This window comes from Globicephala melas, chromosome 7, assembly GCF_963455315.2.
Source record: "Globicephala melas chromosome 7, mGloMel1.2, whole genome shotgun sequence".
NCBI classification, from domain to species: domain Eukaryota; kingdom Metazoa; phylum Chordata; class Mammalia; order Artiodactyla; family Delphinidae; genus Globicephala; species Globicephala melas.
Genome location: NC_083320.1, coordinates 2,301,432 through 2,868,801, shown reverse-complemented (window position 1 = coordinate 2,868,801; position 567,370 = coordinate 2,301,432). Strand labels below are relative to the sequence as shown.

At 50.3% G+C, this 567,370-nt stretch overlaps 9 protein-coding genes, 2 long non-coding RNA genes and 2 pseudogenes across 36 annotated transcripts in view; 8 read left to right on the top strand and 5 right to left on the bottom strand.

The window, feature by feature from the left end:
• The window catches only part of SCLY (selenocysteine lyase), a 29,107-nt gene extending 4,059 nt beyond the window's left edge, over positions 1-25,048 (top strand). For 8 of the 14 annotated variants that reach the window (XM_060301627.1, XM_060301626.1, XM_070045881.1 and 5 more), the window contains 11 exons: positions 4,874-4,974; positions 7,752-7,991; positions 9,389-9,569; positions 12,757-12,884; positions 13,065-13,229; positions 14,245-14,351; positions 18,175-18,211; positions 20,915-20,998; positions 21,461-21,560; positions 23,017-23,092; positions 23,968-25,048. In XM_060301627.1, the coding sequence (XP_060157610.1) occupies positions 4,874-4,974; positions 7,752-7,991; positions 9,389-9,569; positions 12,757-12,884; positions 13,065-13,229; positions 14,245-14,351; positions 18,175-18,211; positions 20,915-20,998; positions 21,461-21,560; positions 23,017-23,092; positions 23,968-24,121 (1,373 nt within the window). In that variant the 3' untranslated portion in view covers positions 24,122-25,048. The other 6 variants (XM_060301634.1, XM_070045882.1, XM_030860827.2 and 3 more) reach the window with 6 other exon arrangements.
• Positions 25,049-26,005: 957 nt separating this feature from the next.
• ESPNL (espin like) lies at positions 26,006-54,205 on the top strand. Of its 3 annotated transcripts, XM_060301625.1 has the most exons (9): positions 26,006-26,299; positions 27,542-27,732; positions 29,375-29,561; positions 32,416-32,598; positions 40,695-40,826; positions 46,916-47,033; positions 48,038-48,153; positions 49,031-49,225; positions 51,269-54,205. In XM_060301625.1, exons 1-9 carry the CDS (start codon positions 26,006-26,008, stop codon positions 52,859-52,861), a joined length of 3,009 nt encoding a protein of 1,002 aa, XP_060157608.1. In that variant the 3' UTR covers positions 52,862-54,205. The 3 variants fall into 3 exon arrangements, with proteins under 3 accessions (XP_060157608.1, XP_060157606.1, XP_060157607.1); XM_060301623.1 differs by lacking the exons at positions 26,006-26,299; positions 27,542-27,732; positions 32,416-32,598 and having other exon boundaries at positions 29,398-29,561; XM_060301624.1 differs by lacking the exons at positions 26,006-26,299; positions 27,542-27,732; positions 29,375-29,561; positions 32,416-32,598 and adding an exon at positions 40,000-40,208.
• A 6,235-nt stretch (positions 54,206-60,440) lies between these two features.
• On the top strand, positions 60,441-68,967 carry KLHL30 (kelch like family member 30). The gene is made up of 7 exons (XM_030853273.2): positions 60,441-61,214; positions 62,523-62,658; positions 64,545-64,631; positions 65,172-65,327; positions 66,483-66,671; positions 67,202-67,347; positions 68,716-68,967. Exons 1-7 carry the CDS (start codon positions 60,441-60,443, stop codon positions 68,965-68,967), a joined length of 1,740 nt encoding a protein of 579 aa, XP_030709133.2.
• A 7,443-nt stretch (positions 68,968-76,410) lies between these two features.
• Positions 76,411-85,950, top strand: ERFE (erythroferrone). The gene is made up of 9 exons (XM_060301622.1): positions 76,411-76,581; positions 77,137-77,157; positions 79,025-79,147; positions 80,505-80,607; positions 81,807-82,069; positions 82,142-82,250; positions 82,345-82,435; positions 83,195-83,273; positions 84,540-85,950. Exons 1-9 carry the CDS (start codon positions 76,411-76,413, stop codon positions 84,636-84,638), a joined length of 1,059 nt encoding a protein of 352 aa, XP_060157605.1. The 3' UTR covers positions 84,639-85,950.
• A 1,783-nt stretch (positions 85,951-87,733) lies between these two features.
• Positions 87,734-117,112, bottom strand: ILKAP (ILK associated serine/threonine phosphatase). 4 transcript variants are annotated; one of them, XM_030860036.3, is made up of 12 exons: positions 116,911-117,104; positions 108,016-108,081; positions 107,486-107,542; positions 104,171-104,290; positions 102,624-102,750; positions 101,122-101,228; positions 100,405-100,498; positions 100,038-100,125; positions 98,545-98,666; positions 91,424-91,543; positions 88,267-88,348; positions 87,734-88,008 (listed from the first exon to the last, which is right to left on the bottom strand). In XM_030860036.3, the coding sequence occupies exons 1-12, from the start codon at positions 116,963-116,965 to the stop codon at positions 87,868-87,870; spliced, it is 1,179 nt and encodes a 392-aa protein (XP_030715896.1). In that variant the 5' UTR covers positions 116,966-117,104; the 3' UTR covers positions 87,734-87,867. The 4 variants fall into 4 exon arrangements, with proteins under 4 accessions (XP_030715896.1, XP_069901980.1, XP_060157604.1 ...); XM_070045879.1 differs by lacking the exon at positions 116,911-117,104 and adding an exon at positions 107,872-107,918 and having other exon boundaries at positions 108,016-108,061; XM_060301621.2 differs by lacking the exon at positions 91,424-91,543 and having other exon boundaries at positions 116,911-117,112.
• On the top strand, positions 109,292-110,293 carry LOC115855360 (heterogeneous nuclear ribonucleoprotein A1-like; annotated as a pseudogene).
• A 1,221-nt stretch (positions 117,113-118,333) lies between the features above and the next one.
• LOC132597556 (uncharacterized) lies at positions 118,334-119,807 on the top strand. Its single transcript, XR_011377598.1, has 3 exons — positions 118,334-118,500; positions 118,576-118,789; positions 119,094-119,807. It is a non-coding gene; the product is annotated as an uncharacterized lncRNA (long non-coding RNA).
• A 15,597-nt stretch (positions 119,808-135,404) lies between these two features.
• On the bottom strand, positions 135,405-137,626 carry HES6 (hes family bHLH transcription factor 6). 2 transcript variants are annotated; one of them, XM_030841482.2, is made up of 4 exons: positions 137,365-137,626; positions 137,205-137,291; positions 136,906-137,095; positions 135,405-136,805 (listed from the first exon to the last, which is right to left on the bottom strand). In XM_030841482.2, the coding sequence occupies exons 1-4, from the start codon at positions 137,443-137,445 to the stop codon at positions 136,381-136,383; spliced, it is 783 nt and encodes a 260-aa protein (XP_030697342.1). In that variant the 5' UTR covers positions 137,446-137,626; the 3' UTR covers positions 135,405-136,380. The 2 variants fall into 2 exon arrangements, with proteins under 2 accessions (XP_030697342.1, XP_030705004.1); XM_030849144.2 differs by having other exon boundaries at positions 137,014-137,095; positions 137,365-137,616.
• A 4,394-nt stretch (positions 137,627-142,020) lies between these two features.
• On the bottom strand, positions 142,021-182,460 carry PER2 (period circadian regulator 2). 2 transcript variants are annotated; one of them, XM_030859636.2, is made up of 23 exons: positions 182,321-182,460; positions 171,017-171,264; positions 170,442-170,504; positions 169,350-169,504; positions 167,378-167,499; positions 166,174-166,375; positions 164,029-164,080; positions 162,809-162,951; positions 161,110-161,188; positions 158,799-158,905; positions 158,051-158,204; positions 157,735-157,843; positions 156,888-157,013; positions 156,346-156,430; positions 155,711-155,873; positions 155,500-155,624; positions 154,507-154,671; positions 153,243-153,497; positions 150,395-151,215; positions 149,094-149,280; positions 147,981-148,170; positions 146,869-147,019; positions 142,021-144,226 (listed from the first exon to the last, which is right to left on the bottom strand). In XM_030859636.2, exons 2-23 carry the CDS (start codon positions 171,244-171,246, stop codon positions 144,077-144,079), a joined length of 3,834 nt encoding a protein of 1,277 aa, XP_030715496.1. In that variant the 5' UTR covers positions 171,247-171,264; positions 182,321-182,460; the 3' UTR covers positions 142,021-144,076. The 2 variants fall into 2 exon arrangements, 1 of the variants encoding a protein (XP_030715496.1); XR_009564500.1 differs by lacking the exon at positions 142,021-144,226 and having other exon boundaries at positions 146,924-147,019; positions 147,694-148,170.
• Positions 182,461-210,456: 27,996 nt separating this feature from the next.
• TRAF3IP1 (TRAF3 interacting protein 1) lies at positions 210,457-277,949 on the top strand. Of its 4 annotated transcripts, XM_060301619.1 has the most exons (19): positions 210,457-210,688; positions 213,848-213,916; positions 214,344-214,505; positions 216,294-216,437; positions 216,541-216,936; positions 219,338-219,409; positions 220,481-220,556; positions 223,701-223,802; positions 225,317-225,412; positions 230,043-230,144; positions 232,182-232,265; positions 232,651-232,671; positions 235,316-235,400; positions 235,837-235,920; positions 238,558-238,681; positions 238,899-238,932; positions 241,732-241,808; positions 275,414-275,637; positions 276,131-277,949. In XM_060301619.1, exons 1-19 carry the CDS (start codon positions 210,566-210,568, stop codon positions 276,294-276,296), a joined length of 2,241 nt encoding a protein of 746 aa, XP_060157602.1. In that variant the 5' UTR covers positions 210,457-210,565; the 3' UTR covers positions 276,297-277,949. The 4 variants fall into 4 exon arrangements, with proteins under 4 accessions (XP_060157602.1, XP_030714894.1, XP_060157603.1 ...); XM_030859034.2 differs by lacking the exons at positions 230,043-230,144; positions 232,182-232,265; XM_060301620.1 differs by lacking the exons at positions 241,732-241,808; positions 276,131-277,949 and having other exon boundaries at positions 275,414-275,578.
• LOC115852943 (U6 spliceosomal RNA) lies at positions 240,141-240,240 on the bottom strand (annotated as a pseudogene).
• A 12,210-nt stretch (positions 277,950-290,159) lies between the features above and the next one.
• LOC132597587 (uncharacterized) lies at positions 290,160-299,894 on the bottom strand. Of its 2 annotated transcripts, XR_009564498.1 has the most exons (6): positions 299,601-299,894; positions 298,540-298,683; positions 297,606-297,706; positions 295,118-295,329; positions 293,838-294,367; positions 290,160-291,463 (listed from the first exon to the last, which is right to left on the bottom strand). It is a non-coding gene; the product is annotated as an uncharacterized lncRNA (long non-coding RNA). The 2 variants fall into 2 exon arrangements; XR_009564499.1 differs by lacking the exon at positions 297,606-297,706.
• ASB1 (ankyrin repeat and SOCS box containing 1) lies at positions 299,670-527,103 on the top strand. Of its 2 annotated transcripts, XR_009564497.1 has the most exons (6): positions 299,670-300,043; positions 304,177-304,318; positions 306,375-306,677; positions 313,574-313,959; positions 315,143-315,461; positions 527,080-527,103. XR_009564497.1 is itself a non-coding variant. In XM_060301618.1 (5 exons), the coding sequence occupies exons 1-5, from the start codon at positions 300,004-300,006 to the stop codon at positions 315,346-315,348; spliced, it is 1,077 nt and encodes a 358-aa protein (XP_060157601.1). In that variant the 5' UTR covers positions 299,670-300,003; the 3' UTR covers positions 315,349-321,364. The 2 variants fall into 2 exon arrangements, 1 of the variants encoding a protein (XP_060157601.1); XM_060301618.1 differs by lacking the exon at positions 527,080-527,103 and having other exon boundaries at positions 315,143-321,364.
• The last annotated feature ends 40,267 nt before the right edge of the window (positions 527,104-567,370 follow it).

Here is a 567,370-nt window from a genome sequence, read left to right as displayed (position 1 = left end):
GCCTTTGTTTCCACAAATTAAGAACCATAACTAAAAATGCATTGCAGTAATTCTCTGTTGACACTCAGGTAGAAATGGAAAAGAAAAAAAAAAGGAAAGAAAGAAAAAACCACCTGTATGGTAGAATGGTTTAATTATTTTCACAATATTATGATTTAATAATGATAATAATCCCTTGGAGGGTAATCTGTTTTAAGGCCAATATTAAGGCGGTGTGGGCAGAGTTCAGAAACCCGAGATGTTTTTTACTACCTCGCTTATAGCCTCAGTGTCCATCAGTCACGGATGGATCACGTAAGTGGGCGGAGGCCCTGGCATGAGTTCTGGTCGCCCTTAAAGCGATGGTGTGGACTGTACTGACGACCTAGGAGGAGAGTTGCAGCATTTGGCCCAAGTGGAAAATGCACGTTATGTGCCGTGTGATTGATTCCCCTGCCGACCACCCAAGAAAAAATTACGTAGAGCAAGGATGGCAGGTGTATAGTTTTGCTGTGAGAAACTCCCAAATACCTGGAGATTAAACAGCTTGAAATTTATTTCTCTCACGGTCCAGGGCCCACGTGGCTGCTCAGCCACTACCAGAGATGCAGCTCCTTCTATCTTAGAGCTTCCTCCATCTTGAACGTGCACCTGCCCCTTGGGGTCAAGATGGCTCCTGCAGTTCAAGCCATCATGTAAGCAGTCCGGCCTGTGGGACGGCGAGAAAGAGGAGGAGAAAGGGCTGCCTGGGTCCTTCAGAGACACTTCCGGGAGCTGCAAGTACCACTCTGGCCTGTAGCCCGTTGCCAGAGGTTGGCCCCGTGGCCACGCGTTGGCATTTCGGTTGCAGTGGAAGTTGGGAAATGGGCTCTAAATTCTTAACTCATCTAAGGCTTTCTTCATTTAAATGTGGCCTTAATTAAGATGTGTTCCAGCTGAAAATGCCTCCGTGGTAGGGAGGCAGAGTGGCAGCAAGGGCAGCCCCGACGCAGATGGGACGCGCACCAGGTGCTCCCACCGCAGTTATCTTGGAGTAGCGGGATGGCAGGAGGTTTTGAGTATTTTCTGTTTGTATCATGGTATTTAATTCTTCTACAATCAGCATGCCTAGTGTAATGAGAAGAAAACTTTACTAAAGCCAAGCTGTTGTCTCTTCAGAACTCTTTCTTAGCTGACACGGCAGTACACACGCCGTGCTATGACGTTCCCCGGCTCACCCCCCAGCGCTGGTGGGTGCCTCTGGCTGTGGAAATGCAGGGAGGGTGTCACTGTGTGTACAGTGAGTTAGGTTGACGGTGCTCTCGCACGCACCCACTTTTCTTATTAGTGAGAACCTGCATGGTGGGTGGGGATCGGGGCTCAGGTTCACAGATGAGGGCGTCCGCTCTCAGAGTGGGCCAGCGGCCTGCAGCATCTCGGGCTGGTCCCCAGATGGAACCCAGCTCTCCTAGCCCTGGGTTCTGGGGTTTTCCCACCATCACCCCTCCTGCTGCTGTCAGGGATTCCCTAGGGCCTTTTCCCCAGGTGTGTGGGGCTCACCTTCAAGGGCTTCAGTCCTCCCCCGTGAGTCTCCACTCAGCTTGCCTGGAGGGCGCTTACTCTGTGCCTGGTGGGTGGGGCAGCCAACAGACAAAGGTCCTGCTCTTGTGAGGGGCAGCAGGCAGGGCAGTTACAGATGCAGGTGTGTGAGGTGGACAGAGCCCTGTGGGGAGCAGTGAAGCCGGTAAAGGGCACACAGTCTGGGGGAGGGGCCCCGCTTCACGGAGAAGACCCTACTCTCGGATGGCATACGTTTGCAGACATGAGGAGGGGACACCTGGGGAGGCACTGCAGGCAGAGGGCTGTGGGTGACAGCAGGGGGTTCGGGGGTCCCAGGGGTTTGGGGGCAGTGCCACGCTGGGCTGTGGAGGCCACTGTGAGGTGAGGGCTGGCTCTCGTGGGCCTGGGGTGGAGTGCGTCTGGAGGGCCTGAGCAGAGGGGTGACATAACTGAGGTCACTCGTGGGACCCCAAAGAGCCTCTGCTTATGCATGCTTTGTCTGTAGATATTTGCCATATCAGAGCTTAACACTAAAACACTTTAAATAGATACGTAGCTATTCATTAAAGATAACAATAATAAATCCATTACATGTTAACTTTTTTTTATGAAAAAGAAACTATCTTTTCCAAAGCAGAACAAATTTAGTGAGAAGAATGGCACTGTGGTACATGTTTGAAAATCTTCAAGGTCTGGATAAATAGAAGACGTTTGGGTCCCATACCTGGCTCTGTCTCCAGTCCATTGCAATATTCACATCACGTAGCCTCTGGAGGGCTTCCTTATATACCTGTGAGAAAATGGGTGTAAAAAAGGCAAATGATGTCTCAGTATTATTATGAAGATAGTTTTGACTTTGTGGACCCCCAGAGTTCCCCAGACCACACTTTGAACACAGGTGATTTAACCAATAGTGGTTGAGTACCTACTGTGTGCCGAGCATTGTTCCCGGTGAGGGGAAAGCACAGAGCACAAAGAATTGTTGGGTTTTCAAGGCATTACTTTGGCCACTTTGTGGAGAATGGACCACAGTGGGGTCCGTGGAGTTGGGGTCATGCCAGGGGAATATCCCAGCAGTGGCCTTGACTCAGCTGGTGGCTGGGGCGGGGGTGTGGGGTTGGATTCTGGATATTTTTGACGGCACATCCTACAGGATTTGATAATGGGTTGGGTGATGGGGTAGGAGAAAGACAGGGGCTTTCACCCTGGTCCCCTGGAAGGACTGAGATGCTGTTTACTTACTGAGAAAGGAAAGGCTGGGAGCCTTTGAGAAAGGAGCCAGTTTGAGGGGAGGGAGGCAGGCATTCAGCTTTGTTTGTTTGTTTTTGCTTTTAAATTTATTATTTATTTATTTTTGGCTGCGTTGGGTCTTCATTGCTGCACACGGACTTTCTCTAGTTGCGGCGCGCGGGCTTTCTCTAGTTGAGGCGAGCGGGGGCTGCTCTTCGTTGCAGTGCGCGGGCTTCTCATTGCGGTGGTTTCTCTTGTTGCAGAGCACGGGCTCTAGGCGTGCACGCTTCAGTAGTTGTGGCTCGCGGGCTCTAGAGCGCAGGCTCAGTAGTTGTGGCGCACGGGCTTAGTTGCTCAGCAGCGTGTGGGATCTTCCCGGACCAGGGCTTGAACCCGTGTCCCATGCCTTGGCAGGCAAATTCTTAACCACTGCACCACCAGGGAAGCCCCCGGACATCCAGCTTTGAATGTGTGTAGTTTCAGATGCCTGTTGGACATCCAGGTAGGGTGAGTGGCGTCCAGAACAAGGTCTGGGTTGGCATTTTGGGCGTATGTTGATGTACAAGTTGTGGACATCACCTTTTTTCTTGGGTAAACACTGTTTACCCTAAACACCTAGGAGCAGAACGGCAGGGTCAGATGGGAGGTGTAAGTTTGACGTCCTAAGGAACTGCTGTGCTATCTCCAAAGTGCTTGTACCAATTTCTGTTTCCACTGATGTGAATGAGAGTTTCGTTTTCTCCACATCCTCCTGACCACTTGGACTGGCCAGTCTCTTCATTTTAGCCGTTCCAATAGGTACATCAGGGTGGTGAGGTAGCCCCCCGAATCCTTGTGTAGAAGGGTCTCCAAGACGTATCGATAAGTGGAAAGGGAAGTTTTTGCAAACCAGTTTGTAAATTATGAAACCCATTTTTGAAAAGGAAAAAGAAAACTCTGTGAAATGCTTATATGAAGGTCTACAGGCACATCGAAACAGGCTCTGGGGGCTACACGCCACATGGGCCACCCGATTGTCCTGGGAAGGGCAGTGGGGCATGGGCAGGGGACCTGCTGCTGTGGGATCAGCCCAGCATCCCCTCAGAGGGGGCTCCTCAGCAGAATCCTGGAAGAAGAGTGGGCCGTGAGCTGGTGGACGGGCTTTGAGCGGCACTCAGGAGGAGCCAACAGTGGACCAGGCCGGGGTCCCGCCCAAACTGACTGACATTTACTGCAGTCTTTTCAAGTATCACTGGTTGAAAGGACTGGGTTCCTAGACACCCCAGACCTTCATTGCTTGTAATTAGAACCTACGCAATAGTCTTAAGGAGCGTGTGGATTACTTTGTATATTTATTTTTACCACATCTTTTTACATTTCTGTTTTTACGTATGTTTTATTATTTATTTGTTTATTTTAGTGGTACCTGCTCAGAAAAGTTTTTTTGTAAATAGGACTGAATAGTCAAAAAAGTTTGGAGTCTACTGGTCTACAGACTCAAAATGGCTATCAAAATTTTCAGAATTCCCACCCCAGAGCCTTTCTTTCTCTGCCGCATGAAGTTTGGTTCCTGTTTTCCTGCTCTCCAGTGAAACTGGGAGTAGCTGGGCTCCTAGCAGCTGTTTGAAAGCAAACGTGTCCCTGAGGCGGTGACCTTTCTCATTACCTAGGGGACTGGCAGTATGACATATGGCATTGGGCTTTGTGTCGAGGAGTCACAAGTTCTATTTTTGCTTATTTTTGTTGTTTTGCAGCGTGATCTTAAGCAAATTATTCCATCCTTTCATTCTCCTGTCTTGACGGATGGGAAGCAAGGCAGATGGCCACAGCTTCCCCTCTCCCATAGCATCCGGTAAGAAGAAAACCATGTCTCAGGGAATTTTAGGGTTCCCAGGCATCCTCCCATATTTGTTTCTGGCTCTTACTAACTTACTGAAATCTCAGTAGTTTTCACTGATTTGCTGACATCTTACAGCTGCCCCTTCGCCGAGTGATTTCTGGTTGTAGCTCACGTTAGTGGAGCACGTTTTGTCTTAGAACTGCCCACTCAGATCTCTCACTCCTTCATGTCTGGTTGTTCTTTTAAACATGTGTTGATTGGACTTGGTGAAGCAAAGTTAATGAATTTCCACTTTGGTCCCTCAAGGTAGGAAGGCCAAGGAGATTATCAACGCAGCTCGGGAAAACCTTGCCAAGATGATGGGTGGGAGGCCTCAAGATATGATCTTCACTTCCGGGGGCACAGAGGTAAACAGTCTCAACAGTCTCGTGTTCTTTTAGCTGTAAGTTATTTTTTTTAAAATGTAGAAGGTGGCTGCCTCTTGGTATTATTGTTTTTTAAAGAAAGAGTAATGCTTTGTCCTTGATATAATTAGCCAACATTTATCCTATAAGTGAATTCCAGGGGGCTGATAGGATATTTGTTACATGACGTATAAATTAATTTGCTTTGCATTGCTGTTTCAATAAAGAGAGTTTCCCCTTCATTCTGGCCTGTAATCATTCCTTTGAATCCCACTAAGTTGCTTACCTTGTTAAGAGTGTGAGGTTTCCGGTCAGAATGGCCATCATCAAAACATCTACAAATAATAAATGCAGAGAGGGTGTGGAGAAGAGAGGACCCTTCTACATTGTTGGTAGGAATGTAAATTGGTGCAGCCACTATGGAGAACAGTATGGAGGTTCCTTAAAAAACTAAAAATAGAACTGCCGTATGACCCAGCAATCCCACTCCTGGGCATACATCTGGAAAAGACAAAAACTCTAATTCGAAAAGATACGTGCACCCCAATGTTGATAGCAGCACTATTTGCAATAACCAAGACATGGGAACAACCTGAATGTCCATGGACAGATGAATGGATCAAGATGTGGTACATATATATATACACAATGGAGTATTACTCAGCCATAAACAAAGAATGAAACAATGCCATTTGCAGCAACATGGATGGACCTAGAGATTGTCATACTGAGTGAAGTAAGTCAGACAGAAAGACAAATATAATGTGATATTACTTATATGTGGAACCTTAAAAAAATGATATAAATGAACTTATTTACAAAACAAATAGACTCACAGACACAGCAAACAAACTAAGGGTTATCAAAGGGGAAACGGGGGAGAGATAAATTAGGAATTTGGGATTAACAGATACACACTACTTTATATAAAATAGACAACCAACAAGGACCTACTGTATAGCACAGGGAACTATGTTCAGTATCTGGTAATAATCTGTAATGGAAGAGAATCTGAAAAAGAACATATATATAATGGAATCACTTTGCTGTGCACCTGAAACTAACACAACATTGTAAATCAACTCTACTTCAATTAAAAAAAAAAAAAAGAGTTTGAGGTTTGACCCGATTTCAAAGATACTTATTTTTAAATGGATAGAAGATACTCAGTGACAATGTGATGATGTCGAGGTCTCTACTCAGTTAGTAATTCTCACCATCTCATTTTCTTACTGGAGAAGAAGGTCATCCACAGGTGATGTGACTGTCCACGTAAAAAACCAAGAGAATCTGCTGCTAGATTATTAGAGTTAGTAAGTAAATGCAGCTAAGTTATTAGATAAAAAAAGCAATTGTATTTTTATGTACCAGCAACAAACAGGTATTTACCAGAGCACCAAAAATATCAAATACTTAGGAAATAAATCTAGTAAAAAAGCTTTTGTAAGACACCCGCACACACACGTTGGGAAAGGAATAGAAACATTACCGAGAGCCTTCAAAGAAGTTCTAAAGAAATGCAGTGTATATACCATGTTCACAGATGGGAAGACGCAGCGTGATAAATACGTCAGCTCTTTCCAGACTGATCTGTAGATTCAAAGCAACTTCAGTCAAAATGCTGACTCTTTTCTGATGGAATCTCGCAAACTAATTTATGTGGAAATACACAATGCCAAGAATAGCCAAATCTTCTTCAAGATTAAGAACACCGTGAATTGTTCTGCTAATTAAGGCAGACGGTCTTAGGGCAGGAGAGACACGAGGCCCGAAACAGGGCCATACCTGGATGGGTCCTTGTCACGTGACAAGGCCTGGCCTTTGTGATGTTGAAGAGAAGGATTTCTTAGATAAAATACAGAAAACTTTAATCATAAAAGAAAAGGTCGATAAATTCTACCACCACCACCACCACTAAACAATTTGTAGTTCATCAGAAAACCCTGAAGGAAATCAGAAGACCAGCCTGACAGTGGGTGAAGATGGTAGAAAAATGGGCGAGAAAAGTGAATATGCACTTCACAGAGAAACCCATGTGGTTTCTACGTGGGAGAAGGTACTCAGCCTCATGAAGTGATCAGAATACAAGGGTAAACAACAACATGGGTTGCCTCTGCCCACCCATCAGGATGGTAACAATTAAGAAGTCCAACGACAAGAAGTGTTGACAAAGGATGCACAGCAGCGAGCACGCACGGTGCTGGCAGGAGTGCAGGCTGGAAACCATTCTGGAAGGTGGGTGGGCATCACCTCGTGAAGTCGAGGCCACGCCACCCCGTCAGCCAGCAGCTCCTCTCAGGTACGTACCATAGAAGAAGGGGGCACGTGGGCAGCAGGGGCAGGCAGGAGAGACTGGCGGCAACGCAGATGTCCCTGCAGATAGCATGGACCGATATTCACACCTCTGATGCAGTCCCGGGTGGAAGGGTACCACACAGTCCCCTGCAGCAGCAGCGCGGAGGGATCGTGAGTGTGGAGCGGCGGGCGTCAGCCAGAGGCTATGCTGAGCCGGGCCCGGGCCGAGCCAAGCTGGCCAGAGGGGAGGGGAGCTGCTGCCAGGCCCCTGGGCACCGACCACCCCCCAGGACCAGACTCCTGGTGCCCCGCAAGGGGCCGCCCCTGCTGCCCTGTGGGCCGTCCTGGTCTTGCCTGGGGCCAGGTGCTGAGGGGCCTGGTGGCCTGGGGGCACGTGGTACGTTTTTAGTTGCGACGGAGGCTGCTGTGCTCCCAGTGCCACCTGGGTGCTCAGCATGGAGTCCTGTGCCCTTTGGTACCTGCAGGTGGAGGCGGCCCATGGGAGGGGCCCAGGCACCTTCGTCGCGTTCACGGTGGATTGGCTCAGCTTTGACCTGAGGTGTGCGGCCCCCGAAGGCCCTCCTTTCCGGACCAGGAGTCGCTGTGTTTTCTGCGAGGGGGTGACCTGGGACTTTAAAGGGCCATCCACCTTCAGAGGGACACATCCAGCCTTCCATCCTGGCCGTCTCCTCCCCTTCATCTGGTTTGCTGCGTCTCAGACCTGGGTGAGCCCTGCCGTCGGCCGCCTGGTCCTCCATCAGGGCCACCTGTTGGACTCTCAGTGCCTTTCAAGTCCTCTGAGCACCGGCTGACCGTGTGTGGGTTCCTCAGCACCCAACAAGCAGCAGCCACCGCCTTCCCGCTGGGTGGCGCCTTTAGACACACGAATAGGTTGGATCTTCAGTTGAGAAAAAAATTAATTCAGTCCAATTCCATTCATTTGAAGGTCAAAAAGAGGCAAAATTAGCAAAATCACTTAGGGATCCTTACCTAGGGAGGAAAAGCATAAAGAAAAGCAAGGAAATGATTACCGTGCGAATCAGCGTGGAGGTAGCTGGCATGGGGGTGGGGCAGTGATTGAGGGCGGGTGCGAGGTGTTCCCTGGTGTGGGTCCTGTTTTCGTCTTGACCCAGGTCACGGTTACTCAGGCCTTCACTGTCATACTTTCTCATGAAACTTACATTTCTGTTTTATACACTTTCCTGTGTGTATGTTGTATTTAGCAGTAAGAGAAAAGGTCCTTAAAAACAAAAATCTCCCACCTATCCCCTCAGTTATCCACTTCCTCTCCCTACAGGAGACCAGTAGTAGTTTCTGTCGAGTCCTGCAGAGATAGCCTTTGCCTTAAAAACAGATTAAGTGTGTAGATTTATATATTCTTTTCTCCTCCCCTTTCTACCTCTTCAAGGGTTTGGGGGATGTATAAGCAAATGTGTATGTTTCTCGCCCTTTTTATACAAGTGGTGTGATACTGCATATAATGTCCGCTACCTGTTTTCATTTAACAGGTGCTTTGAGATCTCTGGCATCAGCCCTTAGGGCGTTCCCCCTATGCTTCTACATCTGCTCGGTGTCCACTGAACAAGTCCCCTTATGGATAGACGTTGAAGGGTTTCCTAAGGTTTTGCTGTTACGTCATTGTACACTTAACCGGTAACCGTTTACATCCATCATTTTGCTTCTGTGCAAGTGTAGCTGTAGGATCAAGTCCAAGAACTAGACTTCCTGGGTCAGAGGGCCTGTTTGATAGATATGCCAGATGGCCCTTAACAGAGGTCGTGCCAGCCCACGTTCCCACCAGCGATGGGTGCCTGGGCAAAATATTCTTTCTTGACAGATTTAGAAAATTTTTAAAATGCGTAATGTTGCTTAACAAAAAGCGTGCGTAATCCACCGGAAACGAATTCTGATATTTTTGCAAGTTGAAAACCCCCAAATCTTTGTAGTTCGGCCTTTCAGAAGGTGCAGCTCAGGAGCTGGTTTTCTTTGAGACCGTTTTTCTGTTTGGTTGTTTTCTTTTTAAATGTTAGCTACAAAGGAAACTACAAATGAGAGAGATTGTTACTCTGAGTCTCCCCTTAGCATAGTTTTCGTAAATGATTTTTCTGCTCTGTCTCTGCAGTCAAATAATTTAGTAATCCATTCTGTGGTGAAACATTTCCACAAAATCCATGCCGCAGTGGGGGACACGGCCGAGCGTCCCAGCCCAGTGGAGGGGGCCCTGCCTCACATCATCACCTGCACTGTGGAACACGACTCCATCCGCCTGCCCCTGGAGCACCTGGTGGAAGAACAAGTGGCCGGTGAGTGGGCAGCTGGCTGAGGTGTGGCGACCCGGGGGCCCTCTGGTGCTTGGGCTGCCTGGCTGTGCCCAGGGGCGAAGGTTACGAGGCCTGTCCTTCCAGATTTTCCCTGAGGGAGAAATCAATCACCAGTGCGTGGAACTGGTCGTTTATCACCGCATGAGATGTCAGACTCTTGTACAGGATGCATATGTGCATATCTAACAGCATGCCTATAGATGCTAACCCGTGCTTCTCGTTGTTTGATTTTAATGATTGAATCTTGGCTTGCACTCCCTCTGGTAGAAAGAAAGTGGATCCAGTAGACATCAAGTTCTGGTGGTAAAAACAAGAATAAGTGCACCCCTGCTGGGAGCCTGTTATCTCAGCAGAGAGGAGGTGAGGGCCTCCCGGGGTGGGGGGAGCAGAGGTGGGGGGGGTGCTGGGGCCCCACCGGGAGGTGCACCTGGCCAGGCAGTCTGAGGGGCAGGTGGAGCCTCTGCCCAGCAGTGGCAGTGGCCCTGGCTACTTCTGGTCCTTTCACATGTCCTGTGATGTGACATCTCAAGACACAGGGTATAGATACTAGCTTTTGGAAACGTAAGAGACATTTTTCCCAAGACAGCCAGGGTTGACCTCTCCTTGGAATAAGACTGGTTTTCTACGAAGCATTTGCCTTCTTACCTTATCTGCCTGGAAACCTGAAGGGGAGGCAGGCGAGAGTGTTCTTATCTTAAAGGTAAAGGATGGCTTCCCTGGTGGCGCAGTGGTTGAGAGTCCGCCTGCCGATGCAGGGGACGCGGGTTCGTGACCCGGTCCGGGAAGATCCCACATGCCGCGGAGCGGCTGGGCCCGTGAGCCATGGCCGCTGAGCCTGCGCGTCCAGAGCCTGTGCTCCGCAACGGGAGAGGCCACAACAGTGACAGGCCCGCGTACCGCAAAAAAAAAAAAAAGATAAAGGAGCGTGCCAGAACTGCTCGGTTTGACTGTGAGCCTTGTTACTACCACGTTTCCCCTTTGACCACTGGAAAGGTTTTCTCTTTATGCACCACTCTAACTAAAAAACAGTCAGGTCCAACTTTCTTGTTTAAACTGTCCTTCCTTTTAATCCCTGGTGCCTTTTTTTCTGTGTCTCAGGTACAGGGAAGGGCAACTTAATACATTGTTATTGGTTGCTGTTACATTTTGCCTCTTGTTTAAAATTGTACAAGTTTTTACAAAGAATAGACGCGCACCTAAAGATCACAGAAGGGCTTCAAGCATTGCTGTAAAGTGGAGGCTCTTCCCCGCCGCCCCCAGTCCGGCTCCTCAGAGGCAGCCGCCCCTCAAGTCTGCCTTCAGGTTTTCTCGTGGTTGTGGCATTTATCACTTTAATTACTTCCACGTTAATACTTAATAACTTACACACATAATCTCCATTTCTTAGTTTATTAACTCAAGCATCTATTTGTTGACTCCCTGGTATAAAACGGGGACTTGACCTCAACTGTCTCACACCCCTCCACCTCCACGCTGTCCAATTGTTGCTGTTGTTGTTTTTTACTATATATGTCAGCTTTATGTAGATGGAACTCACGTATGATACTCTTCACCTGTTTGAAGTGTACGATTCAGTAGTTTTTAGTGAATTCACGGAGTTGTGCAACCATCCCCACAGTCGATTATAGAGCATGTCCTGACCCTCAAAAGAACCTCTCATCTGTTAACTGTAACTCTGTTTCCCTCAACCCTGGGCAACCACTAATACATTCTGTCTCTGGAGATTCCCCCATTCTGGACTTTCATATGAATGGAGTCACATGATATGTGGTCTTTTGTAATTGGCTTCTTTCACTTAGCATCATGTTTTCAGGGTTCATCCGCGTTGTAGCCTGTGTCAGTATTCCATTCCTTTTCATGGGTGAATAATATTCACATTTTATCCATTCGTCAGTTGATGAACATTTGATGGACATTTGATGCTATGAATAATGCCATTGTGAGCATTTGTGTAGAAGTCTTTGTGTGGACGAATGTTTTTGTTTCTCTTGAGTATATACCCAGGAGTGGAGTTGCTGTGTCATGTGGTAACTCTGTTTCACCTTTCGCAGTATCTTGGTGTTTAACCCTAACCTCTGTATCCCGCAGTAGCTGCACCCTTTTCCATTCCCACCAGCAGTGCCTGGGGCTCCAGTTTCTCCATGTGTCCTCGCCAACGTGTGTTAGTGTCTGTGTTTTCCGAAACAGCCGTCCTAGCGGGTGTGAAGTGAGAGCTCATGGGGGTTTTGATCTGCGTCTCCCTGAGGGCTGATGATGTTGAGCAGGTGCTCATAGACTTAATAAAAAGACAGAAGTCCTGGCCGGAGCTGCCTTTCCTTTGCTCCCGTTTGAGTCCCGTAGTGGATGTACCAGCTCCGCCCTTCTCTTGCTGCCCCGCACCGCCCGCCCACCCCGGAGCCCGCCTGCTGTCGAGGCCAGCGCTGCTGCCACCCACTTGCTGGGTACGAGGCGGGGTCCTCGTCCGTCGGAACCTGGTCCCCTGCCTGCCTCGGCAGTCGGCCCCCACCCTGCTCTCCACAAGTGCACCCTGAACGTGGGTGGCCTCTGGATCCTTTCCTACTTTCTGTGGAGTCAGTTCTCGCCTATCAGTGTCCTGGGTGGGTTCTCCCTGATGCTGTTAGTCTAATGACATCATCTTTCTGTATTCTGGGCATTGCTCAAAATTCCTTGTCCACAGGTGGTCGCCCTTATTGAGAAATATATCCGTTCTCTCGTTTCCGTGGGACCTTGCGGGGAAAGTGGGTGTGTTTGTCTTCACCATTTTGAACCCAAAACCTCGATTTGGTCACGGCTCGTTGTTTTCCATCTGCAGTAGTAGGATTCTAGGTGCCTGGCACACGGTAGGTGCTTAACAAAGGCTGGGTCAGTGCCGAGTGAGGGAAGGTTAAGTACTTAGCACCTCAAGATGCTCCCATGGACTGAGGGTGTCTCAGCTGCTTGCGGGTCCCTTAGAGGCGGAACAGGGTGTCCCCAGACAGCCCCCCAACTGAAGTTCATTGACGAAGCCTTCAAGCCAGTTGTCTGTGGGCGGGGCGATAAAGGGGCTCATATTCCTTCTTCATAGTTTTCTGAACCTTTATGATAAACTGCTGTTTTCACTGTGTCTAAGTAAACGTTCCAGAAAGGATACTTTGTGGGTTTGACCTCATGCTTGTGTCTTATTCCTCAGAGGTCACCTTTGTCCCCGTGTCCAAGGTGAATGGGCAGGTGGAGGCTGAGGACATCCTGGCGGCCGTCCGCCCGGCCACGTGCCTCGTGACCATCATGCTGGCCAATAACGAGACAGGCGTCATCATGGTGAGTCGCGGCCCCTCTTAGGAAGATGGAGCGCGGACCCCGGCTTCCCAGCCCCGCCTCTTCTTTCCCCGGCTCTTCAATCCGGGAACCTTTTGGTGCATCCTCATTAACAACTCCTCATTTCTCTCATTCCGTCTTCGTCAAATCAACACACTCAGCCGTGCGTTTCTCCCTCTCCAGCCGGTGCCTGAGATCAGCCGGCGAGTCCGAGCCCTGAACCAGCAGCGGGCGGCGGGCGGGCTGCCGGGGGTGCTCGTGCACACGGACGCCGCCCAGGCCTTGGGGAAGCGGCGCGTGGACGTGCGGGACCTGGGCGTGGACTTCCTGACCGTCGTGGGCCACAAGGTGCGTCCATCCGCCTTCCTGCCCTCCTGCCGGGGAGACGCCTCGATGCCCGGGAGGCTCACCTGCAAGCAGAGCCCGCGGCCCCGCTCATCCTCCGTCACCGGTGCACCCGGCGCACATGCCGAGCGAGGCCCTGGGTCATGGTGATGGGCAGACCGCGGCCCCGCCCTCGGCAGCTCAGAGGAGAGCCCGGCAGAGCTAGGATGCTGAGGGCTGAGTGCCCACCGGGAATGCTGGGCAGGGCAGCTCATAGGGGGCAGGAGGGGAGGCCAGGCAAGGCCTTCGGGGGAGGGGGGAATGGGAGGGGGAGAGGCAGGGTCGGGGAAAGGATGGGGGGAGTGGAGGTCACAGGTGGGTTTAGCCTGGGAGTGAGTGAGCTCTGCAGCCCGGAGAGTGTGTGCAGACCCCTCCTCACCCCACTCACCCCCACACCCAGGGACGGAAGATGCAGGGTTCAAGAATGATGGCTTCTCTAACTTGACTTAAACTGTGGCTCTGAGTGTGAGGTTGTGGTTTTCACAGCCCTCATCTCTAGGGTGTGCTGGGGAAATAGTTAACAGTGAAGACCCTTCTGAAGCTTTTGCTCATCTTTCCAGCAGCTGACTAGAAGCTGGATTATTTTTAGTAATTTCCCCTCAGCTGGTTCCCAAGGGAGTGAGGTGCTGGCCTGACATGGGGGCCCTTGAGATTTCTAGCTAATGTGGATTTGAGAGCATGGAGTCATCTGCAGGACAGCCCTTGGCCATCTCTCTCTCCAGCCCCTCTCCTTCACAGAGTCTCCCACGCGCCGTGCAGGTGCTCTGCTGCCCCCGAGCTGGGGGCCAGAGTCCAGCACCTGCCCCCACCCAAAGGCTTCTGTGACCCCCGCGTGTCTGCAGTGGGGATGGGTGGCCACCTGCGGGACCGGAGGAGGCGGACCTGGACGTCATAGAGTATCTCTGTGGGCCTCTCAATACATATATGGAAAAGGTCCCCAGAAGGTTCTTGTTGAATAAATGACTGACTTTTCTTTCAGTTCTATGGCCCCAGGATTGGAGCACTTTATGTCCGAGGGCTCGGTGAACTCACCCCTCTGTACCCTATGCTGTTTGGAGGTGGACAAGAACGGAATTTCAGGCCAGGGTAAGGTAGAAGTTTAACGAGGTGTCTGGGCCGCTGGCTGTGTTGTCTGTATGTAGGGCAGTGGCTCTCCCGTCTCTTGGAAGCACGGTGATAGCACAGCGCTGTCATCTCCACTGAGTCAGACGTGGCTCCACTGGCCGGTTCTATACTTGGGACTCACAGATCTGCAGTCTCGTTGGGGATGATTCAAAGCAGATGAAGGAAGTCTCTTTCAGCTGCTTCAAAGCATCCAGTTCCTTTTGTTATTTTGGCCCAGCCCCCCGGCTGAGATGTGCTGCCCTTCTCTTGACTGTGGGGTGAGCACCTGGTTTCCTCTCTGAAAGCGCCTGTGTCCCTGTGACCTGCAGGGGTGTTTTAACCAGGGAATGAGGTGGCACCAGCACCACACGTGTTGTCAGAAACTTGATAACAAGAGGAAGAAACAGACAACATGTGGTGAGTCCCCTAGGGTTTCTCTTGCTTCCTTTATTCCAGAATTGGAGCAGAAGAAGCCCACAACTCAAAAACACCAATAAGGGCTGATGAAAAATGCCCAAGAAAGCCCTCTCTCTCCAGCCAGTGGACCAGGGAAAGGAGAGCCTAGCAATACAGAGAACTTTTAGACAATACCTGCTCTTCTCCAGCCCGTCACCATGGTAAACTGCTGCTACCCCCACCTGTGCCACAAAGGAGAGTAGGGAGCCCAGACTTCACCCACACAGGCTGTGACAAGAGCCCCACACCCCACCTGTGTCAGACAGGGCCTAGTGAAGAGCCAGGACTTTTGCCCCACCACAGTCATGCACCCCACCAAGGTGTCAGTGGAGACCACGTGGGCACCCTGGGCTTCCACCCATACCCATCACTAACAAGGTGCGTTCTCCTCTTGGATGTTGACACGGGCCGAGGAGGGAACCTGGACGTCTGCCCCCGCTTGGCAGTAGTCAGTTGGCACACTCCTCCTGCCAGAGGAAGGTCAAAAAAAGACAGCTAATACGGAAGGGTTAAGAAGCATCCAGATTCATAATGACATAGGGCTGTCCAGGTTTCAACTGAAAATCGCTCATCATACTGAGAACCAGAAAGGTCTTAAATCAAAGAAAAAAGACGATCAAGAGATGCCAACACTGAGATGACAAAGATGTTAGAATTATCTGATAAGAGATTTTAAGGCAAACACAATAAAAATGCTTTAATGAGCAATTATGAACACCCTCGAAACAGAAGAAATAGAAAATGTCAGCAAAGAAGAAGAAGATGTAGAGAAGAACCAAACAGAAATTTTAGAACTAAAAACTACAGCAGCCAAAGTGAAAAGCTCAGTGGACAGGCTCACCAGCAGAATGGGGCAACAGAGGAAAGAGTGAACTGAAAGAACAATAGAAGTAACCAATATAAAAGACAGACAGGAAGTAGACTGGAAGAAGATTGAACAGAGCCTCTGGGGACCTGTGGGACTATAGCAAAAGATCTAACATTCATTTCGTTGAGGTCCTGGAGGGACAGGAGAAAGAGGGTGGGATGAAAAAGAACTTGAAGAAATAATGGCTGAAAATGTCCCAAATTTGGCAAGAGACATAAACCCACAGATTCAAGAAGCTGAACAAAACCCAAACAGGATAAACCAAAAGAAATCTACCCTAAGACATAAATAGTAAACTTCCATAAAAGAAAGACAAAGAAAAATCTTGAAAGCAGCCAGAGGAAAGAATAAATAACACCTTATCTATAGGAAAAAAATAATTTGAATGACAGATTACTCTTCTGAAGCCATGGAGGCCAGAGAAAGTATGCAAAAATTTTCAAGTGCTCAAAGAAAAGAACTGTCAAACCAAATTAAAAACACAGCAGAAATATCCTTCAGGAACGAAGAGGAAATCAAGACATTCTCAGATGAAAGAAAAAACTAACAGAATTTGTCACCAGAAAACCTATGCTAAAAATGACTAAAGAAGTTCTTTACACAGAAAGGAAACAGTAAAAGAAGGAACCTTGGAACATCAGAGAGAAGGAGCATGGTAAACAAAAATATGGGTAAATAGGGGGCTTCCCTGGTGGCGCAGTGGTTGAGAGTCCGCCTGCCGATGCAGGGTACGCGGGTTCGTGCCCTGGTCCGGGAAGATCCCGTATGCCGCGGAGCGGCTGGGCCCGTGAGCCATGGCCATTGAGCCTGCGCGTCCGGAGCCTGTACTCCACAACGGGAGAGGCCACAACAGTGAGAGGCCTGCGTACCACAAAAACAACAACAACAACAACAACAAAAAAAACAGTAAATAAAATAGACTTTCCTTCTCTTCAGTTTTCTAAATTATGTTTGATGGCCTAAGCAAAAATCATAGCACTGTCTGATGTGTTTCAAAATGTATGTGGAAGAAATGTTTAAGATAATTATATTATGAATGGGGGAGGGTAAAGGGATGTAAAAGGAGGTAAGGTTCCTGTTCTTCACTTGAACTTCTGAAAACTGTTTAAGTAACCCACAGAAAGGTAGGAAAAAGAAAACAGAGAAAAAATAAAATGGAAGACTTAAGCCCGAACATCAACAATTACATTAAATGTAAATGGTATAAATATACCAATTAAAAGGCAGAGATTGGCAGAATAAAAATTTAAAAAACTGATCCAACTATATGCAGTTTATAAGAAACTTGCTTCAAATATAGCAAGAGGCAAGTTAAAAGTAAAGGTTGGAAAAAAGTGTATCACACTAACATTAATCTAAGGAAAGCAGGAATGGCTATATAACATGAGATAAAGGAGACTCCAGAGCAAAGAAAATAGAAAATTACCGGGGATGGGGGAGGCAGGGGGAATTATATAATGATAAAAGAATCAGTCCACCAAGAAGACATAGCAATCCTAATGTAGATGCACTGAACAGTAGAGCTGAAAAGTATGTGAGGAATAAAAAAACCAAACTAAACTGAAAGGAAAAATAGACAGATCCACAATTATAGATGGAGACTTCAACACCCTTCCCTCAACAATGGATAGAACAACTAGACAAAAATTGGCTAAGGTGTTGAAGAACGCAATAACACCCATCAACCAACAGGATCTAATCAACCTGTTTGGAACACTCCACCCAACAACAGCAAAATACACATTCTTTTTTTTTTTTTTTTTTTTTTGGCGGTACACGGGCCTCTCACTGTTGCGGCCTCTCCCGTTGCAGAGCACAGGCTCCGGACGCGCAGGCTCAGCGGCCATGGCTCATGGGCCCAGCTGCTCAGCGGCATGTGGGATCCTCCCGGACCGGGGCACAAACCCGTGTCCCCTGCATCGGCAGGCAGACTCTCAACCACTGCGCCACCAGGGAAACCCGAAGAGTAGTTTTTCAGTTTGTTACATCAGTGTATGGGAACCACTGGTCTTTGGGGGTGTTCCTGTCCCCTCCTGCACAGCCCCCCTGAACACACACACTACGCCCCAAGTCTGTAGTAACAAAAGATTCATCCTATATTACAGTTGAGAGGCTTCAGCTGAAATGTCAGCTGAAGGGAACGGAGTGGGGAGTGAGTTCCTCAGACCCTCACCTGGTTTGGCAGGGAGACCAAAGAGGGGGGCTCTGGGGCCTGCAGTTGGAGGAGGGCTTTCTCCTGGGTAGGAGGCGGGTCCAGGTAGAATTGTCACGTGGATGCCCACTGTATGTTGCCCACAGTGGGCCACGTCTACTGTCCCTGGGCGATGACGAGGGTTTGGGGACTGGCAGCTGCCCTTGTTTAGGAAAGATGTTGGTGTGACTTTATTTGAACACTTGACTTTCAGATAGACAGGATTCCTTCCAGGGATGTCTGTTAATCGCTTTGCATGGAAATAGGATTGAATCCTTTGTCTCTTACAGGACAGAGAACACCCCGATGATTGCCGGCCTTGGGAAGGTAAGCCTTGGTGACCTCGGACAGCTGAAGCCGTGTGTTGTCCATCGATGTCTTCCTCCTGTGTTTCCGCCTCACTCTCACACCACTGCCACACTCACCACACTTCTGACACCAGATGTGCGGGGTTGGGGGTCCCCACCCAGCAATTCTGTGGCACCAGCTGAGTTTCCTACAATTCAATTCTGACACTGTCTACCCAGAGTTACTGTCAGAGCCCACAGACTAAGGGCTCAGTTGTGGGCACCCACAACTTCAGATGCCAACTGCCACCCGCACTTCTGACCAACCAGCTGTGAATCAGAGGTTCCCATGGCCCCTCCTTGAGTTCAAGTGTATTTTCTAGAACAGCTCACAGAACGCAGAGAAACTAGAGTACTGGTTTATTATGAAAGGATATGATAAAGGGTACAGGTGAACCTCCAGAAGGAAGAGAAGTGTAGGGCAGGGGATGTGGGAAGGGGCTTCCATGCCCTCTCCAGGCACCAGCCTCCTAGCACCTCTGTGATCAGCAACCTGGAAGCTCTCTGAACCCACACTGTTGAGGTTTCTATGGAGGCTCTGATCAGTCATCAACTCCGTTTCCAGCCCCTTTCCCATCTCTACAAAAATTCCAGGCTTCTAATCAGGACTCGGTGACCAGCCCCTATCCAGGAGCCCACCCGGGGTCGCCTCATTAGGGCAAAAGACACTGTCACCCAGGAAGTTCCAAGGGATTTAGGAGCTTGGCAGCAGGAAGCAGAGCCCAAGCCAGAATATTAGAATAAAGGCTGCTCCTCCTGCTTAGGAAATCCCCAGGGTCTCCGGAGCTCCGTGCCCGGTCCAGGGCGGAGGCCAGAGCGCATATTTTCTGCGATCTCACATCAGTTTCCCAGCAGCTTTAATAGGTCTCCTGGCTTTAGGAGAGATCACGTTCATGATCCCAAGACACAGACCAACATAAGAGGAACCTTGAATGGTGTTTATCAACCTGGAGATGTGCTGTTTGAGAAATGTGGAGTGGGTTTCATGCGCTTAGCGTTTAAAAGGGAAGCATCTTTTCTCAAGTCTGTTCTAATATTAAAAGCAATGACGTCATCACCACAGGTTTGCTCCTCCCCTGGGTCCAGTTACCGCCCCCCCCAAGACGGTGACAGAGGGGCAGCTTCTTCAAGATCTTCCTGATGAGGATTAGATGGCGGCGCAGCAGCAGGCCCCTCCGCTCCCTTCTGCAGCCGTGACCCTTTCCTCGCTCCTGGCTTGCACCTGTGCCCGGGCCCTCTGACCCTGCTGTCACTGGAGGGGTGGCACACCATTGTCGCCCCCTCCCCTTGCTCAGCCTGGCCCTCCTCCGTGTGGTCTGGCTCGGGACACGCCCCCCCTCTCCCCTGGGAGGTGTGTCCTGGCCCCCCTGGGGCGAGTCAAGGTCTCTATGCTGCCTTCCACCCCTTCTCCGTGTGCCGGCTGAAGAAAGGCGCCCCCCTGCGGCCACCCCCTGCCCTGCACCCTCACAGTCCTCTGCCAGGGTGTTCCTCCCCCAGCCTTTAAAACCGGCCTCCCATGGTCCTCACTGCTCCAGCTTCTTCCCGGGTCCTCCGCCCCACAGAGCAGCCCGCACGCACTCTCACCCCCTACCCTTCTCCTGACACCTGCTCTGCTCCCCAGAAGCTGGTCGAGGAGGTCCCCATTTCGCCCTGTGACCTCCTGCAGCTGTGGGACCGCTTCTCCCCCTAGAGGTTCCTTCTCTGCCTCTTCACCCGTCAGCATCCTGGGTGCCTCCTCTCTCTCTCGCTGTGCTCACCCTGTCCCGTGGCTCTGATGCCAGCCTGTGCTCCGGTCTTGGACTTGACGTCTCAGGGCAGGTCCTGACCTGCTGGGAGGCCCACGTCCCACCTGCTTCCTCAACGTGTCCTCTGAGCCCACGATGTGTCCTGCTCTCTCTCCTGCATCGTTGGCGTCTCTCCCCGTGGTGCCTCCTGCCACCCAGGCTCTCAGCTGAGAAATCTAGGAGGTGCCCTTGATCTGCCCTGTCCCGTCCCCCGCACCTGACGCAGCAGCCGGGCCTGTCTGTTCAGTCTCCACGAGAGGTCCAGGACCTGCCTCTTGTACCAACTCCAGGCCGGATCATCCCCGTCTTGTGTGTGGACGCCTCATCCACTCTCCACGTAGCATCCAGTTCTAACACACAAATCAGAGCAGCCCACCCCTTCCTCAAAATCCACGTGCGTCTGCCTTGTGTTTAGGCTCAGATCCCGCCTGTCCTGGGGCCTCTGGGGCGCTGTCCCCCTCGCTCACTCTGTTTCAGGAGCGCTCGCCTTTCCCCCTGCAGGGCCTTTACCTGGAATGCCCTTCCCCGCTGCCCCGAGTTCCCGTCACGGCGCCCACCCGCCGGTCTGCCGTGGTCACCTCTTCCCTGGTGTGTCTGTCCCTGGGATGGACGTGCCTTCAGGACTGGGATTGCCTTTGGTCACCGGCTAGGGACCCTGCAGCGCCTGGGGTATCCGGAAGCCCGAAAAAGTGAATTCCTGTTAACAAGTGAAGGGTACTCGGCACTTATCCCGGCCCCGGTCACGCGGTCGGCGCGTACTGTGTATCCGTGAGGTTCCAGAGAGTGAGCAGTTTGAGGCCGTGTCACCGGTCTGCCTTCGGGGAGAATCACCTCTGCTGCTTAAAGCTGTCTTGCTCCCCTTGTTTCACCGTAACTGAGGGGCCCTCCTGTGTCCCTAGGCTGCTGAGCTGGTGGCAGAGAAGTGCGAATCCTATGAAGCCCACATGCAGGCTGTGCGCGACTACCTGGAGGAGAGGCTGGTGGTGAGCGCCCGTGGCCTGGGGCTCTGGGGACAGCGGGCCGAGACCCCCCAAGGCGGGCTCCAGACCAGGCGACGTTCTCACAGACACGTGACAGAAATGCCAGAGACGGAATATCTCAGGGTTGTGTGAAGACGATCCAAATGTATTCAGAAGTTTCTTCTCCCAGTTAACTTTGCTCTCCATAGTCAGTCTCCCTGACTATTATCAGTAGAAAGATAATCATTCTGTGTGTTGAGGGTGAGGTTTTTTTTTCTCCTGCCACACCGTGTGGCTTCTGAGATCTTAGTTCCCCAACCAGGGATTGGACCCAGGCCCTCAGCAGTGAGAGTGCAGAGCCCTAACCACCGGACTGCCAGGGAATTCCCAAGAGTGAGGTTTTGTTTTCCAGAAAGTCTGAAGTTCAAGCAGTTGGGGGGAGGGGGCTTCGAAGATGTTACTGCACATATTCTGTTCATTTTCCAGGCCGAGTTTGGTGAGAGGGTCCATCTGAACAGCCAGTTTCCAGGCACTGAGAGACTCCCCAACACCTGTAACTTCTCCATCCAGGGACCCCGGCTGCAAGGTGACGACTGCCCCCAGCTCTCCCTGGCTGGGGGCTGGGCTGGGCTGGGCACAGCTTGAGCCGTGGGGAGGCGTGGGCACTGGCCGAGGGCAGGGTCACCCCACCAGGCACTGTCCTGTGGTGGTGGGGCTCTGGGCACAGCTGCTGACCTGCTCCAGGTGCTAAGGCTCTCTCTGGACACAGCACAGCGGCGCTCAGCTCTCACAGGGTCCTAGCCCCGCCCCAAAGATGTGAGGGATGGAGATAAAGTGAACTGAATTTTAGGCTAGTTGGTCCATCTTTGTCTGCAATTTTTACAAAACATTTTATGAGGGTCAGGGAAGTAGAGGCAACCAAGTGAAAACTGGCCCAGAGTCAGGCTGAAGTGCAGATCTGTGGGCTTCATTAGTTCCCGCGATCTCTGCCTCCCAGCTGGAAAAGTTAGGGTTCGGGTTAGGATTAGTCTTAGGGCGACTCGTATCCCAGACGCTTAGAACTTGGCTGCCCGGAGTCCCTGAGGCTTGAGTCCTGGGTGTAGAGCATCCTGTTTGTCTGGGAGGAGATTACGGTGGCCCCGAGAGCACGGGAGAGCCGACCTGAAGGGCAGTTTTCACCTCTTAGAAGAAGAGGTCGTTGCCTCCTGGTCACTCTGAGAAACGGGGCAGCGTGTTTGGACCACGAAGAAACCCTGGGGCGGCCGTCACCGGGTCTGGAGTGCATCCTCGTTGGGAAGGAAGCACACGGCTAACTCTCCAGGTCTCCCCGCTGTGGGAAGGGAAGTTCCTCCCTCTAGTGTCTTCCCCGCTTCTTCTGGGGGCAGACTTTATATTCTGTGATGACCTGTGTTAATTTAAATGAGACAGGCTGTTCGTTTTAATTAAATCGCAGTCATCGGTGTTGGGTTTTTTTTTGTTTGTTTATGTTTTTGGGGTTTTTTTGGCTGTGCCACGTGGCTTGTGGGATTTTTAGTTCCCCGACCAGGGATCGAACCCGGGTCCTCGGCAGTAAGGGCAGAGTCGTACCCACTGGACCGCCAGGGAATTCCCATCATTGTATTTTTTTAAATCTCTGTGCCTGTGAAGGAAGAGGGAAGTGCCTTCTAGCTTAACACAGACAAGCTCCCAGTGTCTCTCCCTTTAGAAAACAGAGACGTCAAGTTAGACATTATTACCAGGACAGCATGTTATTCGGTAAGGCAGCTCGTCAGGATTCTGCGAGTCCTGCCAGGCAGCTGATGGTACCACATTCTCAAGGCCAGTCTTATGAGGCCAAAGAGTGTCTGCTTTTCTGCAGCCAAGGGGCAGAGGAAGCGCTTCCTCTGGGACCTGCTGTGGTTTCTCTCACCTGCCGTCAGAGGGACCTGTGCCCTGGGATTCCGTCAGGTGGTACGAGGGAGGGAGCGTCCAAACTTGCAGCAGGGAAGAGAGGCGGCCCCCGCCTGGACTCCACCTCAGGGGCCCTGTGCTCTGTCTCCTAGGCCGCTTGGTGCTGGCCCAGTGCAGGACGCTGCTGGCCAGCCTGGGGGCTGCGTGCCACTCGGACCATGGAGACCGGTGAGTGCTCTCCACGTACTTGGCCGCGGCATCCAGGGCGCATCGGGGCTCTAGGTTTGGGCAGCTCTGCAGCCTAGCAGGGGCGTGGACGGTGACCAGACGGCGCAGGCCCTCGGGAGGAGCGAGTGGGAGCTGCAGCCTTCAGGGGCCTCGGGCTGGACCGGGAGACGGGCAGCAGGGCTCCGCGTGAGGTGGGGAGCAGGGAGGAGGGGCGGGCTGGTGCAGCAGGGCCGGGCTGCGGGCGCCCACTTCAGCCTCGAGAAAACTGGGAGCTGTGACCAGATTTGGGTTCAGATCACGCCCCCTGCCAGGAGCGGGCGGAAGCGGGAGGGGAGGGTGGAGCCTCGGGCCTGGGCATCGGGAGCAGCCCTGCTGGAGGAAGAGAAGGGGGTTCGGTTTCTTGGGGGGCCCTGCAGGTGGGAGTAGAGCTGGATGCGGCCACCTGGGCTCTGGAGAGAGCGGAGCTGTGGTCGTGATGAGCAACAGGCCTCTGTTCGAGGCCAGGGCACCGGGACCAAACTCAGCACTGACTTGGGCGGGCCGCAGCCTCCAGGGTCTGCAGGAGGCCGTCCCTCTGCCTCGCGTGTGGCTCAGTGTCCCCTCCAGGAACCGAGCCCGCTAGCTCCTTGGAGATGGGAGTTGCCACAGTACCCCGGGCTCCGGCTCTCGGGTACAGGGGCCAACGGCCGCCTCTGTGCTCCCGGGGTCGGGGCCTGTGCCAGGGCAGGCCCGGCTGGAGAGCAGGGAGGCTTTGAGCCGGCCCTTGGTGACGGTGGGCCAAAGAGTGTGCGTGGCCAGTGGGGAGCTGGCCAAGGACACGCGGCAGCCCGGGAGAGCCCGTGTCCTGACGGCTGGCCCGTCTCCCCGCCCCACAGGCCATCCCCGGTGCTGCTGAGCTGCGGCGTCCCCTTGGACCTGGCCAGGAATGCCATCCGGCTCAGCGTGGGCCGCGGCACCACCCGGGCCGAAGTGGACCTCGTCGTGCAGGACCTGAAGCAGGCGGTGGCCCGGCTGGAGGGCCAGGCCTAGTGCCCAGGGCGGTGCCAGAAGGAGTCTTCCTCTTGTCCCAGAGCGTGTGGGCTCCGGGCTCCCTCCCGTCCCTTGGTCAGTGAGGGAGCGGGTCTGCTGGGCCCACAGACGCCACCGGTGCTGAGGGGCCCAGGACAAGATGCCCTCGTGGGACCGTCCCTGTCACTGCTGCCCAGTGGCACCAGTTGGATTAGAAACTCTTTAGCCGCGTCCACCCTCCCCTCTGGGAAGCGGGGCGAGCTTGTTGTAAGCACGCCCTTCCTGGAAGGTGGCATTTTTATCCGAAAGGTAAAATGCTAGTATTTATAATTGATTGTCAGCTGCTCTATGGAAATAGGAGACCTGGTTTTTGGCTGCTGTCCTGGCCTCTGTGCACCTGTTGCCTGAGAGGTTGGTCCCTCCTCACCCTCATGGCCCTTCTCAAGCCCCTTCCAGAGGGTGGGGGCCCCTGTGGTCAGGCCCCTCCCCGCTGGGCGTCCCCCCGCTTCCAGGCCCGCCCATCCTCCTGATCACTTGCTGGTCACTCGGGCCATCGACCACTGGGCGCCCTCTCTCCCAGTCCGCAGGCCCCTCCCATCCCTTCCATTCGATCATTTGCTCAGGGTTTCAGCTCAGCCATCAGAGTCACGGGCGGCAGCGCCTGCGTGATGCTGGCTCATTCCCAAGGCGGAAAATCGTTCATCCCTCGCTCAGCTCCCATCTCAGTTGTATTTGCGGGAGGATTCTTTGATCTTCATAGTGGCATTGTGGTGTCTGATTCACATCAAATGTTGTGTCTATGGAGACATTTACATAGGAGTGGGTTTTTTTAATTGAATAACACTTGTAATGTGCGGTTGAAAGGTGCAAGGAACTTCGTGATGGCTCTGAGGAAACAACCGTCAGAAATTAGATGAACTAATAAAAGCTTCCAGTGCTTGTTTTGGACATTTTGTGGTTCTTCTAGTGGGTTCTTCTTGGGGGCACAGTGTGTCTGTGCCGGCAGTGGGGTGGGGTCAGACCCACTGCTCACTGCATAATCACCCTGTAGCTTCAGGAACTCGGCTTGCGACTGTGTCTCTGGGAGCTCTAGAAAGTAGGTCCCTAACATGCAGCATCCTGCTTCCGCCAGGCAGAGGCTGTGGTGTCCCGATTCCCCCAGCAAAGAACTATGGGTGTCCAGCCCCACGGAAGAGAACAGTCTGGAAAAAGATGCTTGGCAGCTCTGAAAAATGCACTCGGGACCTTTAGCTGCAGCGCCAGAGACTCTCGGTCAGGGCCCTGAGCCCGTCACCGGCCCTGGGGAGCAGCTGCTGTCCAGAGGTTCACGGAGCCTCCAAGGCCAGCTGAGGCCAGGATCCAGCATAGATTTCTCAGGGGCCAGGAAGGCCCCCAGCTCCCGGTGGGTGACAACATGTCCCAAACACTTAAGGTCCCCAGAAAGGGCTCCACTTGGATGGGTCTGCCCTCCTGTGAGAAGGGTCTCCCAGGTGGCCTCCCATGGCCCAGCACAGCCCTCAGGGCAGCTGCCTACCGCTTTCTGGAAAGGACACTGCCACTGTGAACACCTGCTCGACGCGGGAAGTCCATCCCAGCCCTCGCTCCACGGGAGGAGGAGTCGTGGGCCAGCACAGGGCAGTGCCCCCCGGGCCAGCGCCCACCCCCAACCCAAACCCGGTGTGGGCCCTTCCCCCGCGCCCTCTGCCCACCGCAGCTCCGGGCGCCGCGGGAGCGGCTGGGGCTGGGCTGCGGAGGCCCGGTCCCCAAGGCCTGTCCCCCCACCCCCCTGCCGCCTCCCATCTGCCCTCTGCGCCGCTTATCAGGTAACCGGAGCCGGGAGCTGCGTCCACGCCTGAAACAGGAAGCCCGGGCCTGTGCGCGAGTCGAGGAGAGCCGGCCGGGTGGATGGAGGAGCAGCGGGCGCTCGCGGCCGCCAAGGATGGGGACCTGGCCACCCTGGAGCGGCTGCTGGAGGCGGGTGCCCTGGGCCCGGGGATCACCGACGCCCTGGGGGCTGGCCTGGTGCACCACGCCACCCGGGCCGGCCACCTGGCCTGCGTCAAGTTCCTGGTTCAGCGGGCCCAGCTACCCGGCAACCAGCGGGCCCATAACGGGGCCACACCGGTGCATGACGCCGCCGCCACCGGTAGCCTGGCCGAAATGTGCTGGCTGGTGCGCGAAGGGGGCTGCGGTCTGCAGGTGAGCCGAGCGGGCACGGCGGCCGCGGGGGGACCCGTGTCCATGGGGATGGAGGGAGGCGTGAGCCGAGAGCCGGATCCGGAGCCCTCGGCCTCCCCTGGGCACCTCGGCCCTGGGCTGTTCCTCTCGGGGAGTCACCACGCGGGCCCCACGGCACAGTCAATGGCGTCTGTCTCTGCCCAACGTCCCTCCGCCCCCAAAGTGGGCACCTCCTAAACCCCCTCGCGTCCCCCAGCGCCCAGCACAGAGTGGCCATCCTTGTTCTTCCTCCCCACGTCCCACCCAGGGGCACCTGGCCTTGCCAGTGGCGATCTCACGGAGCCCTTATCAGGCCTGATCCGTGGGCCTGTTTCCGAAGGGTCTAGAAAAGGGTCCTTACGAAGAGAAGCAAGGTGGGCACTCGGGCTCGGGAGCTGTGGGCACCGGCCTGGACGGCCGGGGGCCCCGGTGGGTGACAGCACAGGCGCAGCTGTGGGGGGCAGTGGGACGAGAACCTTGATGTGAAGAGAAGAGTCTCAGGGCCCGCCTCTCCCTTCTCCTGCCGGCCCGGTGGGTGCTCCGTGTGGGGGTGAAGGACCACGGGAGGTCGGTGAGCCAGCTCTGACGGTGTAAGGACGTCCTCCCAGAGGCCGGAGTCGGGGGGTGGGCATCACCGTGACCCGCTCGGTCCGGGACGGGGAGGACTCAGCGGTCACAGCCTGAGCGTCCCAACAGCCTCCAGGCCGCCGTCCTCATCCTCAGCGGCTCTTCGCACAACCCCGGGGGCGGGAGCGGGGCCACCTCTGTGCCTGGGAGAACGCCCAGGTCTGCCAGAGGCCCACGGTGGATAGGGTCCCCGGCAAGAGGACTCGGGGGCCGGCGGGTGGGCGCTCAGTGGGGGTGGGGCAGAGGCCCAGAGACGCCGCAGCCCTGGACACGGGGCAGGCCACCGGCCGGCGCGGGCGCAGCTGGGCGAGCGGAAGCCGCTCTGACTGCGAGCAGAGAAGGGGAGGGAGCTCGGATGCACTTGGACCCAGAAGGCCTGGACTTGATCCTGGCCCTGCCGCCGACCTCTCAGTCCCAGAGACCTCCCCCCGCACGCCCCGCGATGGAGCACGCCGGACGGAGGGGCGGGGCGGAAGCTCTCTGTCGGGGTTCCGGGCGCTGTGGTGCCGGGCGGCTGGCCCTGGCCGCACTGGTGCTGCCGGGCAGGGCTGGGTCCGGGCCCGCCGCCCGCTCACCGCCCCGCCCGTGCCTCCGTAGGACCGAGACTCCTCGGGCGTCTCCCCGCTGCACCTGGCCGCCCGCTTCGGACACCCGGTGCTGGTGGAGTGGCTGCTGCGAGAGGGCCACGCAGCCACGCTGGAGACGCTGGAGGGGGCCTTGCCGCTGCACCACGCCGCCGTCAGCGGGGACCTGACCTGCCTGAAGCTCCTGACGGCCGCCCACGGCAGGTGAGGAGCCGCAGCGCCGCCTGTTGGGCATTCCGGGGGGTGCAGGTGCTGGGGAGGCCGCACCGAGGCGGCGGAGGAGGAGGGGCTGCCGCCTTGGAGGCGGGCCTTGGGGGAGGGGAGTGTGGAGGGACAAGTCTGTGGCCAAGGCGCGGGCGGAGAGCGCTCGGGGTGAGGCTCGGAGCGTGGAGGGGGCAGTGAGAACGGCGAGGAAGCTGCTGCAGCAGTCAGAGCAGGAGGCGCTCTATATGCTCAGGCAGCTCCCGGCCCTGCCTGGGGGCGTCTCAGGGCCCGGCTTCCCCTGGCTGGGAAGGTGGCCCCCTCAAGCCACCCGAAGGGAGCAGAGGCTGTGCAGTGGACTTGGGGGCCCCTTCAGGTCGGCCTGAATTCTCCCTCCACACTGTCCGGTTCCTGACACTGTGAACCCCTGTCCCACCACCTGGAGTTGGTGGATGGCGAGGCGGGGGCAGCAGGCAGCGGGACTCCCCTTCCCCATCGTGGGCACCGCTGTGGCCCTTGCGCCCCACAAAAGATACCCTGGGCACACAACGGGCCATCTAGGGTGCCGTGCACGTGGCCTGCCCCCCACCGTCTGTTCTCAGGGCTACTGCCCTGGCTGGGGGTGGGACTCCGTGTCCGCCCCACACCTGACCTGGCCTTTGTCCCCCAAACCCGCCTGCCTCTGTAACCACACGCCTTCTCCTCTGCGGGCCTCTTGTTGGCCGGCTGGCTGTCCTGGCCACCCCACGGTTGCTCCTGGACGAGACCGGACAGCTCAGCTGTGGAACAGTGTTCCTGTCCCTGGGCCTTCCCATCCCGACCCCTCGGCAAAGGCCTTCGGGACTCGCCTCTGCGGATCTTCCCCAGAGCGTCCACACCAGCTGCCCCGGGCCCGGCCGGCCACAGAGTGTCTCTTAGACCGGCAGTTTTAGAAGCAGCTTCTGTCATTTGAAAAGTGGAAGATTTCACATTAAAGCACACACAAGCACACGGGAAGGTCCCCCGCCCCAGGGCCCACATTCCCACCGGCACCGACCACAGGACCTAGAGGTGAAGTCTTTGTCAACAGGGCGTGGGTCCGGTTTGGGGAGGGGCTGCCCTGGGGACTAAGAACTCTCCTGGGCCTGCAGCACCATAGAGGCAAAGCCGGATGCAGGAAATCTGACGACCCTGCCCCAGTCCATCCACATGGGGGCCTGGAATTCCGATGCTAGGGCTGGGCACCACAGAAGGGCTACTGCCCTGATCACTGGCCCCTTATACAGAGCAGGCCCCCAGCTCTGGAGGTTCCCTGACCCGTCCACTGCAGGCCCTGCTGGGCTAGTCACCCCCTAAGAAGCGCCCTCTGCCGGCCAACCCCTGGCGGCGCGCACATCTTGATGGGGAGGGGGGTGGGGGAGGGGAAGCTGGATTCCGGCGGCCCGTGCCCACCTCACCCCCGCCCCGACCCCGTGCCCTTGCGCTGTGCGCAACCTGTGCAACGCTACAGGTGGCCGGCTGGGCCCCTCACCTCAGCCGGGAAGCGGGGTGGCCGCAACAGCTCAGCCAGGTGCCGGGACGCCCCTCCCCGATCTGGGCCCTTGGCTGGAGCGGCTCCCCGCGACCCCCGGGCCGAGCGCCCTCTGAACCCCGCCCTCCCCCATAGCGGCGTGAACCGGCGGACGCGCAGCGGCGCCTCCCCGCTCTACCTGGCCTGCCAGGAGGGCCACCTGCACCTGGCCCAGTTCCTGGTGAAGGACTGCGGCGCCGACGTACACCTGCGCGCCCTCGACGGCATGAGCGCCCTGCACGCCGCCGCTGCCCGCGGCCACTACTCGCTCGTCGTCTGGCTGGTAAGGGGTCGCCGGGGGCGCGGGCAGGGGAGGGCCGGGAAAGCTGGCAACTGGCTTGCAGAACCGCCTTCGAGCGAGTGGCTCCCGGCTGGGGTGGGCGCGGCACACCCAAACTGGGTCTCAGTTTGCCCGCAGGAAGTCCGAGGACCCACACGGTGGTTGGGGGAGCAGATGGGCCGGCCCATGGCTCAGAGCACCCACATGCCAGGCCCAGTCTCGGCCCCGTGGTGCAGCCCGGAGCCCACAGCTTTGACTGGAGGTGGCTGCGGACTGAAAGTCAGCCCCTGCAGGACCGTGGGCTTGTGCAGGGCCCCCTGGGGGCTCTCCTGCCCCTCCCCCAGGAGTCCTCAGCGTCGGTGGCGCCCAGCTGCTCTGTCTCTGGCACAGGCAGTGCCTGGCCCTGGCCATTTGGAGCCCAGGGCCAGACCCCTCCCCTCTTGCCCGCTGGACCCATGGAAGGGTCACCCAGACCTCTTTCCAGAAGGAACACAGAGTGACCCAGCTTGGAGAGGGTGCCTTCTGCCAACACTTCTTCCAGGGCTGAGGACTTCCTGGCTCCGCCACCAAAACCCTGGCCTGGGAGCTCTGAGGGTCCATTACAGAGACCCGGCCAAGTCTCAGAGTGGAGAGGTCTCTCTGGGGAGGGGCAGAACTGAGGCTGGGCAGGAGGTGGCTGGGCAGGGGGGGTGGTTCCTGGAGGAGCGGGGGCCCAGCTCAGTCACAGTTGGGAGAGCCCGTGGGGTGGCGTGAGGCGGAAAGGCAGACCAAGGCCCCGGGAGGACCTGGGCTCTTTCCTGGGGCACTGGGGAGCCGCTGAAGGACTGCGAGCTGGGAGCGCCAGGGTCTGCTGGTATCTCTGAAGGTCACGCAGGTCACTGGTGGAGAAGGGAGAGCCCTTCCTCACTCAGAACCTCCCTCCCTTCGCATGGGGCCTGCTTTTCCAGCCCTCCCTCCAGCAGGCCGGCCTCCCTGCCCCAGGGCCTTTGCACGTGCTGCACCTTCTGCCTGGTGACAGCTCCCCAGATGTGCCTCCCCCCCACTGCATCCCCTGTCCACCTGTGTAGGCTGGCAGCCACCTGGCCCAGCTCCCCGTCCTGCTCTGCTGCCGTCTGTCCTGTACCAACACTGATGAACGTTGTGTTTGCCTTCATCTTGGTGGTTGTCTGTTCCCACCCCAGGCTGTAAGTTCCAGCCGCTCCAGGAAGCAGTGGCGCAGCCCTGCTGCTGCATTCCTTGTGCCTGGCACATAGTAAGGGCTCCAGAGATGTTTGATGAGTGAGTGAAGGAGGGAAGGAATCTGGCCTCCAGCCACTCACTTGGCCTCAGAGGCCGCCAGCAGTTGCCTCCAGCCTCCCTTCGCTGCTGGATCTCCCAGGCTGGCCTCAGCCCCTCAGGCAGCCGCACCTTCGTACAGGCTGCGTCCCCTCCCAGGGCCCCTTGCTGCAGCCCCTCCTACACGGCCAGCTCCTCTCACAGGAGAAAGCTCTGCGGCTCCTGCTGCACTAACTTTCCCGTCTTCGGCCCCGCCCGGGCCGCTGGGTGGAGTTGTCCTTATGTCCCCTCACTGTAGTTCAGATCTTGGCCTCCCAGAAAAGTGCCTGTCCCCAGACCTGGACTGCTCGCCCTGCGGGAGCCTGAGTCCTGGTCATCTCTGGCCGCAGGGCCACAATCGCAGCAGGTGCTCAGCACACGGTGTGGGAGTGAGCCAGTGGGCTGTGCAGGGTGAGGAGAAGCAGCTCGGAGCAGCGGGGGTGCCCAGGAGCAGGGGGAGGGTGGGCAGGAGGGAAGAATGTCCACCGAGCCCCATGGAGCCCCACAGGGGCTCATCCCGCGAGAAACAGCTGGGGCCACGGGGTCCCAGGGCCAGAAAGGCTTTTCCAGATGTGACTCCCCAGCCCCGCCTCCTGCAGGGTGGACGGAGAGGGGAGGGGGCGGCGTCCAGCCTGGCTCACCCACCCAGCGCTGGGCGCCCCCTCCCTTCGGGGAGCTGGCCGAGGGGAGGGTCTCTGTTCCCGGCTCACTGGCCTTTTTCTAACAGACGCCAGCGTTTGGCTGCAGTGACCAGTGCACTGAGCCACTGAAAGGTTGTCCCTCCCACGTAGAGGCCGTTGACACTGGGTCACATCTCTGCTGTTCTCCCAGCCTCTCCCTCATGGTGAGAGTTGGCCGCATTCAAGGCAGGAAGAGGGAGAAAAGGGGGTGACGCCACATCCACCAGCCCCTTCTATCAGGAAGGCAGAAGAAGAGCCCCTTATGCCTCACTGTCACATGGCTGCCCCGGTGCACGCAGTCCATTGCGTGCCCACGGGCCTGGCCGGGTGCCGTGGACCAGAGCCCACTGGTGCCCTCACAGAGGGGCAGCTGAGGGCCCGTGAGGAGGGCCGGCCAGAAGTCACTCATGTGGCTGCCAGCAGGACGGGGCCCAAGCCGCAGGGTGACCAGGCTTGGGTCCACCATGAGGAAGGCTGCTCAGGACCCGCCTCCCAGCACCCCTGCATCTTTGTGCTGGAGACCTGATAGGGTACAAACAGGCCTGGTGCCAGGATGTCCTTTCTCTCCCTCCCTCCCTCCCTTCATCAGCAAACATCTGCTTACTGTCCCTTAGGTGCCACCCAAAGGCATTTCTTTATTTGATGTGTGAAACCAGCCCCTGGGGGTGTTCAGCTTACGGTCAGGGCTGGGGCAGATTTGGGGACCGTGGAGTCTCCCAGCAAAATCACTGAGCTCACTTCCTCCCATGCTGCCCGGGACGCGCCAAGAGGAGCCAGCTCTGTCCCAGGGCTTCCTGCCCCGAGCTAGGAGTGGTCACCCCCGTCCAGCCTCAGCTGGCCCATCCCCCCTCCTCGTCCCTCAGGTCACCTTCACGGACATCGGCCTGACAGCGCGGGATAACGAGGGGGCCACCGTCCTCCACTTTGCCGCTCGAGGCGGCCACACGCCCATTCTAGACCGGCTCCTGCTGATGGGCGCCCCCGTCATGAGAGACTCCTGGGGTGGGACCCCTCTCCATGACGCAGCGGAGAGCGGGCAAATGGAGGTGAGGCAGGGGCCGGGGGAGGGTGCGCGGTGGGGCTGGGGGGCCTCCGAGAGCCAGCAGTCCTGGAAGGCTTCCTATGAATAAGTCATTTAACCCTCACCACAGCCCTGTAGAATAGATGTGATTAGTCCCCTTTTACAGACAGGTAAACTGAGGCTCAGAGGGCCCGTCACTTGCCCAGGATCCAGACTCTGACCCAGCTGGGAACAAAATCTGTGTGCTCGGCCCCTCCCTTAGCACAGAGACTCCCCAGGTTCCCGCTCAGGGAGCGGTCTTCCTGCCGGTCCTCCCCGGAGGGCCTTTTAGCTGCTGGCCCCCTGATGGGAGCAGCCTGGGAGCAGAGCCCTGGCGGGTTCGCTATGATCCAGATAGACCTTGGGGGCTCCTGTGGCCCAGTTCCCAGGAAACAGCATCCAGAAATCCAGAGTAGGCAGGGATGGTGTTCAAATATTTACGGTCCAACGCTGGGAATAGACCTGGCCGTCAGCCACTGGCCCCGCACTGGCATCACCTGCCCACTGACCTCCTGTAAAGGCAAGGCTGCATCTGAGGGGAGCGCACAGGCTGACTCTTCCACTGCCCCACCCAGCAGGGCTCCGAAGCGAGTCAGCTCATCCCATGCCGGCTCCCGGGCTTTCCCGTGTCATTCCCACAGTGCCCGGGGATGCCTGCTGCATCTGCCATCGTGAGCAACATGCTCCTGGCCCAGGAAAGGCCAGTCTTTACTGAGGTGCAACCGGGTATCCCATTTGGGCCTACATTCTGGACAGCTGTTTCCAGCTGGAACCCAAAGTGTCCCTGGGGCCCAGCCTGAGCAGCGTTGTGTGAATGCAGCCCAGGGCGGCCACCAAGAGTCATGGGAAGGCGCAAGGACCTTCTGAAGAATCAGAAAGAGGCCCAGTCCAGCTCCTGGCAGCGCTGCTGAAATTGTCTTCCTCTGACTCTCAGGAGTCCTGGGGTCCCTCCTGCTCTCCACCCTCCACCCTCCACCCCTCCACCCCAGCCCCCCTCCACCCCACCACCCCTCCACCCCTCCACCCCAGCCCCCCTCCACCCCACCACCCCTCCACTCCTCCACCCCTCCAACCCACCACCCCTCCACCCCACCACCCCTCCACCCCAGCCCCCCTCCACCCCACCACCCCTCCACCCCAGCCCCCCTCCACCCCACCACCCCTCCACCCCTCCACCCCTCCACCCCACCACCCCTCCACCCCACCACTCCTCCACCCCTCCACCCCACCACCCCTCCACCCCACCACCCCACCACCCCTCCACCCCAGCCCCCCTCCTCTCACCCCTGCAAGCCACCACTCAGCCCTCCCTGGCTCAATGCCCCCAATCCGCCCCTATCTAGAGGGAGGGGAAGGGCAGGCGTGAACCTCAGTCCGGGCCAGGGCAGTCCTCAGAGAAGAGGAAGACCCTGCAGTTACCCCTACAGTCATCCCTTTTGTCCTGGACACGAGAGAAGAAGCTGAGCAGGTGACAGGGTGGGAGGCGGGGAGGGCGGTCCCCGCTGGCGGTTGGTGGCCTGAAGAGCCCTGAGCCGTTGCAGCGAGGCTCAGGCAGCCGCCCGTCTCCCAGCCTCCGGCTCCGTAATCGGGAGGGTGGCTGGAGCAGCGCTCTAAAAACTCTATTTTTAAGCAGCAGCATCTTTTTCAAGTGAAATAGTCTATAGGAGCCCGAGAAGCTCACCGATAAGCCAAGAGACCACCACCGCCTCACCCTCCCTTAATGCGAAAATAAAATAGCTCAGGCCTCAAGGCTGACAGCTGCTTTCCTCTTCAATCTGTTACGAAAACTCTAAACACACAAGAGCAGAGCCTCCTGCCTCAGCTCATTGGCCTCTCTTGGCCACTCCCTCCACCGCACTATTATTTAACAGCAAGTCAGAGAAGGCACATCTTTTTATCCATAAATACTTCAGTGGACTCTTCTCCAGGAGGCGAAGACTCCCTTTGTTTCTTATCACAGCCTCAAACCATTATCACGCCTAAAAATAATTCATGATCATTTCTTTTATTTATTTATTTATTTTTTAGACTACTTTTAAAAATTAATTAATTAATTAAATTTTTTGGCCTGCGTTGGGTCTTCGTTGCTGCGCACGGGCTTTCTCTAGTTGCGGCGAGAGGGGGATATTCTTCGTTGCGGTGAGCGGGCTTCTCACTGCGGTGGCTTCTCTTGTTGTGTAGCACGGGCTCTAGGCATGTGGGCTTCAGTAGTTGCAGCATGTGGGCTCAGTAGTTGTGGCTCGCGGGCTCTAGAGTGCAGGGCCAGTAGTTGTGGCACATGGGCTTAGTTGCTCCGCGGCATGTGGGATCTTCCTGGACCATGGTTCGAACCCGTGTCCCCTGCATTGACAGGCGGATTCCTAACCACTGTGCCACCAGGGAAGCCCCCAATAATTTCTTAATATCATCTAATATCCAGTCTGTCTAGTAGCCATCTAATATCCATTTCCCTGCTTGTGCTGTAATCAGGAGCGAAGCAAAGTCCACACATTATTGATTTGTCTGTTGGGTCTTAATCTGTTAGCAATTCCAGAAATATATTCATCCAGGAAATATAGGATAATGCTTCATTCCCACCCCACGTCACACCCCGTTTTAAAATAAATTCTATTTTATTTTATTTTTTATTTTTTTTGTGGTACACGGACCTCTCACTGTTGTGGCCTCTGCCATTGCGGAGCACAGGCTCTGGACGCACAGGCTCAGTGGCCATGGCTCACGGGCCTAGCCGCTCCGTGGTATGTGGGATCTTCCCGGACCGGGGCACAAGCCCGTATCCCCTGCATCGGCAGGCGGACTCTCAACCACTGTGCCACCAGGGAAGCCCCAATAAATTCTATTTTAGAATAATTTGGAAGAGTTTTAGATTTGTAGAAAAATTGAGACACTAGTACAGACAGTTCTCACAGAGTTCACATCCATTTCCCCCTATTATTAACAATTTACATTAGCATGGTACGTTTGTCACAATTAATGTACCAAAATTGATACAATATTACTAACCGAAGTCCATACTTCATTCAGGTTTCCTTACTTTTCACCTGACGTACTTTTCCTGTTCCAGGATCCCTTCCGTGACACCACGTGACATTTCATCATCTTGTCTCCTTAGGCTCCCCCGAGCTGTGACAGTTCCCCCCCACCCTTTAAAAATAAAACTTCAGAATAATGAGCTCATGCCCTAGCACCCCCAGTGGGGGATGATGACAGTTTAGTATGTGTTTTGTTTTGCTGTATCTCAGTCTTTCTTATGTCACAAATTACACTGATTACTTGGTTTTTTAATTGAGTAAAAAATACATCACATAAAATTGACCATCTTAAACATTTCTAAGTGTACAGTGCAGAAGCGTAAATATATGCACATTGTTGTACAACACATCTCCAGAACTTTTATCTTGCAAAACGGAAAGTCTGTACCCATTAAGCAACAACTCCCCATCCCCACTTCCCCAGCCCCTGACAACCACCATTCTCCTTTCTGTCTCTATGAGCTTGATTACCCTAGGGGCCTCATACAAGTGGAATCATACAGTATTTATCTTTTTGTGACTGCCTTATTTCACTTAGCATAATGTTCTCAAGGTTCATTCATGTTGTGGCATGTATCAGGCTTTCTTTCTTTGATAAGGCTGAATAATATTCCACGGTATGTTATGCCACGTTATCTTTATCCATTCATCCATCAGTGGACATTTGGGTTCCACCTTTGGGCTATTGTGAATAATGCTGCAATGAACATGGGTGTGCAACTGTCTCTTCAAGACCTTGCTTTCTACTCTGATTACTCTCTAAAATGTTAAACCAACCTTGCATTCTTGGAGTAAACTCAATTTGGTCATGAAAAACGATCTCTTTTATACATAGGTGAATTTAATTTGCTAACATTTTGCTTAGGATTTTAAGTGTGGTAGATAGCACTGGTGTAATGGTTCTCAAAGGTGGCTGCACACTACAACTCTCCAGAACAGGTTTAAAATATTCTAATACCTGAGCTCCACCTACCCCAGCGATTCTGATTTAATTGGTCCTAGGGAGCCCACGTATCAGGACTTCTTGAAGCTCCCCAGGTAAGGGCTTCCCTGGTGGCGCAGTGGTTGAGAGTCCTCTGCCGATGCAGGGGACACGGGTTCATGCCCCGGTCTGGGAAGATCCCACGTGCCGCGGAGCGGCTGGGCTCGTGAGCCATGGCCGCTGAGCCTGCGCGTCCGGAGCCTGTGCTCCGCAACGGGAGAGGCCGTGACAGTGAGAGGACCGCATACTGCAAAAAAAAAAAAAAAAAAAAAAACTCCCCGGGTGACTCTAATATATGTCAAATTTGAGAACCACCTATGTGAGTAGCGTTAGCTGAGCTAATCTAGAAAGAATTCATAGAGATGGTCGTTCTTTTCTTTTTGAGTTACTGACACAGAGTTTATTGGAAGACGGTCATTCTTAAAGCAGTGAATGTCGGAAGGAGTAGGGTTTCTAGCAAGGGAGAGAGGGTTATAAGCGCTCAGGGTGCTAGGACAGAGTGGAGAGTAGAAGCTGGGGCTTGTAGTGAGAGGTCAGTGGTGGAAGACCTTGAACTAGTTTTAATATTGTGTAAGGAGCCATTTGGGAGCTGCTGTGGGATCCCGAGAAGAGGACATATGATTTCCTGGCTGTTTGGAGGAGGGCTCGCTGTGGACCGGGAAGTTGCCATAAGATGGGGTGTGGTCTGGGGCTTTGCTGAGGAGGTTGAAGAGGAAACAGCAGAAGACAGGTGTAAACGAGGTCCCTTCAAGGTTTAGATATGCAGTTAAAACTCGTTGGTAGTTCTCTACCTAGCTTAACATTGCTGCTAATTCAAAAGAGAATTTTTATTGAGTATCGTGAGTCCCCAAAAAGGCGTTCCGAGCAGACGATTGCCTCTGTCGACTTTCTGTGCTGGCTAATTTTTTAGAGTCTTTAATGGTCAACGATTCATGTCCACGCTTTCCTTCATGCAGACACTCATTGAACAAAGAGTTACTGAGCACTTGCTTAGTATGTGACCAAGGATTCGGGAACCAGAGAATACCTGCAGTAGATGAGTGGTCGGCTTGGGAAATTTCAGGGCTGTTTCTGTTGTTACAACGATTGGGGTGCTCTTGTGGGGGAGGCCGGGTAGCCCGCTGTTCGAGAACAGTCCTGCACAGTGAGGAAGGGTCTTGTGCCCCAAGCAAGTTCCCAATGAATCGGACAGGTATGTAGGTAGAAAACCTGTTCGTAGTTATCTGAGCTTCGAACCTAACTCAAGTACATGTAATTATCTAAGCTTAGAACCTAAATTCAAATATACGTACACATACACCAATGTTTCTTCATAGTTTTAATATACATAAGAGTTTTCCAAGGATGGTCCGACTGTATATATTGAGGGAAGATAGACTTTTGTTTTATTTAGCACTTTACCAAAATTTATTCACTATTTGAGCAAATGACATCACCAATGGCAATGCTGAACCTGACGTTTGCGTCTCCAGCTGTCTGATTTTTAATCGTGAATTTGCAATGATTCCACATGTTAAAGGACAAAGTGCTGGTAATCATGACTTTCATTCAACTATAAAATGAGCCTGTGTCAAACATTTTTATTTAATTCATTAATTAATGAGGAAAGCAGTAATTCAAAGTGATAGTATCTTTTCAAATTAGAGTTTTCATTTTTCCAGATATATGCCCAGGAGTGGGATTGCTGGGTCGTATGGTAGTTCTATTTTTAGTTTTTTAAGGAACCTCCATACTGTTCTCCATAGTGGCTGTATCAGTTTACTTCCCCACCAACAGTGCAGGAGGGTTCCCTTTTCTCCACACCCTCTCCAGCATTTGTTGTTTGTAGACTTTTTGATGATGGCCATTCTGACAGGTGTGAGGTGATTGTGGGTTTCATCTGCATTCCTCTAATAATTAGTGGTGTTGAGCATCTTTGCACATGCCTGTTGCCCATCTGTGTGTCTTCTTTGGAGAAATGGCTATTTAGGTCTTCTGCCCTTTTTTTTTTTTTTTGGTTGCGCCAGGTCTTAGTTGCAGCAGGTGGTCTCCTTAGTTGCGGCTGGAGGGCTCCTTAGTTGTGGCATGTGAACTCTTAGTTGCAGTATGTGGGATCTAGTTCCCCGACCAGATATCGAACCCGGTCCCCCTGCATTGGGAGTGCAGAGTCTTAACCACTGTGCCACCAAGGAAGTCCCTTCTGCCCATTTTTTGATTGGGTTGTTTTTGATATTGAGTTGTATGAGCTGTTTTGTATATTTTGGATATTAACCCCTTATCAGTCACATTGTTTGCAAGTATTTTCTCCCATTCTGTAGGTTGCCTTTTCATTCTGTTGATGGTTTAAAATCTGTGACGCTTTTTAGAATTTACAATTCCATGCCTAAATTTTCAAGCTTGGTTTTTACTTCCTTGAAAGCAGTGAGCACAGCTGTGTTACGGTCTGCTATTTCTCAGGACTTTGTGGGTCTGTTTCTTTGTGTGTTGGGTCCTCTGGTTCTCGTTTCTGGTATCTTATTTCCTTGTGCTGCTGGTTTTGTTTGAGTCGATGCTGCACATCATTATTTAGGGCCTCAGGTGACGTCTTACTTGCTGCTGGCTGACAGGCACACGTGGATCATATTAGTCCACAATCCGGCTTGAGATTCCTGGAGCACCTGCGTGACAGGAAGCAGAGGGTGGGCTGGCTCCTGCTTTACCTTTTCTCTGAGGGCGGAGGCCCAGCCTGCAGTGGACCCTGAGCTGTTGCTGGTCTCCCTAGTCTCGTGAGCCTGTGACACAGCTGCTCTGGTTAGAGCCATTTCTTCTGCGTCAGCCTGCTCTTAGGGCGAAAGCTGTTCTGAGTGGTGGGCTTATCCCTCGGGATTTTCCTTGTGTCCTGAGCTTGGTCTGACAAGCCCTCACTTCCTTGTTGCCTGTAATGCTCTAGGAAGATGCCTTTCACATTTAGTCCATTTTGTACGTTGACTCTGGAGAGTGGACTGGTGGTACCTGCCTGGTTCTCTCCTCCTTGACGCGGGTCCGTCTGCCCACCTGTTTCTGCCGCTGGCACGGCTACCTCACGGATTTCCAGACCTAACTCTTGGTCATCTGTAACCACCCACCCTCTGCTCACAAATGGGTCACCATCGTTTGCCAGCAGTAATCGCCGTCATTCGGGGGGCAAGTTCTCTCCTCCCCCTCCCTCCCCCGGGCTGCCGTCCCCGCCCATCTGGGGCCAGGCCTGACACTCCGGGGGCCCCTGCTCCACTGCGTTTCCACTGTGACCCCCCCACACACACGCTCTGGACGCACGGCCGGCTCCTGCAGCGCCCTGTATTCTCCCCCCGCACCCCATCGCAGCCTCCGTCACAAAGGGCCCTTCACAGCCTCCTTCACAAAGGGCCCTTCGCAGACCCGGATCTCCTCTCGCTTTGTTTTCCTCCATCCTCCCCTCTCCTCCCAGCTTCTGGGCCTCCAGGCCTTCCTCTCCTCCCAGCTCCCATCACACGAGCCCAGAGGACCAGTCAGGAGGGAGACAAGGGGGCCCAGGCCCGGCTTGAGCGAGGAGGGAGCAGGCGTGTGGCTGGTGGAGCCATGAGCTCAGACATAGAGACGCAGAGGGTGAGGGTGGGAGCCCCCAGAGCTCGCCTAGGCTTGGGGCCAAGAAGAGGGGCTCATCGAGTGCCAGGCCTGACCGGAGGCCAAGGAGTGGGCAGGGGGAGGTGGGCAGGGCACAGGCCCGGAGTCCTGGGGTGAAGCCACGGTGTTTAGCCTCCTGCACCCCGGTTTCTTCGTGTGAAAATGACACACGCCTCCGAAGGTCGCTGTAAAAATGGAACCCGGCTCCGTATCTGAACCCGAGGCAAGGGTTACAAGGGCAGAGTCGGGGTCAGGCTGCCTGGCTAGGATCCGGCTGGGTCGCTGACTGACCAGCTGGGCCCTTGGTGAGCTCCTGAGCGCGAGCGCCTGGGGTTCCCACCCGGGATAGGGGCATGCCGGTGCCCGCGGGCAGGGCGGCCTGGGTCCGGGCACGGGTTCAGGCCGTGCCCCAGCTCGGGGCTGGGTGGGGGGGCCGGCGGTGCGGCCACGGGTGTGCCCTCCCCACAGTGCTGCCAGACCCTGCTCTCCCACCGCGTGGACCCCGCCCTGCGGGACGAGGACGGCTACACGGCCGCAGACCTGGCGGAGTACCACGGCCACCGCGACTGCGCCCAGTACCTCCGCGACAGCACCCGGCCGGTAAGCTTCGCGGTCCCGCCCCCGCCCCCCCACCCCCGGGTGACAGACCCCTGCCGCGCTGACGGCCGGGTAGCTGGGGAGCCGGCTGCGTACGCAGTGTCATTGTCACGTGAAAGGGCCTGGCCGCGCCTGAGCCGGTGCCGGGACCAGGGCTGCGACCGGGGCCGTGACAGCCGGGACCAGTGCTGGGCTGTGGCTGGACCTCGGCCGAGGTCTGCCCTCCACCTGGGCCGCAGCAACCACACTTAGGACCTGGGATCCATGCTTCCGGCCAGGGCTGCTGTTGGGTGACGCTGTGTCAGGCTGAAGACACCCCGGGGGTGGGAGCAGGGCCCTGGGCCCTGGGTGAGGTGACCCAGTGAGGCAGGCCAGCCCCGTGCAGCCCGGAAGAGGAGAGTCTCGTCCCGCCCTCCCACCTGGGCACGTGACCTCGCCGGGCCTCGGTCCGCAAGGGCAAGGGCCTCGTGGGTCCCAGCCCCCAGCACGTGATGGACCACGCGTGTGTGCCGAATGAGTGGAGCAGTGGACAGGCGGGTGAGCGAGTGGACAGGTGAGGGTGGCCGGGCGGGTGTGCGGTGGGGAAGCGTAGGGCCAGCGCTCTCCCGCCCGGCCTCCACCCCTGACTCCAGGCCCCGGGCGGCGAATACAGATCGTGCCGCAGTTTTCTGTAGCGGCCGCCCCTTCGGAAGGCATCCCTGGGATCGCCTGGCCCTGCCTTCAGGTGAGAGCACCAAGGCCCAGAGGGGCTGCCGTGCCTCCTTTTCCCTCGGGGCGCCCCCCGGAGCATCCGTGACCAGCTGAGGCTGAGCTGCCGGCCCCGGCCCCGGGCCAGTGGCCTGGTCCTCACCCGACCACCACTGAGAGCCTCTTGTCTCCACTGCCTGAAAGCCACACCCAGGAGGCCTTGGGTCAAAGGCCAGGGGTACTTCGGGGCACACGAGTTGGGAGTCCTGGTTTGTCCTGGTGTCGTGGTTTCAGAAACAGGACTATACTCACTGCTTGAAGTAATCGATATGCTGATTATTCACTAACCCTTCGATTGGCTATCGTATGATAAGCGTTGTCTTTCTGGCTTGGGTTCCAGAAGTTGCGGGAACTCAGTGGGTTCCTGGTGTAGCGGACAGAGCTCTGCAGTCCAGCGGCCAGGGATGCCCTGGCCGCCTGGGCCCCCAGCCTCCGTGTGGGCCCTGGGGCCGGCCTGGAGGGGGGGTGGGCAGCTGCTCGGCTGCCAGGGAGCAGGTGCCGCCGGGCCTCTGGCCGGGGTCCCCTGCTTGTCCCCAGCCCACACGGCGGTGCCCGCGGCTGAGCCTTCTGTCCAAGCAGGGTCTCTGCCCCCTGCTCTCCATCCCCAGGTCCTGGCACATCTGCCAGCCCCTCCTGGCCACTGTGCCCAGCTCTCCTAGGGGGGTGGAGGCTCTGGGCGCTCTCCTGAGCCCCCAGGGTTTTGGGGACCAGCCCATGTCAGGCTTCCTGCGGTTTCGCCTGGTCCTGGTGGCCTCCTTGGTGTCGCCACAGGATACAAGGCAGCATCCCCTCCGCTCAGGACTCCCCAAGCCGGGCTGGCCTGTCTGTGTAGCCTCCCCTCCCGGCCTTCCGGCCCGCGGTGTCCAGCCCGTCCACGTGCCCCGCCTGCGGTGGTGGAGAGCGGGCAGGCTGGGCCACCTCCCTGGGATCCACTGCTCCCCGCCAGCCCCCGCCTCACCGGCAGTCCCGGCCCCGCAGACGGCAGGCTGTCAGCTGCGCGCCTGATGCAGTATTGATGGAAACACGATATCCAGAGGTCGCCCGCGTGGCCTCTCCCTGTGTCGGGCTCAGGGGAGGTGCTGAAAGTCATCTTTTTCCTCTCCACACGGCCGCCTGCCTCTGCCCCCAGGGAGCCGTGGGTCCCAAGAGAGGCAGCCTTGGGGGGCACGGCTGGACGGGGAACGGAGACCTGCCCTGTGGGAGGCGCCCCCTTCCTGGGAGGCTTCGCAGGGCCTGGGTTCACCCGCTGCCCATTGCGGGGCCTCCGTGAGGCGCGGGAAGGCCAGGCCCTGCCTCGACCACACCACCTCGACCTTGACCAAGCCTTGCCACCCCCTGGGCCTGGGGTACCCCTCTGCACAGTGAGGGCTTGGGCCTCTCTGACCCCCAAGGAGTGGGCCGGGCAGCTGGGCTCCTGGCTGCAGGGCCAGGTTAGAGTGAGACGCTGGACGGCAGCAACAGTGAGGAGTAGCGGCCCAGGAGGGGGAGCCTAGCCCTTCAGCTTGCCCCCAGCCCGGCACTCAGTGCTCACCAGAGCTGGAGCGAGTCTTCCCGGCCGGGTGGCACCCCAGTTCTGAGCGTCTGTGAGCCTCGATGTTCTCACCTGTATAATGTAACTAGGAGGCTTGCTGGCCGGTAGACGTGTGCCGTGAGCACACAGGGGTGCTAATTTCCCTCCCCTGGTCCAGAAGGGCCCTAGGACCCCTTCCTTCTACAGATGGGGAAACTGAGGCCCAGAGAGGGCAAGGGACTCCCCTGGGCAGTCTCCTCCGCCAGGGAGGGGCGGGGCCTGGCCGTGCAGCCAGTAACCGAATCTCAGCCGTCGCCCATCTGCGGGTCATGATTTTCTCGGCCCGGGTGGCATTACAGGCCTGTAACCCGGCTCGCCACAGCTGTCCTCGATATATAATGCATGGCAGGCATGGCGCTGCTCAAATCTCATCAAAAACACAGAAAAGGAGACACCAGGCCATGGGAAGGGCACCAGCCCAGGGCCGGCTGACCGCCAACCTTAGGGCAACAGCCCCCTTTGGGGGCAGCACACGCCCAGCTGTCAGAATCCCAAACGTCGGGACCCAACGTCTGCCACTCCCTCGGGTCCTCGTAGATTCGGTTAGTGTCCAGGGCCTGAATGAGGGACACGGGGATGTGGACACTCCTGTCACCTGGGAAACACCACAGCCGACCCCCGTCCCCGCCGAAATTCAGAGATCATCAAGACACCGTGCTAACAACAGCAAAGAGGTCTGAGTGCCACGTGTGCCAGGCCCTGCCGGGGGCTCTCAGTAACCCCTCCTCTTCCCAGCAAAGGCAGAGAAACTCAGGCCTGGGGGACGCTGAGTGACTCCACAAGGCTTCTCCTTGGTGAGGGTTGGAGCAGACTCCAGCCTCAGGGACCAGGTGGCATGAGGTCTCCCAGGCTGTGGGTACTGTACTGGCGCCAAGTCCATCCCCCTGGGCCCTGGACCAACTTCCTGCCTCTTCCATCTTCCCCGGAATGACAGGGCCCCAGCCACCCCAGCTGAGCCCTTCACTCTGCAGGGACTGGGAAGCCCTTGCCCCTCAACCCCAGAGCAGATTCAATTGCGGGGAGGGGCTGCGGGCTCCCAAGCAGGGGCAGGGAGCAGGGGAGACTGCGGCAGCCTCACAGCCCTGTCCTGGTTGTGCAGGGGCCCGGGGCCCACCTGGGACTCAGCCCTGCTCTGCCCATCAGACTGTCGGCGCCAGCCGTGGGGTCTGGGGTCTGACTCGACCCTGCATAAAGTTCCTAGGCCAACGGGCTCCTGCCTTGCGGACGCTGGAAGACAGGGGATTCCTAGGTCGGAGACACGGCAGGGAGAAAGCGTCGTGTTTGGTCGGATCCCCTCCCGCCTCCAAGTCCCAGTGTGACCGATATGGGCCCAGATGGCTGCTGCGCGCACACACTTGTGCCACAGGCGGGGACCCCTGAGCCTGGGAAGGCCCGTGTTCTGTAGCAGTCGGCGAGCAGCCTACTCCTCCTTTGGGTTCCTCCCGTGCAAAGGCAGCCCAGAGGAAGAGCCGGGTGAAGCGCGGCCAGGGCTTTGCATCCTCGGTAGGGGCGTAAGAGACCCCACCCGCCTGCCTCTTCCTCCACTGCTGATGCCCCTGGACGAAAGGAGCAGCTGTTCGAGGGGCTCTCAGTCCTGGAAGGAGCAAAGAGGGGGGTCTCAAGTAAGATTCTGGTCTAGCTCTGCCCCGTCCCAGCTGTGGGCCCTTGAGAAAGCCCCTTGCCTCTCTGAGTCTTGGGTTCCCCATCTGTGCCTGGAGGGCTGTACTGCGGGAGTCATCTGGGTGGTCCCTTCTTGCGTGACCAGGGATCTCAGGTCTCCCCCACCTCTCCCGAGGGTCCGCTCCCCCGGCCCCTGCGCTGCGGAGGGTTAAGGCACAGTGGTAAGGGATCCCACACCCAGCCCAAGCCCGCCGGGCCACCCGACACCTCAGCCTTCAAATATTAATGCGACACCTCCAGCTCCTGGGGGCGGCAGCTGCGACAGCCCCCAACGGTCCAGGACAGCCAACAGCTTCCTGTGCTCACAGCCCAGCACCTGCTTCTGAAGGTCCTCCCGGCTGGGGCCTGGCGGACACTCCCCGCCCTGTCGGACCAGGGCTCCTGGGCTCTCGGCACAGATTCCTGCAGAGAGTGAGGTATGAGGTGCAGGGCGGTGGCAGATAAGGGGTTGGGCTGTGTCCCCCTCCCCGTGGCTCCGCCTGGCCGAGGGTCCTGGATGGGAATGCGACCGAGGGGCCCGAGGCAGTGGCTGCAGAGCCGGGGATTCTTCTGACGGGAATCCCCCAGGCTGGGGAGGCCACCTAACGCCTGTGCCTCCTTGCCCGCGGGAGGGACAGGGCCCACCTACAGGTGAGCCAGGGGACACTCAGCGTGGCCGGGGGACTTGGCCCTGCAGCTCCAGCTCCATCACGTGCAGGGCTCAGTGCAAAATGAAAACGTGGGCTTCTTGTTAACAACTGATTAAGAATTTCAAGACAGAGACTGGAGAACCTTCAACAGAGCTGCAGCACGAACCACCCATGCGTGACACCGGCGCCAAACCACGTGTCCCGCCTGGGGGCGGCAGGCTGGTACCAGCCCGTCTGCCCCGCCTGGCAGCCCTGAGGCCACCTTCCACCGCAGCTACCCACTGGAGGGAGCGGGGCGAGGCGCTTTGGTCTGACAGCCGGTGGTGGGTGCCCAGAGAGACCGCCGTGAGTGGCCCTCCCTGCTGGGGACCCGAGCTGGGGTGGCCGTGTGCTCTCAGGCCATCCTGGCTCAGCCGGGAGCCACGTCATCTGAAAGACGGCCGGCCAGTCTTCTGACATTCAGCTTTAAACCAAAAGGCAGCAAGCCCGGCTCTGGAGTCCTTGGAGGACAGCTCAGCGTCCTCCCGGAGAACTTCTCTGCCGCCTGGGGAGGGACGCACCACCTGCGGCCTCACAGCAGCCTGCGTGCTCCAGTCTCGACTCTTGGCTCCCATTGGCCAGATGCAAAAGCTGAGACCTTGCAGGCCTCAGCCGGGGGGGATGCAGGGGGCAGTGGCACCTCCAGGTCGAGGATTCTTTCCGGCTGCCCACCAGTCAGCGCTTGAGGGCAGGGGAGATGGTCAAGGCAGGTCTGTGCCTCGCCCCAGACCCGGGGCAGACATGGGGTTGAAATGCGGGTGCCCCTGCAGCCCCAGAGTGGGGCTGATGGATCTCCCTGACCCCAGGCTGCCGGGGACCAATGTTGGTGGTCTCTGTCTCCGGGTGGACCTTGGGAGAGTGGCCTAGACACTGCATGGTGGGTCCTGGGCACAGCGCCTCTGCTCTGAGGCGCGGTCGCACGGCCGCACTGTTTACGGGGCTGAGAAGAGTTGCAAGTTCGTTGTGGTTTCCCCTATGCCCAGGGCTGAGAGAGGGGGCAGGTCCAGGCAGTGTGTCTCAGCACAGTCAGGGGACAGTCAGGGAGGCTGTGTGTGTGCAAGTGTGCACGTGTCTCTTGTAAGGCCAAGGAGTGGTGAGTGAGCACGAGGGGGACACCAGACCCTGACCCAGAGCCCAGAGCCGCTGAGTTAAGCTGCCTCCACAGGGAGCCGGGCCTTGAGACGAGGGGTTCACCGAGGGGTGAACTCTCAGACAAGTGCGTGGGTATGTTTGGGGAGAGCTGCTCACCAGTGTGGAGGGGTGGACAGAACCTCTAGGGGCGCTGCCCCTCACTCCCGCAAACTTACCTCTCCGAGCTCCGTTCAGATGCACAGCCCCAGCCCCAGGAAGATCGGGCCAGGGCTAGCCTGCTGGATGCCTCCCACCCCCACCTGGGCCTCCCAGTGACCAGGCCTGTCTGCCCCCAGGTGCCACTCCTGATGGCGCCCCCGCCGCCGCCGCCGTTCCCCCCTCCTCCGCTGTCGGCTGCAAGGCACTCCCTGGAGGATGGAAGAAGAGGGGGCCCAGGTGTCGGGGATCCCGCTGGTGCGTACACGTCTCCAGGGAGGGCTGGCCTGGGCTGTGCGTGCTGGGAGCGGGCCTTTCCGGCCTCACCTCCGAGGTCCTTCGAAGGGGCCGGGGGGAGGTGGGGAGCAGAAGCCTCGGCATCTGGGCACGCAGAACACTGAGGACAGGGCCGGGGCCACCCCTTCCCGTGAGCCAGCACCCCCGCTCTTCCAGGATTCCTTTATTGTCCTGTTGCCTTTTTCAAGTGAGGACAAACTCCACAACCACAATTAAACAGCCTCCTGCCCAGCCCTCGGGCGTCTCTCTGTGAGCCCTGAAGCCCCCGCGGCCTGACTCTCCTGCCGCTGAGATCTCGGGCAGCCTCCTCCCTTCTCTGGGCCTCAGCCTGTGCAGAGGGAAATCAGAGGCTGTGTCTGAAGGGGGCCTCCGAGTCCGCTGCTGTTCCCTGAGATTCCAGCAGGGGGCGGGGGAGCGGTCACCACCCGTTAGGGAACCGTGACAGCACTTATGAAAATGAAACGGCAATGGAATAGCATGAAGAATGTCAGGAGGCCCCATGTGCAGGGAAGGTCAGCGTGCTTCATGGAATGGGCTGTAGTTATACAGTCACACGTAGGGGTGCGTGCGTGCGTGTGTGTTTAGTGGAGGGAGGAGCGGTGAAAGGACAGGTTTGTGGTCTGATGGGGCTGCATTAGATCCCCAGACCACGGAACCCTATGCCCTTTCTAGCTCTTTCTAGGCTACAGGAGAGGCTGGGGAGGGGGGGACGGGCCATGGGATGGGATGAGGTGGGTGGAATGCAGGCTCCCCAACCGGCAGGGCTTGGAGGGGGCTCCAAGGACACCTCTGGAATGCCAGGGATGAATGAGTTTGCCCAGGTCCCAGGGCACTTGGCAGGGAGCTGCTTGGGCCTTTGGCTCCAAGTCCATTGGTACTTCAGGAAGGCCGGTCCTGCCCCAGGTCCGGGGTCCTCTGCTCCCCATCCCCCGACCTCTCTGACTCCAGCTGCCCCTTCCTTCCAGTGGCAGCGTCTCTCAGCCCAGCCTGGCCCGGCCAGCCTGACCAGCCTCTTCCAAGGGAGCACGTGACCCGCACAGCACCCCCGAGGGTCACCACCGGTGCCACAGCCGTCCCTATGGTGAGAACCCCCGCCGTATCCCTGTCTCCCAAGGCACCCCAGCCAAAGCCCGGCTGGCTTCTCACCGTGTTCTCCTGTGTGGGCCCCAGCCAGGTCACTCCTGGGGCAGCCAGGCCCTTTCCTCCAGGAGGCCCCTGGGGTGACTGGCTGGCATCTGAGGAGATGGAGATTCCAAGGCCAGAAGCAACCTGTCTCCCCATCATAGTAGACGAGGGACACTTCTCTGATTCCAGGGGGTTCCAGTGGCCCAAGCCCCTCATCCTGACAGATGCTGCTGTCACGGTACAGGGAAGCATCAGTCCATGGGAAGGGTGGGCCTGGCGCCCACTGCTCTCCTCCTCGGGGGGCTCCCAGCGGCCCACTCCTTCTCTTTCTGGGCACCAGCCCCTTTTAAATCCAGCCACCCTTTCCCTGAATGGGTCTTGGGAACTCTCAGCCCCTGAGATGCTCTTTTTGAGTTTGGGAAGTGCTGCATCGTGCTGCCCCCTTGTAGAGTTACAGTGCACATAGCACATTAAAGGCTCTGACAAGTCCTGCAGTCCAGAATTGGCCACCAAACTTGTCTATGCAACTGTTCCCCAAACGAGTTTGCCCATCCACATGGCGTGCCCTGGGCGGTATCTCTGATTGCCTCTCTCAGCCAGCAAGCCTCCCAACACGTGCCTGGGTCCCACAGGGCACAGCGGGGTCCCTGCCCTCAGAAGACTCACACTTAGACAGGCTGGGGGTGCTGTCAGTGGTCAGCTCCCCTGCCCTACCTGGTCAGCCTCCACCGCCCCTCCTCCCTCAGCTGCGCTTGCCCAGGGCGGTCCTCCCCTCTGCTCCCTCCCGGACCAGGGGCCCACAGGGGCCTTGAACGACCTGCCTGTCAACACAGGTGACGGAGACGGCAGCGGGGGGCGCCCCGGACAGCCTGGTCGCGCTGCAGCTGGATGGGCTGCCCGCGGGCGACCTCGACGGGCTGGTGCCCACGCGGGATGAGCGCGGCCGGCCCATCCCCGAGTGGAAGCGGCAGGTGATGGTGCGGAAGCTGCAGGCTCGCCTGGGCGCAGCTGCAGCGCCCGAGGTCCAGGTGGGGCCCGGCGGGGACGAGGGTGGGGGCGGGGCCTGAAAGGGGGCGGGGCCCGGCTTGGAGGGCAGGGCCGGATGGGGTGAGGGGCGTGGCGTTGTGGGAGGTGGGCGGGGCCCGGGTGGGACCAGAGCGTAGAGGGCGGAGGCGGGAGCAGGAGGCTTTGTACTGGCTGGTGGACGTGGAAGGTGGGGTCCCTGAGCACACACCTCGAGTCCTGAGACCCGGAACGCCACTGCGTGTCCCTCTGTGGCCTCAGCTTCCTCTTCTGCCAGACCATGAAGCTGAACCAGATCTGAGGGCTGTGTCCCTTCACCTGTAACCCTTCATCTCTAATGATGTGGTCCCCACATGTTCTTGGATCTAACGATTGTATCCCGTGCCCACCGTGTGCCAAGCTCTGTTCTCAGCAGTGAAGGAGACCAGCCCCGCCCCCTGGCGCTTATATTCCAGCAGGGAAGGCGGGGTGACTGGGCAACTGCGCTGAGGGTGGTTCCAAGTGCTAAGGAGAGAAGTGAAGCAATGAAAAGGGGAGGGGGCTCTTCCGCCTGGGTGGTCAGGGGCAGCCTCTCTGGGGAGTGGCCTTGAGCAGGGGCCAGAAGCAAGTGAGAGGGGAGCCCTATGGGAATGTGGGACAAGTGATTGGGAGCAGAGGGAACAGCAAGTGCAAAGGTCCTGAGGCACGGATGGGCTGGCCCAAGGGTGGGCAGAGGTGAGGTCGGAGAGGGGTCAGGCAGGTATCACCTTGGCGGAACCGTTGAGAATCTGAGCAGGGAAGGGCTGTGATCTGACTTGGATTTCAACAGGCTCCCTCTGGCTACCATGTGGACCGTTGTTGTAGAGTCTTATCCTGGAGGGATGCAATTTTGTCTGAATGATGTATTCTGCACCCTTGGTCTAGAGCTGCCTGTCAATACAATAATGCCAGCCATATGTGGCTACTTAAGTGAATTAAATGAAATAAAAATAACCCCCCTGCCCCTCAGTTAGCTGCATTAGCCACATTTCACTTCCGTAGCCCCAGGTGGCTAATGGCCACGGCAGGTTTCGGCATGCCATCCCCTCATCTCAGAAGTGTTGGGTGGCGCTGGTCTAATGGCCCAGCCTGTCCTCGAAGTCCGAGATGGACACCCATGGGGTTGAGGGTGGAGCCAGGCAGGGGTGGGTGGGGCCTCCTGCCACAGCCAGGAAGCCCTTTGGAATCTGACCCTGGGGCAGGGCCAAGGGTATGTGGAAGAACTCCGGGAAACAGGAAGGACAGACTGAAGGGGGAAGGGATTGGCCCAGTCACAGCCTGGCCCAGTCACAGCCTGACCCTTGTGGGCCAGACACTGCCCAGGACAGCAGCTCCCCCCCACCCCTGCAGCACCTGCTCCCCTCCCCGGGCCTCCTGGGACAAGGAATCAGAACTTACTTATGCAGAGTGCCACCTGGCACCAGACAATCCCGGGCCTCTTGGCAACTCAGTCCCCTCACCTGTGAAATGGGGCAGATGCAGGGCCTCCATCAGGGGTCTCAGAGAAGTTATCAGGTGGGCACAGAGCTGCACCCAGAGGGGGCCCAGCTTGGAGGCTCTCTGTGTCGTTCTCCCCCGCAAACTGTGAGTGCTGGGGGCACAGCTGTATCCTGGTGCCAGGGGAAGCCTCGAGGGGTGGTGTTTTGGGTGAAGTTGGCCACGTGCTGCAAGAACTGAGAGCAGAGCGGTTGAGGCCGCCCATCCTTAGGGCTGCCGTCCAACCGCAGAAGACTCTGTGGAGGGATTGGGGGGCTCTGAGGAGAGAGAGTCTTTGAAATCAACATTGAGGAGTTGAGGAGGACATGCGGGTGGCAGAGCAGAGGCACCCTTACCCCTTCTGAGGGGAAGACTGGGCCCTCCAGGGTGGGTGACTGCCCTGAGCCTCAGACTTGGGAACGGGGCTGGCCGCTCACCTCGTTTGCCCTCAGGGTCCAGGCAGTGGCCAGGGGGTGTCCAGGGGCTGGGCTGGGGTCCAGCAGGAACTCGCCATGTGGGCTGTGGCCCCGCTGAGCTGCCCTCCCTGTGCCCAGGACGACGGCGGGAGCACGGGCGCCACAGAGCAGGCGGCCTGGCGGTACTCGCAGACTCACCAGGCCATCCTGGGCCCCTTCGGGGAGCTGCTGACCGAGGACGACCTGGTGTACCTGGAGAAGCAGATCGCAGACCTGCAGCTGCGGCGCCGCTGCCAGGAGTACGAGAGCGAGCTGGGCCGGCTGGCGGCCGAGCTGCAGGCCCTGCTGCCTGCGCCCCTGGTCAGCATCACTGTCAACAGCCACTTCCTGCCCCGCGCGCCCGGGCTGGAGGGCGAGGCGGGCCCCAGCCCCGAGGTCGAGCCCGAGGGCTCCGTGGGGGCCCCGCAGGCCACGCCCGGCGCGCAGCCCCTGCCCTTCTGGTGCAGCCACGTCTCCCGGCTGGTGCGCAGCTTGTCGCTGCTGCTGAAGGGCGTGAACGGGCTGGTGCCAGGCGAGGAGAGGCCCCCACTGGAGGCCCCCAGGGAGGCCCCAGCCAGCCCTCCGAGGAGCGAGGCCCAGCGCGAGATCCAGGAGTGTGGGGTGTCGGTGCGGACACTTCGTGGCAACTTCGAGTCGGCCCCCGGCCGGCCCTGCACCCCGAGCCCTGGCCCCTGTGAGCTGGGGCCCCAGCCGGGGCCGTGCCTGAGAGGCTGCTGGCCCTCCCCCTTGCAGCCCCGCGGCGGCCCGATCGCAGGGGAGCCGGGGCCAGGCGACGCGGAGGAGGCCAGCGACTCGGGCATCAGCTGCGAGGAGGCCCCGTCAGAGGCGGGAGCCGTGCCTGGCCCCGACCTGGCCAGCCTCCGCAAGGAGCGCATCGTCATGCTCTTCCTCAGCCACTGGAAGAAGTCGGCCTACACGCCGGCCCTGAAGACGGTGGCCTGCAGGACCCTGGAGGCCCAGCGCGTGGAGCCGCGGCGGCGGGAGGCGGCCGGGGGCCCTCAGCTGCCCTCCCCGCCGTCCAGCGAGAGCCCGCGGCTGGGTCACCTGTGGCAGCAGCGCAGCATCATCGCCCACCTGCTGGGCAACTGGAAGTCCATCTTGGCCCACGTGCCCGCCCGACAGCTGCGGCGGCTGAGCCGGCGGCCCCATGGCCCCCTGTCCCCCGAGCAGTTCCTGCCCCACGTGGACGGGGCGCCGGTGCCCTACGGCAGCCTCACGCTGGACCTCTTCATGCTGGGCTACTTCCAGCTCCTGGAGTGCGACCTGTCGGCTGAGGAGCGCAAGGTGCGCCACCTGCTCTGCTTCGAGGTCTTCGAGCACCTGGGCGCCCATGGCTGGGAGGCCGCACGCGCCTTCCACAAGGCCGTGACGGACGAGGTGGCTGCCGGCCGCCGTGCCTGGACCGACGGCTTCGAGGACATCAAAGCCCGCTTTTTCGGCTCCAGCCGCAGTCACCCCTGGGGCGCAGAGCCCGGCCGCAAGTCGGGCCTGACCCCGCTCCGGCCCCTGCCCCATGCCGGCCCCAGCGGCGGCCCCGGGCCCGCGGCACAGAGGCTGGGGTCCGGCCCCCAGCGGGGCAGCTTCAACAGCGAGGACATCTGTGGCTACATCGACCGGAGCTTCGCCTTCTGGAAGGAGAAAGAAGCTGAGATGTTCAGCTTCGGGGAGTGAGATGGGCTGGCAGCCTGCCTTCCTACCAACGGGGCTTCCGGTGTGGTTTTGGTCCTCTCCTCTTTTCCTTTCGCCCACCTGGTGGCCAGGTGAGCCTTGAGGGCAGGCCGGCGGATCCTCAGCGTGCTAGTTGCCACCCTCCAGGTCTTCCCCCTGGCGGGAATCAGCTTCAGAGCCCTTCTCACCGCTGGCCCGAAAGTCAGTCCCCCAGTCGGCCCCGAAGTTGGATGACTTGCCATCTCGGCCCGCGCCCTTCTGCCTGGTCTTCCTTCAGGCACCTGTGATTCCAGCCCGGGTTTCCCCTTGGTCCTCCTTCCAGAGTCGCCTGGGTGTCCCTTCTCTCAGTGCTTCTGGTGCCGGTGGCTCTGGTCGCGTCCTGAGCCTCCGTCTGCCCTCCTCGGGTCCCGCCTTGGTTCCTTCTGGTGACCTTGGGCCATGCCCCTTCCCCTCTTCTGTCCCCTTTCCCCACCTGTGAAGTGGCAGAGGAGCTGGGGGTCGTAGAGAACGGGATTCGACGGGCAAGAGACCAGACTCCCGAATTCTTTCGGGTCAGGGAGGGACACCAAGGGGCTTTAGGGGACAGGTGTCTTGCAGCCGTGCCGTGGCCCCAGCAGGCAGTGTGCTGGGGAGAGGTTTCAGGAATCTCCTACGGGCCGCCGCCTCCCTGCAGACAGACCCGTTGGGATAGGGGTCTCTTGTGGTGTTCCTACGTGCCTGCAGAGCTTGGACGGCTCAGACAAGATGTGGGATGGAACAGAGGGTCCTCCCAGCCAGCTGACTTGAGGCTGTCACAGGGAGGGATGATCAGGAAAATATAAAGTCGGAGCTGCCAGGGCCGGGCTCGGGGGCAGCGCTGGCAATGGCTCCACTCCAGACCCTCCTGCAGGGTGGACACCTGACGTGAGTTTGCTAAATAAAGATCCATTCCTGGCCGGCCTTCCCACCTGTGCCCGTAGAGAGCGAGGGCCCCACCTGGTGGGCACCAAGACCCAGTCCTCAGCTCAGCTCGGCCGAAACAGAGGCAGCATCCTTAGCCCCACAGAGCCTCTACCTCCTCATCTGTGAAATGGGGGTATGGCACTGACCGCCCATTCCCAGCGTCCTGGCGAGGGTGGACTGAGGTCCCGTATGAGGGGGGTCTCTGTCCTGGGGTGACAGGGACACCAGCCTGTGTCAGTATTTTAAGGAGCAGGTTCTAATGAGCAGGGCACCAACCCTAGGCAGCTGGGAGCATCCCATATGCTGTTGCCGTCATGATGCCCTGGCGCTTAGACCCAAAACTCAACCCTTGGAGCTGGACAAGGGCTGGTCCACAGGGCGCTTCCGCTGCCCAGGTTGGCGGGGTGCAGGTCCAAGGGGGGTGGGGGGAGCCCGGGGGCCGGGGGTCAGAAGGTGCTGGGCGCTCCGATGTCTCTCTCCCTGTGGGCCTCCTGCAGGACACTGTTGTTCAGAGGAGGCCCGGAGAGGGGTGGGCGGCAGACACAGAGCGCAGTCCCAGAGGTCGCCTGCTGGCCAGGGCGCTCAGGACAGCACTGAGCGGGGGGCCAGCACGCCCACCTTAAGGCGTCCCTGCCTACTCACTATGGCCTTGGGCAAGTCCCTCCATGCCCTCACTTTCCCAGCTAAGAGACTGGACCAAGGCCAGCTGGGAGCAGCCCACAGTACCCTGGGGTCCATGAGGACCTGGGCTCAAGGTGAGTGGCAGGCAGAGGTTGAGGCGGGGGGCTCAGACCCAAGCTTGAGGCCTGGAAGGGAGGAGAGGACTTCTCTGCTTGGCGGTCACGGGGGACTCCCCAAATGCCTTTCTGCGGACACTCTGCTTCCTGGGGGTCCTTCTTATAAAAACACGGTGTCCTGGGAGCAGCCCTGGGGCTTCTGAGTCCCTTTGCCTGGGCTGATAAAGCTGGGTTTCTTTTTAAAGATATTCCAGGTGATCCTGATGCCCAGCGACCTGGGAACCCCTGGCCCACTAGCAACTCTCCTGTGGGAAGCAGGTGTCCCCTGCCGTAGGCAAGGGCTGGCCCCGGCAAGGCCGCACGTGCCGCTGTGAGGCCTGTTTGGTCCCTATAATCCTGCCATCCAGTTGTCAAAAGCTCACTGAGGACCCCAGAGCCACTACCTAGGGATCCGGAGGCTGTGAGGTGACCAGACACAAAGCAAGGTGCAAAAACAGGGGCTTCCAGAAGAGTTGGGAAAATACTGGAGAAAGGGAACCCCGTCTCTCTCCCCGGCTCATAAACATGTGCAGGACAAATATGAAGAAAAAGCTGTGTGGGAAAAATATGGGAATAGTGTAAGCTGTTCACATATCAATGCATAGATTTAGGCAAAGTCAAACTCTTTTTGAATGACTCTAAAGTTCTTTTGAAGCAAACCATGAACAAAGCGAGCTGTGGAGGCCAGCCTCCAAGAAGGCCTCCAGTAAGCCCACCTCCTGGAAGCAGGTCTGCTGGAGTCCCTCCCACATTGTACCTCAGAATATGGCAGAAGCCACAGACAGCACCTCCAAGTAGGTTATGAAAGGCTCCCATCTTTGTTGCTGTCCTATCTCTGGGGGAAGCTGGCCGCCATGTTCGGAGCAGCCCTGTGGGGAGGTCCGTGTGGGCCCCCACCCAAGGCCAGCCTTCAGACAACTGCAGTCCGGCCAGCCCCTTGGAGCCATCTAAGGACAGATCCTGAGGCAGAACCACCCACTAAAGTGGTCCCAGAACCATGAAACTGTGTGAGATAATAAATGTTCATTGTTTTAAGACATTAGACTTTGGGGTCATTTGTTATGCAGTAATAGCTAACTAATACAACAGACTAGAAGATTTTAAATAGAAGAGTAACGAAGGGGCTTACATTTCAAATATGACGACATCATAATTACAAAGCAATAGTCCATCAAACAAGGTGGTTCTGACCCCAGAATATGGTCACTCAGATCAACAGACCAGAAGAGAGAAAGCTGAGATATTTCACACAGAAAACTTTGCCCTTGAGATAAAGGCACTGCAGCAAATCCGTGGGGGAAAGAAGGAATTATTAATAACAGTACAGAGAATGTTGGTAACTATTTGGGGGAAAAAATGTATGACCCAGGGGGTGGACGGGTCTGGTTGAGCAGGACCTCACGGCGTGAAGGCACTGGGCCAAGTGTAGGGGACAGTTTTACCTCCTGGTGGAGAAAGGGCCTCCGTCACCCAAGGTGACGACCCTCTTGTCCACACGTCGATGTAAACCTTGGGGATCTCACTCTCCAAATCTGTTCTGGGGGAGTAAACACAGAGGCGACACTGCACTAGTTATCATAGTCCAAAACGACACACAACTCACACGTCCCTTAATAGGAGCGACTGGGTGTCACTTCCACCTTCTTAAAGTGTGATATGTTCCCTTTATGATGAAATTAAAAATCGTATTTTCTTTTTATTTTTTTTTTGATGTGGACCATTTTTTAAAGTCTTTATTGAATTTGTTACGATATCGCTTCTCTTCTATGTTTTGGTTTTTGTTTTGTTTTTTTGGCCACGAGGCATGTGGGATCTTAGGTCCCCGACCAGGGATCGAACCCACACCCCCTGCCTTGGAAGGCGAAATCTTAACCACTGGACCTCCAGGGAAGTCCCCAAAATCATATTTTCAAAGACTAATCACATCAGAAATGCTCACGATAGAATATTGTGATAACACAGGACACACACTGCTGTCATTCTAACGCCAGTGTGTTCATGGGGATTTCCTTCTACCAGTTTTCTTCTTTGTACTTTCCTGTGTTTTCTAAATTTCCCACAATGAACATGTGTTATTTTTATAATCATAAAAACAAACAAGCAGCGTATTTTTAAAAACTGCGCCACTCGGTAGCAATCTGATGATGAGGATATGTTGAGTCCCTGGTTTCGAGTTTCCCAAACTGACCTGTCATCCGAGGCGTTGGGTCCCCGAAGGGCCTCCTTTCTTGGCACACGAGGGGAGGCGGCTGCCTGTGAAGTGGCCTGTCATCAGAATCCCCTGTCCTCATTTCCTCCAGCCTGAGCCGGGAATGCCTTAACCCTCCGCGTTCTGCCTGCAAACACAGTGGGGCTGGGAGGCGAGACCAATAACTCTGTTCCCCCTCCAGCGCCTTCCCCAGGATGGCCCTGGACACAATGAGAGGTGGAGACATCCATGAGGCCCCTGGGCATGAGGCTGATGCCCGAGGCTACGGGGAAAGTCCTGGGACTCTCTGGGGGCAGGGGGCAGGGCCTTGGGCTGTGCTGGGCTATGACTGGACTGGCCTGAACTGGGATATGACTGGGCTGGGCTGGGCTGGGCTGGGGAGGGAAGCACGGATTCAGGAAACCTGTGAGTGAGCAAAGTATGGAAGAATCTTGTGAACGTATAATCAACTAGGCAATCACTGCAGTATGTGTGTAACGACGGGGTCCTCATGTCATAAGAGCAGAGACTGTGGTGCCCAGCTCACAACCAGCGCCCCAGCAGGAAGCAGAGCCCTCTGTCTCGGACGCGAGGTGTCATGACACCCAGATACCCTTGGGAAATTACCAAATCTTGCCAGGAGTGAGACTGTCACCCTGGGACCCCCGGGCCTCTCTGCACCATAAGAGCATCAGGCCAGTCCCTAGTGGGTGTCAGGAGGCCTGTCAGCCTCGGCCCTACCTGACTCTCCCACGTTGCAACACGCCTAGAAAGTGGTTGCATCGGTAAGGCCCACGCGGGGACAGGAAGGAGGGGCTGACAGGTAGAGGCCCCACCTGGCCTCACCAGGCTGCAGGCCCTGGGCCGGGAAGCTTTCCTCTGACCGCTGGCATGAGAGACACCCTCGCAGCTCCTTGGGCTCAAGCCCAGACTCAGTCAGGGCCTGCGGCTCCAGAGCCCCAGCGAGACCCAGACGGCAGGGACTCCCCACTCCGGGGAGGCTGTGAGCCGCCGCTGCTGTATTTGTAGATGATCCCATTTCTTAGCCATCTTTGATGCTCACGACTAATGAAGACAGCAGGGCAGGGAGGCCAAGGCCACAATACAAGGGGACAGATGCTTGGGATCCCACGACCCTGTTACCAGCCTGGCGGGCACCTCTCTTGGCCCCTCCTTTACCACCGAGACTCCTCGCCATCAGGGACCCCAGGTTTCGGAAGTCTTTGCTGAGCAACCCAGATTTCTTCATGATGATAACTTTTCCCCGCTTGACGAAGAATAAGAGGCCATGTGGGCACCTGTCAATAACCACAGGGAAGCTGGTACCTGCTGGGTGCTCAGGACACCCAGGCCCTGCACTGGGGGCTCCGTGTGGCTCCTGAGTCCCCAGCACAGGCTTCACCTGAGGGGGACCCTCTTGCAGATGAAGAAACAGAAGTGGGGGGAGCCGTGCCCGCCCCCCGCCGTCAGCCGAACACCACTGGGAGGCGGTGAGCCCAGACTCGCCCCTGCCCCGCGGTGCCTCCTGCCACCTGTCCTGTCTCAGGGGGTCACAGGAGGCTCCAGGCCAGTGTGGGCTTTCAGGGAGGACAGCCAGGGAAGAGCTGTCACCTCTCTCCTTCCCCCACTGGCCACCCTCCCTCCCTCCTCCCTCCCCACACTGACAGAGGCTAAAAATACCCTTCTGTCCCCACGTGGCCGCCCCGCCCAGCCCAGCCCAGCCCAGTCATATCCCAGCAGGCCCTCCATACCCCTTGGCCACTGGGCAGTCCTGCTCTCCAGGCTGAGTTCTGAGACAAGGTCCAGGTGCTGACTGAGAGGTAGGGTCTGGGGGGCAGATGGGAAGGCAAGGTGAGGACCAGGGCTGGCACCAGAGGGGAGGGTGGGTTCTAGTGGGACAGCTCAGTGGGCTTGGAGATCACAGCGCTGGGTGCTTTGGAGAGACCCTGCATGCTGGCTAGGCCACGCCCCTCAGCGTGGGGTGGGGGCTCAGGTCCTGGCTGGGGAAGAGGGCGAGGGTGGGCCGGGGGAGGCTGGACCATACCTCTGACTGCAGCCGGGGCCACAGCAGCCAGCCCCTGGCCAGAGCTGGGTTAAGGCCCTTTGGTGTCCCTCCCACTCTGCCCTCCTCTCTCCTGGCCTGGCAGTCACTGGGTGGAGGCTCTGAGACCCTCTGGAAGCGCCCGCCCCCCTGCTGGAACTGCGGGGCAGCAGGTGTCAGCAGACGACCTGAGGCCCCACGGGAAGGTGCTGGGCACCCTGGCCCGCTGGTCCCCAGGGCTGCAATGCCCGGAGAACGGGGCCACAGCAATGAGGGGAATGCGAGGCCTGGGGATGGCGGCCGCCTGACTGATCTCCTGCGCTCCCCTGGGAGGGAAGGGCCGCCTTCATCCTGGCCAGCGAGACCGCTGGGTCAGGCAGGATGGACACGGACCAGGGCTCCCTACCAGTCCTGTCTGTGCAGAGCCCAGGCAGGTCCTTGGGTCCCTAGGTGGGTTCCTGGGGTGCTTCCCTGCTCAACTCCCACCAACGGCACCCCCGCCCCGGGGCACCCGTGGTGCACGGTTCTCCTTATGGGGCTTTGTCACTTTCATGGCTCTTGGTTGACCCAGCATTTTGCACTGGCCTTCGCTTTGATGGGTCCGAAGCTGCCCCCTGGCGGACAGACAGCTTTTTTGCTGTGTGGTAACTCGGGGTGAGATCACCTGTGCAGAACCTTTGTTTCTCTGGGGCGGTTTTCTTAGGGCAAAAATACCCGAAGATCATAAAGAAATAGGCACATCATTAAATAAGCCCAGAAAAGGATCTGTTGAATCAGGCAATGTGAACGGCGGCCGCCCCCCAGAAAGTTTCCTTTGCCTGCTTTTCTTTACCAACCTACGCCCAGCGACGTGTAACCTGGGGGTTCAGGGCCCAGGCCCCCGAGCCTGGTTCCCCATGTCTGAGCTGTGTGGTCTTGGACAAGCGACCTAAGCCTTTTTTGCCTCTGTCTCCCCACTTGTCAAAGGGACTCAAACAGCACCCAGCTCTCGGGGTGGCCGCGAGGGCTGAGTGATGAGTATTTGTGCAAAGCTTAGGATGGGCCTGGCACGTGGGGGGCACCGTGACAGCACAAGCTGCCGTGGGGACGTGACCCCTCGGCCCCTTTCACCGCCAGCCTCTTAATCAGCACATGAGGAAGCTGGGATCAGAGAGGGACGTGGCTCACCCAAGGTGACCCAGCAAGGTCATGCCCAGTGAGGACCTATGGGGCAGAAACTATTCAAATGCTGATGCTCTCCCCAGCAAGGTGGGATCTGGGAGCAGAGGAGGCCACTTGGGGGTTTGGGGGTCCACAGGGATCCCCACGCTCCACGAGGAGGTATGGAGGGGGGCTGAGGCTTGGTTCCCTTGCTGGCCTGTCCTGCCCTGATCACTTGACCACGACTAGGTCTCCCGCCCGCTCTGAGCCTCAGCCTCCGCACTGTAACCTGGGAAAGACACTGCCTGCCTTGCAGGGCTGTGGGGATGGCTTAGGTGAGAGGCTGGGCGAAGCACTTCACACACAGTTGATGCTCAGACCGACGGTCGGGTGGATGGGTGACTCGGGCTGAGGAGACCGTCCCCGTGGCTGACCGTGCTGGCTCCTCTCCCTAGGAGCCCGTGGGGACGCCCGTGAGTAGGTGGCCGCGCAGTCATGGTGTGGAACGTGGACGACCTGGACTTCCACCTGCCCTCGCACGCCCAGGACATGCTGGACGGCCTGCGGCAGCTGCGCTTCCAGCCCAAGCTGGCGGACGTCACGCTGCTGGTGGGTGGCCGGGAGCTGCCCTGCCACCGGGGGCTCCTGGCGCTGAGCAGCCCCTACTTCCACGCCATGTTCGCGGGCGACTTCGCCGAGAGCTTCTCGGCGCGCGTGGAGCTGAGGGACATGGAGCCGGCCGTGGTGGCGCAGCTGGTGGACTTCGTGTACACGGGCCGGCTGACCATCACCCAGGGCAACGTGGAGGCGCTGACCCGCACGGCCGCGCGCCTCCACTTCCCCGCCGTGCAGAAGGTCTGCGGCCGCTACCTGCAGCAGCAGCTGGATGCCACCAACTGCCTCGGCATCTGTGAGTTTGGGGAGCAGCAGGGGTTGCTGGGCGTGGCTGCCAAGGCCTGGGCCTTCCTGAGGGAGAACTTTGAGGCCGTGGCACAGGAGGATGAGTTTCTGCAGCTGTCCCAAGAGCGGCTGGCCACTTGTCTGGCCGGCGACCTGCTGCAGGTGCAGCCGGAGCAGAGCCGGCTGGAGGCCCTGCTGCGCTGGGTGCGCCACGACCCCCAGGCCCGGGCCACCCACCTGCCCGAGCTGCTCGGCCTGGTGCACCTGGACGCCGTGCCCCGGCCCCGCATGCAGCAGCTGCTGGCCACGGAGCCGCTGATCCGGGAGTCGGAGGCCTGTCGGGAGGCCCTGTCCCAGGGCCACGAGGGGGTAAGTGACGGGTGGGGAGCGGGGAGAGGTGCTCCAGAGACCCCACCGGCATGGGGACTGACAGTATGATGCGGGTGTCCCCAACCTTGCAACTCTGCCTCCCTTGGGCCGGTTACCTGTGAGGGGGTCGCAGTTCATCCCCAAGTACAGGTTGCGCCCCTGGGTGTGCCATACCCTGGACGTGAGGGGAGGGGGACCCCAGAAGTGGTCATTCCCAACCCCTGTCTTGAAGGAGCCCACAGCTTGGTGGGGACAAACCTGGAAACACACCTAAGGCAGCATGAGAAAGGCCAGCGCTGGACTGTGGGCATTCTCAGAGGGTCAGGCAGTCACGGAGAGCTCTCCGGAGGAGGCAGCATCTGAGCTGGGCTTTAGAGGAAGGATAGGAGCTTGGCAAGGGGGACCATAGTACAGGAAGACGGCACAGCTCGCGCCCAGGCAAGGAGCACGGACAGGCGTGGCAGCCGGCCACCACCTGCCCCTTAGGAAGCTGCTCCAGCGTTTATCGGGTGCAATTTCCTATCTGTGCTGGAGGTGGGCCCGGTGGGTGGACAGGTCCTAATGAAGCGACGGGCCAGGGGAGCCGAAGTCTGTCCGCTGCCAGGCAGCCTTGCTCGGAAGGGCTTCTTAGGAGCCACGTCAGGGGACAAAGACGTGGCTCAGGCCAGTGGCGGGGTGTGTGGTGGCAAATACTAACCGCTCCCCCGCCAGGCCCCGCCAGGCCCCGCCAGGCACAGAGGGCGGCCTCGCGCTGGAGCCAGCTAGGAGCCCCGCCCACTAGGTGGTCACCCTGTGACGGCGGGTGGTGGGAGGGCAGGTCTGAGAGGCAGTGGGACCCCGGGATCCTGGGAGCTCTGGGCGGTGGCTCCTTACCCACCCAGGTAGGAACATCCCAGCATTTCCTGCTGGGCCATCCCAGCGCGACCTGCCACAGGCTGGCTCGGGGAGCTGGGCTCCTGGGGGGGCGGGGAGCTTAGGTGGGGAGCTGGGGAAACGTACAGGCCTTGGCCGCTCGAAGCGAGCAGGTCTCACGCGCAGGCACACCAGGACCTGCTGCCCCCGCCTCTCCCGGCCCTGAGCGCTTCTTACCGTCGCCGGCATGGCGTGTGGACGTGTGTGTGTGAGTGCGCACCCACACACAAGCACACCCGGGCACGCACGCGCTGCAGCTCGCCCCGCCCTGTCACAGGGCCACGCGGAGGGCCCACGGCTGCCCCCAAACGCCCCGGCCACCCCCTGCCGCAGAAGCCACCTTAGCGGCCTGCCGGCGCCTGGGCGCCTCTGACCCCAGCCCTCCCGGCCCCACAGGCGCTGCTGGGCCTCCCGCGGGAACTGGAGGAGGTTCTGGTGGTGGTTGGCGGGCGGGCGCTGGAGGAAGAGGAGGAGGACGCCGAGCAGCTGGCTCCCCGCCCCGGGAACTTCGCCTTCTACAACCCCAAGGCCAGTGAGTGACCGTCCGGCGCCCAGGGCACGGGCACTGCTGTCCCCGCACCGCGACACGGGCTGCACAGAGAGCGGGGCACCCACCGGCCGCGCAGGGGCGGGATGGGGGGCTGCAGAGGAAACCGGGGCCCCCACAAGGGAGGGGGGCTGACTGTGGGGGGCGCTGCGGCCCCCTCTCCCTCCAGCCACAGCCCTAACTTTGGGCCCCAGGGCCTTGGGTAAAGGGTCCTACCGCCCAGACGGCACAGCGTGGGAAGGTGGCCGCTGGCCGGAGTGGGAGGGCGGCCTGACCGCTGCTTCCTCTTGGCACCCCTGCCCTGTGCGCCCAGTGGAACCAGGTCCCAGGGGGAGGACAGAGGGCCGGGGGTGCAGGCAGCCTGGGGAGTGAGAGCTCTGGGTCGGCCCAGTGGGGCTCTGATTCTGGCCTTTGAGCGGGTCTCTCCACCTCCTTGAGCCTCGGTTTCCTCATCTGTGAGATGGCCTTTGTAACAAGGAGCCAATGGGAAGAGGGGCCAGGCCTGCCGTCTGGATGGGGCCTCTCCTGACCACAAGAAAGCAGGGTTGAGGGGGCAGCAGGACGGTGGAGGGGGCACACTGGCCCCAGGAAGCTCTTTGGAAAGCACTGCGGAGCTGGCCGCTGTCCTGGGGCCGCTCGGCAGGTGGCCACCACCCCCATGGCGTCAGCGGCTGGCGGGCTCCAGGAAGTCCGAGGCCGGCTGTCCCAAGTCAGGGCCTGACGAGAAGGGATTTGGGGGCTGACGTCAGGAGCTGAGCCCAGGAGCAGCTGTCCCTCAGACCCCGAGGGGAGGAGGCAGGGGGGCACTGGCAGGCAAAGGTCTGGTGACCGCTGGGCAGTCCCCACCCTGGGGTGACACAGACATGAGTCAGGGGGACACGCAGTCCCTGCCCAGCGGGCTGGCACCCGGCGAAGCCTGGGGTTTCACATGTCCTGAAAACTGTCGTAAACAGTAAACAAAGTCCTCCCGGGGACGTCCCCGAGGCCCAGGTCTCTCCCACAGCCTCCCACAAGCACCCAAAATGTGTCCATTATAGGACTTAACCATTCCCACACTTACTGCCTCATTTTGGTTTTTTCAAAGCACTTTCTCGTCTCTTGCTTCAGTTTACCTCGTGTAGCTTCGTGAAGGCAGGTCCAGCGCGGGGGCATTACCCCATCCCTCACACTGGGGACGCTGTACCTTTAACAGCAGCCGTCTGACAGACGAGTCTCCTGTAGTCCCCACGCCCCCAGAGATGGGAATTAGCCCCATTCTACAGAAGAGGAAGCCGAGGCTGGGGCTTATTCAAGGCCGCACTGCCGGTGCAGAAGAGCTGGGGTCTGGACCCGCTCTGCCCGCTACATGGCTGAGTCTGATCCCCTCCACGCTGCCCGTGGGCGCGGAAGGTGCTCAGCATGAATGAACGGATGAGAAACGAGTGAACGAATGAGGCTGGTGTCATAACCCCCCCTGTGGTTAGTGAGCAGGCCCCTTAACCCATCCCCCATCTGACTGAGGTGGGACCTGACTCAGGCCCAAGAGGGCCATCGGGGGTCAGTGGGATCTGCTGCAGTGCCGGGGTGAGACCTGGCCTCTGGAGCCTGGACCGCTTCTCGGCACACCCTGGGTGCAGTCAGGTGTCCAGTCTGGGTGCCGGGCTCTGAGGGCGGCGTGGGGCACCGGGGGTCTCCAGGAGAGACGGTGCACACGCAGCACCCGGGGCCACCTCGAGCCTCACCCCACCGGTGTCCTCCCCCACCTCTGCCCTCAGCTGAGTCCCCCCCTCGGCCCTCCCCACCGGTGAGGGGACATTTCTGCACCCCTAGAGCGGGGAGGAGAGGCCCCCGCAGTGAGCCCAGCCACCCTGACCCCTCAATCTTCTTGCCAGAGAGGTGGATGGCGCTCCCAGACTTCCCTGACTACCACAAGTGGGGCTTCTCTCTGGCGGCGCTGAACAACGACGTCTACGTGACAGGTGGGCAGGCGGGCGCTCCCCGCCTTGAGCCAGGCTCCCAGCAGCTTAATCCACAGAGCAGATCTGACCCCTGAACGTAATGGTCGTGAGAACAAACCCTCGCCCTGCACTCAGTGGAATACCTGCCCGTTTAGTCAAGGCTCTTCCAGACCTTTCCATCTTGTGAAAGCAGGGACATTTACAGTCCACACGAGGGTGCAGGGAACCGTTCTGTGTTCTGTCCTACAGCCGGGGCCTCCCCAGAAGGAGCTGTGTGATGGAGGGTGCCGGGGTCAGTCTTCTGTTTTATGTGTTAGAAGTTGGGGGTCCTTGTAAGGTCTGATTGAGAAGAAAGCTTCCACTCGTGGAGGTTTGAAACCACTGATCATGTTCCGCTTGTTTCTGGGGTGTCCAAGTCACACGGCGAGACTGCGCCACCACGGCCACCCCCTGCCCAGTGTCCAGCAGGACGGAGGCCTGGCCGGGGGGGGGGGGAAGGGGGCGGGGCCCTGGAGAGCCCAGGCTGGCGGGCGCCCGAGTGGACAGAGCCTCTCCCGGCAGGGGGCTCTCGGGGCACCAAGACGGACACCTGGTCCACAACGCAGGCCTGGTGCTTCCCGCTGAGGGAGGCAGCCTGGAGGCCCGTGGCGCCCATGCTGAAGGCCCGCACCAACCACGCCAGCGCGGCGCTCAACGGGGAGATCTACGCCATTGGCGGTGAGGCCCCTCCCCTCGCCTCCTGCCTCCTTCCGGCCCCTCCTCGCCCTCTGCCGCCTGGCAGCCTCTCGCCCCCACACCTGGGCCACCTGCTCCCTGGGCATCTGGGGTGAGGCTCAGACGCGAGCCTTGGTAGCCGGCCCCAGGGTGATTCAATGCTCTCCAGGGACGCAAGAACAGGACGAGTCAGTCCCCGAAAGGGACCCATGAGGAGCTGGGGCCTCGAGCTGCCAGCAGGGACGACCACTCCCATCCCAGAAACTTGGGCTCAGCCCTCAGCTTGGGGCCACCTCCTTGGTGACGTCCCTGGGGTGAGGGGACCCACCGTGCCTCCTTTTGCTGTCACCTTTGCCCACACCACGCCCTCAGCCTGAGCCCAGGGCCCACCTTATCCCCCTTACACCCCAGAGCTGCTGCAAGGAGACGCTAACGGTTAGATAAGTATTGAGACATGAGATGCGTGTGGGAGTTTCCCAAGGCCTCTGGAGGTGACAAGCTGGCCCTGAGGCCGTCCTAGGTGCCCCACCTGTCCTGGCCGGCCCCCTTGCCCTCAGTGGCTGCCGTATCCCTGACCCAAGGGTAGAGGGCACGCGTAGGGCCCAGGGCAGCTCAGGGTCCCCAGGCTCTCAGAGCCCAAGGTGGGCTCCAGGGAGAGCAGGAAGCCCTCCCACCCACGGCTGGTCTATGTCACTGTCACATCCAGAGCGGAGGTGCTGCCTAGAGCTCCATCCACTGACCTCCTCTCTCCCACGGAAGGACCCCACCACGTGAGGGGTCAGGGGGCGGTGGCCTCCTGGGGGCCCCACGGGCACCTCTCCAAGCGCCCTGGGCTCTGAAATGTTCAGAGAGGCTGGGCTTCACCGTGAGGCCCCATTGCCCACTCTGGAGTCGGGCGGTCCTGGGTCCAGGTGCCCACCCTCATGCCACTGCTTGGAGGTGAGGCCTTGGGCAGACACCCTCACCTCTCCGAGCCCCAGCTTCGCTCTCTGTAAAATGAGGATAAGTCCCCTGCCTCTCAAGGCCGTGCCCTTCCCCTCCTGGGGCGCCCGGAGTGGTCCCTGCGGCCTCTACGGGGCCCCAGACCCTGCATCTCTGGGAGCCTTCGCTCATCCTAGCCCCCTGCAGCCCTGACGCCTCCACGCCTTGCCCCTGCAGGCACCGCTCTGGATGCTGTAGAGGTGGAGAGCTACGACCCCTACACGGACACCTGGACGCCCGTCAGCCCCGCCCTCAAGTACGTCAGCAACTTCTCGGCGGCCGGCTGCCAGGGCAGGCTCTACCTGGTGGGCTCCAGCGCCTGCAAGTACAACGCCCTGGCTCTGCAGTGCTACAATCCCGTCACAGGTCGGGGAGAGGGGGCATGGGGCACGGGGAGGGGCCGGGGCCGGGCCACCAGTCCCTCCCAGTGTGGCCGAGGGGTAGGTGGGACCCGGGGGCAGGGCACAGGTGGGATCCCACCTCAGTGAGCGGGAGGGTGGAGGCCCCAGGGGTAGGTGAGGTCGAGGGGGGCAGGGCGCCGGCCGCCACGGCCCCATCAGCAGCGGATGGGACAGTCGAGGAAGGCAGGGGACCAAGGGGGCAGGGGACAAAGGGGGTCACCAGCTCAGAGCCACAGCTCCATCCCAGCCTGGAGGTATAGGGGGCTGGGGGCAGAGTGCCCAGGGCGGGGGATAGGGAAGCCCAGCCCTGGGACTGAAAGCTGTCTGGCTGCTGCCTCTGCCTGGAACTGGTCTCCTGGGGACGAGCAGTGGCCCGGACCCCAAGGCACAGTGGGCGCCAGTGTGGGCTCTAGACTCTGTGCCAGGCTTTGGGCCCTCTCGGGAGCCCTGGCCGCACGGCCGCCTGGTGACGCGGGCTGGGGCGTGTCCCCGCAGACGCGTGGAGCGTGGTCGCCTCACCCTTCCTCCCCAAGTACTTGTCCTCGCCGCGCTGCACCGCGCTGCACGGGGCGCTCTACCTGGTGGGGGACAATACCAAGAAGGTCTACGTGTACGACCCCGGGGCCAACCTGTGGCAGAAGGTGAGCCAGCCTCACCTCCCAGGGCGACCCCCACCTGGACCCCTGACCCTGCAGAGAGCAGGCCTGGGGACGGTGGGGTCTGGGGGTGTTGCCACCGAGGGAGGTGGGGACAGTGAATGGAGACACGAGAGCCCAGAGCCCCCCTGAGGATGAGCGCGCCGAGAACCTCAGGCTGCTGGTCGTGGAGGGTGCTCCGTCCCCAGCACACAGCGCCTGTCCTCCTCAGGGAGCAAGACCGGGCTCAGTACTCAGGGGCCTGTGGACTCAGAGACAGCTTCCTTCTTGGTGTCGGCCGGGCCCGAGGGGGAGTGAGTCTCCCGGCCCTGGGGGTGGTCAAGCCAGGGAGGGGATTCCTGAGCTGTGGGGCGGGGAGCAGCCATTCCTAGGCACCCCGTTCACCCCACCCCCATTGCCGCTACTCCCTCCCTCCTCCATCAGGCCCAGGGGAGGGCGCGGTGGGTGGACCCCTGGGGGCAACGGAGCCCTGGCCTTTCCCCCTGTTTCTTCCCGAGAAGGGGGAGGGACAGTGCCCGGAGCCCGTGGTGGCCTCGGCACTAGCTGGGCCAGCAGGGCAGCAGCAAGGCCTCTGTGATCCTGCTGACCGCAGCTGGCCCCTGGCGTCGGCGCTCAGCTGACCGGAGGCCCCCATTACAGTGGCAGAACAGGTGCAGGGAGGACCTGCCAGGCTGCCGCTTTCTTCCTGGGTCCCGTCGGCCGGGCCCGTCCCAGCCCACAGCGTGGTTCTGGGCTGGGTCCCAGCTGTGCGGGGCTCCACTTGGTCCTCCCCAGGCCTGGGGGGTGCCGCCCAAGACCTCTCTCTTCCTGCCCTCCCAGGCTCTTCCAGAAGGGCCCACATCTTTAGCCCTCACCCCGCAGCCCCCATCCAGGGCACCCCTAGGCTACGGGCCGAGGCAAGGGGTGCAGGGGCAGAGCGATGGGTCCCATGGGGCACCAGTCAGGGCTGAGGCCACATCTGTTCCCTCCGAGAGAGGACCGCCGAGAACCAGAAGCGCAGCCCAGCCCTCACCCTGGGAGGGAGCCCTGGGGTCAGCCCTCCACATCTCCCACCCGCTTTGACTCCCCAGCTTCAGATGTGAGCAAATTCAGGCCTAAGAGAGAAAGAGGGGGCCGGAAACATCATCCTGGGAGACGTAGGGTGGAGAGGGGACCAGTGGGGTCTCTCCACTGAAGGGAGAGTCTGAGGGGTCCTGGAGGGGCAGCCGGGGTGAGGTCCCAGGCAGCAGGTGTGCTGGTACCCTGGATGGGGTGCGGGCCGTCCTCTCTGCATGTCCCCCCGTCCCACCCCGAGGGCACCGTCACCACCACCCTCCAGTCGCCCACTGGACGCTGACCGAGGACTGTCCACAGGTGCAGTCCCTGCACAGCCTGCATGAGAACGGGGCGCTGGTGTCGCTGGGGGATGAGCTGTACGTGACGGGCGGCCGCTGGCAGGGCATGGACGGCGACTACCACGTGGAGATGGAGGCCTACGACCCCCGGCGCGACGCCTGGACCCGCCACGGCGCCCTGCCCCGCCTCTGGCTCTACCATGGGGCCTCCGCCGTCTTCCTGGATGTCTCCAAGTGGACCCAGCCCTTCGGGCCCACCCAGGAGCCCTAAGCCGCCCCTCGGCGCGCCTGGAGCAGGCCCGCTGAGCTCCCGCCCCGGGGGACGGCCCCCTTTCACTGTGGCTTGTGAACCAAAGTGTCGCCGTCCCCTCCAGGGCTTGGGCTGGGTTCGGGCCACCAGGGGACGTCAGAGGACACAGCCTTGGTCTCCGCAGCCACCACGCCAAACTCTGAGCTGACCCGCGGGAAGGGCTGGGCCTCTGGAAGCCTGTATGGATGGGAGAAGCAGCTCTACTGCCTGTGGGGTGTCTGAGACCTCAGAGGAAGGAGCCCAGGGCCGGGGGAGCCTTGAGAGAACTCCCGTGCTCTCTGAATACTGGCCGCTCCTGGCTGTGTGTCCCACTGGTGGCTTTTGGAGGACCTGCACAGGTGAGGGTGACACGGAGGCCCAGGAAGCTGAGGCTGTTGCAGAGGGCGGGCAGCACAGAGCAAAGGGCCTGAGGTGGGGTCAGCGCCCAGCCCTGGGGGGCCTGCTTCTGCCTGTCCCACAGCTGTGTGACCACGGCCGGCAGCCTACCCTCTCTGGGCCTCGGGCACATGGGGCTGCCTCGGGTGGGCTGCCTGCTCTCCCTGCCCCCAGCCTTACGTTGGCACCTTGTTTCCAAAGACTGTTTCTGGGGACAAAGGAGACCCAGCCTTTTCTGTGTCAGCCCCAGGAGGGCAGCACTCAGAGGCTCTGAGGGAAGGTGGTGGGGCGTGGCAGGAGGAGAAGGGTCCTCCCACCCGCTTGGGCGCTGGGGGCAGAGGGGGCAGTAGGGCTTCCCAGGGAGGCGAGCAGCGAGAGCCAGGACCCCCCCTGTTTCTTGGGGAGATTTGCTTCTAAACAAAGGCTCTTCATCAAAATGAAGGTCCCCAGACGGGGGCCCACAGGGGCGGGGGTCCTGCAGGGACTTCGGGGGATGGCCCTTGGGCGCTTTGGTGGTTTGCGCCCAGGCGGCCTCCTGAGTGAGGAAGACCAGCATTTGGGGTGACTCGGGTGGCTCGCGCCTGCCCAGAGCCCCCCGACTTGGACTGGGTCCCCTCGCGGGGCTGGCTCGGCCGCCCTGCTCCTTCCACCTCATCCTGAACAAGGCCAAGTTTGTAGCCAAGGGGATGATGAAGGACTCCCACTGGGTGCTCCGTGGGCCAGCCCCTTTGACACAGGCTCTGTCAGGGGACACAGGGCTCCAGATGGGGAGCTCTGGGTCCAGCCTGGCACCGAGCAGCTGAGGCCTCGGGTACCTCCCACCCCCTCAGGACCCGGGTTTCCTCTCCAGGACCAGCCCACAAGCTCCTCTGTGAAGGCATCAGGGACCCAAGGGACCCTTGACATCCCTGGTCCTGAGGAAGGAGCCCCTGGTCCCTCCAGCTTCTATGGATCCAGATCCACTTTGCTCCCAGACCTGAGCCCTCACAGCCATGTCTTACGGGAGAATTCAGTTGGCCCCAGGGCCCAGACAGAGCGGGGCCTGCTGAGTGTCTGCTCTCTGCACCTGAGGACACGTGGTGGGCTGGTGGCCTGGGCGAAAATGAGGATGAAGGTTTCTGGGATCCTTGAATCTTTCCTTAAGAAAATCTTCTGAATTTTCAATCCAGACAGTGATTGAAAGTGCTTTTTCAAAACAAAAACTGAACGTGTCAAAGTGGACTTATTTTGATGACAAACGGGTAGTTGAAAAGATGGTGTTCTAGGAGAAGACCTGCTTTCTGCCCCACTTGCCCCCACGGCACTGGGGGGCAGTACTTGGGGTGGGGGAGCATAGCCCACCCCAGGGCCTTGTCCTCAACTTTGGGGCGCCAAACCGCCCTTCGTCTGATCAGCAGAGCTGGAATCGAGCCCCTCCAGTTGAGTGATGGAGAATACTTTAATGAGGAGCTATTTCCGAGGTGCGGGCAGGCTGAGGGGGACCCAGCAAGGGCTCGAGGAGCTCCCAGGGCTACTGACGGTGGGGAGCTGCCACCACCCCTCGGCCTCCAGGGCCGAGCAGAGGAGGTGCAGACCCCAGAAAGGGAGCTAGAGGGAAAGGGCTGCTGAGGGGCTGGGGCCTTTGCTAGAGGAACGCAGCCACTGCCACTGCCCCAGCGCCTCCCACTGGCCAAACCCAACCAGAATCAGAGGAAAGACAGGCCACGGATACAGTCTGTAGTGGCCAGCCTGCAGGGGCAGAGAGCAGGTGGAGAGGGGTGGACAGGGCACCAGGATGGGCAAGCAACATCTCCAGCACACAAAGCAAACACAGGAGATTCTCATGTGAGATGGACACCCATGTACTCATTCAAGCAAGGATGGTCGTGGAGAATCCAGGCCTCCACACCCCTTTCCAAAGCCCCCAGAAATCAAGGCTCATCAGAAGGCTTGGGGCTAGTGCGGCATCTAGAAAAGGGAACAGGTAACCCTGGAACACGTGCAGATGCCCACCACTCTGAGACCCACGGCAGGCGACCACCTGCCCTACTCCAGAATACTCGTGTGTGCGGGTGGGGGCATGCTGCCTTTCCCTCAGACCATGCTGGGTAGACGGAGACACTTCCAGTGTCCTGCAGTGACAGACCCTGTCTGCAGCGACCACAGTGCTCTCAGCCGCCAGGCCCAGCACAGCTGAGCCGGGGGAAGCTCCCTTTGGTCCCCAGATGAGCCGGGGTTAGGGATGCTTCTAGCCATTTCCACTGGACTTGGATTTTCCAGTACCTCCTAGACAAGACCATTTCATTACTGAGCATCTTCCCTGTACCAGGCAGGGACAGGGATTGCTGGAATCAGCCAGCTGACATTTGTAATTAAATGGACGGGTCAAATGACAGTTCACTGTAGTCCATTTAGACCACTGCACCAGTTGGCTGGTTGACCAGGTGGCCCAGTGGAAAGTATGCGTATTGACCTGGACTCTGGTAGTGGCTGAAGAACGGGGTAGTTTCAGCCACATACAGCGTAAGGATGTCCACTCCTCCAGGGCTATGTCATTCGTCTTTGATTCCCAGCGCCCAGCACAGCGCTGGACACTCAGGCTGAGCGTAGCTGCCGTTGCTATGTGTGCAGGACCAGGTACACAGGAGAACAGCCGGGCATGAAGCGGATTAATTGAAGAATGGAATAGACTGTGATGAGACTCTTCACGGAGAAAGTAATTGCCTGTTTGGCATGAACACCCTAGGAGGCAACGTGATGTCCTCAAAACTAATAGACTGTCCTAGGAATTACCTTGGTCACAATCACATTTAAGAATGTGCTTCTTCCCACAATGGCAAACGGAGCCATTGAGAGCCTACCATCTTGTAATAAGCTGAGAGGTGGGCTAAGGCCTAATTTTAAAATGAATCTCTTGAAAACATGGAAACAATTAGCAGAAAATAACCCAAGAGACCCTCTTGGTGAGAGGTGAGAAGGAATGCTTCCCCTGAGCATTAGACCTGAGGTTGCCCACGGTCCCATCCAGGAGGTACATGCAGGTTCCCAGCACTTGTCCCTGTGCTTGGCACGCAGCAGGAACTGAGTCAACATTCATTGAATTGAATTGAATCTGTGGGCTTCAGAGTTACTGACCTCAAGTTGCGGGGCCTGGATCTGGACGAGTTTTCATTTGGTGGCTACGTGACCTCAGGCCGATCCCAAGACCTAGCCTCAGTTTCCTTGTCTGTGCAATGGGGACAATCACGTGACTTGAGAATTAGATGATGTCATGCTGGGAAGGCTCCGACGGACAGCAAAGGTTGCCCGCCTGTATACCGGGAGACCACACAACAAGGTTCCCATTGTTTTGGGGGGCAGAGGGAGCTTTGATTCCCATGACTTCATCTGCAAAGGTCCTTCCTTTGGAGGAAGAGAGGAGAGTGGGAACAGCCTGACTGCAGCAGGCCGCTGGGAAGCCAGGGCTGAGGCTGTGACATGAGGGCCCAAGAATGAGGATTAGATTTCAGCCAGGCGTGAAGGCGCGTGGGGGAGGCCACCTCGAGCCCCGCCCGCCCCCTCCTGCGCCACTCCATCCAGTCGCTCCTCCCTGGGATCCATTAACTCACCCTCAGATGCCACCCTCACTTCTGAGCCCACGGGAGGCTGCTGCAGTGGAAGGGCCCCAGGGTCATCGGAACCTTGTTTGTGGTGGTCGTTGAGCTGCACGAGGCTTTGCTAAGCTCCCCCCTCCTCTGAGTAGAGGCTGTTTCTGGAATGCGACCCCAGAAACCTGCAGGGAGCCCCACCTGAAGGCCCCAGCCCTCTGTGCTCTCCTGCCCCACGGCCAGGCTGTGTCATCACCTCCGGAGAGGGTTACTGGAGGCTGCACAGCGCCAGAACGGATTTGATTTGGGCCCTCTGGCAGGCCTATGACATCATGAGGATTGTTCACTGTTTGGGAAAATAACTGTTTTTCACATAGCAACAGCTCCTGTCCTCAATGCTGGCCTTGTGAGGACTGGGGCTCCCTACTGTGAGTTGGAAATGGTGTCACAAGACTATCTGAAGGATCACGTGACCCAAATCTGGTCCCTCCCTCCCCACACGTCCTCACGTGACCCAAATCTGGTCCCTCCCTCCCCACACGTCCCCCTGTTGTTGTGCCCATTGTACAGAGCAGCAAACTGAGGCTCCGGGGGATGAGGGCCTGAAGGCCCTGAGGTGTGCCTCCTCCGAAGCCTCAGAGGGCCGTGTGAGGACCAGGTTTGCTGAGCAGACCCGCGGCTGGGTGTGACGTGGGCTCTCTCCATGCTCTGCCATGGCCTCCGTGGCCCAGGGCCTCTGTCTTCAGGTAGGTCTGAGGGCACCTACCCTCCGCGCCCCCATGATGTGATGTGATGACCCTCACTGCTCAGGCAGCCTGGAAGGCAAGCAGGCCTCGCTCGTGGCTCCGCACAGGACCTGCCATGGACTCAGCTCCTCCTAGAGCAGGCCCTGAGGACACGTGCATTAATCCCAGCTCTCAGCCAGGGAAGCTGAGACTCCAAGGAGCTCGAGGACAGGCTGGCCACCCTCAGGTGAGGGGCAGAGCCCAGGGGGAGCCCCTTTCCCACCACATCGGGCTGCCCCCCTGAACTTCCATCCCCTCAGGAAGGGAAAGCTCGTGATGAGCCCCCCTGGTTCAAGAGTGGCAGCCGCATGCATTTCCCTGGGCTTCCCTCACAGCCAGACCCCCATAGGAAACCCCACACCTAAGGGGTTCCCGTCCCGGAAAAGACAGAGCTGTATTTTCAATAACCTTCAAGTTCATCAGCAAGAATAGGCAGGGCCCTGATGGGCAAAACATGTGGCTGTGAAGATGTGACCATGCCCAGGGGGCCAGAGGGCCCAGCCCGGCCCCAGCCCCGAGCCCAGGCTGTGAGTCCCTAGCGAACCCTCATCTCGCTGGGCTGACCAGTGAGAAGTGAATGAGGTGCTGGATGTGGACAAGCTTTTTCAGAAACATGAAGGTACTGTTCACAGAGCTGCATCTCCTGAGGACAGAAGCCCCTCTCTGCCAGCGGACTGTGGGTTTCAACGATGAAAACACCCCACACTTGGCATCCCATGGTCCCAGATGAAGTCTCCCCCGCAAAATGAAAGTGAACAAAATTTTAACACCTAACGCTGAAGCACACGCCCAGCACACACACACACACGTCATTACAAAGTTCCAATGCCCGGCTTCCTAACAGATGTTCCTTGTGGGACCAGAAATGAGAAGCCACCCAAGAAGTCCTGAATTCTTTGAGAACCTTCTGGCAACACCATCTACAAATTTTGGAGCAAATGGCCTTATTTGTAGCAAATGGTTGCCGATGGAATAAGTTCATATAGTTTATTGAGTATGTATTATAAAAGCCAGTATTTCTCAAATATCTTCTTGGAGAGCTGCAAGTTCTATAGGAATTTCAGTTTTTTCATTCCACTGATAATTTCCCCCCCAAATTGTATAAAGACAGAACTCCTTTGCAGTTCTAATTTGCCTTTCAGTAAGTCTCATAGAGTAAGTCTGTAGGACACACCCTGGCGGGGACACATTCTCAGGGTGGGAAGGGTGTTTTTCTCTTTAAACCCCCCCAAAACTACCACCATCCCCCCATCCTACAGGAAAAGAGGCAGAATCACAGGGAAAAATTAACATCTAATACCAGGCTTTTTCTAAAGTATTAAGTGTTTCCTGTCCCCTGGAAACAGTGCAGGGGTGGGGAAGACCGCAGGCGAGGCGGTGAGGCCCTGACTGAGGATGACCCCCAGCCCCTCCCCCAGGCCCTGGCTGCACTTGCTGAAATTGGCGGAGCCACGCTCTGAAACAGGACAGGGGGAGGTCCCCCCTCTTCTCAGAAGAGGTGGAAATCATCCCTTGTGAGGGTGGCAGGCCCTTGTAAGGTGCAATCCTCAGCTGTGCCCTTCCCTTGAACCCCCTGAATAAAATGCACTATTTACCCACCAGGTTCAGGCCCCTCGGGGAGGGACACAGGAGAGCCTGGAGTGCCAGCCTCGGCAGGCAGTCGGGGCGGGGTGTGGGCGGAGTGGACGGTAGGGGTGGAGAGGCGACGCGCAGGTGATAGAACAAACAGCCCAGGGAAGAGTGAAGGGGCTGCTCTTTTCCGGGAGGAGCCTGGACCCCAGGCCTGCAGGGCCTGGTCCACCTGTGCCCGCGGCGTGCCCTGCGCTGATCCTGGTGGGCTGCGGGTAATGTGGTCCCGGGTCGGATCGGCCACCCGCCCCGCCCGCCCCCGCCCCCCCCCCCCCCCGGCCCCCAGGTCGAGATTGGGCTCGATCCTCCCAGTCCAGGCCTCAGGGCGCCCGCTTCAGTGCAGGGCGCCTGTCCCCGGCTGTAGATTTGCTCCGTGCCCCATCCCCGCCCCCGGAGGCCCCTGCAGGTGCGCCCTGCTGGGGAGGAAGAGCCCATCTCTGATCTCAGGGCGCCCCAGCCTTGGGGAGAAGGCTGCGTCGGAAGGAAGGGGCCGCCGCCTGGGAAAGGGGCTCCAAGGAGGGACCCTGACGGTCTTTGCGCTCCGATGTGCTCAATCTAACATGCAGGGCGCGGCCGGGAGAATGGGGAGGAGGCGTCTCGAGGTCCCCGCAGAAGACGCGCGGGATAGGGAGGAGAGAGGGATGCCCCGGGTCGGTAGAAGGGGCGTCCGGGCTCCCCGCTAAGCAGAAGCGCGGGACAGAGCGCAGGAGGGACCGGGAGTCCCGAGCTGGGGCGAAAACGAGCTCGACAGGAGGGGGCGCTCAGACCACCGCCAGCCAGCGCTCCCCGAGCCCCCTGCCTCCCCTGTACTGCCTTCCTCGACCCCGCGCCCCCTTTCCTAACGCGTGCCCCGCCCCGCAGCGCCTCCTTCCCTCCCCGCACCGGCCCCCCGCCCCCGCGGCTGCAGCGCGCGCGGGAGCCGGGAGGGGGCGCCGGCGGTGATGCGCGCTCTCCGGGCGACGCGGGGGATTCAAGCGCGTTATAAGGCGCGGAGCCAGAGGGCGAGTCCCAGACGTAGCGCTCGGAGGAGAGAGGGACCCGTCGCCCTCATGGCCCCCGCCTGCTGCCCTGTCGGAGCCCTGATGCTCGCGTACGCGGGCCTGCTGGCCGCCGCCGCGGGCCTCGGCTCCCCGGAGCCCGGCGCGCCTTCGGGGAGCCGCGCCCGCGAAGAGCCGCCGCCCGGGAACGAGCTGCCCGCAGGGTCGGCCGCCAGCCCGCAGGTAAGACGCCGCCCGACTACTCGCCCGGGCCCCAGCGCCCCAGAGACCTCCGGGCCTCAGCTTCCCCACCCGGAGCCCGCACCTCCTGAGCTCCAGGGCGCCCCGGAGGCGGAGGGCGCTTGCTTCCGGGGCGGTGGGGAGCGCGGCGCCGCGAGCGGGGACCTGGGCTGGCTTGGGTGTCCTCCTTTGTAAAGTGGGCAGAAAAACGCTGCTTGCGGGGGAGGCCCAGGAGGTCTGGACGCCTCCTCACTGCACCTCCCCACGGGCGCCTTAAGGCCAGCCGTGACCTTGGCTTTTGGGGTAGTTCTTTGGCATTGAAGCAAAGTTCTACCAGACCGGGGGAAATGCCTTTTCTTTGGTGACTTCTGCGTTGGGAAGTGAGTAAAGTGTAAATAACTTCATTCTCCTGAAATTGGGAAGAACGTATTTGTAAAAGTGTGAGCAAGTTACTGACCACCACCGCACCCCACCCCTGCCCCCAATCTGTTTGGTGGAAGTCTCTCTGGAAAACAAAAACTGCCTTGCTGCTGGTTGGGGAGGGTGCAGGGGAGAAAGGGGTGGGGTGCCGGGCCCCCGGTGACGTGTGATTTCTGGCCGAGGCCGGTGATGCTTAGCTCAGCCTGCTTCTTCCTTCCCTTGCTACACAAGAGGGTGCTCAGGTTGGAGGAGGCTGGGGAATTGGGGCCTTCAGAGGGGCCCTCAGTGTGGGTGGGGCCTTTCAGACAGGGAGGTGAGGGCCGTCGGGGAAGGAGCTTTGAGTTTCTTTTTTCTGAAGATGCCTGTGGGCAGTGCAAAGGGCAGAGCCTTGCTGGGGCCTCAAGCCTGCACCTCTGCTCTCAGCATCACTCTGGGAACCATGATGCCCCCGCTAAAGGACACCCCCATTAAAGACAGGTGGAGGTGGCGGCCAGCCCTGCCTGCCCCCTGGGAGGGGCCTCCCCGAAGCCCTCGTTCCCATCACCTCCGGCCACTTCCCATGGACTGAAGGCAAACCCTACCCAGCCAGCCAACCACAACCCCTGGGGGGCAGGGGTGCCAGATGTTGGGCTGTGGTGGCCAGGAAGCAGAGGGGGCTTCACGTGCTTCCAGGTGGGGTTCTGGCCTGGGACCTTCCTTGGGTCCACAGAGGCTCCTTTCTGAGAGCCCCTGGAGGCTGGAGACGTCAGTCGGCCAGGGCAGTTGCCAGATACCCACCCATACTGCCGCAGGCCCATCTCCCAGACCCCCAGACCAACGTGGTCCCACCTGTTTCAGTTCCCCAAACCAAACTGGGGTCTGAGTCCTTCCACAGGCTACTGGTCCAGCTGGAGGGCCAGCGTGGCACACCGTCCAGCCCACGTAGAATCCTCCTGCCACGTGTTTCCACTGAGAGCAGCGTGAGGCCGTGAAGTGAGGCCACAGGTCCTGGTGTCCGTGGAGAGGAAGCAGTCGGGGGGCGCCTCGCGGGGCCCGGCACCCAGGGAGATGTGGGGAAGCCCCAGGCACCCTGAGGCCTTTCCGAGGCTTCCCAGGCTCCTCCATCACAGAAGCCCGTCCCCATCACAGCACACTGGCTCCTGATGGGAAGCCCCAGATCCTTGCAGAGGGGCTGCCAGACCACTGAGTCTGCCTCTGACGAAAGGGCCTGGTGGCTGCAAGACCCCAGGGTCCTTCCATCAGTCACCGGAGTCGGCACCCATGACCTCATCTAAGCCCTCTGGAGCCAATTTCCGTCCCAGCTGGCAGCCCTGCCTGGAGCTCAGACTGTGCGAGGCCCACTGCCCAGAGGGCCAAGGGCCTCTCCCTGCAAGGTACCTCCTGGAACTCTCCTCCGTGTCAGGACTAGTCAGAACGCACTGTGAAGGGGAATGGACATTTCTGGAACCATCACTGTCCTTGCTTAGGTCACGCATCTCAGAAGTCCTGAGGCAGACGAGTGGTGTCACATGCCGTGCAGGCGCCTGGAGTCATATCTCAGTGCTGGACACCCCCCTACCCCGGTCCCCCTAACTGCACTGGACTGTAGGCTTATCATCGCTGAGGGCTGAAATTGGCCTCCCTGGAACTTCGGACCATCGGGCTTGGTCGGGGGGCCTGCTGGTAGTCGGGGGCCCCTGCCTGAGCACCCGTGGAGCCGGTGGTCTGATTCTCCGACTCCCAGGAAGGTGCATTCACTGCAGCTCCCGGGACGGAAGCTGGGACAGGCCTGGTGGCCCAGCAGAGCCCGATTCCCACGTGCTCTGATTCCCACGCACCCATGCCCAGGGGCCTCTTCTCCCGCAAGTCCAGGCTGTGGAGTGGCCTGTTCCCCGGGGGTCGTCCTCCGCGGGGCTGGGGGCCGGGGCTGTGCTGTCTTGGAGGGCGCAGTGACAGGGGCCCGAGGGTGCCGGAGGCCAGTCCTGCACAGTGACCTCCTGCAAAGCGTCCAGGGGAGGCAGACCGGCTGATGGCCGCCATGTTCCAGGAGCCCCCCGTGGAGCAAGTGCGCGGCATCGATCCGCGAGATGCCTGGATGCTCTTCGTTAGGCAGAGTGACAAGGGCGCCAACAGCAAGAAGGGGAGCAGAGGCAAAGCCAGGAAGTTGAAGGTGAGCCCTGGAGCTCCAGCCAGTGTTGCGTGTGCGTGTGTGTGTGTGTCCTGGGTGTGTGTGTGTGTGTGTGTGTGTCCTGGGGTGTGTGTGTCCTCGGGGGTGTGTGTGTATGTGTGTGTCCTGGGTGTGTGTGTGTGTGTCCTGGGGTGTGTGTGTCCTGGGTGTGTGTGTGTCCTGGGTGTGTGTGTGTCCTGGGTGTGTGTGTCTTGGGGGTGTGTGTGTGGGGGGGGTGTGTGTGTGTGTGTGAGCCCCCACCCACGGGCCTTTCCCCAAACCCCCAGTCCACCACCACCACCCCACACCCCTCACTGGCTCCCCCTGGACACCCTGAGCAGTTCCAACGAGCAGAGACCCTCACCCTCGGGCCAGAGGGCACAGAACTGTCAAGCTGGGGCCTAGTGACCCTGAGTCTGGGGCCTGTTCCAACCGTTTACCCTGCACCCCTGGAATGCCAGGCAGCCTCACTGGCTCCCCGCTTTCTCTCCCCTCTGCATCCTGGCACGGGAGGCCTGGGCTGGCCTGGTAGGGCAGTCAGGGAGCAAGCTGGAGGGGCCTACGGGCGGGCTGGGGTGACACGGTCTGGTTCCTAGTGGCTGGGGGACGTGGGGGCCCTGGCAGCTGCCGGCCCCCACTCTCATTCAGCCTGGCAGGGACCTGGCACCTGGTCCTGACGGCTGACTCTTGCCTTGAGCCCCAAGGAGGGCTGTGTCCCCTGGGGTGAGCGCTCTGGTCACGGCTGTGCTGCCCATGCTGAGTTTGGGCCTCACCCTGCCCCAGATCTGACCCAGTGACCGAGTGCCGGGTTCTGAGCCTGAGGCAGCCGGGCTGCTGGGCTGTCACCATGGCCTGACCCGTCACCCCCGACGCTGAGCTGGGGGCTCCCCCAGGCTCCTCCTTGCAGGGGACTTCCTTGCTCCTGGGTGGGTACCAGCCCAGCCCAGTGAGGGCTCCTTGAGGACCCCAGGCCCCGGTGCTGGGCCAGGCACAGGGAGAGCTTGCCAACTGCTGCTGAGACGACCTTGAGAGTGGAAAGCAGCCTGGCGTGCCCCTCCCTCCCCTTTTCCCGCATCAGGAAATCCAGCCCCGGGGCTGGGCTGCAGCCCTCTGCTTCCCCGCTCGTGCACTTTCCTCCCCCCAGCCCTGCCCCAGGGGCCCCACCACCCTGAGGCCCTGTGCCTGCAGCTTTCACTGCCTCCTCAGGGGAATCGGAGGCCCTGGAGGCTGACCTCCACCCCAGGGGTCAAAGCAGGACCCCACCCCCTTGCCAGGCTCGGTGGCAAGAGCTTGCAGAGGGGGTGCCCGCGGTCCCCAGCCTGCCTGTTCAGATGTCTTCACCGTCAAGCTTCTCTTTCAGCTCGGCCTGCCAGGTCCCCCAGGGCCCCCCGGCCCCCAGGGCCCCCCGGGCCCCATCACCCCACCTGAGGTCCTGCTGAAAGAGTTCCAGCTGCTGCTGAAAGGTAGGGCGGGGCCCCCACCCCACCCCCGGTGTGAGCGGGGCCGGGGAGGGCATCCTGGAGGAGCTGAGGTGGGCTAGACCTTTGTCTGTTGACCCGTATCCCAAGGAGGCTTCTGCTCCGGTGCTGGCCTGGGTCAGGGCCGTGGGTCGGGAGCTTGCGGGGGAGGTGGGAGGAGCGTGGTGAGGAGGTGGCTTCCAGAGGAAGGTGGACTTGGCCACTCGGTGTTCAGCAGGGGCCTGGGGACCAGCATCCACGCCCCACTTGCGAGTCCGGTGAGCCTAGCAAAGGCCGAGAGATCTAAGCCCATGGGGACTGTCAGAGGGGGCTCAGGGCCCCGTAAGCTTGTAAAGTGCTCCGCTGATCCCCGCAGTGACACCAGGGAGATCGGAGGCTCAGCCCAGTAACACAGGCCCCCTTCTACCCCCTGATCACCTGTGCCCCCGCCTCTTCTCCTGACAGATCTCTGCCGCTGGCCTCAGAGCCACATGGGAGGGCACCAGGAGGCCGCCCTCACGGGGCAAGGAGGATGGTGTCTGGGGGCAGCACAGGGAGGAGGATGGGGCAGCCGCTGGAGGCCGCAGGCGGAGAGAGCAGCGCTGAGCTGGGCTCCGGCACCGAGGGCGGTGTCCCTGCACTGTGGCCAGCTGCTGAGTCGCAGCTCACGCTATTGACTAGATAATGTCATTGTGAAGAGCTACTGAGTCTTTTTCCCCCTTCAGTTTAATGTACTGTTCATTTAAATAGACCAGCTTCAGCGGCTGAAGAACCTCCATATTATGTGCAATATAGCTGCAAAATTATTTATTTATACCCAGCTTCTTTTCAAAAATGACCAGTCTGGCTTAAACTATTGCATTCCCTGATACAACAAAAATGTAAACAGAGAAGAAACAGCAGCGGGAAGGGGGAAGAAGCGGTAGGATAGGCAGGTGAAGCAGGAGAACGAGGGTCCTGGGTGAATCAGCCCTGAGCTTCCCAGTAGCCAAAGCGTGAAAGGAAACAGGTGCAGCCGCAGGATCAGGAGGCAGTTTCCGAAGACCCGCCAGGCCCGACTGCGTGCGCCCGGCGCGCGGTTCCGGGGTAACCGGTAATGGCCCCCCGCGCTCTCAGCAGCGCCCGGGTTTGGGGAAGGGGTCCGGGCGGGACACGGAAGGGCGAGCGAGGTGGTCCCGGCGCGGCCACCGCTCGCTCTGTGCCAGGCGCGGTGCGCACACGCGAGTGCTTGGAGCCTGAGCCCCGCCCGCGCGGCCCCGCCGCGGTGCCGGCCGTCCCCGCGGAGGACGAGGAGGACGAGGAGGAGGAGGCGGCGGCGGCGGGGGGCGCGGGCGTGCTGGCGCTGCTGGCTGCGCCCCTGGCCCCGGGTCCGCGGGCGCCGCGCATCGAGGCCGCCTTCCACTGCCGCCTGCGCCGGGACGCGTCGGTGGAGCGGCGCGCGCTGCACGAGCTCGGCGTCTACTACGTGGTGAGTCCGGGCCGGGGCGGCCGGGGCGGGGCGGGCGCGGTGGGCCCGGGGTGACCGTCCGTGCGCCCGCAGCCCAACGCCGAGGGCGCCTTCCGCCGCGGCCCGGGCCTGAACCTGACCAGCGGCCAGTACACGGCGCCCGTCGCCGGCTTCTACGCGCTCGCCGCCACGCTGCACGTGGGTGAGGCCCGGGGCTGGGGCGGGGCCTGGGGGGGGGGCGCCCCGCCGCGCTTGGTTCCTGCCGCCCGGTGACCGCCCCCGTGCCTCCCCCGCAGCGCTGGCGGAGCAGACGAGACGGGCGCCGCCGCGCCCCCGGGACCGCCTGCGCCTACTCATCTGCATCCAGTCCCGGTGCCAGCACCACGCGTGAGTGGGCGCGGGCAGGGCGCGCAGCCCGGGCGCCCGCCTCCTCCCTCGGGGCTTCCCCCGGCCACCGTCAGGCGTTCCTCCCGCCCCGGCGCGCGCTCCCCGAACCCCGACCCGGGACGTGGGGGCCCGGCCCGCCCCAGCCCCTGCTCTGCCCGCCCCCCACAGGGGACTGACTCCCCTCCGGCGACCCGAGGCGCCAGCGTCGCGTCCCCAGGCCTGTCCTGACCAGTCTGTGCGGACCCTCCCCAGGCTCTCTCCCAGCCCTTCTCCGTGAACTTGTCCAGCTTCCCGTCTCTTGCTGGTCCGGGAGGGCAGGGCTGCTCCTTCGGTGTCCCCAGCACCCAGAACAGCCCAGGCAGAGAGCAGGTGCTCCACAGCGGTTGCAGAAGGCATGCATGGGTGAAGTTCAAATCTTCTCACTCTGGTTTGGAAAGCCCTGCACCCATTGGCCTGAACCCAGCCTCACTGCTGCCAGCCCCGCACCTCCAGCTGCACCGGCCAGTGTCTCGCTTCCCATCAGAGCCAGGATTTGCTGCCCGGCCCTCACGGCACACCTTCAGCCCTGTGGAGCCTGTTCTTACTCCTCTTGGGGACCCAGTTCAGATGCCACCTCCACCGGAAGCCCCGGCTAAGACAGCCGTTCTCATGGCACTTTGCTGGTGTCGGGCGCTGCGGTGATTGTGAGCACATTGTGGGTGAAGTTGGTGGTTCTGGGGCAGGGGTCTCAGGCCCACCCTCTTTCTGTTTTGGCCGCAGCTCCCTGGAGGCTGTCATGGGGCTGGAGAGCAGCAGCGAGTTCTTCACCATCTCGGTCAACGGCGTTCTGTATCTGCAGGTGTGTGGGGCAGGCTCAGCTATGGGGGGGCCACCACCCGGACACAGCCGTGGGGGTGACTGGGCAGGGAGGGGTGCTGGTGGGTGCTCAGAGCTCTGGGTGCAGTGCCCTCAGCCTCCAGGTCCGGGCAAGGGTCAGGGCGGCACAGAGCACTCCCGCTAGCCCAGGCAGAGCCAGGCCGAGACCGGGGCTCCTTTCCCCAGACCTGGCCCCCCCATATTGAGGACTGGTGCTTCTGGCCGTAACGAGCCCTTCGGAAGGGACTCAGTGGGCAAGGGGGCAGGGGGCAGTGACAGAGGTCAGCTCTTTGCCCAGGATGACATCACGACCCCCTGGCCCATTGGGACTTCGGGAAGCAGATGCAGTTATTTCCTACACAAAACCCCAACTGACAGTCTCTTTCTAGAACTGGGGATTTGGGCAAGGGCTTGAGAAACTGATGAAAAGATGAGATTTCCTAAGAAAGAAAAATTTAGGTACAGATGTGCGGAATAAAGCTCACATGTAAATAGCACTAACTAGGCCAGGCCCGTTCTGAGCACTTAACATAAATTACCCATTACTCACAGCACTTTGAGGTAGAAAATATTATTCCCCTGTTTACAAATAAGGGAACGAGGGCACAGAAGTGTTAAGTATTTGCCCAAGCTCGCACAGCAAAGCCAGGATCGGAGGCCAGGCTGTGGCTGCAGGCGGCTCTGGTTGCTGGAAGGCGTTTAGAGGTCTGGTCCCTGGCACTGCTGCGTGAGCTCAGATGGCACACAGCGTGCCTGGGGTCTTAAGATGCAAATGCCCAGATTCTGCATCTCTGGGAGTTCCCAGCTCACATCTGGGGATGTGACCCTGCTGATGCCTGGACCACATTCGGAGTAGCCAGGCAGAGTACCAGTCCGACCGTGGCTCTACCAGATGGGTCAGTGGCCGGGCCTGTGGGGGGAAGGGGCACCGTCACACGTGAGTTCAGCACGCTTTCAGGCTTCGAGTGCAGCAGAGGGAACTGTTTGACGCTCGAGCCCCGCTCTGGCCCTGAGCAGAGGCTTGCTCCCCTGCACATGCACTACAGGGAGCCCATTGGTGCCGGGGCTGATGGAGCTGGGGAGGAGGCACTAGACCAGGCGTCAGGGGTGCTGGGTTTGAGGGCAAGCCCTGCCTGCCGGCCCTCGCTCCTGTCCTTGGGCGGGCTGGGGCGGGGCGGGGCGGGCATGGTGTGTGGTGGGCGCACCTGCAGGCCGGCGGCATCCAGGCTGACGCTGACCTTCCCCGCAGGCGGGGCAGTACACCTCCGTCTTCCTGGACAATGCCAGCAGCTCCTCCCTCACAGTGCGCGGTGGCTCCCACTTCAGTGCTGTCCTCCTCGGTGTATGAACGGCCACCCCAGGCTCTCTCTCTCGCCAGGCAAATGGAGCAGGAGTGCGAACAATCTCGGGGCCGTGGCGGAGTGGCGGGGGCCACACGCAGGAGGGAGCCCGCCGAACTGCCCACACTGGCCACCGCAGGTCAACCCAGAGATGCCACTACAGGCAGCCTGGGGAGGTGACACGCAAACTGGCAGTCCCAGACTGGGAATGATTTCAGGATGCCAGCTTAAGTTAAAGGGGAGACGTTTCAGTGTGCCCAGGAGCACGTGCTTTGTCCCTTCCTCAGCTGCAGACCTGGGCCCCTCCTGGCCCCAGTGGCCCTGGCAGCCTCAGCTTCGTTGCTGTGGCCCAGCCCCACCTTTTCCATCTTTCTTAGTGTTCTCACGGGCTGCCTGCTGGGAGTGCCAGGACGGAGGGCAGAGGCCGCCCAGCCTGCCTGGTCCCCACCTGCCCCTCTCCCAGCCCTGCCTTTAGCCTGCAGGGGCCACGGGGCCCAAGCCTCTCCTTGTGGCCCCGGGGCATAGCAGCCTCAGGCACCAGAGAGACACTGGGTGGGGGCTGACGGGGACAGTGACAGTCTGGAGCTGTTTTCACTTGTGACACGTGCAAGGTCACTTGCACGCTCACCCAGCCTTTCCACATAGGAGCTGCACCCTCCTCCTCCGTCACAGACCCTCTCGTGGATGAGGGCCCCTTGCCCACCCCCTTGCGGCCCTGGCTCACTGCTGGGATCCACCCACCAGATGAAAGAGCTAGAACAACCCTGCAGGTCAGGGGCGGCCAGGCCCTGCCTGCCCATCTGCACGGATGAAGCGGACGCTTCCCACAAGCTGACAGGCTCTCGGTGCCCAACCGCAGCCTAGCCTCGCTGGGTCTATCCAGCTCTGGGGCTCTTGAAAGAATCTTCCCCACGGGGGTGGGACTATGGCCCCAAGCTCAGATGGGTGTCCTGAGAAGACCAGGTCCCAAGTCCTTCTGTGCTGCTGCAGCAGTGATGGGATGCGGGTAGCAGTGGTGATGGGGGTCTGGGAGTTGCTGCAATTTCTTTCAAGGTGCAGGGCCCCCGCTGCCTGCTGAGGAAGTTACCCAACCCCTGTACCTACACACAAAACAGGCTACAGGAACGGGGTACCATAAGATGTCCTGGGGGCCAAGCTGGTCTGGTAAGCCATTGCCCCCTTCTCAGGCCTGGGAGAGAAGTGGGCAATGGCTGCAGTCACCTCTCACCGTAACCTTCTAGCTGGCCTTGGGATGAGCAGGTGACTGTGGCCAGGCCTAGCTGATGCCCCGGAGCCCTAAGCTTCCAGCGCCACAGTCAGGCTCAGACCTTTCCCTCCCAGCCAGGGGACCCCAGGCGCAGTGCACACAAACCACCACTCTGTGCCCTTTGGCAGTCCTGGCACAGTTCTCAGTAGGACTCGTACCCGCCCTACCAGGAAGTACCAGCTGGCCGGGTCCTGCCTGCCCACGCTCTCTGATAAGGGATGGTGTGGCCACGCCCTTTTCTGGATTTCACTTTGTATCCAGATATTTTAGAGAAGCTATCTTTTACCCTTGAAAAACCCACAGATCTCTTTCATTTTCTCAATATGAGTGTGTCACACAGCAATTTATTGAAGTATTTATTGTATAATATTGTCAGGTGGGATATATATATATATATATATACACACACACACATATATATATAAACTGACTTTTGAGAATTATTTTATGTGATTATACAAAATTATAGAAACAAAGGGCTGACCTTAAAATATAGAGTCTTAGTCATTTAGGCCAGGCTCACCAAGGACGGAGGAGTGAGCTCTGGGAGGGGAGGCGGAAGGATGTTTCCAGCCCATGGGGGCCCTCAGACCCATGGAGAAGTTGGCAGGGACAGCCCGTCCAGGGAAGACCAGCGCCAAGCCTCTCCCAGCTCTAGGACACTAGCGGTCTGGGGATTAGGGATACATGGTCAAAGACTGGTGCCTTGTTTGCTGTAAGAAAATGTTTATTGAATAAATTGTCCCACTTCCCAATTCTGAGACGCTGAGGTTCTTTCCTTCCGCGACGCCACACCGCGTCGTCCCAGTCCTCAGCAGGAGTGAAACCTGGCTCTTAACACTCTGGGGAAGGGTGTGCTGGAAACGCTCCCGAGGTACTTGTAGGGAGGCCGGTCCCACTGACAGAACTGACGAGGTGATAAGGCCATGTGCGCAGGCTGGGCAGGGCCAGCAAACATGACAAAACAGCTTCAAAAGCAAATTTTCAGAATCTTACATCATCCTGAGGCAGCATTTACACAGACCTAAAAGCTGCTTTACTAAGTAATTACAGCAATACCAATGGCCTGCTTTACATATAAATAAGGGCTTGAAAAGAATTTTAAAGTTTGTTTTCCTGAGTAGGCTCATCATGCATTTGTAACATCTCTGACGGAAGTGTGATCGTGACCATCAGCCCCAGCCCAGCACAGAACCAACTGAATGCACGTTCCTAAGACTAAGACGGGAGGCTGGACCCGGCCACAGGGAACAGCAGCTTGGCTGCTCAAACCTGCAAAAGTACGCACTTTGCACCCAGGGGACCCAGACGGGAGACCCAGTAAACCCAGCCCTTCTTAGAGTCCCTCAGCCAGACTGCATCTGTCATCACAGAACTGGAAATAAGCAGAATCCCGTGGTGTTTCTGGAGGGCCCGTTGGGGGCACGCTGCTCCACAGAGTGACCACCTCACCTTGTTCCCCTGGCTGAGCCTGGGATCATGCCGCATAACGTTTTGTAACCTTATTTTTGTACAGAAAGCTGAAAGCAGCCAGAGTGCTCCAGCAGCCCTGGGCTCTAGTCGTGGCCTGTCCAATGCAGTCATTACCTCGATTTCCTCATTGTAAAATGCCACTTCCCCAGGCAGTTATCAGGAGGGTGAAACAGCACAGGAAAGGTGCGCGTAAACCACAGAGCACTGCACAACGAGCAGCTTACTAAGGATGGGCCGTTACCACTGGCCAACCCAAGATGCCTATAAGGGTTTTAACGAGGAGAGACCCAAAGCATGTTCGAAAGCAAACACAACCTCTGAAAGGTCAAGAGCTGCTCAAAATGTAATAAGATAACTCCAAAGTCTAGAAAAAAAAAAACAAAACCTTTATTTACAACCATGGGAATCCCACAGGAGTACACGAAACACATAATGTGCACAACACACAAAATGAACATTGGAAGTCAACACCACGCCGCGCCCCGGCCCGCAGCACCTCAGTGCCCTATCCGCACCACCATCACGGTGACGTTGTCCGCCGAGCCCCGCTGCACCGCCTTGTTGGCCAGCCTGTTGCAGGCGGCTTCGTAGCGGGCGTCCACGGCGGGCTTCCCTTCTCGGCTCTGGATCTTCTCATCCTACCGGGCAGGAAAGGGGCACTGGTGAGTGGGGACCCTGCACCCCATCACTCTCCTGAGACACCACTGCCACAAGGAAGAACTGCTCCCCAGTCCCCATCAGGGCGGGCAGGACAAACTGACCGGTGAGTCCCCGGGCTGGAGTTCCCACTCCCAACTACAGGGAACATGGGGGAGGAAGGGGGCTTCGGGACTCCTCCTCTAAAGCCCAAGTGCAGCTGGGACGACTGGCACCCTCTCCCTTGTGAGACTTCTTACCTCAAGGCAGGACAAGATGAAGTTCACGGCTTCTTCTGGGTTAAAGACCTTGAAGAGGCCATCACAGGCCAGCAAAATAAACCTACAACACAGAGAAAAAATATAAATGGGTTTTAGCAGCAAACTTTATTAAATGGCCTGGCAGTGGAGGTAAAAATATTTGTCCAACTACTCAAAGGCTAAACATTTTTTAAAACCAATTTAACTTCTATGAGACAAAGGTTAAAACTACTTAAAAATATTTGTAGGTGAAATGTTATACATCAAAACTGGGACTACTCTCTGTTCACCAAAAATTATGGATTAACCTAAACCCACTTCTTAGACAAACTCTAGGAAAATCACCGAATAAAATCCATCAGGTGTTATGATAAATACATGCTAAATTTCTATCACCACACGCCTCGAGCCATTTCCCAAACATAATGCGTGGGCCAAAAGGTTCGTTCAGTTTTTTTCTGTAAGATGGCTCTAGTAGCACCCAGTTGTCTTTAACTTCATTCGAAACAATTTTGTTAGATTGTATGTGACAGCTGTCATATCAGCGTACATTTAAAAAAAAGACTTATTGGGCTTCCCTGGTGGCGCAGTGGTTGAGAGTCCGCCTGCCGATGCAGGGACACGGGTTCGTGCCCCGGTCCGGGAAGATCCCACGTGCCGCGGAGCGGCTGGGCCCGTGAGCCATGGCCGCTGAGCCTGCGCATCCGGAGCCTGTGCTCCGCAACGGGAGAGGCCGCAACAGTGAGAAGCCCGCGTACCGCAAAAAAAAAAAAAAAAAAAAGACTTATCAAAATTGGTGAATTTTTGTGTAGCCGTTTTAATATTGAAGATGGGAGGAAAAAAGCAACATTTTTGGCATATTATGATTATTTCAAGAAAGGTAAAAACGCAACTGAAATGCAAAAAAAGATTTGTGCAGTGTATGGAGAAGGTGCTGTGACTGATCGAATGTGTCAAGAGTGGTCTGCGAAGTTTTGTGCTGGAGATTTCTCACTGGACGCCGCTCCATGGTCGGGTAGACCAGTTGAAGTAGACAGTGATCAAATCGAGACATTAGTTGAGAACAATCAACGTTATACCACGCTGGAGACAGCCGACACACTCGAAATATCCAAATCAAGCGCTGAAAGTCACCTGCACCAGCTTGGTTATGTTCATCGCTTTGATGTTTCGGTTCCACGTAAGTTAAGCGAAAAAAACTTTCTTGACCACATTTCCGCATGTGATTCTCTACTGAAATGTAATGAAAATGTTCTGTTTTTAAAACAAATCATGATGGGCAATGAAAAGTGACAATAATGTGGAACGGAAGAGATCGTGGGGCAAGCTAAATGAACCACCACCAACCACACCAAAGGCCGGTCTTCATCCAAAGAAGGTGATGTTGTGTATATGGTGGGATTGGAAGGGAGTCCTCTATTATGAGCTCCTTCTGGAAAACCAAACGATTAATTCCAACAAGTACTGCTCCCAATTCCACCAACTGAAAGCAGCACTCGACGAAAAGTGTCCAGAATTAGTCAAGAGAAAACGCATAATCTTCCAGCAGGATAACGCAAGACTGCATGTTTCTTTGCTGACCAGGCACAAGCTGTTCCAGCTCGGCTGGGAAGTTTGATTCATCCGCCGTATTCACCAGACATCGCACCTTCAGATTTCCATTTATTTCAGTCTTTACAAAATTCTCTCAATGGAAAACAATGTCGATTCCCTGGAGGACTGTAAGAGGCCCCTGGAACAGTTCTTTGCTCAAAAAGATAAAAAGTTTGGGGAAGATGGGATTGTGAAGTTGGCTGAAAAATGGCAGAAGGTAGTGGAACAAAAGGGTGAATACGTTCTTCAATAAAGTTCTTGGTGAAAATGAAAAATGTGTCTTTTATTTTTACTTAAAAAAACCAAAGGCACTTTTTGGCCAACCCAATAAAACTGACAGTTTGTGGACTTAAGGAATGTTCTCAAGCACTCACTCCCCACGTGAAGGGAGAACCACCTTCCACTTTCACCATCTGAGAACAGGACTACCTCCCTTTCAAAGCCCCCTCTAGACTTCCCAAGGAAAGTCTTTCTGAACAATGATGGATGAGACGAGACAGTTCAGGTTCTCCTAGGACAGTTTCTCCACAGATCTAACACCCTTTTCTCCTCATTTTAATACCCAGGTCCTGGTTTTCCTCTTTTGACTGGGCATTCATTCAACACGTATCTACCAGGGCACAGGTCCAAGCAGGTGCCGGCCCCTTCCACTGACGTGACAGACCCTAAGCAACTGGCCATGATCCAAAGCAGAGGGAGCTCGAGCAGTACATACAACAGGGGGCCTGGTCTAATGTGGGGACAGACGAGACTCCCCTGAGGCATCATCTAGAAAACCAGAGGAGGTGGTGGAACCGTGTCCCGAGACGCTCACTCAGCAGGCAGGGGGCCGGGGTAAGCCTCCTCCCTCGCAGCACTGGCCTCCCCGGTCTCCTTCCACTGCTGCCTTAGTTCACCTCCCCCATCCCCACCCGCAGCGAGGGCCAGTGCATCAGTTCCTCACTGGCCGCTGGGCTCCGTCCTACTCCAGCCTCTAACACTGACTTGCTGAGGGCTTCTGGCACTAGGCATGGTGCCTCACCTTCAAGCAGCTCAGAATTAGGGGCTGGACAATTAAACAAGGGGTCTCTTTCTCAACCTAACTTGACTCTGCTTACAAACCTCCCAGGATTCTCCACCAATTATGAGCTAAAATTCAAGCTCCTCAGCAAAGAATCCAGGGCCTTTACAATCTGTCCCCAGGTACCCTGCCATCACTTTCCTGACTCCCTATTATGGCATCTGCCTGGCCACATCTTCATCCTGTCCCTGTGTCCGCTCTGCCAAAAAGCCCTTCTCTTTTCTCCAGCAAGGATGCCTCTCTCCCCCCACAGCCAAAGTCTCCCAGAGCACCCCACACTCTTAAGACACACTAGACTGGAACCGCCCATTCACAGGTGCTCCCCCCGGCAGACTGTGGACCCCACGAGAGCAGAAACGGTATTTTATTTATCCCTGCACCTCTAGGGCCTAGCACAGTGCCCGAGACATGGCTGCCCACCCCAGGTTCACTACACAAACTGGAAGAAATCAGAAGAGAAACAAAACCATGTGCGTGCACACCTGTGCCTCTGGGAGGTTTTACCTGTCGTTGGGGGTCAGCTGGCAGCGTCTGATATCTGGCACAGAAGTGACCCCACAGCGCTTGTACTGCCCATCCCCAATGGAGCGGGACACCTCCAGCACACCCAGGACACGCCCGTCCCTAAAATGAGGGGAAAAGCAAATTCAGATTCCATCTGACAGTCACGGGTCACAGTACTCAGAATCCGATCTTAAAAGCAGAAAAATGGGATAGAGTAAAAGATGTAACCTGTGGAATCCGCATCTCTTAGCCTCTAATACATAGCAGCGTCTGAGCATTTCTGTGCTGAGTCTTCTTTGTTCTAGGTCGTTCACACTCCTGCTGCCCCTGGCTCCTCAGCCCAACAGCACACTGATGGGGACAGCGCCCCCTCTAGCTGGCATACGGCAGCCCTGGGCCTAATCCATTGATTTGCCCACAGTCCATGGTCAAACTTGATTGGATGGGGACCTGGCTTTGTTTTTATCGTAAAGCTTCTCACGTGATTCAACCATGTCACCAGAGTTAAGAATAGCTGGAACAGAGGGATATTTTGCATTTCACTCTAATCAGATTCAGAAAATACCTGAAAATGACTATTCCCAGATTTGGAAGCGAGTTTTCTTTACACTGGGTATGAATAAGATTTAATATGACTTAAATACAAATGGCAGTGTTCTGCACAGCATTATACTTCCACCCATTCTATTTTTAGATGAGGGGTAGGGAGATGGGAAGGTGACCTATAAAAAGACTCCACATTGTAAGACAGAGTTCTGTCAGCAGGAGAAACAGTCCCTAGCCTGACACTCCCAAGGACAATCCGGGCGGTGTACTTGCTGTGTGACCTCGGGCAGCTGCAACCTCCCAAGCATCTAGACCCTCATGTGTAAAACCAGAACCCACGCTCGACAAGGTGCGTCAGAGCACTCAGCAAACAGCAGCTGTGCGTGCGTGGAGGTGTACTGTCACCACGGGGCTCCCAAACGACAGAACAAGCTCTGGAGATGCTGTGTGATGGACACACATGGCCAGAAGCTGCTCGCCTGGGTCTGGGCTGCTGTCTCATAGAGTCAGAGCTCAGCCTGGCCCCTGGCCCTTCACTGTGCCCACAAAGTCGCCCTCACCCTCCCAGTGGTCACAGCTGAATCACCAGCAACGAAGACTTCTGCTGGTGTCTGTGAAGAGCTGAGCAGTCTTCTCAAGTGCAAACAGTAAAACGCGCAGCAAGAGGGGCCGAAGTGCACAGGGGCCGAGCTGAAGAGTGAAGTGGGGCGGGGGGCGGGATCCCTCAGCCTCAAGAGCGCCTTTGAGGAAGCAGCTCAAAGCACGAGCACCGTGAGAAGCCAACAAAGCGCTTCTTCAGGATCGAGGAACTGGGTGCCTGGTGCGCACCCAACCCCACCCCCAAGTCATAAACCCAGCTTGTTTCAGTGAGATTGTGTGCAATGGCAGGTCCCAAAGCCCCAGTTACTACCAGCACAACTCAGTACACAAAACGTGGAACAATTCTTGAGTCTAATGAAGAAAAATGTGTGTCCACAACACAGAAGTTGCCATTTCCATTCTTGTTTACTGAGCAAAGTTCTACACAGAGTGGAAATCTTACACTCGCTCAACTACTGGAGTGACAGGAGAAAGCAACAACGGACAGAATCGCAGACCCAGGAAAAGCCACTTACGCTTCAGAAACGGACACCGCAAGCTGGCTGTCACTCTGCCTGCACTCAGTGTCACGGGCTATCTAAGACGTGTGTGTGCAAACGCCAGTCAGCTCCAGAGGCCAGTGCCAACTCTAAGGCTGTGCATCACAAGAGCACGAAGCCACACCACCTGCCTTCATGGTCAGTGACAACTGGAACAGGACCACACCCGACGAGGCCTGTCCGGAACCAGCCACGTGGATGTGTGGGCTCGCACTTCCCGGCGCGCTCCAATCCCCCTCAGCAGAGCTCCTCCACACGCACCCGATACGATACGCGGCCAGCTTCCTAAACGCACAATAGGAAGCTGCGTGCTCTGCAGCGGGTTCTCCCTCAACAAACGGCTGAAAACCCACTCTCCTCCCGCTACCCTCCAAGTTCTCCCCCAAGACCACCATGCTAGGAGGGAGTGGGCTTTGAGGTCCACACTCACGACCCACGTGCCTTCCCTCGGTACCAATCGTCCACAGGCCTGGCCTCCCACACTCAAGCGACTTTTGCTCCACATTGCTTTGTCCCTCATCTCCTTCCCATCTGCCCAGCCGTCAGAGAACTGCTGTTCTATTGGTGGGAAAGTCGTTCAACAGAGTCCCCTGATCGTAGCTCTTTTTGCTGCCATTTTCTGTTCCAGTTCTCCCTTCGCAATCGGAGAGGGAGGCACTGGGACAGCCAATCTGGCTGTGAGGACAAGCCAGACCCTGCTTGGACTTCAGCAACTCTGGCAGGTGAGCAAATGCAGGGACTCGGTGGTCTTGCCAGGCTCGGAAAGCTGAGGCTGGGAGGTGGACGCTCCATCCTCTTCTGACCATCCCAGGATTGCAGATGCCAAGATCCGCTGTATTAATATGATGCGTGCTACAGAGAAGACTGCAGGTATGATTCCAGAAGTGTTTCTTTTTGCCATCAGAGACCTGTACCAGCACAAGTACTGCAAATCTGACACTAAATGCTACATGTGCAAGCTTCCCTTCAGCTGTTCAGTTGCCTTCCTTGTAAAATAAACACAAAACTGTTTTCACCTTCTCCGAGGAAGTCACCTGAAGGAGTGTAACGCACTGCTGCATACAGTATACTACCTTCAGTGTAAGCAAGTAGGAAAATAAAAATACATACGTGGATTTGCTTATTTTTGTAAAAAGAAACACTGAAAAGAATCAGGAAATAAGGGTGAAGGGAACAGAGACAAAAGCATGTCTAACTGTGCCTTTTATTTAACTTAGATAATTAACCACGTAAATGTGGGGGGGGTTTCATTTTTAAAATTGTGGTAAAAATAAATGTAACATAAAATTTACCATCTTAACTACTTTTTTTAAAAAAAATAAATTTATTTATTTATTTTTGGCTGTGTTGGGTCTTCGTTTCTGTGCGAGGGCTTTCTCTAGTTGCGGTGAGCGTGGGCCTCTCACTATTGCAGCCTCTCTTGTTGTGGAGCACAGGCTCCAGACGCACAGGCTCAGTAGTTATGGCTCACGGGCCGAGTTGCTCCGTGGCATGTGGGATCTTCCCAGACCAGGTCTCGAACCCGTGTCCCCTGCTCTGGCAGGCAGATTATCAACCACTGCGCCACCAGGGAAGTCCCTTAAGACCTTTTTTTTTTTTTTTTTTGCGGTACGCGGGCCTCTCACTGTTGTGGCCTCTCCCATTGCGGAGCACAGGCTCCGGACACGTAGCTTCAGCGGCCATGGCTCACGGGCCCGGCTGCTCCGCGGCATGTGGGATCTCCCCGGACCGGGGCACGAACCCGTGTTCCCTGCATCGGCAGGCGGACCCTCAACCACTGCGCCACCAGGGAAGCCCTTAACTACTTTTACACGTACAGTTGAGTGGCATTAAGTACATTCACGTTGTTGTGCAACCATCACCACAATCCATCTCCAAAAACCTTCCCATCTTCCCAAACTGAACTCTGCGGCCATTAAACACCAACTCCCCCTCCCCCTCCCCCGACAACTCCCACCCTACTTTCTGTCCCGGTGATGATTCTGACCACTCAGGGACCTCATATAAGTGAAACCATACAGCAGTCACTCTTCTGTGACTAGCTTATTCTAACACTTAGCAAAACGTCCTCAAGGTTCATCCATGCGACAGGATTTCCTTCCTTGTTAAGGCTGAATAGTATTTCCATTGTATGGAGAAACCGTATTTTGTTCACGACTTCATCTATGGATGGACACTTGGGTTGCTTCCACCTTTTGGTTCTTGTGAAAAATGCTGCTATGAACATGGGTGCACGCCTATCTCTTCTAATCCACTGCTTTGAATTTTGGGGGGTATATACCCAGGAGTGGAATTGCTAGATCATATGGTAGATCTATTTATTTTTTATTTTTAAATTTATTTTTCATTGAAGTACACTTGATTTACAATGTTGTGTGATAGATCTATTTTTAATTTGTGAGGAACTGCCAAACTAGTTTCCACAGCAGATGCACCATTTTACATTCCCACCAGCAGGAAAAGCCCTTAAGTTGAAAGCAAAATGAAACTAATGATCATAATAACCAGAGTGTAACAAAACCGCAGTGAAAATAATTATCCCATGTTTACACACAGTACTCCGTACATCCTCAGTGAAGCACAGACTAAGGATAAGAGAACCACAGGAACTCAAATTCATTAATAGTGATACTGTTGATACTATGATTTCCAAGCTATTTTGGCAAATAAATATACTAATGTTGTCAGGAACCAAGATTTTCAGCATAAAAGAAGACACAACAAGTACTGAATCAAAGAATTTAAGAGAAAGCCCTATAAGTGTCCAATATGAATGAGAAATAGCAATCTAAGCTCACAGCTTAAAGAGAGAGAGAGAGAGAGAGAGAGAAAGACAGAGAGAGAGAGTGTGTGTGTGTGTGTGTGTGTGTGTGTGTGTGTGTGTGTGTGTTTCCTGGCTCTGTCCTAGAACAGACGCAGAATTGATGACGCTGCAGTTGAAACAAGCATCCCCAGCATATGGAGCTCAGCTTTAAGACAAAGGCAGAAGTGTCTGAAGCAAGCCGAAGCTCCCGCCCACTGGCCACAGATGAGGTCATGTGAGCAGCAAGAGCGCCCTGCCTCTACAGCTAGAATCAGCGCCTCCAATACATAAAGCCACCTGCAGTGACTCATGGAGCAAGGAAAAGGGGATGGAGAGAAGCAGAGAAGGGAAAGAAAACACTAGTTTCCACAACTGTGGGTGGCTCTCACTCTGCAAATGGTGATTAAAGAATTCAACATTTACCCTGCTTTCAGGGAGAAACTATGGTACTTCCCCTATTGATGAAGGAAAGCCTTTCTTTATAGGATGCCTGCCAATACACGTAGAAGGAAGCACAGAAGTAGATGATCATCTTTGCCATCCCTGTGAAATAAATGATTCATGCAAGGCTCACTAAGGGATGCTAAAACCGTCAGCTGAAAGGCTGGTGGGCCACAATGTTCACAAGGTGCTCAAGTGTATCTCCCCGGATCATGGGCTGATAACACGGAAACACGTCCTTTCACTCTGGAGCCATCTGTTGTCACCACATGGTAGCCATGGTAGCCAGCATGGAATCAGTATCACACCAGTGACCTTACATGGCTACTGAAGTGAGGGACTATCAAAAGTACATAGCATCCCCCGTCAAATATTTTTGCTGAAAATGTCTTATCTGAATTTAAAGAAGCCTTTAGACCTAACTTCTAGTTCACAAGAAATACACACAAGCGACTTAAACAATACTATGAAAAAACAGCACTGGTGACCCTATACAAGTGCTGACTAGTGATGATCCAAGCCTAGTACAAGTGGAGATGATTCTACATGGAAAGATGTGAGTCCAAGGTAGATGCGAACACTGACCAGACCCTGGTTTCAAACAGAGACACTGTGGGGACAACTGGGGAAATACGAGTACAGACGGGATATTAGATAACCTAACACAACCTAAGGAATTATTATTTTCTTAGGTGTTATGTCTGCAACTAACTTTTAAATAGTTCAGCCAAACACACACATAAACAGACAAAGCAAAATGGCAAAATGTTAACTACTGAATCTAGGTGGTAGGTATTGAAACGTTTACTCTTTTAAAATGTTTTCTGCATGTTTGAAAATTGTAATAATAAAAGGAGGAGGGGGTGGTGGAAAAGAAAAAGCATGCCACCCCTGGCCTCAGGCAGGAGATGGGCCACAGCCTGGCCCTGCTGCTCAGGAACAGAAAGCCCCTGCTGTCTCTGAGCCTCCCACCCCGTTTCTCTAAATTGAGGGGCTCACCCTAAGCCCACACTGTTCTTAGCAAGTAGGGACTGGGAAACAGGAAGTAAATGCAATGCAGCTAATCTTACTTTCAGCCATAGGACTGCCAATGTCAAAATCTTTTCAAGGAGTTCAGGCAAAAGCAGCATTTTAAAGTTATAATAAAGGGCAGAAAAGGTGATGCTGACACTAACACTGGGGTCACATTCTCGGGCATTAACTTCCACAGCAGTCATGGGGGGAGAAGTCAGGCACAGAGCACTGGCCAAGGTCTGAACCCAGCCTGCAGTTCTGTCGACACTCATGTAGCAGCCACAACCAAGACCCAAATCACCTTTGACTAACCCAGGAGTTTTTTTAACCAACCCTAAGAATTCTAACTGCTCTCCAGAGACCTCCCTGCACCCCTGGCTAGAAACAGCCTGAAGCCATAATAAAAACTGCCCCAAATAAACAACAAGAGAAACTACACATCCAAGGACAAATAACTGCACTCTTACACTGATATATTACTTCTCCCTTATCTCCAACAGGAGACAAAATCCTCATGGGGTCAAACTGTAAGATGAACCAGAAAACACCTCTGATCAAATTCATAGTGCAATGTCCTTAAAGTATAATTCTCCTAAAGTGCAGAAAAGACTTAAGCCCTCCTTTAACTACCTGAGAGATGGCAGATGATAAACTAGAGCCGGCACACACCCTTCAAAGGTGTAAAGAGAGATGAACTGGAATTGCCACGGACGCAGCCAGGTAAGGGCGGCCCTCTGGGCTAGGTAAGTTGTTCTCCAGGAAGACCAGAGGTGGTCAGCACACACTGCTGTCTTACATTTACTGTCTTAACCACTTTAGATTTTCTCTCTGGAGAATTTGCCGAAAACTGTAGCTTACCGGGTTGTGACAAATGACAGCTTTTATGAGAGTTACCAGGACCAGAGACAATGCTGCAAACGGTGAACTTGAATTTGAGACAGGTCTCCTGTTGCAAACGTAGGGAAGCATGTTTCTTGCATACATTTTTTGCTCCCACTTGGACACAGGTGAAATCCTACAACACTCGTTCACCTACTTCGACTTCACCAGGTTAGACCTCATACAGAGTCTCATTATGCTGAAGACTGCATGACACAGAACGTTCCACCCTCAGAGGTCTCAAGGCTGCTTTTACGTAAGTGAACCCTCCTTCCCGAGTTCCCGTCACTCCCGGTTACCTGACATTCCCTCCAGCCTTCTGTATTCTCATTCGTTCCTCATACTGGGTTGGATTATGCTCCTTGCTGAGGCTTAAGGCTGCATGTTTTTGACTCTCCTCATTGTAACGACACAGGATTGCCTGGGAAGATGGAGAGTACACTGGCTGTGAAATTTAATGGGCCCAGCACCTAAAGTTGACAGCTGAAGAGAAAGGCTAACAATGGAGTTTCAGATTCAGCCTCCTGCTGACAAACTTGAGGTCAGTGGATCCAGCATCAAAAGTACAAGCAGCAAAGTGGTGTCACAAAAAAAATTCAGGGAGAGAAGCCCCGGGCTTGGGTCTCAACTCTGGTGCAAACTCTGCTGGATGACCACAGCTCACTGCTCACCCTCACTAGGCCATCATCTTCTCATCTGTGACGTGAAAGGGAGGACCTAACAGGTACCAAGGCCCCTTTAGGCGTTACCATTCCAAGAGTTTACAATGGCAAAGACGAGGGCAGTTTGGTGGGCTGACCAAGTACCTCTCCGTGGGTTCCCGCCACCATGTTTACTGTGTGGTAACTTCCGGACAAACCTCTTATTCTACAGAGGAGGAAGCCTGAGGCCCAGGGGATAAGCATCGTGCCTAGAGTCAGAGAGCAAGGCCAGGACTCAAACTTGGGCCTGACTCCAAAGTCTCTCTTTTTTTGGCCAATTTTACTCATGTTGTTTTTTTAAGTCCTTTGATCTAAACACCTATGTACAAGAGACAGTCCACTAGACAGACCCACTAAAACATCACCAGAACATGAACTCCACTAGGGCAGGGCTGTCATCTGTGATGCTACAGCTCCTAGCGCTCCATATTTATAGATCACCCTAAAAGCAACAGGGGTGGGAGCAGCTATTTCCACGTCTGAAGGTGCTAGTAAGAGTGGGAAGGTCACTTTGTCCAGTGACTGCTGAACAAGCATGGAGAATGGCTGAAAAGCAAGCGGCAATGGAGGTGAACATCCGCTCCTGGCAGGGGAGGTGGGAGGGACTGCAGAGACCCTGCAGAGCACTGCCCTCCAGCTCTGTCATTCCCCACAACTGGGACTGGGACACAGGATGTCACCAGTGGGAAATCATCGCGTTTCTCCCTCAGCCAGGTGTACTGGGCTCAACGGATATATGTCACATCATCTAGCACTTTCTAGCTACAGCTTTTGAGTTATTCATTCATTATGGCCTGAGGTCAGAAAAATGAAGATGAATATTTAAGGTACTTGCAGGCCAATTAAATTCCAACTCACAGCTCTGTATCTGACAGACAGGGTATAAGCCTTCTCAGAGAACAAACAGCCTCAAGCTTAGCTGCTGTTCCCTGACCCAGAACTTAAACCCTGCAGCAGAACCCCCTGCAGCAACCCCAATAGAAGATTCCAACCCAGCCATCATCACTGTAATCTTATTCAGCAAGTGCTTCTACAGCTCTTCTCCCATGTGACATGCTGTTATCTAAATAGGTGCCTCCAGAGTCACATACCCGACTATCTCCGAGGTTGGCGATATAAAGAATGTTGTCTACAGCCAGAACACAGGTAGCAGTGGACCCATCTTTCCAGGCAGGCTTCCTGGGGGGAAACACATCAGAAATACAGTCACCACCAACATGCTAGCACTTTGAGGCTAATTTCCAGAGTTGAATGGGGAGTCTTATACTTTTTAAATGGATGGTTTGATACGTGCTTTTTTCTGTTCCAGATTTCGTTAAGTTGTGAGAGATTACTTGGTGCTAGGAACTTTTCAGACAGTGAGCATCAGCATTAAACTGCATTAGCAGGCCTGGAATGTGTTTAGGAAAACAACACGCGTGCTCCACTCATGTGTCTTCATGTGGTTATTACACTTACTGGCTTGAAGCTTGCTTCAGGAATTCTTCATCAGTATGCTTGAAAGTGTCCAAGAGGCATCTTTTCACGGTTTTCTCTACACTGATTACATCTCCTATTACAGAAGGAACAAAAGAAAACAAACTCTTAAGGAGGGAAGATTATCCTCCCGCCACTGTCATTTTGTTTCTGTATTACAACCAAGAACAGCCTGTACTTCCTCACCTCTAAGTGCCACCTGCATTTGGTTTTAGTAGTCTCCCAAATACAAAGGCAAGACACTCACTTGTACCCAAAGACATTCCACGAGAGGGGCCAATCACTCAGAGACACGAGAAGTTCCATACTAGGCACACCTGCACGGCCACTGCACCTGCTCACCTCGGAGCCGCCTCCTCTCAGCCCTGCTCTTTTATTTTATTTTTATTTTTTGCGGTACGCGGGCCTCTTACTGTTGTGGCCTCTCCCGTTGTGTAGCACAGGCTCCGGATGCGCAGGCTCAGCGGCCATGGCTCACGGGCCCAGCCGCTCCGCGGCATGTGGGATCTTCCCGGACCGGGGCATGAACCCGTGTCCCCTGCATTGGCAGGCGGACTCTCAACCACTGCGCCACCAGGGAAGCCCATCCCTGCTCTTTTAGAGTCACCAAGGACTCTGCTAAAGCCAGTGACATGTCACTGATCAGCACAAACAGCCAACACCAAGATGAACATGAACCGATTTAGCTCTCAGTCTCACCTTTAGGAAATTTCCTGATTAAGTTCTGATGCAAATTCTGTGCAGCAAATTTTGAGGCTCGAATTCCTCCATGTCCATCGAAAACAGCAAAATATGAAACCCGGGTACTGGAACAATGAACTGAGAGTCAGAGAGATTCTCACAGCAAAGACTACTCCTCTCCATAAAAGCTGTTAACTCTTAGACAGCGAACATTAACATTACCTGAGACAAACATTTAAGTAACTTCCGTGACATTTTTAAATTAAGAATTAAAAACTCACACTTGTTTTTAAAAATCAAGATCTATTAACCCTGATTTTTCACTAAACTAAAATTCAGAACTTTTTTCTATTTAAAGCAGATTTAGTTTCAAACACTAACACACAGATAAACAGTTACTGATCCAAGACGGTCAAAAATATCTGTAAGAGTTATAGCTGATTCACTTTGTTGTATGGCAGAAACTAACACAATATTGTAAAGCAATTATACTCCAATAAAGATATTAAAAAATTATTTTAAAACATCTATGAGAGACAGAATAGGTAATTTCAGGATTCTTGCTCAAACTCCGACCAATATAGAATTCTTAAAGCCTATCTTACTATAGTCTTATTCCTATTCCCCTTTCAAGTTTTGCCAAAAAACATAAATAGAATAAATGTCATTAAAAAACTGTTTCAAGAAGGATAGAACAAAAATGCCTAGGAGAAATGACATTTATTCTGCAGAGCTGCTCTTTTTTCAAACATTTTTGAAATTCCTTTTCAATTTGGGACATCACAAGCCATGAAAAAATAAATTTCATGTGGTTGATAACTCAGAATCTTACAGCGTAGTATTTGCTAGTTATGGCTTAGTGTTCCTCAATTAAATCTATCCCGAAAATATCTACCCCCGTGGGGCTCTCCAGAAGCCCCTTTCCTGGGTTCAAAAGCAACTCCAAAGCATATTCCTGCTCTTGGTGAGCAATGGCTTTTCCTCCATGCCTTTTCCTTCATTTTAGTTTGTACAACTGCAGGAAATCTTCTTGATGCCATTTCTGCTTTTTTGTTCTCTTTCTGGGCCCTCGCTATATGCACTAGCTCTCCCGGTCACCATTCACCTCTGTAATTAGCAGCTTCTACCTCTATCTCCTGGGTCAAAGAATAAGAATACTATCTGTCAGAACCTCTTCAGGTACTGGTGGAAAGCACACACCCCAAGACCCAAAATAGGGAGAGTCATTTCCCAATTAGCAGGGTTTCTCAAGTTCAGCAGGACAATTGTTGTAGGGCTAACCCGTGCACTATAGGATAACATCCTGGCCTCCACTCACCATATGCCAGTAGTACATCCCCCACTGTGACAACCAGAAATGTCCCTGGGGGGCAAAACCAACCCCAGCTGAGAACTACTGATGTTGAACCAAGCAGCTCAAGAAATATGTCTTTCTAATAAACACAAACTGGATACAGCCCAAAGTTCCCATCAGAACAGAGACTTTTATGCCATCAGGCTGCTAGAGCACAGACACTCACATGAGGGAGGAGGGGGGCCTACACTCCTCGGTGATGTCATTCAGGATGACATGGGCGTCCTGCATCTCCTCCCGCTCGCCCTTCCGCTCAGCTACATAGCCTTTCAAACCAAAGATCACCGAAGAGCCTAAGAAAAAGAGAACAAAAAGCCAATACAAAACTGTGCCCTTCTCTCCAGAAGCCCTAGTCCCAGAGCAAATGAGAGGGAACTATGGCTGTTCTACTCAGCAATGCCCTAATGCTGCAAACAAATAAGCTATACCCCTCAAGGCATCTCCTGGACTGCAAGTCTGTTACAAGATTCAGACCACTGTTGGACAGGGCCGGTCTCTGCAAGGCTGAGCAGTGGAAAGGAGACAGCAGACGACAGCAAGTTAGTACAGAATGGCTTCTCTTGCGAGGGCATTAAGTAAAGCACCAGAGCAAGGAATGTGCTGTCATCCCACAGAAGTGGGACTTGAACTGGGGCAAGGAATTCTGTGCAAATCTAGTCTGTCAATAATTTAATAAGGACAAAAAAATTTCTAGTTTAGAGGAATGCAAGCAAGTAGAGTTTATCCCTAATACCCTGTTGGATACACTGGAAATATATATTTCCATGCTTGAGGCTGGAAGAATTTGAACAAATGGTAAGATCAGCTGCTTTTACTTTAACTGAGGAAGGAAAGGAAAAAGGAGTTCACTGGAGGCGCAGAAATTTCTCTTTAATGGCTGGTTTAAGCTTTTTCTGACACCTAGATCCATAGAAGTGATAGAATGAGCGCTTTCTGAAGAGTGGCTGGTGGCAGGCACAGTGCTCTCCAGGCTCAAGGCAGTGACAAGCCAAGCTGAGCGCACGTCTTCACAGCAGAGGCGGAGCAGGTCCTCTCACACCTGCACTGCAGCCTACAGCCTCTGCCTTGAGATCACTTATGGCACAAGACAAAGTGGCCAGTGCGATAAGTGAAAATCCACGGTTTTTCTCTTTAGCTGATACCTTTCATTTCTTCCCCACTCACTGTGACATGTTACAAAGCTGACTGCAAATTTCAATTGCTTTTTCCAGCCTCAGGCTGTCTCTTGGGACCTGTCTACTGAGCTATTCACAGAATTCCAAGTGCTAACCAACAGGCTGGGGACAAGGAACTGGGGGGCCAATAAGCTAAACACTCACTGCCGAAGGCTAAGTAAGAACTACCTGTGGTTTTTAACCCTTGAAGGACAAATGCAGGTTTCCTATCTGACCAAAGGTAACAGATGTACATGGAGAGCAAGGAGAGAGGAAGCAAAAGTAAACTTGGAAATCCGTTTGCAAATAAGAAACCCTATCCACTTCTTAAATACAGACATTAAAAGGAAGTATTGGGTTGGCCAAAAAGGTCATTCAGTTAATGAATACATTATTCAATGAACTTCTTGGTGAAAATGAAAAATGTCTTTTATTTTTACTTAAAACCGAACGAACTTTTTGGCCAATCCAATATTGTCGGAAAGCTGAGCTTGCTTTTTGCTCTGGGTTGTTTTACAATATGAAGTCTAATACATTTGTTTTCAAACTGTCTGAAAACCTTTACAAACTTTCTTTTCCACAAGCTCTTCACTGCCATTCTTCTCTTCTTCAGAGGTTTTTCTCTTTGCTCCTTTCCCTTCATTCTTTACCACCTGGGATATCGAAGTGTCAAGAGAACCTGGAAATATAAAGTCAAAGCCAGACAGAAACACAGCTGTAGGCGATAAGAGTCCCTAGCAGACCAGGCTCCCTCCCAGCCCTCAGAGACAAAAGACATTTGAGAGAGGCCTGGCAGAGAGAGAGGCACAGCAGTCACGGCTATGACTTTGAGGGGTGGGGCAGTGCCTGGGCACCCACAGTGGGAGACCACAAATTAAGATCCAGGCCCTGCTCAGACTGGCATAAGACGACATGCAAGAGAGGCTTCTCAGTGGTAAAAATACACATTCATATCTTGGGGCTATGGCACATATATGATGTTTTACATCCACAAGCCCTTACTTATAAATAAGTTTCCAAAATCTGCAAAGTGAAATGTCCTGAACCAGTTCAAAAGAGTAACAAGTGTAGGGCTTCCCTGGTGGCGCAGTGGTTGAGAGTCCAACTGTCGATGCAGGGGACACGGGTTCATGCCCCAGTCCGGGAAGATCCCACATGCCGCGGAGCGGCTGGGCCCGTGAGCCATGGCCGGTGAGCCTGCGCGTCCGGAGCCTGTGCTCCGCAACAGGAGAGGCCACAACAGTGAGAGGCCCGCGTACCGCAAAAAAAAAAAAAAGAGTAACAAGTGCCAAAAAAGGCTTAAAATAAACATCAGACTTTAAGAACTGTATGTATCCTGAAAGGCAAAATAGGACTGCTGAAGCCATTCCCACTTGCAAAGGGACGAATTTGTATTCAAAGCCAGAGCTAAGAGCACCTGCAGTGTGTATGCATTTTGGAACAACAGAAGTCTAGTTTCAAATCTCAGTTCTGCCACTTCCAAGGGGTGTGCCCTTAAGGCAAGTTACTTAACCTTCCAGCCTCAGTTTCTTCACCCGTAATAGGGCGAATACTGTCCTCTCAGGGGCTTGTTTGAAAACTGCTGGGGAGAAGGTATGTAAAGCATTCATCACAGTGCCTGGTCCATCAAGTATCCAATAAATGGCCCTAAGTATTCTCTGCATTTAGGTATAAAAGCATGCAACCATTTATTATTTATTCAACTATTCTTTGCCAGACATTTCTGAGTACTGAGGAAAAAAAGGAAAGAAATGTCCCTGCCTGCAAGAAGGGTCAATTACTTGCAAAGGACAGATTTCTGCAACAGTATAACACACACATCCCACCCCACATAGTAAGGCAAATTAACTGGGACAATGTCACGGATTTGCCAAAGGTCTCTTCATTAGCCTCCTGTCACTTACTGTTTGTGTTCCAGTTTTCCCAATGTGTATGTAAAAGAATCTTCCTTTCTTTTAAATTGAAAAACAGAGAAATGTTTTAAACTGTTATTGACTTCTCAAGTGAATCACATTGTCATCAGAGAATGCGGTCTACGTATGAAGCTGATTCTTTACTGGGACTTACTTTATGGGCTAGAATGCAGTCAATTTTTGTAAATGGCTCTTGCCTGCTTGAGAAGAAAGATATGTCTTCTCAAGAAAGCCTAAATACTGCATACAAGATTGGATTCTATATCCAAAAAAAAAAAAAAATCAAGCTTGTTAACAATGGGTTGACGTCTTCTAAGTCGCTACTAGTTTATTGCCTTTTGCCCTGTGGATAACTAAGATGTAACTATGCTGAATCTTCCTTTTTTAAATTAAATCTGTTAAGAGCCCTAGTTGCACACATTAACTTTCATTTTAACTAAGTGCACTGTCTTTATTGGGAAGGTTTTAGGGTAAATTGTATGAGAATGCTGTAATTTTTTGGTATGGATACATAGCCTGAAAACCTGAGACGATTGTGATACTTTTTCTAAATATAGGAATGATACCTAATTTAATCCGTACTTTCTAGACTAATTCCAATGAATTTATGGTAAAGAATTAATAATACAAAAAATATACCTGAAAAGCAGCAAGTGTTCTATTTGACAACATAAGGAAGGTTTTTTACACTAGAGGATAAAACTGCACGTGAAAAAGGACAGCCTGCATCCCCACTGTCCCCCACCATTGCCCTACCTTCCCCCTCCCTTTGGGGGAATTCCATGTGAGAAGTTCTCAGTTAGTGGAATAATACATTCGTCATATATGACAACCTAGAAGAATCGGCTCTATTTTCCCCTTCTGTGTAATTGGGACATAAAAGGAAAAGTTAAACATTTACAGGCTCAGGTAGAGCCAATGTTAATAGGCTTGACAAAAATGAAATCAAATCAATAAAAAGAATCTTGAGAACATAAAAGGACTGACTGGAAAATAATTAACTAAGGTCTTGAATTTTAAGAATTCAAATTCCTGCACATGGTCTGTACCAGTCAGTAAAGCAGTGTCATTCTGACTTCATTTTCTTAAAATCAAAATTCTTTTTAATGTAAGTGGCATAAAACAAATGACTTATTTATCAGGAAACTGAAAATATTTTAACTGTACTTCATATATTCAGACACTTCTGCTGGATACATTTGGGCCTGTCAGGAATATAACAAGGCAAAACCAGAAGGACAGACTGAGATTTTCTTTTAAACGTTAATAACAGGGACTTCCCTGGTGGTGCAGTGGTTGAGAATCTGCCTGCTAATACAGGGGACATGGGTTCGAGCTCTGGTCTGGGAAGATCCCACATGCCGCGGAGCAACTAGGCCCGTGGGCCACAACTACTGAGCCTGTGCGTCTGGAGCCTGTGCTCCGCAACAGAGAGGCTGCAATAGTGAGAGGCCTGCGCACCGCGATGAAGAGTGGCCCCCGCTTGCCACAACTAAAGAAAGCCCTTGCACAGAAACGAAGACCCAACACAGCAAAAATAAATAAATAAATTAATTAATTAAGAAAAACACGTTAATAACAAAGATCAAAGTAAATTACTGGACTCTTCACTTCTTAAAAGTCAGTTGCAAGAAGTAAAAAATAATCACCAAAAAGTGATGTAGCATTTAAGTGTCTTTTTGCTCCCACCTAATGGTATCTATTTAGGGTTTTTTTTGCGGGAACTTAGTTCCCCAACCAGGGATCAAACCTTGGCCCCAGCAGTGAAAGCACTGAGTCCTAACCACTGGACTGCCAAGAAATTCCAGGTATCTATTCAGTTTTAATAAACCTTATGTTGTATTATGATTTAATATCATCCTAAGGCTTGTTACAAGCTATAAATAAATAAATTTTACGTAAGGGTAAAATAGTGCATATTATTTCCACCAGCACGTTGGACATTTTTCCCTACCACTTACCTGAATCACCACTGCTGGCTGGTGGGAGATCATCAAAAAGCAAAGGTCCCCCCGATCCTGAAACACAGCAGAACACTGAGTGAGCCCACAAAACCAGGAGGAGGCTTAAGTTTCAGAATCCATCCCACCAGGACACCTACACAGGTCATTGAAATAAACTCAAAACTCTTGTGTCAATCCAGTGGCAACTCATACAGTGCTAAATAATGTCTTGAACCTATTTTATTTTAAAGTCCTATCATTTCAAAGGAAACAAAAAAATCTGCCTTAAAGAGTTAAATCTTATTCCAGCTAGTATATTAAACACTCAAATGAACCAGAGAAAACTGCTCAACACTTTTATGCAGTTTCTCAGGGCTAGCGACTAGCGGATTTTTCTGCCTTACCTGATGCCATGGATTCAAAACTTAAGACAGTCCAACACCTAAAACATCTGTGTGTTGAAAATGGGGGAAAGGGAAAAAGATTGAGACAACTACAATCCCAGGATGACATGTTGACACACACCTGGGAGAGCCTGAAGACTGTACCTGAGTCAGTACTGCTGGCCGGAGGGAGATCATCAAAGAGCAGAGATCCTTTCTGAGCTTCTTTCCCTAGAACACGGAACACCTGCTTAGAGAGCATTTGGTCATTGGCCAGATGGGATTCAAAGGGGGACATCTTTAAGTTTACCATTAAATTCAAATCTTCTCCCCGCTGCTGGACAAAGCTTATTTTTAAAAAATATTTTCTTGACAGCCATTTAATAGGGACATTTGTTTCCAAAAAGTTACAGTCAACACATAATACAAGCAATGAAAGATGACCCAACAGGCATTTTAAGGGCTATTGCGTGTTTTGAGGGAAACAAGTATTTTTTTTGATAATTTCACTATTGAACAAATATTTTAAAATCTTTCTTTAAAAGTGAATCCTGGGAAGAAAAAACTGACTCTAGAGCAAAACAATAATTCTATCTTGGTACCTCAATACAGAACTTCAGAAATAAAGGGACTCTTCAAAGATCTATAGGTCTTAAAAATCCTATTTCAGTACCATTCTGAATTAACCACCAGGGAGAATCTTAAACACACGGAGCACAGAGATGGTGAGAGGCCTGAGGGAAGCCAATCTGCCTTAACAGCACAGTGCCCAATTCAATAAATATCTATGAAGAAAATGAGGGATTTCAGATACTCCAAGGTAAACTCAGGAGAAAGCCAGGAAACTTTCTAAAAACCTAAAGATTGGGCTTCCCTGGTGGCGCAATGGTTGAGAGTCCGCCTGCCGATGCAGGGGACACGGGTTCGTGCCCCGGTCCGGGAAGATCCCACATGCCGAGGAGCGGCTGGGCCCGTGAGCCATGGCTGCTGGGCCTGTGCATCCGGAGCCTGTGCTCCGCAACGGGAGAGGCCACAACAGTGAGAGGCCCGCGTACCGGGAAAAAAAAAAAAAAAAAAAAAAAACCTAAAGATTTACCTACCAAAAGTACTTATCTGAAATGTTTTATACTCAATTATCCCTTTCCACATAAAATGTAACCATTATTCCTTCTCCAGCTTTCCCCAAAATTTCTATTGAAGCTATGAAATACATGAACTGGCCCACAGGAACGTGGGGGAAGCAGAGGGCTACAGATGAAGGTGTGGACACCCACGTCCTATGAAGTCCACCACACTGATCTTTCTCCTCTGAGTTCAAGTACAGAAATGTACTCATTTAAAAACCAATTCAGAGATACGTTCGGTAGATTACTCCTTTCTGCTCATGGACGCCGCAGAGTAAGCATCGTTGACATCTCCCCTCCGCCCCTCCACTGCCATCATGTCTAAGTCAGAGTCACCCGAAGAGCCCGAACAGCTGCAGAAGCTCTTCATCAGAGGTTTGAGCTTTGAAACAACCGATGACAGTCTGAGGAGCCATCTTGAGCAGCGGGGAACGCTCACAGACTGTGTGGTAATGAGGGATCCAAACACCAAACGCTCCAGAGGCTTCGGGTTTGTCACACACGCCACTGTGGAGGAGGTGGATGCGGCCACGAATGCAAGGCCACACGAGGTGGATGGAAGAGTTGGGGAACCAAAGAGGGCCGTCTCAAGAGAAGATTCTCAAAGACCTGGTGCCCACTTAACTGTGAGAAGGATTTTTGTTGGTGGCATTAAAGAAGACACTGAAGAACATCATCTAAGAGATTATTTTGAACAGTACGGGAAAACTGAAGTGTTTGAAATCATGACTGATCGAGGCAGTGTAAAAAGAGAGGCTCTGCTTTCGTAACCTTTGATGACCATGACTCTGTAGACAAGATTGTCATTAAGAAATACCACACTGTGAATGGCCACAACTGTGAAGTAAGGAAAGCCCTATCTAAGCAAGAGATGGCTAGTTCCTCATCCAGCCAAAGAGGTCGAAGTGCTTCTGGAAACTTTGGTGGTGGTCATGGAGGTGGTTTTGGTGGGAATGACAACTTTGGTCGTGGAGGAGACTTCAGTGGTCGAGGTGGCTTTGGTGGCAGCCGCGGTGGTGGTGGATATGGTGGCAGTGGGGATGGCTATAATGGATTTGGTAATGATGGAAGCAATTTTGGAAGTGGTGGAAGCTACAATGATTTTGGCAGTTACAACAATCTTCAGATTTTGGACCCATGAAAGGAGGAAACTTTGGAGGCAGAAGTTCTGGCCCCTAGGGCGGTGGAGGCCAATACTTTGCCAAACCCCGAAACCAAGGTGGCTGTGGTGGTTCCGGCAGCAGCAGTAGCTATGGCAGTGGCAGAAGGTTTCGATTACTGCCAGGAAACAAAGGTTAGGAGGAGAGGAGAGCCAGAGGAGTGACGGGGAAGCTCCAGGCTACAACAGATGTGTGAGCTCAGCCAAGCACAGTGGTGGCAGGGCCCAGCTGCTACAAAGAAGACATGTTGTAGACAATACTCACGTGTATGGGCAAAAAAACTCGAGGACTGTATTTGTGACTAACTGTATAACAGGTTATTTTAGTTTCTGTTCTGTGGAAAGTGTAAAGCATTCCATCAAAGGGTTTTAATGTAGTTTTTTTTTTTTTTTTGCACCCAAGCTGTTGATTGCTAAACGTAATAGTCTGATCATGACGCTGAATAAATGTGTCCTTTTTTTAAATGTACTGTGTAAAGTTAGTCTACTCTGAAGCCATTTTGGTAAACTACGCCAACAGTGTGAAGTTAGTATTCCTTCAAGGTGATGCCAGGTTCCATTCAAAATTTACTTACAACCTGCTTTGGTGGAGAAGCTACTGTCTTCCGAAACCTTGGTGTAGTTGAACTGACAGTTACTGCGTTGTGACCTGGAGTTCACCGTGAAAAGGGTCACCCAAGCCAAGTCATGGAGTTTTTTGATTATTAATATATGATTGTTGGCACATCCTATGCAAGATATCTAAATTGGATTATGGTACCAGATATAGATGGGAATGAAGCTTGTGTATCATGCATTATCATGTGTAATAAATAAACAATTTAATACCCTCTTAAAAAAAATAAAAGTAAAAACCAATTCAATGTGTACGCTCTAAAAGTTTCATCCATATTGTCTTTTTGCCTAGAAATGAGCTGGGTATCAATTTTACTTTTTTAAAAAAGTAAAAATTTTAATTAAAATTTATAAACTCCAAGAAAGGAAATTTCTTCAGGAGCCTTTAGGTCAGAAGTACATTAAATACCTGGTAATTCCTAATTTAACAAAAAGTAACTCTTCTGCTTTATACCCCTAATGCAAATGGGAAATGTCGACTCCATAAATTACATTTTTATCCCTTAGGATTACCCTAAAGACATTAAGTAATTACAAATACTTTCATTTTTCTCACAAGTGACATAAAGACTCTGTGGGGAGTATCCAAAAAAACAGCATTAGGAGGACACTAAGAGGTATTTAGGATAACCATTTACTCACTGTATTAATCCTCCTACAAGAATTGCTAATATTCTAGCAAGCCACTTCCAAGGGAAACTCAAACTGTATTGGTCTAAGCATCAACATGCCCATTCCAACAGACTCAAAACTGAATGGGATGACCCAGAACAATCACACTGGATTCAGCGGGGCCAGAGCACCAGGCATCTTGGGAGAGGGGGACATTATAGGGAGGAGGCCAACCTGAAGACAATCAACCCTTCTACTTACGCAGGGTCCGATTTTAATTTCTGAATTAAACTACCCATCTAAGTCAGGTCTTTCCAAATCCAATGTCCAATGGGGCAAAGTCCTCTTTTACCCAGGTATTAATACATTTTCGGTCCTGGCAAGCATTCCTCATAATAGAGTTTCCAGCTTAGCACTAGCCTGGCCTCTCTCCTTTGGCGACAACTCAGTTTAAGTCAGTTCCTCAAACCTACCACCAGCCCCAGAGAAGGGCTTATCTTCCCATGCTGAACAGAATGAGCCTCTCCTCTCCTCTGTCACTCTGGAATACTGTGAGTGGTATTTCAATTAAACACAATGAGATCATCTCATATTTTTGTTGGCCACAACTGAAAATGGCTTATATAAATGATAATTAACATTCGCTGCCTGCCAGGAACGATTCTAGTGCTCTACAAATTTTAATGGATTTAATCCTTACAATAATCTTATGAGGTGGGTACTATTATTATTGTAATTTACTGATAAGAAAACTGAGGCCCTTAGGTTAAATAACTGTCCGAGAGAGAGCCAGTGAGGAGTGGAGATCCAAACCCAGGCAGCCTGCTTTCCCAGCCCATGCTCCTGGCGACGTGCTACACTGCCCCCACCCCACACTGTTCTAGGAACTTCACAAGGATCATCTCATTTAACCCTTACACAACCCCACAAGGAGAATCCCGAGGCTCTCTAAGATCTCTGGGACACCTTTATGCACCATCAAAAGGGTCAGAGTTAGAATAGCTTGCATCTGGATTCTGTAACAACAATCTGTAGGTCACAGATGCTATAAAGGGAACTTCTGGTTAGCCAGAACCTTACATTCTGTTTTGGATAAATAGTAATTCAAAGTATTTGGAGCTGCAATCATTGGACCAAGTGTGACCTTGACCCTAAACTTTGGAAGAGGCCCCTGATCTAAATATAAGAACTCTCATAAAGAAAGAAACAAGACAGAAAACAAGTTTTTCACTACAGATAATCTTATCTAGATTGTTGGGTTTTTTTTAAGTTACCTACATTCTGAAGCTAAGTCTACTGAAAGTTACATACTATGCTGAGAAAAATACTCTTGGGCTGATTATATTCAGATTAGCTATAAGTTGCTACGTACAGTAAAGCAACAACAAGCTTTTAAATAGTTTGCCTAAACTGCTTCTTATACCTAGATTTTCTCTTCAACTACAAATGTGACACAGCTGACCTCCTCATCCGAGGATGTGGAACCTGTGGATACGGAGGGCATTGTACTAGGCCATTTTATTGATATATAAGGGACTTGAGCATCCTCGGATTTTGGTATCCGAAGGGGATCCTGGAACCAATCCCCCACAGATACTGAGGGACTACTGTACACGTTTTCCAAATACCACAGACGTATTAGAAAAAGGCCCCGCCTCCCCGCCACCGTAACAGTTTATTGTATACTTTCCACTTTCCTTTATGCTCGTGAACTTGTGTATGTGCATTTTAATTTTTAAAAGGTAGAAGTATACTATATACACAACACTCTACATATATCATTATTCATGTAAGCCATCACACTGGGTCTAACGATTCGCTTCAACAGCCGCACACTATTCTCTATGGAAAGCACTGCCACTCACTTGGTCTGGTTCCCTTACTGATGGGCATGCAGCATGATTCTGGTTTTTTACATGACAAATAATGCCACAATAAACAACCCTAGGCTTATATCCTTATTTTATCTGCTAACTGCTGGTCAGAGGGTAAATTAATAAATCTGACAAATGCCAAAATTTGTTCCAAAAAAAGTTGTGGTAACTTTCACCCCCAACACGCTTTATGAGAATATCCATTTCTCTACACCCTCATTACCATCTTGCCAACTTTTAAATCTGATGGGTGAAAAATATGGCACATCAGTGATCTGCTATTCCTTTCCAGTGACGGAGGAAGCTCTGGTTGATGGGTCATTTGCATTTCTTCCTCTATAAACTGTCAGGACACATCCTTTGACCATTTTTCTAACGGGTCATCTCTTTTTCTTATTAATTTATCTGCGCCTTTCCCTTACTAGGGATAGTAACCTTTAGTATTGTGTACCACAACCACTTTCTCTCAGTCTGTCTTTTGCCTTTGTGCTATTTTGCCTGCAGAAACTTTTTATTTTTACATAGCTATATCCATTCTAATTTTTATGACTTGAGTTTTTTCTTATTAACCCTGAAGTTTTACAATTAGTCCAAGTTTTTTCTAATATCTCAGCCTTTATTTTATATGTAGATCTCCAATTTTCTAAAAGGAAATATTTTGAAGATGGCCTGCCAAGCAAATACTTACTTAGTCCCTGACAGCTGACCATCAGCTTTAAAGTGTACTGGTGTAGTGAAAGAACCACCCTATAAAACTGAAACCAGGTTACTGCCCAAACAACTTTAAACCAGGACACCTTTAACTTGTTTGGACTGCCAAATATAAGCTGTCAATCTTTAAAGACATCAAGTCAGCACTTTTATGAGTATGATGTACCAGAGAAATTCCATTTCTATCCGATAATAACAAACATACTCCCTTTTTTAGGTAAGCTATGTATACTGTATATAAAAAACCTGATTTCACTCAGCAGTCAAAACATGTTAGGGGCTGGTATGAAAACTCCTAATTTAGCACAAAATCTGAAAACATTTAATGCGTTCTTTCCACATTTTTCTTCAGACCATAAAAATTAAGAGGCTTGGGGTAGGAACATTAGATGTAATGTTTAAAACAAAAAATCAAAGAACTAAATAAAATACACTTGATGTGATCTGAGGAGTGTGATACTTCCTCCCTTTGGACACTTAGTGTTTTCACAAAATCCATTTAAGAGTGCCTTTTTTTCCCCTTCTGAATGGCTGTGAAAGTTAACTCATAGAATAGCACCTACTAGGCACTAGCATCTAGTAAGCGCAGACCTCGTGCTCTACCTGTGCTACATACTGTACACACAGCGCCCTGTCTAACCTGTGGGCTAACAGGAGGAGGCGACATTCATGTTTCGCAGAAGCTGGAACTGCCACAGAAGACAGCAAGAGCAGAGTTGGGATCAGAAACCACACAGTCTGATAACATGTCTGGAACAACTCTTTCTGGGGACTGTGAAAGTGTCTAGGTCTTTTATTGTTCCCTGAATTAGCTCAGAAATTGGTGGCACCTGCACATCCTTTGTGAGGGTCATGATGGTGCGATTCAGCCTCATCTCTCCATCCACTTCATGAAACCAACTCTATTTTCCTTTCATTCTCTCTACGTTCAATTTTGTCAATCAATATGATCAATTTTTCGGAAACAAAAAGTATGACGTTTTGAATTAAGTTTTCAAAAATCAAAGCATTTCCACAAAATTGTGAAATCAGATTCTGTTCTTGTTCAAATGATTTTGTTTAACCTGTTAAGACTCACCTTGTTGGTTTGAACTAAATGCCTGTCAAGATAACTTTGGGTCCCGAGTCTGTCACTCACTTTAGTACTTATCCCTCTCAGCTTTCTGTCAGCTACAAATTCAGAAAGCATGCCTTCTTTGTTTTCAAAGCTGTTTAAAAACATACACCCAGCCAAGCAGGACCGTGTCAGTGCCCTCCCCACAGGCAGGGAGCAGCTCACGAATCCACGCTTCAGGGAAGGGGGCGTTTGAACTTCACGCAGCACCCCTGCCACCCTGTCATCTCAGCCAGGGCTGGATACGCCCTCCCAAGCACCAACCTGTAAGAGTTGTCAAGTTTTGTATCGTTTCAAGGGTCCCTTTGCGATTCAAGAAAATGACAGGCCCACAGGCACATCTGCGAGTCCAAACGCTGCCCCAAACATATTCAGATAGAGGTTATACTCCATCAACAGAGTAAGGAAGAGTGCATACACAAGCCAGAGTTTTCACCCGTACCTAGAACAATCTAGAAAACAAATCTCAGAAACAATCCACAAGATGAATGTTTGGTAGGGAAAAGTCACGGCACCGTTACTGGGAATAATGGTCCGACAAAGACTGGCCAGCCTGGTTGATGGTCCACGTGTGACAAGCCAGAATCCAGGCCCCATGGAGGGCACAACACCCCCTTCTCCGGGGGCCTTTCTTTTAGGGCCCCATGACACAGTAGCCCTCCACGCTGGTATGCCCAGGCCAACTAGAGAACGAAACGTTCCCCAAAGAGCACACCGTTCCCTTGCCTAGAGTCTCTGCAAGTCCCAAGTCTACCCATCTTCCGAGAGGCCAGACTCCAGCACCACCTCCTTCCCCGCTCTCTGTCCACGGACTACAAACGTCGCTCCTCTGGACACTCAGCGTTTCCCACAGGCATTAACCTTAGCCATGTTCAATCTTCATCACTTGCGTGCAGAATTAGGCTCCTGGAGAGCAAAGGCTGGGCATCACCCTCCCCTTCCCCTTCCCCTACTACAACGGCAGCTCCCGAACCAGGCTCTGCAGACCCGCGCCGCGCGGTCCCAAATCGCCCGCGGATCCCCTACCGCAGACGCGGGCCCCCCGCCCCCCGCAGGCTTTCAGACTGAGACCCGGCGCTGGGCTGAGCCTGGAGTCTGAATGCGTTTTTAGAGCTTTCCACGTTTTCTGCCACCAAGCTGGGCTCGTAAAGAAAGCCCTAAACCACAGCACCCAGCTGCATACCTAGCCCGTGAACACAGTCACAGGTCTTGCCAGCCTCAACCTGGCGTGGCCGTCACCCGCTGGACACACAGGACCAACCGTGCGGCCCCCGCGCTGCTGCCGTGGGCGGCTCCAACCCCAGCCTCCAGGAAGGACCTGGCACAGCGGCCGAGGTCGGGGGCCGGCAGGGGAGCGGGCCCTTCCCGGGGCCCGGAAAGCACAAAAACTACCACGAATCGTTAGATCCGACGAGAGGAGCAGAGAGAATGAATTCTCTCTTCTGGGCCTCACAACCCCAAGGACTGAGTCGGCGATGACTTCCATCTCCGGGGTAGAGACGAAAAACAAAGCCGAAGAAAACGCAGAACTGGGAGCGCGCCCGGAACGACGCGGCCCACACGGCGAGCTGTTCGGACGCAGGCCGGCGACCCGGCGCGCGGCTCCCGTGAGCGGACGGCGGCGGCTGTGCGCGGGCCGCGGCGGCCACACGTGTGGGCCGCACACAAAGGTCCCCGAGCCGCGGTCCCCTCCTCCTGCGCAGCGAACATGGCGGAGACCGCGAACTCCCCGCGCCGGTGTAGGCCGCGCTCACCCTCCCGCGTCCCCGCCGCCGCCTCAGGCGCCGCGGCCTCAAGGCCGCCGCCCGCCCGCCCTCCTTCTCCTCACCGTCCGGGCGGCCACCCGCTTACCCGCAGCCGGGCGCGGCGAGCGCTCGGGCTCCGGCAGGTCCCCGAACAGGTCCATGGCGGAGGCTGGGAGGCGGAGGCTGGGAGGCGGAGGCGGCGGCGGCAGCGACGGGGCGGCGGCGGCGGCAAACGCGCAGCCCGCGAGCGGCGGCGGGCTCCACACCCTGCGGCGGAGGCGGACGCGGAGGCAGCGGCGGTGGCGGCTGTTGCGGCGGCTGGGCGGTGGCGGCCCGGGAGCCGTCAATCACCCGAAGGCGGGCCCGGAACGCCACCAATCGGCGCGCGGCGTGGCCCGGCCGCCCCAGCGGCCTGCGCGCCGGCGGGGGGGGCGGGGCGGTGAGGGGGCGGGGCGGAGGCGCGCAGGCGCACAGATCTACCCCTCGCCGGCTGCGCGAGCGGATACCTGGGCGCCGCGCCGCGGGCTGTGCGATGTTTCTGTGGGACGCTCGTCCCGGGCCCCTCCTGCTGTTCCTGGGCACGGCCGTCCGATACCAAGAAGGGCCTTCCAGATAGACATGTCTGAGCTCAAGGGCAGCTGTAGTGAGCCCTGGTGGCCCGGAAGGCTTTATGGGGTTTTCACATCGGTTCCGTCCCTTCATCCTCACACCGCCACGGTGGGCCTCCATCCCTGGCCAATTTGAGATTGAGAAGCCGAAGCCTCATAGAGCGGCCCCTTAAGATGCAGGGTGGAGAGGAGGCATGTCTCGACTGCCGCCATCCGGGCACGTGGGGGGGAGGGGAAAGGGAGCGTCCATGGCAGGTTCCAGAGAGCAGTGACGTTAGGGAGCTGGCTTGGCACACAGCTGGGCCTCGGTGTTCTGTTGAATATACACAGGTTCATAAAACGTCGACATCAGGCTCTGATGACTGATCAAGCCAAAACCGAGGCCCCTCTCTTCATGTCTGAACACAGACGAAAAGACGAGCGTTGGCCAAGCCACAAAAGTGACCAAACATCCTTCTGTCTTGGCCAATAAGAGTGACTGCTGCTTCTTTACCAATTACAAGTTTAGGATTTCTCTAGTCTTCCTGCCTTTGAGATACGATTTATTAAGACATCCAGTCAAGGAATTGCCTCCTTTTCCTGGCATAATCCAATCCAGAGCAAAGCCCTGCTTCCTTAAATGTTTCCCCAAATCAACTAACACAGACCCAAATGTTGTAAGTCCTCTGCACGTCCCTTGACTGAGGTTGCCCGTGGTAATAGTCTCCCTGGCTGGGATGAGTAATAACCCAATTCCGACGACCGCAGGTGTGTTTCTGGTGATCTCTGGCTGAGGACATTGTTGGGCCCAGTGGGCCTTCATGCCTCTCACCTACTTGCCCGCTCACTCACCACTATTTGAAACCCTCACTGCTCTCTGCTCTCCCTTTAGCAGATGAACTGCCTCATCCCTGCAGAAGTGCTCTGAAGCGGCAATGCAGCCCCATCTCCTCACCCCTCACCCACTGCCCAGCGCACCCCAACGAGCTTCACCTCATCACTTCCCCAGAACAGTTCCTGCTAAGCTCACCAGTCACTTCCCCCTCTGTGGCTAAATGGAGGTGATGTGTTTAGTCGTCGCCATACAGGAATCCCAGCAGTATGACACGGTCAGTGTCTTTCCCTTTGGTTTGTGGAACACATCGCTCTCCTGGTTTGACGCCTGTTCTCTGTCTGCTTTGCAGGCCCACGTCTTCTGCCCGGCGATTAACTGATGGCATTCTTTAAGACTTGATCCTGGGTCCTCCTCATGCCACACTCCCTCCTTCGGCAAATCTCATCCACACTTGGCTTGAATTACCACTCATCTAAACGTGGTTCATTAATTTATGTTTCCTACCAGCTCCAGATCCACGTGTTCAAATATCACTCATGTGACATCTATTGGATGTCTCAAAGGTACCTCAAGGGTTTCCCTGGTGGCACAGTGGTTGAGAGTCAGCCTGCCGATGCAGGGGACATGGGTTCGTGCCCCGGTCCGGGAAGATCCCGCATGCCACGGAGTGGCTGGGCCCGTGAGCCATGGCTGCTGAGCCTGCGCGTCCGGAGCCTGTGCTCCGCAACGGGAGAGGCCACAACAGTGAGAGGCCTGCGTACAGCAAAAAAAAAAAAAACAAAAAAAAAAGTACCTCAAACTCAACATGTCCCAACCAAAATCATTTTCTCGACTCCTCACCGTATCCCCTTCGATATCTCCTTCCAGGATTGACACCTCCCTGTGTCCCTACCCCAGAATCCCTCTTGGGAAGATAGCCTCCAAGGTGGCTTCCACAATCCCCGTCTCCTCGTATTCAGCTCTTGTGTGGTCACCTTCTTTTGAACGTGGCTGGTGTGACTTGCTCTGGTCAATAGAGTCCAGCAAAAGTGTCAGGAGGTATGTGGTTACGTGGATGTAATTCCTTCACACAGGTTAGTGACACCCATCCTGCTAGTATGACCCAGCAGGATCCTATGAGGCCTTCTCAGAATAGACTCCCACCCATGTCCTCCACCTGCCTTTTGTCTGTAGAAAAACTTTAGTCAAAGAATTAATTTAATCAGAGAAGTGAGAAAATGCAGAAAGAAAGGAAAACAGTCAAACAAGACAAAATAATAATACTTTAGTCATTAAACAAAGTCAAGGACATTTAGTTCTTCCTCAAGGACTCTAGATAATATTCTGAACCACATCCTTTGAGCTGTTTTGCAGATACTGAAACCTACACCAAGTGGAAGAAGTTAACTGTATGCTGCCCACAAGCACGTAGACCCCAAACCAGTTAGAACCAGAAGGTTGATGGTGCTGATTCCCAATTACCTCACCACCAACCAATCAGAAGAATGTCCATGAGCTGACCACGCCCTGTTCCTTGAACTCTGTAAGACTCCTCACTCCCCCCTCCAGGGAGGGACACACAGTCTTGAGGGAAGTAGCCTGCTGTGGCCCCCTTTGCCTGGCAAAGCAATAAAGCTATTTCTTTCTAGTTCACCCAAAACTGTCTCCGAGATTTAATCCAGCGCCGGTGTACAGAGGCCAAGTTTCAGCAACACTAAGAGACTCTCTCTTGCTGACTTTGAAGAAGCAAGACACCATGCTGTGAGCTGCAGAATGGAGAGGGCCACAGCGAGGACCTGAGGGTGGCTTCCGGCTGACGGAAGTGGAGGGCTTCAATCCAGGAGCACACAAGGAAATGAGTGCTGCAACAGCCGGTGAGCTTGGAAGCTGGTCCTTCCTAGTCGAGCCTCAGATGAGACTCCTGTCCAGGCCCACACCTTGACTGCAGCCTTGCAGAGGACTCTATCGTGCCTGGACTCCTGAACCGTGGAAACTGTGCCATAACAGTGGATGTGGTTTTAAGCTGCTCGATCATGGTAATTCGTTATGCAACAATAGATAACAAATACACCCTCCATCACCAAGTCCTATCAGTTTTATCCCCTGACTGCCTTTTGAATCCACCCCCTGACCCCTGCGCCCACCAAGTCTGTGTCACCGACTCATGGCCTCCTTTCGAGCTTCTCCCTGAGGCCTTTTCTCAACCCCTGTACTAGTTTTTCTCTCTCTGGTCCCGGCATATTTTCTCATGTGGGTCCTTTGGCTTGGGATGTTCTTCGAGGTCCTCCACTCCAGGAAAATTTCATTTGTTCCTCGGATTTCAGTCATCGATTCCTCAGGAAAACCATTCTTGAGTGACCTAAGTACGATCCCCCTTTATGGCTTTTGTCATAGTTGCCGTTTTACAGTTATTTATGTGATTATGTCATTAACGACTGGATCTCCTAACAAAATGTAAGCTGTAGGAGGTCAGGAACTATGTTTGGTTTTGCACATTACTGCATCTGACACACAGTAGGTGCTCACGTACACTGGCTAGATGAATGATGAATGAATGAATGAACGAATGGATGAATGAGTGAATGGATGAATATGTCCATTTTTGATGCTCAAAGTTCATGACACAAGCCTTCCTACCTCAGGAATGTCAGGAAGTTTGGAGCCAATTTCGTGCTTGCTCAGGGCTGCCCAGACTAAGTTCACTGTTGCGCTCTTAGAAAAAGATCACAGATTTCTGATTTTGAGAGCTTAAACTGTCTAGAGATAAGGAAGGTACCGGATGTCCTAGGACATTATCAGCTGCCTGAGTGGCAGACGGTATTTTCCAAAGTTTGCTGCAACAATGTCTCCCATCCCCTGTGCTCTTCTAAATGGGTCCTTGCCACTCCCCCCATCAACAGGTAGGTTCTGAGTCTCCTCCCCTTCAACCTGGGTGAGCTGCGACTACTTGGACGGATAGAGAGTGGAAGATGCGCCATTATATGACTTCCAAGGCTAGGTCGTAAAAGGCCCCTCAGCTTCTGCCTGGTTCTCTGGAGGTGCCTGCTCTCGAGGAAGTCAGTCACCAAGTAAGAAGTCCAACTACTCTGAGGCTGCCGTGATGGAAAAGCCTCACGTAGGCACTGTATTCAACAACCCTGCCGAGGTGCCAGCCAGCAGCCAGCAGTGAGTGCCAGCCGAGTCGAATGAGTCATCTTGGACATCCATTCCAGGGAAGGAAACACTCAGACTAGGGTTCTGAGCCCCAGCCAGCAGCTGACTGCAACCTCATGAGAGACCCCAAGCAAGGACTGCCCAGCTAAGCCCTTTATGAAATCCTGACCCACAAAACCACAAGCAAAATAAAATGAGGTTTCTTTTTGAAAATGGAAGTATAGTTGATTGACTATATTGTGTTAGTTTCATGTCTACAACAAAGTGACTCAGTTATATATATATATATATATTTTTTTTTTTTTGGCGGTACGCGGGCCTCTCACTGTTGTGGTCTCTCCCGTTGTGGAGCACAGGCTCCGGATGCGCAGGCTCAGCGGCCATGGCTCACGGGCTTAGCCGCTCCGCGGCATGTGGGATCTTCCCGGACCGGGGCACGAACCCGTGTCCCCTGCATCGGCAGGCAGACTCTCAACCACTGCGCCACCAGGGAAGCCCTATATTTTTAAAAAAATACATCTTTATTGGAGTATAATTGCTCCACAATACTGTTAGTTTCTGTTGTACACCAAAGTGAATCAGCTATATGCACACATATGTCCCCTTATCCCCTCCCTCTTGAGCCTCCCTCCCACCCTCCCTATCCTACCCCTCTAGGTCATCGCAAAGCACGGAGCTGATCTCCCTGTGCTATGCGGCTGCTTCCCACTAGCTATCTATTTTACATTCTGTAGTGCATATATGTCGATGCTACTCTCACTTCTCCCCAGCTTCCCCCTCCCACCCCATGTCCTCAAGTCCATTCTCTATGTCTACATCTTTATTCCTGCCCTGCCACTAGGTTCAACAGTACCACTTTTTTTTAGATTCCATATATATGTGTTAGCATATGGTATTTGTTTTTCTCTTTCTGACTTACTTCACTCTGTATGACAGACTCTAGGTCCATCCACCTCACTACAAATAACTCGATTTCGTTTCTTTTTATGGCTGAGTAATATTCCATTGTGTGTATGCACCACATCTTCTTTATCCATTTATCTGTCAGTGGACATTTAGGTTGCTTCCATGTCCTGGCTATTGTAAATAGTGCTGCAGTGAACATTGTGGTACATGTCTCTTTTTGAATTATGGCTTTCTCAGGGTATATGCCCAGTAGTGGGATTGCTGGGTTATATGGTAGTTCTATTTTTAGTTTTTTAAGGAACCTCCATACTGTTCTCTATAGTGGCTGTATCAATTTACATTCCCACTAATAGTGCACCACACCCTTTCCAGCATTTATTGTTTCTAGATTTTTTGATTATGGCCAATCTCACTGGTGTGAGGTGATACCTCACTGTGGTTTTGATTTGCATTGCTCTAATAATTAGTGATGTTGAGCATCTTTTCCTGTGCCTCTTGGCCATCTGTACGTCTTCCTCGGTGAAATGTCTATTTAGGTATTCCACCCAGTTTTTAACTGGATTGTTTGTTTTTTTGATATTGAGCTCCATGGGCTGTTTGTATATTTTGGAGATTAATCCTTTGTCTGTTGTTTCATTTGCAAATATTTTCTCCCATTCTGAGGGTTGTGTTTTCGTCTTGTTTATGATTTCCTTTGCTGTGCAAAAGCTTTTAAGTTTAATTATGTCCCATTTTGTTTATTTTTGTTTTTATTTCCGTTACTCTAGGAGGTGGGTCAAAAAGATCTTGCTGTGGTTTATGTCAAAGGGTGGTTTTTCCTATGTTTTCCTCTAAGAGTTTTGTAGTGTCTGGTCTTACATTTAAGTCTTTAATCCATTTGAAGTTTATTTTTGTGTATGGTGTAGGGTAGTGTTCTAATTGCATTCTTTTACATGTAGCTGTCCAGTTTTCCCGGCACCACTTATTGAAGAGGCTGTCTTTTCTCCATTTTATGTTCATGCCTCCTTTGTTGTAAATTAGGTGCCCATATGTGCATGGGTTTATCTCTGGGCTTTCTATCCTGTACCACCGATCTATATTTCTGTTTTGGGGCCAATACCATACTGTCTTGATTAGCTTTGTGGTATAGTTTGAAGTCAGGGAGCCTGATTCCTCCAATTCCGTTTTTCTTTCTCAAGATTGCTTTGGCTATTCGGAGTCTTTTGTGATTCCATACGAATTGTAAAATTTTTTGTTCTAATTCTGTGAAGAATGCTACTGGTAGTTTGATAGGGATTGCATTGAATCTGTAGATTGCTTTGGGTAGTATAGTCATTTTCACAGTGTTGATTCTTCCAATCCAAGAACATGGTATATTTCTCCATCTGTTTATGTCATCTTTGATTTCTTTCATTAGTGTTTTATAGTTTTCTGAGTGCAAGTCTTTCGCCTCCTTAGGCAGGTTTATTCCTAGGCATTTAATTCTTTTTGTTGCATTGGTAAATGGGAGTGTTTCCTTAATTTCTGATTTTTCATTGTTGGTGTATAGGAATGCCAGAGATTTCTGTGCATTAATGTTGTATCCTGCAACCTTGCCAAATTTATTGATTGGTTCTAGTAGTTTTCTGGTGGCATCTTTAGGATTTTCTATGTATAGTATCATGTCATCTGCAAACAGCAACAGGTTTACTTCTTCTTTTCCAATTTGTATTCCTTTTATTTCTTTTTCTTCTCTGATTGCCGTGGCTAGAACTTCCAAAACTATGTTGAATAAGAGTTGCGAGAGTGAACATCCTTGTCTTTTTCCTGATCTTAGTGGAAATGCTTTTAGGTTTTCACCATTGAGTATGATGCTTGCTGTGTGTTTGTCATATATGACTTTTATGATGTTGAGATAGGTTCCCTCTATGCCCATTTTCTGGAGAGTTTTTATCATAAATGGGTGTTGAATTTTGTCAAAAGCTTTTTCTGCATCTATTGAGATGAATCATATGGTTTTTATTCCTTAATTTGTTAATGTTCTGTATCACATTGATTGATTTGCTTATATTGAAGAATCCTTGCATCCCTGGGATAAATCCCACTTGATCATGGTGTATGATCCTTTTCATGTGCTGTTGGATTCTGTTTGCTAGTATTTTGTTCAGGGTTTTTGCATCTATGTTCATCAGTGATATTGGTCTATAATTTTCTTTTTTGTGTGTGATATCTTATTCTGGTTTTTGTATCAGGGTGATGGTGGCTTCGTAGAATGAATTTGGGAGTGTTTCTCCCTCTGCGGTTTTTTGGAAGAGTTTCAGAAGCATCAGTTTAGTTCTTCTCTAAATGTTTGATAGAATTCGCCTGTGAAGCCATCTGGTCCTGGACTTTTGTTTGTTGGAAGATTTTTAATCACAGTTTCAATTTCATTGCTTGTGATAGGTCTGTTTATATTTTCTAATTCTTCCTGGTTCAGCCATGGAAAATTGTACCTTTCCAAGAATTTGTCCATTTCATCATGGTTGTCCATTTTATTGGCATATAGCTGTTTGTAGTAGTCTCTTATAATCCTTTGTATTTCTGCCGTGTCAGTTGTGATTTCTCCTTTCTAATTTTATTGATTTGCGTCCTCTCCCTTTTTTTCTTGATGCGTCTGGCTAAGGGTTTATCAATTTTGTTTATCTTCTCAAAGAACCAGTTTTTAGTTTTATTGATCATTGCTACTGTTTTCTTCATTTCTATTTCATTTATTTCTGCTCTGATATTTATGATTTCTTTCCTTCTACTGACTTTGGATTTTCTTTGTTCTTCTTTCTCTAGTTGTTTTAAGTGTGGGGTTAGATCGTTTATTTGAGATTTTTCTTGTTTCTTGAGGTGAGATTGAATTGCTATAAACTTCCCTCTTAGAACTGCTTTTGCTGCATCCCATAGGTTTTGGGTCATCATGTTTTTGCTGTCATTTGTTTCTGTGCGTTTTTTTATTTCTTCTCTGATTTCTTCAGTGATCTCTTGGTTATTTAGTAGCGCACTGTTTAGCCTCCACGTATATGTGTTTCTTACGATTTTTTTTGCTGTAATTGATTTCCAGTCTCATAATGTTGTGGTCAGAAAACATGCTTGATACGATTTCAATTTTCTTAAATTTTCCATGGCTTGATTTGTGACCCAAGATGTGATCTACCCTGGAGAATGTTCTGTGTGCACTTGAGAAGAAAGTGTACCCTGCCACTTTTTGGTGGAATGGTCTATAAATATCAATTAAATCTATCTGGTCTATTGTGTCACTTAAAGCTTGTGTTTCCTTATTTATTTTCTGGTTGGATGATCTGTCCATTGGTGTAAGTGGGGTGTTAAAGTCCCCTACTATTATTGCGTTACTGTTAATTTCTCCTTTCATGGTTGTTAGCATTTGCCTTATGTATTGAGGTGCTCCTATGTTGGGTGCATAAACATTTATAATTGTTATATCTTCTTCTTGGATTGATCCTTTGATCATTATGTAGTGTCCCTCCTTATCTCTTGTAACAGTCTTTATTTTAAAGTCTATTTTGTCTGATATGAGTATTGCAACTCCAGCTTTCTTTTGATTTCCATTTGCATGGAATATCTTTTTCCATCCCTTCACTTTCAGTCTGTATGTGTCCCTAGGTCTGAAGTGGGTCTCTTGTAGACAGCATATATATGGGTCTTGTTTTTGTATCCATTCAGCCAGTCTGTGTCTTTTGGTTGGGGTATTTAATCCATTTACATTCAAGGTTATTGTCGATATGTATGTTCCTATTACCATTTTCTTAATTGTTTTGGGTTTGTTTTTGTGGGTCTTTTTCTTCTCCTGTGTTTCCCACCTAGAGAAGTTTCTTTAGCATTTGTTGTAAAGCTGGTTTGGTGGTGCTTATTTGTCTTAGGTTTTGCTTGTCTGAAAAGCTTTTGATTTCTCCATTGAATCTGAATGAGATCCTTGCTGGGTAGAGTAATCTTCATTGTAGGTTTTTCTTTTTCATCCCTTTAAGCATATCCTGCCACTCCCTTCTGGCCTGCAGTGTTTCTGCTGAAAAATCAGCTGATAATCTTATGAGGATTCCTTTGTATGTTATTTTTTGTTTTTCCCTTGCTGGTTTTTACATTTTTTCTTTGAATTTAATTTTTGTTAGTTTGATTTATATGTGTCTTTGTGTGTTTTTACTAGAGTTTATCCTGTATGGGACTCTCTGTGCTTCCTGGACTTGGGGGACTATTTCTTTTCCCATGTTAGGGAAGTTTTCAACTATAATCTCTTCAAACATCTCCTCAGTCCCTTTCTTTTCCCCTTCTTCTTCTGGGACCCCTATAATTTGAATGTTGGTGCATTTAGTGTTGTCCCAGAGGTCTCTGAGACTGTCCTCAATTCTTTTCATTCTTTTTTCTTTATTCTGCTCCTCGGCAGTTATTTCCACCATTTTGTCTTCCAGCTCACTTATTCGTTCTTCTGCCTCAGTTATTCTGTTATTGATTCCTTCTAGTGTATTTTTCATTTCAGTTATTGTGTTACTCATCTCTGTTTGTTTGTTCTTTGGTTCTATAAATTTATTTATTTATTTATTTTTGGCTGCATTGGGTCTTCGTTGCTGCACGCGGGGTTTCTCTAGTTGCGGCGAGTGGGGGCTACTCTTCATTGTGGTGTGCAGGCTTCTCATTGCGGTGGCTTCTCTTGTTACAGAGCATGGGCTGTAGGTGCACAGGCTTCAGTAGTTGTGGCATTCAGGCTCAGTAGTTGTGGCTCGCAGGCTCTAGAGCACAGGCTCAGTAGTTGTGGTACACAGGATTTGTTGCTCCACGGCACGTGGGATCTTCCTGGACCAGGGCTCGAACCCATGTCTCCTGCATTGGCAGGTGGATTCTTAACCACTGTGCCACTGGGGAAGCCCCGAATTCTTCTAGATCTTTGTTATACATTTCTTGTATTTTCTCAATCCGTGCCTCCATTCTATTTCCGAGATTCCGGATCATCTTTACTGTCATTACTTTTTCAGGTAGATTGACAATTTCCTCTCCATTTATTTGTTGTTGTAGGTTTTTACCTTGCTCCTTCAACTGTGACATATTTTTTTGTTGTCTCATTTAAAAATTTTTTTTATGAGTGGGATTGTGTTCCTGTCTTACTGGTTGTTTGGTCTGAGGCTTCCAACACTGCAGTTTGTAGGCTGTTTGGTAGAGCTGGGTCTTGGTGCTGAGATGAGGACCTCTGTGAGATCTCACTCCAATGGATATTCCCTGGGGTCTGAGGTTCTCTGTTAGTCCAGTGGTTTGGACTTGGAGCTCCCACTGCAGGAGTTTCGCCTGACCCCCGGCTCGTGAAACAAGATTCCCCAAGCCGCGTGGGGCAGCAAAAACAAACAAAGAACAATAACAAAGTAAAGAATAAAATTAGACTAGGAAACTAACAGATATGTTAGAAAGAATATAAAAATAAAAATATAGATGAATCAACAGCTGGGCTGTACAACAGTACCACAATAGTAAAAAAGAGATTTCCAGGAAAAATGTCGGAAGTTTCAACTGCAACCAAGCAAAGGGTCTGAAGCAAGGAGTGCCAGGCCAAGCACAATGAAGGCGTTGCTATAAACTGCCAAGTTTCGGGGTCTGTAAAATGCAGCAATAATGATTGAACAACCTGTCATTCAGGCATGTTTTGTGCACTGTGAGAAAGGACTGAAAAAGGAAGAAAATGACAACTGTTTTTTTTCCGTGGCAATGGGGAAAGGAACTTTACAGCAACACTGGTTTGGGGAAATTGGAGTAAATGTCGGAAAATCTCTCACACTGTGCAAAATTAATTGGCGGTGCTATTTTTATTGTGAAACGTGTCCTTTAAGGAAGGGGCAGAGGGGCTTCCCTGGTGGCGCAGTGGTTGAGAGTCCGCCTGCCGATGCAGGGGACACGGGGTCGTGCCCCGGTCCGGGAAGATCCCACGTGCCGCGGAGCAGCTGGGCCCGTGAGCCATGGCTGCTGAGCCTGCGCGTCCGGAGCCTGTGCTCCGCAACGGGAGAGGCCACAACAGTGAGAGGCCCGCGTACCGCAAAAAAAAAAAAAAAAAAAAAGTCCTGCACAACATTCCGGAAAAGGCAAAAGTACGGAGACTGGAAAAGATGAGTGATTGTCGGGGGTGGGGAAGGAGGGATGATGGGGGAGCACAGAGGGTTTTGAAGGCAGTGAAACTATTCTGCATGATTGACAATGGTGGCTACATGTTATACATTTGTCCAAATCCATAGTGTGCACCACAGACACCGAGAGTGAACCCTAGTGTAAACTGTAAACTTTGGGGGACAAATGACGTGTCACAGCATCTGGCAAGGGATGTTGATGATGGGGGAGGTCATGCACATGTGGGGCCAGGGACGATATGGAAACATCTGTATCTTCTGCTCCATGTTTCTGTGAACCTAAAACTGTTCTAACAAATAAAATCTAGTCTAAAACATCCTACACAAAATTATATACAAACCGAGTTCCGCAGGTCCTTGATCCCACGGGGCTCATAAAAAAAACACAAACATTGCTCATTCTCCGTGAATCCCAATCACAAAATACCTCATGTCCATAGGCCAGAGGACGCACACAAGAAAACACATGATTACCTCAAACGATGCCGAGAGGCAACCCCCCAATTTCATCGCCTTCCCTTAAAAGAAGTTTTAACAGTAGTAAATCAGGGAACTAGGAATGCCCGCTCTGAACAAGAGTGTAGAAAACCGCCACCCTCATCTGCCGAAGGTGGGAGTGTAAATCGAGACAGTTTTTCAGGGCCGCCATCTGACAAGATTTACACTTTTCAATGACTTACCATTTGCCCAGCCATTTTAATTCCAGAAATTTATACGGTATGTTACAAAGTACCCAGGTTGTTCGCTGAGTATTGATCTTAGCAAAACCTTGGCGGGGGAGGACACCTGCAGGGTTAAGATGCGCGAGGAGGGTCTGCGTGTACGGGTGTGGTGGGCCAGGAGGTCCCGTGAAGGAGGGGCTTCTCCCTCCTCACCCATGTCCCCAGCACCTAGGACAGTGCTCGGCACACAGCAGATGCACAGTCTACACTGTTGAATAAACGATTCTATTGTTGGGTTAAAAAAACCTGCAGAATGGTATGTACAAACGGGCCCATCTGCATAAGAAGAGGAAGACATTTATCCTATCCCATTATATGATTCTGGATTCATGGAAAGCCTCGTAAAAGACACCCAGGAAATTGTTAAACCTGGAGACTCCTGGAGAGAGGGATGAAGCTGCAGAATAAGAGGGAAGACCTTGGACCTTCCACTGCAGGCCTTCGTGATGCCCGACTTTTCCTGGGAGTGTGTATTCCTCTTACAACAAAAATCTAGTTGAAGAAAAGGTTACTTGACCTATCTGAGCCTCAGTTTCCTCATTTGTGAAATTAAGAATAGTAATGCCTGCCTTAGAGGGTTACTGTGACACGTAAGGAACTGATAAGGTCACATGAATAGAGCGCTTGACATACTGTCCCTTGGTACCCGGTGCGTGTCAATAAGTACAGAAAACATGAGTATTTTTTAAGAGACTCAGGGACCCAGCAGCACAGTCCCTTGAACAGGCCCTGCGACGTCTTGCCTCCAGGCCTTTGCACTCATTTCCTCTGCCTGGACCACCCCTTCCCAGGACAGCGGCTTGCTTGTTCCCCCATATCATCTGTTTTCCGCTCAGACAAAACCTACAGTCACCTCTATCATCAACCTGCAGCCTGCTTCCACACCATCACTCCCTGTCCCCTTGACCTGACTGATTTTTCTTCTTGGCACGTAAACACCGTCTGCCACAGCATGTATTTCTTGTCCCTTTCCCTCATTACAGTATAAGCTTGAGAAGAAACTTTATCTCCAGCAACTAGAATAACGCCTGACAAAGAGGAGGCATGCAAGAAACATTGTGGAATGAATAAACACCCATTGTTTGAAACGTACCATCACGGAAATGCAAGGGAGAAACCTTGGAAGCTACATAAAACCAAGGGGACCAGGAAATGCTTCCCACGGGTGATATCTGAGCCAACCTTGAAGGCAAGCAGTGAGCCAGCAGCGCAGCAAGACGAACACCTGGCAGGGGAATGGGACAGGAGCGGGGCACAGGGGCGGAGCTATGAAGTTCCGAGCCGACCCACAGGAGCTGTGGGCCTACTACACCTGCTAATCTGCGGAGTGCTGGGCTTTTGAAGGACTTAAGTTCAGGAGGTAATACTAGATGTAGAGGCTTAATGGCCACTGTCATTCTCCAGGTGAGTGATAAGGACGTGAATCAAGAAGGCAGCAGCAGGAACAGAGGAAAAGGGATAAAAGGTATAAGATGCAAACTCATTCATTCATTCCTTCACTCCGCCCGTTAAAGATGTAGAACTGACACTTCCTGGACGCCCCTCGCAGGGTGGGACTGAAGGAAAACTGGGTGTCTCCCCGAGCGTCCGGTTTCTGCCCTGAGTGGCTGACGATGGCCGTGCTGCTCCCAGGGTTCCAGAACATGAAAGAAAGGGCAGGCTTTGCAGGAAAGCCGAGCTTAGGTTTGAGCTGAGTTTGAAGAACCTGTGGGATGTCTGAGAGGTGACAACCCGGGCATTTGGACCAACCCGACTACAGCTCCAGAGAGGACTGGGCTGGAGGTCCTTTTTGGAGTCAGTGACGCAGTAGGTGAAGCCACGGAGATCATACAGGTCATAGTTTAGAGATAACAGGTCCGAGGAAGACGTGGGACATGGTGATATTTACAGGGTGGGCTGAGGAGAAGAGCCCTGTCTCGAACTTGAGAAGGAATGGTTGAAGACGAAGCAAGAAAGCTACATGGAGAAGCAAGAAGTTACTGACAGTGTCAGATGCTAACACTTAGGGAAGATGGAAATGAAGGGTCTACCTGGCAACTAGGTCTTTGCCAGAGACTGCCAGAAGTTTTCAGTAGAATGGTGGGAAATGGAAAATGGTGAAATTTTGTGACGAGCAAGCAGGCAAGGGAATGAAGAAAGTAAGAATAGAGACTGTTCTCAAGAAACCTGACTGTGAAGGAAATGGCAGGACTAACCAGGAGACCCCGATGACGTCTAAACAAGTTTCCTGGGACGGAGGGGATGGAAGGCAGGAGCTTAGGCTTTTGCAGCTAGTTCAGCTGTAAGGGGTGGCAAAGCCCGTGGCATGGTTATTGACTGAGAAGTCTACTACATTACGTACATTGACTGAGAAGTCGTGTACATGCTACAGTACCTACACGACTTTCCCAGATTAAGGTGGGGCGGGATCTGGAGGGGAGAGGAAGCTGGTGCCCCAAGTGCCACCTGTTGACAGTGGATGGACAGCATGACAACTAGGGGCAGAACAGACACGGACGGCAGGAGTGCGCGATCTTCAGGGCAGGGCAGTTTCTTGTATGCGGGTGGAAGAGCAAAAAGCCTGCGTGCCCCCATGAGGAGCTAGAAGGCCTCTGGGTCACAGGTTTAAAACCTTATCCCTCCTCCTTTCAGATCCATTTAAACCCAAGGACTGTCTTTAATAACCTGATGAGCTCTGGGCTTCTCTGGCTACTCTCCACCAGGCAACGCCTTTGTCTACCTCTGGGCAGTATTTGGTGGCTTGCGGCTCTCTGTGGGCTCTTGCCCATCTCAAGAGAATGCAAGTTCCTCGACAGCAAAGGTCTGGACACTCTCGTCTCTGTGTTCCCTGCACGTAACAGGTGCTCAAAGCACCTGTAGAATGAATGCTGGACAAAGCCGAGGCTTGGTCTCTCGAAGGGTCAGTAAGGCTTGTGTTCCCTCCTCGAGAAACCTGCTTCCATTGCCACAGCCTGAAACGACTCCCTCTTTCCTCGACACCAGTCGCTGTGAGCTTTGGCTGCACTTTTGAACCATCTGGGGCGCTTTTAATATTCCCGACGTCCAGGCCTCCTGGCGACCGGAGGCCGTCAGCGGCCCTGGGCTGGAGCCGCAGGACGAGGGCCCGAGCTGCGGGGCGCCGGCGCCTTCATCGCTTCCTCTCCTGGTCCCAGGGACGTTGGAGGGACCGCAGCCTAGCCTCTCCCGGCCGCAGAGCCGCTTAGCCGACTGAGCGAGGGCCCCGACCGCCGTTGGCCTCCGCTGGGCTCCCTTGAGCCCCAGGCTCGGAGCTCGAGGCGGCGAAAGGAGGGGCCTCTGAGCCGGAAGGCCTCTGGGAGTCGTAGTTCCGGCTCGGCCTGCAGGGACCTCGGGGAAAGGAAGACGAAAGGGCTGGAACTACACTTCCCAGAAGTCATCGCGGCACCCCCTTGGGCGTGGGGGCGGGAGGGCGCGGCCAAGGCCTCGGCACCTCCAAACACCCCGAGAGCCTCCGAGCGCCTCCCGAATGCCTCCGAGCACCTCCGAGCGCGCTCGAGTGCTGGGCGCCTCCAAACGCCTTTCGGGTGAGAATCAGTTGTGTTTTGGCTGTGGTTTGTGATGCCCGTCTCACATGTCAGTGGAAACACTGAGTAGACAGGAGGATATAGGGAAGCCAACAGAATGGAGATGGACTTTAGCTCGAGCGCACGTGGATGTAACAAACCAAATGGACCAGATGGGCTTCCTGGGCAGGGGTGATAGGGAAGAGCCGGGCACAGAGCCTTGGACGTGCATGCCCACATTCAGAAGTTGGCAGGAGGCCGAGGACGGCCAGTAAGATAGGACAGCCCGGAAAGCGAGTGTTCCTGAGGTTGAGCGGGGAGAGCCTTTGAGGAGGGAGAGAGTGATAACACCTAAGGAGTGCTTCACTGGAAGGTTGAGTAAATTGAAACAGAGATACAGCCACTGGATTTGGAAACATGGACGTCACTGAAGCTCTTGACAAGGGCAGGGGTGGGAGCAATAGCCTGACTGGAGAGGAAGAAGAGAAGTGAAAGGTGCCAAAGCAGTAACAGTAAGTGTAGACAATGCTTTCAAGGAATTTTGCTTTAAAGCAGAGAAATGAAGCAGAGGTTAATAGGGTACGTCGGGCCCGGGAGGTTTTAGCTCTTCTTTTTCTATTTACTTTTTATTTTATTTTTTTACTTTTTGGCCCTGCCGCGTGGCCTGTGGGATCTTAGTTCCCCGACCAGGGATGGAACCCGCGCCCCCTGCATTGGAAGAGCGAAGTCTTAACCACTGGACCACAAGGAAAGTCCCTCTTCTTTTTCTAGGTGGAGATGTTACAGCTTGTTTGTAGGTCAACGAGAATGACCCAGAAGGAAGGAGAGATTAATGATGCAGTGCAGAGAGCAGGGTCACTGAGCACGTCCGAGGGTGTGCAACCCAAAGCCCGTGCGGAAGGCTGGTACCACACTGCATCACGATGGAAGGCAGAAAGCCTCGGCAGAGGCGCAGGTGGGTGTGGTTGGCAGAACAGGGATCCCCGAAGATGTCCACATCCTCATTTCCACACCCTGCGACTATGTTACCTTACATGGCGAAAGAGGCTTTGCAAGTCTGATTACGGGTTAAGGACCCTGAGGAAGGGAGATTATCCTGGATTATCCAGGTGGCCTCAAAGTAATCACAAGTAGAAAGAAGAGGGAAGAAGTAGGGGAGGGTCAGAAGGAAATGTGACTATGGAACAAAGGTCAGAAAGATGCAACGTTGCTTGCTTTGAAGGTGGAGGAAGGGGGCCACCAGCCAAGGCATGTGGACAGCTTCTGCAGTGGGAAAAGGAAGGGAAGTGGATTCACCCTCTAGCCTCCAGAAGGGAATGAAGCCCTGCGTTGGCTTTAGCCTAGCGAATCCCCTGAGACTCCTAGCTTACAGGAGTGCAAGCAAATAAACTTGTGTTGTTTTGAGACACCAAGTTGGTGGCAATGTATGGCATTCACAGAGGACGGAGACAGGGGGCCAGGGATTGAAGTGGGGAGGAGGGGATTCACGGGGAATGACGAGTCAAGGCTAGCAAATGCCTAGAGCAAGGCTTGCAAGGGTTTGTTGGGTACTTCAGAGAGAGGAGGTGGTGTGAAAGTTGTCTGGAAGAATGGGAAGGAACGCAGGCAGGAAACTGGTGGTCCCAGGCCGCACCATAGGCAAAAGCTGCTCTCACCCCACGGAGGCTGACAGTGGTCTCTGCTCTGGGAGCCACTTATATTTGTGAGAAAGAAAAGACACTGCTCTTGAGGGGGTCCCGAGAAGCTGACTCACAGGTGGGAGGGGGCCCAGGGCCAGAGTTCTGGGTTAGTGGCGTCTGACCTTAGGGGGGTCCTGGTCCCAGCAACATCTTTCCCCCAGGTCAGCCTCCTGCACCTCGAATCCTGTGTCTTGGGCTCCCCTGGGCCCCCTTCTAGGACCCCTTGGGAGGATGTGACAAGTGTGGGTATGAGAGGAAAGAGTGGTTCCTCCTAAACAGTCCTGGCTGATGCTCCCCAGATGGCATCAGAGCTTATCACAGTGGCCTTTGGGTACTGCTGGGAGCTACACGGGACAGACGTCTTACAGGTGGACCTGCTCTCGTGTCCCTGCGGACACATCCTACATCAATCTGACTGGGGCGATGTAGATAATCCCAGGAAAAAGTCTCCGTCTCTCTTGAGCTCTCTTTTATGGACCTGCCTCCCTACCCCAACCCCTCAATAACTCATCCCCAGTGGCTAAAATTAGGCTGCATCTGTTTATAGCCTGGTGGCCGAGGTCTAAGACTAAATCACCGGGGAGCCACAGTGAAAAACCCCTGGTGGCCAGGATCTGCTAGGGGGCTTTTGTAAAAGGGTTCTCGGGAGAGATGTTTTTCAAGCAAAGGCACACACTGGAGAGGAGACCCAGGTGTCAATCCTAAATTGTCACACCTTGACCCGGCCTGGGCACTGCCAACCCAAAGTAAGAACAAGAACAAGCTGCTTTGGGGTCCTGGAGCTGGAGATGCAGGGGCCGGGATACCTGTGGCAGTGACTGCTATCAGCTGACCTCATGCTGTCTGCAGACCCAGGCCAAGAGGGCCATCTCCCTACACCCCAGCTGCCCATCCCATCACCCTCCTTCCAAGGGTTCTGACCTCCTGGGCTCAATTTGGCCTTAAGTCCAAACTGCCTGGGCCGTGAACTGGGTGGGTCTCCATGCCCCCGAGGTCACTGGCAATGGGGAAGCTCTCTCTTCAGTCAAGAAAACTGACCACCTAATTAGACCGACGTCTGCATCAAACTCATGGACCTTAAAACAGACTTTTGAAAGAAACTTCCAAACCACATGGCTAGTAATCAGGCATTAGTTTTATTCCTGGAAGCTCACAAACAAGAGAATGGTCCAGGGACAGGCCGTTTCCCTGTTGCTTAGTTACTCTGGAGACAAACTCCATGCAGTGGTTTCCATCGCCAGGATGCACACAATTCCCAGGGAGTGCAGGCCGGGCCCAGGGACCTGAAGGGGAAACCGATCTGGAATGGCCTGGCAGTAGGGAGGTAGAAACACCGTCCAACGTGAGACCATGCCGCGGGGTGTCCCATCTCCACTGCCATTACACTACTTACTTTGCTGACAAAGGGTCAGAAGTTTTAAAACCACTCACAGCATTAGATATGGGAAAAAATGTGCTTGGTTTAGTCTTTGTGCGTTTGACACCTTAATGACACCACAGCATTCAGCAATACTTCAGAAGGGTAACTAACTCTCCAAAACCCTTTACTTAACAGAATTGGAACAACTGAAGGCAACGTAATACACAAGCTCAAGTGTGCTAAACACAAGACATACAGAGAGCCATGCTTCCCTCTGGCAGCTCTGGGCAGTGCTGCAGAATGCCTCCCCTGCGTCCTGGCTGAATGGCCAGGGCTGCCAGGACACTCGTGCCCAGCGCTCAGGAGAGGCTCAGCTCCACTCTGTCACCTCTGCCCCCAGGCCCACACAGTGCCTGAGAAGTCTGGGATAGGTGAGAGACCTGGTAGCCCTGCAAGATACTTCCTCCTGCCTGTAGCTCCTTCCCTCCACCCACCAGAGGGCTAGGGGGGCAGGGGGTGGGGGTGGGGATGGTCCATAAACGTTGCTCCCTTAAGAAACAGGGGCCTGGCTGGCCTGGTTATCGGGGACTGCCCTGCAGCACCCACTGGAGGAGGGCAGCAGAACTGGGAGATATCCAGGGCCCTACCCCTGTCCAGATACCTGGACCCCAGGGAGGAGGGACTAGAGCATGGGAAGGCAGGGCCCACCCCTTAGGCCCCAGGCTGCCGTTGGTCACCAAGGTCTCCAGACACTCTGGGCTATGCGGGCAGCGGTCAGGCTGCCCAGGGCTGCGGGCACCAAGTCCGGCCCCTCAGCAGGCGCCCGGCTCAGTTCAGCCTCGGGGACCTCCTCCAGGTCGGAGGACTGGTCGTCCCCGGAGCCCCGGGGGCTGGGCAGTGGGGACCCCAGGGCGCCTCCTACTGGCCAGTTGCTCCGCCCATGGGCTCCCGGTGGGCCGGACAGGGCGTCCCCCAGCAGATCCCGGAAGCTACTGCCCTCGCGCAGCGGCATGGACTCTAGCAGGTGGTTCAGGAGCTCGGCGGCGACGGTGGCGTCGATTGCCTGACACGTCGACACGAACGTGTGCACCTCGTGCATGCACTGGATGTAGCCGGCGGCGAAGCGCTCGCTTGCTTCCGCCTGCAGCTGCTCGCGTTCTGTGTTCAGGGGTGGGAGGGAAGAGGGCCGCGCCCGGTTCGGTGAGCGGCAACTGATTGCTGTGGCCCGGCCCGCCCGGCCCCCGGGGACAAGGCTCACCCAGGAGACGCGCGGGGCGCGCCCTGCTCCAGGAGGGGAAGTCCTCGGTCCCGGGCAGGGGCAGGCCAGGCGAACGCGCCCCCGCCCGCGCGCCCCGCCGCCACTCACCGCGCGCCCGGCCCCGCAGCGCGCCCTGCACGCGCCGCACCGTGAGCTCCAGCACCTCGGCGTTCTCCAGCTTGGCCTGCACCTGCGCCGGCGGGAGCGCCCGGTGGGGAGGGTCGGTGAGGCGAGGCCGGACGGCGACCCCCGCCCGCCCGCTCGCCCGCAGCCCCTGGGCGCCCGCCCGCCGGCCTCACCTCGGCGCCCGCCAGCAGCAGCCGCAGCTCCTGCAAGCTCTCGTTGATCCGCGCGCGCCTCTTCTTCTCCACTAGGGGTTTCCGGGCCTGCGGGAAGCGAGCAACTGAGCCCCGGCGCTGTGCGGCCCCCCGCCCCCCCATCCACGGCTACAGCCAGCACCTTGCGGTCCCCCCGCGCCTCGCAGCCGTCCTCATCCTCCCGGGCCGCACGGTCCCGGCCGGGCGCCAAAAGCGGAGCCATGACCTCCACCTCCCGGAGCGCCGTGCGCCCGCGCCCCTGGCAGCGCAGCGGCCCGCAGCCACCGCCGCCCTCGCCCCCTGGCGTCTTACGCCGCGTCCTCACGCCTGCAGCGGCGCCCGCCCCTTTTATAGCGCCTTGTTTGCATCTCAAGGCGCCGATTGCTCGTGAGAGCCAATGGCAGAGGCGTGCTTTGTCTGGCCCCGCCGCCGGGGTCGGCCGGCAGCTGGCGGGGCGTGGCCTGCGGCCGGGGACTGGGGGGTCCAGCCGGGCCCTCCGCGCCGCCCCGGCATTGTGGGGCACCGGAGGGGGGGCGATGACCCGGAGAGCTGTGGCTCTGGGTGCGCTTGTTTCCCTTCCTACCCCAAGCAAGGCGCCCAGGTCTGCGGCGCGTGCTAGCAGGGGCGCATCCATCTGCCCATTCATTCATTCACGCTTGACTTTGTTCACCCAAGGTGCAACAGGAGAGGAACGCTCCTGCGCAAGTGCCGGGGTCCTGGCGGCCAGAGCCACAGCAAAGGCCGCGGTCTCCGGGCCTGGAGGGAGCTACAGGTCCGGGCTGGGGTGGCTGCAGAGCCCCGGGGAGGTGAGGGCCCCTAGGGCAGCGGGGGTGGGAACGGGCCCTTGGCCCCAGTGCGTTTCTTGCGGACCTGTGGGTCCTGACATCCGAACGTCGACACCGCCTTCAGACCGCTCAGGGATCCTAGTGGGGCGGGGTCCCCAGGCCCGCCCGCACCGCTCCATCTGTAGGCTCTCCTTCTCGGGTCATCCTCTGTCCCCACAGGCCGTCTGTTCTCTCCTGGTCATCATCGCCCTCACCACCGGAGTTCCCCGCATCTCCTTCTAGTCCCCTTTGCTCCCCGATCCCTCTTTCACTTCCCTTTCCCCCCTCAGCACCCACCGCCGCCCTCCCTTCCCTGCCCGCCCTCCCCCGAACCCACGTTCTCTGATTCCCAACCCGAGCTCGCCCTTCCCTGGTCCCTGCCCTCCCTGCCCAACCACCCTTCCCCGCACCCTTGTTTGTTCGCCCCGGCCCCCCTCCCCGCCTCCTGTCCCCCTCGGCTCCCTTTCCCCCCCAGCCCTCCCGCGCTTCCCGCCCGGCTGGTGGAGGCCGCCGTCTGGTCCCCGTAACTTGATGCCCGTGACAGTTGGCAGCTGCAGCCGCTTCGGGCGGAGAAAAGCGGCAGCCTGGCCAAGAGCGACAGGTGTTGGCCGCGCCTTTGTCTTTGCCGCTTTGTCACTCGGGCGGGAGCGGGCGGTGGGTGCGCCTGTGTCCGCCAGACGACCGCCACCCCCACGGCTGGCCGCCCATCTGTTGGCCCAGCCTCCGTGAGGGTGGGGTGCGCGGGCGGTGGGGCAGCTCCCTGGGGACCCCAGCCTGGCCGCAGCCCCACCGGCCTAGGTCCATGGCGTCTGCTGGCACAGCCAGAATACCAATTTGCCTTCAGACCGTGAAGCCTTTGCACACACACAGCCTTACACCTGGAACACGCTGGGATCTCCCTTCAATGGCCGTTTCCTCACTGTTCAGGTCTCAGCTTCCCTTTACCCAATCCTCTGCTTCCCTCCCGGGACTGGGATTGTCAGGGTCTGGTCTGTGCCCCTCCAGGTTACAAGCATCCCTGGGGGTACAGTCTGACCTAGGACCCCTTACCTACCCCCAGCACAGAGCCTGGCCTAGCAGAAGCACTGGGTAGGTAGGGAAATCGAGAGAGTGTCCCAAGCCTAGCTGGAAGGCAGCAGGGGAAAGGAAAATCCAGGGACCGCAGTGTGGTGGGGTGGTAGGACTAGGCCCCAGACACCCACCTGTGCCCCCAGCCATCTGAAGATGGATCTGGAAGCCCTTCAGGTGACTGTTTCACCTCAGCTCCCCACCGAGGGACCTCCGTAGGTAAGACAAGTTTGGTGAGTGGCTTGATGGTTCCCAAAGTCACCTCACTGACCTCTGTAAGTACCTGGGAACCCCTTCTGCTGATTCTTACCTGGCCGTCTCTTTGCTTTTCTGTGAGCAGGGCCCGGGAACTTCCCCAGCCCTGCGCTGTTCACCCAGGTATGAACCCACTCCTTTCCTTCAATCACCCTGTGTCGTCCTCAGTCTCCCCCACAAGCCAGAAAGCTTAGTTCTCTTCCTCCCTTCCTCCCCTGCCTGGTCAGAGACCTGATACCCTTCCCCCTCTACTCCTAGTGGAGGGACTGACAGAGTGGGGGAGGGGCTTGAGTAGTGAACCCCAAGAGAGCCGATAGCTGGCCTGTAACTTTACTTTTCTTCACCATTTAGACATCACCCCAGGGAAGGAGATCCCACCCCCACCCCAAGAAACTACAATTAAGCTTCTACTACTCTGAGGAGCTCAGAGATGGAAAAATAAACTCAGTGATATTTCTTGTACTCTGATTCATACCCCTCCCGTTATTGATTATATTGTTTGAATAAGATCAAACAAGTAGTTTAGAACGCTCTCCCTGAAAGGCAGTTTGTATTGGAACGGGATGATCAGGGCTCTGGGGAAGGCCTCTGGGAAAAGACTATTAATCTTTTCCTGATTGGATGGGGAACTGAATGTGGGAGGTGGAGGAGGAATGATAAAGGCAAATGGTGCAAGCGAAAAATGAAAGGCAACTAGGAACTCCGGGAAAAACAGAAAGCTGCTGAAGAAGAGAAGTGTAATCTTAGCACTCACTTGGCCCAGTAGCCAATTCTTTCACAGTCAGAACAATGTAACACTGTTCATAGGGTTTCAACATTTTAGAGTCAATCTATAGAAAAGGCAAGGAAGGCTTAATTATGGTTACAGGATATAAAGTTGCTTTGTAAAAACAAAAGGACAGATGACAGTTGTCAGGAGAAGGGAGGAGGCTGGAGCATGGGCTAGGGACCTCATAACCCTTGTCTTACATGGGGTGGGGGGATTGAGGAATGCTGTCTAGAGTTAAGGAAGGAGAAATCAAGTACTGGGATATGCCTCAGTCTGACCAAGTGCCCTTGGGGAAGAAGGTAGAGGGATAGAGCAGGGAGCGTGAGGCAGCAAAACCCTTCCTGGTTAGACTGGAAGTTGCCCAAGGCCTCATCTTCGAAGTCAGTCTCCATTGCCTTTAGTGCGCCCATTGGCTGGCTGGCTTGGCCTTTTCCTCCCAGAAGCCTGGCTACTCCGTCTCAGGACCACCACACCCTTTCTTTCTCCTTTGCATGGCCTCGTCTAGCAGGCACACTTCCTGCCATTTGTCCCTTGGACTGATCCCCCTTTCAAAGGTTGCCTGAGTACAGACTTCCTGAGCATTTGGGCTCTTTGATCCCCTCATATCCAAAAACAGAGGCCAACAGAGGCTGGGCAGGGCTGCAGTGGCCACAGGGGGACCAGTTAGCGGCAGGGGTGGCGAGCCATAAATCCCCAGGGAACAAAGACAGTGGCCAGCCTATGGATGTCCAGGCCCCTTGAGGGCAATCAGCCCAGAGGCTTGGAGAAGCTCCTTTTGGTTTAGAAATAGGGGAGCACAGGCCCTTGGGGTTATATGGTAGTTAAAAATGTAGTTAAGAGCCCCCGAAGGCACTCAGACGTTCAGTGAAACAGCCACATCTGGCCACTTAGCGCGTTTGCAGAGGCCTCCATGCTCACTGGGAGGACTTTGCCTCCCCAGCCCCCAAGCACCACTTGGATTTAGGCAGCCAGGACAGGAAGCGGCGTCGAGCCCTCCCTCCTGCTCAGGGAGCTTCTGGAAGGCTGGGCACCAGGGCCGGATCCATTCATCTCCCTGCTCCGACACCACAATACGGTCCTGGTGTGAAAAGTGGGGTGGGGGGGGAGCAGGCCTCCACTGTTTGACCAGGCCCTGCATGACTTCATCGCTGTGGAAGGAAGGACTGGGGGGTGGGGTGGGAGGAGGCTGCCACGCTGCCTGTGTCACCTCTGATGGAGACGCGAGGTCCTTTAGACCACTCTGCTTTCAGCCCCGTGGCCAGCACACAGGCAGCCAGCCAAGGTGAGACAGACTATCCTGGAGGGGGCAGGAAGAGAATGGAGCAGGTGCCTGGGGTCACCTCAGAGTGGACAGGGGCACCAGGGGCTGAGCTGAGTGGCCCTACTCCCCATCTGTGAGTGAAAAACCATGGGGGAACGGGACTGCAGGATTAGATCTAAATCGTTGGGAGTTCACTGGGGTGGGGCTGCATGTCAGAGAGACACATAGAGACAGGAAGGGACCAGTGAGAGGCACCCTGTGCAGGGGAAGAGGTGAGGGGGGGCCTTTGTGACAGAGGAGTTCCTAATTCAGAATTTCTAGGGTTTTTTTTTTTTTTTTCGCGGTACGCGGGCCTCTCACTGTTGTGGCCTCTCCCGTTGCGGAGCACAGGCTCCGGACGCGCAGGCTCAGCGGCCATGGCTCACGGGCCCAGCCGCTCCGCGGCATGTGGGATCTTCCCGGACCGGGGCACGAACCCACGTCCCCTGCATCGGCAGGCGGACTCTCAACCACTGCGCCACCAGGGAAGCCTGGGTTCTTTTTTTTTAAAGAAGATTTTGATAATCTTTGATCTCTATTCAGGTTCCTGTTCCTCTGTGCTACATTAAAAATACACACAAATAAAAATAAAAATATACTTGCTTTATTTACCAATTTTCTAAAAGGCAAAAAATCATAAAAAGACACAAGCAGTCCAACAAACACATTGCACTGGGTGAAGAAAGTCTGGTTTGCACATAAACAAACCACTTGTCCGGCAAGGCTTAACACGTCGTTACACAGACTCTGAGAGCTTATTTACATATCTTTTTAGGAATATATTAAAAAGAAGGCTCAGTTTAAAATCGAGAAGAAGTTTTCTATAACACCCGTGTAAGCACACATACTAACGAAAATGTAAGACCCGATGCGTGGCACCGTGTAAACAATTTCACAAAATGCTCCTGTCAACTTCTCAGCGCACGTCAAAGCTACGCAGCAGTTAACAATCAATGAATATACATAAATGCTAAGATAATGCTGCCAGTAAACATTGCTAACAGGAGGGAACGTGTTGGCAGTCTTGCGTTTAGGGAAAGTCAATGCAACTTTCGCTCCCATCTAATCCCTTAATGATCTGACTAGTGGCAGGAAGCAGTTTGTAGCATCTAGTCTCCACACAAATGCATAGACTACACCTTGTCTTGGGTATCTGCAGGTGATGTTGCTTTGTAAATTAAAAAAAATAAAAAATTAAACTTTCTGTGTTCGAGTTTATGAAAAATAGGATTGATATTCAGGCATAAAGTGGTTTGACTATGAAAACCAACTGGATTACAAGGAGACGTCACCTGTTCTAGTAGCTGCTTCTCCAGCAAAGAACAGGGGAAGCTGCCCCCTTTTAACTTTCTACAGACGCGATGCAATTGTAAGTCAGTTGTTTCATCACTGGCAGCTTCTCATTCACCCTAGGGACCAATGTAACATTTTTGCAGACAATCTTTGGGATAGACGATGCAGTATGAGGTTTTGCAAAAAGTTGGGCCGTCTGGTCTCACTTTTCCCCGAGTGTCCCATTCACCTGAAAGTGCTAGTGGACATCACCACAGAGACCGGAAATGGCACCAATGAGGTCAGGTTCATGAAAAGAATTAGGGGCCGGTGTCCCAGCCCAGGTGTGGTGAGAGCGGTTAGATCACGGCGCCCTGGAAAACACAGATGCAGCCACCAGCTAAGTCAGGAGAAAGCACTGGCTCAGCTGGGCCAGAGCTGATGTCTCGGAAGTGCCGATCAAAGAATAAATACGGGTGGGTCCCAAGTGTGGCGATCAAAGCCTGGTTTGCAGAGGGAAGTCACAATAAGGGGATGACCGACAATGTGTTTTTATCTACATATTGGCTATCCCGGTCTGAAAAGGATACGAGAATGATGTCAAAATATACACAAGGGTCTGTGTATTTCTGAGGATGTATATTTCTACGATGGAGTTGGTCACACAAACCACTAGGCATCTTTAGTCCAGAGCGAGCATTTCAACTTCGTTCACCCCAAACTTAAGCTACGTCAGGTGAAATGTTTGCTGCTACCACACTTGAAGCTGAAGCTGCTGGTCTGCCATTTAATGCAAAACATGTTGAAAGAAGATTAGCAGAGGCTGTGATCTCCACTTGGTATGTTTTAAAAACATCTAGTCTGACTAAATAATTTAGATAAAAAGCAGCCCCCCAGAGAGGACATAATTTGATCTGATCCAAACACACTCTGGGGAAGCTCCGAAAGGCCGGCCCCTCAGCGCGGAGTCACCTGTGGCATCCTAGCTGTGGGTCACAGCCCGGTGCGATGCCCCGGGACCGCCCACGGGGAGCCAGCAGACACTGGTGCTCTGGCTGAGAACACTCAGCCGCTTCCCCGACACAAGGAGGGAAGCAGTCCTTCTCAAGTTAAACAATGATGAAAATCTCCTCCCCTGTCCCCGAAAACTCCATATTTATATTTTAAATACAAAAAGCTATTTCTTCCCAAACTTCTCCTACCCGCCACGGTTTTAAATCACCCCTTCGGAAAACGATGGGTTTTTTCTAGAACAAAAAAAGTCATGTAAGTATATCCGTCCATTTCATTAGAAACACAGGTGAAGACCCTCCCCCTCCTCAGAGCACCACCTAATGTATGCCACCGGCTGTCCCGCTGCGGGGGGTTACGTCTGCCCTTCGTTTCTGTGACTCAGGGAGGGTCCGTTTTCCTCTTCTGTGGTGTCGGTTGTTCCGCTGAGTCCCAGAGTAGGGGTAGCTTCCTCATACCGCATGCAAACGTTGTCTTTTCCCTTGTTTTCACAGCAAACGCATTCCTTAAAAGAAAAAATGCAAATCAGTAACAAAAATGAGATCTTTGGTACGAAAAAGTAGTTCAAGCTGAGAGAGGTGCAGGTGATCAGGTGTCAGCAGTGAGGCTGCTGGAGGGTGAGCAGGTGCCACTGGGCGTGGGACCCCTGCCTGCTCTCCAAGGAGCCAGAGCTCTTCCCAAGAGGTCCCTGCTCCCAGCTCCCCAGGCCCCTCCCTTGTCTGCGAGGTGGCTGTACATAGCGAGGGGACAGCATCAACCAGAGGCTCTAGTGCCAGCTCCTCCTCTTTCTGCCTGTGGGACCTGGAGTTGCTACCGACCTTCTCTAACCTCAGTTTTCTAATCTGTAGAATGGGACAGCAACAACGTACTGTCTCATTTGTTCATTTCCCATCTGTTAAGCACCTGTCGTGTTCCAGGCACGTTCTAAGCACTGGGAGTCAGCAGTGAACAAAGAGGAAAATCTGTGTCCCAGCGGAGGTGATCTCCTAGTAGCCGAATGAGAAATGCTCCACAGTGTATTAAAAGATGGGAAATGCGGGGCTGACACGGAATGAGGCATGTGAGGACGTCTGTAATTTTACTGACGTTCCACTGAGAGAGTGACTGTAGTGGTTTTAAAATACGCCCACAAATTCTTTGACACCCCTTCCTCAGAAGCTGGAGGCCTGGACTCGGTGACCTGCCACTAACAAAGAGGAGGTGATGCAGGTGACACGTGGGTTGTAACAGGCACTGCAGCCCCTCGGTTCTCTCTGGGGAGGCCGGAATCGTGTCACGAGGACACACAAGCAGCCCGATGGACAGATCCACACGGCAAGGAACTGAGGCCTCCTGCCAACAGCCAGCACCAATGTGCAGGCACGTGAGGGAGCCTCCTTGGAAGGGGATCTTCCGGTCACCATCCTGTCTTCAGATGGCACGAGCCCCGACCAATATCTCACCTTTGCCCTCAGGAGAGACCCTGAGCCAGAACCACCCAGCTAAGTTGCTCTTAAATTCCCAACCCAAAGAAACAGTGGGAGATGATAAATGATTATTATTTTAAGCTCCTAAGCTTTGGGGTTATTTGCTAGGTAGTATTAGATAAATAACACAGCAGCATGTGAAAAAAAGACTTGAAGGAAGCTGGAGTGAGCCATGTGTCTGTCTGAGGAAAGAGGAGTCCAAGCAGAGGGAAGGGCAGGTGCAAAGGCCCTGAGGCAGAAGCCTGCTCAATGATTTCAGGGAACAACTGGAGAGGAGGGAGTGAGGGGAGATGGGAGCTGTGGGGAGGGGGTGTCATATTTTAACAGCTTTGCAGCAATTTATTCTGATTGAGAAGGGGCACCGCTGGAAGGCTCAGAGCTGAGGGGTGACGTGATCTCACTGTAGGGGAAAAGGGGGAACAGAGTGCAGCGGGGGGGATACTGTGACAATCAGGTGAAGCAGCACTGTGGCGTGGACCAGGGTGGTGATGCTGGAGGTGATGGGAAGGGGCTGGTTTCCAGCCACCTTGAAGGTCAAGCCAGTAGGACCTGCTAGTGGACTGGATGGGGCACGACAGAAAGAGAGTCCAGAGGGCTGTGGACCGAGCAAGAGGGGTGATGGAGTCACCCTTGAGTGGGTGGGCTGGCTCTCTCTGAGCATAACCAGGACAGCAGATGAAGTTCGACAGAGGTGGATGCTAGGGAGTCTCGGCACGGAGACACTGCTTTCGGTCAGGAGGAGAGAGCTGACAGCGCCAGAGGGAGTGTAGACAGAAGAGGAAGGTGCAAACCCTGAGCCTGGGCGCATCCACACTGATGGGTACAAGAGCGAGGGGCCAAGGGGCCGGGGCCAAGGGAGGGGTGCTCTCAGAGGAGGGGCCGGCCGTCGCTGAATGCCGCGAGTGGGTCGGTTAGGGTGAGGACGGAGACGTCAGTGGATTCAGCTGCTGGACCTGGAGGCCTTGACGAGAGCAGCCTCCCGGGCAGTGCTGGTATGGGGGTGCTCTGAGGGGAGCGGGGGAGAGGAGCTGGGGTACAGTGACACCTCTGGGACCCTCGGGAAGGAACAGAGACAGGAGGGGCAGGCTGGTGAGAGTGGGAGGGAGGGTGGGGACCTGCTGTCTCCCTGTTACTTAATGGTCTACGTGGATGTTGAGGGTTTATGACAGAGGAAGTGTGTGTGTGGGTGTTTTCACTGGAAACAGAATTGAAAGAAAAAAAATTCAAATTTCAGCATGTGATTGAGACTAGATATTTAGGAGACCTTTTTGGAAACAGTGTTGAAAAGCCATTGGAAGAAAGTTCTTTGAAGGAAACCTGACAGTGTGGTGGTATTTTTTTTTTTAATGAACTTTTTTTTTTTTTTTTTTGCGGTACGCGGGCCTCTCACTGCTGTGGCCTCTCCCGTTGCGGAGCACAGGCTCCGGACGCGCAGGCTCAGCGGCCATGGCTCACGGGCCCAGCCGCTCCGCGGCATGTGGGATCTCCCCGGACCGGGGCACGAACCCGCGTCCCCTGCATCGGCAGGCGGACTCTCAACCACCGGGCCACCAGGGAAGCCCTTTAATGAACTTTTAATCTTAGAAGTTTTAAATGTACAGAACAGTTGCAAAGACAGCACAGAGCTTTCTCATCACAGTGCCTTTTACCGCAAAGTCAGAAAACCCGCTCCAGAGCTCACCGCCACGTCGAAGGCCGCGGGCAGGCCGCCCGACCGCATCCACGGGTGGACGTCCTGCAGCTCCTGCCTCTGCCTGTCTGTGAACCTGGGCTGGAGCCTCTGCAGCACCTTCAGCTTCTCCCTGTCCTCCTGCAGGACCGTTTCTAAATTCCTTCATGAAATATTTAGAAATAAGAAAGCTTTAGAACGTCTCAAGGGCTTTGTTTTTTAAAGAATATACTCGTTTTCTACCAACACTTCCAGTGTTAATCATGTAATTTTAGATGATTTTGTTTAAATTTCCTTTCCATTTAAAATAAATTACCCTACTTAAGGTAACGTCATCTCCCTAGTAGATAGTCTGTAGTTTTTCTATGAAGATGATACACCGAGTTCTGATTTTCATTTCACTTTAGCGCAGCCATGGGAGCCGGGTATCTGCAGACACCTGGTTCTGTGCCCGGGAGGTTCTCACCAGCGAGGTGGTAGGTAGACAAGCCCTACCCTGCCACCTGCCGACACTGGCCTGCCCCGCAGCAGTCCTGGAGACAGAGCCCTGGGCTCCCCTGGCCCAGAGGCCTGGCTGTTCTGAGCCTCAGGGTTAATCTGTCCTTCCTCCCCCCCATGTCCCTCCACCGAGGGGGCACTGCACAGGGGCATGGACCCTGATAGGTTCCAGGTTCCTTGGAGTGGTCAGAGCTGAGGCACAGACCTAGGTCCCTACAGAGCAGCCAGCAGCCTTGGGCTGGTCACCCACCTTGACTCTTGGTTTCTGCATCTCTCAGACAGACACACAGACACACACACACACACACAACACACACAACACACACACACATCACTGACCACATAGGGTTGCTGGCAACAGAGCAAAAGAGACGACGTTGGCACGAATGCTTTGTAAACGTCTTGTGACACCGTGGTGGGTCCCCAGAGCCCGTCATCCTGGAGGCCTGTAGCAGGTCACTCTGCGGGCTCTGTGTGGCCAGCGGCACCATCTAGAGGAGCCCTGCTTCTCTCTGTGCACTCAGCTCAATCTGAGATAAGGCTCCCGAGGGAAGGCCTCTGGCCTTGTGGTTCTGGGGAAACTGCACCCAGCCCTTCACTGTCCCGAGCCGCCGGCGAACGGTTACCGCGAAGGCATCTGGTATGCCATCATGACGCTGTCGTCCGTGTCGGCCCCGAGCAGCCAGACGGGGTCCTGGAGGACGTCCTTGAGGCGCTCACTCTCCACCATGTCCACCTTCACTTTTGCTCTGTGGTTATTCTCTGAGGAGTCGACGCTTCCAAAATACTTGCTGGTGTGACTTGTGTTGCTGCTGCCTTTAAAAACACAAAGCATGGCAGGTCAAAACCTTGACTACTGCGCTGACCGTGCACGTTGTGCTCGTGTAAAGGAATGGCAGCATTACAGAGCTGAAGGGTTTTATTTGGTAACTGGTGCCTGGGTTGGTGGACCTTCCCTTCTCTTTCCAATTCTCGAGTTGTCTGGGTAATTTAAAAACAGGATATCAGCTGGTACCATGGAGGTGATTCTCTCCTGGGGAGGCCCCGAGGAGTCCAGGTGGGGCTATATCTTAGAAGCCGTGCTCTTCTCTCCCAGGCTCACTACCTCCGGACTAAGCCAGGCCACAGAGAAGCCGCCCCTGTGAGCGGCAGGCGGCTGTCCTGGAGCGCCTCCCGGCAGGCCTCCCGCAAGGAGAGGGGCCCGCTCACTTCAGGGAAGCGGGGGTCTTACAGTCTGGGGAGAGTGTGTGCTCTTCCCGTGGGGCGGTTCCAGATCACACCTGAACGATCCCGGTCGGTCCACACGCTAGCTTCTCACCAGGGGATCTAACTCAGGAAGGCGAGCCGCTGCCAGCCCTCCCGGCACACCCGGGGAGCCCCAGGGACAGTCCAAGCAGGGCCAGCTGGGGTGGGGGGCCTGCAGTGCCGCTGAGGTCGAGAGTGACGGGCAACAGAGGGAAGTGGGGCGGGCCGGGGCTGCCGTCCGCGCGGGTGGAGCGGGTAGGAGGAACCCAGCTGCCTGTCTGAACGGCCGAGGGCCCCGAGGAGCTGCTCGGGGTGCAGCTGGATGCCTGCATGTCGGGGTCCTGCCCAAGTCAGCCTGCGGCTTTGGGGTGACTGGCTCCCTGGGGGCCGGAGAGTCAAGGACACCCAGGTGTATCACGTGAGAATCTTCCAAACACACCTGCCACCTCCCACCCCGCCCCGACTCCCAGGTGCTCCCAGCACCACCTACATACCGGCCCCACTTGCAGATGCATCGCAGCCCAGCGACCCGGAGCCCAGGGAGTAGGAGGTGACGGAGGCCCCGCTCCCGGACGGGGCTGAGCCCATGGCCGAGCAGAGGTCCTCGCGCAGCAGGAGGTGCAGCAGGCCGCTGGGCGTGCACAGGGCATCGCTGCTCTGGCCGTCCTTGGGCTTGTCGCACTTTGGGAACAGGGAGGAGACACCAAGTCAGGTGTCTGGTCTGCACCAGACTCTCAGGGACACAGCGGGTGCGCCCTCCTTGGACCGCTGGCCCTTCCTCCACGTGCCACATGCGCAGACCCCGTGCTTACTGGGACCACAGCGGGACTCTTGGTAGTGGGATAGATGCCATCTAATTAAATTTAGTTTGGGGAGAGTCCCACTAAAGACGGCAGCGCTTGGATCCCTGCGGGGGAAGCCTCAGGCTTGCTCCTCCACCAAGGCGGGCAAGTGTCTCCTGCAGCACCCCAAAGCTGCTCCTCGCAGAGGCAGGGCTCTGGCTTCCCGGCTCCCGCGCCCCCAGAGTGGGGACGGGCTTGGACATGAGGGGGGCTTGGCCTGGGAGCGCCCCAACCCTCCAATCCTTGGAACCCAGACTGTAGGCCCGGGAGTCAGGAGGGCAGCAGCCGTGCTGGGACAGCCACCCTGTTCCCACTTGCTCTCCCAGGAGCACGGGCAGGGGAGCCCCGCGCAGCTCCTTCCTCGGAGGGCCCACGGATCACACTGCCTCAGCAGATGCGACCACACACCGAAGCTCTCAGGACACAGAAGCATTAACTGGAAATCAAACTACAATTTCATTAACCGAGTACGACTACACGCCAACGTCCCTCAAGACGTGGGAGGATGCACACCCACGGCACTGGCTTCCAGCTCCCTCCTGGCCCTGCTCCTTCACCGTGAGCCCCTCTGCTGCCAGCTGCCCTCCAAGGCGCCTCCGTTCTGACCTGTCACCTGACTGCGCTTTATCCCCGAAGCATTCACTGAAACCCTGGAGGCCCGTGACGACGAGTCACGAAATCACCTGTGGCTGTTTGGCGCCTGCATCCGCCAGCAGACGACCGATCTCCCTTTTCCCCTTCAGATCCCAAGACAATAAAAACTGGTCTGCTCTGATAGGGTCTTTTACCCGGAAAGTGTTATTTCCTAGCACACGTGTTTATGTCGGAATTGAAATGGTCTGGTAGTAACCTCAGTGCAGGGACCACCTGAGGTGAGGATGTCCGTGACCCGCCCGAGGCGGCCGCGTTCGCCACCTGCCTTCGTTAGACAAAGGGCATCAGGAGATCCTTACGGTTGGCGGTGCCTCGGGCCGCCGGTCCCAGGATGAGCCAGGCTGGCAGTCGGGCCCCGCTCGCACGGTCTCTGTGGGCACCGTGGGCCCTGCGGCCGCACAGCCGCCCTCGGGGGCCTCTTCCAGCTGCAGCAGGCTGAGCTGCAGGGGCGAGCTCCCGCGGGACTGGAAGAGCGGTGGTGAGGTCCTGCCTGCAGACCCCGCGGCCGAGGGCAGGGCGGCCTGGGCGGCCACATGCAACACGGGCAGCCCGCTCTCTGCCAGGGCACACGTGTGCGGGTGTTTGGGGGATGAGGTCCGACCAGGGAACTCGGGCTGCAAGGCAGGAATCACCTCGGACGGCAAGTTCGGCTGGCCGGGGAAGAAAGCTGGGGGCAGGCTCGGGGTCACCGGGGAGAAGGAGCAGCTGGGTAAGACCAAGGCCACGACCGGGGGCAAGGGGCCGGCAGACGGTGGGGGCTGGACTGCGAACTCGTGCTGGGTGTCCACGGGCAGCGCGAGGCCGGCGTGGGGTGTTCTGGGTGCCGCTGCCACGGTCCCTGGAGCTGGCACTATCCCTGGGGCTGGAAACATGGGCAGAGAGTAAGCGGGCACCGGGGTGGGGAAGGGCATCGCGGGGCAGCTGGACTGGGATGTGTCCGACGGTGACCAGGCGGTGGCATTCAGGCCCACCAGTGGCAGCCGCTGGGGCGGGGGCCCCCCGGACCCAGGGCTCTCCGAGGAGTCTCGAGGCTTGACCCGTTTGGACTTAAGTTTTCTGTTCTTCCCCGTTTTTTTCCAAGATGAATCTATTCCAGAGGTATTTCTGAGTCCGGGAGCAGCTAAAATAATGGGAAAACAAGAGTTAAAACGTAAAAATTATGTTATGTTTCCTGTTACGTCAATTTTCAGAGATGTGTAGGACCTCAGAAACCTGAAGGCGCCTCCCAGTTCAACAGTGAGTCCCACTTTCCCCATCGCCAGCCTGGGGATCACGGGGCCACCACCCGGTCTTCCCGGATCCTCAGGAAAGTGAGAAAAATCAGGGCAAAACGTTAGGTTTTCATAAAACTAGATTCAATCCATTTAAAGGACCACCCTTTGTTGCGAGATCACATTCCTTGCTTTCTTCTCATATTAAAATGCCGTTTCTTTCATGAAGTAATAGTGATAAGTGGCATCAAGAAGGTTTTATTTGTCCAGAACAGTAAGAAAGCTGGAAGTCGACGCTATTCCCCAAGGGCGGTTTGTGACACCTTAGAGGCAGAACCGCTGGTCTCGTCTAACCTTATCTGTCAGTGTTACGAGTTTCATCGCTGCTGTTCCTAAAAAGAGATGTTTCCTGCTTAGAAAGCTTGTGATTCCAGCCCAGGGAAGTCAAAGGGCCGCTCGCCCTTGGAACCAAGGTCTTCCTCTCTGACGGTGAGTGCTGCTGAGAGGGCCTTTCTCAGGAGACTGGAGGGGCTCCACCCAGTCACATAAGGGACCCTGGGCATGTCCCCCCCCCACCTCCCCTGGGCACCGGCCGGCGCTGGGAGTACTGTGGGCTCGGGGGTCATGCCGAGCTGGGGGGGGAGGGTGGGGTGGGCAATGGAACGGGTCCCAGGAACCTCAGCTTCTCCTCTCCTGTCACAGAGGGTAACTCTGGGCTCCTGCAGCAGGTGTGCGAGGGCATCCCCTGGCGGCCGTGCCACACGATAAAGGCAAATGGGCCAGCCCAAAGCAGACTGCTAAGCGGGTGGAGGTTTTGCCATTCAGCCTCTCTGCCTGGGGTTCTTCCTACAGGAAATCTGCCCCCTACTGGGACCCGGAGCTACGGCACTGGGCTCCTGGGATGCCACACCAGGGTCTGGGAGGGGCTGCTGTGGACAGCTGTGCAGTCTGTGCACTGCACAAAATGTGTGGCCAAGGGGGCAAGAGGGGGCTGGAACTCTACGGTGGTGTGGACACCGTTTCCTGATTTCCACAGAGGTTCCCGATGTGCTGGCAGTAACCCTGGGTCTGGGGATAAACTCCTTAAGGAGTGTGTCAGCCTCTCACTTCTGGGACATCTGTTTTGGTGTGTCTGCCCAGAGACCAGGGGGAGTTGGGTCCTCATGGTGTGTGTCCCCTGGGCTCACTAGCTCTCAGCTCTGATCCCTGTGTCACGGCCTGGGAGCCCAGGGAAGAGGCGGCATCTCTCATCAGCTTGGCCTTGTCAGGGGGGCCTGGGAAGGTGGCTGGGGGTTGGGAGCCAGGCTCCTGGACCAGAAAAGGGGCAGGGAAGCTCGTCTGTTCCACTTCATCCCTTGCCCGTTGACCACCTGATGGCTCTCAGCCTAAAGGGCAGCTTCACGCACCCCTGGGCTCTGTCGCGCTTGGAGTCGGCCGCCTGGCCCTGAGGCCGATCCGCCAGGCGTACGTGCTCTGGGGAGGAGGGCGCCATTCCCTCCTACGGTGTCGTCCGGGGCTAACCTCCTCCCTCAGGGGCTTGACACCGAGCGCCCCGTCAGTGCCATCTCCTTCTCTGGGCAGTGCATTAGCCCAGCTGGTCCTCTGAGGGTCCTGTCTGGGTGGGAAGGTGGGGTGGGGCCTCTTGCCCCTCAAAGTCACCCAGGCAAGAAATGCGTGGCCTGGCAGCACTGCGCCTGCCCGCCCTGCGTCCCACAGGGGCGTGGCTGGGCCTGCCACCACGATTTACAGCACTGCTCCCTTGGGAACACACAGTGACATCCTTGAGAACGTCGCTGGTCAAGTCCCAACAGCTTCTTACAAACCCACGTGTCCCAAACTGGGGACGTTTCGCCTTCTGAAAGCAGCGCCAGATTCAGTAACGTTAAGAATAAAGTTAAAAAAGAAATCCACTTTTAGCTCAGGTATTACCACTTACCTCTTTCACTCGACTGCCCCTTGCATCTGTCTTGTGAGTAGTAATGGCAGCGAGACTGGAAGACACTGAGCTTTCTTATTTCTCTGAACTTTAGCAGGAAACTCTGCTCCTCTCTCTGGGTGTGGGCGGCCAGCACTTCCTTGGTGAGGCCCAGCTTCCGGAAGGGCCCCTGCTCGTGGCCAAGGCCGCAGGGCAGCACGGAGCCCGCCAGGCAGTCCAGAGACCCGGGCCCACTGGCAGTATCTCCCACCGTCTCTGTAACAGAAGATGCACAGCTCTCATCTGCAAGGGCCCTTCCATTTTAAAACGGCTGAAAAAATGCACACTGCACCTATGAAGAACAGAAATCATTCGCACAGAAGATTCCTTCACGAGGCCCACAGCATGGGGATAAGATTCCTTCACGAGGCCCACAGCATGGGGATAAGAGTCCTTCACGATGCCCACAACATGACGTATTTGTTTAGCTTTCTGAGAAAGTTAATGACAAAAGGGGTAGGAAGCCCCATCACCCAGGGGCTCCGGGATCAGTCCTCTAAATTGGGGCACCTCGGGGGGTTTTCAGCCTCTGACGCTGCAGACACTCCAGGCTGTCTTGTGCTTTCAGAGCAAGAGGCTAAGGCTGGCGCACAGCCTCATCCTGGCTCAGGATCACGGGCTTGACAGTGTGGCCAGTGGGACTGCGGGTGCAGACAGGATGGGGCAGGTGGGACCACAGACTGTCCTGGAAGGGGTTGGACATTGACTCTCTGATGTGTACTTCTGCCCTCATCACGCCCCCCTTCCAAGCAAAGAACGAATTCAGGATTCGTTTTACTTGTGGTATCTGAAGAACAGCTCAGTGTGACACCCTTGGTTGTCCTGCTATTACGACCCGCACTGGCTCCTGTCCTCACATGGGGAGGGCAAGGCTTGTAATCCCATCCAAGGAAGCGGGATGCTGGGCGGGGGCTCGTCCCCAGGCTTCTCTCGGCACCAGCGAAGGGGGAGTCCTGGGACCCCTGCTTGGTCCTGGGAGGCCCCTCTGTAGCGACACCTGAGCAGACACCTGTCACAGGTGGAGCCAGAGCGCAGCGGGGGCAGGACAGGCGTGGCCACCCCCGCCCAGCATCGCACGGATTTCCTGCACCCCGTCACTGGGCTGTGTAGCCACCTCCACACTTGGATAAACTTAAAGAGAATCTGAGGACGGCAGTCGAAGCTTCTCATCTCTATCGTTCAAGTCCGATTCCTCCTGACATCACCCGAGGAGCAGCGCGCGTACCGAGCTCAGGCTGCGGCTTCTTGTCGCCCACGTGGACGATGGTGCTGCTGTAGCTGCACTGGCTGGTGAGGGACGCCACGCTCTGTGCCTTGCTGGGCAGCGTCAGCGAGGTCAAGTGCGTGCTGACGTCCGTGTGGCTGTTCACCTTGAAGGGTGACGCGGTCTCTTTATAAGGGAAAATGGAAGCAAGACACAAAAATGTGATAAAAACGTACTGTAGGGATGAGCCGCGTGGAGGCCTAGGTGGTGCCCAGTACCGGGGGCGGGGGCGGGGGCGGGGGGCAGCTGCAAGTCTGCACACGTCCTGGCAGGTGACACTGTGTCCTCAGGGGTTTATTCACGGGGGATGGCGGAGAGGAGGAGATTCTGAAATGGAAACGCCACCGCCCTGACCTCCTGAGTCCTTTGGGAGGAGGGAGGCAGCAGGCAGCAGGTGACCACGGTGCCCTGGGTCAGGGCCTCTGCCGTGGGCCTGCGGGGAGGGCCGCCCGGCAGTCAGGAGCCCGTCTGCTGAGTGCAGGCAGGCAGGTGGCGCTCCCTCCCTGCGGGCTGGGCCAGACTCCACCAGGGCACGGCTGTCCGGTCGCCTGGGCTTCCGTCTACAATGGGAGACCCTACTTCTGATCCTGGTGGCGGCCGCCAGCAACGCCCTCATGTTTGAAGGGCCTGAGGTCTCATCTGACTCGTGGGGTCACTGACCCTCAGAGGCCAGGCCTCCTCTGAGACGCCCAAGAATGACAGCCCGAGAGGCCCCAGCCTCCAGCAGCCCCGCAGGATCCAGCCCTCAAAGCCCAGGACCACCTTTATCTCCAGCTCATAAGAAGTTCCGAGCTACTCTGGTCATGTAAAAAATAGCCTATACCCTAATACCGTGTCCCTGAAGCCGCTCAGAATCCACCTGGAAAAAGGGGCTCCAGGACCTCAAATGACGCCTGATCCCACCAGAGAGGGTCTAAGTTATCCCGCAGTTAACAGCTCAAACGAACCAGGTACCTGCGGCATGTGGCCCGGGGCCGGCGGTGGCCTCACGCTTGTCGCTGGCCTTCCGCGTGGGGAGGTGTGCCGGGAACTCACACTTCCTCTTCAGGGTGGTGGCCTTGCTGCAGCTCTCCAGGTACCTGTGGGCGGGTGATAAAGGGCTTCATGTAACAGAGAGCCCCACAGCGTGAGCAGCTGGGCGGGGAGGGAGGCCAGAGGGCCGCACCTGACGACACTGTCCAGGCAGCTGATCTGCTGGTAGGAGCCCGCAAGCAGGCTCTTGAAGGCCAGCTCCTCAGGAAGGCCGGCCTCGGGCAGGCTGGCCCTGGAGCGGTCCTTTTCCGTGGCTGCAAGAGCTTTCATCTGAGCCGGGGAACTGCTCTGCATTTCTGGAGGAACGACAACATTGTTTTTTCAGTTAATCCTTGTTTTCCCCGGAGTACACTCTATACTTACAAAGCACCTTAATTCTACCTAAAGATAAGGCTGGGGCCTCAGAATACGCTTCATGGACGCAGAGACCCCGAGACAGCCTGCTATTCATGCAGCACTGCTATGCCATCCGCAGGGGGGCCTGGGGGGCGCTCTCTCTGCGGCACTCGGTCCGGCCTGTTCCCAGGGTCAGGGACTCGGCAGTGGGAAAGGTCAGTTCTTCACTTGAACTCCTGAAACTTTCAGGGCCAATAAGATCACAGGCGCCTTATGGTCAGTCGACACTCCCTGCCTTGGGGAGGGTTGGTCTTTTCAAACATGACTTGGCGGGAATAACAATTGTAACCATAATTGCCGGCAGTACAGCTTTCCGTCTCCTCACCTCACCACGCTGAAGTCTCACTAAGGAAATGCTGGATCATTTGTTACCTGCAGCAGACTCGTTCTTTTGTTCTCCAGATTCATCCGGACAAGGGCTTTTGCTTTTGACCTTCTTACCATTTTTACAAATCTCCTGGAAGAAAAACACATCATTCACCCTGGGAGCCCCCGCAGCCTTTGCCCCACCCTGGAAAGAGAAAAGCAGGATTAATCCCAGCAACAGCAGCAAGTTCTGAACGAGACCTGAGAGGCAGAACTAGAGACAGCTGATCTTACGATTCGGAAGAATAGGAAGCAAAGGGAACGGCAGGTTACACTTTCTTCTTTCTAACCCTAACCCTACAGTTAACTCCTCACTTTTGCTTGATTGGCCTGTTAAATAGTTTTCACCTGAACCTCTAGCCAGTCTGTGGCTGCCTCCACCCTTTCGAAGTTACACAACAAGTCCCAGGTGAGCCAAGTTCAGAGCAGCCAGGAGCAGGTGAGGTCGGAAAGGCTCGGCCCCGGCGAGGGCTGTTTCTGAAGTGCTCAGACATTTGAGTCACAGATGACAGACAGAGAGGGACAGAGGGGGACAGAGGGGCACGTACGGCTCTCCTCCGGCAGGGGTCCTCCTGGCCGGTGCATTCGCTGGAGGAGGTCTGGCTCAGGAGGTGTTCGTGGGACCCGCTGCTGCCCAGGCTCCTGTAGCCGCTGGAGCTGCTGTGTGGGACAGGCTGGGGGGACAGCAACAGAAGGACTCTGGACGGGCCGGGGTGCGCCCGCCTTCTCTCAGAGGCGCCGCGACCTGCCCGGGGGCCCTCGGCGGGGACCAGGTGGGGCTGGGCTTGGACCCAGGGTCAGGCTGCAGTGGGCTCCCAGGCTCCACCCGCAGGGCTGGTCCTGGATCCCAATCCCCAGGAGACTCCACCAGCAGGGAGTCCATGGCCACGGGGCTTAGAAACAAAACAAGGTGCCTGACGGTTCCCACAGCCCCAGGAACCGAGAGGCAGGAGGCCACTCCTCGTGGGGCCAACGTGCTTGCAGGAATCTGTCTTGAGTGCTGTGTCCCCAGGGACAGGGAGGGGCGTCCTCAGCTCCCCCTGGGGCCAGCGCGACGTCGTGTTGCAGGGATGCCCCCGCCCCCTTCCACCCACGGGGGTCACGTGTGGGCTGGCGCCTGGGACGTGGGGACTGGGCTGGGGTGCGCCCTTCAGCCACTTGCCCAGAGCTGTGGTTCAGACACAGATGCCCTGAATGTGCGAGGCGGGGGCAGCTCCCACGCGGGCAAGGCCCACGCGTTGGGACAGAGACCACCACCATGCGCAGCAGGGCGCAGGGCAGAGCTGGAAGGAGGAGAAGGGCCTGAGAACGGGGGGTGGGGGGGGCCCCAGGCCTCAGGGCAGCTCTGGGCTGCCTGTGGGGGCAGGAGGGAGGGCGTGCAGGCAGTACACCCACCTGCAGCAGCAGCCGGTGGATCTGCTCCGTGAGCTCCTGGGTGCTGGGCTGCAGGGCCTTCTCCTCCACGTGCGTCTGAGCCGAGAACACGTCCTCATTCAAAGGCCCCCTGCGTGGTTTTCATTTGTCTCTGTGAGTCGGGGCCCCGCCCTCCTCTCTGCAGACCCCCGGCCTGCCACCTGCCTCCCCCGCTTCACTGCTCTGCCTGAACGAGGCTGGGGCCCCCCAGGGGGAAGGGGGCAGGTCAGCACAAGCACGTGGTGGGAGGTGACCGGGGTCCTGGTCTCCCAGCCCCCCGGGCACTGGGGGCACTCACACCCTGACTCTGTGTCTCCCGATGACGAAGGAGATCTGCCTGCTCCACGGGTTGATGAAGCTGGACCAGCTGGTGTCCAGCGTGACGTACTCCCCGTTCCGGGCACGGAACCGGATGGGGGAATAGTCGAAAGGCTGCCCGCCGGACTGCACGACTAGGAGAGCGAAAACAGAGTTCAGGGAGCGAAGAGATTCAACCGGTGTTCGCGGTACAAGAAAAGACACGTGGAGATGCACTTGATTCTGGAATCATCTGAAAACTTAGGAGGTGCCAATACCTCTTCAAAGCCACCACTTTCAATCTCCCATCTTGCTTTAAATTGCGACCGGGGACTGTTTGTGGCAGTGTCCTTACACGTTTTAGGACACACTTCCCTTCGAGCCTCACAGGTCTGCTGCCAGTGGGACGCTCAGTGTCACCTGTGTCGGTGAGGCCTGGGCTTGCTGGGGACACGTGTCGTCCAGCCCCTGGCCTGGGCAGACCACCCCCCAACCCCCCACCGCAGCTGACCCTGTCTCTCCTCCTCCCGCCTGCTGGCGAAGCCAATGGTAAAAGATGAGAGGCCGAGGACTCGGGCCGAGGGCGACTCTCAACCAACCGACAGCGCCGGAACTCAGGCCGGGGGCGGGGCACCCCTTGCCCGCAGCCCACTGGACCCCTCCCGGTGGGTGCTGACCTCGGGAAGACACCCCCAGAGTGCGCTAGCTTTGTCCATGCCCCCGGGAAGGACCGTGAGAAGGGGACCTACTCTTTTTGTGGATGGCAAGCATCAGGGGCCTGTCGCTGGGGTGCAGCTGCACGAGCACAGGGGTCTCGATCAGGTCCTGGGGCAGGTGGCCCAGGAGGGGGACCGCCCTGCAAAGCAAGTGCACACAGGGTCACGGCTGCGCTTCAGGACACGAGCCAGAACGCAGCCTCCCAACGGGGCAGCCGACCACCTCCAGGAACGAGTCCGACTCCAAATCCCCCAAAGACCAAAATGTGGGTCTCATGCTAACAAAGAAACGGTCAGTCTTCTAACTAATTAGCAAACCAACGACGGCAGCATCGCCGAGGGTCTGCGATAGGAAATAAGGCCCTACAAGTGCCTGCTCGTTACAGGCTCAGTGCTCTAGCTCTGCGTCTATATCCTGAATCGATCATGACCATGTTGTTTTCTTCTCCTAAGACCTTTTTCTTGTTTTGTGTCGTTCGTGAGTTTGGCTAGATGTGGCCTGACATGGACTTTTTTTTTTAACAAGTTTGCTGGGACCAGGAAAACCCCGCCCGTGTGCGTCTTTTCCAGCTCAAGGTGTTCTGCTCCAGCTCTAAGTGTGGTCGCTGTGTCCGGTCCAATTGACCACGGCTCCCCAGGAGTGGCCACCACTGGCGGGGGACCTTCGCTCTGTGCCCGTCAGGGCTTCCCTGGGAGCTGTTTTCTTTCTGGGCAATGTCTTGCACTGAACTTCTGTAGTCCCCCTTCCCTCTGTCGTGTCCCGTCCCCTCTGTGTGTCCAGCACCCTCTGCCGTCCCCGCTCAGTTGCCGTCCCCGCTTCTGAGCTGCAGCTCGGCCTTCCCCTTCTCAGGTCCATCTTCTTTCATCCCAACAGCTGTTTTCCCAAACCCTTCTGTTCTGGTGGAGGATGTCCTCCTGCATCGTTAGAGTGAAGGCTGCCTGTTCTGTGTGGGGTGGAACTTCCTCACGGGCCCGGCGCCATTCCTGGATTCCCTCCTCCTTGTCTGAGGCATGCTCTCTGGGCCTCGTGTCTTCCTTTGCACAGGATGTACAGCATGTCCCTGGCCAAGGCCTGGCCGGAGGAGAGGGGGGAGCCCCGGCCAGCCTGGGCTCGTGGGCTGGGCTGCCCACTGGGCTTTGCTGAGGAAGGCTCTGCAGCCTGCTGGCCTGTAACGACCTGCTCACCAGCCCTCCTGCACACAAATGAGTGGGCACCTGGGGCAGCTGCAGACAGGAGTTCTTAGTCTTTTGGAGGAATAAAAATTATCCTGGGATTGCTACACAAACGCAGCTCCCAGTCCCCCACCTCCAAGATCTTGTTGGGCAGGGCTGGGCGGGGCCTGGGAACCTGCACCCGACGCTGTCCCTCCGGAGATTCTGCCGCAGGTGGCCGGCAGGGCACACCTGAGCAGTCAGGGGCTGGTGGAGGCTGACGGGCCCTGGCTGCCCAAGAGCAGAACTCGTCCAGCAGGCCCCGTGGCCTGCATCCGAGGGGGCACCTCGTGTCCCAGGCCAGGTGCAGGCTGCGAGGAGGTCCTGACCCTCCACGGATGCCACTGCATGAAGCCCAGCGTGTTTCCCGTGTGTCTTCCCAGGAGACTCCTCCCTGATCACGCCGGCAGCCGCGGCATTCTCTGCGTCTTCGTGCGTCTGCCAGGAGCCAGGGGAGTCACACAGGGCCCCTGACCCGATGCCAGAGAACCCAGAGCCCTCTCAGAATGGTCAGTGCTCCCGACTCCAGCGGGGCCATGGGCACCAGCTACAGCACCCTGGGTGCGAGACGCAGGAGGGGAGTCCGAGTGGGCTCCGGGCAGAGGTACGAGGTGGCCCCCTCCCTGTAGCAGCCTGTGGCACGCAGGCTGGAGGATGCACTTGTGCTGGGATCCTGCCAAGGGTGTCCTAACACTGCCCCAGGCACACGGTCCCTGGTTGTACCAGCCTTTACTCATGTGCCCAATTTTTGAAACGGGTTTATTAAACAAGGTAATAAAGACAGGCTCAGTTAGAATGATGACCAGCTCCCTAGAATGCCCCATCTACACAGCGTCCATACCTTAGGAGGTTTTCAGTGTAATTCCATAATTATCTCATTGTCTATGTATAATTAAATGTTTTAATTGATTATTACACGTAACATGCAGCCTTAGCTTTAGCTAAACAGCTTCAGTGTCAAAAACATGAAAATCGATGGAGCTTTATTTAGTTATTAAGTAACTACCACGACAATGCTGAAACACAAAATATCTGGGGAGGGGGGCGACCGGCTGCAGACGCGATACTGACTCCAAGGCCAGGACCGCGGCAGAGGCGAGCGCTGGCAGGGGGACGGCGCCGCATCGCTTACCTTTCGTCCACGTCCTGGAACAAACAATTTGGCGAATGTGTGGTCGTAAAAATTCTCTTTTCAGGAGGGATTCTAGAGGCTGAAAGAAAAGAATTTTGCACGGATTTCTGATTCTAAGACATACGTACTTTATGTAGTCATACTACAACTACTGGAAAACACCATGTGTTGATAGATTCAGAATGACGGGTAGCTAGAGAAAAACTTAACAGTGGACTCTGAACGACAGAGCACGTACTGAAGGGTGAAGAACAGACCCTACGCTTGGTGACCACCAGCCAGGCTTCTCAACTTCTTATGGACCAGTTTTAGTCTAGAAAGCTAGGGATTGCCATGTTAGTAGAACCACGTGGTGAGGTTTTGGCTTCTTTCAGCAAAATCCTGCTGGAAGGCCGTCTTCATGATGTTTAAGATCCAACGATAGGGAACTGAACAGATTATATTTTTTAAAGGAGTGATGTATTTGGATTCAAAATTCTCAGCAAACGTCATTGTATTGGGACTTCACAGTTTCTAAGGTGGGCAGAGGTGATAAGAGTAATTTTCATAAAGGAAGTCACATATGCAGAATTTTCCTCAACTACCAAATTCATGGGCAAAACATTCAAAATTCCAAAACTTTTCATTCTTGAAGGAGACGCTGATCATTTTGGGGAATAACGTGCTGAGATCTGAGTAACCCCTCTAAACCTTTACTGAATATTTAGAAGAGAATGTTCTATATGTGGGAATCCAGCAAACATCTGAAAGAAACTCATATACCTAAAACATTTCTATCACTTTTAAGAAATGCCTTTTTAAAAAAGACATCATTAACCACTGAGAGACAATTATAAATACAATTAAACCTGGACTAAACTGGACCCCTGTGGTTCAGGACTTACAGATGGCCCTGCTTCCAGAGAATTTTGAAATCTCGTGACTTGCTGAGTCGCCATGGCGAGGACCTAGGTTCCTGGCCAGGTCTCGTGGCCAGCGCGAGGCCGTGCCACGAGAAAGCCTATGAGAAGGGGCTGCTGGGAGGATACCAGCAGCGTGGCAAAGCGCCTTGGGTCCTTTGGGAGGGGTGGCCTGAGGAGCCAGCAGGTCCAGAAAAGGACACCAGGTGAGGTAAGCCTGCTGTGATGACTGGGTTTCTACAGGCAGAGGTGGAGGGGAGGAGCCCTAGGGGAGGAAACAGCAGGACAGAGACTGGGGGTCAGGGGAACGCTGGGCTCTGGAGGCTCCACAGCTGGTCCGCAGAAGCCAGGCCGTACCGGAGGGCGGGACGTCCAGCAGGAGGTGGGATGGACCAAGGTGAGCAGGGAGGAATACCCAGCACTTACTTCTTAGGCGGTGGCTGCTTTGGGGTTCCGCACCTCAGAGGCCGGGGAGTGCGAGGACAGAAGGGACGTGGGCCCTGGACCCATCGAGGCTACGTGGACGGAAGGCCGTGGCCAGGGAAAGGTGAAGGCATCCACGGTCCAGTGACGGGCTGGACCCAGGTGAGAGATGCCAGGGCCCGGAGCCTTTAGCCGACAAGGGGAGGTGGTGTGGATGGGACTACAGGGGGGGCCAGGTGACAAAGGTGGGTGCCAAGCCTTGAGGGAGATGGAGGCCCTGCCCGAGGCTGGGGAGAGGCAGGGGCCGGGAGCCCACCTCACACACAAGTATGTGAACCACGGGAGGAAGTGAGGGAGTGGCCTGGGCCAGCCGTTACCTTCGTAGCCCGAGTGCACCCTCTCTGCCAGCAGCACGCAGCACAGCTGGCTCTCGGTGCCCTGCTGGTCGCGCACCTGGGCCAGGTAGGGCGTCATGCGGAACGGGTGGTAGCGGATTTCGCTCTCGTGGTTTTTGCCAACACTGCAGAGGAGGGCACGACGAGAGGTTTGGGATTACGACCGAAGGAGTCCTCCTTTATTGCTGGTTACCTCGCCCCCAGCGACAGCTGTTACGTCTCAGCAATCCTTTTATTTATTGCATGGACGCCTGCAGAGCAGAGCCAGGCCCCTCACCTGGGGACCCAGGCCGAGCCGCACGTGCTCCCTCGGTCTGTGGTCTGTGCCTCCGTCCCGCCCGAGGGTCTGGAACCCCCAACCCTGCTCCTCTGTCCTCACCCTCAGACGTCCGGTGACAGTGAGGGGTCAATTGGAGAGTCACCGGCCTGAGTCATGGGAGCTTCAGGGGCCCTTCTCTGGAGTAGTTTGCATTTTAATTGGGGAGAGGATGCTGCTCCAACAGGGGGGTCCCAGCCCCAGCTTCCGAGGGTGCCAGTGTCTGGCCAGGGTCACTCCTGATACCGCAGCTGCATGCTCAACTGGTCACGCGACTTGGGGCCAAAGACCTGTTGGGAAAGCTATGGGGCTCTCCCTGAAAAAAGGTACACTCGAACCAAAGGCCACACATGCTTCTGGGGTCCTCGCGGACCACGGGGTTCATGCCTTCCCAGGTGGGGGCTGCCGGCCGGTTTCCTGGGTCACGGACAGCAAGCCCGGGCTCCCCAGGCCGACACTCCCCCAAGGAGCAGGCAAAGCGCTCCAGCGTTGGCCGGGCTGTCTTAACATCTTGTGCGCATTTAAAACTCGGCTTGGGACTTCCCTGGCGGTCCAGTGGCTAGGTCTCGGCGCTTTCACTGCCGGAGACTGGGTTCAATCCCGAGTCAGGGAACTAAGATCCCACAAGCCAAGTGGCACCCCCCTCCCCAAACAAAACAAATAACTCCGCTTGTGGAAACGTGTCTTCATGCGGACTTTCCAGGAACACTCATGCTATGTGGCAGAGATGCTCCTGCAGCACCTCAGCCCCAAAGAACGGGGCCTGGGCAGGCTTGTGGCCTCGGCTGGCGGCATGCGGAGGGCACCCCTGCACCTCCTCCGCCTTTGCGAGAGGCCCTCATGATGAAACGTCTGTGCAATGAAATTCAGGAAAACCTGGGCTTACCTGACGCGGCAAAAGAAAGATTTCTCCTCCACGCATTCTTGAGTAAAAGAGTCTAAAAGAAAAGGCCCCAGTCACTCACCCAGTTACACCACTGACCAGGGACAGTGCTCTTACTTCCCACAGACCAGGCAGAGGCAGGAGGATCGAGAGTCAAGGTGGGATGCACGTTTACCTGGCGCTGAGCAGAGCCCTTAGGTCAGAGACCTTGTACCACAGTTCTGACTAAGGAGAAATCTATTTCACGAGCGTGCACTCACCAAATTATGCCGTGCGAAAAGCGCTGCTACAAACACACTAATTAACGACCAATTTAACTGTGGAAGACGTACTGACTGACGTGCAGAATTTTTGCATATAAAGCCCTGGACATTTCAACCTACATATTTTGGGGGATATTTAATTCTAATAGAAGCAACTCAGGGCATTTCACAGCTTACATCAATCCTTTTCCTAAATATTAACTTACTTTAAAATTTAAAATGTCTAGTAAAAACACGAGTTCGACTGGGTGACCTCATCAGAGATGACAGAATGGTGTTTCCACAATAAACGCATTTTAGAAAAAGAAATCTTAGACTCTGGTCTTTCAGGTAAAGCTTCTTCTACTCAAAAGAAATGAGGAGAAGTAGATGATTGCTGGTTGGGGAAAATGATATAAAATTTCCGGCCTGGAAAGGCCTTCAAGAAGTCACCTGGTCCTTCTTTTCTATTCAGACAAAAATTCAGTGGCAAGCATCCTGGGGAGATGGTGCCGGCCTGTTCGTGCTGTGAATCCACACGCAGAGCTGCCTCCCTCCACGCAGTGACCCAGCATTGACAGGTCCTAGTAACGTGCACCACAAACTTTAGCGATCTGACCGCAGAGCCCTTGGGCTGGGACTTTGGGAGAAAGCAGACAGCTCTACCTCTGAAACGCCAGGCGAGTGTCTCCTTTAATGAGTCAACCCTAAAGCAAACTGCGCTTCTGGCCCCGGGCTGTCTGTTGTCAGGGAGGAACAGCTGCTGAAAGGTGGCTGTGACAGTGACGGCCCCGCTGCCGGCTGCCTGGGAGCACCATGGCGTGGAGGGACCCAAGATCCAGGAGGTGGTGACAGTGGGCTGAGGAGCGTTTCGACGTGATCAGAGATGCTGACCCAGGAGCCAAGGACGAGATGGGAGTCAGCTTTGGGTGGCGCGGCCAGGGCTGGCTCTTGGTGAAGATCACGACTGAGGCCCAGCTGTTCTGGGGGGACTCCCGGCCCCGTCCGCTTCCTGCTCGTCTCTCGTGGCTTCTCCTCTTTGGGTCCATCTCAGCTCTGAGCAATCGGAGCCCACCGAGGAGCTGATGACAGTCAAGGTGTAGGTGGACGGACGCTGCAGGACCTACGCTGTCGGCCACCTGGTCACTGAAAGGCCTGAGCTGGTGGGGACCCTCTTCTCTCCAGTACCTTCTGCCAGGACCCCGTGCCATGTTTCTGCTGAGACTTGTCTGGTCAACCGGTCCCCTCCTGCCCCCACTCATGTGAAGGCCCGTGCTGGTCACGAGAGAGCTTCCATGCCTTCCAGACGCAATGTCTCCCCAACCATGTTGCAGGAGGACAAGGACACACGACACTTGACCGTGAGAGCCCTGTGGCCAGGAACATGAGGGTGGGTGGGGGACCCGAGGTCCGAGGAAGCAGCCACCTGGGCGCAGACTGGAGCCTGAAGTGCCTGGAAGGCCGGGGTCTGAGCCCGGGAGGATGGCGCAGCCTCTGGTGGAGGTGAAGAGCCCCCCGCTATGCTGACATCGTTGCACCACCTGCAGAGAGCCTTCCAGATGTACCTCCGTCCTTCCCCCGACCCTGCAGCCGCATGTCCAGACTCCAGCTCCGATCAACTTCCTTTCTAAAATGCCTGACATGTCTTAAAATCTTCTGAAGCAGTTTTCCCTTTCTGAAATTTATGAAAAGACTTTTTTCTCTCTCTAAATGTATTCTGAGCAAACCACCTTTAATCTTGCACCTGGACAGACAGGGCAGCCTCAGGCCCCTCCACGGGGACCTACTGCAGGCCTCCAGCGGAGGGGGAGGTGGGCAGCAGCCCCACGTCGGGGGCGGCCCCGCCCGGCCCCTCCCCACGCTGCCTGTGGAGGAGGACAAGGCAGCCCGGCCGCGGGGCCCTCACCTGCTCGGTGGCGGACACTCCAGGGCGGCAGCTTGCACGGCGTGGTGCGGCTGTGGAACACGCCCACGTCGTGGGGCGCCAGGAACTCCACAAACTTGGTGTCGTGGAAGGTGCCCCGCTTACAGTGGAAGATGGAGACCACTTGGTCAGAGATGTACAGGATTTTCCCGGTCACCAGGGACACGGCCGCAGCAAACATGTCCTGGAATGGAGAACACGACTCTGGTGAGGCCGGGCTGGAGGGGACTGGACAGGTCACCCTCCCCAGAGGGCAGAGAATCGGGGCTGACAGACGGGAAGGGAGCAGGACGCGTGAAGGGTCAGAGGAAGCCTCTGGGCCCCTCTCCTCAGCCCTGACGAGGATAACTGCCTCCCCTCTTACATATACTGGGGTCCCAGGGGGATATTATCTGAAAAAACACATCAGGGCTCCACCGCCAAAAGGAACCCCAGCTGTGCTGATTCCCTGCAGCTGTCACCTGCTCCGTCTTCTGGGCACAGAGCTCCCTGGCGTCCAGCCTGGGTGATTCGGGAGGGGGAAGGGGGCCTCTTCCTCTCTCTCCCGGGGCTCAGGGCTGCCTGGCGGGCTGGAGGCCTCAGGCCCCCTGGCCCACCACGGGCTCTCCCCACGCTGGCTGGCCCTCTGAGCTCGGGGTGGGGCTCCCTGGGGGTTAAGCTGCAGGGAGGGCACGGGAGGAAAGAGACGGGAAGGGCCGGGCAGTCCCATTCTGCAGGCCATCACTGCTGCGATTCCGCACCTCTGGGTCCCCACTTGCCCTCTGGTTTCCTCTCATTAATTGAGAACTGGGGGTAACTCCCTCCCCTTCCCCAGACCTCCAGGGAAGCCTCACCTTTATGGGTTGCTTAAAAATGCATAAGCGCCCGCCCTGCAAGTGAACTGACAGTCACCTAGTGTGTCCCTTCCCCCACCCCCCCTCAGTCAAGGGGGGCTCACTCACACACACTCGGGGTGTGGGGTGCAGTCAGCGCACGAGGACAGCCTCAGAGAACAGCGCAAGTCGGCAACACGGCCGCCACTTCGGAATCCCTGACTGACTTTCTTTTCTTTTAAGGAAGGAACTCATTTCCCGAGACTCCCCACCCTGCTGCTATGGAACCGAGGTTCAGCCGGCTCCCCGGGGTGAAGACTCGGCCACCTGAGCTGAGCCTCCTGGGGGACGACTTCGCTCGTCAGGACACTCACCACGTTTTTCACAATGAACTCGGAGGTGGCGCTCTCGATTTCTCCCACCGTGCAGGAGGGCACGCGGGCACTGCAGGGGTGGTCCTCACTGGACATCAGCGGCTGGTAGTACTCCTCACTGGCTGTAGGCGAGACCAAGGGGAGGGCTGAGGGCGGCCCTAACTCATGGCTGGGCTCTAGCTTTCCCATGAGAAAGTGGGCACAGAACACAGAGAAATGTGAAGGCTAGACAAACAGACATCCGGGATTCTTTTCCCTGAAAAATCAGAAGGCCTTTGATTACAGAAATTTTTAAAACGATAAAGACACATTCTTTTCGGTAACACGACCACACGGTTCTGCCTAAGCCTCACTTTCCCCAAAGGCCTGTAACCGCGACACAGCATCAATGTTTCCGCGCAGGGCAGCCGTGGCAGCCCCTGCATCTGCTCCCTCGGGGGTCAGACGCTCCCATCCGGACAGAATCGACGCTTAGCAACACCGGGCATGAGAAACCACCCTGTTTTCAGAATGAACTGCTCAGAACAGAGCTGAAGACGGGACCACTCATCCCGGGACACCCCGTACAGGGTGACAAAGCTATCTCCACCCAGAGGGGAGCCCTCAGGCGAGGGGAAGCCAGGATGCCCGACTTCAACAGCTAAACCGTGCTGAGGTGACCCCCGGCGTGGGTGTCCTGGGCCTGGTCTCCGGGGATGGGCTGTTGGCAGAACAGTGCACTGGAGATGCCGGTGCTCCCTCCACAGCGGTGCGTTCCTTACCTGCCCCGGAGACAGAGGCACCTGCGTTTACCTGAGACCCAGGGAAGGGGCCCCAGCTCAATGGAAGGGCCAGCCACAGGAGCAACTGAAGGAAGACCGCACGCTATTGGAAGTTACGGCAGGGACCTGGAATTTATGCAACGTAAAGCGGCTTGATGACGCAAGTCCTTTGGAATCTGCAGTGTGTGTTGGTGGATTCCTGCACTGCATCTGTGAAGAGTTCTGCACACACACCTCAGGTAAAAGCCTCAGTCGATTCCACTGACCGGCTCTGAAAGCTCTTACGAGTTCTTCCACCCAACAGTAAAACCCGAACATACCCCAGAGGTAAGCAGGACTCGGATCACGTGGGTCCTGTCACTGTGTGCCTGTGACGGAAAGGGGGCGCCTGGTCCCGCCTGCCCGCCCTCCTGGTGCAAAGACCACCACGATGGAAATTCACGTATTTTTAGAAAAACGAGAGATGAACTGCCCAAGGTCTTGAATCTGAAGCAGCTCGAAAATACTGTCCTTTAAGGATAAGATCAGGCAATACCCTCCTTGTATCTTCTCCTTTTTTTTTGTTGCTGTTTGTTTCCTTTTCTTCCCCCTCACGTTATTTTGTTTTGTTTTGTTTTTCTTCGGTACGCGGGCCTCTCACTGCTGTGGCCTCTCCCGTTGCGGAGCACAGGCTCCGGACACGCAGGCTCAGCGGCCATGGCTCACGGGCCCAGCTGCTCCGCGGCATGTGGGATCTTCCCGGACCGGGGCACGAACCCGCGTCCCCTGCATCGGCAGGCGGACTCTCAACCACTGCGCCACCAGGGAAGCCCCCCCCCACATTATTTTTTAAAGGAGGGGCAAGCCCTCAGCTAAATGCTGGGGGCTATCCACGTCGCCAGCGTACACACACGTCGCAACTCTCCAGCCAGAGCCTGGAAGGTGCTGGACATTCCTGACCGTGACCTGGCCCCAGCCCCGGGCACGAAAGCTTCATGTTGTAATAGGTTTCTTTTATCAGCTGCTTCTCTACCTGCTTTTCCCCTAAACGTACAACAGAAACCTTCCGATGAACTGAGATTTCCAAGCAGCTGGGATTTCATCAGACTTCCCCAACTTCCTTCTGCTACTTCAGGACTGAAATTTAGAAAATCAACACAACTGAAGCTCTAATTTGGGGAGACGTGACACCGACTTCTACAGGTTGGAACAAACATGTGAGGCGGACGTACCTTTCACCTGCTTCACGCTCCTCAGGGCGTACTTGAGGGTCAACAAGGTGCTGGCCTTCCCCTTGGCCCTCTTGTCCGCAGGGAGGTGGACCTTCAGCTCCTTCAGCGTTTTGATCAGCTCTTTGTGGGCATCCACTCTGGTGGACTGCTCGCTGCTACGGAGTTAAAGAAAAACGTCAGTACCCTAAGTGCCCTTTTCGGAAGAAACGTGCCTCTGGTCCAGTTTCTCCACCAGGGCGCGAGGACACTGTGGCCCACGTGGTCCTGGGTGGGCACGCAGGATGCAGCAGCCCCCAGCAGCAGCTGTGACAACCACGAATGTCTGCAGACGTCGCCTCGTGTCTCTCACGGGGAGAGGAACTGCCCGGGAGAACCAGTGTTCTGACCCAGGTGAATGCTGGAGGGTGCCCTCCCCCCTGCTGGTCCACCCACAGCCCGGCCAGCAGGCCCCACTGCTGAACTCTGCCTACCCCCATCTCAGACAGAGAGGGAGACAGCGACGGAGACCCCAGAGGGCAGCACAGTGGCGTCCTGGGGCGAGGACATAAATGACGTGTGAAGCCTTGGAGAGGAAAGGGGGTTTATACGGAGGATCTTCAAACTCAAGGACGTGGAAGGGGCAGGAGGAGGGGCAGGCGGCACTTGCTGGGGGAGATGGGCCTGTTTAGACAGAGGGCACCGAGAGAGTGACGGGGTCAGGCCTCTCGGGTGGTGATGGCAAAGGCCCCATATGCCCAGGACAGAGATCAGGATTTTGCTCCAGTGGGGATGTGAATATGAAATTAAGGACACGTTTGTTACAAACACGTAAAAAAAAGTGCGTGTTCCAGATACACGTCCAAGACGCAGACAAGGTCTGCTTAGCGAGAGCTGAGCAGCTACAGGTCTGGGGCAACATCAGGGGCTGTGAGCGGCCCGTGGGGACGGTCGCCTGAAAGGGCGCGGCTGGGCTCACAAGGCAGACAGCTGCTCAGACTAACAGGTTCTAGCAGAAGCCTGAAAAAAGTTGCATCACCCCCAAAACCTTATCTCATGACAAATCTTTCCATCTCTCTAAAGGCTCTAAACTGAGGGAGTTCTAATTGGTCTTACCTGCAGCCACTTGTGGACGGGTGGTGCTCAGACTTCACCATCATCACGCTAAATGTACCTGGACTAAAAGAACAAAAAATAAAGGCCAAACTCAGAAGCGTGTGTCCATCCACTTCTCCCCCCATCCACCCAGCGATGACGGGCTGCATTACACCACAGTAAGTCAATTAGGAAAAAATACGAGCTTAAGAGAAAAAGAACAAGAAACCTCTGGACACCGGAGAAACTAAGTACTGGGGGATATAAACCCAAGACTAGAGGAGAAGTTCGCTTTCTATAAACCACAGGGCGTCGGTTCAGTAGCTGCTCGAGGGGTTCCCTGACTCTTCCGCCTCCCAAGATCTGGTCACCGTGCTACGTGTCTAGCTACTGGCGGTCTGACACCCAAAATCACCGTCAGAAGGAAGGACAGACCCTAGCAAATTTTAGTTATTCTGAGTCAATAAGATTTTCAGAAGTCTTAAAAAACTTGGTCATCAAGATTTAAAGACTGCAAAAGTAATCGCAATAGCACGGAATGAGACACTGAGAAAACAAATGCCCAGCCTCGCCTTGGGGGCCTCAGACACACCCACCCCTGGCAGGTGCCGGGCGGCCCCACCAGCAACCCCAGCTCCCGGCCGCTGTCGTCACAGTTGCTGCCCCGTGAGTCCCGCCCCGTCGAGCCGTTCTCGTTGGTTTCATTCCTGCTTGTGCCGTCGCTCATGTCCACGTCCTCCTGGAGGGGGGCTTGGCTGGGCCAGGGCTCCACAGGCTCCTTGGAAGGGTCACTGGGGCTGGGGGCGTAGTCAGCGCATCCGTTCATGCTGGCTCCTGAGTGATGCTGGCAAACGAGAGAAGGTCATCAGGTTCAGGGGGCAGGGGGTCGTGCGGCCATCAGGTGAAGCGTCCCGTGGGAATCTCTCTCCACGTTTCGCTGGAGGAGCCGGCAGGAGGTGCCGTCAATCGTGGGTCTTCTGCGCTCGTATCCACAGGGCTCCCACCTGCCATGAACTGCGAAGGCGCGTGAATCAGGTGGCCGCTGCCTCAGACACCAAGTTGCTGACGGCCTCCCCAGGCAGTGTGCAGGGGCAGCGGGGTTCAGAAATCTTGGCCATCACAAGTTACAGGAGGCCCTGGAACCAGGCTGTGGGCAGGGGCAGAGCCTGGAACCAGGCTGCGGGCCAGGGAGAAATGTGGCTTCGGGGAGCAGGCGTCACTGCGTGAGGAGGGCAGAGCGGCGGGGGCCCTTACAGCAGCAGGGGGTCCGGGCACAGGGGGGTCCAGCCGAGCGAGAGGGGCGGGGAGGTGGAGGGACCAGTACGAGGCCGGCGTGGAGTTATCTGGGATTGACGAGGAGCCGCTGGAGCACTGGAAGCAGAAATTCCTATAACTTCGCTTGCGTTTGGACAGCAAGTTTAGCTTTGGTGCTTTGGGGGTAGGTGGATGGAGCGGGGCTGAAATGAGAGACCGACCGGCCACAGGCGGGGATGAGTAAAGACATGGAGTAGCCAGGGCAGGAGGGGTTGACCAGAAGCCTAAGGACGGGAGACTTAGACGTCACAGGGTAAAAGCAGGACCTGGGATGGTGCCCCCCTGCGAGGTCCCGGGAGGAAGCAGGCACTCATGCACACCAGCGGGGAGGTCGAGGAAGGCCCGGCATGAAAGGGCGTGGTCAGGGTTAAGGAAACTACAAATGATGTGCAGCTCGGGGGCAACCGGTTAGGGGGAGGGAGCTGTTACCTTCTCTGGGCCTGGAGGGGCAGGAAGAGGAGGGCTACTGAAACCAGAGGCGCCCAGACAACCTGCGGCCCATGGGGGGCATCAACCTCCTGAGCTCGGAGGTCAGGAAGCCGGAAGGCAAAGGGACCCACTGACACAGTCTCCAAAGGCCAGCCTCGGTCACCGAGCAGCGGGGGAAGATCTGGAGGCCCAGGCAGCGGCGCCTTCACCGAGGGGGGTCCCCAGAAAGCAGAATGTGCCCCTGCAGCTTCCCTGCGCTCAGGCACCTGGACCAGAGGCCGCAGGGAGGCCTCTGTGGACACTGTGCTGAGGATGTGTAACCCTCATGATCGCCATCCACGGCGCACCAGCATTCCCTTCCAGGGATGGGCAAACAGGCCGGTGAGCTGCCCGAGGCCACATACAGCAGGAGACAGTGCCGGATTCAGGCTCCCTCACCCGCCAAAGATGGGGACCCGCGCAGAACCCAACCACATTACGCTTTGGAAAACAGCAGGTCCGATCAGACCCTGTCTTGTTCATGAACCAGATAAACAGAAAAGAGCCAACATGCAGCTTCTGAAAAGAAGTACAATGAAGACAAGATGCACACAACCTCCACGGCACGAGGAAACAAGCAAATTTAGGACAGCACCAACTCTGTACCATAAGCGAAAGTCAAAAAACGACGGATTCGATGAAACACGTAATGAAGGATGAGCTAACGCCGCAGACTGAAGTGGAAATGTCACATTACAACAGACAATTAGAAAGCTGAAGTTCAGACTCAGCGACGGGAGGATGAGAGTGAGAAACCTTTCAAACACGCCCAGGGAAAGGGCTGGTGTTAGAGGCACATTGTTACCTGCAGATAACATCTCTTTCGAAAAAGACACCATAGCAATGAAACAGAAACTACAGTGAAAGATACACGTGAAGGAAACCATCCTGGAGGCAGAGCTGCAGCTGCGGGACTCCCTGAGGACCAGGCAGAACTATGTGAGGAGTGTCAAAGCTCATCCATGTCCTGATGAAAATGATGCTTTCAAGAAAAAAGAAAATTCTACCCACATCCCAACAGGAAAAACAGGTTACCTGCAAGGATGCTAAGTCACGCTAGTCTTGGACATCTCTGCTATAATGTTAAATTTTCAGAAGATAAAGTCTCTACACTCTGAGAGGAGACGGTCACGGCCACAGGCAGGAAGTCTCAGAGGATCTTGCTATGGCTTTAGACGGAAGCTGTTTATTGGTCCCGAATCACAGAGAACCTCAAACGCCAGCTCTTTGCAGTGAAAGTCAGGAACAAAATAAGCAAGTCTACTGCTCGGTCTTCAACATTTCAGGGAAGTTCTAGCTAATTCGATGAAAGAATGAAAGGTGCTAACATCTGGGAACTAACATCTGGGAAGAGAGAGACCAAAGACTAAGGACAGACTGTTCCCACAAAGAGAAACACCAGGTAAGAGCTATAAACCTGGAAGGATGCCCAACCTTTAGACACGAGGAAAACGCAAAGCACGAGGTTTCCAAAATCTAACAGGACCGACAGCATCCTGGGTTGGCCAGGAGCAGGACTCCTGTGCACTGTGTTGGACTAACGAAGTCTTCCTGGGGGTCTCTGGGCGTGTCTAGCAATGCTTACACCCCAGCCCCTCCCCCTCCCCCCTCCTAGGAAGCTGCTCCGTGGGAATGCTCGTCCATGCACAGAGACGTGTGAGCGCGGGGTTTGGAGGAAGAAAAACCTGGAAAGAACCACCAGCAAGAAGTCTACCCGCATCCTGTCCAGGGCAACTTCCAAACTGGGCCCCCTGCCTCACCTGACCCCACTGCGGTCCACACGGGGCAAGTGAGCTCCTCTCTCCCCTGGGCACAGAGCTCAGCCCTGCTCTGCACAGGGGTCAACAGCTCAGCGAGGCCTCCAGCTGCCTCCTGGAATCTCCCTTGCAGCTACCCCCTTGGCCCAGGCACTGTGCTCCGACCTCGGGGACCTTGCATTTGCTGCTCCCTGGTGCCCGCAGCACTTGTCTGGCAGATGGCCTGACCGTCCTGCACAAACAGCCCTGCCTTCTCCCCGGCCCTGCCAGCCCTGCATCCCCTTCTCGGCTTTCTCTCCCGTGGCACCGACACTGCCCAACTGCACACTGACGCGTGGGCGCTTTTGCTGACGGCTGTACCCCAGGGCCTGGCACGTGGTGTGAAGGCATAAACTCTGGGACATCTGCACTGTGGAATACTATGTACTCCATCAAAAAGACGGAGACCAGACACACTGATGTGGGAAGACTCTGGGGCACAAACGGACAAGTCACAGAACAGCGGGAGCGACAGTGAAAATGACAGGCAGCACTTGGCAGGGCTCGGCGTGCGCCCGCACTGCCCCAGGGCTGTTTCTGCTGATCAACTTGCTCTCTGTGCACAGCACCGAGGGCCACCGTGCCGGCAGAGAACGGGACAGCCATCTTTCCTGCCCTCACGGAGCTTACATTCTAGTGGGGAAAACAGACCATCAAGAGGGGAGCGACGCGTAGAGCAGATTAGGGTAAGTGCTAAGAGAAAGACGCAGAGCCGGAGTCCAGGAGGCGTGTGGGAGCAGCGGCGTGAATTGGGAAGGGTGGCCAGGGAAGGCCCATGGGTAAGTGATGTCTGGCCTTGCACCCCCATGTGGTGGTGATTCAGAGCCCCTTGGCCTCCCTCTCCCCATGGCCTGCAGCCCCTCACTCCCCGCCGGCCACTGCTAGGCACACACCCATGTGGCCCTCCTGGCTCCACACCTGAGGTCATCAGGAGACTCTGGCTCTGCCGGATGCCTGTGACCTTGGATGAAGCGCCACACCATGGGGTGCGCCCTGCTTCCCCCACTGCTGCCGAAGGGCCGGTGAGGCAGCCGGAACCCAGGGAGACTGTACTCCCTGGGTGAGCTCGGACCACAGCACCCATCCCTCTCCACCCCTCCCTCGAACAGACTGTCCTGGAGCTTTTCTTTGTGTCCTTCCTTCCTTTTTTTTTGATAGTTTTTTGGATGAGGCCCCAAGGGGCTGAGCGGCCAGCTGAGTGTCTGTGAAGCAGGGTGTCAACGCATGTGTGCCTGTGTGTGCGTGTGCGTGTGCGTGTGTCACAGCCTTCTCTTCTGCACTCCCCTCTTCCTCACTCCAGCTGTGCTGGGATTGCACCTCCCAGGGGAGCACTAGTGTTTTGGGTTTTTTTTTAATTTTTGAATTTTCTTTTATTTATTTTTTTATACAGCAGGTTCTTATTAGTCATCCATTTTATACCCATCAGTAAACATGTCAATCCCAATCTCCCAATTCATCACACCAGCACCCCCACCTGCCACTGCTTTCCCCCCTTGGTGTCCATACGTTTGTTCTCTACATCTGTGTCTCAATTTCTGCCCTGCAAACCGGTTCATCTGTACCATTTTTCTAGGTTCCACATATATGAGTTAATATGCGATATTTGTTTTTCTCTTTCTTACTTCACTCTGTAAGACAGTCTCTAGATTCATCCACTTCTCTACAAATGACCCAATTTCGTTCCTTTTTATGGCTGAGTAATAATATTCCATTGTATATATGTACCACATCTTTTTTATCCATTCGTCTGTCCATGGGCATTTAGGTTGCTTCCATGACCTGGCTATTGTAAATAGTGCTGCAATGAACACTGGGGTGCATGTGTCTTTTTGAATTATGGTTTTCTCTGGGTATATACCCAGTAGTGGGATTGCTGGGTCATATGGTAATTCTATTTTTAGTTTTTTAAGGAACCTCCATACTGTTCTCCATAGTGGCTGTATCAATTTACATTCCCACCAAAAGTGCAAGAGGGTTCCCTTTTCTCCACACCCTCTCCAGCATTTGTTGTTTGTAGATTTTCTGATGATGCCCATTCTAACTGGTGTGAGGTGATACCTCATTGCAGTTTTGATCTGCATTTCTCTAATAATTAGTGATGTTGAGCAGCTTTTCATGTGCTTCTTGGCCATCTGTAGGTCTTCTTTGGAGAAATGTCTATTTAGTTCTTCTGCCCATTTTTGGATTGGCTTGTTTGTTTTTTTAATATTTAGTTGCATGAGCTGTTTATATATTTTGGACATTAATCCTTTGTCCGTTGATTCGTTTGCAAATATTTTTTCCCATTCTGAGGGTTGTCTTTTCATCTTGTTTGTAGTCTCCTTTGCTTTGTAAAAGCTTTTAAGTTTCAATAGGTCCCATTTATTTATTTTTGTTTTTATTTCCATTACTCTAGGAGGTGGATGAAAAAGATCTTGCTGTGATTTATGTCAAAGAGTGTTCTGCCTATGTTTTCCTCTAAGAGTTTTATAGTGTCCGGTCTTACATTTAGGTCTCTAATCCATTTTGAGTTTATTTTTGTGTATGGTGTTAGGGAGTGTTCTAATTTCATTCTTTTACATGTAGCTGTCCAGTTTTCCCAGCACCACTTACTGAAGAGACTGTCTTTTCTCCATTGTATATCCTTGCCTCCTCTGTCATAGATTAGTTGACCATAGGTGCATGGGTTTATCTCTGGGCTTTCTATCCTGTTCCATTGACCTATATTTCTGTTTTTGTGCCAGTACCCTATTGTCTTGATTATTGTAGCTTTGTAGTATAGTCTGAAGTCAGGGAGTCTAATTCCTCCAGCCCATTTTTTTCCCTCAAGACTGCTTTGGCTATTCGGGGTCTTTTGTGTCTCCATACAAATTTTAAGATTTTTTTGTTCTAGTTCTGTAAAAAAATGCCATTGGTAATTTGATAGGGATTGCATTGAGTCTGTAGATTGCTTTGGGTAGTATGGTCATTTTCACAATATTGATTCTTCCAATCCAAGAACATGGTATATCTCTCCATCTGTTGGTATCATCTTTAATTTCTTTCAACAGTCTTATAGTTTTCTGCATACAGGTCTTTTGTCTCCCTAGGTAGGTTTATTCCTAGGTATTTTATCCTTTTTGTTGCAATAGTAAATGGGAGTGTTTCCCTAATTTCTCTTTCAGATTTTTCATCATTAGTGTATAGGAATGCAAGAGATTTCTGTGTATTAATTTTGTATACTGCAACGTTACCAAATTCATTGATTAGCTCTAGTAGTTTTCTGGTGACATCTTTAGGATTTTCTATGTATAGCATCATGTCATCTGCAAACAGTGACAGTTTTACTTCTTCTTTTCCAATTTGTACTCCTTTTATTTCTTTTTCTTCTCTGATTGCCGGAAGCACTAGCCTTTAAGCCTCGGCCCGCACTCTGCTTTTAAGAGAACCCAAACTAAGACAGACTGAAGAGAGTGACAGAATGGGCCGGGAGGGTGCTGGAAGAAGAGTATTCTAGGCAGGAGGACAGCACATGAAAAGGTCCTGAGGCCGATGGGTCTGAGGACAATGGACGAGTCTGGAGCAGAAAGGGCAAGGCAGAAGGTAGGAGCTGATGTGAGGTCAGAGCCAGGTCATGTGGCACCTCGCAGGGCAGAGCCAGGGCCCTGGCTTTTTCTGAGTGAGGTGGGAACTGCTGTAGAGTCCTGTGCAACAAGGTATGACTCACGTGTTAGGGCCACAGGGTAGAGGCAAGGTGGAAGCCAAGACACCTCTAAGGGGGCTCTGGGCCACCCAGGGTGCAGAGGACATTCACTCTGTCCCCTCCACTCCCTGGACACCACCTGTCCCATCCCACAGCCCTCCCCAGACAAGCAGCAGCGCTGGTCCTCTGCTGGGTAAGTTATGAAGGTGGCAGGGCAGCTGCAGAGGACTAATGAGCAGACTCTGGACAGCAGGGCCTCTGGCGGGTTCCTCCACTTCCTGGCCGTTACCTTGGGCAAGTTCCTACACGTCCTGGGGCCTCGCTTCCTGATCTGTGAGATGGGGCTGCAGCAGCACCTGCCTCCTACTGGTTGCTCGGAGGGTTAAAGGACAGCAGTGCAGTGTCTGGAATGCAGTAAGTGTCCAGCAAAGGCTGGCTTTTACTATCACTGCCAATCACTAGAGGAAAAGAGACAGCGTAACAAAAAGCAAATTAAAAAAAAAAAGTTGCTATTGCATCGTCACGAGCGCTGTTTCTGGCCGCCCCAGGCGATGCAGACGACCCTTGGTGGGTGCATCACGCGCTTTGCTTCCACGCTCGCCCAGGCTTGCCGCTCAGCTCCCCGGAGGGCCTCCTGGTTTTCACCAGTCCCACCTCTGGGAGCCTGTCTGAGTAGGATTCATCGAGCAGGGGTCACAAGATGACCTGCGGTGGAAGGTAAATCTTTTTGCTAAGAGGGTAGGGCAAGCATGGCAGAAATGGGAAACAACAAACCAAACCATCTGAGCTTCATTATTCCAGAGAACCACGTCACTCGGCACTGACAGCTCTAGCTGACCAACCGCATGTTGCCAAGTCGGCAAAACCAACGTGCCCGTCGAAGCAGACTTTGCCTCCTGCCTTCCACCAACGTCCACTGAGCATCCGCTCGCGCCAGCACTGCCAGGGCCCCAAGGAAGCCCTGGGAAACCTGTGTTTCCACCAGGGCAGTGGGGTGTCCTCGTGAGCCCAGGGGCCCCGCGAAGGAAAGGACAGTCCTGCTGCAAAGGGGCTGTGGGGAAGCTGGGTGTGCCACTGGGCGTGAGCTCGAGCGCCTAATGCTAGAGGCCCATCGCGGCTGCTTCTCAGTCATCCACACATGGGTTCTGCCCCGGAAAATGGTCAGACCGGAGGAAAGGAGCTGAGCTCGCACCCCTGACTCCGGGCCCCCGACCACACCTGCAGCAGCGATGGCTGCCCTGACTGGACAGAGGAACACTTAGAAAGTGCCGTCCACGATGAGATCTTCATCTGGGATGGCTTCACAGTATTCGTGATGGGAAGGAAATGGCAGGGATACAGAAGGAGAAGGGCCAAGACCCGAGCTGGCTTATGGGTCCATTACCCTGTCCTCTCTACTTGCACGTGTACTCATAGTTTCCATAATAAATAGTAAAAAAAAAAAAAAAAAAGGAGAACAAAAACACAGCCTGGGCCCCAGGGCCACCTTCCACTGACACTGCCAGGACTGGTAAAGGCTCCCTGCACTCAGTACCCCTGAGTCTAAGGGGGAACGTGCATTTCTCTGTGGAAAGCGGAAAGCGGTGTAGGTTCAATCACTTAAGACGATCAATGATTTGAAATGGAAGATAAGATACTTGAGATGGTAAGGCCTCGCTCCATGTCCACAAACTGAGCCCCCAGCCCCGGAGGCAGAATGCTGCCAGCCCCCAGGGGCCCCAGGTGGTCCCCCCACCCCTCCCCCTCCCACCCCAGGGCCCCGTGAGCCTGAATTCTCACAGCCTGGTTCATTCTGCCTGTTTCCGAACTTTATGTAACAGGGATGTCACAGCCTGTACTTTGTTTCTGCAAACCTCGGTATTTTACAACCCCCAATATTATAACACGGTTGCTACCTCCTGGTAGGAGCCAATTCCCGGAGGCCAGCCTGCTGTAATCTGGAGAAAATGTTTGTCCTGCTGAATAAACACCCGCAACTCTCCATGGAAACGGCTGGTAACCGAGGAAAATGACTGCAGCTGTCCAAATATGGAAGGGAAGATGGCTGGGGAGAGGCTTGTCTCCGCCACACTAAGACCCCTTCAAACACCCTCAGCTCTGCCTTTAAAACCTCACATACGGAGAAGCACAGAATTTAAAACAACAATAATGCAAAGGCGTTAGCTTCCTGGCTTCAGCGTGGGGAGGCCTGGGAATAGCCCAGCTGTTCTGATTGTTCTGTCACCCCAGGGAGAGTGCTGGGATTCTCAAAGCCTCCGGGGCCTGGGAAGGGTCCGGCACTCAGCCGAGAGCCCCACCACCTTCAGAACTGCCCGCCTCTGATAACACAGCGGCCTTGGCCTCGCCCTGACCTGCACTGCTGGGACGCTTACTTATCGCTTCTGATTTGCTCTAGACTTGGAAATACAGTCACAAACTTGTTACAGAGGTGCCTGCAAAGAGCACAGAGCTGAAAAGAAAGGAGGGCTTCACAGAGAAGCTTCCGGGCGGGCCCATCAGAGGCCCTGTCCAGACTTCCTGGTTCTCTGTGAGCTGGCAGGTGGGCCAGCTTGTCACTGGGCAGGGGTGCAGAGCATCTGCAGAGATGCCAGGTTATGTGTTTCTAGTTAGTTTTGCCGAATATGGCAGTTTTCAGCGTCACTCTCTCTTTGGACTGCATGCTGAGAGGTCCCGCCAGAGACTCAGTGACCTGCCAGAGCCTGTGATTTGCTGAAGCCCCGTCAGGTTACATCATCATTTAAAAACAGAGGCGTGCCCACCAGCATTTTTCTGAAAGTTAAGTGTGATTGAGAAATAGTACAAATGAGAGGAATTTTTCCTGTTTCCTTCTAAGCCTCACAGGGTAACATTATGTGCCCCAGAGTCAGAAACTTGTGTCTCCTGTGTAGGTGCCTAAGGAAATCACCTGTGGAGTAACAGGAATCCAAAAAGCTAGGGATGGAAACAGACCTCAAAGATCGCCTACCCTGAGCCCCGCTGTACAGACCAGCCCCAGGGTGGAGCTGAGTCAGCTAGCAGCAGCCCGCTGGCTGGTGACAGGCCACCCCGCCTCCTCACCAGCGCCCCAGCCTCCACAGAAAGCCAGAGCTGTGTTGGTTCCGTACCAGTGAATCACACCAAGATGACAGCGACAAGATAACTGCGAACACCCACGGTCCCATCCCTGTTGGCATATCACGTAGCTTCCACTTAAGAAAAAGGAGTCCCTTTCCTCATTTTACTCAGACGCCTTATAAAAAGTGATTAGCCTTGTATTTAAAAGCTCAATTTCCAGTGAAAGCCTTCGGGTAGAGTCCTGTTCCCTCCCCAGCCAAACCAGCCCAGGACCAGGAACCCCGGCTGGGGACAGGGGATGGGCATCTCCCCTTTGCCGGTAGAGAGAAGGCCAGTGGCCTTGCTGCACTGGACGTGGGAGGGGAGAGGTATTCATGGAGGGGCTTCTGCCATGGTGCTAGGGTTCTTAACGTTTGCGGGGCCTGAGGCCCCTCTCCCTAAACTCCAGCTCATTCAAGATTCAGCAGCACCCAACAGAACTTCTGAAGCTCATCCTGACCCAGATCAAGACCTTCAGGACAATGGAAAGACACTGCAGGCACCCTGAGCCTGGGCCTGGCCCTGCCGTGATGTGTCCCCAGCAGGCATCTGGGCCTCAGTTTCCTCATCTGTCAAGCTAAGGGGTTACCCTGGGTGATTTCCAGGGTACCTTCTGGCTCCTTTTTTCTGTGAGTATGAATCAGTTTTCCAAACTGGTTTCTTCTGTATATCAGAAACCCTGGTAACCGAGTTGTCATCCCTTATCCTGGCCTTCCTGGAGGGATAAGCAGGCCACTACCCACCCCCTGGCTCCTGTCCAGGACTTGGCAGCCAAAGTACCCCCCAGAAGGTTAATGGGATTGCTACATCACAAAGTACAACCCTCTCCCTTCTTCCACCCAACCTGGGGAGAGAGAATAAATACAGAGAGGTCCAGGGTGGGCAAAGGGGATGAACAAAGGTGCTCAGGCCTGGCTGGGCCCAGGAACTGTCTTGTCTCTCTACTCACCCACTCCAGGGGACCCATGGGCTGTCCAGGTAGGGCTCCGAGACTAGTGCCCAGCAGTAGCCCTTCCCCAGCCAGAGACTTGACTCTGTGGCCTCAGAGCAGGAAGCTGGCTTCCCAAGGGTCCCTCCGTGTTCCCAGGGACTGTCGCACTGACCCTCAGTTGCCTTGGCCTTTCTCAGCCTTCTCCCACGGGGGTAGGAGGGGGAGGGAGGGGGTCAGGGAGGGAGAAGAGGAGGGTTCATAAAAGAAAATCGTCTAGAGAAGGACAGTCCGACATATAGCCACTCAGTAGCTCTGTGACCTCAGACATGGGCTTAACCATTCTGGACCTCAGTTTCTTGATCTGCAAAATGGGAATAACAGTCCCCACCCCAGGCCGGTTTCAAGAGACGAGGAGACTGGTTTCAAGACGAGGAGTAAAAGCGCCCAGGAAACCCTCGGATCGTGCATCCGTGGGCTAGAGGATCCTCTGCCGCCTCCCGCAGCCCGCCCGCCGAGACCCCAGACCGCCAGCCTGAGGCCGGGGCCGGGGCCGGCCTGGAGGCGGTTACGTAAGCAGCGGCCGGACGCCAGTCGGCGCCCAGGCTGGCTCGCCCTTCCCGCCGCGCCGCGCACTCACCGGAGCCGCGCCCTCGCCTGTCCGCCAGCCCGTCTGCTAGTCGCCCTCCGACCCCGCCGCCGCAGCCGCCAAAAGCTGAACTGATTCCGCAGGGCCGCCCGCCTCCGTCGCCGCCGGGGACTAGCCGCTGTCACATAGTGGAAAACGTGACCGCTCGCCGCGCCCGCCCCCGGCGCCCGCCATTGGCCGGGGTGCCGCCTCATCTGCATACCAGGGGGGCCGGGCCTGCAAACGCCGCGCGTCCATTGGATGCTGCGCCCGTCGCTCTCTTTACATAAGACGCACATGGAATTCCATGTTCACAGATTCGGTTCCTCAATGAAGACGCGGCGCGCTCGTGCCCCCCTCCTTGTCCTCCCGAGTGGGCCCTTCCACTTCCGGCCTTGGTGCCTTCCATTCAAGACAGCTCAGGTCCGCCGGCTCAGGGAGTGCGGAGTGGCGCGTACCACCGCGGGGCGGGGGGAGTTGGGCGCGGGACTGGGGCTCCTGTGCACCCGCGCCGGTCCGCCGGGCAGCCGAACCCCCGCTGAAGCCCAGGCCCCCAGAGACTGTCACCTTGAGCAACCGGCCAGAGGCGCGCCCCCCGAAGATATCTTTCATTCACTCATTCACATTCATTCATTTACTCACTCTCATTCATCGCTAGGCGCTGTAGCTGCCCCGGAGACTGGGCGGCCCTGCAGGAGCTCCCGGTGCACGCCCACCCAGGCCACTGAGATTGACACTTGTCCCAGATCTGCCAGGACAGTTAGCCTCCAGGTGGCCTTTCTTATTTTTCAGATCATGTGTCGCAAGGTTTGGTTCAGCAAATAGGGTCCTTGTTACTGGAAGGATGTACAAAAGAAATAAATGATGTTGTCTCTGCCCCCAACCATGTCATTAGGGAGAAAGGACGTCTCATGAAAAGGGAACTTAATCAAATACTAAATTGGGCGGTATGGATCATAAATTAACCGGGGCTAGAGTCATGCCCGAGGCTCCATGGAGGAGGCAGCGCTTGAAGAGTGGGAAAGGCCTTTGGAAAAGGAGGGTTTTCTTTTTTTTTAAATTAATTTATTTATTTTTGGCTGCGTTGGGTCTTCGTTGCTGCGCGTGGGCTTTCTCTAGTTGCGGCGAGCGGGGGGCCCCTCTTGGTTGCTCTGCGCAGGCTTCTCACTGCGGTGGCTTCTCGTTGCAGAGTACAGGCTCTAGGCGCACGGGCTCAGTAGTTGTGGCATGTGGGCTCTAGAGCTCAGGCTCAGTAGTTGTGGCGCAAGGGCTTAGTTGCTCGCGGCATGTGGGATCTTCCTGGACCAGGGCTCGAACCCGTGTCCCCTGCATTGGCAGACGGATTCTTAACCACTGTGCCACCAGGGAAGTCGAAGGAGGGTTTTCTGAAGGCGGAAGCCACAGAGACAAGTGAGCCAGGTGCGGGCAGTTCTGGGAGAGAGCGCTGTACTCTGAGTACCTTGGCTGTGGCCGTTTGTTCTTCAGTGAGCATTGTTTGTGGCATATGAAGCCTCAGCCTTCCATCTAAAGTGTCAGGAGAGAGTAGAACTTCCTCTCAGACCAGGTAGAGGGCCAAGGCTTTCCCCGTGGGATATGAAACAGTGGGCAGACTCCAAGGCAGCTCAGCTGCAGCAGGCTCTGAAACTGCAGGGTCTGATGGGGGAGGCGAGACTGGTTGGGCTCTGAAGGGCTGAAGGGGCCTGTAGAATCTCCCTCCATTTGTCCATTCTTCTTCCTGGGCTTTCCTGGGGACGAGGGATGGGAGGGAGGGAAGAGTTATGATCTGGTGGCCTGCAACAACCAAGCTGCTTGTTCCCAAAGCCAAATGCACGTTCAGTATTTCCTATGTGCACGTCACTTCCTTCCCTCTCCTGGGCAAGGTGTGTGTGCAACTTCATCACACACAGATGCAAAGCGGAGCGATGCCAAGTTCATCAGGACAATCCTTGCCACATAAGTCCTAGCAGGCCTGCTGCGTGCCGCACACTCCTTGGTGAGAGTGGCCCCTCCTGTTTCTCTGACATTGACGTCCTCCCCGTCCCCCTCCCTAAATACACATACACAAACCCAACCAAATCCAGGCTCAGCTGCACCCTGAACACACCCAAAGCCTTTTTTTTTTTTTTTTTTTTTTTTTTTTTTTTGCGGTACGCGGGCCTCTCACTGCCGTGGCCTCTCCCGTCGTGGAGCACAGGCTCTGGACGGGCAGGCTCAGCGGCCATGGCTCACGGGCCCAGCCGCTCCGCGGCATGTGGGATCTTCTCGAACCGGGGCACGAACCCACGTCCCCTGCATCGGCAGGTGGACTCTCAACCACTGCGCCACCAGGGAAGCCCCCAAAGACCTTTTGTTTCTTCACATACATTGACATCAATGGTGAGCTCCATTGTTCTGGAAGCGAGAGGAAACAGACAGCTCATTCACATCACACAGAGATTCTCCCCCTGCTCCACTTTTCTTTGGTCTTTTGCTCCATATTCAGCCTTCAGCTTAATGTCACATTTCCTCCTTAAATTTAGCCATTTGTATTTCCACCCAAAAATCTGGTAAAAAGTGAAATCCATTATTTTAGAAATTATCAAACATTATGGACCTCGAGAACTCTTTGGAATTGAATCTATTTTCAATGTCTCACAGCTGGTTTCTTTATTCTTGTTTCTGGAAATTTTCATTCACTCCACAAATATTTGTTGACACCTGAGTATTGGGGGGTGTGGAAAAATGCATCTCATTGGATCCTTTGCTTGTAAGGAGTTTGCAACATAGAAGGGGTGATGAGGCAGGTCTGGAGGCAATTTCATCTAAGATGGGTTGTAAGTCCTGGGAGAACTGCATAGACCTGGGTGGAAGTGTCCACTGCAGCTCCAATAGGGCGCAAACTCCTAGTACCAGACCAAGTCCATGATGACATTCTCACTGAACCAAGATGGTGTGTGAGCATGTGTGTGTGTGTGTGTGTGTGTGTGTATGAGAGATTGTGTGTGTGTGCACTCAGGTACACACATTAGTGCTTTCAGCTTGGAGGGGCCGGGGGGGATATATCTTTTCCTGGTCAGTTTACGCTGACCTGGAAATGTGTTCAGATTAGCCGTCACCTCTAGTGCAGAGCTCTGGGCAGTGGGGGAGGCATGCTGGCGAGAAGGAAGCCTGGGTGCAGGGGTGTTGAGCCAGGGTCCCCAGGTGCCTGGGGAGTGCTGTCTGTGGAAGGAGCTGGCCTCTGGTCTCAGCCTTCACCCCACCTCCCAGCCAAGCTGCTCTCCCCGGACGCCCAGTCTATTCCCAGCAGCCCGCTTCTTCCAGGGGGCCTGGCCCAGGTCAGCCCTGCCCACTCCTGCGGGGCCCTGCCTGGAGGGCCCCTCTGCACCTGGGCCCCTGTGCCCTTGCCAGGGCACTGGCTCTCTCGTTTGCTCCTGCACTCAGTCGGCCAGCTGTTTACTGGGCAACTACTATGTGACAGGCACGGTGCTGGCCACTGCTTCCTCTCCTCCTGGATCACGTGGGTTGTGAGTTGGCAAGCTGGGGCGTGAGCTGGGGCGGCAAAGGACAGGGGTCGGGAAGAGAATTAGGTCTGTGAACGGGGAGGGGGCTCTCATGTCCTCTCTAAGGAGATGGAGGGGACACTGTGCATCTTTCTGGCTCTAGGGACGTTGGAGATGAGAACACCGGACCCTGACCCTCCCTCTCCAGCCTCCCTCATGCTGGGCACTGGGCACAGAGGCAGCTCCTGTCGGGGACACACCCTCAGCCATCTCCCAGAGGTGGGTCCAAAGGCATGGGCAGCTGTGTCCAGGGTCTGAAGACATGGGTGAGACAAGGCCTACCTGCGCCTCATGGTTGGGAAGTCTCCTGAATCAGGCAGTGACCAGAGGGTTGGTCCTCCTCTGTGGCTGTGAGGTGCTCTGGGGACCAGTGTAAAGAAGGTGTCTTTATTGTTCTAGCCACCTACTGAGAAAGTTGTTGTTTTGTTTTTTTAAAACTAAATATAGATGCAGGGAAGGCTGTTCTTTGTTTGGGGAGCCGTGTGTCTGTGTTGCGTGTGCACGACACGCGTGTGTGCGCATGTGTGTGCTCACAGTACTCCCCCGGGAAGTTGTAGACTGAGCCATCGGCAGCGAGTGTGCAGCCGACATCTTTCTTCACCTCACCCCGGAGAAGAGACTTTGAAAATGACTGAGCGAGTCTGCACAGTACTACCTGGCCAGGAGTGTTGGCCCCGTGTCCCCATGGCCCCTTTGCAAGCGACATCCCCAGCATCACAGTCCTGATGGCACAGGCTAGGACCTCCAGTACAACGTAGAATAGAAGCGGTGACGGTGGACATCATGCCCAGGCCCCAGCTGGAGAAAAAGTGCTCAGTGTTTCTCCACGAAGTATGATGTGAGCCTTAGGTGTTTAGTTTTTTACACATGTCCTTTGTCACATAAAGAAAGTGTCCTTCTATTATATTATTATTAATATAATCATATTACCTATTATAGCACTAATGTAAATATTATTCTCTATTAGTATAGTTTGCTGAGAGTATTTTTCTTTTCTCTTTTTTTTTGGCCACGCTGCGCAGCGGGTGGGATCTTTGTTCCCAGACCAGGGATCGAACCTGGGCCGCTGGCAGCAGCAGTGGGGAGTCCTAACCACTGGACTGCTAGGGAAATCCCTTTGAGAGTTTTTTTTAAACTCATACATTGGTTCAATGACTTTTAATCCATGGCAATTATTATTATTTTAAAAATCTCTCCCAAATAAATCTAATCTATTGTTTTAGATCTGCAAATAATTTAAGTCACCATAACTTTTTTAAAAAATCACCATACCTTTGTCTTTACTATGCAACACTGTGTATAGACTTGCTTACTTCATGATTGTGTCTTAAAACAAAAAATATTAATGAATAAAAAAATTAGTGCCTAAGACTCTGCCTTTTTCATGTTGTCAGTTTCTTCTTTTTGCTCTCAGAACCCAATGATTAAATGTGTACCCAACAGAATTCTCTTATTATCAGTTTTGCAAATAAAAGGCATGGTTTTAGCGGAAGTCAAAAAACTGTTTGTTATTGTGTCACTTGAGAGGGGATTAAAACTTCAAATTTCCTAATCACAAGGCCATTAAAAGGTAACCTGAGGGTTTCCCTGAGGTGAAAATTGTGCCCTTTGGTAAGGGAGAGGGATGTGGCAGTGGGGAGGTTGAGTTTGCTGGTCAGATTTTTGCCTCGCCATGGACATATATACACTACCAAACGTAAGGTAGATAGCTAGTGGGAAGCAGCCGCATAGCACAGGGAGATCAGCTCGGTGCTTTGTGACCGCCTGGAGGGGTGGGATAGGGAGGGTGGGAGGGAGACGCAAGAGGGAGGAGATATGGGGATATATGTATATTTATAACTGATTCACTTTGTTATAAAGCAGAAACCAACGCACCATTGTAAAGCAATTATACTCCAGTAAAGATGTTAAAAAAAAAAAGATTTTTGCCTCGTGACTTTGATGGCTGATTTGTGCGTCAGATTTTCTGGTCTCTGGAAGCTTGAGCCCCCTTCCTAGAGTTTCTGGGCCACTAATATCCCTCACTCTCCTGGGACGGCCCAAAGAAAGACAGCTTACCAACAAGGCCCCCCATGTCCAAGGTGACCCCCATGTCCGAGGTGCCCCTTTCTTCAGAGGGCAGAAGGTCTCTCACTGGTTGGCATGCCATCCAGCTGGTCTTTGGGGCCATGGACTGGACGAGGCAGGCCCCTGGGGCAGAGTCTCTCGCCCTGTCACACTCTGCCTGGTGTGTGTCCTCAAGGCTGGTTCTGCTAGCATTGCTGGGGTTGGTGCTGAAGTGTAGCCCAGCCGGTACCCCCGCAAACATCCATATCCTGGGGCAGTGTCTGGAATTGGAACACTGCGTGCTTCGGGAGGCGAAGAGGGGCCCTCCCCGTCAGGGTGTGTGATCCTTCAGGACGCTGAGGTGAGCTCCATGTTCATGCACGGCCTGAACCTCAGGTTGCCTCTCACCCTGTGGACGAGCTACGACTTAGCACATGCTCACCACTGGCAGCGCTTTACGTGAATTCTCTTCTTTCATCCTCACAGCTCTGTGAGGCGTGTATCCAGATCCCCACGGTCCCTTTGCAAAAGACACCCTCGATGTCAAGACACACTAAGGAATCGTGCAGAGCCGTGTCTCAAGTCATCAAGGAGAGACGGTCTTTGTCTGCAGAACGATCTCGTGGCCGCTTGCTCCTGCAGAGCCTGGGAACAAGGCGACCAAAGTCCAAACCCCAATGTCTCTCTCGTCCCCAGAACATTAACCCCACCCGAAATCTCCCTCTGTGATGTGGCTGGCCAGGTGCCTACCCCTTCCTCACTTGCCTTTAAATACATAGAGGCTCACGGTGGTGGGGAATGGGCTGTGGGAGTGGCTGGAGCACAGGTCCCCCTCGTGGACCACCACCCACCACTGGCCCTGCCGCCCGCAGGGCCTCCCTGGATGGCAGGGCCCTTGCCTTCCGCCTGAACCTCTAAGTTTTCCCTCCAGTAAACTGCTGCGTATGTCTCACCTGCGTTACCTGCCATGTTGGTCCTTGCTCACCTGCTTCTCCTTGCTGTCCAGCGTGGAAAGTATACCACTTGTGCCCGGACCACACCTTTTTGGAAGCAACAAAGGGGTCTGAGTAGACCACTCTCAGGATGGGCAGCATCGCCTCTGGGGATGGTGACAGGTCACCTGGCTGAGTTGCCAAGGCAGGAGCCCAGGTGACTTAGCTGTGGAAGGCAGCAGCCTTGGGGCACATGGTGGTCCCATCGTGAAAGAGACCGTTGCGGGGAGAAGGCTGCTGTGGGCCCATACCCCCACTCCTCTTCAACAGATCAAGCCCTGCGAGGGAGGAGGAAGGGAAAATAGGAGACCCCCACCCACAGGACACTACTGAAGCTTCTGGGGCCCCGTGGTGCAGGGAGAAGACCACGTGTTGGTGGGATATGTGTGGGTGCTCATTAAAGAGATGGGCTCCCCCTGGCGTTGCTGCCACCAGCACTCCGGACTCTCAGGAAGCCGGGAGGGTTCGTCTGCACAATGAGAGCCAGCAATGGTGCTGCCGAGAGAAGCAAAGGGCAGGTGGGGGGCCAACCCAGGACCCCTGCCTCGGAGTCTGTGGTCTGGACAGACTAGTATTCCCACTTGTGTCTTGGAGTGGGTGCTCAAGGGCATCCGTCATACCCCCCCAGTTCTACCTGGGGGAGCTCCTGAGACCTTGGGATAAACTAGGACACCCCACTGAGGCCATGGCGTTACTGAGGGAACTTGTGGGAAACCAGGAAGAACCCCTGACTACAATTTCTGGAGTCAGAAAATGCCAAGTGATTTAACGTTGTGAGGCCTCCAAGGAGGGATGTCCTCGGCTTTGCTCCTCCAGTCCCGAGGCGGTGTCAGGGATGGAACGGTCCTCCCAGATCTCTGCCTGAGATAGGAAAGGGGAGCAAAGACGGGGAGGACTTGCCCCCCTCCCAAACGGTGTGGCCATGGCTTGGGAACAAAGGGTGCTGAGTAGGGAAATGGTGGCCTGCCTAATCCTACACCGTGGAAGGCTGGTAGATCAGGAAGGAGGACTAAGGGGCCCATGGTGAGAGTAGGGAAGGGACCGTTTGTAAGGAAGTGTGTGGACAGGGGTGGGGAGATGGTGAAGGGAGAGTAATGTGAAAACTAGGAAGGGAGGGCAAGAGGAAGCCTGGGGCCGGGGGTTCCCTAGGAGAGAAGAGCCCATCACCCTCACCTCTGACCCTGCAAAGCTCCTACCCCTCTGAAGGACTTGGGAGTGCGGCCGAAGAGCTGGCATGCCGCTTCTGACAACACTGAAATGCATTCCTGAAGGGAAGGCTTGTGACTGGAGGGTCCACGCAGCCAGACCAGTCCTGCTCGGGCCTCCCTACACCCGGAGTCCTTCAAACCAGAAGATGAGGACCGAGGTCCTGGCCCTCTGCTCCCTTGGGCCTGGGTGGGGATTGAAGACTCTGTGTCATATACGCTGGAAAGGGGAAGGATCCTAGGCCTGGGGTCCCAGGTGGAGCCCAGGAAAGGCCACCGTGGTAACTGCTGTCCTGGTGGGACTGTGGACCCGGCCTGCACTTCTCCAGTAAGAGGAGGGAGAGGGCCAGCTCACCAGTGCCTCACCCTTCGCCCTCCAGGGGGCAAAAATCCCAGCTGTTCCAGAGAAACTCCTGGGCTGAGCACGTGAACCTGCTGACTGGGTGTCTCACGTGGTTCATTGGGGAGCAGAGGTGGCCACGGAAATGCTGCATCTCGCATTTTCCTCCATATTCCTTTGCGCTCACTGCCCTGGGACGGCGCCTCCTGGTAAAGTGTGGGTTCTTAAGCTTTTCCTCGGGCTCTGTTTTCCAGGGAATCTAAACGAAGACACTGGAGACTGAAAATGGTTTTAGAAAGCAGACCCTCAAGGTTTCATTCTGGGATTGAACTGCCCACTTGTCTTAAAGCCACCGCTTTATCCATTCCTAGGGGGAAGCGGGATTGTAACAACCAGGGTTCGGCCGTGGCTTGTTTTGTATGGTCCTTGATCTAAGAATGGTTTTTATTCTCTTTCTAATTTTTATTTTATTTTATTTTTTAGTATTTATTTATTTGACTGTGCCGGGTCTTAGTTGTGGCATGCAGGATCTAGTTCTCTGACCAGCGATCGAACCTGGGGCCCCTGTATTGGGAGCGCGGAGTCTTAACCCCTGGACCACCAGGGAAGTCCCAAGAATGGTTTTTATTTTTTAAAGGGAAAAAGGAGGAATAAAAAAGTCAAAGAGGGCTTCCCTGGTGGCGCAGTGGTTGAGAGTCCGCCTGCCGTTGCAGGGGACGTGGGTTCGTGACCCGGTCTGGGAAGATCCCACATGCCGCGGAGCGGCTGGGCCCGTGAGCCATGGCCGCTGAGCCTGCACGTCCAGAGCCTGTGCTCTGCAACGGGAGAAGCCACAACAGTGAGAGGCCCGCGTCCCGCAAAAAAAATAAGAAATAATAATAATAAAAAAGTCAAAGAATATGCTACAGAGATCACACTAGGCCCACAAAGCCTGGATTATTTACTGTCTGGCCATTTACAGAAGAAGTTTGCTGACCGCTGGTAATAACTTACCACGCAGTAGCATTGCAGTTCCTTAGGTTTTCACGGGTGGTCGGTTATGATGGGGCACAGGTAGAGAGCAAGGTACTGGGAAGTCAAGCAGAGGTGGTACTTCATCAGAGGGGACAACGGTAATGATATTGATCATGGAGAAGGGTGGCTCCTAATGTTGGGGCTGGAGACCTTGGCAAAAGAAAATGGTAGGCTTAGGACAGCTCACTGCCAACTTGACCAAGTCTGTAAGCCTGAGGGCCCCTTTGCAGCCCAACAGATTCACATCTCCCACGGCCACTGGGTAGACCGGTGGAAATCAGGCCTAGACTCTGATTGTGAGGTTCCCAGAGCTACAAAGGAGACCAAGTCACAGGCTTGACAGGTCCCTTATGTCAAGGTCAGGAGTCAGATAGGGAATGATCCTGGGCCACGGATGAACTGAAATTTTCAAAGCCCCAAGTTCCCAGGAGTCTCCTCGTCGGCAGAAACGATCACTTCCGCCTTCCAGAGAACTGACTGTCCTTGCTGGTTGCCTCACCTGGAGCAGGTGCCCTGCAAAATGATGCCTGTTCTCCTCAAGATCTACTCTCAGCACGCCTCTCTGATTCCAGACCTATGAGGGGGATCGGGTTTCAGCATAGCTGGAGCGGGGAAGATAAGCCCTGCCCTGGTAAGAAACAGCCCACACGCCAAAGGAACTGCAAGCCTGGCTGACCTGTACCCACAGGACCTGAAGTACATGTGTGATGGTTGGTCTTCAGAGTGCTGCAGTGGGGGCGGGGGGACTACAAGGCTAGGTCGGTGGCTAGAGAAGGATTCACTGGCGTGGGGCACTCTTCTGTGATTTAGAACTTAACGTTTTGGCAAGAACACCGGGAACTTGTTCTAATCATTTCTTGGGGGTGAGTCCAGTGGTGTGCTGGTAAAAGTTTAACAGCTGGGTCTCTGGAGGGAGAAAATGTTTGTCATGGTGTAAGTGTCCCCACTGTGGCCAATTTCCAGCTACCAATGTGACTCTCTTAGGAAAGCGGCAATGCCCACCAAGGCCACACCGTGAAGAGAAAAGATCCGCACCGGACTCAGTCCAGTACGGCTGACAGAAGCGTTTCTTTAGAAAATAGAGTGAATTCACTCAGTTGCAAGGAGAAATGGGTCTTCCGAAGTTCAACACCTAAAAGACTCTTTTTCACGACTCTTTGTTTAGGAGATTTAAAAAGAGGCAAGTGTTACCGAATAATCCGAATAAAGCGTTCATCGTACAAGCATTTCTCAGGGTTCTTGAGGCCTCTTGTAGAGGATTCTGCTGTAAGTCAGTTCACGCTGGGCTTGGAATCATGGCTCCTGAGAAGCTGTTCGGGACAAGGACAGGCCAGTCCGCAGCCACAGCGCTCCTGCTCGTCACGGCTGTACAATCTGCTGTCGGCACAGAGGAGGCGGCTCAAGTTTCCGTCCTGAATGAGGGCCCAGGTGTCGGTGTAAGTCATTAGGGCTCCAGTGAAGGAGAAATGGCTGCCAGGCACCCCTGTCTCACCCCCTGGGAATGACCCCTGCCCTCTGGGATGCTTCCTCCCGCCCCTGCCTCTCACATCTGAGCCAGCCCTCAGGGTCAAAGGTCAGGAGGAGGTCACCAGAAAGTCTCAGTGTCCCTGACAGATTGTTCCTCAGTGGCAGGGGGGTGAGCATGGCCAGCAGGGGATGAGCTGTGCCCAACCCCCCGCCCTTGATGTCGAATGTTGGCCTGAGAGAGCCCGACGTGCACTTTATTGAAAGAGTATGGACTTCCCTTCCAGATGAGGTGCACAGTTAACAGCCTATGTTTTTAGGGGAGTGTGTTTGTGTGAATGCGTACATAGAAGAAAACCAAAAAGGAACATCAAAACTCTTACAGAGGGCTTCCCTAGTGGCGCAGTGGTTGAGAGTCCGCCTGCCGATGCAGGGGACGTGGGTTCGTGCCCCGGTCTGGGAAGATCCCACATGCCGCGGAGCGGCTGGGCCCGTGAGCCATGGCCGCTGAGCCTGTGCGTCCGGAGCCTGTGCTCCGCAGCGGGAGAGGCCGCAACAGTGAGAGGCCTGCGTACTGCAAAAAAACAAAAACTCTTACAGTGATTTTTTTCTCTGAGTTGTGGAATATGGGTGGCATTAGTTTTCTTTTTTATACCATACTTTTCAGTGTCTGTCATATATTCTATAATAAGCATTCGTTACATGTTCTATATATTTGTATAAATTCTAGATAATCTACATTTATATAAGAATTTTTATAATTAGAAAAATATAGTTTTAAATGTTATAAACTACTAAATATAAATCAAAAATTAATTTTGAGTTTTTACCATGAATGGATGGTGAATTTTATCAAGTGCTTTTTCTGCATCTATTGAGATGATCATGTGGTTTTTATCTTTTCTTTTGTTGATGTGGTGTATCACATTGATTTGCATATGTTGAGCTAAAAAATTAATTTTGAATAGGGTGCTTAGTATGAGTTTAAAATGGCTGGCTTTGTAACTCCAATAGAGATGAAGAATTGGGACCAGAGCAGTGAAAAGCAAAGACACTGAATTCTTCATATTGTGAAGTTACTACTTTTGTTTGACTTCTCTTCATTTCCCAGTTTTTGTCTTCAATAATTACATAAATATGAGTTTCATGCTGTTTTGAACAACCACTGCTAGAGATTTACCAAGCATATATTTATTGTCCACACCTTTGCAGAAATGATAAACAAATAAAATATTCTACAGAGCCAAAGTCAGATGATAGAACAATAAACAAACCACAGAAAATAATGTGACAGACATAGGTCAGGCACAGCCATGAGTGCAGCAAACAAACAATGGAAGTAAGAGCAGTGGGCTTTCAGGTGGGACAGAAAACACCCAATATTGGGGGGCTTTTAAGATGCCAAGACACAAATGCTACAGAAAGGTAAAATAATAAAATAAATAAAATGATGAGCTTGGCTGTATCTGTGAAACCAAAGAATGTAGATGTGGCAACATTGTGGAAAGACAAAGCAAAATTTGTGCTTTTGGGTGTACGTATCTTACATGTACAACCATATGAAGCGTACGTGCCAATGGGGAGTGTGGGGAGGGGAAACGTGAAAGGAATACACTTCTGTCGGGTGGGTGGAGTGGAAGTGGCTTCCTCACTTGTTTTCCAAGCTCTCTTTTGCTTGTACAAACAAACAGGGGATGCTAATTCCTGTGCTTTCTCAGCTAGCTTTTAAACAAAACCAAACCAAACCAAACCTTCTAAGCATGTTTGCTTAAAGACCACGCATCCAGCACAATTTATAATAGCCAAGACATGGACGCAACCTAAGTGTCCATCAACAGACGAATGGATACAGAAGATGTGGTACATATGTACAATGGAATATTACTCAGCCACAAAAAGAATGAAATAATGCCATTTGTAACAACATGGATGGACCTAGAGATTATCATACTAAGTGAAGTATGTCAGACAGAGAAAGACAAATATCCTATGATGTCACTTACATATGGAATCTAAAAAAATGATACAAATGAACTTATTAATAAAACAGAGATAGACAGAGAAAACAAACTTATGGTTACCAAAGGGGAAAGAGGAAAGGGATAAATTAGGAGTTTGGGATTAACAGATACACACTACTATATATAAAATAGATAACCAACAAGGACCTACTGTGTAGCACAGTGAACTACATTCAATATCTTGTAATAACCTTTAATGGAAAAGAAAACTGAAAAAGAATATATATATATTCAGTTATGCACATATATACATATATATATATTATATGTATATATCACTTTGCTGTATGCCTGAAACTAACACGACATTGTAAATCAACTCTACTTCAAAAAAAAAAGAAGACCAGGCATCTCTCAAGAGTGGGATTTTGGGGAGCTAAGGCAGAGATGTGGTAAGAGGCTCTTCCTGGAGCGGTTCAGGGCAGTGCGGGGGAGCCCTGGGGGCGGGCGGGGGGCTCACCCTGCCCCTGCCCGCCACCTGCTTACAGCTGGACCCACGAGGCTTTAGCGCACCTCCAGGTCACTTTTCAGCCCCTTCCTCCTCTGACTCCCTCAGGCTCCGGGTTGGAACACGGGTTGCCTGCTCGTGCTCCTCCGTCCATGAAGACTGGACGAGGCCCTGGGTGTCATCTGGGTGAAGACATCAGGCCCCAAAACGACAGCGTCGGTCAGCGCTGGGTACGGGCGGATTTGCATCCTGGAAGCCGCCTTGTGCAGAATCTGTCCCTGGCTCTCACCTTCCGCCGGCCCTGACGCAAGGACACTGCGCATCCATGCCTGCCACCCGTCCCCGACTTCCTCTCCTGTCCTCCTCTCTGTCCTCACCCTCGGGACTCCAGCGTTCTTCTAACACTCGGAACTCCTCATCCAACTGCCGCTTTCAGGAAACATCTGATGGCGTCCCTGCCCGGGATCATGGAGGCTTTTTTATTCTGAGGGAGTAAGTTCTCGCCACCCTGGGCTCTAGGTTTAAGAGTGCTCTTCTCCAAATCTGTTTGGAACTCACTCTTTTTTCCAAGGACAAGCTTCACCTCATCCTATCCAAATGTTTTTGCCTTTTTAAAAATAATTAATTAATTAATTTTATTTTTGGCTGAGCTGGGTCTTAGCTGCCGAGCCGGGGCTTTCTTTAGTTGCAGCGGGGCGGGGCTACTTTTCGTTGCGGATTTGCGGGCTTCTCATTGCGGTGGCTTCTCTTGTTGCGGAGCACGGGATCTAGGCGCACGGGCTTCAGTAGTTGTGGCACGAGGGCTCAGTAATTGAGGCACATGGGCTTGGTTGCTCTGCGGCATGTGGGATCTGCCCGGACCAGGGCTCGAACCCATGTCCCCTGCCTTGGCAGGTGGATTCTTAGCCACTGCGCCACCAGGGAAGTCCTTTGCCTTGTTTTTGTTTAACTCTTTTGTCCCCTACCTTTCCCTCAATATTCTCTTCTCTCCCCCTCGTTGTTCAGGTCCCCAAGATTTCAGGCCACATCTGTGTCACTCCAGAGATGAACTCTCCTCTGAGACACCCTTTGCCGGCCAGCAAAGGAGCTCCTGGCATGCTTGTACGTGGAGCTTCTGACTGGGAATTGTCCCTCCAGGTCTTTGGAGGGTGCTCAGGCCAAGGCTGCGTGTGATATCTGGGAGAGCCATGTCTGTCCCTGGGGGCTCTGGGGCTCCGGCTGCATGGCCCAGTGAGGGGTGTTTGTGTGTGTGTGTGTGTGTGTGTGTGCGTGCATGCACATGTGTGTGCGTGAATGCCTATCACCAGGGACTAGCATCTTTCACCGGCATCAAAAGACTGACCCACTTTCTGCAGCCACCTTCTTGCAGCCGACGAAGCCTTTGTTCAGTGTGTATGGGAGAGCGGAAATGTGTCTCCAGCTGGGCCAGGTTGTTTTTAAGAGACGTGGTAGGGGCTTAGCAGGTGGGAAGGAAGCCTGGCCGTGGCTCTCCTGTGAAATCTCACCTCCTTTCTTTCTGGAAAATTTACAAGACTCTGGTTTCCTTTTGCTCAGTCATAATGGAAGCCTCTCTTTAGGCATAAAGTCAACAGGGCGCAATGGAAATACCCTGAAAACATCACCCCCTGTTGGTACCTGGGATTCAGGCCCGTGAAAGCCCCCATTCCCCGTGGTGATGAACGCCTCACAGGCGCCAGGCTCAGCTCTGGCACACGGCTGAGCCCTGAGTTTGCAGAGAGCTTCAGTGAAGGGCAAGCCGAGTGCACTAAGCATTTGCTGAGAGCCCACTAAGTCCCAGCAAGTGGAATTGGTTTTGGTTTGTTTGTAAAATTTCATTGCACTTACAATAAAACCAATTGCTTTAACTCTTTTTTAAAAAAATTTATTTGTCTATTTTTGGCTGTGTTGGGTCTTCGTTTCTGTTTCTCCAGTTGTGGCGAGCGGGGACCACTCTTCATCGCGATGCGCGGGCCTCTCACTGTTGCGGCCTCTCCCGTTGCAGAGCACAGGCTCCAGACGCGCAGACTCAATAGTTGTGGCTCACGGGCTTAGTTGCCCCGCGGCATGTGGGATCTTCCCAGACCAGGGCTCGAACCCGTGTCCCCTGCATTGGCAGGCAGATTCCCAACCACTGCGCCACCAGGGAAGCCCTGTTTTGACTCTTAAACTATTCCTTGCTCCTCCTGCGTGTGGACCCCCAGGAGTCTCAGGGGTGGGCCTGGCCTCACTTAATGGCTCCGTACAATGATGCAGCCCTGCTTTCTTCCAGAAGCTGCCATCATGCCTAGTGTTAGCTGTCCTAAATTTGTAACAATTGCTGGGCACATATAAAATTCATCTGTTTGGACCACACAGAGTGAATGGGCAAGACTAACATTTAAATTGTTAGCCAAATACTGCCTTTTGAAGAAACACATCACGCCTGGACCTCTGCCTCAGCTTTTTGTTTGCGTACAGTGAGCATTGTGGAAATTGATATAAACATTATTTTCCTGTTTCTCTGGCTTGTGTTATTTTTGTTTTTACAATGTTGATTTGATTTGAAGGCGAGTGCATCAGAGGGAAATGAATGTCAAATCTTGTTCAGAAGGTGGTAAACAGGCTTGTTTGGGGGATCAGAGACCAACTTGATGGACAAAGTAAAGGAAAAGGAGTGGGGTTGGTTGGGAGGAGACGGTGCAGGCCTTGCGGGACGTGGTAGGGGAGGGTCGAAGGACATCTGGGGTCTGACCATCAAAATGATCCCCAGGACATGGCCTGAGAAAGGGGTTGGGTGGATGGGCCCTGGGGGCCAGCTGAGGTGGGAGTCGAAGGTCTCACAGGAGATGCAACCTTGGGCATCCTTTGGTTAGTTTTTATTTTTTAATCTTATCCAAAAAAACGTATGTTGTGTATAGTGTGCAGAACAGCGGCTTGGGTTTCATAGTTCATGTAGCCAGATTTACAGTTATTTAAAAGGTTATTTAAAAATTCAACCACGTTCCCATTTGTTTGTGCTTGAGGATGTCTGACCTTACATTGGTACCCCACCTTCCGGTGGTGACTCCTTTTCCTGCCTGCCGGTCTCTGGGCACAAAGAGCCCCAAGTGACTGCTGACAGCCATGACACAGCTCAGTGGCACTCTTACTGGGTACCCTGGTGGAAGTGGTCTCCCTCTGGAGGAGAAGCACAGATTCTCCCAGTGAATGCCTGGAAGTGAAGGAAAGGGCACTACTTCTAGTTTTACTCCTTGGTTCCCGGACCTATGCATTTTATCAATTGGAGACAGCAATTTATAATGATTTAGGGTACATTCCGTGTCCTAAAGGATGGAGTCGCATCCTTATAGGGTATTTTCTCCCACCTGGGACCTCAGCTGAGCCTCCGAGAGGAGCGCTCCGTCACTCACCTGGGCGCGCCGCTTCTGGGTGGAGAGGTAAATGAGAGACCCTGTGGACCCCGCGCTCATGGGCCTAATGCCACACCCCCTTTGCTGTCAAGTGGGCCCTTTGGTCTGGAGCAGTATTATGTGCTGTTCTATACCTGACGATCGAACATTCTTATAAGCCCCAGAGAGTGACCATAAAGGCAGGAAGAACAAATCCACACTCGGACTCTGCGTTGATTCAGCCAGCATGAATCATTGCCCCCTTTAGGGTGGAAGAGTCCAAAGTGATCAACTTTCCACAAAGTAGCCTGTGGGATTCCTCAAGGGGCGGTGCTAGGATGGGGGTAGCTCTGCCTCCTGGTGCTGTCAGGTTGAACTTCAGCAGAGGCCATAACTGGCTCAGCCTCGGTGGGTAGGATCTCATGCTGGGCCCATGCCGTCCTGTTATCCCACCACCACGGCTGATCGCTGAGTGGCCCGTGGCTGAGGCATGTTGATTTCAACCAGTCAAACCATTTGCCTGCTTGGTTGGTTATTGCCTGTTCCCTGGTGGGTGTTTTCTGGTGGGTGTCACCGTGGAAGACAAAGGTCTTCGCACCACCCCCACCCCCAGGTCGATCCACACACGTGCCCCTCCACAGAATTCCTGGGGTCCTCAATCTTTGGATCCTTCCAGGCCCAGCCTAGCGGCAGCCAAGCCTTTAGTCACCGTCCATGGGTGTGAATACATTCAAGTCACATCCCTTTCTACATAAAACGAATAGCCAAGTGTGCTGCCCAAGGGTGGTGGGCAGAATGATGGCCCCCAGAGATCTTCACGTCCAGATCCCTGGAACCTAGGAATAGGTAACGGTACATGGCTAAAGGGAGTTTTTGGATGTCATCAAGTTGAGGAGTTTTAGATGAGAAGGTGATCTTGGATTATCTGGGCAGGCTCAATTTAACTAGAGAAAAAGGGAGGCAGGAGGGTCAGAGTCAGAGAGGGAGATGTGGCGATGGAAGCAGATGTTGAAGTGATGTCATTGCTGGAAAGAAGCCACAAGCCAACGAACTCAGGTGGCTTCTAGAAGCTGGAAAAATCAAGGAAGTGGATTCTCCCCAAGAATCTCCAGAAAGAACACAGCCCTGCCATCACCGTGATTTTAGCCCAGGGGGACCCATTTTGGATTTCTTACCTCCAGGATTGTATGATATTAAATGTATATTGTTTTAAACTCCTAAGTTTGTGGAAATTTGTTGTAGCAGCAACAGTGAAACTAACACACCAAGTTTCTCGTCCCTGGGAGCTTGGGAAGATTTCGTTTCACCTCTGCCTTTCAGGGATGCCGAGTGAGGCTGTAGGGCAGCGCTGCTGTTTGTAGGCACACTTTGCGTTCCACCCTGAGCCAACCCATCCACATAGGAAGCTCAGCTCCCTTCTTCCTCTGCCGGCTGGACATAAGCGCCACCCTAACCCAACACAGCAATAGGTGGAGGTGAGGGACAGGTAACTGGGCCAACAGCAGTCGGTGATACGAGGGTCTGGGCTTACGAGGTTTGCTTGCGTCCTCTGGCCCTGCGCGTGTCCGATCCTGACATACGACTTTCTTCCAGTGGATCGCAGTTGGCTGTGCCTGACCTTGCAACTTGGAGGGTCTGGTGGAACCCAGCTCTAGTGGCGTGGTGACCACTTGGTGTCTCGCGGTCAGGCACTCCTTCTCTAGGACACAGAGGCGTGCCAGCAGCTACGGGTCTTTGCTGCAGGTAGTGTGTGGCCTTGCTCCAGAAACCTAGGGGTCTCCGTTGTGATTCTCCTCCTGGGGCTTGCCATAAAATTACCACAGGCTTAGTGGTTTAAAGGAATATGGCATCGTTTCCCAGCATAGGCACCTCTAGAACCACAGAATCTTCCAGATCACATGGTCTAAGTGGCAGGGATGCTTGTACCACAGCCTCTGCACCTGCGAGAGTTCTTTGCTGTTCTGGGACTTTTCCCAGAGCCACTTGGTAAGTGCATCGGGGCATTATTCCCAAGTGTGGCCCACTCTGCCACCAGCATCCGAAGAAGCTACGAGGCGTCGTGGGTCTTTCTAAGTGGTGGGAAGTGCAAAATGCAGTATTTGTCCTCTCCTTTTTTTTTTTTTGTCCTTTCCTTTGGAGCAGGTGTCTGTTATGCTCCAAACCACTGGACTCCTGCAGGCCCCGGAGTCTTCATAGGATTTCTCTCCACCCTCTGCAGCATGTATCTTACTAAAGCCTCTGATGTGTTTTCCTCTTGTTCATCCAGTTTAATTAATATGATACCGTTAACATGCTGGACCAATATGGTGTCAGGCAGAGCACCCAGACAGTCCAGACTATGTTAGGACAGAGGGAAGAGTTAACATAACCCTGGGCAAGACCGTCAATGTGCCCTCTGTCCATCCTAAATGAGTGTAAACTGCCTCTCGTCCTCCTTTTTAGTAGGGATGGAAAAGAATGTATTGGCTGCCTCCCACGGACTTGAGGCTGTGTTGACCTGCTCTGGAAAACATACAATAATTGGGGCTACTACTTGTTTGGGTTTGCAGTACTCCACTGTCATTTTCCAGGATCCAGCTGAATTTTATAGGAGTTAGACTGATGAATTAAATGGCTATATGATGGGGCAAACTATCTATGTTAAGGGTGGGGCAGATCCCGTTCTTATAACTACTGTCGTTCTCAGCAGTATTCAGTACCGTTTTGGTTTACTCTCCCGGCAGAGGTGAGCAGGGGCTCCCACACAGGCTCCCCCACTTCTATAGCTCTTATTCCACAGTCCAAGGACCTGGGCAACACCTGCTAAGTATGTCCATTTCAACTGTGCGTTTAAGGGCTTGGGAAATGACCACCAGGTGGGTCCGTACACTCAGGGGACCTAACAAAATCTAAACAAACCTACAGCTAACTGAAGCAAATCTTGGCCAGGACTTTATCACTCGACCCCAAATGCCCTCCCTCTAACAGGGGCCATGATGACGCTTCAGGTCCCCAGGACCCTGCATCCAATATTCCTTGAAATGGTTGTGTGTACCCCGCCCCTGTCCCCCCAGTGTAGGGTTACCCGGATGAGTGACCTTAGGTCTCTTTGGAGAAAGACTGGGGGAGATTATGACTGTATACAATGGCAGCGATGTCGGGAATCTGGGCTTTCCTTCAGTCAGTGGGGTCCAGGTCTGAACAGTGAGTAAGGGGTAGAGGCATTTTATTGGGGGCAGAAACCCTCAGCCTCTGGATTATCTTTGATTTCTTTAAACCTCACTCACTGCCTGTGTATCTGGCCCCTAGGAACACTGTGTTCTATCCACCATCTTCATGGCTGTCTGCATGTCACCTCCTGCTGGCTACCACGCCAACCTTGCCACTCTTTACTGTAACTGTATCTACCCTGTTTCTGATCATTAGGCACCGCTGCTTGGCCTCTATTATTCTGAGATCCTGTTGTCCCCATTGTTACCAGGGAGCTCAGACTCACAACAGCATCTCCCTACCATGAGCCCTCGCCGGGCGCACTTCTCACCAGTCACTGCTTTGGTAAAAGAAGTGATGCACCAGGACCCCCCATGGAAGCAAGTTGGCTGGTGGGTTTGCTGGCGTTACATACTGCATCTACTCTAGCAGGACTACTTCTCTGAGCCTTTGACTCTTTTCTCCACCATATCCCGTGGCAGGGACGGCAGTTTTCCTTCATTTAGTGAAGGCCACAGCGTTTTGCAGGCTTTCAAGAACCATACTAACAACTAAGATGATTAGTCCCGTGTCCCTGGGTCCTTGCCAGGGTCGTAAATCCTATACTGTATGGCAGAAGTTCTGCCACAGTGACTAACTCTCTCTCATCCAACTTTTCATTCTATCCCCTGCTGATCCAGCACGTTGGGATGCCGTCCCAAATACGGCCTCCAGGCTCTGCTGGGCCCTATAGCTCCTGTGGGTCTAGTGCCTTCTTCCCAGCAGGTCATGTCATGACTTGACCCTGGTGACAACTCTGGGGACAGGAGGGGGCTAGTGGGGAGGATCCCGAGAAAGGTGAGTGCTGTCTTGCGTGCAATGACCTCTATATTGTCTTCGAGAAGCCCTTTACGGGGAGGAGTGGACCACTTCTGTAAGCCCAGAAGATTCAGGGGAATGTGGGGATTCTAGATTTTTGAGTACATCAATCCAGATGTCCTGTTCAAATCTCAGTCCCAGGGCTTCCCAGTCACACGTCTCATCTTGGCAGAACAGACTTCCTGGAGTTGAGAAATAAACCTTCTCTGGAGCTCCACTGCCCTTAAAATTAATGTTGAGGCTTCCCTGGTGGCGCAGTGGTTGAGAGTCCGCCTGCCGATGCGGGGGACACGGGTTCGTGCCCCGGTCCGGGAAGATCCCGCATGCCACAGAGCGGCTGGGCCCGTGAGCCATGGCCGCTGAGCCTGCACGTCCGGAGCCTGTGCTCCGCAACGGGAGAGGCCGCAACAGTGAGAGACCCGCGTACCGCAAAAAAAAAAAAAAAAAAAAAAAAAATTAATGTTGGACCTGATCCTCAGCTATTTCTGATCTTTGGCTGCAGAGACAAGGGTTTCTTTACGACCTGCCAAGGAGGTCCTCTGACTCTCAGCCTCGGCCTTCATTGTCTTTATCCACTGCCCTGGCAACCCCACAGCCACCAACTGACCCCATGGTTCTTTCAGATGCTGAAGATAGTGCCCTCTTGCTGGCCTCCCATCCCTCCAGCGCTGGGGAGATTTTTCACAGTTGCATCCCTACTGCACCAGGTGCTCAGTTCTCCCACTCTTATATTAATCATGGGGATTTCAGTTCAGCTGGCCAGTGGGTGATTCCGCTTCAAAGTCTCAGGTTAGAGGCTGCTTCCCCAGACCACTCCTGATAGCAACTATATTAGGTGGCGGTCCCTGAGAAAGTGGGTTTGTAGCCCCAACTCGAATGGGGACTCCCCGGGGGGAAGAGGGGGGAGATAAGCCGCTTTGGTTGAATTTCCCCAGAGAGGAGCTTAGCTGGGAGCCAACAAGGACCAGTACTCCTTGTGGAGTGGGCTTTGGTCCGAGAAGCATCGGGGTGGCCGTCCACAGCATCCGTGACAGTGGTTTCAGACTTTGGCTCATTTAGCCAAGGTGCACCGTGTGTACCGAGGAGACAGCAGAGCAGGCTCCTGTCTTCCTGCAGCTTGCGTTCTAGCGAGGAGGAGACACTGTACATCCCTTTACACAATTTCTCGTTTAGGTGCAGCCCGGAGGAAGCTGATGGGCGGCCGTGGGCCACCTGGCGAGGCACCCGGAGGTGCAGGTCAGGGGAAGCTCCCCGAGGAATGACCCACAAGCCTACTGGGCTTGCAGGGGTGGCAGGCTGGCATAGTTTGCGTGGAAAACTCAGTTTTTACATGATTCAGACAGAAGCTGTGCTCTGAAACTCCGCTCTGAGGCGTGGACGGTGTGTGGCTCACGGTGTGTGGCTCACGTGGACGGTGTGTGGTAGGTACTCCGGAGGGAGGGGCTGGGCCCAGCGAGGCGGAGGGGCAGCGCCAGGCAGCGCTGAGGCCTCGGAACCCGCCCGCCTGCCCTCCTGTGACACCTACTCTGGCAGAAAGCGCCAAGTCCATGTGTGTACCTTGTCCTCATGCTTTCGGGCAAACCCTGACTGACTTTGGACACTAGTTAACCAGGCTTTCCTGGAAAGGGCTTGCTTGGGTCTCTGACAACAGATGATTCTTGCCCTTTGTTTGAGAAACAGCCCCTCTGTTCAAATAAGAGGAAAGCCGTGGACGCCCCCCTCCTCCACTCCAGGAAGGTGCCCTGAACAATTATTCTGTCTGTGTCTTCATGGATGTAAGGGCCCTCCATCAGATCTCTAGGTCCCGGGAGATCCCGGTTTAAGAAAATCCTGGTGGAATCTAGCTCAGCCCGGATTCTTCTGCGGGGCGTTGCTCCAGGGGCTTGTCTTTAGGGATAATTATTGGAGGAGGCGTCTGAGCTTATCTCATTCAAATCCCTCGCTTTCCTGGTGAAATAGATGAGGACTAAAAAGGCCAGAATTGACCAAAAAGTCACACAGCTGGTTACAGGTAAAGTGACAGCTGGTCACTGCTAATTTGGGGAACTCACAACAGTACCAGGTAAACTTCAGTCTCCTAAATGATCCTGTTAGATGCAGTTTTATATATATATATATATATATTTTTTTTTTTTTTTGCTGTACGCAGGCCTCTCACTGTTGTGGCCTCTCCTGTTGCAGGGCACAGGCTCCGCACGCGCAGGCTCAGCGGCTATGGCTCACGGGCCCAGCCACTCTGCGGCATGTGGGATCTTCCCGGACCGGGGCACGAACCCACGTCCCCTGCATCGGCAGGTGGACTCTCAACCACTGCGCCACCAGGGAAGCCCAGATGTAGTTATATTTGAATGGGGTATAAATGGGCACCCAGAACATTCACCAACAAGGCATCAATACTGTGGTTTTTCCTAAGTGGGGGCTTCCTCTGACAACCTTTAACTTTTGTTTTTGATTGAAAAGTTATTATTTATTGAGAAATAAATCTAAATTACAATGAGGTATAAAGAAGCAGAGAAATGTCCCATTATCCCAACTCCAAGATCATCTCTGAAACCTTGGGACTGCTGGACTTATTCACACACTCAAACACACTCACACAAGTACACATTTAACATGACTGAGATCATATTGTCCACATAACATCATAGTTTGATTTTTTCATTTAAACTTGCGGTATAAGTGAACCATGTTACTAAGAGCCCTTAGGAAAGAGCAATTCTACTAACTGCATAAGCTAGTCAGCGTTTGGCATATAGGTATTGAGTATCGTATGCATCTGACAATGTTGAAGGTATAGGGGATTCAGAGGTGAGCAAATCAACCTGTACTCATGGAACTCACTTTCTGGGGGGCAACTGGGGTGGGAGAGGAGACAGAAAATGAAAAGGCAGATATGAGTTTTAAAAATTACTTCCAGAGAGTGATCAGTACTTTGAAGAAAGTAAAGATAACAGGCTGGAGAGTTCAGATGTGGTTTACTTTTGACATCTCTGAAGATGTCACATGTAATTTGAGACCCAAATATTGGGAAGGATGCAGCCATATGAAGATCTGGGGGACCAGTGTTATTCAGCTGAAAGGACCAGCAAGTTCAAAGGTCCTGGGGCAGAAATGATCTTAGCAAGTTTAGGAACAGATAGAAGGTTTTGTCTTCTAGGCTCACTTGGAGAGGAGGGGACAAAGCCTTCTAGGCAGACCCCTCAGATTTCACAAAATGATGTCAGTTACCTCGTGGCTTAGATGATGGAGTATACAGCAAGGCACTTTACTGGCCATACAGACTGATACCTGCCCTTCTGAGGCTGTCCCCAGGCTCTGGCCACTTCTCCCTCTCCTGGTGCCTGCTTCCCAGCCCGTCCCTCTGACTGACCTACATTCTGGGCTCTTCTCAGATGTGGAGCTCAGGATTGGGCCTCCCCAGCCTCTGTGGGCCTTTGTCTCTAGGAATGTTCGCCTCTCAGGCAAGGGAAGGTAGGGCCTGGAAGCCACCTTGCTTTGTGGACTTTCCCTCCTGGGGTGAGTCCTGGCCACGGTTACTTGGTTCATTCATTCATTCAGAAACTGCCGATTTCAAAAGCATCTCCTGCCAGGCTTTTATGTTTCAAACACTTTCTTTGCTGTGATTTTCTCTAGTTATTCAATCAATTATCTTTTTTTATGAATGACACTTTTTTATGTGCTCTGCCTTTTTCTCTAATCCTTTCATGACTCTGAGGAACTTAGGGGCATTCAGGGTACAGAGCCCCCACTCCCTGCAGCCAGTCCCCAGAACTGGAGGCCCCAGGCTGGCGCCCTCCTCCCGTCCCGACTCCTGAGGCCCTGGTGCCAGGTCTCTTTCCTGGAGGCAGGAATCCTTAGCTGCATGCACTAGCCCTGCTTTCCCAGGCCCCAGAATGCCTGCCCACCTGCCTTCCGGGTGGGAGGCGAGGACTCACCTAGGGACAGTGTTAAGGACGTGACCTACAGGGACTCATGTCCGCTCGACAGTCACCTCCGCCCAGACAGGCCCTCAGTGCGGGGTGGTGACCCTGCTCCCTTGTCCCAGATCTCAGATCTCACACCCTCTCTCACGGTCCCGCAGAGAGGGGCCAGGCCTGTGCCCTCCGGCCTCTACAGGGCCTCCTAAGCCTAGAAGTCCCCCTACTCCCCACAGCTGTGGGAGAAACACGATTCCTCCTCGTGCGGCACTGGCTGGGGTCCTCGGTGGACCCTCGGGGCCAGAGGACTCTCCACAGCCATACGCCCTCCCCCACTGCTCACAGACAAGCCGGTTACTGGCCACAGCTGCCCTGGCTGCTCCGGGCCCAGAGGAGGATTCTGCCTGGCGTGAACTTTCTGGGCAGGAGGCTGGGGAGCCTCTGTTGAGAAGGCCGGGTACTTGGGGGTCAGAGGCCAAGGTCACTGACCTCCCTGAGTTCCCCCTCTGCCCCTGCTCAGGCCAAGCCCAGCCAGTGTTCAAAGCTCACAGGTGGGTGCCCCTGACGGGAGACTCTGGGCTCCCAGCTTGGCCACGGTGGGCAGGTGGAGGAAGAGGTCTGGGTGGGACGCTCCGGCTCTCAGACTCCACAGCATCTTCTGCATCTGCTGCAGGCCCCGGGGGCCTGGCCGCCCTGGGCCAGTGAGTTCCCCTTCCTTCTCTCCCTAACGCCTGGAGGGCAGGAAGCTGGTGCATCCTCGTCTAAGGGCTTAATCACCGCAGAGCTTTGGGCCAAGCTTCATGAACTAAGGGCCCAGCCATGAAGAAGTACACAGTCCCATTATGGCCCCCCTTTTAATAGACTTCCAGGGGGCCTGAGGTGGGGTCGGGTGGTGGACGGGGAGGGGGAAGGGAGTGAATACCATTCTCCATCGTGACTGAAGTACTAGCGTCAGCGTGGGTGAGGACGCTCAGAAATGGCGAGGCAGTTGGAAAACTGTTTTACGCTTCTTTATGGCGTTTGATGGACGGTTTAAGAACGAGTGTTTGCTCTTGGGCAACAGGATACATGTGTGATAAAGATAAGTGTGTGGACGACAAGGAGGATAACAGGAATCTGAGAGCCCTGGAAGGAGCCTGGTTCACAGTGTCCACCATCACCCAAGGGACCAAGGTGCCAAATGCCACAGGGGACTGTCCTACCAAGACCTTGGGTTGTGAGTCTGGACAGGAGAACCCAGACTCTGGGAAGTGTACTGCTGGGCGAAAGGGAATGGATGGGAAAACAAAAGCTCCCATGGGTAGAGTGGGGTTCCCAGAAAGTCAGGAAGATTTGATAAGGCGGGGGCCAGAGGATGGAGGTGCTCTGGCCAAGGGGTGGACTTGGAAGTTGGGAAGCAGGGTTAATAGCCGAGGGCCACCCGGGAGGGAATCTTAGAGCACGATTCTCCGGGGGCTTTCTTCCTCATGGACCGTGGAAGAGCTCTACACAGTGAGCGTTATCAAATGCCTTCCCTCACAGGTTGTCACCTCTTAGGCTTCTCTCAACCTCTCAGTAAAGTCTCTTACAGCCAGCCCACCTGCATGGTGAAGTGTGGAAAGAAATGAGGTTGGCACTGCTGGAGGGAGATGAGCTCTGGCCGTTCACCTGGCCTCTGGCTAGATAACCAATGCTCACATGGTCCTGGATGCAGTTAGCAGCAGAGAGAGCTATGGTCCTAGGAGCAGTGAACAACTGCTGTTGTGGAAGTTGCTTACTAGAAGGTATGTAGTTCCACAGAAATCCCCAGCACCTAAACAATACTCAGCATACAGCAGTGATTCAATAAATGCCTGAATGATACTTTGTAGGCTATCCTCACCAAATATATATGAATGCCCGTGAAAATGAAAAGTGTACATGTACATAAAAAGTGCTTGAAATCAGTAATTACCAGAGAAATGCAAATTAAAACCATAATAAGATACTATTACATACCTATTAGAACGGCTAAAATTAAAAAGACGGACACATCAGGTGTTGCCAGGGGGTATGGGGCAACTGGGAATCCCATACGTTGCTAGTGGGAATGAAAACCGATGCAGCCACTTTAAAAACAGTATGGTTGTATCTTGTAAAGTTAAGCATATTCTTACCATACAATCCAGCAATCCTATTTCTAGGTATTTATCCAAGAGAAATGAAAACTTATGTTCATACAAAGACTTGTATGTGAATGGTCTTAGTAGTGTTATTCATAAATAATAAGAAATAAAAGCAACTCAAATATTCATCAACTGTTGAACAGATAACCAAATTGTACTACGGAATACTACTCAGCTGCAAAAAGGAATGACATATGGATGAATCTCAAAACATTAGAAAGGAAAGAATTAAACACAAAAGACTATGTACTGTGTGATTCCATTTATATGGAACTCTAGGAAAGGCATGGTTGTAATGACAGTTGCAGTTGCCTGGGGCTGGGGTGGGGGAGGAGATGAACTGCAAATGAGCACGAGAAAATGCTTTAAGGTACAGGAACTGTTCTGTATCTTGATTGTGGTGATGGTAGCATAATCGTGTAAAATTACCAAAACGCATCAGGCTGTACACTTAAAATGGGTGCATTTTACTGAATGTCAATAATAATCGGGGGCTTTCCTGGTGGTCCAGTGGTAAAGAATCCGCCTTCCAATGCAGGGGACACGGGTGCAATCCCTTCGGGGAACTAACATCCCACATGCCGCGGGTCAACTAAGCCTGAGTGCCACTACCGACCTCTCACGCCTCAATTAGAGAGCCTGCGTGCCGCAAAGTACAGAGCCCCTGCGCTCTGGAGCCCAGGCCACAGCTAGAGAAGAGAAAACCCGCACGCACGACACAACTAGAGAGAAGCCCGCGCGCCGCAAGGAGCGCGACAACGATAGATCCCACATACCGCCAACGAAGATTCCGCGTGCTGCAACGAAGATTCCGCGTGCTGCAACGAAGGCCTGACGTAGCCAAATAAATAAATATTTTAAAAAGTCAAATATAAATTTTAAGTTAAAAAACTCCACATCCAGATACATCTCGAGCAAAGAACACATAAAGAATGGAGCGCATTGAAAATGGTAAAAATGAATGTAAATAAAAATTACAAAGGTATCCAATAGAAGAACTAAAAACAGACCACAAAGCTTCAATATTGATAGAAGTATCTGCAGTGAGCCTGTGCGTGGCGGATGGAAGACAGATGGGACAGAACCACAGACACCTGGCAGAACAACAAGGGAGCGGCTTCATCCTGGTTACAAAGCCCTGAAGCATCGTTTGGTCCTCATCTCCCTGGGAGTTAGGGAGGCTGGCACATATTATCCCTGCTTTATAGGAACAGAAACATAGCCTCAGAGAAAAGGAGTTACTCTTCCAAGAAGCCATGTTAAGTAACAACAGGATAAGGTATGTGTCTTTCGAGATAACTTAGTCCAGTCCCCCTGAAATGAATCTTGGAAGCTGTGTTGCTGCTATCCAGTCCTCGGGAGGGCTCCTCTAACGCGGGGCGAACAGCTTTTTCCCGAGGCTGCTGAGCGGTGGAGGGGTTCGGCGCTGTCACCGGTCAGGGACGCTGAGGCAGCCACACCGCAGACACCGCCCGCGTGCGCGCGCAGTCGGACAGGGCCCGGGGCGCCGCCGCCGGTCCGTTGCTAAGGCCGCGCCGCCCTGGCGACCGAGGGCCGCGGCCCCGCGCACGCGCCTTGGCCGACTCCGGTGCACTGTGGGATGGAAACCCGAGCGGCGCGTCTAGGCCGGACCTGGCGGCGGCGGCGGGGCCGGCGGCGGCCGGGTAGCGGAGTTTAGGCTCGGCGGCCGGCGAGACGCGGGCGGCGCCGCCATGAACGCGGCGGTGGTGAAGCGGACGCAGGAGGCTCTGGGGAAGGTGATTCGGAGGCCGCCGCTGACGGAGAAGCTGCTGAACAAGCCCCCGTTCCGCTACCTGCACGACATCATCACGGAGGTGAGCGCCGGGCCGGGGCGGGGGTCGGGGTGCAGTCCGGGGTTCGTCGGGGTCGGGGCCGGGGTCCCGGTGCGCTGTCTGGGTGCAGGCCGGGGGTCAGGGCCCTTGTGGGGCTCGGGGTGCGGGCCGGGGGTCAGGGCCCTTGTGGGGGTCGGGGTGAGGGCCGGGATGCGGGTCGGGGGTCACTGCCGGGTTGTGGGTCGGGACCAGGGCTGGCGTCAGGGTCGGACCTCGCGTCGCTGAGCGCGTCCCCTGCCCGAGGAGCCGGGCTTTGGCCGGATTCCGCGGCGCCTCTGCTCTCACCCCTGTGCTCCCCTTCGCGCCAACCCCCTGAGCCCCCTCTTCCGGGGAGACTCCCGGCCCCTTGGGGAGCATTCTTATTTCTTCCCATCCTACCCATGTATCTCTCAGAGCACATCTTCCACTCTACCTGGCAAAGCTGTTTCTGTGATTTTTTTTGCTGCGGTGTCTAGCATGTGGAGAGTGCTTACAAATCCCGGGAGAAAAAAATCATTCTTTTTTTTTTGTATAAACTCCCTCTCCCCAAGTTTTCCTCCACCTGCTCCACTGTGGTCACCACATACTGGATGCTTAATCAGTACCTGTGGGTGAATTGATTGAAGGTGGTTTAGGGGACCTGAAAAGAAGACGCTATAAAAGAGCAGGTGAGTATTTGCTGATAAACGACAGAGCATGTCTTGAGATTGGTCGTCTGTAAACTTTTCCCCACTGGCTGGTGAATTCCTGAGTGACGTGGACGGTAGCTTGTTTGTTGGCATATCCTGGGTACGGTACACAGAAGGTGCACGACAAACATTCATTGTTGAATGGAATCAGTCAAGGCTCCTGTAACTCAGGGTGGCAGCGCCCATTTCCGTGGCACACCTGAGTGCAGTGTTGACCTTGGAAACTCGGGCATGCTCTTGGGGAGTTAAGAGCTCAAACTTGCAGGTGTCCAGGGGCTCAGGCTCCCACTCTTGCCCCATGTTTGTCCTTAAACTTCACTGCTCACTCTTTCCAGCAGGTGCTGGAAATTACACAAATTTTGCTTTGCTTGTTTTTGCTATCTCAGCTTAGCTTACAATGTGTGCCTCTCTCTGTTAAAAACCCTAATCGTGCTTACAGCTCTCTTGAAACCCACCCACATCCCAAGGGCTGCCTTGACTGGCCTCCCGCTCCTCCTAAGCTAGTGCAGCACTTAGACCTGCCCTGGACAGTGTTTGGGGAAGGGACGTGGCTGCGTGGAGAGCCTGCGTGGAGAGCCGGGCCTTGAGCTGCATCACCCCCGCCCTGTGAAGTAGGCAGGTAGCGTCCTCTAACCCAGGAGGGGTCAAGTCACTTAGCCAGGAGGTAAGTGGCCAACTACAGCGGTTGCCGCCCAGCCTCACACTTTCATTTTCTGTGTTAGTCCCATCTCTTCACTGAAACAGAGCCAGGAAGGAGGCTGGGGCCATACCTCGTCCTGTGGGTCTTGGTGTGGCCCTGGGCTCATGGTGGCTGCTGTCCCCACCTCCTGGAAGGGCAGAGGAGGAGGAAGGTTCGGGCAGGAATCGGCTTGGTTGGCCAGGTAGCCAGGGTGTGGGGAAGGAGTTCCGTGTTCCCAATCGGGATCCACTGGTCTGCTTTTCTTCCTCAGTTTTTTCCTAATCTAAGGTCAAAATTAATTTCTCTACCTGTGTAAAGATAAATACGTTAATTGTCACCTACTCAATAAAGATGTTAGGACAGTTGACATCTGGAAAGCATTTTCAGATAATATGTGCAGATCCTTGTACGAAAATTCTTCACTGCCCCTGAGTATTGTATTCAAATCTCCCTGTTAGTATTTTAGCTGCTGCTAAACCAACTCTGCCTCTTTCATAAATTGAAGCACTGATCCTGCGAAATTCATGTCTCTTGTTGGTTAAAATGACTGCTCACAAGTTTAACTGTCAGCACACTGGAAAAAACTCCAAAGGTTTTTCCTTTGGAGGATGCAGAAGTTCCAGGAATATTAAATGCAGGATACTCCTAAGATTCCACCCGTCTTGTCAGGAAGAAAACCAGCACAGCTGTTAAGTAGTTTGAGGAATGAAAGCTAGCTTAATTAATAGCTAGCTAGTTGTAGCTTGGTCTCAGAGAAGGAGCCTAATATTAGTGTGGGACTGTCTTTTTTTTTTTAAGGTAATAAATACTCTCTATATCTGACCCAGGACACACACATATAGGCAGTATTCATCCTAACTACATACAGTGCAGTCTGATATTTTCTTATGTGTTTTATTAAAAAAATGCTTACTGCTACCCATTACATTGACTTTATAGCGACCTGCCGCATTTTGAAAACCTCTGGTCTGAGAGAAGCCAGGTCCCTGGTGTGTCTGGAGGTGGGGAGGAACGGAACACATCACCACCCCCAAAGCCTGACTGAGGGGTAGCTGGGAGGTCCAGGTTGACTGAGGAGAGGAAGGGGTGGGGGGAGAACAAAAGTGATGTGGCACAGAGCACCCCTGTGTCCCAGGACGTGAGTGACACAGTGGTGAGGAGAAACCCAGGCTGGGAAGTCCCTCTTCTTTCCAAAGTCCACGCTCTCCACTGCCCTGAGCCGTCCTCACAGGAGGCCGTTTCCTGTCTGTGCACCTCTCGGGGCCTCCTCGTGGTCGTGAGGCTAAGTCCATATTCCTGATGGCTTCAAAGGCCATCCAGTCAGGCCCGTGCTGACTCCCTGGCCTCAGGCTCCTCTTGTCGAACTTCCTCTGGCCCCGTGAACAGGACCTAGTTGGACCTTGTGGGACTGTTTCTTTTGCCTGTCACGTGCTTCCTCAATACTCGCTCCCCCAATTCTTCTCCCGTAAGCTTCTGGTCTTAGTTTAGATATGATTTGCTCTGGGAAGTGTTCCCCGACTCCCCGGGGCCTCCTGCACCTGGACCCGTTATAGCCCCACGGGTCCATTGTGTTCACCTGTTGTCACAGCCAGGCTGAGTTCTGTGAGGACCAGGCTGGCTCCTGCCGGGACGAGGCCTGGCACATGGCAGACGCTCAGTGCTCATTGCGTCAGTGGATGAATGACGTCCTGGGCGTAGACAGATCCAGGCGGCCCTTAGCGTGGGCAGTGGGTGAGGCCAGGGCACGGGCTGTCCCGTGGGGCGCTGACCATGGCCTCGCTTTATCTTTTGAAGGTGATCAGGATGACCGGTTTCATGAAGGGCCTCTACACAGACGCCGAGATGAAGTCCGATAACGTTAAGGTAGGTTTGAGGCGCTGTCCCTGCTCGCCTTCGTGAACAGGGTTTTTGTGAGTGGTGCGCTGTGGTGGCCCCTCGCTCACGGCTGACCTGTGGCTGGCATGCGAGGCTGGTGGCTCTGGGCGTTGCCAGGTTCCCTTCCTCACTTCGTGGTCTTTGCGGCAGCTGCCTAGCACGCTAACGTTATCCTGGAGAAATGGAATGAGTGTTCCAAAGGTTAATGATGCTAGCCCACCACCTACAGCTAAAAGCTTTACCGAAGATTTTTTTTGGTGGTTGTTGTTATAAAGAGTCAGGATTTCTAAATTTAACACACATCTAAAAATAGCTTTTTATCTAAACGGGAACTGTGCCTGTTGGACATACTGAAGATAATGCAAGCTCTTTTTGAAGTATTTTAATATTTGTGTTTTAAATGGAAATCTTTCAGGATAAAGACGCCAAAATTAGCTTCCTTCAGAAGGCCATAGACGTGGTGGTCATGGTCTCCGGAGAGCCACTGTTGGCAAAACCGGCTCGGATCGTGGCCGGGCACGAGCCTGAAAGGACCAACGAGCTGCTCCAGAGAATCGGAAAGTGCTGTCTCAACAAGGTAGCGCCGCCCCCGAGCTGGAAGCTGCCAGCGCGGGAGGGATGACCAGACGGGGAGGGCAGGCCACGCAGCGGAGCTGAGGTGTTTAAGGAGGGGGTTTTAACCCTGTGCTTGCAGTCTGACCCCACCTCTCCTGGAGCCTCAGAGTTGCAGAAGTAGTTTAAAGCTGTACACTGAAACAGATAAGGCAGTGCTACGCACAGGGTCTACGAGCTGTCAGCATCAAATAGGGACTCCACAGGCACTTTGCTCGTGGGCACGTGGCTGGAGGCTGCGTGCCCAGCCTGCTGAGCCCTGCATCCTTTCTCCTTTTGGGCCTCCTTTCAGGGCAGGTGACTGTTTCCAGCCGGGTGGCCGGAGGAGCTGCTTTTCTTCATCTTTGGGGCTTGTGGGATGTCCCTGTTCTCTGCCCGCCTTTCCAGCCTCTTGGGTCTGCTTCCCTCCCTCTTTCCCTCCTCCCCTCCATCCCTCCCTCTCCCCTGGTGGGTGTTTGCAGAGCTGTGCTGCCTTCAAAGAGATCCCGTTTCACTTGTGCAGGGACTGGATTTCCTGAGATCCTCACCAAGGGCTGGAATCTTGGCTTCTCCCTCACAGTCCAGCTGGGCCGTAGGAGCAGGTCATCCCCAGGGCCTGCCTTCTTTGTGGGATCTGAGTAGCCCCCAGGGGAGCGGAGTTGGACCTTTATCAAGGGCATGACTAACAGAGCCCTTCATGGACCTGATGGGCTGAGGGCTCACCTTCCATGTTACCAAGATGGGAAAGGTGGGCTTCAGCTCACACAGCAGCAGTGGGAGATGGAGAGTGGGATCAGACTGGCCCCCGGGGCCTCAGGGTAGCCTCGCCCTGGTGTGCTGGGTCCAAGGCATGGAGACGCAGAGGCTCATCTTCCAGTGCGCTGACCTCTGTCCCCCGCCCCCACCCCCAGATCCTTCTCGTTGCTCATCTTTCCAAAAAGCAAATCTGACTAGCCTTCCTGCTGAATCCCTCGCCCCCAGCTCCGTGCACTGCTCACGAAGCCCGTCTCCTCTGGTCCTTTTCTCTCATCTCTCACCTTGTGCCTGCAGCCCTGAGGGTTCCTGCCCTGGTCTCACTCCCTCAGTTGTGCTGCTGCTTTCTCTGTGCGGAGCTGCTTCCCGGGAGCCGTGTGGGATTGGCTGCTCTTGCTGGAACCCCCGTCGTGTTCCCCCAGCGCACTGACTTTTGGTTGTTGTGTTTGGCGGCCTCGCTGGTGTGCAGCGTGTCCTCGGCCCGCGGTCTAGTGCCGGGCGTGTAGCAGTCACTCAGCGCAGGCTTGCGGAAAGCGGGAGTGTGTGGCCAGTGGGATTCCTGACCCGAGGTGTTCAGAGACTCTCGGGGGCGGTCAGGGATGCTGCAGAAGGGATTTTGGCATTTGATGGGGCTCCGGTTAGATCATTCGTTAGGCCCTTTCGGTGCTGGGCCTCTGTGGCCCCGTGAGAAGCGAAGGGTGTCGTAGAGTCGTGTGGCCAGCTTTGGTGTCCTTGAACAGCACACACGTCCACGCTTGGCACCTTGGGTAGAAGGGACCCAGGGTTCATTTAGCTTTAGTGGACTGTGCGGTTACCGCAGGAGTGCTGGAGGGCTCGGTTAGAGGAGATGCTGTACGTTGTCTGTGGTAACGTTCATTTCCTTTTAATATTTTATCCTTTGAAATCCATTAGGAGACAAAGATTCCGTTTAATGAGCAATCTTTGAATGTTGACATTCATGTTTATTAAATGTACTAATTTCATCGCAACCTTGCATTTTATTTCCTCACGTTGGGACAAGCTCTCCAGCGACGATGCGGTGAAGAGAGTGTTAGCCGGAGAGAAGGTGGAAACAAAAGGAAGGTCCTCACTGACGTCGAAACCTCAAGAATTGGATAATAAGAACGTGAGGGAGGAAGCATCCAGGGTTCATAAGGATAAAGAGGTGAATGCAAGTTACGTGCATCTGAAAATGAAATAATGAGGCTTTTTGTGGTTCAGGTAGACATTTATAAGTGATATTGTCATCCAGCTTTTTTTTTCCCTAGGATAGAAGAAACTCCGAAATAAATGAGAGGAATACAAGCGGAGGTCGAAAACAGAAAGAGGAAGAAAGCAAACCAAGAGAAAAGGAAAGGGACAGGGAGAAGGCCAAGGAGAATGAACGAGACAGACACAAAGATCCCGAGAGAGACAAGTGCCACGAAGGGGAGAGCGAGCGGGCCAAGAACAGGGCCCGGCCGGAGAGGGCCAGGGATAAGGGCGCAGAGCGGGAGAGCGAGCGGAAGAACGAGGGCGGAAAGGAGGAGAAGTGGAAAGACCGGGAGATCGAGCGCGAGCGACACAAGGGCCAGGAGCGGGCCCGGCAGAGGGTGCGGGACGGGCAGCGCTCCAGGGACCCCGACAGGGAGAGGAGCCACGAGCGCGAGAAGCCGGGGAGAAAGGTAAGTCCTGTCGGAAAACCTCTGCCTTTAACTTAGAAAGGGTTCGTGGTGTTCTCCACAACGACTCTGGTCTTGGTTGTAGTGTGATTAGGAAACTGGATTTCTTTATCACCAATTTAAAATTCTGACAGTCGTGGATTCCTAGGAGAACCTTAAAGCGATACTGGTTTTTGCTTTTCCTGTCTGCTGTGTGTGTGTGCCTTTGGGCGTTCTCCTGGAGACTGGGGATCAGTGGGTCCCGTGGCTTTGTGAGCAGCGTTTCCAGGCAGCCTCAGTGTGTGGGGTCCCCGGGGTGTGGGCATGGCTGCGTTTATTAAGGATTGGGGATACTTTCTAAGTCTCTGAAGCATTAGCAGATGAGTAAAATGAGACCTCAGTTTACTGAATTCTTGTTTAATTAAATTTTCAGGTAAATTTAGGGTTTTCCAGAAAATTCTTTTGGTTTCAGACACTGTTTTCTAGAGGTGCAGGTTATTTCGGACCTGCTGTAAATAGGGTAAGTCTCCTGGCAGGGCTGGCATTGCAAATGCTGGTTCTTGCAGGGACATCAGATAACTGTAAAGTGTCCTGGGCAGGTCCTGGAAATCCTCTGGTCTCCAGCTGCTAGAAAGGAGGAAGCTGAGGTCTGGGAAAGTACAAGGTCTGCTGAGTGAGGCGGCCAGGCGGTGAGGGGCTAGCTTGCTCTTTCCTGCTGAGCCGGCCTCTGGTTTTGTGGCCTCGCATCCCTGGCACCGGGAGGTGAGCGGGCTCCGTGGGACGGACTGCACGCCAGGCCTGGCAGCTGGTCTGCTCGGTGGTTCTGTTGGCTGTCGGTATGCTACCTGGGACCCTGGGGTCTCCCAGGGACACCCTGGAGTCATGTAACCCACCACGGCGTATGTATCATAAAAGCCTGGTTTCCCGTAGGAGTTTTAGAAATAACAAAGACCTTCCCCGTCTTTTGCTTCTTTCTAGAGGTCTAAGCAAAGTCTTTTTTGCTGAGCCGGTTTTAGTGTGGTGCTCGAACATTCTAGTGCACTTTACTGTGCACGAGGCAGCCCCTGCCTGGGGCACCTTCTCAGCCCTCCAGGCCTTCAGACCCAGTGTCCCACCCGTCATGTTCACTGAGGTTGCTGGTGGTATGACTGGTTTTTTAAGTAGAGAGACAGTTCCAAAGAGAACTTTTATAGGTGGATATATGGGACGTATTGGAGCCACGAGCGAGGCGTGCTTTTGTTTAAATGTGTGAGACCAGGGTGAACGGACTGCGTTCCTGCTCCCAGCTGGCCGTTGTTGGCCGAAGGCAGGTGTTCATAGACCTGTCGTGGTGATTTTGCTGGACTGGCCCTTCTGTGTCCATCTGGGGCTCCTTTGTGGAACAGGGCTCTGGGGGCAGGCTGCTGTCTCCCCCAGGAGTGGTGGGACCCCCAGAGAGCCGAGCCTCGAGGCTTCCGGGAGGGCAGCTCCAGGGAAGAGGAGACTCAGCTCTCACCTGGGCCCTGCCGGGCAGTCTGCAGCCTCCAGTCGAATCCCATGACTTAGAAGAGACGATGGTGAGACATTCTCAGCCTGTGAAACAGCAGGTATGCAGGCACTCTGAGAAGTCACGGGTGTGTCCCCGTGTGGCGGTGGAGGATGAGTCTGAGGTCAGAGTGGCCACGTGTGGGTGCTGCCCTCCTCCCATGTCTGCAGGGAACTGAGCACTCTGGGCTGGGGGGACCCCAGGCACAGAGCCCGGCCCGCACAGGAAACTACTTCGGATATAGTCTGCTACCTTCATAGTTAAGTCGTGAGGACAGTTAATTGTTGAAGTACTCAACAGGCATCCACTGCTTTTCATGGAGGAAAATCTCAGTGATCGTGTCTCTTCTACTCCTTATGTCGAGATATGTCTTTCTGAGAGTTGATTTAAGTGTGAGGTTTTTTAAGGTGTTGATTTAACATGCTTACAGTTTTCACGTCATTTTTGTTTTGAGAGTGCTTTCCTGATGTAGCGTCTGGAGACTTTGCTCAAAAAGAACCGCTCCATTGGGAGGTGAGAGTGGTTCCCTCACAGAAGATAGGAGTGGGCGACTCCCTCGTTTCCAGATTCCCTGTGTGTCCCTGGAACATCTCCGAGAAGTCTGGCCTGGCGTAGGGACCGCGTGGGCCTGGGAGACGCTGCTCCCTGCGGTTCCCTGCGAGGCCCTGCCCCTGCTGCCCTTGGCCTCCTGGTCAGCCCCCAGTGGGCGGAGATCTCGGATAGGCCTTTGGAGGTCCAGGCCACACAGTGACCACCGTGGGGCGGGGCTGGGATGTGACGTGGTGCTCCCGTGTGAAGGGTTATCTTGTTGGTCAGCGTTAGAGAAAACATCTCGGCGCGTTTTTAGATGTTACGGACTTGAGTAATTCTAGAGTTTGAAAAAAAAATTTTTTTTTATAGTCCTCAAGCTCAGGAGAGATGTCTAAAAAGTCGTCAGATGGATCTTTCAAAGACTCCAAAGCTGAAACAGAGGTAAACTTGAAAAAATAATTTTGAGAGACATAAACCCATAAACCCATAGCTGTGTTGAAATAGTAAGTGCTGTGTGTGGTCCACCCCCAGTCCACGGAGGCACGGGGTGGGGCGTGGCGGAGGCTCACACACAATAGGTCCATATTTATTTTGTCGTAAAAGTACCGCTTTAAAGGGTTTACTGCCTGCAAGGTAGGTGGGGTGTGTTTATTCTCTGCTTCTCTGTGGTGACTCTTGGGTCTCCTCGTACCTTTATGTGACAAGTATGATGTGCGGAGTACAGAGGGGTAAGGCAGTCATTTGGGAGAGGATGGAGGTGGCACTTTGGAGGAGTCTGGGAGAGGATTAAGTCATGAGGCAGGCCGGGACCGGAGGGCTGGCTGGAGGGACCCGTCCAAGCTCTGCCTGGCCCGGTGGGACCCTGCAGTGCAGTTCCTGTGGGTGAGGTCCAGGCCAGGCTGGGCTGTCTTGGGGAGGTTAGACTCACCCCAACTTCATCGTCCAGTTTGCATTTCAGAAAGTATATCCGGGCAGCCACAGGCAAGATGGACAGGCGTGGAGTGGAGGCTGGGAGGCTAGTTAAGAGGCCCTCGTGGCAGGTTGAGGGAGGGGTCGGGCCAGGGAACTGAGCCGGCGGTGGGAGGGACGGGATGTGCTGTTTTCTCTGATTTACGCTCTGTTTAAACACACTGTGTACGTTTTCACTCTCAGAGTTGTTCACAAATGCATTGAGGTAATTAAGCATTATAGCGACAGAAGTCGAGTCCTCATAAACTCATCTGATGAGAGTGATTCTCAAGGTATGGTCAGTGGACGGCTGACCTTTTTAGGGCTGTACCAAAAAGTGGAATTCTGCATTTAGAGTGAAAGAGCTTTCGGCTTCCTTCTAATCCACACTCTTAGGTCTTAAGTGCTTAGCTGCGCTGACTTGGAGTCAGTTCCCCTTTGAATGCGTACGGATGTTGTTGTGTTTCCTGTTTGTTCTTCCTTGAGCTTGAATAATAAATCTGCTCATGGTGTCGCTCTGTGGTGCATCAATTAATTTATTTTTTTCATTCTCTTTTCTTTAAGACTGAGATTTCCACTAGAGCATCCAGGTCAGTGACAACAAAGACATCAAAACGGCGATCCAAAAATTCAGTGGAAGGTACTGCAAAATTTATCATACAATGTAGCTGAAAATACTAGATTCTTTTTTCTTAATTTATTTTATTTTTGGCTGCGTTGAGTCTTCGTTGCTGCGCACAGGCTTTTCTCTGGTTGTGGCGAGTGGGGGCTTCTCTTCGTTGTGGTGCGCAGGCTTCTTATTGCGGTGGCTTCTCTTGTTGTGGAGCATGGGCTCTAGGCGCGCCGGCTTCAGTAGTTGTGGCACGCAGGCTTAGCTGCTCCGCAGTATGTGGGATCCTCCTGGACCAGGGCTGGAACCCATGTGCCCTGCATTGGCAGGCGGATTCTTAACCACTGTGCCGCCAGGGAAACCCAATACTAGATTCTTTGCTTTAGTCACAACATCTAGTAGGAAAAAGCTTCTGTGACTAGAAAGCGGATTTGCCTTTGGAAGGAACAAAGACTGTGAAAATGATGAAGATATATGGTTTTCACACCCACATGCATGTGCATGCCCTCGCACACATGTGTGAGCTCACGACACCAGGGGCAGAGTACACCTGCGTGATCTGTGTTCCAATCTAAAAGGTGTGACTGAATGTTAATTTTCCAGAAATATTTATCAGTCATCCGTGTCTCACTGACTCTTCTGAATGGGTAAGCAAGTTTAGTCCTGATGCAGGACGGACATCAAGAGCGTCCTGCCCTTAGACAGGTGATGTTTATGCATTTAAAACATAGCAGAAAATGTCACTGGCAGTCATGCTAAAAGCCGAAGCTGAAGCAGACGGGCCTGGCCTGGGTTTGCCCGAAGATGTGTCTCCTTGTGACAGACCAATAAGTAGGGAAAGAATGTCAGTCCAATGCAGGGAAGTACAGTTGGAGGCTGGCAGTGTCGGAGGCTTTCAGTGGAAGCATGAAGTTACTTTGAATGAGCGGTAGTAGTTCCTGAAAAGTCATCCTTTTCCTAAATTGTAAAACTTAAAGAAGTATGGCAAGAATGTAGTAGTTGGAATTTTTCACTGAGAAATTGAACTTAGGTGGTAAGTTCCACTCTTTGACATTGATAAATGCTTTAGTGAACTTCTTTGTGACAGAAACTTTCTCTTCCTTTTGGGCGATCTCTGTGGGATAGGTTCCCAGGGTATAATTACTGGCACAGAGGGCCATTATGGACATTGTAAGGTTTTAGCTACAGTGGACACTGTCCGTACCCTCTACCCCACACCTTCTCTGGGGATTTGTTTGAAAGGCTCGCTGATTTTGATAGATGGAAAACACTCAGAGTCTGAGTGTTCTTAATTTGTGTGAGCTCCCTGTATGTTAAGGACATCTGCCAATTTTTTTTAAAGTATTTATTGTTTTACTTTTTTTAATTGGGGTATAGTTGTTTTACAATGTTGGGTTGGTTTCTACTGTACAGGGAAGTGGAGTTCCCTGTGCTAACAGCAGGTTCTTATCAGGTATCTATTTTAGGTATGTATGTCAATCCCAATCTCCCAATTCATCCCACCACCACCCCCCTGCCGATTTTTAAATAAGTATTTGTTTCTTATATTTTTTTTCCACTTTTTTTAATTCTAATTTTGTTTGGTTACTGACTTGCCTAGGTGTTTAATTTTTTTTTTTTTTTTTTTGCGTTATGCGGGCCTCTCACTGTTGTGGCCTCTCCCATTGCGGAGCACAGGCTCCTGATGCGCAGGCTCAGCGGCCATGGCTCACGGGCCCAGCCGCTCCGCGGCATGTGGGATCCTCCTGGACCGGGGCACGAACCCGTGTCCCCTGCATCGGCAGGCGGACTCTCAACCACTGCGCCACCAGGGAAGCCTAGGTGTTTAATTTTTATGCACTGGAAGCTACCAGTCTTTTTTCTGTAGTTTTTCCAGAGATTTGAGAGATGAAGGTTTGTGTTTTGTCATACGTTTTAATATTTAATCTTTTTGGTTATCTCTTATTTTAATTCATGGTATAAAATGAGGCTCTGAATTTATTTTTTCATAATAACTCATCAGGTGTTCCAGGGTCACTTACTAAATTGTTCCCTTCCCTCCTGCTCTGTGATCTCCCCACATGCCTTTTGGAGTCTGGAGTCTGGTGTTTCTGTTTTTGTTTTTTCTCTACGGTTTTCTGTTTCACTACTAGTTCCCTATCATTTTTCTTTTCAAAGACGTTTTAAGCCCTTTTATTTGCTATTTTTCCAGATGTATTTTGTAATCACTTCATGAGTCAAAGAGTCCCACATCCCACAAAACAAATGGATGAGGATGTAATTGGACTTGGGTGAAACTTAGGCTTTCGTTATCCTGGGAAGATTGGATACCTCTACTTTCAAGTTAGACAGGGGTCTCCTCCTCTCCCGAGATGTGTGTTGGGTGCTTGGGTGTGTCTGTCAGTCAGGGATTGCTCGATTGTTTGTTTTGTTTTCAGTTTTTTTGGAAATGGTATCTTTCTTCCCCTCATTAATTTTTAGTGATCGTTGTTGGAATATAGAAACTTCATTGATTTTTGTAAATGTATCTTAAATCTAGCTTGTATTGAATCTTAACCCATAATTGTTCCATTGATGTTTTGATTTTCTAAGCTGATGGTCGTATCATCTGCTTTTCTTTTTTACTAACTCAGGATGTTAGCATCTGAGTTAACCGGTAAGCTTGAACTGTAGGGTTCCTTGTATTTGATCTTTGAGAGATTTGGTTATCAGAGAGTTGCCAGCTTTAAGACACTAAGGTTTACTGAGCTGTTGACAAATTGGTGAACTCTTTCTTCCCTGCCTCTGCTAGTCGGGCACTGACCTCACCCCGGGTCCTTGCCCAGCAAAGCTGGCGCTGCGCCCTGTCGTGCTGCCTCGCTTTAGTGGGTAGCATTAGGGGAAGGGTCCGGCACCCAGGAGGTGTGCGAGACACAGGTCCTCTGTGTGCCCGCCGAGGAGCGAAGCCTTGCCTTTACTAGAGAGGGAGGGCATCACGTTTGTTAGACATACTTAGCATCTTAAGGCCACACTAGAATCCCTATAGGATCCAAAAACCATTCTGAATATGATAATTTTTGCTTATTCTTAACCAGTGGAGACTAGCAGAGCAAATCACTTTGAGTTAGTGGGTGCATTTTAATTTCATTTGTTTGATAATATGCAGCATCGTAAATTAAGTTTAATACGTATTTTCATTGTGCAATTTCATGTTAGGAAGAAGGGATTCTAGAACCAGTGAAAATAGTCTCTCCCCTGAAAAAGAACGTAACTCTTCCTGCAGTAAAGCTAAGAAGGAACACGCCGGGAAACAGCTCGGTAAGACTGAGCGAACCCCAGGGAGGCTGCGAGCGAGGGTTTGTGACTCGAAACCTTTAGCCGCCTGATCCCTTGCTTCCGTCTGATCGTTGAACAGATGGAGCCCCGTGGGTGGTGCAGGGGAGATGCGCCCTGTGCTAGAGACGCGGCCCGGGTGCTAGAGCACTGTTCTCGGGGCCCCAAGGGGAGCAGGGGCAGGGGACCAGTGAGCCCCCTTGTCTGAGCCACGGGGCTGCCCCCGCCGTGCATGGATTCCCGTCCGTGACCCCCTCACTGGCCGAAATCGTCCATGTGAGCCTTCCTTTCTTAATTCTGCAAATATCTGTGGAGTACCTGCCCTCGTGGAGAGTATGATCTAGAAGGAGAAGACAGATAGTAAAGAGAACTCAGGATGTATACATTCGTGTTAGTTAACCATGAGTCTTTTGAAGGGAGATGAAGCCGAGAGAGGTGGAGGGGGTGCGTAGGCAGGGAGGGCCACTGAGGAGGGGGTGTCTGGACAGAGTCCACTAGCGTCACAGAGCACATGACCTGTGGGTGTCCAGGAATGGCCAGAGGCCCCGAGCTGGGGACAGGCCTGCCTGTTTGAGTGACTGGAAGCCAGGTGGTGAGGCTGGAGCAGAGAGAGGGCAGGTGCCAGGAGAAGGGGCTCGTGAGCGGGCAGGCTGGGGGCAGTGGAGTAGGTGGGAGCGAAGTCCCGGGGTGCCCAGCAGGACAGAGACAGGCTCTGGCTTAGGTTTGAGAGGCGCCCCCCTTAAAACTGCAGGGGCGGGAATGAAGGCCGGAGAGCAGTTAGGTGGTGCTGTGGCGTCCAGGTGAGAGGCTGCGACGTCTGGGACCCAAGGTCACTGCTGCGGAGATGGGGGGTGGGGGTGGGGCGGGGTAAGCCGCTCTCACGGAAGGGATGACAGTGGCGCCGATGGACTGCACGGCGCCTGTTAGAGAGGAATCACAGGTGGGATCGGTTGGGGGTGTCCGGCACCTCCGTGGTGTCATTTATTGAAGCGGGGAAGGCTTTGGGAGAAGCTGGTTGGCGGATCCGTTCTGGAGGCGTTAAGTTCAAGATGCCTGTGAAACAAGCAGGTGGAGGCGTTGGGACAGCGGGCGGGCGTGTGGGCCTGAGGTTCAGGGGCAGAGCTGGAGAAGCTGACGTTAAAATGAAGAACTTGGGGGTTCCCAGATTAGCGCGCGGGCCTTCATGCAGTAATGGCCTCCGGGGAGCGTGGAGCCCAGGATTCGAGGGTCGGAGAGGAGGAGAGGCTCTGGCAGAGGAGACAGAGGCCAGCAAGTTGGGGGGTTGGAGAGCCAGCACCCTGAAAGCCAGGGGCTTCCGGAGGCGGAGGGGCTTATCCAGCGCTTCCGAGACAGGTCCCGTGGAGGCTGAGGGTTGACCGTTGAGTTGATGGGACAGTTAGTTGGTGACCTTGGCATAAAGCCTTGTAAATCCCAACCAAAGCAACCAAACGCGAAAACCTTTGCAATAGTTTAATCTGTTGTTCACTGTTTTATGTCAGGAAGAAAGGAGGATGATATTTCAGCTAAAATTTTAGACCCCATAGTGTCTGGATTAAATAATGAACCAGATCAGGAAACTACAACTTCAGAAATAGGTAAGAAAAATATATTCTTTAGTTTAAATTCCTCACCACTTTGGTATGAAATATTTACATCTCAGTGGGGTTATCATTATTCTTTATTTTTCTAACCACTTTAATGTTCATCAGATTTCTTTTTTCCCACAGTGTACTGAAGAACAGAAATGACTTGATAGTCTGTTTGCTTTAATTTGCTAAGTTTTATGATAAAGAAGATGAACTTAGCTCTAAGTTAACCTTTACATGCTTTGTTATGTGTAACATCTTTGCATCTAAGTCAAAATGCTTTCTTCATCTTACTCCTGGAATTTTAAAAAGTGTTGTGGATAGTTAGAGAAATTATCTTTCAGTTCTGCGACGTGCTCTGCTGTGTTCTGTTAAGAAAATGCTCCACAAGAACTATTTTCAAGTGCTTGCTCGGAGCACCCGGGGAAGGTGTCCCCGTGGCACACCTTTTACATTCGAGGCTGGCAGTGTGACGTGTGTGCACATCCTCACCCTGCTGATACCGGCTGATTAGACGTACGGATATGGAATTTCGGTGGGATGATCCAAGGTTGTAACTGTATGGAGTCTTCTGTGATGTTTAACTAAATTCTTCAGAAATACGGCAATTCTTGAGTGACATTTGAGGGGAAAAATAGTGTAAATCTTGCCCCCGGGGAAAGATAAAGATTTTTCTAGGCTGAACTTGCCTCGGATCTACCTGGTTTTTTAACATTCTGTAACTGTAGCTAGAATAACAATAAGCCCATCTTTCTGCACTTGCGTTCTCCCTTTACTAGTTTTTGCTTTTCTAAGAGGGGTGTGTTTGCAAGCCGTCTGCTCCATCGCTGGTTCAGCAGTGATGGTCTGTGGTTATTCTGTTCCAAGTAGGTCAGCTCTGTGTGGTTTATCTGCGTCTCTAGCAGTGTGGGAGGACCGAACGACCTAAATTGGGACAGAATGAGTTCTTACAGATGAAAATGCTTTTCTCAGTGGCCACGCCCGTTGCAATTCAGCTGCATCTTGTGATGTTTTATTTCATTTCTGCAGGAGCTTTTCTCAGCCACAGGCGGGTCCTGTGGGGGGCAGCACAGGGCAGTCCTGGTACTGCAGGAGAGGGGAGTGGGCGGGGCGAAGCTTGAGTGAGGGCTTGCCCTGCGCAGGCCCTGGGCGGCCCACGTGGGCACACCTCGCATCCAAACCCAAACCTGCGTACCTGCTGCCCTGGAACGAGCCGCACAGGTGTGCTCTCTGAGCCAGTGCCTCCTCGGGGGTACACGGGTGTGAGAAGACCTGCCTTGAGGGTAAATGAGGTGATGATCGTGAAGTGACTGGCTTGTCACAGACATGTTGTGCACCATTGCTTTAGTACCCATCACTTTATATATAAAGTTTACTCGAGAGCCCCAAGTCAGGGTGAGTCAGCGCTGTTCTGAGATGGTATGCTGGATTTAAAATAAATTGGGGTAGTTCTTTAGACATATGTTAGACTTTATGGATCTGTATAGATCTTTATCTGCATGTGTGAAAATAATAAAAGCTCAGTGTTTAAGAAGCACAGAACATTGCAGCAGGCGATTCTCAGTTGAGCGCTTTGTGGAGATTAGAAGGAAGCCTGGCGCCACCTGGTGGCCGCCAGCAGAGTCCTGTGCGCTCCCTGTCCCTGGGTGGCCCTAGTGAGCCTCCCTCCCCGCAAACCCTTCCTCCCTTGAGTCCTGTCACTGCACACACCCCGGGTCCCTGTCATCACAAGTGTCGTCCTGCACTGGCAGTCATTTTGCTTCCGGAATTCAGGGTTTGCCAGCAGTCGTTAGGGTTCCTAAAGTTTCCAGATTGATTATGGCTTCCAGATCCAGGCCACTGGGTGTGTCCTCCCAGCCCCCTTCCTCTCCTGGCCAGCGCTTCAGACCAGCGCCTGGCCGGCCCGCGTTACTGTTGGGGTGTCCCGGGACAATGGTTGGGCTTGGTGGTTCTCATTTGCCTTTGCCGGTGGATTGGAATTTATCCATTTCTTTCTCAAAACATGAACGTCTTCTTCCCCTGCTCACATTGTCACACAGGCTGTCTGAGGAGACTCGCTCCTTCTACAGCTGTTTGGTCGTCTTATGTTTTCCCGGAACCTTACGGCATCCATGTCTTCATTTTGCTCGGGTTCGCTCATTTCATTTTGTTTTATTGTTTAGACATTTTCATTATGAAAAATACATAGAAAGAGTAGAATGACTCGCACCCATGTACCTCTCATGTAGATTCAATGGTCCTAACGTTCTGACACATTTGCTTCATCTATGGTGACATAGTTTTATGAAATATTTCAGAGTATTTAAAAAATATTTTAATACTTTAAATAATTCCATTTAAATACTTCAGCATGCACCTCAAAAAAAAAAAATGTTCCTACATAACCGTAAAATTATTGTTGCACCCAACAGACTTGTCATTCCCCAAGAGCATCTAAAACCCAGGCTGCATTCTTATTGTCTCAACAATGTTATTTTAAAAAAAATCAGGATCCAGAACACACTGTATGTTTTTTATTATTCTTTTTGTGTCTTTAACCTCTTGAACGTGGAACAGCCCCCCTTCCCCCACCTTCGTTCCAGAGCATTGACTTTGTGCAGAGGTGAGGCTGCTTGTCCTGTACATTGTTCCCTCTGCCCCTCTTCCCCCACCTTCGTTCCAGAGCGCTGACTTTGTGGAGAGGTGAGGCTGCTTGCCCTGTGCAGCGCTCCCTCCTCTGTGTTTGTCTCATCGCTCCCGTGCTGTCATTTAACTTATGGCGCCACCCCCCGCCCCCGGTATTTCTGTTAGATCTAAAGGCCTGATCAGATTTGGGTTAAAGAGATTGCTTCTCCCTCACCCCTACGTAGGTGATGCTGTGCCCTTTACTTTGTGTCCTGTCAGGATGCACTTAGTGTCTCTGCATCCCATGATATGATGCTAAGGCTGGTCACTGGGCCAGGCAGATCCGCCCATTTTAAACCCTGGTTATTTGCATTTACCCTCAGATGTAGTCAGCACCTCCGTGCAGCTGAACTTTGCACAGAGGCCTGGCAGAACGGCAAGCTGCTTGTGCAGTGCTGTGGGCTCTGCGCTGCTTGGTGAGTTTCAGGGAGAGTGACTGGTGCAGACTCCGTGGCCCCAGCCGGTGCCCTCAGCTTTGCGCGGGTGATCTTATTGGGATGAGAACCCCCTCAAGGCGCGGTGCTCCGCCCACGTCCTTACCTGCAGGGCTCAGTAATGGCCGCTAACTCAGCAGATTGTGCTAATGCACTGTTTTTTTTTTCCAATTCATAGTAATTTTAATTTCTTATGGGTGCGTTATTGTTTTAAAAGCTGTTGTTGGCAAGTTGGTTAACCTGCCCTCTGATTAGGAATCGATTGTAGTATTATTAGTGAATGATAGTCTGTTTTTATGTTCTTTCTGTTTGTGTGAATTTGGGGTTTAGTAAACCTTACTTAAGAATACCACTGGAAACGTTAAAACAACCATCATAGGCCTCTCAAAAAGGTAAGGAAAGAAAGAGCTTCGAGGAGATAAAATTGTGCAGAGTGTCATTGGTCTCCTCAAGCTATGGACAGAAGTAATGCATTTGTAATTTACTTACTGTGCTGGTGGGTTTTGTACAATATAGAAAATATTTGATACTTTCAAATAGCATATGACAACTTAAAGTTATTGGGGTGTTTTCTTCTAAAATTGACAATCTACAGCTGCCTAACTTACACTTATTTTTAGATTTGTTTGTTTTAGAACTTAATGGTATTTCTTGTTGGTCCTATGAGATATCATAAATAATTAACTGTAGACATGAATCAGACTGTTTAAGTCAGCATCGTTTTTGCAGATCAAAAAAAAAAATTTCCTCAGAAAATTATATGTTGTCTATTTTATGCAGTTGCACTACATAAAATCAAGCAGTTCTCTGATAGTTAGTGACAGTTTAATTCTGACATAAGCTATTTCTTTGAGTACTTTTAAGAAATTATAAGATCGTGTTTCAGGAAAGGGAACATTTTCCTAATTTTATTTTTGCCTCCGGATCCATTTCAGAGAGTGTGTGGGAGGGTCCTTTAGTAACGGGTCAGGTTTCCTCCCTGGGTCCTGCCACAATTCAAAATCTGTTCCCCCAGCACCCATCCTTTTGTTTTTACTAGGAAAAAATGTTTTATTTCTCAGGTATTTGGTGTTTTTTTCTATTTTTATAAACATTCGCATATAAGTCAGTAATCAGGAGGCAAGCGTTTGGGAGCTTTTGACACGTCTAGGACTGTGCACAAGGCCAGAAATATTTTTCCTTCTCCTCCTGCTTTCCTGAAGTTGCAGCCTATTTGCAGCTTGTGACTCCCAGACCTGGCTGTCGTGGGGAGATGAGGGGAGACTGGTAGTGTCGGGTGGTCCTGGAAATGGGGGGCCAGGGTGCTTTGGCTGTGGGAGCCCAGGCCTCTGCCTGGGCCACGTGGGCGGGGTCTGCTCACGTCTGGGTGTCCCTTCGTGCTCTCCTGATCCCAGAGCCAGGCCTGGGAGGGGTGTTCTAGGTGCGTTTTCTAGAAGCTGCCCTGGGTCATCCTTGGGAAGCTTGTGGTGGGGAAGCACAGATGAGTAAGGTGCCTGATGACCAGTTCCGTCTTAATAACCCATTTAACTGTCTTACATCAGGAACAAAGGAAGCTAATACTAACTCAGCTAGTGTTTCAGATGCTAATTCATCTAGTCTGCCGCGAGAAAGTGCTGAGCCAGAACCAGCGGTAAAGCAGAAAGGTGAGAAAGGGGCCCCGTGTCAACCACTCCTGTCCCGTGAGGGAGACCCGGCGCCCTGGATGTGGCGCGCTTGTGTGGATGCCTCTCAGCCCGAGGCCACGGCTGCAGCCACAGGTCCCTGAGTCTCTAACACCCCCAGAGAGTCCAGGCCCTCGTTCTCCGCACCATCAGGACCGAACGTGGCAAAGGGCTCACTTCTGCCTTTTTACAGAAACTAGAAAGCGTCTTCTAGTCACTGCCTGATGGCAGCAGACTGTCCTGTGTCCCCAGTGTTCCTCCTGAGATACTGTGGGAAAGCCCGGGGTGTCGGGACGACAGGAACAAGCCTCAGTCGCTGCTGGGGGTCCCAGAGGCCGAGCTGCATCCCCCAGGTTTCAGGTCCAAAGAGGACTTTTAAGCAGCTCAGAGCGCTGTCACGACTGTGACTTTTCTGTCTGTGACATTCTCTGAGTGTCTTAAGTCCCACCTCAGTGGGGTTCTGCTTTTGGCATAATTTTTCTCAGCAGTTAAAAAAAAAAGTCGTGGTAAAGTCCAAGTTCAGCATTTGCTTTTTAAGGCCCTGGAGCTCCTTCGAGCATGGAGGGGTGCACGTGCCCCAGTGCCGGGCCTGGTGCAGGGTGTTGGGACCGGGGCAGCAGGGGCACGGCCAGGTGAGGGCCGACATTTGTCAGTTTGTTCCAGTAGAAAATGTTGGTTGAAGGCCTACTGTGTGCTAGGCCCTAAGGCAGTGAGTACATGAGTGGGCAGAAGCCAGTAGGTGCCCTAAGGGGTGCTGGGGGTGGTCTGGGGGGAGGGACTCTGCACTCTCTTGGGGAGGGTCAGGGAGAGCCTTTGAGCAGGGTCAGGGGTGAGAGCTGGGGCCAGTGGCCACGTCAGGGAGCTTCGCAGCAGGAAGCTGATGGCATTTTTACGATGAGTGGCTAAGCCCTACTCAGATGGCCTCCACGTGGGCAGAGCAGCGCGTGGTCCAGAGGCGAGAGCGGCCTGGGCTGTGGAGTGGCGGGGGAGGGGGGGCGGCAGAGTCTCGAGGCGCGCAGACACCTGAGGGCAGGCTCCCAAGCTCAGAGGGGGGCGCGGACGGCTGTGAGGGTGCTCTCACCTGGGACGAGGGATCCGAGGGGGACAGAGCGCCTGCACGTCCGGGCCCCGGGATCTGGGGAGGAGGTGGAGCCGCAGAGGACCTGGGCATCCGTGAGGACGGGGCGCCCAGGGGCCGGGCCGATCTGTGGGCGGGGCTGCCGTGTGCCCTCACCGCCTGGGCATCAGCTCGTGACTCAGCCACCTTTCCGGGACCCACGGCCTGTCCCCAGCGACACCGAGGGCATGGGCTTTGGAGAGAGTCTGGAGGTGTGGCGTCGGGGCCCCGGGGGCCCAGCGGCTCTGACGCTGGTCTCTTTCCCGTGCACCAGGCGACAGGGCAGCAAGGAGGGCGGCTGCAGCCGCTGTGTGTCCTCCCGGGCAACCCCCGTCACCCCGTCTTCCAGAGGCTCTGTCTGGAGCCACGCTCCCCAGGCCTGTCCTCACCTTGTCCCTCTGTGGGGCGGGACCTCCGGGAGGCTCTGTGTCCCACACAGATGGAGTCCTGGAGGGCTCCCGGGTCCCCCCGATGCCCTAAGCGGGCCCCCGCACCCCTAGAGCCGCCCTCTTTGGAGCAGCATTTCTGTGGCTCTGACCACGGCGTCCACAGGCCACCCAAAGCGCTCGAGGTCCCCCCCGCCGGTGCACAGCTCCGGGGTCTGAGGGGCGCTTGTCTGTCACGTCTGTGTGTCCTGAGGGTAAGCTGGGCCCATCCCCGGGGGGTGTCTGTCCAGGCCCTCACCTGAATCCAGGGAGTTTTGGGTCTTCTGCACACGTGTTCATGCATTTTAGGAGTGTAACACAGAGACCTTCCTGGGTCCACCCACCCCTGCAATGCTTCACTCGTTGACTGTGGCCGCGTCGGTCACATTTGTCCCCATAAAGTGGCACTTGAAGGGTCCTGGGGGAAGAGTGCCAAGGCAGGCCTGTGTGGAGCAGAGACACTTTCTTCTAATTTAGGAGCCGATGGAGAAACACTCGCTGCTGAGTTATGTAAGACGGGCTCTTCTTTGCTTCCATCCAGAGCCTGGAAAATGCCCCAAGGTGTGTTCGCCAGTTCACCCCTGGCTCGTCCCACACACATGGAGTCGGTCCATCCGTGGCTTCGAGGCTCTGTCACCTTCTCCCTCTTCTGTTTCTTTCATTCATCCCTTTGATGGATACACTTTCTTCTCATCGCTGCTTCCTGTTTCCATGTAATAACATGTTCTGATTCATAGTTTTGTTTGTTCTCTCTTTGAAGATAAAGCAGTGGCAATAGGAAACTAGAAAAAAGGCTATGAGGAAATGACCCCTTTTTTCCCCAATAGACATCCAAAATTATTAATTATGTATTTCTCTCTAATCCTGTTCTGCTCATTTAATATACTGAGGTTTCCTAACACAGAAGTTGATTTTCTGATGTACCTTTTTTTTTTTTTTTCCCCAGGTGATTCTCCTAGTGATGCAGGTAAGGAATAGCCTTGAGTAAATCTGTTTGGTGTAACTTGTGTACGTGTGTATAGTTATTAACATGTACTCTCAGGTTTATGTTTTACAAACTGTATTAGTGAAAGTAACTTAAGGAAACATAACTACACCAAGTTAAGATTTAATTTTCATATTTTATGAAAATATGTTTCAAAAGAATACATTTCAGAATTTCTTCCTGAGTGTAAACTGTATTTCCAATAATCAAGTTCTGATTTTATTATTTTCTAATGTATAAAGTCCTTTTACTTTAAATAGTAAGAGTAAATTTAATTGTCTTAATATTATAGCTTGGGCTTATTATTTACTGATTAAATATTTAGCAAAATGAACAAAACTTTATTCAGATTATAAAAACAATATGGTACAGAGCCAAAGTGAAAAACCTTAAAAATGCAGAAAACTATGGAGAAGAAAATGAAAAGCAAGTGCCCCTGCTCGTAACTCTAACGGGTGTCCTTCTAGAGCCCACCTGTGTGTGCAATGATCAGATACGTTACCCTACTCTACTGATGATACGTACATTAACATGACGACTGTTTTATACGAGGGTCTCACAGACCGCAGCTCCCTGAAGCTTCGTAGTGTCTGTCACTGTTGTAACTGCTGATGGGTGAGCGTCTTGACACGAGGTTACACGTGTCCGCTTCTTTCCTTAGCTTGTATTTCCTTTAAGTTAAATTGCTGACTTGATTGACCTACCTTTTGAATTCTGTTTCTGGAGAAGTTAAACCAGTTTGTATTCCCAGGGTTTGAGTGTGCCCGTTTCCCCAAATCTCCCCCCAAATTTAGATATCAAGTGTCTGTTTGAACTTCATCAAAATGATAGATGAGAGACGTGTTGCGATTGGTGGCCGCATGGCTGTGCCCATCTCGGGCCGTGGGGCCCGGAACCTGCTGCAGTTCCTGCGGCTGGTGGGGCAGCTCAAGAGAGTCCCACGTACTGGCTGGGTATACAGAAATGTCCAGAAGCCAGAGAGCGTATCAGATCACATGTATAGGATGGCAGTTATGGCTCTGGTGACCAAAGATGAACATCTTAACAAAGACCGATGTGTACGCCTAGCCCTGGTTCATGATATGGCAGAATGCATCGTTGGGGACATAGCACCAGCAGATAACATCCCCAAAGAAGAAAAACATAGGCGAGAAGAGGTTTGTTTTGAACTCTAGTATGCTTATGGTTGAAATTCATGTGGGCATCTTGCAGTTCATCCACAAGATGTAAAATCCATAAAACTCTTAGAGGAAAACATAGGCAGAACACTCTATGAAATAAATCACAGCAAGATCCTTTTTGACCCACCTCCTAGAGTAATGGAAATAAAAACAAAAATAAGCAAATGGGACCTAATGAAACTTAAAAGCTTTTGCACAGCAAAGGAAACCATAAACAAGACCAAAAGACAACCCTCAGAATGGGAGAAACTGTTTGCAAATGAAGCAACTGACAAAGGATTAATCTCCAAAATATACAAGCAGCTCATGCAGCTCCATATCAAAAAAAAAAAAACAACCCAACCCAAAAATGGGCAGAAGACCTAAATAGACATTTCTCCAAAGAAGATATACAGACTGCCAACAAACACATGAAAGGATGCTCAACATCATTAATCATTAGAGAAATGCAAATCAAAACCACAATGAGGTATCACCTCACACTGGTCAGAATGGCCATCATCACAAAATCTACAAACAATAAATGCTGGAGAGGGTGTGGAGAAAAGGGAACCCTCTTGCACTGTTGATGGGAATGTAAATGGATACAGCCACTATGGAGAACAGTATGGAGGTTCCTTAAAAAACTATAAATAGAACTATCATACAACCCAGCAATCCCATTCACTACTGGGCATATACCCTGAGAAAACCATAATTCAAAAAGAGTCATGTACCACAATATTCATTGCAGCACTATTTACAATAGCCAGGACATGGAAGCAACCTAAGTGTCCATCGACAGATGAATAGATAAAGAAGATGTGGTACAGATATACAATGGAATATTACTCAGCCATAAAAAGAAACGAATCTGAGTTATTTGTAGTAAGGTGGATGGACGTAGAGTCTGTCATACAGAGTAAAGTAAGTCAGAAAGAGAAAAACAAATACCATATGGTAATACATATATATGGAATCTAAAAAACAAAAAAAGGTTCTGACGAACTTAGGAGTAGGACAGGAATAAAGATGCAGATGTAGAGAATGGACTTGAGGACACGGGGAGGGAGAAGGGTAAGCTGGGACGAAGTGAGAGAGTGGCATGGACATATATACACTACCAAATGTAAAATAGATAGCTAGTGGGAAGCAGCCGCATAGCACAGGGAGATCAGCTCGGTGCTTTGTGACCACCTAGAGAGGTGGGATAGGGAGGGTGGGAGGGAGATGCAAGAGGGAGGGTATATGGGGATATATGTATGCGTATAGCTGATTCACTTTGTTATACAGCAGAAACTAACACATTGTAAAGCAATTATACTCCAATAAAGATGTAAAAAAAAAATGATAGATGAAAAAAAGCTCATTTATATTTGCAGTTGTTTGATTGCTGTCTCTTCACATATTTACTAGTTGTTTGTTTCTTTCTTTGTGAACTGCTGGTTGGCTTGCTGCCTGTCCAGAAGGAGACGTTGGACCTTCTGGCCAGGAGAAGTGTGAGGTGCCGGAGAATTCCGAGCTGCCAGGCGAGCTCCCAGCCGCCGTCAGGTTCGTGTGCTCTGGTTCCCACCCGGGCAGCTGCCCTGCTCCTCTCCGTACCTTCCACAGCTCATGTAATGCTTGGGCTTAATTGTGAGGAAGTGTGTGTACAAAGAAAGCAAAAACTGTTTTTCTTGTACCTGAGGTGTAACTAGCTCACGTAGAATGTTTTAGAGATTTAGGGAAATTCGTACTTAAGGCTAAATTTTGTCATGGTTTGATTCCTGATAGTTAGGTTACTACTTTTTGTACCTTAAAATTAACGAGAATGTAAGATTAGAAGATGGATACTTTTAGACTTGTCAGGCTAATGGAACGTTCTTAATATTCTGCAGGCTGTGTCCTAACTGGCATATTGATGGTGGCCTGGAAATTAGCATTAACGTTAATGTGGGTTTTCATCTGTCCACTTTGAAACGTGCAGGTGTTTTGTATCCCTTTTCAGGAGGATACCTCGGCCCGGGAGCGCACGGCCCGCGCCTCCCCGGGTCAGGCGGCCGGAGAGTGCGGAGGTGCCGACGACGGACAGGTGAGGCCCTGGAATCGCGTTGGCACCGAGGGGCAGGGCTTCCCTGGCGCTGGTGGGACAGGGACGGGTGAGGATGGTGCGTGTGCTGAGAGATGGGGGCGGAGCAGGCAGCCGACGGCGCAGGGAGCACCTGCTATTGAGTAGAAGAGAACCCGGGGTAGAGCGTCACCTCAAACCTCGTGCGTGCCACACACTTCAGATAGAAGTGAGGGAAAACACAGGTGTTCGTGCTCGTACAGTTATGTCTTTACAGTTACAGGGAAAGTGGATTGCCCCCATCTCTACATAGAGGATTTTCTGAGCATGAAAACAATTAGGGGAAAAATAGGATAAAAAAATTTTAAGGCTTAATTGCACAAAAATTAAAAAACAAAAGGTGGTCAGAAAGTCATCAGCAGTATAAAGACAAGCCTCAGGCAGGGCTTTTATAAATTTTACAAATCTACCTGTGGATCCAGTACAGAAAATCAAAACAAAAAACTAGGAAGATGAGAACAGGCTGGTCGGAGTGGGCTTCAGATGGAACGGGAGGCAGGGCCTGGAGGCGGCGTAGACGTATGGTTGCCGGGGGAAGCGGAGGGATGCGCAATGTCAAGGGAAGTTAGGGGTCTCTGTTTTTAAGATGAGCCAGCTAGCACATTTTTGTGGTGCGGGGGATGGTCCAGTGGAGAGGGGGAGACTGGAGATGCCGGCGTTGCGGGATGGGGAGAGGGGACTGTGGGAACAGAGCCCCTGGGTGGACCAGGACGTGTGGAGGGAATGGCCTCAGCGAAGGCTGGGGGGCTGGTGGGTGGGCGAGATCCCAGGAGGTGAGACCCTGGCTCTTCATCTTTCTCCTGAGCCAACAGCGAGTCTGGGCGAGGAGGGGCAGGGCTCAGAGGAGAGAGGAGGTGGTGGATAGTGTCCTCCACGAGAGGGGCTGGTGAACAGGCGAGGGCAGAGGTCCTACCCGGGGGCCGCCCCAGCCCGGGGCCACATCTGGGGGCGTTTTGTAGCACCGTGATTGGGGAGGAGGTGCAGGGGAGGCCCTTGGCCTCTAGGTGGGGCTTGGAGCCAAGGATGCTGCTGAGCATCCTGTGGAGGACAAGCAGCCACACCCCAGAGGTCTGTGGCGTGCCTCCCAGGGCACGTGGGGTGGAGTGATGGCTCAGCATCGCGTGGACTTTGTTCTCTGGCCGGAGCTGGGAAGATGGGTGGGGGAGGCCACAGAGTGCGTGCTTGGATCCGCGGTTAAGCATTTGCTGTCAGTGGCAGTGACTAGGCATCACTCTGGGAGTGATTTCTCAGCCCTTGAAATCCTCAAGAGTGAAGCCAGGAGCCTGGAGTGCGGGGTGAGGCCCGGGATTGGCAGGTGGCGGCACTCATGATGGGGTTCAGGACGAGACTCTGATTCTCGGGGAATCTCTGACAACGTGAGATTCAGAGTTGGGAGATTTTAGGGAGAAAGATCTGGAAGCCTCCATAAGCCCAAGGAAAACCTCGATCCTCCTCGGGACCTGGCGGTCGGAGGCCAGAAGGAGGAAGGCCTCGCAGGGCAGGCACGTGGCGGCAGCGTTCGGGGGCGAGGGTGAGGGTGGGGAGGGTTTGCTGAGGGGAAGGATGTGGGGAGGCTTTCGGGAGCTGGAGGTGGTGGGATGTAGGCCGGACGGGGTGTACAGAGGGCGTGGAAGACCAAGGACGAGACAAGGTCGGTCCTGGTGGGGCAGGACGGGCGGCTGGGAGTGTCTGAGGACCCTGGGGGTGGAGCCGAAGGTGTTAGTGGGAAGCGGGTGTTGTGTTGAGAGCTCACACCCAAGTGCAGGGACTGCTTCCGGACCTCCCATCCCACTGAAGGGTGTGTGTGCACGCGTGTGTACATGCGCTGGAGAGATAGTGGCAGGGGCTGAAGGGTATTTGTTGAAGCGTAACTGTGTCAGGTTGGTAGGGAAGAAATGAGGGCAGGAGGGGCTGGTGGGGAGCCATGGAGTGTTGGGGTCCGGGGGCTGTGGTCCAAGTGCACGCGCAGCAGAAGTCAGTGCCTAAGCAGCAGGCAGCTGGTGGTGGTCTGCCGCGGGGTGACAGTAGGCGGGGCAGTTCCGGCGGTGGCCACTGGAGGCAGGAGAGAGCCCTTGGATGGAGGCGGTTACCAGGGAGACCAGGTCAGGAGCCCGTGGACATCGGACTGGTCCAGAATGATGGCAGGCCCTCGGGGAGAGGCTGTGTGTAAGTGAGGGTGCTGGGCGGGGCCGTAGGTCAGGGACAGCACCCAGCAGCCAAATGAGGGGCCTCGAGGAGGCTGCTGTGTTCCCGCGAGAGACCAAGGATCAGGGTCTGGGGTGGCACTGGCCAGCAGGGCCACCAGTGAGTGCCACCCCTGCCCTGAGATTTGCGACTTGGGAGACCGGGCTTCTCCTGGAGAGGGGCTGCAGGCCCAGGGCTGGTCCCGCAGCGAGCTCGGCTGGGAGGAGGGCACGGCGCGGGGCGGGGTGGCACAGTGGGGCGGGGCCTGGCGGCTTTCCCCAGACTGCACGTTCGCAGACTGCGTCTCAGCTCCGGCCTCCTCTCAGGGAACCTCAGACACAGTTCCGGATGCTGGGATTGATGAGGACGTGTGACCTGGAGAACGTTTCTAATTTAATCTGATTTCTTTTCATTTAGGACAGGAAGTGGTAAAACCGTCTCAAATGTGATCGTAGAGTCACAGAATTCTGACAGTGAGGACGCCGACCAGTTTGTGGTGGAGGCCGCCCCGCAGCTCTCTGAGACGTCAGAGCTTGAAATGGTTGGTCAGCCACAGCGTGTGTTTAATAATCACACTCAGACAGCACTGGAATTAATTCTCCAACTTAGAGATTTGTGTAGACGGCATTTTCCTCCAGCGTTTCAGTTAGTTCTCTGCCATCTTTAATTTTGTCACCTCTGCTGAGATGCATGCAAGCATAAGTTTGAGATTCCAACAAATCTGAATCTCCTTTTCTTCTCCTTCCTTTCCTGCTCAGGTACAGGCGGTGGAATTAGAAGATGAGAAGCACGGTGAGTCGTGGGGTTGTGTGTGCACACGTGTGTCTGCTCTGTGTGTTGTGAAAGGATCTGGTGAAATGAGCTTTGTCTGCCAGGGTTTGGTCAGGGGTCTGAGTAGCAGTAGATGGGATGCCGTGGGCACGGATGCCTCCTCCATGTGTGGGTTATTCTGGGAGGCGATGGAAGCTGCTGGGGGGCGGGGGGTGGCCAGGACCCCAGAGGGCAGCCGTAGGCAGTTGTGGGGATGACATCACTTCTTTTCTGCACGGTTAGACTGTGGGATTGGATGACCCCTGAAGTCCTTCCCAGGTCGACAGTTCTGTCATATTGTTTTCTTCCCAAGCACAATGTCTTCCTTGATTTCAAACATTTATAGAAGCAGAGAGAATAGTCTCGTGAGCCCCTGACGGTCGTGCAGCTTGTGCGGTGAGCGGTCATCTGGTCTGACCTCAGTCTCCACCGACTGCTTTCGAGTCCTGGAGAGCATCATTTTTGCCATAAACATGTTCTTTTTTAAAAGGCATAACCGTCACTCCATTACTATATATAAAAAAAGCAGTCCTTCCTTAATATCATCAAATGCCTGTTTTTTTTCCCAGTGGTTTTGTGTGTTTTTCTTCTGGTTTGTATGAGTCAGAATCCAAATAGGGTCCCTGTGTTTGCAGCTGGTGGATCTAACTCTGAATCCGCTCTTAGCCTTAGGTCCCCTACCACCCCATCCCCCTCGTAGTTTATTTGTTGAAGAGGCTGGTCGGTTGTCCAGCAGAGTTCCTCACCGTTGGGTGTTGCTTGTCACACCCCAGTGTTGTGGGTTTCTTCCATGTGCTTCGGTTCCTGTAAATTGGTTCTAGAGACTTGGTCAGATTCAGGTTTTTCGGGCAAGAACACTTGACAAGTGGTGTTGGTTCTTCATCACACCTGCCCGTCTCTGTGCTTGTTGGTTGGTCTCAGTCTGTTGTTTCATGAGGGTTGTGGGGACGGTGACCATTCTCGTCCCGCCCCCTCGCCCCTCCAGCACGTTTTGGTGGGCAGTCTCCACACTGCGAGGCTTCCCTCTGCAGGAATTCGCCGCTCCGAGGCCCAGCTTCGTGCTTCCCCTTCATTGATCAGTTTTCTTAATAGTGCATTTGTCTCCTGGCACCTTCAGGGGTGACTAACGAGGGCTTTGGTGGTGGTGGTGGGTTTTTTTTTTTTAATATTTATTGGAGTAGCTGATGTACAAGAATATGGAACGAATTTGCATGTCATCCTTGCACAAGTGTCATGCTTATCTTCTCTGTGTCGTTCCAATTTTAGTGTATGTGCTGCCGCAGCAAGCGCTTGATGTCTGTATGATGTCATGGTTTTTAACACGCTTGACGTGTTCCATTTCAGTCCATCTCAGTTTTCTCCTTGATGTTCTGTTGTCCAGTGTTTGGCCTTGGGGGCCTTTTGACACGTCCCAGTGGACTTTGTAGCTTCCTTGTTTATGGTAGGACAGATGTTTCAGGCTCGTTTTGTGTATTTCCTGCCCGGTGTCTCTAAGGAGCCTGGCTGCAACTTGCTTCTGGGTTGGTCATTGTTTCTGGGGGTTTTCTAATTTTTTTGTATGAAAGTATATCCTGAGTTTGTACTGGTATTTCCAACTTAGATTTATGATTGCAGGGTTCTTCCTAAGTTTATTTTTGCAGGTACGTTCGTTCCTGTCTCGTGCCCCAATCCTGGCTCCCAGCAGCAGTAGCTGTTTGTGTCTTTACCCTACATTGTGCACTCACAGCAGTTCAGAGCAACACCACTGGTGGTTAACAACGACGTGATTACTGGAAACACCTGAGGATCGTTTTTGGCAGATCTGCTTGCCTTTTTGTTCTCAGTGCACATCCCATTAGGGACGTGCAACCGATTCTTCTCTGTCCGGTTATGCTTGCCAGCATGATACTATTATGTTTACTTTTTATTTATTTATAAAAAATTAAGAAGCAAAAGCAAAAAACCAAAATGAAAAAGTCACCATCGCTTCTGTCCTCAAGGAGCAATTAGAAGGGACTCTTTCATGATATTTGCTTCATGGTCCCTCAGAACCGGAAAAAGGGAGGCATTTGCTCCTGTGGGTTTTCTCTGATGTACCTCCAGGGTCTTAGGGCTCTGGTTGCAAGGCATGATGGGAGAAGGTGGACGTGATGATAAGTGTGTTTGGCCTGCATAGCTGTAACGGGGGGTGGGGCGGGAACAGGGTCAAGGGGAAGGAGGCAGGTCTGATTTCAGGGTTTCAGATGAACCTCTTCTTCCTCGGGTCTCAGTCCTGCAGAGCACGGATTGTGACACTGCTCCAGCTTCTGATTCAGTGGATACACGATTTCAAATATGAGCTAACAGTTCATGATGCTTCAAGGTTTCGATACTGTTACGTTTATAGTTTCATTTTGCTTTCAAGTTTTAGGCTTTGAAATTTTTGATTTAATTTTGTTTTACCTATGTAAAATATTCCCTTATGTGAAATATTCACATAGTTCCAAGGTCAAATGTACCAAACAAGATATATTCAAATGGTTTTTCATATGATCTTTATGCCACGAGTAATCCTTTTAAAAAAAAAAAAAAGTTGATGACTTGTCCCAATATAAAAAAAGTATTCGTACTTAGTCTACAATAGGCTGAGAGAATTGCTTTGACCTTTTATCATACAATGATTATCTGAAGCCGTTTCAGTATAGAGAGAGAAAGGATAAGAACTAAGTATCCCTCCTCACCCCCAGCCCCCCACCCCTTTAGAACAGGATAGCTTCTTAGGGCAGAGAATCACTTTAACATAAAACCACTGGTTTTCAACAGGAGGACTTGTCAAAAAAATTTTGGAGACTAAGAAAGATTATGAGAAGTTGCAGCAGTCACCCAAACCTGGAGAGAAGGTAACAAAATGATTTTTGGCAACAGTGGCATTTTAGCAGTCTGTTTCACACATTTACATTTGAAAACTAGAAGCATCTTTCAAATGTTGTGATTATCAGTAATGTCTGTTTACATGTTTACAATCCCCTTCCCATCTCCCCCACCCTCCAGTTGGGAGGATAGAAGATTTGGGGCTTTTGGGGGGCGACGTTGCTTCCCTGGACCCACATCCAGTCCCGTCCTGGGTAGGGCAGTGGCCTTGCTTGGGAGCTCAGGAGTCAGGGTCCAAGGCCTGTTCTGCTCTGACCCCCTGTTGACCCCTTCCTGCCGGGTGCATCCCTTCTCCCTGCACAGAGTGGGCAGGCTGTCTGCATGGCCCTGGCTGATGACAAAGTAAGAGTCGGGGGACGTTTTCAGGGCTGGCTTTTAAATACACGTGCTATTTGTATGTGGCCTCCAGCCGTCTCCCTTACAGGTGTGTGATGTGGCTTTGTTGGAACCCACGGCCTCCTACCAGCCACTACCCTTGGGCACGTGACCTGGGGTGAATACCTGCAGGCCGGGTAGTGGGCCTCAAATGCCACGGGGAGGTTTCCGTTATCGCGCCTTAAAAAAATAAGAATAAATCTTCATTTTGTTTTTTTGTTTGTTTTTTTTTGCGGTACGCGGGCCTCTCACTGCTGTGGCCCCTCCCGTTGCGGAGCACAGGCTCCGGACGCGCAGGCTCAGCGGCCATGGCTCACGGGCCCAGCCGCTCCGCGGCATGTGGGATCCTCCCAGACCGGGGCACGAACCCGCGTCCCCTGCATCGGCAGGCGGACTCCCAGCCACTGCGCCGCCAGGGAAGCCCTGTTTTGGGTTTTTATCGGAAGTTTCTTGGTTAGTTGCTCTGTCAGCAGCCAGCAGTTCCAGTAAGTTTTACACACACTCCCACAGACACTTTTCTTTCCTTGCAGTTGAATGAACGGTTATTTGTTTTAGATAATTTTGCTTAAAATGTCCTGGTTTGGCATGCAGATACGGCCTGCAGGATTGATAGCTACTGAGGAGAGCTGCATGGTAGAGCCCGCCGTTAGAGGGAGCCCTTTACAGCAGTAACGGGAGAGTAGCGTAGCCTGAGTTCTGCCGGCAGCACCACCGCCAGCTCTTCTGAAAAGAGAAAAACTCTTTCTGCGGTTTATTGTCTGTTGCTGTGGAATTTTAATATGTCATAGTCCTTTTCATAGGCCTGAGGACTTGTCCCGGTGTCCCTGGCAGTGTTTCTGCAACCCTGTCAGGAACCTCCAGTGTGGGCCTCGGGCTGTTACTGTAGGTAACCTTTGAAGCTTCAGTTGCTTTAAATTTTATAGCTATGTTTTTCTGCAAAGCACACTAGGCCTGTGTTTCAGTTTCCTCTGAAGAGTAGATTTCAGATTAGTAGATCTTCTGACTTCAGAAGATAAAAGGGAAGAAATTCCCTCGTTTGGTGAACATTTGGGGCTTTAAAGGAGTACAGTTTGTGAGTGTTCTGAAGTCAGGGGCGATGTGTATTACAGTTGGGCGGGAAAAGTCAGCAAGTTTCTCTGCTTTTTTTCCTTTGGTATGTTATAGACATCAGATTTAAATTTAACTTGTGGGTCTTCTAAAAACGTTTTAATTAGATTTTCAAAAATAAGTTAAAATGTATTGGGAAAGTTGAAGTCCTTTCTGTCCTCGCTCTGATCCTGTTCTCACGAGGGCAAAACCACTAAGATGCGTTTGGTGTGCTCCTTACTTTTACGTGTATCTGCATTGCTTTGTGAGTTTGTAACTTTATCCTGTTGTTGATTTGTCGTGCAAGTTGCTTTCTTCAGACAGCGTGATGTTTCTAGTTTATTCATTTTAATTGATGAATGGTATTCCAGTGTTTGTCAGTAATTAATTCCTTTACTGATGGACATTTAGGATTCTTCAACCTTTCGCTGTTTGTGAACAGTGCTTCCACGGGCTCCTTAGCGTGTGCCCTGGCACACAAGAGCCAGTGTCTCTCTCCAGCAGTGGTCAGGAAACGTCCTCTGTAAAAGGCCAGATAGTAAATATTTAAGGCTTCAGAGCCATACAGTGTCCATTGTAACGTCTCATCTCTGCTGACGAGCTTGCAAACGGCTGTAGCATAGATACCAGTAAACAGATGTGTGGCCGCGTTCCAATGAGACGTTATTCACAACCGCAGAACCAGGCCTGGGCCTGTGATTTGCGACCCCCGTCCTTTAGAGGCCGTGCCAGACCTGGAATCGCTCGCCAGAGCGCGGGCAGAGCTGCAGTTTCACCAGGTGCTGTCAAAGGCTGTACCGATTTGTTCTCCAGATGGAATGAAAGCCTCTGTTGCCACACAACGTGCAGCCACAGCCAGGATGACGGACGTGCCCACCGCCCTCAGAAGTGGCCTTGGGCATCCCTCCCACCCACTTATCTCCATGGCGCCCCCCCCCCCAGTCCCCAGCAGCTGCTCATCTGCCTTCTGGCACTTTAGTTTGCATTCCTAGAACTGTATATGAATGGACTCAGTTGGTATATACTTTTTATTGGGTCTGGCTCCTTTTATCCATCCTGATTGTTTTGCGATATCTCCACGTTGCATCGTGTATCAACAGTTCACTTTTTCTTTTACCGCTGAGTAGTGAGTAGTCGGCGGTGTGCGTGTACCGCCGTGCGCTGACCCACGTAGCAGCCAAGGAACATCTGGGTTGTTTCCGGTTTGGGACTGTTGCAGACAGAGCTGCTGTGAACAAGTCTTTGTGTGGACAAATACTTTCATCCCACTGGGTAAGTACTTAGGAGTGGGACTGCCGGGTCATGTGGTAAACGTGTGTTCACCTTTTTAAAACACTGCCGGACTGTCTTCCAGGGTGGCTGCACCACCTCCCATTCCAGCCAGCAGTTGAGTTCCAGTTCCTCCACACCTTCATCAGCACTTGGTGTGGCCAGTCTTTTTAATTTCCTGTGGTTTTGATTTGCATTTTCTTAGTTGCTAATGATGTTGAACGTCTTTTCTGTGCTTATTTTTCCATTCTAATATCTTCTTTGGTAAAGTGTCCAAATTTTTTTGCCCCTTTTAAAATTAGGCTGGTTGTTTTCTTCCTGTTGAGTTCTGAGAATTCTTCTTATATTCTGGATACGAGACCCTTATCAGACATGATGTGCAAATATTTTCATCCAATCTGTGGCTTGTCTTTTCCTTCTCTTAACAGCGTCTTTCAAAGAGCAGAAGTTTAGGATTTTAAAGTAGTCAAATGTAGGGGTTTGCCCTTTTGGTTGGTTGTGCTTTTGGTGTTGTGTCTAAGAAGTCTTGCCTAACCCTCAGTCATAGAGGTTTCTTCATATATTTTCTAGAGGTTTCATAGTTTTAGGTTTTATATTTTGAGTTAATTTTTGTATAGAATGCGAGGTATATTGAAGTTTATTTATTTGTTTCTGCATATGGTATCCAAATGTTCCAGCATCATTTGTTAAATTGTCACCCTTAACAAATTTTTTGCCCAATCTGAAGGATGTACGATTGTATCTTCTTGTTTCTTTAATTTAATACTAATAGCAACACACACCTGTTGCCTCCCTCTGTGCTAGGGGCTTTGTATTGATTGCTCTGGCCTCATATCAACCGTCTGGTGTCAGTTCAGTCACAGTCCTGTATGCAGAACTCCTGATGCCAGAGGTATTTGGTTTTAGAAATGTGCTGTGGTACATATGCTGTATATCCTCTAATCCCTACTGAGGTCAGAGGTAATCAAATGCATGAACAGTTCCACAACAGCATGGATTAAGAGTCCCACTAAGGGGGTGGGCAGAATGCTAAAAATAACCTCACATGAGTTTTGGTGCCAAGTTTATGAAAAATCTTTCCATTTTCAGCACTTGTGGCTTTTGGAATTGACACTGTGGTTTCTTCTCGTGTGTTGCCTGTTCACATCTTTGCCCATTTTCTTTAGTGGTCTTTTTCCTTTTGTTATTGGTGTGTGTGTGTGTGTAAAATGGTTGCATATGTCATATATCCTATAATAATAAATATCATATATGGTATATGTTATGGTTGCATATATTACATGTGTCATGGAATAATCCCTTGTGTCTCATGCTATAAACATCTTCCCAGTCTGTTACTTGTCTAACTTAATGTCTTTTTATATACAGAACTTTTCTATTTTGATATAAAATTTAATCAGCCTTTTTCTTTATAAGTTGTTCTGCTCTTGCCTTAAAAAAAAAACTGTCCTATCCTGGTAGTAGAGATGGTCTCAATAGTTTTCTTAAAATAGTTTGTTTTCTTTTTTACATCTAGGTCTCTAATCTGGAGTTTTTGTTTATGTCGTGGGTAGGGATCTGCTTGTTTTCTCCTTGTGAGTGGTGCTGCCCTCTAGTGAACCCAGACCCCTCGTGTGTGGGTGTATTTCTGGGCTCTGCTGTTTTAAGTCCTATGTTTCTATGTCTGGGAAAGACGTTCTAATTGTTCCCCTCCACTCCTCCCACACCCCAGGTTGTCTTGGCTATTACTCCTAAATCTTTCTGGCTTTGCATGAGCTTTAGAATCAGTCTGTGTGGTTCCATTGGAAGGTCCTGTTGTGATGTTGACTGGAACTGTTTTCATCCTTCTTGGTTTTGCTGTGGCTGCTCCCCCTTGCTACATTGCCTGCCTCCCCACATAGCGGAGCTCCGCAGTGGAACTGGATGTGCTCACCAGCTACAGTTCACCCCTTCCCATCCTCTTGTGAATGACTCTTCTGAGTTGCTCTCGTCAAGGTCACCTGCCTTCCTGGTTGGTAAATCCTCCTCGTGATGCTCAGTCCTCATCTTACTGGAATTAGCGGCAGCACCTGGTTCACTTGGGCGCTCTTCCTGGATGTGCCCTCTCCCTTTGGCTCCCAGGACAGCAGCGTGCCTCTCTGGCGCCCTGCTCGGTGCCGGTCACCCCTGCTCCGTGCCGGTCACCTCTCTCTGTCTCCACTGCGGGTCTTCCTCCTCTCTCACTCTTCTTAGTATTGGCGTCTCTGTTGCTGGCTCGTCTGTTCTCTCAAACTGGTCCTTTCTGTTTGCTTTACCAAGTCACTTTCCTAAGCGAGTCTATTCCATCTCCTATTTCTTTTTGAGTTTATTATGGTAATTAATATTTGAATCAGTTAGGATTAGGGTTACCTGTGGGTGCAGGAAAGATCTGAAGCAACAGTGGCTAAAGTGGGCTGGAAGGTCCCGAGTCAGTCTGGAGGCGGTGGTGATCCAGACCCTTCTGCCTCCTTCCTCCATGCGTGACTTCCATTCCTCAGGGCACCTCGTGGGCCACAACGGCTGTTGGCTCTAGCCTTCGCGACTGCGTTCCAGCCAGCAAGAAGGAAAAGGGAAGTAGGAGAAGGGCCCACCTCTTCTCTTTTAGGCTATTAATGGAAGTGATGCACACTACTTCCATTTACATTATATTGGCCAGATCTTTGTCACGAAGGGGTCTGTGAAGTGACACCTTTATTCCAGGCATCCGTTTGCTTAGCTAGCAGTCAGAGGTTCCATCACTACAGACCACAACTTGCCAGATTTTCTCATTGCCTGGCATGGTCAGAAAATGATGATTTTGCAAGGCACTTGGGTAAGTGGCGGAGGCTGCCTGCCTGGCTAGGGGCCGAGGGTTCTGGAACCAGCACGGCTACCACATGTGGGCTGCACACAGGGCAGGAAGCTTTGCTATAAGTAGGGAGGTCAGACACGGGGTCAACCAGCAGTCCCTTCCACGGAGCTTCTCTAGGAAGTTGCTTATTTCATGCACATTTTACGGAGTCATGGCAAAAAGATCTTTCGAGATACTTTTATGATTTAAAAAATATATCTACGGTTATAGTTTTCCTTTTCTTCCAAAAAATTTTTGCGTCTTTTTTCCTTTGATAAGACTTTGAAAAAACTATTGAAGGAGACACCCTCTAGCAAAGAATCAACCTTTGGTTTTGTAGATATTCACTTTTATTTTCATTTCATTGATATCTACTCTTTATTCTTCCTCTTAATTTCTTTGGGTGTTTAGTTTTTCTAGCCTCTTGAGTAAAAGACACAACTCATTTATTTTTCGTCTTTATAATTTTAAACAAATATATTTAAGACTGTACATCTCCCTTTAAGCATGCTTTATATCCTTAAGTTTAAAATTTTTTGAATACTAAAAACTCCTTGAATTTTAATATGAAGTAGTTGGTTGTTATTTCTTCTTTAACATGTGGGCTATTTAGGAGTCTGGTCTTTAGTTTTTTGTTCCTTTTTTTCTTTTTGTGGTATGTGGGCCTCTTAGTGTTGTGGCCTCTCCCATTGAGGAGCACGGGCTCCGGACGCGCAGGTTCAGCGGCCATGGCTCACGGGCCCAGCTGCCCCGCGGCATGTGGGATCTCCCCGGACTGGGGCACGAACCCGTGTCCCCTGCATCGGCAGGCGGACTCTCAACCACTGCGCCACCAGGGAAGCCCTGGTCTTTAGTTTTTAAACATAACGGTTTTTAAAAAGTTGGTTTTTTTTTTTTAGCAGTATCTAACATAGTTGCATGTTCAAAGAATTTGGTCTGTATGATGTTGATTATTTGGAATTGAGACTTTCTTTGTGGCCTAGTTTGTGGTCAGTTTTTATAAATGTTTCAGAGTGCTTGCAGAGCATGTTTACTTTCTCTCTTTGGTGTCCACACTTCAGTGCACACTGCTGATTTCACGGAGAGGTGATTGGACGACTATGTGCAGACCGTGTCTATCTATGATTTTTGTGTATTAATCATAATATTAATTGCTTATCTTCTCTACCTTATTCAGAAATTCAAATAGTAGGTGTTTGCTCCCACGTAACTTGTAGTGTGCCCTTAGTTTCGGTACTTTTAATTTTTTTGGAAGGAGCACTTTTTTCAATGCTAAGGAAGTACATATTTGTAATCTGGGCATCTCTCCAGCCTGTCTTTGAAGTTGTGTTGGAAGAAAAGCCGTTCCTTATTGTGCTAATGGACTTGAGGAATACATTATAGAATAAATATGTGAGTCAGATTGCTTTGAGCATTTTCTTCATCATCCTGACTTACTTGCTCTCTTTTCAAGAGGAAATATAAACTTTGTTAATAGTACGATATTAGCCCATGCCAAGTATTTTTTTCCTTCAGATTTATGAAGTTTTTGAAAAACAACCAGAAAAGCAGTTTTATGACAGTGTTCCTTATGCTTTAAAAATGCTTGCTTTTTCAGCTTTATAAATGAAGATGCTTGGGAGAATAACCAGCAGTGTCAAGGATGGTTCACTCAGTTTAAACTACCATTTAAAGATTTCTCACTCCTAATTTTTCAATCTCCTTTTATACAGTCTTCTCTCGGGTGTTTTTTCATTTTATATCTGTTCTGTGAATGTTAAGGTTCAGATGCTTTTTCTTTGCATTTAAATTCTTTATTTTGAAATGGACTCAGAGAGTCTATTCCTCTTCGTAGATTTCTTTCTCTTCGTTTATTTAAAGTTTTGGTGATCTTACTCTCTTCATCTTCTCAGTCACATAAACCATGTGTTGTACTGGGACTGCTAGAGGTCATACATCTCTTCAGATGGGAACCTGAGCGTGTGTTGAATTGGACCTGCATGTATGTATTTCACTGCCCTTCTGAAGGAAAGCTGTCATAAGGACCTAAGGTAGCACCCACACATCATAGAGATTATGGATGACTGTCTTAGAGAAGCACTTATTTGGGCATATGAGAACCTCTTGTATCTTGAAATGCCTCTTGATGGATAAAATGATCTTATCACAAACATGTTATATTTTAATTGTAATAAGTAGAATATAGCTAATAGTAATTACCTAAATTCTTATATGAAAGTCAGGGGTTTCGGTCGTGTTCTCTTTTCCTTTGGTGATCTGGATAGATCGTCAAGTTATTTCTTATTTTGGTAGCTAGATGGTGCAATTTCATTACAAATTTCTTAACCCTGTTAGAAAACTGCTATTCCAAATCCCTGCTTAACTGAAATCCTGCGCCTGATAAATGTATTCTTAGTTTGGAAGTTCATGGTCCTAGTATTATTGGATGTTCTTTTGCTAAGAATATTGTTCCTGTTTAAATTGCTATGAAAGAAATAAAAGGGAACGTATGCTACGATATTTCTTCACTGGTGAGACTTTAATAGCTAAACTGGGGAACCCCTGAAATTGATTGTAATCATGAAGAGTTACAGGGTTTTTGTATTTCTTTCTTTCTTTATTTGGAAATAAGGGGATAGTTTTACATTCCCAAGTAGTGCAGTGTTTTCCAATACACAGGCTGGGGATTTGGAGTTTTGGATATAAAATTAAAACAGGGGCTTCCCTGGTGGCGCAGTGGTTGAGAGTCTGCCTGCCGATGCAGGGGACACGGGTTCGTGCCCCGGTCCGGGAAGGTCCCACATGCCGCGCAGCGGCTGGGCCCGTGAGCCACGGCTGCTGAGCCTGCGCATCCGGAGCCTGTGCTCCGCAACGGGAGAGGCCACAGCAGTGAGAGGCCCGCATACCGCAAAAAAAAAAAAAAAAAAAAAAAAAAAACTTAAAACAGAATTATCAACAGTATCACTTCAAAATACTTACAGATAATATACCATGGATATATTATAGACCACAAAAGTGGTTTAGGAACCATCAAAACATTGTCTGTATCTGAACTTTGTGAAGATAATTATGAGGACGTAGGCCTTCTCTCTATATCCTGTGATGTGGTTTGTTATGTGGATGAGGAAACTTTACCTGAAAAAATATATATGTGACTTAACAACTTGGATTATAAGAATTAGCTATAGTCCTATAAACATTTCCAAATTGAATGGTCATCATCTCTTTAATATGTTTACTCAGTGAATGATGTGACAAATATTTTTACTCAAAATGTCAACTTAAAATTCATATCATATTGTATCTATACTTTCCTAGATTTTAGTTCTGTCACGCTAAGTAATTTTGGCCTCAATTCCAAAGTTCTGTGCTTTGCATAAAAAATACCTTGAGTTTGACGGATCTTGACAGCCTGAGCCTGTAGGTGGACATCCAGTTACGGGGTAGTGTGGGGCCTGGGGTTAACTGTACTCACTGTGACGCGTTCATGAAGGCAGGAGGGGATTGTGCTGTGGAAGCCACAGGGTGGACGTCAGTTGGTTAGGGTTAGGATTCAGAGTGAGTTTACACAAACTGACTGTAGAAAAGTGCAGGGGGTAGTCTTGGGAGCAGAAGGTAGACAAATAAGAGAGATTTCGTCACACGTCACAGAAGCTCCAGCTGCCAGACTCGGGCTCGGTCGACAGGAAGAGACTGCAGGTGCGCTGCCCTGACTGAAGGGTAATTCTCGCTAGTTTGTGCAGGTAGGAAGACTAGAAAATATCCATGAGATGTCATGAAACGGTTTTTTAAGAAAAAAAAAAAAAACACATTAGAAATCAAGGCTTACAAGGAGTGGCGTAAAAATGATCTAGCTGAGCCATTGCCGGCTCAGCCTGCCTCGGCTGGCCTGCTGGTGCAGGTCTGGCCTGGTCCCCTGAAGCCCAGCACAGAGCAGCCTTGCAGGGCGGGTCTCCAGTTGTCTCTGCTGGTCCAGGTGGACTGCAGGTCCGTGGGTGACAGAGGTAGGAGAGTCACGTTCCCCATACAGCATCTCCTGTAACCTCACCACCTTGTGCAGAGCCCTGCCCGGTACCATCGATGATTTACAGTGGGCCCTCTGCACCCGTGGGGTCTGAATCCACAGATTCAACCAACCTCAGACAGAAGATATTTCAAGAAAAAAAAATTCCAGAAAGTTCCAAAAAGCAAAACTTAAATTTGCAGTGCTGGCAACTGTTTACATGGCATTTACATTAAATTTACAGCTATTTACGTAGCATTTATACTGTATTAGGTGTTATGAATAATCTAGAGGTGATTTAAAGTATACTGGAGGATGTGACTTGGTTATATGCAAACACTTCGCCATTCTACATAAGGGACTTAAGCATCCGAAGATTTTGGTGTCTGGGGTTCGGGAGTGGGCCTGAACCAATCCCCGGATACTGGGGGAGGACTGCACTGCTGAGGAAGTTGGGGTCCGGGCGTCTCCGTACCTTGCTGAGGTCTCACGCCCAAGGCCTGGGGCCCAGCTCTTATTCTGCTCCTGGGCAGAGGGTCTTAACGCAGTAGGGCCCGTGGGCTGCTTGGGGACACATCTCAGATTCACCAGAAACCGCCCCCTCCCCCACCCCCCAGTTTGCAGGGGCAGAACCTGTGCTGTGTGGATTGGGTGGAGCAGCTCGTTCCTAGAACTGGTTTAATCCTGAAATCCATATGTCTTTGTCTTCACTTTAAACAAAGACATTTATTTCCTGGTAACTATTCTTATTCTTAGTTATTTTGGTCCATCCTGAAACATACCCATTTGTGCTTACTGTTTTAAGTGAGAAACACGTTTATTTTATTTTGCTAGTTCCCCTCTCTTTATTGTTCCTATGTGTTTACTTATGACTTGAAAAGCAGCTTCCAGGGAAGCTCTGTTGCTGGAAGGACCAGACCTGGATGAATGAATTAGGTTTCCTTGAGCTTCTAATGTAATCTGGGCCACATGGCCATGTCAGCGAGACCGAGCTGGAGGAACCAAGGGCACGGCCCTGCCGCTCTCCTGGGGTCCGGGTCACAGCGGTGCTGTAGTCGAGGAAAACTGAAATGCTTGGCATTGAAATACTTGATTTCCTACTTACAGCAGTGACGCATGTATAATTTTTCATATTGGAGCATTATCAAGGTTTTCTAATCAAATCTCTAAAACATTCTCTCCCCAGCAGGCGGAACCCTTTAATGACGAATAAAGCCTTTCCATAATCCTTGTCACAGAGGCCAGGACTGATGGCCACTTAGTGAAGGGCTTGTTTTATGTCAGGGTTTTGCTCTACATAAGCTATAAATTTTAGAGAATATTCTTAAATCCCTTAAAGAAAAACAGATCTTAAAATAAAGTAGAAATGTGTATTTTTTAGACATTGCTATTTATAGATTATTTACAAATAAATGCACTGTATCCTAATACTCTTCCATGGGTACCGCATATTACAGACAAGGTGTGCTATAAAAGTTTTATTTGTTAGGTTTTGAAACTCAGGAGTAATTTCCGCATATTAATATCTTTGAGACTGATTAGGTTTCCAGGTAGCTTTTAAAAGCTTGACCGTACTACAGATAGAGTCACTTGCAGTGAAAAATGATAGACAATTATGTTGTAATAGTAACAGCTAAACAAGGCAAAGAAAATACTTTTAAATAATTTTAAAAGCTACTTTTGAAGAAAAGCAGATTTAGAAGACATTTAAAGTTGTGAGGACCACTTTTGAGCACTTTCAGATACTTCAGAGATGACTGATGGGGATGTTTAAAGTGAAAAAGGAGTGTGTGTCATGGCCCTCCTTCCAGGGCCGCTCCCGCTCTGCTCCTCGGGTTAGTCTGGGCTCCACATTCAGCCCTCGACTGGGTGAAGCCGGCTTAGCTTCTAGGGAAGGAAGGCCTTCTCCGAAGCCCATCCTGGGGTGGCAGCAACAGTCATCGTGCCCCGGGGTTGGTGAGCTTCTGTTATGGGCCAGGCCCTGAGCCACGTGCCTGGATATGTTGCCACAGTTAATTCTCACAGTAATCTTACACTTAGAGAAAAGTTGCACGTACAATACAAAGAAGTTTCCCCTCTGAACTCTCTGAGAACAAATCGCTGTTATCACTCCCGCATACTTTCCTGAGTAAGTTCTCTGAACAGGGGCATTCTCTGCACTACAACAGGGCCACCTGCCCCAGGAAATGAGCGCTGCTACATTGTTACCATTGTTACCGTCTTGGGCGGGAATAGCCCAGAAGCAAGGCCCTGCTCTTCTCACTGGGTCCCGTCACGGGGCATGTGTTTTAATCTGTCCCGTTCTGCCTCGGATCTCACGGTGTCTGCCAGGCTTCTCCACTGGCAGGTTACTTTTTGTAGTAAATAATACTTTGTGGGGAAGCGCTTTGGAACCACGTAAGTATCCTGTTCTTCACTAACTTTCATTTTAATTATTTATATCACTATGGGCTCATGGTTTCCAATTTAGTTTTATCGTTATTTTAACGCTCAGATGGCCTCTGATTTGGCCAGTGGGGGCTCCTTCAGACTGGCTTCTGTGTCCTTTCATTCTGCCCCTGTCATTCTTTGAGTTCTTCCTTTCTTGGCCTTGCCTGTACTTTCCCTGCCTCAGCCCTGGTTCCGTGCAGTGGAGAAGGGTCTTTAGAAACCACGATCTGCTCACTAGGTGTGCTCACTGCTTTTGAAGTGTTTCTGCTCTCAGGCCCTCTCGCTGGTCAGAGCTAAAGAGGAAAAGTGTGTGAGTGAGTGTGTGTGTGTGTGTGCCAGTTTTCTGCTTCTGTATTTGTATTTCTCTTTTCCAACAGTGTGAAACCTGGCTCTCGTTTTCCTTTGTAGATGAGCTTATACATGACTCCCCCTTGCATGTAGCCGGTCCCCATTGCTGCTGTCACCCCTGGCCTGTGTGGCTGCCCTCTTCACCCACCTTGGGTTCCAACAGCCCTCGCCAGAACAACAGTGTGACCGCTGCCCTGTGGACGAGCTCTCCGTCACTCCTGGACTAGCCAGCCTCCCCGCACGGCTGCCCTCTCTGCAGCCTACGTTGACTGCTGCCCGCTTCCTCCCTTTCCCCTCCCCACCCTGGGCCCCCGAGGCTTCCCACCCCGTGCAGATGCTTTCCTTGCTCTGCCCACCTCATGGCTTCAGGGCTGAATGGTTCAGGAGGGAAAGGAGCCAGGAAAGGCCACTTACTGGCGTTCCCTCGGATGGGAATCTCATAAGGTGAGGCATCTCATTTCCCCCTCCCGTGGCTCGCACAGTATTGGACATACGTGAGTGATCATTACCTGTTGACTAGGTGAATTTCAGAGCTACTGAACAAAAGTTAGGAGAGAAAGAGGGACATGGAGGAGAAGGAATGCTAACATGTGAGGAAGCCCTTGGCAGAGATGAAATGAACAGGAGGGGCTGCGGCCTCGGGAGCCGCATACTAACTGCTGGCTGGTGCTTCCAGCCCCTCCAGTGGCGCTCTCCTGGCGCAGAGCCCTGGATGGCCTGACCGCCGGCCGCCGGGTGGTGGAGAGCAGGCATACAGCCCCCTTGCTCTGCGGTTTTCTGCCACAACTTGGAAGTTTGCAGTTTGAACAGTAATTCAGATTTCCAAGTAAAGTGTGATAGGCATGACACTTAAATAGTTTTCTGACCTAGATTAATGTGATGTTAAACATAAAAGTATGCTTTTTAAGAGGTGCTTTGGTACTTTCACAAAAGCAAGAAGCTTAACCTGCGGTGGGCCTGCACTTAAAAGGGCTGTTATGTTCTGGGTAAAAAGAGAACTCACAATATTGGCAGTATTGTTGGGATTGAGGTTTTGTTTGTTTGTTTGTTTTTAACTATTCTATAGGTATACTGTAGGGCAAGAAACAATAGGTCCTTTTTTTTTTTTTTTTTTTTGCGGTACGCGAGCCTCTCACTGCTGTGGCCTCTCCCATTGCGGAGCACAGGCTCCGGACGCGCAGGCTCAGCGGCCATGGCTCACGGGCCCAGCCGCTCTGCGGCACGTGGGATCTTCCCGGACCAGGGCACGAACCCGTGTCCCCTGCATCAGCAGGCGGACTCTCAACCACTGCGCCACCAGGGAAGCCCCAATAGGTTCTTTTCAAAGGAACCAAAGTCAGATTTGCTTTTACACTTCTCAGCAGCCCTAAATGCCCGAAGAAAATAGAATAATAATAGTGGTTATAGCATTTGGAGAGAAACAGATTGACCCAAGGTTCTTATTATTTAGTCAGGTTGGCGTCTCATATGCAGAAATAATGAAAGACATACCCAGGTAATGCGAGGGCTCAAAAAATATTGCTCTTGGATTCTTCTTGGAAAAAATGATTGCCTAAAATATAGTCTGTCTAGATAACTAAGAGATCAAAAAAGCAGCCCAAGCCCACCCCTCTGGAAAGGGGAAGGTAGGCCTGACCAGTGCAGGAGCCACTGGTCAGATGCATTTGGGCACCCGGAAGTGGCTGGTCTGAACTGAAAAGTGTGCTGTAAGCTTAACAGACGCAGCGGGTTTATAAAAGACATAGAAGGAAAGAAGACAGAAACCATCTCGTTAGTAATTTTTATATTGACTGCATGTTGAAACAAGATTTTGGACAATGTTAATTAAAAATTCATTGAAGTTAATTTCACCTATTTTCCCTTTTTTAACGAAACTAGAAGAAAATGTTAAGTTACATATGTGGCTCACATGTTTGTAGTGGGTATCGTTGGTGTGAACAAAATGAATTAAAATTGAGCATTAAAACCAGTTAAGCAAAGAGAATTTGAATGGGCTACAGAATTAAATGTGAAATCCTTAAGACAGCTTTCAAAACATCAGCTTTATAGAAAAATAACACAGTAGCAGGTAGTGGGGTAGAGAGTCAAGGGAGGTCAAGTCGCATGAACGGCGTCATTTACTCACTTTTCCTTGTCCTTCTTCAGTGTCTCTTGATTACTCAGTTCTTAATTTTAATCTAGTCAAATTCTTCAGTCTTGTCCCTTGTCATTAGTGCTTTCTGTGTCTTCGTTAAGAAATCCTTGTCTCTTCTAAGGCCAGAAAGGTATTTCTTCTCTTTAAAAAACTAATGCTTTCTTATGACATTTAAGTCCTTGATCCATGTGGAGTTGATTTTCCTGTATTCCTTGAGGTAGAGCTACAATTTTTCCCCCCAGTTCTTCCTCCTTTCCACACTGATCTGCGATGCTGCCTCTGCTGTATATGAAGGCTCTTCCTGGATTCTCTACACGAGAGGCTAGCAAACTTTTTCTGTAGAGGGCCAGGTAGTAAATATTTTCGGCTCTGAGAGCCGTGCAGTCTGTGCCCAGTACTCAATGTGGCCATTGTAGTGAAAGCAGCCGTAGACAACACGCACATGAACGTATCCGTAAATAAACTTTTATTTATGGACACTGAAATGTGAATTTTATAGGACTTTGGTGTGTGTCACAGAGTATTATTCTTTAAATATTTTTTCAAGTGTTTAAGAAAGTGAAAGGTCACCATTCTCAGCTCATGGGCTGTATGAAAAGCAGGCGGTGGGCCAGGCTGTGGGCTGTGGGCTGCACTGTCTCGCTGGCCCTGCCCTGTCCACCCTGCTTCAGTCCCTGTAGCTTTACAATAAGACCCCACGTCTGGGAGTTTGGCTATTACTGGCCCTTTCCACTGCCGTGTAAACGTTATAACCAGCTTCTTGGGTTCAGTGGGTGTGTTCACGCACAAGATGCTGCGTTTACTTAGCCTTCTTTTGGGTCTTTCCGTGAATGTTGAGGATCTTCTCTGTAGAGGTTGTGCACATCTCTTGTTAGATTCTGTCTGGGTTCTCCAGAGTTTGTTCAGTTATTGTAAGTGCTGTATGTTCACAAACTGTTTTCTGTTTGTTGCTGGTAGGTAGGAGTGCTGTTGATTCATAACCAGCTTCCTTGATAAACTGATTACGTTCAAAATGCGTCTGTTGATGCTTTTGTGGTCTGTGCTGTAATAGCCACTGGATACTAAGGTAGATGATATTGAGATGCAGACGGGGGGGGGGTGGTCCAGGAGGCCAAGGGACTGGTCAGCGCGCAGCGGGGACTCCCACCCAGGCCTTCTGACCCCAGCCCATGTGCCACCTCGAGTCAAGGCGGCTTCACCTCCTTTCCTGTCCTCACGGTTTTCTTTTTAGGGTTTAATTGCTCTGGCTGGGGTAGTAATGAACTAGTAGTCGTGAGAGTGAGCAATCTTGTTTCCTTCCTGATTTTTAATGGACATGCTTCTAGAAGCTACCCCTTCCTGATATTGTTGTAGCAAAAACAAGTTGAGAAAGTACGATTTTTCCCAGTATGGGGCTTTTATCTTGAATGGGTGTTGATTTTATTAAATGTTCTTTCCGCATTGATTGAGATGATTCTGTTGTCTTCTTTTAATTTGATAAATGTCACTTATAGCTTTTCTCATATTAAACTATTCTTACGTTCCTGGTATACAACCAGCATTGCTGTGATCTGCTATCTTTTTTATCCACTGCTAGATTCTAGTTGCTGATTAGTATTTTTCCACTTATATTCGTGGGTGAAATGGGCCCCTGATTTTCTTCCTCATGTGGTCTTCGTCTTGTTTTTGTCCCCAGCTTAAGAATGAATTGGGGAGCGTCCTTTTCTTCTCTCTGGAAGAGATTGTAGATGATGGAATGATATATTTCTTGACAATTTGGTGGGACTCACCTGTGAAACCATCCGAGTGTGGTGTTTCTTTTGTGGGAAAAATTTAAACTACTGCTCTTATTTTTGTACTAATTATGGGCGTATTCAGGCTTCTATTTCTTCCTGAGTCAGTTCTGGTTATTAATTTCTTTTAAACTATCAAGCTTGGGGCTTCCCTGGTGGCGCCAGTGGTTGAGGGTCCGCCTGCCGATGCAGGGGACGTGGGTTCGTGCCCCGGTCCGGGAGGATCCCACATGCCGCGGAGCAGCTGGGCCCGTGAGCCATGGCCGCTGAGCCTGCGCGTCCGGAGCCTATGCTCCGCAATGGGAGAGGCCACAACGGTGAGAGGCCCGCGTACCGCAATAAATAAATAAATAAATAAACTATCAAGCTTATTGCAAAAAAGCATTTTAAAAAAAATTTATTTATTTTATTGTTTTATTTATTTATTTTTCAGCTGCGTTGGGTCTTCGTTGCTGCGCACGGGCTTTTCTCTGGTTGTGGCGAGCGGGGGCTACTCTTTGTTGCGGTGCGTGGGCTCATTGCGGTGGCTTCTCTTGTTGTGGAGCACGGGCTCTACGCACACGGGCTGCTGTAGTTGTGGCACACGGGCTCAGTAGTTGTGGCGCGCAGGCTCAGTAGTTGTGGTGCACGGTCCCAGCTGTTCTGCGGCATGTGGGATCTTCCCGGACCAGGGCTCAGACCTGTGCCCCCGGCATTGGCAGGCAGACTCCCAACCACTGCGCCACCAGGGAAGCCCGCAAAAAAGCTTTTGATAGAACTCTTAAACATCTGCTCTATTTGTAATTTAGTTTTTTTTTTAAATTAATAATATTACTTATTTGTGCTTTTTCCTTTTTTTTAAAATCACTTTTTACAGAAATTTGTCACTCTCTTAAAACCACCGAATTGTGGCTTTGCTGATCTTCACTTTGTATCTTTGATTTTACTTTTTACTGATATTTCAAGTTTTCTTTATTTCCTTCCTTCTACTCTTTGAGTTTTTTCTGTTTTGTTTTTTAATTTCTTAAGTTGGACACTTGTTACTAGTTTTTATTTACCCTTAAAAAAAAAACCTTAATATAAACTTGTTTTATGATTATAAATTATTTTGTTTCAGAAGTCAGTATTCGGGACTTCCCTGGTGGTCCCGTGGTTAAGACTTTGCGATTCCACTGCAAGGGGCATGGGTTCATCCCTGCTCAGGGAACTAAGATCCCACACAGCGCATAGCGCAGCCAAAGAAAATCCAAGTCAGTGTTCATTCACTCACCAGCCGTTTATTGATCACCTGCCATATCCTGGGCACTGTTCTAGGCATCAAATCAGAAATGGACGTTAAATGCTATCAAATATCTTTTTGGCAACTGTTGAGATTGTCATATATTAATAGAATTCCTAATGTTGAGCAATTCTTTCATTCCTAAAATAATCTTTGCTTGGTCATAGACTATTATTTGTCCACTGCAGAACTATATTCAATTTACTACTATTTTAAAATAGAAGTTTGTATCTTTATTCAAGTGAAATTAACCTGGGGTGTTTGTTCGAATGTGTCTGTGTATTGTCATTAGGTGTTACGATCAAGATTATGTTGGTTTTATAAAATTCGCTTTTTTCCTGTGCCCTAGACAGTTTAAGTCAGAGGACTGATCTGGTTCACAGAGGTTTCATGGAGCCTTGAGGCTGGGTGCCCTTCCTTCCTCTCAGACAGAGGTTGGTCCCCTCGGGGGCTCCTCTCCCCAGGGCTGCTATCAGAAGCAGGAGCTCACTTCCTATCTGACGACAGCTTGAGAACAAGTAGCTCGGAGCTCACAGGGTTTCCTGGTCCCCAGCTGCTGACAGTCACAGGTTCCCATGCTCTTGCCTGCGGGGCACATAGGTCGTGGGCAGTGAGGCCTGGGTAGGGGTCCTTCTCCTACACACGTGGGTCAGCTTGCCACCCCCCACACCGGGAAGCCCTGGGAGGGACACTGGGTGCAGCTGCCCTGCGGGAGCTCGGCGGGATCCCAGAGCTGAGGTTTGTCCCCTCTGTGCTCCCTCTGTCCGTAGGAGGTGGGGCGGGGCTGTTGTCAGGGTGTAATTAGCGGCTTGCTTTCCTGATTGCTTTCCTGCGGGGCAAGCCGCCTCCTCCCCTGGGTTGTGCTGTGGGCCGGCGGCTTCCGGCCTCTCGGCTGGTGGCCAGTATCAGGACCTGTCACAGAAATCCCCGCTCAAGTCCCCGCTCACATGTCGCCTCTTCAGAGGCCTTCCCTGCCTGCCGGCTACACCAGTCCTCCCTCCAGCCCCTCACCCACGAGAGTCCGACCCGACTGTTCTCTTCATGGCATCGGTGGCCACCTGGAATTGTAGAATGTGTTTTTGGACTGACTTGAGTGCTGGAGGAGCGAAGAATAATGAGTCCCGGTTTAAGAAGGCCTAATTGTGCCATCTGTGTCTGCAGGGCACCTGCAGCACTCTTGCCACTGTCCTCAGCGCCCTCAGGGTGTCTGGGACCCAGCGTCCTTTATTTGCATTTCCTTTGCTCCTCCTAGCCTTGGGCACACTGCTTATGCTCATCATGAATTCTGCGGAATGTATTTTCTGCTGAAGACCTCTGATATCCGGGTACTTCCAGTTACAGGCTTGAGTGTTGATTTCTTCTCCATTTCCCATGCCAGCAGCTGTGAAATTCACTGGGGTCATAGCCCAGTAACTGCCTTCGGGGGTTAATGGTTAATTTGGGTGTGATTATTGTATCTGGTATTTTTAGAGCCATTAAATATGGTAAGAATTTAGAAGTCGAAATATGAAAAAATAAAACTGGAGCCAGAATTATAAGCACAGATTGGAGCAGTAGACTCAATAGAAAATGATAAATATTTTAGCAAGACATTTAAAGTAGCAAATTCAGTTAGTTAGTAAAGGGATGGAAAGGAAAAGCAAAATAATTTAAGGATCCTAATGGGCATTTCCAGAGATGATAGTGAAAAGAGAAAAGCACTTCTAAAGTGTATTTTTAAACCTAGATTCATTTGCTTCCACTGCCTACATCATGGGAGGTGATTATAAAGTACAGAGCAAGTGAACTTTAGAACCCTGTATCCTTTGAAATTTCCTTAAGGTACATCTGCTCAAACAGTCTGTGCCTTAGCCCTGTCCAAAGGGTCTTGTTAAATGTTGGTGCTGGGTCTGCCCCACACCCCTAGGTCAGTCTTCGGGCAGGATCCTGGTGTGCGTATGTTTAAAAACTTCCCCAGGTGATTCTGATGCACAGCCAGGAATGAGACGGTGCCTTCAAGCTTCTGCGCCAGGTGGTCGCTGACCCCTGGAGGGATGAGGTAGGAGTTGCTTAGCCTCCACTTCTGGTTCCTGTGCACAAGGGCTGATCCCATTAAACCCTTAGAAGACCTGGGGTCAGTGCCCGGGGAGGAAAGAGCCTGTCCACTCCCTCCATCCCTGGGTGGTAGCAGTGGCCTTCTTGGGCCTGGCTCATTTGGGTGGGGGGGGCCGTGGAGCTATGGACTTGAGGCAGACCTAAAAGCATCGTCCTAACCAATAGGGAACATGCACTACCTCCTGCCTGGTGGCCTGTGTGCTCCAGTTATAGCTTCTTCCTCTTGCTGACATGCAGGGAGTGGGGCCTGTTCCTCGCCGGTGCGTCTGCCCAGGTTGCTGTTTCAGGAGCAGGGACTGTTTCTTGCTGGCCCTGGCTTGCATGAGCCTAGCCACTCCAAGCTTACTCACTTACCCCATGGCTCTCCCCCCTTCCCCAAGGTGAGATCATCCTAACAATATTTTACAAGAAATGCCTGCACACACCTTTTTAATCTTGAGCTCCTGAGAAATCTAAATAACAAATATAGACTTGTAAAAAGATGAGAGGAATGTGAGATGTAATAAAAATGACATAAAAGGATATTAATAACTTTGATGTCCCTGAAGATGTATTAGTTGATGCTTAAATGTGAATGCTATAGCCATAGAGATGCCATGGAGATGCCTTGGATGGAAAGCAAGGGTCCTTCCTGGGAATGTCTTCTTAGATTTAAGTTCCTCTGAGTGCTTGATACCAGTTTTCTCCATCTGTTGAGCCTGGCGCCTCCGGTCTGGTCGTCTGAGGGAACTCCCAGAGCCATCCATCCTCTTTACAGAATGGCCACTGGTTTTCTTGCCTTGATGACGGGACTCAGTAGGAGGCTTGATACTTTTTCAGAATTCTGTTTCCATGGAACTTCTAGGTCAGATGGGGCAGCTTGAGCCCAAGAGTTTATCTTCCTCTCTCCTATTAGTATTTGCTTAGTATACCTAGGTGTGCTGATGTTGAGTGCATATATATTTATAATGCATATATATGCATATATATTTATGGTTGCTTTAAACTCTTGATGAATTGACCCCTTTATCAGTATATATAATGACCTTTTTTGTCTCTTCTTAAGAGTTTTTGGCTTGAACTCTATTTTGTCTGATACAAGTATAGATACCCCTGCTCTCTTTTGGTTTCTAATTTTGTGAAATATCTTTTTCTATCCCTTCACTTTTAGCCTATGTGTATCTTTAAAGATAAAGTGAGTCTCTTGCAGTCAACAGGTACTTGAGTCTTGTTTTTCTTTTTTTATCCTTCCAGCCACTCTATGCCTTCTTTCTCCCAGTTTTATTGAAATATAATCGACATATAGCACTGTGTACTTTTAAGGTGTACAGCGTAATGATTTGACTTAAATATATCGTGGAATGGTTGCCATAACAAGTTAGCTAACATCCATCATCTCTTATAGATAAAAAAAAAGAAATTTTTTCATTGTGATGAGAACTCTTAGAATCTATTCTCCTAACAACTTTCATATATACTGTACAGCAGTGTTAGCTATAACCATCGTGTTGTACATCACATTCCCAGTACTTATTTGTCTTATAACTGGAAGTTCGTACCTTTTGACCACCTTCCTCCAGTTCCTTCTCCCCTTACCCCCATCATACTGTATTTGTCTTTCTCCGCCTGATGTATTTCCCTTAGCATAATGCCCCAGGGTCTACCTGTGTTGTTGCAAATGGTAGAATTTCTTCCCTTTGTGTGGGTGAATAATATTCCACTGTGTATAACTATCTATCCATCCATCCCACAACTTCTTTATCCATTCATCTGTTGATGGACACTTAGGTTGTTTCCACGTCTTTTGTGAACAGAGCTACAATAAACGTGGGGCTGCAGATGGCTCTTTGACATGTGCTTTCATTTTCTTCAGATATGTTCCCAGAAGTGGAATTGCTGGGTCCTCTCTGTGCTTTTTGCTTGGAGAATTTAATCCATTTACATGTAGAGTAATTACAATAAGTAAGGACTTACTAATGCCATCCTGTTGTTTTCTGATTCCCATGTTCCTTTCTTCTTCTCTTTCTGCCTGCCTTTGTGAATTCATGATTTTCCATAGTGGTGTGCCTTGATTCTCTTCTCTTTATCTTTTGTGTATCTACTGTAGGTTTTTGCTCTGCTTTTTTTTTCTTTTTTTTTTTTTTGCTTTGTTTTTTTCTGAGGCTTACATAAAACATCTTACAGATATAACAGTCTGTTTTACACTGATAACAGCTTAACTTCAATTGCATACAAAAACTCTACCCTTTTACTCCCCCTTATGTTTTTGATATTGTGATCTACCTCTTTTTATATTGTGTATTTATTAACAAATTATTGTAGCTTTAGTTATTTTTAATACTTTTTTCCTCGAACCTTTATACTAGAGTTAAGTGGTTAATACCTCCATCACGTTACAGTACTAGGGTTTTGTTGTTGTTGTTGTTTCGTTTGGCTTTAGCAGAAACGCTAGACATGGATAAGGCTTTGTGACATTTCTTCTCTGTCTGTGACACTTTAGAAGGCACGATTTACACGGGATTGTCTACAGTTAACAAATATGCTATTTTTGAGACTTTATGGCTTCTTATTTAACAGCCATAAATCTAAGAGTAACTATATGTCGTGACGTAAGAACTATGAGGTCCCATCTTGAGATTGCTTCCTTCAAGATCAGCATTTTGTTTCAGATGAAATGTTTTAAATTTGGTTAATACTACATTTCAAGAAAAATAATTGCACTTATACATGCACCTATTTATCTATTTATTTTTAAAGCGAAAGCAGGTTTATTCAGGGAGATACACACTCCGTAGGCAGAGTGTGGGCCATCTTCGAAGGCAAGAGGCCAGTATTAGAGTATTTTGAATTTGACAGTATACTTATCTTCACCAGTGTATTGTATATTTTCATGTTTTCATGTTACTAATTAGTGTCCTTTAGTTTCAGCCTGAAGAACTCCTTTCAGCATTTCTTATAAGGCAGATCTAGTGGTGATGAACTCCCTCAGCTTTTGTTTATCTGAGAAAGTCTTATCTCTCCTTCATTTCTGAAGGACAGCTTTGCTGGATAGAGTATTCTTGGTTGGCAATTTTTTCCTTCATCTCTCTGAATATTTTGTCCCCCTCTTTCCTGGCCTGTAAGGTTTCTGCTGGCAGATCTGCAGATTGCTTTATGGGGATAGCTGGAAGTTGCAAGCTGCTCTTCTCTTGCTGCTTTAAGAGTCTCTTCTTGTCTTTGATTTTTGACAGTTTCATTATTGTGTGTCTTGGAGAGGATCTCCTTAGGTGAAGTTTGTTTGATGAACTGTGAGCTTCATGAACTTGGATGTCCAAATCTTCTTCCAGATTTGGGAAGTTCTCAGCCGTTATTTCTTTCAATAAGCTTTCTGCCCCTTTCTCCCTCTTTTCTTCTGGGGCTCCAGGAGTTTGTAGATTGCTTCTCGTGATGGTGCCCATTGATCACGTAGGCTTTCTTCACTCTTTTTCATCCATGCTTTTCCCCCCAGACAGGGTAATTTTGAAGGTCTTGTCTTCTACGTCACAGATTCTTCTTCCGCTTGAACCGTTCTGTTGTTGATGCTCTCGTCACATTTTTCATTTCATTGGTTGTGTTATTCAGCTCCAGAACTTCTGTTTCTATCTCTCTGTTAAACTTATCATTTTTTTCTTATGTTATTTTCCTGATTTGTTGAACTGTCTGTGTTTCTTTGCAGCTCATCGAACTTCCTTAAAATAGCTATTTTGGGTTCTTTATCAGGTAAATTGGAGCTCTCCATGTCTTTGGTATTGGTTACTGGAAGAGTATTGGTGGTGTCACGTTTTCTTGATTTTTCATGTTCCTTGAGTCTTTTTTTTTTAATTTATTTATCTTATTTACTTATTTTTGGCTGTGTTGGGTCTTTGTTGCTGCACACAGGCTTTCTTTAGTTGCAGTGAGCAGGGGCTACTCTTTGTTGTGGTGTGCCGGCTTCTCATTGCGGTGGCTTCTCTTGTTGTGGAGCACGGGCTCTAGGCATGTGGGCTTCAGTAGTTGTGGCATGTGGGCTCAGTAGTTGTGGCTTGCGGGCTCTAGATCGCAGGCTCAGTAGTTGCGGCGCATGGGCTTAGCTGCTCTGCAGCATGTGGGATCTTTCCAGACCAGAGCTCAAACCCACGTCCCCTGCATTGGCAGGTGGATTCTCAACCACTGCGCCACCAGGAAGCCCCCTGTTGCTTGAGTCTTATGTTGCTGTCTTCACGTTTGAAGTAGCAGCCCTCTCCTCCAGTCTTTACTGACTGACGTTGGGTGATAAATATTTCCACCAGCCCTGCTAGGGATTCTGAGGCTTTCTCATCTGCTATGCGTACGCTCGCCCCATGTTTCTTGCCGTTTCTTGCTCCCTCCTCCAGCAGAATTCCTCAGCTTCTGTGCCGTCTCTCTGCCCCGTAGCTCCCGGCTGGGTGATGACAGCCTCTGTTTCTTTTCCCAGGAGTGGAGCTCAAGCTGAAGGTTGTGGTCTCTCCCTCCACAGACTCAGGCTGGCTCTCTGCACGTGCTCAGTAGCCGTCCGTCAGAGCTTGCTCTCACCACGTGGGGATCACACACAGGAGTGGCCGCAGGGTGGGAGTGCGTGTGGGTGAGGCACGCTGAGCGCTGGGGCCACCCATGGGCCAGCTGGGGCTCCGTAGGTGAGGCGTCCCCAGCGGCTCGTATAGGTGGACTTGTTGGTGGAGTGTGCAGTGGGGGCAGTAGGGTCTGCATCAGTTTAGCTACCTGCCACTCTCCCCGCCACTCCGAGCCCCCAGGCATGCAGCCCACGGCTCTGGATGGGGCGAGAGAGAAAGGAGCCTCCTTGGCAGCTTCCCGCACAGCTGGGGAAGCGGAGTGCCCACCCCGGCGCTCTCACTGTCCCCCTCGGGGGAAGTCAGCCATGGTGGTCTCTCTTGGCCCTAAGCTGCTCCACCTCGGGGAGGAGTGACACCGTGGGTGAAGTCAGGCTGTTTCTCTTTCCCTCTCCAGTGCATCCACACTGGCTTGTTTTGCTCTGGTGGTGTGCTGGACCTCTCCAAGGGCTCCCTGCCTGCAGAGTCAGCACAGCCGCTGCCTTGTGGTGGAGTCTCCAAAGCTTGGTGGCCCCCTACTCTGTGCCGCGGTTGGGAGACTGTCCCCACGTGGAGAGCGGAGCGAGAGTGGGCTGGCTGCCCGAGCGTCCTCCTGTCCAGCTCTGAGCCGTCCACTGCCTTTCTTCATCTCCTGAGCATGGTTGCCTCTGACATTTTGTTCTGTTTTATGGTTGTTCCCTAGTTCGGTTTCAGTTCTGTTATTTGGGCAGAATCTACTTGCTGTAGCTTAAAAGAATTGCAGAATCCTAAAAATCTCTAGCTAGAATGAATTTTAGAGATTTAAACAAAGATAAAGAAATACAAAAATAAAGGTTCATGGTTACGAATTCCTAATCTTATTTTTTTCTAAAGCATATATTTGATTATATGATTAATAGTGAAATAGAATACACTCTAGGAATGGAAACCCTATTCCCTAGTGGATAAATATATTTTTGTCCATTTTCTTTAATAGTCAGTGTTTCTTCTTCTTTTGGGCTGCCACATCCAGGAAAGAGTCAGTTGTTTCAGTCAAAAAAAGTTCAAGTCAGCCGTTGTAGCATCCTTTGAACTTAGCTTACTTACGGTACATTTAACCAAGGAATTATTCTTGAACCAAATAAAATCACTAGTGAGTGTGTTGTGTCTCGGGTAAAATCACTAGTGAGTGGGTTGTCTCTCAAGAATAAATGGCACATATAAAATTCAACATTCATTATTGCTACAGGCTTGCAGTGAACGAGGGGTAGGAAGGTTCCTCTGGCCACAGGAGGGAGAGTTCCTGCAACGAGCAGTCAGCAACCTACACAGCAGGGAGGGGCTGCAGGTGTTTCCGTGGAATTCAGGAACAAGGATGTGAAGTGAAACCTGGCTGAGATATTCTGGAGGGTCTGTCTAACTGGTACAAAAAGAAATGAGGTTGAATTCTGGAAAGGAGACAGGGTCACCATCATTTGAAGATGACAGCAGTCTACCGAGTCAATCAACCCCCTAAAAGTTAAAACTATTTAGAAAATTTGTAAGGTGGCCAGTGACAAAATAAATACACAGAAGTCAGTACTTTTCCTATATGTCAGCAATAACCGGTTGGAAACAATGTATATCAAGTCCCCCATCCAGAACTGGAAACAAAAGTGTAAGTTTCCAAGGCATGTGTGCATTTAATAAGAATTTATAGTAACTGTACTGAGAAGCCACAGAATTTTACCAAGAAATATAAAAGGTCTGGAAAAAGTCGAGAGAGACATTGTGTTTCTGGGTGGAAACTCAATATTATAGAGATGTCACTTCTCTCAAGTTAACTTGTAAGTTTAATGCAATTCCAGTAAACATTCAATGGATGTTTGGGAATTTGGCCGGGAATATTCTGAAGTTTTTCTGAAAGCATAAATATATGAGAATAGCCTTCCATAAAAATGTTTGAAAGGACCAGGTTTAGGCCAGTAATGTCACATTCTTAGCTTACTTTCATTACTTTAAGCAGAGAAGGGATCACTGTGGCTGGGGACCTGAGCTCTACATTGCCCTGTTGCCTGCTTTGTTAGTGTCATTATGGTCAGTCCTGCATGTGACAAGATGATTTTTTAAATTCTTTCCATTTTCATGTCAGTCTGAAAGGCCAGGCTGAAGGTACGTCTTCTCTGTTCCGTGCAGTAACCTTTGGCTTCAGCCGCAGTGACCCCACGCCAAGCCTCTGTACTCTTATCTTACACACCGGCCTTCCGAGGGGGTTCCTCGTTCCTTTCCAAGGACGTTAATGTTTGTAGAAGTAGCTAACATTTAATGATCTTTTGATTTCTCTCTGCACCAGGTTCTAGGTAGTTCCTTATATGCATTTCTTCTCCTGTAGAAGCTTACCCATCGGATAGTCTCAGTCGTAGACAATATAATTATAACAACAGCTGACGTTGATAGAGCACTTACTATCCCTAAGGAGTTGCATACATCACTTCATTTAATCCTCCCAGTAATTTATGAGATAGGTGTCATCCCCATTTTCTAGGTTAGGAAACTGAGGCACAAGAGTTATCTTGCCCAGGATTATGTGGACAGTCGCACAGGTGGGACATCAGTGAACCTCACACTATATAGCTTCTCATACATACGTTCTAAAAGCTTCCTGCTCGTGTTTATTTCTTATCCGTAGTGGCTGCAGCGAGCAGATTTTACCAGCTGGGAGGTTTTTTTAACAGCGTGTCCCTGACTTGGACCGGCGGTTTTCTCTCTGCTGCCAGTGTTCAGTAGTTACACCTGCAGCTGTCAGATTGTGGAAATGCCATCGGAGTCGATGTTCTTGTATATGCACAGAAGTAAAATACTGGCTTGTGAAAAATATTTGATGTAAATTGGTACAAGCACTTTGGAAAACTGTGTGACATACATACCCGTTGACCCAGCAGTGCCACTTCTTGTTGCATGCCGTGGAGAATCCTGTGCCTGTGTGCCTGTGTGTATTAGGACAAATGTATAAGGTTGTTCCGAGTGGCCTTGTTTGTCATGGCCCCAGACCAAGAATCACCCAAGTGTCCACCAGCAGTGGGGTGGTTGGATAAATCATGGTGTATTCATATGGTGACATAACCATTCAGCAATGCAGATGAACAGAACGCGTGTGCTCGTAATTACATGGTTGATTCTCAAGTACAGCGTTGAGCAACAGAGTCCAACACATGCAGATACATGTGTGACTCCATTTGTCCCGTGCACATAGGACCGGCACACGGGTCAGCAAACAGCAGAGCCCGTCATGCAGACCTGGGACTTGAACACCAGGGACGGCAGACTGACAGTGACCTTGGGCTTTGGGGACCCTGGCAGGGTTTGCTTTCCTCACCCAGATGTTGGCTGCAGATGTCACTTTATCATTTTGTTAAACCGTTCATTTGTGTCTTAGATGCTTTTCTGTGTGTGTGTGTAAAGGTTAAAGTGTTTGATTCCAGACTGTTTTACTGTGCGTTCAAGATACCAGTTTGACCCACACTAGAAATGAATGTGTGGTTTACAGAGAAGTTTGGTGATGGAATATTTCTGGATGAACAGGACGCTTGGAATCATTATTCCGTGGGTCTCTGCTTCTCTCATGTAACTTGGATGCAGGCATTCCTCGGTTTACGAAGACAATGAACTTTTGACAGGTTGTATATAAATCGCTTCCTGAAGTCATGGGCGAGTATGTTACTTAAAGCAAATACTCACACTCTTTGATTTATTCCCCCCCCCCAATTAATCAGGCCTTTGTTTATCGGGTTGGCTTCATGTAGGGTAGAGCTCTGCTCGCGAGTGTCCGTGACCCCTCAGATCAGCGGCAGAGTGGAGGGCAGTGTCGTACCCCAGATCCGGCTTCTGAGAGACTTCTAGCAGAATCTAAGGGTCAGGCTTTCAAGCATTATTTTAACAATAGTACTTTTTTGCCCTGAAGCATTGTAATTGAAATTTAAAGAAACAAATCTCGGAGGTCAGCAGTTTTTACGTGTATGACTTATAATAATAAATCATTATAAATTTAAAAAGCACTATAAACACAAATGCCCACAGTTCTGGGGACAAGTGTGTGTGTGGTAAATGCAAATAATATTAAGTCCCAGGAGTAACTCTTCACCTGAAAACTCTTGGAAAGTCACTTTTTCTGAAGCGCCCGTGCGAAGTGGCCGGCCAGACGCTACCAGCTGAGCAAACAGTCTGCATGCAGCCTGCGGCAGGCGGAGGGCCGGCCAGGCGGGAGGGCGGGCGGGTGTGTGTGCCCGCAACACACAGCTGCCGCCCCTCTGTGTCACCTGTAGCAGCTGATCCCGTGGCAAGCCACACGCAGGAGCTGCAGATCTCCGAGCTCAGCACTGCAGTCTTTCGGTAAAGATTTTTAAGGGCTAATTTCATGGTTTGGGTTATTTATGAAGTGGCGATGGGGAAGGGGATGTGTCAGGAAGGAAGGCAAATGATTTTTTGGTGAAAGAACTTGTCCGCCTGCAGCTGGGCACACAGCTTGTCGGTTGGTGTTGACAGTACAGCAGCGTACCTGTCAGCCTGTCGCCTTGCCTGGAGCGGCGGCGCCCGCACTGAAGCAGGGACTCGCCTGCTCCCCCTGCAGGCCTTGCGGCTTCGTCCCTCATGGTGGATCAATTTATAATGGTTACCGTTTACTGAGGGCTTACTCTGTGCGAGGCACTGAGCTGCTTATTTTATATTACCCCACTTAATCTGACATGCAGGGTAAATATTATTACTTCTGTTTTATGGTGAGGAAACCGAGGTACAGAGAGGTCACGTCAAGCTCCCAGGGCCGTAAAGATGGGAGGCGGTGAGGCGGGCTGGGACCGGCTGGGGCCCTGCAGAGCACACGCTCCCGACCGCTCGTGCCTCACCCACAGGCCCTCTTGTGTTCTAGGCGGTTTTAGGTGCTATTTTGGATCATGATACAGTTTTGTTACTTTTTGCTCTTCTGTTTTCAAAAATTAAGTATATTTCATGTGACTAATTCCTGTATGGTGAGTATGGTGGTGGATTCTCCAATTCTACCGTACATATTAAAAGTCTATAAAACAAGGGTTTATAATGGTTGTATTTGTCTGGAAAGTTGCTGATATAGCAGTAGAAGCTCTGCGTAAATCAGAGGCTGTCGTCAGTGGAGTGTGCTTTCAAAGCACATGATCAGTGCTCGACTTATCCACCCCACCTGCCACTTTAAGTGAAAGTTTGAAAAATGCCAGAATTTTGATATTTTGCAGCAATAGTCAAAGCCTCTCCCGACCATCATAGTCCAAGCCCACACGTGTCTTGTTTAACATTCTGAGGCTCTTAGAATTATGACCTTTAAGATTAGCGTTCCCGGGCTTCCTTGGTGGCGCAGTGGCTGGGAGTCCGCCTGCCGATGCAGGGGACGCGGGTTCGTGCCCCGGTCCGGGAGGATCCCACATGCCGCGGAGCGGCTGGGCCCGTGAGCCGTGGCCGCTGAGCCTGCGCGTCCAGAGCCTGTGCTCCGCAACGGGAGAGGCCGCAACAGTGAGAAGACCGCGTACCGCAAAAAAAAAAAAAAAAAGATTACTGTTCCCAATCCTGCTTGGTTCTGTGCCGCAGAAACATGAAGGATTTTGACAGATGACCCCTTATTGTCTTCATCCACGTTGGGACTTGCCAGTTTGGCAAGACGTTGTGCCTGTTAGTCTCCATCCTAAGTTCTGTGCCCTAAACAGTTTTGTGTTAGAGACAACGTGATGCCAAATACATAGGAATTACTTAATAATCATTATGAGTCGGTTTAAATAGAATTTTAAATGTCTCAACTAAGTAAGTAGTCAATATAATAAAGACAACACAGTTTTTCCTGGGAAGTCGTTTGTCATTGTATTGATTCGTTTTAGTCATTTAGCATTGTAATTTAAAAGCATTTTTATAGCTACTACCTTTTTTCCTTAATTAAACTTATTTTGCGATAACTGTAGATTCAAATGCAGTTGTAAGAAATAACAGAGAGATCCCAGGGACACCTTGCTCAGTTTTTCCCACTGATAACATCTTACAGAACTGAGTGCAGTATGACACCCAGGATGCTGACCTTGATACAGTCAAGATACAACATCTCCAGCATCACAAGGATCCCTCTTGTTGCCCTTGTATAACCACAGTCCATTCTCTACCTTCCACCCCACCCTGTCCTGAACCCCTGGCAACCACTAATCTGTTCTCCGTTTTTATAGTTTTATCATTTTAAGAATGTTATATAAATGGAATCATGCAGCATGTAAGTTGTTTTTTTTTTATTTTAAAATTTGTATTTATTTTTGGCTGTGTTGGGTGTTCGTTGCTGCGCGCGGGCTTTCTCTAGTTGTGGCGAGCGGGGGCTACTCTTCGTTGCGGTGCGCAGGCTACTCATTGTGGTGGCTTCTCTTGTTGCAGAGCATGGGCTCTAGGCGTGCGGGCTTCAGTAGTTGCAGCACATGGGCTCAGTAATTGTGGCTCACAGGCTCTAGAGCGCAGGCTCAGTAATTATGACGCGTGGGCTTAGTTGCTCTGCAGCATATTGGATCTTCCCGGACCAGGGCTCGAACCCGTGTCCCCTGCATTGGCAGGCAGATTCTTAACCAATGCGCCACTAGGGAAGCCCGCAGCATGTAAGTTTTGAGACTGGCTTTTTTCACTCAGCATAACTCTCTCAAGGTCCGTCCAGGTTGTTGTGCGAATCAACAGTTCGTTCCTTTTTTATTGCCAAGTAGTATTCCACGATACAGATGTAGCATAGTTTATTTAACTACTCACTCCTTGAAGGGCATCTGGGTTGTGTCCAGTTTTTGGCTCCTTGAATACAGCTTCTGTAAACATACCTATACAGGTTTTTGTGTGAACATGTCTTCTCTTCTCTGGGATCAGTGCCCAGGAGTACAATTGCTGGGTCGTATGGTAGCTGCACGTTTAGCTTTTAAAGAAACTGCCAACTGGTTTTCCAGAGCAGCTGCACCACTTTACATTCCCACCAGCCGTGAATGGGGGATCCAGTTTCTCTGCACCCTTCCCAGCATTTGGCGTGGTCGCTGTTTTTTGTTTTAAACATTCTGATAGGTGTGGAGTGTTATCTCATGGTGGTTCTAATTTCCATTTCCTTAATAGGTAATGATTTTGAACATCTTTTCACGTGCTCGTTGGCCTTCTGTATATCATCTTTGGTGAAATGTCTGTTCTTTTGTCCGTTTTCTAATTTGATTGTTTGCTTTTTTTGCTGTTGACTTTTGAGAGTTTTTACATTCTAGGTACTAGTCCTTCACCAGGTCTGTGGTTTGAACATATGTCCTCTCACTCTCTAGGCTTTCTTGCATGCTCTCAACAGGGTTTCTTGCCCAGCGACAGTTTTTAATTCTGATGAAGTCCAGTTTATCAGTTTTTCCTTTAATTGATCGTGCTTTCGGTGTCAAGTCAGAACTCTTTGCCTGGCCCTAAATCCCAAGGATTTTCTTCTAGCTTTTTTTGTAGAAGTTTTATAGTTTTCTGTTTTACATTTAAGTCTGTGATGCATTTTGAGTTAATTTTTGTACAAGATGTGAGACTTAGGTCAAGGTTCACTTTCCCTGTGGCTGTCCAGTTGCTCCGGTGCCTTCTGTTGGCTGGCTGTCTCCCCCGCTGGATTGCTGTGCGCCTGCGTCAAACATCAGCTGGGCGTATTTGTGAGGATCTGCTTCTGGGTTCTCTGTTCTGTTCCATTGACCTGTGTGTCCATCCTGCCAGTACCACCCTGTCTTGATTACTGTAGCTATCTGGGAAGTCCTGAAATTGGGTAGCCTGGTTCTTCCCTCTTATTTCTTCTTTTTCAAAGTGTTTTAGCTATGCTAGTTCCTTTGCCTTTCTATATAAGTTTTAGGATAATCCTGTCCATGTCTACAGAGAATTTGGGATTTTGGTAAGAATTGTATTAAACCTACATATCAGCTTGGGGAGGATTGACATCTCTACTATGTTGAATCCTGCAGTTGATGAACAGGGTATGGCTCTCTCTTTTTAGATCTCCTTTGATTTATTTCATCCACATTGTGTAGTTTTCAGTATACAAGTTCTGTACATATTTGGTTAGATTTACACCGAGTATTCCTTTTTTTTGAGCAATTATAAATGGCATCGTATTTTTAATTTTGGTATCCGTGTGTTCACTGCCAGTAAATAGAAACACAGTTGATTTTCGTATGTTTCTCTTATATCCCGCAGCCTTGCAGAGCTCACTTATTAGTTCTGTGAGCTTGGCCTTTTATCTGTAGTCCTGTGTACTTAACACTGTCTGTGTGCCAGGCATTATGTTAAGGCTTTGCGTGTGTTTGCCAAAGGCCAGGACGTAGCGAGGCTAGGATCTTGACTCAGAAATTACTTACTCACTTCATCTATTCATTTGGCAAATATTTAAGGAGCACTTATAGGGACCAGATGCAGGGTTCCTGCCCTCCTGGGGCCTACGGTCTGAAACCGGAATTAGAAGTGACACAAGTGGTTCTCTAACTTAATACAAGAAGTTTAAAGATAAAACAAGACGTTGATTAATTATAGCCTAATGCATCTGACTCAGTGTCAGTGGGTAAAGCAGGGACCTTTAGTCAGCCTGTGTGGAGTGGGGGCACCCAGGGGGGACTTGCTAAACATTGTTCATTTCCCCAGGAAAGGTTTCCCGACCCAAACTGCTTGTTGATTCTTACATCAGTTTTTGCAGTTCAGAGACGTCTGTGGTAAAACCTCATATGAAGGGAATTAAATATTTCTTGTCCAAGAGCCCAAGAACTCCTGGCCAAAACTGCATGGAGCTCCCTGGTCGCCTCCATCGTCACCTCCTTCGCCTGCTGTGCATTAGCCCCTCCCCCGCCAGCCCTGCACCCTCGATGCCCGCCGGGGCCCCAGGCCCCGTCGCCTCTCCACCGGCCAGCCCAGGCCAGCCCTCCTCGACCTCACCTGCTGCCCCCGTGCTGCCGAGGGCCGCACCCTCCGTCCGCACACCGCACCTCCCTCTCTCCACCTCGCGGCCCTCCTCTCCTCAGCTGGCAGCTGCCCTCGGCTGGCCTGGCAGGCCAGGTTGCAGAGTCGTTCGAGCTGGGAGGGTGGTTCAGAAGGAGTGAGATGCAGGGCCAGGTCCCCTTCCCGCCAGACGGTTTGGGAAGATCATCAGTGGCCCTGCCTGAGCTTTTGTAACAAGAGCGGCAGTAAGTTTCTGGCCAGTTGGGAAATGAAAATCTTACCCCACAGAAATGTGCCCCTCGGGCAGCCTTCCAGGGACAGGGCCTTACGGGGCGCTGCTGACGTGCTCACACAGGGCCTGGCACCCCGGGCCACTGCTGACCTAGTCTCGCGGTCACAGGCGTGAAGCAGTGTCCCATAGCCCGGTGGGTCCCGAACCGGCACCGTCCCCACGCCCACGCCCCTTCCGCCCTTATTAGTCCCTGTCCTGCCTTAGGAGTGAGGCTGTTGCTCTCTCTTCATTCTCTTCCCACTGACTGTAGGAGAAACTGCTCGTCTTTGAGTCGGCGTGGAAGAAGGAGAAGGACATAGTCTCCAAGGAGATAGAGAAGCTCCGCGTGTCCATCCAGACCCTGTGCAGGAGCGCACTTCCCCTGGGCAAGATCATGGACTACATCCAGGAGGACGTCGACGCCATGCAGAACGAGTTGCAGCTGTGGCACAGCGAGAACCGGCAGCATGCTGAGGCCCTGCGGAAGGAGCAGAGGTGGGGGCCGGGCGGGGGGGGGGGGGAGCCGGGGCGGGGGACGGGCGGGGCCCGGGGCCCACGTGTGCCCGCAGCCCAGGGGGAGGGCTCCCGAGAGCCCACGGCCCCTCGACCCTCTCTTTCTTACCTCCTCCCCCGAAGGAAACACGTTTCTTTTTCTTTTTCGTTCCTAGCATAACGTGCATTTCTTTGTAGCAGTTAGAGAAGATCTGCAGTCAGTGTTCAAAAACGAGATTTAGACATTAAAACAGACAGCAAACTTTGCAGTTTGGATACCATATTTTTCATGTATCTTATCGAAATCCCCAAGGCTTTGTGACTGTAATTTGAAAGTATTTTAATTTTTCACTCTAAAAGAGTACGTTTATGTTTGTACCCTTTTTCTTTGGATGCAATGACTAATTCCCCTTTTGTTGTCTTCCACTGTTTGAATTAAGAAGCAAATGTAAAATGTGAAAGATATTTATGAGCCCCTGGCTTTGCTTTCCGTCAGCATCACAGATTGTGCCCTGGAGCCCTTGGAGGCGGAGCTGGCGGAGCTGGAGCAGCTGGTCAGAGACCAGCAGGACAGGATCTGCGCCGTGAAGGCCAGTATTCTGAGGAATGAAGAGAAAATTCAGAAAATGGTACACAGTATCCATCTGAGTTCCAGGAGGTGAAAGCGCAGACTGTTTCGGAGACTGAAGGTCGCCCTCAGTTTGCACGTCGTTACTCCTTAAGTTTCCGTTTGAAGACAATGAACAGTTTACAATGTTATCCAACTGATTTTCAGAGCTTTACAAGCGCGAGGCATATTCAGTGTGTGAAGACCATGTGTTCCTACCTTCCTCCGCTAGAATACCTGCTAGTTATAAATAGCTCTTGCAAATGCCTGTGTGAAAAGTTTCTTTACAAGCCTGTCCTTTGTATTTCCCCCGTAGGCTGTTCAGTTCTGTGCCAGATTCGCCAGCAGGTGAGTGGTGCTGGCGCAGCCAGGGATGCAGGCGTCCGTGATTTCAGACTCTGAGTCTAGTGACAGGACTTCTTGAGTCAAGCACTGAGTGAGATGGCTGTACATTTTGATAGGAGCTTCATAAATACAAGGAAGCCTGAAAATGAATGAATGATATTTTTAGCTCATTTCCACTTGAAAAGCGTTAATTTCGGCCCGTATCTTTATAAGGTACGCGTGAACTTTAATTTTTAACCTCTTTGTAATTGCATACACGTTATGTAATTTTCTTACTGGTCCCTTTTATCTTTTGCTTATATTTCCAGCCCTTAAAGTTCATACATTTAAAAAGGAGGTTTGAGTATGGCCTTCATGGACATCATCTGGACATGAGATTGTCACAGGCCCTTTCCTCACTTTCTTTAACATTTTGCCCCTGGGTTTTCGCCACGTGCACACTTGTGTCACTTGCCTCGTTCTCTCCAGAAGAGGGGCTTGCTCTCCAAGGCATCGGCATCATGCCTTTTCCTTCGCACAGGTGTAAGCACCTGTGCACCTGAGAGACAGGTAGCTTAGGGAAAACTGCAAAAGGAAGACTTAAAAGGATACATGGATTTGCAAAATTTTTTAATGTTAGCGTTTTTTTGGAAATTGTTTTTTTAAAGCAGAAGTTTTTTTTTTTTTAAACATGGTTTTTATTTAGTTTTTCACTGCATATAATATTGTAAATACTTACTAAAGTCTTCAATTTGTGTATAAAGGATTTCACTGTTTGGAGACATACTTACGGGTCTTAAGGTCTGGGTCCTGATACTTTTATTTCTAGATACTGTATTTATTATGTAACCCAAGGAGGGCCATTTTAAGTGTTAGAATTTGCCTGAGAAAGTTTTGTTTCTTTAAAAGACTAGCACAAATGGCACGGTTAAGTTTTTCTTAGTGTAATTTCCAAAATAAATCTGTTACAAAGGTAGTTCTATGACTTTCGAAGCTGAGTAAGTTCAAGGTCAGATTATTAAGATCTGCCGTCATGAGGCATTGGTCTTCTTCTCCTTTCCGTAGTTTACCGTAAAATTCAGTTTGGCGAGGCTCCACTAATGCAGCACTGCCGGCGGGCAGGTGTGTCAGTCCCCAGCCCTCACATGCTCATAGTCTCTTTTCCACTGACTTGGATGGCAGCCACCATCCTAAAGGGCCCCTGTTTTGCTTCAAGTGAAGGTGTCTGCCTTTAATGAATTTGTACATAAGACTAGAGATTTTGTGTTGCAAAAAATTACATACATTGTGAGTAAAATTTTGTATGAAGTAGTCTCTCAAATTGTATCATAAAATTTATTTTTCTTTTATACATAAATCATTAAAAATAATCAGATTTTTTTTCTATCAGTGTATGGGTTGTGCAGTTCAGTTCACACCTGGAGAAAAGCATTTATAAGCATTTGGATTTTTTTCAGTTTTCAAATGTGTGCAGTTTGTTTTTCTTTGAAGAAAGTTCAGGGAAATTTATATTTTCACTCATTGTGACACCCCTTTTCTGTATAAATTGACGTCTTATGTATGGCAGGTAAGCATTTATCAGAAATTTTAAGACCATTCAGGAAGCTTTAGAAAGTCTCTGCATGTAGTTATTACTGTAATTTATCACAAACGAATTAAATCCTGTGATTTATTATTTTGATAGAATACACAAAAGGGGTTATTAAATGTTTTTCTCTGCTTTGGCTTGTAAGTTTTCAAGACGTGCTGGAGTCATACTTCAGAAATTTTAATTTAAGCGACTTCCCTGGCGGTCCAGTGGTTAAGACTCTGCCCTTCCACCGCAGGGGGCACGGGTTCAATGCCTAGTGGGGGGAACTAAGATCCCGCATGCCGCGTGGTGCGGCCACAGAAAAAAAAAAAAAAAAAATTAAAAGTTGAGCCGACATATTTATATTTAAAGGAAATACATAAACCTTTGAAAAAAATAACAAGACTAAAATTCAGGCTTTCTACTTTGACATTCATGCTTATTTTTCTTAATAAGCAACTTAAAAAATGATAACTGGAATCTGTAAAGACAGATGATGTTATTTAGTGACAATATAAGTGCAGTTTAGGATTGGGGGTTGGGGGTCTGGAATTCTCAGTCTGTTGACAAGTGCCCCTGAAATATTCCCAGACTTCTTTTCCAAGCTGCCCTGAACTGACCGGGATGTGTCTTCTGCTGACTTGCGCAGCCCTGGGGCACACGAGCGAGAGGAGAGGTAGCTGGACCTTTACCAGCTTGGTGTCACCAGTCACGGGCTTAGGACGACCAGTCTGCTTGAGTTCCCACAAGAATCGGGTTCAGGATGAGGCCGCACGCAGGACCCTGTGCTCAGGCGGCTGCCCTGAAGGACCGGTTTCCGCACAGACCCAGACCCCCTCCTAGCTCCGGGGTCTTCTGCCTGCTCCCAGGGGGGCAGAGGCAGAGCGCCTCGCTCCTCATGCCCTCCCTGCCCCCAGGAGCCCACCGCCCGAGCTGGGAGGAAGCCCCAGGCCCGTCCACTCCCGGGATGTGCTCTTGCCTGGCGGGGCTGTGTTCACCTCTATCCTGTGATGCACTTCACTAATCGAAAGGCCTCATGTTTTCCTAAAAAGTGTTTGGGTGAGTACGGTTCACACAGGCTCTGCAAGAGGGCAGGAGGCCCCTGGAAGAGTCCCCTTCTGCCGCTTACATGTGTTTTCATAAAAGGATTTTGGGAAGGACTTTTATTTTTTTAATTCAGTTAGAGAAAAGATGTTTAAATGGCTTTTTAAGCTGTAAAACTAGTGTTTACGTCCATGTTTAGAGCTGAGTTCCAGATTGATGATCGGCCTCTTAAACCAAGCAAGTTGGCCTTTCTGGTGAGAAAATGGGCTTCAGGGACTTCCCTGGCCGTCCAGTGGTTAGGGCCCCGCACTTGCACTGCCGAGGGCGCGGGTTCAGTCCCCGGTCGGGGAACTAAGATCCCACAAGCTTCGTGGTGCAGACCCCCGCCCCCCCCAAAAAGAACCCAAAAACGGGGTTCCGAAGGAAGTCAAGGCCTGAGTCACGGAGGCTGTGCCGGCCAGCTGAGGCGCAACCAGGGCTTTGTAAGCCAGTGTGGTGGGTGCGCTCGGTGTGCGAGGTTCCCCGGCAGCCCCGGCCCCTGCCCCCGCACCGCTGGCTCAGCACACCCCGCAGGCGCGCGGCCGGCGAGTCAGGGCAGCTCAGAGGATGCTAAGCCCGCACCAGTTTTCAGCCACAGCCTGTCGGCTAATTCGCAGCATCTGTCCTGTTCCTCACTGCACTCTCGGACTTCCCGTTCGATTCTCGGAAAAGGCTCTTAGCGTTGCTGTCGCCGTGATGTAACAAACCAAAAAACACTTAGGTCTGCCGTTTACGGTCCCCGTCAAAGACAGCACTTTGCCGGGTGACGGCGGCCAGCGATCGCGGGCCTCGCTTGCTGGACCCCGGCCTGAACGCCGGGTGCGCGGTGCCTCTTGCGCCCTCCTGTACTTGGGGCGCGACGCGCACCCCCGGGAGCGGAGCCATAGCCCCGATCTGCTCAGGACGGTGGCAGCCGTGCCTTTTCTTGAGGCATAATTATTAATACATCCCTTCCCCGCCTGCAGGAGGGTTCTGGTTTGGATGACAAATGACCTTCTCCCTCTCCCTGTTTGATATCTAGGAGTGGTGACACATGGCTGTGAAGGGGTGACGGGGCCCCTCTGAGCGACAGGAGAGCCGTGTGGGTCCCACTGTCGCCACAGCTCTGCCGCAGGTCAGGGGGCGTTCGTGAGGCGTCCACACTGCAGACAGGTGACAGGGCCTCTGCTTGCCCGGGGCGAGACGGGGACGTGTGTCTTGGCTTCATGACTGTTGCAGGGCCTTCCCCAAACGCTCCCGTCTGAGCTGATGTTGCCTGAAGGGAATCGCAGGGGGCCTGTTGGATGCCCTTCCAGCTATCTGGATGGAGCTGCAGGAGGTGGGTCTGTGCTGTGTGCAGCTGGCATGACCTTGACCGGGCAGGACAGAGGCCCCGGAGAACCTCCCCGGGCCGCGGCAAGATGGGACCAGGCAGACCCTGCCTGGAGGAGAGCGGCAGGAGGAACCCCGGGGCTCCTGGCACCGCAGTCAGGATGCGCTGGGCGCGCGGAGACGCCCCCCGCCCCGGGGCGTTCCGTGGTGAAGCCGGCACAGCGCGACCTCAGGGGATGCCCGTGGAGGCGAGGCCCGGCTGGTCCGCGTGGACGGCAGGGCTGGGCCATGTTCCCACGGAGCCCGGCGTGACATCCGATGACAGTGTTATGTGTATGTCTTTTTAAAAAAGAAAATGACCGTTAACTGCTCTCACGTATCCGTATTCTTAGTCATTCCACATTTTTATATATGGCATAACTATAATTTTAAAAATATGGCTTCCATATGTTTATTTAAAGTGCTTTTTTAAGAAATAGATTATAGATTAACATGGATCAATAGTGGTGCAAAAGGTCCGCACCGAGCGGTCTCCCCCTTCTCATCCCCGTCTGCCCTGTTCCTTCTTGCCCCTGTAGGCAGCCTCTTTTATTAGATTCTCCTTTATCTCTCTGTTTCTTTAGGGAAATATGAATACATATTTTTATACTCCCACAACACACAGTATTGCAAAAGGTAGAACGCTATATATATGCCATTCTGCATCTTGGTTTTTAAAATGTTCCCAAATCCTGGGGACTGCGCCCTGCCAGTCCCTAGAGGCCGTCGTCATTCCCTGCAGAGCCGTGCGGAGTGTCCCAAGGACGTGCCCGGTGCGTGTGGCCCAGTTCCCTGTCGCTGGCCTCGGGTGGTTTCCAGCCTTGCGCAGTGACCGACCTTGTTTTGCTTCGTTTTTTACGTGTGCAGGTGTGTCCGTGGATGGACACCCAGAAACGAGGTTGCCGGGTTGCTGGGGTAGACGCACCGTAATGTCGGCACCTCAGCTTCAAGGCGATGGTTGTGGGCTGTGCTGTTTGGTCTCCCGCCAGTACAGGTACAGGCGTGTCTGCTTTGCCACAGCCTTTCCAGCGGCGTATTGTCACACGTTTGGCCTTTTGTTACTCTGACAGGTGAGAAAGCAGATCTCAGTGAGGTTTAATTTGCACTTCTCTTTTTTCGAATGGGTTCGAGCATCTGGCCGTGTGTTTAAGGACTGTTTGCTTTCTGTGAACTGAGTCTTCTGATCAGCTGCCCTTGATTCTGGTGGACTCTTGGCCTTTTTCTTCTGATTTGTTTCTAGAAGCCCTTTGTGTCTTGCGTTGTAAATATTATTTTCCACTTTGCCTTTCACCCAAAATGTTGCTAAACAAATAATGATGCTAATCATCCTCCTTTTTTTTTTTTTTTTTTGCGGTACGCGGGCCTCTCACTGCTGTGGCCTCTCCCGCTGCAGAGCACAGGCTCTGGACGCGCAGGCTCGGCGGCCATGGCTCACGGGCCCAGCCGCTCCGCGGCACGTGGGATCTTCCCGGACCGGGGCACGAACCCGCGTCCCCTGCATCGGCAGGCGGACTCTCAACCACTGCGCCACCAGGGAAGCCCCATCCTCATTTTGTGACCGACTTGACGGATGGTCCCTCCGGTGCCACTGCTCAGAGCGGTGTTGACCGCTGCTTTACGGTACTTTTTTATCACATTGAAAACACGTCCTATTCCCGACTCACAAAGCGCGATCAACACGAATGGATGTTGAATCGTTCTTTTCTGTTAGGGAGAGTGTACCTTTTTCTCCTTTGGCCTGGTGATGTGATATTCCAGGTCACCTGATGTCAGAATATCCTTACAGTCATAGATCAGATCCTGCCTCATCGGGATGGATTATTCTTTTGCTCTACCAATTAGTTGTGTTACGTAGTCATTATTCCAGGATTTCCTGTTGCCAGACGCTTGTGGCCTGGCTTTCAGGGCTGCAGGGGCGCCCTCTGTTGTTCCGTTTACCCCAGCCCTCTGTGGTTCTCTGTCCCTGGGGTGCGGCCCCCCAGCACTCCTGCCCGCCCTGGGCTGCAGCTCCGGACCCAGCACACTTCCCTGCCTGCAGTGCCCTGAAACGGACAGTGCTTGTCGCTGCCCCACAGAGGGGGAGGGGGAGAAGGTTCCAGTAGGAGGTGTTGCCCCTCCAGTGGCTGCTGCTCCCTTTCCCAGGTCTACACCGCGAGGGATACATGGTGAAAAGCTGTCCAGCATCTTCTGGGAGGTTGTGGAGAACACCCGCAGGAGGGTGGCCCCCGCTCCAGGCTTTCTCCTTCTGGCTTGGGCTCTGCCCTCTTTTGGGTTCTGTGCCGCGTGCTTGTCCTGTGGCCTCAGCTCCCAGCTCAAGAAAAGTCTCAGGCTTGTGCAGCCTTTTTCCCCAAGTGGAGGAGGACGTCCTCCTCTGCCGGTCCTGGGGGCTGGTTCCCGGGTCTTGCTCTGAACTGTAGACTCAAAGCCCCCGATGGACCTGAAAATCAAAGGTCGGGCCAGATAGTGACTTGCTGCCATCACTGGTCTCTGTCGTGTCCGTGGATCACGCCACAGTGTTTCAAAGCCCAAACAAGGTTCATCATCAACAGTAAGGGGCAGACGGGTCAGTATCTGAAGGCTGAGGGTGGCGTGCTGGCTGGGGGCACGTCTCACTGGCCGCCAGGGTTACAGATGAGATGCGCCCCCCCCGTGACCCCTGGACCTTTCCCCCAGCCCCCCAACCAGGACTTGAGCCATGTTTCTCCTCCGCTGGCAGAGAAGAACCAAGGTGCCTCACGGGGGAGTGCAGGTCCCTCTCCCTGCCGGACCCCACCTCTCCAGGTGAATTCTGCTCTTGCCGAGGTGGTCTCCTCTGGTGACAGATTCGTTTCTTTCCCTTAAACCCCACAGGCAAAGGCAGACCTGGTGGGAAGGAGGCCAGTGGCCTGGGGAGAGCTCGGGACTTGGAGGCTGTGTGGCCTGGGTGTCCCCGCACACCATCTCTGAGCTGTAGATGCCTGTGGACGGGGTCGCCACAACCCCTCAGCATCAGGGGGCTTCTCAAGAGCGTTCTGGCTCACACGGGGCTCCTGGGGGCTCCTCAGCTCCTTCATCCTTCAGGGCAGGTGGGCTGTGTCCCCATCTTGCTGGAGGGTCGCACATCTCCTTCCTGGCTCGAGGAGAGAATGTGCCGCAGACGCACAGTTAAGTCCAGGACTGTCCCCTCGTCCGTGTTTGGATCGCTGGCTACGCGCGTTTTCCTGTGAGAGAACGGACTGTGGTCTGAGCTGAGGTCTTAGGAGAGGCCTTGGCCTGAGGACACCCAGAGCTGGACACAAAAGGGGCAGCTTTGCCTCGGCCTGTGGCCACTGAGGGGACTCGGGCCTCCTGGCTGGGGGCACCGAGGAGCGATATGGTCCCAAAGCCGGGCATGGGGCCCCTTGGGGCTGAGGGCCCTGACGGTTCTGGGAGGCGCTGTCTTCGTAAAGCACATGAAGCCCTCTGACCTGGGCAGTGAGGGGCCAGCCCCGCCCTCCCAGACTCCCAGCTTCCTGAGTGCAGACGTGCCCACCCTGCCCAGGGGACAGACAGACGGGGCTGGGTGGGCACAGGTCTCCCCGGGGCTCCGGCTGTCGTCCTGGTCGCGAGCCACAGGGCGCGTGGAGGGGCGGGACCAGGCAGGGCTGGCTGCCGGCTCCCCCCAGGACAGGAGGCCCGAGGGTGGGCAAGTGGAGGACAGCCCGACACGGGACTGCACTCCAGCCAGCACGGCGGGCTGCCCGGGTCCAGCTCTGCTGTGTGGACCCTTAGCTTCCTCTGCCCGGGGGGTGGAGGAGGGGTGCCCAGGAGTGTGGGCAAGGGCGCGGCACAGGGAAGGGCCAGGGAAACGGCGAGTCTGGGTTCCCGGGGGGTGCAGAGCATGGGCAGGGTGCAGGCCTCAGGGACGCAAACAGACCTTTCTCCCCGAAACCTGGAAATTGAACAGTAAAAATTCAAATCCCAGTGACGTTATTGAAGAAATGTAAGCTGATCACATACGATGAAGCTCTAGTAATTGTAACAGAGTGGAACCGGTGTAGGAAAACATGAACCACTGAAATAGCACAGGACCCCCCTCCAGACACATAAGTCTAGGAATTCTGATTTCCGATAAATGTACTTCAAAGCAGAAGTATTTCAGATTGGTGTCCAAATAAATGCATTGGAACGTGTAGTTTTCCATGTGGCAAAACTATTACAGACAAAGATAAAGTCCAAGAAGTTAAACCGTTCAAAACGTATGAGAGTACCGGAAGAAAAGAATTGGAGAATATTTTATATTGATAATATGTATAAATGTTTATATAATTTATTGATATATTTATTATACTATTAATACATTTGTTATTTATGATAGTTCTGTTTTGTGAGAGGCAGTGTAACGTATCGGAATAAAGCACTTAGAAGAGAGGGTACTAAGTGCTAAACATATTTTAAGGTGAAGAAGAACTTCCTAAAAAAGACATTTTCAGAAGCCTTAAGTGAAAAAAATTATATATACTTGGCTGCATAAGAAATAAAAATTTCTGTATAGCCAAGCAAAAGTGAACAATGGTTCACTGGGAGGAATACTTGTCGTGTCTCTAACAAAGAGTTGATATTCATAAGAGGCAAAGACTCTCTCATTAATAAGAAAAATACTATGGTCCAATTGAATGATGGAAGGAAGTGACAAAATAGGCAGTCAATTCATGGAAGGAGCCAGAAACCAGCGTTTGGCCTTATCATCAAGGGATAAAGGGGCAGAGAGCTTGGGAGTCCAGGCTGGAGAGAGTGACTCGGGTTCAGACCCCAGCAGGTCAGGGTGCCCAGCCCTCAGCCTGAGGAGGGCTCCTTTGTTAGCTGGTGGCTTTGGGCAAATGGCCTAAGCTTTTGCCTCACCTGCCCATGTGTTTGATTGGGTTAATCCACATGGCACCGGCTTCATAGTTTGTCGTCAGAGGATAAATATGTTACTGGTTATAAAGTACAAAGATCAATAATTGACACGTAGTACGGGCTGTATAAGTATCGACTAGTACTCACGTAATGTAACGCGAGCATCACACTGGCACAAGTTTTCAGCTGGCAGAGGTTAGAAAGATTAATAATGCATGGTGTGGGGCTTCCCTGGTGGCGCAGTGGTCGAGAGTCCGCCTGCCGATGCAGGGGACGCGGGTTCGTGCCCCGGTCCGGGAAGATCCCACATGCCGCGGAGCGGCTGGGCCCGTGAGCCATGGCCGCCGAGCCTGCGCGTCCGGAGGCTGTGCTCCGCAACGGGAGAGGCCACAACCGTGAGAGGCCCGCGTACCGCAAAAAAAAAAAAAAAAAATGCATGGTGTGGTTGAGGATGTGGTGTGTAAGTCGGTCAGTATTTTTAGAGGGCGTTCTGGAAGTACTTCTCAAAATTAAAAACAGGAATATTTGGCTGACTGAAGAAAAAGCTGGAGCAGGGAGATGACCACTGTCTTCAGATAAAAGGTCCGGTGGGTGGAGGAACCTTCAGATAAAAGGTTCTCTGCGGCCCTAGCACTGACCTGTGCATGCGAAATACAGGGAGATGGCCTTGGCCCTGTGTAAGGAATAAGTCTCCATTCAGACAGAGCGGTCCGTAGGTGGTGTGGATAGCGAGCTCCCCGTCTCAGGAGGTGTGCAAGCAGAGGCTGGTTGGCCACTTCCCAGGGATGCCTTGGGGGGTTCGCTGGAGGCTCCCTCTGCTTCTTCAGGCCTTGCCCACCACAAGGAATGACCCATCCCACTAGCCCAGATCTCCACCCACCCTTCTCCCTGCTCTACCTGCCGACTCTGCCAGGTCAGCAGATGTGGTCTTCAGGAGCCCCTGCAGGCTGAGCCCGGCTGTGCTTCCTGCCCCCCTGATGGACCTGCAGCCTCCATTCCCCTCCGCTGCTCAAAGTTTGCCGGGAGAGGCCTCGCCTTGCCCTCCTCCAGCCAGGGGTGGATGTCATCGTTCTCTCCTGAATACAAACCGCCTTTCAGGAGGTTTCATCGTGGCCCCAGGAAACTGGGGGCGACGGGCAGGCAGCTTCAGGAGGATGTGCCTCTCAGGACAGAGACCGATCGGGACAAGAGCATTTGCTAATTTTTCTGTTTCACTTTCAAGCAGCCTGAGACCCTTCCAGGGTGTTCCAGAGTTTTCATTTAAACCCCGGGGAAAGCTGTCTTCTGTGATCGCGTGCCTGGCACTGGCTCTCTGGGTTGGCTGTAGCTGCCCTGGGGGTTTCCAGGGCTTGGCACCTTGGTCAGGGCCTGGAATTCCCTCTGTCAGGGAAGCCCCTTCCGCTCTTTTGTTAGAGATACAGGGAAAAAGAAAGAGCCCTCCTGGCATGGAATTGTTTACAGAGATCTTTCCCTCCCACCTTCTCATGTGAGCCTCTCTGGGGCTGGGAGTCAGGCCTTAGCTACCCATTTTACAGATGAGAAAACCGAGGCTGTGTTAGCAAGTCTCAGGCCTCTGCCAGGTCTAAGCCCCAGGCATGTTGTCCAGCTGCCTTTGAGGTGAGCAAACCTGGGCTGAGTTGAAGAGCGTGGAGGCCGGGTCCAGGGCTGCTGGCCTTTGAGCTGAGAACACATCGCTTGCCGGTCCCCGGGGTGGGTTCCTTGTTCTGTCATCTGGGTGAGCACACCGCTAAGAAAGGGCGAGTCAGTGATTTCTAAAAGCCCGTTTGTTGTTTTGGCTGGTGCCCCAGCAAGGACGCCTCCCCGCCCAAGTCTGTAGGATGACGGTCACCCCCTGCCCGTCTCAAACCGCACACCTGAGCCAAGACCTTGATACCTGGCCCATCAGCCCAAGGGCCACAGCCACTGGGCGCATTGGCAGGACCCACCAACCCACCGGGCACAGCAGGTGCAGCACTTTGAGGGGCCCGGGAAAGCGTTGTAACTTTTTATAATTAAAAAAATTAACTTTTAGGTCAGAGTAAATGTTTGAATATATAATATTAATACATCTGCCTTTATAACAATGTGGTTGTAAAATAGAATTTTTAATATTTTTTGTGAAAGAAGGGCCCACAAAGGCACAAGTGCCACGGACCATCGTGCAGCCTGAGTGCCGCCCGGCCGCTGGGGCTCACGCCCGTCCTGTCCCCAGTGTGGCTGGACCCACCTCGAAGGTGACCTCATTCCTCACTTTACCCGGACGCACCCAGGGAGTGGAGCAGAGCTGCATTCTTCCGATGGGTTTTCCATTTCCAGGGATTATGGTTCTGAAGGAAAGCATCTTTGGGGCAGTTTCAGTACAAACACCGGGATGTATTTAAAAATAGAACTTGCAAATGGAAGCTCTTAAACCGTGGCTTTTAGGCAGGCATTAAGCTCGTTCGGATGGATGCAAAATCAGAACCTCATGTCAGCACGTGGACGTGCCTCTTGCAGCCCGCAGTGCTGTGGAAGGAAGCTGTCCCCTTAGCAGTGGCTTCTGTGTCCCGCTGCCAGCACAGCCCCGTGGGCAGGGCTTGTGGACCAGCCTCCAGCCCTCCTCAAGCCTCTCTTCTATCGCCTGTAAAACTGCACGTCCATCTCAGTATTTCCCCTATTTTTACAGCTGCCAGAACAACCATTTGTGGTTTTAAAATAAAACTCTTATTAGACTCCTTAGCAACGGAATGGAAAGGTCCCAGTTTATAAAGAGAAGAATTGTCTCTGGGGTGAGCATTCCCCTCGTTGTCCCCCCAGAAGGAGCCTTGCAGGGCCCTGCCTGAGGGGCACTTCCAGACCTCCAGGGCCACATGCCCCAGACACTGGCACCCCGAGGGCCAGAGCACAGGTCGAGGGGGGCACGGTGAGCTGGAGCTGCTCGTACAAGCGATTGTTAAACTTTCCGGAATTCTGCGAGCTGTTGTGTTAAAAAACAAAAGTAGTGGATACTGAAAACTCATCGCTTCTTAATTATTTTATCACTTTCTACTCTTAGCTCCGCCTTTGGGCCTATCTGTATGGTGGAATACTACTGTGTGTTGCATCTCTCCCCGAATCCAAATTCAGTTAAGTCCCTTTTGGCCAAGGTTGAAGTATTTACACCATGGAAACTGGCAACTTTGATAGAGTGAGAGTGATAATAAAGTGTGCATATCTGTAGCCATTACATGGTGAATAGCACAAAAAATGGAGGCAATTCATTCCAGTGTTCAAAAATGATTATTCAGTTCAGCAAAGTCATCACTCGTGTCATTGCCAAACAACCGAAGTTCCTCTGCAGGAATTGTATCTCTTTTCTCTTACTTGTTAAAATAAATGAAAACGTTAACTGACATTCAGGTCAGAGCTACACTTGTTTGTCAGTTACAGCCATAGGTTGACTATGAACACAAAAGTTCAGCAAAAATCCACAAAAGCATTCTGTGAGAATCGATTGCGGGCCTCTGTGGAATTTATAATATTGTGTGTCTTGTTGTTTGTAAGTTGTGTGCTACACATGTTTATACCACTAGTATTTTGAGAATATATTATTATGCATTGTCTCATTGTTGATATTTATAATTCCCTTCCCTCCGATCAGGGGAGGAGACGTCTTCCGTTTGGACCTCTGGTTCGGACTGGGGGCTGGAGGGCCTCCTGAAAGTTCTGAGTCCCCTTGATTTAGCAGGCTCTGGGGTACTGAGGTGCTTCCCGGGGTCTGGCACGGTCGGCTGGGGCTCCAGGATGAGAGGAGAGCCAGAGGACTTAGGGGGGCATTGAAGACAGAGCAGAACTGGCCTCGTTGACTCCAGGGGTCCCGCCAGTGGCACCCCTCACCTGGGAAGGCAGAGGATGGAAGCGGGGGTCTCGTGTCCTTCTCTGACCACCCAATGCCCTTCCATCGATCCTGCTTGAGTGGCTGGATCAACACGCAGGGGACCAAAAGTTGGGTGCTGGGGGTTCCTTGTGCTCCGCCCACACAGCTACTCTTACTTTTGTCCCAGTGACATTCATTGTTTCGGTTTCCTGCTCACTTAATTTTTGTTCAGTTAGAAAACAGCATCAGGAAGGAAATAAACATGACTCATAATCCCATCTTCCAAAGCTAACGATTTATATGCTGGTTGCCGGTATCTGTTTTCCCATCTTTAAATTTCCTTTTTCTTTACAATCGCATCTATTTTTTATGCATATGCAACACGCACACATCAGCCACATGTTCACACTGTTGAGACAATGTGGCTTGTGTTGTTACGCAATGTGGACTTCTTATCTTCAGGAAGAATTTAGTGTATTTCCCCCTTGTCTTTTTGTTCTCTTAACCATCGTTTTGGTAGCTGAATGCTATTTCATTGAATGGAGGACTTATTTTGGTTCAGCTGCAAATATTTTCTCATTCCATAGTCATTTCTTCTTTGGCCTGTTGTCAGACACGTACTTCCCCCTCCCCCGTTTTATCTTTTTGTTCTTGGTTTCTGGTTTGATTGCATCACAGGAGAGAATGGGACCAGCCACACCTTGGAGCTGAGTGGAGGCCGCATATGGCCTAGCATGTAGTCAATTTCGTAGAATGCCATGTAACTTTTTTTCACAATTTATCACTTTATTGGGCTTAACAAACAGCATTGTGACATGTCATTATCCCCCCTTTTATTCTTATTGTGGTAAAATACACATAACATAAAATTCACTATCTTAACCATTTTTCAGTGTATATTCAGTGACGTTAAGCACATTCACATAGTTGTGCAACCGTCACCACCATCCATCGCCAGAACTCTTGCATCTTCCCGAACGGAACTCTGTCCCCATTAAACACTAACTCCCCATCCCTCCTCCTCCAGCGCTGGCGACACTCATTTTACTTTCTGTGTCGATGAATCTGAATCTTCCAGGGACCTCATATAAGTGGAGTCAGGCACTATTTGTCGTTTTGTGACTGGCTCCTTTCACTCAGCACGGTGTCTTCAAGGTTCATCCGTGTCGTAGCCTGTGTCAGAATTTCGTTTCTTTTCAAGGCTGATACCATTCCGTGCTGTGGATGGACCCCACTTTGTTCACCCACTCACTTGTCAGTGGATACCTGGGCTGCCTTCACCTTTTGGCTATCGTGAATAATGCCGCTATGAGTGTGGGTGTGCAAATATCTATCTGCATGCTTGCTTTCCATTTTTTTTGGATACATACCCAGAATTGGAATTGCTGGATCATATGGTATTTCTCTGTTTAATGTGTTGAGGAACCACCATACTTGCCTACACTTGTTCTTCTCACGTTATTTTGAAAAGAATCTGTACTTTCAAATTGTTGCATACGATGTTGTATCTATATTTGCCCATCCTGTCAAGCTTATTTTGAGTGTGGAAATAACCCTGCAAACTCACTAAAGGTTGCCCAGAGAGTGAGTCAGTGGGAACCACTCTGCCCTCACCCACTCTGCCTTCTTTTCATGGGGGGGCAGGCCTCACGCCCAGTATCCCTGGTGTCCCAGGCCATGACATCACCATCTCTGGGGCTGTTGGCAGCCTTCTCGGGCCCCTGTCTTTGTAAAAAGTTGTACTCAGAGTGGGACTTAAACTAAACAGGCTTCCTGTAGGAAACACACACAATCACACTGCTGTGAAAGTTGCTTTTATGGACATTTCCCTGAGAAATATTCCTCTCTGGAAGAATAAATTCACAGGATGTAATTAAAACCATTATATGTGTATGTTGGCCTGGGCGTTTCTTAAGTGCTTCACCAAATGGGCCACCAAATAAAGAAATGAAGGCCGGCTTTGTTCACATCCAGTAACAATGACCTTTATTAACTGTAACCTAGGACGTTCTTCTGTTACCTTATGGACTCAGAAGTAGCCTTTCATCGGGCCCTTGTGCAGGGCATGCACCCTTGGTCCTGACCCCGGTGTGACCGACCACTGCAGGGAAAAGCAGAGCAGGTGGTGCGGTGTCACCTGGATGAAGGTGACCATCTCCGTGTCCACTGACAGTTGAATGGCATGTGTTTTCTGGCTTTCGACCTGTGAGAAAATAAGATAAATTCATGTTGTCTTCAAACATCATAAGTTCTGAGAAGGAAAGTGACCAAAGCAAGGCGCTTTGAGCAGCGCGGCTTAGAGGAGCTACTGTGCTGTGTTGGCTCCTTTGGTCACCTTCTGGCTCTCCTTTTCCCAGTTCTCTGCAGAACTCCTCCTTCACCCCAGTGCCCTGGCGGAGGACCCAGCCACGGGCTTGCACCGGCCTTTGTGTCGGCACGTGGCCCAGCAGGACAGTCAGAATACTCTTTGGGATGGACATGTGATGTGGGCTGAGAGGTTTCTCCTGCAGTTACTGAGCGAGGAGCTTGAAGGCCTGTGGTGATGCAACACAGAAGAAACTGTCACAGTGGAGACTGCACACGGAGGAAAGCAAGTCTGGAGGTGGGTGAGACCTAGGGCCAGACTTTGAGCTCCTGGATCCAGCTGTGCCTGAAGACCATCCCACCTTTGACATCCCATTCTGTGGATGACTTGGTAGGTGTGATGGTTCAATTTTATGGGTCATCTTGGCTAGGTTATTGGTCAAACACCTGTCTGGGTGCTTCTGTGAAGGTATTTTATAAATGGAATTAGCATCTACAATTCACTGACTTTAAAGAGATTACCCTGGATAATCTGGGTGGGCCTCAGCCAGTTGAAAGCCTTAAGGACAAAACCAGGTTTCCCTGAGAAAAAGGAATTCTGACTCAAGACTGCAGCATAGAAACCCTGTCTTGAGTTTCCAGCTTGCTCGGCTGCTCTACAAATTTTGGGCTCAAGGTGACAACACCAGCTCTTGTCTGAGTTTCCAGGCTGCCAGCCTGGATCTCACACTCGCCAGCTTTCTCAGTTACATGCGCCAACTCCCTGTTCCCTGGGCAGACCCTAAGGCAAGGATTTGTGTGCAAGTGATTTCTTAAGGCAGTGGCTGCCTGGGGAGGGGGGCAGGGAGTGGCAACGGGGGACGTGGAAGAGTGGAAACAGGTGGAATCTGATTTCAGGCCTCAGCTGGATCCCGTGGGGGGCTCTGAGGTAGGAATTACAGTCAGCGTTTGCCCTGCCTCAGGTAAGGGCTGTCACTCCCAGGTCCTTCTCTCTCTCACCTCTTGGCAGTGGTTCCAGGGCACCAAGAGCTTCTGCTACAACAGGCCAATAGATTCCTTCCTCCTTTACTGGTTTGAGAAGAGCCTCTCCTGACAAGTCGTCAACTCACTGTTCAGAGGGAAACTCGGAAACCGAGCAGGACCCTGTGGGGCTCCTGGGCACGGATGCCTTTCCATATCCCCTGCTTCTTGTTTGTAGGGACAAGACTCCAGCGTCCATGACCTTCCCTGAGTTCTAAAGCGCAGATTCAAACAGTTGCTAATCAGGGAAGGGAGGGGATGCAGAGACAAGGGAGGAGCGGCCAGGAAGCAGTAGAGCAGCCTTGGGCCAGGGTCCTGGTCCCTCCTCAAGGGACAAATACAACAGTGTGTTTGAGCTCTTTACAGAACTGTAACCCCCAACAAATGGAAGATGTTGGCATTCTTCATTCCCGAGAACATCACAGCTTCATAACCTCATCAAGGGACCACCTGAGGCCAGATTAAAGGAACCAGAGCAGCTCATTAGGACGAGACCACCTGAGGCCAGATTAAAGGAACCAGAGCAGCTCATTAGGAGGAGAGCACCTGAGGCCAGATGAAAGGAGCGCAGGCCTTGCAAGCACCCTGATCCTTATCAGCAAACCCGCCCTTGAACCATTGCTATAAACTCCTCAGCAGATCCTCCTGGGTTGGGTCACACACAGTTTCTGAAGGGCATGTGGCCCTCCTTGCCTGGCAAAGCAATAAAGCTGCTCTTTTCTACTTCACCCAAAACTCCAAGATCTGATTCAGCACCGGTGCACAGAGGCCGAGCTTTTGCCAACAACCCCTCAGCTACAGACCACAGCAAAGGCTTTTAATTATCCAGGTGGCCAGACTCTGCCGGTCGACACAGCCTGTGGAGTCCTTGGACTCCAGGCTTGGAGCAGGGGCTCCTGGGCCAGAGGAAGCTGATCATGGCCAACTGGCTGGCCAGGGTTCTGTCCCCAGAATGAATCCAGAGACCCAGGGGGAGGTGGATGCCTGAACTGTTGGTCACCGAGGGTCAGGCAGGAGTTTCTGACTCAGTGAGACTGAGGGCTGCCAGGGGCAGTAGCTGAGAGACGGCCGGGCCGAGGAAGTCCATCTGCAGAGAGGGGATGGGCGCACGCACAGGACAGGCAGGGAGAGAGACAGGGAGGGTGCTAAAGAGACAGAGGGAGAGAGAGGGACAGAGAAACACCAAGGTTCAGGGCAACAGTGAGAGACAAAGGCAGAGACAGAGAGAGATTGAGAGAAAGAGATTGTATTACTCAGAATAGCTGCAGCAAAATATATCCCATCTCGCATCCTTTCTTTGGACGTGACATTGATGTTCCTCCACAGAGAGATAGGTGGGGTCCATGCTGGCATCTTGAACACGGGCGGACCTTTGTAACTTCTTGGACCAACAGACCGCAGCGGGAATGATGCTCACGGCTTCCGAGGTGTCGTAAGACATGCATCCCCTTCCCTCGCTCCCTCTCTCCTCTTTGTCTCCCCTTCTCTCCGGATGCTCCCAGTAGAATCCGGCCACCACGTTGTAAGGAACCCTAACCACGTGGGGAGGCCACACGCGGGTGTTCCTTCCGCAGCCCCAGCTAAGCCGCAGCCAACAGCCAGCATCGGCCTGTGTCCCTTCAGATGGCCCAGCCCAGCCTCGGGGTCTCCTGGCTGAGACCTCAGTCATGAATCAGAACCAAGCCGTTCCCGCCGTGCCCGGGGCCAGGTTCCTGCCGCACAGCAACCACGCGGGATGACGTACGACGACACCTGGTGATTATTGAAGCCACTGCTTTGTCACCTGGCGACACAAAGAGACACACATGGCAGGTCAAGGAGGGAAACAGAGCAGAGAGGCTGCTGGGTCCCGTGCAGCCAGCCTTCCAAGCTCAGCTTGGCCTGACGCCCTGGCCACCCCGTGTCCCCAGACCAAACCAAAGGCTCCTGGTACTTGAACCAGCTTCTGGGGACGCCTGGTCTGTGTTCGTTTTGCCTCCTGACTGTCTCTCACAGGACACACTCTTAGCTCACAGGGGTGCACAGGACTGTTCAGCGCCGGACGCGGGGACACTGGACCCATGAAGGCCAGCGTCTTCTGTCCCCTCAGCCGGTGCGGGGACGGGGTTGCCCGGGTCTCTCTGGAGTCCTGCGCCCTTTTCCCCTCGATTTCCCACACACGGGAGCCAGCGTGGCTCTGTCCAAACCTGGGTCTGATCACCACACTGCTTGGTAAAACCCTGTGGACCTCCTGTGACACAGCACAGGACCCGGCATCACCAGGTCCACAGGGTCTCCCCTCCCCTCCCAGGCCCCAGAAGGGCCTTTGCCCAACTGTCCGGTGCCGCGGTTGCGACGCGTCCTCTCTCGTTGTGGCTAACTTCTCACCCTCCCTGACTCCTGCAGACGTCCTCTTGCTCCCCGGCCCCGCTCCATCTCTCGTGGCCCTCACTCCGCGGGTGATCTGTGATTCTGGTCTATGGCTGGGTGTGAGTTTCCTGTGGCTGCCGTGACAAGTGCACACACCGGGAGGCTTCACCCAACGGACACGTACTCGTGCTCGGTTTAGAGGGTAGAGGTCTGAAATCAGCGTGTCAGCAGGGCCACGCTCCCTCTGGAGGCGCTCGGGCAGGACCCTTCCTGTCTTTTCCAGCTTCTGGTGGCTCTTAGCTTGTGGCCGCATCCCTCCAGGCTCTGTCTGCTCACGTGGCCTTCTTGCTCTGTGTCTGAGTCTCAGATCTCCCTCTTCCTTTCAAACCCAAAGATCTGTCATTAAATGCAGGATGATGGAGATCGTTTACTTAATTACATCGGCAAAACCCTGTTTCCCAAATAACGTCCCATTCGTAGGTTTCAGGGGTTAGGAGGTGGACTTTTCTTTTTGGGGAACCACTATTCACCCCACCTACTGGACCACAGGCTCCATGGTAAGTGTCCACTTTGGCTCACCCTGCACCAGGCTCAGTGCCCAGCCGAGGTGGCTGTCACTTCTGGCCGTCTGTTCAATGTCAAGTCCCGAGCGAGCTCTTGTGAGGGAATCTAAATATCTTTGTGAGCAGAAGCAGCTTTCGAGGAAGCCGCACCTCTGCCAGGAGAGATAAGACACCTCCTCCCGCAGCTGCAAGTCAAGGTGAGAGGAGATGGGGCCCAGAACCACGGGTGGAGGCTGGCAAGGAGCCCAGGCGCCCAGCTGGGTGGGTGGGGATGGGGGAGGCACCTGCTGAGCTGGGAGGCAGGTCCCCTGGCTGAGGGCGTGGACGGGCCTCCGGGTGTGTGCAGACGGTTGGGTTCTAGGTGGGAGGTTGGAGTCTGCATTGTAAAGGGCCCCAGATGCCCAGAGAAGGAACATTCCGGAGTTCTGGGGACCATTTAGGAGTTTGTGGGTCAGAGCGACAGAGCCTGAGTCGCAGGGCACAGAATCAACCTGGTGGGGCCGGAGGGAGGGAGGGTGAGGCAGGGTGGTTGGGAGCAATCCTGCAGGGTGGGGAGGGTCCCAGCTCACTCCGGTTTGAAAACTGGGGTCCTGCGTTCTGGGAGCCCCTCAGCCTGGGGCAGACTGGGCTGGCCTGGGATGGGGGAGTCATTCTCTGAGAATCTGCCCCTTCTGCTCCCTGGGGACGCAGGTTCAGGCTTCTCCCACGTCTGGACCCCGCCCCCACCCCCAGGGGCCAGCAGCGCAGTAGGTGCCCCGGGCGGGTGTGGGGTGGAGAACGGAGCAGGCCGTGGCACTGATGCCCGTTTTGTTCTGAGGCTCTCTCCGGACCGGGAAGCGAGTGCACTTCCTGAGGAATTTCGTGTCTTTACAGTAATCCTGCAGACAGGGGTCATCAGCCCCGTTTCACAGGAGACGCAGGCCCGGAGGAGCTGCGCCCTGAACTGGTTGCTAGGCAGAAGGACTTGGCGCCCGGCTCCTGGCGGACTCCAGGCTCCGCCCCCTTTCGGAGGGTCGGCACCTCGGCTCCGCGGCGGCGGCGGGGACTCTGAAGGGCAGAGGCAGGGTCTGCAGAGCAGGGCCGGTCAGGTGTTTCCAGGGCAAAGCCGAGGGTGAGGGCTGCCCTTGCTCATGGTCTCCTGGGTAAACGTGAGGAGTGAGTGGCCCTGCTTCCTCCTTGGAGGCCAAGGGCAGGGGGGGAGGGGAGCAGCAAAGGAGATCTCCGAAAGGGGGTTGAGGCCCGAGGCCCTGAGAGCAGACGCCCCAAACACAGGCCCAGGGGCCCAGGATCAGGAGAGCTGCCCGTTTCCCACCCTGCGGGGTGGCCGTCTGCTGCCCCGTCCTGGGCTGGGCTCCGGGGGTCGAGCTGCCGACGGCACCAGCACCCCAAGCCCGGGGCAGGAGCCCTCCCCCCGCGCAGCTGGGGGCTCTGGCTTCTAGCTGCCCCAGCACCTGCAGCGTTTCCAGAGGAGGTCCTGGCTCCCTGCAGGGGGGAGGGGACTAGGGGCTGGTTAGGAGAGGAGTCCTTGCCCCTTCCCGGACCTCCTGAGCCAGAAAGCTATTGTTGGACATTTTTTTCTGTAAACATTATGCTTAATGAGCAACCCTGTAGCAACATCTCTCACGCATCTGATTATTTCCCGAGAATAAACGCTTAGAAGAGCAATTTCTGGTCAAGGATTATGAACATTTTATGCCAAGTTGCCCTCCAGAAAGACTGGTCCAGACTCCAAGGAGGGATCATTTGCGGACATTGGGTGTTTTGTTTTGGGGACACAGATAAGTGAGCTGCTGTGGGGCAGGCCTGAGCTGTCAGATGGCAGCAGGAGGCGACAGGGGATTTTGGGGTAGGAGGAAGTGACGCGATGGGAAAATGCCAGGGTGCCCCTGGGACTTGGAGGGGTGCGGGGACAGCCCCCTACTCTGCCTGAAGGTGGCACTGGCCCTGTGTCTGTCCAGGGCTGGTGCTCCCAGAGCTGTGGCAGCACCAGGGAGTTCCTGTTGGGAGGGGGTCGGTCACGTGATCTGATGAATTCCATCTGTTCCATTCACTCACAGCCCTTTGTCGGTGGGTGTTTTGGGCTTAAAGGACCTGGAGGGAAGGTGAGACCTGAGGAGAGCGGCTGCCCGGCTGGACGGTCCTGGGTTTGAGTCCTGACTGGGCCACTGTATGTTGTGGGCACGGTACCAAGGCTCCCTGACCTCAGGGTCCTGAAAACAACAGGGCGAGCGTTAGTGCTCCCTCCAGTACCTGCTGGTGTTGAGAGCATTGACCCATGCCCCGTGGGCAGTTAGGAGGAGGGGTGGGATGCCTCTGACCCAGTGGGGCCTCAGGTCTTTCTAGAGAACAGATGGGATCCCCAGGGCAATATCAGAGCCAGGCGCCAGCAGGGCGTGACACTCTGCTCAGGCCACTTAACCCCTGGTTGCAAAGGCCCTGATATTGGGACGGGGGCAGTGCAGCTGAAGCTGGCTGGGGCAGGTGTCTCAGCCTGGCTGCATTCGAATCACCTGGGAGCCTCAAAAATCCTGATGCCCAGGCCACATCCCAGATCGCCTGCATCAGGATCTCTGGGGTGGGGTGGCATCAGGCTTTTTTTTTTAATAACTGTGGTTAAGACATACATAAAAAACTTTACCGTTTTAACCTTAAGTGCCCAGTTTTGTAGTGAGTACATTCACTCTGTCGTGCAACCAACGGATCTCCAGAACTTTATCATCCTCTCAAACTGAAACTCCAGGCCCATCAAGCGACTTCCCGCTCGCCCTCCCCCAGCCCCTGGCACCACCATCTGCTTTCTGTCTCTATGACTTTCACTTCTTTAGGAAACTCATGAGTGGAATCAAACAGTATTGGCCTTTTGGTGACCGGCTTCTTCCACTCAGCTTGATGTCCTTAAAGGTTCACGCGTGCTGTAGTATGTGTTAGAATTTCCTTCCCTTTTAAGGCTGAATGATATCCCACCGTATGGCGGGATATATATATCTACCCGTAGATATATATATATATCTACCCGTATGGGTAGACTACACTGTTTACCCACCCATTCATCGCTGATGGACACTTGGGTGGTCCAGGCTTCTGAGTTTTTCAAGCTCCCAGGTGTTCCCGAGGTGCAGGTCTGGTGGAGGGCCAGTGGGCATGGCAAGCCCCTGGCTCCCTGGAGGGCACGTCACTCCTGGCTTTCCTGCCGGTGGTAGTCTCTGCTGTTATCAAGCCCAAACAGAGCTGCAGGAAGCTCCCTTCCCCCAACAGACACCCCTGCAGGGCCTGCTGCCCAGGTGGTGCCCCCCACTGAACTTGAACACTCCTCCTGGGGACGCGAAGCCCCTCCGTGTGGCTCCGCCTACGCCAGGCCGGTCCTGTGATTACAACACAGGCCAGGCCAGCGGGTCACACGCACGCTTGTTGGGGGGGGTCTCCAGCCTCACACGCATCGGTCCCCTGCTGGAGCTCCTTTTCTCCACCTGTAAAACTCGGAACCCGCTCTTCACCTGGCCTCAGTCACCCCTCCCTGCCCGTCTGCTGGAGACCTCCTCCTTCTCCTGCAGAACCCTACTCCCCACCCGTGGGGAGCGTGGAAGGAGCCTAAGGAATCCACGCTTACAAACCAAAACTCAGTACACATGGTCCGACGTTATTTTAATAAGCGAGTGGGCAAGAAAAGTTATTCCTTCGTTCACTAATTTATTCAGTAAACGCTTTGTGTCAGGCACTGGGCTACAGTAATTTGATAGACATGATCCCTGACTTCATGGAAGGAATTTCGGGGGGCCTTCACCTAATACCACAGTAATATATGCCCAGCCGTGCCGTGCCTCTCCAACAGAATCTGTTGCAAGGACAGAGCTGAAAGTCCCCCACCTTCACGTCCACGCTCTCCCGGGGCTGCTCCCAGCCCCCGGCTGAGCGCGCGAGGACACACTGGCGCTGAGCCATCGCTGCCCGGCGCAGGCCTCCTTCAGCCGGCACTCCCCGGGGACGCCCCATCAGCCCGGCTCGGGTGGGATTCAAACACCGGCGCGAAACTCCCGCGGCCCCGCCCACACCCTCCCGGCAGCAGGCCTCGCCCTTTCCGTGGGGGCGGGGACGGGCCCGACCAACCAGAGTTCCCAGAACATGCAAATTAGCTCCGTCCCCCAGGTGAGCGTGTTTTCCCAGACTCCTCTACTTCTTCTGTGGCGAAACAGCCCCGGTGGGGCCCGACGGCGCGCGCCCCCGACAGCCCGCACCCCCGAGCACGCGTCTCCGACAGCGCGCGCCCAGCGCCGGCGCTCGTTCGTCCTCACATCGGGAGCGAAGCGGGAGGTGGACGCCCTGGCGCCCTGCTAGAGGCGCCAGAAGCGCCTGAGGGAGGCGCGCGCCCGCCGGAAGCCGCGCCCCCGACGCGGCCCACAGCCCGAGGCGCCGGAAGTGGTCGCGGTCGCGCTGCTTCCGGTCTGCGGGAGGCGCTCCGGGCGGGGGCCGCGGGGGAGGCGAGTTGCCGACTGGCCGAAGGCCGGCACCTATGGCGGAGGGCGGCGGGCGGGCCGGACCTGGGCTCGCAGGTAACGTGCGCGCGGCCGCCGGGCCCCGGGGCGGCGGGGGGCCGGGGCGGCTGCCCGGGCCGGGGCCCTGCGTGTTGCCCTGCGGCCGGCCGGGGCCCACGGAGCCGCGCCCCGCAGCCGGGGGTCGGTCAGCGCGGCTCACGGGGTGCCCGGCTGCCCGGCTTCGCGAGACCAGCCTTCGCGCCGATTTCCCCTGCTGTGGAACTTGCACCGTAACTGCCAGCCGGCTGGCCTCTAGGGCTGGGTGGGACCCCAACTGTAAAGAGAGGACGTGGGTCATCCTCCAGCTGTGAGCGCAGCGGTCGGGAGAGCCCCCAGAGGTCAGCTCCCGGGAGGGCGGGTGCCTTCTCTCCATCCTGGCATCGGTTGCCCTCAACAACCGCCCCCCTCCCCGCACAGGCCAGGGACAGCGATAACGCCACCCCAGCGAGCTGTCAGTGACACAGCAGGTCCAGGGGCCCTTGCCCACCGGCAGAGGAGGCAGCCGTGCCATAGTTCGGTTTAGGCGGCTCGAAAGGCTCGCGCCCAAAACAGCCATCTGACTGAGGGTCTCCACCTTGAAATATTCCTGCCAAACAAATGTGAATTTGCGGGGAAGTGCGTTTGCCCGCCTTCGGGAGAGGCTTCCTCTTAACCTGCGGGGTCGGGGGGTGGGCGGAGGTTCCCTCCTTGTCTGTTGTCTCAGTTTTCCCCGGGTACCAAATGCTTCTATGTGCTCTGGACTTTACACGCTCATCTGTGTCTCTGGAGAGATACCCCTCCAAAGAGTTTATTAGTTAGTAATAAACTAAGGAGCTTATTACTCTTAAATGTGCCAAAATTTAAGGTATAATGTTGATTTGGAGACGGGTGCAAGTAGTGCCTTTCATCCCTCCCTCCATCCATTCATTCATCCAACAAACGGTTTATTGAGGACCTGCTATTGGCTGGACCTGGCTGGGGGTGGGGATACTGCAGTGAATAAAAACACAGACAAAGCCTTTTCTGTCCTGGGCTTTGGTTGGTATTGACTTTGACCCCAGGGGCAGCCAGGACCTTAGGGTCTGGGACATCACTTCATGTGAGAGTGCGGGAGGGACTGAGAGGTGTTTACCTGGGGGAAGAGGACTGGCAGCTGCTTCCCAGTGTGGAGAAGAGTCTTGTGGCAGGAAGACCGGCTCTGCCTTACACAGAGGCACTCTTGTCAATATCCAGGTGGTGCTGTTTTACTGTTGAGTGTGTTGCAGGCCTGGGAGTAGAGGGGCCACAGTTAAAGCTTAAGTGCTGTGTCGAGTAATTGTGTTGTCATTGGAGAAGCTGATCAGAAAAATGCAAACTGAAAGATATCTTGGAGCTGGAGCTGGGAGAGAGGAGGCTGTGTTGAGCTGGGCAGGTAGTGGGTCAAAAAGAGGCCAGCAAAGGGAGGCCTAGAGGAGAACTTAGCAAAAGTTTGTCAGAGTCTCCTTACACCTTCTGAATCTTACCCCTACTTTGAACTTTCTCAGCCTGTGCAGTGAAACTGTGGGATAACTACAGTGGAGGATAGCTACCGAAGGAGCATTGGCATGGGGGCCCAAGGGGTCCTTGATGCCTGCCTGTTGGCTGTGGCATGAGCTCGAGTGACCCATGCGTTTGTGAACCCCCACTGCTCTGCCCACCTGCCTGTGGCCTTTGTGTCTTACCTCTGCCATTGAACTATCAAATCTTGGAGTGTAAGGAAACGTACGCATCACCCCTGTTGTCCTATGGCCCAGCCTTGTATACGGTAGGTACTCAAAAGAGATTTGATTTGAATATAAAAAGCAACTTCAGCATTGGAGAGAGTCCACCACTAGGACAGCTGGCACGGTGGGGACTTGAATGAAGGCCCTCTGAGTTCATGCTCTTTTCTTATGCCCCTCTCTGTGCAATTATGTTTATAAAGAGATATTTTGGGCTCCAGTGTGAGGTGAAGAACTCAATTACAGTTGACCCTTGACAACACAGGGCATGGGGGTTGCCAAACCCCTGCACAGTCAAAAATCCCCATAAAACTTTACAGTTGGTCTTCCATGTTCAAGGTTCTGCATCTAAGAATTCAACCAGGGACTTCCCTGGTGGCTCAGTGGTTAAGAATCCGCCTGCCAATGCAGAGGACACATGTTCGAGCCTGGTCCGGGAAGATCCCACATGCTGCGGAACAACTAAGCCCGTGTGCCACAACTACTGAGCCTGCGCTCTAGAGCCCGTGAGCCACAACTACCGAGCCCACGTGCCACAACTACTGAAGCCCGCGTGCCTAGAGCCTGTGCTCTGCAACAAGAGAAGCCACCGCAGTGAGAGGCCTGCGCACAGCAACGAAGAGTAGCCCCCGCTAGCTGCAACTACAGAAAGCCCGTGCAGCAACAAAGACCCAATGCAGCCAAAAATAAATAAAATAAAAAATTTAAAAAAAAAAGAATTCAGCCAACTGCGGATTGTATAGTGTAGTATGTATTTAGTGAGAAAAATCCATGTGTGAGTGGACCCACATAGCTCAGACCATGCGCTTCAAGGGTCAGCTGTAGGTATCTAATTGTACAAATTTGTTGACTACTGAACAACTTGGGGGTTGATCTGCACGTAACTTAGTCGGTCCTCTGCATCTGAGGTTCCTAGGCATCTGTGGATTCAACCAACCACAGACTGTGCAATATTGTGCTGTTTACTGTTGAAAATATCTACGTGTGAGTGGACCCCTACGTGTGAGTGGACCACCTGCGTTGTTCAGTGATCAATGGTACTTGTTCTAGTCCATTCAGGATGTAACAACAGAATAGACTGGATGGCTTATAAACAACAGAAATTTATTTCTCACAGCTCTGGTGGTTGGAAGGTCCCAGACTAAGGCACTGGCAGGTTGGATGTCTGGTGAGGGCCTGCTTCCTGGTTCCTAGGCGGCTGTCTTCTCACTGTGTCCTCATGTGGTGGAGGGGGTGAGGGAGCTCTCCAGGGTCTCTTTTATAAGGGCACTCATCCCATTCATGAGGGCTCCACTCTCATGACGTAAAGGTCCTACCTACCAAAGGTCCTGCCTCTTAATAATCACCTTGGGGGTTAGGACTCCCAGCATATTATTTGGCAGGACATTTTGGGGGACACAGACATTCAGTTTATAGCAGCTACTCCTCCCATTCCTCACTGATTTTGTTGCCCATTTCTCACATACCAAGTTTTTTATACTAAGCTCTTTTCTGGGCAGTTGATTGTTTGATTTATTTATCTTTTTATTCTGATGAGAGAGAATTTCTATTATCTAGTAGGATAGATCTCCTCTCATACATACAAAAAAAACCAAAAAGTGATTCTTATTTTTATTTCCAAATAAACTTCTAGAAGATTTTTGTCACATCTCATATAAAAACCCCAAAGAGATTTGTTAAACCTCTTAATTTATTTGGTATCACTTAAAATTTTCCTAGCATTGACTCTCACTCAAGTACATGGTATGGTTTTCACCATTTATTCTAGTCTTTATTGTTTTTTTGTTTTCTATCTTCATTATATAGGGCTGGCTTTCTAGTTGTATGCATGTATTTAAAAATTTTCCTTTTTACTGCGGTGCAGCTTATATTCAGAAAAGTACACCCATCTTAGGTTACGTCAGATTTGTCACTCGCGGGGACTCCCGCGTGGCGAGGCCATTGCCCAGATCACATGGCAGAGTCATTCAGGTTTACAAGCAGCAGTGTTTTTCTGGCTGTTGAGTTATGCCAAAGTCAGGTGTCCTTTTGTAACATAGCAGCTGATTATATGGTTTTTCCCAACACTAAGACATTCTTGGAATACATTAGAGTAATTTTACGGTGACTTTTTGGATACATATTTTAAATTTCACTTTATTAATATTTAATTTAGGATCTTTATCCTTAACTAGTTTGGGCTTACTATCACCCACCCCATCAAAGTTTTAAAACCTCGCCAGGTTTGGTGTCAGGAGTGTGCTAGCTTCATTAAGGGAAACTTTTTACATTTTCCTGGCTCTGGAAGCTTCTGGAGCAGGGGAATGATGTGTTCTTGAGAGTTGGAGAGCACCCGTGTTGGGGAGAGGCAGGGCTGGCGGCCGAGGGCGGCCCCTCACAGTTGGTGCTGGTAAGGCTTCCCTGAGCTGACAGGCGCCCCTCTCTTCAGTGCAGGTCCGAATCTGAAGGAGTGGCTGAGGGAGCAGTTTTGTGACCATCCGCTGGAGCACTGTGAGGACACGAGGCTCCACGATGCAGCCTACGTGGGGGACCTCCAGACCCTCCGGAGCCTGCTGCAGGAGGAGAGCTACCGGAGGTGAGCGCCGCTGCCCGCCCCGGGGCTGCCCAGGGTTTGGCCTGTGGGTCTGCACGCAGCTAATGCTCGGGAGCTGTGAGGGAGACCCAGCGGTCTCCGATTTGCAGGTGGAGACCCTGAGTGTTTCCACTTTCCGAGGATGGGATAAAAGGGGACTGCCGGAAGCGTGGTCAGACTTGTAGGCGACAGCCTGACGGCGAGGGCAGAGAGACCCGAGTTCAAGTCCAGTTCTGTCACCTTTATATGTTCTAGCAACTTCTGGTGCTCTCTGGGCGTCAGCTTCTCTGACGTTACCCTCGACGACAGCGTCATTACTGTCTTCAACAGCGGCCCTGCTCCCTTGCGAGTCTCTTCTGGCTCTTTATCCTAAGGCGCATGCATAAATTCTCCTCCCTTAATTATTGCATCGTTATCCCCCTTTGGGTCCGGACTTCCCGATGGAGCAAACCTGTACAGAGTTCCTGACGCGCTCTCCTCTGGCTTCTCAGGGCCTCAGTCATCTGCCTCCAGGGCCTGGGGCTCAGCCTCTGGCCAGCGGTCTCATTACCCAGGGACACGCTCCTTTTGTTGGTAGCGCCCTGCCTGTTGCCTTGCCACATCCTGCTAGCTCCTCCAGACCGGCTCAAGCCCCTCATGGCATCGGAGTCTTGCTGTTACTTTTCCCCACTCGAGACACCCGGGGAGCGCAGAGCCTGCCTGTTCTCCGTGTGTCTAAGGTTGGAGTCTCAAGTAGACTTGAAACTCACCTGCAACCAGAAAATCCTTCAGCCTCTTTCTGTGTTTCTGTTTCCCCTCCAGGGCTAGGATGCCAGTGAGTTGATAGAAGAAATGCCTGTGTATTGATACTGAAACTTATACCACTTTTCGTGGACAGTTCCCAAGAGAAGGATTTCTAACAATACAAGAATAGGTGTCTCTTCTTTCCCTTCTAATGTCTTAGCATTATTTCGTTAGAATAGATATTCATGTTAAAAATAAAAAAGCTCCAAAGAGCCAGAAAGGATCGTCATAAAGAGAAATGATATGGATTGCACACGAATATTTAACATGAATGACTCAAGTCCAAAGAAAACCTTAAATTTGCAGATATAACAGTAGAATAGAGTTAAGCTACTAAAATAGACCAAGTATGTTCACATTGCTTTTTCAAGTACCGTTTTTCTTTCTTTCACTCAGGTTCAGTGAATCTGGTTTCTTGACGATATTTTGCTCTTGCTATGTAGTTCTTCGGTGATGAGTCCTTGGAGCGTTCCTTGGCCTCCTTGGCTAGTGGAAGCTAGTAACCAGCTGAAGGAGGAACCCTGACCTGTTGCATGTTTCTGGGTCACTGCTTTAGTGATCTGTATTCCTCAGCTTTGTTCAGAGCTGCGCTGGGAGCTTGAGGTGAAGAGCCTCAGCTGGTGACATGATGGATCCATGCATTGCATGACCCTGGCATCCCTTGATGGGGAGTTGTGGTCTGAGTGTCACTTGCAATGAGGGCTGAGCCTGGACGGTTTCCCTCTGCTGCTGCTGGCCAGGAGTGTGGTGATTCCTGCAGGCTGTCCTTTGTGCTGTGTCAGAGGTAGAGGGACCACAGTGGTCACCTAGCCCCAGTGAGGATACCGAGGCCCAGAGAGCAGTCCAGCTTCAGGCCTTCACAGGTAGTAGCTGGTGAAGAGGGGCCTCGGGGCCCTGACCCAGGTCCCGAGCAGGTATGCTGTCCTCCATCCTGCGCTGCCTCCCGGGCAGGCCCTTCTCCCCTTCGTGGAGCAAAGAGCTTTGGACGCGAGTCAGGAAATTGGAGATCTTAACTCTAGTGCTCAGCAGTCTTACCTGCGCCTCGAATCTCCTCATCTGTAGAACTGGGCTCTTAATTTATTGCCTGTCTTGCCTCAGGCGTGGACCCAGCAGGGTGGCTATGTGAAAGCATTTCATGAAACGAGCACCTGGAAGCACTATTAAAGCGAAGGCTGCCCTCCTGCTCCCTGTCTCAGGATCCCACCTGAGAGGAGCTGGAGCGGCTGGCCGGTCTCCCAGCACCCCTCCCAGCCTGGCTCCCTGTGCTCTCTCTCAGCCGCATCAACGAGAAGTCTGTGTGGTGCTGCGGCTGGCTGCCCTGCACACCACTGCGCATCGCGGCCACTGCAGGCCACGGGAACTGCGTGGACTTCCTGATCCGGAAGGGGGCTGAGGTGGACCTGGTGGACGTGAAGGGACAGACGGCCCTGTACGTGGCCGTGGTGAACGGGCACCTGGAGAGCGCCCAGATCCTTCTGGAAGCCGGCGCCGACCCCAATGGAAGCCGGCACCACCGCAGCACCCCTGTCTACCACGCCTCCCGGGTGGGCAGGGCAGACATCCTGAAGGCCCTCATCAGGTCAGTACCACAGGGGCTGGGCCACCATTGCCCTTGCGATGGCCACCACGGGGAGCGTGGCCGCATCAGCACGTTCTCGCAGCCACATTCTCATTTCTTGTTTTCTGCATTTGCCTTTTTTTCCTCTCTCTCTCCAATTAGACTTGTTAGAGCATTTGTCTATTTTGTTAGTCTTTCTAAAGAGCTGCTTCTTAGCTTTATCAGTTCTCTTATTTTTTTACTTACTGATTAATTTCTGTTTTTATCTTTTCGCATTTTCCTTAATTTTACTTAATATTTTCCCTAATTTTCTGAGTTGCATGCTTATTCATTTTTTTCTTGATTAATAAGGTAAACTTTCAAGGTTATGAATTTACCTTTGCCTATAGCTTTGGCTGTGTCTGCTAAGCTTTTTTCTTTTTCTTTTTTTTTTTTTTTTTTTTTTTGCAGTACGCCGGCCGCTCCGTGGCATGTGGGATCTTCCCGGACTGGGGCAGAAACCTGTGTCCCCTGCATCAGCAGGCGGACTCTCAACCACTGTGCCACCAGGGAAGCCCTTCTTTGGGCTTTTTTAAAGTTATTTTTTAATGTCCAACTACGTTGTTGTGGATACTTGTAACAAAGTATATAACCACAGGGTTTTATTTGTATAGTACAAGATGACAGCCTCAGTTATGTTATTCAGACTTCCTCTCTCTTTTGTTTTTACATCTTTAACCATTGGATCTTCCCCAAATTCAGAGAAGTCTGTTAGTCTGTAAGTACTGTTGTGATTTGCCAGTTTCCCTTGTATTTCTAATAATTTTGCTCACCGTATTTTGATGCTCGTTGGGCTCGTGGAAGTTCTTGCTTATGGATTGTGCCCTTTATCAAACCAAAAGGAAACCATTGGTTTCATTGAGGCTCATTTATGTAGCATTCTGTAACTTTTAGTTTTCATCTTAGTGGGTTTAAGTTATTCTTTGTGAGCTCACTTTTACTGTTTGACTGTCTGGGATTCTTTTGTTTTTTTAGGTGATACAAATGAACTTTCATTTCACACTTCAGGAAGTGGATAGTCTCCGAGAACTGCAAAATGGGGTGAAAAGCAAGAAGCTTTTGTAGGATAAAGGGATTCTTTGTTTTTTAATACAGTTAACATTGTTGCCATAGCTGATGTTAGGTCTATTACTGTTGTCTTTCTGTGTCTTAACTGTACCTTTATTTTATATCTTTTTTCCATGATCTGTGTTTTCTTTGCTTTCCCTTTCTGTGGTTTTAGACGGTTTCTGGTCTTCTTTTAATTGTACTAACGGTTACCTTTTTAAAAATTTGAGCCGGATTGCATTTTCAGTCTCAGTCTCATGTCTCCAGTGACTTCTTTCTACTAAAGATGCTTCCCTGCCCAGCAGCCCCCGCCACCCCCACCACCGCCCCCCGGCTCTGGAGGCTGTTTGTTCTGTGGCTGGACTGAGTGCAGTTCAGGTAGCCCGTTGTCGGTGTGGGAAAATATTACAGGAGAGGGTTACAGCATCATTACGGGCTGCACTGGGGGTGTTCTGAGGAGCAGGGACCTGGCGTCCCCCGCGCCCAGTGCAGGACATCGTTTTTTAAATTAGGTACTGAGAATATATTTATTATATCAAAAGGACTTATATATTAAATGGCTATGGAATTGAGTTTTGGAAAGATAATTGAGGATGGTATGGTGGTTATACTGGAGGGTGATGAAGACGTGATGATGCTTTTTTCCCCTTCTTTTGAAGGATTTCTAGCCTGATAATCTAAATCACCTCAGTCCCGTATCTTTGCATCTTGGAGAATGTAAGTCATTAATTTGGAAATGTTTTTCAGTAGGATCAATCCATGAAATTTCATCTTGGTTCCAGAAATCCCATAGGGCCTTTCAGTCAATTCATGATGCGCAACTGCTTTGAATTAACTGCAGGCGTGACTTTCAGAGACATTTACAGGTGCCCGTCTTGAGGAAACGTTACTAAGACACTTTGCTGCCTCGCTGGAGTACAGGACGTTACTTTTACAGTGAGGTACCAAGAGCATATATTATTCTGTTGAAAAGTTTTCTGGATTCTAAATTACCAGATAATTGACTTTTGGAAAATGGGGTTAAGTTACTGAACAGCTAATACAATCTAAACACAATCTAAACGCAACTCCTGCCTCTTCCCTGTGTCATTGTCCCTCATAGGCAGGGCTCTCTTCTGTCACTGTTGTGATTTGGTGTCCCTCTGCAAGTAACCTCCATTTTGTTACTTCTCATTTCCCTTGATATATATTACTGATGTTTTTTTAAAAAGGTAAGGAGTGGTATTTCTGTATGTGCAAAAGTTATACTGATTTATTGAGTCGTCCCGGTGGTTCCTTGCCAGTGATACTAAAAGCAGTAGGGGATTTTGGAAAATATTCAGGATTAAAATTAACTGGATCCCATCCATTATATCTTTATGAGTGGATGAAGGACTGTCTTTCCCACAGCTCAGCTAATACCAGATTGTCATATCGCCCCAAATTACAAACATTCTAGAAGACATATCCGTAAGAATAAGGAGGCAAGACAGTGTCGCTGCTTGAAATCTAGTTCTCCTAATTGATTGAGTGTGTGAAATGCAATATCGGCTTCTGCTTGGTTTGGTATGTGTTTTAGAATGTTTCTCTTGTCACCCCTAGGATATCTTGGAGAACACTGGGTGATACTTGCATTTGTAGTGGCTGACGATGCTGCATGGCGTCAGTGGGGAAGCAGGTTGTCATGTGAGCTCATTGGTCTGTATGCTGTCCTTTGTCTTCCTCAGCTCTGTGCTGCTGACAGGCAGCAGTGTCGCTTCTAGGGGCAAGTTCCTTCGGATGCTTGCCATAGTGCTGAAGAGACGGGTGATAAAACACGATTGCTGGCTGTGAGTGTTGGCCAGCCATTTCTATTAAGGCATGGAAAACGATGCTCTCCCCTCCGCCCGGGCCCCTGCGTGTCAGGCCCCATCATCATTACTGCCTACACTTTGTCATTTCCTAATTCAGATGAAATATGTGATGACAGAATTTGTGAGGCATTGCAGCACTGTCTGGGGCAGTGGAAGCTCAAGCACACGGGTGCTGGCTAATGTTTCCTCACGGAAGAGGTGGGTAACGCCTTTTGCGTAGCAGTCTCACGGAAGTGGGGCTGTGCTCTTCTCATTACATCCTCTCAGGCTGCACATGTTTCAGTTGGTCCCAGTACTGCTGCTGTTCACTTTCGTCTTCTGGTTAAGGTGGCGTCTGCCAGCTTTTTCCATTGTAAAGCTCCTCTTTTTCCCTCAGCGATTAAAAAATATTTTTGTGGCTCGGTACTTTGGAACCATGTATATATCCTGTTCCTCATCAGATTTTTAATTTATTCATTTATTTATGTTAGACTCATGGTTTCCTGTGGAGTTACAATTATTCTAGGCTCTTGTGTACTTTGCCTGGTTCACCCCTGGAATTAGTTATTTCTCCAAGGAATCCTGGGTTCTTTTTGTGGTGAATGCTATTTAAAAGCCAAGGTGTGGACACTAGGAGTGCTTATTGCTTATGGGGTGTCACTGTTTTCAGTTTCTCCTGCTGGACAGAGCTAAGGTTACTTAAACATGCTTCTGTCTACATTTCTGTATCTATTATACATTGACAGTTGAAGAGTTCACCCTGATGCCTCTAATCCAATCCAGCACCACAGGGTTCATCCTACTTTTCTCCCTTTCCAAATTTATTATTCTTTTGCAACATTGAGAGACCTGGTTCCCTTACCTTTAACATGTTAACTTACTTTGCCAATCCCCCATATTGAACCAGTCTCCTATGCTGCTGCCCCTCCCACACATGCCTCCTCCCCCGCCGCGGGCTGTAGCACCCTTGCAAGGCAGCATCCTTAGAAGCACCCTCTTCACTCGGCCAGGACTCCAACAGCTTGAGCAGGCCGCCCTCCCTGCTGTAGTCAGCGGCCCCCGCTTGGTGTAAAATGACCCAGTTGGTAGTTTGTGCTTGGCCTGGGAGAACCCTAAATGTCCCATAGAAAGCCATGTATTTGGGCGTCCTGGGTGCAAGGACAAGGGCAGGTCCCTTGAGGGGATCCTGAAGGCTCTGCCTGTAGAGTCGTTTAGAGATTGGCTCTGCTGGAAAAGGAGGCTTCCGGGTCAGGCGGCCCCTGCGTCGGCCTGTGTGAGATTCATCCTCACATCTGGGCTGTCTCTGGGAGTCAGAAGAGGAGAGCTCCCGGGCAGCCATACAGATCAGCTCAGGGACTGTCATCAACGCTCCCACCTCTGGCGGCTGCGCGAGGCTGCCTTGCTGTGCATCCTGTCCTGGGTCCTTCTAGGTGACTCTGCTGGGAATGGGCTGGCTCCTCTGGAGGCTCAGTGCCTGAAGGGAAGAGCCGCCCTGGCGGGCAGCACGCAGTGGCACCAACTGGGTACATGGTTGCGGTAAAGTATTTCTTTCTGCTTTGCAGTTTCTAAGGATTGCTGTTTAATTTTTTTTTTTTCTTTTTTTTTTTCCCGTATGCAGGCCTCTCACTGTTGTGGTCTCTCCCGTTGCGGAGCACAGGCTCCGGACGCGCAGGCTCAGCGGCCATGGCTCACGGGCCCAGCCGCTCCGCGGCATGCGGGATCTTCCCGGACCGGGGCCCGAACCCGTGTCCCCTGCATCGGCAGGCGGACTCTCAACCACTGCGCCACCAGGGAAGCCCCTAATTTTTTATAGTATGTATTTACATGGTTCCAAAGTCAAATCTATAAAACAAAGTATATTAAAAGCAGTCTAGCTTCTATCCTCATCTGCTTCGTCCCTGCCCTATAGATAACCATTTAAAAAGTTGTGTGGTTTATCCTTCCGTCATTAGAAATTAGGCAGGTGTGTGTCTAGGTGTGTATCATGTGCACATTGGTATTGCAGCCTCCTCCCCAGGATAAACAGTGGCATCCTTCCCGTTCATCGTCCTGCTTTTCTCACTTATCAGGGTGTCCTGGAGGTCACTGCAGAGCAGTCCTTAGCCCTGGTCCTCACTCCTCTTCAGATGGCACAGTGCTCCTTTATGTGCATGGGCCAGGCCCTCTTGACGAACCTGTGGCTCGCTTCCTGCCTTTGGCTATTACGGGTACTGTTTTAATGAATTGCCTTGTGTGTGCATCTTTTCAGAGTTTTGCAAATGTGTGTTGGGACTAGATTCCAGGAGTTGTGATTGGTGCGTCAGAGGGTACATGCATAGGTAAGTTTGCCAGCTATCACCAGATTTCCCTCTGCAGGGATTGCTGCATCATGCCTGGCCCCCAGCGATGTATAAGACTTCCTTTTCTTTAAAGCTCGGTCAATAAGTTCTTGGATTTTTCCCAATCTGATAGGTGAGAAGTGGTGTCTCCGAGTAGTTTGAATTTGCATTTCTGTTATGAGCGAGGCTGAGCATCTTTTCATCTGGTTGAGAGCTGTTTGCACGTGTCTGTATCCATCTCTGGCTCATTTATCTATAGAGCTGTTGATCTTTTCCTCTTAGAAGGTCTTTGTATATTAAGGATGTAACATTTCCCCCAATTTGTAACTTATTGTTTTACTTTACTTATGTTAAAAATCTTTATTTTTATATCTTTTCCTGATCTTCCAAATCAACTTTATAATCAACTTATGTAGCTCCAGGGATGTTATTTTTATGTAGTTACATTTATAGTCAACTTATTTAGTTCTGGGGAGGGTATTTTCATTTATATAATAAACTTAGGGAAAATGACATCTTAATGATATTGAGTCTTCTTGTCTAAGACTACGGTATGTCTTTCTGTTTCCTTAGGTCTACTTATGTGACTTTCAGTAGTATTTTATAATTTTACTCATGCAAATTTTGGACATATACTGTTAAGTTTATGTTTAGATATCTCACTTTAAAATTTATTTTGCTATCAGAAATGAGGTCTTTTTCATTTTATCTTTCAACTTGTTTTTGTTTGTATATAGAAGGCTGTTGGTTTAAAACTTGCTACTTTAATAAATTCTCTCATTGCTTGTTAACTGCATTTTCATTAATTATTTAAGGCTTTCCAGACAGTTATATTCTCTGTAAATAGGGAAAGTTTTACCTCTTCCTTTCCAATTTTAGTCAGCTAATTGCTTTCTCTTGTCTAATTGCACTAGTACTTAAAAAAAAAAAGTCTGTAAAACGAGTGGGCTGGAAAGTGGGGCTGTGTACCTTGCTCCCGACAGAGCTGCTGCTTGCGTTTCCCTGCTAGGCGAGAGGCTGACTTCTGGGTTGAGGAAATATTTTTTATCATGTTAAGGAAATATCCCTTACTTTCTTTTTTATTAAGTATTTGCAAACATGCTTAAGTGTTGAGTTTTGTTATATGCCCTTTTTTTTGCATCTATGGACATAATCATGGATTTTCCCCTTAGTTCTATGAATATGATGGATTATGTTAATAGAGTTTCTAATTTAAGAACTACCCCCTGGAATAACCCCCATGAGGTCATTGTATGTTGCTTTCTTAATGTTTTTAGATTCTCTTTGCTAACATTTTATTGGAGGTTGTTAAGTTGATATTCGTAAGTGCAGTTAGTTGGTAGGTTTTCTTTATGGTGAGGCCTTTGTCAGGTTTGGAGATTATTGTTTTGTTAATTTCATAAGCTGAATTTGGAAGTTTTCCTTCTTTTTCTTTGCTTTGAAATAGTTAAAATAGCCATGGGATTGTTGGATCTTCAAAGGTTTGAAAGAACTCCCTTACGAGTTCTTTTGCGTGAGTGGATTCCAAGGTTCCTAACTACCGTGGTACCTGCTGGTGGTCACGGGACCACTGTGACTGGGGGGCTCTCTGGTGCTCCCAGTGCTCCTGGAGTTCGGGCCCATCTCCACCGGGTGCCGTGGGGATGCGTTGACTGCGGTTGGCCTGCTGTGAGGTCTCACTGTCCGTGTGTCTACCCTGCAGGTACGGGGCCGATGTCGATGTCAACCACCACCTGACTCCTGACGTCCAGCCGCCTTTCTCCCGGCGGCTCACCTCCTTGGTGGTCTGCCCCCTGTACATCAGCGCAGCCTACCACAACCTCCAGTGCTTCAAGCTGCTCCTGCAGGCTGGGGCAAACCCAGACTTCAACTGCAATGGTCCCGTCAATACGCAGGGCTTCTACAGGGGCTCCCCCGGGTGCGTCATGGATGCCGTCCTGCGTCACGGCTGTGAGGCGGCCTTCGTTAGCCTGCTTGTGGAGTTCGGAGCCAACCTGAACCTGGTGAAGTGGGAATCCTTGGGCCCAGAGTCGAGAGGCAGAAGGAAGGTAGACCCTGAGGCTCTGCAGGTCTTTAAAGAGGCCAGAAGTAAGTGGTCTTAGTTGAACTCTGACTGGCAGTCTCTTCAGGTCAATTGAATGAACCAAGTTGTAGCAATTTAAAAAAAAACAACCTCCAGCTAAGCACTCGGTCACCGCCTGCAGCGAGGACTAGGAATTTTCTAGAACGGTCTTCCAGATTGGTCTTCTCTAAGTTCCCAGACACTAAGATTTAATACCAAGAAACCTATCAAAGTGCATGTTCTCAGAGCTCCTAGAATTATGTTCTCTTTACCCCTTTGCGCTGCTTTGTGATCCCAAATTCTTTCACTGCTGTTTATGGCTTTTAAGTGTTTTTGCTTTACAACAAATCGCAAGCCCTTCCTTCTCTAGGGCGCCTCATGTCCCCTTCTTCGGTTCCACTCAAATACCATTGTTCTGCATGTGTGCTAAGTATGATTTTTGTTAGAATGAGGCGTACAGTTTGCTTATTCATGAAGAAGGATTTTGCCAGTGAATTAAGTTGATGGCCAGGGAGTTTGCAGTTGATCCGTGGCTTGGTACTTATTGTCGTTCTCTCTCCAGGACTCAGAAGTTGACCCTGTGCGCCCTCTGACCTGCCCACACCCTGCCCCTTTCCCGTCTGGGTCTTGAGGGCATCTGGGTGACCACCTTTTCCCCAGTCCCTTGGCTCTCGCAGAACTTATGTTTGTTGTGTTCTTGTTACTGGCTTTCCTTAAACCAGTCATTAAAGCATGGTCCTGTTGAGGCTTCCCCAGAAGAGTTGCTGGCTGGTCAGTTGGAGCCACGCTGACAGAGTTAGGCTCCCTGTGTTCAGGCCTGTTGCACAGGCAGAGACACGGCGAGGCTGTTCTGACCCAGAGCAAAACTGTCAGCCTGCCCTCCTCCTGTGTTGCTCGGCCCGTCCCCTTCAGACCCCCTTGGAGCTTCTGGGAGGGACCAAGAGCAGAGACTGACAGAGGGCAGAGGGCAGTTTGTCACAGCTGCTGGGGCGTGCAGTGGCCAGCTCTGTTTCTCTGTCTAGGGAGTTCCACAGAGTTGAGCAGATAACAAGACCTTTTTCACCAGGGCCTGCTCTTCTCTGGAGGTGGGAAGTGGCAGCGAGCGTTGGCGCAGCCCCGCTTGTCCTCACAGCCAGCCTTTGGTGTGTAGGGTTAGGAGAGGCGTTTAAGCTCTCCCTCTGTCTCTCCCTTTCTTCCCATGCGTTCCAGGTGTCCCCAGGACCTTGCTCAATCTGTGCCGTGTGGCCGTGAGAAGAGCGCTTGGCAAATACCGACTCCATCTGATTCCCTCGCTGCCTCTGCCAGACCCCATAAAAAAGTTCCTGCTGTATGAGCAGAACTCACGGGCAGCGGCTGACTGCAGCGAGGAGGAAGCAGTCTTCAGAGCCAGTCGACACCGGTTCCTGCCCCTGTGACCACGTCCTGTGCTGCTGACTAGATCCCACCTGGCTGCTGGTGAAGCGGAATCAGCCTCGTCCTCATGGATTGTATCCCATCTCAGGTGCTTGGGGCGTCGGACAGTCCTTAGGTCGGTATCAGCCGAAAGGCTCGTACAAAATTAATTTTGTTCTTCCTCAGTGTCTGTGTTTTGGAAATTAATGAAATGGGCCTCGAAATGTGAGCAAGTTCGGGCTGAGCTTGGAGGCCTGCTGACTTCCCCAGGAGGGGGAACTAGCACCGTGCAGGGCTGTGCTGCTGCGTTTGCCTCTCAGCTTGATTAACGCGAAATGAAAAGGAGTCTTGCTATAAAAGTATGGAGATGCACTTCCTGAACTTACTAGTTTGTTTCCCCTGCTGCTGGGGTAGACGTGTGACATTTATCATGCGCACCCCGTTTCCTTGCCGCTTCACTGTTCTCTCCTTGTGGCGTAGGCGCCATATTAATTGTCTTCATTCAAGGATGGTTTCCTGGCCACATGGATGGGCTTTACTGCCTCAAAGTCAATACTTGCATTTGTTCACAGCCTCTTTAGGTAACGCTCAGAGTTCTGCAGCGCTGCACCTGTCTGATACCCACCTGTGCCTAGCATCATGCCAACAGGTCTCATGAGTTCTCTGCCATTTCACTTTGGGGAGCTTCCAGACAGTTGATTGATTTTAGGAGGCCAACGCTGAAATAGCCAGTAATTGACTGCCTACATTCGGACCAAGGACTGTCCAACAGCATTCACTGCCAGTTCTAAAAGAGGAAGATGCCTGTGGCGCTGTCTTCTCGTCGCTGCACATACCAGAAAGTGCAAACTTTAGTCATCTTCTGGATGGTTCTAAGCTTTCAGTTGCTTTGTGTTCAGTGGACAAAACATCTGCTGTTTGGTTGATTGATCTTCACTTTTTTGGACCTAATGTCTTGGTAGTTGCTCCTAGAACCGAAGAAAGGGGATAGCAGTGAGGTCAGAGGGCTTCCCCTGGCCTGCCGGGGGTGGTGAGAAGTGAGAGGAATGAGCTGGCTTGTCACCTGACGGACGGCTTGGCTGTGGGCAGGGCTCACTCACACCTGGGCTGCGTGGCCAGGTGTGTGGCCATGTCGGCACAGGTGGGCCAGAGGCTGCCTCTTTGGAGCATCCAGGTGCTGCTGTTTCCAGGGAAATCACATCTGGTAATTTGAGGCCTCAGGGCCATTGTGTGGATCTGTGGTGATTCTGACCTTTAGAAGTGTTTAGAAACGGGCAGATTTCAAATCTGAGTTTGGATTTTCTGCAATAAGAGAAATCTAATTTGTAACAATTGAACTAATGATAGGGGTTTATTTAATTATTAGCGTCATTATGTGTCTTCACCGACCAGACAGGCAGTGTCTGGCCATTGTCGTCTGTGGCTCGAGGATGGAATTCTGAACGCCACCTCCTGTGTCATGGATGGACGTGTGTTGGAAAGCCAGGCTGGCCCATATATGAACGTATGAGGTCTGAGGGGGGGCCGTCGATGATTTGGGGGGGCCAGCGTAGCCGCTGGAGGCTTCACCTCATTACAGGCGGTGGCCAAGGCGTAAGTGTTGGATGGCGTCTGAGGCCCGAGCCTGGGCTGTGTGCTGCTTCTCAGGACGGGGAGCCTGCGTGGCTGGTCGCATTCAGAGCTCGGAGTCAGGAGAGGCTTCCTGAGAGGAGAGGCGCTGCGGGTGGGCGGCCGATGGGGCCCTTTGCAGCCGGAGCTGAGTGCTGCAGGGCTTCAGCCCGGGGCCGGGCATCAGCTGCGTTCCTGTGGCACGTGTGGTGGGACCACACCCGAGCTGGGCTGCGGCTGGGCCAGGAGCTGCGGGGAGCTGGGGCTCTGCCTGCACTTAGGGAAGGGTTGTGTGGAAGCTCGAGCCACCCAGAGGTGGGCTGGGCCGCTGGAGGGGACTTCGTGTCACTGGGGGTGTGTCAGCGCTGGCTTGTCACCTCCATGGTCGGGCTGAGAGAGGTGTATCAGGAGTGGTTAGCTCCCCTTACTTTTTTTTTTTTTAAGAAGATGTTGGGGGTAGGAGTTTATTAATTAATTAATTTATTTTTGCTGTGTTGGGTCTTCGTTTCTGTGCGAGGGCTTTCTCTAGTTGTGGCAAGCGGGGGCCACTCTTCATCGCGGTGCGCAGGCCTCTCACTATCGCGGCCTCTCTTGTTGCGGAGCACAGGCTCCAGATGCGCAGGCTCAGTAGTTGTGGCTCACGGGCCTAGCCTCTCCGTGGAATGTGGGATCCTCCCAGACCAGGGCTCGAACCCCTGTCCCCTGCATTAGCAGGCAGATTCTCAACCACTGCGCCACCAGGGAAGCCCCTCCCCTTACTTTTAAGCTCTTGCAGCTGCCCTTTGGCTCGGGATCCCTGCGGGTGAGCCTTGCTGCAGGCTTGCAGGACATTCTGAGTTTGCCCTGCTTGGTGTTTTCTTCAGGGGTCTGTTAGGGACAGAGCCTCCCCAGCCCGGCCCTGGGTAGGAGGGTGTCTCTGTTCTCAGACCTTCTGGAAAGCCGCATCTGGGAATGCTGCCAGTGCGGGGGTCCCAGCCATGCCGATGCGACCTTGGGGCTGCACCAGCAGAGTGGGCGTCAGCCTCCTTTGCAGGTGAAGTGAGTGCAGGGCTTGCTTCTGGGGGTTGGAACCATTTTTCTGGGATCTCTCTGGAAGGAGTGGACTGAGTCGACGCTCATTGTTGGGCCTGGCCCAGAGCTGACCGGGGAGGCAGTGGGACTGGGGAGAGGTTGAGCCGGGGAGTGGGGCCCCCGAGCATGGTGTGCTCAGGGCCGGTCCGCAGGGGCCAGGGCCTCAGCTCTTCCTTTGCAGAGAAAGGTTGGCTTTCTCTTTGTGCAGCCAACTTTTAGAGATTTTTTCACAATCCCAGCAACTTCGAGGTTCAGGCTCTAGTTTGACATTTCACAGCTGCCAAACCTGAATCTGAGCATAACGTAGATAGCTGCTTAAGGCCGTTCCTGCTTGTTTTGAGTGGCGCTTTGCTAAAGCTCCCTTTCTCTTTTGTTGGCAGCGATAGGATCCAGAATAGGCAAGAGTCACCCCCTCCATCAGAGCACTTTATAAAATCATGTTTCTGAGCCCTGGGGCCCCAGCCCCACACAGCCAGGAAGTGTGGTGGTACTTGATGAGGCGGCGGCCCCAGAGCCCTCCGCAGGGAGGGGCATGATGCACCAATGGGAAGGAGCCCGAGGTCCCCCCAGCCTAGTCCCGGCAGTGTCCTGCTGTTGTCCCTGCTGGGGTGCCTGCCGGCCACTGAACGGAGTCCTGTGCCTGGGCCTTGGCTGCTGCGGACGGGCGGGGGGCGGGGGGGGGGCGGACGGGGTGTGGTGGAGGCAGCGCTGACACCTCTGAGAATTCAGCTGTGGCATCCTGGGTGGCGTTTCTGCATGTATTTCCAGAACCATCAGTGTCATACATATCTGTGCCTTTTCATATTACTTATGCTATTTATGTATTTATTTACTTATGTATGCCCTACCTTGTTCCAGAAAAGGGTTTAAGGCAGTGATGCTTATTTTTTGATGTTCTCTTTTGACATTTGATAAGTTGTAGTCAACATGCGCTTGTTGTTAAACAGGTAGTTTTAAAAAAGGAAAGGACAGTTAGCAGTTTCCTGATGTTGAATATGTTTCTGTTATCAGGGCTGAGTGCCATCATTTTAATTTTTTCCTCTTGCTTCCATGAATTGATTCTTCAAATAAAAGGTTCACGCGTAAATAGAAAGAGAGGAACTTGCAGCCAAGGTCAGGCTGAGCAAAGGAAAATCGGCCCTAGAGAGAAGCGCTCTCCTGTGCTTGCCGCCTCCTGCCTGGCCTTGAGCAGGTCCTGTTCCCGGGAGGCTGCTCTCTTACACGGGCCGGGGCTGGCCGTGCCTTTCCCATGGAGCTTTTGGGAGGGCACGTGAGAGAATGTATGTGAAAGCACTTTGCACTTAAGCCATGCCTGCGACGTGTACACTGCTGTCCTTGTGAGTGTGGTCCCGCTTCTCAGTGGCTGGGTCTTCGAGGCCATGATGGTGCTGGGACAGCCTGTGATCTTGGTGGTCAGCTGGGCTTGTGCCCCAGGGGGCAGCAAGGGTCACGGCGCCCACGGCATAGGCCTCCTGTGCAGGTCGAAGTACAAGGACACATGTTAAATAACATAGGAAGTCAAGTTCATTCAACTTAAAGGGTTGTCTTTTATTCTAAGATTACGTCCTTCCTAATTTGGGTGATAAAATGTCCTCTTATATAATGAAGGTGATACTAGAGGGCAATATTTTCATTTTAAAATGCTCTTGGTTGCAGAATAAAACGTCAGCTGCCCTTTTGTCAAAGCACAGAATTTCTTATTGAGTTTGCCTGTCTCTGAAAGCCAGCGTCGGGGACCCGCAGTCTCGCTACCGTGTATGTTGACGTGCCGAGGAATTTCTCTCGGAGTCTTGAAACAGCCTGTACGTGGTTGAAGGAGAGCCCAGCGTCTGCTCTGCCTGGTAGTCCAAGAACAAGCCCTGAGATCACTGTGTGAGCTGTTAGGAAGTGCGTGCTTGTGTCCTGCCCACGGCAGAGCGACGACCCTGGGGTGATGGGCCTCTGGCCTCCCCGAATCCCCTAAGAGACACTCCTGGGAGGTTCGTGTGGTCTCCTCAGCGAGGCTGCCCCTGACCTCAGGCCTGGGCACCTGAGGCATCCCCGAGCGCTGGCGCTGGTGCTGGTGGTGAGCCTTCTGGCGCCGGGGCGGCCGGCTTCTGCTCGTGCCCCTCTCAGCCGCCTGCCACTCAGCGGCCAGTCCCGAGTGGTCTGGATTCCCCGCCAGCTTGGAAGTGCCTCATCTGGCCCCATGACCTCTCTCTCCCTCGCTCGCTGATGCCTCACTTCCCTCCTCATCCCCCGCCCCCAGCCTGACTCTCTTGATGTGGAATAAAATAACTGATGTGCACACATGAGTGGTTAGTGGGATCATGTCCTAGGAGAATTCCACGGGGGGGACGTGCAGAGTTTGAAGTGCAGTGACGTGCGGAATATATGCTATAAATTCTAGGAAGACAGTCGGATGGAAAAGAGAGGCGGGGGGAAGGGTGACTTCTGTTGCCTTAACTTGTAATCGCTCAGTGTCTGGAATGCTTGGGGAGCTTTTCTTTTTTAAGTTGCTTGGATTTCAGATCTCTCCCAAGTGACGTATGCGTGTGCCATCCATGCAGTTTAGTGTGGTATTTGTGGGCACGGTTCTCCTGTGTATAACATCAGTTTGCTGCTGTGATTTAGCCAGCAGTGCCCCTGCTCCGCCCCGCGTGTTTGCACAGCTCCCGCTGCTTCTGTCTGGTGTCGGGCACGTGAGGTGTGACACGCGCTGGGGCCCGTGTGCCTGCACGCCTGCTGAAGGGGAATGCTGACCGTCAGCCCTCAGCTTCTCCTTCTCCTCTGGTCATGACTGCGTGCTTGCCCGCAGCAGCTGGGACCTGACTGTTCTTTGCACTTGTGCCTGGTTAAGAGCTTTCAGAAATACAATGGACATCTTTGATGTGTTATTGTAACTTTAGTAAATGCTTTATTCCCCTTTAATTCCCCCCAATGCCTTAATTTAGTGCACTGTTTATCTCATTGGATAGAAGAATTGACCATGTGAAATCTTTGTACGTGAACTTCAGGTAGAAGAAGCTGGCTCTCTGGAGAGTTCCTAATTCGCAGAGAAGGGCTTATCTAACACAGGAGTTTTAAACTGCTCTGGGGGACCCTGGCGCTCTAGGGAGGCACCCAAAATGTTGCACAGGTTTAAACTGATGGATGAGCCTGTTTTACTTGGTGGGGTTTCTAGTGTGAAGAGAGTGTGCTCCTAAAAGTGTGTGAAACACATGACTTTCAATCAGGGTGACACTGTCCCTGCAGTGCTCTGTCGGGTGGGGAGGTGGTGGAGACTGCGGGCCCCTGTTCTTTGTGACTTAGTTTGAAAGTGGGATGGTGTGGTGTGAAGCTTTGGGAATGAATGAACTAAATAAAGCATTTATTCATGTCTCAGTGACTCCCTGGCATGTCTCTCTGTTTGCTGTTTCAGATGTTTTCTTTGTTCCTCACACCGATGCCCAACCCCCTACCCCCATATGTACACTTCTCCTGCTCTACTGAAAGATGGCCTCACTTTCAGTCTACCTCAAAACCAGCTGCATCTGTGTGGCAGAGATTGCTGGTTTTCCTTCATTGTCTCCATCTGTGATAACAGACCCACAGTTCTAGCTGGAGACTTGAATTCTCTGAATAGGTCTTCATTTCCCAGACTTCTTACAGCTCGATGTGGCCATTTACCATAGCTCCTTCCTGAAATCCCATTAAAGTTACAGGGAATTTTAATTTTTTTAAAAGGCATAAATCCACTAGGATGACTATAAATAGCAACAAAATTTTGGAACCTCTCAAGAAAACAGATGAATGGTAACTGACTTAGAAATACCCGAGGAGACAACGTTGTAAAAAAGAAATGAGAGCATCTGAGAATCTGATTTTATTGCAAAGCTCCCAGAGGCTCTGGGATTGGCAGTTCCAGGTGCCTCTGGAAGTGGTTGTGAAAGAGTGAAAGCAGGAGGGCTGGCTGAAGGCCCTTTTCAGAAGCAGTTACAACTCTCCACTCCACACAGTTGAGCAGTTGTTCCTGCCCCAGCCCGGCGGGAGACTGAGGGAGGCGAGACATTGGCCTTCAGTATGTAAAATCCTCAGCTCAGAAACAGGCTGTATCCTCCAGGCAGGAAATAAAGGAGAAAGAGACTTCTTGAGAGATCTCACCAGCCTAAAAGGAAACACCTAAAGATACCAATACTGAATGTGGCTAAAGAAAATCACACACTTCTAACAGTGGATTCCAGTAAATAATTCAAGAAAATTCTGAGAATAAAGGCTATGTTTCCAAATTACAAGGACTGGCCAAGTACTAACCACGGCTGGTGACCAGCCAGGGCACATCACTGTGGAATTTCAGAGTGCTGGGGAGAAAAGATTCTATAACTTCTGGAGCGGATAAACAGGACACATACAAAGTATCAGGAATCAAAATAGCTTTGGAATCCTCAAATGTCACATTGGATAACAGAGGAATTGGGACCTTTCAGAATTCTGAAGGAAATGCATATAAAAGTCATGCTAAAAAGACCTGTAGTTTCTTTAAAAATGTATGTTCCACACACCCTTTCTTAAGAAACTATTAGAGGATGTACTCTTCCAGAACAAAGGGGTAAACGAAGAAAGGAGAAAACCTGGTATTCAGGAAATGTGGATCCAACGCAAAGAGGCAAGGTGACTCCCAGGAACACAGTGAAAGCCTTGAGGACGACAGCTGTGCATCAGGCACAGAAGGCACCCGATCGAGACTAGATGTGAGGGGCTGAGGCCCCAGAGAAGATGCCTTAATTATTAGAATAACTGTTGTCTCTGAACATGTTTAGATAGGAGTTGGGATTGATTTATTGACAAGTACCTAGGAAACCAAGGGACATAACTCCAAGGAAAACAAAAGGTTGGGCAAGAAAGAAAAAGTTACCACGGTAATACTAGATGCCTCAGCTGTGACTAGTATTTACACAGTCCTAATAACATGCACCTACTACCATAAGCGCTATTGGGGGGATGAAGGGTGGGGAAGTGTGTGTGGGTGAAAGCTAAATAATAAAGAGCAGAATTCATTACAACCAACAGAGGGCAGCAGCAAAGCCCAAAGCTGCTGCTTTCTAAGGAAGAAATGGACACACCTCCAGAGACTAATCAAGACAAAAAGGACATACAAATCACTTAAAAATTTAAAAGGGCAATTTTATAGGTCATATAAAAAGATGAGGGTATATTATAAACAACTTTACGATAGTAAATGTGAAAATTTAGAGGAAATGGACACATTCCTAGAAAATAGAATTTACCTAATTTATGGAAGTACTCGGACAGCCGCGGGGGCAGCTACCGCCCGAAAGGAAGTGGCATTTGAGTACTTGACGCGGAAATCTTGGCGCGTCTCCTTTAAGAGGAGGTGAAGCCCCGCCCCACGTGGGAACGCCGTTTCTCAGCGCCCGTTGTGATCTACGTCACGACGTGGAGGGCCAATGAGGACCCGGGAGGTGGGGCGTTCCTGTGCGTGTGGACGAGGTGGGGGCCGGACTTCCCGATCCGTCCTCCTGGGATCCCGTCGGCTCTGGGGTAGGCCGTCGCCCGAAGGACCCGAGAGCTGGGTGGGGTGGTCCTGGAGGATTCTCGGCTGGGGCTCCCCTGGCGGCAGGGCCGCGTGGTCTCCGAGGATGTGGCCTGTGCTTCTCCCAGGAGGAGTGGCCCGGCGCCTGCTGCGTGGAGGTTGGACGTGGGGGAACTTGGCACCTGCGGCCCCGGGTGGTCGGTGTGGCGTAGAGCGGGAGGCACCGGCCGAGCGGGGCGCTTTTGTAAGCGCATCTCAGGTCGGGACGCCCCTCGCAGGTCCGTCTGCTTGGGCGCGTTCCCTGAGATGTGTGGCCCAGGCTGGAAAGACGAGTTGCTCCTGGCTGAGCACCGGGGAGCCGCCGCGGGCAGAAGCTGCAGTGAGGAGGCGTGGGGGAGAGGCTTCGGCCTCAGCGCTCCCGGCCCCAAAGCAGCCCAGCCGAGAGAAACCCAGCAGAGGCGGGCAGGGTAGGGCCTCGTGGCGAGGCACTGTGGATCCACGTGTCAGAGAAGCCCTTAGTGTGCGGGGAGGACGGGTCCAGCGCCGGCCTCCTCCAGCACCAGGACGGGGAAGGCCGGCAGGAGCGCCGCAGGCTGGGAGACCGCTCACCCCGGACTGTACGGCAAGTGGGAGGGAGCCTACGGCCGCCACACCGGGGCAGGTCTGAGTGCAGGTAACCCCCGCCTCTTTCAACGGTGGAGAATCCACGCTGGAGAAGAGCCTTATGAGTGCAGCCGCCGTGGGAAGGATGCATTCAGCGAAGGATACACTCTTGTTTGGCACCAGAAGGTTCACAGCAGAAAGGCCTGGGACTTCCCTGGCGGTCCGGTGGTTAGGACTCCGCGCTTCCGCTGCAGGGGGCACGGGTTCGATCCCTGGTCGGGGAACTAAGATCCCCGCAAGCCAAAGGGTGCAGCACCGCCCCCGCCCTCCCCCCCCCCCCAAAAAAAAGCCTGATGAGTGCAGTAACATCAGAGAACCTTTAGCGACATCTCTAAGCTCAGTCGGCCTCAGAAAGTTTATACTAGAGAAAGTCCCTTTGAATGCATGGAATGAAAGCGTTTTGCCAAAGGTGTGCTCTGATTTACACTGGAAGTTCACCGCCCAGAAAAGTGTTAGGAGTGCAGCAAACGTGGGAAAATTTCCTGCCAAAACGTCAATCTTGTGCTGCATGGAAGTCTGTTGAGTATGTCCAGTGTGAGAAAGCGTTAAGCTGCAGGTCCAACCCCATTCACCCCTGGCAGGTTCACCCTCGAGGAAGACCTCATGGATGCAGAGATGGGGGAAGGCCTTCCACCCAAGAGGCTTCTTCATTTAGCAGCAGAACGTTTGCGGTAGAGAGGCCTATGAGTGCAGCCGATGTGAGAAAACCTTCAGTCAAGGGCCTCACCTCGTAAGCATCACGAAGTTCATGCTGGGGAAACGCCTTAAGTGTGCAGGGAACGTGCTCTCTCCTCGTTCAGCGGAACAGGACGCGTGCCAGAGACAAGGTGAGGGAGCCTCTGTGAGGATGCCCTTGGCTGGAAGCAGAGCTTCGTAGGGTCAAACGGGATATTCCTGATGAGTGCTAGGTGTGTGGGGAGCTTTCGGGTGCTCTCACCTGCCCCGGGGCCCTTGCCAGAGTTCTCTCGCTGGCAGGGCCCATGACAGAAGCCATCTCACCACTCTGCCAGCTGGGAGGGACTCGTCACCTGTGCTCGTTCCAGTCCCTGGAGGGACCCGTGAGCAGCCTGGGCCTGTTGATGGGCCTCCTCTCCTTCCTGACTAGTTAGGGCGTGGGTGTGACCCAGCATTGGCTAGGAGGGCCTCAGCTGCGTCCTTTCTGTGGCTCTCAGGGATGGTTTACCTTTTTTCAGGGACCTTGTGGGCCTCATGTGACTCTCGATGGATTTGTCCAGCTTCCACGTCAAACTTCCAGGGGAACTGCCTGCCTCCCATTAGTCTGCTGGGTGTGGAAATAAAGGCCTTGTAACTGAAGCCACCTTGAATCTGGGGGTTTCGGCTTACTGTGTAGGGTGAGTTGAGAACAGGATTGGGGTCTGCCAGCATTAAGAGGGCGGGTGGGGAAGGGGAGAGAAGACGATAGGGAAAAACTCTGTCTCCTTTTGGCTTAGTTTGTGTTGCTGCCCAAGACCTTCGGGGAATGACTGACGCTTAGTGGGCTGAATCCCATGGGCTGGAAAGCAGGATTATTTTGGACACAGAGATCACCCTGAGGACGGGTGGTTGGTGTGACAGCCCCAGTGCATCTCAGAGCTGTATGAGTTTGGTCCCTTGTATCCAGGGGGTGTCTCACATTCCCCAGCACTGCTGAGGGGAAGCTTTTTCCCAGCACCTCTCTAGGAGCCTCGTCTCCTGAAGTTAAGAACCTGGTAGGCATGTGTCATCGACCATAAGACCCACAGGGGCCGTGTAGGAGCCATAATTAGTGCAGAAACACTAGGCGTAATAGTAGGGAACAGGGGAGTCTGTGGCAAAGTTAGGGGGCAGTGTGCCCCTTTTAAACACACATTCATAAGTGTGCTTGTAACTCTGGCTCTGAAAAATGAGAGTGTACAGAAATTCTCCAGGCCTCCAGACGCGTGTCTCTCCAAGCTTACCATCAGCAAATAACCTAAAGGTTCTGTAGTGGTTGCACCTGCTCCAGGGTTGAGAGGTTCACTGGGTTACCCTGGGCTGCTGGACCGAGGCTGGTGGGCAGGAAACCACCTGTTGGCGTGCCAGAGATTCGCTGGGAAGCTGCTTGCACGGGGTTCCGTTGAACCTGGTGGGACACTGGCGGGAGCAGGCTGGACTCCCGGGGAAAGCTGGGAGGCTGCCTGTGGGGAAGTTGAAGTTTCTGGGAAGCCTGTTAGGATACCTGAGGAGCTCACCCGGGAAGCTGCCTGCTGGGTGCCGCTGACACTGCAGCAGGTATGCTCCACCGGTGTCGTATGCCAGCCAGGTGCCTAGGGGGTTAGAAAGAAAGGAAGCACTATGGAACTACGAAGAGAAACCCCCCTCCTTCCAGCATCCCTCCAGCGCCCTCTCCTGACCAGCTTAACATCGTTCCAGTTCCAGTATCACAGCTGAGCAGTGGAGCTGGGATTTGGGAAGGCTTGGGGGAGGAGTCTCAGACCCAGCCTCCCCTGCAGTCAAGGGGTCTGGCCTGTGAATTGACTTGGGTCTGAGAACCAGGTGAGAGGCCGTTCCTAGCCACAGTTGGGACTCAAGTCAGGGTTTTGGCTCTTAGGCCTAAAGGTTTTTTTGTTTTTGTTCCCCCCCCCCGCCCCTGTTTTATAGATCAGTCAGTACTCTTAGGAGCACTGTGTTCAGTGAACCACTGTTAGAGACCCCTGGGGACCAAGGTGTTCTGATTGGGGGTACACGTCTGCTGTCTCTCTCGGTGGATGCACCCCCCTTGCCTTTTGTGGTCGATTCCTGCCGTTTGGCCTCTGCTCCTCTGGAATCCCATCATCTCCACTGAAATTGGGGAGCCCACCTCAGCGGCAGCATCCCCACCACCATGCGTGCCGTCAAGGAGAACAGTCCCGAAGCCTTCCAAGCACGTGAGCGCCCCTCGTACTAAGGGGTTTCTCGGTGCCCTAGTGAAAGGAACGTCTTCCGGGTCTTCCGGAAATCCATAGTTGGGAGGTAGGTGTGCAGGTCACACGGGACGGGACGGATCCAGGCCGACATTCCTGTCTCCCTAGGCCTTTGGATTCCCTCCTCCGTGCCAGGGAAGCTCTGGCATCTCACCCTAGCCAAATGTAGGCCATTTCTGAGGATAAGTCTCAGTCAGACAGTCAGATATGTTGTTTAGAAACACCTCCAGCTGCTCAAGTGAGTGCATTAAATCTGAACTCTAGTCCCTTTACCATCATCCATAAATTTGGCCTGATCTAGTGTTATGTCCCACCCTCTGTGGTCTAACACCCTTAGAATCCACTTCACATGTGTTTCCCATGTTTCTGGTATATGTTAGGAAAGGCTTGCTCATTTTCTAGGTGGGTTAGCTAGTCTTCCCGGAGCATTGTGTGTTCCTGTCCCACTGGAGCATGCTGTGCTTTGACCTTAGTCACGTGACTGGTGGCAACAGGGGGTAGTTGTGCTGGGTCTTGAGAATAGCTGTCCCTTTTCAAGGCGTCTCCCCTTGGCAAGGGTGTCAACGGATTTTCAAGCAAAGGAAGACGCCACGGACAGACGACCTCTACTGGTGAGGGAGGCTTAGAACAACTTGGGGTTTTAGGCTGGTCAGTTTCCCTGGATCTAACCAAATGTCCCCACCCCAGTTTCATGTTCCCACCCTTTCTCAGTCAGTGCCTGACGTTCCCTTGAGATACTGGTGAGACTGAATCTAGCTGTTCACAAGCAATACAATGAACAAAATGACTGCAAAAAAAGAAAGAGGTTCTTTACTGAAGTATTCTGGTTCTCACTATTACTTGTCCTGAGAGTTAAGTCACCATGACTTGTCATTTTCTCTCTGTGTGCACTCCAGTGCACTCGAAGCTCTATCCCATACCGTACCGCCTGTAGCCATCTTTAATACCATTAAAAAAAAAAAAAAAAGAAAAAGGTTCAGTAGCCACAGGTGCTCCAAGTCACTTGCTTCAGTCAGCACTTCATCACAAGCAACCAAAGGCGATGGCTCGATTAATTCTGATACTGGTGCATGCGGGCGTGCCACGGATTACTAGCTTCCCGTTTCCCACTGGCAATGAGCTCAACACTGCTTAAGCTCGAAATCACAACAGATCAATTCCCAGATCCCACTTTGCAAGTCCATCTCCTGTGATCACTCCCGGTACCAGTTCTGAATCAGTCAGGGTCCAGTCCAGCATACAGTAACCACACAATAATATGAGCAAGGAAGGTTTGAGATAAGAATTATTAACTATTTCCAGGGAGAAAAAAGAGCATTCGAAGGAATACCCCAAGGGAGAGTACCCACGGAAGGAACAAATGTGGAAGGCAGGGAGCCCTCCCCAAGGCTGGATTGACACCTTGTTGGAGATGGTGGTGTTTTAACTCAACAGACAGACGGCAGAAAAGTTCGCAGGGTTGATCTGGGCCAGAGTTGGTCCGTGTGACTGATGGGCAAGAGCTCTGAGCTAGTGGAAGGCGGGACCCCCCCTATCCCCAGCGCCCCCCTCCCCCGCACTGGGGTGCCTACGTGATTCACCTGGAAGCTGCCCTGGGGGAGGGAGGTGCTGTCAACTTGGCTTAGAAGCCTGCTGGGTCGTGGCTGGGCTTGCCGGTGAGCTGCTGAGAAGCCCTCCAGGGAGTGCCCTTGAACCCTCTGGAAACTGCTTACAGGGCTGCCCCTGAGCTCCCCACCAGGAAGCCACCTCAGGTGCCCTGAAGCTTACTGGGAGGCGAGCTCCTGGGTGCACAGCGCTCCAGCCAAGCACCCGGGGAGCCAGGAGGAAGGAAGGCGCCCAGAGCCAGGAGGAGAAACTTGCTCCTCCAGTGCCCCTCCAGCTCCCTCTAGCGACAGAGCCTGACGTTGCGCCAGCTGCAAGGAAGACGTGGTCTGGACCACAAGCAGGACAGTGGGAAGTGGGGTCAGGGCTGAGAGGCCACGCGTTTACCACCGGCACAACCAAAGTCATGTTATGACGCTAGCACACCCTCGATGGCAAAACCCAGCAAAGGCAGCAGGAAGAAAAGAATACTGGTCTGTGTCACGTGTGCATGGATGCAAAACGCTAAAGAAAACTCAGAAAACTGGATTTAGCAATATATAAACTGTAATGCATTAAGACCACCTTGGGTTTATATTGGTGTCCGCTGGCTCTCTAACTGCGAAGCACCCAGCTGTGACCAGGTGACCTCATCAGTGGAATGCTGCCTCCAGGCTAAGGCTTTTAGGAAGAGAGCACGTGGGCCTCCTCCCCATCTCTTTCCCCTTCTGCTTTCCCGGTGCAGATGATGACCGGCCCCTTGGGGATGGAGGAGTTACAAGGTGGTGGCCCGTGAAGAGCTTCCTGCCAATCCAGCTACCATCCTGGCTAAACAGGTGATAAACTTCTCATGTTTTGAGCTAGTGCCCACTTCGGCATAGGTATGTATGTGTATGTGTGTGTTTTAGCCTTACCTAGCCATATTTATAAGTTACATAGTTCACTATATTTACAGCTTATTAAGGGCTAAAAATGATATGATCATGTTAACAGATGAAGAAAAAGTGTTTAATAAAAAACCCCTGGCAACTAGGAGTGGAAGGGAATGTCTTTGTTCTGACACAGGTTATTTATAAAAAAAACCCCACAGCAAGCATTATAACTAATGGTGAAAAATTTAAAGCTTTACTTTTGAGTTGGGTCCACTAAGGCAATTAGCAACCAAACAAAATAAGTGATATAAGAATTAGAAAGGTGAAAACAGAACTTATTTGACAATGTAAGTGTAGAAAATCCAAAATTACTTACAGGTACATTTTTAGATTAATAAGGAAGTTTTTCAAGTTGTTGAATACATAATCAACTATAAAACCAGTTGCATTCTGTGCACCAAAACCACAAAATTAGAAATTAAGACTTAAAAAGGTGCAATTTACAATGGCATAAAAATCAAGTACACAGGAATATGTATAACAAAAGACATGTAAGAAAACTTTGGGAAACATGAGAGAAGAACCAAATAAGGAGGCTATATAAAAGATGTCAAATTTCTGCACATTGACCTGTAGGTTTAATGCAATCCAGATAAAGATCCTTACATGTTTCTTTTTGAATTTGAAAAGACAGTTCTAATAATTATATGCCAACCTAAAAGGATGAAGCTAGTCAACAGGTTCTGGAAGAAAATGGAGATGCTGAGAGATCTTGCTCTACCAGATTTCAAGACTTAGTATAAAGCTAAAGAGAGAGAATGGGGTTATGTACAAGGGGAGACAAATGGCCGGAACAAAGAACCAGAAATAGATCAATGTGTTTGTGCTTGATTTATGGTGAAACAGACACTGCAGAACAACGGGAAAAATGGTCTGTTGAATAATAATGTTGGGACAGTGGGGATCCACAGTCTCTCTCTCTCACACACACACACACACACACACACACACACACACACGAAAATGGATCTCCACATTTCACCATAATAAAAAGTCAATTCCAGGTGCATTTATTGATAGACACGAGAAAGGCAAAAAAAAAAACAAAACTGCAGATAAAATAGGGAAATCTTCATGATCTCAGAGTCTTAAAAAGACACAAAATTCGTAAGCCACAAAGAAAAGATTGATAAATTAATCTGCATTAAAATGAAGACGTTCTGTTCATCAAAAGACACTATAAAGTGAATGAAAGACATCACTAAGTGGGAGAAGATATTTGGGATGAGACAAAGATCTTACATCTAGAATTAAGTAAATAATTTTCTACAAATCAATAAGAAAAGAAGACTGATAACCAAATAGAAAAGACCTGAACAGGAACTTCATAAAAGAGGAAATCCAAATGGCCAACAGACACATGAAGAGTGTTCCACTTCAGTAGTAATCATGGAAGTGCAAGTGAAAACCGCAGTGGGACTCCAGTACATACCTAACAGATGGGCAGAAAGTCAGGAGTCGTCACTGTTGGTGGAAATGTAAAATGGCACTGGCCCTTTGGAGAACAGTGTGGTAGTTTCTTAAAAAGTGAAACATACACCTACCGTAGGACCCAGCTATTCCACTCCTAGGGATTTACCCCAAAGAAATGAAAACATTTGTCCATACAAAGACTTATATACAAATATTCGTATTTATTCATAATAGTCCCAAATTGGAAAGATCTCCGTATCTATCAAGGAGAGGAGATAAACCGTGGTACACCCATATAATGGAGTACTACTCAGCGTAGAAAGGAACGGACTAGTGTTACTGCAACAACATGAACCGTGAAAGCACGCTCGGCGAGAGAAGCCAGACACAAAAGGCCGCATGTTGTATGAGTCCCTTTACATAAAATTCTAGAAAATGCAAACTCTAGTGACAGAAAGCCGCCCAGGCTTGCCTGGCGTGGGGCGGTGGAGCGGCGCAGGACGGGGGGGGTCACCAAGGAGCTTGTGGCTGTGCTCACCGCCTGGAGTGTGGCGACGGGGGCCCGGGTGTCAGCTGAATCCATCTGTGCACTCCCAATGTGTGCAGTTTACTGTCAAGTCGGTTTATCCCTCGGTAGAGCTGTTAAAACCAAACCCCTCGCGTTCAGTCAACAAGAAGAAAAGCCACACGATCCTGGGCCTTCGGCATGATTGCGAAACAGAGTAGTTCAAACTGCCAATTGCTTTTAAGTAGAACCCCACAAGTGTCCAGTGAACCTATTTCTCAAGTTCTCACTGCTGCCCCTGGGGGGTGTTCTGGCTTGCGGGGGGTCCAGGAGGGGTTCCAAGTCCTCCACTTCTAGCTCCATCTGCTGTGGCCGAGGAGAGAGGCCGTCTCCACTGGGCGCGGTTCTCCTGGGTGTGCAGACGTTTCACTCCCTGTATCTCCACCTGTGGCTCCCCGCCTCCCCCTCGCTGTTTGTGCCCCTGCCCCTCTCGGGCCTCTGTGTACCACAGTCCCTTGATGCTGGCCACACCCTGACACCTTCAGATGGCCCATGCAGGACCCTGAAACGCCCTTGGCCTCCTAGGATGAGGGCTCTGTCGCGCGTGGGGCGGAGGTGAGCTCGGGGCACTGGGACGGGACTGGTGTCCCAGGAGGAGGGAAGTGGCTTTTCGAGAGTGTGCAGTCATGAGATTCTGCGGGTTCAGAATGGCTGGGCTGCTGGGGCAGAGGAGCAGGGGCTGAAGCGGGACGGAGCGTGAGAGAGCGTGCCGAGGAGATGAGTTTAGATTTTAGCCTGCAGACCCATGTTTCTCAGCGTGTGCCTTTGGGGGCCCCTCCAAGAAACACCAAAGAGGGCTGGCAAATTCATAAAGAAAACCAGTGAGCCGGCATTGATTGCATTCCTTTCACACGTTTGAAGTGTGTGATAGATCATGGTCTTCACAGGCGTCCTGGTCTTAACGCATCGTATCCCGAAGGTTTCACAGGGCTGCATAGCAAGGCTTGTGTTAGCTTCCGGGGGCTACCATCTCGGCAACAGAGTGCAGTTTTTCTGGGCTTCTTATTTTCATGAAACTTACCAATTATTGTTTATGCCTAAGTTTTCATCTTAAAAATTCTTTGTTGTGTTGTGATAGCCAGAATAATGGCTCGCCCAAAATGTCCGTGCTCTAATCCCTGAAACCTGTGAATATGTTACCTAGTAGGGCAGAAAGAACTTTGCAGATGGCCTTAAATTAAGGACCTTGCCATGGGGAGATTATCCTGGATTTTCCTCTTATAAGAGGGAGGCAGGAGGGTCAAGGTGGAGCTGAGATGACAAAGCAGAGGCTGGGGTGATGCACCCATGAGCCAAAGAAAGTGAGCCGCCTCGAGAAGCTGGAAAAGGAAGGCAGTGTTTCTGGCCCTTCTTGCCTGGGAGAACTCAAAGGGTTAACTCAGAGCTTCTGTATCAAATATTTTTAGTTGATACATGATGGGATGTGGAAGAATCTCTGTCCCAAGGCCACGTCATCGAATAGTTTGCTTTCGGCTTAGATTTAGCCTTGATGTGCAGACTGTGAGTCAGCCAGAGACGTGTACTCAGAACATGTCTGAGGAGGGACAGTTGGAACTTCTGGTCCTGTTATTATTATTTATGCTCCAGGAGGATGGGAGATGTGCTGAAAAAGGTATGTGGGGACCCGTGCTGACAGCAAGTGGCGAGGAGGGCGCTGCTGCGTGGATGGGGGGCCACACTGCCTCCACGCCGGCTTTGTTTGGAGCGGGCAGCCGGCCCTGATGTTGGCCAGGAACTGCGGTGAGCACGTCTCCTGTGTGCTGCAGGCGGGCTTGCAAGGCTGTGTCCTGCACATCGATGTACACAAAGGTCCAGGGTAAGGTGCTTGTGGGTATAAACACATGTACTGATGACACGAGTAAAGCCTATTCCGTGGTTTCAAGTGGCTTATCCTTGGGCCAAGGACAGAGGGCAAATGATTTAACGGGCTTTTTTACATGCATCAGGGACGTGACCCCACTGTGAGCGTTGGGGAATGGCGGCCCCAGCACGAGGACACTGGCTTTGACCCTCCTGGTCGGAGAAGGCCCTGGCTCAGCCTGGCTTTCTCCACAAGTGCTGAGGCTCAGGGAGGAGGGGGTGAGGCCTGCTGTGGTCACACCCCCCCCCCCCATGTGGCGCCAGGGACTGAGCCAGGGCCTCAGCTCTGCACATCTGTTTGTGCCTGGATGTCGGTCGCAGTGCCTTTCCGGCCAAAGAAGAGGCCGTTCTTTGGGGAAGTAAGTTGCGGTAGCAACTGGTGTTTTCTGGGGAAACCAGTGCCCTTTGTTCTGAAGGGGCCGCCCATTCATTTGCTGTGTATCCTTGGCCCCTCGTACAGGGCCTGGCTTCTGGTAGGTGCCTCATAAATGCCGGTGAATGATGTATTTCAGCAAAAGTGAAATCATTTTGTGGATTGAAATAGCTTCCGGAGAGCCCCTTGCTGAGACCCTGACGTGCAGGCCGTCTGGCCCCAGGTGACCGTGCACCAGTGGGTCTCCCGAGGCTCCCTCTCCCCCGGATCTCCTATCTGGGGTGTCTGGCTTCACGGCCAGCAGCCCTGGGGAGGAGCGTTGGAAACTGCATTTATGGTTTTGAAATCCAAAAGTGATATCCATACTGTTTTAGAAGGAGCGTAAGCCATGCTGTGGTGGGCTGTGGGTTCGAGGGCGGCTCTAGAGCACCGAAGGGCCCAGGACATGGGAGAGCTTGAGTTTCACGGCCTATAAAACCCAGATGGGGTGCTAACTTGGTGACGCAGTGGTTGAGAATCCGCCTGCCAATGCAGGGGACACAGGTTCGAGCCCTGGTCCGGGAAGTTCCCACATGCCGCGGAGCAACTAAGCCTGTGCGCCACAACTACTGAGCCTGCGCTCTACAGCCCACGCACCACAACTACTGAGCCCGCGTGCCACAACTACTGAAGCCCGTGAGCCCTAGAGCCCATGATCCGCAACAAGAGAAGCCACCGCAATGAGAAGCCCGCACACCATGACGAAGAGTAGCCCCCGCTTGCCGCAACTAGAGAAAGCCTGCACATAGTAAGGAAGACCCAACGCAGCCAAAAATAAATAAATAAATACATAAATTTATTTCAAAAAAAAAAAAAAACCCAGATGGAATTCCAGGTGTGCGAGATAAAACCACACTTAGTGTGCAAGTAATGGCCAGGGTGGGCAACTTGAGGACAGACCTCAAAAAGCCTGGTGGACCAGGGTTGCCAATTTCAGCTCGCTCCCACCTCCCCCAGCCGTTGCTATGGCAATGCAGGGAAGACCCCCAGGCCCATGCCCGGCACATGGCAGGGTTCAGAGAACGTTGTGGAAGGGAAGAATCTGCTGAACAGGACTTGGGTGGGTGCACCTTTACCCCTTGCATCACCTCCTGCCCCCCTTCTCCCCTTCCATCTTGTTCCCCGTGGCTGACCCTGGCGGCTCCTGCACCAGCTGGGAGAGCATCCCACCTCCTGTCTGCTCTGCTCCATCCTCCCCCACAGCTGGAAGGAGCTTTCCCGAATGTGGCTCCGCCTCCCACCTGCCCATGTAAATTTCGTCATCTCCAGCTCTGATGTGTCCCCGCTGCCCCCACCCCCACCTCCTGGTCACATGGAGCCGCTTCGTTCCCCCCCACCACCCCCAACATGCCATGCTCCTTCTCACAAGCTGTGCTGGAAGCCCTCTTGGGGCTGCCCCCGCCCCAAGATGCCACTTCTGCTGGGAGGCCTTCCCTTCTTTCCCTGCTAAAACAGTGCCCCCCAAGGCCTGTGACCTCACCCCTAAACATTTGTCGTAAGGGTCTGAGTACAGGCTTTAGTCTTCACGTCTGCTCCGTGAATGTGTGTAGATCAGGGCTGGGGGCATGTGCTCAGGGAGTCTGCGTTATACAACCCCCCACCGCAGCTGGCCTCTGCAGGGTGGTAGCTCTAAAGCTTTTCGTTTCTTCTGTAGGGTCCCTGGGAGCAGATAAGTTTTACCCTTATGAATTAAAACTTAACCCCCAAACTTCCTCATCTGTGGAAATGGGACATTTCTGAGAAGGACTTTATTTATTGTTTAATATGTGCCGACACGAGATGGTGGGTCCCTGGGCAGGTTCTTGCTGAGAGAGGATGAGGTTCCAGCAGAGTTGTTTTTCTGTTCTGTAGACGCTGATGATTTAAGCCCTATAGGGTTGCCAGGCGATACGGGATGCCCTGTTAAATCTGAATTTCAGATAAACAGCAACTAATTTTTAGTGTAACTGTGTCCCATGTAATATTTAAATTTAACTGGACACCCCATATTTTTATTTGCTAGATCTGGCAGTTCTATTTGGAGTAAACTTGGGGATAAAATTAAAGTCTTTATGAGTATGTAATTCGGTCAGTGGGAAATCTGACCTATAAATAGGGATGGTGAGTATTTTGAGAAGCAAACAAAGTAATCAGAGAGACACTGTTTTTAATTTATGAAACCTGAATAAAACTCTTCTAAATTAGCTTCAAAAAAATTTAAAAAGTATCAGCTAATTTCCCAGGCACTCACCATCCATGCCTCTGATAATGATAACCATTGAAAAGGCCTGAAAAAGCATGAATGTTTAACAGAATATTTTCCTAAAGCCTGATGTATTGTATTTACCTATATTTTTACCTTTTGTTGTTGTTCAGTTTTCCCTCCTGATGTTCCAAGATCCTTCTTTTACCATTTCCTTTCCATTTCAAGATCTTCTTTAGTCATTCTTTAGGGCAGGTCTGCTGGTGACAAATTCTCTTAGTTTTCCTTCATCTGAGAATGGCTTGGTTCCTCCTTCATTTCTGAAAGGTATTTTCACTGACACTTTTGTTTAGCACCTGACAAATATCATCCTACCTCCTTGTGGCCTCTGTGGTTGCTGATGAGAAATTGTGTCATTGAAGTTATTTTTCTCATTTAGGTAACATGTTTCTCTCTTGCTGCCTTCAAGATTTTTCTTTGTCCTTAGTTTTCAGAAATTTCATTATGATGTGTTTTGGTGCAGAGTTCTTTGGGTTTATCCTTTTTGGTCCTTGTTTAGCTTCTTGAATCTGTAGGCTTGTTGTTTTTTGCCAAATTTGGGAAAATTTCAGCCATTGTCTCCTTGAGGATTTGTCAGTCCCCCCTTCTTTCCAGGTCTCTGATGACATGAATGTTGCATCTTTCATTATAGTCCCACAGGCCCCTCAGGCTCTGTTATTATTGTTTTTTTTTAGTATTTTTTTCCTCTTGTTAAGATTGGTAATTTCTGTTGTTCCCCCAGTTATTTCCTCTGCCTTCTCTATTCTGCTGTGGAGCCATCCAGTGAGTTAAAGAAAAAAAAAAACCCTCAAAACTTTGGTTATTATACTATTCAGTTCTAAAATTTCCATTTGTTTCTCTTTCATATCTTCTGTTTATTTGCTGAGGCGTCCATTTTTTCATTTATTTCCAGTGTATTTATAGTGCCTTGTTTAAGCATGGTTACGATGGCTGCTTTAAAATCCTTGTCAGATAATAATTCCAGCACATGTGTCATCTTGGTGTTGGCATCTGTTGACTATCTTTTCTCATTCAAGTTGAGATTTCCTTGGTATGACTCGTGATTTTCAGTTGTATCCCAGACATTTTAGGTGTTCAGGATTTTATTTAAATCTGTTTTAGCAGGCAACCTCTGCCACCTTGTCCCTGGGAGAAGGGAGTGTGGCCTTGTTACTGTCAGGTGGGGTGGAAATCCGGGTTCCCCTCTTGGCCTCTGCTGACACTGTGGGGGATGGAGAGAATGCCCCCCTGGAACCACAGGGGTGTGGGGTGGCAGGGTGGTTACCTTGTTACCACTCGGCGGTGGTGAAAGTCTTGGCTCTGCACTAGACCTCTGCTGACACCGGAGGAGCAGGGGGAAGAGGTGTAGTGCAGAGGATGTGTGTGTGCTAATTTCCTTTAGACTAAGTCTATATCATAGCTCATCAGCCATCTCAGGGGAAGCCCTAAACCCAGGGTCGCCTTGTCACTGATACTTAAAAGCACCTTAGATTTCAAGCATTATCTTAATCTTCATAGAAAATGAAATGGAAAACAAAAGCAGTAGCTTTGCAGAGCCAGGATGTCAAGCAGAGACTGCTGGGGGCTGGTCACAGTGTCTGAGCCCTGTGTGGTCTTCATGTTGAAGGAGATGAACACACCTGCCCTAAGGCGAGTCTTCCTGTGGACAGAGAACCTGCAGGAAGGGCTTTGGGGCTGTGCGTCTGGGGCCAAGTGGGACTCCAGTCTTGGGAAGGTCATCTACGCTCTGGGTCCTGCTTTTCTCATTTGTAAATCAGGAAGAGGGGCTGTCTCTGGGGAGTGACTCTAAGCATCTTTGGCGTTCCCCATTCTCGTCTGTGAGGGCAAAAGTCAAAGTTATGGAAGGCTCACAGAAGTGGGGAGATTGAATTTACTCTGGCAGTTAGAACATGGGGAGTTTAGGAGACTGAATCCAGTTTTCGTGAGTAACGAACCAGCATGAAATCGTGGGGATCACAGCACTTCACAGGGTCACTTCACATGTCTGGTTTGACTCTAGAAACAATTAGCATTTTTCCCCAAAGACCCTTAAAGTCTAAATCGGCGTGTCGTCCAGCTGTGACACTGGCCTGTCATGGGGCATCTTGGGGATGGGCGGTGGCCTGGGTAGGGCTTGTACCTGGCCCTCCGGGCTGGGCCCTGACTCTGTCCTGCACAGGTGCAGAGAGGATGCAGCGTTCCCGAGGGGTTTCACAGACCCAGAGCTGGTGCCCAGCAGTCAGATGCTCTCGGGCAACTCTCTCCTCTGTCTAACATGACAAAAGCCCAGGAAAGAAAGTGCCTCATCGATGGAAGGAGAAAGTGCAAATTGGTGTTGGATGGAAGGAGGGTTTTCAGGTACTCTGGGCAGAGGAGCCTTTGTGTCTTTTCTCCTGATTGAGAAAGTTAAGAAACAAAGAGCCGTCCGTGGGAAGCAGGAGTGAGTGCTGCCCTGATGAAAGAGATGGGGCGCTGAGCAGGGCCCGTCACCCACCTGTCCCGGGGGGGCGGGGGGAGATGTGCGGGGACGGGCCCAGTGCCGCCCGGGTTCCCAGGGTGGCTGTGCGGTCACAGCCAGAGCTGGTCTCTTTGGGGTTTGGGATCAATCCTTCACTGAATTCAGCAGGTACATTGTACCTAGTGCAGAGCTACGGCTTCTAGAGCCCCAGGGACAGTCGGCCCCCGGGTGCCTGTCCTCTGCTGGGGGAGCTCTGAGCAGGCACTCTGCAGGCTTTTCCTTCTGGCAAGGAAAAAGAGTTTCTCAGTCATCAATCGCCCCTCCCCCGCCCCAGTTCATCAGAGCCTCTCCAGGCTTGAATCACTCTGGCAGGGGAGCGAGGTGTGGGGAGGGGAGGGGCTTGGCGGACGGGCCAAGCAGAGTTGGGCCCGTATACAAAGAAAGACCCTGAAGAATGGCAGCCTTAGCGCCATCGCCCACTCCGTTTAACCCAGGCCTCAGCCTGGGTTCCAGCAAGTCGAAGGGGGCTTTTCTCCTGAGTTTTATTGTTCAGATGTTGGTCCTTTAATATGTAATTTGGCCTGATGTAGGGCTGAGAAAATGCATTGTCTTATTTCACCCTTGACATTTTTATTGCAGGGAATTTTCAAATCTGTGGGAAAGACTGTTCAGGCTGCTTCCTTGGGAAGTATTTAAAGGGAGACAGGTCAGCTACTGAATGCAGGGAAGGAGGAGAACAGGGGGGAAAAAGAGAGAAAGAAAAAGAGAGAAAGAAAGGAATTGAAGAGTGAGGCACCCCTATCACAGCATTCTACTTCTCTGCGTGTTCTTAGTAGCATAATTTTCCAGGTAAGGTGTACTTTCCTGATAGGCTTTTTCCCTCCATTAATCAGACGTGAACTGACGCTGGTTTCTTCAGCGGGAGGGAACTGTCCCCAGCTCTGTGACCTCGGCCGTTTCTCTTCAGTTCTCTGGGCCCGTGTCTCTTCTTGAGCACGTGTGTTGTCCACAGCTTAGGCTTACTGTAGAGGTTAAATGAGCCCGAACAAGGGGTGCTGAGGAAAGGAGCACTGTTTACTCAGGCATGCATCAGAGCCGCGTGTTTGTGTGTGTGCGTGTGGTGCACGTGCGTGTGAAAGGGCTCCCCGCACGAAGCTGCGCTTTGCAGGAATCTGATGTCAGGGAGGAGTTTGTTAGGAGAGGAGTGTGAAATAAAATTCATATTTCCTGGCAAGGCAAGAAACATTTAAACACAAAACATCTTCTCTGCCTTTTGGTCTCGCTTCTCAACCCCACTGTGCTCTGTGTGTCTGCATCATGCATGGACCAGACCTCCTCCCTTGGCAGGAATACCCACTCAGCCACAGGGAGCAGCATTCTCCCAGCATCAACACGACAGCTTCTTAAAAGATAACACTCCTTCTTGATCTTACGGGGTCAGATGACCCACCAGGATGACACTTAGATCTGGATTATGTAAACTGTCACCGATACGTCATTCGAAGTACAGCCCTGTGTCTCAGAAAACTTACGTAACTGTGCCTGGACTAACAGCGGGTGGAACAGTTCTCAGAGCTTTTTGAGATGCTCTTCCCAGGTTATAATTCTCAAATTTGGCTCAAATAAAAACGTCCAGTTCTTTCTTAGATCGGCTGATTAATTCTTCGTCGACAGGAGGCCGGTCTGAGCACGGAGGGAGCGGGGAGCTTGTGCAGAGGCCCGGGCTGGAGGGGCGCCCAGCGACCATGTTCCTCCCTCCTTCCAGCCTTGCTGCCTGCCTCCCCTCAGCCCCTCCAGTTGCAGGTGGAGACCACGGAGCACCTGCTGGGCCAGGGTAGCACTCTGCTCCTCGTCCCAAGAGCCTTGAGAAGCCCCTTCATGGCTGAAGCAGGGCAAGTCGCAGGGGCCTTGCGTTTTGAAAAGAGCACAGTGGCTGTGGGAGCCAGCCTGGACATCCAGGGCAGGACGAGTTGGCGCTTTCCCGAGGCCAGCTTCGACGCTGGTGGCCTGGACTGCCGTGGTGGTTGGCGGGATGGTGGCGGAGGATGGAGAGAAGTGAGAAGGTCTTAGGGTTGCTGAGGAGGTAGGAGCTTCTGATCTTGGTGGCTGATTGGATAACGGTGAGGAAGAGGAAGGTACCTCCTAGATTTCTGCTGTATGCAGCCAGGTAGAGTCTTCTTATTCACTGAGATGGAAGCAACCAGACAAGGCTGGGTCTTGGAAATATCGAATTTGAGGTACCTTTGAGACGTTCTAGTGAAAAATGTGGGCTAGGTTACTTGGAAGTACTGATATGGAGCTCAGCTGAAGCCTGGCCCTGCTTTTTCACCCTTTCTTGTATCCACACCAGTTACCATGCGGCATTCCAGTTCCTCCCTTGAGAGGCAGAGCAGACTTTCCCAACCCTTGATGGGAGGCTCAGGTCTCTTTGGTTTAACACCCCCTCCAATCTTTCTCAACCCCTCATCCTCCCCCAGCTATACCCACCTTACCCTTCTCCTCCCATGCATGGTTCAGCTCCTCCAAGTTTGCTGCCCCTCTTTGAGGCTCTTCAAATACATTTCCTGAAGAACAGCTCCTTGGGCGTATAGTTCCTTTCCACCTTTGGACCCATGAAAATTAAGAGAAAGTTATCTGCTTCCTATACCTAACATGCAATGGTCAGATAGGCATAAGATCATCTACCACTGTAGATATTCCTCTTTTTTAAAAAAAAAATAAATTTATTTGTTTTACTTATTTTTATTTTTGGCTGTGTGTGTCTTCGTTGCTGTGCGTGGGCTTGCTTTAGTTGCAGCGAGTGGGGGCCACTCTTCATTGTAGTGCGCAGGCTTCTCATGGAGGTGGCTTCTCTTGTCACGGAGCGGAGGCTCTAGGCACACGGGCTTCAGTAGTTGTGGAGTGTGGGCTCAGTAGTTGTGGCTCGCGGGCTCTAGAGTGCAGGCTCAGTAGCTGTGGTGCACGGGCTTAGTTGCTCCACAGGATGTGGGATCTTCCTAGCCCAGGGCTCGAACCTGTGTCCCCTGCATTGGCAGGCAGATTCTTGACCACTGAGCCACCAGGGAAGCCCCGGTATTTCTCTTTAAAAATGGGGAAATGGGAGGCACAAAGGAGTCCCTGGTCCATAGCAATTCTAAGGTCCAGTTGGACACAAGTTGCAGTTCCTTGATTAGGTTTCAGGCCTGGAAATGATTCTTCATAGTATTTGGCCTCTTGATTCCACCCTCTGAGTCATCCTTCCTTTTTTGTGAAGGATAATGCATGTTTGCAGTGGAGTGGTTTTCACGGCTTTATACCTGCCAGTAGAATTTTTGGGGTCAAACTGGCTCCTTTAATTTAGGGCTACCTCTGTCCCTTTCAGTGTAGGCTGGCATTGTTTTTTCTAATTTAATTGTGTTCAGTTTAGGCTGGCAGTGATTTTTCTAATTTAGTTGTGGGTTACATGTGAATCTCATTGGGGTTTACCCCATTAGACAGAAGCCACATTCACAAATCTCTTCTAGATAAGCCTGTAAGCTTTGCTTCTCTTCCTTCTTTGGGTTTAGTTTGCTGTTCTTTGTAAATTTCTTGAGATGGAGACTTTGATGGTTGATCTTAGCCTGTCTTTTCTTTTATGTGCACTTAAAGTGATAACATTTGCCTCTGAGTATGGCTTTAGCTTCAGTCTCATAAATTTTGTTGTTATATTTTCATTTGCATTAATTTCAAAATTAATTTCTAATTTCCATTATTAATTCTTTTTGACTCATAGGTTATTTAAAAGAGTATTTGGAATTTAAAAATTTTCCCCAATGGTAGCTTAATTCCACTGTAGTCAGAAAACAGAGAATATGATCTGTATGTTTTTAATTCTTTGAAATGGGTGAGATTTCAACATGTTGATCAGATCTTCTGTATATTTATTGATATTTCTGGCTTCTTATTCTACCCATTCTATCCATAGATGTTTGTTAAAATGATCCATTTTGATTGCAGTTGCATCTGTTTTCACTCCTATTTGTATAGATAGTTGCTTTATATATTTTAAGCCTATATTATTAGGTGCATGACAGCTGGAATTGCCATGTCTCCTTGGTGGATTGACCTTTTCATTATTATAAAATATCTCTTTATTAATGCTTGTTGCTTTTGAATTTAATTTGATAGAAGTATAACATCACTGACATTCCTTTGGTTAGTGTTTGCATGGTATATCTTTGTAAAAAATGCTTTTACTTTCACATTCTCTGTATCCTTATATTTTAGATGTGTCTCTTACAAGTGTCATAGAGTTGAACTTGGTATTTTTGTACAATTTGATAGTTTGTCTTTTAATTGGTATATTTAAATTTACATTGTAATTACTGATATATTTGGGCTCAAATCTACCTACCACCTTGTTATTTTTCCTTTGTTCCCATGTCAAATATTCCTTGTTCCAAATTTCTCTCAACTGATTTTCTGTATTTTTCATCTACATATTTCTTTCTGTATTTAACTTCTACTGACTTGTCTTTTAATTCTTTAATTCTCTCTTCAGCTGTGTATGATCTGCTTTTAAAGTCATATACAGTTGAAGAGTACAGGTTTGAACTGCACAGGTCCACTTACACACTAATTTTTTTTTCACTAAATATTTATAATAGTACTACATGATCTGTGGTTGGTTGGCTCTGTGGATGTGGAACCATGGATATGGAGGACTGACTGTAAAGTTACCTAAGTGTTTATTTAGCCTGATGAATTGTCACACACACACACCTATATCTATATCTATCTGCATATCCAAACAGTTATCACCCATATCGGGACATTTAAAGTGCTTAATACCCCAGACTCTCCCTTATGTCCCTTGCATTTGATATTTCCCTCAAAGACAGCCAATTTTTTGACCGCTGTCATCATGGCATAGTTTCATCTATTTATGCGTTTCCTATAAATGGATCCCATAGTATGTACTGTTTTCTATCTGACATGTTTACTCAACATTGTGTCTGAGATACATCATGCTTTCTTGTGTAGTAATAGTTTGTTTTTTAAAAATTGCTGTGTAGCAATTCATTATATGAATATACTACATTTTTTGTGTGTGTGTGGTACGCGGGCCTCTCACTGTTGTGGCCTCTCCCGTTGAGGAGCACAAGCTCTGAACGTGCAGGCTCAGCGGCCATGGCTCACGGGCCTAGCCGCTCCGTGGCATGTGGGATCTTCCCGGACCAGGGCACGAACCCATGTCCCCTGCATCGGCAGGTGGACTCTCAACCACTGCGCCACCAGGGAAGCCTGAATATACTACATTTTATTTATTCTACTGTTGACGGACACTTGAATTTTTTCACAGTATTATTCTCTTGTGACTTTTTTCTCTTGGTCCCATGTCCAGTGTGTCTAGTAATTTTTGAATGAATGTTGGACATTTCGATCATAAATTGTTGTGGCTCTGAATGATGTTATCTTCCTCCAGAGAGAGTTTACTTTTGCTTATGACAGGCAATTAAATTTGGCACAGGCTAATTTAATGCAATCGGGTAGTAAGCTGATTTGAGGCAATTTTCAGTTTTTGTAAAGTGAAGTACGTTGCTGGATCATCATATTCATGGGTGATGCTCCTCAGTGCCTCCTGAGCTCTAGTTACTCCACAGTATAGTGAGAGTGCCCAGAGCTCGGATGGCTTTTCAGACTCTCAACTTCTGTCCTCTCCAGGGCTGGTCAGCCTCTGGGGTACTGTTTGCAAATTAGCAATCACTTTGGGGAGATAAGTGGTGCAGTGCTGGGCTCACTGCTGAGCATTTCCGTGGTCTCCTGAGCCCTCAGGTTTTGGCTCATTTGGTAGCCTTGAACCTCAGGGTTTTTCCCCCCTTATCCCTGTAAGACTGATGAGACTCTGCTTAACTTCTCTCACTCGTAGTACCCACTTTCAGCTTGACTTTTTTTTTTTCATGAGGCAGAAAATATTGCATGTTAGGCAACAGTTCCTTCAGATGCAAGAAGCACATTGTGAAACGATACTTATACATGAAACGCAGCCATTTAATCTTACTGCTCTATAATGAATTCCTCACCCTAGAGTAATTCGCTGTAAAAATAAACATACGTTTTCCAAATGCTTTCTCTGCTCTAGGCAGGTCTAAAATCGATTTATAATCAGAGAGCCTCTGTCTTGCCTGTTCTGATCGACAAAGCCATCTAATTTTTTGTTCAAATGACCTGTGGAACTTCTGGATACCAATCCTTTGAAGATTCAAAGTAGGCTTTCCGGTTTTTCATCAGGGAGCTGCACTTTAAAGAAGGGAAAAAACCACTCTCAGAAACCACTGTGGAAATCAGAAAGTGCACAGAACACTTGGCACTGGGCAGGATCTGGTACTGGGATGTGGTGTCTTCCCTAAGTGCTGCTCTGTGTTCAGGTGATGTGTCTGTGCCTGCTCTCCCCTCAGGGTCACTGAGTCCTCATACGTGTCACAGGGCAGGGGAGAGACAGACAGACTCTAGCTGTAGGAGTCAAGGGTACCTGTCAGGAGGCCAGTAAACAGAACCTAGGAAAAACTCATCTAAAAGCAACATGGAGTTTTTGGTCTCAGGGGTCTTCAGTACTGTTTGGGGGTGGACTGTTGCTTTCTTCTGGAGGATTCATCTGAATGGGGCCTGGTAGTGTTCCTTTCCAGGGAAGTGCTCTGGCATTCTGCAGGAGATAAATCTTTGTCATGTGGCTCCGTTCTGGACATTACACAGTGTCAGGTGTCTCTGGTTCTGGCCACTAATGCCAATATAAATGTCCCAGACACTGTGACAACCAAAAGCACCCCCCCACCATTTCTAAACACGTGGTTCTCTGACAGGTGGTCCCCATCTGTCAGAGAACCATGCCGGGTCCTTGCACACCCATTGGCCCTGGGGGAGCTAACTGTACCATTAACCTGGGAAACTAAGTGCTGGGTTAAGAGTTCAGCTGATTTACTCCACGGTATTACTGCATCAGCGTCCATTTTGTTTGGCCAAGCTCCTTCATGCAAGCAGTGCTGTGTGGAGTGGCCCGCAGAGTCAGGTGCAGATGTAAAGCTCCTGAAAGGACCCCTCAACGGCCCTTGTGGACAAGTGTCCACCTGCCTCCCAGGGCCTTCCCCGTGGTGCCCCTTAGGTAAGACCCCCGTGGAGCTCACCAAAACCCCATTTTGGTTTGAAGTGAAAAATCCGGCCTAGTCTGGGAACCTCAAAGCATTCCACCCACAGACCCCAATAAAGACAGGCTTGTGCCCAGGTCCCGCCTTGACCTCCCCACATGGCCCCTCCAGGTGTGCAGGTACTTCCTCCGGGGCCTGTGAGTCATAAACTTCTCTCTCGCAATTTCTCTTGTGGCGTTTTGCTTAACATCTGGCACCCTAGGGGTTTACTTAGCAAATGTAAATGTAACAAAATCATAGCATGTTTGGTAACTGTGGGACAGGAGGGGTCAGAACTATGTCCCTAAAGACTATGTTTTTAAAGTTCTCTGCTCTGTATGAAATAAGGCGGGACAGTGCCTGAAAAGCAGCTTGTTCTCTCAGAGAGGTTTGTGCCTTCTTGTTTTGAACGTTGTGCCTGGGAGATCCTAAATTAAGATGGAGAAGGCTGTGGGGACATCTGTGGGTATTAACGTCACCTCTTTATGGTAACGGAGACAGTAAAAAAGAGTCAGGCCAAGCTTGGCTGGGCAGCTTGACAGGAGCCTGATGTTCTACCAGCAGCATTATTGAGTCTGAAAGACGCGGAGGGCAGGAAGGCCATTGTCAGGGAGTCGTCTTGTTGGGAGTCGCAGAAAAAGGTGCGTCTCTTGATCCTGCTTCCTGGGCCAGCGTCATGCGCACGTTTTTGGAGGGAGTTTTGTCTGAGAGCAGCTGGGTGGAGCCAAGGTGATGGGCAACAAAAATGATTCCATGGATCAAGTCCTCAGGGTCACAAGGTCCGGGAGCTTCGACGTAGGTTGGGAATGAAGCCAAGCTTTTTCTTGACTCTTTATTTGTGGAGGCTTCCGTGGGGTCACTGAGATGAAGGGATGTGCTCGAAGACTGCGCCCATGGGTGAGGAACTGCTGGGAGACGGAGAATCTCCATCCACCGGCCTCTGGTCGTCACAATCCCTGGTGGGACTAATGTCCTGGCGCATGACCCAGATGGGCTCTCTGGGCTCGTCGGGGGTATAAGGCGAACGTATGGCCCCGGTTTTCACCTCCTCGATGGCCTCCTTGATGGCCAGCGAGCTGGCATCCCTCTTCTCCTTGCCGTACCGCTGCACTGCCTCGCCGCCAGCAGCCCCCCGCTGCCCCCTTGGTGCCCGCGGCCTGGGGCTGTCTGGGCGGCCCCCGCCTACGGCCTTGGGCATGTCGTCGGCCGCCTTGTCGAGGCTCTGCGAGCTCGTGCTCTGCTTGACCTCCGCCACGATCTGGTCGATGTCCTCCTCCTGTTTGTAGCTGTCCGTGCGCGGGTAGGGCGTGAACTCGGCCTCCTTCTCGGGGCTGTCGGACTCGCCATCGGAGCGCTTACTCCTGCTTGACTTTCAACCCTCTTAAATCCATGCTGCTTAGGAATTTCCAGATACCTGGAGGGTGGAAGCAGCACTAAATTTCAGGCTCATCTCAGTCAGTTCCCTCCTTCTTGGGAGCGTTGTGTCTTATCCAGCTTTCCTTGTTATTTTGGCAGCGAGTCTGGTCTGATACAACCTATTCTGTCATGCCAGAAGCAGATTGATGAAATAATTCCAGACCACTTGTTTTATTAGCAGCTTGCATTTTATCAGATGGTTTTAAGATCAGATTTCCATTGTCGTCCTGTGAAGTAGTAGCGTCATTGGCCCTACTTTACGGATGGGGGCACGGAGGCTTAGAGGGGTAAAGTGGTTGATGGAGTTTCCATAGCTAACTCGTGGTGGGCCATCTTCTTTAAGCCTTACTCAACACTGAAAGCCACTTGCACTCTACCTGACACCATCGAAGGGAATCCAAACTGTGCTCAGGGATCAGGAAGCAGCAGTAACTGAAGAAGAGGACCTGGTGGACGGTGGTTCAGTCTCTGAGTTAAAAAGAAGGCACTCAATGAAACATGAGTGAAACGCTCTGTAAGCAAACACCGCGTGGCTTCAGTTATCTCACTCTCAGTGACTGGGAAGTCCTGGCAGCAAATTAACCTGCTCCGCGTGCAGTGAGCGGGTTCCTCACCACCTCCTCCGAGCGGAGGCGCTGAGAAGCAGGGCTACGGACGCCAGCCCTCATTGAACAGAGGCTCAGGGACCGTGGGGTGCCCTCCGGGGGTGGGCTGCTTTGGGAATGCCTCTTCAGATGCCATGGGCAGCACTGTGGGGAGAGATGGTGGGCAGACTGACTTCACGGGTTGAATACCACGTGGTGTACCTTCCCTGAGAGAAGCACCAACACCTCCCCGCAGGCGACGGAGCTGAGGCCCTGGGAGGTTGTGGCACCTGAGACACAGAGCCTGGGCCCTTCTCCTGTGCCCGGCTCCCTCTTGGGAAGGGCAGCAAAGGGGAAGGATCCCCTTCATTGTCACTGTGCCTCCGAGGGGAAGTGGCCCTCCTTAGGTGGCTGTTCCCGTGTGGCGTGAACAGTCTAGAGGACCTGGAAGCTGACATGGACTGGCCCCTGGGGAGCGTTTGGGGAAAGCACGGGAGAATGGCAGATGGCTCGTGTCTGGTGTGACTGCTCGGTGGAACCCAGGCTCCTCTGACATCTCCTGAGTTTGCTGAGTGTGGGATAGTCATCTCAAGACAGGTGGCATCAGGCCCTCTGGTCGCCACACCTCACCTGGAGATCCCTCAACTCCGGGCTTCCTGAATCTGTGTGCGATCCCCCAGGAACCCCTCCCTCAGCCCCCTGGGCGCGTGGTCCCGAGGCCACCAGGGGTCCTGTGAGGGAGGCTGGGCTGGCCTGTCCCTCTCGGACACTCACTCTTCACACCCCTCTGGCAAGCACTCGCTCCCTGCCCGGGCGCCAGGAGGCTCCGAGTGTTTCCCGTGTTGGTTTAGGGGCCACAATTCCCAGCTTCACTGGAGGTTCCCGGAGCCCCTCAGGAGTCGGCCACACCTCCTTCCTCAGACCCCGGCCTCCTGGGAAGGGTGTGCCGCGCTCCGGGTTCTTTCAACACTGCCTGGTACCCTTCCTCCCCGGTGCTGTGCCCTTTTAGATAGAGACGTGGCATCGACATCCATTTCCTCAAGTTACTTCTTGTCATGGACTGAATTGTCTGCCCCCAGATTCGTATGTTGGGGCTCTAACCACCAGTGTGACCAGTGTGACTGTAACCACCAGTGTGACTGTATTTGGCGGCTCTAGGAAGGTGATGGAGGCCAAAGGAGGCCGTCAGGACGTGGCCCGAATCCGCTAGGACTGCTGTTCCCGTCAGAAGGGGAGGAGATGCCAGGGACCTCTCTCTGCACACAGAAGAAAGGCCGTCGGAACCCAGGCAGCAGGTGTTCTCTGTGCCGGGAGGAGAGGCCTCACCAGAAACCAGCCCTGACGGCACCTTGAGCTTGGGTTTCTGGCCTCAGGACAGTGGAAATCAATTTCTGTGGTTGAAGCCACCCCTCTGTGGCGCTTGGTTATAGCAGCCCGAGCTGACCAGTGCGCCTCTCATCTGTCACTGACGGAGCCCGAAACTAGAACAACTCCTCCCGACCTGTATGGGGGAGGCTTCCGTGGTTTCTTACAAACGTCCTTTATCTCATGAAGCACATCAAGTCCACTGACTACAACATCTCCCAGGGTGGGCGGAGTGAAGCAGAGCTTCAGTTCTCATGCCCGCACGCGCACACCACACACACACACCTCATCCCCCATACGCCACATCCCACACTCGCACACGTGTCCTACCCCACGTATGTATTCCCTCAGCTGTGGCTTGGTGTGTGTGTTTGGGACACAGTTACGATTCCTGACTGGGAATCAGGTTCTATGCTTGGAATCCCAGGTGCGGGGACTGGATGGTGGGGAAGGCTTCGTCGCGGGCACTGCTGGTACCACCTGGACTGGGTCACTCCCCTTTCTCAGTGCGGGAAGTGCTCGCCACTGCAGGCCTTGGCAGAGCTGAGAGAGGTGATTCCTTCCCGGGCTGGGGCTGTTTGTCCTTCCTTTGTTCAGTCAGTACGGTGCTGGGTTGAGTTGCACCCGCCAAAGGGTGTGTTGAAGTCTTACCCCCGGGACCTGTGAACGCGGCCTCAGTCAGAAGTAGGGTCTTTGTAGATGCAAATCAGGATGAGGGCACACCGGAGTGGGGAGGCCCTGAAGCCAACGACGGGTGCCCTTCAAGGAAGAAGGAGCGGGAGGTTTGGGTGAAGACACTCGGAGGAGACTCAGAGGGGAGGAGAGCGGCGAGGACGCAGGCAGAGGCTGGCTCGGTGCTGCTGCAGGAGACGCCGAGGCTGCTGGAAGCCAGGGAGTCCGGGGAGAGGCCTGGAACGGACTCCCCACAGGGCCTCCTGAAGGAGCCAGCTCTGCGATGCTGTGATCTGGACTTCTGGCCTCCTGACCAGTGAGAGAATACATTTCTGTTGTTTTAAGCTGACAGTTTTTGGTCGTTGTCATGGCAGCTCCGGGAAATGCAGTTCCATAAACGTCTCCTGAGCCCCCGCTGAGAAGCAGCCACTGTTCCAGGTGCTGGGCAAATAGGACGGACCGGGTTCTGCCCTCCTGGGACTTTCAGCTGGTGACTCGAAAAGAGGTAACGAGGTGACACATGGAAGTGGTTGTCCCGTGGGCCCCAGAGGAGGGGCTCTACCAGGTGACGCGGGGACTCTGGCTAGTGGCTGGTGTGTCCTGGAGCCTGTTGACCTCAAGAGGAGAGGGTTTGTCCAGAATGATCTGGACCCGTGGGGGTGGGGAGGACAGGCAGATGGTGGTGAAAGGGCATGGTTCAAGGTTCAAGTTTAACGGTAGCATCCTGGACAAGGTCTGAACCAGCCTTCCAGTGGCACGGGCTCCCAGGTGCCCCTGAGGGGCCCCCAGCCTTGCCTCCCCGACCTGCGCCCTGCGTTGTGCCTCGACCCACACGTTCCGGCGTCTTTCCAAAAGTTGCTTCTAATTAGCCTTCTTTCTGGCCTCCGAGGCCGCAGGCCTGAGGTGGCGTCCACATTCCCTTAACGTGTTTAGAGTTTATTCCAAAGCAGGGAGGCCGCCCTTGCCCTTTGATCAGATTTTGAGCGTGCGATGGGATGGGATCGCGTTCTGGCAGTCTTCAGTTTCACAGACCCCTCCTCCTTCCCGTCTGCCCCCTCCCCGCAGGCCCGTGGTGCCCCTCCCTCCCCCCTCCCCGGGGTCCCACACCCTCACAAAGGCCAGGACGGAGGGAGGGAGGGAGGGAGGGCCGAGACTGGGCCCACGTGGCTCATGTCACAGGCCTCACTGGGCCCTGGTGACTGTGTGAAGTTACTCATCATTTTCAAGAGAACATTAATTTCCTCTCTCACTGACTCCCCCTTGGCAAGGCCTGTACCCCAGAGGCAGCTTTTAGAACTGTTCTGCTTCCCCTCGAAGGAAAAATGCACCAATGGCCAGCAGCATTTTATAGACCGACTTTGGAAGCGGAATTCCTCTGCCCCGGGGTTGCCGCCCATTTGAGCGTCCAGACCTCCTCCCTGGCTGCTCGGGATGGATGGATGGATGGATGGGTGGGAATTGTGTAGGTGCCGAGCACAGGGCCTCTGCTCCTCCGTGGTACCAGGAGGCCTGGGGATCAGGCAGGAACAACGGAAGGAATGACGGGTGGATGGGGAAGAATGAAGCTTCCCTTCGAAGCGTTGACCCTGGCTTTGGGGCTGAGCGGCTGGGCGGTGGCCGACTGGAAGCCCCTCCACCACGTTCTCACACCTGATGCCGTGCTTTGAAGTTCCCCAGTGTCTCAAACCCTTGAGCTGCCCCTGCAGGTTTACAGAAACGTACTGTCCTGTGGGTGCGAATCGGAAGAGATGTGTGGGCGGCTCGCGGAGCTGTGCTCTCTGGACAGTGGCAGGCGGGCCGGCTGAACCCTCCAGAAAAAGAATGACCCGCGGGAGGGTGCCTGCCTGGCGTCTGTCTTGGGTCGTGGCCTCAAACAAGCGGCCAGGAGGTGGAAGGTCCTCCTGACTCCGTGGTGGCCGGTCCCCCGCCCTGCTCCCAGGCCCCATGTCTGAGCCCCGGCCTACCTCACCTGCAGTACACTTGAGCTCTCTTTCTTTGGGTGGATTATCCCCGAATTTTCTTTTTTTAACTTTTTATTTTATACTGAAGTATAGTTGATTAACAGTGTAGTGATAGCTTCAGGTGCACCACAGAGTGAGTCAGTTACACGTGTACACGCGTCTATTCTTCTTTCCCGAATTTTCTGCTTCCTCCTCCCTCCGCAGCCAGTGGCCCAACTATTCATGGCTGGACAGGCATCAGTGGGTCCCAGGCTCTGCTCTGGGCTCCGGGCATGTGGCGGGGCCCTCAGGCTGGTAGGGACCCTGAGATGGGAAGTGTGCCCCCATGTCTGGTGTCCGTGCGGTTCATTCTCCCTCAGGGCTGGCAGCTGGCAGACGAGAGCCCCTTGGGTCTGTCAGCCTGTCCTGCGCTTACACCTCGCCTGGATGAGTCCTCATCTTGTGTCTGTCTGGGGAAGAGAGGCCGGCCTCACCCCCAGGACCCACCCCCGCCACCAGCCACCTCAGGCCTCCCTGTGGCATCTGCGGGGCCAGGGCACGAGTCAAGGGCACTTTGGGCCACTAGCCACGAGCCCAGCAGAGTGGAGGAGGTCCCACCGCCCTGAGCTCTTAGAGCCCTGGGGCCCTTCCCAGCATCCCTCTCCCATCGCTGGTCTGCCCACTTGAAGATCCTTGGCTCATCCTGGCATAGTTATTCATCGTACCTCTTGGAAGTTGGCTTTCTGTGGGGAAGTATGAGTCACTCTCTTTGATAAGACAAAAGTGGTTTTGAAGAAACGCAAGTAGCTGAATATAAAAAATTGAACGTGACTTAAGTGCTCCTGGAGCTGTGTGGTTCTCAACTGCAGGGGACAATGCCATGGCAGGAGGCGGTTTTGGTGATCACACCGAGGGGGTCGCATCCAGTGGGCAGGGGCCAGGGCTCTGCTCAGCCTCCTACGGTGTACAAGACAGCCTCCCGACATCGATGGACATGGCCCCAGATGTCAGTAGCCTCCCAGCATAGACTGACATGGCCCCAAATGTCAGTAGCATCACTGTTGGGAAGCCTGGTCTGGAGCGAGGTGCTTTGGCTCTTGTGGGACGTGTTTGCTTTTCTTCTCGGTTTCTCTCTCCAGGGCAGGCTGAAGCTGCCAGGATCTCACTGGTTGGGACTGCATGCCCATGCCAGGGAGGGCACAAGCCTTTTCGGGCCCCACCACTACCGCCATGCTGACCCTCCACAGAGACGCTTGGACAGGGTTCAGAGCCCTCCTCCAGGGAGTAGCGCTTTTGGAGGTACAGGGGGTGGAATCCTTGAGTTCTCTTTTCTCTTTGGAATTGTTCCTCTCTCGAGGAGCCCCGAGCTGCCAGCATGGATCACGGGTGGACAGGCCAGGCCTTCCACTCCACTCCCCTGGCTCCCAGCAGGGCCTGGGACAGACCACCTGGGGGAGATCCACTCTCGGCTTATGTGTTAACCACATTTCCTAGCTTCTGTATCTGATGTTTTGGTATCTGGGGCCTTGTTGACCCGGGAGAGGTCCCCCACTGCCAGGTCAGCTAGTTTCTAGAGACAGCGAGCTACTTGCTGGGGAGCACAGCTTGACCTGCAGACCCCCAGCCCGCCTGCCTTATCTGGGCTGCTACACTGCTGAGACACTAGCCCCTTCCCCTTCCTGACTGGCCCAGGGTCAGGCATCAGACAACTAGGGGCAGCCCCTACAGACCCGCTAAAATTATCCAAACCACCCAATCCTGGCCTGGTCAGTCCCCTTACCCTGTCCTGCCCCTTCCTTCCCTCGGGAACCCCCATAAAGACGTTCCCACAGTTCCCTCACTCATGCTCTCTGCCTGTGACTGGCCTTGGTGTTTCCTCCTGTGGCCCCATATGGCATGGCGCCCCCTGCCCCCATTCTCTTGGGAACGGTGAGCAATAAACTATCTTTTCAGTGGCACTTGTCTCCTGACCTGTTGGCCTCACCTTACCTGAGTGAAGCCAAAATCCCGGATACATTTTTTTTTTTTTTTTTTTGCGGTACACGGGCCTCTCACTGCTGTGGCCTCTCCCATTGCGGAGCACAGGCTCCGGACGCGCAGGCTCAGCGGCCATGGCCCACGGGCCCAGCCGCTCTGCAGCATGTGGGATCTTCCCGGACCGGGGCACGAACCCGTGTCCCCTGCATCAGCAGGCGGACTCCCAACCACTGCGCCACCAGGGAAGCCCCAGGGTACATTTTAGCGCAGCTTTAGGGAGGGACGTCCTATGCCATCTTGCTCTTCTCCGGAGGTTACTTGAGCCTCTGTCTTCTCTCCCCCCACCCTCCTTCCCTCACTCCCCCCTTTCTTCCCTCCATCATCATGGAATCCACACATCAGCAACTTACACTGAGTACCTCTGGGCACTGTGCCAGGTCCTGGACGCAGTAGAAAACGAAATTGGCCAGATCCTCCCCTCATGGAGCTTCCATTCTAGGCCCCCCAGTGTCCCTGTGGACTCCGGCCACCTCGCAGCAGACCTCAGAGGGCTAGTGGGCACTGCATGCCTACGTGACTGGCCTCAGCTACTCAACCCCCAGAGCAAGACTGGCATTCGCCGTGGGACACAATGTTGGCATAAACTATCTGATTACCTGGTGCAAACTCGAGTCATCCTGCCCTGTACTCACCTGCTGCTTCTGAAACCTTTTCTTCAGTCCCTGTCATCCTTGCAGCATGGGGTGTTTCAAGATTTAGCATCCTCTCTCAGCCTACCTCTAAAAGTTCAGATTCATTTTGTACCCCCTGGACCCTATTTGCTGTCTTAATTCAGTTTTGGAAACTGATCACCTTTCTGATGGTAAGGCTGTCCTCTTGTTTGGTGCACAAGCCCGCGGGTGGTGGAGGAACCACTTACTGGGCTCACCCAAGACCCTGGACCCTTTCTCTTTCCCACAGAAGAGACCTCATGCCCTCCAGCTACCCATGGGCCAAGACCCCCCTCTCCTCATTATTACTCTTGAATCCCTTTAGGACACCTGTGCCTTACATGTCTGGGTTTTTCTCCCATTCTTTTTTTCCGTTTTTAAATATTTATTTACTTATTTATTTTTGCCTGAGCTGGGTCTTCGTTGCTACGCGGGCTTTCTCTAGTTGCAGCAAGCGGGGGCTACTCTTTGTTGCGGTGAGAGGGCTTCTCATTGCAGTGGCTTCTCTTGTTGCGGAGCTCGGGCTCTAGGCGCATGGGCTTCAGTAGTTGTGGCACTCAGGCTCAGTAGCTGTGGCTCGCGGGCTCTAGAGCACAGGCTCAGTAGTTGTGGCGCCTGGGCTTGGTTGCTCCGTGGCATGTGGGATCTTCCTGGACCAGGGCTCGAACCCATGTCCCCTGCATTGGCAGGCGGATTCTTAACCACTGCACCACCAGGGAAGCCCCTAAATATATTTAGAATTGCATCACACGGTGTTATAATTTTGTTTCACACATCAAATATAATTTACAAAACTCAAGAGGAGAAGGAGAGCCTATTGTAGTTCTCCATATCTTTTTCTTATATGTGTTTTCCTTCCTTTCTGACATTCCAGATTTCCTTCTTTTACTGTTTCCTTTCTGTTTAGAGACTTATCTTAGTCATTCCTTAGGACAGGTCTGCTGGTGACAAATTCTCTTAATTTTCATTCATCTGAGAATGTCTTGATTTCACCTTCATTTCTGGGCGATATTTCCGCTGGGTATAGCATTCTGGACACAGGGTTTTGTTTTTTTTTTTTTTGACATTTGAGAAATATTGTGCTACTTTTTTCTGGGCTCTTTGGTTTCTTATGAGAAATCTGCTATCACTCCAGTTGTTTTTTCTGTACAGTAAGATGCTTTTTTCTGGCTGCTTTCAAGATCTCTTTTTTTTGTCCTGAGTTTTGAGTTTTGAGACATTTAATGATGATGTGTCTTGGCACAGATTTCTTTGGTTTTTCCTGTTTGGTGTTTGCTCAGCTTCTTGAATCTAGATGTTTATGTCTTTTGCCGAATTGATGAAGTTTTCAACCATTATATACTTAACTGTTTTTCAGCCTCTTCCTCTCTCTCCTCTCTTCCTGGACTCTGATGATGTGAACGTATGATCTTTTGTTATATTCCCACAGGTCCCTGAGACTCTTTATTATTTTTTTCAGAACACTTTCTCTCAGTATTCAGTTTGGTTGATGTCTGTCGTTCTGTCTCCTGGTTCACTGAGTCTTTCCTCTGTCTTCTCCATTCTGCTGTTGAGCTTCTCAGCTAAGCTTTATATTTCAGTTATTAAATGTTTTAGTTCTTAAATTTCCATTAAAAATATATTCTATTTCTTAGTTGAGACTTCCTTTACTGAGACTTCCAATTTTTTCATTTGTTTCAATCATGTTTGTAATTGCTTGTTGAAACATGTTTATCATGGTGGTTTTAACGTCTTTTATCAGCCAGTTCTAATGTCTGCCAGCTCACTGATGACATCTATTGACGGTCTTTTTTGTCACTCAGTTTGAGATCTTCCTGGTTCTTGGTGTGATGGGTGATTTTTATTGGAAGCCTGTGACCTGCTCTTGTGGAGGAGGGGGTCCTGCCTTGTTACTGTCTGGTGGAAGTAGAGGTCTGAGTTCCCCAGCAAAGAAGTCTTTGCTGTTGTAGGTGGAGGGGGGGCACAGTTTTTTCTGTGGTGTTTGGCTGGAGCAGAGCGGTCATTCTCTAAAAGTTTTCTGCCCTGCCAGGCTGCCTCTTTTCTGATACTTTGGCTAGAGAGAGCAGACTTTTCTTGTTTTTACTGGGGGTGGGGTGGCGTGGTATCCTTGCCCATTGACAGTTCTGGGTTGCAGCCTTGTGCATATCCAAGTCTGGAATATATGAGGCAAAGGAAAAGCTGGGCATCTCCTATTGTGTTGTCACTTGGGTCCTGGTCTGCCATCTTCTCTCCACCTTTCAGTGTGTTTTATGTTTGTTTTATATATAATGTTCAGGGCTTTTAGCTGTACTTAGGGAAAAGTAGGTCTGCTTCCCATTCCAGAAGCAAAAGAAACAGGAATTCCTTTTATAATAAGAAGAACTGGGATGCAGTCATGTTTCATCAAATGTTTCAGGTTAATTGGGTTGCAGAGATTAGAGAATGAACAGAAGACTGCCTTCCAGCTGAAATAAACTTGAGGGAAAACTCAAGGGGCTGGTTGTAACAGACCGAATAATAAAAGCAGCTCTTTTGCTCATAAACTTTTCTGTTTAAATATTTTGACCAGAGTCTCCAATGAAGTTTTGTCTGTTTACATTCATCCATGACAAAGGGAGGCTGATGCAAGGAACGATTGCAACCCCGTGTAGTTCATAAAGTTAATAACTGAGAAATTGGGCTTTCACTTCCCCATTCTTATTGTGCTCTGGCTTTTAGCTGAACCAGTGATTATTTTTCGTACCAGAAGCCCTTCCCCAAAGGTCTGCTTAAGTGTTCCAGCAGATCGGGAAAGCATCAGGGGGGCGGCACACGGGCAACTGCAGCCCACAGCCGACCTGCAGGCTCCTCTTTCCGGCTGCAGGAGCCCCCGTTCCCGCTCCTCGAACCCAAACCATTTCCTCCCTTAGAAGGGAGAGCAGGGATGAGGTTTCCAGATTCAAAAGGAGGCTGAAAACAACCTCAGCCCTTTTTATGGTGCTGCTTTTCCTGGGCAGCACGTGAGGGGGGATGCAGTGTGTTCTGAGGACAGGACAGGGCAGCAGCAGGCCCTGCAGTGTCCCCAAGTCCCCGTTCCTCTCTTCGTGCTCTGGTTCTGCCGTTCTCACCTGTGACACATGCTGCACCAACGCGACGCCACGTAGGGGCGGGGGTGGGGGGAGAAGGACTCTTGCTGACTCTCTCCTCGTTGTCAGGGTCACAAGGACAGTCGGTGCCCTTTGGTTCTGGGGACAGTGACATCCTGTGATTCATTCGTCCCTCAAACACACAGAGTGCTGACTCTCCGACTCCGTGTACCCAGCTTCACAAGATGCTTGTCGTACCGTCTGGCGATGTCTCTGTGGGGCAACACGTGATTGCCCACTTGACAGCCACACGGTGAGGCTTTTCATAGCCTGGTGCCCAAAGGGAGGCAGAGGGTAGGTCAAGGGTGGAGAAGGCCCGGTGGGCACCTGCTCAGTCAGGAGAGAGTGCCAGGGAGAGCTGCTTCCCATCCCTGCACTGCACGGACTTGCCGTGTCCCTACTTGTCACACACAGCTTCTAAAAGATGGGGGAAAGCATGGGCCTGGCCACAGCCCCCCATGCAGGTCGAGTCGAATCCAAGAACTGGGTTGTGTTTTGCATCGAAAGCTGTGCTCCCCCACTTCCTCCTCCTTCCCTTGTGTCCCTGCTCCCAGCTGGACCAAGCAGATTAGTATTAATTCCAGTTTCTTCCATCTTTCTCGGCCCCTCTGTAACTTAAAAATCCAATAAACTAGGGGAAAAAAGTGAATCACTCCGAACCCTTGTTGTAGTTCCTACTCTGCCACAAACAGGCTGGGCCACCTGGAGCAATCACCCCACCTTCCCTGAACTTTGGTTTCCTAATTGTCGCGGTCGAAGGGCTGGGCCCTGTGGCAGCCCATCGGAGGGGCACTGGCTTTGGGCATCAGCCCAGATGCTGTTCTGCCTCCAGGATTCAGACCGAAAAGTTAGAAGCACTCTTTCCTGTGCACAGAATATCTTCTGATGACTTAGATCCACCTCAAACACATTTTAAGAACGTTACTCTCTACTTCTGCAAGGGAGGCGGGGGATGAGCACGGCCGTGCTGTCTGTCCTCTCGGGAGGTGGAAGGTGTCTGGACAGGAGGTGCCAGTGCTGCGCCGAGGGCGTGTTCTTACTGGCTCTTTACTTGCGGGAGAGTTCTTTTCTTCTCCACTTAGGTTTCTCGTGCCTGGGGGCAATCTGATCTTAGCAAGGATGACCCTCAGACAAGACAAAGTTTTATTGATATAATCAATTCCTGACCTTGAGACATCGAGAGACTTGTTTCTTATTCAAAAACAAACTACAGGGACTTCCCTGGAGGTCCAGTGGTTAAGACTCGGCGCTTCCACTGTAGGGGGCACGGGTTCAATCCCTGGTCGGGGAACTAAGATCCTGCATGTCGCGCTGCACAGCCCACCCACCAAAATAATAATAATAATAAAATAAAAACAAACTGCACCTTTGGACTTTTACCCTGTGGGTGAATGGGGGCCTCAGAGGGTGGTGTGATCCCCAAAGTGCCAGGTCCTTTACTATTTACACAGGTCCCTCTGGTGACAGCACGGAACGAGGTCTGGAAGGGAGGGGAGATGGGCAGAGACTTGTGGTCCCAGGGAAGGCTGACCAGGGTTTAGGTTGGGGCAACACGCCGGGGGGACAGGGGATTCCAGAAATATGTAGAAGTGAAGTGAGCAGGCCTCGGAGAAGGGTAGGGTGAGGGGTTGAGGGGAGCTGAAGGAAGAGGCTTCCAGTCTGACGACGGAGCAGGGAAGACCGGGGCGGAGGATGTTGGTGAAGAGCAGATTTGGGGCGGGCGGGAGGAATGCGCTCAGCCCTGTTGGGGTGCTTGTGGGGGTCCGGGTGCCTCTGCTCCACAGGGGGCCGGGCTGACCCTGAATGAGGCGGGAAGCAGCTGGGCCGGCGGGTAGACCTGGGGGCTTCAGCACAGGAATGGGGAGCAGTTATCAACCTGTGAGTACCCACTGGCATCTTGGGACCAGGGGATTGGGTTTCTCAATCCCAACAGAAGGAGGACGGCCTCCAGGAGGTCATAACCCACCCTAGTAACCCATATCCCATGGGAAGGAAGGGGCATATGTGGAGAGAAGGGACTGTCCCCGTGCCCTTCCTCTGCCCCACATGGTGTTGTCCTGGGCTCTCATGTGGTCATCGTGTCTTCCTGGGTGAGCTCCTGACATCTTGCAAGGGTGGTACTGGTCCAGGGACCCCGCGGAGTGGCTGGACCCGCCCATCAGCGAGCACTGTCCGTCGGGAGGAGCTGCAGGGAAGGGAGTACGGGGCAGGGTTTGAAATATCTGCTGACCTCAGACCTCTGTCCTTTAAGCTCACTCTGCTGTGCTCACCCTAATTCCAGGGTGCTCTTCCCTTTGGGAAACACTCTGCAGTATACCAGTGATCTAAACCGTGATGTGGATGAATTCACCTGTGCAGAGCACATGAGATGATGGTAACACGGTAGCTGGAGGGAGACACAGGGAGAAACCGGACACTGTTAGCAGGTGTGCTCAGAGAAGACCCCCGAACCCTGCACCAAGCAGGATGAGCCTGCAAGGCTTGGGCACGGGCCAGGCAAGGGCGGGGACGCTCCGGGGCGTCTCGGGGGCGGGTCTGCTGGCAGCTCATGTTTTCCTGTAGAGTGGGAGACAAGAGATGAGGGAGGTGGAGCTGGGGCAGAGGCCCGAGGAGCAGTGGGAGGGGCTGAGCCGAAGTGGGGGCCGGCACTGTCCCGACAAGGGCGCCAGCTGTCACCTTGCTGGACCAGGGTCTTGGGCGCCAGGCCCACCCAGGACAAGGTTCAGTTAAGGAGGGGGGTTCCTGGCTTTCTGGACCAAGTCACTGGCCGAGGCGGGTGTTCTGCCTTGAGCTGCTGGGGAGGGTGGGGCCTCACCTTGCGGGACGGGCTAAGGCAGTGATGGACACACACCTGTAATGCGGGCCCCACGGCTGTTAGCTAATTCCACCTGCTGCTTTTTGCTTTTTTAAAAAGTGGCTATGAGAAAATTTAACATTACATCTATGCCACTGTTAAAAGAGGTGGCATTCTTTTTTTTTTTTTTTTTTTTTTTTTTTTGTGGTACGCGGGCCTCTCACTGTTGTGGCCTCTCCTGTTGCAGGGCACAGGCTCCGGACGCGCAGGCTCAGCGGCCATGGCTCATGGGCCCAGCCGCTCCGCAGCATTTGGGATCTTCCCGGACCGGGGCACGAACCCGCGTCCCCTGCATCGGCAGGCAGATTCTTAACCACTGTGCCACCAGGGAAGCCCAAGATGGCGTTCATTTTGATAATATAGTTTATTTAACTCACTGTCTTCTAAAATATTATTTCAATCTGTAATCCATACACAAATTATCAATGAGACATTGCACATGCTTTTTCACGCTGAATCTTCGACACCCAGTGTGTGTGTGGGGGGCCGTTTCTGTAGCTCCAGTGGCCTCTTGTGGCCCGTGGCTGCCGTACTGGACGCTGCAGCTCCAAGAGGGGCTGAGACAGGGAGCCTGCTGCGTGGCTGGCTTGTGCGAGGCTCAGGGCCCCATGAAGGGAGGGGGTGTCTTCTCGGGCAGGTGAACCCCACCCTCTGGGAGGAGTGGGTGGAGGTGAGTGGAGGTGAGTAGGAGGGACTCCTGCTGGACTGGACGCTGCAGGGACACATTTCCCCAAACATGCCCTGATTCTCTGAGGCGGCCGGCGGAAGATGAGGAGCTGCCGCAGTGACCCCGGCGCCGGGGCTACACGGGGAGGCCCCCCCACCAGGCCTGGAATCTTGGATGGGGGCTCTGGCGCCTTCTCCTGGGCGCCGCTCAGCACGTCCTGCAGTAGCACGGAGCTCCCTTCACCTGCAGGGAGCTGAGAAGGGGCTGGTGGGGATGCTTGAGTCAGTCTGGGGGCCCCTTGTCAGGGACAGAAGCTCCCCTCACTGTGTGACTCCCACACCACCAGCCCCTGCACGGCCGTGGGTGTTGGGACATCCGTTCTGACCGTCCAGATACGATAATGAGGTCAAAAATTGGTCTTTTCTACCCAAACCCAAGAACAGACCCATGATAAACGTGGCAGCCTTGGTAATCTCATGTTTTGTCTTTAAATATCATTTGTGTTTTTACCGAGGAGGCACATCTCGAAAGCCTGGTTCTCCTGCAAACCTTTCTTACAAGTAGTTTCTTTCCTCAGTGCTTCGTCTTCCTGTGGCACAATCAGGGTCCACGCAAGATGTCATAGCCTGACGGGGCGGCCGGCACGGCCAGGACCCCGGGAGGGGACCTGACCACCGGAGTACGCCCGCGCCCCCTTGGGCCTCGGCGGGTTCTGGGAACCAGGAAGTGGGTGGGCTTGCTGTCCTTCCCGGGATGTGAACCGATTCCAAGCCCAGGCCCACCTCAGGGGCCCTGGGGTTAGCGCACCTGGGGCGGCAGGGCAGGGGCTGTGGCTGGAGGGCCCAGTGCTGGGAGGTGGGAGGCGGCCTACAGAGGCCCCCGGGGCGCGGTGAATGGGCCGTCTGTGCGCTAGGAACAGCCCAGTATCCCAGGAATGCGGCCCTGGCCCAGAACTGGGAAAGAACCAAGCTGAGAGCTGAGAAATCATAATAAAACACCACTCCCGGGAAACCACTTAAATGAATCACTGCTAAGGTAGTAATAACCCTTTTGGCAAATGCATTTTCTCTGCCCCAAGCCAAGACACATTCAGTCCTACAAGGGCCCTGTGACTGGAGGTGGTGGTGGGCAGCCCCCGCCAGGCGGACGTTCTCCCGGCCCTTAAATTCGGTTCTTTTCACAGGGCTGGGCCTGATGAGGAATTTAGGGGACTCTGATGCTTAATGAAACATTCCGGGGCTGTACTTATTTAACAGACACATACATTTATTGGGGTCCTAGACAGAGCAAAATAAGCTTTTAAAAATATCTTTATATCGATCTCATAGTCTTTTTCACATTGAGCAATTTTTTGGGCCAAGAGAATTGAAAATACCCTGAAGAACGCTATGTTGGCAGCCTGAGGATATTGAAAGCGCTAGTGATCATTTTCTCCCTGTTAAACTCAACCCCATGCAGCATGGTGACAAGTGGCCAGTGGAAAGGCCAAGGGTGAACAAAATCAATTCATCTCTTCTGCACGTGGTGATCTCAGATTGGAGGTGCCTGTGGCAGCCGGGGGGGGGGGATGGGGGCGCTTCCCCAACAGGTGCCAACTCCGGCCAAGCGACTGACCCTCACTCCTTCTGCTGCAGGGGGACCTCCCTGGAGGTGGTTCTGGTGACTGGCTGGGTGCCACATGCTTTCCCCTCTCTCCTGACTCAAATCGACCTGGGGTCACCCTGAGGACTTCACTCTCTCTCAGGCTTCAGTTTCCTTATCTTAAAATTAGGGGAAAGGGCTATTTCAGCCAGCAAGCGTGAAGCCCCCAACTGCCACCGGCACCTCCCATGCCACGCCTGACAGATACCAACTGTCCACGGGTGACACCACCTTCACTGAGGACAGACGCGTCTCAGGGTCACCCTCTGCAGACAGCCCACAGGCTGACACTCTTCTGGTCAGGAGACCGATCCTGTGGGCCATCCTGTTTGCCCTCAGGACACCAGGTTATCCATTGGTTCACTCACATGGTCACTCCTGTGGTCCCTTTACTGTCCGCTCAGTGCTGTGGGTGGTAAAGGTCACACAGGGCTTCCAGCCCCAGGTTGTCTATTAAGCCGGAGTGCACTGGAAGTCAGACAAAGATACGTGATGAAGATTCAGGTTAGTACAGCATGTGATTATAGGGCAGGGCAGGAATCTCCTGCAGATTTATCAGAAGGAATAAAATATTGATGCTCCTTTACTTAACAAATATCTATTGCTGGCCTATGACAGGCAAGGCCCCAGTCTGGGCTTTGTAAGAAACAGGAGTGTGGATTAAGTGTGCTTACCATGAGGGTGCATGTGCGCCTCTGTGTGTGTGTGCTTGCACACCCATGCCCTTGGCTGGGGCTGCAGACAGAGGAGCAGGTCATGTACGGAGCCCCATTAGGACACTGGACGCCTTCCCAGAAATACACGTGGATTCTTACTAAATTTTTCACCACTTCTTGTGCTGAGTGGTGAAATTTATCAATTGCCGCTTAAAAAGAACAGGTGGCCAAACTCCTCAACTATGACATAAAATACACGCACGTATCTGAGTACACACTCGTGTCCGTGTAGACTGATAGGATAGCATGACGTTAGCCTTAAAAATATGTGTGTGTGTATATATGTGTGTGTGTGTCTATATAGTGTTAACAGTCTACCTACATATACATACATACACCCATGATTTAATTTTTCTGACAGTAATTGCAGTGACTGTTCATTGTAGAAAATTTGGTAAACATAGAAAATGTAAAGAAGAAAGCGTAAACCCAGTTACCCACCATTCTGAGAAACACCATGAATATTTTACACGTTTTCTTCCAGCCTTTTGTGTCATGCACACTCATGTAATTGTGTCCTGCAGGGGCCCTGCAGTCCAGGTGATGGCTGGCACTTGCCCCCAAGCTCTGAGGGCCCACGGGTCCCTGGGATGCCGGGCGCTCTCCCAGGGAGGTCTGAGAACTGCCGGTTGTGTGGGAGCACATTACTTGTTCTCACACAGCCCATGGGCTGTCGAGGCCACTTCAGACCTTTGTCCCGGGCCTGGTACCCTTTGTTACTGAACCAAACTTGCCTGCTGCGCAGCAAAGCTAATCTACTGACACTGGGTTGTGGTGAAGGAAAGTACAGCATTTATTTGCAGGGCGCCAAGCAAGGAGAATGGGCAGCTAATGCTCAAAAGACCCAAACTCCCTGATGGTTTTCAGGGAATGATTTTTAAAGGCAACATTTGGGGTGAGGGTTGCAGCTCATGGACTTTCTTCTGATTGGTTGGTGGTGAGGTAACAGGGTGTTGTTTTGGCAATCTTAACTATCAACCATCTGCTTTCAGCTAGTCTAGGGTCTACGTGCTTGTGGTCAGCATGTAGTCACCATCCTCCACCTGGGCGGGGTCTTAGTTTCTGCAGAATAACTCAGAGATACACATCAGATTGTTATATACATTCCTTGTGGAGGAACTAGGATTCTGTTTATTGTTTAAGCTATCATTACTTTTCTTGCTTAACTGCTTTTCCTTTGTTTCTGCATTCTTTCACTTCCCTAATTAGTAACTGCTTGAGTCTGCTCTTTGGAACTCAGGGAAGGCCTAGGGGATTACAGCCTTATTCTACAAACAAGAAACAGAGGACACGGAGGAGCTTTTGTACGTGGGAAGGCCCCACCGTGTCCTGCTCGATTTCAATCCCCCCTTTTCTTTGATTCTCCTCAATCCTGAGGGGAATGGGGGTGGGATAAGAAGGGGAATAAAATTTTGGGTAGAGAGGTTTATCATAAACGTGGCAGGGGAACTTGGTTTTAAGGGGGACTTGGTTTCACCTTTGCCCTGGTGTCCTTGGCTGGCTCCCTGCCCCCTCCTCCCTCTGTGGCCTCTTTTTTCAATGTGCTGGTTGACAGCAAGGCCTTTTCTGGACCCGATGTTTCTTCCCCAAACAGAGGTGCATTTCCTCTGCATCCAGGGTGGACCCCAGGTCACTGAGCTTGGCCAGCTCTGTAACTGGCAGGCCTCAGTGCCAAATGAAAACACAGAGCCCCTTGTTCAAAAAGCAGGGAAAAAAACCCTTTTTCTGTGGTTTCTGTCTTGACCTGTTAGTGTTTTTTTTATTACATGTGCAGACCCTCACAGGAGCCTGGGCCCACCCTGCGACTTACCTGCCCCCAGCCCTCCTGGTCAGGTCATTGGGCTGGGGAGCAGTGAACTCCTTTGCCCCACTAGACTTTGTTCACCAAACACAAGTTCAAAGGAAATTGTGAAGAATCTCAGGACAGTGATGGCAGAGCACTGACCACCATGTGCAGGGCCCCCTTCCGAGCGTGGGGTGCTGTGTGACTTCATGGTCACACGCCCAGGGAGCCAGCCCAGTGGCTGACGAGGGACAAAACTCAGAAGGGCTGAGGCCATAGGAGTGACACCCTGTTGCACCGGGACATTGGCCTGGGCTCAGGCCTGGACCCAGGGGGAGGACGGCACAGGCCCCTCCAAGGCAAACGGCCGTCACAGTCCAGAGGCCAGGCCTTGTTCTCATCTGCCACCAGAGCAAAAGCAATTTCTCTAAAACATGTGGGTTTACCTGCTAATCATGTTATTCTGCTCTTCTGTCCTTTTATTACCTCTTTTGAAAAACTCACTTTTGCACAAGTGTAGAGTGGGATTCTGGAAGGAAGGCAGGGTGAATTTTGGTGGGAATCTCTCACCTTGTCTGCAGACGGTCGTTCCCTTGCTCGTCCCTGCAGTGGGAGCTGGAGCATTTCATGGTCGCAAATCGCTAACCCTGGGTTCAGACAATTTATGTGACAAGAGTTAGCCCTCCGGCTAACTCTGCTGTATTTAAAAGACCCAAGAGAGGGCTGCCCCAAGGGGTGCCCAGCTGGGCCCTGACTGCACGTCCATCACAAAGCTGTTTAAAAGAAACTGCCTCAGGGCACACCGAGCTCCCAAGGCGGGAGGGCTGCCGATGGATCAGATGCAGAGGGATATCCAGATAGGAAACACCTGTCCCCCACCTTGAGCCCGGCCAGGCACTGTTTCATATCTGTGTTTTCCTTTCAGTTCATTCAAACTCAATATCGAAGTGAAATTCAGTACATCATCAACCTAAAGCTACCAAACCAAATACATAAGTGGTGGGATTTAAAACATGTGCTGCAGCGGGGCCGAGTCTGGCCGCTGGCCAGCCCAGGCTCATGTACAATGGGGGCAGTGTGTGCTCCGGGCCCTGCCAGAGCTTTGAGACCGCAGGCACCCCGGGTGGCCCAGCCGGGATCGAGTCCGAGGACGGCTCCGGTAGGGCCGAGGGAGCTGGGGGCTCCGGGGGGCTCTAGCCTGCAGACGGGAGCCCCCCACCCCAGGCCAGCCGTGCGGTGTGGGGAGTGAGGACGCCGGACCTGCTGGGTGAAGGTGTGGAAATCTGACACAATTGCCAATGTTTTGCCTTCTAAATCACCTTGGTCTTCGCAGTTGAAATGCGTCCTGAACTTCCCACCCCAAACGTCTTTGGCTGGTGGCGGGGCCTCAGAGTGGGGAGCCTGGGGCTGCGTCTCGCTCTCCAGACTCGCAAGTCATAATTCTTTCTGCCCGGGCGGCTGGTCACGGACTGAATTCCGGACGTGCCGCTGAGACGGTGTGAGAATCCCGGGAATATCCTGGGACCCTCCACCTCCCCCGCTCTCTGCAGGGTGGGACCAACCAGAGCAGTTCTGTTTGGGGTTTGCTTTTCCAGGGTCACTTCTGGCTGTGAGATCCCGGCTCCTGTCACTAAGGTGTGATCCACTGACCACTTTCAACCCAGCCGGTTGGCCTGTCACCTCTGCCCTCCTGCGCGGTGATGCCCTGTCCAAGCTGAGGGGACCGTGGCTCCCAGGAGCCAGTCTCAGGCATGTTGTCAGACGTCCAAGATGCCTGGACACCCCGCTGGGCTCAGGACTGGACGCGTGACCCTGCTCGCAGTGCCCACAGGCTGAGTGGCTTCTGGTCTCGGGGGACCCAGGACTCAGGGACCCCACGGTCATTGGTCCCATCCTGCCTCTCTCGTTTCTTCTTTGTTCTCAGTCTCTCCTCAGTGTCCATGTCAACTGCAGGAAGGGTGCTTCCAGGAGGGGTGCATTTGTGTCCTGGGCCCCTGGGCAGATTGTATTAATTATGTATTAATCACGGCCAATTCTGTATTGGCTCTCGGACGTCTATTACTCCCACCCTCTCCATTCGTCTGCTGAATCACAGGCCGAGACTAATGACCCACGTGGTTTGTCTTCACTGCAGACTAGCTTTCTTGGGCCCCTGACCACTGACCCAGAGGGGACGTTTCCCGTAGGCTCTTCCCGCCACCACGGTCATGATGGCGCATCCCACCTGCTTTGTCGGTCCGCTTCCCCACCCCCTCGTGTGGCAGGCGCTGTGCCTCTGTCTCCAGGGGAACTGGGACAATTAAAACTCTTCTTTCAACGGCATAAGCCTCTCTGGGTGATCACTTGGTCTCTGTGATAAATTTAAGACCTGGACACAATACACAAATTACCACAAAGATAGCGGCTTAAAAGAACACAAATTTAGTCTCCTTACAGTTCTGGAGGTCAGAAGTCCAAAGTGAATCCTTCTTGGGGCTCTGAGGGGAAGACACGTTTTCTTGCCTTTTCCAGCTTCTAGAGGCCGCCTGCATTCCTCCGCTCACGGCCCCCTCCTCCTGCGCCTCTTAGGGTGTCAAATCTGCAACCACCAGACTGTGGTGCACTGAATCGTGGCCCCCAAAAGACGTCCGTGGCCTAATTCCTGGAGCCCATGAATGTGACCTTACGCGGCAAAAGGGTCTTCGCATGTGTGATTAAGTTAAGGATCTTGGGACGGGGCGGGGGGTGTCCTGCATTATCCTGAATGCAGGTGGCCTCTGGAAGTGGGAAAAGGCAAGGAGATGGACGCTCCCTGGAGGAATGCAGCCCTGCTGACACCTTGACTTCAGCCCCCTGAGTCTGATTTTGCATTTCTGAGCTCCAGACTGTAAAATAATCAATTTGTGTTATTTTAAGACACTAAATTTGTGGTAATTTGGTACAGCAGCAGTAGGGAACGAATACAGGTGGTCCCATAATTTAGGGGAGGAGAGTTAGTTAAAAGGGGTGAGGGAGGAGGGGACTTGGCTTGAAGCTGCCCATACTGAGGGCATGAACAGTTTTTACCTAGAATTGATGTTAATTCAGGATTCACACGGTCCTGGCGCGTGCGTGTGAGATGAAGATTCAGGCTGATGCCGTCCCTGTACCACCCACCCCGCTTCCTGGACTTTTGCTGAAATTTCTCAGTCTCTACTCTGGCTTTAGCTTGATATTTTCCTAGGTTAAAAAAAAACCTTATTTCTTTAAAAAGTTAATTGTTCTTTCTATCAGTTACACATGCAGAGAATTTTAAGAGTCAAAGCAGCCCTTTCACAGTCCCCACCTACAATTCCTCACTTTCACTCTTGAAGCCAGTTCTGCTGGTATTGACCTCATATCATTGAGTAACATGTTTACATGGTTACTTCCTGATTTTTCAAATCTGTCGACTTTCTACCAAGTAGGGGTCCAGCTCTCTTTGAGCCCCTCACTTACATCCTGCCCCCACCACACAGACACACACACACACACACGGACACACAGACACACGCATGTGTGCACACCTCCCTCCATCTTTCTAAGCTCCACCCTCACCCGAATGCCCTGAGGCACCCTGACTATGTCAGCTGGCCCCCCTGGAAAGTGAGCAGGACCCCCCAATCCAGGGACAAGTGTGAGGGTGGGCCCAGTGTGGCTACTGTTTCAGGAGCAGGAGACCCCGGGCAGGGGGGACGCCGTCGGGCAGGTTTCAGGTTCTCTTCACCTGAAGAGAGACCCCTGGGGGACAGGGCAGGCACTCTCCATCCGGAGCTGGGAAGGCTGGGGTGCACAGAGGGCACCCTCCTCTGGGCCCCCGTTGGGGCAGCACTGATGACCCCGCTGGAACAGGGTGGGCCCTGGTCCTTGGGCACTTCTGGGCTTGGAGGACACCTTGGCTGGCTCTGGGGTTGGCTTCTGTGCTCTTCTGGCAACGCCGGCACAGGGAAGCGAGGAAGGGGCAGCCTGACTCCAGAGCTCAGCAGGGATGTCCCCGTGACCATCTTGGAGAAGGTCTCCTTGTCCAGGTGGGTGGCCACCTATCCGGTGTGAGAACAGCTGCCTCGGGCAGCTGTGAGTTAGCGGTGGGCTGTGGGACTGTGCCCTATCCCTCACTCTGGCCCCACCACTGTGCAGACGCTGCTGTGCTCTGTGAAGGTGGACCCAGCAAGTGCCCGCTAATGCCCCGAACAGGAGACCATGGCCCTGGAAAAGGGTCTCTTCCAAGTGTAATTCAGTTGAGGATCTTCAGATGAGATCATCCTGGATTTTCTGGGTGACCTTAATCCAACGACAAGTGTTCTTAAAAGAGACAGAGAGGAGAAACATAGACACATAGAGGAGAAGGTGACATGAGACTGGTGACATGTAGCCACAACCCAGGAATGCCAGTAATCACCAGAAGACAAGGAAGGACCCTCCCCTCGAGCTTCTGGAGGCAGCATGTCCCGGCCTCCAGAACGTGAGAGAATGAGTTTCTGTTGTTTTAAGCTGCCCTGTTTTGGTACTTTGTTATGATAGCCCTGGGACATTAATACAACAGTCAAGAGACGAATTCAGGGTGATGCCATATTAAGGCCACATGGCAGCTGTGGTGGTGGAGATGAGTGTGTGTGTGTGTGTGTGTGTGTGTGTGTATGCATATGTGTGCACATGTGAGTGTGTATACGTATGAGTGAGCATGTGTGTGCATGTGAGTGTGTCCATGCCCATGTGTGTGTGTGTCTGTGCTCATGCATGCCTGTGCAGGGAGTGGGGATTCAGGTTCCTGTGTGTCTGGAAGGTTTGCAGGAAGGGTGGTACCTCTGCGGTGGTCCTGGTTTCAGAAGCCGTGGCTGTGGCTGCAGCTGGGATGTTCAGGGGCGGGAGATGGACCACAGCACCACGACCCACCAGAGCTTGCTACAGCTATGGTGCTCCAGTCCAGGAGGCTTCCTCCTGCCCCATTCTTTGAACCTCTGGGATCCTCAGCCACAACTTGGGATCCCAAATAAGTCACATAGAATCCCGTTCAGCCTCATTCCATCTGAGGCTGGCCGAGCGGCTCAGGATCCTCACAGCCTGCGTGATTCCTGTGCAGGTTGGGGTTGAGGTTACGTTAGGGTTAGAGATGCAGGGATCTCAATCATGGGTGAATCTGGAGACAGGATGGTCCCTTTCATCATCCCATAGTCAGTCTTCGATGAGGGGCCCCTAAAGTGGGAGTTGGGACCAGTGGAGAGACAGCTAAGCTTGAGGTGGCTCAGGTCACCAATTGGACACTAAAGCAACAAAGGGAAGGCAGTTCTGCCCGGCTGGGCCCTGACCCACACCCAGGAGTCCGAGCAAGGGCAGTGGGCGCCATCTGTGGCCATGAAGCCCACGGTCGCTTCCCCGAACACTCAGCTGCCAGTGACGGCTGGGCCATGGTCTTTCCCCATCTGGTCCTCTGTCCACTCATCTTGGCTAAAGCCAAGGATGGCCTGACATTGAGGGAGACTGCTAGCATGGATGAAGATGACAAATAGAACTATTGGCTCTGCAGAAAGTAGACACAGCTCAGGGAACATTAAACAATGTTTAAATTAAATTATAATTGGAAAAAATTTTTTATAGCTACTTATGGGGACAGATGTTAACTAGACTTGTGATCATTTCACAATATATACAAATATGGAATCATTATACTGTACACCTGAAACTAATATAGTGTTATATGTCAATTTTACCTCAATGAAAAACAAACATGTGAAAGAACAAAAAAAATTTTAATTAAAAATTAGAGTTTAGAAGGACCTTCAAGGAGGTGGAGGAGTAAGACGTGGGGATCACCTTCCTCCCCACAAATACATCAAAAACCATCTACATGTGGAACAACTCCTATAGAACATCTACTGAATGCTGGCAGAAGACCTCAGACTTCCCAAAAGGCAAGAAACCCCCCACGTACCTGGGTAGGGCAGAAGAAAAAAGAAAAAACAGAGACAAAAGAATAGGGACGGGACCTGCACCTCTGGGAGGGAGCTGTGAAGGAGGAAAGGTTTCCACACACTAGGAAGCCCCTTCGCGGGTGGAGACTGCGGGTGGTGGAGGGGGGAAGCTTCGGAGCCACGGAGGAGAGCACAGCAACAGGGGTGCGGAGGGCAAAGCGGAGAGATTCCTGCACAGAGGATCGGTGCCGACCAGCACTCACCAGCCTGAGAGGCTTGTCTGCTCCCCCGCCGGGGCGGGCAGGGCTGGGAGCTGAGGCTCAGGCTTTGGAGGTCAGATCCCAGGGAGAGCACTGGGGTTGGCTGCGTGAACACAGCCTGAAGGGGGCTAGTACACCACAGCTAGCCAGGAGGGAGTCCAGGCAAAACTCTGGACCTGCCTAAGAGGCAAGAGACCACTGTTTTGGGGTGCATGAGGAGAGGGGATTCAGAGCGCCGCCTAAATGAGCTGCAGAGATGGGTGCGAGCCGCGGCTATCAGAGCAGACGCCAGAGATGGGCATGAAATGCTAAGGCTGCTGCTGCCGCCATCAAGAAGCCTGTGTGCGAGCACAGGTCACTCTCCACACCTCCCTTCTCAGGAGCCTGTGCAGCCCGCCACTGCCAGGGTCCCGGGATCCAGGGACAACTCCCCCGGGAGAACGCACGGCGCGCCTCAGGCTGGAAACGTCATGCCGGCCTCTGCCACCACAGGCCCACCCTGCACTCCGTGATCCTCCCTACCCCCGGCCTGAGTGAGCCAGAGCCTCCGAATCAGCGGCTCCTTTAACCCCGTCCTGTCTGAGCAAAGAACAGACGTCCTCCGGCGACCTACACGCACAGGCGGGGCCAAATCCAAAGCTGAGCCCCTGGGAGCTGTGAGAACAAAGAAGAGAAAGGGAAATCTCTCCCAGCAGCCTCAGAAGCAGCGGATTAAAGCTCCACAATCAACTTAGTGTACCCTGCATCTGTGGAATACATGAATAGACAACGAATCATCCCAAATTAAGGAGCCGTGTGGATGAAAGGCTCTTGGTGCTGCAGCCAGGAGTTATGGGAGAGCCAACTTCAGGACACTGGTCCACAAGAGGCCTCCCAGCTGCATATGATATCAAGCGGCGAAAATCTCCCAGAGATCTCCATCTCAACGCCAACACCCAGCTTCACACAATGACCAGCAAGCTACAGTGCTGGACATCCTATGCCAAACAACTAGCAAGACAGGAACACAACCCCACCCATTAGCAGAGAGGCTGCCCAAAATCATAATAAGTCTACAGACACCCCAAAACACACCACCAGACGTGGACCTGCCCACCAGAAAGACAAGATCCAGCCTCATCCACCAGAACACAGGCACTAGTACCCTCCAGGAAGCCTACACAACCCACTGATCCAACCTTAGCCACTGGGGCAGACACTAAAAACAACAGGAACTACGAACCTGCAGCCTGCAAAAAGGAGACCCCAAACACAGTAAGATAAGCAAAATGAAAAGACAGAAAAACACACAGCAGATGAAGGAGCAAGATAAAAACCCACCAGACCTAACAAATGAAGAGGAAATAGGCAGTCTACCTGAAAAAGAATTCAGAATAATGATAGAAAAGATGATCCAAAATCTTGGAAATAGAATAGACAAAATGCAAGAAACAGTTAACAAGGACCTAGAAGAACTAAAGATGAAACAAACAATGATGAACTACACAATAAATGAAATGAAAAATACTCTAGATGGGATCGATAGCAGAATAACTGAGGCAGAAGAACAGATAAGTGACCTGGAAGATAAAATAGTGGAAATAAATACGGCAGAGCACAATAAAGAAAAAAGAATGAAAAGAACTGAGGACAGTCTCAGAGACCTCTGGGACAACATTAAACGCACCAACATTCGAATTATAGGGGTTCCAGAAGAAGAAGAGAAAAAGAAAGGGACTGAGAAAATATTTGAAGAGATTATAGTTGAAAACTTCCCTAATATGGGAAAGGAAATAGTTAATCAAGTCCAGGAAGCACAGAGAGTCCCATACAGAATAAATCCAGGGAGAAATACGCCAAGACACATATTAATCAAACTGTCAAAAATTAAATACAAAGAAAGCATATTAAAAGCAGCAAGGGAAAAACAACAAATAACACACAAGGGAATCCCCATAAGGTTAACAGCTGATTTTTCAGCAGAAACTCTGCAAGCCAGAAGGGAGTGGCAGGACATATTGAAAGTGTTGAAGGAGAAAAACCTGCAACGAAGATTACTCTACCCAGCAAGGATCTCATTCAGATTTGATGGAGAAATTAAAACCTTTAGAGACAAGCAAAAGCTGAGAGAGTTCAGCACCACCAAACCAGCTCTACAACAACTGCTAAAGGAACTTCTCTAGGCAAGAAACACAAAAGAAGGAAAAGACCTACAATAACGAACCCAAAACAATTAAGAAAATGGGAATGGGAACATACATATCGATAATTACCTTAAATGTAAATGGACTAAATGCTCCCACCAAAAGACACAGATTGGCTGAATGGATACAAAAACAAGACGCATATATTTGCTGTCTACAAGAGACCCACTTCAGACCTAGAGATACATACAGGCTGAGAGTAAGGGGATGGAAAAAGGTATTTCATGCAAATGGAAACCAAAAGAAAGCTGGAGTAGCAATTCTCACATCAGACAAAATAGACTTTAAAATAAAGACTATTAGAAGAGACAAAGAAGGACACTACATAATGATCAAGGGATCGATCCAAGAAGAAGATATAACAATTGTAAATATTTATGCACCCAGCATAGGAGCACCTCAATACATAAGGCAAATACTAACAGCCATAAAAGGGGAAATCGACAGTAACACATTCATAGTAGGGGACTTTAACACCCCACTTTCACCCATGGACAGATCATCCAAAATGAAAATAAGTAAGGAAACACAAGCTTTAAATGATACATTAAACAAGATGGACTTAATTGATATTTATAGGACATTCCATCCAAAAACAACATAATACACATTTTTCTCAAGTGCTCATGGAACATTCTCCAGGATAAATCATATCTTGGGTCACAAATCAAGCCTTGGTAAATTTAAGAAAATTGAAATTGTATCAAGTATCTTTTCCGACCACAACGCTATGAGACTAGATATCAATTACAGGAAAAGATCTGTAAAAAATACAAACACATGGAGGCTAAACAATACACTACTTAATAACGAAGTGATCACTGAAGAAATCAAAGAGGAAATCAAAAAATACCTAGAAACAAATGACAATGGAGACACGACGACTCAAAATCTATGGGATGCAGCAAAAGCAGTTCTAAGAGGGAAGTTTATAGCAATACAATCCTACCTTAAGAAACAGGAAACATCTCAAATAAGCAACCTAACCTTGCACCTAAAGCAATTAGAGAAAGAAGAACAAAAAAACCGCAAAGTTAGCAGAAGGAAAGAAATCATAAAAATCAGATCAGAAATAAATGAAAAAGAAATGAAGGAAACGATAGCAAAGATCAATAAAACTAAAAGCTGGTTCTTTGAAAGGATAAACAAAATTGACAAACCATTAGCCAGACTCATCATGAAAAAAAGGGAGAAGACTGAAATCAATAGAATTAGAAATGAAAAAGGAGAAGTAACAACTGACACTGCAGAAATACAAAAGATCATGAGAGATTACTACAAGCAACTCTATGCCAATAAAATGGACAACCTGGAAGAAATGGACAAATTCTTAGAAAGGCACAACCTGCCAAGACTGAATCAGGAAGAAATAGAAAATATGAACAGACCAATCACAAGCACTGAAATTGAAACTGTGATTAAAAATCTTCCAACAAACAAAAGCCCAGGACCAGATGGCTTCACAGGTGAATTCTATCAAACATTTAGAGAAGAGCTATCACCTATCCTTCTCAAACTCTTCCAAAATATAGCAGAGGGAGGAACACTTCCAAACTCATTCTACGAGGCCACCATCACCCTGATACCAAAACCAGACAAGGACGTCACAAAGAAAGAAAACTACAGGCCAATATCACTGATGAACATAGATGCAAAAATCCTCAACAAAATACTAGCAAACAGAATCCAACAGCGCATTAAACGGATCATACACCATGATCGAGTGGGGTTTATTCCAGGAATGCAAGGATTCTTCAATATACGCAAATCAATCAACGTGATACACCATATTAACAAATTGAAGGAGAAAAACCATTTGATCATCTCAATAGATGCAGAGAAAGCTTTTGACAAAATTCAACACCGATTTATGATAAAAACCCTGCAGAAGGTAGGCATAGAGGGAACTTTCCTCAACATAATAAAGGCCATATATGACAAACCCACAGCCAACATTGTCCTCAATGGTGAAAAACTGAAAGCATTTCCACTAAGATCAGGAACAAGACAAGGTTGCCCACTCTCAGCACTCTTATTCAACATAGTTTTGGAAGTTTTAGCCACAGCAATCAGAGAAGAAAAGGAAATAAAAGGAATCCAAATTGGAAAAGAAGAAGTAAAGCTGTCACTCTTTGCAGATGACATGATACTATACATAGAGAATCCTAAAGACTCTACCAGAAAACTACTAGAGCTAATCAATGAATTTGGTAAAGTAGCAGGATACAAAATTAATGCACAGAAATCTCTGGCATTCCTATACACTAAGGATGAAAAATCTGAAAGTGAAATCAAGAAAACACTCCCATTTACCACTGCAACAAAAAGAATAAAATATCTAGGAATAAACCTACCTAAGGAGACAAAAGACCTGTATGCAGAAAATTATAAGACACTGATGAAAGAAATTAAAGATGATACAAATAGATGGAGAGATATACCATGTTCTTGGATTGGAAGAATCAACATTGTGAAAATGACTATACTACCCAAAGCAATCTACAGATTCAATGCAATCCCTATCAAACTACCACTGGCATTTTTCACAGAACTAGAACAAAAAATTTCACAATTTGTATGGAAACACAAAAGACCCCGAATAGCCAAAGCATCTTGAGAACGAAAAACGGAGCTGGAGGAATCAGACTTCCTGACTTCAGATTATACTACAAAGCTACAGTAATCAAGACAGTATGGTACTGGCACAAAAACAGAAATATAGATCAGTGGAACAGGATAGAAAGCCCAGAGATAAACCCACGCACATACGGTCACCTTATCTTTGATAAAGGAGGCAGGAATGTACAGTGGAGAAAGGACAGCCTCTTCAATAAGTGGTGCTGGGAAAACTGGACAGCTACATGTAATAGTATGAGATTAGATCACTCCCTAACACCATACACAAAAATAAGCTCTAAATGGATTAAAGACCTAAATGTAAGGCCAGAAACTATCAAACTCTTAGAGGAAAACATAGGCAGGTCACTCTATGACATAAATCACAGCAAGGTCCTTTTTGACCCACCTCCTAGAGAAATGGAAATAAAAACACAAATAAACAAATGGGACCTAATGAAACTTAAAAGCTTTTGTGAAGCAAAGGAAACCATAAACAAGACCAAAAGAAAACCCTCAGAATGGGAGAAAATATTTGCAAATGAAGCAACTGACAAAGGATTAATCTCCAAAATTTATAAGCAGCTCATGCAGCTTAATAACAAAATAACAAACAACCCAATCCAAAAATGGGCAGAAGACCTAAATAGACATTTCTCCAAAGAAGATATACAGACTGACAACAAACACATGAAAGAATGCTCAACATCATTAATCATTAGAGAAATGCAAATCAAAACTACAATGAGATATCATCTCACACCAGTCAGAATGGCCATCATCAAAAAATCTAGAAACAATAAATGCTGGAGAGGGTGTGGAGAAAAGGGAACCCTCTTACACTGTTGGTGGGAATGTAAATTGATACAGCCACTGTGGAGAACAGTATGGAGGTTCCTTAAAAAACTACAAATAGGGCTTCCCTGGTGGCGCAGTGGTTGAGAGTCCGCCTGCTTATGCAGGGGACACGGGTTCGTGCCTCGTTCCGGGAGGATCCCACATGCCATGGAGCGGCTGAACCCATGAGCCATGGCCGCTGAGCCTGCGTGTCCGGAGCCTGTGCTCCATAATGGGAGAGGCCACAACAGTGAGAGGCCTGCGTACTGCAAAAAAACCAAACCAAAACAAAACAAAACTACAAATAGAACTACCATATGACCCAGCAATCCCACTACTGGTCATATACCCTGAGAAAACCATAATTCAAAAAGAGTCATGTACCAAAATGTTCATTGCAGCTCTATTTACAATAGCCCAGAGATGGAAACAACCTAAGTGTCCATCATCGGATGAATGGATAAAGAAGATGTGGCACATATATACAAAGGAATATTAATCAACCATGAAAAGAAATGAAATTGAGCTATTTGTAATGAGGTGGATAGACCTAGAGTCTGTCATACAGAGTGAAGTAAGTCAGAAAGAGAGAGACAAATACCGTATGCTAACACATATATATGGAATTTAAGAAAAAAAAATGTCATGAAAAACCTAGGGGTGAAACAGGAATAAAGACACAGACTTACTAGAGAATGGACTTGAGGCTATGGGGAGGGGGAAGGGTAAACTGTGACAAAGCGAGAGAGAGGCATGGACATACATACACTACCAAACGTAAGGTAGATAGCTAGTGGGAAGCAGCCGCATAGCACAGAGAGATCAGCTCGGTGCTTTGTGACCGCCTGGAGGGGTGGGATAGGGAGGGTGGGAGGGAGGGAGACGCAAGCAGGAAGAGATATGGGAACATATGTATATATATAACTGATTCATTTTGTTGTGAAGCTGAAGCTAACATACCATTGTAAAGCAATTATACTCCAATAAAGATGTTAAAATGAAAAAAAAAAAAAACACAAACACATGCAGGCTAAACAATACACTGCTAAATAACCAAGAGATCACTGAAGAAATCAAAGTGGAAATCAAAAAATACCTAGAAAAAACTGACAGTGAAAACACCATGGCCCAAAACCTATGGGATGCAGCAAAAGCAGTGCTAAGAGGGAAGTTTATAGCAATACAATCCTACCTCAAGAAACAAGAAAAATCTCAAATAAAGAACTTAACCTTACACCTAAAGCAATTAGAGAAAGAAGAAGAAGAAGAACAACAAAACCCCCAAAGTTAGCAGAAGGAAAGAAATCATAAAGATCAGATAAGAAATAAATGAAGGAAATAACAGCAAAGATCAATAAGAGTAAAAGATGGTTCTTTGAAAAGACAAACAAAATTGATAAACCATTAGCCAGACTCATTAAGAAAAAAAGGGAGAAGACTCAAATCGACAGACTTAGAAATGAAAAAGAAGTAACAACTGACACTGCAGAAATGCAAAGGATCATGAGAGATTACTACCAGCAGCTATATGCCAATAAAATGGACAACCGGGAAGAAATGGACAAATTCTTAGAAAAGTACAAACTTCTGAGACTGAACCAGGAAGAAATAGAAAATATAAACAGACCAATCACAAGCACTGAAATTGAAACTGTGATTAAAAATCTGCCAACGAACAAAACCCAGGACCAGATGGATTCACAGGTGAATTCTATCAGACATTTAGAGAAGAGCTAATACCTATCCTTTTCAAACTTTTCCAAAATATAGCAGAGGGAGGAACACTCCCAAACTCATTCTACGAGGCCACAATCACCCTGATACCAAAACCAGACAAAGATGTCACAAAGAAAGAAAACTACAGGCCAATATCACTGATGAACATAGATGCAAAAATCCTCAACAAAATACTAGCAAACAGAATCCAGCAGCACATTAAAAGGATCATACACCATGATCAAGTGGGGTTTATCCCAGGAATGCAAGGATTTTTCAGTATATGCAAATCAATCAATGTGATACACCATATTAACAAATTGAAGGAGAAAAACCATATGGTCATCTCAATAGATACAGAAAAAGCTTTTGACAAAATTCAACACCCATTTATGATAAAAACTCTCCAGAAAGTAGGCATAGAGGGAACTTTCCTCAACATAAAAAGGCCATATATGACAAACCCACAACCAACATCGTTCTCAATGGTGAAAAACTGAAAGCATTTCCACTAAGATCAGGAAAAAGGCAAGGTTGCCCACTCTCACCACTGTTATCCAACATAGTTTTGGAAGTTTTAGCCACAGCAATCAGAGACAAAAAAGAAATAAAACGAATCCAAATTGGAAAAGAAGAAGTAAAGCTGTCACTCTTTGCAGATGACATGATACTATACATAGAGAATCCTAAAGACTCTACCAGAAAACTACTAGAGCTAATCAATGAATTTGGTAAAGTAGCAGGATAAAAATCGAATGCACAGAAATCTCTTGCATTCCTATACACTAATGATGAAAAATCTGAAAGAGAAATTAAGGAAACACTCCCATTTACCACTGCAACAAAAAGAATAAAATACCTAGGAATAAACCTACCTAAGGAGACAGAAGACCTGTATGCAGAAAATTATAAGACACTGATGAAAGAAATTAAAGATGACACAAACAGATGGAGAGATATACCACGTTCTTGGATTGGAAGAATCAACATTTTGAAAATGACTATACTACCCAAAGCAATCTACAGATTCAATATAAAAAAAACAAAAAACCCAATATCAAAAACCAAAAAAATCCAATCCAAAAGTGGGCAGAAGACCTAAACAGATATTTCTCCAAAGACGATATACAGATTGCCAAGAAACACATGAAAGGATGCTCAACATCACTAATCATTAGAAAAATGCAAATCAAAACTACAATGAGGTGTCACCTCACACCGGTCAGAATGGCCATCTTCAAAAAATCTACCAACAATAAATGCTGGAGAGGGTGTGGAGAAAAGGGAACCGTCTTGCACTGTTGGTGGGAATGTAAATTGATACAGCCCCTATGGAAACAGTATGGAGGTTCCTTAGAAAACTAAAAATAGAACTACCATATGACTGAGCAATCCCACTACTGGGCATATAGCCTGAGAAAACCATAATTCAAAAAGAGTCATGTACCACAGTGTTCATTGCAGCACTATTTACAATAGCCAGGACACAGAAGCAACCTAAGTGTCCATCGACAGATGAATGGATAAAGAAGATGTGGCACATATATACAATGGAATATTACTCAGCCATAAAAAAAAAACAAAATTGAGTTGTTTGTAGTGAGGTGGATGGACCTAGAGTCTGTCATACAGAGTGAAGTAAGTCAGAAAGAGAAAAACAAATACCATATGCTAACACATATATATGGAATCTAAAAAAAAAGAAAGGTTCTGAAGAACCTAGGGGCAGGACAGGAATAAAGACGCAGATGTACAGAATGGGCTTGAGGACACAAGGAGGGGGAAGGGTGAGCTGGGGCGAAGTGAGAGAGTGGCATTGACGTATATACACTACCAAATGTAAAATAGATAGCTATTGGGAAGCAGCCGCATAGCACAGGGAGATCAGCTTGGTGCTTTGTGACCACATAGAGGGGTGGGATAGGGAGGGTGGGAGAGAGACGCAAGAGGGAGGTGTTACTTATATGGGGATATAAGTATACGTATAGCTGATTCACTTTGTTATACAACAGAAACTAACACAACAATGTGAAGCGCTTATACTCCAATAAAGATGTTAAAAAATTAGAATTTAAATTAAATCTAAATTAAATTAAATTTAAAAATTAAAGTTAGAAGAAAAGAATTATATTAGTATCCTCAGAGAGAATTAAGAAGATATTACATCCATAGACTACAATGTTATTAAAAAAAGAACAATGTTAAAGCAAGAACAAGCTGAAAAAAAATGCAAATATCTTCCTTCTGCATGTCCCAGTGTCCTCTGGGGTCTGGGGTCACTCCTTCCTTTGATACCCAGTAAAGTGGCCCGAGTTTCTGACCCCTGTGCTGTGCAAGTCTTGCCTTTGGATTGACTTGCTCACTGGTTCATTTCCTGCACTGCTCTGCTTTTAAAGCAGAGGTTGAAATGGATGCCATTCCTCTACTTTCTCTCCTCAAAATACATTTAACACAGGGCTGTTGTGTGTCCCAAAAGTAACAGAAGGTTTTGGCATCACAGAGCAACTGAACCACAGGGGAGAAATACCCTCAAAGCGAATGATCTGGGGTCCAGCTCCCATCCTAGGATCCTGGTTCTGTAACTTTGTCATCAGATTAACTTCTTGCTTTGTCTTCACCCTTTGTTCCATGCTGTTCTGGGGCCAAACAAGACTATGAAAGGTGTTTTCCTAAAGGAGCAGGAATGCCCCATCTGAGACCTGAATAACCTTTTCTCCTCCCCTACGTTGATGTACAGGCAGGATCCTATAGGATAGTTACAAGGGGAGAGTGGGTATTAGTTTTGTGTTGCTGCCATAACAAACCATCACAACTTCAGTGGCTTAAACAGCACAAGGTACAAGCTAGTGCTCATAGTTCTGTAGGTCAGAAGTCTGACTTCACTCAATTGGGTTCTATGCTCAGGGTCCAAAATTAAGGCGTAGGACCCTAAGGTGCTACAAAGTAATGTGGGCTCTTCTGGGGAAAATCCACTTCCAAGCTCGTTCATATCGGTGTCCTAATATAGTTATTGAGGATGTCAGGCTTAAGTCCGTGTTTTCTGGCAGGTCTTGCACTTTTCCAAGGAGAAGTCAGAAAACTTTAAATGTAAGGAGTGGAAGGGGCCACGTAGAAAGCATGATGAGGAATGTGGGCAGCCTCCAAGAGCAAAAACCAGCCCCTGGTTGACAGCCAGCCAGGACATAAATAAGTAGGAGGCATCCAGATTGTAGAGGAAGAAGTAAAACTATCTCTATATACAGATGGCATGGTTCAATGCATGTCAAAGAATTTGTGGCCATCTTTAATCCACCCTGTTGGCCCTGGCTAGAACCTCTACTATAAAATATTGAAAAGAAGTAAGAGCAGACATCCTCGTCTTGTTCCTGATCTTAGGGAGAAAGCATTCAGTCTTTCACCATCAGGTATAAATTTAGCTGTGGGCTTTTTGTAGATGTATTTTATCAGGTTGAAGAAGTTCCCTTTTGATCCTCATTTGTTGATTGTTCTTATCACAAAATGGTATTGGATTTTGTCAAATGCTTTTTCTGCATCTATGGAGATGCTCATGTGATTCTTGCTTTTTATTCTATTGACATGATGTGTTATAGTAATTGATTTTCAGATGTTGAACCAACCTTGAATTCCTGGGACAAATCCCATTTGGTCATGGTATATAAATCTTTTATATGTTTCTAGATTTGGTTTGCTAGTATTTTATTGATGACTTTTGTATATATATTCATATGAGATATTGGTCTGTGGTTTTCTTTTCTTGTGATAGCTTCCAGCCTTGGTATCAGGAAAACAGTGGCCTTGTAAGATGAGTTATGAGGTATTCTCTCCTCTTATGTTTTTTGGAATAGCCTCTGAAGAATTGGTGTTCATTCTTCTTTTAATATTTGGTAGAATTCACCAGTGAAGCGGTCTGAGCCTGGGCTTTTCTTTGTGGGTGTTCTTTGATTACTACTTTGAGCTCTTCACTTGCTACAGGTCTATTCAGATTGTCTTTTTGAGTAGTTTTGGTAGTTTGTGTCTAGGAATTTGTCTATTTCATCTAAGTTATATAACTTATTGGCACATAAATTATAAATGTATATATATACACCATAGTTCATGGCATACAATAGTTCCTTTATACTTTTTATTTCTGCAGGGTCAGTAGTAATGTCTCCTCTTTCATTTTTTTAAAATTAATTTTTATTGGAGTATAGTTGCTTTACATGTTGTGTTAGTTTCTTGCTGTACAGCAAAGTGAATCAGTCAAACATATACATATATCCACTCTTTTTTAGATTCCCTTCCCATTTAGGTCACCCCAGAGCATTGAGTAGATTCCCCTGTGCTATACAGTAGGTTCACATTAGTTATCTATTTTATACATAGTAGTGCATTCCTTTTTCATTTCTGATTCTAGCAATCTGAGGCTTCTTTCTCCCTCTCATTTCTAAAAAGTTAATCTAGCTAAAAGTTTGTCAATTTTGTTAGTCTTTTCAAAGAATGAGTTTTAGTTTCACTGATTTTTCTCTATTGTTTTTCTATTCTCTATTTCATTCATTTCTGCCCTAATCTCATTATTTCCTCCCTTTTGCTTGTTTTAGGTTTGCTCTTCTTTTTCCAGTGTCTTAATGTGGAAGGTTAGGTTATTGATTTGAGATTTTTCTTCTTTTTTAAAAATTGAGGTATAATTGACATGTAACACTGTATTAGTTTTGGGTGTACAACAATACGAGTCGATAGATATATATATTGCAAAATGATTACAGCAATAAGTGTAGTTAGCGTCCATCACCACACAGTTATATTTTTCCCCTTGTGATGAGAACTTTTAAGAGTTGTTCTCTTAGCAACTTTCAAATACATACTACAGTACTGTTAACTATTGTTACCATGTTGTACATTACTTCCCTAGGACCTATTTTTCTTATAACTGGGAGTTTGTACTTTTTGACCATCTTCACCCAATTTCCTATCCCCCACCCCCTGCCTATGGCCACCACCAGAGATCTTTCTTCTTACTATAGGCATTTACAGCTATAAATTTCCCTCTGGGCACTGCTTTTGCTACAACCTATAAATTTTCATAGGTTGTGTTTTTGTTTTCATTCATATCAAAGTATTTTATAAATTTCCCTTGTGATTTCTTCTTTGACCAATTGGTTATTTAGGAGTGTGTTGTTTATTTTCTTCAGCAGTTTCCTCCAGTGTATGCAGTATGAGGTTGCAGCGTTTCCTGATTCATGAGTGACTTTTTTCCTTTAAAAAGTTAGTATGGTGGATTAAAGATGGCCATAAATTCTTTGATATTTCTCCTATCAAGAGGTGGGGTCTATAGCTGCCCTTCCCCTACATCTGGACAGGCTCTATGACTGTTTTGGCCAACAGAATGCAGGAGAATTGAGGCTACATGACTCCTAAGGCAAGGTTGGAAGCAACTTTGCAGCTTTTGCTTTGGTATCTTGGAATACTTGCTTGGGAGGGGGTCAGGGTAGATAGCTACCATGTAAGAAATCCAACTACTCTGAGACCACCATACTATAAGAAGCTCAAGCTAGCCATGTGGAGAAGCTACCTGAGGAGTGGGAAGTGCTGACCATCCCTGTACTAGTCTGCTCAGGCTGCTATTACAGGATACCACAGATTGGAGAGCTCAAACAACAGAAATTTATTTTCTTACTAGAGAAACTAGTTCTAGAGACTGGAATTCTGTGATCAGGATGCAGCATGGTCAGTTTCTGGTGCAAGCTCTCTTCCTGGCTTGCAGATGCCCCCTGCTCACTGTGTCCTCACATGGCAGAGAGAGAGCAAGCTCTCTAGTGTCTATTCTTGGAAGGAACTAATTCTATCAGATCAGGGCCCCACCCTTATGACCTCAGTTAGCTCTAACTACTTCCTTAGAGGCCCCATCTCCAAATACAGCCACACAGAGGGATAGGGCTCCAATATATGAGTTTGGGGGGGACACCGACATTCAGTCCATAACAAGTCCCCAGCTGATCCAGCCATCCCATCCCATGTTCCAGGTAGGTGACAAAAGAAGTCATCTTGGTAGTTCTAGCCCCAGAAGATGCCACATTATGAAGAACTGAGGCCCAGACACATGGCTCGAGTTGAGCCATCCCTGCCATCTCCTGCTATTTGAGACATAATAGATGAGGCTGTAGACATTGTACAGCAGGGATGTGCTTTCCTCATTATGCCTGCCGTGATTCCTGACCTGCAGAATTGTGAGCAAAACAAAATGACTTTACACTACCAAGTTTTGGGGTGATTCACTGCATAGCAAATAGAAGTGGGAACAGAAATTTGTCCCATTTATATTTATTGTTATTATAATTATCAATTAACTTTGGGCTTCAGTTTCCTTATCTGTAAAATGAAAATAATACTTAAGGATTAAGTAAGATGATATATGTACTATGCTTACTTAGCACAGTGAGAGAGAGAGCACTTAAAATGGTAGTTTGACAAAAAGATAGCTAGATGTATATATATTTGCATATATTCTTTTGTTTGCTTGAGAAGATGCGCAGTTTTTTTGGTAAACTTTAATTTCTTGCAGCAAGTGTTATGTAGTGTTCTCTTCATCTGCTTTCTTGTTATATTTTGATGTTTTGATTGTGAATTCTTTCATTAGTGAAGATGTTGGATTTCTTTCGTTTACTCATCTTGGAGGGGAGTTTCATATGGGTTTTCCCTTAGACCCAAGTCAATACAGGACCTAAGAGCAAAGTCCTTGTCCTGTATGCCTGGTGCCTGTGCCTTGCCCCCACCCCCCTCCCTGGCCCCCAGCCCTGGGGTTTTGCCTGGAGCCCTCTCTACACATCACCAGCTGGTTTCCTCCAGGTCATTCATCACAAGGTTGTGGCTTTTCCTGATTTCAGAATCCTTGATCATTTTCTTCATTTTTTGTGGCACTGGTTAAAAGAGAGCGTGTTTTGAGGTGTGATTTATGGACAAATGTATGGTATTATGATAAATGTGCATTATTATGCCATTTTCTTTCTTTTGTCATTTCGGAGGGAGCAAAACACTGCCTCAGCCCTGGAATCTGTCAACGCTAATGAACAGAAAATCTCCTTGGTCCATTCATGGGGCAGCCACATCTGTAAGCCCAAATAACAGCAATTCTCTCACATCAAGGCTCTTGCTTCGTTGAAATGTCCATCCAGCTTTGGAGCAGGAGACTCATCAGGAAAGAATTCTGTCTTGTCAGAGGTTCAGGAAGGACTGACCTGAATCAAGAGACTGTTTCCTCGGAATCCTGTAGGGTTTCAATGGTTTTCATGGAATTGAATACCCTTTTAGACTCAGGAGGCTTAACTGGAAAGATACAGTGTTCATGGTTCATACCTGATGGTTAGCTTCTTCTAAAAGAGCACCAAACCTGCAGAACCTGCTGCGAATCTGCAGGGGTCACCTCAGTCCCCAGCGGGGTGCGGGTGGCAGGAGCCTTGCTTTAATTAGACTTAGACTTTCCATCTGACACAAAGCTGCATCTGATTTTTACTCTGAGGGCTTCCGCCTCCCAAGGCAAACGGAGAGTCCGAGCACTTGATGTTTAAACACATTTCAGACACACGTCCATGTATTTACTTACACAGACACGCACTTGCACACACTCAGACCCACACGTTCCTGGCCTCGCCATGTGTAGGGCAGATTTCGCCTCCTTCCCCACCCTCTCTGTGCATCGAAACAGAGCTGGGTCATCTCTCTGTTTATTTTTACATGGAGGGATTCATCAATTAAATGTCCAACTTTGAGATCTGGCCTATCAGGAATGTTCCCGCAACGTGAACTCATTGCTTTAATCTGCACCCGAGGCTCCTATTAGCTTCTCTTCAACCAGCATTTTTTGGACAAGGATCCTGCAGCCTTTCTTACCTAGAGGGAGCACAGGAAAAGTCGGGGCGTTCTCACCGTCCTTCAGGGGTCCCCACTGGCTCTGGGGTTGCATCTGCTCTCTGAGGACCCCCTCCACACCCAGGGAGGCTTCACCAGCCACAGTGGTTGGGTGTTGAATCCAGAGGTTCTTATTCAATTTTCAGTGCTGGGCCCCAGGGGGTATCTGTTGAAGATGACCGGGCCTCTTCCCAGGGGTGTGCACATACCCACACACGTACGTGCGTGCACACACACACACACATCTTCTGGTCTTTGGGGCAGTGTCTGGTCCAGCCTGATATTAAAGACCAGAAAGCCAGGCCCAGGTGAATAAACAAAGGTTTGGCTTCTCCCTGGGTGCTCACAGAGCTCCCACTCAATCTGCAGCCCTGTCCTCTGGGGGCCCAGCCACCAGCAACCCTGGTCCCTGGAGGTGACCCAGGCACCAGGTGCTGCTTTCCCCACAATCCCTGCTCTTCCCATGTCCTAGGAGAAGGATGTTTTTCTAGAAAGGTTTTTAGTTAGCATGTTACTGATGTGTTGCGTGGAAAAGCCAGGTCACAAGATAAATCTTACACTTTGGCTGGTAAATATGTATATATTTATTGTATATAATATAGAAAAAATACAAGAATGAAAACACTGAGTAATTATCTCTAAGTGATGGGATTTTCAGGTATTGATAATTGTTTTTATTTTGGGAGCTTATCTCTTTTTTCTAAACTTGTGACTATGAGCATGTATTAACTTCATAATTAAAAGGTTAGTTAAAAATAAAATGGAATGGTGGAAGAAACTGTTTGGTCTGAAATAAAAAGGACTTGGGGATACACAATGATTGTCTTAAAATATTTGAAGAAATGTTGCACGAAAGAGGGATGTTGACTTTTTTTTTTGCTGAAGAGGACGGGGGAGCTGATTTACAACTGGAACCAACAAACAAAAAGGCAAAGAACTTTCTGTTAGCAAAACTGCCTGTAAATAGGTTGAGCTGACTCAGGTGGTGGTGTGTTCTCTGCCACAGGAAGACCACTTGGTGGGATAGGGTGGTGGCAGGACTTCAAGAGCGGGACTGATGATGGTGATGATGACAATGGTGATGTTTATGCTAATAATGGTGGTGGTGATGGTGACGATGATGGTGATATGATGGTGGTGACAGTGATGATGGCGTTGATGATGGTGATGATGATGATGGTGGTGATGATGACTGTGGTGGTGATGGTGGTGGTGATGGTGACAGTGATGCTGGTGACATGATGGTGGTGATAGTGATGATGGCGTTGATGATGGTGATGATGATGATGGTGGTGGTGATGATGACTGTGGTGGTGGTGGTGATGGTGGTGGTGATGGTGATATCATCTTCTATGTTCATGTTATGCTGACAAAGCATACAACATTCCTTTTCATACCTAGCTGATACTTGCCCGACCCTCTGGGGAGACACTCAGGCACTGTATCAATCACCCGGTGGAGTGAATGAAGCCAAGAGAAGATGTTACTACTGACCCAAAGGTAGAGCTGAACTTGACTCAGACCTTTCACTCCCCAGCCCCGTGCTCTGCCCCTCTTCGGTCTGAAAGTGGTGGCACCTTGTTCAAACCAAAGACTTCTGGAAAGAAAGGTATTTTCTGTGGATGCGTAGGCTCAGAGAAATGTGGCCACAGCCCAACCCCCAGGACCGGGACAATGTAGATGAGGGGCAGGTCTGCAGGGACTGAGGTGGAAAAGGATGTTTCTGTGGGGGAACCAGTCTGCTATGAGGGCTGCAGCCTGTGCCCACAGGCCTTAGGACCTGCCCCTCCTCCAGCAGCAGGGGGCCTGGACACGTGACTGTGTTTCCTTAGGGCGGGCTGAGACACCCCCAGGACCCCTCCTGGCATTCTGCCCACCTTCCATTTCTTAGCCCGGCCCTTGGCCCTTGGATAGGGATGCTCCCCTGGATTCTCTCCGTCCTCAGCCTCTGCTTTCCCACGTTCGCGTGGCCCCAGGTCCCTCCCAGGCTCTAGCCCAGACTGTCCTCCTGATCTCCCAATGCAGCTTGCCCTTGGCCTGGCGTCCTGCCACCTGGTTCAGTCACTTCACCTGGAACACGGCCAAGCTGAGTCCCTCTCCCACCCCTGCTCCACGACTTGCTCTGGAGGAAGCTGGTGGCGTGGTTGTCACTTGTCCCTGTCTAATCCCAACAGTTCTCAGCGCTGCCTCCTCCTGCCACCTCCTGGGGGCCCCTCGCTGCTGTTCCTGGGTGTGGCGGCCACTGTATTAGGCTGCTCGCCTGCAGCCCCCAGTCTAGTCTGCACCTCACACTTTCCAGCTGGGCCACACCCCCTGCTCCGAGCCCCTGTGTTACTCCCAGGATAAAGCACATCCCCCCTCGCGGGGCCTGGGCCTCCCCTGCCCTTCATCACATCTTCATTTCTGCCTATTGGCAGTTTTTGCTTTAATGGCCCAGGACTAAATCCCTAGAGGCCCCCGGGGGGTCCCACTCTCTGGTGTCTCCAGTAGCCACGGGCTCCATCCTCCACCTGGACTGGTCTTCCTTCTTCCTTCTCTCCACCCTCCAGGCTCAGTCAGCTTTGGGCGTCAGCCTGAAAGAAGGGTGCCCTGCTTCTCCGCTGTCGGGGTGAGAGCAGGACGCTCTCAGCGTCGCAGCCCTTGGTACCTAATGTCGGGGTGAGAGCAGGACACTCTCAGCGTCGCAGCCCTCGGTACCTAATGTCGGGGTGAGAGCAGGACACTCTCAGCGTCGCGGCCCTTGGTACCTAATATCGAGGTGAGAGCAGGACACTCAGCGTCGCGGCCCTTGGTACCTAATGTCGGGGTGAGAGCAGGACTCTCAGCGTCGCGGCCCTTGGTACCTAATGTCGGGGTGAGAGCAGGACACTCTCAGCGTCGCGGCCCTTGGTACCTAATGTCGGGGTGAGAGCAGGACACTCAGCGTCGCAGCCCTTGGTACCTAATGTCGGGGTGAGAGCAGGACTCTCAGCGTCACTGCCCTTGGTACCTAATGTCGGGGTGAGAGCAGGACACTCAGCGTCGCGGCCCTTGGTACCTAATATCGAGGTGAGAGCAGGACACTCAGCGTCGCGGCCCTTGGTACCTAATGTCGGGGTGAGAGCAGGACTCTCAGCGTCGCGGCCCTTGGTACCTAATGTCGGGGTGAGAGCAGGACACTCTCAGCGTCGTGGCCCTTGGTACCTAATGTCGGGGTGAGAGCAGGACACTCAGCGTCGCAGCCCTTGGTACCTAATGTCGGGGTGAGAGCAGGACACTCAGTGTCGCAGCCCTTGGTACCTAATGTGAAGGCACGGAGCAGGCTCGGAGTGTGCCTGCTGGGTGCGGGAATAAATGAGGAAGTGACTGAATGAATGAATGGGACGTCCGGGCTCCTGCCGGCTCCCCGTGACAGAACTGGAATTTCCACTGTTGGGCAAGTGTCTGCCGTGTCCCCCACTGAGCCCAGCCCTGTGTTCAGAGCCAGGGCCACAGCGGCCGACAAGGCAAGCAGGCCCTGCCCACCTGGAGGCGGGACGCAGCCTGTGGACTCCCGGTTCAGTGCTCTTCCCAGCAGGCTGCAGCAGTGTCAGGGGCTAGCACGGCCCTGCAGGGCATTTTGCACCTTTGGTTCGAGTGAGTGAAGTGGGGTCCAGGGCCTGGCAGCTCCAGGTGCTCCGGGCACACACCCTGCTTCCACCTGTCGCTGGCAGCAGGAGCCTCATCCTATTTACCTCTTGCTTTCTGGCGGCCGCTGCAAGAAGGAAGACATCAGAGGCTGGCCAGCTCCCTCCAGTGAGCCGCAGACGCCAGGCGTCAGGAGAGGGCGCTGCTGAGCGCTACTCTGGGAGGACGGGGCGCTCATGCCCCACTTCCCTGCAGATCCCCTGCCTGACGCCATCAAAGGGATGGTTCGCTGCTCGCCTCGGAGGATCGGAGGATCGGATAAATGCTGGCCCAGAGCGGGGAAGCCAGCCTCGCTGTTAAGCAACAACCCCAGACCTCTTTGTTTCTCTGCTTCTTCCAAAGTGGCAAAAGATCAAGGCCCCTAGCTTGAAATAACAAAAGGGAAATAGCTTGCAGGCCCGCATCTGGAGGCCAGAAGGGGTTTTAATAGCCCCTCTTGGGAGGGAGGTGGTGGTGGGGAACGGACCTGGGCGCCGATTCCCAAACTCTTCTCTCTGGCTTCCCACAGCCAAGATGAGATGCTATGTCCGACCCCTTAGGCAGCATCCACCTGGCGGCAGCCCCTCCTTTGTCACCTGGGAGGGTGGCGCCTTTCACTTCCTCTGCCCCCTGGTCCTCACTGCAGGTTCTTGGCCTCATATCTCTTGCATTTCTGTCTCTGATGCCATCAGCTCAAACCTCCCCAGGTCCAGCTCTGGGCTGGCCAAGTCCCACAGGCCTGGGGGTAATGAGGCCTGTGGCAGCAGGGTCGTGGCAGTCTGGCCGGGGTCGGGTGCCGACACATGTCTGTAATTACTTCAGGCTGAGGAAAGCCAGCTCCAGAGCACCGCAGACATTTCTTGCAGGCGGACGAGATGGGCCTTCTTCTGGGGGACGTCACCCCACGGCCTGAGGCAGCAGGAAGGGGGCGCAGTGGTGTCTTACTTCAGAGAAGGGAGGCCTCTCTCTCTCTCGATTGACCCAGATGGACAATCCTGGAGGGCTCGGCCGGGATGAGTTCGCACAGCATATGATTCTCTGGTCTGAAGTCTTCTCCTTAAACGCAGTGAGAAGGGCCCCGACGGTTCTTGGGAAGCTGGGAGGTGGAGGGGGCCTCCTGGGTCCTACACTCTGTACTAATGGCCACCAAAACGGCACCTGCTAACACGGAGTCACAGGAGACATCCACGCCAGCCACAGCTTGCACCCACACGTGCGGTGCCACACGTGTCAGGCATGGCGCGTTCGAGAAGACATCCCTGTCGGGCCGGCCAGGTGGGGTTTCACGCCATGTCCAGGAGAAGGTGGTGTCGGGAGAAGGCTGGCGAGTTCTTCGCAGGCCCGTAGCTTGTCAGAGTCAGAGCTGAATTTTGAATCCAAACCTTCCTGACAACCAACGCTTGGACTTACCAGAACCCTTTGTCTCCCGAGATCTCAAGCAAATGAATTACCCGACCTGGTCCAAGTTCTGTCTCGGAGAGCAGATTTCCCCGAAATACAGTTTGGATCTCATCACTTCCCACCTCAAATGCTGGCAGGGGCTCCCTTTCTTGGAGGCCCTCTTGGATGGCTGCAGTGACATGCTGAGGCTGCTCAGGGGCCCCACCCTTGGCGGGAAGGCTACGTGGCAGAGAGAGGCAGATGGGTGGGACGCGAGTGTCCTCTGGCTCTGAGTGGGTAAGCGAAGCCAGTCACCCGGCTCCTGGGGGCTCAGGCCACTGGACAGACTTTGATTGGTTGGGTGCAAATGATCAAGGCGTCCTGTCCTGGACAACCCAGCCAGCAGAAGGTGCGGCAGCCAGGGGGAGGGGGAGGGGGGGAGGACCCAAACCAGATCCCATCAACACCACCCAAGGCTGTCTGGGCTGGGTCGGCCATGGGTTCAGCAGAGCCGAGTGCCCTCTGGGAGGGCCTGAGTTGAGATGGGGGAGACCGGTCCTCCTAGCAGGATCCTCCCCAGGAACTGGGAGAGAAGTGGAAACCCCAGTGCGTGGTGGGATTCCCAAGTCAGTCACGTGGTAGGAACGAGCATAGCGCCCCCCAGGACGTGGCATGTGCAGAAAAGGCAGGGGCTGGGTGGTGGGCAGCAGGAGGGAGGAAGTGGCGTGCTAGTGCTATAGAGCGTGGAAGTATAAAACTAATTGGCAGACTGTGTTCCGAGCCCTGGCAACCATAAGTAGCTTTTAGATCTGCAGCTGAGAATCCAATTTAGTACATGTTCGGGCCGCTCCAAGGTCTGGGAGGTGGTTCCCTTTGCCTAGTACGGGGGCCGGGGTGGCGCTGGCTTAGTGAAACAGTCACGCTGACAGCTCCGCCGTGCCGAGGAGCAGAGCCTGGCTCCTGGGATCTTCTGGTTCTCGGACTGCAGTTCTCGGGTTGGTTTCTACTAATCGAAGTTATTGGGGCGTCCCTATGCTAGCAGGTCCCAGGGAGGCGTTATCCCGGGGTGACTTTGCCACCCTCCCAAGCTTCTGTTTCTTTGTCTTCCTCTGTTCGTGTTGGGGACTGGTAGGGGACCGCTTCAGGCCTCTCTGTGGCCGTAAGCTCTTGTTGTGGCCCCCAGGCAGGTCACGCCCTCACTTAGGGCACTGTTCTCACTGGCCATAGCCTGGTCAGGGGAGAGGGAGTGTCTTGGCCGAGCTCTCTGTATATACTCTACACCTATGAGGTCTTCTGTGACCCCCATAGCTGTCCCATGCCCCTCTGCTGCTCAAAGTCCCCAAACATGAATTTTTTCTGAGGCCCCTCAGGGAAAACCAAGCGCCCTTCCTCTCCAAGGGCCCAGTCCCAGGCCTGGGCTGTGTTTTGGGCTTCTCAGCTCTGTGTGGAGTTTGCATCAAAGTAATGCTCTCTGCTTTATGGCTTCCAGAATTATGGCACTGCTCCCTATTTTCAGTGCTGCAGGAAGTATATTCTTATTTCCACATTTAGTTAGTCATTTCAATGGGATTTGTGGTGGAAGATGTAAATACTGCAGCCTGCCATTTTGAACTGGAAGAACAGAGTAAAATTCAAGTGGATTTTGAAATCAGGAAAAATGAATAAAACCCAAGGAACCTCACCAACGCAGATTCTTATAGACCATTCAGCTTACTGGGGGCAGAATAACATTTTGAAATAGGAACCGACTGTATTTGTCTGATTCCCTGTGCCTCCTTGCCCTTCTGTCAGAAGCAGCTGTGGCCTGAGAAAGAGGAGACGCAGCAAAGAGCCAGGTATTCGGTCCTCGGCGTTTTGAGCTGCCAGATGGGGTGTTCCTGGGGTACAGGACCACCCTGGCTGCCGTGGCTGTCCTTCCCCACCCAGCTCCGAGTGCTGGACAGGGTCAAGGCCTCAGCCAGCGCTGGGAAGGTGCCAAGAGCAGAGGGCTGTGATCTGGCGTTTCTACTTCAACAATGTCAAGGCTGTCCTGGCATCAGGAATGTTGCTTCCAAGCCTCTGCTTCTCCTGGAGCTGGAGGCCTGCCGGGGCTGATGGCTCCCGGGAGGTCCTGTCACCACCCTCTGGGTCCACCGTTGGGAAGCTCTCACTTTTTGTTCTTCAAGTGGGTTTGGCAAATCCCCTTGACCTTCCTCAGGAAAACTGGTGGTCCGTGTGAGTCTTAACCCCCAGTGTTTGCTCATTGCAAGCTTTCTGATACCTTCTGATCCGTTTCTGACACCTGCACACGTGGCCCTGGAGTGAGGCTCCTGGCCCGTTGGTATTAGGTGTGTGCGTCCAGGGGAGATACTGACTCCAGGGTGATGGGTGACACGCCAAATAACTTGCCCAAACATACTGACATCTACAACAATCTGCAATTTCCATCAGTACAGGGTCACCAATGCAGCGATTCCAGATATAGATTCCATGACATGGAGGAATTTATCATTTAATAAGGGTGGCGTTTCAAATAAGTAGGGAACATTGAATACAAGATTTTGGACTATTGGCTGTAGCTATAGGGGAAAAAAGTTACCTGAAGACTTGCCTCCCTTTCCATGTCGTACCTCGAATAGATTCCAGCTGGATTAAAGATTAGGTGTAAGAAAAGAAGACTGCAAAACTGCAGAAGGAGATATAGGAGAATGTTTTTGTATTCTTGGGGAGGAGAGGATATTAGGAATGAGATAGAACCAACAGTGGTGTCTCGGAGGTTAAATGCCACAGAGATTTATCCCCTCCTCGGGCTCCATGTCCAACATAGGTCAGCAGGGTTTCTGCTCCGCCCGGACACTCAGGGACCCAGGCTGCTGAGACGCTACTGTCTGGGATAGTATAGCAGGGGAGAAACACTGGAGAGTCACACACTGGCTATTCTATATTTTGGCCCAGAAGTGACACGCGTCACACCTGCTCAAAGCCTATTGGTCAGAACCAGTCATGTGACCCTGCAAGGGCCTGGGGTAGTGTGTGGAGCAGGTTGAACATTTTTGAAGAGTTCTGCCACAAACTCTATCCTAATACATTAAGACATCAGATGGAATGGATGATTTTGGGGGATGTGTACATCAGCAGAGTTGATCCAAGAAGTAAGAAGTTGAAAGAGACGCATAGGAAGAAATGGAAAAAAGATTCTAAGAATTCCCTGCAAGAACTGCGCCCCATCCCAGGTGGTTTTATTGGGAGGATATTGAATGTGTTCTCGGGGGCGGGGGGCCAAGGAGAGATGCCCCCAGAATCCACCAGGGGCTGCACGCCATGTGTGGAGTGAACAGAAGTGCAGGTGGCTCTGGAAGCCAGGAAGCAGGAGGCAGGAAGCGCCACAGCATGGCTTTAGGGGAAGGCGTGGATCCTACCCCTGCCCTCCAGTTATTGCCGCTCCAGCGAGGGCGTGCTCCCGGCCCTGCCCCTTCTGTAAACGGAAGCTGATTACCTGGAATTATCCTGTTGTGGTTCATTTTATGTGTTAAGTTGTCTGGGCCACAGTGTCCAGATGTTTGGTCAGATGTTTCCATGAAGGTGTTTTGGGATGAGATTAACATTTAAATCTGTGGACTTGGGCTTCCCTGGTGGCGCAGTGCTTAAGAATCTGCCTGCCAATGCAGGGGACACGGGTTTGAGCCCTGGTCTGCGAAGATCCCACATGCCGCGGAGCAACTAAGCCCTTGAGCCACAACTACTGAATCTGCATGTCTGGAGCCTGTGCTCTGCAACGGGAGAGGCCGCGACAGTGAGAGACCCGCGCACCGTGATGAAGAGGGGCCCCCGCTCGCCGCAACTGGAGAAAGCCCTCGCACAGAAATGAAGACCCAACACAGCCAAAAATTAAAAAAAAAAAAAAAAAAATCTGTGGACTTAATGTGGGTGGGCCTCACCCAATCAGGTGAAGGCCTGGAGAGAACAAAGACTGACCTCCCCTAAGCAAGAAGGAATTCCTCCAGCAGCTGGCCTTTGGGACCCGGACTGTAGCTTTGCCCTGGGTCTCCAGCCTGCTGGCCCACCCTGCAGAGTTTGGACTTGCACCTTCACAACTGCTTGAGCCAATTCCTTTAAATACATCTCTCTCATGTACATCCTGTTGGTTCTGTTTCTCTGGAGAACTTGACCAATAGAACCATGGTCTACTTGGAGAACACCTTCCCACAGACCATGGGCAACAGGGGAGAGGTGATTCCCCACTAGGAAACTGGAATGCTGTTGCAGGCAGGGAGCGTGGGTATTCTGCAGCCAAAGAAGATCTAAAGAGAGCAAAGAGAGACGGACGCTTGTGGAGCGTCAGACGTAGCAACCTCCTCAGAGGCGTGGCCAGCTTGCAGTTCATTGTATGAAGCTATTGGAATCACAGAAAATAAGGGATGTTATTTATAAATATATATATTTAAAGTTACGAGTCTTTTTGTCAATCCTTGGACATGGACACGATTCAGTCTTTAGCTATCACGCTCGTCTCGGCACCGTTGAAGCTTCATCTCCAGGCTGGGGGCGATGGCCCTGAGGCTGTCACAGCTGTGCCCAACGGGGGCAGGAGCAGAGCCCACACGTGTGTCTACCGAAGGTAGAAATGGACCTGATGTTCCCTTAGAGGGGAGGGGAGGATTCCAGGTGCTGGTGAACCAGAGCCACGTGGCTGTTCATGGGAGCAAGGTCTGCAGAAGGTTTTGAAAGGTAAGAGGTTCATTTCAGAGCCTCCCTTATAGCCCAGAGGCATGTGCCTCTTTCACCAGAACAGAGCAGAGGAAATTGTCGATGGACGGCTCTCCCCCGACAGCTGAGCAAACTGAGGCTGCCAGGCTGGGCGCCGGCTTGCTCTTTGATCAAAGGTCCTGGGCTCACTTCCCATTTCCCATCTTCCTGCTCTCAGGACACTACGACCTCTGTACTGTGCCACTGAAGACGGGTAGAAGGGAAGGCCGGTGAATCCAGTATAAGTCCCCGTTCAGCCTGGATCACTGGGAAAGAGAGGAATGCAGAAAAGGCAAGGGAATGATGGACACGGCGATGATGAACACGATTTGTGTGCACATTCCACCAGCAGCGATCTATATGAGTCAGGGGCTCTTAACGTGCCCCAAATTGAAACTGGGTAAATACTGCCACTTTTTGTTTGCCTTGAGAGTTAGCTGTCTGCAGGCATGTTAGGAAACCATGGCGAAGAGCATTCCAGATGCATGTGGTGCCTTTGAGTTTATTTATTTGTCTCAATTTATTCCAGTTACATTTGAGCATGGCGTGATTATACATCTCACACTGATTGAAGACCATGGCCTGTGGGCAGGACAGGAGGCGGGGGAAGGGCTTCCTAGCTCCATCTAATTTAAAGCACCTTTGGCTGAGTGATGCAGTGAAAAGGATGTGGCTAAAACAAATGAAAATCACAGCAGGATCAAAGTACACGCACAAATGCATTCCTTCTGGAAGCAGCTCCTCTTTCCCTTCCACTCTCTCCCCTGGCCCTGTCTTCTTCCTTATTCGAGTCCCAGTGATTCTTCTGTGGCAAAGCTCCAGGACTCCTCGTCTCCTCCGAGTGCGACCGCGGTCTCATCTGTGACTGATGGGGCGCAGGTACAGCCACCGCGGGCTTGAAGGAGCTCCGAGGGCCTTCCTGATCTCATGGTGGACACGTGAAGCATGACGTCAATCAGCCCTTCCTCTGAGCAGTTCAGAGACAGTCAGAGACGTTGGGAGGCACTTGTTTGAAGCACAGCTGGAGGAGTCCACGATGTGATCCGCAACCCCCGGCCTCCACCCCCCTCTCCAGTGCAACTGCGCCGCTGCTGTGCAGGATTTCATGTGGGAATCGTGGGGAGCGACGGGAGCCCAGTATGGCCCAGTCCTGCCACACTTCACATGCTGACGACAGAGACTCGGAGGACACTTCCACTCAGGGTCACACAGGAAGCACATCCGGTCTGGAGGCAGGGTTTGCTCAGACTTCCTGGTTCCGGTGACAACTCAAAGGGGCGCAACACACGAGGGGAGCCTTAGCCCCACCCCCACAAATGACACATCACACACACACGAACCACACATACTACACACACCCCACACGTACACACACACGCACCACACACACCACACACACATACTACATACACACCCATACATACGCCCCACACACCACATGCACACACACCACACACCCCTTCCCTCGGCCCGCCTGTGGGCGCTTCTCCTGGCACTGCCTGTGGTCCAGAGGAGCCCTGGCAGCCCCACCCGTGCCATCGCTCACAATCTAAAGGAGACGCTCTCCTGGTCGCACGGATCTAACCTCAGGGCAGGACCTGACTGGCCCTGCCTGGTCACGTGCCCAGCCCTGCACCAATCACTGCACATGGGAAGATGGAGCTCTGTGATGGGCCCAGGGAGATCACATGCTTGTCCTGATGCGATGAGGGGCCTGTGATTGACAGTGCCAGCAAAACTGTGCGTGTGCGTGTGTGTGGTGTGTGAGCGTGTGTGGTGTGTGTGTGTGTGTGTGTGGTTTGGTGTGTGAGCGTGTGTGGTGTATGTGTGTGTTGTGTGTGTGATGTGTGGTGTGATGCGTGTGGTGTGTATGGTGTGTGTGTTTATGGTGTGTGAGTGTGTGTGGTGTATGTGTGGTGTGGTGTGTGAGCATGCATATGGTGTGTGTGTATGTGGTAGATGGTGTGTGCTGTGTGTGTTTCTCTCATTTAGCGAGGGGCTCTGGGTGGAGCACAGCGCTGGCCGAGTGTCCGGAAGGTTCTTTCCTGCAGTGCCGTGTGGGTGGGCGTGGAGCCCTGGCTGAGGAGATGTCACGGTTGGCCTCTGATGAAAGGGATCGGGGCCAGCGTGCTGGGGAGGCAGCTCATCTTGTCACGCTTGTGCGCAGCTTTGAGTCCCCGAGGCAGGGAGATTTATCAGTGTTTCCTGCACTTATTGGTCCAAGAAGACCTCTCTTTCCTCTCGAGCAGTAGAAAGGAAAATGAAGCTTTAGGATAATTTAAACTGGAATTCAGGAAGCCCTGTCATCTTCCAGATACAAATCAGCAATCTGCTCGGGCATTTTGGGGCAGATTCCCTCCCCAGCACATGTCCTGCCCGGTCATTTTCGACCAAGCCACCAGCACCTGACCTTGAGTGTGAACTCTCAGCCACTGTGACTTTGTTTGTGCTGTCCCCTCTGTCTGGAGTGCCCATCTCCCCAACATCACTGACTATTCTTCTGGGCAGCCCTGGCCTTTGAAACTGGGGTGACCTTCCCTACCTGCTCACAATACACTGGGGAGGTACACCTCATGTACCAGGGAGTTCCCTGCATGCTCGAGCCCCACTGTGTGCAGAGCACCCCCGGCATCCTCCATCACCACTGTGCACCAGAGCACCCCCTGCATCCTCCATCACCACTGTGCACCAGAGCATCCCCTGCATCCACCATCACCACTGTGCACCAGAGCACTCCCTGCATCCACCATCACCTCGTTTCTTCTAACACCCTCAATCTCAGATTCTGTGGTTGCAGCAGAAAGAATAATCCACAATTTGGTGAGATCAGTTGTCGGACTTACTGTGTCTGGAATGGGATCCGAAAATTTCCTGAAATCCTTGTAGTTTTGGCAACACAGTGCTGAACAAAGTATTTGACATGGGACCTGTGCAAAAAGATTCCAGAACAAAAAGAAAGATAGAACATATCATACAACAAATAAAGAACATGGTTTTAAAGTTTATCCAGAAAAAAAATTTAGAGAGATATTCAATACCTTGCACACACAAGACAACTAAAGAAAATACGGACTTTTAAGAAAGAGATGAAATGTAAGATGAAAAGATGCTTGAGAACTGATAAAGGAAAGATGATAAACCAATAGGCAGTTGCAGAATTTAAGTTATTATTAGAGCAACAAGGACTGGAATTACTACTCTAGACAAAATAAACAGTGGGAATACAAAACAAACAGAAACAGAAAGCCCTGAAATGAAGGAATCAAGAGCTGCTGGTCGGTATGAACAGCCAGCAAGGGGATGCAATGCGAGGAGAACTGGTTGTGTGAAAAGGAGACCAGACCGAAAGAGCGGGAACAATATTTTGAAGCTGTAATAGGAGAACATTTTCTGTGACTGAAGAAGACACAAATCTACATTTTAACAAATTTTAGCGTGTCCGAGAGAACACTATTAGTTCCATCTGGTGCCAGGTGAAGCCCCTACCTGTCCAGGATGAGGAGTAGAGTCTCAGGGATCCAGGAATAACACGAGTTACTTAGAAAGGGAACCCGGGAGGCTGGCATCAGAGTTCTCTCGAGGCCGGATGACAAAAGATAGTTGGTCAATATCCACAGGTTTTGAGGGTAAGCATCTGTGAAACCAAGATATTTCCGCTGCCCATCCCCAGCTTGTGTAACGGCACCGGAAGACATTACCCCCCCACAGGAGGACTCGTGTCCCGTGTGCCTGCTGTCTCAAAGAAACAATTCTATTGCTATTGCCAGGACTAGAAGGTCTGTTCTAACCAACCAAAAGACACTCAAGGCATCCATTGGAAATGTGGATTGGGGAAGGAGAGGGCAGGCAGGTGGTGAGCACAGACTCCATTTAAACATCACATTAGGTCTGAGTAACGGTAGTGTGCTTCACATCGGAACATAAATGTTGTCTGGAGTCCTAATCTAATCAGGTCTCCACATGGCTGATGGAGATTGTCAGAGGCCACCAAGTGTAAGATACATCTTGATCTCAGAGATGCTGAGAAAGAAAAAGCATTTCAGAATGGAAATGGACTACGCGTCTCTTTGTAGGACTTGTCACGAAACAGTTCGCTTCTCTTCCAGACTGCAATCTTTCTGAGCTTGAGTATGGGGCTGATATAGTTTTGTTTATTGCTGTGCCACCAGCAATAGCAGAGCCTGGCACTTAGTAGGTGATCAATAAGTGTTTGCTGAAAAATACAAATAATTATTAGAAGATAAAAATAGCATCTTAACTCAAATGGTTAGATAAAATTCTCAGAGCACACCACCCAAAAATAGGCGAATGGGGGAAGTGGGGAAAGTGTACTTATACTAATTTCTTCATATTATTTTGTTTCTGAAGATCATACACTCAGAAACACAGGTTGAGGTCGTCTATTTAAAGGTGTAAAAACAATGGCAGCTAAAACAACCACGCTAGATTATACTCTTGCAAACTGTAAGAGAAGACAGAAGATAAAAAGTAAACAACGTAGCAATAAATAAAACAATGCAAGAAGACTGCTAGGAAGCATGTAAAACCGGAGATCTAGATACATCCCATCTCCTGAAGTAAGACCAAATGTATCCATTATATTATAAATGTAACCTTTAAGAAAAAGAGTCTCAAGGTGGCACGTAGAACAAACCAGTTGTATATTAGCTCTCAGAAAGCTGGACATAGATTAATAAGAATGTTTGTAAGTAAATGAAAAAGAAAATAAAAGCAGAAATAAAGTAGGGCTCTCACACTACTCCAGAAAAATTGCGTCAAAGCAGGAATATTAAACTGCACGAGGAGGGTTTCTTTTCATTGATGAAATGATCAGTCCACAATCAAGTTATACATTTTCACAAAACTGTATATAATATATAATGCAATATCAATGTTTATTTGAAAAAGGATCAGAAATACAAGGAGAACTTTTCACACATGCAGTTGTGGGAGAAACTCTGCCAGTTGCCTCTCAGGTCTTGATAGATTATGTGGACAAAAGGAAAGTGGGCTTAAGGGTGTTCACTGCACCACACCATTCAGAGTGCAGGTGATGACACGTGAAATTCTTTCCCCCAAATCAAGTTAAATTCAACGGAAACATCCACCAGCCAAGATGGGTGGCAAGTCTGATATGAGAGTTTTGAAAAACTGAAGGCTCACCCCCTTGAATCTAGGTCACAGGGGAGAGAGCCCTGGTCCTCTGTCCATTGGCTTCTGCAGCTGTGCCCTGCCCAGGTCACGTTCGTCTACCTGAAGTCTGCCAGCTCCAGCTATGGGTCTGAGGCCTTGCGTACACTGTGCCACAGGCTGCCCACAGCTCTTCTTTGTTCCTCTGCTTCTGGGTGCCGGTGAGGACCTGTGTGTTAACTTGGGGTGTGGGCAGTGGCAGTGCCCCTTCTCCCTCTAGAGCAAAGCTTTCTTTCCTCTCCCTTCTATTCTCAGGGGGGATGATAGCCCAGTGGGAATTTTGTGGTCTAGGTAGACAGGCTCAGAACCCAGACCCACCAAAAGGAGCTTGATATATTTACAAAGGCAATATCTGGGTTTCCCTTCACCGCAATGGGCAGTGCCCCTACTAACTTGAGAGAAGTCCCTCCTTGCTGCCACCTCCTACCCTGCATTGATTTAAGTGAATAATGTAAGATGGATCTAAAAGTCTACATTGTAACTGTACCCTGAAGATGTAGAATGACCCTTGTTTTATGTGTCCTTGGATCAGCGATAAATCCTAAATGACAGAAATAGCACAGACGGTGCTCTCCCATTGCAGAGAATGAAAATACAGATTAAAGGACAAATTAGAAACAGACAGAAGACCAACTTCTTGCAAACTTTAAAACAATCATCTGATGGATAAAAGAGAGAAATCAAAGCAGCAATAACAAAATATTTAGAAAAGAATGGAAGAGAAAAAGTTATGTTAGAGCTTATTGGATGTAGCTGGAACTATACTGAGAAAATAAGTTTATAATTTAAAAATTGTCAGAGGGAATTAAGAAATTTCAAGAGAAAAAAACCCAAGGAAAGCAGAAGAAAGGACTACAGATAACAGCAGAAGTAACTCATTAGAAAACAGAAACAATAGAATTGATAAACGGAGGTCAAGAGATCACTCTATAGAAAAAGAAAAGAGAATAAACTACTAGCTAGCTAATCAAGAAAAATGTAAGAAAAACATGAATATATTACATGAAAATAGCCTCAGAGAAACCAGTATTTGAAGAGAATAATTCTTACAACTCTATGCTGAAAGAGTTTGAAAATGTGGCCAAAGAGATTAATTTTCTAGAAAAGTATATATCATTAAAATTAATTGAAGAAGTGCTAGAATATTTAAATGTGCCAACATCTATACAAAATACTTGAGAAAGTTGGAAGAGCTGCAGCAACTTAGTGTGGCTTTGTGTGTGTGTGGTGTACGTGTGTGTGATTGTGTGTGGAGTGTGTGTGAGTGTATATATGTGTATGTGTGCTATATCTATGTGTGTGTGGGTGCAGGTGTATGTGTGTAGTGTGTGTATGTGTGCGAGTGTGTGTGTGGGGTGGGTATGAATGTGGGTGCTTTAGCCTCCTGTAATCTCCCTCAGGCTTCCTAACTCCTTCAAGTACAAATGATGGGGATGTTGATGATGATGGTAATTATGGTGATGATGATAGTGGTGATGATGATGGTGATGATTATGATGATGATGGTGGTGTTGATGATGGTGATGGTGATGGTGATGGTGATGATGGTGATGATGGTGGTGGTGATGATGGTGGTGGTGATGATGGTGATGATGGTGATGGTGATGATGGTGATGATGTGGTGATGATGGTGATGATGGTGATAATGATGATGGTGATGGTGGAGATGATGGTGATGGTGGAGATGATGGTGATGATGGTGATGGTGGTGGTGATGATGATGATGATGGTGATGATGGTGATGATGTGGTGATGATGGTGATGGTGATGATGATGGTGATAATGATGGTGATGGTGGAGATGATGGTGATGGTGGTGGTGATGATGGTGATGGTGGTGGTGATGATGGTGATGATGATAGTGGTGATGATGATGGTGATGATTATGATGATGATGGTGATGGTGGTGGTGATGATGGTGATGGTGATGATGGTGGTGATGATGGTGATGGTGACGATGGTGATGATGGTGATGGTGATGATGGTGTTGATGTGGTGATGGTGATGGTGATGATGATGGTGATAATGATGATGGTGATGGTGGAGATGATGGTGATGGTGATGGTGATGATGGTGATGATGATGGTGGTGGTGGAGGTTAAGTCCTAGGTCTTTTGGGGATGGCCATGCTTTGTTGGTGGCTGAGTTGGCTAACTGCCACCATTGCCCTCCTTGCCATGCAGGATGGAGCTGGGTTGCAGTGTTGCAGGAGTGTGGCAGGAGGCTGCCCTGTGGGATGCCAGGGCTTCCTGCTCTCTGACCTTGGGCAGGGTTGACAGTTGGAGGGAGAGTAGAAGGGGCAGAAGGTGAGGGAGGCCACCTGGCTCCCTACTCCACGTGCGGCTGTCATCTGGATGCACCCTCCTACTGATGGTCTCGGTCTTGGCTTTTCCCTTCCAGGAAAGACCGTGGCCCAGCAGCAGGGCGTGGTCAGCAGCCTTCGGGGTCTGTCCCTGGTGGAGACCCATCTTGTCTGGTCAAGTTCTTGGTGACTGAGAGGCCGGCATGGAGGCTTGTCTCATGGCCACCCCTTGCTCTTGAGCTCCCCACAGGGCTGGCTGAGGCTGCAGTGGGCCTGTAACAGCTGGATTTCACCTCTGAAAGGAGGCCATCTGCCTCCTTAACAAACACCTGGCACCTCAACTTCATCTCAGCTTCTGCTCCTGCAGATCCCAGCCTGGAAGCCAGCTCCCTCTCTCCAGGTCCCATGAGCTATCCCCACACCCCTTTCAGGACTTGGGTGGCATCTCCCGGTGGTTGTTAGAATAATGTGGAACACTCTGCTACCTCTACTGCTTCCTTTAAAAGTTCTGCTTGTATTTTTGTAAATCGTTCCATAAAAAATGCTCCTCAGGTTACTCAATCTGAGATGTCCTCTGTTACCTGCCAGGATCCTGTCTGGCATACAATCTAAATAGAGCATACACCAAAAAAAAAAAAAAAAAAGGTGCACTTGCTGAGCAAAAGCTGCTTTAGGACCATATCCCTAGGCAACCTCCTTCCCTGCCCTGACTGCTGCCCTCAGACCATCCTCTGTAGAAATTCTGGAGCTGTCCCTGTTGACAGAGGACTTGTGGTTAAAGATGCAGGACTGCGCTGCCCCTTCTGAAATCCCGCTAAGTGAGGACTGGTGAGGACAGAAGAAAGGAAGAGGGACATTGGCGCATGAGAGGCGTTAAGAACGTTGCGAAGCTGGAAAGTGGACGGATAAGTGGTGAATGGTCAGCAGATGGGAGAGTATCAGTTTGAGTTTCTGCTGGGCGGGAAGCAAGTCCATTCAGGCAGCTGAGCCTCGGGGTCCCGGGTGCGGAAGGCTGGTGGCCCAGGATGTGTTGGGAGGGGGACTGGGTGATGGTGGGACAGAAGCAGCAGGAAGATCCCTGCCCAGCCCCCTCACCGACAGTCACAGCAAAGGTGTGCTGAGGAGGTGACACCAGGGCTGGGGCCATTATGTCAAGCTGGCACGATGAGTGGTGAGAGGCCCCGGCCCCTAATGCTTGTGGCCAGGCTTTGGCTCCACACGTGTGGCTGCAATGCCCGGGGGGTCCTGACAACCACCCAGGACAGCCTTAAACTCAGCAGGAGAGTTAGCACCTCTCACTGCGTACAGGCCCCAGTGTCCCACATCAGGCAGGTCTCAGGGGATGGTTGGCCCTTGGCTCTGCTCTGAGGCCCCCAGGCAGGAGTCAAGCATGGGCTGGCGCTTTCTTCTTGTCTCTGTTTTTATTCCCCACCACCCTTCCTTCCTTCCCCCTTTTGAAAAAGAAGCAGGTGGGGAGGGGCCCTAGGGGAGAAAGGGAGAAGGTCACTCCAAGTGTCTCGGAAAAGACATGGTGTGGACTCCCGTGCCCAGCGCACCCACAGCCCTCTGCTGCCCCGCGCAGCAGCAACAGGAGAGAGAAAGGGCCTCTGGACAAGGACCAGTCCTGGTTCATTTGGAGAAAGGGGGGCCATTTAAACCGTTCCCAGCACTGTCTAGCAGCTCTGACGGGGCTGCAGTTTATGTCCTTAGATAGTTTCTTCACGTACTATAGTCCTGAATGGCTAACTCAGCTCCGGGTGCTCACAGAGCAGGAAGGACTCTTGGAACATCGGCCGCCTCTGAATCATACATTGACTTCCTAAAAATGGTCTTTGGGGTGGCGGGGGGCGGCCAGCAGCAGAATGGTGGGTGGGAGGAGAGCCCAAATGAATGTGTGCTTCTCTGTGATGCTCTGGGTAACTGCTGATTTGTGAGCAGCTGCAAAGTAAGAGACCCCGCCATGCGGAGACAGGACCCTTAATCTGCGCCCCCCTGACCACAGAGCTGCCACATGTGCACCAGTGGCTCTGGGTCAGGAAGAAGGCAGTCAGCAGCAGGGAGACCCCAGGGAGGGCGTTCTGTCTGGGGGCAGGGAGGCGGCTTCCTGATGGGGCAGGGGTGGCCCTCAGGCACAGGGACGCCTGGGAGGGGAGCTGGGTCACCAGCTTGTCCTGGTGTGTCCGGAATTTTATTGTTTTTAAAACTGAAAGTCTTGCATTTGGGGGACCCCCAGTTCCAGGTCATGGGGACGAGTCGGTCACCCTGGAGCTGGTGGGGTGGTGACAGTGGAGTGGCTGCCCCAGGTGTGTGTGGGGTGTGGGCTGGGCTGGGCTTCTAGAAGGGGAAGGACAGGTCAGGGTGGGTCCCTGAGGGCTCCCGCTCAAACTTGACGCGTTAGACTCCAAGTGAGTAAGGTTCGGAGCCGCCCTGTTCAGCTTGGTGTAGAGTTGGCACTTTGAGCGCAAAGGACGTGCATTTAAAGTTACACTTTAAGGTCCTGTTTCTGGCATTTCGTAGCTCGTCCAGCTTTGTACAGCTTGCCTGGGGGCTGGGCTCTGTGCTGGGGGCAGGGGCCTGGCACATGCCCGGCTCTGCCCTCCTCCTCTGTGAGAAGGGGGGGCAGGTTCACCTCTGTGGACCTCAGTTTCCTCCTGTGTAAGGTGGGGCTGGATTCTGCACACAAAGGTGCCGTCCAGAGCAGCCCTTTCTGACTGTCGCCTGGGTCCCCTCTCTGGCCCCGGCTGGGGTCATTGGGCCCACACATGCCAGGCTCCGGTCTGTGGCCGGGCCCGGCACAGGGCAGCTTGGTGGCCTGTCTGGCCTCCGTCCCACCTGCCTCCCTCCCTTTGTCCAAGCTGCTTCCTCAACACCTCGTCCAAGAACCAGCAGAACTGACCGCCTTCTTGCCTCTTGTCCTGGCTGGCCTCGGTTCCCTGTTTGTCCCCTCACGGGGTGAGATCCTTCCCAGGGCCCTTCCTCTCCCCTCCCATGACCTGTCGTCTCAGGGGAAACTGTTCCATCTCCAGGTGAGGCAAGCACGTTTTTCTCAAGAACTATTAACCTACAGAGAAAAAAAAATGTTGAGGGTGGTAGAAATAAGGTGAAGTTAATTTAGGGTTTAGCTGTACTTTTAGAGATGATCTCAAGTGTTTTTCTCATCTGTTTTTCAAATTAAGAACTGGAGGCATTAAAGTAATCTCCAGTGTTATCCGGAGGGGTGGTGAGGGCCAGGCCTGTTGTATAAGCCACTCTGCGTGGCGGCTTTCCGGAGATACCACAGCGCCCTGCGAGAAGGGCCTTTGAGGTTCGGTTCCAGCTGCATTGGGAGGCGGTGAGGCAGACTCAGCACCCAGCATCACCCCTGGGCGCCCCGGCTGCTGGGAAACAAGCCAGGGTGGGAACGAGCGCGTCCCTGGGTCAGCACCGCCAGCAGGGGGACCGCGCAGAGCACACACGCCTGCTGGCGCTTAAATCCATACGCTAAGCGCTTCGGGCTTTATATGCTGTGGGACTCTCAGCCCGGCAAAAAACCCTTTACTAATTCACTGTTAAAGCCATTTGCCTTTCGACTGCTTGCATATATGATCCTGAAATATGTCTTTGCTAATTGTGGAGGGTAGTGACAGTCAGCAGAGCTCGCTCCCCTCCAGGCCGGTTGCCCCGTCGTAAAGCTGCCGCGGTGGTTTTGCGGTGGCTCATGAGGGCGGAGGGCGGAGGGCTCACCCACCTCCGCTGCTCGGGGCCCACCTGCTCGGGGGCGAGGCGACTCCAGCCCCCCTGCGAGCCTGGAGGGTCAGAAGCCTCAAAGTGTCCACAGGAAGTGGTAGGGAGGGGTCCCCGAACGTGCGAGCATTTCTCCTGACAGTGGAGGGGCCCCTTGGAAGAGGGGAAAGAGGGGACAAGAGTGGGTGGGCTGCAACTTTGCCACTTCGACCTGGAGCAGCGCCCTGGTCCCTGAAATCCTCCTGGGGCTGGAGAGACGGCGCCCTCAGGCTACGAGGTGTCAGGCCAGCCATCCCCCACGAGCCAGGGGGCCCCCGAGGCAGCAGACGCCACCTAGTGAGCCCTTCACGCTCCTGGTGGCTGAAGGCGCGCCCCTGGCATTACCACACTGGGATAAATGGTATCGGGCCTGGGTACACAATTTGTGGGACCCAGGGCAAAATCAAAGTGTGGGCCCTTCGTTCAAAACGTCTTCAGGCTCTCCTGACAGGGACAGCAGGGCATTACACCAAGCGCAGGCCTTCTGAGCAAGGGGCCCGGCGTGGCTGCCCAGGTAGCACACCTGGTGTCACTGTCATCTTCCACCTCCTCCCACCTGCCCAGTTTTTAGGTTAAGAAACAGGCGTGGAGAGGTCCTGGTCCCACTGCCGTTGGTATCAGAGCTGGGCCTGGAACCCAGGCATCTGACTGCGGAGTAGACCCCGGGCTCTCCCCACACCCCCAGCCCTGAGGTCGTTGGGGTATTCTCAGGAAACATAGGGGGCCTGAGCATCTGTCACCCCCAGGAGACACCAGCATGCTTCCCCCACTGTCCCTTCTCCTTCCATCGCACGACCGCGCTGGGAGATGTCACCTGCCGGGCTCAGAGGACAGTGCACTAATGCAGCGTTCGGCTATTACTGACTGGGTGCCTTCCCGGTGCCAGACCCTGCGGGGAGCTGGGGACGCGGCTGTGAGGAGGGTGGACGTGCTCCCTGTGCCGAGGAGCTCCAGTCTCGGAGGGAGACAGACATCGCTCAAGGGCTTACAGAGTTATTTACTCACGGTTGTGAAAGAGCTGGGAAGGGTCCAAGGGACGGCGAGCGCGTGGTGATGCTCTCCGGAGCCTGGCCGCAGGGAGACAGGGCATCCTGGGGAAGGGGAGGACAAGCACAGGGGGCTTGAAGGAAGGCTGTCAAGGAGCAAGGCGCCTGGTGCGGTCCAGGAGGTGACGGAAGGCCAGAGTGGCAGGGGGTGGGTGAGGGAGGGGCTCAGGGTGGTGACATGAAACAGGCGTGGCTGGCAGGGGCCAGGGTGTGAAGGCCCTGGTGAGAACGTTTCATTTTTTCCTTGGAAATGAAAAATGAAGAACAATGGACAGAAGATGCCCTGATTGCATCCATGTTTTCTGAGGCTCCTGCTGGCTGCAGTGTGCAGGCGGGATGGAGCGGGCTAAGCGGGACGCCAGGAGACCCAGGAGAAGGCTACTGCACCAGCATAAAGCTTGGTGGACACCAACAGGGGCACACAGAGCCCTCAGACAGCGTAGGGGAGCAAACCAGTCCAGGTCAATCCCTGCTTCTGGGATGAATGAACGGGGGGGGGAAATCCAGCAGGGGACCTATGATGTGAACCGGCAACTCCTATGACCTCGAAGACAAGGAGAAGACAAGCCTCTCTGAAAACACCGTGTCTCCTTTAGTTGCTGTTACCTTGGATTCTACCTGGAGGGCACGTATTCCATTTTGATTTTACTATCAGTTGCCGCTTTGCTTCCGGAAAGCGCCAGGACCCTTCGCGTTGCCACCAGCAGTGTACGGAGACCCCTCTCTCCATATCGCTCCCATGAATATGCATTCCGGATTTTTTTATTTTTAAGTTTTTTGTGGGCTGATGGGTGTAGTGATGTCTCTCTGTTGCTCTAATCGGCTTTCCCTGACTTCTAGTGATCGTGAGCAGCTTCTCAGGTGTGTGATGGACAGTTATTCCGATTCCTTTCTTTTGCCTGTTTATAGCCCTTGTCCGTTTTTCTGTTGGGTATTTGGGTCTCTCTTGTGAGTTCACCCTCACTGTATATTTTGGGCACTTACACCTTACAGGTCATCTCTGTTAAAAATATATTTTGTACATTTCTTCTTTTCTATTTTTTGTGGGATCTTTTGCCATTTAAAAGTAAACAAAGTACACATAAATACAGAAAAGTATACACATTATAAGTGTTCAGCTTGGTGAATTTCGACAACGTGAACAGGCCTGTGTAATCATCACCGAAGCAGGATTAGAATGGTACAGAACACCTCACCCCCTTCGCCACATCCAGAGGTTAACGCCCAGAAGGAACCTCCGCCCTCGTTCCCAGCCTCACAGATGAGTTTCTGCCTGCTTCGGGGCTTTCTATAAATGGATCCATCCTGCCTGTACTCTCTTCTGATGATGAAATTTAGAAAATGCAGTAAACTATAGAGAAGAAAACATGGGTTAATGTGGTTTAAAATATTTTTAATATAATTTTTTGGCCATTTCCATGTTTTTCTTCTGTGAATTTCCTGTGAGGTCTTTGCCTCTTTTTTTTCTATTGGAAGCTTGCCTTTTAAAAAATGTGTTAAAACACCCTTTTCTAGAGTAAGCTATTAACTCTTTGTCATCTTTGTTACCCATATTTTTTCTTGATTTGTCATTTGTTTAATCTTATCACTTGAGGTACAGACCCTCTTACATTTTAGGTAATTTTTTCCTCTGCTATTTGTTTTCATACTTGGTAAGATCTTACTTACCAGTGAAGTCAGTTAAATATTCAACTATATTTTCTAGGAAATTGTCATGGTTTCTTTTTACGTTTAGCTTTTCCATCTATTTGGAATTTATTTTGGGATATGGCTTGGAGTGAGGCTCTAACTTAAAGTTTTTCCCATTGAGTCAGTTTTTCAAACACCATTAGTTGAGTGTTTCATCCCCTCTCTAGCCATCTGTAATGCTTCTCTTTTTTTTTTTTTTTTTTTTTTGCGGTACGCGGGCCTCTCACTGCTGTGGCCTCTCCCTTTGCGGAGCACAGGCTCCGGACGCGCAGGCTCAGCGGCCATGGCTCACGGGCCCAGCCGCTCCGCGGCATGTGGGATCTTCCCAGACCGGGGCACGAACACTTGTCCCCTGCATCGGCAGGCGGACTCTCAGCCACTGCACCACCAGGGAAGCCCTGTAATGCTTCTTTGATCGTATATTAAATTTTACTAATAGGGTCTTTTTCAGGTGTATCTTATACCCACCATTGGTCTATTGATCTTTGCACCCTTAAGTTACTGTTTTTATTGTTGTAACTTTCTCGTGTGTTTTAATATCCCAAATGGCAAGTAACCCTCACTGCTCCTTTTTCCCCAAAGTCTTAGGTATTCTTATCAGTTTATTCTTTCAGGTAATCTTTGGCATCATTCAGTTGAATTTTGGGGGTGGCATTAAACTCATGAAAATTTGGGAAAATCTAACTTATTGAAAAATCTGATTTACACTTAGAAGCACAGTGTGTCTTCCCATATTTTTTCCTTCTCCTTCACATCTTCCTTAAGTGAATCACGATTGTTGTTTACTGCTACATTTCTCCCACTGGTGATCCGTCAGTACTCTGGGGGCAGAGGCAAGATCGTCCAAGATGCTTTTATCCTCAGGAATGAACACAACACTGGGTGTGTTGCTGGGCTCATACAAACCTCCCCTGAGGACACACGTAGGCACATACTAGAAACTGGTGTCCTGAGCTGTCCCACTGTCCCTCTGTCCCTCTGGGGAGGCTGGGCGTTTCCACCTGGTGAGGGAGTCCTTTGTTTCCCCGGCTTTCAGGAAGCACCTACCTGAGCTCTGTGGGCTGCCTGGAGCCCACCCAGGGGTGAGGGGAGGCTCTGGGCCCACCGCAGCCAACAGAGCTCCACAGTAATTTATTCTATAAATTAGGTTGCTGCGTAAGATTTCATTTTACGAATGATGCCTCTGCTTATAAATATTTGAAATCTCATACCTTAGTGCAAAAGACTCAACGTTTAGTAATGAGGTTAAGAGCCCAGATCCAGGAAAGGAGATATGTACAATCTGGAAATTCTTCTGGCAGCCCCGGCTTCTACCACGTGGGTGGCCCTAGGATCCCCTTACACATAAAACCTCAGCGCCCTTGAGCTCTTTGAAAGGGAAGTGGGGGTGATGTAAGTGGAAGTGATCGTGAGGTGTCTCTTGTTCCCCTGGAACATTCCAGTGGAGCAGTCTCCTGTTGGTAAGGAAGAGGGTGAGGATAGCTCTGGTGGATGGGTGGTCTGGACAACATGAGGTCACCCAGTCTCCCCCGCCAGCAATGGAGATGGAAGCAGTGTCTTCACCTCTGCAGAAGCAGCAAATGAGAAGATCCTCTTTTTAAAAATATTTATTTTATTTATCTATTTTTGGCTGCGTTGGGTCTTCGATGCTGCGAGCGGGCTTTCTCTAGTTGCGGCGAGCGGGGGCTGCTCTTTGTTGTGGTGCGTGGGCTTCTCACTGCAGTGGCTTCTCCTGTTTCGGAGCACGGGCTCTAGGCAAGCAGGCTTCAGCAGTTGTGGCTCGTGGGCTCTAGAGTGCAGGCTCAGTAGTTGTGGCGCACGGGCTTAGTTGCTCCGCGGCATGTGGGATCTTCCCGGACCAGGGCTCGAACCCGTGTCCTCTGCATCGGCAGGCGGATTCTTAACCACTGTGTCACCAGGGAAGCCCATATCCTCTTTTTCTGATGGCTTCAGAGAGCATGTGTGTGTTTCCTGGAGAGAGGGGCAAGTTCACAACAAGAACCCGATCCTTTTTCCTTCCACCAAAGGAATTTTCATTCTTTATCTGCTATTGGGGCCGAGTTCATTTCCGGCAACATGAGATCGGCAAGCCCAGGGGTCTTTGAGGGGTCTTGCTTTTGAAAGGAAAGCAGCCCTTTCCTCTCTCTTCACTTCAGCCTGCCCTGATAGGAGCTGGCTCTTCCCTCTTATGAATCCTCCAGAGAAATGGAAATAGCAGCCCCAAGTCTTAAAACAAAGCCCTTTGATCTAAATGTTGCAGGAAATAAAACACCTTTACAGTTATGGAGTCCAGACAGGGATGCATTTCCAGGGGTCCCTGAGCGGTGCTCCTGCCTTCGCTCGTCAGGGCAGCATCCCCAATCCTGACTGACACGGCGAGTCTTCTCGCGCAGCCTGGCTCTCCTCCCTGTGCACAGACATCTGTGAGTGATTCCATGGGCGATGTGCACCCTCGCGGCCCACGCCCCTTTTATATCCTATCACTTATCACCAGGACGATTGCTGCAGCCTCTGATGCCTCCCCTACCCCGGCCTCTTCCCGCTCAGATCCGTCCTCCCCCACACAACAGACACGCTGTCTGAAATCCGTGTGAAGTGTAGACACCGCCAGAATCAGCTGCGGAAAGACAGCCGGAGCAGGGACTGCTCGCCAGGGGCTGGCCTCTGGGTACCGGGAGCCGAGCTGGTTCTGATTAGGGCTCATCCAGCATCGTGTTCTGTCCACATGGAAAGAGAATTCTGTACAAGGTGCCCCCCAGCCCCAGCCCCATCCCCGGGCATCTCTACTGGTCAGGTAGCAGGTACCTGGCTGGCATGGGCTGACCTGTGTCTCCCCACCGCACCAAGTTCACATGTAGAAGCCCCGACCCCCAGCACCTTGGCATGTGCTGCATCCTGAGGCTCTTTACATAGGTTAAGTCAGAATGAGGTCACCAGGGTGGGCGTCCTTATGAGAAGAGGGGATGAGGACACAGACACACACAGAGGGAGGACAGCCATGTACACCGCAAGGAGGGAGCCCTCACGAGAACCCCGGTCTTGATCTCAGCCTCCAGGCTCCCGAGGTGTGAGGAGACAGCTTTCTGTTGTTTAAGCTGCCTGGTCTGTGGTTCTTTGTTAAGACGGCCTGCACTGACTAACGCCCCGGTCAACTAGCCCTCGAGAAGTTCCTCAACTTTCTGAATGTGTACAAAGGATTCGCGGAGGTTTCCTGAACCCTCCCGTTCCTGGGGAATGTGTGTACAGCAGTGTACAAGGATTGTGGCACGAACTCCACAGCCCGTGGAGCTGTCTGGACGCCTCTAACAAACAGGCTCTGCGGGGTGAACCTCGGAGGTTTGATTAGCTGGTCAAGGGGGCGGCCTGGGCTTCGGGCTTTCACCAGCCCCCAGGTGAAGCACGACTGATGTTTCATCCTGGGCCGGGTGGAGGGCGGACGCTCTGGAGGACATTGCCTGTGTTGTGCGCCAGTTCCCAGGTCTCCCCGTCAGGAGCCCGCTGTCCCCACAGGGGTGACCGGGACCTGTCTGCCAGCTGGACACTGTCCTCCATGCGGCCAGACCTCCCTGGCGGCCTGTGTGTGCGAGGGGCTCTGCAAGGGGACTGAAAACGCTTGTTGGCTGGAAGACTCATTTCCCCTGCTGCGGGAACAGTGTTCTCACAGGCCACACACGCAAAGTTTAAAAAGTAACCACTTTATTGGGTGTCTCCAGTTTGTGAGAGATTCATTGAGCTCCACGCTTACAGCCGGCACCCTTCTCTGTCTGTATAGTGCACTTTAGTAAAAGGTTTCCAAAGGTAATTATTATTTCTCTGTAACCAAGCGTATTTTTGGAATCCAGGCTCCACGGAGCCTGATAACTGAAATGTAACCGAATGTCTTCCAGATTGACCCCGGTGTTTAAACCTTCAGTTCAGGGTCCCCTCGAGTCTCCCCAGGCCGGGTCTCAGCTTGGCAGGGACAGGGGTGGGGAGAGGGGTCCCTCGGATTCTCCGTGTCTCTGCTGGCCTCCCTCTACGGGCGGGCATTGGGCATGCATCCCAGCTGGGCTGTCATCCTGCCAGCAGCCCGGGTCCTGGCACTACCTGTAAATAAATCCCAGCCTGGGGGCAGGGGCGGCAGGTCTCTGCATCCCCGGCTGGGATGGGACAAGGTGCGGTGTGAGAGCCTCGGAACGCGGCTGAGGGCCAGCTGCCTGGGAAGCTCCTGCTGAGGGGAAGGCGGCGAAGACGTGGTGGGTGGACCAGGTGGAGCTGAGGGCCACGGTGACGGCCAGCACGGCACAGGGACACCAGGGGTCCCCACAGAGAGTGTGCGGACAACCGTCAGAGGGGGGCACCGGTGCGGTTTCCGCAGCCCCTCACCACCCTCTTCTCCCCAGTACTCCCCGGCCTGGAGAACCGTCGGGGTGGATGGGCAGAGGAGGGACAGGTGGGGAAGCAGACCAGCCCCTCTGCTCTGCCCGGCTGAGGGTCAGGCCTGAGCTGCGGGTGGCGGGAAGCTTTAAACGGGATGAGAAGTTCAGGTTTTCATTTAGACCCGAGTGGACTGGTCGGGTGGGGAGGGAGAACCGCCGGCACGGGTGCGAGGACAGTGCAGCAGCTCTGATGCCCCCTCCCTGTCGCTCATGCAGGGCCCAGTGGCCCCTGCACCTCCGCATGGATGTGGCCGGGTGCCCCCTGCCCACGGGATCCCGGAATCAGAGACCCCAGCTGACCGCGCAGCCCGTGACCTCCAGAGAGGATTCCGGGGGTCCCCGCAGACCCTCCACTCAGCACCCCTGCTCCCTGAGCCCCGTCATCTGCGCGGAAGCCCGGGGGGCCTCCTGGGCCCCCTGCGGATGGGCTCAGCGCCGTGTGTGTGAGCGGACAGGCCCTGCTGAGAACAGAGGAGGGGGCGCCTTCACAGCAGCCCAACCCACCGAAGGGCTCTGTCCCGATTCTCCTGTGTGTCCCAGGCCCTGGCTGTCCTGCTGACGTGCTGTGGGCCCTCTGGGCACCTGGAAGCTCTGACTCCGAGCGCTGCCCACGGCTGAGGGTGGAGTTGGGGTCGCGCTTCCCCCAGGCTGGGTGGTTCGTGGCCCAGTCTGCCCGGGCGCTGGGTGACACCCGCTGCGGACCTCCTCCCACCCCCATCCCCGCTCCTCTGCACTCTCGCTGCTGTTGGGGGGTCATGTTTCCCAGGACAAGCCAGCTGGACGAGCGCTCCACCCCCGGTGCTACGTTCTCCCTAACCTGGATTAAGTCATGCTTTGTCCCTGGATCAGCTGGCACTGGGCAGCAGGTCCACGGCCTGCAGGCTGCCCTGGCCCTGGGTTCCCCACTGTCCCACAGGTACCACAGGTCCCGGGGGTCCTGGGGGGGCTGATCTGCTCACCCCGGGCCTCCGGGGCTGCAGCTGCACCCTGTTCTGTTCCAGCTTCCAAGGCCTCTTCTGGGAGCCCCTGGGGGCCTCCTCAGCCCTGCCTTCTACCCTGATCTCTCTAACAGGTGGGGAGGGGCTAAAGAACGCCCCCCCCCTCCGCCGCCCACCGGGTTGGGGGAGGTAGGAAGTGCCAGAGTCGCAGGCCAAGCTGCACGTTTGGGCTCTTCCTGATTCTCCTCTGCTTCTTTGCTTCCAGATTCTCCTCTGCCTCTTTGCTTCCTGATTCTCCTCTGCCTCTTTGCTTCCTGATTCTCCTCTGCCTCTTTGCTTCCTGATTCTTCTCTGCTTCTTTGCTTCCTGAGTCTCCTCTGCTTCTTTGCTTCCTGATTCTTCTCTGCTTCTTTGCTTCCTGATTCTTCTCTGCACCTTTCATCTTTATTAAAATATTTACAAAACCAGCCCACTATCCAGAGCAGACTTCAGAGCCAGAAGAATTGAAATATAGCCCCTGCTTCCTCACTCACCTGCTGTGTTACCTGGTACAGTTCGCTTGGCCTCTCTGAGCCCCTCTCTGCCTTTTTAGGAGATCATAACACTTCCTCAGGGCGTAGCTGTGAGGACGAAATTAGATCTCACGCCCCAAGCACTGAACACAGGCCGCAGCCATATGCTGGGGCGGCATCTGCTCAGGAATCCTGCTTGGCCAGGAGCAGGGGGTTAAGTGCACGGACTGAGCTGCTATCAGGGTCTTTGAGGAATAGAACAATGTGGGGGGCATTTAGTCCTCTACGGATAATTTCTTCTGAACAGAAACAGTGTGTGAAGCCAAAGAGAGGGAGACCTCCCTTTCCAGAAGCGTGTTATTGAAGCCAAGCCCCGGTGAGGTCTGCCCATGTGTAGGTGCCGGCAGGCCGTGTGGCCTCCCATGGAGCGCCCTCTGCAGGGCCACCCTTGCCCCCACTTCCCCACCGAACTTGACCTCGCTCGCCTGCCCGCCGGGGAGGAAGGAGGTGACTTTGTAAGGCTTTCTCTTTGGAAAAATAAGAGCTGTGGGGAATGACATTAATTTAAAAGCTTTTAAAGAGTCAATTCACCTGTGAAAGTGCTCCCCAGGTGAGAGCCTTCCTGTGTGGAAAACAGCCCGGTCTTTAAAAGGATTTTAATTAATGTTGCTGAGAAACGTACCAACGGCACTTAAGGCTGAAAGCTCGAGAGCTAAGGTGCCAGCCAAGAGTTTTATGACGGGGAGCGAGTTGTCTTAAAGGCAGTTGAAATAATATTCCCATGCACTCAGCCTCAGCGCTCACCTCTGGTCACGGCCAAATGTAAGTACCAGAATCCTTGGCGGCCTGACCCCCAAGCCCCCAGACGACACAGCCTCTGCCAGGACCTACCTGGTTGAACTGCAGAGGTGTTTTCAGGGACACGGCGCCTCCTCGCCCTTCGGGGACACACCTTGCTGGGCCGCCCAGCGCAGCTCAGATCTGACCTGGATCTGATCCGTCGTCCGGCTGGTGCCAAAGCCGGGACTGGACCTGGAGGAGGGGCGATGGAGGGCGAGGGATGCAGATCCGGGACGGCCCATCCGGACGGTGGGCTCGAGCTGCAGATGGTGCAGTGGTCGTGGCTGGAGACCAGGGGCCCTGGGTGTGTTGGAGCAGCGCTGGTGGCAGCAGCTCCGCCCCACGGATGGCTGTGCAGTGACGTGAGACGTGCCTGCGGCTGTTCCTCCTGGGACGCTTGGCCGAGGGGCTGGGACAGGGCGGGCCTGGGAGTCTCTCTTCTCTGAGTCAGGGGTGAGAGAGATGGTCTCCAGGCTGTGGCTGCAACATTCTAGGAGGTGTCGGGGTCTGGACTGGCCGGGAAAGGCCTCCCGCTTTCCTCACGGTGGGTCCTGGGGACCGGCCTGGGCCCAGCGTGCCAAAGGCTCTCCTCTTTATTCACGTTTTACTGTTTCCTGGAGAACTCTCCCCAGGATGAAGTTACCTTCCCAATGAATTCTTACCACCACTTCTTGCTTCCTGAGGGGCAGCACAGCTCAGTGAACAAAAGCACGGAGCCAGAGGGCACAGGTTCAAATCCTGGCCGTGCCACTTACTAGCTGGGTGACCTGGGGCAAGTTACTTCACCTCTCTGTGCCTCAGTTTCTCCATCTTTAAAATGAGGACAAGAATAGCAACCCCTTCATGGGGTTGTGGTGAGAAATGAGTCAATATAAATAAAGCCCTTAAAACAGTGCCCAGAATGTTGTAAGCAAGCACTTCAGTCCTGCTAATGGCGCTGTTCTGGAGAAAAGGGAAACGTGACCCGCAGCCCGAGGCCCCCATCCTGTGACGGAGTGAGAGAGGGGATGTATCAGTCAGGGATGGGCTAGGTCAAGTGTGGTAACAAACACACCTCAGATCTCAGCGGCTTAAGCAAGATCTCACGGCTTGAGCAACAGACACTCGTTTGCCATTCACCAGGCTGGCCACTTGGTGAGGGGCTCAGGCTTTCGAGGCTCCCCTGTCTGGACCCTGTGGGTTAGGGTGGCACGGGAGGGGGAGAAGTGCCACCATAACCCACTCACTGGCTCTTCAATGCTTCCTGTGGAGGTGACTCAGGGTGCTTCTGCCCACATCTAATTGGTCAGAGTGAGTCACGTGCCTCCTGCCTTCCAAATCTACCATGTGTCCGGCCAACAGGAGGAGAACCAGAAGCGCCGAAGACCTAGTGCCCCAGGCCCCTCCCTTCAGCTGACCAGGGGCTGAGCCTGGGGGCTCACTTAGGCCTTGCACTGTGATGGCCCCTGTGCCAGGAGGCAGTGCTGGGGGCTCTGTGGGTCCCACCTGCCCCCTCCTCTCAGACCCAGCAGCCTTTCTCCTCCTTCCTGCAGGTACCCTCACCTCTCCCTGTCTTCCTGCTTGCCAATCTCCCTTCTGATTCATTGTGTACATTGCCTTTCCGATACGCGCATCTGGTCCTGTCGCTTCTGCTATGGGCTGGATGTTTGCATCCCCCCAAGTTCCTACGCTGGAACCCTAATTCCCAATGTGATTATGGGGGCCCCATGTGAGGAGGTGGGGCTTTTGGGAGGTGAGTAGGGTTATATGAGGTCATGAGTGTGGGTCTGTTGCAGGAAGGGGGACCTCTTCCAGGGCCCGAGAGTGAGCTCTTGTCTAACACTCGGAAATGAATTGTCCGAGGAGACACACGTGCTGACAAAGCAGGGGGCTTTACTGGGAAGGGTCGCCCAGGAGGAGAACAGGAGGGTGAGAGGACCCAGGAGGACTGCTCTGCCGCGTGGCTCCCAGTCTGGGGTTTTATGGTGATGGGGTTAGTTTCTGGGTTGTCTCTGGCCAATCATTCTGACTCAGGGTCCTTCCTGGTGGTGTGTGCATGGCTCAGCCAATGTGGATTCTGGCGAGAAGGATTCTGGGAGGTTGGTAGGACATATAGACTGGTGTCTACTTTCTCTTTTTGACCTTTCCTGAATTCTTCCAGTTGGTGGTAGTTTGTTGGTTCCGATTTCCTTACCTCCTGTAGTAAGAGAACTCACGCAAGTGGTTACTGTAGGGCCTGGCCAGGGTGCGTGGTTTCAGCCAGTGGTTCCCTAACAGGTCCACGGTGGGATCGAGGCCCTTAGGAAGAGAGGAAGCCCTCCCTCTCCCTGTACATGAGGGCATTAAGGAAAGGCCATGTGAGGACGTGGCCAGGAGGAGGACTTTCTCCAGAACCCGGTCTCACTGGATCTCATTCCTTGGGGAGCTTTGCTGATCGGCCAAGTCTGAATTCAGTCCTACTGCTTCCCCCCTACCTGGTCCCCCAGCTCTGCTCTCAGACCTGCCCACCGGCAGCTTCCACACTGTGCTGGGCATCCCAAGAGGACAGAGACATGTTTGCTGGTCCTCGCTGGGGCCTAGCACAGCGTGGGCAGGTCGAGCACTGACCACTGATGGAGGGAGTGGATGCTTCCTTGTCCTACCAAACTCCAGGGGCTGAGAAAGGTCTTTTTGCTCCCTGAAATGTGTGCCCTACATTTTTGTTTTGGAAGTACTAGATTTTTCTCTCTTGAATATTTCCCTCCCCATGCCCCACAAGACGCCAGGTCTTGTGCAGTCTGGGTGTTGGGGTCCTTGTGCCTGATTTCTGTGCGGGGTAGTCAGTCCCCAGCCGCGTAGCACCTCTTCCTGCCATGTGGCATCACTGTCTAGGGCCGGTCGTCCAGGGTCCAACAGGCTGGCTGGTCACCCAGAGGCCCGCTGCCTCCTTGGTCTGGCTCAGAGGACAGGTGGCCTCCACCTTGCTGAGGTGGACAACTTCCTGCTCCTGTGCCCCGACTTATGTTCCAAACCTATATTCCATCATCTCCCCAGAGCCCGGCTCTCTTAGGATGACGGGGCAGTGTGGCCTAGGCTCCAGAACCCAGAGCCCCAGTCGGTCCCCTTTTCTTACCTGAAGATTTACACCTTAAGAGCTCAAGCAGAACTTCCTTTCCTCCTCCCCCAACTTTTATCTTGAAAACTTTCAAACCTGCAGGAAGTCAGAAAGGAGAGAAATAAGGAAGACTGATCACTAGTTGCTAGCATTTGGGGCAGATTTTTCTTTTCAGCCTCAAAGCACAGAAGTTCTGATTCCACCTTTTTTTCCTGGGCAGTGGAGCCCCCTTCCCATCGTCTTCAAGGTCACAGCCCCAGTTGTCTGAGGGGAGACATATTACCAGGCCCTTGCTCATCCCGAGATGCAGGTGACTTTCTAGTAGGACTTTGCTGGCTACAGAGAGAGCAGAGGGCGCACAACCTAATTCTCCATCTCAGAGGCACATTATATTTTCCTTCCTGGGGATTCCTTCTCAGGCCTTCTCTCCTTTCCCTCTTAGGAACACCCTCTGCTGTCTTTGCTCCAAGCTGTGGTCATGCCCACTCACTTCCTTAGTAACCCGCTCCCTCACAGCCTTACTGCCCTTTCGTCCTTCTTTTCATATTCCTAATACCCTTTCTCCATTCTTCAATCCCAACTGATGTCCTCACTCTGTTTGAAAGTCCTCATTATCAGCAAGAAGCCCTCATCACCCAGTTTACAAATTCACCTGCGTCTACACCCACCTGGCTGGCTGCCCACGTGGCAGAGGGTGACGTCTCTCTGCTCTCAGGACCGGCCCTGCTCTCAGACCCCTCTCAGCTGCTGAGGATCTTCACGCCGTCACCACCGAGTCTTCTGCTCTCTAGATCTCACCCTTAGAAACGTGCTGAATAGCTTGTATCCTGACAAACGCTTTCGCAGCCCCGTGTCTCCCTTCAGCCCTTGCGTCATGTCTCTGTGCTCTTAGACCAAGTTTCTTGAAAGTGTAGCCGACCTGCTCTCTCCTCTCTCCAGTTCCTCCCCCCGCCCCCCTTTGCTTCTCAACCTTCTCCCACCGGCTTCCACTTTCAGCATCATGGAAAGGCTCTCAGGGTCGCGGAAGATCTCCTGGCCCTTCCAAGGGTGAATCCTCGGTGCTCGGCTCACCCAGCGACTCAGCACCTTTGCTCACAACCTTTCCGTGAAACATTGTCTCATTTTGCTCCCAGGATACTTGCCCTCATTTTCTGGCCTCTCCCCGACTTCTTCCCTGGCTCCCAGGCTTTGCAGGCACCTGCCGTGTCCCCCCCAGCCTCTCAGAGTTGGTGTGTATCAGAGCCCACCCCTTCCTATCTCCAGGGAACTCCATCCCAACACTGGCTGTGTACACCTGGACCCAGCGATGACTCTGAATTTATACAAACTTCTCCCCTGCACCCGAAGTTGCCTACTCACCACCTCCAACTCAATGTCTAGCTGGCACCTCAAATTTAAAATATCCAAGCCCAGGACTTCCCTAGGGGTCCAGTGGTTAAGAATCTGCCTTCCAATGCAGGGGACGCGGGAACTAAGATCTCACATGCCGCAGGGCAACTGAGCCCACATGCTCTAGAGCCCGTGCTCCACAACTAGAGAGCTCACGTGTCGCAACTACTGAGCCTGAGTGCTCTAGAGCCCACATGCCACAACTAGAGAGAAGTCTGTGCACTGCAACAAAGAAGCCCACGTGCCACAGTGAGAGATCCTGCAGGCCACAACGAAGGTCCCGCGTGCCACAGCTAAGACCCGACGCAGCCAGATAAATAAATAAATTAAAAAAGAAAATCCAACCCTGAACCCTTGATTTCCAACCCTGGATAAAGTCCTATTCTTTCCCCTGTGGTCCAACCACACCACCCTTCACCTAGTGCTCGGGCCAAAGATCCTGGAGTTGCTCTTGATTCCTATTTTCCTCTCACACCTGTAGCTTCAACAATCCATCGCTGCATAACAAACTCACCCAAAGCCTAGCGGCTTAAATCGTAGCAGCCATTTCTTATCTCCTGAATTCTTGGGTTGACTGGGCTCAGCTGGATGGTTCTTTGGTTCCATCTCGCTCTGGGTGGGGCTTCAGTCAAGTGGAGGATCAAGTGAGGTGGTGTCTCCAGACAGCTCAGCCTTACGGCTGCCGGTTGGTGCTGGCTTTCAGCTGGGGGCTGGAGGGGACAGGGCTGTGAATCAGAGCTCCTTGGTGGTCCTCCAGGTGGCCTTTCTACCCGGCTTGGCTTCTTCATGGGAAGAGCAGCAAAGAACACGGGGCCATCTTTAATCTGTAGTCTTCTCTATGGCCAAAGTTATTTACATTCACCTGATAAACAAAATCCTTTTACCCTGGTCCATTCTGGCATCAGACTCAGGCTTGAGGCCCAGGATTTCATCTCTAAATCAGGTGCAAGTATGGGTGGGGCTCCTTGGTGGAAGCTCCTCCAAAGCAGTAAACTATAAAGGTAATGCTTAGTGTATGGAAACCACAGCAACACCGTTTGTTCTCCTTCATGAGTTTCTGGGTTGACTGTGCTCAGCTGGCTGACTCTTCTGCTCCCCTGGTCTTGGCTGGGCCCTTGTCCTCAGGGCTGGACGTTGGGTGTGGTTCACTTACCTCGCCGGCAGTGGTGCTGGCTCTTGGCTGGGAGCTCAGCAAGGCTACCGGGCAGAGTTCCCTGGTTTTCCCTGCAGGGGCTTCTCCAGATGGATCAGGCTTCTCAAGCAAGAGTGAAAGCTGCAGTTCTTAGGGCCCAACCTTGGAATTTCCTCAGTGTCACTTCTGTCACATGTTATTGGGAAAAGACCCCATCTCTTGACTGAGGAATCTGTGGTCACTTTAAATCCACCGCATTGATCTGCCAGTAAGTCCTCTAAGTTTCATATCTAAAAAATCTATTTATTTACTTTTATTGTGTACACCTATTGCCCTAATCCAATCACCGCCAACCCTAGCTCAGACATGGCGGTGTCCTCCCAACCGTCCTGCCCACTCCTCCTGGCCACCTTACCTGGTCCTCGCAGAGCACACACACCTGGGGACAGCGGGGACTCCACTGAGACCGCGGGGACTGCTCCACACCCTTCCTCGTTTTGGACCCGTTGGTTCCTCGGGGCACGCAGCTCTCATGGAGGGGGCAGAAGTGCAAGAACTGTTCAAAGCCTCTGCTTCCATCACACCTGCTCACATCCCATTGGCCAAGCCCAGCACAGAGGGATGGTGTGCAGGGATGGGAGGGGTCATGGAAGGGGGGCTGGAAGAGAAGAGCGTGGACAGACAGTGCAGTCGGCCCCAGACCCACGTTTAGACATTTTTATTATGTCCGTCAGTGCTGGGTTAACCATACATTGCTGTGTCTGCACGTCTCTCTCTCCATTTATTTTCTTCTTTTTAGACTCCTTCTCTTCCTCTAATATCAATCTCACCCAGTAGTATCCACAGATACACACTTTTGTTGACTGACAGTTTTCTGGAAGGCAATGTATATGTAAAGGCTTGGGAATGTTTGTAACACTTGGCCCAGTAATTCCATTTCCTGTTACTTAGTTTTAAAAAAGAACCAGAGACACACAGACATTTCCATGCCAGTGGGTTCTTGGCAGCACTGTTTATAATAGGAGAAGTCTGGAGCCTCTTTGTCCTTGCAATCTTCCTTTGGCCTTTTTCTTCCTCCGTGTGCCTGGGCTTTCTTGCAAAGCACAACCGACTGAAAGCTTCCAACATGCCAGATTTCTTTGATTGATTGATTCATTCGTTCATTCATTCATTTATTGGCTCTGTGAAGGCATTTTTTTAAAATTAATTTATTTTATTTTTGGTTGAGTTGGGTCTTCATTGTTGCGCATGGGTTTTCTCTAGCTGCATCGAGCAGGGGCTGCTCTTTGTTGCGGTGCGTGGGCTTCTCATTGCAGTGGCTTCTCTTGTTGCAGAGCACAGGCTCCAGACGTGCAGGCTCAGTAGTTGTGGCTCATGGGCTCAGCAGTTGTGGCTCGCAGGCTCAGTGGCCATGGCTCACGGGCTTAGTTGCTCTGCGGCATGTGGGATCTTCCCGGACCAGGGCTCGAACCCGTGTCCCCTGCATTGGCGGGCAGATTCTTAACCACTGTGCCACCAGGGAAGCCCGAAGGCATTTTTTTGAGCACTGACTATGGACCATATTCTGGAGTCTCACGGAGTTACAGTTTATAGTGAGGGAAATATCTCATAAATGGGTAAACAGATTGTAAAGTACATAATTGTAATTTGTGATAATTTGTACAATTAGTTAATCGTAATTTGTGAAAGAAATTATGCGCACCCAAAGAAAACCATGGGGACATTACCTAGATTGAAGTAACATTTAAGTTAACTCATAGAAGTTAAGGTGCTGTCTCCACATAACACTGGGGAGAGCAGTCGAGGCAGAGGGGCACTGGGTGTGAGAAAGTCCAGAGGGAGCAAAGACCTGGGTGCATGTGTGCTGGAGATGCAGAGAGGGGCTGGGAGGGGGTGCTGGCTTGGATCACGGGGGCTTCAAGCCTTGTAAGATGACTGAGTTTCATTGAATGTACCATGGGAGACTGCGGAAAGCTTTCAGTGCAGCCCAGCTGAAGCTTGAGAAAGACCACTCTAGCTGCCGCTGGAGAGAGGCCGGCTGTTAGGTGAGAGGAAGGGGAGGGAGGCGGAGGGAGAGCAGGTGGGAGCCCCCGGCAGAGCTGAGATGAGGTGAGAGGTAGAGGTGGCTGGACCAGCGCTGAGGGGGGTGGGGCACGGAGGCTTCATTCCCGGCAGTGACGTTTATCAGATGACCCTTCCCTCAAGATCCTCCAGCCGCCAGCATCTTGTGCAAGACCCACGTCTCAGAGAAGGGAGGCCCCCACAGAACAAGAGAGAACAAAGGAGAGCGCTTTCAGGTTTTGAGTTTCAAAATGAACATTTGAAACTCCCCAGATGAGACTGTGCATTGAGAGAAGCTCTTTGTGGTCTTTAAAGGTTAAATTTTTGTGCACCCAGTGTTATAAACAGCAGACTCGGGAAGAATGCAGAATGAATGAGAAACAGTTTTTCCACCCTCAGTTGATAAACACTCCAGAGGCTGGGGGGAGGGGGGAGAGCGTGAAAAAGCGAATGAACCAGGATGTGAAGATGGGACGCTCCCATATGAGGCCGCGGAGACAGACGCCATTGTCCAGAGGAGCTGCGAGGCCACGGCGGTGGGCTTGCAAAGGTGGTGGAAGGAAGCCAGCTTTAAATCCTGAGTGGACCAGTGGTTCCAGCCAACAGGAGAGGGGGAGAGGCCAAGAAGAGGATCCCTGGAAACTAGAGGGGGCTCCTTTGGACAGAGCTGTTTAGGGAGCCCTGCCCTGGAAGGGCATGGGGTGAGGGGTGTCTCATTCTGACCCTGGGCTTAGTGAGAGCTGCTTCCAGGATGTTTCTGGGGAGACTTGATATGGGTGCTCTGCACTTGGGAGACCCCGACTCCCTTGGGGTGAGAGACTGTATGCCAGGGCTGTAGCAGCAGAGTTGGAGCTTTTGTCTGGACTCCCAGAGACCTCGTGTGGGCCCCACACCACAGACAGCTGGCCTGGCGTCAACCACAGAGAGATGGCCAGGGGTCAACCACAGAGAGATGGCCAGGGGTCAACCACAGAGAGACCACTCGGAGGTCAACCATAAATGGCCAGCCCTGGGTCAACAGTAGAGAGTTGGCACAGGGGTCAACCACAGAGGGCTGGCCTGGGGTCTACCATGGAGAGCTGACCCAGGGTCAAACTAGATCCTGTCCATGAGGGTCACCTGAATGGGTGGGAAGTCCTCGGCAGAAAGGAGCTAGAGGTGGCACTGTCATTTAGGGTGGGGGAGGATGAGTAACACTTGCTTTTGCCAAGAGGACTGAGGGGAGAAGTCCAGCGATGGGATTGGAGGGTGTCTCCAGAGAACTCACCCAATGTGAAGAGTCTACTTTAAGCCCCAGGAGCACTGAGCTGGGCTTAGGTCAGCAGGATGGGACCAGCCAGGGAAGACCTTCCCAGGTCGCTCTGTGTCCTCCCCTTCCCTGGCTGGACACAGCAGGAGTCTAGGGCAACCACTGGAGGGAGGAAGCCCTACTCCATTTGTATCGTGTGCCTCATCCTTACACACACACCTTGTCCTGTGGGATTTGTGCTCATTCTTTAAGACTTAGCTTGGTTGTCACTTCTGGAAACGTTTTCTAATCTCCAAGAGCCAGGTGTCTCCTCTAAGCGTCCCCCCAAGACCCTGTACTTGGGTCAATATTTCATGCACTGTCATTGCCTGTGGACACATGTGTGTCCCTCACTAGATCACGGCCTCCAGGGCCAGGGACTGTGTCTGTGGCTGCAATATAGGAGGAAGCAATACTTACATTTTAAAAGAGTGCGTGGACGAAGGGGAAGCAATTAACTGGATTATGGTCCATTTATACCAATAATAATAAGCAGCCAGTTAAAATCATGCCTTAAAATATTTAGCAGAATAAGAAAAGTCTGATTATGTGGAAAAGTGTTAATAAAAGTGTGGCTACTTCTATACCAGTATACACTTACCTTAAGGGCTAAAATGAAAAAGACTGATGACACCAAATGTTGTCAAGGTCAGGGAGCAACCAGAATATATGTGGGAATGTACATGGTATAATAACTTTGGAAAACCCAGTCCTTGGTAGTTTCTTACCCTATGACCCAACAATTCTCTTCTAGGTGTTTATCCCAGAGAAATAACAACGTGTGCTCCTAAAAAGACTTGTACAAACATGTCCACAGTCATTTTGCAGATAGTACCCCCAAATTGGAAGCAGCCCAGGTGTACCTCAATAAGAGACTGGGTTAATTCACACAATGGTTGCCTCCTTGGCAGAAAAAGGAAGAAACTATTGATACATATAACAACATGGGTGAAAATAAAAAAATTATGCTGCATTTGTGAAAGAAGCCTTACTCATAAGAATACATACTTATGGTTCCATTTATATAAAATTCTAGAATAGCCAAAACTATTCTATGGAAGGAAAAATTGGACCAGGTTGCCTTTGTGGAATGCAGAAGATTGGCTGGGAAGGGGGACAGTGATATTCTGTATTTTGAAAAGAGTTTGGATTTGTCAAAACTTGACAAATATACACTTAAGATTTGTGCATTGTATATAAATTTTACATCAAAAGAAAAAAACTATTACTGAGTTCTAGTTAATTATAAGCATGCTGAGGCGTTTAGGGGGAAATGTATTAGTATTTGCAATTTAACTTGTGTTCTGTAAAAAAAACCCAACAATATAGATTAATGGATGGATGGAGAAGTGGATAGATGGATGGAGAAGTGGATAGATGAATGGAGAAATGATGGGATGCAGTAAGATGTGAGGGGTGAAACCCAGATTGTGACTATCTGGCCGCTCACTGTGTATTGGTTTCCTGTGGCTACTGTAACAGTTCTGGAGGCCAGAGGTCTGAAATCAAAGTATGGGCAGGGACATCCTGCACCAGAGGGGCACATTTGCTACAATTGATGAACTTGCATTGACACATCATCATCACTCAAAGTGCATAGTTTACACTAGAGTTCACTCTTGGTGTTGTCTGTTCTGTGGGTTTTGACAAATGTACAATGACATATATTCACCATTATAGCATAAACAGAATAGTTTCACTTCCCTAAAAATCCTCTGTTCTCTGCCTAGTCATCCCTCCCTGGCAACCACTGATACATTTACTGCCTCCATAGTTTTGTCTTTTCCAGAGGAAGCAGTAACAGAAGGGTTCAGTATTATTCTTTTGCATGTGGCTGTCCAGTTTTCCCAACACCATTTTTTGAAGAGACTATCCTTTCCTCATTGAGTATTCTCGGCTCCCTTGTCAAATATTAGTTGACTGTTATATGCATGGGTTTATTTCTGGGCTTTCTGGGTTTATTTCTGTTCCATTTTGTTCCATGGTTTCATTTCTGGGCTCTTTATGTGTCTGTTTTTATACTAATACTACATTGTTTTGATTACTATAGCTTTGTAATATGGTTTGAAATCAGGAAGTGTGATGCCTCTAAGATCACTTTGGCTATTCAGAGCCTTTTGTGGTTCCATGAGTTTTAGAATTGTTTTTTCTATTTCTGTGAAAATTGCCACTGGAATTTTGATAGCATTTGCGTTGAATCTGTAAATGGCCTTGGGTAGTATGGACATTTTACCAGTATTAATTCCTCCAATTTCTGAACACGGAATACTTTTCCATTTATTTGTGTCTTGTTCAATTTCTTTCCTCTATGTCTTATACTTGTCAGTGTATAGATCTTTCACCTCCTTGGTGAAATTTACTCCTAAGTATTATTGCTTATGCTGCTGTTGTAAATGGGATTGTTTTCTTTTTCAGATAGTTCATTGTTAGTGTATAGAAACACAACTGATTTTTGTATGCTGACTTTGTATCCTGCAAATTTACTGAAATAGTTTTATTAGTTTTAACAGATTTGGGGGAGAATTAAGATTTTCTATGTGTAAGATAATGTCATCTGCAAACAGAAGCATTTTACTTTTTCCAACAAATTGGACAACCTAGAAGAAACTGATAAATCCTAGATGCATACAATCTACCAAGACTGAATTATGAAGAAATAGAAAACCTAAACAGACCAATAACAAAGAAATTGAATCAGTAATGAATAATGTGCCAACAAATAAAAGCCCAGGACCAGATGGCTTCATGGTGAATTCTACCAAACATTAAAGTAGACTTGATGACAATCCTTCTCAAACTTTTTCACAAAGAGGAGGGAACACTTCCAAACTCATTTTACAAGGCAAGAATTACCCTGATACCAAAGCCAGACAGGCACACTGCAGGAAAAAAAAACCCAAAAACTACAGACCATTACCCCTGATGAATATAGATGCAAAGTTCTCAACAAAATACTAGTAAATTGAATTCCACAGCACATTAAAATGATCAATCATACACCATAATCAAGTGGGATTTATCCCTGGAATGCAAGAATGGTTCAACATACACAAATCAATAAATGTGATACACCACATTAATAGAATGAAAGATAAAAATGATATAATCATCTGAATTGTTGCAGAAAAAAATAGACAAAATTCAACATCCTTTCATGATAAAAACTTTCAACAAAGTGGGTATAGAAGGAACATACCTCAACATGATTCAAGGTCATATATGACAAGCCCACAGCTAACATCGTACTAAACGCTGCAATGTTGAAAGCTTTTCCTCCAAGATCAAGAACACAAGGATGTCCACCCTCACCACTCCTATTCAGCATAGTACTGGAGGTCTTAGCCAGAGCAATCAGGCAAGAAAAAAGTAAAAGGCTTCCAAATTAGAATGGAAGAAGCATAAGTCTTTATATGTAAGGTGGGTTTCTTGTAGACAACATATAGTTGGGTCTTGTTTTATGATCCATTCTGACAATCTCTTTTAATTGGTGAATATCCCATATTTGGACATTCTGCTCTGTTTTCAGTTTCAGTCTTTTTTTTTTTTCTCTTTACTTTTCTGTTTTGGAAGTTTCAATTGATTTATCTGCAAGCTCAGCGATTCTTTCTTCTGCTGTGTCTAGTCTACTAATAAGCACATCAAAGGCATTTTTTCATTTCTGTTATGGTGTTTTTGATCTCCAGCATTTCTTTTTGGTTCTTTCTTAGGATTTCCATCTCTCTGCTTACATGGCTCATCTGCTCTTGTGTGCTATCTACTCTATCCACTAGAGCCCTTAGCATGTTAATCATAGTTATTTTAAATTCCCCGTCTGGTAATTCCAACATCCCTGCCATATCTGAATCTGGTTCTGTGCTTGCGCTGTCTCTTCAAACTGTGGTTTTTGGCTTTTAGTATGTCTTGTAATTTTTTTCCTGATAGCCAGAGCTGATGTTCTGGGTTAGAGGACCTGCTGTAAATAGGCCCTTAGTGATGTGGTGGTGAGTTGTGGTGGAGGGAAGGTACTATGGTCCTATGATTAGGTCTCATTCTTTTTATGAGCCTGTGCCTCTGGACTGTGAACTTCATAAGTGTTTCTCAGTTTTTTCCTCCTCCCTTCGGTGGGAGAGGAGGGCTAGCATGGATGGGAGTTGGGGATTTTCCTTCCTCCAGGACAGTTAGGGTCTGATAAAACCCAGAATGTTAGGCTCTGGTTAACTAGTTTCTCCCCAGGACAGATGTCTCACCTATTCCAAAATGCTTCTTTTCCCCTCCCCATGCCAGGAGCATGAGGGGATTTTTCTCCAATATTCACTGAGAGAACCTGGTTGAGGCCCTGGTGGTGTCGCTCACAGAAGTGTGGGGTCCCTGATGACTGGATCCCCCTGGAGTTTTTACCTCTCAGACTTATCTGCACTGAGCCTCCAGCAATTCACCCATTACAGTTCAGGCTTTTCTGCCCAGGCACTGGTTCCTGTGGACATTTCTGCGGGTAGGTTTCTGTTCTGGTAAGTAGTGAGTCTCAGTGTCTACCTGGCCATCTCTCCAGTTTTGGGAGCAGTGGTTTTCCCTGTGAGCACACTTCTCTGATGGATCCAAGAAGAATTGTTAATTTTTCAGTTTGTTCAGGTTTTTACTTCTGGTTAGGACAGAGTTATGACTTCAAAGCTCCTATGTGCTGGAGTGGAGACTGGAACTCCAACACTACTTTTTTTTTTTTTTTAACATCTTTATTGGAATATAATTGCTTTACAATGGTGTGTTAGTTTCTGCTGTATAACAAAGTGAATCAGCTATACGTATATATATATATATATATCCCCATATCCCCTCCCTCTTGCGTCTCCCTCTCATCCTCCCTATCCCACCCCTCTAGGTGGTCACAAAGCACTGAGCTGATCTCCCTGTGCTATGCAGCTGCTTCTCACTAGCTAGCTGTTTTACATTTGGTCGTGTATATATGTCCATGCCACTCTCTCACTTCATTCCAGCTTACGCTTCCCCCTCCCTGTGTCCTCAAGTCCATTCTCTACGTCTGTGTCTTTATTCCCAACACTACTTTTTTATTTAAACATGTTTTTTCTTTGATGAGTATGTGTCATTTCTATAACAAAATTGTTATTTTAAATATTAAAAGGAGGGGTCATACTTTTGACTCAGTACTTACGCTTTTGCGTAAAGGGAGACAAGATTTATAAACAAAGATGTCCATGGCGATTGTCCACAATCATCTGGAAATAGCATAATTGTCTACTACTAGGAGAATGCTTGCATAAATTATGCTATAATGGAATGATGGCATGCAAATATGAAAAGTAGGTTTAAAAAGAGTTTTAAAGCAGCATGAAAAGGCGTGACCTGAGCTTGTAAATTCAACCAGTGTTTTAAAAGTTTTCGAGATTCCAAGTTTTCCATAATATAAATACTTGCTAATTTATATTCAGAAAAAATGTTCTAAAATGTCACTCCTTGGATGGCCCTCCTAGGCTCTCTCCGCACCCCCCGCCTGCCCCGGGCTGCCTTACTGTGGCCAGGCCCCCCTGCCTGGAGGCCTCAGCTCGCCTGACTCCCCTGGGAGGTGCACTTTCATCCACTACCAGCTGAGCCGTGTGGAGCTGGCAGCTGACTTTTTGGTCCAGTCCATCTCCTTGGAGAAAATTGGTTTCTGTGGTTGTTGAGTCTAACTGCCAGTTTCCACTGTTCAGTTGAGTAAATTTCCTTGTATCCTGTCACCATGCTATCAGCCCAGCTGATGCGTGGCTTTTACATTCTTCCAACAAGAAACTGAAGACAGCCATGGGCTGGTTTTTAGAATGACTGAAAAGTCATGAGGATCTCTGGGCCAAGACAAACAGGCTGATGGAGATCTCAGCCTTGGGGTGGTTTGGACGGCAGGGCCAGGCATGGGTGTCCAGGTGGAGTGCCAGCAGGTGGCGGTGTGGTGGTCCCTGGAGAACGGGAGCAGGTCGTGTTGGTGGGCTTGGGGGGGGGCACAGCTGGCTGGAGAGGCTCTGTCCCCCAGCGGGCACGGTCCCCTCCCACGCGTGGGTCCAAGGCATTCCACGGCAGCATTCCTGCTTTGAGGACATGTTTCCCAGTTGGAAGGAAGTCAATCCCTAAAAATCTCTGCCTCTGCCTGTTCTCTGCCCACGTGCAGCAGCAGCTGAACAAGCCTGTTCCCAGGCAGATCACGGAGCCCACGAGCTGCCCATGTGAAAACCGTCAAACATGAAAAGGAGGCACACTGGCCTCTGGCTTGTGTCTTGAACTTTTGAATTAGCAACTCACCCGCCAAGAACGTGTGCCGAATGGCTGTTTTGCGTGGCAGGGACTAGTGCTTTGCAGATTCAGGATCTAGATTACTGCCAGAGAGTGTAAAGCGTCTGGTGATTTGGGAAGGAAAACTTTCCAGACTAAACTGAGGCCCACATGACTTCCCGAGCTACAAAGAGCACGTGTTCTTGTTGGGTGGGAGTGGGCTGACGCGGTGCCCTTGCCTCGTGTTAGTGTGGGCACCCCTGAAAACTGACCCCATGAGGAAGACGGATGCACATGGTTGATTTGGGAGGGATCCCAGGTGAGGAGCTGGGGAGGGAGGAAAGCTGGTGAGGGGTGGCGGGTGAGCAGGGTCCTGTGTGGACTTTGGGCCTCAGCCCCCGGGTCCTCTGAGGAGCTTGGGAGACTAGAAATCTGGGGTGTCCGTTCACTGACTCCCATCTTTCACCACCCAGGCTGTAAGTCCCCGGTGCTTCTGGGCTGCCCTACCTAGGACCAAGCAAGTGCCCATGGCTGGAAAGGCCCCAGGCAAAGACACAGAAGGACAGGGCACAAAGAGGACATGCATGGGGACTGTCCCCTGCTGGGTCGGTGGACTGTGTGTGAGGCATACCTGACACCCCTCTTCCCTCAGAAGCAATGAGACCCCTGAGATGCATCCGGCATCTGAATTTTAGATGATACCTTGCCTTAAACTCAGTCTGTCAACGTAGTACTGGAGCGCCAGCTGTGTGTTGGGCAGTGTCCTGGGGCCTGGGAATGGCAGGGGGCAAAAGAGACCTCACCGTCTTGGAGCTCCCATGGATGTAGCCATGTGGGATGGGAAGTGGTGGGGAGGGCGTCCGAAAAGACCAAGCTGGAGCAGACGTGAGTGTGGCACGAGGGGAGGGTTAGGTTAGGGGTAGGGGTAGGTGAGGGGTCAGGGGCACTGCAAACGGGTCCTCTAAGCCGACACTTGAAGCTTTCATCACAGGCAGACCTGGGGGCCGTGTGGGCTGGGGCCATTGACCACGAGGATGCCCCCAGAGTGGTGCACCCTGGGAAGCTCCGTATCCTGGCCCCATCACAGGACTGCCGGTCAGGAGCAGCTGACGGCTCATGCGGGGCCAGCAGCCGGGGTCTCTTGGTCCAGGTGACCCACCCTGGACTTGGCCCGTGGAGTAAACGCCAACATCTTCCCTGCTTCAGTGGGTCACGCGCCCTCCTCGCAGACTCAGCCCTCATTTGCGCTTTTCTGGAAGCCTCATCATGACCGAGAGCTGGAGGGAAACAGTGCAGTGTGGGCAGTTACCACTGGTAAGTTATTTAGAGCAGTTTCCCTCCCAATGGGAATGTGCCTGTGGACCAGTTTTTAGGGTCTCTATAACATATTATTACAAACTTGGTGGCTGAAAGCAACAGAAATGGAACCCTTCACGGGTCTGGAGGCCAGAAGTCTGCAGTCAAGTCATCTTCCTTGTCTAAATCATTTTTTAAACACCTTTATTAGAGTATAATTGCCTTACAATGGTGTGTTAGTTTCTGCTGTATAACAAAGTGAATCAGCTATACGTATATATATATCCCCATATCCCCTCCGTCTTGCGTCTCCCTTCCACCCTCCCTATCCCACCCCTCTAGGTGGTCACAAAGCACCGAGCTGATCTCCCTGTGCTATGCGGCTGCTTCCCACTAGCTATCTATTTTACATTTGGTCGTGTATATATGTCCATGCCACTCCCTCACTTCGTCCCAGCTTACCCTTTCCCCTCCCTGTGTCCTCAAGTCCATTCTCTACGTCTGTGTCTTTATTCCTGTCCTGCCCCTAGGTTCTTCAGAACCGTTTTTTCCCCCTTTAGATTCCATATATATGTGTTAGCATACGGTATTTGTTTTTCTCTTTCTGACTTACTTCACTCTGTATGACAGATTCTAGGTCCATCCACCTCACTACAAATAACTCAGTTTCGTTTCTTTTTATGGCTGAGTAATATTCCATGGAGGTTCCTTAAAAAACTAAACATAGAACTACCATATGACCCAGCAATCCCACTACTGGGCATATACCCTGAGAAAACCATAATTCAAAAAGAGTCATGTACCACAATGTTCATTGTAGCTCTATTTACAATAGCCAAGACATGGAAGCAACCTAAGTGTCCATCGACAGATGAATGGAAAAAGAAGATGTGGCACATGTGTAACTCTCTTTGAAGCTTCCAGGGCAGAACACGTTCCGGGCCTCTCTCCCTCTCCCAGGTGTTGCCGGCAATCCTCGGTGCTCCGTGGCGCATAGATGCATCCGTCCAATCTCTGCCTTCACATCACCTTCTCTGCTTTGTGTCTTCTCCCCTTCTCTTCCTTTATTAAAAACACCTGTCGTTGGATTTAGGGCCCGCCCTAATTGATCTCATGGGTGATCTCATCTTGAGATCCTTGACTTAATTGCAACTGCAAAGACCCTTTGGTCAAATAAGGTCACATTTACAGGTGATGGGCGGGCATATCTTTTGGGGGCCACCATTCAATCCACTGCAGCTTGCTTTGGGGACTGAGAAATTAAAAAATCTTCTAATTTTTAACCAGTTAATATGAAGATGGTTTCAAGGCAGCCCCAGGTGCAAACTCAGAGGCATGGAGAGGGCACCCAGCTGGCAAGGACAGCCTCAGGGCCCGCCTTTCTGTGCTGCTGACGCAACTCCGGCAATCTCGACCCATTTCCTCCATCTCCACACTTGACGCCAGACTTTCTATCTTCTTCTTTTTCTCCCAGCTGTCAAATGGATGGGCAATATAGTGAAGTAAAGAAGCAAGATCCCAAGCCCCAGCTATAGCATTTGCGAGACTTGTGAACTTGACCAAATGCATCTCTAAACCTCTTTGCACCTCATTTTTCCCATCTGTGAAATGGGAATAATTTCTGCCTTATGCCTTTCATCTATGGTCAGGGATGCAATAAAATCATGTGTTAAAGTATTTTGGAAATGGTAAGGTGCTAAAAACCATTATCTAATTAGAGACCAACTTAGGCTTTTCAACTGTACAATGGGAAGACTTTATATTACCTAATTCTTTGATAATTAAATAGGATAATTTGTGTAATAACAGTTGACATATTACAGGTGCTCAAGCAATATAAGTTATAATAATAATGCTTCAAAAACCATGTTACCTCTCCAGGATAATGTTTTGACTTGTAAAGTTTTAGCTATTACACAGTTACATGAATAAAAGCAGAGAATACAGATTCAGCAAAATTAAGAAAAAAATTACCTTAATCAGAGGAATCTTAATTAACATTTTGATAGATCTTTTCATATTTTTCCATGTATATGAATATATAATTATTTTCTAAAAACTGGATCAACAAATATATTTTCGTACCATTATTTTTAATGCTTATGCAGAATTCTAATTAACTCTTTATTATTGAACATTGAGGTTTGATTTTTTCTTTTTTTGCAATAATAATGCTGATAAGAACATGCTTGTAACTAAATCCTTATAATTGAAGGTTAATCAGGTAAAGAACAAACTAGAAGTGGAAATATGAGGTCAAATCACTCACATATATATTTTTAAAGTTGTGGTAAAATATTATAAAATTTACCATGTTCACAATTCTTCTTTTTTTTTTGGCTGCGTTGGGTCTTTGTTGCTGTGTGCAGGCTTTCTCTAGTTGCAGCGAGTGTGGGTTACTCTTCGTTGAGGTGTGCGGGCTTCTCATTGAGGTGACCTCTCTTGTTGCAGAGCACAGGCTGTAGGCGCGTGGGCTTCAGTAGTTGTGGCACGCAGGCTCAGTAGGACTGTGCCTGCCTGCCCAAGAGAAAGGCCTACCCGGCTGAGACCGTACCCCAGCCGGTCGACCCTCTCTAGGGTAAAAATCCTGTTTCAGCTCCATGAATTTTGTCTTCAAAGTCTTCTTTCTGATGCGCACGCCAAAACCTTTACAAGAGGCAAGAGAAGCTCTTCGAAGGGCCACGAAGTAAGCTGACCAGTCCCAGGAAAGAAACCTATGTCCCACCGGAAATCTGGTGTCAGTTAGTTAGCCTTTGAGGGGAACACAAGACCGATCAATTGATTGCTTTTCTTCTGTTTCATTTTATAATTTGAGTTGTGATTGCAGGGCTCTGATTCCCCAAATCTCCAAAACCTTCACAACTTAAAACTAAGCAGTACACAGTGTTGCGTAACAAGATAGAGAGCCCTCTCCTATGCCCCAAACCCTCCCTTCCGCACAAATCCGCTCAAAAAAGTGAAGTCCAGCACTTGGTCTGTCTGTCACTGGATCACGTCCGTGCTCTTGACCCCAAATGGAGTTCCTGTTGCCGTTCTGATCGCATTGCTGAGCTCTGGGAACTGGCAGATATCTTCACGCGATGTGGGAGTGAGTGGCTAATTAAGATGCAAGGAGGTTAAGTAGATGAAAAATACGCAAGTGATTATGCAGACCAGACATTTACTGATGGCTTCTCCTGGCTTCCGTTAGAGCCGGGTCGGTTGACTCTGAGCTTGTGGTCATTGGACGGATCCTGCTGGATTCCCCGCCCCTCCCAGGATTGCCCCCTTCCCACCGGTGGGGAGGGCTCTCAGGCCCCTGTGTGGAGCAGAAGCTTGTTCAAAATCTTTATAGTGCCACGGTTGCTCGTTATCTGCGGACTCCATATTTGCAGTCTGGCCCACTTGCTAAAATGTATTTGTAACCCCCAAAGCGATGCCCATGGTGCTTTCGGGTCATTTGTGGACATGTGCAGCGCAGTATAAACTTTGAGCTGCTCTTTGCAACTCCCGCTCAGGTGAGGCTGAACCAGGAGACGCTCTGCCTTCTTGGTCTGGCTCTGACCCTGTCATTACGTGTCCTTTTCTTGGCCTATTTAGTGCCCCATTTTTTGCAGGTTTTGTGCTGTTTTTCTTTTGTTGGTGACTTTACTCTTTAAAATCGCCCCCGACCTAGCGCTGAAGAGCTTTCTGTGTTCCTAAGGACAAAGCTGCGACGTGCCTTGTGGGGAAAATACATGTTAGAGAAGCTTTGCTCAGGCCTGAGTTACAGTGTGGTTGGCTGTGATCGTTCAACACTAACGAGCCAACTGCATATATTCAAGAAGCTGTCTTGAACTAGAAACGCACATAAAACAAGGTCACGTATTGGTCAGCAGGTGAAAATGTTGGGACCAGGGCGTGACTCTAGGACATACCTCCTGCAGATCAGGAGGCTGGACTCTATGCGTTTGTCTGTATTATCAAAATGTATCCTTGTTTGGTTGAAGACTCACAGCAAGGTTTTACCTGTTGTTCAGCCCCATAGAACTTCTGACCCGTCTAGTACTAGCTTCCACTCTGCTCCACTGTTTCCTCTTTTTTTTCTTTTTTTTTTTTTGCGGTACGCGGGCCTCTCACTGTTGTGGCCTCTCCCGTTGCGGAGCACAGGCTCTGGACGCGCAGGCTTAGCGGCCATGGCTCACGGGCCCAGCCGCTCCGCATCATGTGGGATCTTCCCGGACCGGGGCACGAACCCGTGTCCCCTGCATCGGCAGGCGGACTCTCAACCACTGCGCCACCAGGGAAGCCCCACTGCTTCCTCTTGTCCATGGCAACTCAGCCTGCATTGGGTCCAACCTCTTAACTAATTAGATCTCGAGATTTTTTAACTAATTACATCTGCAAAACCCTGTTTCTGAAGGAAGTCCTGTTCTGAGATTCTGAGTGGACGTGAGTTTCGAGGCACACTATTCAACCACAGCTGCATTTGCAGAGATCTGTCTTCCCAGTGGTAGCAGACCTCGTTGGCTGCCTACCCCACGCCCATTTCCCTTCATCCCAGGCCGGGAACACCATCAGCCTGGGAAACCAGTCCTTGTCCCTGGTTTCCCAGCTTCGCTTTCAGGTAGGGGAGGCCATGTGACCCAGTGAAACTTTATGTGCTGAAGGGGTTTCTGGGAAAGTTCGTGCACTTTCCTATAAAAGGGGACAGATGCGGTTGGTGCCATTCCCCATCCCGTCTCCTTTCTTCCTGGCTGGAATGCAAATGTGATGTCTGGTTCTTCAGCAGCCACTTGCAAACACAAAGAAACAAGCATGAGGGCAACAGCTAATTTGCTGGGATGGAGGCTGGACATAACAGACAGAACCTTGGTCTGTGAAGGCATCACTGAGCAGTCAAACCTGCCCCCTGAGTTCTTCCTATGTGGGAAAGTCCCTGTGGCCGAGATGGTGACTTAGTCACCGAAATCTTTCCCCCTTCTTCTCGGACACGCGGCTGGACTACATTTCCATCTGCCGCCGCAGTTAGGTGTGACTGTGGGAATGGCTTCTAGCCAATGGAACACCAGCACAGGGACGTGCGCCACTCCCAAGCCTGGCCCCCGGATGCCCCCGAGGTGCCTTCCAGCCTCTTTCTCCTTTCCCTCCTGGGGGTGCATATTATGGTGAGGCCCAAGGGGGAGGAGGACAGCTGGTCCCTGAATTACTGGAGGACCAGAATGTCTGCTGACCAGAAACACCTGCCTGAGACGTTGCAAAAACAAGTCAGTTTCTATCATGCTGGAGCCATTACGCCCCGTGAGGTTTTTTCTCGTGGTTGGGGACATGTTAACAAAAATGAGCTCTGTGTTTCCACGCCAGGGCGCTCTCTGCAGGCAGGGGCTTCCATGGGGGCAGAATCCCTTCCCTGTTGCTCTCGTCAAACCCCACTTGGTTGTCCTTGGCCTGGCCTGGCTGGTGATCCTGCCTGTGGCCTCACCACCCCCAGGCCGGCCAGTCTGCTCTGCTGCCCAGTAGTTGTTGCAATGCTAGGCAGTAGAGAGCTGTGGTCCCCTGCCAGGCCCTGGCACTTGCCTGCCTGGCACACCATGCCACCTTGGCCAAGTCCTTCAGCCACCTGACACCTCATCACAGCTGGAGGTCCTCCCTGGGGGGCTGGGGTGGGGGCCACAGGGATGGCGCTTGTTCAGGGCTCAGCACCTTGTAAGCGTGCCATAAATGGGAGGCATTCTTGGTGGTGGCGTTATTATTAAACCTAGAGACAGAGGCTCACGGAGGCCTCCGCATCCTTCTGCTGGGATGCGGTCCATCCCTGAGAACTTGGCCTGTCACGTCGTCAGCAGAGGGACCTTTGGGGGAGGTACTGACGGCATGGAGATGACATGGAAGGAGACACCAGGCAGTCACCATCTATGACTGTGGGCAAGGACGAATGGTGGCTGAGATTCAGAGAGGGGAAGTTCAGGGGCCAGCGTCACACAGCCAGGAAACGGCAGGGCGAAGGTGGCGGGTTGGGGTTCTATACCCAGCTCGTTCCTACGTCCTTCTCCTAAGATGATGGCTGGTGGAGCTTCCTACTCCCCTTGGCGTCCTGCTCTCTGCAGCATGCGGGCAGCTCCCGGGGGAAGAAGGTGCCCTGCCGCCCTGGAGTAAAGTCCCAGAACCCAGAACCGGACCAGGGGAGACAAGCAGGGACCTGCTCCGGAGGGAAGTTCCTGGGGAAGGTGAGCAGCTGTAAATAGCGGCCGAGAGACCAGCTGTGTGTTCTTGATGATAACCCTGCAAAGCCAGCTGAGCCGTTTCCCTACATGAAACCTACTGCACAGACGGCACGCTGGCCGTCTCCACCAGCATGTAGTATGTATTTCTTCTGTTTAAAGAAGCAGCTTTCAAATGTTCTTAATAAAACGTTTATATGTATCATGCAAGGTACAAATAAATATTTTAATATGATTGGAAGAAGGCAGAGAATTGTAAAAAGTTATGGAAGCTTTACTTCTGATTGGCTGCGACTCAATCAACTCTGGTTTGATATACTCTAAGTTACAGGCGTGCAAAGCCAGCTCTTTGGCATGGACAGAGGCCGCTAATGCCGTAACGATGTTCAAACGCTGACAAATGAACTGCTTCGGCTGCACCTTCGACACCGAGGCGGGAACTGTTAGGGCTGGAAGGTCTGCTCTCTTCCTGCTGTCCTTCCTTCTTCTGCACTGATGGGCAGGTAGACGCGTGCAGAGGAACGGGCATCAGGGGCTGTTGGTTTCCCTGGGGGGCCAGGTGTGGGCACCGGGCACCAGCAGAAAGGCTGGTGTTGCTTCTTTTTCACTTTTGTCCCTAATTATGGGCTTTCTCATTAAAATAACAAGGACCATGTCAGCTAGAAATGCCAGCACATGTTTTTACTTTTCTCTGCAATGGAAACCACATGTAGAAGAGAGCTCTTCCTTCTTTCCCTCCAAAATGCAAAGGGGGTGCTGGTCCGGGTGTCCTCCTCATTGCTCAGCACTGAACAGAGGCTGGGGAGCCCCTCGGCCTCCTTCGCCGGCATGAGGACTGGCCTTCTCCAGGCGCCCTCTTGCCCGCCTTGCCAGGGGAGGCTGGGAATGGGGGCGGGCTAATTCTACCTCGTGATGGACCACATCTGGCTCCGGGGCCCCAGGTCCCCCTCGCTGGCACGGCGTGCATTCCCATGGCAGGCGTAACCCAAGCCGACCTGAGCAGTTATTTATAAACTCTCCCGAATGCCAAATGCCAGGAAGGACCCGTTCCCCCGGTTCGCAGGAACATATTTTCAGCATAACTCATCACTTTGAAGATGGGTCCAAACTTTTGTTCACATTTATTGAAAGGAAGTTGTTTTTCAAAGCCCCAGTCAGCAGGCGGCCCCGTGCCAGCGCCAGGCAGCTTCTTGCGCTGGGGGTCCAGGGCCCTGCATCCCACGCGGTCCTCCACCCAGCCTCCCCTTCCCGGCATCCCGCGCGCCCGCGCATCCCCGTCCTCGCCTTCCCTCATCCCATGCACGCGCCCCAGCCTCCTGGTCCCCGCATCCTGCGCCCCGCCTTGCTTTCCCACATCCCTCGCCACATCGCCACCCGCCCCAAGCCTGGCCCCCCCGGACAGTGTGCCTGGAGGTTAAACAGGACATGCTTTCCTCTTTCTTCCTTTTTAAACTTCTCCTTTTCTTTTTAAAAGGGAAAATCAGTACTGGAAGTGCAGAGGGTCCCTTCCTCTCCGAGGCTCCTCAGGGTTTCGGGGGCCCTCCAGACTCCCCTGTCCTGCCCGGGCTGCTCTTTGGGGGCTCCTTCCCGAGCAGATTTCCTCTGGCCAAGTGTCTCTCCCCAGTGCACCCACAGGAGCAGAACCGGGAGCCTCTGAGGCTGTATTCCTCGTGTGGATCCCGCTCTGGGCGGGCCTGCTGGACCTGCCGGTGGACAGGCCGGGTGGGGGGCCGGGGGAGGGCTGAGGTTGAGTCGTGCCCCCTCCCCGACCTCTGTTCCCTCAGCTGCGAAACACGAATTCTGGGGCAGGTTCCTCAGGCTCACGGGGCCGTCTGGAGGAGGACCCAGCCATGTGGGGTCTCCCATGGCCCCTTCCCCACCCTACACTCTCCCTGCAGGGGCAGCCTGGGTGTCCCTGCTCCCGAGTCCCTTGAGCCCCAGACCTACATATAGTGTCTTCCGCAGGACAGCTCCCCCTGAGGCCTGCAAGTGTCCCCTCGTTGTCAGTCCCCCAACAGAACTCATTTCTCCTTTAAATAAAGTCCCACTGACCCCACCACGAGCTGGAGTCTTCCCAGACCCCTCCCGGCCTCTTATTCCCCTCCCCCTCCCCCCCTCCCCGCAGCCGGTCTCAGGTCCTCCTCACGTCCCTTCTGGATCTTTTTTGGCCTTGCAGGTTGTCTTCGAGCCTTGACTGTAAACTGGCAATGTACTAGTTCCCACCTTGCTGGGGGTGACCAGCACTTCGTGAACCCCTAGTGACAGGCCAATCCATTTTTGTTTGGCTTGTTTTAGCTTTGACAATGGCATCAAAGTACGCCAAAGCCTTTCTGTCTTGGTATGCCTATAAACTTTTGAACCCAGATGGACTGAAAGCTAGAATTTGTGTTTTTTTTTTTTTTTTTTTTTTTGCTGTACGCGGGCGTCTCACTGTCGTAGCCTCTCCCGCTGCGGAGCACAGGCTCCGGACGCGCAGGCTCAGCGGCCATGGCTCATGGGCCCAGCCGCTCCGCGGCATGTGGGATCTTCCCGGACCGGGGCGCGAACCCGTGTCCCCTGCATCGGCAGGCGGACTCTCAACCACTGTGCCACCAGGGAAGCCTGAAAGCTAGAATTTTTGATGGAACTGAGAAAGAGGGGCGGGGGTTGATGGGAAAAGGTTAATGGGTCCATTTTGCTTGGAAGAATTGGGGGAATGCAGAGACTCACAGAGGGTCCTCCAGGAAGGGCGGGGGACGGTGCGTGAGGTTGGGACCTGCCTGGCACCCGGAGAAGCCCTGGGTCCCGCCCCTGCGGCTGGGAATCCTGCAGGTGCTTGCTGTTGGGGGAGGACGCTTTGGTTCTGGCCTTGGTGAAGCGAGACCTGACCGCAGGTGCCAGGTTCCGCCAGAACTGGGAGGGTTTGGCCCCTTCCTGCCACTTGTTCATTTTGTTTTCAAATATTAGCAATAGAACAGAAGGCCCTGGTCGGTTATAAACACTTGCAGAGCCTCTGGTGCTTGAGAAGGAAGAGCTGCAGGGGGTAGTCACTGACTTAGGCTGGTGGGCACCTAAATGCCTGGATGTGAGGCATCCGCCTGCCCTCCTGCCTTTCAGCTTGCTGTCGGGGAGCTGTGGCTGCACCGGCTGGTCCCGGGCACATTCTGGGCAGGGCTCCACGCCCACCCCAGGGCCTGCTGCCCTCACGAGCTCCGCAACTGACGTGCTGCCACGGAGGTGGCGGCGGCCGTGACAGTAACCCGGCGGGTCTGAGGGTCCGGAAACCTGGTCTCCTCCTATCTGTGAACCCCGAGCAGTCGCGAATGCACCGCAGCCAGCCTTGTGCCTGCGGTGGAGGGTGAAGCTGCTGCCCAGACGCTGCTGTCACCCGCCGTCCCTGCTGCCAGCCTCTCGTTGGGGGGTCTCTGAGCTCAGCACTGTGTGCTGTGTCCTGAGGACCCTCCTGCCTTCCCACATCGGGGGCCCCGCCCCCTTCCTCTTGGCAGGCTCCGCGCCGTGATCTCTGGTCCCTTTCATCACTTTGGGGGGTACTCCCTCACATTCTCAGGTGGAAACGTTTAAACCCAGTCCCAACAGCCACCCCTCTGATTTCCCCACCCCAGCGCGGTGCCCCCCTGCAAATGGGGCCCACATGTGCAGCCAGGCAGGATGAGACAGGCCCAGCCTGCCAAGAATGCGCTGGGAAGCCGCCCTGGGCGCGGGGGAAGCCGTTGGAGGGAGCTCTGCGTGAGCCCACGGGGAAAGCAGCATCTCCTCCCGCCTGGAAACGCCGGGGGAGGCCCCCTCGGAGCGGAGGGTCTGCCATGGCTGCCAGATGCTGCGAAGTGGCGCAGGGACAAGCAGGAGGTGACAGGAGGGGGTGGGGAAGACGCAGGCTGCGCGGCGCCCGCCTGGGTTGGGGAGTGGTCCCAGCCTGGTGGTCTCACTTTGGCCTGACTGAAGTCAGGCTTGGTCTCCCCAGCTCCATCTCCCAAGCTCCAAGACACCTGAGGTGCTCTTCCCATGGCGGGGCAGAGACCCCCGTCTTCCTGGGACGCCACAGAAAGCCCACATCCGACCTTGGGCTGTCCGTCCTCTGCCTGTTCCTCTTGGGTTTCTTGTGAAATTGCATTAGAAATGCACAACCTTTTAACACGTTATATTCACTTCCATCTGATCCCGTAGTAACTCCAGAAAATGACTTTGATCGCTGCGCAAGAGGCTCGTGGAGGTTCAACGACTCTCCTGAGTCTGTGGGGTCTTGATGGTCACGGAGGGATGGGAACCTGGTCTTCTCACCCCCAGTGCCACTTTTTGTTTTTCCTGTTTTGAGCGCCTCAGAGGTGGCGCCTGTGCCTTGTCTATTTCACAGAGCCTCCCTTTATTTTATTGGTGGTTGCAGATTTGGGGAGAGGTGGGAGGGGATGGCTGAGCTGGGTGAACATGACCGGGGCAGGGAGGCTGGGGACAACCAGCTAGTCCAAGCTCAGGCCCTAGGTCAGCCCACAAATGTACCCCTGTCCTTGGCTTGATACTCTGGGCTTTTACTGCATGAAGGGTGGATGGATGAGTACGGAGGGGTCATGATCAGCAAAGAGCCTGGGCTGGATGGGAGCCTGCAGGGTCTCTGTGCCACCACCCTGGCCCCCTTTAGGGGAGCATGAGATCAAGCTGGGAAGATGGGCACAGAATTCCTCGAGAGGAAGGCACATACACGCACCACCAGTTGCTCATTCTGGCCCCTCCCGTGCCGCTGGCCTAGTGGCTGCCTGCCCATCCTTGACACGTTGTACTTAGATCCACCACTCCTGCTTTGTGTCCCAGTATCCGAGGAAAACCAGCCAGCAACCACCGTGCCAGTTTTAGGGAACCTCCTAGACCCCCCTGCAGGTTCCTGCCTTACTTGTCTGCCGACTGGTGGGTCTGTCCTCAGTGTGTCAATCTCTGCCAGCCCCTTGGTCTGACAGTCCTTGGCTTCTGTTCCTCCACTGGTTCTTGCTCTGCTACTCTGTCACGGCTGGTCTCTGGAGAGGAGTCTCCTGCTTGGGTCAGCCCCTGTCCCGTGGCCCACCGGTATGAAGAGGCTGGTGGTGGTCCGTCTCTTATGGCTAACTTCCCGTCTGTGCACTAAGACGTCCAGTTCATCATGGGGCAAAAAGCCAGGAAGCCATGACTGAAGCAGTAAAACCTCTGATTGGAAGCTGTGAGCTCTTCCTCTTTGAGGAGCAATTCAGGCAATGCATCCCCCCAAACGTATTGGGTCATGCTGAGGTATGGTCCAATGAAAATCCTTCCTGCCAAGAAGGGAATGCAGATGAAAGGCGGGGTGACTCCCACCAGCTCCCCACATCCCCAGTAAAAGTGAGACTCGTCTCCCTGCACCCAAACAGCCCTTGACACAGGTGCCAGCCCACAGGCAGCTCTGGACCCCAGCCCATCCCCTTGAGATGATGCAACATCTTGTTCCTCCAACCTCACCTTCTAGGACCCACATCTCAACGTCTGGAACTTTCTCCCTCTTCTTGTTTCCTCCCAAGCTCCAGAGGGTCTGTCCTTGGTCTAGCATCACTTGGCTAGAAATCGCACTATTTCCATTTTAGGACAGGATTTTAAAGGCTGTTTGATTTAACTTCCAATGTTGCTGGAGTTCCTATAGGTGGTGTCTGTGATGGTGTGACAGTGGGAGAACAGATTCTGCCTCCTGTTCTTTCTTACAAGGGTATACGAACACAATTTTCTTTCTTCTAAAGACAGTAAACTCCTGGCGCTGCGGCAGGGCACTCGGTTAACCCCCGAGCCTCATCTCTTCATTCCTAAGGAGGAGATGTCCATTGGGTAAGGTGTGTGGAAGGGCTCTTTAAGCTGTAAAAATACTGCTGACTAAACACCGTTGTTATGACCAGGGTATTGGAGAGAGCTTTTGTTTGGAGGCAGGGTTTCAACAGGAACTCTCAGGTGTTTTGGAAACACCAAAAAGAGCAAATTCTACCTATTGTGAAAGACTTGAGAGATTTGCTACCTTATTAGCAGTTCTATTTTCTCCAAGTATTATTTTTGGCACCTCAGATGTTCACTGACATAATAGATTCTTTCTCCATGTCCCCCATCTCGCTTTCAGAAATTACAGTGATAGAAAAATCTCACTGGCAGGACTGTGGGGAAGGGGCCTAGGAACGGATGAAGAAGTTTCCTCATAATGTGGGAGACCCTTTCCCTAAGTCACACATTTTTTTCCCATGATTATTTTTTCAGTTTTGAGGTAGTTTTCTTTTCTTTTCTTTTCTTTTTTACTTAATTTTTAAAATTGGAGTATAGTTGATTTACGATGTTGTGTTAGTTTCAGGTATACAGCAAAGTGAGTCAGTTATATAAATACATATATTCACTCTTTTTTAGTTTTTGTTCCCATATAGGTCATACAGAGTATTGAGTAGAGTTCCCTGTGCTATACAGTAGGTTGTTATTGGTTATCTATTTTATATATAGTAGTGTGTGTATGTGAATCCCAGTCTCCCAATTTATCCTTCCCCCCTTTTCCCCTTTGGTAACCATAAGCTTGTTTTCTACATCTGTGACTCAATTTCTGTTTTGTAAATAGGTTCATTTGTACCATTTTTTTAGATTCCACATATAAGCGATATCATATAATATTTGTCTTTCTCTGTCTGACTTACTTCACTCAGTATGATAATCTCTAGGTCCATCCATGTTGGTTTTTTCATGATCAAACTAAGGATAAATTAATCTGGATGTTAGAGTTTGCTTTATAATGTTTAAAATAGTTTAGTTTTAATATATATTTTATATCTCTGATGAAATCTGATGAATCAGAGAACATGAACACCATCCTGATACAAAATGTCTGGGAATGTTGTCTAAAGTATAACAGATAGGCCCCACTCACTGAAGGTATCTTTTATAAGGACCCCAATCCAAAACGTAATGAAAACCAGAAATATATGGGAATTGCTGCTGGGCTGTGCTGGGGGTAGGCATGAGCGTGGCAAAGATGGGAATAGAGGTTACTTCATGGGTCTTTTTAATTACTGATTTTTTTGTTTGTTTTAATGGCTGTACAGAAACAGGAGATGAATCTTTGAGCTCATACGAGGCTGGAGGTTAGAACTGAGATTCCTACACAGGAGTCATCCTGCTCCCCTGAAGAGCTATACTTTCAGTGAAAAGGTGGAGCAGAATAAAAAATCCACCTGTTGTCACAGGGAGATGACCCTGTCAACCATGGTCTGATTCTGAAGAGGGAAAATGGTTGCCTTAGAGATTTGTAGTCAGTAGCTGTCCTCAAGAGTATCTGGGGTTTGAATTTATACTATCTGAGTGACATGGAGCCCCAATCTGAGAGATTAGGTTAAAATTAACCCATGGACTGGTACCTCTGGAGTACCTGGCAGGAGAAAACATACAACCTCTGTGGATGTGCACAAAGAATTCTTGTTTGCAGGGCAGAAATAGAGACACAGATATAGAGAACAAATGTATGGACACCAAGGGGGGGATAGTGGTGGTGGGGTGATGGTGGGGTGATGAATTGGGAGATTGGGATTGACATATATACACTAATATGTATAAAATGGATACCTAATAAGAACCTGCTGTATAAAAAAATAAAATTCAAAAAAAAATTCTCACAGATAAACCCCAATGAAGATGTAGTGCCAATCTGAGGAGAAAAATAAACTCTGAATAGTTTCATAGATGTAACAAACAGTAGGATTAAATCCCTGAGGGCTCCGGGAAACAATAGTATCAGACAGAGATTATAAAGTAGTTAAGATTAAAGACACAGTGAAAAATTTTTTAAAATGAGAAAAAAACAAGCCACCAACAAAGGAAAACGAAAGACAAGGAAGATTTAAAAGACAAGAGAGAACTTCTAGGAATAAAAAAAATAGAGAATGAAATTTAACAAATCCAGAATGGTTAGGTTAAAAAGCAGATTAGACACAACTAAACAGAGAATTAGTAAAGTGGAAGATCACTCTGAGCACGTGGAGGTAAAGAGATTAACAGGCATGGAGAACAGCTAAGAAGGTCCAAGAAAACCACAAAAGGGATTCCACATGGAGCGAATAGAGAGAAGGGGAGTGAGTCTATGTTCAAAGAGATGATGACTGAAATTTTTCCAAACTTGGGGATATTCCTGAGCTCTCTGATTCAGGGAAAAAAATAACTCTAAGAAGAGTAAATAAAAGAAATATACATCTGGATATATAACAGTGAGCTATGCAAGAACACCAAAGACAAATGCTAGAAATAAAAGATTACCTAAAAAAGAATGGAAATTAATTTGGCTGCCACTTCTCAACAGTAACCAGAGGACAGTGAAATTAGATCTTCAAAGTGTTGAAGGAAAATTGAAATCTCTACTTAACCAAGCTGTCATACAAGAATTAGGAAGAAATGATGAAAAACAAAGCCTTAGAGAAGTTATCACTAACAGATTCTCACTAAAAGAACTTCTAGGGATGTACTTTAGCAAGTAGATCATTGAACCCAGAAGGAGGGAGAGAACAATGAGCAGAGTGGTGAGCAAATAACTTAGGAAACATGTGGGTAAAACCCTACACAAGATTGACAGTGTAAACAGTAGTAATATTCATGACTTACTGTAAATGTATAAAAATATGCAGGATCTGAAATACTAGATTAAGCAGTCTGTAAGGTGGGAGGAGAAGAATCCAAGGATTCTAAAATCCTCGAAGGACCCCATGAACAAATGGAGGAAGTGTAGACTCTGTCAGGTCAAGTACACAAGTTACAGTTTTAATCATGATATTAAGAGAGCAGAAGTAGAATTTGTAACTTTCAAAACAGTAAAGAAAAAATGAAAAAAAAAGAACCCTTTAATCCTACAGGACAAGGGTCAGCAAACTTGTCTGTAAAGGGACAGATAGTAAATGTTTTTGATTTTGTGGACAGATGATCTTTGTTGCAACTATTCAACAGCATTACAGTGTGAAAGCAGATGGCTGAGAAGACTTAACCAAATGGGCATGGCTGTGTTCCAACAGAACTTTATTTACAAAACAGACCTCAGACTGGACTTGGGCTGTAGGTTATAGTGCATCAACCCCTGCTGTAGAAGAATGGAAAGGAAATAAAATCTAGGAAGAGAGACAGCATAAACAAAGGTGGCCAAAACAATTCAAATAGATTAGTAGCTGCAAGAAAAGTAAATTAATTAAATCTGCTGGATAAAGACAGAGACGGATAGATTAAATAAATTAAAAAACATATGACTTTATGCTTTTGTAAGACAAATACTTAAACCGTAAGTAAAATAGAAAGGTGGAAAATAAAAGTGGAGAAATGGATATCCCAGGCAAATACAAATGAAAAGAAAAGCTATTAACTCCATTAGCACACAAAATAGACTTTAAGGTAATAAAGCATTAATCATGACAAAGAGGGTCATTATAAAATGGCAAAAGGAAGATTTCACCAGAAGATTACCCCCAAAATATGGCCTCAAAATGTATAAAGCAAGATTTGACAGAATTATAAGGAGACGTTTATAATTCACCCTTGCAGTATGACAAAGTAAGGGTATGGACTTTTAAAAGACAAATTAAGAAGTTTGATCTAATGATATAATGTTGCACCTAAAAATGAAGAATGCATATTTTCTTCAGACACACATGGAACCACTGTAGTGATCACATATTAAGTCATAAAATAAGATTCAACAAATATTAAAAAACTGGGATCATGCAGGTCATGTTTTCTCTGCTCAATGCAAGTGTTAAAAGTTGATCAATTTAATAAAGTGATACATTTGGATATTTTAAAGCACATTTTTTTTTTTTTTGTGGTACACGGGCCTCTCACTGTTGTAGCCTCTCCCGTTGCGGAGCACAGGCTCCGGACGCGCAGGCTCAGTGGTCATGGCTCACGGGCCCAGCCGTTCCATGGCAAGTGGGATCCTCCCAGACCGGGGCACGAACCCGTGACCCCTGCATCAGCAGGCGGACTCTCAACAACTGCGCCACCAGGGAAGCCCCTTAAAGCACATTTTTATAAATAAGTCATGATTCAAAGAAGAAATTATAATAGAAATAAGAATGTATTAAGACCTGAGTGATAATGAAAATATCATATATCCAGACTTCTGCAATGCTGTTAAGGTAGTATTTAAAGCAAAATTAACAGCAGTAAATAAATACATTTATGAGAAAAAAGAAAGACTTGAAATTGTTCATATAATAGAAATTAAAAGAACAACACAGAAAAGTTTAAAAAAGAGAAGAAAGGAAATAATACATATAGGAGCAGGAAGATGGTTAATTGAAAAGACTAGTAGTTTAGAAAATTTTCTGGCTACATTTCTCGAGAAAGAGAGAGAGAGGGAGGGGGAGAGAGAGGGAGAGAGAGAGGATGAGAGACAGAGAACGAGAGACAGAGATATTGAGAGAGAAAAGCAAATAAACAACTACAATTATAGGAATAAAAAAGGGCACAGACACACAGATAAAGTTGAGCTTTTTAAAAAAGAATAAGATGATACTGTGGATAATCATGAAACTGTATAACAAACTTGTCAATCCCCTAGAAAAATGTAAATTACCAAAACTGACTTAAGAAGTGGAAACCCTGCACGCACCTATTGTAAAATGGAATCGATAGTTAAAAATCTATTCACAAAATTCCTACCAGGCCCAGACAATTTAGATAGGTTTTACCAAATATTCAAGAAACATAATCTCAATCTATACAAACTGTTCGACAGAATGGTTTGTATAACACTTGCTGCTTCATTTTGTATCTGTGTACAAACTTGGTGCCCAAACCAGGCTGAGGGCAACTCGAGAAAATCAGATTGTTGGCTAAAGGCACTCATGATGGTAGATGCAAAAAGTTTAAACAAAGTAGCAACACATGGGGCCTAGCAACGAATATATAGAACATAGATCAAGACAAAGTTGGGTTAGTCACTTACCGACCTGAATCTGTAGCCTTTCTTAAAAGAGCCCAGTTTCTGTGGCATAATTCACCACAAAGCCATGTTTAACCACTGCCAGAACAACTGGGTAGCCTCACAGTTAGAGGACTAACAGGGACAAATGCCGGCAATCTGCCCAGAGTAAGCGTTTCCAGGTTGAGGAGTCAAGGTTTTCTCAGCATCAGGAAGGCGGAAATGGGAGCTCCAAAGCCCCCTGGGTTCTGACACACCCACCCAGCTTCCAGTCTGGTCTGCCCTTATCCAGCTGCCACCAGCTTACCTGGCCTGCCAGGGGTCTGCCTGAACACACCTGAGCTCGCCAGCTCCAACTTGACACAAACTTCAGGTCATGTCTGGATCCCCGCTTTTATCTTCATTTAAAAAATAAGCAAAATAATGATTCCATTTTTCTTATTACAAAATTCATGTTCATTATGTTCAGTGCAGAAATGTTGGAAAATAAGGAAGAAAATAAAACCTCCCTTTCATCCAATCAGAGAGGTAACCACTAGTAATGGTTGTTATAACTGCCCTCTCCACATGCACACACACATCATATTATAAAATATAGTCTGTGTTTATTCTTTATGTTTTATAATACATATAATATTGTACATTTTGCTTATTCTCTATACATAAATATTTGTGCATATCTATAAATATATAGAGATATTTGTTAAAATTAGAATTGTATGAACATATATTTTTCAACCTTTTCCTCCTAAATAAGATAATATGAACATTTCTTCAAGGAACCCTGCCCCCCACCCTCATGATCAGTGCTGGGCCATCACATTGCGGCTGTATCCTTGCCCTTGATCCCACCAAGGTGGGCTGCCACTTTGTTATCAGGAAAATTCATGTAGTCCACCTGTCAGGCTCCCTCTCCCCGATCCTCACGCCTGGCACTTCCAGATCCCTATCGTTGCCAGATTCCTGTGCAGGGAGCTGCACACCTGCAGGTCTCCCTGTCTTTGGGGTTTGCCCTGTGAAATGTGCTCCAGCAGGACTGGTGCGTGCGGCTTGCCCACAACGCCAGGTAGATCCGCTCAGCTCATGCCCTCCTTTCCTCATCAACCCTGCTCAAACGTCACTTTATCCCAGTGCACTGCCCTGACCACCTAGTGTAAAATATCTGAGGTAAAATGAAGAAACCCAACTTTCTCCAATTCCTGCACTGGAAATCCTTAGTAGGGTGATTCCACCCGGATTTTTACATATGCTTATCAAAACTGAGCATAGAATATATGTATAGAAGTTTCTATATACTTTATGTGTCTAACTATGTATCTATATTCCTTGGTCCCTATTTATTCTATCGTCTATCTATCTATCTGTCATCTATCTATCATCTATCTATCTATCAATCTATCTATCATCTATCTATCATCTATCTATCAATCTATCTATCATCTATCTATCATCTATCTATCATCTATCTATCATCTATCTATCTATCTATCATCTATCTATCTATCATCTAACATCTATCACCCATCCACCTAAGCTCTGTATGTATGTGCATATATATCTATCCTGCCCACCCATCTCCCTCACTATTGTTGGATCCCAAGCACTTAGTACAGTGCCTGGCGTGTGTTTGCCAAATATCTGTTGAGAGAATACATGTATAAGTATTAATTTCCCTCTCTTATTTTCTGTTATCTAAAATGATTGAAGTATACCTGAAACTAATACACTAGTATATGTCAACTATACCTCAATTAAAAACATTAAAGTTCTTAGTGCCAATGTGGTTTTCACACCCAAACAAATGTAGGCACTGAGCTCACGTGGCATTGCTTGGTTCACATGAAGCTATCCATGTGACTCCGGATATGCTTGTATTAACCTTTTCCTGGAGTATAATTCAAATGAACAACACAAAACATTATTTTGAATAGAGTTGTGAATTCACTCATATAACACACTAACGTGCAAACAAAACGTTTATTTCTTCTTTCACCACTCCCGCACAACAACACTGTGTTGCAGGGGAGAGCAATAGAGCATTCTGCAATAATTCCAACTATTTCCCAGCTTCTCCTTGGATGACTTAGGCAGACGCTGCATCTTAGAGCATCCTCACCCCTGCCCTGCTTGCCTTGAGTTGGCATCAGGGATTGGGGGCAGGTGTGTGGCTGGTCCTTGGGGATCCCCGGAGCCTTGCTGGCCTCTTCTGCAGAGTGGCCCCTCTGCTTCCTGGATTGGCCCCCATGAGGCGTTGCTGGTGTGTGTTTCTAGCCACTGTGGTGGGGATCAGTGCTGGTCTGCTTCTTGGGCTGGGCCGTGTTCCTGGTGGTCGCTGCCATTGCCCTTTGCTACGTGACCCACCCTGGCTGCTGCACCTTAGAGACCCTCTGCATTGGCCCCTCATACAACTGCCCTGGACTCCTTTGTAAACTTTGCTGCAGGGTCAGGCAGCCCCGGCCCACCCCCCAGTGGCAGCCACTGGCTCTGAATGCAGTACTCTCCCGTTGGCCTCCGCAAGGCATGCAGGGGTCCTGGGTGTCTTTGGTGGCATAGTCATCATGCTTGACTTACAAAGACATGGCCACTTATGATGGCCAGTGTGCGGGGCTTCCTCTTCTGGGGTTCCAAGCAGGAAGGCAGGCAGAAGCTCCTTGCTGCTGGCATTTCCCTCAGCTCCAGACATACTCGTCTTCATGCTGGAGTTCCTGTCCATTTGTTGCCCACCCACTTCCTCTCCTTTTCTCTTCATTCTCCAACCTGCAATTCTCCTCCTGTCAGGAGCGGGGGAGTTCTCCTTTCTCCCGGTGGGGTAGGGTCTCATTTATATAGAACTATTATGATACTGGATAGATTGCCTCTTGAGTACCTGAAGTGGGAGATCTATTCAGGAAATGCTTTTTCTGTCTCAACAAAGTCTTGCTTTCCTGCTGAGATACCAAATTCCTATTTTTCAAGTAGAAGATGAATGTTATATCTTTATTAAAAAATTTGCTTTCCTACTATAATAATCCTAAGCCCTATCCCTTCTTTTCCAGGTCAGGGAATGCTCTTGACTAAGGAAGAGATGAGATACCTAGACATGCAAGAGAAGAACGCACGCAAATATATTTCCAAATATTTCATCCCTCTGACACTTGTAGATGAATCTTTGACTCTTGAGAATACATTTGGTTGCCCCCTAGTGGTCCACAGACGTCAGTGTAGAGAAGAAACTTGTTGATTTTACATATTTATTTTGGCACCTTACTGAACTCTCATTTTTATAATTTTTCAGTTAGAAAAATGTATCATTTGAAAATCATAATAATTGCTACCTCCTTTCCAATATACTATTTCCTATTTCTTTTTCCTTTCTAACTGCATTGGCTAGCAGTTCTATATTTAATATTTACTAATATTTAATTCTTATTTAATAAAACAGTGGATGTAGCTTCTTTTTTTATTACAATAGGAATAGCTCTAGTATTTCATCATTAATCAAGATATTGGCTGTTGGGTTAAATTAGAAAAGACTTTATTTTTCTCTACTCAAGTTGAATGACAGCCTATATCTCAATGACATCTTGGGCAGATTCTACAACTTCCTGGTCAGTTTTGGTTATTAAACTCCAACCAAGCTCGAGTCCTATTTAAAGCTCCCCCATCCCTCATTCTGTGACCTGAAGGCCTAGAAGTGAGGAGAGGACCTGGCACGACCTTTTACTCCGTGTCCCAAGCCCGGAGTATCCATGGAGCAGCTTGGACTCTATGCTTTCAGGAGTGTGGGGGAAGGGACAGCAAGGTACAGGTGTTGCTTCCCTACGCAGAGATCTGATTGCAATCTATCCTTTAGGCTATGGCTGCCTCACTGGCTTACATTAGTCATTGATATCCCTTTTGACTGTGAACAAATGCTGGCTTTTCTCACCTTGCTGAGTATTTTTGTGTGCTTGGGCACTCTCTGGCCTGCTGTGCTGCATCGTTTTCTGACATGGGAGTGCAGTTCTGGCTCTTAGTAGGATTGCTAGATTTAGCAAATGAAAATACAAAATATCCAGTTAAATTTGAATTTCAGACAAAAAAAATTTTTTTTAGTGTAAGTATATCCCATGGAATGTTTGGGACATACTTACAGTAAACCCTTACTGTTGTTTACCTAAAATTCAAATTTAACGGGGTGTCCTGTATTTTCTCTGGCAAACCCCACCTCTTTCACTTCCTCTTACCAGCAGGCTTCCCTCTGGGTGAGTCCTGGTAAGGCAGCTCTTGACTTGGGGGTTCACGTTCTTGCTGCACTGCTCCTCTCTATCCCTCTTTCTCACGGCCAGCTCTCTGATACGAACAGATATGAACAGACCAGAGCCTCATATTCTAAGAGTAGTCTAACCAGGGGATAAAATGCAATCTTTCCTGCTTGCAGGTAACCCCAGTCTTGGAGTGTGTGTGTGTGTGTGTGTGTGTGTGCACACATAAAATGAGGAATGCATATTACATTTTATCCAAAGCCTTTTTGGCATCTATTAAGATGATCATATGGTTTTTATCCTTTTATCAATTGACATGAGTTATATTCATAGATTTCTTATATTGCATTCCTGGAATAATCTCTACTTGGTGATAGTGTATTCTTTGTCTGGTCTAGACCACTGGTCTTCATTTCCTAGTTCTTTATATAGGAATTTGGCATGTATGTTTCTAAGAGAAATCTGGAGAAAGAATTATGTTTGCTTCTGAAATGAATTGTAAACATTTCCATTATTTTAATTTTAACTTTTTTTACTATATTCGGAATGACTATTTAACACAGGAGTTATGTGTGATTTGAAACTTGAAATAATTTTCCAGTAAGACCATCTTCACGAGGTACTTTTGGAGGTAGGATTTTGACCTGTTTTTTCTTCTCAGTTTCTTTGTTCTTCATTGTTCTGCCCAAACTGCCGGAGAGAGGGAGAGAGGGCATCTTCCTTTCACAGGCTCCATGCCCAGGTGGAGGAGTCCGGGCAACTCCCATTCCTCCCTCGCTCACATTCCCCGGGGGGAGGAGGGCTTTCAGGCTGGGGCGGGGAGGTGGACACCTACCAGTCCAACCCTCTTCTAGTCTACGATGGGGCTCCAAGCACTGGTGTTCATTCCCTGTCTCCTCCAGATGAGGGCAGGATGACAATCCTGGTGACAGCACCCTCAGCTGGGCTGCCTGAGGGAAGACGTGGGGGAGGGCGTGTGAAGGGGTGTCAGGAAGTCCTTTGGGCTGCGAAGCTAACTGTCCTCGCTGGTGTATCAGTGTTGACACTGATGTTGTGCTTGACATCTGCCTGTCTTGCCCCTCTCTCTATCTTTTAATCGGTTCTGAATCCTAGGGGGAAACAATAGTGTATTTATTAGGCCCCTAAATCTTACAAATTATCTCTCTTTTATAGAACCAGTGTCAGCAATTTGTTATTTTAGAGAAGTTTCTGTTTGACATTCTTGTTTCCTAATACGGTATTATAACACTTGTTAATATTTTAAAATTTCCACTATATCTTTTATATCCCTTTGATAAATCCCAGTGGTGTGTATTCTTTCTCAATAAATAGGATTCTCTTTGGTTTACTTATTTTTTCATCTTTTCAGAGAACCAACTGTTGGATTTATTAATCAAGTTTTTTTCTTTACTCATTCATTATTTCCTGTTTTCCATCTTAGTTGTTTCTTTTCATATGTTTTATTTATTTATTTATTTATTTGGCTGTGCTGGTTCTTAGTTGCTGCATGTGGGATCTTCGCTGAGGCATGCGGGATCTTTAGTTGCAGCATGTGGGATCTAGTTCCCTGACCAGGGATTGAACCTGGGCCCCCTGCATTGGGAGCATGGAGTCTTAACCACTGGACCACCTGGGAAGTCCCTTCATATGTTCTGTATGTATTCCTTAAGGATATTTTGATACCCTTTTACTAGCTCCTTGATTTGGAGACTTCCCCCATTCACCTTCATGCTAGTAAGTTAACATCTGGTAAGATTTGGGAAATAATTAAATCAGGTAACGCACACATAATGCTTATCACTGTACTTGGAACATAAACATTCTATAGATGGTAGCCATTAATAAAAATGACAATAAGAACAAACAAAATATTTTAAGACTTGGATTGTTTTGTGAGTACAGTTTTGGGCACATGCCATACACTCTGATATGTAGTATTGTAATTATAATTACTTTTTAAAATAGTCTGGGGGGCTTCCCTGGTGGTGCAGTGGTTAAGAATCCACCTGTCAATGCAGGGGACACTGTTTCAAGCAAGCCCTGGTCCGGGAAGATCCCACATGCTGTGGAGCAACTAAGCCCGTGCGCCACAACTACTGAGCCTGTGCTCTAGAGCCCGTGAGCCACAACTACTGAAGCCCGTGTGCCTATAACCCATGCTCCATAACGAAGAATAGCCCCTGCTTGCCACAACCAGAGAAAAGCCCGCGCACAGCAACAAAGACCCAAAGCAGCCAAAAAATAAATAAATAAATAAATAAAATAAATTTATAAAAAAATAATACTCTGCATTTGTGATGGCTATTTCTTCTTTAGTCAAATATTTAATTATTTTATTTATTAATCAACCATGTGTTGTATGTATGTATATATTATTTTCAAGTGGTTTAATTTTGTAAATTTCTATTTATTTGTGATTCTGTTACAAATTTTTATTTATTTGTAATTCTACAAGTCACTGTTTAATAATATAACCTGTGTCATCTCCTTTTTCCTCCAATTTTTTTTATTGTGGTAAAATACACATAATGTAAAATTTACTGTCTTAACTGTATTTAAGTGTACAGTTCAGTGGTATTAAATACATTCATAATGTTGTGCAACCATCGCCACCATTCATCTCCAGAACACTCTTCATCTTATAAAATTGAAACTCTGTTCTCACTAAACAATAACTCCCCATTCCCCCCTTCCCTCCAGCCCCTGGCAACCATGATTCTGCTTCTGTCTCTATGGTTCTTTCTACTCTAAATACCTTATGTAAGTGCAATCGTACAGTATTTGTCTTTTTGTGACTGGCTTATTTCACTTAGCACAACGTCCTCAAGGTTCATTTATGCTGTAACATGTGTCAGTTTCCCTTCTTTTTAAGGCTGAATAATAGCCCATTGTATGTATGGACCACATTTGGTTTATTCTTCCATTGATGGACACTTGAGTTGCTTCCACGTTTTAGCTATTGTGAATAATGCTGCTCTGAACATGGATGTACAAATATCTCTTTGGAATCCTGCTTTCAATTCTTTTGGGTATATACTCAAAAGTATAATTGCTGGATCATAAGGTAATTCTATTTTTAATTTTTTGAGGAAGCACCATACTGTTTTCCACAGTGGCTGCATCATTTTACATGCCTACCAATAGTGCACAAGTGTTTCAATTTCTCTATATCCTTATCAACACTTGTTATTTTCTGTTTTTTGTGGTAATAGCCATCCTAATGGGTGTGAAGTGATATGTCATTGTAGTTTTGATTTGCATTTCCTTAATGATTATTGATGTTGAACTTTTCATGTGCTTACTGGCCGTTTGTATATCTTCTTAAAAAAAATGTCTGTTCAAGTCCTTTGCCATTGTTGAATCAGGTTTTTGGTTTTTTTTGTTGAGTTTCAGGAGTTCTATAAATTTTTTGGATATCAACCCCTTATCAGATATATGATCTGCAAATATTTTCTCCCACTCTGTGGGCTACATTTTTACTCTCTTGATAGTGTTTTTGATGCGTAAAATTTTAAAATTTCCATGAAGTCCAATTTGTCTATTTTTTTTCCTTTTGTTGCCTTTGGCTTTGGTATCATAGCCAAGAAATCATTGCCAAATTCAGTGTCATGAAGCTTTTCCCCTGTTTTCTTCTATGAGTTTTATAGTTTTAGTCTTACATTTAGGTCTTTGAGTTAATTTTTTACATGGTGTTAGGTAAGGGTCCAACTTCATTCTTTTGCATGTGGATATTCAGTTTTCTCAACATCATTTGTTGAAAATACTGTCCTTCCTCATTGACTGGTCTTAGCATTCTTGTCAAAAATTATTTGATTGCATATGTGAGAGTTAATTTCTGGATTCCCCATTCTATTCCATTTGTCTTTATTCTGTCTTTGTGCTAGTGCCACATTGTTTTGATTATTGCAGTCTTATAGTAATTTTGAAATCACAAGTGTGAGTCCTCCAGCTGTGTTCTTCTTTTTCAAGATTGTTTTGGTTATCTGGGATCCCTTGAGATTTCATATAAATTTTTGGATGGGTTTTTCTATATCTGCAAAAAAATGTCATTGGGATTTTGATGGGGATTGCATTGAATCTCTAGATTGCTTTGGGTAGTGTTGATATCTTAACAATATTAACTCTTCCAATCCATGAACATGGGCTGTGTTTTCATTTATTTATATCTTCTTTAATTTCTTTCAACAATGTTTTGCAGTTTTCATTGTATATATAAAGTCCGTTGTCACCCAGGTTTAGTTAATTCTTAAGTATTTTATTCTTTTGGATGCTATTGTAAACAGAATTATTTTCTTAATTTCTTTTTCAGATTGTTCATTCTTAGCGCGTAGAAATGCAGTTGATTTGTTTGTTGACTTTGTACCCGCTACTTTGCTGAACTCATTTATTAGTTCTAACAATTTATTTGGTGTGTAATCTTTAGAGTTTTCTACATTTAAGATTATATCATCTGTGAAAAGAGATACTTTTACTTCTTCCTTTTTAATTTGGATGTCTTTTATTTCTTTTTCTTGCCTAATTGCTCTTGTTAGAACTTCCAGTACTATGTTGAATAGAAGTGGTGAAAGCGGGTATCCTTGCCTGTTTACTGATCTTAGAGGAAAAGCTTTCAGTCTTTTACCATTGAGTATGTTGTTTATTTTGGGTTTCGTTTGTTGCCTTTATCATGTTGAGGTAGAATTTCCTTTTATTCCTAGTTTGTTGAGTGTTTTTATCATAAAAGTGTGTTGAATTTTGTCAAATGCTTTTTCTGTGCCAAGTTGAAGTGATCATGTGTTTTTTTCCCCTTCATCCTGTTAATATGGAGTATTACATTGATCAATGCAATACTTTGATCAATGCAACCATCCTTGCCTTTCAGGAATAAATCCCACTTGGTCATGGCGTATAGTACTTTTAATATGCTGCTGATTTCAATTTGCTGGTATTTTATTGAGGATTTGACATCAATGTTCATAATGGATATTAGTATATATCCTTTTCTTGTTCTCTTTTCTTGTAGTGGTTTTGTCTGAATTTTGTATCAGGGTAATGGGCTTCCTGTATCCCTTTTAAATCCATCAAGGTATTATTCATTGTTTGATATATGATATATTTTTGTGAATGCTTCATGAGTTTGCAAAAAATAATATGTATTTCATGCTTAAAAGATGTAAATCTTAATCCATCTATTAAAGCAGCCTTCTTATTTGTATCATTTATATCCTCAATACCCTTATTGAAGATTTGATTTTGACTTGTAAGATCCTTATTAATGTCTTCCACTACAATCATGTTTTGTCAGTTTCTCCTTGTGCTATGAAGAGCTTACACTTTAAATATTTTAATGTTATGTTATTTGGCACTGAGATAGCATAGTTATCTTTATTTTGCATTCTAACATTCGTAAGTTATAATCATATATGATATTTGGTTCTTCCTCTGACATCTGATTATATTTTTATGACTCTACTTATAATTCATCTATATACCTAGAAATTACATGGTAATTCTATTTCATAATCTCATTTTTAAAATAACTCATTTTTCTCCTTCTGACAATATATACAAGTTCCTGTTACCCCTCTTCTTTATCAGTATGTTATACTATTTGATCTTTGCTTATGTAGTGGCAAAAAATGGTATCTCAGTATATGCTTAATTTGTATTTCCCTTATGAGTGAAATCGAGTGAATTTTTTTCATGTATGTGTGTTAGGTAGAATTCTAATGAAGTCTCCCTAAAATTCTTATTCTCATCATAGAGATAACCTAATTAAACAGTAATTTAGGTACTGTTGTGGAAAGACTTTGCAGATATAATTAAAGTTACTAATCAACAGAAGAAAACTTTTTTTTATAAAGGAAAACATGTTTATTGTAGAAATAAGAAAGTACAATTAATCAAAAAGAAGGAAATATAATTCACCCATAGTCCCTCAAACCACTATTAACTCTATGTTATTTTTTTCTTGAAGTTTTCCATGTCTTTATGATATACATTTTTATATGTAAGAATAAAATTTCACAGTAACATGGTTTTGTATTCTTTGTTTTTCATTAAATGTGTAAAGAATTATGTACTTTAGCTCCTAAATTAAAGCTAAATTAATTCCCAGTGAAAACAACTCCCAATCAACATTAAGATTTTGGGTTAAGTCTTTTTCTACAACATGATTTTTAATGCAGCCTAATAGTCTACGTTATACATGGACTCTCCTTTTTTGGTCATCTTGATTTTGGTTCATGCTTTTTTTTTTGGTTACTGAATTTCACCTTAAGCACATACTTTCCCACACATCTTGTTCTTTAGAACATCTCTCCTTTCTCTGAACCATAGCACAGGGATGACCACAGGGTTGGCCAGGGACCATCTGGGCTCACTTACTCCTTCTTCCAGGATCTAACTTGGGGTTGAGAGCTTTTCTGGTCTGAAAAGCGGGGAGGTGATCACCTCCTTAGGAGGCTCCCACTGGATCTCAGAACCTTCACATCTGTTTCCACTCCTCTACATAAGTTCAGACATCCTGCTGACAGAAGTCAATAGAGCTGGGAGGCCAGACAGGCACTGGGTGTCAGCCCTGAGTGCTGGGGAGAGGGGAGGGGATGGTTCGCTCAGAATCCCAGAGCAGCCATTTTGTTCAAGGTGAGGGCAATAGAAAGAGGCTCAGGTGGACAAGGGCTCACAAGATTAAACGTGAAACACCTTCCCAAAAACATTTCTCAAAGACACACTTCAACTAACTAGGGGAAAGATCAAGAAGTAGTAGACCTAACACAAAAAAGACTAGCAGCGAGCAATACCACGAGTTACACATTCAGAGTTTAGGTTATATCATTGTAGTACACATAGAAAAGTGAGTTAGGAAACAAAAAATTCCAGGTTTGTGTGATAAACATAGCTCTAGAATAATAGCTAAAGCTGTGGGCAGAAGGAATAACAAATATGCCGAGTTCCATATTGTGCATACAGAAGAGAGTCAAAGGCCTTTTTTTGCTGCTAAAGAAGTAAATGTGTAAATAGATATTCAATTTAACAGATTTTAAAATAGGGTGCATATTCTTCAAAGTAACTACAGGTGACAAAAATAATACAATACTAATCCACACGGTGAGAAAACAAAGGGAAGAACTAGAAAACACAAAAAAGGAGACATAATACAAAGTGTAGAAAATTATTAGTCATCTTGATTACAAGAAATGTAAACAACTTAAAATTCTCTTTAAAATGTGTTGAGTTAAATGATAAAATGCAACTATTTATGTATATACTTATAATAGGCACACCTAGTCGTGATGTTTTATCCTTTTTAAGCAGTGCTGCCTTTGGCTTGTTGCTATTTTTTATACGTTTCTTCTATTGTGTTCATAAATGCAGATTCTGTAAACTCCAGTATTCATTTCTCATATTGTCATTGAGTTTTAATATCAAAGTTACATTGGCCTTATAAGATAAAAAATAGATGAAATTGACAGATAGAAAAACATTATTTTTCAGAGATTAATAAAGAAGAAACTTTTCCTAACTAAAATTATTTACGTAAGTTGTTCATAGTTGTTATGCTGTATGCATAATTTAATTATGTTCCTTTTCTCTTTTTCCTTTTCTTTTCTTTTTTTTGGCTGCACAGCATGGCTTGCAGGATCTTAGTTCCCCAACCAGGGATCGAACCCAGGCTCCCTGTGCAGTGGAAGCATGGAGACTTAACCACTGGGCCATCAGGGAATTCCCTATGTTCCTTTATATATTCCTCTTATTTCTGTTTTCTCTCTATCTCATCTAGCTGGACATTTTTGTTTATTTTATAACTCTGCTTTTATTTGTCCTTTCTATGGTATATTTATCTTCTCTTTACATTTGTATATCATCTTTATCTTGTATATTGCCTTCTCTTTACTTCCTCTGAATTTATTCTATTAAAAAAATCTAACCTCAGTTGGACACCTAGTTCATTAATTTTCAATCTGTCATTTCTATAAATTTCCGACAGAGAACAACTTTAGCTGCATCCCAGCTAATTGCATTTTCATTATTGTTTAATTCTAAGTATATAAGCTTCCAAAATGATTTGTGATTTTACACGAGTTTTTAAAAAATTTTCTCAGTGTATGAGCTGTAAAGAAATTCCTGTTTCTCACTCAGTCTCACTGTATTCCACTAATATGGTCTGCATAATGATAGTTCTTGAAATTTGCTGAAGCTTGCTTGTGGCCTACAATGTGATCATAAAAAGTTTTTTGTAAAAGTTTAATGTACACTTATTTTATTTATTTTAATTTTTTAAAAGATTTATTTATTATTTATTTTTGGCTGCATCAGGTCTTAGTTGCGGCACGTGGGATCTTCGTTGCGGCATGCGGGTTTTCTCTTCTCTAGGTGTGGCGTGCGGGTTCCAGAGCACATGGGCTCTGTAGTTTGTGGCGCGTGGGCTCTAGTTGAGGCACGAGAGCTCAGTAGTTGTGGCACGTGGGCTTAGTTGTTCCGTGGTATGTGGGATCTCAGTTCCCTGACCAGGGATCGAACTCACATCCCCTGCATTGCAAGGCGGATTCTTTACCACCGGACCATCAGGGCAGTCCTGTACACTTACTTTAGAATAAGTGTATCCTCCTAACTGCTGTAGCTTGACTTCTACATAAGTCCATTAAATTAAGCTTGTTAATTATGTTCTCATCTATGTTTTGATTAACATTTCTTTGTGCTTGACCTATTATTGAGATGATAGTATTACCTCCACAATAATTGTGGATTTGTCAAAATTTGTTTCAGATTTTGAAGTCATTTTTTCAGGTTTATACAAGTTTACAATTGTTATCTTTGTGGTGACTCAGACATTTTGTCATTCTGTTGTGATAATCTCTGTCTGTGACGATGGTTTTGGTCTCAGTCAACTTTCTGTGATGTGACCACGGCTCTCTTGGCTTCTTTGGGATTGTATTTGCCTGGGGTGTCCCCTTCCAGGCTCCCTCTGGTCCCCGTGCACCCATGCTTAGCCTGCGTGGGAACTCTGCCCTGGTGTTCTGTGCTTAGAACGTTGTCCCCTGCCTCTCCACCTGGTTAATCACCGCGCAGACTTCCTTCAGCTCAAGCCACTCCCCCCCGGATGTCAGTCTGGTTAGGAAGGCTTCTTTAGTCAGGCGCTAGAGATGGCAGAGCTGGGAGAGGGGCCGTGGATGGAGACACGTAAGTGGATTAAAAAATACTGGAGTGAAAGGACAGAACTTTTAGTCTCAGTTGGGGTAAATTAAGTCCATGCCACGGCGTGCGTAGTTGCTGAGACAGGCACAGGGGAGCCCGTGTCTGAGTTACCGGCATCGTGGAGGTGTGACTGAGTGAGGCTGGCAGGGCTGATTCTAGATGACTCTGGGCTCTCAGGGTGGGCAGGGAAGGCTCTTGCTGGTTGGGGAGCAGGTGAAGGTCAAGCAAGGAAGCACTGAAAGCCATGAGCGCGGGGACACGGGAGGCGGGCCCTTGGGCATCAGGTCTGGGCTTTGGAGGTCAGGCTGCTGGAAAGCTGCACAGGGATCCTCTGGTGACGCGGATGGGGCCTGGGGCCAGGTCTTGGTGATTGCGGCATGAGGACTCGAGCCTTTGGCAACTGTGAAAGGCTGGCTAGCGAGCAAAGAGGAGCTGAGAAGAGGAATTTAATAATGGGGAAATCGATGGAGACCACCCCAACGAGATGGGATGGTCACATCCCGCCCGCTGTGCTTGCAGAGACTCGCAGGCTGGCAGGGGGAGGGGACAAAAGGATGGCTCCAGGTGTGCCCTGAAGGGAGGTGTTGGTGTGGGGAGGCTGGAGGTGGGCTCACTATGGCTGGGGCATCCCAGGTGACTGGGGAGCAGATTTGGCTTTTGCTGGCCAGTCCTGAATTGTCAGTGGAAGCAAAAATGAGGGCAAAAAAATGGGTAATCGTTGGCCAATCCTGGCCGTTCTGGCTTCCTGGGCTTCACTGCAGGGCTTGTGGGTAGGAGTTCTAGTGTCACAGATGACCTGGACATGGTCCATTTGTGTATTCAGGCTGTCAATGAACTTTTTATTTTTTGACGTGTAAAACCTGGCTCATTGTGAGAGTTTCCTGTTGTCTCGATCTTTCTGTCATTTAGACACAGAATTCTCTGTAGGAAGAAGAGACATTTACATGTACCTTCACGGCACTCCCTCGTCTCATCCGCCCTACGACCCTGGGAGATGAGGTGGGGCGAAGGTTCTCACCCCCGCACGTAGAGGAGGGAATGGAGATGCAGAAAGGTGAGTGAACTACCTGATTTGACAGAGGCTAGATGCCCATGATGGTCTGCAGCTCTTTCATCCCCTGGGCTTTCCCTCGTGCTCTTCCCAGGGCACCCAGGGGAACAAAGCCTTGCACTGACGCCATCAGATCTATAAGGAACAGTCAGGTTCAGGGTGGCATGTGTTTCAGGAAGGTAAATTTTCTTAAGAAAGTTTTGACGAGATCTTCCCCAACATGCAGTCTGCATCAGATGGCTGGTCTTGTGCTGTGCTGTTACATGAACGTCTCAAAATCCACGCTGCAGAAGTCCAGGGGCAAAGCTTTCTAGAGCTTTCTAGAGATCACTGGAAATATTCTTAATGTGGAAAAAGAGTGCTTAGGATTATTTCACAAAGTGGTCATGAGAGAGAAAGAAATTCCTGGCCCTAGACCTTTATAGTTATTGATGTGTTTGTACATGCTTATTAACTTTGTAGAACATCTAGAAAAATACTCATGGCTCACTCATTCCTGACCCTTCACCTTGAATGTCCTGAATGGTGGCATCTCTACAACTCTTCATGACAGTGTACCTTGAAAAACTTCCTCAAATGTGACACTGATTATGACACACAGGGACAGCAAGCTCAGGCAAGATGTTAAAAGGTCGGTAAGTTGTTAAAGTGCTTAATTAATGCTTGTAAAATTCCAAATTACATCCATTGATACTACAAAGATTCACTGAACTTTCCATTCAAATACATTGGCATCATATAAAACAGGTTGGGAAACTCGGACGTGTAGGCCAAATTTGGCCCTCTGCCTGCTTTTCTAAATAAAGTTTTATTAGCACACAGCCATACCCATTTGTTCATTGTCTGCTTTCATTCTAGAAGGTCAGAGTTGAGTAGGTGCAGCAGAGACCAGATGGTCCTCAAGCCCAGGTTATTTCCTATCTGGTGCTTGACAGAGAAAGTTTCTCACGTTTGCTCTACGCTCAGTGTGAAACGATAGTTATCTTTAGCTCAGAGCCATGCAGATTGGGATAAAGTTTTAAACTACACAGGAAACAAGGGTGGCAAGAATGAAAATGCTCTGTGTACAGCAAAAGAAACCCAAACAAAGAACTCTGGTTTGCTCCAGAGTTTTTATTCCATTGTTTATCATTGAGCTATGTTTTTCCACAAACAGATGAGGATGGTTAAAAAAATAATAGTTTTTGAGGAGGTGATTTTCCATGAACACGCTGCCTTTGTAAAGAAATAGAAGACATATTGGAGCATTTTTAAACCTCATTTTGTGATCTGATTCCCATGTGGTTTGAAGACCATGTTTATGTGATCTCCGGATATGGGAACTGGGCTTGAAATCCGAGGGCCTGGAGTCACAATCCGCTAACTGAACCAGCCCCTGTAGCTGTAGATAAGATGAATCTCCCATGTGGCTTCTGTCTCCCCATCTGTAAAATGACCCTTCTGAGAGGTGGAGCTCTGCTGTCACTTCCAGCTTTAAAGCCCGGACGCTGTGATTCCAAGCTAACGGAAAGCTTGGCCCTGCTCTGACTCCATCTCATGAGAATGTGATGGCGTGACATGAACATCATAAGGAAGCTCTAAATACGAAATTCCCCTGTTGCATATGCGTCGCGCATATTCTGTCTGAACTTATGTCGTGCATAAGCTCTGAAGAAGTAGGTAATCAGTTTCCATTCAGTTGTTCAGCTGAGTGAGCAGACATGGCCAACAGTGGGCTCAGCAGCTAAAGCTTTTCTGGAAACAGATCCCCTGGGGCCAGGAAGCCAGAGGGAGTTCTGATCATGGGGGATGGGGGATACCAACTGGAAGGCCCACTGGGACTTCACCAACGGTTCTACACGTGGGCTCTCAGACCAGTGACACACAATATACCAGAATCTGTTTTGTATTTAGGAAAAAATTTACAGTGAATACATGACTTATTTAAAACACACTCATTGCAGATGATTTCAATTGTGTAGTTTTTAAACGTCTGCAAATCCTAACACCTTTCTGTCCTCTGGCACGGTGCTGCTCTGGGTGACGTGTCCATTATTGTCCCCTCACAAGTGTGTGACCCTTTGCTAATTTCACAGTCTGTGGACCCCCGGCCTCTGGGATCTAGGGGCATGGAGATGAGGTGACTCAGCCCAGTGTGCACCCAACAGGGCACTGCAATTCTGTTCCTTACAAGTAAGTAGAATGCAATGCACACAACGCCTCGCTGGTAACCGGCTGTGTTGGGGTAAACACTCTGAGGCTGTTGTGGCCAGAGTGGTAGCGTCGTTGAGGACACTCAGTAAGGATTTCAAGTGTTTAGCCCCATGTCTGGATCTTAGGAACAGCTCAGTAAATGATGGATGTCCTTATGGCAGTGGAAAAGCTGCCTGGAAGCTGTTAAAGAAGAGAGATATATCCAATTGTACCTAGATATTTATATTTCTTTTGATTATGATCTATCCTTTGTGCTCAAGAAGTTGTGAAAATGTGGGATGTTATATTGGGATTGTAGAGAGCACTGGTGGGAGTAGGGTACTGAGACTCAGAGAATTTAAGTGGCTTGTGAATGGCTGCACAAGTAACTAATGGCAGGATGGCCTTTAATTTTTTTCTTATTTTTAATTGAAGAGCCATAGAGCGAGCAAAGCATCCTAATCTGTGTCCCTTAAGGTGAGCTATCTGGTGATGTAACTACAGTCCCGATTCCATGGTCTACCAGGAGACCTCTGAACGGGTGCAGCCACGAGTCCTAGGAGATGCAGCAGAGTTGGAATATTCTAGCAACCTTGGGCAGAGCATGCCCACCGATTCTGGGAGACAGCTTTGTTTGGATACCCTCTGGAACTGGCAGTAGCCGAATGCAGAACTGTGGAACTTCCTAAACTTTGTTCTGTTGAATGAACGGTCTCCTGGAATCCACCACCACCACTCACACCCAAAGGATCCTGGGGGTCGAATGTCTGAAAACACAGTTCCCTCCTGGAGCTTTTCCATGCTCATTAGCACAATAAAGCCTCTGATAAGTCCCGCAGAGAAAAGAACGGTGTTTAACTCTGGGTTAAACAAGATTTCTCAAACTTAGCAGAGCCAGAGTTTTTTTTTTCCCTTAGTATCGCTATGAGCATCTGCTTTTCTGGACTTCAGTTTGGGAAACACTATTGGAAAAGAATCCACACTCAACTCCTGTGTCATAAAAATAGTCGTTTCTTCCAGGGAATCCAGTCTCTCTTTGTCAGGTGACATTAGGTCCCATCAGAAGACAGGTTGAAGGTACTTGGCATTTCACAATTTAAAAATTTGTTCACTGTTTTTCTTCAAATAACATGTTCCTTACTTTTTAATGCTCCTTATTTATTTTGAAGAAATAAAAGATACCCTTGTTATTTCACAGGGAAGCAGGCAATATTGATTTTATTCCTTAATGAAATAAACTTATCCTTTAATCTATCCAAAACTAGTGCCCAGATCATAATAATTCTGTCGTTTGGAAATTTCATGGAGGGATCTCCAGAGGAAGGGCTTGTGGAAGGCTTTTGTTAGGCAGAGGCTTTTTTTTTTTTTCCACACACACTGTATTTTATTTTTACAAGAGATAAATAAAATGACACCAAGCATTGTAAATGGATGACCACAACAGAAGCAGCAATGATTGCAATTACCAAACATGAAACACACAATGTGTCATAATATTGACATTCAGTCCGGCAATCCTCCACTGTAACAGCTCCTTTACTTTGCAGTGAAAATTGATTTGTAAATTTTTTGCCTCTGAGTCCTTGTGGGATTTTTTTTTATTCAAACAGAAAGTCACAAAAATTATAATCATCCTCATCAGTTCACTCAGTTCCATGTAATTAATTTTTTTTTCATCTTGATCTTTTGTTAGCACTTTTATGAATTCATCAGTTTTCCATTAGAGTTCTGAAAATGCTTTTTCATTCAGTTCAGCAGTATAGTCAGTTACCAGAAACCTGTACTTGTCAGAGTCTTTGCCATGAATTCCTTGAAGATGAAACACTTTTATAGGAACATTTTTGCGAAAGCATCAGAGTACACCCAGAACTATCTGTAAATGACAAAAGATTTAAAAATGACCACAGTTAAAGATTTGATGAAAGTTCATAATAATGCAATTGACAAGGAAATTTAGTTATTTCTGAGATATACATTTTAAAGTAATAACTAGAATTATGACTTATAACATTATACCAGAACATATAAGATTTTTAGAAATTTCATGTAATATCTGAAACATTTATATTAACATATTTCCATTCAAATAACCCAAAGAAAGTTTAGTATTAGTTTTTTTTTTTTATACTGCAGGTTCTTATTAGTCATCAATTTTACACACATCAGTGTATACATGTCAATCCCAATCGTCCATTTCGTCACACCCCCACCCCCACCCCACCACAGATTTCCCCCCTTGGTGTCCATACGTTTGTTCTTACATCTGTGTCTCAACTTCTGCCCTGCAAACCAGTTCATCTGTACCATTTTTCTAGGTTCCACATACATGCGTTAATATGCGATATTTGTTTTTCTCTTTCTGACTTACTTCACTCTGTATGACAGTCTCTAGGTCATTCCATGTCTCAACAAATGACTCAATTTCATTCCATTTTATGGCTGAGTAATATTCCATTGTATATATGTACCACATCTTCTTTATCCATTCGTCTGTTGATGGACACTTAGGTTGCTTCCATGACCTGGCTATTGTAAATTGTACTGCAATGAACATGGGGTGCATGTGTCTTTTTGAATTATGGTTTTCTCTGGGTATATGCCCAGTAGTGGGATTGCTGGATCATATGGTAATTCTATTTGTAGTTTTTTAAGGAACCTCCATACTGTTCTCCATAGTGGCTGTATCAATTTACATTCCCACCAACAGTGCAAGAGGGTTCCCTTTTCTCCCCACCCTCTCCGGCATTTGTTGTTTGTAGATTTTCTGATGATGCCCATTCTGACTGGTGTGAGGTGATACCTCATTCTATTTTTGATTTGCATTTCTCTAATAATTAGTGATGTTGAGCAGCTTTTCATGTACTTCTTGGCCATCTGTATGTCTTCTTTGGAGAAATGACTATTTAGGTCTTCTGCCCATTTTTGGACTGGATTGTTTGTTTCTTTTATATTGAGCTGCATGAGCTGTTTGTGTATTTTGGAGATTAATCCTTTGTCCATTGATTCGTTTGCGAATATTTTCTCCCATTCTGAGGGTTGTCTTTTTGTCTTGTTTATGGTTTCCTTTGTTGTGCAAAAGCTTTGAAGTTTCATTAGGTCTCATTTGTTTATTTTTGTTTTTATTTCCATTACTCTAGGAGGTGGATCAAAAAAGATCTTGCTGTGATTTATGTGAAAGAGTGTTCTGTCTATGTTTTCCTCTAAGAGTTTTACAGTGTCCGGTCTTACATTTAGGTCTCGAATCCATTTTAAGTTTATGTTTGTGTATGGTGTTAGGGAGTGTTCTAATTTCATTCTTTTACATGTAACTGTCCAGTTTTCCCAGCACCACTTATTGAAGAGACTGTCTTTTCTCCATTGTATATCCTTGCCTCCTCTGTCATAGATTAGTTGACCATAGGTGCGTGCATTTATCTCTGGGCTTTCTATCCTGTTTCATTGATCTATATTTCTATTTTTGTGCCAGTACCATATTGTCTTGATTACTGTAGCTTTGTAGTATAGTCTGAAGTCAGGGAGTCTAATTCCTCCAGCTCTGCTTCTTTCCCTCAAGACTGCTTTGGCTATTCGGGGTCTTTTGTGTCTCCATACAAATTTTAAGATTTTTTCTTCTAGCTCTGTAAAAAATGCCATTGGTAATTTGATAGGGATTGCATTGAGTCTGTAGATTGCTTTGGGTAGCATAGTCATTTTCACAATACTGATTCTTCCAATCCAAGAACATGGTATATCTCTCCATCTGTTGGTATCATCTTTAGTTTCTCTCAATAGTCTTATAGTTTTCTGCATACAGGTCTTTTGTCTCCCTAGGTAGGTTTATTCCTAGGTATGTTATCCTTTTTGTTGCAATGGTAAATGGGGGTGTTTCCATAATTTCTCTTTCATATTTTTCATCATTAATGTATAGGAACGCAAGAGATTTCTATGCATTGATTTTGTATCCTGCAACTTTACCAAATTCATTGATTAGCTGTAGTAGTTTTCTGGTGGCATTTTTAGGATTCTCTATGTATAGTATCATGTCATCTGCAAACAGTGACAGTTTTACTTCTTCTTTTCCAATTTGTATTCCTTTTATTTCTTTTTCTTCTCTGATTGCCATGGCTAGGACTTCCAAAACTGTGTTGAATAATAGTGGTGAGAGTGGACATCCTTGTCTCATTCCTGATTTTAGAGGAAATGCTTTCAGTTTTTCACCATTGAGAATGGTATTTGCTATGGGTTTGTCGTATATGGCCTTTATTATGTTGAGGTAGGTTCCCTCTATGCCCACTTTCTGGAGAGTTTTTATCATAAATGGGTGTTGAATTTTGTCAAAAGCTTTTTCTGCATCTATTGAGATGATCATATGGTTTTTATTCTTCAATTTGTTAATATTGTGTACCACATTGGTTGATTTGTGTATATTGAAGAATCCTTGCATGCCTGGGATAAATCCCACTTGATCATGGTGTATGATCCTTTTAATGTGTTGTTGGATTCAGTTTGCTAGTATTTTGTTGAGGATTTTTGCACTTATGTTAATCAGTGATATTGGTCTGTAATTTTCTTTTTTTGTAGTATCTTTGTCTGGTTTTGTTATCAGGGTGAAGGTGGCTTCATAGAATGAGTTTGGGAGTGTTCCTTCCTCTGCAATTTTTTGGAAGAGTTTGAGAAGGATGGGTGTTAGCTCTTCTCTAAATGTTTGATAGAATTCACCTGTGAAGCCATCTGGTCCTGGACTTTTGTTTGTTGGAAGATTTTTAATCACAGTTTCAATTTCATTACTTGTGATTGGTCTGTTCATATTTTCTGTTTCTTCCTGGTTCAGTCTTGGAAGGTTATACCTTTCTAAGAATTTGTCCATTTCTTCCAGGTTGTCCATTTTATTGGCATAGAGTTGCTTGTAGTAGTCTCTTAGGATGCTTTGTATTTCTGCGGTGTCTGTTGTAACTTCTCCTCTTTCATTTCTAATTTTATTGATTTGAGTCCTCTCCGTCTTTTTCTTGAGGAGTCTGGCTAATGGTTTATCAATTTTGTTTATCTTCTCAAAGAACCACCTTTTAGTTTTATTGATCTTTGCTATTGTTTTCTTTGTTTCTATTTCATTTATTTATGCTTTGATCTTTATGATTTCTTTCCTTCTGCTAATTTTGGGTTTTGTTTGTTCTTCTTTCTCTAATTCCTTTAGGTGTAGTGTTAAATTGTTTACTTGAGATTTTTCTTGTTTCTTGAGGTAGGCTTGTATAGCTATAAACTCCCCTCTTAGGACTGCTTTTGCTGCATCCCACAGGTTTTGGATTGTCGTATTTTCATTGTCATTTTTCTCTAGGCATTTTTTGATTTCCTCTTTGATTTCTTCAGTGATCTTTTGGTTATTTAGTAATTTATTGTTTAGCCTCCATGTGTTTGTGTTTGTTACATTTTTTCCCCTGTAATTCATTTCTAATCTCATACAGTTGTGGTCAGTAAAGATGCTTGATATGATTCAATTTTCTTAAATTTACTGAGGCTTGATTTGTGACCCAAGATGTGATCTATCCTGGAGAATGTTCCGTGTGCACTTGAAAAGAAAGTGTAACCTGCTGTTTGTGGATGGAATGTCCTATAAATATCAAAAAAATCTATCTGGTCTATTGTGTCATTTAAAGCTTCTGTTTCCTTATTTATTTTCATTCTGGATGATCTGTCCATTTGTGTAAGTGAGGTGTTAAAGTCCCCTACTATTATTGTGTCACTGTTGATTTCCTCTTTTATAGCTGTTAGCAGTTGCCTTATGTATTGAGGTGCTCCTATGTTGGGTGCATATATAGTTATAAATGTTATATCTTCTTCTTGGGTTGATCCCTTGATCATTGTGTGTTGTCCTTCCTTGTCTGTTGTAACATTCTTTATTTTAAAGTCTACTTTATCTGATATGAGAATTGCTACTCCAGCTTTCTTTTGATTTCCACTTGCATGGAATATCTTTTTCCATGCCCTCACTTTCAGTCGTATGTGCCTAGGTCTGAAGTGGATCTCTTGTAGACAGCATATATATGGGACTTGTTTCTGTATCCATTCCGCAAGTCTGTGTCTTTTGGTTGGAGCATTTAGTCCATTCACGTTTAAAGTAATTATCGATATGTATGTTCCTATGACCATTTTCTTAATTGTTTTGGGTTTGTTTTTGTAGATCCTTTTCTTCTCTTGTGTTTCCCACTTAGCGAAGTTCCTTTAACATTTGTTGTAGAGCTGGTTTGGTGGTGCTGAATTCTCTAAGTGTTTGCTTGTCCGTAAAGCTTTTGATTTCTCCATCGAATCTGAATGAGATCCTTGCAGGGTATAGTAATCTTGGTTGTAGGTTCTTCCCTTTCATCACTTTAAGTGTATCATGCCACTCCCTTCTGGCTTGTAGAGTTTCTGCTGAGAAATCAGCTATTAACCTTATGCGAGTTCCCTTGTATGTTATTTGTTGTTTTTCCCTTGCTGCTTTCAATAATTTTCCTTTGTCTTTAATTTTTGCCAATTTGATTACTATGTGTCTTGGCGTGTTTCTCCTTGGGTTTATCCTGTATGGGACTTGCTGCACTTCCTGGACTTGGGTGGCTATTTCCTTTCCCATGATAGGGAAGTTTTCAAATATAATGTCTTCTAATATTTTCTCAGGTCCTTTCTCTCTCTCTTCTCTTTCTGGGACCCCTATAATGCGAATGTTGTTGTGTTTAATGTTGTCCCAGAGGTCTCTTAGGCTGTCTTCATTTCTTTTCATTCTTTTTTCTTTATTCTGTTCTGCAGCAGTGAATTCCACTATTCTGTCTTCCAGATCACTTATCCATTCTTCTGCCTCAGTTATTCTGCTATTGATTCCTTCTAGTGTAGTTTTCATTTCAGTTATTGTATTGTTCATCTCTGTTTGTTTGTTCTTTAATTCTTCTAGGTCTTTGTTAAATATTTCTTACATCTTCTCGATCTTTGCCTCCATTCTTTTTCTGAGGTCCTGGATCATCTTCACTATCATTATTCTGAATTCTTTTTCTGGAAGGTTGCCTATGTCCACTTCATTTAGTTGTTTTTCTAGGGTTTTATCTTGGTCCTTTATCTGGTACATAGCCCTCTGCCTTTTCATCCTGTCTATCTTTCTGTGAATGTGGTTTTTGTTCCACAGGCTGCAGGATTGTAGATCTTGCTTCTGCTCTCTGCCCTCTGGTGGATGAGGCTATCTAAGAGGCTTGATGGGAGGGACTGGTGGTGGGTAGAGCTGACTGTTGCTCTGGTGGGCAGAGTTCAGTAAAACTTTAATCCACTTGACTGTTGATGGGTGGGGCTGGGTTCTCTCCCTGTTGGTTGTTTTTCCTGAGGCAACCCAACACTGGAGCCTACCTGGGCTCTTTGGTGGGGCTAATGACAGACTCTGGGAGGGCTCACACCAAGGAGCACTTCCCAGAACTTCTGCTGTCAGTGTCCTTGTCCCCATGACGAGCCACAGCCACCCCACCCCCACACCCTGCCTCTGTAGGAGACCCTCCAACACTAACAGGTATGTCTGGTTCAGTCTCCCCTGGGGTCACTGCTCCTTCCCCTGGGTCCCAGTGCACACACTACTTTTTTTTTTTTTTTCTGGTACGTGAGCCTGTCACTGTTGTGGCCTCTCCCGTTGCGGATCACAGGCTCCGGATGCACAGGCTCAGTGGCCATGGCTCACGGGCCCAGCCGCTCCGTGGCATGTGGGATCTTCCCAGACCGGGGCACAAACCCGTGTCCCCAGCATTGGCAGGCGGACTCTCAACCACTGTGCCACCAGAGAAGCCTGCACACACTACTTTGTGTGTGCCCTCCAAGAGTGGAGTCTCTGTTTCCTCCAGTCCTGTCAAAGTCCTTCAGTCAAGTTCCTCTAGCCTTCAAAGTCTGATTCTCTGGGAATTCCTCCTCCCATTGCTGGACCCCTAGGTTGGGAAGCCTGATGTGGGGCTCAGACTTCAGTCCAGTGTGTGGACTTCTGTGGTATAAGTGTTCTGCAGTCTGTGAGTTACCCACCCAGCAGTTATGGGATTTGATTTTACTGTGATTGTGCCCCTCCTACCGTCTCACTGTGGCTTCTCCTTTGTCTTTGGATGTGGGTATCTTTTTTGGTGAGTTCCAGTGTCTTCCTGTCGATGATTGTCCAGCAGCTAGTTGTGATTCTGGTGTTCTCGCAAGAGGGGGTGAGAGCACGTCCTTCTGCTCCGCCATCTTGGTTCCTCTCCAGGCAGAGGCTTTGGCACGAACTCAAAATGGGGCCGATTCTGGTCTGGTCCTTTCAAGCTGAGGTCTGGGGCTCCCTTGCACGGTGGAATCCCGGAATGCGGAATAGTGGCTGACAGGCCGCCTGGGGCTGATTAGACAGGACCTGGTGTTCAGCGGGAGTCTGCAGTAAGGGGCGGTTGATGGGGACAGGGGATGGCAGTGTTCCTTACCCCTGACCCCACCCGGGCCGGCCTCAGGGTTAGCGCTCAGCAGGCTGCCCACTGTCCTCTCTGCTCCCCCAACATCTCTGCATGAGCCTGCCAGGCACTGGTTGAATTACAGTGCAAGTCATCAGCACCTCACTGTGGTTCAGAACGTAACTTTTAAAGCCAGACAGACCTGGGTTTGAACAGGGAATTCCCACAGAGAGACGTGAGCGAGGCTGTGAGTTCCTGCAGATGCAACATGGTGACAGTAATTCCTGCTGGGAGGAGGAGATGGCAGCACACTGCCACACTGAGCAGATGGACCTGGGGTCAGCACCGCATCCTGATGCTGCTGCTGCTGCAGGGAAAGGGGGCGTGTCCCACAAACACCCGCCCACTCACGCCAGGCACCTCCTGGCCTTGCCCTCACGTCTTCATTCCCTACTCCCACCCCTCAGTTAATTGATCAAATATGGGTCCTGGGGCCCAGAGGAGACGCTTGCTGTCTCACCATGGGTCCGTACCTCTTCCTCCAGCTGGGGAAAGGGCTACTGGACCTGATTAGGGCCGGCAAGGAGCACGACTCAGACAGATGTGAGCGAGATTCAGCAGAGCCTAGGGCACAGCAACGACTTGAAAAAAGGCAGGAAAGCTGGTTGGAGCCTGGCCTCTTCTGTGGGTCTGCTGCTGTGCTGCTGCCCTGGGGACCAGGCCGAGGTCGGCCAGCTCCTTAGGAAAGGTCCAGGGCACGATTTCGTTTTTAGCCGGTTTCTAATTGTTTTGAAACTGCCCAGGTTTGGGTGAGATTTGCAAGTATCAGTAGGATTGAGACGGCTGCTGTTTTTGGTCTGGGGCGTGATGTCCTTCGTTAACACAGCTCTTGTGCCAGTTAGGGGCCCCATCTTACAGGGGGGAGTCCGGGAGGAGCCAGCCAGGGTCCCATCCCTGGTCCCTGGGGACGGGGTGTGGGGGGCCTTCGCTGCAGCCCAGACCCCGCCCTAAAACACGCGGTGGGGAGGGGGCGGGCCTTCCTGGACCCCGTGCACACCTGACATGGGTGCTCTCCTGGGGAAGTCAATGGTGTGGGGAGGGGCTGGGCCCATGGGGCGGGCAGGGGATCTTGGTCCAGCTCTGAGGGACACTCTCGCCAGACCAGAGGTTCCCACTTTATGTGGCCAAAGGCTACCTTTTCAGGTGGGATCTGACATAGAAGCCCTTTCTTCCTACCTGAAGTGTGAAGAGTGGCTCTGGAACACCATCTACCTAGGCCAGTGCTTCACTCACTGACCAGGTGTGTGTGTGGTTTGGTGTGTATGTGTGTGTGTATGTGTGTGTGTGTGTGTGTGTGGTGTGTTGAATGTGTGAGTCTCGTGTGTGTGTGTTTGGTGTGCATGTGTGTGTTGTGTGTGTGGTGTGTGTATGTGGTGTGTTGTATGTATGAGTCGTGTGGTGTGTGTGTGTGTGTGTGTTTGGTGTGTATGTGTATGTGTGTGTGGTGTGTTTATGTGGTGTGTTGAATGTGTGAGTCACGTGGTTATGTGTGTGTTTGGTGTGTATGTGCGTGTGTGTGATGTGTGTATGTGGTGTGTTGAATGTGTGAGTCACGTGGTATGTGTGTGTTTGGTGTGCATGTGTGTGTATGTGTGTGGTGTGTGTATGTGGTGTGTTGTATGTATGAGTCGTGTGGTGTGTGTGTGTGTGTGTGTTTGGTGTGTATGTGTGTGGGGTGTGTGTATGTGGTATGTTGAATGTGTGAGTCACGTGGTGTGTGTGTGTTTGGTGTGCATGTGTGTGTGTATGTGTGGTGTGTGTGTGTGTGTGTTTGGTGTGTATCTATGTGTGTAATGTGTGTGATGTGTAGCGACTCCCTTAGGCCGCAAGGAGTAGCCATAGTCTGATGTGCTGAGGAGCCATGGAAGCTTCTGACCTGAGACTCTGCAATGATTCTTATCCAAGATTAATATTTTTAGAGCTATTCAAAGAAAAACCTTGCAGTGCTCACACAGAGGAGAAGCTCTCTGGCTTCCTGAGCTCCCCACTCTCCCCCTGCCCCTCCCCCTCTCACTCCCTCAAGCTCAGGGTGCGAGACACCTGTGCTGTGGCCACTGCTGGGGGCTTGTCTTTTCCAAGCCAGCTATTCTCCCTTTAAACTATTATGACAGTGGGTCTTCATCACCACAGTTTTTACTCATTTTTTGGTATGTGTTTTACATATATACCACCTGATCTGTATTTTAGATATCAGTAAAGCTTAATTTCTTGTTTTAAAAATCCAATATTTTCCCCAAACCCCAGAGAGTCACCTTGTGCCCTCAGGCTGTCACTTCTTATTTGGGGACCATGGACCCAGAGACTCAACTTGTCCCATGCTGTGGCTTGGATCACGTCCCCTTAGCTCCATGTGCGTTGAATTGTCACCTCTGAGGCAGCAGTAAAGACAGATGAGTAAATACAAATGCATATCTCAGTCCAGACACCTCATGTCATAAGACTTAGTGTAAAAATCCCAGCAGGACCTTTTTACTCTGATGGCTTATGAATTGAGATCTTTTGCTCTGACCCGGTCTCCCAGCTGTTAGGGAGTTGGCTGTCACGGAGGCACCTAGAGCTCCCGTGAGGGTTACCATCACCACCTCCTCCCGCCCACCAGGCTTTCTCCTGCGTGAACAAGGCCATCGTGGTCCCAGGTGCCCAAGGCCCACATCTAGAGTGACCCCGGGTCTTTCTCCTTCCTCATTCGCTCTGTCCAGTTAGCCACTGAGACCTGGTGAATTTACTCCCTTTGCTCCACTGCCACTGTCACACCTTAGTTTCAGGCACCTGCAGCTCCCAATGCCTGGAATCCTCCAGCGAGGACCTAATGGGCTGGTTTACAAAGTGCTCCCTCAGGATTAGACACATCATGCCTGGGTCCTCTCTCCCAGCGGAGAGAAGACTGGGAGCCTTTGGGAGGCAGGGAGGTCCCCAGACTCCACTTTCTGGGACACACAGAGGACCCCAAGGCCATCAGAGTTTGCACCACGGAGTTCCGAGCAGGAAGGGGCCCTTGGAAATTAGTGGATGTGACCTGTGGGGAGACGTGGCTTGTGCGGGCCTGAGGGGCTGGGACCCAGGTGAGCCCTCCAGCACAGCCCTGCCTCTGTGTGGGCCGGGAAGGACCACACAGATTTCGTGGGCTCTGCTCTGCCTTCGAGTGGGGGCCCCTCTCATGTCTGGGTGCAGACAGGGTAGAACGGGGGCCCATGGGCTGGAGTTGGGTGAAACCCCAGCACGTGGATGCAGCCCGGCAACCTCATACGGGTTTGGGGAGCTGGGTCCTTCCTGAAGTGGGGAGCTGGGAGGCTGCTGTGTTTACTAAGCACAGTTGCAAACTTGACGTGTGCCTGGCAGAAATTATTCCCCTTTCTTCTCTCCTGCTCTCCGTAGCCGGAACGCCGGCCTGGCAAGCATCAATGTTGCTCTCACATGAACTGTTGTTTTGGGCCTGACCAGCAAAGCTCTGATGTAGAAATTGAAATTTCACACTCTGAAGGGCCCCAATGGCTCCAGAGGTCAGCAGGCGGCTCTCCCGTCCGCCCACCGGTGAGTCATGGAGAGAGATGCCGGCCCGAATTAACATCAGCGGACACTCGTGCGTCAGAGGTTCTGTGTGCTAAAAAAGTTTGCCTGACATCTGCGTCTCACCACCCTCCCCCCCCGACCCCAAAAGCACACACTCAACAATTTTAAGCCGAGGGGCACGTCCCACTCATCTGGTGAATACATCAGCTGAATGCAATCTGCTTTCACAAACAGATGTCCCAGGAGGTGGAGGGTAGCACTGAACATGGGTTAGAAGTTGCCAGAAGGTTCTTTATGAGGTTCTTGCTTTGTGTGATGGGGAGTGGAATGGCCAGGGTTTACTTTAATTGGAACGCACCTAATTTGGGTGCTTGAGCTAGGTATCTAAAAAGATTTTTTTGCATCCCCATCCGAAGGCGGAGTTTCTGTTTCCCATCTGCTTCCTTGGGCTTCTCAACCTGCTTTCCTGAAAAGACCAGAAGGAAGTAGAAAGGGATCGCTGTCCGACCCTGGCCGGCTTGAATGGGGGGTCAGGCTGTCTGCTCACAGAACTCTCCGGCCTTGTGTATGGAGTCCCTGCTGCCGTTTTGCACAGATAACATCTCCATTCTGAGCTGCCATCCCCTGCTTATTCCTGCATGTTTGTATTTGCCCTTATTTTGTTTGGGGCCCTCAGGTGTAGCTGCTGTCCTGTGAGCAGCGCACACAGCAGACCCCAAGGTGGGGACACCTAGAAAGGCCCCCGAGCTGCAGACGTCTGCTCCCCACGGAGGCCGAGCGTGGCATTCCGGACCCTGTTTTATTGCTCGCATTCTTCATGTGTTAGCAACTTTCCCCCTCCTTCATACAAACCTCAGATGTCTCAGAAGAATGGTTAAATTATTATAGGATCCCAAAGGAGATTGCCATTTCCTTTAAAAAATTTCCCCATCTTGCATTGCTCCCTTGTAAATCGACTCCCCCTGGGAGCTCCGTCTGAGGACCCCGTGCTGGTTACTACCCATGTGGACAAAACCAGAGAAGGGGTGACACCAATACAGTCCTTGAGAAGGTCTATAACTGTTTAGCTCTTTCTGGAAGCCAAGGACCAGGACCTCAAGGCTAGCCATTTTCTGTGGCAAGGGAAGGACCAAGTATGCTGCTAATTTGAAATGCTGGCTACTGTCAGCTTGTCTCAGTGGCCAGAGGCAGATGACACTTAGAGATGGCAAAGGCGTGGCATCCTTGTGGGCACGGTAGAAAGGGAGTCCTGGATGTCATCGCAGCCTAGACTCCAGGGGGACCTACCAGTCTTGTGGGCCCTTTTACTCTCTGGAGCTTCAGTGCCCAGGTCTAAATTAGGGGGCTGGACCCTGCCAACCCCAGGTCCCTCCAGCTTTAATGTTACAATCCTGTGGCCTGGGGCGGTGTTCATTCCGAAACACCCCAAACAAGAAAACAGACCCAACACCAGTGAGGCTGCCAAGAACACTGGATTCAGGGAGGACAGTGTGGTGGTGACTGTGGCCCCTTGCCTCCTGGCATCCCCACTTGGGTGTGGGGACCACCTGCAGCTTTGCCTCTAAACCACAGACAATGGCCCCTCCCTCTGTCACACTGTGTGAAGCTATCACAGCAGACCAGCCACGAAGGAGGAGGCTGCCACGCCGTGAGATGGTCCAGGGACACGGCCGTGTAGAAGGTCAGCCTCCAGGCACTGGGGTGACCCTGCCTGGTGACAAGCAAGAAAATGGACCTCAGCCCTGCAGCCCAGGAGAGGAATCCTGCCCGCAATGCTAGGGAGCCTGGAAGAGGATCTTTCCTCAGTCTGGGATTACAGTTTGGTCAGATCCTGAAACAGAGAACCCAGTTAAGCTGTGCCCGGACTCCTAACCCAGAGGAACTGTGAGCTCATAAGGATGTGCCGTTTAAAGGCTCTAAGGTTGTGGCATTTTGTCACTCGAGAAACAACACTGATAAAATGGATACCCTGGTCTCTCCCATGGTGGCCTCTCCCCTACTATGGGGGCCCGTGCCTGTGCAGAAGAGCCCCTCTCCTGTCCCCAGGTTCACTGTCAGGTTGGCTCATGCCGTTCAGAGATAAAAGGATGTTATCTAAGCTTCTGCCAGTTTGTAGATAAAGGATGGAAACTGCGGCAAAAGATTGACAATTCTAACAGGGCCCTTACCCAGAGGCCTGGTAATTGTGTCCATCAGAAGTGGGGACCAGGATGGGCTTTGAGATGAGCTGTGCGTCAGAGCCGCCCAGCGTGTGGACAGGTTGGGCCCGGGAGGAGGAACGTCGTGGGGCAGCGAGAGTGAGGGTCTCAGGTGAGAAGATGGGGTGGCCTGGAGCCAGAGTGGACACTTGGCGGGCAGGTTGGCCAGTGGAGCGGCCTTCATACAAGGGAGGGCCCAGGGCCGTGGGGCATCTCCTGCCAGGGGTGAGGATGGGTGTCTGCAGATGGGTGACCCAAGTCCTGCCAGTAAGAGCCCAGGCACAGTCGTGTCCGGTGGGGCAGGAGGAAAGTATAACCCGACACACACTTTGTCAAGCTGAAATCCAGTTGAGGATGGACTGGAAAAACATGCAGCAGCCGTGGGCCGCTGTGCCTCTGGGGCCCTGCTGTTTGCACGAGCACATAGGTAAGAAGCAGCTTCCCTAAGGGCCCTCTTTCCAGGACACAGTGGTCTCCTGGGGGTGCTTACTTGTGAGATGGGTATGTGTGTGTGGGGCAGCGGGGCGCTTTTATTTTCATATGCAAATTATTCATATGCAGGAACACATCTACCTTGGGAAGGTCTGGGTTTCAGAATTCCACCTTGCCCTCGAAGGTTCTGACCATGAGGGTCCTGGGTGTGTTGGTGTTGTGACTCGTGGAACTGCGTCTTCTGTTGGGGCTTTGACCTGGTGGCCCAGCAATGCCTGAGGGTTGTTTTGGGTGGGTCTGGCCCTGCCTCACCAGCATTCTAAGGAAGACAAAGCCTTCACGGTTGGCATTTGTTCTTCTGTCAAGCGCCTAAATGTCGGGTGTTGATGAATATAAAAAGAAAAAAGAAGTAAAGGCATTTCCCTGGCGGTCCAGTGGTTAAGACTCTGCCCTTCCAATACAGGGGGTATGGGATCGATCCCTGCTCGGGGAACTAAGATCCCACATGTTGCATGGCGTGGCCAAAAGAAAAAGAAAAGAAACCAAAGCTGATCTTTTTTCTTTAAATTAAATTTTCTTATTTTTCTTTTTTCTTTTTTCAATATTTTGGCTGTGTTGGGTCTTTGTTGCTGCACCTGGGCTTTCTCTAGTTGTGGCGAGCGGGGGCTACTCTTTGTTGCGGTGTGTAGGCTTCTCATCGTGGTGGTGTCTCTTGCTGCGGAGCACAGGCCCTAGGGGGGCAGGCTTCAGTAGTTGCAGCATGTGGGCTCAGTAGTTGTGGCATGTGGGCTCTAGAGCGCAGGCTCAGTAGTTGAGGCGCACGGGCTTAGTTGCTCCGTGGCACGTGGGATCCTCCCGAACCAGGGCTTGAACCCGTGTCCCCTGCATTGGTAGGCAGATTCTTAACCACTGCACCACCAAGGAAATTCCCCAAACTGATCTTTTGGGGTGCAACTGGCATTTCCCTGGGAGATAAGAAGCTGGGGGCTCAGAGCAGTGACCCTCCCAGGGCCTCAGAGGTGGGACGTGGCAAATCCACGGCTGATCCGAATCCACGGCTGGAGCTCTGTGCCATGGACCTACGCGCAGCTTTCTGGTGGAGCCGTGGGTGAAAGTACCCATCCACTGGGCATCCCGTGCACATGGCACAAAGGTGTCATCCGACTTTCAAGGGCTTCAGGAACCTGTCCCCTGTGCCCTTTCTTTTGTCCTGACAGCTGTCATTTGGACATGTAACAGTCGCGTCTGGATGTAAGTGAATGTGATCCAGGCCTGCACTTGATTGATGGGCTAAATTGTCTGCAGCTGGTACTCCCTGCGTCGGTGCCTTTGAAAGTTTTCCGCCCTCAGAGGGCTGACTTCCCAAGGACGTGGAGCCCCTGTGAGACATCAGGTGATGGAATGTCCCATGTCCCCAGGGAGCTGAGCCTCCAAGTGGAGCTGGGGTGATGACACCTTCTTCTGGAGTAGCTCGTGTGCTGTTAGGCACACGATACATCACTCAGTTGAGCAAAGGACAGTTTCTCAGGAGTTTCTAACTCAGCCCGTGAGGTTTTATAGGATTCACTTTTGCCTGTGGGACAGGACTGTTGGGCAGATGCAAGGGAAGGGCCAGAGCACCTATTCCACATGCTGTCTTCCCTTTGGCTTGAAATGCCTGCATTTGAGAAATGGGATTTGCTGTCAAGAGACCAAGGAGACGACGCCCATCATGAGATGCAGGTTCATCACTACCTGCATCCAAGTAGTGCAGCCGACAGGTTCATGGCTACCCAGGTGTAGACGCAGTTTCTCACACCCGAGGAAGGTATTTCACCGCCTTGGGCCTCAGTCGCACACAGCTCAATGGGCTCCGACTCGAGGACAGAGTCACCAAAACCCTCTCTTTACAGTCAAGGAAGAGAGACCTGGGGAGACTGTATCGCCAGGTGGCTGGAGCAGGGAAAATGACATGTCTGTCCCCATAGGCAGGACAGTTTCCTCAGCCTCTTTTTAGGGAAATGCTGAACTTCGGAACGATTCAGAATTGCGTTTGAACTACCTGGTTGTCCTTGCCCAGACCTTTAGCAAATCTCCCCTTTGAGATTCAAATTTTCTCTGCTTGATCTCCCTGAAAGGCGAATTTTCTTCAATTTTCTGGGGAGTCTGAATGAGATGCGCTCAGCTGTTAGATGTTATTGAGAAGAAAAACAAAGGGTCTTTTCATCATCGGAAGATTTGCCCCAGACATCTCTTGACAGCTTGGGTTCTGAATACGAACTTCTCCCAACGTTTCAGTGCTTGTTGAAATAGAATTTCCTGGTCCATCTCCACCTTGAAGCTGATGCTTGTGGAAAGATTCAACTTATCCAACATTTAGAATTCAGTCTATAGGCAAGAGATCTTGAAACTATTTGAATTCCAATGTTGGAAGCCTTCAAAGAGGTGGAAAAAAATTTAGTACCTTTTAGTTTTCAGGAGAAAGAGGAAAAGAACCAGGAATAGAACTCATCTTGAGGATTCATTTAAAAGAAACTCCAGTGCATTCAGCCCGGTATCTGCTGTTTCTGCGGCTGCCTGCCTGGTGCCAGGGAATGTCCATTTCCCTATTCCCGTGGGCTCACTCATGATATGTGATTATCACATAAAGTCTCAGTGGCCTTTCTTTTGTGTACAAATTAAGGCAGAGAAGTGAACTAAAATATTTTAAATGATAAAGTTGAAAAGAAGAGTTTTCTGGGTAGCTCCACTTTTCCAGAAGATTCTATCAATCCAGAACAAGCCATCACCTACCTGTCCCTGTGCATTGTGATTTCTGGTATAGTGAAGTCTGGGCTGACTTCCACGCTTTTGTGGTCAGCTCATGGCAGTGAGTCTAAGGAAGGAACAGAATGCTTTTGGTTTTCTTACTGAACTGGTCAACTTTGGTGCTTATGACTGACAGTCAAGTCCATCCTTAGAACTCTTACTGGAATGGGATGCAGAGGAAGGGCACAGTGGACTCCTAGGACCAACCCCATCAAACTGCCTTTCAGATTATGCCATTCTGACAAAACACCATGAAGATGGACATTTCTGGAGAGCCGAGAAGCATGCCTTATTTTTCATGACGTCATGCTAAGAATCAAGAATAAAAGTAAACAGTTTGTCAACACGTATACCACTTGAAAAAATTATCAGAAAACAAGGACACATGGAACAGCTCAGAGAATTCATGAATCACCTCAAATCCTCCCCCTCCCATTTTTATATAATACTGAGAGCCAATTGCTAAAAATCAAACAAATGGACATGTTGAAGATATCAATCAGTAGAAGACAACTTTGGGAGAAGCTTTGAAATAAAGTGTATTCAGATGCGATGGAATTATGCATTGGTGAAAACATTCAGAATTTCCATGACTATAGCAACAATGATTGCTGTTTGTTTTTAAGGACAACACACATGTTTCAAAGATTTTGTTTTGTTTGTTTTTTCTACAAAGCCAGGCTTTGCAAGACAAACACGGCTTATCCGTTAGAGACGGGATTAAGAAAATCTATAAATAAAATGCCAAACTCACAAACAGTTTTTGAAGATACATTCTTTCTGATTTCATGATTATTCCCATTACAATGAAAAGAACACACGAGACTATGACATTTATGGTGAGCTCAGAAATCCTAAGCAAGCCTCTTTATTGAGGAAACTTAAGGTTTGGGGCAAGCTCCAATATTTGAATAAAAAAAAAGTTTTAGTTTTGAATCCTGGGTCTGCAGCTAACTAGCTATAGACTTTAGGGAAGTCATTTTCTTCATCTGTAAAAGGCTTAAAAGGAATCCCTGTCTCCTGGGTTATTGCACTCTGAAATCCAACCATGCAACTTATTTCTTTCAACTGTGGCCACACCACATCCAGGATCTTACAGTACCCTAAAGTCTCTCTGAACAAGAAAGTAAAGAAGAAGAAGGAAAATAAAAGATTGCCCTTCTCCCTGTGTCCAGTATGGTCAATGGCCAATAACCAATATGCGTAGCACTGAAAGATACAGACCAGCTATGGGGTTTCAAATGTGACCTTTAGACAGGAATCCTTTGTAGATGGGTGTGTATTTTTCCATTACAGGTCCGTACTATCTGCTTGCCTGTCTGTGATGGTAGCAGGCATGGGTGATCACTGCTGGATCTGTTTTTCATTGTAAAATGATCATATTCTATCATTCCTTTACTTAATTAGTTGGAGTATCTCCAGAAAGAGAAACTTCCCTCCAGTTACTCTGAGGGAGGGTTTGTATAGGAAAAGCAGGACGGACGCTAGATTCTTTCCCTTTTTTCAGTTTGCAAAGTAATGCCTTGATTTGCTAGCATCCTGCCAAGCTGACCAATGAGTGTTTTTAAAATGTTAGATTTATTTATTTAAAAAAATTTTTTAAGCAGAGAACGGTTGATTACAGGGTCAAGCAAGGAGAACAGGTGGCTTTTGCTCAAAAACACCCCAACTCCCAATGACTGTTTTTGAAAGTATCATTATAAACTCATAAGTGCAAATATCCTTGGTGGGTTCAGATCACGGCAGCTTTCCCTTTATTGATTCTCTGCTTCACCTTTGCATGATGAGAGGCTCTCCTGACTGCTCTGGACCCCCGGGGTCTAGATTGCTTCCTTGCTTCTGGCTACTAGAAGATGTTCTAGGCTCATCCTATAAATTTCCTGGCTCCAGACCTGGAATCAGCCATTTTTCTGAGTAACCCTGGTTTCTTTTAGTGGGAATAGTATTTAGAGATCAATGCACCCTTGGAGTACTCAGGGCCCCTGGACAATCTTTGGGTCTAGGGACTTTCAGCAGACAGAGCTAGTAATTTTTAATGTTTTATTTATTTATGGCTGCACTTGGTCTTCGTAACTGCACGAAGGCTTTCTCTAGTTGTGGTGAGCGGGGGCTATTCTTCGTTGCGGTGTGCAGGCTTCGCATCGCGGTGGCTTCACTTGTTGGGAAGCATGGGGTCTAGGTGCATGGGCTTCAGTAGTTGTGGTGCACAGGCTCAGTAGCTGTGGCTCATGGGCTCTAGAGCTCAGGCTCAGTAGTTGTGGCACATGGGCTTAGTTGCTCGGTGGCATGTGGGATCTTCCCAGACCAGGGCTCGAACCTGTGTCTCCTGCATTGGCAGGCGGATTCCCAACCACAGGGAAGTCCCAGGGAAGTCCCAGAGCTAGTAATTAAAAAATTTTTTTAAAAGATAAAATGAATCATGAGTTTATTCTATTATTTCCAGTTTAAATTTAAGACAGATTTAGGTTTACAGATTGAGCTTAGGTTTCTGTTTGCAAACATATTTAGGACATTTGCGTTGATATTCACAAATGAGCTTGGTCTATAGTTTGCTCTTTGTTTTCATGTATTCTATATCAGGTTTGGGAATTAATGCTATGCTTGCTTAATAGAAAGACTTTGGGAGGTTTCTTCACTTTTGAGGATGTAGAATAATTTATTTAGCAGTGGGATTATCTAGTCTTTAAAGGTTTGATAGAATTTCCCTGTGAAACCATCTTTTTACAGTACTTTTTGAGGGGAACACTCTACTTCTGTTTCTTCTATGGGAATTGACTTGGTTAAGCTTCTGGCTCTACCAGAGTCATTTCTGGTATATTGTATTTTTCCAGAAAATTTCATCTGGATTTTCAAATATATCTGCATGGAACTGAAAATTTGTGCTTTGTCTCTCTAATTTTTTTCTTAATTACAATCACTCGTGAGTTGTCTATTTTGTTGAGTTTTTAGAAGAACTAGCTTTCAGGTTTATTCATTAGTCCCACTGCTTCCCCCACCCCCAACTTATTAATTTCTGCTTTCATCATCATTAATTTCTTCCTTCTGCCTTTTTGGGGTTATTTTATGCTTCTTTTTCACTTTCTAACTTTTTGAATTGGGTCTTTACTTCATTTACTATTATCTCTCTCTCCCTCTCTCTCTCTACACACACACACACACACACACACACACACACACACACACACACACATATGTATTTACTACTATAAGTTTTCCTTTGATAATTGTTTTACCTATATACCATAGATTCAGATATGTCATGTTTTCATTATTATTCTCGAGAAAACCTGAAGTATGATCTGTGTTTTCTATTTGATCCAAGAGCTTTAAATAGCATTTAAATTCTTTTCTAGATAGAGGGGCCTTTTTATTTTTTGATTTTGTTATTAATTTATACTTTTACTGATGCTGGTCAGAAAATACCTGTTTATATGTTTTTATTCTTTGGGATGTATTGAGGTTTTTTTTTTTTAAACATCTTTATTGGAGTATAATTGCTTTACAATGGTGTGTTACTTTCTGCTTTATAACAAACTGAATCAGTTATACATATACACATGTTTCCATATCTCTTCCCTCCTGTGTCTCCCTCCCTCCCACCCTCCCTATCCCACCCCTCTAGGTGGTCACAAACCACCTAGGTGATCTCCCTGTGCTACGTGGCTGCTTCCCACTAGCTATCCACTTTACACTTGGTATATGTCCATGCCACTCTCTCACCTCAACACAGCCTACCCCCTCCCCTCCCCATATCCTCAAGTCCATGCTCTAGTAGGTCTGTGTCTTTATTCCCGTCTTACCCCTAGGTTCTTCATGAACTTTTTTCTTTTTTTTTTTCTTAGATTCCATATATATGTGTTAGCATATGGTATTTGTTTTTCTCTTTCTGAGTTACTTCACTCTGTATGACAGACTCTAGGTCCATCCACCTCACCACAAATAGCTCAATTTCGTTTCTTTTTATGGCTGAGTAATATTCCATTGTATATATGTGCCACATCTTCTTTATCCATTCATCTGTTGTTGGACACTTAGGTTGCTTCCGTGTCCTGGCTATCGTAAATAGAGCTGCAATGAACATTTTGGTACACGACTCTTTTTGAATTATGGTTTTCTCAGGGTATATGCCCAGCAGTGGGATTGCTGGATCATATGGTAATTCTATTTGTAGTTTTTTAAGGAACCTCCATACTGTTCTCCATAGTGGCTGTATCAATTTACATTCCCACCAACAGTGCAAGAGTGTTCCCTTTTCTCCACACCCTCTCCAGCATTTATTGTTTCTAGATTTTTTGATGATGGCCATTCTGACCGGTGTGAGATGATATCTCATTGTAGTTTTGATTTGCATTTCTCTAATGATTAATGATGTTGAGCATTCTTTCATGTGTTTGTTGGCAGTCTGTATATCTTCTTTGGAGAAATGTGTATTTAGGTCTTCTGCCCATTTTTGGATTGGGTTGTTTGTTATTTTGTTATTGAACTGCATGAAACTGCTTGTAAATTTTGGAGATAATCCTTTGTCAGTTGCTTCATTTGCAAATATTTTCTCCTATTCTGAGGGTTGTCTTTTGGTCTTGTTTATGGTTTCCTTCGCTGTGCAAAAGCTTTTAAATTTCATTAGATCCCATTTGTTTATTTTTGTTTTTATTTCCATTTCTCTACGAGGTGGGTCAAAAATGATCTTGCTGTGATTTATGTTATAGAGTGTTCTGCCTATGTTTTCCTCTAAGAGTTTGATAGTGTCTGGCCTTACATTTAGGTCTTTAATCCATTTTGAGTTTATTTTTGTGTATGGTGTTAGGGAGTGTTCTAATTTCATACTTTTACATGTACCTGTCCAGTTTTCACAACATCACTTATTGAAGAGGCTGTCTTTTCTCCACTGTATATTCTCACCTCCTTTATCAAAGATAAGGTGATCATATGTGCCTGGGTTTATCTCTGGGCTTTCTATCCTGTTCCATTGATCTATATTTCTGTTTTTGTGCCAGTACGATACTGTCTTGATTACTGTAGCTTTGTAGTATAGTCTGAAGTCCGAGAGGCTTATTCCTCCAGCTCCATCTTTCTCAAGATTGCTTTGGCTATTCGGGGTCTTTTGTGTTTCCATACAAATTGTGAAATTTTTTATAGTAGTTCTGTGAAAAATGCCAGTGGTAGTTTGATAGGGATTGTGTTGAATCTGTAGATTGCTTTGGGTAGTATAGTCATTTTCACAGTGTTGATTCTTCCAATCCAAGAACATGGTATATCTCTCCATCTATTTGTATCATCTTTAATTTCTTTCATCAGTGTCTTGTAATTTTCTGCATACGGGCCTTTTGTCTCCTTAGGTAGGTTTATTCCTAAATATTTTATTCTTTTTGTTGCAATGGTAAATGGGAGTGTTTTCTTAATTTCACTTTCAGATTTTTCATCATTAGTGTATAAGAATGCCAGAGATTTCTGTGCATTAATTTTGTATCCTGCTACTTTACCAAATTCATTGATTAGCTCTAGTAGTTTTCTGGTAGCATCTTTAGGATTCTCTATGTAGAGTATCATGTCATCTGCAAACAGTGACAGCTTTACTTCTTCTTTTCTGATTTGGATTCCTTTTATTTCTTTTTCTTCTCTGATTGCTGTGGCTAGAACTTCCAAAACTATGTTGAATAAGAGTGCTGAGAGTGGGCAACCTTGTCTTGTTCCTGATCTTAGTGGAAATGGTTTCAGTTTTTCATCATTGAGGATGATGTTGGCTGTTTGGGTTTGTCATATATGCCCTTTATTATGTTGAGGAAAGTTCCCTCTATGCCTACTTTCTACAGGGTTTTTATCATAAATGGGTCTTGAATTTTGTCGAAAGCTTTCTCTGCATCTATTGAGATGATCATATGGTTTTTCTCCTTCATTTTGTTAATATGGTGTATCACGTTGATTGATTTGCGTATATTGAAGAATCCTTGCATTCCTGGAATAAACCCCACTCGATCATGGTGTATGATCCTTTTAATGTGCTGCTGGATTCTGTTTGCTAGTATTCTGTTGAGGATTTTTGCATCTATGTTCATCAGTGATATTGGCCTGTAGTTTTCTTTCTTTGTGACATCTTTGCCTGGTTTTGGTATCAGGGTGATGGTGGCCTCATAGAATGAGTTTGGGAGTGTTCCTCCCTCTGCTATATTTTGGAAGAGTTTGAGGAGGATAGGTGTTAACTCTTCTCTAAATGTTTGATAGAATTCGCCTGTGAAGCCATCTGGTCTTGGGCTTTGGTTTGTTGGAAGATTTTTAATCACAGTTTCAATTTCAGTGCTTGTGATTGATCTGTTCATGTTTTCTGTTTCTTCCTGGTTCAGTCTCAGAAGGTTGTACTTTTCTAAGAATTTGTCCATTTCTTCCAGGTTGTCCCTTTTATTGGCAAGAGTTGCTTATAGTAATCTCTCATGATCTTTTGTATTTCTGCAGTGTCAGTTGTTACTTCTCCTTTTTCATTTCTAATTCTGTTGATTTGAGTCTTCTCCCTTTTTTTCTTGATGAGTCTGGCTAATGGTTTGTCAAATTTGTTCATCTTCTCAAAGAACCAGCTTTTAGTTTTATGGATCTTTGCTACCATTTCCTTCATTTCTTTTTCATTTATTTCTGATCTGATCTTTATGATTTCTTTCCTTCTGCTAACTTTGTGGTTTTTTTGTTCTTCTTTCTCTAATTGCTTTAGGTGCAAGGTTAGGTTGTTTATTTGAGATGTTTCCTGTTTCTTAAGGAAGGATTATATTGCTATAAACTTCCCTCTTAGAACTGCTTGTGCTGCATCCCCTAGGTTTGGAGTCATCGTGTCTCCTTTGTCATTTGTTTCTAGGTAATTTTTGATTTTCTCTTTGATTTCTTCAGTGATCACTTTGTTATTAATTAGTGTACTGTTTAGCCTCCATGTGTTTGTATTTTTAACAGATCTTTTCCTGTAATTGATATCTAGTCTCATAGTGTTGTGGTTTCAAAAGATACTTGATACGATTTCAATTTTCTTAAATTTACCAAGGCTTGATTTGTGACCCAAGATATGATCTATCCTGGAGAATGTTCCATGAGCACTTGAGAAAAATGTGTATTCTGTTGTTTTTGGATGGAATGTCCTATAAATATCAATTAAGTTCATCTTATTTATTGTGTCATTTAATGCTTGTGCTTCCTTATTTTTTTTCATTTTGGATGATCTGTCCATTGGTGAAAGTGGGGTGTTAAAGTCCCCTACTATGATTGTGTTACTGTCTATTTCCCCTTTTATGGCTGTTAGTATTTGCCTTATGTATTGAGGTGCTCCTATGCTGGGTGCATAAATATTTACAATTTTTATATCTTCTTCTTGGATCGATCCCTTGATCATTATGTAGTGTCCTTCTTTGTCTCTTGTAATAGTCTTTATTTTAAAGTCTATTTTGTCTGATATGAGAATTGCTACTCCAGCTTTCTTCTAATTTCCCTTTGGATGGAATATATTTTTCCATCCCCTCACTTTCAGTATGTATGTGTCCCTAGGTCTGAAGTGGGTCTCTTGTAGACAGCATATATACGGGTCTTGTTTTTGTATCCATTCAGCCAGTCTGTGTCTTTTGGTGGGAGCATTTAATTCATTTACATTTAAGGTAATTATTGATATGTATGTTCCTATTCCCATTTTCTTAATTGTTTTGGGTTTGTTATTGTGGGTCTTTTCCTTCTCTTGTGTTTCTTGCCTAGAGAAGATCCTTTAGCATTTGTTGTATGGCTGGTTTGGTGGTGCTGAACTCTCTCAGCTTTTGCTTGTCTGTAAAGCTTTTAATTTCTCCATCAAAACTGAATGAGATCCTTGATGGGTAGAGTAATCTTGGTTGTAGGTTTTTCTCCTTCATCTCTTTAACTATGTCCTGCCACTCCCTTCTGGCTTGCAGAGTTTCTGCTGAAAGATCAGCTGTTAAACTTATGGGGTTTCCCTTGTGTGTTATTTTTCCCTTGCTGCTTTTAATATGTTTTCTTTGTATTTAATTTTTGATAGTTGGATTAGTATGTGTCTTGGCATGTTTCTCCTTGAATATATCCTGTATGGGACTCTCTGTGCTTCCTGGACTTGATTAACTATATCCTTTCTCATATTAGGGAAGTTTTCTACTATAATCTCTTCAAATATTTTCTCAGTCCCTTTCTTTCTCTCTTCTTCTTCTGGGACCCCTATAATTCGAATGTTGGTGCATTTAATGTTGTCCCAGAGGTCTCTGTGACTGTCCTCAGTTCTTTTCATTCTTTTTTCTTTATTCTGCTCTGCAGTAATTATTTCCACTATTTTATCTTCCAGGTCACTTATCCGTTCTTCTGCCTCAGTTATTCTGCTATCGATCCCATCTAGAGTATTTTTCATTTCATTTATTGTGTTGTTCATCATTGTTTGTTTCCTCTTTAGTTCTTCTAGGTCCTTGTTAACTGTTTCTTGCATTTTGTCTATTCTATTTCCAAGATTTTGGATCATCTTTACTATCATTATTCTGAATTCTTTTTCAGGTAGACTGCCTATTTCCTCTTCATTCATTAGGTTTGGTGGGTTTTTACCTTGCTCCTTCATCTGCTGTGTGTTTTTCTGTCTTTTCATTTTGCTTATCTTACTGTGTTTGGGGTCTCCTTTTCGCAGGCTGCAGGTTCGTTGTTCCTGTTGTTATTGGTGTCTGTCCCCAGTGGCTAAGGTTGGTTCAGTGGGTTGTGTAGGTTTCCTGGTGGAGGGGACTAGGGCCTGTGTTCTTGTGGATGAGGCTGGATCTTGTCTTTCTGGTGGACAGGTCCACGTCTGGTGGTGTGTTTTGGGGTGTCTGTGGACTTATTATGATTTTAGGCAGCCTCTCTGCTAATGGGCGGGGTTGTGTTCCTGTCTTGCTAGTTGTTTGCATTGGGTGTGCAGCACTGGAGCTTGCTGATCTTTGAGTGAAGCTGGGTGTTGGTTTTAAGATGGAGATCTCTGGGAGATTTTTGCCATTTGATATTACGTGGAGCTGGGAGGTCTCTGGTGGACCAGTGTCCTGAACTTGGCTCTCCAACCTCAGTGGCGCAGCCCTCATGCCTGACTGGAGCACCAAGAGCCTGTCCTCCACGTGGCTCAGCATAAAAGGGAGAAAGAAAGAAAGAAAGGAAGGAAGGAAGAAAGGAAGGAAGAAAGAGGATAAAATAAAATAAAGTAAGATAAACTAAAGTTGTTATAATAAAAAATAAAAATAATTATTAAGAAAAAAAAATTTTAAGTAAAACAAACAAACAAACAAAAAAAAAACAGACTGTCAGAACCCTAGGACAAATGGTGGAAAGCAAAGCTATACAGACAAAATCTCACACAGAAGCATATGCATACACACTCACAAAAAGTGGAAAAGGGGAAAAAATAATATATCTTGCTCCCAAAGTCCACCTCCTCAATTTGGCATGATTCGTTGTCTATTCAGGTATTCCACAGATGCAGGGTACATCAAGTTGATTGTGGAGCTTTAATCCGCTGCTTCTGAGGCTGCTGGGAGAAATTTCCCTTTCTCTTCTTTGTTTGCACAGCTCCTGGGGTTCAGCTTTGGATTTGGCCCCACCTCTGCGTGTAGGTCGCCTGAGGGCATCTGTTCCTTTTGGGAGGTCCGAGGTCTTCTGCCAGCGATCAGTAGGTGTTCTATAGGAGCAGTTCCACGTGTAGATGTATTTCTGATGTATCGCCACACTCTGGAACCCCACACTCCAGAGGCCCCACTTTGGACATGCTGTCTCTCCCCTTCCACGCAGGTCCTAAAGTGTATTGAGGTTTTTGTTTGTAACATTCTATGTACGCTTGAAAACCATGTATATTCTGCAATATTGGAGTTCAAGGTTCTATATATGTATAAAATCTACTTATTATTTATTGGTTATGTTGTTTAGGTCATCTATATCTGTACTTTTTTTCTCCTTAGCCTATCACTTGTTGAGAGGTGTGCATTAAATTCTTCTGTAAATGTATTTCAGTTTATCTCTTCTTACCTCTCATTAAGTTTGTACTTAAGTTGGTGTGTACAGGCATACTTTGGAGATATTGTAGGTTTGGTTCCAGACCACTGCAATAAAGCAAATATCACAATAAAGTGAGTTGCACAAATTTTTTTGGTTTCTCAGTGCCTATAAAAGTTATGTTTACATGATACTGTAGTCTATTTGGTGTACAATAGCATTATGTCTAAAAAAAGTACATACCTTAATTAAAAAATATTTTATTGCTAAAAATATTAACCATTATCTGAGCCTTCAGCAAGTCATTGTAGCAACAAAGATCACATATCATCACAACAAATATAGTAATAGGGAAAATGTCTGCCAAGAATTACCAAAATGTGATACAGAGACACGAAGTGAGCAAATGCTGTTGGAAAAATGGCACCAATAGACTTGTTCAACACATGGTTGCCACAACCTTCAATTTGCAAAAAACCCAATGTCTATGAAATGCAATAAAAATGAGGCATAATAAAACGAGGTATGCCTGTATATCTTCACTGCCAGTTGTAGACTTTACTTTTATAAGTTATGCCGCATTGTCACTTTTGATCTTGTTTTGTCTGAATTCTATCTTGTCAGCTACCAAGATTACTATCCTTAATTTCTTTTGGCCTTTGGTACATCTTTGTCCACATTTTTTTGTTTGTTTGTTTGTTTTTTTTTGTCCACATTTTTACTTTTACTTTTTCTGAATTCCTTTGGTTTAGATGTGTCTCTTGTATACACAGTGTTGGATTTTGCTTTATTGTTCAAGCTCAAAATCTTTCCATTTTATGGATGAGTTAACCCAATTTACACTCATTTAACATTATTGTTAAACCAGATTCTCTCTATAAATTGTTTTTCCCCATGAAGTCTATTGTATTCATCCTCTTTCTATGTTTTGGTATATATTTTTGGATTTGGGGAGTTTTGTATTTTTTTCAAGTTTCACTTTAGGCTAAGACATTCATGTAATACCATTTGTGTAATTAAGGGTCCAATCAGGAGACAGAAACACACCAGTAATTTGATCAGGGAACATTTAATATAAAGAATTCTAACTACTAAGAGGGGTTAACTACAAAGGGGTAAAGAGGATTCTGCAAAAAATACAGTAGGTATAGGGAGCAAGCACTACCTTGGGCTGAGGCAGAGCAACAGAGGAAGTAAAAAGTTGGAGAGAAAGTACTGTCTCCCTTAAGACCTTCTTAGAAAGGATGTGGCACAGTCCCAACGGATGTTATGTTCCCTAAAGACCAAATTGTAAAATTAACCTGCGGCAGCTTGTCTGTAAAATAATAGTGGTAACAAGAAGAGAGAAAAAGGAAATGGTCAGCACTTCTAAATAAGGCGCACACACAACATGCAAACAGAAAATATGCAAAACCACTAGAGTCCCCATTTCTGTAATTGGTCGTGAGCTGATATCTATAGCTTCCTTCTCCAATGATCCATTCAGAATTTCCCCACCCGTAGCTAGGACCTCAGCTGGTGGGGGTTCCTTAGCTAGTGGAGTGACCCAAACTTTCATCCAGGAAATGTCTGAATCCTTGATTATATTTTCTTTTCTTTGGTTGCTGTAATTTTACATTGACCTTTGCTGTTGGGCATGGAGGTGCTGAGAGGCACCCTGAAGAGTATCCTGGGTTCCAGACATGATTACTCTCCTCCCGGAGAGAGTTGTTGCCCTGTGATGGGCATGCAGGTGTCACCCAGATGACCTCATCCTGTGCAGGGGGCGGTTGAAGACCAAGGCTTAGACTTGGGTTTAGAAGGATAGGCAGCCCCTCTTCTGAAGCCTCCATCTGAGCCACCTGCTGCAACACAACTTTACTAAAGCCCTGCTGATACCAGGCGGGACCTCGTTGCCATCTGCTCTTGTTCCTTGTGGGTCTGTCTGAGCAGAACCCTCTCAGGTGCACGGTGGGATCCCACTCAGGTGGAGCGCCAGCATGAGGGAGGCGGGGGAAGTGCAGCAAGTCAGATGGACCCTGCCTTTCAGAGCAGAGGTTTTATTCCAAGCAGAAGGAAAAACAACACTGGGATCTGGGGGAAGCTCTCAGAAAACAGTGAAGATGCTTATTTGCTCGTTGAGACTTTTCAGTAAACTCGAAAGTGATGCGGAGCCACAGATGAAGACACCCAGGGCAAATACGGGACAGTCCACGTCAGCTCAGCAAATGGAGCTTCTAGGTCTCTTTGAAGAGGACTCCCTTCCTGGTGAGGGTTTCCTACGGCGTCTGCTTAGCAGCCCCTCCCTCATCCTACGTGGGGAGCAAGCAGTTTCCACGCTGCCAGCCCAGCACCTCTCCTTGGACCCTTAGGCTCCGCTGTTGGAGATCGATTTGTTTTAGTCATTCTGTTGTCCAGCGTTAGAGAGTAGACCTGCAAGGGGGGCTTAGTCGCTCACTGGGTGGGACTGACCCCATCAGCTGCGTCTTGGTGACAGTGGACAATGAATGGCCTCACTCGGGTCAGGGGTGGGTCATGAGGCACCAGCGAGTTGGAGGGAGGGGCTTGAAGAGAGGAAACAGGCCCCACAGGAGAAATGGGCCTGGGGAGTGTCCCTCTGCACAGGCTGGCAGGGCTGACCCACTCTGCACGCATGTGTGAGGGGGCCTGGGTCCGGGTCAGGTTCTGAAGGCCCGGGAGCCCTCAGGGTGGACGCCACAGCTGCCAGGGGCTGCGAATTTCTCTGGAAATTGCTCTCACCAGATTCACAGTCTTGGCTCTCAGAAAACATGCAAATTCCGGTCAAGGGAAACAAGATTTATTTCTTACTGAAATATTTGCAGGAAAACCAAGTTCAAATAATTATCCCAGGCTTCACTTCCTTTTTATTCTTCTTTGCTTCACACACACACACACACCCCACACACATATAAATGAGTCACATATACACACGCACACACACCACATACAAATGAGTCATACGTTAACTTTTCTGAAAGTCAAAGGAGAGAAAATAAACAGATGCCTCAGAAGGGATGAAACACTGGTATTGTTTCAATCAAAACCGTGAAGACAAGGGAAGGAACGGAAAAAAGTAGAGATTTGAAAGAGCAAACCTCAATGGCAGGCAACTCGAGGATGCTTCCAATTCCCCACTCCCACCTGGGGACGCACATCTTAAGAGTGAAGGAAAGAGGCATCCAGAAGCTTCTGCACGACATCGCACACGAGTCCAAAAACAAGGGATTTGTGAAAAAAGTACGGAGTTCCAAAAGCACCTTAAAAATGTGTATAAAACGTGAAAGGGTTAGAAGGCTTTACCTCAAAATATAAAATGTCATCTCTAAGTAGTGAAATTACAGATGATTTTAATTTTCTTTAATATATGTATGACATATTTACAATATATGATTTTATTAACCAGAAAAATTTATGTGTAATTAAAAGACATTCTCTGGCCTCATCAGACTGAGGGGCATTGGTAGGCCTGCCCGGGTCATCCAGCGACCTCAGAGCAGAGCTGGGAAGGGGACACCAGTCTGGAAGATGCCGGGCTCTGCTTGCTGGATCACACACAAGACGTTCCTACCACCCTCACCCAGAGTGGATGAGCCTTGCAAGCCAGAGGGGAGAGAACTTTGAAATAATGTTAAAAATAGTCCTACTGAGGTGAAATTTGCACAACATAAAATTAACCATTTTTAAAGTGAGCAACTTAGAGGCATTGAGTGTTTTTACAGTGTTGTGTACCTACCACCTCTGTCTAGTTCCAAGACATTTCCATCTTTCCAAAGTAAAACCCATTACCTATTAAACAGTTTCTCCCCTCCCCCTGCCCTACAGCCCCTGGCAACCACCATCCTGCATTCAGTTGATATGATTTTTTTTTACGTGAAAAATTTAACTTTCCTTTTGTAAAGAAATTTTGGAAACTAATCATGACTCCATTTCAACCTCTGTAGAGGCAAATATTTTGCTGTTGTCCAAGAGTCATGGGATTTCTGGGCAACCTTCTCCGGGTGCAGTTCCCCTGGTGTTGGCTGGATTTCTGGCTGTCAGAGCCTGAAGGGCAGAGGCCCAGAGCCCCGGAAAGGCCACGGTGTGCCCGCCAGCCACTCTAGGGTAAGCATGAGCCTCTCCAGGAGGCCACCCTACCTGCTGTTCACTCTTGCAGAAAACCCCTGGCTTCTTGACTTTCCGGTGTTAACTGGTGAGGTCAGCATTAAGACTGACTCCTCAGAAAGCGCGCATATGTTTCAGACCAGGGTGTGTGATCTTCTTGGTTCAAACCGAGGATGCCGACAGTTTCTAGGGCTCTGTCATATCCCTGCAGAAGGGCCCCAGTGTGGACCGTTTCACTTCAGACAGGCTCAGAGGGGCTTGGAAACCCCATCAAGGAAACTCTGCATGTGAGGGACTTTTGAAGCAGCTCACGGACTTTGAAGGTGAAATTTCCCGACAGGCTTGAACTTCTACTTCAGCCATGAGCATCTTCAATAATTTAAAATGATGAAACCTTAAAGTTTGCCACTGCCTTTGGAAGGAAGAAAGTGTAACTACCTCTTCCTGGCAACTGAGGCAGAGGGGAGGAGGGAGTCAGGGAGTGAAGGTGATGGGAAAGGAAGAGACAGGTGGAGGCCGGGTGACTGGAGGCCCAGGTGCAAGTCATTAAGCTTGACAGCCTCCCGGGCTGGCGCGTGGGGAGTGCCGAGGGTTCCGCCCACGTGTCTGTTACGTCATTGCCGCCTTACAACATCTCCAGGAGGTGGGCGAGGACCGTACCGTCTCCGTTTTAGGGATTAGACACCAAGTCTTGGAGAGGTTCCATGATGCTCTCTCCCAAGCTCCAAGGTAACCTGCTTAGTAAGCGGTAAATCCTGGTTTAGAATGCACCCCATGCTCAGATTTCCAGCTCATCGATCCTTGACAAGACCTTGATTGACAATTTCAAAATGCTTTCTGAAGCCAAACTTGAATACATTGTCTATCAAGGTCTCCTTTCCCCCATTTTTTCCCTCCCTTCTTAGGCCACCCCAAGGCCACCAACAGGTCTGAGTTGCTGTTGAGGACAAAGTGTGTGTGGTAGATTTTTCATTCAGTTTTCCAAAGGAGAATAAGAGGAGTGTCAAAAAGAGAAGGAAAAGAAGATGCCAAACTGCTCAGGCTTAGCCTGGCCGCTCATCTGTCTTGTATCATCGGTAGGCGTGACTCGTGGGGACCTCATGGGGACTCCCGCTTTGCTTTTTATTTGCCTCGAAAAAGTAAAGCACAATCATCGTGATTCACTAAGGAACTTTGAAAAGTTCCTTTTTTATAGCATCGTGCTTTTGTTTCATGGGTGCTGGGTCTTTTCTTATCTCTCGGAGGGTATTAGTTCTATTTCTTTAAATTTCATTCAGCCTTTTTCCTTTATGTATTTCTTTTCTGAGATCCTTTTTTTTAAATCTCTTTACTGGTTTTGGTTTCCGCCTTTCATGTTAAATGCTTCACTCAAATGAATGGTGAACCTTGGCTGTCCATTCACATCAGATGCCGCGTGTGGAGGGCGTGGGCCAGCGGGTCTCACTGTGGGGTCATGGGGAGGGAGCCGATTCTCCCCTATGTCAGTATAAGTGCGTCTTTTTCTCTTGAGCCAACCATTTTCTGAAGAGGGGACCCCTCTGATGTCCTATCCATGTTCTCGGAACTTCACGACCAAGGAGGCTGTGGGGGCCTTACCATTCAGCGTGTAGAACTCTGCTCCCAGCTAATTCAAAACTTTAGCTGAAAATAAGTGCACGTCAAGGCATCATGCGGCTCCGGAAATACAGACATAACTGAAAACTGGCCCCCAGGATGGTGTTCCTCAGATGTGGGTGTGGGTAGAAAGTAACAGGGCGTCTTGCTCAACAAGAGGTCCCAGGCTCCTCCAGCAGAAATTCTGATGGGGAAGGACCGAGGATTTCCCAGAGCCTGCAGATCCAGCTTGATGTGTGGTCTACACTGCACTTTGGCCCCGACCTAGAGACCCCACTCTAGTCATGGAGACACAGGTGTCCAGGGTGACCCCCTGACAGGGAGGAATGGCACAGGTGTGGCGAGACCAAGCTCATGCCTGGGGGTGGTGAGGGGCAGGCAGCGCGGGCTTCCGAGAGGAGGCGGGTGCAGCCTGGGTGAGGTGCAGAGCCCAGATGTGTGCCTGTGAGCATCACCTCGGCTGGGGGGCTCCAGGAGATGACGTGGGGCGGGCCTTCGGGAGGTACAGTGTCAATCAGGGGCCTGGCAGGAAACAGGACTCAACCCAGTGAGGACCGCGGTGGGAAGGGTGGGGTGAGGGAGCCCGCAGGGAAGACTCGTGGCCAGGAACCCCAGCAGGGAGCCGCAGCACCCCCAGGGCTGACTGGCCTGTGGATGGAGGCAGATGTGTCGCCGAAGTGGGGAGGGAGCAGGGCGCAAACGCCCTGATTCTTGCCCCTCGTCCCACTGGCTAAACCTGGGGAGGGGGAGAAGCCCCCAGGGATCTGGGAGGTGCAGTCAGCAGAGGTACTGGGGAGACGGACGGGGCGGGGGTGTCAGCTGGAGAGTGGCCAATGTCCCGTGTGCCCTTTACCACCCAGCATCCATCCATGCTTTTTGTCCAGATGAAGAACTCCCCCCCCCCGGGGGGACAAGTCTCACCAGCCGCCGTGTCATTGCAGGATGAGGTCGCTCGGTCATCCCCTTGCCTGTACCTGACACCTGGCACCACTGGTGCCCTTCATATGAGCTGTAGCTGAGGCAGAGGATGAAAGAGAAAAAAAAAAATAACAGAGGCCATGCATAGCTGCCCCGGTTCCCGCTCTGCAGCTGGTCATAATCCTAACTTTCTGTTCCCACTTGTCCCCGGAGCCTGGGCCCCAGACTCCCGGCCCCAGACCTCTGAGTGCAGAGCCCTGCCTCTGTCCCTGCAGCCCACGGCTGGCATTCGTGCTGTGGCCAGGTGGGCAGGGAGCTCGGCTCTGAGGGAGGAGTGCTGCTTCCCTGACTTATTTAGAACGGCAGGTGCAGAGCGATCACCAAAGCAGATGGACTTAGATGGTGAAGTAACCAGCTTAAAATCCTCCACCAGCAGAGCACCCCCTACTGGCTGCCTCCAGAGCAGACGACTCCCTCGGTCCCTGCCCCATCCTCCACCAACCTGTGCTCACCTGACATCCAGGAGCAAAGCAACCCAGAGTTTGGCACCCACTGTCATCACAGTGACGCGGCAGCCTTGCTTTCATCCAGCACACATCTCCTGCCACCTCCAATGACAATCTGGCCAACTGTGGCCCCCATTGGCCATGGCGGTTTCCCTGGATCCCATTTTTTTTCGGGTGAAGGGTCATCTATGCATTTGTCAGTTATGTGAGCCCCCTGGTCCCACATCCTATTCCGAGGGTCTCTTCCTGGGCGCTCTAGCCAGGTTCCCAGAAGAAATCAAAAGTCATCGCCAAGGGTTCAAATGAGGAGACTCTGGTGAAGGGACAGGGGGTGGGTGGCACCCCGAGCCTGGCGGTGGTAGAAGTTATCAGCACCCCAGGGTTGAAGGGCAGAGGTGGTACTGGGGGAAGCTTTCTGATGCCAGGAGCTGCAGGCCGGTGGAGTCACCCTCCAGGGAACAGACTGGACAGGGAAGGACAGCAGTGGGACAGGAGGCGGGTGGGGAAGCCAGCACAGCCGCCATGGGGAGGAATTCCTGCCTCCTCTCATGGGCAGAGGGAGCATTGAGGATCTTGAAGCCAGAGAGAGACAGGATCACGGCTGTAGGCAGTCAGGAAGTTGTGATCCACAAATCAGTGAGGATCACTGTTACTGGGCCTTGGCCATGACCCAGGATCTGCACCTCTTTTGGTGAAGGTGTCATCCTAGGCCCCTGTAACAGACGGGAAGCTCAGGCTCCGAAGGTCAAGGTAGAGTCACCTGGTTTGCTCAGGGCCGTCCTGGCTTCTGCTGGATGTATTGGTGTCATTGTTCACGGTGCCCTTTTAGTTTTCAAAAGTGTCCCATTTAGGCAATAAATTGTATGGTCTCACAGGACACAGAGCCAGCAGTGGCAGTGCGGGGATTCTCACCCGGTGGAAGTGGAGGTGAGCCGTGGGCTCAGAGAAGTGCTTCATAGGGAGGCCAGGTGCCCAGGGTGGAGGGAGGGCAGAGGAGCCACGGGGTGGGTCACTGCGGGAGGGGGCTCCTGAGTCAGTTTGGGGCACCTCTACACATTTCAGGTCCCTGCGGTTCCCGACAGAAGAGCACCCTGCTGGGGATGGGGGGTCTGGTTGTGTTACCCACGCCCCCACGGGCTGCTGCTGTGACTGTGGTGTGTCCCAGCACCTGGCTGATCCACAGGTGAGGTGGCAGCTAGAGCGAGGAGTCTGGACGCTGGTGTTCCTCTCGATGGTGCACCCTTGCCCTCATCCCAGGGCCTGTGATGCCTGGTCTCACACGGCAAGGAGACTGTGCAAGCGTGATCGTGTTAAGGATCTTGAAATGGGAAGCGTGTCCTGGAGGGCACAGGTGGACCCAGGGCCATCATGAGGGTCCTTAAAAGTGGAGAGAGAGGTGACCTGAGAAGGATTCAGTGCGATGTTGCCCCTTCTGAGATCAGCAGGGCTGGGGACTGACAGCCAGCAGGGAGACGGAGACCTCAGCCCCACAGCCATACAGCTCCGAGTTCTACCAACTGGAAACAGATTGGTCCCCAGAGCCTCCAGAAGGAGTGCAGCCTGCCAACACCTTGACTTTAGCCCAAGGAGACTGTGTCAGACTTCTGACCTCCAGAAGTGTGAGGTCATTTGTAAGATAATGGTGATTTGCTCCGGCAGTAGGGAACCAGCGCACTTGTGCTGCCCAGATGCCTCTGAGGGCACAGGCGTCAGACACCTCCAAAGCCAGCCTATGTCTGCTCAGGTGACACGCTGCAGATGACGACTTTCCCAAGAGACCCCCTGCACCTCCGTGAGCCCAGAGGACGCCTCCTGAGCTGAGGAGCCCGTCCTCTGACGAGGGAGGCCACCTGGTCCTGACAGGGTCTCCAACCTCTCCCTCTGCCCCGAGCTCTGCCAGGTGGTGAGGGCAGGTGGCCCCAGAACAGCGTGGGTGTCCACTGGGATGACCCAGCTGTGTGGTGTGGCGACCGCTCAGGCAGAGGGACGGAGGGTGGTGGGGAAATTCTGAATGTCTTCCCCCGTCTGTGTCGCTGTACGACTGCATTCAACGTCTTTATTTCTCCTCTTACCTCCTTCATTTCAGTCTTTTGGTCTAAAGTAATCAAAAGGTACTTTATTAAAACCTCAGACAGCCAAATAAAACTGCCCCAGCCTTGGCGTCCTGACCAACCCCTTCCACACCCTCTTCAACCTCAACCCAGTGCCTACCGTTTAACTGAATGAGCAAGGACGTGAACATTCAGGCTATCTCCCCATCCAATGCTGGGAGCTAGTTCGCTGACAGTTTTAGGAGGAACCCCCATTCATTTGTGGTGGACTTGGCCACCCCCAGCAGAGGGGAAGCGCTTCAACTCCTCTCCTCTGGAGTTGACAAATCACATGAGCAAGTGAATGCCGATTTTGAGTTTGATTTTGGCTATCAAAAGGTCTTTTGAGGGAAAACCATTTCTTGGAAAGAGTTTCCTCACCTGTTTTTTTTTTTGTGGTACGTGGGCCTCTCACTGCTGTGGCCTCTCCCGTTGCGGAGCACAGGCTCCGGACGCGCAGGCTCAGCGGCCATGGCTCATGGGCCCAGCCGCTCCGCGGCATGTGGGATCTTCCCGGACCAGGGCATGAACCCGTGTCCCCTGCATCGGCAGGTGGACTCTCAACCACTGCGTCACCAGGGAAGCCCACCTAGTTATTTTTCTAAGGAGTAACTCAAAAGCGTAAGCACGACTGAGTCTCCAGAGAAATCGGGTAGAAATTGATGTAGCCTCGGCTGTAATACGCTGAGATGCACAGCTCATGCTGCCAAGGAAGCGCCTGATGCGCCCAAATGTGGCCCCAACGGGAATCTCAAGAAGCAGAGCAGCTTAGAGAAGAACACAGGGTAGGGTGACTGCACCGTCGGGAGAGGCAGGTCACCATCCCCGGTGTGTCCCTGCTGAGTGTGCTGTACTCTCCATCCCCGGCACTGAGCCATTTCTGTAGCCAGTCACACAGGCGACTCGGTAGATCAAGTCATGGTGTGACTACTGCATCTGGAGTTCCCTGGGAGGGGTGGGTACTGGGAGGTACCATTCAGCTGTGTGGTCTGGGTGAGGTCCCAGCTGGGAGTGGAGAAGCAAGAAGGTCTGTCAGTTCCAGCTCAGGATGGCCCTGGCCTCCACTCACAACGCAAATGCTTCACAGTGGAATGTCCGTTATGTTTTACACATTAAAAAAAGAAAAGGGCTCCAGAAATGCGAATGTTACTGAGTGTCATTTGATTTAATACTTGATTATAAATGGTGTTCTGTTATACATGGTTACCTAATCTGGTAACCAGCATGGACTCAGGCAGCAAAGTCAATATTAAAATATTTGTTGATAGGCAGATTTTATTTTTAGTTGAAAAGTTGGCCAAGTAGGAGGCCACATGCAGGAGATTAAAATTTAAAAGGAACCATCTCATCAGACTGGTGCCGAAGATGATTATGAATGCGAATAGGAATCCCGTGCGTGCTGTGGAGAACTGGGGCTTTCCCTGGAAGGATTTTGTTGCTGGAGAATAAAGCTCTTTGGTCTCAATAATTTGGAATAAACAAATGTGTCCTTCCATCTTCCAGCCTTCAGCCAGCTCAGCTGAAACCTCCCTTGTATTTGCCAAATCTCTAGGCCGTCTTCTCTGGGCCTCTGAAATTTCCACTTTCTGAATTCCTTGTTGTGTAGGATTCTTCCCACTGTGAGCACAGGCCCCCAGCATGTTAACAAATCCCCTTCCGGGAGAGGGCCCAGGCACCGGGGCTTGGTGGGCTATACGCGAGGCAGGGTCCTCACTTCAGTGACCTCCCCTCTGTGTGGCACCGTTGCTAAAGCACCTCTGTTGTTACACCTTAGAGTTTTAGGTCTCTTTCAAGTAGCCCTTGGCAGGAAGACTCTGACCCTCCATCAGGCCTGACTGCAGGCCGGGTCATTGCCTAGCTCCAGCTCTACTTTTTTCCTTCAGTATTCCAAGCACCACTAATGGTCAATGACATCTTGGTCACATGTTACATGTTTCCCCATACAGAGAGGTCTGTTTCTGGTTCTCTTTTCTGCCCTATGGTCAGTTCAACTACCCCTGTACAATATGACATTCTCTCAGCTTTAAAATAAGTCTTGATTGATGACTGCTAGGGCATATCTCTTCTCTATTATTCTTCTAAACAGTCATAGTTGTGAATTTGAGGAACAACCTGAAAATTTCCAGGGGAAAAACATTCTTTGGGATTTTGATGGGAAGCACATTTCATGTGTACATTAATTTGTTATCTTTATGATATTGTCTTCCCATTCGTGATCATGATGCTCATTTTTTTCATTTTTATGTCCTTTAATAAAATGTTATACTTTTCTTCACATAGATCTTGCTCCAATTGTTTTGATTTATTTCTTACATTTTTATTGCTGTTTTGAATGATATGTTTTGATTTTTATAGTTTTTAATTGGTTGCTGACATGTATAAGAAGCTATTTACTTGTATTTGTCTTCTGTTTTTAGATTTTTCTATGTATAAAATTGTGTTGTATGTGAAAAACATTTTATTTTATTTTTTTGCAAAATCCTCATTTATCTTTCTTGTCGTCTTGCATTGTCCATACCTCTAGAACAATGTTAAATAGATGCATGATAAGCACATCCTTGTCTTGATCCTTTGAAAAGAACAAAACATCTCCCTACTTTTCATTTTGAACCGTTTTAAAACCTCAGAAAAGACAAAAGAACTAATACCTGCAAACCCTTCACCTAGATCCACTAGTTATTAACATGTGTCTGTTTTTCTCCTCTATTATTTTTTTCTAAACCATTTGGGTATCAGACATCATAATATTTCACCCTAAATGGCTCTAGTAGAAATAGCTTAAGAACTGGGTGTTCTTTTACATAATGAGAGTTGGGAAATTTAACATAGCTAAAAGTGCTATTATTATCTATTACACTATATGTATTTAAAATTTCATCAACTGTCCCAGTAAGGTTCGCTACAACTTTTTTTTTTTTTCCTCGATCCAGGATCCGATTAAGGATCACACATTGTATTTAGTTGTCAGTCTTTATTTTATTTATTTATTTATTTATTTTTTGTGGTACGCGGGCCTCTCACTGTTGTGGCCTCTCCCGTTGCAGAGCGCAGGCTCCGGACACGCAGGCTCAGCGGCCATGCCTCACGGGCCCAGCCGCTCCACGGCATGTGGGATCTTCCCAGACCGGGGCACGAACCCGTGTCCCCTGCATCAGCAGGCGGACTCTCAACCACTGCGCTACCAGGGAAGCCCTAGTTGTCACTCTTTAATCGTCAACTGAGAACAGTTCCCAGTCCCTTCACTCCCTTTTTAGTCTTTTGTGACCTGTTTGAAGAATTCAGACCAGTTATTTTTGTGACATGTCCCTCAATTTGGATTTTTTAAAGAGAACATTTTAATATGTTCCCATTAGAATATCTCTTGAAAGTTTTTGGTAGATATCTATTAATAGATGAAGAGATAATTTCTATTCCTACTTTGCAAGGATTCTTTCCCTTAATTGTGAATGGATGTTTAGTATTATCAAATGCCTTCTTTTGCATTTAATTAGATGATAATTTTTTTCTTCTTAGATCAGTTTTTATGGCAAATTGCATTACCAGATTTTCTAATGTTAAGCCATCTTTGCATTCCTGGGATACGACTAACTTGGTCATGATTTATATTTGCTTCTCATGCATTTTAGGATTCTATTTGCTAGTATTTTGTTTAGAATTTTTGAGTCTGTGTTCATAATTTTCCTTTAAAAATTAATTAATTTCCCCAGTTTTATTGAGGTATAATTGACAAATAAAACTGTATATATTTAAAGTGTACAATGTGATGATTTGATATATTTACACAATGTGAAATGATTACCACAATTAGGCTAATTAACACATCCATCACTGCACAGTTACTTTTTTTGCGGTGAGAATGCTTAAGATCTATGCTCTTAGAAAATCCAAGTATAAAATGTGATATTAACAATAGTCACTAGGCTGAATGTTAGATTCCTAGAACTTATTCATCTTTCGACAATTCTTGTACCCTTTGATGAACATCTCTTCATTTCCCCCACCTCTAGCCCTTGGTAACCACTATTCTACCCTCTGTTTCTATGAGTTCTATATTATTTTGTTTGTTTTTAGATTCCACATATAAGTGAGATCATACAGTGTTTGTCTTTCTCTGGCTTATTTCACTTACCATAGTGTCTTCAAAGTCCATTCATGTTGTCACAAATGGCAGGATTTTCTTCTCATGGATGAATAACAATCTATCTATCTGTCTATCTATCTATCTATCTATCTATCTATCTATCTATCTATCTATCATCTTCTATCACATCTTCTTTATCCATTAATCCATCGATGCACACTTAAGACTTAGGTTGTTTCTGTATCTTGGCTATTGCAAATAATGCTGCAATAAACATGGGAATGCACATATCTCTTTGAGATACGGATTTGGTTTCCTTTGGATATACCCAGGAGTGAAATACCTGGATCATACAGTGGTTTTATTTTTAATTTTTTGAGGAACCTTCATATAGTTTCCATAGTGGCTGCACCAATTTACTTTCGCACCTACAGTGCACAAGTGTTCCCTTTTCTCCACATCTTTGCCAACACTTGTTATCTCTTGTCTTTTTGATAAAAGCCATCCCAACAGGTATGAGGTGATATCTCATTGTGGTTTTGATTTATGTTTCTCTGATGGTTAGTGACATTGAACACCTTTTCATGTACCTGTTAGCCATTTGTATGTCTTCTTTGGAAAAATGTTTATTGAGCTTCTCTGTCCATTTGTCAGTTGGATTTTTTTCTATTGAATAGTTTGAGTTCCTAATACATTTTTGGGGGGGATATTAACCCCTTATCAGATGTGTGGTTTGCAAATATTTTCTTTCATTCTATAGGTTGCCTTTTCATTTTGTTGACTGTTTTCTTTGCTGTGCTGAGGATTTTTCATAATTTTCTCTTTTTTCCTGCCTTATCTTGTTTTGTACCATGGGGATGCTTGCCTTGTAAAAGAAGATAGTCTTTCCTCCTTTTCTAGACTTTGGACTGGACTAACTATTAGTCAAAATAGAAGCCTCAGTAATTTAATTTTTAAAGAAAATTGTCCACTACATATAACATTTCAAATATATTAGCCTGAAATTTTTCATTTATTTTTATATCTTAATCACAACTTCTCAGAATCATTCTTATTTTTCATTTCTAATATTTATTCATGCCTTTTTCTTGATTAATTAATCAAGAAAAATTTGAATTTTTATTAGTCCTTTATAAAGAATCATATTTTGATTCTTTTGTTTCTCCCTATTGCTTCTTTATTTACTATTTCCATAATTTTGACCTTTATTATTTTTTCTTTTGGTTTTTACATTGATTTGTATTATCTAAATTTTTACATTGCATTCTTAGCTCATTAATTAAAAATCTCTCTTGTTTTCTAAAATATATGTTTAATATTATAAATTCTTTATAACATCCCCTTTCATCTACTTTACACAGATTTTTGCGTATAAGTTCTTTTGTCATCATTCAGTTCTTGGTATTTATAATCTCCATTACAATTTCTTCCAGACCCATGAATTATTTGAAAGCGTTATTTATTTCCAAATGTATGGGTGCATTTTAACTGACTTTAAAATTTTATTTCTAAATTCATTGTGGACCACATGTTTTCAGATCTTTGGTATTTTTCAAGACTTCCTTTGTGATCCATTATGTATGTATTCAAATTTTAAAAACATATTTTATGTGTTTGAAAAGAACGTGTATCTGTGGGAGTCTGAGAGCTCTCTCTGTCTCTCTCTCTCTCCATCCCCATCTCTTATCTACTATATCCCATAGATCAATTATGGTATTTCAATCTTTTCTATCCTTACTGATATTTTGAAAGCTTGATTTATCTGTTAGTAAGAGAAGTGTGCTAAAATGTTTTACTTCAGTTATAGATTTGTTGACTTCTTATATTTCTGTCAATTTTTGCTTTGTGTATGTTGAGGCTATGTTATTTGATGTGTGTGCGTATCGATGATTACCAATCTTATAGAGTTATTGCTTTTATCACTAAAAATGATCTTTTAGTCCCTGATAATACTTTTTCTTAAGCTCTTTTGCCTAATATTCATAAAGCCATTCAAGCTTTCTTTTGTTTAGCAATTGCTTGTCATTTCCCATCTCTTCACTTTCAACCTCTCAGTTTCCATGAGCTTGGGTGTTTCTCTCATGGTGCGTATGTAGCTGAATATTGTGTGACTAGTATGTGGAAAAGACACAGTTCATGCTGTAATTAAAGAAGGACTTTATTTTTGTTCTCTGTCTCTTTAAAACTTGTTAATTGGCTGTCATCTTACACAGTCATGGGCTTGGGCAAGTCCTGACTCACCTCTGACTTCCAGGTTGCCACCAAGTCCTCAAACACATCTCAATTCAAAAATCAATAAATGTGGCTGAACTGTTAATCAAAACTTTCATATTCACTTACCACCACACACCCCAGTGAAGTCTCGTAGTTGGTGAGTTGACAGCCCTCAGGGAGGCACTACCCTTGGCCCAGTTGGAGCATACAGAGAGAGGAGAGGAGTGGGGGAGTGTTTCTGCCTTGTGGGTCTAGCAGAGGTTTTACCCTGGTTCTGGTGGGACCTTTTTGGGGTTCTTCAGGGTCATTCATGCCATCATTGGTGCTCCTGTGCTGGACCTCAGAGGTCTGCTGCTCAAGGTCCTCAGACAGTTCAGGTGGTCCTCTGGGGAAGAGCCTGAACCTGTGTGTGTGTGTGTGTGTGTGTGTGTGTATGCACGCACACACGTGTCTCTTGTTTCAGTTTCCAGTCTGTCTCCCCCTCTTCCATCCCCTCTCTTTTGCATGGCCCACAGCTGGTACAGGAGAACATCTTGTCCTAACAACATCTGGTTGTATAAGTCTTCCCCGTGTAGCAGCCCTCTCTTCACACACCTGCTAAAGCAGCTGACCAGAACCTCTATTCTGGTCAGCAGGCAGGAGGAAGGAGGCAGTCTGCACTACGTACATCAGGCTCTCCAGGGGCTACAGTTGAGCCCATTCTCTTGGGTCAGGAAGGCTTGAGCTGTAAGCACCACTTTCACCAAAGCTGCACTCCACAAATCCATGATCTCTCCATTGTCCAGTTCCCATGATATTCTTGAGTGTGTGTGAGCTCAGAGGCAGTGGACTGGTCCCCAAACATTTCCTTTGTGAATCTGACACTTGATAGGATTTTCACATCTATTTATCTTGGTGTCTAATCAAAAGTTCAATTTTAGGGTCTGTCTGGTTAAAAAAAAAATCTGTCTTTAGAAAGGTGATTTATAATTCATTTACACTTATTGTGGTTACTGATTCATTTGAAATTATTGCCAGCATTGTAGTTCTGTTTTCTAGTCAACATTAATTTCCTTGTTTCTTTTTCTCTTTAATGACTTTGGTAGATAGAACATTTCCTTTATTTCCATGTCGCCTGCTCTGCTACTTGAAAGTTAGACGTTTCGTATCTGTTCTTTTAATAGTCACCTATAACTTTTTTTTTTTTTTGCAGTATGTGGGCCTCTCACTGTTTAATAAGAATAACTTATTAAACTACTATTGACTCTTTGATAAGAAAGATTATAGGTTGTAAGGACAAGAGGAATGAAATGGCATGCCTGGGAAGTCATTTTGGAAATTCATCAGACCTTCCCCAAAATAGTGGTCATCAGATTCTGGAGTGAAGACTCTAGGAGCCCAATGCCAACCCTGAGATCTGTCGCTTCATCCCTCACTCTCCCTTCTTGGCCTTCCCTGCAAAGGATCATCATGTTGCATCCAAGGCAGCTCATGCAGAAGATTCTCCTGCAAGGGGCAAAGTGAAGACAGATGTTCTGTCTTTGTTCAAAACAGTAACACATGAGAATCGGCCTAATTTACGTCATTTTGCATTTCCATTAGCAACACCGTCTGCATGAAACCATAAGTGGGTGGGAGACATCTTAGGGTGGCTCCTTGGCCCTGTTCCAGGGGTCAGGGAGATGACCTGGCCACATGAAGAGCCTCTGAGAATCTGCACTCTTGGGGCTAGTCACTAACCAGCTCTGTGACTTTAAGCCACTTCACCTCTCTGTCTCAGTTCCTTTATCTGTAAGACAAAGAAGTCATATCAGAGCACCTTTTGTCTCTTTATGACTCTAAAATGCTAGGCTTTTAAGGCATTGTCTCAAAAAGACAAGACAAGCATCAGAAATTTAGCAGTGAAGTTACACTTTATAAATTATTCTTTCACCACTGTTTCCTCTTCAACTTTGGAAATGGACTCAATTTTCTTTCCACAGTGTTTCTTTAACAAAAGCAGCCTGACTCATGAGTTAATTCAAATTTATTTGGGATGATTTTAGAAGGAAAACAAGTTCAAAGACTCGTTTGATAGGAAATGAAGCCAGAAGTTAGTTGCATATGGATGTTGAGAATAAATTTATAAGCTAAAAAGGTATGACAATTTTTTCTCCTGCCCAGTGTTTCTTTTTTTTTTTAAAAAAAAGATACTTTAAAATAAAAGAGTTTGAGATCTTCACATTTGGTCACTGCATTTTCATTTAATTAATAACTGTCTTTGACCATTTTCATCTGGTAAAGCAACCTAACTAGGAAATAATCAGGAAAAGTATTAGTGAACATATTGCCAATAAATTAGAACATGGTGACTGAAGACATTTGAGTGTGGTTGGTCCTTGATCTTTTCATGGACCATTAGGAATAATTTCCACAGGGTTCTTGCAGGTGGAGGAAAAAGCTGGAAATGCTAAAAAATTGAGTCCAACCAAGAAGGCAGAGCAGGGAATTGGTTGTGCTTTGACTGAACTAGAGCTGCCTTCCCCCAGCTAGAATCAAGGTCAAACTCACCATGACCTGGAGATCTGAGGAACCGGCTTTCCTGTCTTCTGAGGTCCTTCCCAACATGAACCACGGCTCTAATGCTGTGGTGTGACATCCGTGGACCAGTGTTTAGGCTCTCCGGGGCTGCTTCAGGACAGTGCCAGAGGCAGAATTCTAAGATAGCCCCCAATCCCACCCTGGTGTAGACACCCTGTGTAACATGTGAATACAAAGGATTTCACTCCCATGATCAGGTTGTTAAAGGCACTGGAGAGATTCCTGTGTGGGCCTAACCTAAGCACACGACCCTTGAAGTTTCTAGACATCAGAGACAGGAAGTCAGAGCATCAAATCATGAGTGAGATCCCACATGAGCTGGAGAGGACCGCGTGGCACAGCATGTGGGCTGCCTCCTTGTGGGGAGAGCTGCTCCTGGCCTACCACCAGCAAGAAAGCAGGGGCCTCGACCCTACAGCCACGAGGAGCTGAATTCTGCCAACAACCTGAACGGACTCAGAAGTGGATTCTTCCCTAGTCGAACCTCCAGATGAGAACACAGAATCCGATGCCCGGATTCCAGCCTTTGAGACCCTGGGAAGAGAACCCTGCCATGCTCTGCCTGGACCTCTCATCTGCAGAACTGTGAGCTGGTAAACGGGAATGTTCTAAGCTGATAGGTTTGCAGTAATTTTCTATGCAGCAATAAAAACGAAAAGGGTAGCCACACACCCAGGCTGAATGAATACAAGTGGTGGCATTAGAGATGGAGGGAGACGCCATCTCCGCATACAAACCTCATCCCCTTACAGGCATCTTAGCATCTTTAGGGCCAGCAGCATCTCACAGCTGTATTCCATCCTCCCCAGCGTGGTTTGAATCCACTCTGCCTTGTAAAGTGGGAGACAGCCCTGAGTTAGAGATCGGAGGCCATGGATTCTGCTGTTCTCTGCTTTGCACTTGCTTGATGGTATTTGACAAAGTCATTTTCCTCTGGGACCGTAGTTCAATGATCTGTGTAAAAGCAATTGAGTTAGAGGCTACCTAACCTCTAAGAGGCTGGTAGGATCTGCTGTGGCTTTGTGACTGCTCAGTCGCCCCTCCCCAGGTGGCTGGTAAGTCTGTGCCTGAGCACCTGGAGCAAAGGTATTGGCAGCTCCCTCCACGTGTGCTGGTCAGGTACTGAGCATAAGCCAGTTGTTGTCCTAGATATTATGAAATCCTCAAAATAGCATTTTGAGGACATGCTTAAGTTATGCTAGGTGAAAAGAGCAGGATCTGAAATAGCATGTACTGAAGAATCAGATAAAATCATTTAAACTGGGTCTGTGAATCCTTTCAGCTGTTCCTCAGGAGGTGCTCATTCTGCAGTGGAGAAAGGAGCAGAAGCTGTGTGACCTGCCCCCTGCCCGCCCCCTCCAGGTGCGCTTTGCATAGGAATCCTTCCTGGCCAAGCAGAAGTGGATCAGATACGACTAGAGTCACCAAACGCTTCCATTATTGCTAGACATATGGGTGGTTTCCTTATGTTATTGTTGCTTTTCTTTCAATCTTTTTATTGTGGTAAAATACACAGAACATAACATTTACCGTCTTAATCATTTAAGTGTAGAGTTCAGTGATATTAAGTCCACTCTTACTGTTGTACGACCATCACCACCATCCATCCCTAGAACTCTCTTCACCTTAGAAAACTGAAACTCCATCCCCATTAAACAACAACTCCCCTTTTCCCTCCCCCAGCCCCTGGCAACCACCGTTCTACCTTCTGTTTCTATAAATTTGATGACTCTGGGGACCACATGGAAGTATTTAAAACAATACAGGATTTGTCTTTTTGTGACTGGCTTCTTTCACTTAGCATCATGTCCTCAAGGTTCATCCAAGGTGCAGCATGTGTCAGAATTTCCTTCCTTTTCAAGACTGAATAATATTCCACTGTATGGATGGACCACATTTTGCTTATCAGCTTGGGTTGCTTCCATGTTTTGCCTACTGTGAATAACACTGCTATAAACAGGGGTGTGCTCCTTTTTGTTTGTTGTTTGCTTGTTTGTTTTGAAGATTTTTTTGATGTGGACCTTTTTTTTTTTTTTTGCGGTACGCGGGCCTCTCACTGTTGTGGCCTCTCCCATTGTGGAGCACAGGCTCCAGACGCTCAGGCTCAGCGGCCATGGCTCACGGGCCCAGCCGCTCCGCGGCATGTGGGATCTTCCTGGACCGGAGCACGAACCCGCGTCCCCTGCATCGGCAGGCGGACTCTCAACCACTGCGCCACCAGGGAAGACCCGATGTGGACCATTTTTAAAGTCCTCATTGAATTTGCTGCAATATTGCTTCTGTTTTCATAGTTTGGTTTTTTGGCTGTGAGGCATGTGGGATCTTAGCTCCCCAACCAGGGATTGAACCCACACCTCCTGCATTGGAAGGCAAAGTCTTAACCACTGGACCACCAGGGAATTCCCCCCCTTTTCATTTTAATAAAACATTTTTTACAGAGTGCACAATTCTTCTGTATACAATTCAAAAATTGTTTTCAAAGTGAAATTATCCATGCAACATCCCCCAGACAAGGACACAGAACACACCAGCACCCAAGAAACCCCCTTGTGCACCTCCCACTCATTTCCCCCATCTCCCTCCCCAAAGGTAACTGCTGTCCTGACTTCTAAGGCCACTCTTAGTTACACCCATGTTTGATGTTATATGAATGGAATCACATGATCCCTACTCCTCATGCCTGGCTTCTTTGCCCAACATTGTGAGCTCTGTGCATGTTGTTGCAGGAAACAGTGGTTCAGCTGCTCCTCTTGCTGTGTAGTAGGTATTCCACCATATAAAAATATCTCCACTTATTGACTGATTCTATGCTGTGATGGAACTTAGGTTTGCTTCCAGTTTGGGGCTATTCTGAATAAATCTGCTATAAATATTTTTATACACGTTCTTTGTGGCCATGCACTCATTTCTGTGGGGTGTATACTGAGGAGTGGGATTGCTAGGTATAGAAAAGTCAGCTTTTGTAGATACTGCCAAAGAGTGTTTCAACAGTGCCGTTCCATTTATGCCCCTTCCAGTCTTTCCCCATCCTCACCAACACTTGGTCTTATCCTTCTTTTAGATTTAGGTATTGTGATGACTATTTTGTGTGATCTTATTGTGATATAAATGTCCTGTTCCCTGATAATTGAAGGGAATGATCACATGCTCTTGCGGTCGCTGGACTCTTGGCTATCCTCTTTTGTTGTGGGTCTCTTCAAGTCTCTTGCCCACTTAAAAAATTGGGTTGTCTTTTTCTTATTGATTTATAGGAGCTTAAAAAAATGTTTCCTGGATATAATTATTTGTGTTTAAAATATTTTCCCCCATATTGTGCGGTTTGGCATTTATTCTTAATTTTTTTTTTTGGATGAGCAAAAGTTCTCAATTTTAACATAGTTTAATCAATCAGGCTTTCCTTTTAAGGTTAGTACACTCTGTGCTGCGTAAGAAATATTTATCTACCACAAATGTATGAACACATTCCGTTTTGACATTGTCTAAAGGATTTTCTGATTTCACATTTTTTCTTTTTTGTGCTCTGTGCTCTGCAACAAGGGAAGCCCACGCACCGCAACAAAGAGCAGTCCCCACTCGCCGCAACTAGAGAAAGCCCGCGCGCAACAATGAAGACCAAATGCAGCCAAAAATAAACAATTAAATAGGGCTTTCCTGGTGGCGCAGTGGTTGGGAGTCCGCCTGCCGATGCTAGGGGCCATGGGTTTGTGCCCTGGTTCGGGAAGATCCTTTATGCCGCGGAGCGGCTGGGCCCGTGAGCCATGGCCGCTGAGCCTGCGCGTCCGGAGCCTGTGCTCCGCAACGGGAGAGGCCACAACAGTGAGAGGCCCGCGTACCGCAAAAAAAAAAAAATTAAATAAATATATTTATTTTTAAAAAACATGATTGAGGTTATAGTGCATATGCACATTTTTATTCTGCTTTTTTGGACTATTTATTGCTTTTTCAAACACATGGTTTTATTTGTCGATGGCACTATTCTCTTTCCTAATGTCTTAATTTATCTTTTATTCCTTATGATTTCCTTCCTCTTATATTGTTTAATTAAAAATATTTTGTCCCCTTCCTAGTTGTTTTAGTTAAACATATAGATGATTTACATTTATTATTTTTATTCAAATGAAATTTCAGATGTTGATTTTTTTCTTACCCCCAAAATAATAGATTTCTTTTTCCTGTAACTCTATTTTTTTTATACTTTATACAATTTTTTTAACATCTTTATTGGAGTATAATTGCTTTACAATGGTGTGTTAGTTTCTGCTTTATAACAAAGTGAATCAGTTATACATATACATATGTTCCCATATCTCTTCCCTCTTGCATCTCCCTCCCTCCCATCCTCCCTATCCCACCCCTCTAGGTGGTCACAAAGCACTGAGCTGATCTCCCTGCTCTATGCAGCTGCTTCCCACTAGCTATCTATTTTACGTTTGGTAGTGTATATATGTCCATGCCACTCTCTCACTTGGTCCCAGCTTACCCTTCCCCCTCCCCATATCCTCAAGTCCATGCTCTAGTAGGTCTGTGTCTTCATTCCCGTCTTACCCCTAGGTACTTCATGACTTTTTTTTTTTCCTTAGATTCCATATATATGTGTTAGCATACGGTATTTGTTTTTCTCTTTCTGACTTACTTCACTCTGTATGACAGACTCTAGGTCCATCCACCTCACCACAAATAACTCAATTTCGTTTCTTTTTATGGCTGAGTAATATTCCATTGCATATATGTGCCACATCTTCTTTATCCATTCATCTGTCGATGGACACTTAGGTTGCTTCCATGTCCTGGCTATTGTAAATAGAGCTGCAGTGAACATTTTGGTACATGACTCTTTTGTTGTTGTTGTTGTTTTTTGCAGTACGCAGGCCTCTCACTGTTGTGGCCTCTCCCGCTGTGGGGCACAGGCTCCGGACGCGCAGGCCCAGCGGCCATGGCTCACGGGCCCAGCCTCTCTGCGGTATGTGGGATCTTCCCGGACCGGGGCACGAACCCATGTCCCCGGCATTGGCAGGCAGACTCTCAACCACTGCACCACCAGGGAAGCCCTACATGACTCTTTTTGAATTCTGGTTTTCTCAGGGTATATGCTCAGCAGTGGGATTGCTGGGTCATATGGTAGTTCTATTTGTAGTTTTTTAAGGAACCTCCGTACTGTTCTCCATAGTGGCTGCATCAATTTTTATTAAAGTCAGAACATCCTGTGGGACAAACCCATGATCCTCCCACTCACTAAGAAACAACTGTTAGTGGCTTTCAGATTGTTTTTATGTTTATGTACGCTTCCCCCCAAAATTTCATAACTTCTGATTTCATCTAACATTTTATGAACATTTTCTATGTCAATATATGCGTTGCTTCAGTATAATTTTAATGGCCATTTTAGTGTCTTATTGAGTAGATGTACTATAGTTTATATAATCACATTCATATTTTTAGGTGGCTAAGTCGTTCCTATTCTAACAGTTCCTACTTAGCAACACTGTTTTGTAATGAATGTTTTTTAATATTGTTTTTGGACATAGTTTACATTTGGAGAGGAGGAGCATTAAATTTCTAGAAGTAAAATTCACGAGTACGAGCGCCTACCTGTTTTTGGAGCTTCTGTTGCCTGTGCGTATTGCCAATTTCCAGTTCAGATAAATTTCCACTTCTTCCTAGACTTCAGGATAGTATTTCTCTGTCTTCTCACATTTCTATCAACATGGGACATAGATATCTAATAGACCTCTTCTTTTCGATAGGAAATGATGGCATTTTTCTTTAGCTACTAGTGAGATTAAACTTCCCCTTAATTTATGTAGCATTTATATTCACATTCTTAGCCCACTTCTATTCCATTGTTTCTTTTCAAATGCTCTCTCTATATCAAGACCATTAACAATTTGTCTGGTGTATTGTCCATTTTGTATCTTCTTTTTCATTTTATTGTTGATATAAAGAAGTTTTAGATGTCTGTGTAGACTGATTCACTTACTTTTCTCTTTATAGTTTTTGCTTCGGGGTTACGCTTAAAATTTCCCATGCCATTTTATGGTTATGTAAATATTCAACTATCATGTCTTTTTGGACTTCCATAATTTTGTTTTTCTTTCATGTTTAATATTTCAATCACAATTGAAATTATTTTAGTTTAAGACAAAGCAATGTTTAACTTTATGAATTTATAAATGTTAGTTACCCTGTTTCCCCCATTGATTTGAAATGCCATCATTATTGTGTACTTAGTGTATATTTACAAATATATATGATATAAACCCCCCTGAAGATTAGGGAACCAACTTGGGTCAGAGGGCTAATAAGTGTCTGTGAGGTTTTCACATACAAATGTCTCTGAGACTTAGGATGCATATTCCAACTGGGCTGCCATCTCCTCTGGGGATGTGCAGAGTGAGCGTCCCAGCACACCTAAGCTGGTTCTTTCTGGTTCTCAGGGCGTGGTCAGTGGTCCCTGGATTTATCCTGGCTTCAGCCTCTTCATCTCCAAACCATTATCAACTCTCTCCCTTTATCTTCTTCCCAGGTTTTGATTTCAAGGTTCCAGAGAGTCAGAGAGGTTTTCTTCCCCCACAATGTGACCACCCCAGTGCACAAAGCTACATAATTAGGTGGGCTCCTCCAGCAGCAGACGCTGAGATAAGGATTTGAACACAAGTAATTTATCTTGGAGGGGCTTCTAGGAAGCACTGGCAGGTGAATACAGAGTGGAACATGGGAGGAATTTGATAGGAGGAGCATCAATGACTGGGGGGGGGGACAGCTAGGACCCAACCTCCTGGGGGTCTCTGGCCCACTGTGGATCACGTCTGAGTCAGCCCACCTGAGGGGTGTGAGAGCTGGAGTATTTATCCACCACTTCTTGTCCGTCATTGGTGGAGAGCTGATCCTAGGGGCCCTTAACTCCCTGGCATTCTGGCCTGCTCCTGCTGTAGAAGAAGGCTTGGGACAGAGCTGCAGGTATCATCAGTTTTACGCTGGGGTGGGGGGAATAAGGGAAGAACACCAACTGTGACTGCTCAGGTCCACCCCCTGAAAGTGTCCCCAACTGATGGTAGTCCAGGTGCTACTGAAAATACTTACACAATGGGAGAATTCAGGGTGGACTGCATCATGGTAGGGCAGCTCTGGTGAGAAAATCCTTCTCTGCATTGAGCCCAAATAGCTCTCCTTCAAACTTCCACATTTTGTTCTAGTTCTGCCTCCTGGAAAAAAAAAAAGGATCAAAACATATTTTCCAGAGGAGTTTGAACAATGACCCAGAAACCAGAGTCTTCCCTCTTGCACACACTAGGGTACAGCCCTAAGTTGCATAACTAGGAGTTTGCCCCATCCTCCTTATTTATCTATTGTTGTCATTTCTTAGAACAGCTGGCAGGATGCTCATGTGGGTGTAACTGAGGGGAAGGCCACTCCATGTGTGTGTCAGTGGGGAGGGATGGAATAAAGTCCACTCAGCCATCACGCACCTTGATTAGGTCAGCTGCTCCAGGGAGTTGGGGAAAAATGTACCATTGAATGACTAATTCATGAGTCATGGAATGTTTATGCTCATTTTCAGATTTTTTTGAATTCACAAATGCTTCTTTCCCACAAGCAAACAATCGCCATTTCTGTCCTAAAAGACGGTAGATTGGCCAATTCTATCATCATCTTACTCTCCTACCACATACTAATGGAATACATGCATTTCATTTGGCTTAGAAGAAGATGGATTCCCCAGACAAAATCTGATTTTAGTGTATTTCATTTCTTGCTCCATAAGTAAATCCCAGATGACATGAAAGGAGGCCAGTGCTTGCGGCCACCCCATAACGACAAGTCCACAAGCCAGAGACACTGGGGAAGGAATTTATACTTTGCATTCACTGGCTTTTCTTCAAGTATTTGGGTGGGGCACTTGCATCTCATATTTTAATGACGGGGAGAGTGATAAATGAGATCATAAACTAAACTCTATTGTCATCGCTTTACAATTGTTAACTGGGATTAATTACAAAGAATATGGGCTAGAAGCACCCCTCAGGTTCATACATTGAAGGTCATTTTGTAAGATGTTCGAGGGTGCCAGGAAGACTCTTGTTTCTATCATTTCAGCTGGCTCATACTCCCAGGTCAGCTGGGAGAACTGAGTCTGTGGGATTAGGAATTAATTTCTGACCTAGAAGTCAGAGGCTGGGCTGTGCAAATCTGCAAAGGGAAGTTCTCATTTACAAAGGCAATTCCACCCTCGTTGGTAGTGCGTACCCAAACCCCAGCCCACAGAGCATGTGTTCCCAAGGGTCACCTCCTCCCTGAGCCCCTGACTTGCCCTCACCCCAGAGCTGGGCACTGCTCTCCTGGCTGGATCTCCAAGCCTGCGGGCTGAGCAGGGAGCTCCACCTCTGGAAGAGCCCCAGAGGTGCCCAATAACTTTGGGAGCCATTGCTGAGATTGGCTTCTGGCTCCGGCCCAGTCTTTCTTGGGCTCCTGAGGCAGCAGAGACTCAGAAGAAGCTCTCCATCATGGGAAGATGCTGGTCCTGGCAAAGAACAAAGATTTGGTGCTTGTGCTCTGGTCCAGGCCATCCCTGCTTCTGTTCAGTTAGTGAAGATTGAGGTAGGAGGCCTGGTCCATCCTCAGCAATGTAGCAAGATAGCGCAGGGCCAAGGCATCTTGGGACACATTGAACAACTTCAGAAGCTGCTCTTTTAGCTCATGACCAGTTTTTAACCATGGCTTTGGTGTTGGGGAGACAGAGGTCAAGATGAACATTTAAGATTTTAGGAGGCTGAGGGGGAAAGGTGCTCTACGCCCACAGTACTAGGCTGACTCAGAAATCTTTTGAATAGAGATCCAGAGAGCACAGAACATCAATGACCTAGAAATACATTCAGGAACAAGTAGATATTTATAAATATAATCAATAATCTGTAGGGTATGGGAATATATGTTTCTGCAAATTTGGTTGACATTTCATCAGGCAAGGAATGAGTTTAAAATGGAGGTGATCAGTGGCATTTGCTGCAGTGCCCTCCCTGGGGTGGGCACCGGGAGAGTGTGTGAAAGAGAAAGAGACTTGAGTATTGGGGGCCCTTCGTTCTCTCTGGGGCTAGGCCATTACATCATCTCTGGTCAAACACGGTCCTTAGAGCCATCCCTGATTTCCTCTTTGGCCCATTAAGTCACTATTATTCTTACCTGCCTGGACGGTCCCTGGGGGTAAAAGGACACTTGAGTCCCTGGGCAGGACAGCAGCACGTGGATCCCCTGGTGGGGCTTTTCCCAAAATTTTCCACATGGTGGGTTCTGCCAAGCTCATTTCCTTTCAGAGAACTGAGACTTTTCCTTGGTGTCGTCAGACTCATTCATTATCTATTTTTACATTAAAAGAACAGAAATTTCATTAACTAATAAAAACTGGGGGAAAATGTCCATTGCCACATAATATTGGGGACAGATGTTTAATTTCAAAGCATGCATAAATGTACTCTATTTTCCAACAAAGTGGAAGCCAGACGCTCTTAACAGCCCTTAGCAATTAGCAGTGTTCCCTCCTCATCCCACTACGCCCACCGCCTGACACACACTGATGGCTGGACTTGCTGTCACACAGTCTGAGATTTAAAGGAGATTGTCAGCTTTGGCTAACCTCAAATCTCACCTTGATGCTGGCTGTCAAGGGTGGGCAGTTTTTGAGGTTCCTTGTCCCTCCTTCTCTTCTGCTCTGGCCACGCTTTCTACCAGCCATGGTTCCATGGTTCCTGATGAAGACTTTCCATTGTGTTCCAGCCAACTTCCAGGGCTTCTGCAAGGTGACATGTTGTGGGAGGAGACCCAGAGATCAGATTCAAACCTGGGTTCCGCCCTTCACTGCTTTATGAATCCAGACAAGCCATCTTACTTGTATCTGAGTCTTGGTTCTTCCCCTGAGCAGAGGGAACACACATTATAAAAGGGGATATGTAGTTATATATCTCATATGTGAGGAATAAATTAAATAATGTGGACAAAATTCTCTGTACTGCTTGACACATAGTTAAGGCTCAATAAATGGGAATGACGACACCATGATGGCCATGATGGTCGCGATCAAAGATCTCAGTGTAGGGACTGGCTGAGACTAGACACTCAACCAAATTTAAGAAGACACATTGGATGATGCTAGATAACCACTTGTATGCATGAGGATGCCTTAGAGTTACAAACTGCTTGCAAATTCATTGTCAACCTTCATCCTTACCTGTGCAGCAGGTAAGGCAGAAATGTGCGACTCATTTTACTACCGAGGAGGCTCAAGGTCATGGAGTAGCAGGTTGGGGGACAGGCTTACTTGGGGTCACGTCCTCTCCTGGCACCTCCCTGTCCTTGTGCAGTGCCCCCTGCAGTGTCACCTCCCGCCTTTCTCTACACATGGCCCCTCCTGTCCTGCCTGCTTTCCTCCGCTGTCCCCTTTGGGGTCTCCTGGTGTCTATACCTGAGCAGTACAGAGTGATGGTGCCTCTGCTGAGACTGCTGTTTGGCAGGAGGTACAGGTGTCTTGTGGGCACACTTCATGCATCTTGGACCCACACAACCTCACTGTTCTCACCTCAGGAAGGATCTCGTCATGGTGTCTTATCAGCTGTGATTACACTGGCCTTGTGTCATTGACCCAGAAGAGCTTCAGCCTGGGTACTGGTCACAGAGTTAGGGGCTTATTATTGGAAAGATGTTAGCTATTATAACTGAGGGTGTAAACCCTGAGGTGAAAATTAGGCCATCACAGGTGAGGGGTGCCACCTGTGTCTCCTCAGAAACAAGGTGAATGGGATTGTTTTTTGGCTGTTGGCACCTCATCTTAGGCCTCAAGCTGGAGGGCTCGGGAGGGCCCATCTGCCCAGGCTTTCCCCTACCGTGCACACCTCACGTTGTGGAGCATCACCCAGCCTGAGGGCGTGGTCTTCCTGGAGCAGGGATGGACCATCCTCTCTGGTCCAGCTGGTCTTGCCTTTGCCTCCAGGTGAACTCAGAATGGCCACAGCACATCTCCTCTCACCGCACCCATGCTCTGCCCAGCTTCCCGACACCCCAGTCGGCTGGCCCAGGGAAGCCCAGGGGATGCCATTTGTCATGGTGTCCTGAAGGGTCTTGGAGCCTCCCACTCTGGTCCTCCCAGTCACCACTGGGGGAGGGAGTATTTGCGGGGTCTGCTCTAGCTCAGGGGGTGTCCCACCTGGTGGAAGAGACTAGGAAGTCAGCCCCAGGATCCCTAACTCTAGGTTAGGTCACTTTTGCCTGGTGTCCATGTGCACAGAAAATACATATGAACAGAAAATACAAATGTGTAATAGCATAAAAATTATGTGGGTAAGAAAAGAGAGAAACACACTTTGTAAAGGGTGTACTACAGGAAGTAAAACTCAATTGTAAATAGCAAACTGTTTTCTAACTTCAAAAATCAAGAAAAAATTTTTTGTGTGAAACTGGAGATGAAAGAATAAGTGAGACAACAAAGGGGAAAAGAGCTGGCGAGAGATGGAGAGGAAACTTGGTGTGAGGAGGGAATACAGTTGTGAAGTCAAAGAGGTCATTTCAGAACGGCAGTTCCGTGAAGGGCAACACTGGCACTTAGAACATCCACTCAGTGACATGGAGGATGAGCCTGAGAAAGCACCAAAATGTGCCTGGAAAAGGCAAGTGATTTAGAAAGAAGGAAAGGTGAAGATCCTGTAGGGTAGGAGGAGAAGAACAGGCCCAGCAGCTGAGGGGTCAGTGGCCCTGAAGAGGAGCTGGAATAAATGGCACAAAACAGTATTCAGACAAGCAGGAAGAAAAATAGCCTGAGAACAGCTACTGCACAGCAGAAACGGGCTCCCCAGCACCTGCTACGTTCAGAAAGGGAGAAATACCCTGACACATACTGATAAACACTTGAACTTCCAGGAAGAAGAAGGGATCCTATGAATACTTAGGTCAAAAAGTAATAGGACATTCTTTTACACGTAGCTGTCCAGTTTTCCCAGCACCACTTATTAAAGAGGCTGTCTTTTCTTCATTGTATATTTTTGCCTTCTTTATCAAAAATAAGGTGATCATATGTGTGTGGGTTTATCTCTGGGCTTTCTATCCTGTTCCATTGATCTATATTTCTGTTTTTGTGCCAGTACCATACCTTCTTGATTACTGTAGCTTTGTAGTATAGTCTGAAGCCAGAGACCCTGATTCCTCCAGCTCCGTTTTTCCTTCTCAAGATTGCTTTGGCTATTTGGGGTCTTTTGTGTTTCCATACAAATTGTGAACTTTTTTGTTCTAGTTCTGTGAAAAATGCCATTGGTAGTTTGATAGGGATTGCACTGAATCTGTAGATTGCTTTGGGTAGTAGAGTCATTTTCACAATGTTGATTCTTCCAATCCAAGAACATGGTATATCTCTCCATCTGTTTGTATCATCTTTAATTTCTTTCATCACTGTCTTATAGTTTTCTGCATACAGTTCCTTTTTCTCCTTAGGTAGGTTTATTCCTAGATATTTTATTCTTTTTGTTGCAATGGTAAATAAGAATGAAGTTAGAATACTCCCTAACACCATACACAAAAATAAACTCAAAATGGATTAAAGACCTAAATGTAAGGCCAGACACTATAAAACTCTCAGAGGGAAACATAGGCAGAACACTCTATGACATAAATCACAGCAAGATCCTTTTGACCCACCTCCTAGAGAAATGGAAATAAAAGCAAAAATAAACAAATGGGACCTAATGAAACTTAAAAGCTTTTGCACAGCAAAGAAAACCATAAACAAGACCAAAAGACAACCCTCAGAAGGGGAGAAAATATTTGCAAATGAAGCAACTGACAAAGGATGATGCTCAATGTCATTAATTATTAGAGAAATGCAAATCAAAAGTACAGTGAGGTATCACCTCACACCAGTCAGAATGGCTATCATCAAAAAATCTACAAACAATAAATGCTGGAGAGGGTGTGGAGAAAAGGGAACACTCTTGCACTGTTGGTGGGAATGTAAATTGATATAGCCACTATGGAGAACAGTATGGAGGTTCCTTAGAAAACTAAAAATAGAACTAGCATATGACCAAGCAATCCCACTACTGGGAATATACCTTGAGAAAACCATACTTCAAAAAGAGTCATGTGGGCTTCTCTGGTGGCGCAGTGGTTGAGAGTCTGCCTCCCGATGCAGGGGACACGGGTTTGTGCCCTGGTCTGGGAAGATCCCACATGCCGCGGAGCAGCTGGGCCTGTGAGCCATGGCCGCTGAGCTTGCACGTCTGGAGCCTGTGCTCTGCAACAGGAGAGGCCACAACAGTGAGAGGCCCGCGTACAGCAAAAAAAAGGAGAGTCATGTACCACAATGTTAATTCAGCTCTATTTACAATAGACAGGACATGGAAGCAACCTAAGTGTCCATTGACAGATGAATAGATAAAGAAGATGTGGCACATATATACAATGGAATATTACTCAGCCATAAAAGAAACAAAATTGAGTTATTTGTAGTGAGGTGGATGGACCTAGAGACTGTCATACAGAGTGAAGTAACTCAGAAAGAGAAAAACAAATACCGATGTTAACACATATATATATGGAATATAAAAAAAAATTAATGGTTCTGAAGAACCTAGGGGCAGGACAGGAATAAAGATGCAGATGTAGAGAATGGACTTGAAGACGTGGGGGGCAGGGAAGTGTAAGCTGGGACGAAGTGAGAGAGTGGCATGGACATATATACACTACCAAATGTAAAATAGCTAGCTAGTGGGAAGCAGCCACATAGCACAGGGAGATCAGCTCAGTGCTTTGTGACCACCTAGAGGGGTGGGATAGGGAGGGTGGGAGGGAGACGCAAGTGGGAGGGGATATGGGGATATATGTGTATGTATAGCTGATTCACTTGTTATAAAGCAGAAACTAACACACCACTGTAAGGCAATTATACTCCAATAAAGATGTTAAAAAAAAAAAAGCAATAGGACAGAGAGGGATGGCCCGAGGCCTTCCCTCAGCTCCAAATGGACAGTAAACTGCTGACCTGTGGGAGGCAACGGGAAGATACGTCAGACGTGTAGGTGGTGGTGGGGACGTGCAGGTGGTGGTGCACATGTGCAGGTGGTGGTACAGGTACGCCACTGCCATCCTGACATCTACTCGTTGGAAAGGCTCAGTGGGAAAAGACTGGTAGCCAGCGACCCATGAATGAGACTGAGGACAAAGTCACCATTCACAAGACAAGTGAAAACAAGCTACCATCAGAGACCTTTTTTCCGCCATCATTTGAAGACGATCTGATTTATTGAAAAGCAATAACAAGCGTGAGTTCAGAGGTAGCTGGTGACACAATGAAAGTCCAGGAGTTCATGGTCTGTCTACATGTTCTGTGTATTGATTAGCAACACCAAGCATGTTTCTCTCTCCATCTATATATACCAGATTGAGGAATATAGATAGTCTCACTTATTCACTGAATAATTTTCCAGAAATGGGGATGTTTTCATGTCCATTGTATATAGTAAATATTTTCTACTTTCTTTTCCTGAAAAGGTGACATCTTCAAATCAATGGCATCTTCGAGTTAATGAAATGCGGCTCAATGGAAAATCGCTTTTCATTTTCAAGAGTAACAGAACGATCAAGAATAGAGCTCTAGAAATCATGAGAAATGTGACAATGCTGGTGAGAGTCTCTTCAGAGTGACACCTGTGTTCCCACATGGGAAGATTTCGCGTTTAAATGTGCCCGTTCTCCCGGGAAGGTGCCTTGATGCCTTGGGGATGAAATTCTTGTTAAAATCCCCAAAGTCTATTGGGGAACAAAATGATATTAAGGTCACTTGGAAAAAATGTGCAAGAATAACCAAGAATACTCTGAAAAATAACCATGTGAAATGACCCAGAGAACCAAATAGCAAACTACCTTAAGATAATGGCTAAAGTAGCCCAGTACTCGCGCAGACAGAAATCGAATAACGGCAGTCAATAGACAATCCAGAAACGACTCAAGGCATTTTAGCATTTCTTACATGAAAAGGGGGAATTAGGTCCATGTAGTCAAGATGAACTCTGCAATAAGTGTTACTGGCATAGGTGGCTACAATTTTTGAAAAAAAAATTGAAGCTGGATTCTTACCTCACGATAAAATGAATTCCAGATGGTTCGAAGAGATAAGCATAGTGCAAGTGAAATGGTAACGGAATTGGAGGGACATATGGGTGCATACTTTTGCACTCTGGGGGTGAAAAGGCTTTTCTAAGCATAAAACTGAAGTTAGGAAAGAGAATGGAAAAGTTTTATTACTCTTTCTAAACATGTGAAACTGACATATGGGAGGCGGAAGGCAAATAAAGCAGTGACGTCACCCTGGGCATCCAGAGACAAAGGCTTGCTCCGTGCGAGTTACGACAACATGGCCTCACCTAGAGCCCAGAGCTGTCATCAGCCTTCACAGGGTCACCTACCGAATGCGGTGGGCTGGGATTGTGTCACAGATGGGACACCGGCCCCGAGAGCTCACAGAAATCAGTGTGGGAAAGGACAAACATCGTCATAGAAGAATCAGCCATTTACAGCAGAAGTAAAAATGAATTAATCCGAGGGGGAAAATGATTCAAATGCACTGTTTGTCAAAGAACGGGACGTGGAGAAAGCAGTCAGGTATCTCACTGATTGTGAGAAGACAGGAAGTGGTGATGGGCGGGGCCCGGGCTGCCCGAGGGGCCCCGAGGAGGCCGGATGGCAAAGTGGGCGGAGTAGCCAGGCAGCTTCAGTCACAACTGGGTAAGTTGCTTCATCTCTTGGCCTCAGTCTCCGCATCTGTAAAGTGGGAACAATGATGCCATCACCATTTCGTGACTGTGAGGCTTTTATGATTACTTCAGGTGCCTGGCATGGAAGCATAGGGACCATGTGTAAATATAGTCAAATATATCAGCACTGGGCCCTCAATATCCCAGTCGCTGGCCTTTTCTCGGGAGCCCCTGCATTAGCAGGAAATGGGAAACTCTTGGAGCCCATCCTGGGAAACATCACAATTCCCTACAGGGGTTCTTCTAACACCAGTGACGCAGTCGTCGGGCATCAAGTCCATCTTGGGGCCTTGAAAATGGAGCAAACCTCCAATACGCACAGAAATTCTTTCTTTTGCTCTGTTGGGGGTCTGAGGAAGCCTCTTAGCTCTTTAATGGACAGAAAGAAGGAAGAAGTGGGGAGAGACGGGAAGGAGTGGGGAGAGGTGGTGGGAGCGGCAGCTCTGGCTCCTGGTGTGATGGGACCATGGTGTGATGTCCCTTGGGGGCAGGCTGAGCTGTGAACAGCCCTGTCGTGTCGAGATGGGCCTCTGGGCCCTCCCGGCTCCTCCACAACCCCTGCGTGTGAGCAGGACATAGCCAGGAGGGGCTGGGCGCCCACCAGGCTGAGGGAGCGGCAGCCCTGGCCGCCCAGATGTCTCTTTCTTCTGTGTCTTCACCAGCCCCACTCTCCTGCCTCCGGCTTTTCCTTCCACGTGTTCTCAAGTCAGATCTGCCAACTCTGCCCCCACAGCGCAGCTGCCCCAGGCCTCCTGCGGGCACCAGTCCTGCCCGCTGGCCATCATGGTGGGCGCACCAGCCTGTCTGCCTTCCGCTGGCTCGTGGGCGCAGGTTGAGGACCCCCAGCCCCACCTCCTCTCCTTGGGCTGTGCTGTTGCCTCCATCATCGTGACCCTAGCTTTCCTTGCCAGACTCCTATCCTGGGTCACCCCGCAGAGAGCAGAGGCTGGGCAGAGGGCTCCCTAGATTCCTGAGGGTGTTGGCAAGCCCGGGAGGGCAGAGGTGAGGACAGAAAGGAGGGGCGAGAGTCAATACAGAGACACTTCATTTCTGTGGGGCGGGTGTTGACCACACTGACACCCCTGGGGAAGTGCTCATCCCCCCTTGGACAAGGGTGGCCGCTGGCGTCAGCTCCCCGCCCCTCACTCTGGATACAGGCTCCAGGCTGGGTGATGCTGGGTGCACTGGTGTGAAGCTGGCCAGCGCCTGTGGGGACCTGGTCACGGCAGCAGTGGCTGGCGGGAGAGGTGGGGCAGAGTGGTCTGGACGTGGTACGTAAGAGATGTCCCTTCCTGAACGCCTAGTTGGATGACACCCTCCCCAAAGGCCCCCCTCCTTGTTCCACTAACTTTGCACCCAGCATCATTTCTACAGGTAGTTGCAGTTGACTGTACACCGTAAGCTGGGCATCAGTGCGCTCATGGCTTTTGTTCCAGAGGTTTCGGTAAGTTCGATGACCGCACCATGGACTGAGGCTGCCCAAATGTGATTGAGAAATGAAGCATTAATAGAAGCAGAGTGTCTGCAGTGATGGGGGGCAGAATCCCCACCCATCGGGGACAAGTCAGACCCTCACCAAAGCATCCGGTTCCTTCTCAAGCTGTGCTTTTAGAGCTGCTGGGTTTGATCACCTTTCACCCTCTGTGTTCCGAGAGATGGGGCCCTGAGAAAGCTGGGGCTATGGGTGAACCCCGTATTCCTGCCCTGAACGCTGGTTGTCTTTCTCACAGAAAACCTCCCGCCACCCATCCACCTTCCTCCTCGAGGCTGGAGGCTGGGGCAGACCACCCCTCCCTCCCCAGTCTCCTGTCTGCTGCTGCCATCCCAGCCCCTAAAGTGGACCCTGAATTCCTCTAACTGGAAGATACCTCAGTGCAAAGAGAGAGCGAGATAAAGAAGCTACACCTACGGGAACCCGCCGGCCTCACAGGGCAAGGTTCCCCAAACTCACGCGTCCGAGATCTTCACCGGTCCCCCTAGTCCAGTGACAGGGGGCCCTCCCACCTCTCTCCTGGGGGCCAGCCTAGATTTGGGGTGAGGACGTCTGAGGTCTCAGAGTGCCCCACACCCCCCCACGTGGCCTCTGTCCACAGATTTGACGTCTTCTTTGCTCCTCCAGCCCACCTTTCCTCCTCCAGCCCACCTTTCCTCATGACCCTGAGGTCACAGGTGAGGGTTTGGGGATATGAAAGGGGCACCAGTGCGCCACGTGGGGGAGGAGGAGAAGGGCCAGTGAAGGCAACGGGGTGGCCTGGGCGCAAACCCCGCTGTGGCCACGTCGCGAGGGTGAAAGTTCAGATTGCCGAGGAGCCGGCGGGTGGGAGCTGGAGAGAAAAGCCTCAGCTGAGACGCTGGGAGGAGGTTCTGGGGATGCCAGGAGGCATGGAGGTGATTCCTAACGCGGTGGAGTGGACACCAGCAGAGTCGGGGGGCGTCTGGGGGGTGCCTGGCCCCACAGCCTTTACAAAAAACTGATTGATTGATTTTCTGCGGCACCACACAGTTTGTGGGATCTTAGCTCCCCGACCAGGGATTGAACCCGCACCCCCTGCAGTGGAAGTGCGGAGTCTTAACCACTGAACTGCAGGGAATTCCTCCAAGGCTTTTAGAGCGAAGTTGCATGAGTCTATGAATGAAATTCCTTCTCCAAGGGATTCTCAGCCCTAGCGTCTTAGCTCTGGGTCAACTAAGGATATTATGGTCCTAAAACTCATGTGTCCTGACCCAGACAAGCTAGAGAGTGGGCGAGGCGGGGCTGTGTCAGGCCTCGGAGAGACATGCTGTCCTGCACGTCCCACGGGTATCAGGTATTTGGCTCCCACACGGAAGTGGTTGGGCCCAAGTTGAAACGTCCTGGCGCTTCCAGGATGACTCTGCAGATGGAGAAATTAGGGGAATTTGGGGTTCTGGAATTAGTTATGCTCCTTGATGGACCCAGGAATCCAGTGCCAACAGCCCAGGGGTGCCTCAGCGCCATTTAAAGTCTACACGTCCAGACAGAAGAGGGGGTGGTTGGACAAGACGGAGGTTTAAAAAATAATTATTTTTTAAGAGCAGTTGTAGATTTACCGAAAAATCGTAAAGATAGTATTGAGAGAATTCGGTCTCCCTTTTGCTCACTCCGAGGCTTTGGTGGCTTCTGTCTAGCAGAAGGCACACCTGTCTGGGGGTGGCCCATGGGGGTGACATTGTGGGTGCCGGCCCCCACCGTGGGCTTGTTAGGAAGAGGCGGCCGGTCGCTGGGCCCAGGAGTGGCCAGGGGCGGCGATCTTGTTTGGGCCCCTCACGCCCGCCCCTCCACCTATCCCACCTCTGGCAGAGGTGACAGCCAGACTTCAGGGGCCATCGGGGGAGGACATTGAAAAGTATGTAAGGAGGACCCTCAGGACACCTGGGGTCTTACAGCTGTGGCTTCAAAGCCTCGGGGAGTCTGCGTTTGATCCCGTTAACGGCTCAAAGCTCGACATCCAAAGACCTCACCTCCTGTGCTCTGCCCCCTGCTCTGGAGAACAGGCCCATGGTTCGGTTTCCATGGAGCCATTATGACCTTCGACAGATGTGTCTGAGGAACAGAGAGACAGAGACAGAGACGGAGACAGGAGAGAGAGCAAAAGGGGGGCAGAGAGGGAGACAGAGGTGGGGGCAGAGTCAGAGGTACCAATGTCAGCTTTCAAGGCAATTCCAGTCCTCACTGCTTTTATTTGCTGTGTTTCCAGCGTTTCATCCGGGAGCGCTTTGTAGCGAAGCTAACTGCGTGTATTTCTTTGGAGGGCGAGCCCAGGGGCCGAGGCTCCCCTGCTCTCATTGTGGTCAGAGGGGGTTCCTCTCACACTTTCCTGAGGACAGAGGAGGCATCTTTTTGATGCCTGTGTATGTTAGTCTGTTATATGTCTGTGCAGAGAGAACTGGGGTGAGGGATCCCCCTGTTGGCCTGGCCATAGCACCGCCCACCCAGTCCCCAAGCCACTTTCCCCCAGCCAAAGAGCTGAGCCCTCCCTGCTCTGCACACAGCACACTGCACACTGTGCACAGCACACTGCACACTGAACATAGGACACTGCACACTGCACCCACACACAGCACACTGCACTCTGCACACCGCACACTGCACCCACACACAGCACACTGCACACTGCACTCTTCACACCACACTCTGAACACTGCGAACTGCACCCACACACAGCACACTGCACACTGCACTCTTCACACCACACTCTGAACACTGCGAACTGCACCCACACACAGCACACTGCACCCACACACAGCACACTGCACCCACACACAGCACACTGCACACTGCACTCTGCACACTGCACTCTGCACACTGCACCCACACACAGCACACTGCACACAGCACACCGCACTCTGAACACTGTACACTGCACCCACACACAGCACACTGCACTCTGCACACCGCACACTGCACCCACACACAGCACACTGCACACTGCACTCTTCACACCACACTCTGAACACTGCGAACTGCACCCACACACAGCACACTGCACACTGCACACTGCACACTGCACTCTGCACACTGCACTCTGAACACTGCACACTGCACCCACACACAGCACACTGCACCCACACACAGCACACTGCACCCACACACAGCACACTGCACTCTGCACACTGCACTCTGAACACTGCACACTGCACCCACACACAGCACACTGCACTCTGCACACCGCAGTCTGAACGCTGCACACTGCACACAGCTGCACACAGCACACAGCACTTGGCATGAGCTCCATCCAAAGTCCTCTGCTCCCTGTCTTGGGGCCCTTGGGCCCTCATGTGCCTCTTTAATTTGTATTTGTCAAGAGGTTTTTGGCCACTTATTTTACACCTTAACTCTCTCCTGACTTCTCCCCAATTCTCACAGGTCTGTCCACATTGTGAATTTTTCAGTGTCTAAGCCACTGGCTTCTCTTTCTATTAGAAGAGCCTCCTTCCCCTGGTTGGTTAAGTGGTGTTTGCTTCTGGAGCAGGGAAGGGGTCTCAGCTGCTGGTGACCTCTCACCCTCATCTCCCTGACCCCACGTTTCCATCCTCCACACACTTTCTGTCCCCGCCACGCCCCACTGACATTGTCAGGATGGCTTACTTGTGGCTGCTTTTCATTTTACGAGACATCCTGGTTAAGAAATACTAATGTCCTGATGCTTAAGGCCAGGTGCTTGCTCAAACCCACGCCGTCACACCCCTAATACTTAGTACCTCACACCCCCAAAGGAGCCTCCAGGCGTGGCAGTCAAGTCCTCACCCAAGGGGGCCCGAGTGTGTTAGGGTCAGAGCAGTAGCTGCGGAGAGAAATCCCCAAGACAGGGACGCCTTGGAGGCTGACCACAGGAGTGGCTTCTGGCGGGTCTGCCTTGACGGGCTGGAGGATGCTTTTAAAGCCCTTGTCAATGTCTCAGATGAGGTCGGACCTTTCCTACTTTACAGAGCTCATAAATCCTACCGTCCAAGGTATTTACATTAAAATGTTGGCCTGCAGCTCAGAAACGGAATTCTAGGAGGAAGGATATTCCTCCTCGTGGACACACGCTATGCGTTCTCTGTGGTCGGTTGGCACCTGAAAAGCACCTGGAGAGGACTGGGCTCAGCTCGATTTTGCTATGAGTCCGTGGGTCACCAGCCCCTCGGGAGCTGCCCCGCAGACTCCTCCACATGCCGAACCAGCTGAACGTCCACATTAGCCGAAGTGCTTGCTTTACTGGATCTGACTTTAAACAAACTGATTTCTACTAAGTTGCCGTGTGTGTAACCACAGCAGAGCAAGCCTGTTACATCGCGTCTCCTTCGACGGTCACTCCGCTAGAAAGTGAGTGGCCCCCGGAAGCACACGGTAGAGCGTCTGTCCTTTTGGAGGGTAAACATTTGGAACTTTGTCTGTTGGCTTTTTTTCTTTCCTTTTAAAAAAATTTTATGTATGTATTTATTTATTTTTGGCTGCATTGGGTCTTCGTTGGTGCGCGCGGGCTTTCTCTAGTTGTGGCAAGCAGGGGTTACTCTTTGTTGTGGTGCGCGGGTTTCTCATTGCGGTGGCTTCTCTTGTGGAGCACGGGCTCCAGGCCCACGGGCTTCAGTAGTTGTGGCACTTGGGCTCAGTAGTTGCAGTTTGAGGGCTCTAGAGCACAGGCTCAGTAGTTGTGGCGCATGGGCTTACTTGCTCCGCGGCCTGTGGGATCTTCCCGGGCCAGGGCTCGAACCCTGTGTCCCCTGCATTGGCAGGCAGATTCTTAACCACTGCACCACCAGGGAAGCCCTGGCTTTTTTTCTTAGATGTTCAGTGGATCACAAAAATATATATTCTTCACACAGACAAATACAGTTCGAACTTTAAGGATTATTCTAAAGCTGGAAAATAAAACTTGCTTAACTCTTCTATTAGATGCATTTGAAATAAATCTAAAAACAAGCCTCTTTTCACAGAGAACTGTCTGTCTCATCAGGACCTGAAATGTCACGAGGCCGAGGCCCCACAGCTGCCCCACCTCTGGGCAAAGAAATCCAGACTAGAAACCTTCCCGCGTTCGCCAAGGACTGGGTGGACTGGGCAGCAGTCGTTCAGCTTGAGTAACATCTTGCCGCCTGTAGTCCAAGCTGGTGGAAGAGTGTTTTTGTGCAGCTGCTCCAGATGGCCTGGGGAGATGCGTGCGACTCACTACGAGGTTTCCGCCCAGGGTCACGGGCTGCGTGGAAGTGGCGGAGGAGGAGAATGACCCTCACTTCTCAGCCCCCAAGGTACCTGCTTCACCGAGAGACTATACCTCCACATCTGTCTGATCCTGGTCAAATGATACACAGATGCTTAGAGGAAATCATCTTTAAATCAATTCATACTGGGGTGTAAATGACTAATAGAGCCCTAACAATCACATTTGCATTGTTAAATGAGATGTTTTGCTAAATTAGTAATTTTTTTTTTTTTTTTTTTTGCAGTACGCAGGCCGCTCACTGCTGTGGCCTCTCCCGTTGCGGAGCACAGGCTCCGGACACGCAGGCTCAGCAGCCACGGCTCATGGGCCCAGCCGCTCCGCGGCATGTGGGATCTTCCCACACCGGGGCATGAACCCGTGTCCCCTGCATCGGCAGGCGGACTCTCAACCACTGTGCCACCAGGGAAGCCCCTAAATTAGTAAATTTTTTCAAAAATTTTATTTTGGACTAATTATAGACTTACGAGGAGTTGCCAAAATAGCACAGAGAGGTTCCACGGACCCCTCCCCCGGCCTCCCCCACTGGGGACTCCTTGCAGGGCTGTAGTACTTTATCAAGACCAGGAAGAGCTCACAGAGTTACAGGTGGGCACGGAGCACAGTGTGAAGCGTTAGGCAGTGTGAATGAGTGCATATTACAAGTACGGGGACGTATCTTTATAATCACTTCTCGCAACTAGTCTTGCTTTTTACAGCTTCTTTCTTTCTGCCTCTGACTCCAAAAGTTCTCTCAGCATTTTCATAATCCCCTGGGCTCCACCACCGCCTGCCACCCCATGGTGGTCCTGGCTGGAGGGTCCCTCTGTTTTCTTTCCTGGCCGATGTGTGTAACTTCTGTTCCAGCTGGACGGACTCCCCTGCTGTCCCCTGAGCCTGGGTTTCTCCTCCCAACACAGCCTCCTCCACCTGGGCCGTCCAGACCCGACCAGCTCCATCCCCGTCATCGTGCCCTGCCCGCCATCTGAGGCTGAGAATCCCTCGGGGACGTCAGTTACATAAAGTTCAAAGCCACGTTTATGCTTTCCCTAAGGCTCTGGCTCAGCCAGCGACCCCCACCTCCACGTGGGCCCCCCAGGAGCCAACGGACCCCACGGCTTCCAGCTCTCTCTCCCAAGCGGCCCTGCTGCCCGGTCCAGGGCTCCGTGAACACTGGTGTTGCGGGGTTTCAGTAATGCTGTGTTTCAGCTGGTCTCCCTGCACATCAGCATTCAGTCAACCATCCAAAGCCCATGGGGTGGGGGCTGCAAATGTGTGGGTGAATTAGAAACCTTACACAGCTGCCGTCCCAGGAGACCCTCCACAGGGCCTCGGCTTGACTCTGAGGTTCATGTCAGCATCCTGAGGACGTCCTCCTGGTCCTTGGGTGGGTCTCCTCCTTGAAAACTGGCAAGTGGGCTTCTCAGGGTGTGGTCCACCCAAGAAGGGGGGATCACTGTCCCAGGACTCACGGCGCCCCCAGTCTCGACTGTCTCCTGGAGAAAAGCACCGCGTCCACGTCCAAAGTCTGCCTCGTACGCCCTGCTGGAGATCCACACGTCTTGCCCCGCTGCCTTCGGCATTTGGACCAAGGAGCAATCAGGCCTGCTGCCCCTCCTCTTGCTTTCAGCATTTCAGGACTATTTTGTGCCTGTGACAGGTGGATGTTATTCACCCGATATGAGAGGCTCTGCCTGTTGATTAAGACATTTTCAATTGTACTTCTTATCACAGCTGGTTCCATGTCTGTCGTCGTGCTCTCCATTTTCCATGTTTTGATCTTTTTCTTCTTTGCTGTTCCTTTGTTTTCCTCTCTCTTTATAGGGTGCATGCATTGCTTACTTTCGTCCTCGAGGGTCAAACAGCAGCTTTGTATTTCTGCCGACGGCTACCCTTCTGGGGATAAAATGTTCCCACGAATCTGTACCGTCATGGTCACGTCCAAAGAGAAGATCTTTATGCAGTTACATGTGGTGTGTGCTGGGTGAGCTGCATGGACCTGACATGTGCCTCTCAGACCTGGATTGTGGGGGCAGGCTGAGTGTCCCCCTCTGCCCAGCACTTCAAATCTAGCAGGCCTTTGTCTTGGGGGCCCTGTGGTCGAGGCAGGGTCACCTGGCTCACCCTCAGGCCTGAGCCTGGCAGCAGGGTGGGGACGCCTCATGGCTGTGTCATCGCTGTGATGAGAGCAGGGCTCAGCTTCTCATCCATCCTGCTTGGTAACAGGCGTAACGCCAAAGGTACCCAGGGCCCAGGCAGAGGTCTGAGCATCAGGAAACCCAGCAGTGAGGAGCCGTCTCAGGATGGTGGACACAACCCAAGAAGGGGGCTAGCCTTGCCCCAACAGTGAGGCTGGGAGAACTGGCAGGGGACCTGCCTGCCCTGCTCTCCCAGTCTCCCTCCCCTCAGAGTGCAGCTCTGCCACATGTCAGGCACATGTAGCATGTATGTGCACATGCAAATAACTTGTATGTGTACACAGAGACATATGCAATACAGTACACATAGTGTGCATGCACCAATGTAACATGCATGTATACACAGACACATAAACCATATATGTGTTCATGAAGACAATGAAACACATATATATATGTGCAAACACATGTAGCAGGTGCACATGTAGACATGTAACATGCATATGTACATGCAGACACACCCACCATGCACTGCACATGTAGGTGCAGCCAGCATGCATGTGTAGACACATGGCATATGTATGTGGACATGTAGGGACACATGGTATGTTCATGCATGCATGTAGACAAATGGAACACGCTTGTCTGTATGCATGTAGACTCATGCAGCAGACACAGCGTGCTCTGCACAGATGCCCTCAGACCCTCTGTAGCCATTGCCTCCACCTGCTGGCACCTGCTTCTCCTTCTTGGAGAAGCCCTTGAACTTTGGGGACCAAAGTGCCTGAGGTTGACATGCCCCACACTGCCGTGGCTGTACATGCAGGGGCCGAAGTCCCAGCTCCCTTGCCTCGCAGGACAAGCCTGACACGGAAGCTGTAAGGAGGGTGATCTCTGCTGGGACTGGGCTGGGCTGCACCTGCGGAACCTGCAGCCTCAGGGCTTCCCTTCTCTCCGGCCTGCTCCCCCCACTGTCTCTCAAGGGATGTTTCTCAATGAAGCCCTGACAGGAATTCAGCCTCAGGGTACATCTGGCCAAGACCTAAGGGAAACCCGCTGGAGAGAGCCCCCTGGGGGGCCACATGTTCTCCTCCGTCAGGTTGGACGCCCCGCCCTGACCACGCCCCCTGCCGAGCCGCCCCAGCCTGTGGTCCACGCAGCATCCCTCCTGTGGCTGTCCCGCTGCTCCGGCCCTGCAGGAGGAAGTGCGCCACGTGCCTTCCCAGACGGTCCCCAGGCTCACCGCCATTTCCCTTGAACTGTGAACATGGCTCCCGGGGGGTTTTCAGCACATGTGTCCTAGAGGAGAAAACTTGTTAAAGCTTTACAAGCGTCTTCAACTCTTCATACTGTACCTTAAGCTGGGTCTGCATCTTAAGTGAGCCACACTGGGGCAGCTGGGTGGGGGACGACGCAGGGAAAAGTGACAGGATTGGAGTCCTATCATCACTCCGCCGTTTTCACCACGTGGTCCCTGCTTTACTCACCCGGATGTGCTTCTGGGTCCAGAGCATTAGTGTCCTGGAGCCCTGCTGGCTGTACCAACACTGGCAATATTGCAACACATGGGCAACAGGTGACTCTCACGCCTGGCAATTATGTGCCCTAAGTCCATTTCCTGCTCCTTTTCCAGAATGACATGAATCATCACGGGCTCACGGACCCTGGAGGGAGAGGGACTCTTGGAAGATGGAGGATTTCACAAAAAGCCACGAGAGCAGCTCGTGGTGATTAGCTGAGTGATGCGCTCCCACCGACGGTTCATCGTATGCGAAGTGCGGCTACGCTTGGCTGTGGGGCTGGGGCTGAGGGAAACCGGGGACTGACCGTGCACAGCCAGGAAGGACTGGGAGAATCAGCTTCTGGGTAGGGTGAGAGGGAGCTGGAGCAGATCTCCTATACATTTTTTCCAAAGTCTGGTTTCCGTTGGATCCTGTTCCTATAAAAAGAAAAGAAATTCATAATAATTCAGCAAAAAAAAAAAAAAAAAAATCTTCCACTGGGTCTGCATGAAAAACAGCTCAGGGGAGAAAAAAAGAGCAAAGCTCCCAGGAAAGAAGCAGCTGGGGAGACAGATGTGCCCCCAGCTGCAGCTCAGCCCAGGGAAGACTAAGCTGGTTGGAGGGGTGGAGGGGATTGACTGTCCGGACAGAGGCTGCTCCCCCATCGAAGGCAGCAGCCCTGGGGAGATGGTCCTCTAGCCCCGACCATTTCTCTGGGATCCAGACTCGGTGACCAGCGACCTGCTGGTGACTCTCGCTGAGGGTCCCCAGGGCTCCTCCTGGCTGGCTGCTCACCCCCAGCTCATCATCTTCTCTGACAAAACTCCTCTCCATCTTGGAGGGTGAGTCCTGCCTCTCTTCCCCCACCTGCCCCCTTCACTGCCCCCAGAGCCCTTCACATCCTGCATCGTGGGTGGCACCCCCGTTTGTCACCCATTCTCTGGTCACCCTCCACAGCCCACCTCGTCCCATCACCCATCGCTGGGGGCCCGGCAGCCTCTACGGTCCTCCTTCCAAAATAACCTTTCAAGGAAACACCTGGCAACTTCCATTCTGTTGAAACATTCTGGAAACTTCCCACTGCTGTCAGGACAGAGGCCACATGGGTAGCCTGACCCTCAAGATCTCCATGATCTGGCCTGTTTTTTAGCCTTCCATGTGCCCACGGGCAGCTGACACGCTCCCCCTAAACAGTCACACGGGACAAACCCAGAGGACTCAGACTGGAGCATCTGAGCCCTCAGCTGGCCACGGGGAAAATTCAGCAAACCAGGAAGGGGCAGGGCCGGGGTCACAGGCATTGGTAGCATCCAGTTCTGAGGCCAGATACTGTGGGACCTTTAGTGCAATCACGATGGCTGGGACTCAGGCTGAGGTGGCCTGGATCTTCAGGGGACCTGGTAGGAAGGGGTGGTGCCAGGCATCACGCCCCTGCTGTGCCCTGACCCTGGTCTCCAGCCCAGCAAGGACCAACAAGCCCTAGTGGGTCTAGATATGTACAGAATGCATCTTCTCCTCCGTCATCACAACCATCACCCACCACGCTGGTCCCTGACGGACCCCCTCTCTACTGGCAGCCAGACCTTTCTCTCCAAAATGCCAATCTAATCATTTTGGTGCTTTCTCATTGCTTTTGATTCTCAATGTCTTCCTCTGAAAATTTTCTCAGGTCTACAGGAAGGTTGGACGAATGAGATATTGAACAACCTGCGCCCTAGCCTGCATTCAGGAATTTACACTCCTGTCCAATCTCTCTCCTTCCTTTCCTCCCTCTCTTCCACCCTTTCATGTAATGGTTGTGATTTAGGATGAACACTGGGTTCTGGAGGTTGCCAAGCCAATCTCTCAGCTGAACCTCCGATGGGCCCTTGCATCTCTCGCTCAGGCTGGCAGCTCCTGGGTGGTGCAACATGTGATAGGACCAGTACATCCCTTGACCACACACCTGTTTTCACACCTCCTGCGCTGTGAAATGGATTCCTGAGTCTGAGGTGAGGTGATGCAGGATCCGTGTCAATAGATCCAACATTCTTTAAGCCCCAAAAAGTGATGGTGATGGAGGTCTGTGGGCGATAGTAGACCATTGTGATGTTCTGCAGAATGACCAGATGATCCTGCCACTTGGGGCTGTGTTATGATGGAGGATGGGAGAGTTAACCCAGCCAGGGGCAAAAGCTTCAATGCTGCTGTCCATCCACGCGAACGCACACTGTCTCAGGTCCTCCTTTCCGAGAGAGGTGGGAAAGGATGCACTCACCAGGTCAAAGACTGTGTTCTAGCTACCTCCAGCTGCTCTAGCAGAGACCCCACTTCTGACCCAGAGGCTGCAGTTGTTGCTGCTACTTGCTTGGGTTTGTGGTAGTTCATTGCCATCCTCTGGGGCATGCTGGCTTGTATATAGGGCCCAGATCTACGAATCCAGTGGGGATAGGATGAGGGCCACCATTCTAGATCTTTTAGGTATTTAACAGTGAGGCTAATTTCTATCCATGCCCCTGGGATGTGATATTATTTTTGACTGACTGTCTTGGCTTGGGAGGGGGAACGTTTCAGCGGTCTCGACCTACTTCGCCTACACTATGATAGCTGTTATCCTCTGGCCAACGAGCCTGTGTGGGTTTCCGGCCATTACCAAGTCTGTCCATTGCAATTATACAATTGAGGATGAGGACAGTGACAGTGGACCTAGTGACCCCCACGATCCGTACTGAGGTCAGGACTACCTTTTTTATTACATGGCCCCATGAGCCCCCACTTTACCCCAGGTGAAGGTGCTTCAGGTCCCAGGTATCAAGGTCAACATTTGGGTATTCCTCTTCCCTGCTTGGCCTTGATGGTTAGGTGCCTCTGCCTCGCCTCTATCTTTTTCCGCGCCTGTTTTCCTCTTTGCTCTCTGAGTCCCATTCTGTGATACCATCTCCTGCCATCCACCCCAGGCTACCCTGAGCTTCTCAATGAAGCTGACACCCTTTCATCCCTGCATCCTGAATTGCTTTGCCAAATGTGATGTCCTATGGACCTTCCTACAGAACATGGTCACCTAGTGGATTTCTGGCCTCATGTAGCAGACCCCCTCTGGCATGCCCGTTTCTCTGTCTTTTCATCCCTTCTTCCATCCTCTGCTGCTGTGGTTCTAGATTTCTACTTCATTTAGTGTAGGTCATCACTTTCTCCGAGCTCCCAAGAGCCAGCGTAACCTCATGTTAGCACCGTCTCCTGGGACCTAGCAGGATGCTAACTACTGGCTCAAGGAAAACGCTCCACATGAGCAAACTTGACAAATCCATGTTCCACACCCTGGGTCCAGCACCCTCAGGACCTGGTCCTGTAAGTCCTCTGCTGACCTCGCTGGTTCATAGTGGCCGAGTTCTGCACCTCCTTCGGGATGTGGTCCCTTTTTTCTTGCAGGAGGTCCAGCTCATTCCTGGTGGGGCAAGTTCTGACATCCTTAGTCTGGTGACTAGGAGGGAGCTAGGCTAAAATACATACGGCTCAGTCCCAATAGTTCCAACTTAAATTCAAATCCATAAGATTCTTATTAATCTTATTGATCTTCCACCTGACCTTTTAATTCTTCATGATGAAAATCCTAGTGCCCACCAATACCAAGCCTTTGTTTCATTTCATAATACATATCTAGATTCTTTGATAGCCATACCAATACTGACAGCAACAGTAAAACGACTGAAAAGACCTTAAGGGTTTGGCAGTTCTTTTTGTCCTTAGGGTTTATCTCAAGAACAATTGATCTTTCCATTTGCTCCCAGTCTACTTTGTGTCTTTAAGGAGAATTTTTAAGTTTCCCTCATATAGATTTGGAACATTTTTGTTACATTTTCCTCAGTATTTTATCTTTTTAATTTTTATTGTGATCTCTTGCGTTTTTAGTTTTTAATCTTTTCTGTTATTTTATCTTTTTTATTATTATTGCAATCTTTTCTCACATTATATTTTCTGAGGGTAAGAAGTGTATTATTCTTGCCTGATACATCGATGAATCTTCTTTTGTTATTTGTGTTTGTTTTATCATCGATGCCCTGGAGTTTTCCAGGTTAGATTCTCATGGTCTATAAATAGAGATGGCTTTATTACTCCTTTTCTATTTCTTAAGCTTCTTTTTTGGTCTCATTATATTGCATACCACCTTCAACGCCCTGCCAGGTTGTCATGGTGCTGGGGGCTGACTCTAGGGGCACGTTCAGCCTTTGTCCATTAAGCAGATTGCCCGATTTGGGGGCTGGTCATACTTACTTCATTGGTGAGTATCAACACTGTATTTCATAAAAATCATTTTAATGTTATTTTTCTTTTTCTGTGTCTGAAACAATCTAAGTAGAGTGGGAATTATCCAGCCTTTGAAAGTTTGGTAGAATTCCCTGCGAAACCATCTGGGTAGGCCTGGTGTTCTTTGGGGTTTCGTTCTTTGATAACATTCTATGGAATAATTGATTTAAACTTTCTATCTCTATAGGGGTTAATTTTGATAAATCATACATTTCCTAGGAAGTTATCAATACATTGATATGTTCAAATGTATCTGTATGGAGTTTTGCAAAGTAGTTTCATGTTTTAAAAAATTCTTTTATTTCAATGGTTATTCCACCCTTGTCATTTCTTATTTTGTGTGTTTGCGTTTCCCCCCCTTTTCATGACTAGTTTCACTTGTGGTTTTTCTTTTTCTGAAATAACTGACGTGTCAATTTAGTTATTAGTTCCACTGTTTTTTATTTTTCCAACTAATTAATTTCAGCTTTTATCTTTATTATTTCCTTCTTTCTGCTTACTTTTAGATTACATTCTTTTTCTGGTTTACTGGGTAGAATATTTAATCTATTTCTTTTCATTGTTTCATTTTTTAGCAATTTAGGCATTACATTGCGAACTTCCTTCTGATCGTTGCTTTAACTTTATCCTACTGATTTGTCTGTAGCTTTTCCATTATCATCTTTTTTAAAAGAAATTCTATAATTTAGATTTGCTTTTACCTTTTCACCCTGGAGTTTTTAACTGACAGGTTTTTCTAATTGTCTGATAGAAGGGGCTCTTTGTTATTAATTTTGAGTCTTGTTTCGTTATGAACAGAAAATATTGTTTGTATTAACTCTACGTTCTGGGATTTCCTGAGTTTCCCTTTGTGGCCTGAAATACAGTTAATTTTCAAGAATGTTTTGTGTGCACATGCTTCCTCTGGCATTGAGATCAGGATTTTAAGTGTTCTTATTGGGTCTTCTGTTCAGGTTTTTTGTTTGTTTGTTTGTTTTTGTGGTACGAGGGCCTCTCACTGTTGTGGCCTCTCCCGTTGCGGAGCACAGGCTCCGGACGCGCAGGCTCAGCGGCCACGGCTCACGGGCCCAGCCGCTCCGCGGCATGTGGGATCCTCCCGGACCGGGGCACGAACCCGTGTCCCCTGCATCGGCAGGCGGACTCTCAACCACTGCGCCGCCAGGGAAGCCCCTGTTCAGGTTTTCTACCTCCTCATTGATCTGTTGCTGCTGCTCCCCGGACCCATCTTTTTATGAGAACAGCAGGTTAACGCCACTGACTACTGGGCTGTTTCTACCCCTTTCTCCTGCCTCTGCTACAGTGACTGTTTATCAGCACTGTTGCATCATTCGGAACATAGATATTAAAATTTAATTTTCATCCTGAATTATAGCTTTCAGCACTATACACTGTCATTCTTGTCTCATGTAGTGCTTTTATCCCCAAATCCTACCTTGTCATCTGTCAAGAGCACAACACCTGCTTTCTGTCTGTTTGCCTGTTCTCTTTCATTTTTAACTTTTCTAAATCACTTCATTTTAGGCCTGTCTCTTACATACAGCATTGAATTGGACTTGGCCTTTTGAGTTAGTCTTAACATGTTTTCCTTCCAATTAGTGTATTATGTCCTTTTAACTTATTGCTATGACCAAACTCTGAACTCTCCAACTCTGTCACATTACTTAATGTATATGTACCACATTAAATATATTTAATTGAGTTCTTTTACTATACCGTCTGTTTTATTTTTCCTTTTTGTATTTTGTTATTTATTTGGTATTTGGGAAGGTTTGTACTTTTTGTATAATTTTGTGGGTAGCTTTATATTTAAATATTTATAATGTTTGTATTTATACATTATATCCCTTCATATAATGTCCTTAGTCCTCCCCTCCTTTATTTGTTTAGGCTTCTACTATTTGGTTTGTCAGTCTTAATTATATTTTTTGACCCTCATCCATTGCTATTTATTACCTATAAATCAACTCATGAGCTTACTCTATTTTTCTCTTTATCCTCCTAAATTTCCTCCCTTGTCAAAGCATGTAGGTTTTACATACAAGTTTTCACTCACATCTCCACTGTTTTTTTTTGTGGGGTTTTTTTTTTTTTTTTTTTTTGATGGTCTTAAGTCTACAGGGTATCCTCAAGTCTGGAAATGGAGCTAATATACTTTTGTTTTTGCAGGCTGAATATGTTCCTGAAAACGTTGTCTACATTTGTCTGTGTTTCCAAACTTTACAGAAATCTTGTGCAATTCAGTACATCCTGTACTTACTGAAGTTCTGGCACATTTTCTCTTTTCTCCCTAGGAACCAGTTACATCTTAAATCTGTTACCAAGTGCTATATGCTTCTCTCTCTCTTCCTCCTTTTGCCTTTCTGTATTTCAGTTAGGATATTTTCTTCTGCTCTTAAATTCTCTAATTCTCTCTTCAGCTGTGTCTAATCCATTATATTCATCCATTGTGTCCTTGTGTTGATTGTATTTTATCACTTCTATAATCTCCACATTTGAAAATTTCAAGTTCTTTGTGAAAAATTTCCATCTTGTCTTTTATTCACTTAAATATAAATACTAGTGGTAATTATTTTAAAGTGTATGTCTGATTACTCCATTATCTGAATCCCCTTTGGGTTCATTTCTTTTGTCTGTTGTTTTCCTTGGTTTTGATTTTTTCCCTTGTCTTCTCATAAGGCTGATTATTTTTTCACTGAATGCCAGATATGGTGTATGAAGAATTGTAGAGATAATTGAGCTATGGGATGATATTATATTTCTACAGAGGGAATTGACATTTGTTTCTACAAGGTGGCTACAGGCATTGGTAATCCCAGATGACCTTAATCTGATCAGGGTTTGACAGGAAGCTGGGTGCTGTCCTTGCAAGAATGATCTATTTCTGGTTCACTCATGCTCTATAATCTTCAGATATCCCAAGAACTCTCTCTTTGGCAGACTTTAATTTTCCTCTTATTCCTGTGAATCTAAAGTGCTGCTCAGCTTCTCACCATTTTTTTTTTTTTTTTTTTTCTGGAATGGAGACATGGCTCTTGGGGAAAAGCTGAGCTCTCTGAGGTTTTTTTTTTTTTTTTTTTCCTGGATCTTTGCCTTATAATGTTTCTTTGCTTTGTTAGCAGTCCGATGTCTTCCAAAAGTATTTTTTTTTGTTTTGGTCCAGCTTTTCTAGTTTTTCTCAGCTGAAGTGTTGGCAGGAATTACCTATCCTATCAGTCCTGGAAGTGGAACTTTTGGATATTTTCATAGTACTAGGCATTTTCCAAATTTTCCTTAGTAAACATGTATTTATTTTATTATTATAGACAATTAGGTATTTAAAATAACAGATAGATGTAGAGGAATCAATCAAAGGACGGTGGATGAGAATCCCTGACCATTGCTCTATGCATTTCATTAAAGAAATGAAGTTGTGGATGTGTGGGGGAGCTTTCTGTTCTCCACTCTATGGGGCTCTCCATCAATTAGTTTTGCAGGAAGAAAACAAACGACTGAGAGACTAAAAACATTGAAGGAATGTGTACTTGGATGCTCTGTTAACCAGATGTCTGTACTTGCCCTAAAATATATCAGAAACCCAACGACTTTGTGAAAATCAGTCCAATATTTGTAAACAGGAAAGCTACAACATGGACAGTGGAGTCACCTGCATTGTTTTTAAAAGTAAATATTTTGTGTATTTCTTTCCATGTATCTTGAGCTTTCACCTCCTTTTTATTTAACTTACTTTCTTCTCTTCAGCTTTTGGATCAGTTGAAAAGCCCATATAAATTTACAACATTAATAGCATATAACATTGTGATATTTTGCGACTTGAAGCCAAGTTAAACATATGGCCATTTTACTGTTATATTGTTGAAGAACTTTTTTTGGAATGCCTTTTATTCATTTCTAGGCAGATCTAATTATAGATGGATTTTTAGCTTGCATGTTGAGCACATGATTTTGTATGTCTGAACAAGCAAGAAGAGGCCAAACCTCTCCTGTGGGAGCAGGCAGGTCCTTTGGCTGTACTGGAATTTTTTTATATTGACTATTTCTCTAGCGATATTAGTCATTCTCTTGGGCTTCCAAATAACTTACTTATAACACATTTCTATTATGATAGGACTTAATCTGCATAATCTAATGTGCAAAATTAAACTGATAATCTTGAGTTTTAAATTTATCATCAATTTAATTTTCAAGGAGGCGGTTTGCCTGTAGGATGCCCAAATAACCACCGATAGCATGCCCACCTACTCTGCCTTCTGTCCACCGGGGTCACCAGTGACCTCTGTAACAAGTTATTGGACACCTATTGTATGTTCATTCCAGTGCTGGGTCCTCTAGAGGCTATAAAACTGGAATACTGTGTGGTTCTTGCAACCTAGCTAGAGGGACAGGGTCATACAGAATAGCATGGAGGTGGTGGGCCCAGTGTTAATGGGATGATTTACACAGGTAACTAGCCTCCCTGAGCTTCATCTATAATAGTATCTAGTATCTACACAATAGAGTTGTTTAAGGAGTTAAATAAGGTAATACATAATAATAAACTTAGTTCATTGTCTGGCTTATAGAAGCCTCCAAGATATATGTATGTGTGTGGGTTTTTTTTTTTTTTTTTTTTTTTTTACTGATTCAGAAGTCATTGTATTATTGGGAAGCACTTGTGACTAAGTACTAGTTTCATTAACTCTCTTTTTTTCCACTTAAGTTTTCAAGCCTTTTTTTTTTCCTAATTTTATTGATATAATTGACATATAGCATTGTATTAGGTTAAGATGTATAACATAGGGCTTCCCTGGTGGCGCAGTGGTTGAGAATCTGCCTGCTAATGCAGGGGACATGGGTTCGAGCCCTGGTCTGGGAGGATCCCACATGCCGCGGAGCAACTAGGCCCGTGAGCCACAACTACTGAGCCTGCGCGCCTGGAGCCTGTGCTCCGCAAAAAAGAGAGTCCGCGATAGTGAGAGGCCCGCACACCGTGATGAAGAGTGGCCCCCGCTTGCCACAACTAGAGAAAGCCCTCACACAGAAATGAAGACCCAACACAACAAAAATAAATAAATTGATTAATAAACTCATACCCCCAACATCTTCTTTAAAAAAAAAAAAAGATGTATAACATAATGATTCAATATATGTTAATATTGTGAAATGATCACCACAATAAGTTTAGCTAACATCCATGACCTCACATAATTATAATCTTTTTCTCGTGATGAAGACTTCTAAGATCTACTCTCTAAGTAACCTTCAAATACATAGAACAGTACTATTAACCATGGTCACCATGCTGTCCTTACACCTCCAGGACTTATTCATCTTATAACTGGAAGTTTGTACCTTTTGACCACCTTCCCCACCTCTGGTAGCCACCAATCTCTTCTCTGTTTCTATGAGTTTGGTTTTTTTTAGATTCCACTTATAAGAGAGATCGTGTGGTATCTGTCTTTGTCTGACTTATGTCACTTAGCATAAGGCCCTCAAAGTCATCCCTGTTGCAAATGGCAGGAGATTTCCTTCATTTTTAATGGCTGAATAGTATTCCACTGGATAGGCATACCACATCTGTACCCATTTATCCCTCGATGGACCATTAGTTTGTTTCCTGTCTTGGCTTGTGTGAATAATACCGCAGTGGGTCGTAGATGTGATCGCCTGCATTGTGCTCATCTCCATGAGAATGGTGGGGAGAGGAAGCAGGTGAGAAACGGGCAGTGCAAGACGTCTGGGGCGAGAAGCAGCACGGATGTGGCAGCCCTGGGCGGAAGAAGAGCGTCAGGAGATCAGAGAGCTCTCAGTGTAAGATGCTGCGAAAGGACACTTTTCCTGAGATAGAGTAGCGGTGCTTCCCTCGGGAATGCAAACCCCTTCTCTTTCTCAGGTCCTTTTCCGTTGGAGTTTCCTGCCTCTCCCTCTCCCTCTGCCCCTCCCCTTCCTTGGTTTCTCCGCCTCCGTGGACTCAGCATATGCCCCTCCCCTTGCTTGGTTTCTCCGCCTCCGTGGACTCAGCGTAGCCTTAACCACCTCCCTGTCCAAACCTGGCTGCGCCTGGGGGAAGGAGGTGGACAAAGCAGGTGTACCGCTGTGTTCCTGGTGGCCAGGCTCAGTGGGGAGGATGACAACTGAGCTGTGATTTCAGTGCAGCATGAGACTAACTTTGGGTAGTCAGCGCACAGGCTGGCTCCTCACCCGGCCCCTGAAGGGGTGGGGCTGCCACTGGATGGGAACGGTGGGGTAGGTGACCTGCCGAGGGGACAGGATTCCCAGGAGAAGACACAGCACATGCAGAAAGCCAGCTATTCTGTTCTTTTAATTTTATTTTTTTATTGAGTATAGTTGATGTACAATGTTTCAGGTGTACAGCAAAGTGATTCAGTTATACATACATATATATATATATTATTCTTTAGATTCTTTTCTTTTATAGGTTATTACAAGATACTGAATATAGTTCCCTGTGCTATACAGTAGGTCCTTGTTATTTATCTATTTTGTACATAGTAGTATCTATTAATCCCAAATTCCTAATTTATACCTCCCCCCGTTTCCCCTTTGGTAACCATAAGTTTGTTTCCTATGTCTGTGAGTCCATTTCTGTTTTGCAAATAAGTTCATTTGTATCATTTATTTTAGATTCCACGTATAAGTGATATCATATGCTATTTGTCTTTCTCTGAAAGCCAGCTATCCTTTAGAGCTGGGGAAGAATATAATTCTTTGCAGCTATGTTTAGGGATAAATGCAGCTAGACTCATGAAGGTCAAGAATATTTTAGGAGGGGGTCCCTTAAAACTTAGTTTTATCCCAAAACTATTTTTTAAAATTGGCCAGAAATATTTTGGAGGAGGAGTTTATATTTTCTAAACATATCTGATATGACCATTTAAAAGCAAATTCAATTGTATAACTTTTAGTGTTCTCAGACCAATGAAGGCATTCTTGACCTCTAAGTGTTACATTTATTTTCATTTTGAAAAACTTCCCAAATCCATACCGCCAACACATACACACAAAATTTTTTCCCACTAGCCTCAAAATTTTCTGAAAAGTTGCTACTCCCAAACACTATCTAATTTACAAATTGCTTTGTACACGTAGCTACATTTTTTTTTTTTTTTTTACAGTATATGGCTTATTGTCTGAGGCTTTGAAACTCTCCAGTTCCTGGAAAAGTGGAAAAACCAAGGCTCTCATTTTTATAGCTCCAATTTTAAATTGCTGAGCTGTGTGGGTTTGGCTCAATCATGCTAAAAATTTAGTAAAACTAGAGAAGAGCTAAAAGTATCAAACATCTAATGTGTAAGATAGATTGAATTTTCTAAGTGAGCAATTTTTTCCCTTTCTTTTTGGCACAAAGAAATTAAGCATCTTTAGTCTGATGTTTGCCTGGGCTGCCCGCCTCCATCCTCCAGGGGTCCATGTGTGTGTCTGAGAAAAAGCAGAGGTGGAGGGCTTTGGCTGGAGGCCCACAGGGGGCAGACAGATGCTGTGCAAAGGAGGTCAGCGGGCCGCATCCTCACACATCCGGATGAGCCTGGCCTGCATACTGGAGGTGACCATTATGTGCAGAAGATGCCAATTTGCTGCATATTTCCGACCATTTGGAATCATAATCCCTTCAGGAAGGAAGGTTCTTTTCTCAGATGCCATACCATGCCTAAGTGGCAGAAATAATTCACATTGTTCAGAGCAGGTTGTATCGTAAAGGAAAAAGAAACATGAAAAGGTGGTTTGAGTTTTGGTCTGAAAATTTAGGGCGCCTTGGGCAAGACTCCTTGGCAATTCAGGTTCGGTCTCCTCAGCAAAAGTGTGAGAGGGATGAGCCAGACGAGACTATTTCAGCTCGAGGCGAGTCTGGGGAGAGAATAAGTTCTGCAAAGTCCATGACAGCCGGCCTCTGTGGCCACCTTGCAAATGTTTCTAAGTAGAAAGCAAACAGGAATGCTTCCAAGTTACCGGTGAGTGTGTGCCTCCCCACCCCATCCCATAAATAGGACCAGAAAATAAAGTAGGAGAAAACCAATGAATGCTAGACGTGTCCAGAAATAGCTGCTGATAAAGCCCATCACAGAGGAGGGGAGGGTCGAGAATCTCAGCCCTAGGTGGTGCATTCCCTGCCCTCTGCAGTGGAGGGTTACATTCCAGTGGAGAAGGCGGGGTGCGTGACTGATTCAGCCCCACTGCCCTAGCCCACCTGTGGGCTCCAAGCAGGGTGAGCGGAAGAGTAGGTGAGTCACCACCCTATTGTCCACGTTTATCCCCTCCTCCCACTTCAGTGAAGGAGACAACACCTCCTACCATACAACATGTCTCACGAAGAGAAGAGAGCTGGCAGGTGGTGTCTCCCCGACCTCAGAGGGCAGGGGTCTCCTCCTGCAGGCATGAAGCTCAAAAGGAGAGGACATAAGGCCAGCGAGGAGGTGCAGGATAGCACGTCCTACGTCTGGATCAACCAACCCACAAAATACCTACAGAACGCACCAGGTCCGGCAGTGCCTTTAGCTACCCTGATGACACCCTGCCCCCATCTCAGTCTGTGAGAGCAGATAAATGCCTCTCAAATATCGGAACTGCTCAGGGCTGGGCATTGCAAACTTTGTGCATGAAAGCAACTGTTAAAAAAGTGCAAGAAGGCAGAAGCACAGACAATACAACCCTAAAGCTCACCCCTAAACCTACTCTAGACTACCAGGAGATAAATCAAGATTAAAAGCCCCCAAATGTAAAGTGCTAATATAGAACTGCAGGTAGATATTGATCATTAAGAATTAGAGATGAACAGGAAAAAAAGAAGCAAATTTGATTACAAGATTGAATAACAAACACCCAAAATTTGATTAATGTAACTCATCACGTCAACAGCCTAAAGTCACATGATCATTATCAATAGATGCAGAAAAAACATTTGACAAAATCCAACACATATTCATGATAAAAACTCTCAGTGAACTAGGAAGAGAGGAGAACTTCCTCAACTTGATAAAGAATATCTACACAAAGCCTACATCTAACATACTTCATGGTGAGGAACAGGAAGTTTTCCAAGCAGAAACTAACACACCATTGTAAAGCAATTATACGCCAATAAAGATGTTCCAAAATAAATAAATAAAAATAAAAATAGAAAAAAAAATTGTACTGGAAGTCCGAACAAATGCAATAGCGCACGCGCGCACACACACACACACACACACACACATTCACTCACAAGGAAATGAAACGTATACAGATTGGAAAGGAAAAAATAAAACTGTCTTTGTTCACAGATGATATGATAGTTAATGTGGAAAATTCAAAAGAATTTACCCAAACTGTTAGAACTAAGTGACTATAGCAAGGTTGCAGGATGCAAATTAATATACAAAAGTTAAGCTAATTGTTTCCTATAGACCAGTGGTGAACAAGTGGAATTTGAAAGTAAAAACACAATATCACTTACATTAGCACTCCCCACCCTCCAAGTGCAATACTTAGGTATAAACTTAACAAAATATGTGTGAGATCTATAGAAGGGAAACTACAAAAGTCTGATAAAGGAATTCAAAGAACTGAATAAATGGAGAGATATTCCACATTCATGGACAGAAAGATTCAATATTATCAAGAATCAGTTGGACTTCCCTGGTGGTGCAGTGGTTAAGAATCTGCATGCCAATGCAGGAGACACTGGTTCGAGCCCTGGTCTGGGAAGATCCCACATGCCCGTGTGCCACAATTACTGAGCCTGTGCTCTAGAGCCTGAGAGCCACAACTAATGAGCCCGCATGCCACAACTACTGAAGCCCTTGCGCCTAGAGCCCGTGCTCCCAACAAGAGAAGCTACCGCAAAGAGAAGCCCGTGCACCACAACGAAGAGTAGCCTCTGCTCGCCGCAACTAGAGAAAGCCTGTGCACAGCAACGAAGACCCAACACATCCAAAAATAATAATAAATAAATAAAGTAATTTTAAAAAAAAGAATCAGTTCTCCCCAGCTTGATCAATAGATTCAATGCAATCCCAATCAAAATCCCAGCAAATTATTTAGTGGACATTGACAAATGGATTCTAAAGTTTATAGGGAGTGCAAGAGACCCAGAATAGCCAACACAACATTGACAGAGAAGAACAAAGTCAGAGTACTGACTGTACCTGATTTCAAGACTTACTGCAAAGTTACAGTAATCAAGATGTCATGGGATTGGCAAAAGAACAGACAAATATATTTCTGGAACATCATAAAGAGGCCAGAAATATAACCCCATAGATATAGTCAACTGATCTTTGACAAAGGAATAAAGGCAATAGGATGGGACAAGATAGTGTTTTCAACAAATGATACTGGAACAACCAAACAGCCACATGTTAAAAAAAAAAAAAAAGAATCTAGACACAGACCTTACACCCTTGCCCCAAATTACCTCAGAGTGCATCACAGACCTTGCATTTAAATATAAACCTCAAAACTATAAACTCCAAAAAGATAAAAGGTAAACAAAGACAAAACCTAGATGACCTTGGGAATGGCAGTGAGTTTTTAGACACAACGCAAAAGCATGATCCATGAAAGAAATACTTGCTAAGCTGGATTTTGTGAAAATTAAAACTCCTACTTTCTAAAAGACAATGTCAAGAGAATGAGAAGACAAACCACAGATTGAAAGAAAATATTTGCCAAAGAGATATCTGATAAAGGGATGTTATCCAAAATACACAAGGAACTCTTAAAACTCAAAAAGAAAATAAACAACCTGGTTAAAAACCAAGACAAAAGCCTTAACAGACATCTCACCAAAGAAGGCATGCAGATAGTAAATACGTATATGAAAAGATGTTCCACTTCATGTATCATCTGGGAAAGGAAAATTAAAACAACAACGAGATATCCCTACACCCCTATTAGAATGGCCCAAATCTGGAACACTGACAACATCTAATGCTGCTCAGGAAGTGGAGCAACAGGAACTCCATTCACTGCTGATGGGAACACAAAGCAGTGCAGCCACTGTAGAAGACAGGTTGGCATTTTCTTACAAAACTAAACATACTCTTACCACAGGATCCAGAAATTTCTCTCCCTGGTATTTATCCGAAGGAGTTGAAAACTTATGTCCACACAAAAAGCTGCACACGGATGTTTATAGCAGCTTTATTCATAATTGCCCCAAATTGAAAGCAACCAAGATATCCTTCAGTAGGTGAATGGATAAATAAAATGTGGTACATACAGACAATGGAATACTATTCAACACATAAAAAGGAGTGAGCTATGAAGCCATGAAAAGACACAGAGGAACCTTAAATGCTAATTACTAAGTGAAAGAAGCCAGTCTGAAAAGGCTACATACTGTGTTCCAGCTAGATGACATTCTGAAAAAGGCTAAACTATGGACACAGTAAAAATATCAGTAGTTGCTTGGGGCTGGGGGAAGGAAGGGATGAACAGGTGGAGCACAGAGGATTGGAAGGGCAGTGATAATACTCTGCATAATACTATAATGATGCATATATGTCATTATACGTTTGTTTTTTCCTTATAGGAGTTTGCTGCTGGTTTATTTTTATCTATAGATTTATACTTTAGAAATTATGTTCATAATTTATAATGAACTGGAAAAATTTTGACCATTATTTGTTTGAATATTATTTTTCCTCCTCTTTCTATTAGAAGGAAACTTCTAATAGTCATATGCTAGACGGATTGGTATTACACTCGAGTTTCTGAGGCTCTGTTCATTAGCTCTGAATCTTATTTCCCCTGATGTTTCAGTTGGATAATTTCTATGGCTACGTCTTCAAGTTTATGAACCAAATTTCTGCAATGTTTAATCTATTGATAATCTTACGGAGTCAAGTTTTCCTTTTAAATGTTGTATTTTTCATAGCTATAAATTCCATTTGGATTTTTAAAAAAATTTCTTCCATCTCTCTTCTCATGTTTTCCTTTAAATCCTTGAGCAGGTTGGGAATATTTGTGATAGCTACTTGTCTTCTAATTCCATAATCTCTGTCATATCTCTGTCTATTTCTATTGAGTGATTTTCTCTCCTGGCTGTGGATCACATATCTCTGCTTCTTAACGTGTCTAGTAATTTTTGACCAGTTACTGGGCATTGTCATAATACATTGTTGAGTACCAGATTGTGGTCTCTCCCTTTAAAGAATGAAGATTGTTTTGCCAGTCACTTGAGCCGTTTGTGGATCCATGTAGTCATTTCAAGGCTTGTTTATAAGCTTTGCTGGGGAAGATCTCAATTAGCCTTTACTCCAAAGATATTCAACACTTCTATCCACTGTGGTTGGTCAGAACTCAAATGTTCCCAGCCCTGTGTGAGTTCTGGGCATTGCTCTGCTTATAACTCCCCGGAATATCTTTGCCTACCACAGGTAGCTTTACTCTACACATAAGAAGCTTAATGTAGAGCAAGCAGACACCTCTGAGGTGTGTAGCTCTTTCTCTGTGTAGCTCCTTTCTCTCTGGTTCTCTGTGGTGCAGATTCTGCTCACCCAGCCTTCTGGAACGTTGATCTCTTTCTCCTCGATGCTGCAGGGCTGCCAGGCTGTCCCTGTACTATGGTCCAGAAAGTGCCTTCAGCTGTCATTTTAGAGTAATTATAAGGTTCACTGCTCACATGTCTTCCCTTTCTTTCAGAGTTTACATTCCTGAGTCCAATGTCTCAAAAAAGGTGTTTTGGTTTTTATCTATTTGTCCAGCTTTTACCTGAATGGAAAGCCTCTTTCCAGACACGACATCACACCCGGAAGTGGAACTCCCTTCACAATATTCTGAATGTCAGGCTGAGATTTTACCTCTTCCTACAACCATTTTGTAAACAAAAATCATGAATTAGAACTCTTTATCAATTGTTTCTAGAAGAAAACATCCCTCATTTCCTCTCATTCTTACTTTAGAATTCAGCTTAAAATGAGTCATCATTTTGTGTAGTACACTTTATAAAATAATTCTTTCCCAGTCCCATGTTTCTGGGGTCTTGGTTCTGAATAATCAGCAGGAGAAACTAAGCCATTTGTATAGCCATACACACTCATCATGGAAGTGGGCCCAGATTACACATAGCGAATGTTAATTTTTCTTGGCAGAGTGGGATAAAATTAAAATGAGAAAATATAGTTAATATTTATCACTAAGCTTTCAAAAGCTAACTGCTATTGAGGCTATGTATCTAGATGCAAAAACTGGTGATAATAAAAGGAAGTATTTTTCTTTAAAAAGGAAAGAAACGTTTAAAAATAAACAAGACTTGGTCTCCAAATGGATATTGGAAGTTAGGGATACGAGAAAGGGAAGTCTAGGCTGTCTGCCACATTTCTGGGTTCTGTAAGTGGGCTCTTGGAGGTGCACATGGGGAAGAGCAGCAGGTTTTAGGGGGGATGAGCAGTTGTTTCATAACCATGTTAAATGTGAGATGCTCTTCTGACAGTCAGGTGGAGATACTCAGCCAACACCCAGCTCTGTGGAAGCAGCTCCGGAGGATGGGCTGGGCATCAGATCGAGGCATATTCAACACAGAGGTAACAGCCGAAGGCTGGCGTGTAGATGGATGCGTCCAGAGAGAGGGAAAGAGAAAAGAGAGGCAGAGAGAGTGACGATTTAGGGGAGATTCAGAGGTATGTTTTTTAGTATTTTATTTTCTTTTTAAGTTAAGTGTGTGCAGTGTGTTTTTATACTGTGTCTAAACACCCAGCAGGCTGGGTAGGATGAAGATTCAGAAAAGAGAAGGGATCATTGATGAAACGGGTTTCCGAGGAGAGTTGCAATAAAATCCAAAGAGCTGAGAGTGAGTTTATGCTTCGACAAGAGGACATACCCTTTCCTTAGAGAAGGGGAAGGAGGTAGTGTGGGGGAGGGACCGTACCACAGGGCCCTTGCACGTCCCACGCAGAACACCTGCTGATCCTTCCAGAAACATGGCAAACTGGGGGGTCCTGGGGTAGCTCACCTTGACACCATGTCTCCCCCACTCCCTGTCTTGCAGGAGGTTCCCTGTCTCATGAGAGGCTGTCATAGTGTCTCATCCACTTCCTTGTTCTGGTGAGACCCGGGACTCGCCCCTGGCCCCCCTTAGGGCACAGCTGCAGCTGTCAGGACACGTGTATTTTAGAATCGTTTCTCCTGTGACAGACTTCCTCTGCGCATGGCTGTCACCTGGTTCCTCCGGTTCAGTGTCATCATCTGAGACTAGGGATGCAGGAATCTGATACCAAGATGATCTTGCTTGTGCCTCTTGTGTGAGTAATAAACTACCTAGAGCCGTCTCCTCACTGGTGGGATCTACGCAGTGCAGTACCTCAAACTATGATGAAGCTGCAGCACTGCTGCTCAGGGACAGCTGGACAGCTGGACGGGAAGTTCTGTGCGGAAGCAGAAACGTTTGGGGCAGGGCGTGGCGCCCATCTTTCAGGGAAGGTTTTCTGGGGACAGTGATAGAGGCCAAAGCTTGGGATGATGCAAGTTGATGATGGAAACCGTGGAACGTTGGAGACGGAGCTGACAGGTGCTGCCTCAGTGGTAGGTGGTGGGGATGTCTGTGTCCTGTTGGGGAGATTCATCCTCCTGGGAGGGCCCACTGCCCAGGGTGACTCGGGCCTGCCTGTCTTGCAGATGCCATGAGAGCCCCTCGCGAAACACAGAGCTGTCCACTGTGGAATTTCAGATGTCCTGCAAGAGGCAGCGTGGTGTCCACGAGGACATCACGTCTCTCTCCCAGCCGTGTCTGTGTCATGCCCATGCATCATAGTTAGAACGGAGAAGGGACTTGGGATGAAACTTTGTTTAGTTCCAGCAACATCTTTCTCAGAAGCTGCGCACACGGAAATGCACAAGTAGAATGACTCAGGTGAGGTGCGGGTCAGGGCCCAGGGATGAGGACGCCAGAGGTCTTGGTGGGAAAACCACCTCAAGTGTTTGTGGAGCCAGACCAAAAGCCACTGGCCTGAGGCAACCACATCTTTGTGCAAAGGAGGCCCTGAGCAGGGAAGGGACCTGCCCAAAACCACGTGAGCGGTTAGTGATGGGGTCGATACTGACCCAGGTTGCTGGTCCTTCAAGCAGAACCTCTGTGTCCTCCCCACACTTTGGGGGAAGATATGCCATATGCAGGTGGTGGGAAACGCGGCCGTGCGAGGGGTGGGAAGGGGCGCCGTGGGTGATGCTGGGGGCAGGGGAGTGTGTGCCACACTCTTCCTTCTCTTAACCAACGTTTCCTGAGCGCCTAGGCGTCTGCGTGACAGTCGGCACAAAAGACACACCAGCGAGGATGGTTTGCCCTTGTGGAGTGTAAATCCTAGCAGGAGAGAGACAACGCGTGACAGTCATGAGTCTGATAATATACTCACACACAGTCACACGATTCAGCTCTCACCACGTCCTAATGTGCTCCTTCCTGGGGGTGTGAGTACAGTTGATGTTTAATTTACAAAGAGCAGCCTGTCCTCTGATTCTTAGTTCAGAAACCTGGAGGTTGCATAACTTCAGTGACCTGCCACGACGTCACAGCTGGGAAAGACGAGCACCAGAGCTCCTGCCCGGCTCCGTGGGACTCGGGCTCCCGACACAGTCGTCATAGTTTCTGAATGTTTTCTGGTCTTACCTTCTCTCCACCTCTCTGCACACCCACCGTCCTGACCTCTCCATCCTCACGAGGCTCAAGACCGTGGAGGGAAGGCTGCCCCCTGGGGATGGCCTAGGTCCCCCGAGCGGGCGGGAGGGACCATGGAGTGACTCGGAGCTCAGCACTGGGTGCGTCCCTCGGAGCATGTGGTCAGCGAGGGCCGCCTTCCAGCTGGAGAGTCACCATGTCACGGGAACCAGTGGGCCTGGGACCCTCACCCTGATTCCCGGGTCTGGGGACACCCAGTTAGGAGAACAGCTCATCTATTTTTCGCGCCCCTTTTTTGGCAAATTCCACCACCAAGGGTCTAGTTGGAAATCTTGTTAGGGATTTGCTCACGAGTGCAGGGTATTTCTGGAGCACTGCGGGCAGATGAAGAATGAAATCGCTCCCAGGAGGGAACCCAGGAAAACTTTTGAGCTCACTGAAATCTCAGCGATGGGCAGATCATTTCACTGCGCCGTCAGCCGGGGAAATCTCTAGAACCGAGAGGTCACGTAACGTCACGCCTCTTCCCTCTCATTGAGGAGAAAGGAATGCTTGCTTGGAACGGGGACTATTTTGATTTCAGCTTGTTAGGCAATGGGATGATCTCATCATGGACCATTACTTGAAGTATAATCCATGAACCCAGCACAAATGCTGGGAGAACAGAGCTGGAATTCTGCAGAATCGACAAGAGTGTCTCTCTGAAAGCTGGAGAGTTCAAGTGTTCTGCGGAGGTAAGTTTTCAGTTAAATTCCCCAGATCCAAGATTAGTCAGAAGCACTGCAGGAAAGCTTAATCCAATCGCTTTGATTCTTCTCCAAACATGATTTATCTTCTGATCATCAGTGCTTTGATGAAAGGGGAAAAGCAAGCTCACTTTTTTATTTTTTAAACTTACTGTGACTCCTGTATCCATTATTCCAGAGCCCAAGTCCTGTCCCATCTTGGCTTTCCCTTTGGCAATGTCTTCCTTCGGCATTCGATTTTTGTATGGTCATCAGCAATCATTTTTCCCTAACGTTCAAGTCGGTCTTTCTATCCTTCCCGAGAAGGGCTGGATATCTCAAAGCTCCTGGTATAACAAGAGCTGCCTGACCTTCCACGGGAAGCGTGGTTTAGTGCCAAGGTCATGCCTTAAAAAGCAGAGTTTACTTCCTGTGGGACAGGAAGTGGTGCTGGCCTCAGCTGAGCCAGTCAGGTGGGAGCAGAGTATGGAGTTTAAGTGCAGACTCTGTTGCGAACTGGCCAGGAATCCTGGGCAAGTGGCTTCACCTGCTGTGTCTTGGTTTCCTCCTGTCTCACACGAGTCTTCCTCACAGGTGGTTGTGAAGATCCAGGGGCCTAATGAGGGTGAGATGCTGCACACAGCGCCCGATGCGGGCAGGTGGCGTGTTTCCCTTTAGTGAGCACCTACTGTGTGCTGGGCCCTGGAGACACAGAGACAGAAGGAATGGTCCCTCTCAGCCAGGAGCTCACAGACTAACTGCAGTTCTCAGCTGGGGGCTATTCTGCCTCCAGGGGACACTGGGTGGCGTCTGGAGACATTTTGGGCTGTCCTGACCTGAAGCGGAGGGGTTGGTACTGGTCTCCAGTAGGTGGAGGCCAGGGACGCTGCTAGAGTCCTACCTACAACACACACTCCAGCCCCACAACCAAGAATTATCTGACCCCAAGTGGCAATCCAGCTGAGGTTGAGAAACCCAGGATGAATCGAAGAGCCTTTGAAGTGCGGCGTGATGAGGGTTTCAGTAACGGGGTGAACCCAGGGTGCCGAGGGACCCTCCCCTTGTTTACTCTGAGGCTTAGTTATTGGGTCAAACTTACTGCGACCCCCACAAGGCCCTCAGTCCCCACCCATTTGTCAGGGGTGCCCAGATGGGTCTGAACCCCGCTCAGCTCAAACAAGGACTTGCCTGCCCCCCAACGTCACCATCCAAGAAACATTCACCGGCCCGCGTGCGTTTAAAGTGCCCGACCCCAAGCTCCACCCTGTCTCCACTAAGTCGTTTAAACCTGCACAAGCCCTGCAGGAAATGCCCCATTTGACAGCTAGTGAGTGGCCAACCTGGGACTCCTGTCCTCGTCTTTCTGCCCCCAAGGCCTGTGGCTTAGCTGTGATACCAAGAGCATCTCTGTAAAGGAGCCCCAGGCCCTGCTGACCAGGACGTCTTCCAGAGCCACGGGTCAGGGAAAGGACACCCAGAGCCCAGCTCGCAAGTCTTGGACAGAGTTCCTTCCTTCCTCTGTGAAGAACTCAGATGAAGAAACACTGGACAGTCCTGAGAGCTGGGAGTCGAGCACACCTGGTCCCCTTGGTGCTGCAGCTCTCAGCTCAAAGTCCTGATCAGGCAGGAGCCAGCCCGGCCCGGAACACGGGGGTTCAGAGTGTGGTCCCCAAAGGCAGCAAGGGCAGCATCACCTGGGGACCTGATAAAGAGGAAAAACCTTGCCCCCCACCCCAGACCTTCTGATTCAGAAACCCTGGGGCTGGGGCCAAGGGTCTGTGACTGACAAGCCCCCCGGGGGAATGGTGATGCCGCTGAAGAACCACTCCTTCCCCTGGGACACAAGACCCTGGTGTGGGCAGCCAAGTTCCAGCACAGCTATTAACAGCGCCCAGCCTAGGGCGGGAGGGTCCCCGGGAGCCCGCTCCTCCCGGCTTCTGCCATCTCCTCAGTGAATTCACCTCAAACTCCCAGAGCTTCAGCTCTCTCTCCAAGAAGCACAGAATGGTTTTAAAGATGAGCCATGGGTCAGTCACGAGCAGAAAACTGAGATCCAGCCTCTTATCTGAAGGACGCCAGTTCAAGAAGGTCATTGTAGCTCTCCTTCTGAATAAGAAGCGGCCAGGAAACGTTTAAAAGAGACTCCAGTGAGGCAAAGCACAGGAGTCCTGGAAACGGTGAAGCTCAGCTGGAAAGAGCAGAGATGTGCCTGCAGCTCAGAACAGCAGGGAGTAGAAACGTGTATTTCATCTCCGTCTGGTAAGTTACACACACGCACACACACACACACACTCAGAGTGCCTGTAGTGCTGTGTGTCTTGATCTTGGTGATAGCTCCAGGAGTTTATTCATTTGCAACAATTCATCGAGATGAATGAATGAACTTACGATCTATGCACTTCGCTGAATATAAGTTACCCCTCTATATTTTCATGAACTTTGACAACAATGTCTGTGTACTTCACGGTACGTTATGCTTTAACGCTTTCAGAGTTTACAGAGAAACTGATAAATGACTCTTTGATAGAACAGCAAGGAGACAACAGACCTGCAGGAGCCCGGTGTACCAACAGGGACCTTAGGAAGCACTGTCTGAGGCCACCTGACCAGTAATTAGGGTTTAGGTGTATGTGCAAGGCAAGAAAAAGGTATGAACGGGGTTGACCCATCGACAATAGTGACACGGCCCTAAGTTTGAGAAGGTCGAAGAAAGGAGATCAGCAGAACTCTTAGCATGAATGCCGTAGACCAAGCTCACTGTGCTTTTGGAGAAATGGAGGGAGGTATCTAGACTCTTCCTTATAGCTGGGGCATTAAAGCAGCTCCCATTTGAGGTAAGTTTGAGGTAAATGTGTGGGGCTGAATCAAGTCAACTCAATGCCCATTCTGAGCCCGAGAACAGCCCAGCGTTTCCTCAGCAATCTACAACTTCCTGGTAAAGTTTGTCTGTTTTTTCTCTTTCTTAAACTGAAAACCCTAATAGACATTATTATTATTATTATTTTTATAAATGTATTTATTTATTTAGTTTTGGCTGCATTGGGTCTTCGTTGCTGTTCGTGTGGGCTCTCTCTAGTCGAGGCGAGCGGGGGTCACTCTTTGCCGCGGTGCGTGGGCCTCCCATTGCGGTGGCCTCCCTCGTTGCGGAGCACAGGCTCCGGACACACAGGCTCAGCAGCTGCGGAGCATGGGCCCAGCTGCTCTGCGGCATGTGGGATCCTCCCGGACCAGGGCTCGAACCCTTGTCCCCTGTGTTGGCAGGCAGATTCCTAACCACTGCGCCACTAGGGAAGCCCCAACATTACTTTTTAGAACAGTTCTGGGTTTATAGAAAAGTTGAACTCGTAGTACACAGAGTTCTCTATACCCCACCTCCACAGTTTCCCGAGCTTATTACTGATTAACACCAGTACATTGCTACGTTTTGTACAATTGTGGTACATCATTACTAACAGAAGTCCATATCCCCTATTCAGATCTCCTTAGTTTTCACCTAGCACTCTTTTTCTGTTCTCAGATCACACTTCATTTATTCATCATGCCTCCTTAGGCTGCTCTTGGCTGGGACAGCTTCTGACCTGCCTCGTCTTTGATGATCCTGACAAAATCTTGAGGAGAACTGGACAGGTGTATTGCAAGTGCCCCTCCAGAGAAATCCATCTGACGTTTTTCTCATGATTAGACTTAAGTTATGGTTTGGAGGAGGTAAAGGGCTATTTTCCTCAAGGCTACCTATTACCAACATGAGTTATGACCCCTGGTGTTGACCTTGACCTCCTGGCTGAAGCAGCGTCTATCCGGTTTTTCCGTCGTGAAGTTTCTCCCTTTTCTCTCCTTCCCACACTGACCCCTTCAGTATCAGGGAGGAGTTATGCTCCCCCCTCCTTTAGGGTGGGGTATCTGCAAGCTTTATTTGGAATTCTTCTGCATCTTCTTACCCATTTCTTTACTCCTTATTGAGTATAATTGACATACAACATCATGTTTGTTTCAGGTGTACAACGCAGTGATTCGATATTTGTATATATTGGGAGATAATCACCACAGTAAGTCTAGTTAACATCTGTCTAGTTAACATCATACGTAGTTACAGAATTTTTTTTTCTTGTGATGAGAACTTCTAAGATTTACTCTCAGCAACTTTCCAATGTACAATACAGTATTATTAACTATAGTTGCCATGCTGTACATGTATCTCTTCTTAGCTTTTTATTAATTTTATCAATCATATCAATGTGGACTCATGGATATTTATTTTATACTTTGCATTTTAATTCAATAGTACTTTTTTTGTTGTTCAAATTGTTCCTGCTTTGGCCACTGGGGCTATTTCATTTGACTCATATGCCCCTTTGACGTATATATCCGCATCAATGTACCCTCCCTCCCTCCCTCCCTCCCTTCCTTCCTTCCTTCCTTTTCAAATTTTTATTTTTAGTTTATTAACTTTTAAAATTTTATTTTTATTTTTAAGATAGTTTTAAAACTTTTATTTTTTTTAGAACTGTTTTAAGTTCACAGCAATGGTGAGAGGAAAGCACAGAGACTTCCCACATACCCCGTGCTTTCCCCTCACAGGCAGGCAGACCCTCCCTGTTGGCAACATCTCCCGCCAGAGGGTACATTTGTTATAACTGATGAACCTACACTGACACATCACCATCACCCACCCAGGGTTTACGGTTTACTCTCCTGTTCACTTTCTGTGTCGTACATTGTATAGGTTTGGACACATGTATAAGGACATGCATCTAGCATTGTGCTATCATACCAAGTAATTTCATTGCCCTAAGAATCCTCTGTGTTCTGCCTAGTCATCCCTTCATCCCCACAGCTCCTAACAACCCCTGATCTTTTTACTGTCTCTGCAGTTTGTCCTTTTCCAGAATGTCATATAGTTGGAATCATACAGCATATATGAAAAGAAGCCTTTTTCAGATTGGCTTCTTTCACTTAGTAATATGCATTTAAAGTTTCTTTATGTCTTTTCATGGCTTGAAGGTTCATTTCTTTTTAGTTCTGAATAATATTCCACTGTCTAGATGTACCACAGTTTATTTATCCATCCACCTACTGAAGGACATCTTGGTTGTTTCCAAGTTTGGGCAATCATGAATAAGATTTTATAAACATCTGTGTGCAGGTTTTTGTGTGGACCTAAATTTTCAACTCCTTTGGATGCCCCCCCCCCCCTTCTTTCCTGCTTTCTTTCTTTTTTCCTCTCTTTCTCTTTCTTACTTTCTTCTCCAGGCTTATCTTGTATATTTCTTGCCCCAGTCCTAGAATCAGCCATTTCTCTAAGGTGTCCTGTTCCCTTTCATTGAAGAATGGTATTAGAAACCAAGGTCTGGGTGCTGGGTTTGTTTTTTGCCTGAAGGAGTCTTGTCTTTTAGGCCCTCTTAATCGACAGAGCAAGGAAATATATGTGTATCTACAAACCCAGGTATATATACATGTGTACAAATATTTCTCTGTGTACATACATACATCTGTATATACATTAGGTTAAACATGAGTTCTACTGATTCTCTAACCGTGATCCAGTACCTCACGGGTCATTCTACCCTCCTCTCCTTGCTGAGCTGTAAGTTTCACCGCCAACAGTGAGAACGTGGCTCCCACCATCCACTGTCTCTTTCCTCCGTCTTTCAGTTCCAGCAGATTGAGTAAAGAGTATCAGAACTGTTAACCACATCCTCATGGGGATACGGTACTTATACACAGTTCCTTTTGGTTTAGTCTTACAGACTCCATTTACTTCCAACCTTAAGTCAGCCCGTTCCCACCACCCCTTCAGTGAGGTTGTTTCATATATTTGTAATATATTTCTATTCTCTTATCAAAGTCTGCATTTTTTCCTGGGATTCCTCCAGTTCCTAAACAATTTTTTTAAAATTAGCATACAATGCAGTTCACTCTGTGTTGTAAAGTTTTATAGACTTTGACAAATGCGTAATGTCACGTATCTGACATTACAGTATCATGCAGGACAGTTGAACTGCCCTAAAAGTCCCCTGCCTTTCACCTGCTCATCCTTTCCTGCCTCGTTCCAAACTCCTGGCCACCACTGAGCTTTATACTGTCACGTGGTTTTGCCTTTTCTGGAATGTTATGTAGTTGGAATCATACAGTATGCAGGCTTTCCAGACTGGCTTCTTTGATCTAGTAATATCCATTTAAAGTTCCTCCCTGTCTTTCCATGTCTTGATAGCTCATTCTTTTCATTGCTGAATAATATCCCATTGTACGGATGTACCAGTTTTTTTTTTTTTAAATATCTTTATTAAGGTAGGGAGACGCAAGAGGGAAGAGATACATGTATATGTATAACTGATTCACTTTGTTATAAAGCAGCAACTAACACACCATTGTAAAGCAATTATACTCCAATAAAGATGTTAAAAAAAAAGGTATAATTGCTTTACATAGGTGTGTCAGTTGCTGCTGTATAACAAAGTGAATCAGCTATACATATACATATATTCCCTTATCCCCTCCCTCTTGCGTCTCCCTCCCACACTCCCTATCCCACCCCTCTAGGTGGTCACAAAGCACTGAGCTGATCTCCCTGTGCTATGTGGCTGCTTCCCAATAGCTATCTGTTTTACATTTGGTAGTGTATATATGTCCATGCTACTCTCTCACTTTGTCCCAGCTTACCCTTCCTCCTCTCTGTGTCCTCAAGCCCATTCTCTGCATCTGCATCTTTACTCCTCTTCTGCCCCTAGAGTCCTCAGAACTATTTTTTTTTTTTTTAGATTCCATATATATGTGTTAGCATATGGTATTTGTTTTTCTCTTTCTGACTTACTTCACCCTGTATGACAGATTCTAGGCCCATCTACCTCACTACAAATAACTCAATTTCATTTCTTTTTATGGCTGAGTAATATTCCATTGCATATATGTGCCACATCTTCTTTATCCATTCACCTGTCGAGAGACACTTAGGTTGCTTCCATGTCCTGGCTATTCTAAATAGTGCTGCAGTGAACATTGTGGCACATGACTCTTTTTGAATTATGGTTTTCTCAGGGTATATGCCCAGTAGTGGGATTGCTGGGTCGTATGGTAGTTTGTTTATACATTTACTTATTGAGGAACAGCCTGGCTGATTCCAGTTTTTGGCAATTATAAATAAAGCTTCTATAAACATTTGTATTTAGTTTTTGTGTGGACATAAGTTTTCAATTCAATTGTGTAAATACCAAGGAGCACAATTGTTGGATCATATGGTAAGTCTATGTTTAGCTTTGTGAGAAACTACTAAACTGTCTTCCAAGGTGGCTGTACCATTTTTCATTCTCACCAATAAGGAAAGTAAGTTCCTGTTGCTCTGTATTCTGATCAGCATTTGGAATTGTCAGATTTTTGGATTTTAGCCATTCTAACAGGTGCGTCATAGTACCTCATCGCCATTTTAATTTAAAATTCCCTAATGACAGATGATGTGAACATCTATTTATATGCTGATTTTCCATTTGTACATCTTATTTCATGAGGGGTCTGTTCAGATATTTTTGTCTTCTTTCAAATTGAGTTTTTTGTTTTCTTATTTTTGAGTTTTAAGCATTCTTGTATATTATGGATATAAGTCCTTCATCAGATATGTGTTTTGCAAATATTTTCCTCCCAGTCTGTTGTTTACCTTTTCATTCTATTAACAGTATGTTTGGCAAAGCAGAAGCCTTTAAATTTTAATAAAGCCTAACATCAATTTTTCGATTATGAATTGTGATTTTGGTGGTATATATAAAAAACTCATCACCAAACCCTAGATCACCTAGGTTATTCTCCTATGTAACATTCTAAAGATTTTGTAGCTTTGCACTTTACATATACCTCTTTGATCCATTTTGAGTTAACTTTTGTAAAATGTGTTAGGTCTGTCTTTTTCTCTCTCTGCATATATATATGTTTGTGTGTGTGTATATATGTATATATATACATATATGCATGCATATGTATACATATCTGTATCTATACATATTTTTGTCATATAGGTATCCAGTTGTTCCAGAACTATTTGTTGAAAAGAATATGCTTTCTCCGTTGAATTGCCTTTACTTCTTTGTCAAGGATCAGTTGACTAT

What these genes read in the sequence shown, in the direction of transcription:
- ASB1 (XM_060301618.1), top strand. Translation starts at nt 300,004, where the DNA reads ATGGCGGAGGGCGGCGGGCGGGCCGGACCTGGGCTCGCAG. An exon ending in GGCCGGACCTGGGCTCGCAG is followed by an intron (nt 300,044 to 304,176) that starts GTAACGTGCGCG and finishes TCTTCAGTGCAG; the next exon opens with GTCCGAATCTGAAGGAGTGG. An exon ending in CAGGAGGAGAGCTACCGGAG is followed by an intron (nt 304,319 to 306,374) that starts GTGAGCGCCGCT and finishes GCTCTCTCTCAG; the next exon opens with CCGCATCAACGAGAAGTCTG.
- PER2 (XM_030859636.2), bottom strand. Translation starts at nt 171,246, where the DNA reads ATGAACGGATGCGCTGACTACGCCCCCAGCCCCAGTGACCCTTCCAAG. An exon ending in CCGTCCACAAGTGGCTGCAG is followed by an intron (nt 169,505 to 170,441) that starts GTAAGACCAATT and finishes TTAACTCCGTAG; the next exon opens with CAGCGAGCAGTCCACCAGAG. An exon ending in GGGAGACACAGAGTCAGGGT is followed by an intron (nt 157,844 to 158,050) that starts GTGAGTGCCCCC and finishes AAAACCACGCAG; the next exon opens with GGGGCCTTTGAATGAGGACG.
- HES6 (XM_030841482.2), bottom strand. Translation starts at nt 137,445, where the DNA reads ATGGCTCCGCTTTTGGCGCCCGGCCGGGACCGTGCGGCCCGGGAGGAT. An exon ending in AGGCGCGGGGGGACCGCAAG is followed by an intron (nt 137,292 to 137,364) that starts GTGCTGGCTGTA and finishes CGCTTCCCGCAG; the next exon opens with GCCCGGAAACCCCTAGTGGA. An exon ending in TGCTGCTGGCGGGCGCCGAG is followed by an intron (nt 137,096 to 137,204) that starts GTGAGGCCGGCG and finishes CCGCCGGCGCAG; the next exon opens with GTGCAGGCCAAGCTGGAGAA.
- ESPNL (XM_060301625.1), top strand. Translation starts at nt 26,006, where the DNA reads ATGGAGGAGCAGCGGGCGCTCGCGGCCGCCAAGGATGGGGACCTGGCC. An exon ending in AAGGGGGCTGCGGTCTGCAG is followed by an intron (nt 26,300 to 27,541) that starts GTGAGCCGAGCG and finishes GTGCCTCCGTAG; the next exon opens with GACCGAGACTCCTCGGGCGT. An exon ending in CTGCAGCGCCCGAGGTCCAG is followed by an intron (nt 49,226 to 51,268) that starts GTGGGGCCCGGC and finishes CCCTGTGCCCAG; the next exon opens with GACGACGGCGGGAGCACGGG.
- ERFE (XM_060301622.1), top strand. Translation starts at nt 76,411, where the DNA reads ATGGCCCCCGCCTGCTGCCCTGTCGGAGCCCTGATGCTCGCGTACGCG. An exon ending in GCAAAGCCAGGAAGTTGAAG is followed by an intron (nt 79,148 to 80,504) that starts GTGAGCCCTGGA and finishes CTTCTCTTTCAG; the next exon opens with CTCGGCCTGCCAGGTCCCCC. An exon ending in TCCCGGTGCCAGCACCACGC is followed by an intron (nt 82,436 to 83,194) that starts GTGAGTGGGCGC and finishes TTTTGGCCGCAG; the next exon opens with CTCCCTGGAGGCTGTCATGG.
- KLHL30 (XM_030853273.2), top strand. Translation starts at nt 60,441, where the DNA reads ATGGTGTGGAACGTGGACGACCTGGACTTCCACCTGCCCTCGCACGCC. An exon ending in TGTCCCAGGGCCACGAGGGG is followed by an intron (nt 61,215 to 62,522) that starts GTAAGTGACGGG and finishes CCGGCCCCACAG; the next exon opens with GCGCTGCTGGGCCTCCCGCG. An exon ending in GGAGATCTACGCCATTGGCG is followed by an intron (nt 65,328 to 66,482) that starts GTGAGGCCCCTC and finishes TTGCCCCTGCAG; the next exon opens with GCACCGCTCTGGATGCTGTA.
- TRAF3IP1 (XM_060301619.1), top strand. Translation starts at nt 210,566, where the DNA reads ATGAACGCGGCGGTGGTGAAGCGGACGCAGGAGGCTCTGGGGAAGGTG. An exon ending in GAAAGTGCTGTCTCAACAAG is followed by an intron (nt 214,506 to 216,293) that starts GTAGCGCCGCCC and finishes CGTTGGGACAAG; the next exon opens with CTCTCCAGCGACGATGCGGT. An exon ending in ATCCAAAAATTCAGTGGAAG is followed by an intron (nt 220,557 to 223,700) that starts GTACTGCAAAAT and finishes ATTTCATGTTAG; the next exon opens with GAAGAAGGGATTCTAGAACC.
- ILKAP (XM_030860036.3), bottom strand. Translation starts at nt 116,965, where the DNA reads ATGGACCTGTTCGGGGACCTGCCGGAGCCCGAGCGCTCGCCGCGCCCG. An exon ending in GGAAAAGAAAGTTTGTAAAG is followed by an intron (nt 102,751 to 104,170) that starts GTTTTCAGACAG and finishes TCTTTTTCTTAG; the next exon opens with GCTCTTCGGTGATCTTTGGT. An exon ending in CAGCTGACCCCCAACGACAG is followed by an intron (nt 88,349 to 91,423) that starts GTAAAACCTCCC and finishes TCTGTGTTGTAG; the next exon opens with GTTTATTTTGCTGGCCTGTG.